Source organism: Alligator mississippiensis, chromosome 4 (assembly GCF_030867095.1).
Source record: "Alligator mississippiensis isolate rAllMis1 chromosome 4, rAllMis1, whole genome shotgun sequence".
In the NCBI taxonomy this organism is placed as follows: Eukaryota; Metazoa; Chordata; order Crocodylia; family Alligatoridae; genus Alligator; species Alligator mississippiensis.
Window position 1 is genome coordinate 166,558,870 of NC_081827.1, and position 574,214 is coordinate 167,133,083.

General features: G+C 50.5%; 5 protein-coding genes across 11 annotated transcripts; 2 read left to right on the forward strand and 3 right to left on the reverse strand.

Annotated features, from left to right (window-relative positions):
* Positions 1-74,156: 74,156 nt before the first annotated feature.
* SRCIN1 (SRC kinase signaling inhibitor 1) lies at positions 74,157-279,993 on the forward strand. Its single transcript, XM_059727015.1, has 19 exons — positions 74,157-74,436; positions 173,499-173,782; positions 206,571-206,594; positions 239,999-240,191; positions 241,652-241,850; positions 242,603-242,696; positions 245,345-246,174; positions 247,576-247,668; positions 248,855-248,898; positions 249,719-249,897; positions 251,783-251,958; positions 252,620-252,750; positions 255,397-255,544; positions 257,666-257,975; positions 259,153-259,399; positions 260,963-261,117; positions 261,223-261,375; positions 272,088-272,225; positions 277,793-279,993. The coding sequence occupies exons 2-19, from the start codon at positions 173,522-173,524 to the stop codon at positions 277,925-277,927; spliced, it is 3,510 nt and encodes a 1,169-aa protein (XP_059582998.1). The 5' UTR covers positions 74,157-74,436; positions 173,499-173,521; the 3' UTR covers positions 277,928-279,993.
* A 7,588-nt stretch (positions 279,994-287,581) lies between these two features.
* Positions 287,582-431,956, reverse strand: ARHGAP23 (Rho GTPase activating protein 23). 5 transcript variants are annotated; one of them, XM_019482572.2, is made up of 24 exons: positions 431,872-431,956; positions 356,845-357,024; positions 345,360-345,384; positions 341,960-342,052; positions 339,181-339,259; positions 335,049-335,103; positions 326,092-327,745; positions 321,154-321,309; positions 319,006-319,117; positions 318,052-318,109; positions 316,885-317,022; positions 314,577-314,876; positions 304,616-304,677; positions 303,239-303,366; positions 302,627-302,745; positions 301,416-301,571; positions 300,577-300,655; positions 299,573-299,646; positions 299,024-299,113; positions 297,831-297,956; positions 297,433-297,474; positions 297,012-297,105; positions 293,916-293,947; positions 287,582-292,961 (listed from the first exon to the last, which is right to left on the reverse strand). In XM_019482572.2, exons 1-24 carry the CDS (start codon positions 431,878-431,880, stop codon positions 291,636-291,638), a joined length of 5,187 nt encoding a protein of 1,728 aa, XP_019338117.1. In that variant the 5' UTR covers positions 431,881-431,956; the 3' UTR covers positions 287,582-291,635. The 5 variants fall into 5 exon arrangements, with proteins under 5 accessions (XP_019338117.1, XP_014459132.1, XP_019338114.1 ...); XM_014603646.3 differs by lacking the exon at positions 431,872-431,956 and adding an exon at positions 407,629-407,740; XM_019482569.2 differs by lacking the exon at positions 431,872-431,956 and adding an exon at positions 370,866-371,700 and having other exon boundaries at positions 287,582-292,958.
* A 17,549-nt stretch (positions 431,957-449,505) lies between these two features.
* On the reverse strand, positions 449,506-484,267 carry SOCS7 (suppressor of cytokine signaling 7). Of its 3 annotated transcripts, XM_019482497.2 has the most exons (10): positions 483,465-484,267; positions 474,924-474,988; positions 470,547-470,651; positions 469,665-469,766; positions 468,559-468,689; positions 467,653-467,821; positions 463,957-464,085; positions 460,897-461,032; positions 460,273-460,431; positions 449,506-455,577 (listed from the first exon to the last, which is right to left on the reverse strand). In XM_019482497.2, the coding sequence occupies exons 1-9, from the start codon at positions 484,265-484,267 to the stop codon at positions 460,311-460,313; spliced, it is 1,761 nt and encodes a 586-aa protein (XP_019338042.2). In that variant the 3' UTR covers positions 449,506-455,577; positions 460,273-460,310. The 3 variants fall into 3 exon arrangements, with proteins under 3 accessions (XP_019338042.2, XP_059582999.1, XP_059583000.1); XM_059727016.1 differs by lacking the exon at positions 469,665-469,766; XM_059727017.1 differs by lacking the exons at positions 469,665-469,766; positions 470,547-470,651.
* A 10,221-nt stretch (positions 484,268-494,488) lies between these two features.
* GPR179 (G protein-coupled receptor 179) lies at positions 494,489-548,946 on the forward strand. The gene is made up of 11 exons (XM_019482574.2): positions 494,489-495,686; positions 504,235-504,343; positions 521,726-521,828; positions 522,873-523,090; positions 524,412-524,480; positions 526,924-527,033; positions 527,623-527,861; positions 528,855-528,993; positions 534,189-534,294; positions 538,197-538,343; positions 540,166-548,946. Exons 1-11 carry the CDS (start codon positions 494,830-494,832, stop codon positions 545,821-545,823), a joined length of 7,755 nt encoding a protein of 2,584 aa, XP_019338119.1. The 5' UTR covers positions 494,489-494,829; the 3' UTR covers positions 545,824-548,946.
* Positions 548,947-552,849: 3,903 nt separating this feature from the next.
* MRPL45 (mitochondrial ribosomal protein L45) lies at positions 552,850-561,119 on the reverse strand. The gene is made up of 8 exons (XM_006277116.3): positions 561,012-561,119; positions 559,249-559,450; positions 558,121-558,238; positions 556,593-556,691; positions 555,910-555,958; positions 554,630-554,779; positions 554,375-554,548; positions 552,850-553,594 (listed from the first exon to the last, which is right to left on the reverse strand). Exons 1-8 carry the CDS (start codon positions 561,066-561,068, stop codon positions 553,505-553,507), a joined length of 939 nt encoding a protein of 312 aa, XP_006277178.1. The 5' UTR covers positions 561,069-561,119; the 3' UTR covers positions 552,850-553,504.
* Between the last annotated feature and the right edge of the window lie 13,095 nt (positions 561,120-574,214).

Here is a 574,214-nt window from a genome sequence, read left to right on the forward strand (position 1 = left end):
CCCACTAGCCTTGATTGTCGCGATCCTTCCCGGCGCTTCAAGTGGGACAATGTGCTTTGTGCGTCTGGAAGATCTCGGGATAAAATGCGTTGTCCCGGACTAAACCGGGTGTGTGGGATTTGGGGTTTTTTAAACCATAGAGAGGGCATTCCGGGAGGGAAGGAGTTAAATCGGCTGTGGGGGAGGACCCTAATAGTTCCCCCCATCTCAGTTTTGAGGAGATGAGAGATCCCCCCACAGGGCTTCCCTCCCGGGCTGGGGACAGCGGCGGCGGGATCCGGGTACCGCGGGTGGTTGGGAGCAGACGGGGGAAGGAGTGAAAGGAGCTTCCCAGCCACGGGCCCCGCGCAGGGGACAAAGGGCGGAGGGGAGGGGGGACACCTGGCAGCCGAGGGGCTAGCCCCTGTGCAGGATCGGGCCCAGCCTGCCCAGCTGCCTGGGGGGACACTGAGTCTTGGCCGGGGGCAGCGGGCAGCTGAGGCCGGAGGGTCACTGGTTGCAACAGATACAACTCCGCAGCCCTGGCTGGTCACACTGGGGGATGGAGGGGGCGATCCTGAAGGTCTCCCCCCCCTGCAGCTCTTCCCCTGCTCCGGTGTGTGTGTGTGGGGCGGGGGGGGGGGGCTGTGCCCGAATGATCGGGGAGCAGGCGGACCCCCCGGGGGTCGATGCGCTGTATAACGAGGTGACAGGCTGGGGGGGGGTTTATTCTCGCACCAGGGCTCCCCCCGGGGTGCCGATGGGGTGTCAGCTTTCTCTCTATCTGCCCCGGCAATCTCTGCAGCTTGAACTCTGTGAACCCTGTGCCTGAGAACAGCTGTGCAGGGGGAGAGCCCCCTCCCCCTCCGAAACCTTTAACGATCCAGCTGTGCTGGGGGGGGCGATACTAAGGGAGGGGAAAGGGAGGAGGGGAGATTAGGGTAGGGGAGGAGGGTGGCCCTTTTTCATTTGGTAATAGGCCGATTAACAATGCTCTCTGGGGGCTTCCCATCAGATTTATCACCCTGGGATCGCAGCGGCCAAATCTGCCACCGGCCCAGGCGCCCGGGACCCGGGCACAGGCAGGGCATTTAGCTCCGGACCCGGCTCCGGCGTTGTGTGAAAGCGGAGCAGGGCGGGGAGGGAAGGACTAACCCCCTCCCCCCCCCCGCCCCCAAACCCTTGACCTGGATCGGGTTAGCAGAGTGGGAAGGGGCTGCTTGGCTTTGGATGTGTTTCAGGATAGACGTGTGCGTGCGTGTGTTATGGGTGGAAACGTGTCTGTGCAAACACGATTCCTTGGGTAGATGTGTCTTTTATTGGACCAGTTGAGTAGCTAGGAAAAAAAAGTTCTTTGCAAACTTTTGGGTGCAGCCATCCTTTTTCAGGCATTGGGAGTCTCTGATGTTTTGAGACTCCAAAGAATGAAAGAAGCTAGAAGTGTGATAGGGGGATTGCTTCCAGCTTGCGAAGAACTTTTCCTCAACTACTCAGCTGGATCTAATAAAAGATATCACATCTGTGCCAATAGCCTTGCCCGCCTATGTCCTTAGACCAACACGGCTACAACCAAAACCTGTGGGAACCCCCCCCCCCCAAAATCACACCCCCACATACACAAACACCACCACACATACACACACACACCACAGACTCAGGCTGCACACACACTTTACACGCACCATAGTCATATTACAAACAGCACACATTACACACATACTTTACACACAAACTGTACACACACTGCACAGATGCATTACACACACACCACACATCACACACACCTCACACATACACACCGCATGTATTATACATACACACCACACAAACATTTTACATACACACACTTTACACATACCACAAACACACATTGTATTACATATATTCTCCAAACCTATAGGAACACAGCATGAATAATACCTGCTACCTTCCTCTCCCCAAGTATTTTCTTCTCCTATATCAGTAATTCCCAGCCAGGGTGCCATGGCATCCTGGGGTATCTTGAGATCCTTTGCAGGGTGCTGTGGGGTGCCAGTGTTAGCACTGTGAGGTGTACAAACACCATTCACAAGATCAACCCAGAGGTTTTGTGGAGAAATCCACAGTTCTTTTTTAGTTCTTAGCAATAGAAAAGCTGCTCTATTGTTTTTTTTTTCTGTAGGTATAACAAAAAAAGACTACAAACTAAGAGCTGGCATTTTTCCAAGGGCTGCTTCCAGTCTATCCAGAGGTGCTAGGAGTCCAAGAAGGCTGAGAACAACTGCTCTACATCTACATCCCGGTTCCTTAAACTCCATTTACAAGCTCACCCCGGTTGCCTACTTTATACACTTAGCTAATCTGTGGGCTTTTCTCCAATTCTGGGAAAGAGCATACATTTTATGTCTTACTACTGGAAGATGAAATATGTTCACATTGAATTGTTCAGACCACAAGAGCTCTGCTCACTCACACTAGAGGGGCTTTTGGGAAATGCTTAGAGTTTTTCTCCCCTTAGAAATGATTTTCAAACACTCCCACAAGCACACCCCATACTAGGGCTATCCTGATGAGGAGATGGAGTCTTAGTTTCCAAAATAAATTTAGCGGTAATTGGGTTGATGTAAATGATCAAAGCTCCATAGATATCCAAGTTGTCTGTGTCACAGGATATCTAGAGGTGAGGGGAGGGAAGGGGGTGTGTGTGGAGAAATGCTGAACAGAGAACCATAGGATAAGGGATATTCTTGATATTTCCCCCACTTAATATTTTATTTTTAAAATTTACTTTTTAATGAAACACCATTTATAGTAGAGATGTGTGGCTATGTGCTATTATTGTTATTATTACTGTTATTCATTGTTTTCCCACATTTATTCTTTCAAGAAAAGTCCTGGTAGGGGTGTGTGTAACCACTTTTGTGGGTAGAAGAATCAGGACAGCTAACAGCATGTTGTGACAGAACTCACTGTTAGAGCATCATCTGGTCTAAATTGCCATAGCTCCTGGATTCTTTGTGGTCTGAAAAATTCAGTTGCAATATGTATTTTTTTCTGATCAAATATTTAAATATTAAAATTCTTTATTATGCCTACATGATGATAATGCCCATAAATTATCTAAGATCATCTACATGAGAGATACATAGAGTTTTATGGTGTGTGTGCTGCATATATTTTATATACATTTAATTTACATATTTTACGTATACAGGAGCAAGATGTATAGAGGTTTGTGGTGTGCATATGTTGCATATATTTATGTACAACTAGTATATAGAAACAAACATTTATGGCCATATTTTACAAAAATACATCTTTCCTATATATATGAGAGAGATGTATAGAGGTTTGTGTTGTGTATGTATTGCATCTATTTTATATACAATTAATATATAGACATACACACTTATTTATGGCCCTATTTTGCATGCACGCATGCATACACGGTGAGATAGATACAGGATAAGAAATAGCACACACACATATACACAGAGTGAGGGGGAGGCATGGATCATCTACCTTTTTTAAGAACAAGTGAAGTTTCCTATGTCTCAAGTAACTCCACTATTGTGTTGTCAGCACAGTCTTGAGTAGAGGGCTGAAGAGACTCAGGGCGCTTCTTGCTCTCCGTGTTTGCATCTGCAGAGTTTATGCAGTTAAACAGGTCCATGGAAACTCAAAGGTTGGGCTGAGGGGGAGGAAGGGGGAGAAGAGCAGCACTTGTGCTGGCTTCTAGAAGGACACAAGTCTCCGATTTGGGTGTTGTTCTGAAGTAAAATGCAAGCTTCCCAGGGAAACAATGGTTCTAGATGCTGACCCTGCCTTTTAGTATCCTGCCTTGTCCCACTGGTGCTTTGCATCTTTTAAAAGCCTTTTCTCTAATATTTGAACACAAACTCTCAAAGAAACTGGAAGGGGTTGGGGAGGAGGAATACTTTTAAAGGAAACCCATTTGTGTTAAATGCAACCTAAAGTTTGTGCCCAGGAGAGAGAAACACGTGGCAATGGAAAAAATCCAGTTGCCATACAGGAAAATCTAATGTCCCCCAGCCCCACCCCCAAATTAACTATCCCAGGGGGGTAGATCTGTCTCTCTGAGCTTAAAACAAAACCAGACAGAGTCTTGTGGGTCAAAAGGGAGGTGGGGGAGGGCTCTTCTGTACCTACCCCCAGACAAAGATCCCTTTGAATCTAATCAAGCTGAGAAAGAAACCCCCTTCCTGTGTGTTTTTGTACAAGGGAAGAGGGGTTAGCGGTGCCCTGGAAGGTAAAAGGAAAAGAGATCCCATTTTTTTCTCCCAACAATGAGATCTTTATAAATGCCTACAAAAATGCCAAATGGGAAGGGAAGGATGTTGCTGTTTCTAAGTTCACAATACAAAAGGGAGGGCACAGAAGTACCTTAGAGACTAATCCAGAGAGCACCCGTTGATCTAGGATTTTGAAAAGGGGACTGCAGGTGGTGTAGCGCATTGTCACATATAACACAACACACATTTTTCTCCGGTTAAAGAAAAAACAGAAGGTTTACTAATATGGTAGGGACCCAGTGCTACATTATTCAGTTTAAGAACAAAGCAAAAGCAAATATAACTTTATTGGAAAGTGTACTAATTTTCAAGCTTATATATTAAGCTTAAAAGGTACAACAAGCTAGGCAAAAATAACCCAAAATATTGATTTATTAGTTCTGTAGTCATTATAGTTAAATGTACATCTTTTACTCTGATTCACAAAACAAAATCTAGCCCTGAGCATTTTGACAGTGGCAGGGCATAGCAGAAGCGGTCATGGTGCAGCCTGTTGGATTCCAAAGAATCTGCAAATTCTGTTAAATACCTTATCACAAGGACACAAAAAAGGAAAGGAAAGTCTTCACTAGCACTAGCTATAAGTCCTTTCCACACCTGAGTTAATGTTCACTTGAGTTAATGATACCACACCTGAGTTAAAGTTTTTAGCTAGAACTAAGGACAGTCTGCAGGGCTGTGAAATAGAAAAGAGACATTACCAGGAATAACAGACAGCAAGGCTGCGTTCAGATAAGCACAGCGGTGTGGTATGTAGTGCTGCAGACACTTCTGTGGCACCACATACTGCATGTTCAAAAAAACCTGTGGGGAAAAAAGGTGGAGTGGTGTATGCGGGGGCAGCATGTACTACCGTGGTGTGGTGTTGGCCAGGCTCCACATGGCAGAATCACTGTTTCTGCAGCCCCAGGTAAGGCTGCTGAGGCCAGCCCAGTGCTGGTCCCAGCCTCCCCTACCCCACCCTGGGTAACTTGCTGCACACCAGAGAGCATGTGGCACGGGCATTTCCCAGGGACAACTGGTAGTGGCACAAGGTGAGCCGCTGCTAGTTGTCCCTGGGCAACCAAAGGTCCACAGAAGAAAGGATAACTTGATTAATGGGACTTCAAGACTATTCAAAAAAGGGACAGGGCTGTTAACACCTGTGGACTGAAGAGAGATTAGCAGGAATCAGGTACATTGCAATGAGTCATGATGAAGTCAATTATTCCCTCAGCACTACCACAATAGAAATGCCACAGTCGGCTTTGAGTGGAGCAGAAATCAAAGTGGGGGTACAACTGTACCACTTCACTTCTCTGAATCTACCCTTGTCAGGGAAGCATGAGCTTTATTAACAACAGCTTGCTTCTCCTCAGTTGCTTGTGCGTATTTGAGGGAGAGAAGCAGGGTATATGTGTTTGGGGGGGGGGGGGGGGGGGGGGGGAGCATGCCTTGTGTGTGGTAGTTTGTGGGGAAAAGACTGAGGGAAGTGTGTGCTTTCTTTGCAGCAATATACACCTTTATCACAGGGCAGTCTCATTCTGAATAGGTTCTTACATTACTTTTTCCATTCTGGCCCTCACGTGCAGCCCTCAACTTCCTCAGGGTCCAGCTCAGCCTGTTAGCAAATGGCAGGGAAGTGCAGGGGCTTTGCATACCCAAATCCCCATTTTTACATCTATGCAGAGAGTAGGTGACAGGAGTTCCTCTCCACATGGCAGGGCTCCATCCTAGTCATGCTGAGATCTAGGAAGGAGTTTACTATTGGCTCCAGAACATCTCATCCTGCCAAGGCCCGAGTGAGCAATGCAAAAAGCATTGTTCATGCTGGAAGCTGAAACACTGTAGAGATTTTTTTTCTTGGTGCCAGTGACTCTCAAGGGGAAGGGTGGTCCATTGGTTAGGGTACAAGCCAGGAAATCAAGAAGCCAGGAGCTATAGCCAGAAGGCAATCTAGGCACCTCATTCTTCTTTAGCAGTTCAGCAGGAGTTCAGACAGTTAAAAGAGATGTTTGTGCCTGAGCTTTTTTAGGATCTCACCCCAAGTATCAAGGCCTTGCTCTGCGACAAATATTCTGTTTGACCTTGGACAAGTCATGTAGGGCCAGATCCATAGAAAGGACTGAGGTAACTTCGAGTTCAGTGTGATTACACTGGCATTACAGGCACTGGGCTCTGAAACCCAGAGTTAAGCGCTATGTGACTTATACTGTGTCTGGGGACAGGTAGGTGCCTCAGAGAGACAATCAGAAAAAACCTGTCCCTAGCTTGGGGACCTGCCTAGGTGTAGCTAATAGGAAACGTGAAATACAGGGTGTCTTTGAATTCCTGCCTCTCCCCAGAGCAAAAATGCCCAAGTGAGGGCTATAAAGGAGATGCCTACACACACTTGGGTTCAGAGTCTTGACCTGCTCTGAAAGAGAAGCACCTGTAACTGTTCTTTGAAAGAGCCAAGCAGGATGCACTCTTTTAGCAATGGAGCTGGAAGAGGAGCCCACCTTTTATGCTGGTGGTGAGTATACTCATTTATGAAGAGGAAAATGGGCTACAGATCCCCCTCAGACCAAATGGATTCAAATCCACATCTCTCACCTTCCAGGAGAGTGCCTCAAACCAGAGCCAGGATTGTGAGAGCACATCTTCCACCCTCTGCTGAAGCTGGGCCATTGTGCAGCACAAGATTCATGGGGTCAGAAGGACAGCAAGCAAGAAGTGTGATTCTGTTGCATAGTGGCTAGGGCTTTCCCCGGAAAGACAGGAGGGGAGTCCTAGGTTCTGCAGAGTTCCTGCCAGCAGGGTTATTTCGAGGGTTTTTTGTTTTTTTTTTTACCTAATGTCTGTTTAACACAAAATTTATAAATGATCCAGAGATGAGGCTTTACTGGTAAACCTGCCCTGGTGCCGCTGCAGTAAATTTATCTTCCCATGTCCTCAGGGTACTCAATACAGGCTTTTTGGTATGGCTGCATCTCTCTGCTTCTCCACACACACCCCTGCCTGACACAGCTTGGCCAACTGAAGGCTGTAGTGTAGACAAGTCTCTATGCAGTTTTTGCATCGGTTTAGGAAAATATGTGTAAAAACAATTTTAGTAAATTAGTACAGCTCTGTAGCCTGGAGGCAAGTATGTCAGGATAAAAGTGTTTATGGTGAACATAAGTAAATGCATCTATTTAAACTTATGTTTATATATTTATTGCTTAAAAAGGTTATGTTTCAGTTTGCAGCATTGATATAAGCACTTTCATATTGGTAGAACTGCATCCACATTTATTGGCCACATCAATTTAAATCAATTAGTCTTTATACCCGTTTAATCAAACTAGTAGAAGAACTGGGTAAATCAGCCCCTGGACATGCTTAGAACATGGTTTTAAGAGGAAGCTGCCCTCTGTATTTAATGCAAAATGATAGCCTAAGGCAGTGGCTTTCAACCTTTCCAGACTCAAGGTCTCCCTCGTTAGATTCAAGGCACACTCAGAAAATGCCAGCTCTTAATTTTCATTAATTTTTTGACTACGGAAAAATAATAGAGTAATTCTTCTGTTGCAATTAACTCAGAAAAAGCACAACAGATCAGTATGTTTTCAACACAATTGATTCCTATTTCAAATCTCTGGGTTTATCTTGTGAATCATGTTTGTACACCTACCACTGTTAACTTTGTGTGGTACCCTGGAAAGGATCTCAAGGCACCAGCCTTGTTGAGAATCATTGGCCGAAGGGCTGTCTACAAAGGGGTGGTCGCACCCCTTTACTTTTCCTTACTCCTGCAAAAGTTGCTTTGTGTTTACATATGCTTTTTTGAACTGCACACCGAGGCTCCAGTGACTCTGATGAACTACTGTAAGATGCAGGAGGTGGTAAGGGCAAGAGATATTGTGTTGCCTGTGGACCTACTACCTGATGACAGCTGCCAGGCGATGTGGGAGTGAATCTTCCACAAGGACCTGCAGAAGGAGCACAAAGACTTGAATTGGCAGGTAACCCACCAGGCAGTCCTTGTGCGGGCATGGAAAAACAATAAGGGGCAGAGAGGCCCATCAAACTGCCCCAGGCAAACCTGCTGGTAGAAGGCAGAAACAATCATCCAACTCCTCTGGTACTGCCAATACACCAGGGAAGTGTGGAGGAGAGTATGCATACTCCTGCTGATGATGACAGAGTTCACAGCCCTGACCAGAGAGGTGATTCTGTATGGGCACTTTGACCAAGCAGCAAGGGACCCCGACAGCCCGCTTCAACTAGTTCATCTCCTGTTTCAGGAATGCCCTGTGGAAGACCAGGAACCTGCTCATGAACAGATACACAAACCTCTCAGTTGAGGTCTACATCAAAATGGGACTGAGTGAGATGTACTGGTACTACAGGAAGATGGTAGAAGACAATGGGGAAGAGATGGCAGACACCATATGGAAGAGAGGGCACTGGAATAGACTGTTCAGAGTTGGGTCCCCTGAAGACAGCAACAATGATGATGACAATGATAATGAAGATGGCCACAGAGGCATTGAAAAATACAATGATGAGTGAAAAGACTTGGGGAACAGGTGGGGGAGTTGGGAGGGGGGGGTGAAGGAAGGTGGAGGGTGGAGGGGGGAGGGCACTGAGGTGGTCCTTTGCGTAATTGTGACTGTTAAAGGTGACGGGGACAGGAATAGGTGCCAACTTTGGTTTTGCCGGTGGGTACTTGCAGAAGTAAAAAAAATAAAATAATAGTAGCTCTTTACTTTAAACTTGGCACATGCCAGCGCTGAGCCCTGCACATGCCCAGAAAAGGCAGCGCGCTACTTCAACCCAGCTCTGCAGCATCTGTAAAGATTGGGCACTTTAGTGGGGCTTTTTTGGCACTTTTATCTAATAGCTGATTGAATCAGCTTTAGCTAAAAGCACCAAAACACCCTGCTGAAGCACCCAATCTTTACAGATGCTGCAGAACCAGGTTGAAGCAATGCACTACTTCTTCCGGTAAAGCTTGTTTTTTTGTGGGGGTTTTTTTTTAACATCTGCAAGCAAAATGGCCATGACTTGAGGGTGCTGAGCACCTGCTAATTTTTTTTGGTGGGTGCCTGAGCCCCGGAGCACCCACAGAGTTGGTGTCAATGGTGACAGGCACTCAGGGACACAGGTGCATGGTGCAATTTTTTAACGGGAATGAGAACGGTATAACTGTAAAGGTGTATTTTGGATTGTCAAGTGAATCATACTGGTCACAAGACAGGTTGATAGAGATATAGGTAGGTGTGTGTGTGTGTGTGTGTGTGTGTGTATTCCAAAAACAAGTGTATGGATATTTCTTTGTGCTTAAATCAAAACAGTTAAACAGCTTCATGATCACATACCTCCTAAGCGTGCTCTACCAGGACAGAAGTACCAGGACACTGTGATAACAAAGCACTCCTAGTATGTACTCTGCTTATACCTATAAACCTGGGCTCTGTATCACCATGGGCAAGCTAGCCCCCAATGAACAAAACAAGCACAGATTTGCTTGTTTAAAAGTGTCTATGCATAGGGCTTTGGCAGGAATCAAGCTTCTTCACACCCCTGCCTGACACCAGTATGGGCACAGGTCTATAGTGCAGCCACAGCCTAGATCTAGTTAAAGTAGTATAGCCTTCTCTAGGTCAGTCAGCTCTGTCAATTTAAAGAGGCTTACACCAGCACAGACATTCCCACAGGGAAGGGGAATAAATTATAGCTCCTTATTCCCATATAACTGTGTCCAGTGGTTGTACTGATTTAACTGTTTCAGTAGAAAGAGAAGTCCTTTGTCAAGATACAAGTGAAACCAATATAAAAATATAGAAAATACATAAACAACATATATTTGTAATACAAATATTTATAATGTATGTATAGAACTCTAAAAATATAACACTCAAAATACTAGTTAGACTAATGTAAAAACTGTGTGTAAACCAGGCCTAAAAAGCGTCTCTTCATGTACATATGCACACACGCTCATGTACACACACACAACTAAACTGATTTAAATTTAGCCAGTGTGTAACTGAGACAATGAAGCTGGGGAGTCTCTAACATCAGTTTTAAACTTTGAGTGTAGCCTGGATTAAAAATACTGTATAAAGTATTTACAAATATTGATATATTTATAATTCATTTTGTGTACAAATCCTGCTGTCTGTTAAAACAGTCCAACTTTGCTTATGAACCAGCCCTGTGCTGCTTTGTCCACACTAGTAACGCTTGCTAACTTTACACTTTTGGAATCAAGCTGGTTTCACAGCCTGGCTTCTTTGCTCTTCAGGCCTACCATCACCAGCTCAATTTAGCTACATCTGCTATAGGGTGGGCTGGCCTCTAGTTTTTAATGTCAATTTATCTGTGCTGATTGGGAGTGTGGTTTTGTACTGAAATCACCAAAGCCTAAGGATTCCCAATCGGACTGCATAAGCAGTCATACTAGTTTGCAAGTCACCTTGTACAGGGTTAGGTTCTTCTCTTTTAGGAGTGAACCCCACTGCTTCCAGAGCCCCAAAGCTGCCTTCAGCCCTTCCCCAGAGGGGCAATTGGGCATCAGTGCTGAAGGGAAATCTGGATCAAAAGCCTTGCATGTGGTGCCTCTGGTGTCCAGACAGGAGCTGAAGTCTCTTGGGAGGGATTTGCCTGCTGATCCCAAGGGAATCCTTGATGTGTGGATCTCAGATCCCCACTTACATTGCAGGGGTATCTCAAAGCAGATCAAGTCCCAAGGAGATCCCCCCACAAGCTATGCCACTGCTGGGAAACAGTGCCTACACTTTAGCTTTCATTTGGGTGGGGCAAGAACAAAAATAAAGGCTGCAGAGCAGTAAGGACAGAGCTGCCCCTCGCTTACCTCCCTCCCACCACTTCCTCCAGCAGAGATGCTTGCAGCTGCCCTGGCGAATGGCATCTCCCTTGCCCTGCATGCTGTGCCTTTTAGATCCAGGGGTGCAGCACAGAGCACAGCACCCCGTTCCAGCAGACAGTCACCATTTTTCCCCTCCCGCTTCTATTGTTCCCCTGTGAGCCACCCCCCCACATCCACTGCTAAGTCCCCTCTTCAGGGAGAGGTGGTGGCGGGCGCAGGGCCCCTCTGGAGTCCACAGCACAAAGGTTTCTATTGAAGCCTGTGGACCTCTGTGGGCTCCACCGCCGCTCCGAGCCCGCACGAGTTAACAAGACGCAGATGGTGTCAGGGAATGTCTTAAATCCCCTTTTACAAGGCTCCCAAACACCTGAATTTATGAAGCATTTAATCATCCAGCCCCTATCCATTTTTTATACACCCCCCCCCCCCTTCCTCTGCAGATATTTAGCTGGGCTGGGCTGGGCTGGGCAGCAGGAAGGGCCTCGGGAGGATGGGGAGAGATCCAGGGGGTATCCCTGCTATCTGGTGGGCACATCACACATAGAGCCACAGTGAGCAAAGAGAGGTATTAGCCAGGTTAGTCCGAAGTACAGAAGAACATAAGAATTGCCATTTGCTAGGTCAGACCACAGGTCCATCTTGCCTTGTCTTCTGTGCCTCATAGTGGCAGAGATGCTGAAAGAGAGAGTGAACTGGGTATGACCAAGCTTCCCCCCCCCCCCCTCCCCAACCAACTGTTCCTCTCTCACTTGTAGCGTCCAGCATTTAGGGTCTAGGAAGTTCTAATTCAGAGGCTGTATCCCTAACTCCCACGCTCAATAGCTACTGATGCTCCTTTCCTCCAAGAATTTGTCCAATCCCCTCTGAATCTAGCAGAAGTCAGGCAGTAGGTGCATCTCTATCTTGCCTTCTGTGTAGAGTCATGTAACAGCCTCAGTCTTTCCTGAAGGGGAACCAGCCAGGAAGAGGACGAAGGGGCCTGGGTGCCCTTCTCAATCCAGATCACTTAGGTCTCCAGGGTGGTTGCACTGGGGATGATCTTCTGAGCAACCTGTGATGGGTGATTTTCAAAGCTGAGTCCCTTCTGCAGTTGCTTCTTAATGAGCCTGCCAGGCCAAAGGGCTGAGCAGAGCAGGTGGCCACAGCACACTGCACAGGAATGGGGGTGGCCTGCAGCTTGGTCCCCAGAATGGAAGAGTTTGTCAGAATGGTCCGGGGGTGGCTGGACATGTTATTGACACGTTGCCTTTGGTCAAGGCAAAGTCAGGTCTAGTGGGTGTGGGCTTGCAAGTCCTGGCTCAGGACAGCTTGTAGCAGTACACATAGAAGTAGGCGGAGGGAGGACTCCACTTCCCCCTTGCTGCCTGCCCTGTCTTTTCCCACTCTCAGCGGAGATAGGGACTGATAGAAAGGAGGGCCTTCAAACCAAGCAAGCAAATACAAAAGCCATTATGGTGAAGCACTTCCCAATCCCCCAAATCTTTAAAACACTGCTTTGAGTGTACATAAACTGCCCACTGCCAAGTCTGGTATCACACACAGAAGGAAAGGGGGGGGGGGCATGCTCTGGGCATCTGGGTATTGGCAATTGATGTGGAGAGGTATGATTTATTCCCAACCCACTCCATAGTGTTTCAGGAGGAAGAAGTCCTCTTTCCTCCATGCTCAGGGACACTGACCAGGCCAGGAGTCCTCAGTCTGTGGCTTAGGATGTGCCAGCCACTCATTCCCCACAGGCACTGCTTGACCTCTACTGCATACTCTGCTCCCAGGCCCCCCAGCATGACCCCTTCCCTGCCTGGGGCAGCTCTGAGGGGAATGGGATTTTGATCTGGATTCCTTCCTTCCACATCTCAGCTCTCAGCCTAGCCAGTCTGATTCACATGGCTGTTTCCAGGCAATTTCTGATCTGGATCAGGATCCCAGGTTCGACCCAGAGGTGGCTGAGAATACTGAAAGGGGTGCTCCCAACCAGCACTCTGAGAAGTTTGTGCTGACCCTGGATGTGGTTTATTCTGAGCTAAGGGTCTACTTTACTTCAACTGAATACTTCTTTCAGGTCTAATTGTCCTGGGTTAGTTGCAGAGAGACTAAGGGCTGCCCTCAGGTCCCAGTTTTTAGGTCAGTGGTTCTAATCTTGCTAGACTCAAGGCACCCCTTGTTAAATGCAGAAAATGCCAGCTCTTAGCTTTCTGAAAACAGACTGGTACAAACAGCAGCTGCACTCTTGTCACTATGTGTGTGTGTGTACATACACACAGATATATGCAGATACACACACACACATATATGCATCTGTCTTATCTCACGAGACAACAGATTTGTGCTGTGAGAGGCACCAGCTCATTGAACATCTGTGAGTATGGCTATAGGGCCCAATTCTTGAATGACAGTCTGTTCAGCACTTATCACACATGAAGTTGAAAGCTAACAGTCCTGAATGCAGTGTAGGGTTCTTCCAGAGGTTTCTTCTTTCCTCTGCATGTTGGACTCTTCTTTCCTCAAATGCTGTCATTCCATGCCTAATAGATTGTTTCAAAGCGCTGAGTGGCCACATGGTAGAGTGAGTATCCTGAGTCGGGACCAAGGCTCCATTGAGGCCTGTGGCTTTGGGTTGGAGCCATGTCAAGATAAAAACTGACAAATGATTTCTCCCAGGATAAAGCCTTTTATTTTGGGATCCTACAGAGGTCGCCAGTGTCCCACACTAAGCATCTCTGAAGTATCCAAATTTGGTCCTGTACAGTCAGGGCTAATTCAAGGGAATCATGCGTGTACATGATCCTGTTTGATTGTGAGTCAAATCCCAGGACAATCAGCCCCAGGATAAACCCTATGTCTGTTCTAGCTTCAGGATTTTGTGCTTTGGGAATGCACTGCTGGAGCCAGGAAGGGAAGTAGTGTTTCAGCCCTGCAAAAAGCCTTTCCTCCCTGAAGCAGGAGGAAGGGAGGAAATCAAGGCTGGGAATTCACCTTGCAAGTTGGATCTCCAGCTGGTCCCCATGAGCCCTGCAGGTGACTTCCTCCCCCCCACCCCCTGCAGCCTCCTGATATTAAATCCACCCATCCTGATAATGGCTTTGACAGATTCTTCCCTGCAGCCAGGGGAGGTGTGAGGGGACCAGGTGCCTTCAACTCTGCTGTGCAGCCCCACACATGTGTTTTCATGTGTGCTTTACCGACATCTAGTGGCTGTGGCGTCCTGCCGCAGGCTGGTGTTCTCCAGGGAGAGGGGTGTTTTGGATGCCCCTTTGATCCGGGTACTGTGAGGTTCTTGTTTTGTGCAGCCTATCTGGACCCCATAGCGGAGCAAAGCATGTCTCTTGCAAGCTCATAAGGACATAACAATTACCCTTTACTGGCTCAGGCCATAGATCCATCTTTCCCAGTCTCCTGTGTCACACAATGGCAGAGTGATTGCTGAAAGGGAGAGGGAAGGGGGATGACCAAGGTTTTCTCCATTGTTCCTCTCTCACTTGCAGCCTCCAGCATTTAAGGTCTGGGAAGTTGTGATTCAGAGGCTGTTGTTACACCCAGGACATCTCTAGTGGCTTTTATTTTATCCAGAGAAGTACAAGAGAAGCCAAAGCAAATTCCTCCAAACTATACACTGGTTTATTGGGATGTTATCAATCAGGCAATATCAAGAACAGCTGCATACAGCAGAGAATACACAAACATACTCACTAGCAAGTGGTGAGGTCTCAGGGTCCTCCAAATTGCTCCTCAGGGTTAGAGGCAAGTTCCAGACTCCCACACCTGTGTTTTTGTGTGGGGGAGTTTTATACAGTTCAGGTTCAGATTTCTGTATTCCCACCCATTCCTCTAAGATAAGGATCTCTTGGCCAATTCAGTAAGGAGCAGGGAAACGGAGTTATGGCCCGTTGTCCTGTCACCTATGATCTGATCACTGGCCTATTCAACTCAACTCCCTTGAAAATGTCCCTTACAGTCCACTTTTCTCACGTGCTAATCATTGTGATTCAGCCTGAACTGCTTCTGGGATCGACTATCTGGGAGGAGGAATGAAGTGACACACTCAGCACAGCAAAAAGGAGTGAGTGACATATCCTTAACTACTATGCTCAATACCTACAGATGCCCCTTTCTTCTAAGAATTTGTTCAATCCCTTTTTTAGATCTTGCTAAACTGTCAGCTTCCACAGCATCTGGTGGCAAGTTTCCCACCTGAATTACATGTTGTGTGAAAAAAACCCAACAACTTCTTTTTGGTAGTTGTAAACTTCCTACCTACTAGTTTCGTTTTGTGACCCCTAGTTCTAGTTCCATAAGACCTGAGTGATTGCTGAGCAGTACAGATCCCAGCAGGGCCAACAAGCTCCTCAGCAGGATAGGGACTCCTCAGATTAGAGAGGAACATGGGGAGGACTCTCCAGCACAGGGCATGGTGGGAACGCAGAACCAAGCCCTGTTGGAGATGCCCTATGTAGAAAGGAGGAGGGACATGGAGTTGGGAAAGTCTCAGAGTGGAAGGACCATATGTTTTTACATCACAGGGTCCTAGTCTGGGCATAAGGGTCCATGGTGCAACCACAGTCCAGAAGATGAAGAAACAGTGAATGTGGAGAGTAATGGCAACCAGGGCAAAGTGAGGCAGGGGGTATAGAAAAGTGAGGAAAAGATCGGCTAGAAAGGAGAAGGTGCTACAGGATGAGGGGAGGAGGAGACTGTAGGGTGTCTGTGTGGAGAGGGATGGTAAAGGAGAGAGCTGGAGGAATCCCTTCTCTTCTAAATGGTAATGGGCAGCGGATACTTATCTGAGAGCCCTCACCTGGTCTTGGAGAGCACCCCTTCCCTCCCCACCCAAACTCTGGGCCTGCTCCTGGTCTTGCTCCTATCAAGGTCCCCAGGAAGGCTTCTTTCAGTCATCCTCTGTGTAAAAATGCAGACTCAAGAAGCAGCAGGGGGAACATTTGTGGTTCTCAGAGTACAGGTTGCACTGTACCTCAAAGCCCAGGTAGTCCATGGCAGGCCCATCTCACTGCCATCTAGGACTCTGAACTCCTGGGTAGATTTAGGCAGGGAAGAAGCCCCAGGGCTATGGAGCCCAGCTCTGTCCTTGTGCAGGCACCGTGCCACACACTCACACTAATGAATTTATCAAGCTCTTACAACTATTTTGTTTTGTAGCTGCTCTGCCAGTGCTACAGAGAGTCTGTTCCAAAGACTCACTCCTCTGATGGTTGGAACCCTTTTAATTTCCAGTTTAAATTTATTCCTGGCCAGCTTATACCCATTTGTTTCTGTGCCAACATTATCCTTTGGCTCCAATATCTCTTTGCCCTCCCCAGTGCTTACCTCCTTGACATATTTATTGACAGCAATCATGTCTCTCCTCAGCCTTTGTGCTTCTGCTGGGTTAAACAAGCCAAGGTCTTCTCCATTCCCTGATCATCTTAATCACCCTTCTTTGCAGCTGTTCCACTCTGAACTCATTTTTCTTAAAGGAGAGCTGCCAGAATTGTCCAGGTAAGGTCATGGTTTCTTTTTGTCTTTTCCTCCTTCAACCCTCACAGTGCCTCAAACTGGACCAGGTGTTAGAAAAGACAGATTCATTTTGTGCATATCTCTATCTTTTTGGGTAAAAACAGACCTTGGATTTCTCTCAGGGCAAAGCCTTTTATCCTGGGATCCTACAGTCCATTGTCCCACTTTGTAATTACCCTCTGTGTATAGCTACATGAATTAAATGGGGACAGGGACTTGCCATGCATGAGCAGCTCCACACCAGCTGTCCATGTGCTTGCTCTTACCCCATGAAAAGTGAAAGCTAAACCATGGTAGTTTACTCCCTAGTACTGTGATTCTCAGCCATCAATTGCAGAACAGGTACAAAAGCCTGGGACAGAACACTTCAGCCTCCCTGGACACTCCATTGCTGGCCTCACAGTTGCTGTTCTCAGGCCAAAACACTTAAAAACAGTTTGAAAGGGAAATTGCAGAACAAGAAATCATCCACAAACTGGACTGTGTTAAGTATAGTTTAAACAGGGAGTATGGATTCTTATCTAATTTCCTGGATTAGCTTTAGTGACCCCTTTTGTTCCCATGGGTTTGATGCTCATTTGCTTTTCTATCCTAGCACTCCCTGCTCCTCTTCCGCCCCCTCCCTGCTTTCATCTTTCATTTTATAATTTTTCTCTGCTTATACTCTGCTTCCTGCATGTCCTTTCACAACATTTGATGAAGTGAATTTGGGCTCATCATAACTTGTGTTTTTTCTATATATCTTTAATTATTCTATAAAGATACATATTACCCTGCCTTCTTAACTATAGTACTGTGATGCCCTGCAATGCCTTGAGATCCTTTCAAGGGTGCCACAGGGTGCCACTCAATGCTAGCACTGTTAGGTGTGTAAACATGATTCACAAGATAAACCCAGAGATTTTAAATAGAAATACACAGTTGTGTTTTTTCTGAGTTTTTGCAACAGAAAGTCTGCTCTATTGTTTTTTAGGGCTGTGCAAACAGTGAAACTAAGAGCTGGTATTTTCCCAGGGGGGCCTTGAGTCTATCCAGGGCTGTCTTGAGTTTAAAAAGGTTGAGAAGAGGGATGCTCTTCGATAGGTCATCTTGCAATTACCATGGGGTAAAGAGAAAAGCGACATATATGATGGAGTTGCTGAGCCGCAGTAAAGTTATCCTGTTTTAACTCACTGTAATTAGTTCATCTGTCCATATCCCTGGGAGGCCTGTCTGCCTGCAGGGGCAGCACCTGTGGTGTGCTGCTGGCATGATGCAGCTTGTTAGGGAAGAGGCAGGTATACCCTATGGTCTCTCTCTTTCTGTCACAAGGAGATTTCACCTTTGTTCCTATTGCTTCTCTTCATCGAGAAAGAAGTTAGTTACACTGAAAATATGTGGCTGCTTTGTAAGGGGGAAAAATGTTACTAGTATGTCTGACTTACATGTGGCTGGTCCTAAGGCAGCAAACCTACAGTGTGTTGAATAACTTGACTCATGTGATAGTGGTCCTGAGCTGAGGGGAAGAAGGGTGCTCACTTGGGTAAGCAGACACAGGTTCAGGGCCCAGGATGCAGAAACCATCCAACTTCTGTCCATGTAGAGTGGAGACACTGAGAGACCCTATACTGACTTGGGTGTCGGGAGGCTGGAAATGACATTTTCTGGATCCTCCAGTCTGATTTCCATGGCTGGGACTCTCATGCCCAAGCTCTGTCTTGGTTTCTGCATCCTTCTTGGTTCTAAGCTGCTTGGCTATGTCCAGGGCAACTGGCAGATGAGCACAGTGGGTGGAAAGGATTGGCTCCTCCATGATGAGGCCCTGCCATTTCCAAACACACTTTCTGAAGGTCATCAAGGCCAAGGGCCAGGTCATTTTTTTAAATATAGAAGAAATTACCTTGTTATTTATAAAACCTGAAGTCAAAGGGACTCTATCCAAGCAGAAGGTCACCCCCCTTTTCACTTAGATGTCATTGTAAATGGTGGGGGGGCTTTAATGAGAACTATCATATTTTCTCACATACAACACTCCCTGGAATATAATCCACACCTTGGTTTTGAAAGGCAGAATTAAGAAAAAAAGATTTTTCCTTGTAGTAAGTTACTGGGTAGCAGCAGCTACATAACAGAGCCTGCTTATTAGACCTGTGCGAAGCGGCAAGTATTCAATTTGGATTTGGCCAATTCAAAGGGACAGTGATTCGATTTGGTGATTCAAGTCACTGTCCTGATTTGATTTGGCCGAATCAGATTAAAAAATTCAGCGCTGGTAGGAAATTTGGCTATAGACTTAACAGGCAGCCAGAGGTGACCCGAGCAGGGGACCAGGGTTAAATCAGCTCATGCGGCGCCCCACCCCTGCTCCAATCCCACAGGACCTGGACCCGAAGAAGCTGCTGCCACCATTGGTGGTGTCAGTGGCCAGGGGGTGGGGGGAGCGAGCAGCTGGACGCAGAGCCGCCACTGCGCCTAGCTCTGCGACACCACTGCTCCTCCTGGCTCCGCGGGGCCCCCCAAAATGCAGGGCCCGGGGCGGTCGCCCTGATTTGCCCCCTCCAGGGATGGCCCTGGAGGCAGCAGTCCTTGAGGACGGTGGACACAGCTGCCTCCAGCTGGTAAGTCTGTTGTAGTGGGCAGAGTGAGGAGGGAAGGGGGGGGGGGACATCAAATCAATGCCCCCACAGCGAGGGAGGGGTCAGGGCTGGGACAAGCTGCCGAGCCGGGGTGGAGGGGTGCACAGGGGCTCCCACCACTGTGTGCCGCTGTGCACCACTGGTCCAAGAGGGCTGTGCTCTGCCCTGCCACCGCTTGTCCAGCTGGGGCAGGGGAACGCCGAATTTTTTCTGAATTAATTCAGAGGCTTCTGATTCAATTCAGACCTTTTAATAGGTCTCCCGATTCAATTCAGATTTGGAGATTCGGCCTCCGAATTGGGCTGAATCTCCTCCGAATCGAATCGGCTATTGAAGCTTTGCACAGCCCTCCTGCTTATTGTTCTGCTCCCTGCAAGTTGTGTGCAGAATTTACTTTCACTTTTGCCCCTAACTGGCAGAAACTATTCTTACCACATTTTTCACTTCTAATGTGCACCACAATTTCCAGCAGTTGCTTTTTGGGGAAAAATTGTATATTGTATATTGTATATAAGAAGATATAGTATATGCCTTTTAGCTGGCAGCATCATCCATCTGTCCAGGTATCAGTTTCCAATTCAATTATTATTTATTGCTTCCCATGGGCGTTAAGGCCAGAAGATACAACTTCAATCATTTATCCATGAAGAGCATACTCTTATTATAGGGGTAATTACTCACTATATTTTACCATATAGTTTTTTTCAGAGCATTCCTCTGAAATAGGCAGGTGCTATTGTCTCTACTGTATAGATGCGTACAGCAGATATAAAGATATTGGTGAAAAGGGAATCAAATCCAGGACTCCTATAACCCAGGACATCACTCTAACCATTGAACCTTCCTTCATCCTCCTCAGCTAGGGTGATCCCAGCATAACAGAGGCCATGGAGATTCACCCAATGATCCCTGCATTGAATCCAGCACCTGTAGTATGCTTTCTAGAAAGAACCCCAGTCCTTTTTTTTTCTTTATTGGAGTGCCACATGCTTGTCTCCCCTTTTGAGCTATGCTCTTTGCAACAAAATGTAAGGCAGCTTTTAGGGGCAGAGACTGTCTGTCCAGGAGATGCTTATATATACAGCATCAAGCCAACGGGCCTTTAAGGTGCTAGGTCTGTGCAAATATTCAACAGTAAATTTAGCAGTGACAATATCTGTACCTGACAGCAGAGCTCCTGAGGTGGTAGTTTGGTCTCCTTGGTGACTGTGCTGGCCTGGAACATAGGTGATATGGATTTTCATCCCAGCTCTCCTGTTTGACCTTGAGTGCACATTTCTATCCCTCCATTTCTGTCTCTGCCCTTTATTCATCTTTCCTGCTTAGACTGTAAGTTCCTTGGGGCAGGAACTGTCTCTTACTACATGTAGGTACAATGTCTAGCACAATAGAGCCCCAATTCTGTTGTGCTCTAGACCAGAGCCTCATTGATGACTGGGTGCCATGGTACAGTAATCTAAACGAAGCCTTTTTAAACTAAATGAAGCTGGTGGTGGTACCAGCATTACCCACAAGGTGGCAATCTCTGCATGGCTCATGGAGAGACAAGGTGGGAAAGGATGGGCAGGGTGGTCAGCAAAGCCCTGTGGCTCCCCAAAGGGTAGGATCTCCTAGGCTTTAAATTTAATTTGCTTAGAAGTGGAAATCTCTCTGCATCTTTCATTTTAGTTAGGGCAGCAGAGCAGGAACATTACAGCATTCATGGCAGAGTGGAGCCCAAGCACCCGTGGGCGTTTCACCTGACAGTAGCTGTGCACCTCCCCAGCTGGTGTCAGCAGACGACTCCAAATTCCAGCCCCCTCCTACTATACCAGGAGGGCAGCATTGGCCAGGCATGGGGTGGGTTGGGGGGGGGAAGTTCAGGCCACTTCTGGACACATGAGTCCACTCAATCTGCACCTCTGGTATCTCTTCTGAGAGCACCTGTTACTTCACTCCTGGCTGGGAGGCCTAATGGACAGAGGGGCTGTGAGCTCCCCTCTAGCACCTACTGCTGTGCCAGCTCTTCCACAACCAGTAGCAGATCTAGGAATGGGGCAGGGGAGGGGTGCCCCCCCACCCTGCTTTGGCTGTGCCATGGAAGCACAGTGAGCTCTGAGCTCTCTGCCTGTTCAGTGCGGGCTCCTGCCACAGCTCTGCATGAGCAGTGAGCTCCGAGCTTGCCAGCTGATCAGTGCAGGGTATGTCCAGAGCTCCTGCTTTTGTGTAGCTCCGGAACTCATGGGAGTGAATGCTGCCTCCCTCCTATCCCTGCTGAATTCAGCAGCAGGGAAAAGCATGGAGGGGAGGAGAAGTGAGGCAGTGGTAGTGCTCACCCCTTGGGTTGCAGAGCCACACAAAAGTATGGGCTCCCAGTAGCCCCTGCATTGAGAACTTTTGTGCAACACAGCCAAGGAGGGGTTGTGACCCTACTGCTGCACCCCTCTGGATCCACCCGGTCCATGATTAGTGGATTTCTGTCCAATTCCCTACAGCACCTCCTGCTGGAGAGGTTGGGCATGACACAGCTGGGAGAGTCCTTCAGCACTAACACTCCTCCAGGTTCCCTATACCTATAGCAGCTACTGGTGGGAGATTCCCCACCCTAACTCCTGCTAGGACAGCTGTAGCTGCTGGGTTCCCATAGCCAGGCTCCCCACAATGCCTCCTGCTGGGAGATGCTGAGGCAAGAACAGCTAGGAGCTACCCCCTTTCATAATATATAATTGAAATGGGTTCTTGCAGCAATGGATGGGAGAACTGGAGTTGAGGGATGGAGGCAGCCTATTGCTCACATCTTCTCCCCATCTCTTCCCCCCTTCTCTTTCTTCTAAGTTGCATAGCACAGCCAACTACAAAAGAGCCACTGCCACTTAGAGAGTGTTTCATGCTCCATGGGGCAGTGAGGAGGGGGGGCAGCATGAAAGGGGACTGGAGAGAAGAGCCAAAGCAGGTTCAGCGTCTCAACTCAACACTGCAAGCAGAACGAGGAAAAACATCTTAATTGGCTTCCTCTTCCATCTCCCAGCTAGAGCCAGGAGATCAGAGCAGCCCAGGCCTTTCTTTCTCAGCTTCCCTTTGGCAGGGGCAAGACTTTGCTGCTGCTGGAGGGAACAGTTATAGCACAAGGATGGCAAAGTCCTTTTTTGGTAATGAGCAACAATGAAGGAGCTGCTGAAGAGAGCAGGATAGTTTTTTCTGTGTCCGGCCCTCTTCCCGCCCCCCCTCCTGGTTCATTCTGCTTCATGAGCAGAGGCTGGCCTGGCCTGTGTTTTGTCAGTACATCTGAGTCGAGTGACAAGGCAGAGGCACCTCCACTTCTTCCCCCTGTTGTCTATGACACCAGGGCAAGCCTGACCCCCACAAAAAGCTCCACAGACCCCATCATCAGTGACTTCAAGATAGAAAGTTGACATCAGCCATACAACCTTTTCTGGGACCAATCAGAGGCCAGGTTACACACGCCCTCTCTGGGCTTGCCATCCTAGGTGGTCCCATTTCTTGTCCTTTATATGCATCTCTTTGACTCTTTCCCCTCTCCTCTCCCCATTCCCACTTGCTAGCACTGATGTCTTGGTGCAGTAATTCTCCACTAGGGTGCCATGGTACCCCAGGGTGCCTTGAGACACTTTCAAGGGTGTTGCTGTGTGCCATGCAACATTACAAGGGTGTAGGTTGTAGCCTATCTTGCATTGTATACCAGCCCAGCCTCTGGCTTCTTTACTATTCATTTCATCCAGGAAGAGCACACACCAACTGCAGAGACTTCCTCAGCCTGATGAAGGGTTTTTAAACTTGAAAGCTTGCTAAATTTTTCCCCCCACCTATTTAAGTTCCAAAGTTTTATCCATTTCTTGGAAACGGCTGCATTGCCTGAATACTGTTTCATCCAAGACTGATTCCACGTTTCATCCAAGACTGTTATCTTTATCTCAAACTCATAGTGCTCATCCTTTCCCTGCCCACAAAGGACATAGCATGGAATACTAATTTTAATTGGGTCCTTCAGGTCCTCTTAAGTTGGTCTAATAAAAGATATCAGATTCACCCAAAGAACCTTGTCTGCCCATGCAATGTTAGCACTGTCAGGTGTGCAAACATGATAACAAGATAAACCCACAGATTTCTAATAGGAATCCATACCGTTGAAGCCACCCTGCCTTGATGTGGGCTACCCGAGGTCCTTGCAACAGAAGAATTGCTCTATTATTTTCCCAGGTTCAAAAAAGAGTGAAAGCTAAGAGCTGGAATTTTCCAAGGGGGGCCTTGAGTCTAACAAGGGGTGCCTTGAGACTAAAAAGGTTGAGAATCACTATGCCAGGGAAGTCAGCATCTCAAGCTTCTTCCACGGTCGCAATGCCAGCCATCACTGTTTATCTGCGGATAGAGCTACAGCAGTGACAAGAGTGGAGCTACTTGCTGTATCAATTTGTTTTCACGCTGAATCAGCGCAAACACTGTCTTTCCTCTTCTACAGTTGGGATTTGTGTTGGAGCTGCTGTACTAGTGACCAGGCACCAATGATTGTAACCGGGTAAATTTCAGAGCCACAGACATTTCATAGGACACCAGTCACCACATCACCAGACGATGACGTACTAGTGTCTGCTCACTGTTCTGAATACAGCCTCTAGGCTTGGATGAAACAAGAGTTCTCCCTCACTGCCAGGCGTCTGAGATTTGCCCAAAGCAAAATCCTTAGAAATCTAATGGTGCAAATTAAGCCACTCAAATACTGAATTTGGGCTTAATATGCCAGTTATTGTAACATTTAGGAAAGATGAATTATTTAGGACTGCCTAGTCAGGTTGGGAAACTCCCCAGTAGACTGGTATCACTGAACCTGTTCTATAAAGCTGGTGGCTGGAGCTTGGGATAAAAGTTTTCTTGTCCTGTAGGATTTCAAAATTTCCTCCCCTTTGACCAGGACAAAAGTTGCCTTTTTGTATATTTTCATAAACTGAAAATTCAGCTCCTCTTTCTCCCTACCAACCCCCCAATATAGAAAGAAAGAAAGCCCTCACCAAAAATATGGATCAGGTCTACTTGGAATATTTTGTTTCAATAATTTCCAAATGTTTCTTTTAGATTCTGACTTTTAAAAACATTCTCTGCTATAATTTATAAGGCAACCGGCCTCCAATTATTTCAAACAGAAGAAGAAGCAAATTTTCTGTTTTAAAAAAAGTGTTGAAACAAGATGGTTTTGACAATTCTGAACATTTTTCAACATTTTTTTTGAATCAGGAAATTCATCAAAGCTGAAGTCCTGTGGAAAAGAAGTTTTAGCCTGGAGCAATCTGTATTTTCCTATGAAAATGTTTAATAAAAAAATGCCCAACCAGCTCTGCCATTAACCTTGGAGAAGTGTATTTTACAATGAGTTCAGGTTTAACAGATGTAGAGCTCAAGATGGGTGGTATTGTGCCCACATTGGAACATACATTGCATTATCCTAATTTGGTCAGAGCTTGTTTCAGTTCATTCCCAAATAAGCAAAGCATGGGTCTTTATAATGTTCCCTGTCATGTGTGGGCTTCAGGGAAAGGATGGACCAGTGAGGGAAAGGAAGGACCAGTCAGGGATCTCTGGCACGTATGACTCAACAGGGAGGAAAGCACTGTACTATTATCTAGAGTCACCAGATGGCACTACACAGCTAGTACTGCTTACCTGAATGTACAGGCCAGGGGTAGGCAACCTTTTCTGGCTATGGGCCTAAATGACCCATAGGCAAGTAGGCAGGTGCTAGGACCTGGCCATCACAGCTGCTTGTTTCCTCAGCAGCGTGGGGACAGCGCCTGCAGCTGGCACTTGTCCCTGTGGCAGCATGGGGAGACTGTCCACAGCTGAAGCCCCACATTAATGGGCTGGATCCAGCAGTTGTGCGGGCCAGGTCCAGCCTGCGAGCTGTAGGTTGCCAGCCCCTGGTATAAACAATGAGATCTTTGACCACAGGCCTACAGGAGTGGAAGATGCAGCTTTAGCCATTACATCCAGTTCTGCACATTTGCAGGCCACAGTTTGTCCAAAACAGTCTGGTGGAGTGTCTACTCTGGCCTCTCTTACACATCACAGCCACCAAGTCCCTGATAAAAAGAAATCAACAGTCAGCCACAGGTCAAAGGGTAGGAGAGACCAGGGCATCACTAAGGCCTAGCAAGAGAGATTTGATTTCTGTGCGCAGCAATTCTTTTCAGCAGCTCAGTATGTTGCCACTAAGGTCTGTTTCCTGCTTAAATCTCGGTAGGAAACTTTTCTGCAGGTGGTACCCACCTTACCAAGCCTGGCACCCGCTGCCTCTGTAAACACAGCAGGAATCTCTAGAGTCGAAAACATGAGCTGCTCCAGCTTCAGCTCTAGTGGAGAGCAGTAACAGAGCCCCATCACCTGTGGAGCAGGCACGGAGGGGGTGTGCTGCACACACTGGGTGGCAGGTTACACAGCAAACAGACAAAAGATGCATATGGTACCAAATCATTACAGCTACTGGTTTTCTAACACCTGAGATGGGGGGGAGAGAGAAAGAAGCCTTCCCACCAATGGAAAAGGAGATGAGGGAGGAGAATAACGTGTGGAAAGGCTTCCCAGAGCCCCAAGGCAATGCTCTGACCTTACGTAATGCTAGATTGCTCTGTGGCACCAAGGCAGTGCCAAGCAGGACCATAAGTATCTCAGCATGAGGCTACTAGATGGTGATGGGACTGGGACCCCCTGAGATGCCATTCAAAGGCTGAGTTTGCTTTCTGAGGTCAAGTGCTGTAATGAGTTGTGGCAGGCTTGAACCCCTGGGCCAGTCCATTGGGGTGGGAGGAGATGGCAGTGGGGTCCAGTCTTGAAGTTTGAAGCTAGCAGAAAGTGAACATCCATGAGTAACTTACCCTTGTCCAGTGCCCTGTGTCTTTGTGTATTAGGCAGGTAACTCTCTTTGGGTAGTGATGGACACCTTTCCTTTCCAGACACTAGAAGCACAGGATGCTGGTACATAAGTTGCCATACCAGCTTGAATTCTGGTCCCTGATTTCCTGCTTAGAGCCTGGACACCCTGTTATTCTGCTCACTGTGTCTGAAACTACACCTAATTTTCTTTGCTTGCATTCTGCATTTGATCCCCTATCTATAACACAACAGCTTTGTGTGCATTGATGCTTTCTGGTGGCAGCTCCTTTAGCCCCTCTGGTCTTGGCTACAGCCCTCAGCTAAGATGTTCTCCCACAGAATGGTGGGCTGATGTTTCTGGACCAGGCCCAGTCGAATGCAGGCCCTAATCTTTCGTGTCCAGGCGATATTGTTGGTGCAGTGTCATTTGCTCCTTACTCACAGCATTTTGCCCTCTTCAGGAAGAGCAGATGCCTACTCATTTGCAAGTCAACAGGCCAAATTCTTAAGGCTTTATTATTTGTACTACAGTATCACGTAGCAAACTCAGCTGAAAGATGGGCTTGTGGCACTGGGAGGGTACATGTTTACAGACAGAGAGGCTGGTCTTAGCCCATAGAGTTAGACCATGCAGGCCAAGGAAGGTCGATTTCTCCATTTTCAAAGCAGGGGCACTCAGGCATGGGGAGGTTTGCCCAAGGTCATGCTGGAAGTCAGTGGTAGGGCTGGCATTGAGAGCTCATTTTCCTCATCCCAGTCTTAGCTAGCAAGACAACTCTGCTGCCCCTTAGTCTTCATGGGGCTGCTGTTAGTTCAGTGTGTCCTAATCAAGTGACTGTCTGAAGCCTGGAAAATGCCACTTGTTTCAGGGTCACTGACTTGAGGGGGAGAAAGGGGAGAATTTTTCCAGCTCATCTTCTCCTACCCTTGGATCACTACACAGTTTCGGCACCCCTCCCCTTCTCCGCCCACCACCACACTGAAGATCCCGAAACAAACGCCATGTCAAACACTTTTATTTCAAAACTCAAAATCAAATTAACCAGGGAAAGGGGGGGAAACAAGCTTTGTAAAGAGCACCAAATTGTGTTGCTATGGAAACGGGAGGAGAAGCCCTGTAGTTGAAGCTCTCCTGGGGCCCGGAGGCCAGCCGTACCGGGCGAGACGCTTTCTCATCTCTCTTTCTTTCTTCTTTTCCCTTTTTTCCTGTTTATTTTTTCTCTTCTTTTGAAATGTTGTTCAGTGACTTAATACTGGCCAAGAGTGCCAGACTGACAGCTCCAGGGACTGTGGCCTGCCTCTATTCATCTGCAAAGCAGTTCTGCAGCCAGGGATACTTCCCACGCACACAGAGATGCTATCCTGTGCCAGCCCATCTCAACTCTGCCTAGGAGGGCAAGAGGGCTGTTTAGATTCCAGGAAGGAAGTAAAGGCATCTGGGGCCTTTGGCATGGCCCACTGGCCCTGTTCCACACTGCAGCACCACCCCTTCTTGGACTGGCATCAAGTATCAGAGTTAAGATGCAGAAGGAAGTTCATCCTTCTTGGAGTGACTGGTTCAGGCTCTCTTCAGACTCAGGCAGGCACTGGTTACCTTTGGCTAAGGTTTCCAAAGGTTTTCTATCCATCCACAAGGCCTAGGGACAAACAACAATTTTCTTTTGAATCAAATCAAAGCTGATATTCTTTTGCAATGACTAGAGGATCTGGGACCAGGACCTTGGGCCTCTTGTTCCTAATATGATCACATGGCTTTTTCCTTGGCCTCCTTACCCCTCAGTAACCTTGCTGAGACAAACTGCTTGGATGACAATGGTGATAGCCTTTTCTTTGTGATATGGATGCTTATCCATTGGGAAACAAGCAGAGACCCACCAGAAGTTTATGGAGACCCAGTAACAGAGCCATCCTTTGTGGGGGTGAATCAGAGCAACCGCCCTGGGCCCCGTGCTTTGAGGGGGCCCCGCGGAGCTGGGTGGAGCAGCCACGGCCCCTCCCGCAGGGCCCACCTGGAGCTGGCAGCTTAGCCTAGCGCCCCAGAAGAAGTATCTGTGCCAAGATGTTACAGCGAGCCTGGGGACAGAGCCCAGGCATTCCGATCCCCAAGCCAACACATTTCCTTCTCTAGCTCCATGGCCCCATGTTTTTAGGTGCTGACAGCACTACAGTGACATGCGCAGGGAAAAGCTGGTGGGGGATCACGATAGAAAGCTATTCATGCCATTGCTACCCATTGCTTCTCTCCAACTTGCCAAGCCTCATGCTCACTGGCAGGTGGCTGGTATGGAAGAACTGCTAATATGGCATATGGCACAGGTGTTGTGGGGTGATTCCTCCAAGGCCCCTTTGCATCACTGTGCTGTGTGTGCATGGCCTCTACCTTCCAGGGAGGCTGCAGCTAGCTCAGCAGAGTGAGGTTCTGGGGGAAGGACAGGCAGACTGCTGAAGAAACTTAGCTTCAGGGCAGGGGGTAGGAGGCATGGCATCAGCATGAATCCTCCCATCCATCCCACCATGTGCTAGCATGAGGACCGAAGCCATTTTGCCTCTCAACCTGTGTGGTGAGGAACCTGTTGTCCCCCAGCCCTTTGAGTCTCCACATCCCAACCAGGCCAGCCCTTTCTGTGCTAGCATTAGTTGCACCTTCAAAGCTCACCATGCTTGCGCATAGAGGAGATGGCTTGGTGATTTCAGTTTTGCATTTAAAATTCTTGACTTTTGGGAATCGCAAATTCAAAGCTCTCCCCAGGATCCATTTGGCCCTTAGTCCTTCCAAGAACAAATCTAGTTCAGCCTGTGTAGTGAAAACAAATGCCTTACACCCCTCTATATGGGCATGCAGGGTCACAAGAGCTAGAGTTTGTCCTGTATTCTTGGTCACAATTTCTCTTCCTCATACTGTTGGCTGCTACCCTGCACCCCAAAGATGTTTGCACTGACTTGGACCTATATAGGACTTTGTGGGAGGGACACAGCGCTCAGAAAAGTAATACCTTATTACCCCCAAGAAGAATGTTAATTGGCAGCCCTAATTTGAAGTGGTGGCAGAGCCTGTAGCATTCCTACAACATTTAGCAAGCAATGGGGCTAGAAGTTAGTTTTGAGGTCACACGTGGCAATTTTATTGCCTACACAGGGATTGGATGGTATCTACAAGCCGTGATCTGGCAGTCTGGGCCCAGGAGGGCTAGGATCCCTTTCCTCATCCAGTGCTCCATTTCCTTTGTGTATAACATGGCAACAACTAGACTGATCTAATGCTGGTGTGGCTAATGAATGTTGGCAAAACAAACTGAGATCCTCAGGTGAAGGGGGCTGCATTCATTGTGTCCCCTATAACTGCTTGAGATCCTAACCCAAACTACATAGTTCAGAGGGCTCAGTTCTGGCTTGCACCCCTACAAAATCAGAGACGAGGCAAATGCTGGTGTACTGGGCACTTTGAGACAGGTGTTGTGTGGCCTCCACAGTGTAACTCTAAGCAGCTGTCTGTTTCCATTACAGCATGTTCTAGCACCTCCTGAACACAGCATTTCTATTCCCAACCCTCCTGCAAGTCAGGACCCAGCTCTTGAACAGATGATGCAGATAGAGAATTGAGGTGAAGGGACTTGCCAGAGGTCTTGCAGGGCACAAATAGCAGTGCACAGAATTGAATGCGGATCCTCCCCAGGCATAGACAAGCACTTTAACCATCAGTCCAAATGGACAGATGATTACAGATGCTCTTTGCTCTCACTCGTGTGTTCTCAGGTGACCCTCCCTTCTGCTGGTGCTGTAGTGTGGTTTCCTTTCCTCCAAGGGACAAGCGCTTTTGGGCTTGGCATGGGTCCCCTGGATTTCAAATTAATGAGGTTTTCCTGTACACGTGTTTTGGGATCCACAACCCACTGTTGGGGCTCTCTGGCTAGGCCATCATGGACCTGCACATCAGTGCCAACTGCACTATAACATATCCTCCCCATACCATGTCACATGCCCCTGCCAGGTATTCAGTTCACTCAGAGAACTGATAGTGCCTGCTGTGCTACCCCTTCTGGCACCATAGACACTGGATGCCACGATGACCTGTCCAGCCAGTATCTGTAGCCAGGTGAGCACATATGCACATCCAGAAAGCCATAGGAATCCACAACACACCTGCAGGAATGTACAGCTGGTGCACGCCATCTGCTCTGGTTTCACCAGCCAAAGACAGCTGGGCCCCTTTGCTACCACTTTGCACCCCTTCCCCCAGTAGCAGGCAAGCAGTTCATCATGTGGTGCAGATGGGGAGGGGGCAGGCATCCCCCTCCCATCTCATCTCCATTTTCCTACAGCTGGTTTCTATAGCAACCAGATACCTGCCTTTCCCCATGGCCCTGCCTTGCACCTGATTCTAATTCACCACATTGTTCTCCAGAGGCTGAGGGGATAAAAATAGCTTCCCCACACACTAGAGCACATAGGCTGGAAGAGTGTGGTGGAAGGATCAGGGTGCATACAGAGGTAAGAGAAGAAGGGATTGCACATTTGGCTGTGGAAATGCTCACCCACATATGCACAACAGGCATGGCTGTCTTGCAGGCTGAGTCACATGTGCCCAGCCTACCCTCATGGGAAATGCTTGTGTGCAAACTAGGGTATATGCAAAAGCTAGCTGGTCTTTTGCATACACGTCCACACTGCTGGCTTGCTCACCTGCTCCATCAGTGATTCCCAACCTTTTTTAGACTCAAGGCACCCCCCCCCTCCCCAAAATGCCAGCTCTTAGTTTTCACTCTTTTTTGATTATGGAAAAATAACAGAGAGATTCTTCTGTTGCAAAGAACTCAAAGCCCACAGCAGGGCAGAATGGTTTTGATACTATAGATTCCAATTTGAAATCTCTTCTGGGGTTATCTTGTGAACCCTGTTTGCACACTTAACAGTGCTAACATTACATGGCAACCCATGACACCTTTTTGAAAGGATCTCAAGGCACCCCAGGGTGCCACAGCACCCTGGTTGAGAATTGCTGTGCTAGATGATCATCTCCCCTGCTTGGTCCCTCCAAATCCTTTCATGGTGGGCTAGAACCTGGCTAGCTTCGTGGTTGCTTCCCTCTTTTGTCCATGAGCTTGGTGGGCCTCTGTCTAAAGCAGTCCTAGGCAAAGCACAGGGGAACGTAGGAGAATGGCTTCTGCAACCAAGACAGACTTTGTCTGCAGATGTTTCCTCCCAAGTAGACTTCCTGCCCCTTTAGAGGCAAGGGGTTAACTGGTCCTTTGAGAGAATGGACTTAGCCCCAGTCGGGGGGTGGAGGCGGTCTTTCATCAGGCTATTTGACCCACAGGTAGAAGGCCAACAGACAGGCCACCTCAAAGCAAAATCTACAGGAAGGCTTCTGTAGGAGAGTTCATCTGTCTGAGATAGGTGGATCTGTTTTGTTTTGAAGGAAGAGGACCAAATTCTGTTGCAATTAGAAGTATGCTGTGATGCATTCGCTGCTAAGATAGCCCCAGTCACTTTACAGGCAACTTTACCCTACACAGGCATGCACAACTCTTAACGCTATAAGACACTAGACCTGCTTATGGTCTCTTGGTGCTGTTGCAACAGTTTGGGTAAGGGCAGCAGTAAATCCACCTAGATTAATCAGCAACATGCAGTTTGGGAGCTTCAAAAATTAAAGCAGGAAAAAAATATTTTCTATAATGTCAGTCTTCATTCCCATCAAAAACACCTCCCACTACTTTCCTTCAACTAAACCTTCCTACACAAGCCTTGCAAGTCTAGATAGGGTGGAGTCAGTGGATTTTATAGAGGCCTTCCCTACCTACCAGCCTTAGCTGCAAAGTGAAACCCTGCCCCTGTCTCTATGTGATTTGATGTTTTGTCTAGTCAATCAACTCTCAGTCTCTCACTCCTGGTTCTATAAAAGTGTCCCATCACAATGGTAATAGTTTTAGTACTGGTGGGCAGTATTTTTTTGCTGACGGATGTGCCCCACTTCTTTTACTAAGGGGTTATTTGCCTGTTAAAGGTGGTTGACACTTAAGAAGCTAATGGCAGTTACAGAAAGCTTGATTTGACTGGTTCTGCTTGTTTGCAGAGTAATAGTGCTTCTTTTTAGCCCTGGTGGGATATACTTACATGCTTATGCAGTCTTGTAGCTGTGGCTGCTCGATGTGTTTTGTGATGGCTAGAGCCTCTCTTTCACAGTATTCTGTAGCCTTTTTAGGCAAAAAGAGCTTCTAGGAAATCCCTAAATGTAGGGGATAGAATAATTTAATCTAGGGTTGCCCAATTCATGAGCTAGGGGCAGCATGCTGTGGGGGTGCTGTGCCCCCTCACCTTCCCAGCTACAAGTGGACCCAGCATTATGTGGGTTCGTAGCTTCACCCTGCAATACTGCATCTCTGGTGTGGGGGCAGGAAGGGCAAGCCAGAGAAGGGAGGGTGACGCTGGCTGCAGTAGCAGCAGAGTAATGAAGGGAGTGGTGGCCACAGGGAGTTCGGGGGGGGGGCTCAGATTAATGCTCTGGGAGCCGCATGCAGCCCATAGGCCACCAGTTGAATAGCCCGGACCTAATATGGGGTGCAGAAGTGTAACTGGTAGCATTGTATGCCTCAGTTGCCCAAGGCACTCTGATAGGGTTTACACTAGGACTTTGACTTGGACTGTCTGGTTCTGACAGTGTTTTGCAGCTTCAGCCCCTCATCTGGATCTTCCTCTGGCTCAGGTACTTGCCTACCCCTGTCCTCCTCCAGACTGCCTATGACCCATTCCTTCTACTAGTCATGGCAGAGACTTGACCAAACCTTAGCTAAAGCCTGTGCTCGGATTCTGCAAGCAATGCTTGTGTGCTGCTTGGGTCTCCTGGTGAGGAGTGGAAAGTGCTGCTGTCTCTAGGTGAATTGATATCCTCTTGTCCTTTTACTGGGCTGTGGGGCTTGTTCATGACGGTCTTTTCAATGGCTTTGGGTGGTGTAAGGATGTAGGTATGTTATTCACCACAGAAGTGAGACTGGGGCTCTAGGGTCTCTGCCTTTCATGGTGCGGATCTGAAGGTGCCTGACTTTTCCATGTAGTTTGCCAGTTCTTTTTTCTCCTCATCCTTCCTGGTCTTACACCTCAGTAGCTCTAATGCCTTTCCTCCCTGCCAGGATTGGAGCCCTGCCAGTGTCTACAGGGCAGCTTGCAGATAGTCAGGAAGAGGAACCTATTGCTAACGGGAACATTTAAGAGATGTCCTGGCTTTCCCACCCTGCCTCCTGCAAAATGGCCCCCTCTCTGAATTCTGCTGAGGATCCTAGCATCTTTGACTGCCTCCAAACTTTTCAATCGTGAGAGGGCTGTAGCCAGAAGTCTTTCACCTCCTCTAAAAGAACAGCCACTCAAAGCTGCACGGTCCCAGATAAAAGGTCACCCCTGAGTGAGGCATGCATTTGAACTGACATCTCTGCTTAGCACTTGAGTTGGGCTGAGTTGATGTCTGCATAGAAATATGGAGAGAAAAGGCTGCCCTTGTTCTCTGTCTGCTTTCTCCATCCTTTCCTATTAACCTCTCCGCTCCACATCTCTCTTTAGCCTCCTGTTTCCCCTTCTTACCCTCTGTCTGTCAAGCTCCTCTTCTCTGTTTTCCCTCTATTGTCCATCAGATCATCTTGGGTCAGGAGGGCCCTTCACTCCAGGATGCTGTACATACAACTCCATGTGCCTGCCTCATCCATCCTGGGCTGCACTGGTTGAGCAGGTGCACAAGTTTTTTTTAGTAGCTGTCTGTTTTTTGCCTGCTTTCGGTCCCAGGCTCTGATCACTCAGCCTGTTGTTCGTTAGGCTACGGCTCTGATTTGCATGTTTAATATTTAATCACGAATCAGCCTGACAGATCTCTCGTTCTCTTCAGCAGTTTGTAAGGTAATGGTTGTTTTTTGTTTCTGAATGTCAGCTTCACGGGAAGCTGTTTGCTGATGACTTGAGGGAAGGCATTCGGAGCTTTCTGCATTTCTGCTATTTTGGGAGGTCTCTCAAAAAAAGAGATGGCAAATTATGGCTGGGCAGGGGACTGTTCTCTCCCTGACCCACATGTAACTGGTCTGGTTTATGGACCTTTATAGTGTATACCCCATACTTTAGGCACTGTAGCATAGCAGTTAAAGCAGTGGGATGAACGCTGGGAGCTCTTGGTTCTCTTCCCATCTCAGCCAGAGATGAATAAAGTCATCTAGTGAAATATTCTAGCTTAGTGCATGTTATACCTTCTTCCAAAGTTGGCACCAGTAAGTATAAAGCCTGCTACTTCCTGATAGGTCATTCCTCCAGGTCAAGGTCATTCCTTCAGTCCAAGTGGTAAGAGCTCTTCATGTTGAAAAGTCTTAGTCCAGGGGCAGGCAAAGTACAGCTTCCCAGGTGGTTTCATCCAGCCTGTGGGCACCAAACAATTAATTAATTGTTCCCTTTCCAGCCTGCATGCTTTGCTCCCACTCTCCTGCACAGAAGAGCCCCAGCCCTAGCCAGCACGCACAGCTTCTGGGCAGGGGCCACTGCTGCAGCCACCAGGGGATTTGCTCATCTACCCTGGCCTCCTGTGGCTCCTGTGTTCTTGCTGCAGTGCTCGCTCCAGGCACCAGGGAGGGAATCTGCAGCTGCATGGGAAAGTGGAGTGCAGGGCTGGTGGGAGCACAGAGCCCATGCCCAGTATGGCCGCAGGAGTGTGGAGCTCGGGTGGGCAGGATGTGGGTGTATGAAGCTCATGGGTTGGGGACCACCCATAGGCCCCCTCATGGTATACAGTCCTTGCTGGCAACAGCAGCAGTAGATGTCAGGACCTCGGGGTGCTTGTGGCCCGTGCGGGCGCAGCCACCTGGGAGCACATGGCTCCAGCCAGTTCCATGTGGCAGGAAGGGGTGGAGTCAGGCTGTCCCACCTCTATCACACAGGGCTCACGTGCAACTCCCGGGACTTGCGTGCCACCGGGGAGAAGCCCCATGCAATGGAGCTGGATGCCTTCCCCTCTCCCTGCCGCCACATGCAGCTTATGGGACTCGGCTGCAAGTGGTGCTGCTTCCTGGTAGAGTCCTAGCAGCTGCACATGGTGGCAGGGACTGGGGAGGGCAGCCAGCTCCATTGTGTGCCAGGAGATGCACGAGTCGTAGGGAGCTATGCATGCAATAGAAATGGGTTAGCCTGGCTCTGCTCTTTGTCGCCATGTGTAGTTCCCGGAACTGGCTGGAGCCATGCATCTCTGGGTGGCTGCACCTGTGGAGACCATGAGCACCCTGAGGGCCCATTGCCTGCTGCTACCACCAACAGTGGGGGCTGTGTGCCATGGGGGGGCATTCCCATATCCCCCTACAACCTTCCCACAATACATGCACCCACACCCCACAACATACCCTACACCCCTCACCCACAGCTGCCCCCCCTCAAGTCCCACCAATGCACCCACCCAAATGCTCCCCCATGCCCCCCTCCCCTGCACACAATATACAAGAGTAAGACTATTTTTGACCTATTATTCAATCACTTCTGTATAGACTATGCAAACGCACACAAATCAGGACAAATTTTTATCTTTTGAAATAAAATGCATTATAGTAGATGTTTGACTTTTACCATATGATTTGTTGGGTTTTTTTCTGGTTCCAAGATGGCAACCCCCCCCCCCCCCCTTCCAAAAAGGAGTACTTCCAGGGGCAAAAGGAAGGGCTTCCCCTAGCAAAGGTTAGGGCATGGGATTTCTGGTTACAAGGTGGCAACCAGGGGGTGGGGCACCTTTCAAGGAGTGGGCCTACTTTTGCTGCCCTCGACAGCTCACCAAAACTCAAGCCAAAATAATTGTTCACCCCTGCATGATGACGCATGCCCCCCCGGTGGCTGGGGGGCACGGTGGCACTGTTGGTGGCGGGAGTGTGGTGACAGTAAGCAGGGAGCTCTCGCAGACGCTGTTGGCGGTGGGAGGTGAGTGGCAAGCGCTGACCAGGGGTTGGTGACCACCCACAGACGCTGCCAGCAGCATCGGGGGCGGGGAGGGGAATGGTGACTGCTCGCAAGTGCCACCGACAGTGTCAGTGTCGCCTTTTCGTAGGGAGTGCACTGCCACGCTCGGGGTGCACGTGCACCCCCTACACATTGCCAATGCACCCCTGTCTTAGTCTCGGGTACCACGCATATCTGTGATCTCTGTTCACATTGTCCTGTTTCATGTAAGCAGGTGGCCAGTATCAGGGGTCTTGCTGATATGCCTCCATTCAGAGAAATTGAGTCAGGTAAATTCTTGGTGCCACTTTACCATATTATAAAAAAAAATAAATCTTTATATATGTTTTTGTTTTTCCCAACACAGAGCCAAATAACAGAGAGCTTTCTTGCTCAGAAATCCAAGTACTGTCACTCCAGGGAGCCCTGCACCCAAGAAGGTCAGATTTGCTGCTGCCCTTAAAGGTCACATTTGTGCCTTCCTTCTTTGGCTCCACACAGAGAGAATGCTCTTACTAATTTGCCTGGGTTACCTCTTCTCAGACCTAGATGGTTTTGTACCTTGGCTGGTAATTTCTATTGCTTGCAGTAGCTTTTGCTAAGTAAAGGGACTTAAGTCTTTCATGCTGAACAGGAGAAGATCCTTGGTATGCCCACTGGCTTGAATCAGGCCTGCAACTAGGGTTGGATTCAGTGGCCACCACTTAAATATTTCATTGTAACATTATGCAGTTGGTTTCACTAAACAGTCACGTGCCTCAGTTTCCCTTGCTGTACAGTGGCAGGTGGAAACCTTGCAGGGTGTGTTGATGCTTTTGCCAAGGGCATTGACATCTCAAATGATGCGTAAGTGTGAAGTTCTGTGTTTGTGTCAGTCCGCCGGGCCTTCAGTTCTAATTTGATGTCCTTCCATCTGGGTGGGTGCTGCCAGCTGGTCCAGTCTATATATACGTGATGCACAAAGCTGCGTGCATTTGTTTTTCTTCCACCACCGCCCCCCTCCATTTCCCCTCCTCTGCCTTGTTCCACCTGCACTGAGACACTTTTCCAGAGCTTCACAAATTGGATTTCTTTTGTTGTTGTTTCAAAATTGCCAGCAATTCTTCCCAGCATGAGCTTTGTAGTATGGCATCTTGGGATGTGTTCCCCACTCCTCCCCCTCGCACACCTTCCCCAGCTGCCCATTCTCCCTCTGGAGGCGTCTTTATTACTCCTTGTCCTCCAATTGGTGAGGCTTGCAAAAGAGAAGCACCTATGCATGAGGATGAGAGAAAGCGTGACTCCATCTCCCCCTGCCCCCCCAAAGCTAATGACAGCCTTCTGCCCAGCAGGATAATGGAAGAGGGAGAAGCAATTGGCCAGCTAGATTGCCAGCAGTAATCACAGAAAACATGCAGAATAAAAATAGTTTCATTCTTTTTCCCAGACCCCTTTGAGTTTGGAGTATGGCTGGGAAAACTTAAGCATGTATCCAGCAGCACAGAGGTAAGACTTTTTTTAAAAATGTGGCTTCAGGGTCCCCCATCTCACCCCATGCCTCCTTCTCCCCCCACTTTTTCCTCCCAGCCTTGGACTACATAGTTTTGGAATAAATAATCTCAACATCTGGAACAGGATTTAAGACAGAATGATGGCATGGGTTTGATTTGAGAGCTGGTCTGCAGCAAGAGAACCCTGAATACAGCTCTCCGTTCTCTCCCTAGCTTGAAGGAGCAATGTTCCCCTGTCTTGCTGTTCTTACCTGTGTGAGCTCTCCACTGTTCATGTGCTGAGTCTTTTATGATCAAAGACAACATGCTAGACGAAGCCAGGCAGGACATGGATATTCTTCTCCCAGCCCCCCTAACTTAGTTCTGCTGAAGTTGATTGATTCTAGTCTGAAAAATTTTTCTGGGCCCCAAATAACTCTTCCCAATGTATCCAAGTCCTCATTCCTAGCAATCTGTCATATAAAAGCATGGTTCTGCCATTAACTGCATCAGGTTTCGTGTTGATGCCATCAAGTGGACAAGTTCTGGGACTTACAATGTGGTCCTTTAATGTGGGCACCGAACCTTTCATATGTACAGCATAAATGCAGTGCAGCTGCCTCACTACAGTCCTGTTCTAGGTGAATTAGAACCAAATGTGGGCAAGTGGCAATGCTTCATAAAGTCTCCAGCTACCTCCATGCCTGAGGAGCTAGATAAGCCTGTATAAGTCATGCTAGTTTTGCACAGTGCTCTGTTCCTCTCTAGTGGTGACTAGGCTGTACAGAAATTGAGCTGGTGGTAACCTTGGGTTTTCTAGGTCAAGCAGTTGACTTATGTGCTACATGCTGGAGACCAAAGCTGAACCCTCTGCTGTGGATCTGTTGTGAGCTGTGGCAATTTGTTCTCTTTATAGTATAGTCCTTTCTTTATCAATTTTCCTACTCTTTCCACCTTTCCATGTTAGAGGCTCTGCATTAATAGCTGTGGGCCCAGGATGCAGAGCTAGAAGGGAAGGACAGATTACAGCGGGACCTGGACAGGTTACAGTGGTGGGCAAATGAAAATAGGATGGGATTCAATACTGACAAGTGCGGAGTGCTGCACTTAGGCAGAAGGAACCAGCAGCATACCTACAGGCTGGGGAACTCCCTTCTCGAAAGCACAGTGGCAGAAAAAGATCTTGGAGTCATTTTTGACTCTAAGATGAACATGGGCCGACAATGCGAGGACACAGTCAGTAGGACTAACTGTACCTTGTCGTGTATCCACAGATGCATCACAAGCAGGGCCAAGGAGGTGATCTTCCCCCTCTATCAACTGCGGCCTGACCAGTGTCACAAGTACTGCATCCAGTTCTGGGCGCCGCACTTCAGGAGGGATGTGGACAGCATGGAGAAGGTCCAGAGGAGGGCCGCTCGCATGATCCGGGGACAGCAGGTCAGACCCTATGAGGAGAGGCTATGGGACCTTAGCCTGTTCAGCTTTTGCAAGAGAAGGCTGAGGGGGGACCTGGTGGCCATCTATAAACTTACTAGGGGGGGACCAGCTGGGTTTGGGAGAGACCTTGTTCCCCCGAGCGCCTCCCGGAGTAACAAGGAATAATGGCCATAAGTTGTTAGAGTAGGTTTAGACTGGACATCTGAAGGCACTACACAGTCAGGGCGGCTAGGATCTGGAGCCAACATCCAAGGGAAGTGGTGCTGGCTTCTACCCTGGGGGTCTTTAAGAGGAGGCTTGACGTTTACCTAGCTGGGGTCAGTTGAGCCCAGTTTTGTCTCCTGCCCGGGGTAGGGCGTCGGACTAGAAGATCTACAAAGTCCCTTCCGACCCTACATCTATGAATCTTTGATGGTACTCTAAGCTAAAGTTATGCTGCTCCTGCAGAAGGCACCTGTGTCCTGCTGCATCCAGTTTCTTAGTACTGAGAGCATAAGGCCATAAAAAACACAATTGCCTGTATTGCTATAATTTCCCTGTGGAGATAAGCTATTTAAAAGGAGAAGAGGCAGAGTACAGGGAAGTGTAGGGAAGGTGTGGAAAGGGCAGGCTGGAGGGGAAGTATGCAGAGAACAGCTGAGGAAATTCAGTGAGTGGAATGCAAAGGCCAGAATCTTATGTAATTCTATGTATCTAAATTGGAGTTATCAGCTGTGAGGATCCTGGCACAGGCTCCAGAAGAGCCTCCTGTGTCTGTCTTATGTTCAGGCTTGCTGCCCTTGCAGGGCAGCATTAGATGGGTCTGTCCTCCATCAGTAGAGTTCAGTCTGGGCTTGGTGGTCAGGCTGGGACCATGTAAGGGTAGTGCAGCTGTAACATTAACTGGGTCAATTACTGCATCGCCCTCTTTACTTGCATGTAGTGATCCTATTGATTGGAATTACTCAATCCAGAGTGGTAGTGCATGGCTGACTGGGTTGACTTGAAATTTCATCCCATAGAGTTCCTAAACCTTTTCAGACCACATTAGTACAAGGAACTTTAATTGATGAACAGGATATGGTACTCTGGAATCTGATACATTTTTATTGGCAAAGGGTCTGGGTCTTGGCTTTTTTGAATGCTCCCAGCAAAGAATGGTTCCCAGCCTATCACGACTGGCAGGTGCATGAAGGACGTAAGGCTCCATGCTATTGTTATTTGCTAGCACTGAAGCATGAGTCATTCAGTGGATGAAGGCTTGTCCAGTAGGCACCAAAGTGTATCAGACCTCATAGCATGCTATGCCCCAGGGGTCTTCCTGATATAGGCTGTTTTTTCCCCCTTGGAGTGGGTGGATAATCCTGCACTAGACAACTAAACGGCTTTGGCAATGGAGTAGGTCTTCACACACATCTCTTAGGAATAGCTGCAAAGACTTCAAGGTCTTTGGCTTAGGCCACTTAGTACAGGCTGCTCCTTGTAATGCCATGCCTTGCCCAGCTCATCAGCAGTGAGGATTGAATTTGGGACTTACAATGTTTAATGCATGAACTTCAACTGCTTCAGTTGCTTCTTCCTTCACTTGTCCCATCTAAGCAGGATTGTTGATGCAGATCCTGGCTCATATATGTCTTCTTTCAACTTCTTCTCTCTCATGTCCCTCTCCAATATATCTCTCCACCTCATCTTCAGTCTTCCTCTTCCCCTTCTCCCTGATAGTGCCATTCTGGTAACTTCTTTTCCCACATATTCTTCTGGACTCCTTTGGAACATGCTCGTACCATGTCAGTCTTTTCTCTTGTACACGCCTCTACTACCTTCACCGATCCTCTGATTTTAAGTATTCTTTACTCTGTCCATCTTTGTCACTCCACACATCTGTCGGAGCATTCTCATCTCTGTCATATTCAGTCTCCTTTCTTGAGTTTTCTTCAGAGGCAGCATCTCCACTCCATACAATAGTGCTCGATGCACACATGTCTTGTAGACTTTTCTCTTCCGCTTCACTGATACTCTTCTGCTGCATAACATTCCTGTTGCCAATTTCCAGTTCATTCACCCTGCTGTTGTTCAGTGTTTCAGCTCTTTGTCTAACTCTGCATTCTGCTGAATGGTTGACCCTGAATACCTGAATCAACTTTTCGAACATGGTTCTTATCGATTTATCACGTTTCCAACATCAGGTATCTTAGAGAAATCACACTGCATATATTCTGTTTTGGAATGACTAATCTTCATTCGTCTTCCCTCTAGCACTTCTCTCCATTGGTTCAATCCAGATTGCACTTCCTCTAGACTCTCAGTGCAAATAACCACATTGTCTGCAAACATCATATCCCAGGGTGGTCTCCTTACTTTGTCCAGTAAACACACCCATCATGACTGCAAATAGGTATGAACTCAAAACTGACCCTTGATGTAGGCCCACTTTCACCTCAAAACTGTCTCTCCTGAACTGCTCCTTACTTCTGTTTCCAATACATGTCCTTGGTGGTTTTGATACATCTCTCATGCTGTGGAATCTCAACTGTTTCAGTTGCAAGCCCTAAATCTTTTAGCTTTCTCCTCAGCCTCAGTGTGGCTAAGCCACCTCCATAAAAGGCAGCACCACACCAAACTAGAACAGGTTATGTGTTTTTGGTTTGTTTTTTTTTTTTACAGCTGAGAGGGAAAAAAGAGCAAGTGAATTGGCCCAAGGTCACATCAGAGGTGTAAGAGCTGAGACCAGAACTTGGGTTTCTTGCCTTCCAATCTAGCATATTAATCACAAGACCATTCTCTCCCCTTTCCTTTTAAACCTTGTGCTATTCTCAATAGCACAGGGATAGCCTGACTTCTGTGTTAATACCTAATGGGACTGCTTGGGGACCTGAGGACTTAGCACTAGGGCAGGTAGCTCACGGAAAATTTCCCCACCATTTTAAAGCCATCATCCCTTTTGAAGTCTCCTTAAACTAGTGGTGCCACATCGGAGCAGCTGAGATTAGCTGGAAAAACCCAAAGAAGGGAAATCTTAATGCTGCATGGATGCCTCTGTGGATTTAACGTAGCGAGTGGTGCTTTATTAAATTCCTATCCTGCGGTAAAAATCTCCTAATAAAACACTCATTACAGCAGTCCAGATGATTTCATCAGATTGCTTGCAGGTTGTGGAAACTGGGCCAGCCAGCCGCCTGGAGCCTGGGGAGCAAGGTTATTGTCTATCTTCCCCCATCCCTTGTGCAGAGCAAGCCAGCAAGGGTGAGCTGGGAGAACCACGTGCCAGCAAGGAATGGAACAGATTTATCGTGCATGCCAAGTATGTTTGTAGACTTCACTAGGCTTTCCCCCATCCCCCACTTTGTTCTGTTTCCCTTTTTTCTTTTTTCTGTTTCATTCCTCCCAGAACAGGTTCCCACACAGATGTGGTACAGTCATCCACCCTAGCAATCTTCAAAAAGTATCTCAATGCCCATCTTGCTGTGGTTATCTGATCCCAGCAGTCTTTCCTGCCCAAGTGCAGGGGGGGCTGGAACCAATGATCTGTAAGGTCCCTTCCAGCCCCTAACAACTATGAAACTACAGGCAGTCCTCGCACTCTCAGCAGGTTATGTTCCTGGAAAAGGCGCTGTAAGTCGAAACGATGCAAGTCAAATCTGATTTTCCCATAGAAACAATGTTATAATAGGGGGTTATGTTCCTGACCAAGGGCCTGATGCCCAACTTTTTATAGAAATGACCATAAACATATTTAAATCAAGTATTTAATCAACTATAAATGATTTAATCAGAAGGCCATGGGCTGAACACAGTCGATTGATAGAACTGGAAGGGAGGCACCAGGGCCGGCGTGGGACACTTACCGCAGGTAAGCTCCTCAGTCCTCATGCAGGGCAGGCAGCAGCTCCTCCCTGAGGCGAGGCGAGGCAAGGCAAGGGCAGGGACAGGGGCTGGGGCTGGGGGCTGGCGTGGGCTCTGCCGGCTCTGGGGAACTGCTCTGCTTCCCAGCCCTGACGCCATGTGCCTTCTCGCTCCATGAGGTGATGTGGGGGTGCGGAGCAATTCCCCGGAGCCAGCGGAGCCCGCGCCAGCCCCCATCCCTGCCTTGCCATGCCTCTGGGAGTGAGGAGGCACATAGCATTGGGTCTGGGAAGTGGAGCAGTCACCCCAGCCCCCATCTCGCCTCTGGGAGCACATGGCTTCAGGGAGGAACCGCTGCCTGAGCTTACCTCTAGTAAGTGTCCTGTGCCGGCTGTGGTGCCTCCGCCGTTGAATGCCGTAAGTGCAAGGACCAGCGCCATAAGTAATAATAGGGGTGTAAAATGCAAAGCACCACAAGTGTGGATCACCGCCGTAAGTTGAGGACTGCCTGTATTCCCCTACCCCCCAGCACCCCCACCCCCCAGTCTCTTGTTGCTGAAAGGTGGCACGTAATTGGCTTTGGAGACTGAGTCACTCTTCTATCCTGAAAACTGGCAACAGCAATAGGAAGGTACCCTGAAGGGAACTGGAGTTTGGTCTTCTTGGCACACTTGCCTGTTGGCCTCTAAGCCAGCAACTAGCAACCTTTTCAAAACCCAACTCTAGTCTGACATGAGCTGGGTGGCTTCTGTGGCAAGGGGCCTCTCCCTGTACCTGTGCCACAGCTGCCACTTCTCTCAGCTTCCCACTCCCACATCCCAGATAGGGTTTAGCTTCTAGCTGGTGGGGAGCTGCATCTGTGCTGGAAGCTGTGTCTGTGCTGCTGCTGCGGCTGGGAAGTGGGGTCAGGTGGGGAAGTGGGGTGGGGGAGGAGAAGCGGCAGAAGCATGAATGTAGTTTTTTGGCTGCCTGACCCTGACACAGCTTCCCACTGGCTGGAAGGTGTGCCTGTGCTGCAGGTGGTGGGGTAGGATGGGGAAGGCTTGGGAGTGGGGAGGAAGAAGCAGCAGAGGGAAGGGTGAAGCTGGATTGCTTAGCCCTGATGTGGGCATAGGCCACATGGGACCTCATTGCTTAGCCCTGATGTGGGCAAAGGGAAAACTGCCTCTGGCACTGAGACAGACCAAGTGGCTCTGCAGGCTGTATGTTGCCAACCCCTGCTCTAACCTGATTGGTGCCAATTCCAGGGATGGTTTTGTTGTGCACATTTGTCCTGCCAGGACCGAGATGCATGAAACACCTTTCACACAGGTTGCCCGATGATCACTGGATGGTACTGCCTGTCAGGCTGGGCTGGGCTGCATGTGTACTTTTAGCTTGCACATGAAAGGTTCAGTATCTCATTCCTAACCCCATGAAGTCTTCCAGTCTGCATTCCCCTTCAACTGGACTGTCACTCTTTAGAAACGGCAGTGAAAGTTTTCTTTGCTGGGTCTGGGAACTGTCTCTGCAATAGACATGGAAATTTTAAATCCTCCTCTGTGTCAGAACCCAGTAATTTGATGACTATGGCACAGTGGAAAATTCCATTGATTTGATGCCTATATCACAGTGGGAAATTCCTCCATTACATCATAGTGGAAATTTCCAGTGCAGGGGAAAATCCCGCCTAGTCCAACAGCTGCATGGTTTGAACGTGCACCACCCATTGGCTAATTCCAAATTATTCTACCTGGCGACTAGTAATTGGCTTACTGACCATATAAAAGTTAAAGCAATTTCCGCCCAAGTTGGAGAACTCCGCATACACCTCGAAGTAGACTTGGTGGACTGATCACCCACCAACAACTCCCTGTCACCGACTTACCTGACGTACCCTGTCCCTGCATGCTCGATAAGCCGTTCACTGATGTCTCGTTTCATTCGTGTCAAAGAGCTCTCGTTGCATTTGTACCGTAACCTAAACCAGTTTCTCTACCTGCACTGTGTTCATCGACGGTGTAAGTAAACAATCTCGTTTCAACCAATACGCGCCGGTGCCTAATTTCCACTCCATCAGTCAAAAGTACCCACCTGCCGTTTCGGGCTACTGGCCATAGCTCCGCAAGCCACTCGACCGCCACACTCTGTTCTCAGTGTAGCCTTGAACTGTGGGCTGATTCCAAACCAGTAGTCCTCAACTGTTTTAGACTCCATAATTTTTTCTGAATTTCATGGGACCCCAGTTGAGAAACTTTTGTTCTCATGTCTCGGCTTCCCTACTTCCCAGTTCAGCTCTCCAGGCACCTCCTAAAACTGAGGCATGCAGGGCAAGTTCACTTGGTTATAGCAGCAGCAGTGGCAGTGCTAGACCATAGCACCTCTGAAAAGGTCTTGCAGCACCTGATGTAAGAACCACTATTTTAAACGCATGTCTAGACTGTAAGCCCTTGGTCAGGGGCTGTGTTTATTCTGACTGAGCATGGTATCTGGCACTGTAGGCCTGGCCCTTGACTGAGGCTCCTTGAGTACTACTCAGTAGGACTAATGCAACCTTATCAGAGGCGTTCAAACAATGGAAGCTTGGGACAGGCCCCAAGGAGAGCTATACAACAATGGCCCACACTTGTAAGGAATAAATTAGAAGGGCTGAGGCAGCAACTGAACTTAAATTAGTCACAGGAATAAAGGACAACAAGAAGTCCTTCTTTAGGCATGTAGGGAACATGAGGAAAACAAATGGAAGTTGTAGGGCCACTGCTCAACAACTCGGGACAGCTGGTTTACTGGCACTTGGGAGAAAACTGAACTCCTGAATGACTACTTTGCTTTGGTATTTCACTGGGCCAAGAGGAAAACCATGCCATTTAGGGTACAGAATGAGCTGGGCAGGAATGACTGCCTTCCTACTATTGCCATAGAACTGGTGTGTGACCAGTTAAAAAAATTTAGACATGTATAAGTCAGCAGAAGGAGCTGGCCAAAGTAATTGCAAAAACCCTAGTGAAACTCTTCAAACTTGCGGTGCTCCATGGAGGTCCCTGAGGACTGGAAGAGGGCCAATGTTGTGGCCATCTTCAAGAAGGGGAAGAGGGAGGACCAGGGTAACTATGAGCCAATTAGTCTAACTTCTACCCCAGGGAAAATCTTGGAGAAATTCATTATGGAGTCTGTGTGATTAGGCTTGCAGAAGGTAGGATTCTGAATGACAGCCAGCATGGCTTTGTCATGGGCAGGTCTTGTCTTACCAACCTCATCTCCTTTTTATGATCAGGTAACTCGCCACCTGAATAAGAGAGAGGAGGTTGACATTGTGGGATACCAAATCAAAGGCTTTTTGGAAGTCAAGTTATACAATGTTCTTGTGAGAAAATAGGAGGATTGTGGGCTTAACTGAAACTTCAGGGTAGGACCCAGAGAGTTCTAACGAATGGATCTGTCATCCTGGCAAAGTGGCCAGCGGTGTCCCACAGGGGTCAGTGCTTGGTCTAGTACTTTTCAACATCTTCATCAATGATTTGGATGTGAGAGTGAAGAGTTCGCTGGTCAAGTTTGTGGACGACACCAAGTTTATGGGGAAGTGTGGTCACGTTTGAAGATGGGCTACATATACAGGCTGGCAAGTTGGGCAGATCAGAATCTGAAGTTCAATATCAAGGAAATATAAAGTGCTCTACCTGGGGACAAACAACCCTCTACACACCTACAGGGTTGGCAGCACCAAACTTACCAGCACCATGAATGAAAGGGACCTAGGGGTAATAATAGACCACAGTATAAATATGAGTTGGCAGTGTGATGCTGTAGCCAGCAGGGCTAATAACACTCTGGCATGCATCAATCCATCTCCAGCAAAACCAAGGAAGTGATTCTTCGGCTCTGCTCGGCATTGGGGCGACTGCAGGTGGAGTACTGTGTCCAGTTCTGGGCACTGCACTTTAACAAGGACATGGTAAAGCTTGAGGGAGTCCAGAGAAGGGCCACCCGTATGATCAGAGACTTGCATGGCAAGTCATATGAGGAAAGGCTGAGGGACCTGGGACTCTTCAGCTTGGAAAAGAAAGCTGAGAAGGGACTTGGTAGCAGCTTACTGCTACCTCAGGGGAGAACATCAAGGGCTTGGTGAACAACTGTTCACCAGGGCACCCTTGGGGAAAACCAGGAGTAATGGGCGCAAACTCTTAGAAGACTTATTTCAGGCCAGCATCAGGAAAACTTCTTCACAGTTAGGGTGTCCAGACTGTGGAATAAGCTCCCTCGGAGGTGGTGCAATCGCCTACCCTGGAAATCTTCAAGAGACTGGATGGTCACCTTGCTGGGCTCACTTGACCCCAGTTGTTTGTCTTGCCTGGGGCAGGGAGCTGGACACAATGATCTTCCAAGGTCCCTTCCAGCCTTACAATCTATGAATCTTGGTGCAAAGTAGAGCTCTTGTTAGCATTGGGGATGGTGCTTCCTTTGCTGTGGTAGAGCCTGAGACCCACCCCTCAGTAGTGGACCATGATGTTCAGTACTGCACAGGCAAAGACAAAAGACCGTTCACTTGCAATCTGAGAAATAAAGACGGCTTCAGTAAACACTACTGGAATTATTTTGGCATAAATGGGGCTTCAATCTGGCTCTGCATGTGATTCATGGAGCAGGTAGGGACTAACAAGCTGACAATGGCAGATGTTCTTGCTAGATATAAGGAAGCTCGGGCCCCCTTTCCCTGGCTCTGTTGTTAGAGGAAACAAACTTTCATTTAAGCAGCAACTGCTTCCAGGATTTAATTAGCTGTGGCTGGCAAGCCAGATCCCGATAAGATCGCATTAAAGAGGAATGTGATTGGCATTCCTATCCTAAATGGCATCTTATCAGGAAGCCCTTTGTGGCTGTGAGAGATGCAGGGAGCATCGTTCAGGGTCAGCAGCATCCGTACTCCAGTGCAGAGCCCTCACTGCAGGGCTGTCATGCTTCCCTCTTGTTTTTTGGGTGGCTGGGGTTTTTTTTCTTGGGGGTTTTTTTTCCCCCTTCCCCTTATTTGCTATGTTTGTATGCAACTACTCCTGGAAGTGACAAGGTGAAAGCTGGCTGGAGGCACATAATGTGCCACTTCCCCCATACAGCCAACAGACTACCTGTCTTGATCCATGGCAACCTCTGTTGTGCCAATTTTTTAGCTGTGTCCATATAATTTGCCCCTGCTTTGCATCTCTGAGGCTTCTGTTGTTGCTAAGGGCAGGGACTGAACCTGGTATCTCTGGACGCTTGTCTCATGGGCAGGCACATGACGGGGGCACCAAAAGCAAAGGTCTCTCCCACTTGTGGAGAAAGGAACCCTCTCCCCTGCCTTAGCTGGCAATGACCATAGACTTTTGGGCTGTTCCCACCATGCAGAGCAGCCAGGAGAGGGGAATCTGACCTGGTTCACCTCAGTCCTGATATGACCACCTCCTGCTAGTCCATTCTTGGCTCAGTCTTGTGCAGTCTGTGAATGCATTGTAGCTACAGTAACTGCTAGGGAGTCTTTGCCCTAGACTGGGCACTAGTGAAATCTGAACTTGCCTTAGTTTCTCTCTCTCCGTGCTTTGACCTTCTGCCTTGAGTGCACACAGCTGCTGCTGTTGGTGCTGCCAGCAGAGGAAATGCTGTGAAGCAAAGGCTTGCGAGATCTGAGTAGTTCTTACAGAAGGACTGTAAGATTCAAATGGTCCTACTTGCTCACCTAAAATCCAAAAGTTTCTCCTTCCCATCCCAGGCGAATGAGGTCAAAGAACCAGGAAACCTTGTTTTTTCTGTGGTCTTACACAGGGATGAAAAACTCATCCAGCCTTGGGGGCCTGGATTGAACCTAAAGATCAGCCCTGCATTCTGACTCTAGTGCATGCCCTGGAGTGGCTACGGTGGGTGCTGTGTGCAGCCCAGTCTTGCTTTGGCCACTCCAGGGCTATGCTACACTGCATGACCCTGGTGCTTCCACTGCTGAAGGGCTACACTACACAGAGTGGCATGCAGTTGCTCCAGGGCTGTGGCTGCTTTGTCACTGAGATGCAAGTGGGAGTGGGCACTGCATGGGACCATACAGTGCACCCTATGTGCTGTCTGTGGGTCACTGAGACCCACGGGCAGCATCTGGGGCCAGATGATGCAGCTCCAGGTGCTCGATGATATGGCTCTGCAGGACACATCTGGCCTGCCAAGTGTGTCTTTAACACCTCTGATCTAGCAATAAGCAACAGGCAGAGCATACTATGAGCAGAGTAAAGAGGAGAAGGGGTGAGACACTGTCATTTAACTGGAGTTGTGGGGGAAATGATCTTCCCAGGCAGTGGTCTGTTGTAAATTCAAATGTTTCCCGATCCCCACTTTGAATCCAAGAATGTTTGTTTCTTTCATCAATTTTTTTTTTCCTTTTTTTTTTTTTTTAATGGTAAGGGAGGCTGCAATGATCATGTCCAGATCAATTAGTCTGGTGGGGGGCAGGGTGACACCACTTTGTATGGTGCCCAGGTTACTGACCGAAACAATGAATGAGCAATCAATGCCAGAGAACAATCTCCTGCTATGACTGGCAATCTGAAATTGTGGAGGGAGGGGGTGGTCAGGGCAATGAAACCCCCCTGTTCCCTACTGTAGAAGAACCATTTGCCTATGTAAGGAACTGTGGTAGGTGGGATATGAGATCCTCTGATCTGAATCGAGAAGAGCAGGGAATTGAATCCGAGTCCCCTGAAGCCCTGCTGAGTGCCTCAAGTACTCTGCAGCTTTTCTTAGGCAAGAAATTAGATCCTGAATCTAAGAAAACTTTTCTTGATGAAAGTCTTTATTAAACAGACTTCTAGTTTTTTATTACTGGTTGCCCTGGGACATTGGGCATTATTCACTTTTGCTTATGGGAAAACTTAGACATCATATCATGACTTTGTCCATCTCCTAGGGGACATGAAGCCTTTAATTCTTTAACTGCTTTGAGATTGTGATGTGTGCATTAGAAGTGGAGCCTAAAACCAGAATTTGGGTTCCAAACCCCCTGGAACCTGGCAGTTGCTGAAAGTCTGAGTTCTTCAGTGAGCCCACCCAAACACTGCAGAACTGGGAACAGTTCCTAGCCTCATGTCCGCTTGGAGTGCTGTGCCCTGGTGATATAACATGTTTGAGAAGATGGCACTTCTTGCATCCTCTCTGACCCAGTTTCCCAATACCTCCTGCTACAGAAATAGCCTAGCGTGTTCTCTCTTTTTAGACATTTCCAACTCAAAATGTTTTCCAGCTCAGCTGCTACTTGGTGTGTGACTCACAACCCCTCCCCTGCCCCCAGCCTGCCTGTCTTCCTATGAGGGTAAGCTTCCCCATAGAAACCAACTGGTATGTTGGATGTCATGAGCAGCTGTGCAGACAACAGCCGAAGGCAGAGACATGTGCATTAGGGTCTGAAACTTACTTCTGGTCCTGATGAGATGCCTGTTGTCTCCTAAACCCATACTCTTATTTCAAACCTTTGGGATAAGACAGTGAGGACTTTAAGATCCCTCCATTGTACCTGGGAACCCCAGTCATGGATGAGTTTCCCATGGTGCTAGGTATTACAAACCTAGAACAAACAGATGGTCCCAGAGAGCTTCCAAATTGAGTAACGGGTAGCACCAAGAAGCCCTGTTATGCTGGATACTATGCAGACACCTGCTGAGAGCTGGTCCTTGCCTCCAGAAGTCTATAGTCTGGGTGAAGCAGACAGAGGATATAAGGAAGAAGTGGTATCCCCATTTTACAGATTGGGACGGGGGGGGGGGGGAGGCGGAAACCAAGGCACCATGGGATTGAGGAATTTGCCCAAGCAGCATCTGGTAGGACTAGAAAACTAACTTTGCTCTCCGAAGTCCCAGCACACAAGATGAAGTCACTGCCACAAACCAGTCCATAGGCTGGAAATAGGCATGCCAATCATAGTATGTGTGTCAGGGGGTGGGGATGAGGGACAGGATGCAGGAAACCATGTCCTGGGGCTAATGTCCCATCTGGCTGGGGTAGGAGCTGAATGTGCTGCATTGCCAATGATTGCTGTTAGGAGTCTCTTGCTCTCCTTTTTATTTCCATCCAGTCCAGCCCCTGATCCTTGCCCTCCTTCACCAACCTCGCTGTCATCAAAGTCACTATTGACCTCTTTCTAGTGCCTCTGGCCTGTGCTGTTTTTGGTGCTGCCCATGTTCTTCTTGAGATTTGTCCTCTCTCTTTGTTGTCCTGCTACTTCTCTTATCTGTTCTTCCTTTAGAGCAGTGGTTTTCAAACTTCCTAAAGTCACAGCAACCTTTCATATAACTTCTGCTGCAGATCCCCTACTCTTATCCTAAAGACGGATGCGGAGCACGGCAACCCAGCCTGGCAACGGCGGTGCACCACCTCCTGGCCCACTCCCCCAGTCTCTTTGCAGAAACCCTGATGACTCGTTGTGGAACAAGCACTGATCTAGAGCAGTGGGGGCCAGGCTCTTTAGCAGGTGTGCCACATATTAGCCCTGCATGCCCCTCAGATCCCCTTCCCCTATCCAATCTGCTGCACTGCTTTCTGCCCTATCTACTGCTGTGCTGCTTGTCCCTTCTCTGATCTAGTGTGTGCTGCACAGTTTGCCTGTGCCATTTGTGGCTGACATGCTGTAGATCAGCCGCTGCAGATCATCAACCCACATGCTGCAGGTCAGTGGTTCTCAACCTTTTTTGTACCAGGAACCATTTGTAAATAATCAGGGGCCAGTCCTGACCCAGTGCCCCTCACTCCTGACCTGCTGCCCCCCAAGGTCCCAGCCCCCTCGTGTGGGGTATGGGGGTGGGGGGGGTCCCAAGCAGCTCCTCGCAGGCTGGAACTCTGCCAGCTTGCAAGGGAAAAGCCATGGTTTCCCATTTTCTCTAATTAAAGGAGAATCCAGTTTTAAAGTTTATTTGCCACCCTTTTGATCTACTCTTGCACCCCACTTTGGGTTGTGACCCAAAGGTTGAGAAATGCTGTTCTAGAGGATCCTCTTCAAAATCCCCTCTAACTTGCTGTGGGGGTCCCAGAGGGCTTTGTCTTTGTCCCCTTCCTCCACCTTCTGGCTACACACACCCCTTCACCCTAGGTGACCTCATCTTCAAACACTAGCTCGGCTACCATCTCTGAGGATGATTCAAGATATGTCTCCTCTTGTCCAAATCAAAATCTCAGGCTGTCTCTGTTTCCACATAGCTTTCGATGTTAGTTCAAAATGACCATGCTTAAACAGAGCTTTTCATCTATCCTCTCACCAGCCCTTTGTGCTGCCTCTGTTCTGCATCTTGCACTCACCTTTTAATCAAGAGGTCATCTTGGACTTTTCCTAGTGGTGAGGAGCCACAGAGAGGTCTGTGTCTAAATCTTGCAGGTTTTCTGCATAGTATCTCAAAGATGCAGCCTGTCCTCTGTATCCATTTTGGTTCATACTCTAAGCTATACTTTCTTCATCTTGTTTCTTGATTGTAAAATCCTCTGCTCTGTCTCTGAGACATGCAGTGTTGCTCTAGCTAAACGGTGCTGCAAAGATTATCTTCCTAGCCAGTCATTGTGATGCCCTCCCGTTCACTTTTTGTTTTAATGGCTTCCCCATCCCTGCTCCATCAAATGGCAGCTGCTTAGAGCTTCACTTTCATAATATCTCCCTACCCTGTAGCTGTTGACTCCTATGTCAGATTGGCTTATGATGATACTAGGCTCTATTGTTCATTCATTAAAGTTTTCATCTTTCTGCTTTTTTCCCCCCAGATTGTCTCATGCTGGGGGGAGCTCCCTGCAAACATTGCCAAAGCTATTTCCTCCTAATCCTTCCTTCATGCACTCTTGTCCTATGATGCCTGGGTATGTAGGGCTAGTAGGCACCTTCTTGGCTGTCAAGTCAGTGCCTGGCCTTGGCAGATGACCATTTCTCCAAAAAGGTCTACAGGGACTTAAACTCTGGCTCCTCTTTCACATCACAGTCACAAAGCACCCATGAAAAAAACTTCAGTGTGCTAAGAGCAGGAGGAATAAGAGAGCCTGGTGCAATGTCAGGGAGTCTGGGTATTTTTTTTGCTTGGACAAGCCTGGAGAAGAAAGAAGCACAGCCTAGGTTAGACTAGGTTAGAAAGGAAGGACCCCCTCCCCCCACAATAAGCCTTACCAATTTTATCTGAGAGAGAATGTCTTGATTTCCAACTCGGGTCATTAGTTTGACCATAAGCAATATTCCTCCGGTGTGTGACTGAATGTCAGGAGCACAAGTGCCCTCCAGCCAAATCCTTGTTTAGCTGCAGCCAAACTACAGTGCTTCATAGGTGGGCAAGAAAAATCCCCACCTTTAACTCGGGTATGGTAACATTAGCTTGGGTGTAGATATGACTGACAGTGAAATATTGGATATTACTGTCAAGATGCTCAAAAAGGCAAGATTTTGTTTTCTGAATAAGAGATGTACATCCAAAGCTAGCATTCAAGTGAGAGCAGTGGGAGAGGCAGGAATCTTATTAGCTCCTACATCTGTCCAGCAGAAGTCCTGAAGCTTGAGATCACAACAACACCTCTTGTGTACAAGCTACCTACATGAATATAATGTCTTGTCTTGTAAACTGGCTTATGGGGATACAAAAAGCTCAAGGCCATATTGCATATTCTCATTGCTACTTCCAAATCAGCCCTATTCTATCATGCTATCCCTTCCACAAACTTTTAAAGATTTCTTTTTGTATTATCATAGGGCTGAAAGAACCCTCTGGAAGTCTTCAAGTCTAACCCTCCTGCCCAGAGCGGGTCTAGGATTTTGAAATGGGGTGGGGGAGGGGGCAGGGGGGGATGAAGATGGTGTGGCACATCAGCACATATAACAGCACTTTTTTTTTCTCCAGTTAAAGAGAAATTAGAAGCTTTACCAATATAGCAAGGGGCTTGCACTATATTAATCCATTTAAGATGAAAGCAAAACCAAATATAACTACTAGAATATGCACTAATTTGCTATAGCATAATAAAGTTTAACCCCCCCCCACAAACCAGTCAAAAGATATTGTATCATTAGTCCTGTAGTCATTATAGTTAAATGTACATCTCTTATTTAGATTCAGAAAACAAAATCTAGCCTTCTTTAGCATCTTGAGTGCCTCCAAGATTTCATTGTCAGTCATGTCTTCATCTGAGCTTAATATTACCATACTTGAGCTAAGGTTTTTAGCTAGAGCTAAATACAGTCTGTAGGGCTGTGAAAAAGAAGAGACATTATCAGGAATAGCTAACAGACAGCCAAATGCAGAAGAAGGGATAGTTTGAATAGTGAAACATCAAGAGCATTAAAAGAGAGAGAGTTGTTGACACCTGTGGAGTAGAGAGATTAATAGGAATCAGAGAGATGATAATGAGCCGTGAAGTCAATTGATTCTCTCAGCACTAGCTGAATAGAAATGCTGCAGTCCCTCCCAGGCAGTTAGTTTTCAAGTTTGGGTGGAGGAAGTATCAAAGGGAGATGCAATTGGACCACTGCAACCCCCCTGCCCCAGGCCCTGAGAGTAGTAGCCCTGACTAAACCACCCCAGTCAAGTTCATGTTCTTCTCCTGTTTGCATCTCTCTACTGGCTTCCCCATCCCCATGGCATCAAACACAAACTGCTTGTCCTTGCCTTCAGGGCCTATCCTCACCCTGTGCATTGCTGCATTTGCTTTCAAGTTGTCAACTCCTCCATCAGGTTGCCACAATCCCAGCCTCCACTGTCCCATTTGCTCACTGAAGCAGGTGGGAGGACTCTTCCAGAACATTTTGCCTTCTAATGATGTAGAAGCTTTTACTTCTTTCAGTCTGAATGTGTTCCTGACCAGTTTGTATCCATTTGATCTTGCACCAATAATGAATGTCCTTTTCACTTAAGCATCTTTTTCCTTCCCAGATACTCACCCTGCCCCCAGTGTATTTATAACTCGTAATCCTATCCCCTCACAACATTCATTTTCTAAGCTCAATAAGCCAAGCTCTTTTAATCTCTTCTCATAAGATTTGGGCAATGGAAAATCTCTCTTACAGCGGAACTTGACTACACTTAAGCTGCTGGTGCAATGATACTGCTGCCTGGGAGGCTAACCAGGATTGTCTTGCTGTTTGCTTGTACTTGCCCATCTATTTGTATCCACATGCTGTTCCCCTGCCTTATACTTAGATGCTGTTCCAGGGACCTTATGGTCTCTCCATTCTAGGCTTGTATGAAGCCTGGCACAACACAGTTTTATTGGGGAGGGTGGGAAGGAGGAAGGGTTTCTACTGGCTGTGGTGACACAAGTGATTAATAATCAAGGAAGATGTGCGACAAGGCCTAGCCACCCAGGTTGGCTTGGGACTGGATGTGACAGCCAGGCAGGTGCCTTTTGTTTGCGACTTCCATTTTGGGTAGTGGAAGGACCCAGAGCAACCAATGAAAGCACACTGGAGGGATCCCGGGCATTACCCACCTGACCATGCCCCTGGGTGAGTTCTTACTAATCTTCTCTTCCTCCTGTCCCACTCCGGGCATGTCTGCACTGCAATGACCTCATTTTGTGGAGACTTGCCTAAATGTGCTTTAAGCTACCTAGCTCAAATACTAGGAGCAGGTTAGCCTCTGCGTGTGCTGAGCACCATGTTGCTAACTGCCTGAGGTTTTTACCCAACTCTTTGGGTAGGCTTTGCAGCACACACTAAGCTCCACACCGCCTCAGTTTATGCTACTAGCAGTGCCCCTGCCTGTTAGTTTAAAGCTATTTTACATACGCCCATGCAAGCCACAACAGCTGTGCTATAGATATGCTTACTCTCATACAAGCTCCTTTTTGCTGTACTGGGCTGCCCTGTAACTGCATAGCTGGCTCTTAGTCCCCACATGTTCCCAGGGGTGCCCACATATGTGTATTTGAGCGATGGCCCTCTTTCTAACCGATATACAGAGCCTGAGGAAAAAGGAACGTGCAAGCAACCTCTGGAAACTTGGGTGTCCTCTTCAGTTATCTGACTACCCTGGTATTGGAGGCCATGAAACATCTTGGCTTGGTGAAGGGCTGCGTGTTCCTGTATCTCTATTTCTAGTGCTAACCTTTGTGGGGAGGGGGGTGTGGGGTGAATGTGCAGCTGAGGCCATGTTAGGAGATAAAGAGCATGACAGCTGTGTTCTGTGAATCCCCAACAAGTCCCCCTTCCCACTGACCAGCCCTGCCTGTGAAGGTTTTACTTCCTGGCTAAAGGAGTTCTTGCCATCCCTGCAATCAGCAAAGCCCTTTGTTTTAATAAGAAAATCCTCTTAAAACTGCAGGAAGAATCAGCCCCTTGTTAAACAGCTGGCTTTTCTTGCTGTGTATAGGATGGTGGCTGGAGCTCCATGGGAAAGGAGAAGGATGGGAACGTCTCTCTAGCAAACAAGGTGGATACAGAACTGCAGTGCCCTAATTTTGCTAATAGCATGTAGAGAACGGGAGCCCTCCAGAGAGGGAGGAATGCATGCACCAGTCAGGGGTGATGCCAGGCAAGGGGGGGGGTGCGCATGTGGAGGGGGTGGGTGGCGGGAAGCTCAGAAGGGCCAGTGGGGAAGAAAAGGGCCGGAAATAGGAGAAGTGATCAAGGGCTTAAGGAACCGTGCTTGGACTTTCAATGCCTTGACAGCGACTGGCAGTGCTGGCCCAGTCTCAAGGAGGGAAGCATGCATCAGCAGGCAGAGAACGTCTTGAGCGGAGGGAGCTCAGCCCTTTGGGAACATCCCTTATGCTAGTCTGCCTTAGCAGGAAGGGAGCTTCATCTCAGAGCAGGGAAGGATGGGGGTGGGGGGTGCTGCTTCAGTTTGTATGGAGGGAGAGAGAATCGCTAGGCAGGTTGGTCTTCAGCTGGGCAGCTTCTATCTGCTGCCTCTTCATGCCAGGGAAGCAGGAAGTGGGGTTGGAAATGGGCTCCCTTTGTAGCTGTTGGGCATCACTTATGCCTGTTGGACTTGAGGGCTAGGATACCTGATCTTGCCATATTGGAGTCAGTAGGAGTTTTGTTATTGCTTTAGCTGGGAAAAGATCAAGCCCAGGGACTTGGCTTTCAAGAGGGAGGGATGCAGGTCTAGTGTGTGGGCAGTGGAGGGGACTGGGTACTGATGGCTGGAAAACATGGGTTATGACATTTTTGCACCTCCTGCTTCTGCAGTACTCTTCTGTCTACAGAACCAGGGGCTTTACTGAGGTCAAATCTCGCTGCATCTCCTAGGCAGTAGGTAACCTAGCCTCACCTCAGAAATGAGGAAATGGCAGCAGTGCAAGGCTAGATGGCCTGTTCAAGGTAATGCAAGGAGCCAGTGGGGAGGAGGGTAGGGGGGAAGGAAAGAGGGGAATGGGTAGAACCCAGGAGTTGGGCTTATGGTCCCTTGCTCGAACTACTGCTCCATGATGCTTTGTGTATGAGGGTGCCTCTGCCTTATGAGCAATTCTAGCTGTGCCAAAGGGTCCTGTGGTAGCAACCATAAGAGTCCTGGTTTCTGAAGAGGAGGTGAGGGCTTAGAGCCACCTACATGAGGAAGGATTTATGAAGACTGGTGAGACCTCAGCACCTGTAGTGTCAGGATTAACCACTTCCTGTAGGCTGTGAAGGAGCTGTGCTGCATGGATTGCCTATGAGCTGGAAGCAATGGCATGAATAGCAAATCGAGGTGGTGACTGGAGGCGTGGCGGCTGGGACCCCTCTGTAAGACTGCTTCTCACCTGATTCTGAGCCAGGGCAAGGAGGGGTCCTGGAGTGAACCCCTGAGCTCTGCCCAGTCTTTGCTTTATCATGGTGCTGCTCTAGAAAGGGGATGCAGGACAATAGTAGGAGCAGAGCTTTGTTCTCCAGCACATTGCTCCTGTTTTCTGCCCTGTATACATAGCTAGGTCCTCACGTAGCTAGGTCCTCACTCTCGGCAAATTGGGTAGCTGTCCCTGGACTGTGTGGTTATCTCCTGTCTTTCACTTCTGGGTGAATGTAGATTGGTGGAAGATGAGGCTGCATGAGGCCAGGCTTAGGCAAAAGGCAAATACCCACCCCCTGTTTCTTATGCCCCTGAATCCCAACCTGCAGGTCCCTGTTGCAGGATCCTTAAACACGTAGGACTGACAGCGCTCCAGTCTTGACTAGCAACCTAGGCTGGGTTTCTCTACTCTGCCAATACATTCAAATCATGAAATTCAACTCCTCCCACCCCCCATTATCCTGGGATCCGAATGGACAACTGTACTGATGCTATTTGGCCCTGACCCCCTGCTCTTCCAGTCCTGAGTTCTCCACACATGCAGCTCTGCCAAAGTGCCTGAGTGCACTAGGGAGTGGGAGCTGCAGTGACTTGTAAGGTAGTCTTACAGCATTGATGAGCATCCACCAGGGCTGAAGCTGGTGAAAGGCACTTAATGCCTTCTTTTGCAGCTGGATTTGTACCCAGTCATGACCATCAAGTGCCCCTCCCCTCATTGCCTGATCTGTGATCTGCTGGAGAATGGCTGGTGCTGCTTACAGTCTGCTCCAGGGCACAGACAGGGGATTCTCCTGTCACCAAGGCTTTGCTGATGATGACTGAGGTGTTTTTAAAAGGGTTTTTCACTCCTTTTTTTGTTGCAGCTGAAACTTGTGCCTGAAGCAGCCTGGGCTCAGCTACTCTTCGAACTCTTCCCTGTCCCCACCTCCCCACCCTGCCCATCCTTCCTGGGTGAACAGCGCTGGGGCAACTAGCAACTTAGCAGAGGCACAAGTAGATGCACGTGTGTGCCTTAGCCTGTGGAAAGGGAGCACAGCACAGGACCATCTGAGGCCAGGGCCCTCCAAGCTGCTGATGCTCCTGGCCAGAGATCCTAACTGCCCCCTGCCTCTGCCCCTGGGCTTCCTCATATAGGGTTTCTGTTGGCCCATCCTTTCCTTGAAAGACTTTGAAAGTGATGGGAGGGGAGATGATTAAGAGTCAGAACTTTTGGATCTTCTTCCTGTCTCTGCCACTGACTTGTTGTGTGACCTCAGGGAAGTTACTTCAACCCTGGACCAGTATCCTCATGTGTAAAAATAGGATTCTGGCCTTCATCTGCTCCACAGGAGTGTTATGGAACTTGAGGATCCTCTGGGGAGAGGAACGGCCAAGCTTCTGCTATTCTTCCTTCTCACTGAAATCTCCATGGCACATCAAAGGGGACTCAAGAAGAAATTATGCTGTTCTGCAAATGGCTTTGTTAGTTCCTTCCTGACCCTCCCCCACCTCTTGCCTCTCCCTGTCATGGCACTATTTGTGTTGCATAGGCATGAATCTGGGCTCATTCATAAATCTTGCATTACAGCTCTTGTCCTCGCATCTTCTACTCAAAAGCCATCCCGAATACCCTGCCTTCCTGCAGAACGGCCTTGCTTCTGATTATGCAGAGCATCTTGCCAAACCTCACAGCTCCTGTCCAAGCTGGCTTGTTGCCTCTACCTGTAAAATAGGCACAATGGTGGTAGAGACAAGTGAAGACTTGAACATTGGCAAGGCCACAAAAAGGAACCCAAGCATCCTGAATCCCAGTCCCCTCCTCTAACCAGTAGATGTGGGGGATCTTCCAAAACCATTGTTACTCAATGGGATTTGTGCTCTTAAATCACTTGGATCACAGTGTATCTAGGGTACGATTTTTGAAAATCGTACCCTAGATACACTGCTCAGCTGAGTCCTGACACCTTCTGCTTGCTAGAATCCTGCATAGCTCTCCAAGCATCCAACAAAGTGGAAAATGTATCATTATCTGTGTTTTACTGATGGGGAAACTGAGGCCCAGGGTGGGTCAGTGACTCCCATGCAGCTACCAAGATGGTCAGTGGCAGAACCAGGATCAGAGTTAAGGGCACAGAGTCCTACTACAGGGCCTTGTTCCTGGAACCGACTCCTTAAAGTCATTATCTTGCCCCCATCAGCATAGTATCTGTGCATCCTGCAACCCCTGTGAGGCAGGGCAGTGCTATGACTACAGACTGAGAGTTGCCCAAGGTGTCAAGAGGGTACATCTATATGTTTATTAATGCACCGTAGTTACTGCACATGAAGTTTAGTACTTGCATAACCAAGTACTAAATTGACGCGCAGTAACTGGCACTACTGCACAGTAGCGCCAGTGTATGAACTTTTACAGGCACTAACTGTGCAGCAGCCTAATGCTACTACACAGTAGCATATTAAGTGTTAGCCAGTGTTATTAGGCTACCGTGCAGTTAGTGTCTTGTGTAGATGCACTCAGAGTCTGTGATGAAGCAGATATTGGAACACCGATTTAGGCTTGTGCTGTAACCACTGGACCGACCACCTCCATCCTATTCCCAAAGGCTCCACTCCTAGTGCACAGGAACTGTTCTTCTGCCTTGGTAGCAGGGACTCCCAGGGCCTATTTTCTGTGCAGCTCCTGGGTGCTTTGAGCCCCCAGAGGTCCCAATATTCAGACCCACAATACAATTTCCACCAGCCTGCTGGGTTTTGTTGCACTCCCCTGTAATGGTTAGCAATAGTATCGACAAGCATGAAACTCTTTCAGCCCCAGTAATGGGGAGAAGGCAATTGCATGGATCATACATGTGATATAGCAGACTCCCTGGTACTGCTGGTTCAAATCTTGACCTTCCCAAGATAAGGACCACTCCACGCAGCTGATTGTATTATAGTATTTTGCAGGAAACCTTTAGAAATGAAGTCCTTTCTGCTCTCCTCTTTCTGTCACAAAGGCTATGAGTTTGTATTCTGGACTTTTCCTGCAGCCTTCTATATGCCTGTCTTCCAACACTGCCCCAGAGGTGGCTGTGTTTAGGTGGTGCTGTAGAGTGTCTAGACAGAAAGGGTGCTGCCTGAATATGCTCCCTGAAAGTGTCTTCATAATATTTCTGCTAGGAATGGGAGGGGAAAATGCAGGTCTTTTTATTATATAACTGCTTCTCTGACCCTGCATGTACATTCCTATGGTCTCTTGAAAGTAGCAGCCCCTCTTTTTTTTTTTTCCTCTGAAAAACCCACAACGATGCCCTGGAGCCTAGAATGCTCCTCTTCCACTCTCTCTCCTTTCTTTTCTCTCTGCTTCTGTACCTCTCTCTTTCCCTTTATTCTTCCTTCGCTCCTTCCCCCTTCTGCTCCAATGTCCATACATTATGCATTAACAATTATTTGCCCACGCAGCACTCATAGAGGGAACCTGGCTACTGGGTGATGAAAGATACATAGCGCTGCCTCTTTAATGATAGCACATCAGACTGGCTGTGGCCCATGTGAAGCCAATGTATTCACGGCACATCCCACTCTCCTCCTCTGAGCCGGCCTGTGAAAACCTGCCACAGCTATGGAAGGTAGTGAATAGATATCAGAGGAGCAGAATAGGGCTGCCGGTCAGCTTTGTAGGGGACAGTGCAGTAGTGGTCCAAGTCCAGAGAGTGAGGAGGATAGGAGGTCCAGGGGTCCGAGCACTTGGCTGGGACTTTGAAAATGCTGGTACAAATTCCAGGTGTCCTGTGCCTATGTCCAGTCATTTCACCTCCCCACACTCCCAGTGATAAGACTTGGGTGATAATACATCACCCTGGCTCTGTCTTGTCTATTTGGATGATAACAGACAGTCCCTGCCCCAAGGAGCTTACCTTGTGTTTCATACAAGGTGGCCTGATCTCCACTGGGAAAGTGCAGCTATATTGAAAGAGAAATGTAAGTCATGGGCACATCTCTCAGTTGCTATGGAAACTTTGTTTTTTCTCCTCTGGATGCCCAGAGGCCAGAGGTTTGTAAGGGTGGCAAGAGGCAATAGCGCACATTTACGGGCAAAAAAGCATGTTCCCTGCAGTGTCTGAAAGGAGCTGATGGAAACACCTTGCCTTCAGATTGGGGCTCTCACAGTACTATCTTGCATTGTCAGCCAGAGCTGAGCAAGTTGGCCTTTGTCCATCACTGAAATTATTCCTGGTCTACAGAAGGGAAACTGAGGCACTCTGATTCATCCAAGGTCCTAAAGTGATTTATCAACAGAGCTGGAAAGAGAACCCAGAAGGCCTACCTCCCAATTTCTTTGCTGTATTCAACCACGCTGTATATTTTAAGATCTACTTGGGCAAATGAACCACCATCATAAGATTGGTATAATTATGCCATTTGTCTTATACCAGTATAAATCCCTGTGTGGACAAGCTCGTTTCAGAATAAGTGTGTATAAATGGGAAGTGATACTGTTTATAAGTACAGCAATATGGTTACACCTGTAGGGTAATTATGCCAGTTCACTTCTCTGAGCAGTTAAGTGTGACTGGTATTATCAGGAGAACCGGGTATAAGCCCTGGCTCTGAACACCCAGAACGCTGGGGGACAGGTTAGGAATTTTCTACTCCTTGGTGAGATGTGCTGGAGATCCAAACCCTCCCTGGTATGGGGTCTTCCATGTTGGGAGCTGATGGTTTGCAGCTTTAAATCCCTGTTCTAGATGCCAGATAGAGACAGCAAATTTAGTCTCTTTGAGGAAAAAACAGTGCTGTAAGCTGTAAATCCCAGTTCTCAGAGCCCCATGTCCTACCCATTTCCACACTGAGCTCTTCAGCCTCCTCTCTTCTGTGTCCTGCCATGACCTTGCTGGGCTCCTACTTGTTCCATCCAACCTCAGCAGGGCTGGAAGTTTGCATGCTAATCTAGACTTTTGTGCACAGCACAGGTCAATGATTCCTTGAAAAGGACAGAGCCATATAAAGGCCATGATTGTACAGCTCCTGTGTCAGCTTCTCCTTCCACTGCCTCCCTCCCCTCCCCACAGTAAGGATCTGGGCTAGTAGCTCTTTCACTAGCTCTGATTGTTGAATTGAAGTGCGCTCTCTCTCTCTCATTCTCTCTCATCTCAGTACAGTTCAATTCATTTTGCCCACAGGCCTAACAGAGAGCCAGGGTAGAGGATAAGGGACGTTCTTTCAGAGGTTGCTGTGTACACGTGAGCTTTCCAGCTCAGCTGCCCCCAGTGGAAATCAGACATGGACAGGCTCGGAGATGGACTGTCGGTTTCCTTGAGCATTGCAGATGGGAAGGGACAATGAGAAAACAGTAGGTCCCTTTGTGCGGCAGTATAGCATAGCCTGTATGTGATAGCTTTGCTTATCAACATCTGCCAATACATGTATTATTTAACTGGTATTAAGCTTTCACCACCTCCTGTGAAAATACCCTGCCATCTTCTCCCATGGATGGAGCTGGTTGGATAATTTATTTAGAGTTTGCAATAATTTCTGTTTTATGGTGTTGAATGACTTGCACAGCTCAGTATCTGTAGCAGTAATGGCCCTTTTACTGCTCCATCTCCCATGTACATAGTTCAGGGGGGAAGACGGGATTTTCTTCAGGCTAGAGTAGATGGGCAAGAGTCGGGACTCCTGAGTTTTATTCCTGGCTTTGACGCTAGCTCCCCACGTGACCTTGAACAAATCACTTCCGCTTCTCTGTACCTCAATTTCCCCATCTTTAGCATGGGGATGAATACTGTATGGAGCCCAATGTGACTAAATTCAGTGAAACCTGTGTATGTGTCCTGACTGATAGGCAGTGCTATAGAAATACAAAGCATTGGAGGCTGGATGGGACCACTCCTAGTCCATGGAGCTGCTTGTACAGAAGGGTGTACTGAATGCAAATGGAAAAATCTGCCTGTGTGCAAATCCAGTAGGTGTTGGCAATGCAAGTATGTGTATTAGGTCTTGGAGGCCCAGAATCAGCACTGTGAGGATGGGGGAAGAGAACATGAAGGCTTTCCTGGGCTGAAGAACCAGATGAATTTCAGGAGGCGATGCGAATAGGTGTGTCTACCTGCATCTGTGCGGACAAGGAGATGGACAAACGGCCTCATCTCTGTGAGGTGAGGATATGTCCATACGTGGCTGGGCACACGTAGGACTGCTTTTCCGTGACTGGGTGCACTTATAAATGGAAACTTATGCGGATACGTGGACATGGTGGGCGATGGGGCTGAGCGCCCGGGTGAGCGCGTGTGTGCTTGGGGGGACAGATGTGTGTGGGATGTTGCTGTGTGAAGCTATATAAAAATATAAGCAAGACGCACTCTGGTGCTTCACATGCTCAAGCCTTCTTGCTTCAAAGTCTCTGAGCAGAGAGGACTCTGATGCCAAATTGTGTGTGGCGTGTTTTGTGGGCCAAGGCTATTCACTTGAGAGAGGCTGCCAAACTTACTTTGTCTTGTGACGTACTCCAGTCTCTAGTGGGGAAAGGCCATAATCACCTGCATAATAGGTGTATTGCAATAGCATCTAGAGAGACAGGCTGAAGGTCGGGCACCCATTAGTCCAAGCACCATACCCATAGCAAAAAGAGTATCCTGACCTCACAAAGAACGTCTGAGAAAGGCAGGGTCCAGTCAGAAGGGGACTAGGGTGGGACTTCATACTCCTAACTCGGCCACTGCCCTGCTGGGTGACCTGAGGCAAATCTGGTCCCCTTCTCTGTACCCTTGTTTCCCCTCCTATCCTTGGCCTGTTTTAATTAGGTTGTGAGGTGGTGATTAGGTGGTTTAATTAGGTGGTACAGGCACCTACCCAGGAGGCCTTCAAAAGGAGACTGGACACGCACCTTGCTGGGGTTATTTGACCCCAGTAGTCTTTCCTGCCCAGACCAGGGGACTGGACCCAATGATATCACAAGGTCCCTTCCAGCCTTAAACTTCAGTGAATCTGTGAGATCTTTGGGGCGTTATATGGGTGTACAGGGCCTGGCATAACTGAGCCCCAGTTGTAGTTGTGGCTTCTGACAGAGATGGCACTAGCCACATTTAGACCTTATAACATGCTTTTATTTCCTTGCTTTGCTGAGTGGGTGGTAGCATTTCAGGAGGGGCCACGAGCCAGCTGGAGCTCACCACCATTAACCCCAAGAGGGAATATCAAAGTTAGGGAGGGGCATGTGCATCAACCCTTGCACAGTTTTTTTTTGAGCACCAAGGGAAAGGGAATGCACCAGTTCTACAGCAGTGAGAACAAGGGACAAGTTCAAAACCAGTGGGAGGAAAGCACCTTTCCACACAGGTCTCATTGTCAACTTGTTGCCATAGGCAGACACAGAGGACAATTAAAAAAAAGGCTAGACTGATGTACATAGAACAAGAATATCAGGGGTAATAATAGTGTGGGCTGACAAATTTTGGAAGGGATATCATATTAGACCTCCTCTTTCAAGGGATATGTTGATCTGTGACAGAGTCTGGGATCATCCCCATCTGCTATTGCATGCTGTTCCACCTTCCTCTAAACACCTGGTGCAGGTCACTGTTGAAAATGGCCCTGACCTAGCTGGAGCTTGGAGCTGGCAATTTCTAGGTTTCTGTTGGAGAGGGGGAGCTGGATGGCTCCAGGGATGAGTGTTTGTGCCTGGGACCTGTTGCCTCTAGGCCTCAGGTGTGACTATGGCTGAGGTTTAGCAGTCTGTCAGCGATCAGTGGGTGGGTCTCTATAGGCATCCAGATTGCAGGGATACTTTGCAGTTGGTGCACACCAGGCCCCATGGTTAAGCAACCTGAGGTCCTGGAGAGATGGCACAAAGCTGAGCTTGCATTTTGCCCAGCAAGTCCCTCTGGGGTAGGGATGAAGTACAGGTGGAGGAGAGCATGGGAGAAGTTTGCACTGGTTGCTCTGGGTATAACTGAAGCAGTCTGGTCTTTCAGGTTCTTGGTCCACCGTCTTTTTCCATCAGGGCCTGTACAAACACCAGCAGGTGTCAGGCAGCAGCTAAGAGCTGCTTGGTGTCCTGCATCCCACCTGTTACTAAATACGTGGCATCCTTTGCCTGCAGCATAGCTGTGATGACTTGTAACTGCTGCTCATGGCTGCCAGGGGTATGAGGCTTGGATGTCTGCCCCTTGTTGGACTAGTGGGGAAGGGGAAACCTAGGATGGCGATAGCTGGGCCAGAAGACAAACTTGGTTTTCAGGCTTCTTTTGTCCTGCTACCCAAATACACCTGACTGGTGATAGCCCCCCAGACATACCCCACCTCCCCAAGCTTTGTTCCCTGGTATTGCAACACACTTGGCAGTCCCTGCTTCCTCCTTCCTCAGCCCTAATCCTCTTCTATCCACTCTCTGTACCATTTTCCCAAGGTAATTACCTGATCCATGCAGCAACTCCAACCTGTACAAAATAGCGAGTGCTGTCCACGCCCTGCTTAACCCTGCTCTTAAAATGACAGGTGCTAATTGCCGAAGCCACCATGGCTCCCCTGGCCCTGCTGCCTGTCATGGGTCTCAGGAACAGCTCAGCACTGGTTCTCAGCTAGCTCCTCTCCTCAAGCCTAAGGTTGGTAAGTAAATTGCTTGCTTATTTGGGCTTGGTTCTACATAATAGGCAGTATGCATGGGGAGGGGTGGTGGCAGGAATGGAGGACAGGGGGAGTAAGGGGGCAGCTGTGTTGTGGTTATGAAGCTGGGAGGGAGTAGGGGGGTCTCTGGTTTGGCCAGAGGGAGGGAATGGTCAGTTTGGTGGGTACCTGTATTGGCAGTGGGTTGGGAGAATGAAAGGCCATAAAACAGAGGGCTGCCTGAATCAGGGGTAAGTATGATGTGTCAGTGGCAGACCCTTTGTAGATAACGGAGAAAGTTTTGAGGAACTGTATTTCTTCTTTTTTCCTCTGTTCAAAAGAAGCAAAAGCCTGGCTTCTTTTGAACAAGGAAGGCACTTTCCGGCATTTTGGTGCAACAGTTTGATTAAAGTGGAAAAGCTGAATAGGAGCTGAAGAATAGGAAAATCCAGTTAGTTCCCTGTCTGTAGAAAGAGCTGTAGGCAAGGGAAGCCTTTGGGAGCTGCTTTCCTGGCCAGAGTGCTCTCTGTACATCTTTCTGTCCTCCCTTTTGGGTCTCTATCCTTCCAAAGATGCTCTTGAGATATAGTTCCAACCTGTCTAGGATAGTGCAAACCCAATGTGATCCTCCTTTTGAGGAATGTCCTTTTCTGCTGCTAGAAGGGGCAGCTCTGTCCCTATAATACCCCTTATCATTCTGTCACAGATCACCCAATATTTGCCATTTTACCTTAAAAGCCCCAGCTCCAGGAATCTCAGATTCATGTGCAAATTTCAGCTTTCAGGGTCTTTGTTTTTGAAGTAACATTTTGATCTATCATAGTTGCAGGAAAAGGCCTGTCCATATGACCTCTTACTGGCTGAGAACCCAGAAGGCAAACAAAAGAAGAATTCAGCTCTTTTTAAACTTCCTTTAAACCTCATAATTCTGGGGAGTGGACTCGTGACTGAGGAATATTTGAGGCTGACAGCACTGCATCCCAGACATCACAGTTAGCCTGGCCATCTTTGCACAGAGGCCAAAGACTGGATTGTAGAGAACAGGAGCTCTTTTCTTAATTCCAGTATAGGGCACACACTAGGAAGGGCCTGGTGTCATGCTGTTATGGACTGTCACTGGCCCATGCTGTGTAGCCTCAGGGCACAGGCTCAGCGACTGGGTCATTCCAGCCCTTTTAATAGCACTCGCTTCACTCCAGACATGTGTTTAATGGGTTTTTGAAAACAGAAGCTTGCCTGACAGTCCCCTGCATACAAGGTTATTGGAAGGAGACGAGCAAAGGTTCATAACCTCTCAGTTGATGAGGATGAAGTGCTTGTGGAATACCTTTTAGCTTTCAAATATTTCTCCTTAATGTGTTTCTGAAATGACTTGAGCTCAGAAGGGAATATGTAACTTGTTATAAAAGAGATGTGCAGATTAGCCCACATTTCAGTTCATTTAGATGCATTTCACTGCCTTTCTCTGCTTTGCTATGATCAAGACTCCTTCATCTTCTTAGATGGCTGCAAAGTCTTGGACCTTTCAGTTGGCTTTACCTGGTTTGTGGTCCAATGGGGTCTTTAAGGGCTCAGTGCTGGGTTTTCTTTGTTACAAGCCATCCTTAGATATGCAGGTTTCTTTCACCCACTCAGACTTGAAAGGAAACTAGCTTCACTGCTGAGAACTGTGGGGGTGGAGACTGTCAGGACATGTTGGTATTGCATAAAGTTCACTGGATGACATGCTTGGGTCCTTGGTGCAGATGGGCTGACTGCAGTGGTTCAGAAAGTTACCCTACCCATGGGCCTTTTTTCTGTAAAGACTTTATATGTAAAAAAAAGCTTACCCTGATTAAAGTCACTGATGAAATGAACTGGACTGGAGACAGTTTATTCAGCAGTAGAGGTTTTTCTGGGACCTGGTCCTGACTAGCAGTGTTAGCATGGTGGGAAATCTTTATTCAGGAGTGGCCTGAGGGGTGTCCTGGAGTTGGAACTGAGTAAGGAGCACAAGGAGAGCTCTGTGTATGGGTAGCCAAGGCCTGGGATAGCAGGAAGAGCTACAAGTTGGAACTGAGGGGCAACATATCTCAGCTGGGGGAGCAAGTTATCACAATGCATGTAACTTGATGTCTGACTCTTCTCAGTATTTCCAGCCTTTCAATTTTATATGTATCCCAGCTGTCCCAAAATTGGCTCTAAACTGCTCCTTGGTGGCCCAGCTTTCAAAGTACTTGTTGAGGACTGCTGCTCATGGCTGAGGAGGGAGCAGTTTTTAGCTGTATTTGTGAATTTCTCCCTGATGAGAAATTCACTTCCTAGGTGAGTCTCACTGTTAGCTAGTGCCCTGGGGTAGGGAGTGTGCTACAGATTTTGCAGGTCAGGATTGGATATGGAGAGAGAGATCCTTGTTATGTCATTAGAGAAATACTACTGGGAACTGTGTCATTAAGGGAGACTTTCATGTCTTACCTACAGATTGGGGAATAAATACTGTGAATAAAGGTAAGGGACAGATGCTGCTGGATGTGATCACTGACGTAATATAGTTACTGAACCAACAGGAGGTAGTGCTGTTTTAGACTGGGGTTTGGCAAGTAATATAAAAATAACATAGATGGAGTGGTCACCAAGTTGATTCAATTTAAATTTAAATGGAAGAATAAAACCAAATCTTTCACTAAGCGGTTCTCTGCTTCAAAAGGGCAAACTTCGATAAACAAAGAGAACTAGTTAGCTCAGGAATTTGAATGAGGAAGGAGAATTTTTTAAAGTTAAAGGTTCTAAAATTGTCAGGATTTTGTTTTCTGAGCAAGGAGGAGAAAATACAGGGGGAGAAACCCCAGACCTAAGTGGAGGAATAACTGTTTCAAGAAGGATATAAGGAATAAGCAAAGAGAAAACAAGGGATGAAAATAAAAAGTACTGCTGGGCAAAGAAAACTGTGTCCTAGAAGTCTGGGACTGTAGGGATAATGTACGAATTGCCAAAAGTCATCATGAGTTGGACCTTGCAAAGGATATTAAAACAAAGAACCAAAGGCTCTTCCGAAAAGAGCAAGGAAAGAAGAAGTGGAGCTGCTGTGCAGTGAAGATGGGTTAGGTAGAGGACACTCTCACTATGGCTCAAAACAAAATGAATGCTTTGTGTCAGTTCTCAGTACAGATGATAATCTTGACCAGGAGGGCAAAGGCAGGCTGGGTAATGGGAATGTGGGTATGAAAACAAAAATTGCCTAGCAGCCAAGATGTAAGCAGAACTCATGGAACTTAATGCACTCAATTCATGGGCACTGGATAATCTCTGTCCCAGCATCCTAAAAGCATTGGCACATGAAATTGCAAGAGCAAATATATTTTTGTCTATCAAGTTAGGTGTGATACCATATGATTGGACAGTAGCAAATCTGGTGCCTGTATTTTAGAAAGGGAAAAAGATGATCCAGGTAACAACAGGTCATAGGTCTGACCTTAATAGTCTGCAGAAATTTAGAACAAGCATAATTAAAGGCACGGGCAGAGGAAGGGATAAAGAGAAGGTTAGATACAGTGCAACATGGGTTTGCCAAAGGGAGATTATGCCAGACTAACTTGATAGCTGCCTTTGCAACTGATTTTCTAGACACAGCAAATGCAATAGATCCTATGTATTTAGATTTCAGAAACCATCTGATATGATGCCATCTGGGAAACTCTTATTTAAGCTGGTATAGATGGGGGTTAGTTAAGGAATTGTAAGATGGATAGGGATAATGGGGAAGTAGCAGGTTGGAGGGAGGGTGCTAGTGGAATTCTTCAAGGATCAGCCCTGTGACTGATTTTTGTCTAATATTTTCATTCATGACCTTGGCATAAATTTGCTGATGACTCAAAATTGAGAGGCATTGTCAATATAGAAGAAGATGTGAATACTGTACAGGGTACTGTATAGGCCATGAGGAATGAAGTAATAGAAATGAGCTGGAATTCACAAATATAAAATGCAGGAGCATGCCCCTGAAAACTAATACAAGTTTGTGCTTTAAGATGAGTAGTTGGAAATGGCTGAAGTGGAGAAGGACTTAAATGTGCTAGTTTAGGGGTGTCAAAGTCACCTTGTTCCCCCAGCCAGATCTGGACTGTGGAGCTCCTTGCAGGCCTGATTCAGCCTGGGGCACTGGGTGATTCTCATCTGGGGCAGTGGTGACAGGCAAAGAGGCTGAAGGGCACCCAGGACTGTATCAGCTCTTGCTTGCCCTCCTGCTGCCAATCACCCAAAGGCCTTGGATTCTGTGACAGGCAACTCCCCCTGGCCATGGTCCCAACTTCTGGTGACTTGCCAGTAGCCCAGCAGGCCTTTATAAAGCAGCTGGTAAAGCATCGGAACAGGCTACCCCGAGAAGTTGTGGACACTACATCCTTGGAGGTTTTCAAGACCTGGGCAGGCAAAGCCTTGGCTGGGATTATCTAGTTGAGGATGGTCCTGCTTTGAGCAGGGGTTTGGACTAGATGCCTCTTGAGGTCCCATCCAGCCCTCATTTTCTACAATTCTGTGTACACGACCCACAGGCCATACACTTGGCAACCTGGTGCTAGTTGATTACAGAATGTCTATGAGCCACCAGTGTGAGGTAGTGAAGTAAATGCAATCTTGGGGAAGTGTTGGTGCTGTTGTACAAAGCCCCAGCAAGCCCTCATTGAGAACACTGTGTGCAGTTCTGGTGGCCAATGCCTAGGAGAGATGAACTGAAGCTGGAGCAGAGGCAGAAAAGGACCCATCTCATGAAAGGAGACCAGGGGACCTTGGCTCATTTAGCCCAGCAAACTATGGGTTGAGGGGGGAGATATGAATGCTTTGTATATTACCAGGGAGGGTAAACCAGCAGCCAGCAATGTTTTCTAGTGGTGGGCTGGAATGAACCAGCTCAGGGCTAAGGCTGGCTGGTGCTTAGACCTGGTCATTGGCACTGCCACTACTTCACCCTGTGGCCTGGCTGAAGCTCCCCTGCTCTGTGGGCCAGATCTGACTGCTCTGCAGGCTGGATCTAGGCCATGGTCCATAGAATGCCAACCTCTGAAGTGTAAGCTAAGGGGTAATAGCAGCACAAGAGCATGAAGGGATATACTGGCCAAGAAGAAATTTGAGCTGCAAACAAGGTGCCGAACTTATTGATCAGGCTCTGGAGCAGCCTTCCAATGGGAGCAAGAAACCCAGATGCTTTTAAGGTGGATAAGTTCACGGAGGGGATTGTATGATGTGGGTGCCTGTGATAGGGGACTGCACCCACTGACCAGGAGGTCCCTTCTAATCATGTGTTCTACCACACTCCTCATGAGAGCCTCTCTGTTATTGTACCAGTTTTCATGGGACTACAGGCATCATCTTGTACTCGAAACAGTCAGGAGTCCCCTTTGAATCATTTGCACTTAGTCCCTGGCACAATGTACAGCTCAATGTGTAACTTGGGTACCACTGCCCCCTGTCTGCTGCCTCCTCTGTCCTGGACACTTGGACAGGGCTTCATGGGCAGGATTAAGTGTTGTCAGCAAGAGGCATCAGCTCTTAGCAGCTTTGCTCTGGGCTCAGTATAAGGACACCCTAAATGTGTCCCACTCTCCCCTCAGGCAGCATCTCAGGTTGGGGAGTTCAGACCTTTCTGCATTGTATTTTGGTTAGAGGTGGGGTCAGGGGCTTGTTTGGACTATTAAATGATACATATTAAGGACAGAAGGGACAATTAGATCAACCAGTGTGTCCTCCTGTATAACATAGGCCCGGGAACATCGCCCAATATTATTAAATATCACCTATAATAAACTGGAGAGCAGCCTACAGATTTGACAGTTATTTGGGTCTTTTTCTACCCCATTCTCTCTCTCCTTCCCATTCTTTCCTCTTCCGTTTGATCATTTCCCTTTCTCATTCCTCCAGTCCCCCACCACAGAGCTGTGGCTCTGCTCCTCTTGCTTCCTTGTAGAGCCTGTAACCTGGGCACCTGGAGTAATTGAATATTCAAGAGACTGAGGGGGGAGGGAGAGGGGCAGCCTGTTCATTTATGTGCCGGAGTAGGAAAAGAGCATATGAAGCAATAAAGCCTGTCACCCCATTAAGATAAGGGATGCTAATGCCCACATTTTCTATGCCCCTTCTGGGGCTGACCCCCATCACTGTTACTACCAGCAGCAAAGACCAAGAACACTGTGCAAGGGGGCATTCCACTGTTAGTAGTCATACATCTGCTCAATCAAAATGCACTTCACTGGAGCTGGAAAAGGCTTTTGCCCCACGGATGTGCTCCTAATGGAGCCAGAGATTTCACTCTCTGCTCCTGCCCTCTGGGCACCTGCTTTCCTGAGTGAACTGCTAATACATCACTGTTGTGGGAGGGATACTGTAACCAGGGAGTACGGGGGCTGCTCTTGGGCAGGAACACGAGGTGGTACAGAGCCAGGGCACAGGCTGGCATGGAAGAAGGTGGCTTCTTTTTAGCAGGTAAGGATGTGGGTGTCTCTTGTCAAACCTCTCCTCCTCCCCCGCATCCCTTGCTGTCCCTCGTGGCAAGTGCTGGCTGCAGCAAATCTCCTAGCTCCTAGTCTCCCAGCCCCATCCAGTGGGAGCAGGGGCTGGAGGGGAGCTCCTAGCCCCCCTGGAATGGCTCAGGGAATGATGTGGGACCAGAAACTAGAGGCAGAGGAGAGAAGCTTGGCTTCTCCAGCCCCTCATAAGCCAAGAGGACTTTCTACCCAGTTCAGAGGGATAAAACATGAAGTGGCTGATTATTTTCCCCTGTTCCTGTTTAGAAGCCTCACTCTGAGTAGCCTTTCATCTGTTTCCTCTCGGAGAGACAGTGAGGTGCCCTGGGAAAGGTACTGAACAGAGACTCAGGAGACCAGAATTTGATTCCCAGTTCTGCGGTACGACCAGGGACCAGTCCCTCCACTACATCCCCTCCTACACTGTAGCCTCTCATCTCTTTAGACCATAAGATTTTGGGGGTTGGAGCTGCATCTCACTGAGCTCCTGCATGGTGCCTAGCATAAGGTGGTCTGAACCTTGGTTGAAGCTTCCAGGGCTGGTGTCATTTTTGGAACGAGTCCCATCAAAGTCATTGCCCATCTCCCACCAAGAGGTTATTTGCCAATGCTCACACAAGGAGTTTGCAGTTGTCAAATGACAAGCAAGCCATCTCGGAGACCTAAAGGAGGGGTTCTTAACCTTTCTTTTTTATACCAGGACCCACTTGTAAACATCGATGGCCAGTCCCAACCCAGTGCCTCTCACTCCTGACCCACTGCCTCCTGCTCCCAGGACCCAGCCCCTTGCAAGATGGGACTTGTTGGGCAGGGAGTGGGTGTATGGGGCAGGGGGGCCCCAAGCAGCTCCTTGCAAGCTGGGACCTTGCCAGCCTGCATGGGAAAAGCCGCGGTTTCCCACGGTTTTCTCCTTTAAAGGAAAATCCATTTTTTAAGTTTGTTGATCTATTTTTAAAGTTTGTTCACAACCCTTTCATATATTCTTGCAACCTGGTTTTGGGTTGTAAACAATGAGAAACAATGACCCAAAGGATTGCTTCCCCACCCTCCCCCAGCAACAAAAGGAATTCTGCTGCCTGTGGCCTCTGCCCCCATCCCCCCCCCCCCCCTTGTGCTGGTACCATCCCTGACCTCCCTTTACAGTGAAATCAATACCTATTTCTATGCTGGTTGGTGGGGGGAGGAGGGCTGTGTGCTGCCCATTCCCCTCCCCCAGCCATGTGCTGCACCCGACATGTATGTGAATCCTACACAAGTAACACATGCATGTCAGTGAGACTTTATACTGCCTTATATGTGGACCGATCTGAAGGTGGCTCCTCATTAACGGAGAACAGCGGTGGTCCATGAGGGTAGACAGGCAGCTGGATCTTTACCGATAGATACGAGACATGTTGCTGCCACCTGGGTCCTACTGCCTCCACCAGAGCCAGTGGTTCATGGCAGTAATTACACACTGCCCTTATTATCATAATATCCTCCTGGCATTTAGACTAGACACCTATCACCGAATAAAATGTAGGGGCCTTTAAGAGCGAGTGAGTGAGGGAGAGATCTCCCAGCACATTAATCTATCATGAGCTAATGTGTTTTTCCCATTTGTTCCTTTGTACATCACCAAGTCGCGCGCGCACACAGACACACACAGACACAGACACACACAGACACACACACACAAGCTCACCAGCGCGCTCTCACACTCAGACACGCTTGCTCTCTCGCACTCCTGCCTCCGATCTCCGATGGTTGGCTGGGCCTGAGCCACTCGGAGAGAGAAAGGAAAGAAAGAAAAAGAAAGAAAGAAAGAAAGGAGAAAGAGAGAGAGAGAGAGAAAGCCAGGGCAATAATGGGAAATACACCCTCTCAAGGCATGTCACTCTCACTATGTGCATCCATTCTTAAGTAGCAGGTATTTTTTTTATTTGTGTGTTTTTTTTTCTCCTCCCTCCAACTGCTGGTACAGTATGATGATGCTAAGGAATTGGTGCTGCCGTGAGATGCTGATGCCGGAGTTGCTTGCTTTTAATCTGAATGGGGGCTGGGGGGATTTTGTTCGACAGGGGATGTGTTTGGGCAGGTGAAGAGGGAACAAACCCCCTCCCCCTCCCAAGCAGCTACAAAGCAGGAATCTTTCCTTTCCCCTCTCTACCCTACCTGGTGGGAATGGTCCCAGACAGGAGGGCTGGTTGCGGGGGGATGCTGGCTGTCAGATGTAGGCAGCAGGGGATGTTAATCTGGAGCTTGTGGCCACTGCTGGTTGCCAGTATTGTTTTGTTGTCAGGGCTGCCTAGCTCCAAGGGGATAAAGTATCTATAGAGCTGGCTGTCCTAGAAACGCTGCTGAAACAAGGTGTGGGGAGTGGGATCGGGAGGCAGGTGGGGGGGAAGACTATGGGGTTGTTGGTGGTGGGGGGACAACGTTCTCTTTTTTTATAGCAACGTGGTTTTATGCGCTGTGTTGTTTGCCGGTTCGGTGGCTGCTGGCTTCTGACTGATCCTTTCTCTTTCTTTTACGGGGCTGGTGCTGATGCCAGCTGCTTTGGTGAATAATGGAGACAGATGGGTGCGGGAGAGAGAGGGAGGGAGATGGGCTGAATGGCTAATACCTGCTCCCTTGTCTTTTTCCAAGGTGGGGGGTGGTCAGGCACAATGTGCAGAGCAAGTGTTGGGGTTGCAGGTTGCCTGGGCGAGTTATTTTAAGCCTCATTGAAGGAGGAGGGAAAATCTGGCACATCACCAGTTGGGGCTGGGCAGCAGGAGGGAGGTGGGGAATAGAAACTTAAAATAACTCTGGTCTCTTGCCCCTTTCTTTGATGCACCTTGCATCAGCTTTGTTCCTCATGTGTGTGCAGGGTAGGAAGCAGCATACTCTTCCTGGAGTTCAGCTGGGTGTGTGAGGCAGGGCTGTGGCAAGGCAGGTGTGTTCTCCATCAGTGTGTGTGTGTCCACTTAAGGTGTGCGTATGTGTGTGCATTTCTGCATGTGCAGATGTTACCAGCAGGTTGCCCTTGTGTCACTGTACTAGCACCATCCAAGAGTCAGACTCCAGCAGGCTGGTCAGGTGTGAGATAGGACCAGGCTGTTGTCTTTGGCTGTTGATGGGGGAGGGGGGATGAAGGATTTTAAGGGGGTGGGGGTGAGGTTCAAGGACCCCTTTCTCTGTTCCCTGCTGGGTTTCACTCTCTGTCGCATCTCTTTGGCCAGTGTCCTAACTCAGCAGTGCTTTCAGTCTTTTGTTCCCTGTACTTTTGCTCCTTGCTGTGATGAGACAGAAGTGGGGGCTGCAGGGCTGTTTCTCTCTGCCCTGCCCTCACCAGGGCTCTTCCTGGGGCCGAGGGTTGTGCTCCAACTAGGGTGGAAGTTTCTTTAAGGGGTACTTCACCCTTGGCATGCACATGGCTTGCTTTGCCTGCAAGTGGTCCTCAGGAGGGAGTGTGGGAAGGAGCTGCTCCCCTCCCCCAGCAAAACAGGCTGCTATAGGCTGAAGCAGAGCAAGGTGCAGGGCAGGAATGAGGTTCACTGGGAGCTGTGACTGCCTGAGTTCAGGTGGTGAAGGGGGAGGTTATATTGCTGCTGGCACCACAGCTTCTGGGCCCCCCTGCGAAGGGAGACCACTCTCCAGGGCATGAGAAAACGCAGCAATGCCTGTGAACATGAGCCAGTCCCTGGCACCTCATTGCCCCAGCTCTTCCCTGCCCCTGAGGTTGCTGTGTGCTGTTCAAGACTTTTGACATCAGTCACTTCTGCCTCATCTGGTGCTGCTCTTTCCTGCCAGCCTCATTCTGACAGGTGCATTGCCCAGGCAGAGAGATGGGAGATGCTCTCTTGTCACCCTAGTGTGCCTCTACTTTCCTGACCCAGCTCTGTCAAGGCCCTGTGTTCTCTAGAAAGAAGGGCTCTGGAGTTCCCGCTCCCAAAGTAGCCACAGATGTGATGATCCCCTCACTGAGGCCACCCAGCCCCACATTATTGTTCCAGCCCCAGGGCTCAACACCCTTAGTGATGAATATGTTGCCCCTATGCTGCTGCCTGGGCTCCTGGCATCCCTGCTTCTTTGGAAATGGTTCCCTGCTTGCTTTGTGAGAGCCCTTTGATTTCCTGAGGAAGAGCATGATGACTGCAGGCCTCCTCGGGGCACGAGAGAGGACCTGGTGTCTCTAGGCCCAGGCAGAGTGACCAAATGGGTAGTGGCAATGGGCAAAGGGGATTTTATTCATGGTCCAGCTAGGAGTGAGGGATGCTTCCCCTCTTCCAGGGAGCTCAAGTCTGAGTCAGTCCCAGGTGCTCCCTTACACTGCTTCACCCTAGTGTTTTTCAGAATCACTTTTCAGTAAATGATGCACCACCACCCATGCCCTCTGAACTGGTGCTGAGCTCAGCTGGGGTGGGACATAATGGTCTTTGGCAGATGGTTACTAAGGCCAAGCAGCTCAGCATTGGTGCTGTGACTCTTGGGCCTACATAATATAGTTCTCCTAACAAAGGCCCAGCCCTGGCAGGACACCCCTTTTCCTGGCTTGCCCTTCTCCCAGTTGCTTCTTGACAGCAAGGCTATCCCATCTCAAGGAGCCAGAGTTCGAGGGATTCTGCGCAGTGCACAGTGACTACTCAAGGTACCTTGTTAGGATTGGATGTCAGATGAATTCAGCCTCAGCTCTCTGGAGCTAGCCATGGTACCAGGGGTTGGCAGGGATCCACTCTAGCAAAGGCCCATTGTAAACCAGCAAGCATGGGAATGGAAACAGCTCCTTTGGCTGCTTCTGGGACAGGGGGAGGTGACAAAAACCCCAGCAACCCAGGATTAATTATAGAAATTGATTCTTCTCTTTGCCACACATTGATCTGTTCTGTGCAGTCATTGTCAGAGACAGCACAGATGCTTGCCCCACCTTCCCCCCCAAGTGAAACATCCTCCTTGCGCACGCGTGCCACCCCCCTTCCTCACACACACACACTACCCTCTGTGCTGTTGATTGCAGCCAGGGATGGAGTGGGGAGAGGCATAGAGACATCCTTCTCTAAACATCATTTGCTCTGTTCCTGAGCCAGCTGTGCATCTTGGAGGAGGTGGCAGGCTGGATGGCCAGGGAGGAGGGCTCCTTCTCAGGGTTGAGGAGAGGAGGGCGTGGAGGAGAAGGCAGATGGGAGATGGAAACAGGAGTCCCCAGAGTGCAGTGTGCATTGACGAGCTTCATTGAGTTTCCTGTTGTTAATATTTTATTTCCTAGTGTGTATGTGTGTTGGAGAGAAAATGAAAGGAGGCTGCATGCCAGGGAGCTTGTGTTGGGTAGGATGGAGTATGTGCGGGCTGTGTCCAGGAGGTCATGGGAGTGGGAACTGGAGGTTACAGGGGTGGATCTGGGATGCTGGGGCAGGGACAAGTATGAAGGCAGGGCCAGGACTGGGAGGGAAGATAGTGGCAGGAGATTGGAGTTGGGGCTGAAGCAAGGCAGTGATGTGGGGTGGGTCGGGAGGCCGGGGCTGTCTGGTGAGGTGCAGGGAAGAGGTTGGGAGAAAGGGATGGTGTGAGAAGGTGGCTAGCAAGCAGTGGGCGTGTCTGGGATGTGGTGGTGGGTGCATGCGAGTGTTGTGTTGGAGGCAGGGCTGGGGTCTGGAGGCAGTGAGGGTGCATCTGGGAGGAATGGCCAGAGGTTGGGTGGCATGGCTGACAAGCAGGAGGTGGTGGCCATGGTGGGAGGATGGCGGATTAGTATGATGACAGTTGCCACGTGGCAGTGCTGGGCACTCTGAGGTGTGTGGACATGCACATGGGGGAGACTTGTATAAACCTCCTTTGGCCCATGGACTTTCAATGTTGTGCTGACATGCCTGTTCACAGCCCCTGGCACTGCTGCACAGTGCAGATCCCTGTTAGCTTGGCTGTCCTGACCTGTGTGGCTCTGCTTCCTGATGTCCTCTTGTCTCTTCAGCTCCCATTTGCCAGTCCCCTTGGCTGGCCCTGGTGCTGTTTGGTAACCACGAGTCCCATTGTAAGCCAGAGTGTGTGAGGATGGGAATAGCTCCCTTGACTTCTTCTGGGACAGGGAGGAGGGGACTGAAACCCTGTGATTTCATTGTCATCTCTTGGTGACAGGTAGGTGGCCTTTGCAGCAGCCTCATGTTGTCTGGTGACAGGTGTCACTGGTTTGGCCCATGCCCTCTGATGGTACTGGTTGTCTAAGAAGGCTGATCTCTTCCTTGGTTTTTAAGACCTCTTCCTCTGCTGGACCCTGTAGGAGGAGGCCTTGAAACAGATGCCACTGAGATGTTGGACCTTTGTCAAAGCAGTATGAGAAGGACTTGGAGCCCATATGCTGGGGGCTAGGCCTATACAAAGATCTAAGAGCCCCCAGGGCTCTGGCTGGCATTGAACTGGCAGCCAGGCAGGGTACATTTTTCTGTTCTCATTATAGGCTGAGAAGCTCCTTTTTTTTTCCTTGGTGTTTCTTCATAATTTGGGGTAGGCTGGGAAGAGGGAAAGCACAGTGTGGGGAGCAGAAACTGGGCAGGATTGGTTCCATAGACATGTGGAGGACTCTCAAGTCAGCCAGCTGAGCTGACCTGCAGCCCATAGCTTGCTCTATTTGCATGTCAGCCAGAAATCTGTGCTGGCTGCCATAATAAATACTACTGTTTAAATTCATTGTTATTAAACCTGCCTTGGGTGAGGGGGACTGCAGTTTCAAATCTCTTGGTTGGGGGGTGAAGCTGAGGTTAGATTGGCCTTGCAAGCCTACTGGACAGCCTCATGGCTCCTGATCTCTCTAAGGTCCATCTGTCCCTACAGATGGATGGGGCTGGGACCACCCATTCTGTTAGGTTCACGTTCTTCCATGATGCCTGTCATGGCCTGGCAGAGCTGGCTTTAGGGAAAACGGCACCCTGGGTGAACTTGTATTTTGTCCTCTCTCCTTTCCCCCCTCAGTCAGCAGTTCTTCTTCAGGCAAAGGCAGGTGGGCAGGGGCGTGGGACAAATTCTGGCGGGGAGGCAGTGGCATGGTGCACTAGGTAGGCACTGCTGCTGTGTGGGAGCAAGGTGGGTGGACTGGAGCAGGTGCCACCCCCACCTGCATGTGCCCATCCCAGCTCTTCCTGAACAGCAGCTGGAGGCAGGGAGTGGGCTGGGCTGGGTTGCGCACCTCTTCTTCTGCCTAGATTGGGGAATCGGCCAGGGTGGGACAGGGCAGGGGGAGAGCACTGCTGTGAGTGTGGACTGCTCACACATGTTTGTGCATTTGTTTGTGTGTTTGGTGCCCCCCTGACACAATGCCCTGGGTGGCTGCCCACCCCTAAGTCCTGCTCTGTGGCTTGGTGTGCGAGCACATTAAATTGACATAGTTAGTGCCTGTCACATGCGGCTCTTTCTTTCTCCTTTCCTCTTGCTGCGTTGTACCTGGTTACAAACTACTATTGCTGTGCCCAGAAGCTAGGCCCTGGGCTCCTGCCCCTGGAGCTGTAATGAGGATGAGGAATCTTTAACCTCAGCAAAAGACCAGGTGGAGGCAGCAGCTGTTGTGTGGGTCCTGCTAGAGCCCTTCAGAGGGCTCTGGGCCATAATGTGTTTGAGGCCCAAGAATCAAGGTGGACCACAGTCCCTGAACAGGGCTTGGATCCAGCTATGCTAGGAAGATGTGCATGTGCACATGTGTGTGTGCATGCACACCTACCCAAATGCACATTCATTTGCATATGACATGGTGACTTGTTGCCAGATCGCAGGTTTGCTGAGCTGCATGGTTGAAAAGCTTTCTTAGGGCTGGGTACCTTGCCTGGGAAATGGAGGACATGGTACAGTCTCTTTTTTCTTCTCCAAGTCACTGGCCTATGGGAGAGTGGTGTGGAGCATCAGTGTTAGCCTCTTTTAGGGCTGACTCCTTTGGGTCTGGAGAGGGGATGGGGCCTTAAGCCTGTCTCTGAGGCTGCAGACAACTATAGCATGTGCTCCTCTGTGGGTAGGGTGAGGTTGGTTCATTCCATCCTTTTACAGCAGGGATATCAAACTCATGCAGTCCCGTGGGCCAAATCTGGACCATGGGGCTTCCTACAGACGAGATAACCTGCAAGTGGTGGAGATGGCATTAATCCTTGGGGCTGCCAGAACCACTGTTTCAGCACAGCTCCTTAACCCAGGGAGTTAATGCTACTCCTCCCCCTTTTCCCCTGCTTTCCAGTTTTTAATCACTAAGAACCCCAGTTTTGGGAGTGGTTAAGAGGAGAGGCAAGCGGTGTTAACTCCCTGGGTTCCAGAGCTGCGCGGAAACAGCAGGTCTGGCAGCTGCATGGATTAATGCCATTGTCGCCTTTGGAGCTCCACAGCCATGGAGGTGGGATGTTTGGCACCCCTGCCTTACAGCATTGGCAGCTCCCCCCAGTGCTACAGGAGCATATGGACATTCTCAACACCTCCAACCCATCAGCCAACCTGGTATCTCCTCCTGCACTAGGGCAGTTGGCTAGAGCCAGGAGTCCACCCCCACCCCACACCTCCCCTTCCCATGATTTTAAGTGGGAAGAGTTCTCAGTAAGGGAAAGACTGAGGCTTAAACATCGCCAGCCTGTGAGGGCACATGCTTGCATTCATTGCTTGACTTGTTCTGCCTGGCTGAGTTTGGGGAGCTCGTCTACATAGTTCAGAGCCACCCAAATCCAGTGTGGCAAGGTGCCCTGTTGTATTGCGTGGCAACTCATCCTGGCCTGGAGGCCATGACAACCCTGCTATGGGACAGTCTCAGCTGATCCACAGGCAGTTCCTTCATTTGGGAGGTGGGGATAGGGTGAAGTAGGGTGCTTGCTTTGCTCATGCATGGGGCTTGCTCCTCAACCAGAGTCCTTTATTCCAGTCACCCATCTCCTCCTCTTTGCCTCTGGGCTCGGCCTGGGCTGCAGGTGCAGCGGGGCTCTGTGAGGCACTCGGCAGAGGCACTTAAATGCTTGTTAAAAAATTACTAATTTGCTTCTCTGCCACCGCACAGGGATAATAAAATTTTGCTGTCAGCTGTTTTTATTTTATTTTTTTCCCTTCCTTTTTTTAACCCCCACTGCTGCACAAATTTTGCTTTCAAAACACATGCAAATGAAGGAGAGGTTTTTTGGTTTTTTTTTTTATTCCATTTCAAACAGAAGGCCTGGTGGAGATGATCGGTGGAGGTGGGGAGGAAGGGGAAGGAAGAAGAAAAACACTTGTTTCTTTTTTTCCCCTATGCAGAAATGTTCTGATTACATAGGGAGGGCAGCAAAGGGAGAGGCTGCTAATGAGCTTCCCGTACAGCTAACCCAGCACCTGCACCCTGTCCCCAAATTGCAGGGACATGTTGCAGCAAAGTGAGGACAGGATGCTTCAGTAGCCTCTTCTCCCCACTTCTCCCTCCAGGCATACCCCTCTGCCTCTGCACTTATGCTGCCACAAGACATCTTGGGAGAGAGTCTCACTTCCTGGGAAGACTTATGACTTTGGTGGCATTCAGTGTGGAAAGGACTTACCACTGCCCCAGTGGACGAGCCCCTCAGTTGTCCATGTAGTTATTCTTAGAGTAGCTGTGTGAGGCAGAGAGCACAAATGGGTAACTGAAGTCCAGAAAGATTGAGGGACTCATCCAAGGTCATGCAGGGGTGATGCAATCTTCTTGGCCTTGAATAGATTTGAGTATAATTGGAGGGTGAAGGCCTGTCCCTTGCACTGCAGACAGGTTGACCCCTTTGAGTCTGCGAGTGCCTCCAAATGCAAGGACCTTGGCTACACAATTTATGGTGATGGGGGATTGCTTTCAGGCTTTCCCTCTAGCTCTCCTTTGGCTTTTTGGCCAAAGACTAGGGGGATTCTGAACTCCAAGGCCTTTGGGCTTGGAGGTTACACACTGGATGCCTGCCATGGATTTGGGAGTATCTGAAGCCCCAGGCTGAAGAGGTGCTGGTGGTAGTGCCACACAGACTTGAACTATTGAGGTCTGCTCAGCTGAAATTTGGAACTGAATTCAGAACTGATTTGGCCCTTGAAACAAATTGTTATTAAAAAAAACCAAAACAAAATACAGGTCATGTAGGAAGTATGTGGCAGAGCATGGAATTGGCTAGCCCCCTAACCATTCAAATGTGCTTCCACTCTTGAGTCAGCTCTGGACCTAATGCCACCCAGGGCACTGACTTGTAAAGAAGATATAGACCAGAAGTCCTGACCACTGGGTTGCTCGGATCTCCTCTGGCACTTTTGTGCAAGAGCAGGTCTGTTAATACTGTCTAATGCAGGAGTATCAAACCCATCCAGCCCCACAAGCTGGATGTGGGGCACAGGGCTGTTCTGTGGTCTGGGTTACACCCACAGACTGGCCCCACACACTGGATCCAGCATGCAGGGCCGGTCTGGAGTTGGGGCTGCCTGCAGCATGCATCCTGGACTGGCTCTGTGTGCAGCATGCACCCTGGATCAAACCCATGTGCTATGTGCAGTGCAGGCCCTGGACTGGCCCCATGCACTACATGCAGTGTGCATCAGATTGATTCTGCATGCCATGTGCTGCATGTGGGGCTGGTCTGAGATCTACAGGCAGCACCATGGATCAGAGGATAGGGCTGTCTGGGTTGGATCCGGCCCATGGGCCATATCTTTGACAGCTCTGGTCTAAAGGAGCTCGATTTTCTGCAGTATTCACAATAACACTGCACTGTCCTTTCCCGTGCTCAGCCCCTGCTATTGCAAAGCTGGTAAAATTGTACCATGGAAGCTAGTGGGATGGAGGAGCTGGGACGAGTTCCTTTCACCCAGGTTCCTCCTTACAGGTTTATTCCTGAGGTCATTGGAGGAGCCTGGTGACAGCCATAAGAATGAATTCCAAGCATCAGGAAATCCCCAAATCCAGGGGGTCCTAAAATTTAATCACTGAAAGGTCATTTCGAAGTGAAAGTCCTGGGTGGTAGGTGCATTAGACCACACTTTGGGAAGCCCTGTTTTGTTCTGTCTGCCATGGGTACTTATATCTCTCTTACTGGCCTGGGATCCAAACATCTCGCCATCTGGAAAGTGTCTATCCAGGGAGCTAGGAGGGTGTCCCCATTTCTCAGATGGGAACTGAGGCACAGGGAGAGATGAAGTGACATGCCCAGAGTCACACAAGGGGTTTGTGGCAGACAGGTTACTGGACCTGTGGCTTCCAGATTAGTGCCCCAATCACTGGAGTGCCTTTGTTAGCCTGTTATTCAGTTTATAATCCAGATTTAGGAGCATCTGGGCATGGAGTCCTGCCTCCTTGAGAAGGGTGTGTGTGGAATTTACCCTTGTGTTGCAGATGCAAAGTGGCTAGGAGATCCCGTAGGGAATGTTTGCTATGACATGTGCAGAGCTGGCTTTGTTCATCCCAGCAGGAGCCAGATCTGGGGTAAAAAGGATCACAGCAAGGGTATTCCTACATCCTCGCTGTCCTCAGAGGTCATAAGAGGCTGAGGATGGCTACAGCAGCTAGGACTCAAATGACGACACTTGTCCTGTGCCCTGTTGCTGTACTCTATGCCAGGGGCCGATCCCTTGGCAGATCCAGGTCGACAGGGGCACCCTGCATTCCCTCACAGCAGCTGTGTTGGGATGAGTTCTTCCCCGAGGGGACTTTTTACATAGCCTCCTCTATTGCTTTTTGCCAGGCTTTGGTCCTTTGGGAGAGGACAAACAGGGAGCAGCAAACCCCTTTTAGGCTTCCAGCAAGAAGGCCCTGTGCCCTCTCCCTGGCCTCTCTAGGCTGCATATCAGGCAGCTGTAAGGCCCCTGGCTCTCTGGGTTTTCTGTAATTCTCAGGGTACATTTGTGCTGTAATCCTGGCCATGTTGTGTAGAGATGGCCCAACTGCTTTAAAACTAGCTTGTGCGGGGACTGAAACAATGTAGCCTCTGCAAGAAGATGCTCAACATGGGCTGAAAAACCTGATGAGCTGGGGAGGTATCTGGGCAGTCAGCTCACATTGAGCTGCATGCTACTGCAGCCAGTGATGCAATTGCAGGGTAGATGTGCCCTAAGCCAGTTGAACAGGACCCACAGTTAGACCATGGCATATAACCCTTCCCACTGCTTTCCTCTGGAGCTGAGGTTGACAGGGATTGATTCTGGTTTGACAGGGAGCCCTGGGCAGGGAGGAGAGGTCACTGTGAGTGTATTCCAGGTCCTCTTAGCTCAGTTCTTCAGCTCAGAGCTTCAGTGGTTGGTTGGGCACCAGGTTTGATGTGATGTCTCCTATGCTCCATCAAGGCAGCACTGTGGCTACATGCATTGGGGACCTACAGAGTCTGGAGTAGCTAGGGCAGTGGAGGGGAGGACATTCTTATATATAGGAGGGAGGGGAGGATGTTCCTATATATAGGATAGTGGCAGGAGGATTCAGGGAAGGAGGAGGCCCTTGTGGGGGCTAGGACTGCTGGTGTGATGGGAAAGAAGCTGCAGAACTGGCTGGGGGGAGCTGCCAGTAGTGGGAGCCAGTGGTGTAGCTTGTCCCTTGCTATGGATGCCCTCCATACTCTCTTATCTGGCTGAGCTTGCAGACAGTCCCTCAGGCTGGTGCTGCTGGATCCCTGCCACCCCAGAGTTTATATATTTCAATTACGTCCTGTTTAGAGCCTCCACATTTTAGTGGGCTGGCTAGATTTATAGGCTGGTGCCTTGTAGTTACTCTTGTCAGCTCAGGTCCAGAGTCTGTCTGCTTCCCCTTCTGAGTCTTTTCTTCCCTTCTGTGGGCTGAGACATCGGGAGTGGATTTGTCTTGTAGCATCCAGGGTCTCATCTGGCTCCTGGCCCCTTTTGCTCCTCTCTTGCTGAAGTGGTGGAAGCCCCATCACCCAAGTGATTTGCAGCAAGGCTGTATAAGCACTGCAGGAAACAACTCTGTCCTGGCTACTGGCAGGGCACTTGGGATCTATGAAGGATGTTTCCCTTCAGGCCCACCAGGCCAGAGGCATCTTGGGTCCTGTTGGAACTAAGCTTGCCCTGGGGGCTCTCTGTCTGCTGTGGTTCTCTCTACCCATTACATGAAATGCCTAAGCAGGTGGCAGAAATCAGGACAGGCTGTAGGGTGGTCAGCCCCCTGTCACATTAGACTGACCCACAGGCCTATGACCTAACCCACTGTTCAGTTTTGTTGCTTCTTTCCAGCTGAAGCTGCCTGTTTCCCCACCCCGTTGCACCCATGGGAGGAGTATGGGAGTGACAGACCAGCTACGTTTAGTTTCTGACCTTGCATTGCTGCTACCTTCTCCAGAACGTGCACTGTGTTCATAGATTCATAGAAGTAGGGTTGGAAGGGACCTTGTAGATCATCAAGTCCGACCCGCTGCCCTGGGCAGGAGAGAAAACCGGGCTCAAATGACCCCAGCCAAGTAGACGTCAAGCCTTCTCTTAAAGACCCCCAGGGTAGGAGCGAGCACCACTTCCCTTGGAAGTTGGTTCCAGATCCTAGCCACCCTGACTGTGAAGTAGTGCCTTCGGATGTCTAGTCTAAACCTACTTTCTAACAATTTGTGGCTGTTATTCCTTGTTACCCCGGTGGGTGCTAGGGGGAACAGGGTCTCTCCCAAACCCTGCTGGTCCCCCCCTAGTGAGTTTATAGATGGCCACCAAGTCCCCCTTCAGCCTTCTCTTGCGAAGGCTGAACAGGCTAAGGTCCCATAGCCTCTCTTTGTAGGATCTGCCCTGATGTCCCCGGATCATGCAGATGGCCCTCTTCTGGACCCTCTCAATGCTGTCCACATCCCTCCTGAGTATCCCACAGTCATGACTGTTTTCATTGAATGGCCTATTTGTTGAAGGATAGAGGGGGTGGGAAGGGCCTGTATGCCCCCAGCCCACTGGCTTGGCTTCCAACGGGATTCTTTCTGGTGGCAAATGTCAGGTTATGGGATTTTTGTCAATGGCACATTTTGAGCCAACATGGGATCAAATACATAGGGACAAGAATACCAAGGCTTATGTACTACCCTTCCCTCCAGCTGACTGAGCTCAAGTGGGCTGTGCCAGAGGCAGCTATAAATGTCACGCATTGTGGCAGCATCTGGCTGGGAGACTTGGATGGCAGAAAAGTGACAGCATGGGTGGCTTGCAGCCATAAAAGTCTCCAGCGCCGGTTGCAGAGTTTTGGTGTTAATCCTTTCCCCTTCTGTTGCATTTCTGCCCAAGATCACCCTGGCCTTTATGAGCCATGTGTTCCATGCAGCCTCACAAGGCTGGCAGGCAAGTCTGAGTGGCCGGGAGGAGAAGTGGCGTGCCTTGTCGAAGGTGACACAGACAGGCTGAGGCTGGATGTGGAGGACAGTTTTACTGTGGTTAAGACACTGCATTAGGCCATCAGTTGGATTACTAGCTCTGCCAGTGACTTCCAGTGTGACCTTGGGCAACTCACTTGGGAGAATGCAACTCAATTTTTCTAAAGTTGTGGTACTCAACCTATGACCTGCCAGCCAGATCCAGCCCATGACACCGGGGATCAGTGGCAAGCAGCTCAGCCCAGTGTGTTCCCTTCTCTGTCCTGTGTTGTGCTGCTGATCCCCTCTGCAGCCCTCCTTCCTCCATCCCCTGCCTCCCCTATGGCAGGTACTGTTTACCGGAGGTAAGCTCTCTCCCTCTCTTCTCCCTCTTGTCCCTGCCTCCTGGAGGGGAGTGGTGGCCTATGGTACAACCAGGTGGCAAGAATCCAGACTACCACTCTAAAAGGTTGAGCATGGCTGTTCTAAAGCCCCTGTATGATTTGAAGTCCTGACTTTTCAATGCGATTTAAGAGCCTAGATCCTTTAGGCACTTTTGAAGAGGTTCCCTTCAATCTGCCTGTCAAAGGGCAGTGTTGCTATGTCTTCATATCCCTGCTCTATAGTTCTTCAGAGCAGGAACTGTCTCTGGTGTGGCATGTAGAGCTCCCTGCCCAGTGAGGCTGCACTCTTATTCAGCCCCTCACAATGCTACTTCTAGAGATGTAAATCCCAGTCTCCTGCTCTAACCTGGAGAAGGACGGGGCACGGCAGCTGTTTCCTAACCTTGGGAAAGGGCACGAATAGTGCAGCTCTGTACCAGCCCACCCTCACTGCCTGCCGTCTCTGCAGGCTGTAACCAAGGCTAGAAATACTATCCATCTGTCAGCGTGGGGGCGGTGGCTAGGCCTGTGCTGAGTGACACAGTAATAGGGTGTGAAACAACCACCTGTCAGTTGACTTTCTTACTGCGGCTGCCATTATATTTGGCAAGGGCAGAATTGGAGATGAATAAACTCTCCTTTCCCATGTTATTTGGAGTAACGCTGTCACAGCACTTATGGTTTTTTATTTGCCTGGGTGGCTTTATGTTAATGAAGCAGGCTCTCGCTCGCCAAAAAAATGTGTAATTTTGGATCTTCATGCACGGAAAAATACAGAGTCGAATCTCCAGGGAAGTGTGAAGGGAGAGGGTCTGAGGAACCCAGGCTGTGATGAAGAGTCTGACCCCATGTGTTGCAGAAGCAGCCCTGTCCAGGGCCAGTTTGCCTTAGCCCACTGCCCAGTGCTGGGGTCTGTCCTCCCTTGCCATGCCCAGTGAAAAGCCAAGGGTTGGCAATGACAGTTGGTGTGTGGTCCATCCGTGCAGTTGAGAACTGGGGGGAAAGCACCGGAGATGCCTGTAGAAAGATGGTAGGAGGAGAGAGGCTCTTGGAGCCAGCAGTGCCCCCAACTGTGGGACAAGTGGCTTAAACTCACTGTGCCTCATTTTCCCAGCTGGTGAAACAGGGTTGATAATATCAAACTCCCAATGTGAGTCTGAGCACTTCCAGATCCTTTGATAAGTGGTCCCAAAGAAACACAAAACATGGCACAGCCTTGAGTCAAGGAACTGGGTCACAAAGCCAGAGGCCCCAAGCTGGAGGCAAAGGTTGGTGGCGGCGGGGGCCTCTGCTTTCATGGCTTTCCTGTTGGTGTGGGGAAGCTTTGAGTGGTGCAGTTCCCAAAGGAGAGAAACGGGCTGGCTGAGTGGATCGCTGTGCTCCTCCTGTGGTCACTGGTTCTCAACCTCTTTTGACTTGAGGCCTCCCTCGTTAGACTTGAGAGCCCCTCCGAAAATGCCAGCTCAAAGCTTTCCCTCATTGTTTGACTATAGAAAGATAGTAGAGCACCTCCTTTGTTACAAAGAACTCCAAAAGCTCACAACAGGTCAGATTGCTTTTGACACTGCGGATTCCTATTGGAAATCTCTGGGTTTATCTTGTGAATCCAGTGTGGGTGAAGGCATGCCCAACGGTGCTAATATTGTGTGACCCTGCCTGGCACTCTTAAAAGGATCTAGCAGCACCTCATGGTGGGAAACACTGCTGTAGGGCCAGGGCTGCTTCTCCAGAGGCTCGGGAATGCAGACTTCTTTGAGGAAAACTATCTGTGGCAAGCACTCACTGCCTGAGAGACGAGATGGGTGGGCTGGTTTCAGCTCTGTTCCCTGTTTGTGTGCAGAGCTCTTCTCTGGACTCCAAGGAGACTTTTGGCAGAATAAGGCCTGTGGGATGTGTGCACATGACTATGAATGGAGTGGTTTTTCCTTTGTCTCCTGGAGGGCCTGAGTTGGAGCCGTTACCTTCATCCCTGCCTGGAATCTCATTTTTTCCCCTTCCCCTCTGCTTTCACCTTCCTCCCTTCTCAGTCTAAAGCCTCTGTTATTCAGTCAGCAGCCTTCTGGCCCAGGGGAACTGAATGCTTTCTCTCTACCCCAGCTGTTATCCTGCAGCTGTGCCCCCACTGAGAGCATACATCTGGGGCCTGCTGCACCAGAGATGGAGGTACTGGGGTCAGGAGTTTAGTTCAGAGCTCCCACTTGGCTGGGCAGGCTGATGCTGCTAAGTTAGCCCAGCATTGTCGTAGATGCTAAACCTGCTCTTTGCCAGAGCCATGAGGTTCTTTGTTTGATTTCAGAGCTGGCTTTTGCTAGGAAAGAAGGAGTAACCAGGCTGCTTGGTCATAAGGGAACAGGGCAATATTCTAGGAAGGGTGTGTGGCTAGGGAGGACAGCGCTTGACACTACCATGGGCCTGATTGTTTCATACTGAGGTAGAGAGGAAGACCAGCCTCTTGATTGACGTATTCATCTTAGACTAGGAAGGGTGGGAGCCAGATCTTGGCTCTGGTATAGATTTCCTCTCTGACCTGATTTTAAATCAGTCAGTCCCTCTGCCTTTCAATGTCCCTTGTCCCTGTAATGAGGACTGATCCCCTTCCTCTGTCTGTTCAGACTCCATTCTCCTTAGGACGGGGCACTTGCTGCCTCTGTGTATGCACGGGCCCTCACAAACCAGGGCTCTGATCTCAGCTGGTGCTTGTCAAATATAAATAAGTCATAGCTCTGTTTTGGCCTCTCATCTAAAGAACCACAATTCCCCTGCTGTTCTGGTCGGGGTGGAGGGCTAATTTCACCCCTCCTTTCCCTCCAGCATGCAGGCCCAGGGGAGCAGACCCTCTACTCCTTTCTCCCATTCTGGCTTTCCAACCAATGCAACTAGCAGGCAATAATATCCACAGCAAGCACTAGTTGGTGGCTATCCTCCTACCCTGCTCCAGCACCCTTTCCATGGGCTGGTTACCTAAGAGTCTGTAGCAGGGGATGGGGATGAGTGAGGCTGGATGTGAGACCCTTCTCTAGGCACCACAGGGCTGATTTAGGATGGTTTTGCTTTCTGGCACTCTGTCTGTTTTCACAATTTCATTTAATTTAGACATTTCTCCTGCTGAGCATCTCCAGTGCTGACTGACTGCCTATTTATGTCATTGTGATTGGGACTGTGCAAAAGACCATACAATGTGGCTACTGTGTCCACAAAGCAAGTTTGTGTGTTTAGGGGTGGGCAAGGGTAGAAGAGCTGCCCATTGACCAGACCCAGCTTGGAGCAGCCAGTGATTGAGGGGTTGTGTCTATACTGCCTCTGGTGAGCACAGCAGTGCCACTGAGAAGCAGGTCTTATCCTTTCCCTCCTGCTCAGCATGCACCAGACCAGAGCCCAGAAATCAGGCACAGTAGCCCATGGAGTGCAGCTTTGAGAGTGCACCAGGCAATGTACCAGGATGGCCCCTCTGCCTCTGCAGCCATGTGTCTGTTGCTCCCTTGCCCACTGCATCTAGGCCCTGTGTAAGGTCATTGTGTCCTGTTGTAGGTATAAGCCCAACTGGGTGCATGGGGTACCACACCTTGCACTAGGCACTGGTGTATCCCAAGCTGCCACCAGGCCCTGCTCCCATACCTGCAAGTGCACCAGGAAAGAAAAGGGCCAGGGAATGAGTATTAATGGGGCATGTGCCAACAGCCAAGCACCTTGCTACTAGAGCAGTAACAGCATGGAAGCTATGCCTTCCACAGTTGTGACTGCCTTCTGCCAAGCTATGTAATGAGACATCTGTCTTGGAGTCAGGCACCTCTGTTCTTCATGCCTCCATGCAAATGGCTTGGATATCCTGATCTATCAGTTGGGGGAAGGAGCTGCAGGATCCTCCATGCAAAAGGAAGATAGGACTTGGGTCAGATCAGAAACTGCTGCCAAGCTCCTTTCCCTCAGGGAAGGGAAGGGTTAATGTGCAGCCTCTGTGTGTGTGTGTGTAGGCTGTGGGATAGGAGAAGTTGCACCTGTAATTGGAGCTGACCTGCCTTAGACTGCACAGTCCAGATGAGAATCACTGGGGCATGCTGCCCACCAGCTGCGGCTGGAATTGTTTTCTTTCAAACCCGGGGCTGCAAATGCATTAGCCAAGGAGAGGAAGGGAAGGGCTAGAGTTTGCAGGGAATGCTTATTGGATGGGAGATGCACCCCTGACCCTGGCACTGCAGCTTCTGAGAACTGGGGGGGGGGGGGGATCTAACAGAGATGTTAGATCAGCTTGCAGGCACAAACTGCCTTTCCTCAGGTCTTGGAGTGGGTGACATCCTCAGATCCCATGATGAGGAAGTGACGGGCTGAAAGCAAACAGTAGCTGCTTACATGAGGATGGAAACCAACATGTTCTCTTAAGGAAGGGTTGGAATGTGACCATATACCTAATTTTCCTGGTAGACTCTTATCCAGGCGCTTGGACATGAGTGTGAGGATGTAGATATGAGCTTTGTAGTTGCAACATGCACTTCAGAGGTGGCCACACAGCAGGGACTCAGCACCCATGAATGGATTACGGTTCCTGGAAGGAGCTGAAGGAAAATCCCCTGAGCAGGCATGGCAGAGTGCTGTTGTCAGTGATCCTATGTTGCCCTCTCTTTAGAAGCCCCAGCGTATTGTATGAGGCTTACAGAGGGGAGAGGTGTGGGCAGGGGGATGGTGCCATCCATATTTCATGCTGCTAAGGTGACTCTGGGTGTGATGCAGCCCATGGGTAATAATAGACCAGTCACAGCTCTGGTCTGATTTACTCCAGGGGCTATCACAGCCTTCAGAGGCACCCCAGAGCCCTAGATTTAAGGTCACTTTTGCTTCAGCCCTTCTCTGCTGGGCTTTCTGGAGAGATTCCCCAGAGTGCTGTCCCAGCATGTGTGGGTGGGAAAGTATCAGACCTAGGCATGATTCTTTAGTTCATTGGCAGGCAGTTTTCCATAGTCCTGCTGGGAATCTAGGGGGTTCTTTCCCAGGGCATTGTTGGGGGAGGAGAGGGGGTGGTCACAGAGGTGTCGAGGTGGCCCCCAGCTCTGACCACCCAACACTGCATGCAGGTGCCCAGATCTGCAGGTGGAGGGCCATCCTGCTCCCCACTGTGGTGCCATTGTCTTGCTCTCTGGTGTGGGCACAGCAGGCTGTTTACATTCAGCTCCATGCCTCTGCCCGGCACAGCCATTTGAATCCTGTCATCTCTTCTGACCTCTAGCGTTAAGAATACTTTGCTTTGTGGTTCCGGTGCTGCTTCTTGGCTGCCCTTTCCTGTTAAGCCACAGGGACAAGGGTGTGCGGGCATAAGCATGCACTTGTGTGAGGGCTAATCCAAGCACTGAGTCATGTGAAATAGCCCTGACATGATCATTAAAGCGGAGGAGCGCAAAGAGAGGGAGAGAGAGGCTCTGGGAGTGTGCGTGAGTGCAACAGGCGGCCCTGGCATTGCCTGAGGACTGCGGGATCTGTCTCATTTCAAGAGAATTAATGATTCCAACATAATTTGAAAAACATTATATGGCTCATTAAAAACACATTGCCCAGACCAAACAGAGCGTCTGCCTGCTCCTGGGCCTGTCAGCCTGCCCCCCCCAGCCCTGCATCCTATGCCAGGCAGGGATTGGAGAGGGGCAGTGCCTGGTACCTGCTCACAGCAAAGCAGCAGCCAAGGAGTGGGGTCTGGAGGATGGGGTTGGATTCTCTGCCTACCCGCCTGACTGATGGGTGCCTGGTGAGAGATGGGAGAGGGGCAGCTATTAACCCCTTGTTTCCTCTTCCTAGGGAACATGCTGAGGTCTTGGTTTGTTCTCCCTGGCTTGGAAGGTCCCTGGGTTTATGCCCAGATTGTTGCAGGGCATGGGAATAAGGGCAGTGAAACAGAAGGGGTGTTGGGTCCCACTGGCTATGTTGCCCAATGATCTCACAATGATGGGGACCTTGAAGGACAGAGGAGTTGCTCATAATAAAATCAAGGAGCAGTGCCAGCCTTCTTGTAGGGGGTGGTAGGCATCCCTTCCAGCGTGTCACAGTGATGACGATACTTCTGGCTGCAGTCCTCCCCCTCCCCTTGCCTGCTTTGACTCCCTTCCTGTGTGTGAGTGAAGACCCCTCCTGCTTCAGCAGCCTCTCTCTGTAGTGGGAGGGTGATGGCATTGTGCATGGGGTGTGCTGGGTGGGAGGAGGACTGGCTGCATGGCTGACTCTGTCTGCCTGTGACACAGGCAGGAAAAGCACCATGGGGACACACCCAGGTTTTTGATACATGACCTGGGTTGTGGGCCAGAGATGGGGTCCATCCAGGGGTTCCTAACATAAGCCCTTGGGGATGGAGGGCAGCATTGGTGACTGCTGGGCACTGAGAAATTGCTCCTGCTGTCTTGCAGCCACCGAGGCTTCTCCAGGGCAAGCCAAGCTAGTGATTTTTTTTCTCCCTACAGCCCCCAACACACCACCTCCTTCCTCTCTCTTGCTGTTTCCTTTCAACTGTGTCTGTAGGGGGGGAAAATCAAAGAGAAGAGCAGGTTGGGATTTTCAGTCCTGCCTCATCTACTGCACTGCATGCAAAGCAAAGCCTCTAAAGGACACTCAAGGACACTGCGATGGAGGAGCACCTCCACCCTCCAACTCCTTGTGCTTCTTCCTTCCCAGGCTTCTGGCCATGCCCAGTTCCACCCCTGCCCTTTCTGTGTGGCCCTATCCCCTGGCATTGGCATTTGGATGTCCAGCACTTTGGCTCCATTGTTGCAGAGGCTCAGTTGGGTGTTTGATTCTCAGGCAGGCGATAGCTTCTACACTCACATCTATTTTCAGAGGACTGGGAAAATGTGTGTGTTGTGGGGGAGGGTCCATGGTCTTATGGCACCTTGCATAGCTTCCATTTTCATAGATGTTTGGGTCAGAAGGGACCTTAGCAGATCATCAAGTCAGACCCTCTGCCCTGGGCAGGAACCCAGTCAGATGACCCCAGCCAGGTACATGTCCAGCCTTCTCTTAAAAGACCTCCAAGGTAGGGGAGAACACTACCTCCCTTGGAGGCCCATTCCAGATTTTGGCAACCCTTATGTAAAGAAGTTTCCCCTGATGTCTAACTTAAATCTGCTCTCCATCAGTTTATGGCTGTTGTTCCTAGTTACTCCAAGGGATGCCATGGTAAACAGAGCATCTCCTACTTCTTGCTGTGTGTCCCCCCAGCGATGAATATGTAGGCGGCCACAAGATCCCCTCTCAGCCTTCTCTTGTGGAGGCTGAAGAGATCCAAGGCCCTCAATCTCTCCTTGTAGGGTTTTGCCTGCAGGCCCCTAACCATACAAGTGGCCCTCCTCTGAATCCTCTTGCGGTTGTCCACATCCCTCTTAAAGTATGGCACCCAAAACTGGATGCATACTCCAACTGTGGCATGACCAATGCCACATAAAGGGGAAGTATCACCTCCTTGGACCTGTTTGTCATGCACCTGCTAACGTATGATAAAGTACAGTTAGCTTCACTGGTCACACTGTCGACTCATGCTCATCTTGGAGTCAGCAATGACTCCAAGATCCCTTTCCACTGATGTGCTGCTGAGGAGGTCCTCCCCCAGCCTGTAAGCATGCTGATGATTCCTTCTCCCTAGGTGCAGCACCTTGCATTTGTCCTTATTGAACTGCATCCTATTCTGTTCCTCCCATTTTCCCAACCTGTCCAGATCTGCCTGGATTCATTCCCTACCCTCTTATGTGCTAAGTTTACCCCATAATTTGGTATCATCTGCAATTTTGGACAGAGTGCTTTCCATGCCCTCATCCAAGTCACTAATGAAGACATTGAACAGCACCGGTCCAAGGACCGAGCCTTGTGTGACTCTACTGCCTACATCTTTTCAGGTCAATACTGACCCATTCACCACCACTCTCTGGGTGCAACCCCTAAGCCAATTTGCCACCCACCTAACTGTGTATTCATCTACATCACAGTTGCTCAGTTTATCTATGAGGATATAATGAGCTACCGCATCAAAAGCCTTCTTAAAATTCAAGTAGATGACATCCACCTCGATTCCTGCGTCTAAGCATTTTGATCTGTCAGGGGCCAGCTTCCTGGACAAGTTGGCACTAAGTCAGGGTTTCTCAACCTTTTTCTTTGTGAGGCCCCACCTAGCATGCTATAAAAACTCCACGGCCTGCCTGTGCTACTCCCTGCATGGGAGAGGACCGGCCCAGCTCCCCAGCCCAGCCCACAAGACCCCAGGTGCAGCGGGCAGGGCTTGCTAGGGGGAGCCCTGAGGCCCTACTCACCTGAGCAGCAGCAGCATGAAGCCTCACCTGCCCGCCTGCCGTGTTGCCCGCAGGATGGAGGGTGGGTGAGCCCACCCCCGCCCCTTCCTTGGGACTTGCCTCAGCCCTGGGGAGCTGAGGTGGCTCCTCCCTGAACCAGGCTGATCTGGGTGGACCCCCTGAAACTTGCTGAGGGGGCCATGGACCCCTGGTTGAGAATTTCTGCACTAAGTGACATCCCCAGGGTCCATCAGATCTGGGCCCCACTGAGTAGAAAAAGAGTGGATCACTAAGACGCACCTTCATATTGGGAGATGCATATTAATGGGCCCTAACTCCTACAGTTTCTTTTGTGATTGTTCCTGACCAAATTCCCTTTCTCCTGCATCCTTGGGTGGTTATTATGCTACTTGAGTGCACAGCATAGCACAACTGCTTGTGTCTGGTGTGGTGGCATATTGACCGCTTGGTTTGTGATAGATTGGATGGGAGATCTGAAGCAATGCAGTGCAGCAGGTGGCATAGTGGATGGGACCTCGGACCAGCAAAGTACATCAATGGAGCTGCACGCATGTTCCAAGTTAGGCATGTGCTTAGGTTCTTTACTGTTTCAAGGCTTAGACCTGGAGAACTGGGAGCCAGGTTGCCTGGGTTCTGCTCATACCTCTGCCACTTTGTGGCTCTATGATCTTGAGTGAGTCATCAAGCCTTTTTTTTGCTTCTGTTTCTCAAGCAAGATAACTCCAGGAGGGTTTAATGTTTAACTGCTAATAATTAGCACTCTGTTTTTATTAAGCTGAGCCCTTCAGGAAAGGGAGTCTGTATTACTTCCCTTCTGCAAGTGAAGAAACCAACACACCGGGATGGAAAATGATTCCATGCAGTAGCAGAACAGAGGAGAGAACCCTAGAGTCCTGACCCCCCTCTCCACCAGGTGGTTTTCTTTTGACAGGGCTGAGGGATGCTGTAGCAGGGCTCCCCTCTTCCCAATCAAGTGAGTCCCAAAGAATGGGTTGGAGAACCAACACCACAGGTTTGTGTCTCTCTAACGTTCTTCATTCGTTTCCCATCGTAGATTTTGCACCAGAGGGATCTTGTTTGGGTCTTACATGCACACACTGGTGTTTCCCCACCTCAGCACACTTCATTCTGTCAAGAATGAATAGCTGAACCAGGGCAGTTCACTAAGATTCATTAAAGCTGCAACCACGGGTGGATCCAGGGGAGTGCAGTGGTGTGGCTGCACCCCACTTCAGACTGGATTACATCCCAGGAGCCTCTGGGGGCTTTTTGTCCCCAAACATGTAAGAACCTCCCTCCTTCCCAGAAGTACATTCCCTCCCTCCCCACTGCCCTGGGTGCAGGGGATCCCTCTGAGCTGCTCAGGGGTAGGTTCAGCTGAGAGCAGTGACAGCAGCACAGGTCATGGGAAGGGGAGGTTCCCCCTTCCTGTGCCTGCTTTCTGGGGGACTGGGCAGGGTAGGGGAACCCACCCCCGATCCATCTCCAGTGTTACCACTGTCACTGTTCCCAGCTGAGCCCAGCCCCTGAGCCCAGCTGGAGCCCAGGAGGCACTCTGAAGCTTCTCTCACCCTGGGAGAGTGGGGAAAACAGTAGCAGCAGGCAGGGGAGAGGGGAAGGGGATGTGCCTCTGAGCATGAGGAAGGAAGGATTCTTACCTGCTTTGGAGACTTTAAAAAAGTCCCCAGGGGCTCCCACAGTGCAATCTGAGCAAACCATTAGGTTGTGGGGGAGGAGGCTGGGAGCTGGGGTGCAGCCACACCTACAGCAGGGGTAGCTGTTCTTGCACACCCTTTTGCCAAATCCTGGATCCGCACCTGGCTGCACCCCAGGGGACAGGTCCACAGTGAAGGCACTGGAGTAGGACTCCAGGGCATTGTGTTCAGTTTTGTATTCAGTTCTCTGGGACATTGTGTTCAGTTCTTTACTACCTGTATGACCTTGGGCACATCATTTCATCTCAGCTGGCCCCAGTCTCCCATCTCTAAACTGGAGAGAGCAACTGTGCCTTTCACCCATTCTTAGTTACGTTCATGTATTTGGCTTGTCAGCCCTCTGGGCCAGGATCTGCCTAGCCATATGTGCTCAGGCTATGTCCCATCCAATAGAGCCCTGATCATGGCTGGGTCCTTGACATGCTACCGTAACATGACGGTTCCATGTTTTATTCCACAACATCCCTAGTACATCATGCAGCATGGTGATAAATAATTAAACCTGAACTACAGGTGTCAAAAGAAATGAACAAAGCACATTTAGGGAGATGTTCCCATTGAAGGGTTTTATCTGATTGTGTTATTGTTTTTTGGTTTACTCGCTTCTTTGCAGAATCCATTCATGAGTCAGAACTTTCTAAATTCCTAGTGATACCACAATTGGAGCCTCAGCAGGGCAGGACCGCTTTACAAACACCACGAGAAGATGTAGTGCAGTGGGAGCCAACATTTTTGGCAGGTGTGCCACAATTTAGCGCTGCACACTCCCTGAGTGTCATTCCAGTCCCCTTCCCCTATCAAATCTGCTACTCTGCATTCTGCTTTCTGCCCAATCTGCTGCTGTTTTCTGCTTTCTGCCCTGTTTGCTACTGTGCTGCCTGTCCCTTCCCTGGTCTGCCACGTGCCACACACAGAGGCTGCCTCTGACACTTACGGTATGTGTGCTGCAGGTTGGTATCCCTGCTGTAGTGCATTCGTAATAATATGAGGTGCATCCATCCTCATTTATCCCACTGCTTTTTCTCCTATGATAGGGGTCACACGTGTTCTTACCTTGCATCAGTTAACCTGTAGCAACAGCAATAAGGTTACAGCTTAATAAATGCTAGGTGGTTTATGGGGTACCCATGTGGTAACAGGCTGAGATAAGGACTTTGTGGCTTCTGGGAGGATACCTCAACCTCCTAATTCTTGTTCAAACCACAAGCTGCCTTCTCCTTGTTGGGATTTTGTGCTCAGCTGATGGCCACATTTTAGCTGACAAGTAGTGCGAACACACCCTTAGTCCTAAGGCAGACACAAACAATCCTTAGGATTTAAGCACGTGTCTAAGCACTTTGTTGAATCAGGACGGACTTAAACAGATGTTTTATGTGATGATTTGGAGCCAGAATCACACAGCTTCTCCTTCCCATCACACAGCTCCGGGCGAGGGCAGCAGAACAGACTGACAACTACTCTGTAGCTTACTGAACTCAGGCTGTCAGCTGAGCCAGCTTGAATTTTCTTTTTCAGCAGCGATGAGTGCCTATAATTTCTGCTGAGACCAAAGGGAGCTGCAGGTTCTCAGGAAAAATCAGGATGCTTTTATTTAGGTGCCTGGCTGCAGGGACCCATGTTGCAACATTGATCCTGATCTCGTGCTGGGAGCAGGGTCAAAATCCTGTGCTATCCAGGGTTGTAGCCCTATCACCAGGCCACTGTCTCAGCTCTGTGCAGTGATCAGTAATAAACTCAGAACTCTTAGTGAATGTATACATTACAGAAATGCCTCCAGGGTCCAACTTCAGCGAGAGCATTTTGCTAGGTGTTGTATGAATACAGTCCCTTCCAGTCATGTAACTAGAATGGGGCAACTGGGGCAGCCCAAGGCATGGACTTGGAGGGGGTAGGCAGAAAAAAAACAGCTGCCACTGAAGCTGTGCTCGTAGGGGTGGTGGCAACTAAATGTTGCTACTGCACATGTGTGTGGCAGCTGCCTGTGGTGCCTGGCCACATCATTATGCCTCTGGTCCCTGCCCCAAATAGACAAGATAGTGTGGGAGTAGAAACAGAGGTTCAGAGCAGGGAAGTGACTTGCGCAAGGTTGCTCTACAGGTCAGTGGCAGAGGGGGATTAGACTGCAGCTCTCTGCAGACTTAGTGCTGAGCTATGCTCTCTGGGCCTTGCTGCTTCTGTGCCTTTTACTGTGGAGGGCACCGATTTGGCAGTGGCTCCTCCAGGTTGTCCCTGTGCAGGGGGTCAAACTTAGCACTCTCCCCCTATACATTGCCCAAGTACCTTTCCCTTCCTCCAGCAGCAGCTGGTGGGAGGGACAGGACTCCTTGGAAAAGGATTTCCACTTGTCTGAACCCGTAGGGCCGTGACCCAGAAAGGCAGTGATGGAAAGATTGATGCCCAAGCATGGATACCAGGGATCAAAGCGGGGGTGATGCAGCTGGGGCAGGGGGTGTCAGGGGTGGGGGGGGAGGAAAATGTCAAGTTGTAATGATGGCAGTGATGGATGATGAGAGCAGAGCTGCTGCTTGGAACCAGGCGCAGCTCCCCCTGCTGCTGCCAGCCTGGAAAGAATGAGGCCCTTGTGAGAGCAGAGGCCTCCTCCCTTCTCCACTGCCCCCCCCCAACCACATGGACTTGAAACGAGATGCACAGAGGGTGAAGAAGAAAACAACCCCGGTCCCTAAAAACAAAGGATCAAAGGCAGGGCTAGGGCTGTGTTTTCTACATGCCTGGCACTGCTTGCCTTCATCAGCTACAAGTCAAAAGGCTTTTCAGTCTTCAGGCCTATTGGGGGGTATAGGATGGCTGGGGTCCCTTAAACCTCACACACTATCTTTCCATTCTTTGAGGGAGGAGAGTAACCCTCTGGAGGGATAAATACCCTTCCCAAAGGATTTAAATGCTGGTGCTGTTGGCATTGGGGTTTTAGTGATGACAGCAGAGCAAGCCGGCTTTTGCAATGCCCTTTGCTGCCTTTGAGCTGTGTAGTTAAGAGGGATGACTCCCAGTGCTATGATGCCAGTTAGGATGGGGGGTGGGCGGCAGCCTCACTGAGAGGAGCTGTGCAACAGGCAGAGTGCCACCATGGGCTCCAGCGTGGCACTAGCAGAGCCAAATTCCCCATGTGGCAGGATGGCTGAGTCCATGTGTCTGTGCATGGGTGAGGGGAGAGGGAACCTGTTGGTTATGTTTCCTCTGCTCAGATAGGCTCTTTGCACCCATTCCCAATGTGCGTCCCACACAGATGCATCCTGTCAGGAGGTTAAATCCCATCTGGGGAGAGGAGGTGCAGCTGTCCAGGGTGAGTAATTGCCAGCAATGAGTTCAGGCTTAGCCCCATCCCAGCTCCCCTCAGGCCTTAAGTGTCTCTGGGCTATGGACTTTGCTGGGCAGAGCGATGGGCTTTCCCAGAGCCACAGCATCCTTCCTGCGCTGCGAGACCTTTGGTGAGTACAGGACTCTCTAAGCAGACTTGTGCAGCCTTAGGCCAACAGGGAAGCCATCAGAGAGCACAAGCAGGAGGATTTATTGCAGAGGAGTCGCAAAGAGCTTGTCCGGGCCCCAGGGGAGTGAGTGGGAGTTGGGTGTTTGCTTCATTTTGTGACAGTGGCTCATCTGTCTTTCAGCGCTGTTCTCTTTCCTCCCATTCCAGTTGAACGTGGCAGTCGGGATCGTGCCGGGACTGGCATGTGGTTTTCTCAGCTAGTGCTCTTCTCCCTGGCCTCCTCCTGCCCCTGCGCTCTGATCTGAGCAGCCTGTCTTCATCCCCTGAGTCTCTTGTGTCTCTGACATGCAGGCTGGTTGGCTGTTTCATTAGCATTGTGCATGGTATGTGCCATGGCTGCCACAGGCAAGAGTTGGGAGTGTGCGAAGGGTTAAGTGATTCCTCTGTCTGTGCTGCTGAACAAGCCCAGGGCCAGATCTGCACCTGTTGTAAATCAGTATAGCCCCATTCATTTTGCTGGAGCGATGCATATTTACACCAGCTGGGAATCTGGAGCCTTGTTCTATGAGGTGCCTTTGCCTTTCACTTATGGAGAGTTGTGTGTTCTCCTAGCCCAGCTCTGCCCAGAGGCACATGTGCACATGTACACAGAAGTGTACTCCCATGCACACACTGGACACACCAACTGTGGGGTTGGGCCATCTGGTCCACCAGCAAATTTTCAACAGGGCACTTTTTATTATTATCATCATTATTATCAATAATAATAATATTGTATTGTGAATCTTATTTGTGTAACAGCAGGAGGAACCAGGGGGTAGTCTGCAGAGCTGTGCTGATTGTTAATTTGGACTGCAACTCCCCAAAACGCCCTGGGGCTGGGGAGAAAGGGAAAAAAGAAGAGGAAGTTTGAGACTGGGGTAAAGGGAAGAGAGAACAGCGTGCATATATAACCTGGTCGGCCCTACACAGAGGAGCGCATAATGGAGCTGGCTCGGTCAGCCAGGACTGCTGACTGAAGGAGCCAGACTCAGACTTGGGGGCAGCTGCAGGCTGTTCTTTGATCCTTTGGCTTGTGACCCTAACCCCTTTGATTTCCTATATGAAAGTGGGAACTCCTCCTTGCTTCTTGTGCCAATATCTGGGGCTGCAGGGTCAGCACATTATTATTATTGCTACTTTTTGAATCTTGCCAACATAGAGCATGAGGCACTGAGCTGCTGGGGCTGAAGGAAAGCAGGAATCCTGATGGCAGAAGGCCAGCTCCATCCCTCTGGACAGTTTATGGGGAGCACTGTTTCCTTGGAGGCACTTCTCCATTCTCACCACCAGGGACCTGCTGTCGTCCAGGTGTTTGGTTGGGTTTTCATTCCTGCTTGGTGAGTTGTGGTTGGGACTGTGTGATGAAACCAAAGCACAGACCTGACTCCCTGGCTGTTGAGGCATAGGTAGAGCTTCAGAACTGTCTTTGTATTCACAGTCTATCTATATTTTGTGCATGTGTGTATGTATGTGTAGGAAACAGCTGGCTGTGGATTATGTGTGTATATGATAAGTAAATGGATCCACCCACATGTGCTTTGGTGTGTATACACTTCCATATGTGCCCTGGGAGTGGGAACAAGTAGTGTGCAGATATGTGCCATTGTCAGTGCACACTTATGAGTCAACTGCAATGGGGCTGCTGAGCTCTCCAGAGGGCAGCTAAGACCATCCAAGGTGCTGGTGCAAAGCTACGGCCACACTCTCTCCTTTTCATCATTCATTGCTGTTTATTTAATTCTTGGATGTTTCCCCCTGCTGCTTTTTGGCTCTTTTGTTTCTTCTCAGTTTGATCTGATTTATGTGTTTTGTTCTTCCTACCCCTCCATCCCTGGCAAACTTTTCCTTCTGGATTGCGTTCATTCATGAATTTCCTCCTTTCCTGTCCTTAACCAGGGCTCGATCGCATTGCAGGAGGGAAGAAGCCAGGACTCTGTTCCCTTTGTTTAAAGTCACCAGGTTAGTAAATGTGCAGGGGAGGGGACTAGCAGTGTTTCTCCCTCACCCTTGTTCAATGTTGAATGTTCCACCTCCCCTCCTCACCTCTCCTAGACTCACAGCTGATTGCTGCAAGCTCACTCAGCACTAAACCCTTTCCTGCTGTTCATGGCTGTGCTCCACAGGAAGCCTTCAGGCAGGTGTCTGGTAACGATATTGTCAGACATTAAGGATATGTGAAGGCAGCACCTGTTGCTTATTGTGGTTTGGGGGCTGGGGTGGAGAGCTGGGAACATGGGTGTTCATGGGAAAGCACCATGATTTCTGTTCTCCATGGATAATGAAGTCATCAAAGTCATGCTTACATCCCCTCTCCTGGGCAGAGGGTTGAAGCTGGGGAAGTTTTTCTCCTTGGAATATACTCTTGCCTTCTCTCGGCGGCAATCGGAAACAGCTCTGCACACCCCGGGCACTGGCTTCGGGTTCTGTCCTTCTCTCCCTGACCCCCTCTCGCTGCAAATGTTGCTGCTGAGGAGGAGGTGGGAGCATGGGGGTGATGCAAAGACAGAGGGGATGCGGTGGAAGGAGAGGCCTCTCAACCTCATTGGCTTTGGAACCGTTACCTGCACTGTTGTGGAAGTCTGAACAGCAAGGGAGGGTTTCAAAAAAGATAATAAGGAAGAGGAATGCATCAGAATCTGTTCAGCAGCAACCCCTGCTGGGTCTGTCATAATAATAGATTTTGTTTCTATGGCATCTGTCGGCCCCTAATGCACTGGGTGGTTCACGGTATGGAAAGAGGGTTGTAGCAAAGGTTTTAAGTGCTTTTTTAAAAATGGGAACTGCCTTAGGATCTTGTCAATCCAGGGTAGTTGCAGGGATTTAAAATAATAATAATAACAACAGCAATAATGATGATAATAATAGTAGTAATATATCCAAATCTGTGGCATCGTGATGCTGTCTGCTGCCAGAAAGTGTGCCTTAATCCCAAATCCATGGACACTTACTTCTACATTCCCTCCAACCTCCTTCCCAATCATGTCCTTTCAAGGGTGGTATGACTTCACTTTAGTGGGTCAGAGGTAGGATCCTGATCCATCATGGCCCCAACACCCAGCTTCTCTCCCTCCATCTCATCTCTCTCAAAGTGTGATTCCAGAACTGGTCCCCCAGCCACTGCCCACCAGTCCTGCTCCTGTGGATGTTGTGGTTTTGCTATATTTATAATTTACTTTAACTGAAAGCCTGAGGCCAGGGGTGTCAAATTCACCCATGTACCAGGCCAGATTAGACCTATGTTTGACACCCCTGCCCTAGGCAAATTCCTGTTCTCAGTGGAGTTAATGGGAGTTTTACTATTGACCTCTAGTGGGGGTTGCCTTTTGCCCCTTATCTATGCTGGGGTTTTGGCAATCCGTGCAGCTGCACTGGGACAAACAGTTTTGTGCTTCAGCTTCTGGTCTGAATACGGGGTGGCCTTCCTGGTGTGCCTTTTTACACTGAGAACTTGCACCAGTCTACCTACACCCATGCCAGCTAGGGTGTATAAGCTAGGGTGGCACCAAATTGTGGACAATGAGGAAGGACTGGAAGTATATGAAACAAATCCAGGAGAACTCTGGAGTGGGCTTGGCCTCCTCATTCAAGGACCAAAGTCTGGGCAGTAGAAAGAGATGAACCTTCTTGATATAAAATCCAAGGCAGTGGGACAGTGCAATAGAATGTAATTGTCTTCTACATATGTGGCTTACTGGCTTTTCATATAACACATCATACTGAAGTGTGAAGAGGATAGCAGACTTGGGCAACAGCAAATTGAGTGGTCCTGGCCTCTGGGGCTGTGAACTCTGCTTTGTCTTGTCTTGTTCCCTACCCCAGATCTATACATAAAATGATATTCCTGACTATACAGGCTTGTGAGTTTGATGCTCAGCTGGAGAGCAGGTTGGTGGCATCTTTCTTTGGAGCCATAGAGAAGGGGAGTCTTAGAATCTAAAGTTACATTTCTGTTGCCCCTTGCAAAAAGCAACAGTGGACTGGTTTTCAAACCTGGAAAGGTCCATTATAGGTCTCCCCCCCCATCTCAATGCTTGGATTGGTCCCATGGATCTTCACAGGTCCCAGAATCACCAAGTGTTATGGAGTTGCTGACATATCCCCAGGTGCCATATAGATGTGGTGGGAATGAGTGAAAATTTTAACATACTGGGGGCATGTAGAAGACAAGTAAGAATAAAAGGGAGGGGGATTTGGTGAGTTAAGGCAGGGGTCTCAGACTGCGTTCAGTTCCTGAGTCTGCCTTGGGCAGGTCACTCCAGGCCAGATTTTCAGCCCTTTCTTGACATTCACAGTTGAGGCTAGATGTTTTGGGGGCTTGGTACCCAGCAGTGCCTCAGTGTGCTAGTCAGGACTAGACTTTCAAATATTTGGACCTGATGGAGGATGCTGAGCTCTTTTGAAAAAAGTCCACATCTTAATGTCTCTGAGCTTCAGGTCACAGCTGTAAAATGGGGATAAAAATCGTACGTTTCTTCTGCCTGCTGTAATAGCAGAAGCCTGGAAAGGGTTAAGAAGAGATCCCTGTCTAGCCCCAGGCTGAGCAGACAATAAAAGGAAGAGGCAGGTTGGGCTGGGCTGGCATATCTTCTTTGCTCCAGGCTGAAGTATGGAGGCTCTTTGGGCTGATAAGCAGCTTTTTCAGTTGAACGTAGTTCCCTTTTGGACAGCAAGCAGTGCCTTGAGGAAGGGGCTTTGGGAGGGCTGGGGGATGGGATTTCCTTTCCCTGACTGATGAAAAAGTCTATGCCACCTTTTTATATCTCCCTCCGCAGCTTGTCCTGTTGAAGATACCAGGCAGGGACTGACTCACTGAGTCTGCCCAGCACAGCAAAGCCCTGATATCAGCAAGATGCTGCCATTGCACAGATTATAAATAATGGCTCAGTGTAAACAAGACAGTCTGTCCTGACCATGCTATTCCAACTATCCCTCCCCCAGCTGGAGACAGCTGGTCCTTGCATCATCCCCAGGACGTCACCAGATCCAAGCCTGATGTTATGTTTCTTGGTAGGCTGGAAGTGTTTGCATAGCAAACAATAGTCATGACACCACAGCACAAAACTCCCCATGCTGTGCCATAGTGGGAGGCAGGAGCATTTTCCACCACCTGAGAAGGCTAGTGGAAAAAACAACCCTAGAAGAAAGTGAGCCTTTTTCCAAGCTAGCCATTTGCTGACCAGCTTGCTCCTCCCCTTTTAAGAAGCCCCCTTGAACTGTAAGTGGGAAGAGACATCCACTTAATTTTTCTGACAGTGCTGGTTTGGGGCATACACCTCTTTCCTCCCAAAGAGGTTTCTCAGTGGCCTTTCTGCAGCCAGCTCACTACTCTGGGCTTCTGGTGGAGCAGGTGTTCACGTCTACCATGCACATCTACCACCCCACATCTACCTCCTGTATGGCATGGCACAAAAGGGACGTGATTGAAAAACACCACTCCTTACCCTCCCTTTGCTTCATCAGGGCCGTTCATTAACAATTTCAGTAATTAAAAGGCAGCTGATTTGTGCAGCTTTGTTCCCTTTAAGGAGGGAGAGCTTCGAGGGAAAATTCTGTTTCATGGCACACCCATTGGGATGCTCTTTTTTGCTAGAAATGACAGAAGACTGACCACACTTGATTACTGGGGCAATAAGATCCTGGCCCGGGGAGTCAGATCAGTGGCTCTTGGGGCTTCACAGCTGTACAGTCAATGCCTCTCCCAGCCTATGGGGTTTGCCAGGAGGGCCTGATCCATCAGTGGGGGCTTAATGTGAGGGATCAGGGGTTCTGGTTGATTGGTTGGGGACATGACTAGTGATAAGACCTGCATGAATCTGTTGCACTGTGGTTAAGGTGCTGACCTATGTCTTGGGAGACTTTGGTTCAGTTTCTAGCCCTGCTAAAATTTCCTTGGATGACCTTGAGCAAATCACTTAATCCTTGCATCCCTTAGCTCTCCAGTGGCAATCCTTCCTTTGCTATTTAGTGTCTTAGTACAGTACCTAGCATGATGAGCCTTCAATTTCCATTTCGGCCTCTGGGTGCTAATGTAACACAAATAATGTCATCAGCAAGAATCCCTTCTTGGCTGTGAGGCTTGCGCAAACTTCACAATGGTTAGGCAGCTGGTGAGCTGAGACTGCTGCCCAATATGCTGACCAGCATTGCCTTATTGTTTCCTTGTGTTCTCTCTCTCTCTCTGCATCCACCTGATGTCTCAAGCTCCTGTACTTCCATTGTCAGCTCTTTGGGTCTAAAGACTAGCTCTTTGTTCTGTGTTTGTACAGTACCTCGCATAAAAGGGCCCTACTCCATGACAGGAGCTTCCAGCTGTGACCGCAGCATAAATAATAATCATTATTATTCATAGATTCATAGACGTTAAGGCCAGAAAGGCCCATTCCAATCATCTAGTCTGACCTCCTGCATAATGCAGGCCATAAAATCTTGCACAGTAATTCCTTCATCCAGGTCATAACTTTTGATGGAGCCAGAGTATATCTCTGAGAAAGACACCCTGCTGTGATTTAAGGACTGGAGGTGATGGCAAATCCACACCTTCCTTGGGCAAGTTGTTTCAGCGGTTGATTTTTCTGGTCATTGACAATGTTTCTCCTCTGAATTTGTCTGGCCTCATTTTCTGGCCCTTGGGTCTCATTCTGCCCTTGTCTGCAAGATTAAAGGGCCTTCTGCTCCCAGAAATTCTGTCCCTGTGTAGGCCTGTGGGCTGTGGTCAGGTCACCTCTTCACTTGCTGGTGGCAGGTATGAGCTTGGCCTGCACAAAGGAACTATGGCGCCTTCCTCAGGGATCCTGGCACCTAGCTAGAATGACACCCCTGTGGTCAGGCACCCGCTTTCCTGTCCTGCTTCAAGAAAGGGGAACAGATAAAATTGGGGGGGAGGGGAATATGTTTCTTTACCCCAACATTGATGCTCTGCTGGGGGCATTACTGCAGGGTTGCTGTCATGTGCAGTCACTAGTGGCCTCAGAAAAAAATTCAAAAGTTTCTTAGTAACACAAAAGCCTGACCCCCACACTCATTAGTGCTATAGGAGCCACATCCCATTGAAGGCTTCTGTTATTTGGGTGTCTTTGAAATGTTCTCCCCTTCATTTGCTTTTCACCAGACCAGGGGCACTGACTAGATTTTAACTCTGGTAATTTCCAAAGTACAAACTTTAACTTTCTGCTGAAGGTTGCATGAGATACAGGGTTGTCATTGTCTGCCCTGAGCTCAGGTGTGGATTTGCTGTGTGCTGTTCACTTGCTGCCATGTGGGGACCTTGGCCTAAGAGATGCAGGCTGATATTTGCCCACCTGGCTGTATACCAGACAGTCAGGTGGGCAGCTCTGCCATTGAGCATCTCATGGAAAAAGCCCTTTAATGGATCAGAGTAGTGTGAAGGATCAAAGGAAAATTATAGGATTGCCCCTAGCAGCCTGCTGAGGCCCTGGGTGGGTTAATGCAGGATGCTGGGTTTTGTTCTCTATTGTACTGTTTGACCCAATATACCCAGCTGTAATATGGGACCGAGAGCTTTTTCAGAGGGTGGATTTCTGCTTGCCACAGTGTAGTGGCCCTGGGGTGGTTGGGAAAGCAGCTATGTGGAGGGCAGTGATGACAGCCAAGGGAAGGGGACTTCTTCTTCTCCCAGGTTCTGTGAGCGTCTGTGGTGCAACACCCATCCTCTGCCCTGTGCTTGCCTCTTTCCCATGCTCACAGAGCTGGGATATTAATGCAGCCGATGCCATTTAATCACCCTCCCCCAGCGGGCGGCACAAGGAGAAATAATTCACAGCATCAACGGCTTTTTAATAATGCCGTGCTTCAAGTCAATTTCCCAAGTGCTCGTTTGCCTTTTAATTAAAATAATCATTTCCCCCCCTAAAAAAAAATCAACAAAGCAACAACAAACTGGCTTCCTCCCTGCACCCGCCCGTCTCCTCCTCCCTCCTCTCTCTGATGCTGTCTGAGCATTGACACTACAGTGGCCCTTGGGATAGATCCTTACCCTCTCTTGCCCCCATCCTCATTGCAGAGAAATTGCAGCTCTGGTACACAGGCAGTGAGGGATGCTTCTACCTCTGGTTTCTCATCTGTGGTATTAAAATACATGTAATGTATGGGGTCAGGACCTGAACTGATTTAAATCAGCACAGAGCCATTGAAATAAGTGGAATGATAGCACTCTACACCAGATGAGGTTCTTGTCCCATGTTATCTGGTAGGGTTTGGACCATGATGGATGGGAATGATTTAGCTCCAGGAAATGCAAGTTTGACCAGTGTTTGGTGCATTAACTAAGGGGTTGGGGGACCTGGGTTTGAGTCCTTGCTCTGTCATGCATACGTAGTGTGATCTGCAAATCACTTAGCCTGTCTTTTGCCTCCAATTCTCTTCTAAATCATGGGGAATAGTGTCAGTATTAGCAGGGAAGGGCTCAGGAATTGTGGGGGCTTTACAGATGGAGGTCTCATTCCACAATTCAGCACAGTTCCCTTAATTAAGCATTTTGGAAGATGGTCCTTGTTTTCAGTGTGATGAAGAGTGCAGCAGCCTGCCTTCTGAGAAGTAATCACGGTACTGTTCTGGCCTGCCATTTGTGTGAGTAGGATGGGCACAGGCATCCATGGGAAATATGCATGTATTTCTTCATTTGGGGACAGTACTGTCCCCTGGCTTGGGGAAAATGGATTGCTGAATCATAACTATAGCAAATTGACCTAGTGAGAGGAGAGGAGGGGAGGCAGCGAATGCTGCAAGCCCAAAGTGCTCTGCAAATCTTCACTCAATCCCACCTGCAGCTCCTCTGCAATGTAGGGGAGCATTACCACTGCATAACAGAATGGGGAGACTTAGCCACAGAGTAGGGATGGGAGTGACCTGCTCAGAACCATGTAGCTTAGGGCAACCTGGGGCATCTCTGCTCTGAGAAGCTGGTAGAACTGCACTTTCACCATGCAAAACAGTCCTTCTTGGCCTGAGTACAGTGCCCTGATGCAGCACCATGATCTAGAGATACTTGCCTCGAGATGGCTGAGAGCAGGATAGGTCTGTGTGTGTGAAGAAGGAAGAAAGTGAGACAGTGATCCCTGGGGTTTCCAGTCCCTCAGCATGGTGTTGGTTCTGTCTCTCTTTGTCTCAGTACATCTCCTATTGGAACTGTGTTTTCCCATATGCTACCATCTCTCAGTCTAGTGTAGGTATCTGAGCCCCATTTTGGTGGTGCTTGAGCACCACAGTCTGTCATGTATTTATCTGCACAACAGTTTGCTGGGAGGAATTACCCCCATTTCATAGGTAGGAATTGGAGCCTAGAGGGACCAAGGCCCAGATCTTCAAAGATCTAGAGGCACCTCAGTCTTATGTAAGGCAATAGAAGTTCAGGACTTAACTAACAATAGTGGGTCAGGCCCTGAATCGCTTACCCTTGAGTGAGACAAAGTAGACAGAATCCTGGTCTTTCCTGGGCTGGAGTAGTGCTGGGTAATCTCGCCTGTCTCCAAAACATATGGCAGTGCATACACAATGAGGGAAAGGGTTAACTTCTCAAACCAGCACTCTTACAGGTTGCTAGGTAAGCAGCCTCAGGATGGCACTCACCTGTGGGAGCTAGCTCTGCTTTGCACTGCTCTCTATCCTGCTGCAGAGTTGCAGAGGGCTCTGGAGCAGCTCAGAGCCAGAATTCTAGCTCTTCTGTTTCAGCGAAGCTCTGCTGAACAAAACCCTGTCGATAAACTTGATTGTTGTTTTTTATTTTGCTACTCTAGACTCCTGACTGCTCTTCTAGACATGGCAGAACTCCCTCTCTTCCTACATCTTTGATTGTCCCTGGGGAGTTCAGGGAGCGTGTTCTTATCTTGGCAGTGCTTTGGCTCAAGAGCAGAGAAGAAGGATGGGGACCCTAGTGAGCGGGGACCCAGCAGGCAGTGATGTGTGAAGCTAGCACTGGGGCAGGCAAGGCAGGAGCCAGCAATTCTGCCACACAAATGAAGTCGTTGAACTGGGGTCAGCAGATATATGGCAGCCTGACTGGGAGCCAGGGGCCTGTGTGCTGAGGCTGTACCACCAGCAGATTTGATGAGCAGTGAGAACACTCTTAGCAGCTTGCAGTGCAGCGACTGTCACCTTTTTGGCAGCCTGTGGAAGGTCTCATTCCTCATTAACTCATCTCCAAAACAAAGGAGGGGAGGAGAGAGAGAGACTTGATTTTCTGCATCATGTCCAAAATCTCGCCGGGAAGAATTCCATATTCATATGGATCAAAAGTTTTGGCCAAAGTGTTTGGCAAAATGAAGGCAGCTGACAACATACCTAGGGGTGACTGGAGCTGTATGGGTGAGGATGACGCGGTGACAGAAACAGTGCAAGGCAGAGACCAGAACTCAGGGGATGAGCTTACAAACAAGTGACCACCGGGTAAACCAAAGCAGGGATTTACAACATTTGACCCCAGCGGACTTCTGCCTACGGCGGGGGGCTGGACTCGATGATCTCATGAGGTCCCTTCCAGCCTCTGATGTCTATGAAATGGTATCAGTTACTCCATGGTATCCATGCCTGTGTGTGTACTCATACCCCATGGTACATGAGAACTTGCTCCTCAATGAAAAAGGGGCAAGATACTTGCAGGTTAGCTTTCATTTATCCTGAGGTAAGATCATGCACCTGGGTGGTTACTGAGTAACAGGTAATACAAGGTAATATCTGTCCTTGTTCATCTCATGGTAACTTGCTTGTGGGCTGTGCCCAGAACTGCAAAGCATGAGGAAACATGCATAAGACAGGCTTGTGTGTAACGACAAGAGCAAAGGAACTGAGCAAGGACCCACTGATTTCTTTTTTCCCTGCCATGTTGAATGACTTCGAGCAGGATTGTCTTTTATCTGTTGTCCATGTAGCCTTGCCCACACACCAGATATCAAAAGCAGAGCTACATTTCCTAAGGAACTTGGCTCCCCTTCTGCTTGGGGGCCGGGACACCCCTAGTTCTCATTAGCAGCTGCCGGGGTCTGAGCCCTGATCAAAATTCTGGCTTTGAGGACTTGATCTTAGGTACTAAGCACATACAGCTTCCACTGAACCCAGTGGGAACTATGGGTACTCAGCAGCTCTGGGAAATGGGTCAGATAATACATCCCTGTTGTGCTCAAAGGCAATGTTTAAGTCCTCAAAGCCCCATGGCTGGAGCACGATATTGGGATTGGCTTTGGCAGCCTGTATGTCACACAGCTATTCACCCCAGAGTTAAGTGCTTCACCCTGGTGTAAATGGTTCCTCAAGGTGTGGGGTGACAGGCTGCTTTTGGCACCCAGTATTCCTGAGTGGTCTCCCATTCAAGTCCTAGGCAGGCACTGGGCTGTTTAGCTTCTGAGATCACATAAGCTGTGAAGGATGAAGGGGAAGCACACCCTCCTCTGAGGCTGTTTCCTGAAGACTGTGTCTTTGCCCATGTCTGCACCTTTGGGTTGCTGCATACCATGGAGACAGACCACTCCTGTAGGGCTGAGGTTAGGCTGGTTTGAATAGCGTCTTCCCCTCTTCCTTGTTAGCAGCTCTGCTTCTACGGATTCTTTATTGTCTTTCTAAGTGACGTGTCTCTCAGCCAGACAGCTCAGCCATTTGCAGGTAACTCCTGGTGAACTGTGCTCTGTGCTCTTTGTCTGCTTCTGGCAAGCCATGGAGTCAGGTTTATTTTGAAATTGAGCTGTTTCCTGAATCTTTTTCCTCTAATGAGAGAGATGCAGGGCACTTGCCATGAAGGTGAAGCAAATCAGCCCAGCAGTGGGGGTTACGTTGCAGAAGGGCTGAGCAGTTCATCAGCTGGGGATGTACACACTGCATTTGCAGGGCCTGGGCAAAGGCCCAAAACACACGGTGCCTTTGCTCTCCCCTCTTCCTGCCCAGGGAAAGAGCACTGGCTAGGAGCTGTGTTCAGGCCCCATGGGTCCTGTCTCCTGAGCGACAGAAAAGCTGAGCGCGCTTTTGACAGAGGAGGGCAAACGTGTCCTGAAGTTCTTGCGGCCACCCCTCCAGGTATTCGTGCTGTCTCAGTTGCTGACCTCATGGAGGAGCTAATCTGGGGGATCTGTCTGGGAGCGTGGTAGTTGCTGACAGGTGATTTAGGGAGGCACAGAGCGGGGGCATGGAGCATGGATGCCAGTTAAAATAGAAGCCAGACTTCCAGGCTAAAAACAGCGCTGTGTTTTGGGGAATGTTATTTTTCATTTGACCTTAGAAAATGATCTCTGTGCATTTGTCTGCATGGTGCAATGCCAAACCAAGGAGATAGTCATGAGATAACTCTAAAAAGTTGTGTCTGTGCTCTGTCCCTGCCATGTCCGATCTGGGACGCCCCGTTCACCTGCTCCCAGCAAATTCAGAAACATGCTGGTGAGGCCACACAGGAGCATCACCCCTCAAGCATGTCAGAGACTGAGGTCTCAAAACTGACTGAGGAGGGACTTCCTAGGTGCCATCACTGCCACATTTCCAGGTGAGTGGGAGCAGGGCATGTTTGGGGACATCCCAGCCAGGACATGCCAAGGACACGGAGTATTTCCTAGCAGCTGAACTGACTCAGGTACCAGAATCAGCACAGCCATGTTAGTCTAGGCAAAGTGCCACACAAACTTACTTATACTGCTTCTGGTATGTCAGCTACTTTCACAGTCTCCCCACAGCCTTGCCCTGTGGATATACGCTGGATGTATGCCCCTTTCCAGCTTTCTTTTTTTCTGCCCAGCAGTTCTAAATTGTGCTAATTTTAGGTATTTGGTGTGTGCAGATGTAACCCTTGATGTGCCAGCACCTGGTTGCCTTACTATGAGTTTCTCTCTGGAGCAATGCACACATTTCCCCCATCACTTGATGAGCTGAGAAGTTCACATGTGTTGTGAGATAGGACAGTACTGGCATCCATGTTTCAAACATGGGGACTGGAGGCACAAAGGCTAAGTACAGACAGTCAAAAAGCCCCAGCCTGAATCGATTCAATCTTTGCAGGTTAGCCTAAAAAAAAAAATTATCAAGGCTCACATTTGTGAGAGCCCGGCAGGGCAAATTATGCTGAGGGGAAACCAGCATGGGTTTGTGGCGGGCAGATCGTGCCTGACCAACCTAGTCTCTTTCTATGACCAGGTTACGAAACGCCTGGACACAGGAGGAGGGGTGGATGTCGTATACCTGGACTTCAGGAAGGCCTTCGATACGGTATCCCACCCCATACTGGTGAACAAATTAAGAGGCTGTGATATGGATGACTGCACAGTCCAGTGGGTGGCGAATTGGCTAGAGGGTTGCACCCAAAGAGTCGTGGTAGATGGGTCAGTCTCGACCTGGAAGGGTGTGGGCAGTGGGGTCCCGCAGGGTTCGGTCCTTGGACCGATACTCTTTAATGTCTTCATCAGCGACTTGGACGTGGGAGTGAAATGTACTCTGTCCAAGTTTGCAGATGACACAAAGCTATGGGGAGAAGTGGACACGCCGGAGGGCAGGGAACAGCTGCAGGCAGACCTGGATAGGCTGGACAAGTGGGCAGAAAACAACAGGATACAGTTCAACAAGGAGAAATGCGAAGTGCTGCACCTAGGGAGGAAAAATGTCCAGCACACCTACAGCCTAGGGAATGACCTGCTGGGTGGCACAGAGGTGGAAAGGGATCTTGGAGTCCTAGTGGACTCCAAGTTGAACATGAGCCGGCAGTGTGACGAAGCCATCAGAAAAGCCAATGGCACTTTATCGTGCATCAGCAGATGCATGACAAATAGGTCCAGGGAGGTGATACTTCCCCTCTATAGGGCATTGGTCAGACCGCAGTTGGAGTACTGCGTGCAATTCTGGGCGCCACACTTCAAGAAGGATGCGGATAACCTGGAGAGGGTACAGCGAAGGGCAGCTCGTATGGTCAAGGGCCTGCAGACCAAGCCCTACGAGGAGAGACTAGAGAAACTGGACCTTTTCAGCCTCCGCAAGAGAAGGTTGAGAGGCGACCTTGTGGCTGCCTATAAGTTCATCACGGGGGCACAGAAGGGAATTGGTGAGGATTTATTCACCAAGGCGCCCCCGGGGGTTACAAGAAACAATGGCCACAAGCTAGCAGAGAGCAGATTTAGACTGGACATTAGGAAGAACTTCTTCACAGTTCGAGTGGCCAAGGTCTGGAACGGGCTCCCAAGGGAGGTGGTGCTCTCCCCTACCCTGGGGGTCTTCAAGAGGAGGTTAGACGAGTATCTAGCTGGGGTCATCTAGACCCAGCACTCTTTCCTGCTTATGCAGGGGGTCGGACTTGATGATCTATTGAGGTCCCTTCCGACCCTAACATCTATGAATCTATGAATAAACTGCATAGATTGAACCGAGAAGCAAGTGAACAGGCATTCAGTTTTGATTCTGGAAATGCAGCCAGATACCTGCAGTGGCCCAAGCCAGAAGCCTGCGGGGCACCAGAGCACACCTCCCTGCTCTGATGGAGCAGACAGGGCAAAGGCTAGCCCACCTACCCAATGTGGTGGGGGGGTGGGATTATGAGGAAGGTGCAAAGCATCCTGGAATGCTGGGAGACTGAGAGTTAACTTGACTCTGAAGGAGATCTGGGACAGAAGTTCAGTAAACTGATTTAACTTAAATCAGTTAAGTTTGATACTATATTCATCCAGGTTTATCTTAAACTAGTTTTGGCCATTTTGAAAGTGGTTTATATGCACTGAATGTCTGTTGTGTTACAGATTTGAACCAGTTTCCAATCATGTATACTGGTTTATGCGTCACTTCTGTCCCTAGCCAAAGAGGGTCATGGGAAGTCAGCAGCTGAGCTGGGAAATGAACCCATTTTCCTGAGCCCCTTTTCCTCCCTTGTTGTCAGTATCACCCTTGGGTACGTTCATTCTTCACCTGCTTATAGCTTAGAGCTGAATGCAGCCTGCCTATGTGGACAGGGTATGTAGTCTGAAAGATGTGTAGGACCAGACTTTCAGCCCCTGTGCCAGGACTTCACGTGCCCGGCTCATGCTTGTGAACCGAGGTAAACACCCCCCATGCACATGAAGGTGTCTGGTTGCCCAGTTCATGGAGCCTCATGTTTCTGGGTGCAGTCAGCCAGGGATGCGTGAGCACTGGGGTGAGAAGGCTAACATCAGCCCCAAGGGCTGAGAAGATGTGTCCCCAGGTGCACACTATGTAAAGTACTGGCTTGGGAGCCATCTCCTTATGTCTAGGGCAGGGAGATGACAGCCAGCATCATGTTTTGCCGATGCCTGTGAACTGAACAGCACTGAGAGAAGTTGCCAAAAAAAAAAAAGAGAGAGAGAAGGGGGAAAGAAAGGAGCCTTTCCCTTCCCCCATTCCATCCTCAGAGGTGTCTGCAGTTCTGCGCTGACAGGTGCAAGGCTGATGAGCTTCAAATCTGTCATCGCTGTTGATATACCTATAATTACTGTCTGATGTGCCAGAATTAGACTGAGAGCTGAGTGGTTTGATGCAGACGCGGGTGTCCTTGGCTGCCAGCAAGAGGTTTAACAGCAGTGAGATTGCGCATGGAATTGACCCCCACATATCAGCCTCTAGGTCTCCCCCTCCCCTCTCAATATTATGGGAATGATGTGTGAGGACTGGCACATGGAGCCACCCATGCGTGATGCCATTGCCTAGAAAGAGGCCCCCAAGAGAAAATCTGGAGGCTTGAGGATGAGGAATGGGATGTTATATTTACTTATCCATCTTGCAAGAGGCAGAGATCCACGACTGCCTCATCTGAGGTGACAGGACAGGTTCTGCACTTCACTTGCTCCTGGGCATCTTGTTGGGTCGTTTCTGGTCTTGGAGCATAGCTGGGGGGTGGGTAGCGGGGGAAGAGGGGATCTTCCAGCTTCTTGATGGACCCACTGGGGTTGTCAGTTCCATCAGACTCCAGATCGTATACCCTGTGCATAGATCCAGGCCAATAATACCACTGCTAGTGAGTCTCAGGCTGCTTTACCTCCAGTAAGCAATCCAGCCTCGTACCTGTCTGCCCATCTCTCCCACCAGTCATTCCTGTTTTGTATGAAGGGAAAAAACCAGGCATGGCAGTTTGGTTTTCAGAGGCACTCAGCACTGGCTGGCTGTTCCCATTGATTTCAGTGGCCAGAGGCTTAGGGGGGTAAGGAATAATATTAGACAAATGAGAAATTAATAGAGCAGGGAATAGAACCCAGGAACACAGAGTCCCAGCAAACCAGCTCTAAGAGTCCCGTCAGGCTCTCAGCAGATGTAAATGGGTGAAACTCCCTTGCATTCCCAATTTACACCCATCCTCAGTCAGACCCCTGGCTTCTGTGCTTCCCTTCCTGTGGAGCCATATTATGCTTTTGCTCCAGCTTCATGTCCATGTGCGTTCAGTTTGTCTCAGATCAGCAGCCAGTCTGTACAGAGGGCATTGGTGAACCCCCCTAGCTCTAACCCAGCTGTCTCGTATCCCAATGCTCCATTCTTAGGTCTGCTGTACTCCACTATGCTCACCAGCCTTCTCTTGCCAGCCATTGTTGGCTTAAGTGAGGGTTACCCCCAACCTGTGATAAGGTATTAAAGCCCTTATCATAGTCCAGGGCCTGTAATTCACATCACAAAAACCAATAAATGGGAGCGATTCAGAATCATTTAGCAGCTTCTGCACGGGAAGAGAGAGACCAGGACCTCAATTAAGCTATTTGTAAATTGTTAATTTAAGCATCTCTCTCAGATGCCTTAAATTGCTCCCTCCCGCAGCTTACAAATGGGTAAAGAGTGCAGAAATATAAATGGAGCAGTGGGGAAATGGCAGTTAGTTACCGTTTTCGGCAGCAGTAATAGTACTGTAGCTAACAGCGCTCTGATTTAAATCAGAGTAAACCATAGCATTCTTTAAAGAAAGATCAGTGCAGGAGTGGAGGCCCACGGGTAAAGTGGATCATGCAGAGACCTGGTGCATGAGGCTTGGGTTGCACGTGGGAAGGTGCAGATATCTCCGTGTCCTTCAGGAGAACCACAGGATGCACCAGCATGGTGGAAGCTGGAGGGTTTTGGAGAGGCAGAGTGCCCCCAGCTCCTACTGGTCTGATGGAGCCGTGAGGGGCTCAGGCCAGGTTTTGTGGTCAGGGATAGCTTCCTGCTTGAGCTTTGTGTATACTGAGGGAACTTCCAGGTTCGGGCTTTCCTTGTCAGGCAGCCTAGGTTAGTAGATTCTCATTAGAGGGAGCACAGTAGATTGTAAAGACCCTAACTAATATTGAGGCCCTGTTGTGCCTGGGCAATGGACAAACACAGCAAGAGAGAGCCCCAAGAGGCTTAGGCCGAGCTCCTTAGAGCTGTGTAAGCACTTAACTCCCATCAATCCCAATCCCAGGGGAGTTAAGCACCCAAAGACCATTGAGGTTCTGAATGTTGTTTAAAGCGTGAGGGGAAGCAGAGACCCAGGGAAATGAAATAAATCCTGCCAGGTCACACAACAAAACCCAGAACAGAACTCAGTGCCCCAGCTATTAGTCTGTGGTCCTGCCTGCAGGTAGGGCACTGGTACTTCTCTAAAGAAGTCAGCATCAGGTTGGTTCTTGCCATATACATAGCTCTGGGCCACTTCTTTTCCAGGAAATGGCGATTTGTGGCTGTTTCTATGATAGAGGCCAAATCACTGATGACTTGCATAGCTACTGGGATGATTTATAACTGAAGAATACCTCTGCAGAGTATGATTTCTTCCCTAAAGGGGTGGGAGGTCACCTTGCATGGTAGTTAAGCATCTCTATTGACTTCATCTCTCTTGCCTGTAGAGCTATTGGGACAGAGTTGTGTTTAAACCAGTGCACCTGGTCCCCTTAGGACCACTCCTTCTTCCCGTCTGTTCTGCAATGGTTTGACTGTTCTGGTTGACTCTTAATGATTGTGAGTCAGATTCTCAGCTGATCCGGAGTGGCTTAGCCTCCATGGTAGCAAAAAAACTGCACTAATTTACGCCATTAGATCTGCCCCTGTGCATCCAAAGCACTGCATGCAGGGTGATTTAGCAGCAGGGCTGCCCATTAAAGCCAAGGAGCTCTTGAATTTAAAAACCCCTCTGTGGCTCTTTGGAAATATACCTCCTACAGAGTCTGTCTGAGGAGGAGGATAAAGCATGTGGGACCTGGTCTGCCTGATTTCACATTTTTAAATGTCTCTGCTGCCTGCATTTGCTGAATTTTTGGATGCAGGAGGAAGATGCTTGCAGCCTCTCAGTCTGGTTGGAATCATTGATGGGTCAATGGGTGGAGAAATGTCCTGTCCTCTATTCCCTGCCCTGTGAAACAGACTCACAAAGGCCACTACTATAATAAGCCTGCCCAGCCCCCAGCCATGGGTCTACAAGTCCTCAACAGTGGAGCAGGCAAAAGATGTTAGCATCTCAACAGCTGCAAAGCAGACAAAGGCTGCAGCGGAACAAGATTTCCAATTGTCTCGGCTTCCTTGCCATTGGATTACGGTCTGGTTCTGTCAAAAACTGTGGAAGCTCATGAGCAGAAGCTTCTCCACAATAAAAGAAATCATGCACCAGCATCTTCCATGAAAACCGCTTTTCCAGCACATTTTTAAAGCCCTTTGGCAACCAGCTAGTGACAATGATAGCAGGATTGTGAAGTCTAGAAGCTCCTAGTCATGAACTGGCATGAAGATGGCAGTTATAAGAAGATTGTCTAGCACTTGGATGAGGCAGAAATGCGATTTGGCAGCTGTAACTGTGACTGAGCTGCCCTCTTCAGGATCCACTCTGCTTACCCAATGTAGGGAGGAGGCTAGAAAAGGGGCCCTAAACGTAGCCTGTCTACCTTCTTTCTGACTGGTTAACCACATCTAGTGGGATCATCTTTACTGAAGTCGAAGACACACAATCAGTTTCAGGACCTGGAACATCAGGACCCTCATGGACAGTGCTAATAATGAATGCCCAGAGCACCACACCACAATCATGGCTTAAGAACTCGGTGACACAACAGCAGTATTGCTGCATTGAGCAAGACCTGGGGAACAGGAGATGGGCAGCTCACAGAATATGTAGTTATACCTTCTTCTGGAAGGGTAAACAGGAAGGAGAATGCTGGCTTCATGGGGTTGATTTTGCCATCCAGAGTGAATTCATAAACCAACTCAACAAGTTCCCTATTGGAATTAATGAGTGCCTCGTGACTCTCCATCCTGAATGGGCAGAGAGCCAATACACCATTGTCATCAGTGTATATGCCCTGACTCTTGACACCAACAAGGAATTCTATGGCAACCTTGACCAAGTCCTTTTTTGATGATCCAGAGGGAGATGGACTTATTCTTGGCAATTTCAGTGCCAAAGTTGGAAGGGACTCGAACCTCTGGAACAGTATCATTGGCAAGGTAGGAAAGGTCAGTTTCAGTGACATCCTCCTCTTGATCAAATATGTGGAACAGCAATTTGCCATCACCAACACCTTGTTCTACCAGAAAAACAGGCACAAGACATGGCAACACCCGCGATCCAAGATTGGCTACATCATTTTTCGTGCCCAGGATTGCAAAGACTTCTGCATCACCTGAGCCATGCTAGGAGCTGGCGATTGCTGGACCTATCACCAACTCCTCTGCTCTGTTGTCACTCAGACTGGCTTCCAAACGACAGCTGCAGCAGATGCAATGCCGATGGAAGATCAATGTTAAAGGACTCAAGGACCCAGTCAAGTGAAACCTTTTCCATTGGTGCCTCAACAAAAAACTGGGGAATTCCAATCAACAACAGTAGGAGCATGTTGGCAGTGCTTGGGGTGCTTTCAAGTCCACTGTCATCAGTGCCTGCAAAGAGACACCTGATTCTCTACCAGAAAATATTGAGACTAGGGTGATGAGAGTGACCGACTGGGAGATCCAAGAGTTGATCAACTGTGAGTGCCAGGCCTTTTGTGTTGATAGAATGACATCAACTCCAAGCAAAAGAAATTGAATCTCCAGCAAGCCAAGGCAGAGGTCCAAAGGAGGACCCGCAATATGAAGAACAGATGGTGGGAAGACCAGGTGAAGGAGATTCAGCATCTCACTGATGCCCACGATATGAATGTTTTTTTCAGTGCCACCAAATCCATCTATGGTCTGTGCATTCAGGGACCCACCCCACTTGTGACCTAAGGATGGAGGAGACTTGATCAAGGAAAGGGGAGCCATCAACCTCCATTGGAAGGAGCATTTTGAAGACCTTCACAATCAAGACTGTTGTTGATGAGAGTATTCTCAGCTCCATCCTGCAACACCCAGTCAGAGATGGTCTCGAACTCTCTCCAGCCTTTGACTAGGTGAGGAAAGCCATCAAGCGGATGAAGAACACCAGGCAACCTGAGCTGATGGAATTCCCAACAAAATGTTCAAGCAGGGGGAGTGGAGGTCACATCACAGCTCATGCCCTTATCTTAAGGATCTGGAATGATGAGGAAATCCCAGGTGGCCTCAGGGATGCCATGATCGTGACAATCTTCAAGGAAGGAGACAAGTCCGACTGTGGAAATTGCAGAGGGATCGCCTTGCTGTCTACCACAGGAAAGATCATTGTGAGAACTCTCCTGACCTGTCTCTATCCACTTGCTGAAGAGCTCCTGCTAGAATCTCAGTGTGGGTTTAAGGCATTAAGAAGTACAACTGACATCATCATCACAGCTCACCAGCTGCAGGAAAAATACTGGGAACAACATAAACCTCTTTACATGGCCTTCTTTGACCTCATGAAAGCCTTTGACTCTGTCAGCTGAGAAGCACTGTGGAGGATCCTGCTTGATGACAACATGCAAGTGGTCATTCTTAGTAATGAATCTATCACAGATCCCTTTGGATGCATCCAGACAAGTGCACATGTGCATTTTCCCAGGGACAAATAGCAGTGGCACATAGTTGTGCCACTTCTTGTCCCTGGGGAACACCTGTGCATGCATGCTCTGGTGTGTGGCAAGTTGCCCTGGGTGAGGTAGGGGAGGCTGGGGCCAGCACCTGGGCTGGCCCCAGCAGCCTTACTTGGGCTCCTGTGGGCATCTTGGGGCTCCAGCAGCTGCAATGCAGTGCGCAGAGCCTGGCCAGCAGCTGGAGTGTGGCTCCAGCTGACCAGGCTCCGGTTTTAGGCAGTGCACACTGCTGCTACGTGCACCACCCTGCTTTTTTCAGGTGCAGGCTTTTTTGACACTAGGATCTCTTGGTGATAAAAGCAAGTTTTATTCTCCCAGCTCAGTCAAGGCATACACTAAGAGGAGGGCAGAGAAAGCACTTCAAGGATGTCCTCAAGGACATCTTGAAAAAAATGCAACATGGACATCAACTCATGGGAGACTGTCACCTCAGTCCACCCCAAATGGAGGAGGAGTCTGCTGCATGGATCTCAGTACTTTGAAACCTTACGACAACAACAGGTGACAGAAAAGTGTGAGTGGCAGAAGCACTGTGTTGTGGACCAAATCAAGAGTCCAGAGCCACCCACCCCGCACAGCAACATGTGCCTGAGTTACAGCAGAATCTGTTGATCCCAGATCAGCCATGTCAGTCACCTTCTGACCCACAGATAAGACCATCATGGAAGGCAATCATCCTCACCTGTGAGAGATGGTGACAAAGAAACAAAACCTGTGAAAAGAATGTATTTTTATGTAAGTTTTAGAGGAACATAATTTGAAGTATGATGGATTTGTCCCTCCCTCAGGCTTCTCGCACCTAGCTCATGGCAGACTGGTGTGCTAGTGCTTCAGTGTTTCAGTCTGCCTGTAAGCGGGTTGGTCAGGCTGTCAGACAACCATCTCTTTTCCGTGGTCCATCCCATCTTGCTGCTTTTCTCTGTTACACACCTCAGTGCTTTTTTCATCTTGAAGACTGACATCCTACTGCACAGATACGGCCTTAAGTTTTGCCCTGCTGTCTCTGCCTGGCAGCATCTGCTCTCCCTTTCGGCAGAGTGGGGAATAATGAAACCAAAAAAAAGACGGGTGGCTCTAGCCCCTTTCCTCTGCTTCAGTAATAACTACTTCAGACATGCACCTGGCATTCCTCTCAAGGGACCAGCTTCCCTAGTTTGATTCTTGAAGATTGAGAAGCCAACTGCTGAACTGCTGCTAAGAAAACAACCTCAATAACCAGTAGACTGGGTTGTATTCCTAGAAGTGTCTTTTGCAAATGAAAGGAAGTGATTCTTCCACTCCATTCAGCACTAGTGAGGTCTCACCTGGAGAACTGTGTCCAGTTTTGAGCCCCACACTTTAAGAAGGATGTGGGCAGTTTGGAAAGAGTCCAGCACCAAATGGACAGAACAACAAAAATGATGGGGGGCTGGCAAGTAAGGCTCATGAGGGAAGGCTGAAAGAGCTATTTAGTCTGGAAGGAGAAGACTGAGGGGGAGTTTGATTAGTCTTCAAATACCTGAATGGTGATTACAGAGAGGATGGAGATGAGCTTTTCTCTGTGGCTGTAAGGGACAGGACTAGGAACAACAGCTTTAAACATGCATTATAAGAAATTGAAGTTGGAGATTAGGAGGAACTTTCTGACTCTGAAGTTGGTCAAACATTGGAACAGGCTTTCTGGAGAAATTGTGAAACCCCCACCTTCGGAAACTTTCAAAAGCAGGTTAGGCAGACACTTGGCTGGGATGGTTTAGTCAGGGGTGATCCTGCCTTGAGCAGGGGGCTTGACCAGATGATTTCATGAGGTGGCTTCCAGCCCTACTTTCCTATGCTTTCCGACAGCCCCTTCCCCACTTTAGAAAGCACTCATTTGTTAAGTATCATGAGGGAGCTTGGTGTTTTGTGAGCACAGAGGAAGGCATGGTCCTTGTCCCTAGGATCATACAGTTGAAATTAGCCAGCTGATCCACTTGGAACAATATTAACATGCCAGATAACCAGTGAAAATCCAGTTAGATTATAAATAGGTGAATTATATCCTTAGTGGAGTAAACATTTAAACCTTACACTGCCCTTAGGAGAGGTTGTGTGGAGTGAATCCTCTTCAGGTATGATGGAGCATAGGTGAGCCATACAGGATAAATGGATGAGGTCATGCACTTTCTTCCAGCATTATCCAGAATGCTTCTGCCACCCAGCTTGTGTGTGCTAGCTTTTGTAGACACTTTCCACAGGACTATAGCTTGGGTGATCATTGTACCTTAGTGGGCATGTCTACACGAGATGCTAAATATGCCGTAGACTCATTCTGCTGAGCCGCATTAGCATAGCTTTTGCCGTGACATGCTGTCACTAAAAAGGCAAGTGCTGGCACTGCTGTGCAGTAGCAATGGTTACTTTGCATTCAGTTACTGCTCAGTAACTAATGCACGTGTATATGTGCCAGCTGATCCTATCCAGAATATCTCTTGGAGCATGTAAGAATTAACAACACTGAACTCCCTCTCATCTGAAGATCTCAATACAGCACATAAGCAGTACACCTCCAAGATTCCCACTAGTCCCGTGTGGTAGGGAAGCATCTCCCTCATTTGGGTGGTAAGGGAGCAAAGGCACTGAGATGTGCGAAGACTTGCTCAGGATCACACTGTGCATCTGTAGCAAAGTGGGAGGCCGGGGGAGGAGGGGGGAAGCCGAGGCCCTCTGGAGTTGTAGGGTTGTATTTCAGCCATAAGGCCTAAATAAAGTGGTCTTGAGGTAGTGCATGATAGCACAACAGGTCATAGCTAGCATTCAGCAATATGATTCTCTGCAGGTCCCTTTTCTCTCTATAGCAGTAACTTCCAATCTGCTGTGGCCTCTCTCCTGTGGCAGAGGAGGGGGGATACTGTTTCTAAAAAGTGTAGAGGGTAGTTAGGTCACTGCATACTCACATTTCAGACTCTGCCTTTCTGGAATATGATCTGTTGGATCAAGCAATGCAACATGCACGCAGTGTCAGTAAATCCAGTTTTAATGCCATATTGCAAAGCCAGGCTGAATCCTGAGATGCACTGAGGACCTGCCTCTCCCATTCACTTCAGCTCCCAAAATTAGTGCTGTAGCATGAGTGTTCTGGATAGCAGAGGCCTAAACTGCAGTAACTGCTGTACCATCTCCCACTTTTTTTTACACATGCATGAAGGTATGTCAGGCTGATGCAGGTGAGGCACCCCTGGGTTCTGATGTACTATCCCTAAGGGCATGGCCTGCAGCCCCTTCATCAGATCCTACTGTGGGTGGCTCTGGTTGCTCACATTCACTCGTACAGATAGTGCTTTTTATCCGTTGAGCTCAAAACTCTTTACAATGGAAGTTCTTTACATTCTTTCCATTTGGCAGATGGGAAAGTAGATGCACAGAGAAGCAAGATGACTTGCCTAAGTTCACACAGCAGGTCAGTGGCAGTGCCAAGATTTGAACCCAGGCTTCCTGGATCCTCATCCATTGGGCTAGTCAGCATTGCCACATGAGGAATCAGAGGGAGTAAAAAGAACCTCCAATTTATTGTGATTTTCTTGTACCCTCATGCTTTTTGAAGCTACTCTCCTGAGTTTTGAATGTATGGGCAGTGTTCCCTCTAATCTCCTGTTTGAGCTTGGGAAGAAGTTTATTTCACTCTCCTTTTCAGAACGAAACCTCTGTACTTCACTTTCCCACCCTACAGTGCTCCACTTTTTCAATCAGAGATTTGGCAGCTCTCTCTCTCTCTCTGTCTCTCATTAATCTCCTCCCCGCATCAAGCCCCCTTATTGTGGACAAGGACATCTAGGCACTTTCTCTCCCTGCTGTTCTGATAAGATTGTACCTTGTGATGTCGGGTGTGTTTGGAACGCAATGTGTCACATTCATTATCATATTCTCCTCATCCTGCTGTCACTACACATGATTGCAGGCTTCAAGCAAGTGAGTTTTCAGGTTATCAGTTTTAGAGTTTAAACAATGTGGTTTGTTATTTATCTAGCAGCTCCTGACATGTAACGGAGCCTGTTTTTCTATGTGGTTAGTCACACAGCCTGTCTTGTGACAAAATAAGCTCCATGCAGGTGTCTTTTGACTCTAGTGTCTGGACAGGAGCAAAGCTGACATCAGAGGAGGGTGGAATGAGTAGCAACTGGAGAGTTTTGCCTTTGTAGGTCTTGAACTGGAATACAGGCATGCTGGCATCCATCTTGGTTCCTCTCCAGGGCTGCCATTTTGGCAGCATGTATACTTGAGAAATGCTAATGGCAGGGAGAAGGAGCTGAGGGGTTCCAGTCTATGCCAGTGCCATTGTGCATGTTTCCAGAGAGGGAGTTGCTCTTTTTTTTCTCCTAAAAGTGAAATGAGCAAGATGATCAAGGGACTGGAGAAGGTGGTTTATTATCCCCCATTTTCCAGATGGGCAGAGAGGAGTTGGACAAGTCTATTCAGGGAATCAGTGGCAGAAGCAGGCAATGCACCTGGCTTTCCTGAGTGCTGGTCCAGTCGGGTAGCAGAAGACCACCCAGGAGAGAATGTTCCTTTGCCAGGACTGCCGTGAGAAAGGGACTTGCTGCTCACTACCCAAGAGACCAGATCCCCCTGGAGAATCCCTGTCTACTAGGGAAGACATTGCAGAGGGAACAAACACAAGAGACCAGATCACCACTCTTCTTTAAGTTTCCTCCCTGACAAGCTCCAGTAGCAGAGTAAGGTAGCTCAGAGGCATGTGAACATATGGGGTGCTTGTACACGTTATGTGGAGTGGCTGGACTCAGAGCTGCAATGAGGCTGGGTCTTGGAGCTCCATCTCTCTCATCTCAAGTAAGAGAGTGCACTGCTTCTTCAGGTGAGCAAAGCACATGGTGGCACCAAAACACACCATGGATAGAATGCATGTCCTCAGGTCAGATCCTACGCCCCTGGAATCATTGTCGGATTGGGGCCACTGGGCTTCCACATCTCGGGGCTGGCATGTTTTTCCATGTGTGGCTTCAGTTAGGTTGCTAGGAAATGCCAGGCTACTTCATAGATTCATAGATGTAGGGTCAGAAGGGACCTTGTAGATCTTTTAGTCCGACCCCCTGCCCTGGGCAGGAGAGAAAACTGGGCTCAAATGACCCCAGCTAGATAAACGTCAAGTCTCCTTTTAAAGACGCCCAAGGTAGGAGCCAGCACCACTTCCCTTGGAAGTTGGTTCCAGATCCCAGCCTCCCTGACTTCTCCAGGCTGGTTTTGGATTCCCTGTCGTCTGAGAAGCAAACTGCAAACCCTGAGACAGCACTATACCCAGACTCCTGGCAGTCTAGGGTGAACTGTTAGTATTCCCCCCCCTTGCCAGAGATGATGATGATAATAATAAAAAAAATACCATTTTCAGGACCCCCTTTCTGTCTGGGCCATGGGTGGCCGCCCAGTTCACCCATACCTGTGTCTAGCCCTCCCTTGAAAGCACATCTGAGGGGTGCTTTGGGAGCTGCCCTGTTGAGTTGGACCATCGCTTCCTGCAGGAGATTCTCAGAGTGGCAGAGATGCTGGGCACCTTCCTTCTCAGTCTGTCTGGGACGGGGATGGGAGCACAGGCTCTAGATGGCTCAGTAAGCAACAAGCGCTCTTCTCTGCCTCCGCCTCCGGCATCCAGCTGGCAGATACCAGCTCCGATTTATGACTGTCAATTCAGATGGTGCGTCAGACCCTGCCAGCGCTCCCTGGCGATGCCAGCCTTGGCAGATGTTGCCTTCATCCTAGTCATTTGGAGTGGCAATTTAGCTTTGATTTCTGTCTTCCATGGATCCCTTTCCTCTGCTCCTCCAAGGAAACTGAGCCATCTTTAGAGCTGGCATTACACCTCTGTACCGTGTTTGGGCTTTAAGGAGTATTTATTATTCAAGAGCACATCAGCCTTCAATCGTCTCACTTTAATATGAAATTACACTCCCCTGCCATTGAAATATGAAGAGCCATTTGGCCATATGATATTGAAGAGGGCTTAATGTATTTGTTTGTCTTAATCTGACTTCCTCCCTGTTTCTAATGGGAGTAGAAAAACTACATTTACTGGTGCCACAGGATCACATGCCTCTGAGATGGAAACAGCCTTGTCCATAAATCAGCCCGTGTGTTCTGAGACGGAAGCAGGGTTGCTGTTGCAGGAGTTCTTAGTCTGCTCTCAGATGTCCAAAGTGGCATGCGTCTTCCATGTATCCCTGGCTGTTCCCTAGTCTGATCCATCTTGCCATAGGTCTTAGGCCCCTTGGATTGAGGTGTCACATCCTGCTGTGCTATGTAAAACTCCTCTCCCTCCTTCATTTCTCCCTTCTCTCTCCCCACCCACCAAGCCTGTTTCTCACCCATTGACTCCTCAATCTACATTTTCACTGACTGCCTGTCTTGTATGCATACCAGCCCAGCCTGGTTTCTTTACTTTTCATTCCATCCAGGAAGAGCACACAGCAACTGCTGAAACTTCCTTAGCCTGATGAAGGGTTTTTGAACCCGAAAGCTTGCTTAATAATTGTTTTCCAACTATTTAAGTTGGTCTAATAAAAGATACCAGATTCACCCAAAGAACCTTGTCTGCCTCTCCCTCCTGGTGTTTCACACTTTTTGCTTTTGGGGGACACCAGGTCACATTTCGTAGTTGTCACTTAAGCAAGCTGTATTGGTAACTAACCGCCAGGTGTGTAAGCTGAGGTTCTTGCCCCACTGGAGTCACTGGGAGTTTTGCCATTAACTTCAGTGCAGGCAGGTGTCACCCTTTGTGGCTTTTCTCCAGAATTTGGCCCTCTTGGTTGCTTGATTTCCCTTGATTCAGAGCTGAACCTCCACCATTTGTAGCCTGGCACAATGTGTTCCCACCACTCCTCCAGGCACATCCCTATGCCACTAGCTGCAAGGGACAGGCTGGGGAGAGAAGGCACAGTCAGCCAAGGACCCGTGTTCAGCGAGGGAATTCCTGGGCAGAGAGCTGCCCTGGGTTCTGGCAGGGACCATCCAGGAGCTGGATCCCAGCCCAGAACAGAGGCTGAATGGTGTATTCTAGGAACACCTGTTCCCTGAGGGAAGAGGTGTCATTTGCCCAGACAGCCCCATTACTGCCCCACGTGCCCCCTTGTCTGGCCAGTCAGATTCTGGGGAAGGCTTTTTCCCAAGCTCGTATTTCTGTTCTCTTTAAAGAGTAGGAGTAATTGCAGCCTGTGGATCAGCAGGGGATGTCCTACCTCTCTGGTTTGAGGAACAACTCACACAAGAATGTGGCCTTTTGTGGCCTGGTAATTGATATTGATGGTTTTTGGAACTTTCCCCATGCCTGAGCGCCAGGAGGGGAATTTAAACCAAGAAAGGAAAGTGCCTTTCCCGATGAGATACTGCCTTCTCATTTCCCAGCTGATTCTCGCTGTCCTAGTTAGCAGCTCTCTCATCTTGTCGCTCCTCAGGGAACAGTGGTAAAGAAAATCCCTTTCTCAGACTCCTTGGTGACTCAGCTAAAAGCATTTGAGAAGCAAAAAGCCACCTGGCAATGTGCTATGGTCATTGGGGTGCTGAGGCTATGCGCTCCTGGGAAATTGATCCCTACATCCCCTCCTTCCTTGCCACCAGTAATGCAAACAGTCATGTTTCAAAGGTGTCCTGAATTAAATCCCACTGCCCAGCACTTGTGCTGGCTTTCAGAGACTTTGTGAAGTGTATGTGCTGGCTTTCAGAGACTTTGTGAAGCCGCCAGCTGGACCACTGAAAACTCCCAAGGCACTTTTCACAGGAGGAGAGGTGCTGACTCCAGCATTCTCTCCAAGCTAATTCTCTTTCACCTCCCTTCATTCCCCAGGTGGTGTCAGTTGGAGGCAGTGCTTTTACTCCACTTCTTAAACTAATAGCCTGCTAGTGTTATGGGCTGCTGAGCAGCTGCTGTGTTCTATCCAAGAAGTGGTTGCATTTCTTTGGTGTTGGAAGGATCCCCTGCATCTAGTTATTTCAGTCCTTCTGTGTATCCATTGCTGTGGTGCATCAAGCACGCAAGCGCTAGGATATGCCACGTGTCCTGAGAAATGATGAGCACTTCCCAGTCCTGTGAGGGTCATGGTACTGGGTGTCAAATGAAGGCAGATGCCCTGCCCCTGAGTGTGCTTCCCTCCAAAGGGAAGTGGCTGCAGAACTGTAAGATGATGGCATTTTATTGCAATAGCACCCAGAACATGGCTGAACTGTGCTGGGTTCTGCGCACCTACACCTTGCAGAACAGTGCCTGTGCTGAGGAGCTTAAAATCTAAATAGACAAAGAGAAAGGAAACGGAGAGGGGAGGTGACTTAGTCCCCCAGCCAGCTGACATCAGACCCAAGTCCTTTCCGTCTCAGTCCAGACACCCCTCCTTGTGGCCACTCAGTTTGGAAAGGTGTATTGCGCTATAATTAAACCTATGTCACCTGAGTCCCAGTTCAGTGCTCTGCCCACTAGATAACACTGCCTTTTACCAGGGAACATAAGGCCTTTGATAACGGGGTCTCCTAATGGGAGGGGGAGCTCATTCCACAGTTTGGACATGGGGCAATGATTTTTTTTTTGCAAGCCCCATCTCTTCTCCCAAAGAATCCCCAGGGCAGACTATTGCCTACCAGCCAGTGCCACGTGTTTAAAGATTATGACTCTCCTTCCGCAACAGCCAAAGAGATGGGTACTATCAATTGTTCTTCGCAACCCAGATGCTCAGGGAATTGAGATTCTGATGCTGTCTGGACTGATGCTGAGAGCAAATTCCTGTTGGGTAACGCAAGTGCAAATACACAAATGTAACCCTGACACATTTGTTGCTTTTACCAGCCTGTCCTGGGGGATTGGTTTGTTTGCACACAGCCTCTCCCAAGCTGACCACGTTTCTAGCTAGGCCAAAATGTCACCATAAAAAACATGCTTGCTACGTGCATGGAAGACAGGCATTTTCTCGCCTGCTTCCCAGCCACTGAGCACTCCATGTCAGGCTTCAGCACCTGCCCCTGTGCTGGCTGCATTGCCGGATGCTTTCAGAATGCTTGGCTTCAGCTTGGTCTCAAGTGTAAGGGATTCACACTAGCACCTTCTCTCCCTCCCTCCTGGGTAGTTTGCACTGTCTTCAAAAACATTGCCACCAGTGATCCCTCTTGCTGGCAGCATCCTCAGAGAGCCATGGGGTTTCCCCTTGGCCCTGAAAGTGACCCTTATGGAAAAGCTTCTTTTACCATTCTCTGTGCTGCATCTGCTCAGCAGATTACTGTAGGCCTTGAGCATTCAGAGCTGCTCATCATACAGAGTAGGCTGGCAGTTACTGCCATCCTGGGACTTGGCACCCACCAGCTGTGCCCGCGGCTCTCCCACAGGTGTTCCACATGGCTGTAGACAAGTCACTGAGCTTTTCTGTTCCTTGGTTTCTCAGCTGTAGAATGTGGGTATTTAGCCCTGTCCTGCTGGGCAGTTATAAGTGGTTAATGGTGCATTAAAGACTGTGAGAGGCTCAAGGGGTATGGTGATGGGGGCCATGGAAAGACATCTTTCAACTGCCTCTGGGTGAAATGATTATTAGTTACTCTTAGTAGGGAGTAAGGGTTAAATTATCCCCCTTCCCTTCCTCCAGCCCTTAGTGGAGTAGCAGCCCAGCTTGCCGAAGAGAACAGGCTTAGTGAGCCCTCCAGTAGCAATGGAGGGGAATCACAGTCAATCATGATAAGAATTTTTACTTTGCAAATGCTGAGGAAGCTGTCAGCCCTGCCCACCAAGCGTGTGCAGTCTGGAAAGGGCCCAGGATGGGGACATACGTGGAAGGGATGGGGCTTGGAGCACAGGTTGCTGGTAAAGTGCCAGCAGCTGCTGAAGTTGTAGATATTGAAGTTCAAGCCAACTGGACAACATGGCCTGGCAGTTTTGTTCTACAAGCTGGGAGCATGATGGGGCTACAGGGCACATGTAAGACCCTCCCACCTTGCCCCAGGGATTACCCCTCACTTCATGAATGGCTGCTGCACCACCTCCTTTAGACAAAGGTGCCTGTGGCAGGCGTGGATGAGGGCAGGATCTGGCTATGTTGAGTTCCTACAGTGGCCACTGCAGCAGGGGCACAGTTAGAGCAGTCCTCAGGATCACACTGGGTTTCTACATCTACTGAACAAGGAGACTGTGCAGGGCAACTGCACAGGACCTTCTCTCTTCCCCTGCATGTCCCTCTCTTCAGCACCCTCATTCCACCACCCACCCCCATCACCTCCAGCTTCAGCTCCAGCCCCCAAGTGCCCTGACTGCCTCCAGCCATAGGCCTCCTTCCCTTTGCAGAGAAGAGCACCCCAACCCCTTGGCAGAGGACTTGGCAGCCTTGGGGCTTGTGGATGCCCTAGAAGAAGCTGGTCCTGGGGAGGCCTAAGGCCCTTCTGGCACCTCCAGAAGGTCATTTGAGGGAGGAGCTGCCAGACTGAATGGGAAGCAATGGAGCCAGAGATGCTTCCTCTGCCAGGGGTAATCCCCATGCCGTCTGGAAGCAGGTGGTGGGAATGATAATGAAGCCAATGAGGCAGAGGAAGCAACAAGATAGAAAGAATTTGACGATCAATCAAAAAGCTATCGGGAGGGGAACCAGCCAAGGCAGAGCAGCTGCACTTGTATGTCCCAGTCCCACTGGCAGCCTTCCTCTGTGTGCAAGCCTCACTCCTTTCCTGGGTGTGCTCGGGTGGGGCTTTGCTCCAGTTTTTTAGCAAGGGTCAGAAGAAGGCACTGGGAGACCAAGTTAGTTGTTTGGTGCCATGTGGTGCCCCTTTCCCCTCCCTTCTCATCACTGTGCTCCAATCACTAGCCCACATAGCAATTTTAGGAGGGAGAAGAGCTGGGGTTTGCACTACCACACTAGGCCCCAGTCCATCAAGCCTGGTAGTGGCTGATGCTGGATGCTGTGGAGGTGGTAGCACAAGGAGAACCAACCAGACTTTGTCTTTTAGGGGCAGTGCCTGAGCTCTGAGGGGGCAATCCTGCTGTGGCTACTTATGCCAGCTCCATGGCCACCTTTTGTTATACTAATGGTTGGGAGGGAGCCAGCCTGAGAGAGAGGAGACTGGAACTGTATTCCCAATTCTGCCACTGAGCTGCAGTGTGCCCTTGGCCAGGGCCCTTCTTTCTTCAGCCTCCCATGCATTGTCTCTCTGCTGAATTACTTCAGGGTAGGTCTTGTCTCTTTGCTCTGGGTTTGTGCCCAGCACAATGGAGCAAGTGCCTCTAAGTAGCAATATAACACAAGTACTTTTAATAATACAGGAACACAGGACCGCAGGGTTTCTCAGGCCCAGGCTGGTGACCAGTGCCCACTATATCTGTCCAACAAAGGACACTGGTATGGGAGGCTCACATTATCCACCTGCATTTAGCTGGAGGCTCTAGGTGTCCTGAAAGCCTCCACTGTTTGGGCCAGCTGCACAACTCACCAGTGATGTTCAAGGCCCTGTCAGCGAATCCCAGACAGAAATTCAAAGACTTGGAGTTTCTCGCTCTGCTGTGCATCATCACCAGAAATGAAGGAGCCCTCCTTGGCACTCTGCTTCACTTTAGGCTCAACATAGGACTGCGCCTGTTCCTCATAGTGTTAATATTGCACTGTCCAGCAGCAAGGCCTAGGAAATTGGGCCTTGGAACAACAGGGTCCAAGCTGTCTCTGAATACATTTAGGCTGGAAATGAGAAGGAGGTTTCCGGCCATCAGAGAAGTAATATGCTGGGACATCTTCACAGTTTGGAGTCACACAGGCAAAGAGTGGTTTTAAGACTGGGTTTGATATGTTTCTGAAGGGCCTGGATGAAGAGGTTGCATGTGCTAGGAGGAGACCAGACTTGATGCTGGACTTGTGGTCCTGAATCTTACGGAAGCGAGAGTCGGAGTGTGAAGCCCTTCCTGGAGCTGTCAAATGGGAGGTACCATGCAGGTGCCGTTTCATTACTTGTGTTTATTACTGTGTGGCCATGGAAACAGGTGAAAACAGGAACCCTGCTGGACACTGGACACCACAGGACAGGAGTGTCCCTGTTCTGAAGTGCTTTCAGTCGAATCAGTTGGGGGAAGGGAGGTCATTCACACCCAGTTACTCTATGATTGTCACTGATTACAGCTGCTGCAGCCCAATATAAGAGTTCAGCCTGTTCCAGTAGGTACTGGGGTCTTGGGAGTCAGAACTCTTGGGGTTTAGCCTGCATGGTATGGGAGGTATATGGTCTGGCTTTTAGAATAGAGGGCTTAGAGTTGGGACATCTGGGGCTTATTTGTACTGGCGCCCTGTGTGTTCTTGGGCAAAGTTGCTTCAACTCTCGCTTCATCTAGTGCATCAATGTCCATGCCTTAGTTTGTCCACCTGTAAAATGGGCGTGCATCGTGCACAACTTCATTAGCCTTTGGTGTTATGAAGCATGAGTTATTAATTATACCAGTGCAAGTTTCTCTAGGTTACAATGTCAAGGTTTGGAGTAGAGTGTGTAAGTAGGATTTATGATCCGGGGGCAGGTCTTAAGGTCTACTAATGTTGTTGTAATTTTCCACTGAGATGAGTGGGCATTACCTGTAAGAAGCAGATTAGGTAAAGTGGCATATACAGCCTAAAGAGGTGGCCACTCAAACGGAGGCTGCTGAGCAGCAGGCACTCTAGTCCTGGGTTACAAAAATTGCTGTGCCCCTCTTGGAAGCCATGGTACCTCTGGCTCTTCCTCTGGGGCTTGGATTTGGTCAGAAACTTCTGGGGTGGTTAGAAGAAAAGGGTTAGCTTACAAAACCTCTTCCCAAAACACACTAGTAACACAGGAATTGATTTCCAACCTTGGCAACCGCATCCTGCCCTTCTGTATTCGCTCTGCTCTGTGTGCAGAGGGAGAGGGAAGAGGGGAAGAGACGGAAAGGGGGAGGTGGAAGTTGCAGGTTAGGAGGGGAAGGTAGGGAAGGCTGAGATAGCAAATTAGAAAGAGGGAGACTGAGGTGGATAACCAGAGAGAGAGACAGGAGGAGACAAGGCAAGCCACTGCATAATCATAAGCCTGTTATCTGTGGATTTCTCTGCCACAGCCATCGGAAGAAATCCCCCTTTCAGATGCACACCACGCAACTGAGTCCACCCAGGGACCGTGCGAAACGTGCTGTGCTCATCGGTGAACTGGCAGGTCCCTCCACCCAACAGGGAGTGTAGGGAAATGCAAGGTGTGCACGGGAGCTGAAAGCCGGAGCCGAACGCTGTCAGGCAGCGGTCCAGCTTGAAAGCAGTCTCCCGAGCAGGTGAGTCTTCTTGAAGCCAGGCTGCTTAATTGGCTTCCATCTAGTTGATCAGCAAAGTGCCCTTTGGTGGGTTTTAAATCTGTGCAAATTGGTGTTTCAGAGAGATGCCGAGACTGGGCTGTTTTCAGTTGGATATTGAATGCTTCCAGCCGGCAGGACTTCAACCCCCGGCTATTTCTGAGATTGTACATGTGAATGCACACAAGCCAGGGGGTTCATGCGAGTGTGTACGTGCAGGCACGTGTTATTTCTAGGCACTGCTGTAGGCGCTGCTGTTACAGGGTCTGGGCAGCCGTGATTAAATCCAGTGATCATTTCTGCGCTGCATTTGGACAGCTTGGCTGAAGGGGCTCTCTCTGCTGCAGCTGGTGTGAGGAGACTCCTAAGGTGCTCTGGGCAGGAGGGGAGGGCAGGGCAGGGTGGGGAGAATGGAGGCTGGGACCTTATGATGTGAAGCCTCAGGCCTACCCTGTCCCTGGGTTGCTGCCAGGTGATGCAGTGGGTGGCACTTCCTGTGCTGCCTACCCACAAGATCAGCACTCAGCTGGTGCCCCCCAATGGGAAGTCTTTGGCTGCTGCTCTGAAGGAGCTGTTTTCTTCTGGGCAAGGGGTAGAAGTGAGCCCAGCAGGTGAAGCAGGGGGAGTCAGCGATTCCCGTCAGAGCCCTGTGAAAAACAGCATTCCCCCAGCATCCTGGGTGAGCTCTGATGTGTCCACTGTGCTCCGCATGCTTGCAATTCACTTGCAGTCTTGCTCTGACACTGCACCATGCATTCTGTGGCCTGGGGCCTTGTCCAGCCTGGCTGCATCTGTTTAAACAGCTGCTTCTGTGGTGGCTGAAGCAATGTCGCAGCATCCAGTTTAGCACCCTTGGTGATGGCAAACCTGATGGCAAAGCAGGGCTTAGTTGACGGAGCCATATTTCACCCCTTCCAAGGGGCTATCCCAGGCTATGGCCAGCCCATGTACCCCAGCTTATCAGCCATCCGAAATCAGTGTTTTTCAACATTTTTTCATTTGTGGGCCCCTAAAAAATTTTGAATGGAGGTGTTGGAAATTTCAAATGGAGGTGCAGAGCCTTTTGAATTGTAAATGTGGGTATTCACATAACTTTGATTGATCATAGTCATCTTTTGCAGACCCCTTAAACATAGTCTGCAGACCCCCAGGGGTCTGCAGACCACAGGTTGAAAGCCACTGTCCTAGATTGCCTTCTATCAAAAGCCCCTCCCCAGCAGGCCCTGCTTCTGGTTTATAAGCAGGCAGGCAAGGGATGAGGTGGGTTTAACTTGCACGAGTTTGCTTGGCTTTGCCCCTGTCGCTAGTTTAGGCAGAGATGGTCCTGGGCAGATAAGTTCTGATCCACTTTGAACACTTCCTCAGCTCATGGTTGTTCAGACCCAAGGCTTTGTTTCACCAACTCCAGCTTGCTCTGTTTTATCCAGGTTGAGTAGGGAGAGACCCTCAGGGGAAGGGTCTGTAAGTGGGGAAGGGACAGGACAGAACAGGATGCCTTTGGTGGGGACAGCTGGAGATTAGATGGGGTTAGGGGAGTGCCCTGTCAGTGGAGAGGCCAGCAGGAGGTCATGCAGGGTGGGGTGTACCCAGGTCTGGGGAGAAAAGTGCCATGGGTAGAAGGGTGGCACCCCCTCTGTTGGGAGCTTGGCAAGGCCAGTGAGACTGAGCCTGGCTTCAGCACAGAGCCTGCCTACCTGCGTCCCACTGGGCTCCATGCCTGTCACTGAGACGGCTCCATGCCAGGGAGCCCACCCTGGCATCCTTCTCTGTTGCTCATACCTCCCCTTGTTCTATCCCAGGTGTGCTGTGGTGACTCAGTTTGCCCAGTCAGATTCATTCTCTGGCCTCGTTGCCTTGCTTTGCAAAGCAGCGCTCCAGGCCTGTGCCTTGGAAGAAGGAGCCTGGGAGGGACGCTGGCTCTGGACAGGGTTGTGCCGTGCCCTGTACTGAGCCAGGACAGTCTGATCCTCAGCCTAGCACCATGTATGCAGTGCACTCTGTTTTGCCTGTTCTGTGGCAAGGAGACATTCACTGGGCAGCAAGACAGAGCAGTCAGCCTAACTAGCCTACTAGTTCCTTGCTGAAGAGCTGACATTTTGCTCTGGCCCCTCTGGGATCTTTGCTGCCCTTTGTCCTCTCCCCTACACTAACCTCAGATGCCCCATGGGAGGCTGACCAGGCCTAGGGAGATCTCAGTGGTTCTCTTGGCCAAAGGGGATTCAGCAGAGAACCAATCCAGCTGCCTCTTCTGGTTCCTAGGATGAGCTGGCCCTGCCTGGGCCAGGGTTCAAGGCCCTTGGACTGGCTCCCAGCCCACAAGTGGCCTCTGGGAGCAAGGCTTTTGCCCAAGACCCTTCTTACCTGGCTGGAAAGAGAGCTCAGCCATGAGACGGACTGGGTGGGGTTAGGATTGCAAGGATGCCTGGGGCATCCAACTTCAGAAGGCTGCAGCATGGGGGTCACCCTGGCTTTGCCCTTCTGCTCCCCATGTCAGACGCATGCAGATTGGCCACATCCTGTGTTAGTGCTGTGGGGGCATGGAGAATGGGCCATTTGCAGATGCATGGCTCAAATAATGACTCTTTTGGGCTGCATGTGGTGGTTTTCCAGGCCTCAGGGCCAGGCACAGCTATTTAGAGCATCCAGGTTGTTGCAGGTAACCTTGGTGGCCTCTTCCCACCATGCCCACCTCCATGGTGCACACTCCATGCCCCCTTGTGAACCAGAGCTTCTCTGGAACAAGACACTGATATCAGGCAGGTCCCTGTGGCCAGTTGGTCCCCTCATAAAATGCTGTCAAAGGCATGAAGTATCAGGCAAAGAGCCCTGGCATCAGCTGAAGGGACAGCAAAGCCAGCAAGCAGGTGGTGTCCCTTCCTGCTCTCTCTTGCTCCCCCCAGGTGCTCAAGATCCCCCAAACCCTTCTGCAGCAGGCCCTGATTGACATGTGGTACTGTACTAGCTCTGCAAAGTGCCCTCCACCCTGAAGTGCTTTGTCAGACAGAGCCCCCAAGGAGAGTGGGCCTAATCTGAGATGTAAGGGCTTAGCTCTCTGATACTGTGAAACTGGTTTCAACCCTGCGAGTTGGGCTATGCATAGGGGAAGGCTGAATTGAATCTATCAGCTAAGGCATGCTTATAAAGATGAATGTGTTGAGCTGCCCAACCTGCTTCAGAGTATCATTAACCCCATATTGCAGACAAGAAAACCCGCCAAGCGGTGTTTAAGTCACTTTCTCCAGAAAGCAAACCAAGCGAGGAGCAGAACTGGGGACCGGAGCATGGATTTCTGAGTCTGCATTCCCCAGTTTTTGCTGGGCATCCCCTTCCCTAATTCATTTGCCACTTGAATGCAACTGCTTCTGGTGTGGAGTGCAGTGCCTGTTTAGCCACCTTGGTGGAACATGATACAACAGACAACACATGAAGGAAGACATGGCTCTGAGTTGAAACAACAGTGTGAAGAGTTGAGTGAGGTGGAATGCAGTCAGCCAAGCTGGGATTCAGCAGGACAGCTGGAGACTTTTGCTCCTACATACCTTTGTGAATGTGCCAGGGTCCCTGAAAAGCAGCAATGGGACATCCACTCCCTGACTTCTGCAAGGAATTGTTTCCTTGGCAGATCTCAGCCAGAGAGGCCTGAGTGTTCAGGCAGCACAGGGTATGTCTATGCTATTTGCTTGGCACCCTTGAAAGTGCCACAGGGAAACCTCTCAATCTCACTTGGCACACATCAGGCCCAGGAATGAGAGGGTGGAGATGCCATGGGGGTATACCCAGCTGCTGCTCACAACACCAGGGTTGTGTGTGGAGCTGAGACTTCTAGCTGGGCCTGCCCCTGTCAGGCTTGCTCAGGTAGCAAGGAAGGGAACTTCATTAATAACTAGCAGCCTTATGTGCAGGGCTCTTCAGGACTGAGCCGAGCAGAAAGATTGGGCCCACTTATCTCCCTGGCATCACAATCATCCTGAGTGTCCTGCTTGCATTTTTGGTGCCTTTCTTCACTCCATCCTGCCTCATTAGCTGAAAGAACAGCTCCTAAGCAGGCTTAAGAGCTGCCCTGCTTCTTCCTCACAGGCACACCAGGTGTTGTTTGCATCCAAGGGGCGGGCATGGAGATCAGTTGGAGGGGAGGGGTTTGTGCGGCTGTGTCTGGGGGAGTGGGAGACTGTGTCTTTAAGAGCAAAAGAGCTTGCTTGGAATGCAATCAGCTATGCCTGGATAACTGCATCCCCAGCCCCTAGCATGCACAGTGGGTAGCGCACAGAGTGGCCTGGCTCTCCGTCAGCAGAGGGGTGGTGAAGCTGCAGGGCCAGGGGGAGACAAGGGCATGTGGGTGCATGTGCGCTGGCTCCTGGCACAAGGCCCACATGATTCATTCGACAGGGCACACTGACATTTCGGGAGGAAAAATATCTCCAGCGAGAGACACAAAGAGCTTTTAAAAGTACTGACAGCAAGAGAGTCTTCCACGCAGAGCAGGGAAATACAATGGGACATTGGGGGAAAAGTTACTTGGGCAGGGAGAGGATGTGAGCAAAAGTGCTGGCTGGGAGCCGGAAGGATGCGATGGGCCCTGGCCGGGAAACTAGGGCAGCAATCGGCCGCCATGGAGACAACCTCGCAAGCACTCATGCCAGCCTGACTGCCCTGCCAGCAGGTCCCCCTCCCCCCCAACTTTAGCTCAGCAGCGGGAATAGCTGACGGGAGCCTGGCACTGGGAGGCTGTTGTGTTCAGGGTTGCCCACATCCGTAGCCCAGGAGCACCGGGAGCACGCTCTGCAACCCACGCCCTCGTCCCGCTACAAAGATCTGGATGTCGCTATCACAGGGCAGCCAGCGGGTGACTTGCCGGCAAGAGATTGGGAAGTACACCTATTCTCGAGGTCAGTGCCCGCATACTCAGGTTGGTAACAATCCCACCTAGCCTCTCGCTTTTGATGAATACATGTTTCCTAATGAACCGAGTTTGTACTTCATTAACATAAGCCGCTAACGCAATGCGATATGTCTCCTTAGATTTAACTTGACAGAGATGGTGTGTTGCTTTAAATGCCAAGTGATTAGTAAAACCATATTTAATTTGGTTTAAACATACGTGAAGCGATGCAGGCGCATGTTGCACTGAGTGTGCCATCTCGCTCTGAACTCCCTCTGGGTGCCTGTTCAGCTGGCCGCATGTGATTGCATTTTGAAGCCAGGCAGAGCCTCCTGAGGGCATGGCCCCTGGGCAGGCAGCAGGCCAGGCCCCCCCACAGGACAACGGGCTGCATGGGGCATCTTGAAGCAATACGGTCCTTTTAGCGGGGTACAGGGGAGAGGGCATCACGGGGAAGTATGTAGTGGGGGGTTGATATTATCTGAATACTGATGCATCAGGGTGTGTTCAGAGGCAGTGGAGAGCAACAGACAAAGAGTGCCCTGTGTGTGAGCCCAAAGCAGGTCAGTTCTCCCCTGGGGACCCTCCCGTGAAAGGCTGGGTTGTTGGCTGGGGGAAGGGGAGGGGCAGGCAGAGGAGAAACCATAGTTGCTACTGCCCTGCTTTTGCTTGAATAAATGTTGCTGGCTGGACAGTGTCTCACTGCAGCTGGTGGAATCTCGATGCCAGGTGGGCTAGGTCTGCCTCTGGTTTCTATAATTATGTCCCTTCCACTTGGCAGCAAGTGTTCGTACAAGCTGGAAGGAGCTTCTCCGGGTTGTCTTCTCTGGGTAGCAGCTGCTGGTTAGGGACACCAGAAGCAAAAGGGACAAGGTCCAATTTTATTAGAAGGGACCTGTTGTTAGATGCCCTTTGGGGCCCCCAGGAACAGCTCTGTGATGGCCAAACTGGGGAGTGGGTTCCTCCCAGGATCAGCTTTTATGTCAGAGAGTTGATCCCAGGGCTGCTCTGCAAAGCACCTGGGCTTACTCATATGTGCAAGATCCTTGTGAATACAAACAATGCCAAGATCAGTAAAGAAATTCCCTCTTATTCCACCATAGATACCCCATGATTCATGTGGATCAAGCTGCGGAGTGGGGGAGCTCGCTGGTTTGCAAGGCTATTATGTTCAGTTGTGACATGGGATAGTGACGTCATCATATCATCCCTTAGTGATGGGTTGTACCATGGGGACACATGGGGAAGCAGACACTTGAAACAGATACATGGAATAGGGTTCCCCAGTGTTTGACTTTCCACCACAGAACTGAGCAGGAGAGGGACTCGGTGCTGATGTAAAACCAACGGGTACCAATTGAGGGTCTGGGCCCTTCCTCTAGACAGTTCTGCATTACAGGATGCCGTGTCCCACAAGGCAGTTTTTAAGGTGAATCTGATCATGTGTTACCTGCTCAACACACCCCTAAAGTATTTAACTAGCCAGAGACAAACTGTGTCAACAAACATAGACCTGAACCTGCAAGCCCCACCAGATAAACCAGAGTCCAATCTCCCTACTCCAGCCTGTAACAAAATACAGGAGTCCTGCGCTCATCCCCATCAGCTCTTTCCTTCGTACCCTCAGGGCAGTAGTATCCCCTCCATTTTACGGATGAAAAAACTGAGTCACACATCAGTAAAGAAATTAGCCAAGGTCACATGGCCAGGCAGTGGCAGAGAAAAGAATTCCCCTAGGGCCTTCTGACTCCACGTTTAGTGTCCAGCCCACAAAAGCAGCAGTATTTGGATTGTACCTATGCTTAGACGATTCCAGTGGAGACCAAGGCCCCATTCTAACTGTTAGAGTTTCTGTCTGTAAGAGCTTACAGTGCCAATAGCTAAGATAAAGGGGGGAGATGGGAAGGCTCATCTTCATTATACCATTGGCAAATAGAATGAAGTGAGGCCAGATTATCAGAACTGGTTGGGTGGGACTTCCAAGTACACCCAATTGCTTGGGGCTGGATCTTCAGATGAGCTCAACTTTCATTTAGGCACCTAAGAAAGAACTGAGTTATCTGAATGGCTCATCACCCATCTATTACCCTTGGTGACACAGACCCAATGGAGCCCAGCTCTGGACTTGCAGAGACCTTGAACATCTTCCTGTTTGCATTGCTGCTTCTGGGGGAGCTGAGGTCTTCTGCTAATCCAACTTCCAATTGCTTGTCAAAGGGAACTTCGGGAAGAGTTACAGACTGTGCTCCACACTCTTCTGTCTTCAAGCTGGGCAGTTCTCATGAGGCTGCACTTCCTGCTGGAGCTGATGTCCTGGTGGGTCTGTGTATTTTTGCTCCCTGTGCCACTTGCTCTCAGATGCATTTAGTTTTGATGAACTGCAGCTGTGCAGTTGCAGCCTGCTGTTGGCCACCTCTCAGCAATGGAGCAGAGAGTGCCACTGCGCTGATGGCTGTGGATTAGGAAGAAGTGATGAGCTGGCCAGAAAAAAATTGTACCAAGTGCCTTTGAAGAAAGCAATTGCTACTAACCTTTGAGTGCAAAACAGCTTCCCCTGCTGAGCTGTGGAGCATGTGATGTGCTAGCAAAGTGCGAGGATGCCCAAGGGGCAACATCTCCAAGCTCCAGGCTCTTTTAAGCACTGGCTTCTTGTTTTGCCTTCTAGCCCCTTCTCCATCTATCTCTCTGACCTACCTTTCAAATCACATTTCTTTCTGTGCCATTGCCCCCTGCCAGTGGCACCAGCCTCTGCTTTCAGCTTGTCTCTTGTACTCACAGCCATCTTCATGTTTCCTTCTAGACCACTTGTTTATACATGGAAGGGTTGTGGTAGCTGGGGTAGGGGATGGGCAGATGGCTATTGGCACTGGACCTGTGACTGAGGAGACTTGGGTTCAACTCCATACGCTCGTTGGGCAAGTTGTTTGGTTTGCCATGTGGTTCCATCTGTGAAACACTGTCGGTACTTGCCAACCATGACGGTGCAGGGTGTGTGCATATCTACCTGGATCAGGCCTCCCTGTGCTGGGAACACCTGCAGAGTGCATGTGGCACTGGTGTGGCTGGTGCCCCTACTAGCGTGGTCAGCATGTGTAATCCTTGTGCCCTGCCTCCCGCCATGTGTTTTCCTGTTGTGTTTTGCTGTATCTTTGGTGGGGGCTTCTCTGGGGCAAGGGGGGTGTTTGCTGATACAAGCTTCACAGCACAGAGTCCAATTTGGATGCGTGCTTGGAAGTTGTAGGTGCTGCTGCTGTACAAATAATAATAGGTAGCTAAGTCCTTACCTCTGGGACCTTCTGGGGCCTGGCACAGGGCGCCAGGGGCTCAGCTGACACAGGGGGGAGGAAGCAGATAGCCCCTGTTTGTTCTCATTTTTCCTGTCACTGGAACAACAGCAGTGGCCTTGCTCTGTTTAGTGACTCCGCTCTGTGTCTCATTAGAGGAAGAAATGACCCTGTCGGGAATTGATTTTTGATCCTGGTTTGTGTCCCCTCCAGTCCTCCCTTCCCACCACTCTCCAGAGCTGTCAGCTCTGCACTTTTTATTCCTCTGTCTCTCTCTCACCCACCTGGATGTCTCCGCTGCCTGCACTAACTAGGTGTTCCCCACTCCGCCTTGCAACTGATGCACAGCAACTTGAGAAAGGAGCCCAGCCCTTGGCCCTGGTGAGGTACCACACATCCTGCCATGGCTCTAAGGGAGAACATTCCTCCTGCCCGGCTAAACTGGTTGAGTTCCTGGCCACTCCGGATGCAAGTGGCTCGGTCCCCACACAGCCATGGCTTGTCTGGGTGTGTTTCACATCCGCAGATCTGGAGTTTAGTTCAGCTTCTCTGGAATCCCCCATCCTCCCTCAGAGAGTTAGACATATGAACAATTTCCTGCGGAGATAAGGTGGGCAGGGATTTACCACTCATCAGCTGCTCCATGTTAACTGCCTGTGTGTGTGCTCATACCCTGCGGTAAGTGAAAGCCTAACTGCAGCAATTTGCACCACTTTTATTGATGCTGCAGTTTCATTTCCACTTGCTGCACACTTGGGCGTGGGCACACATGGGCATACATGGGCACTCACCATGGAGCAGGTGTTGTGAGATAAATACTTACCTCCTTCTTTGCCATGATCAGTTCCCCTCCCCTCATGGTACATTAAAGCTTCATTTGATTCCTGATTTGCCTTGAGAGGCAGAGGTCTGAAAGAGAGGCACTGTGGGATGGTGACCAGAGCATAGTGAAAGCCAGGGAACATATGTTTTATTCCTTCCTTTGCCACTGATTCACTGAACAACTTTGGTCTGGTCACTTAGCTTTGTGCCTCAGTTTCCCCATCATTAACAATGTGATAATGCAGAGCTTCTAGAAACAGCTTGTGAGTGTCCTAGAGATCATTGAATGAAAGGTACTACACAACCCCGAATGATTGTATGACCTGTCTGTGCCCCTGTATCTACCAGCACTACCCCCTGGGCCTTTGAGATTATCTGGTGAGGAATGGATAATATCCAAATGCACCACACATCAGACACTTGGCTGGGGTGTTTTAGTCAGGGCCTGCCTTGATCAGGTGGCTGGACTAGATGACCTTGTGAGGTCCCTTCCAGCTCTGCTTTCCTATGTTCCTATGATCCTTAGGCCAACACTCCCTTCTGTCCCCCATCTTGGGGTTTTAGCTCTGTTCCCAAATCAGGACTCCTTCTTTCCTACATGGAACTAGGGAAACCCTTGCATCCTACAGCTGGCTTCATATTCATAGAACATACTTTGCTTGGGAAAGGGGATCATTATGCACTGGTGGCACACTTGGGCACCCGTGCTGACTCATATCTGGGCACCCTCACTGACTAACACCTGTGCTGACTGTAACACATGCTCATGGGTGTACATGCCTGCTGTTCCCTGACTCCTTGCTCTGGCTTGCACGCCCACATGCAATCTGACAGGCCCTCTCAAGCAGGCGCTGGCTTACTGGCAGTCAGGCCTTCTCTCAGTTTGTGGGGGCAAAGAGATGGCAGCTGTGAAGTAGAGGCTGCTGCTGTAGGGAAGAGGTAAGTTGGAGCCTGAGCTGGCCCTCTCCCTTGGTGCTAAACACTGCCTGCTTCAGTCTGAATGCAGTCCTCTGATGGGTCACAGTCACCTTGCCCTGCCTCCTAGTGTCCACACCACAGGACATGCACAAGACCTCCTCTGAGGGGCATCCACTTCCCTGATGAGGTGGCACATATGCCATTAGATTGTTCATCTGCTATATTCTTACTGGTCTATCGGTCTTTCTATCATTGCCCAGGATTTGGGATCAGAGATGAGGCATAACGGTCCCTGAACCACCCAGCTGGGAGGCCACTGCAGCTCACCCTGGGCCAGAAAGAGCAGCCAGACTCAGGTGGGCTTCCCTTTCAAAGCCACTTCCCTTCTTTCCTAATCCAGGCCAGGCAGGGCCCCCAGTTTGGCACTCTGGAAAATGGCAACTCGGTAGGCAGCCATGCCAGAGTCTAAATTCAGCACTCAAGCATGGGTCCTGCCCTGCTACTGTGCAGGTCCTGAGTACCTGCTCCCTAGGGAGTTGATGGGGTAGAAGCTGGAAGTCTGTGTGTATGCAAGCACACTTGTGATAAAGGGGGCTCTGAGTGACTGAGCACAACAGACAGGGGGTGACAGGAGGGCCTGAGCTCCATGCAGCGGCCACTCCAGCGCTGGCTGTCCTGTGTCTGGCATTACACCACAACCCTGTGTCTGGGCCCAATTTCTCTGCCTCTACATGAAGGCCATGGAGCATGTCATATAGCTTCTGCTCACACCCTACCCGCCCTACCTGGGGCTGGGAGGGACCCAGCAAGAGACCTTATCAGAGCAGTCAGGACTTTTCCTGCATAACTGCTCAGACTGCTGCAGCCCCCTCCCCATCTGGCCTTTGTGGGGCTTATTCTACTCAGCATCCTAATGCCGGGGAGATCGTGCATGGGGGGAGGGAAGGCTGCCACATGAGCAGTGAGGGACTCCTGTGCACCTGCCCTATGCTCATGCTTTCCTGCTTATTCTCCCATCTCCCTCAACTGTCCCTCCCACCCCTCTCCCCTGTGCTAGAAAGGTAACAGGAAGCATTGATGTGGTGCCAGGAGGGGGAGGTTATTACTTTTCTGATGCCTGATAGATTAGAATTGATTTCCAGAGCAATTTACTTTGCAAACACAGCTGGAAGCAGCCAGAGCCCATTTTAACCCTAATTACAGCCCAGTTCCGCAGGAGACAGGGAGCTGCATTTCTAGGGCCACGTGAAACAGCCTCCGCTGCAGTGCCAAGTGATGCTAAAAACCTCTCCAGCTGCTGGAGGGTGGCTCTGGCTGCTCTACTAAGCCAGGTGAGAATGGCCCTGTTGGGAAGTGTTAATACAGGTAGGGTATGGCACTGGGGGGAAGCAGGGTGCACATCCATACCCTGTCCATCCATACAAGCCTGGAACCCCTCACACCCTTGAGCCTGGCTAATGCCCCTGCAGGCTATGATCTCGCCCTAAAGTTTCTGAAAACTCCTTCCCCTCCCAGTCCTAGACTGTTTCTGCAGCCACTCTTCTCATGCCCCTTCTCTCTTGCCTGTGACAGCCTCTACTTTTTCTGCCTCTTTTCCCTGCTCCACCGAACTCTGGCAGGCTTCTCACTATGCACAGTTAGAGAAGCAGCTTTCTCCCACCTTGATCCTGGCAGCCACTGGAGCAAGCATGGCTCTGTGTGTCCAGTAGAGGGCACAGTGAGCAGATGCAAACTGATTCATTTCCAATCCAGGGGGATCTGTGCAAGAAGTGCTTTGCCATCAGGCAAGGAGCTTCTGGGCAGCCATGGACATAGAAGCATGTGCGAAGGCCTTGATGCCACACGCTGGGCAGTTAAGAGCAGGAAATGGAGCCGAGACCAGACTCCTGGTTGTATTCTGTGGGCAGGTCACTGCTTTTCCTTCACCACCTCAGTGCCTCCTCTGCTGGCTAGCCTGGCCTCTCCATCATTATCATCACTAGTCCTACCTGGAGAGGGCACCCACTGGCTGCTCCAGACTCCAAAGCTCCCTGTCATCCAGTGAATGGGAAGGCATCCTCGCTCACTTCCTCCTAGCTGCCAGGGTGCACTGCCAGAACTTACTGCTGCAATGTAGGTGGAAGAGGAGAAGATGATGCAACTCGTATTTATATTATTAAGCATTTCCTCCTTCTATCGGCTTCTCCACTCTGTTTTTTGCACCAGCACCAAGCTACTGGTGCCCCTTATGATAGAACCCAGGGCCCTAGAAGAGAAGAGCACGGCGCTAAAGGGGCAAGGCTCTGAGGTGCCAGCTGTAGTAGACATCCTCTATGGCTCTGGTTTGGAGGAGGACATGAAGCACAAATGGAACAGCAAGTTATAACAGGACCTCACTGGCTGGCCCTAATTTTTGGTGCTTTTCTGGTCCCCATTGTGATTATATGTGAGCACCTCATGATCATCAATGTATTTATCCTCATAACAGCTCCTCCTTTCACAACAGGCCAGTGCTGTTATCCCCGGCAGAGGTATCAGGAGGCTAAGTGACTTCTCCAAGGCCATGCAAGCAGTCAGTGGCACAGCAGGGCTTGACCCTGCCCCTCCCCAGTCCCAGTTGGCAGTTCCCCTTCCTATCTGGTTTCCCTCTCCACTTGCTGCCCTGGAGCTCCCTTTACCCTTCCTCTCTCCATGTCCTTTCCCAGTTTGGCCCCATTCCTGTGCCCCTGGCATGCAAGAGTTTCCCTCTCTTAACCGTGTTGCCCTAATGAGCCAAGGCATCTTCCCTGGCACTCTGGACACCAGGAGTGATGGCAGAAGGCAGGCTGGAGCCCTCAGGCGATGCAGGAATCCATACCCTGCCCTTTTCCCAGAAGGAACAGAGGCTCCCTTCTCTACCCACTTCTCCCAGTGGGTATTTCCATCCACACTGCAAACAGGGCTGTGCTTCCACAGCGGTATTGAGTTTTCTACAGCCTCAGTTGCTGTCTAAGCTAGGGTTGGCTGAGCAGGGAAGGTGGGGAGTTTGGATAGCTTTATGCTAAGCACCCATTTGAGAAGAGCCAGCTACTCCCAACAGGAGCCACTGCAGCCTGTTAAAGGTGAGACCCTTCATTCCTGGCTCTGTGTCTCTAGGAGCACTCCTCCAGAGATATCTAATTCCTCCAGCAAGGCCAGGGGGCAGTGATTAGGCAGAGCAGTTGACTTCTAACTCTGGGGCAGGCATGGTAGAGCCAAAGCCTCTCTGACTTCTTCACTGCATGATGACCTCCCAGAGGAAGAGATGTTGGTGCCAGCCTAATTCTGGTCCCCTTCCCATGGGCAGTTAAAAGACAGCAGGGCCACTGTGCTTCTTGTGTGATCCTCAAGACCACACTGCAGCCAGTCCCTGGCTGAAAGTCCCATGGCTTAAAGGTCCCCTGCTGCCAGTGCCTTCATGCCTTTCCGTCTTGGCTATTTCCCTGAAAATGTCAGACTGCTTTCTCCCAAACAGCCATTGTCCAAAGTGAATGGGCTCTTCTGGGAACCATTGCCTGCCCTCCGCCCCCTCCTGTTCTGCCTCAACCTAGCACCAGACCAGCAACTCCAGGAGCTGTGCAGGCTGCAGCGAAGGACTGTGCTGAGGACAGAAATAGCTCCCATGTGCAGCACATTGTCAGAGGTTTGAGTGGTGATTCTAAGCTGATGAGACAGGGTGAGGTGGGGGAACAAGGCTCAGGGTGGACAGGGCTGGGTGCCAGCTCTTGGCTTCATGAGCCTGAACTGAGACCCCTGACCAGGCACTTGACATTGGATGGGCTGTGAGGACAGGAGCAGGGAAGCCTGCCCTGTGGGAAAGCCTCTGAGGAGGAAGTTGAGCCACCTGAGCTGGGGAGTGAGTAGGGGGATGCCCTCGACTGTCACTTGTTCCAGCAGCTCTGCAGTGTGTTACTAGCAAACTGACTGCCTTAGAGAGCATGGAGCTTGGCAGCAAGGCTCCTGGCTTGTGTCTCCTCTAGGCAGGAGTGTGATGTAGGTACAGACCAGGGAGAGCTGGAAGGCAGGACACCTGGTTCATGTTCCCAGCCTGGGGAGAAGTGTCCTTTGGTATAAGAGCAGGGGAACAGGGAGCTGTGTGCCCCACTTTACCAAATAATGTTTGTGTGAGCTGTTGGGTCCTCTCTCTCCCCCCCCCCCGCCTCAGTTTCCCTAGCTGCATGTGGGCGTAATAGCATTTCAGGAGATGGAAGGATCTGTCAGTAGTTGTGGTGCCGCCTGGGGGGGAGGGTTTGATGAAGGGTCTGGCAGTTGGAGAGGAACGTGTGCCGTGTTCTCTAAGCAAGGGATCTGTTTCATGCTGGAGGGAGGTGTTGGCAGGACAGTCTTGGAGCCTGCAGGCTCAAACCACAGCAGAGCAGCAGGGCAAGCTGTCCCCATGTCATTCATTGGCTTTGCTTCAGTCCTGCCTGGAGATTGAGACATCCTTGGCTTCTTTGCTGATATTGCCCATGAGAAGACCCAACACACTTTAATGTCAATACCCCTGTCCACTCAGGGTGTGTCTGAGACCCATCAATTCATCACACACAGACCACCTAGGTTCAGAGGGGAACCAGGATGGTCACTCTTGGCTCTGAACCAGTGACCTGAAGGAACCGTGGGTACTAGGCGTTGCAATTACCTGAACCACCTACACATGTTTGTGTGCACATATGTGAGCCCAGCCCCTGCTAAGCACAGACTGCACCTGCACCCATTGCACATGCAAAGCTCATTTGCACACATGCTCTGTTGCATACCCCATCTTTGCCCTTCCTTGCCTGCTCAGGGAAACTGCAGTGGGTCTGCAAGTTTAGCCTGTGTCAGCCATCCATGCTGGACCGGGATTGCCCAGGACTGCTTTAACTTGGTCCCGGGGGTTCTCCATGGAATGGCTGGTGGGTGGTATTTTATTTCCTTGGTTCTCTTAAATCTGGGAGTGAAAAGCACTGTGGGGAGCCCTGCATCTGCCTTCTGGTACCAGGCTAAGCTGTAACCACTCGGTGCTGTGCTGGTGGGAGGAGGGCTGCCTTGTTTCTGGGCAGCTGAGAGGCAAGAGTGCTGCAGGAATGACAGACTAGCAGTGAGTGATTCCTCTGCCATCAGTCAGAACCCAGGGGTGTCAGGGCTCAGGTTGTGCATGGAAGCAGTTTGTACCTGGAGACTGTGAGCACCATGGCAAAAGTCCACAGGGAGTGAAACAGAGGACACCCAGTAGGTTGGGTTTTTAAACTGATATTGGAAGCAACAGAGCAGAAGCTGGGAGAGGACATTGTTGAAGCCAGTGTGGGAACCCAGGGACCTCAGAGGGGAGAGGCATATGTCCTCACAGAAGCCTCTGTCATAGAGGGGCTACAGGATGCCTGAGTTGCCATTCCTGGCTAAGCCACCAATTCACTATATACACAGTCCTTTCCCTCCCTGTGCCTCAGTTTCCCCTGAATGCGGTTCACACCCTTCCTTTGCTGTAAGATTTCCAGAAACCATATTAATTCCCTTGTGATTTCCTTGTAGTCTCATTGTATCCTCTGTAGTCCTTCTGGGGAGATGGCACCTGGCATGGCTTGGTATTTGGAGATGAGGGGAAGTGTGGTGTGTGGAGGCAAATGTTACCCCTCTGTGGATAGGGAAGGCTAAAAGGAAGTAATTCTGTGCATGGTGTAGGATTAACTTATAGGATGTGCTGCCACATGCTAGCAAGGCCAAGAGCTCAGTAGGAGTAAAACATGAATGAGGCATTTCTAAGGCTAGTGGGAGCCTGCAAAAGTAGCTGAGGAAAATGGGCCTGAGGGCCAGAATCCTTCCTGCTTCAGGGGCTTACAGAGTGATGGGGCCAGGAACGGACCTTGTTCATTCCTCTGTGGCATGGCACCCAGCCCTGGCTGGTACTAGAGATGTGATGCTGACCCTGGTCTGAGCTAGGCTGGAAATACCTGAGTCCTACTCCTCCCCAAGTTTCCTTCAGTGCCCCAGGAGAAACTGGGCTGTGCAAAAGAAGCTGTCAGCACTGACATCCACAGGCATTCTTCATCTTGTCCTTCCCTTTCTTAATGAGGCAGACATGAGACTAAAGGCTGGGTGTTTTTGAGGACACAGACTCTTGCTCCTTGATGCTCACATACTGGGACAGCTCCACTTGAGCGTGCAGCATATAAGTACACAAGCATCATGTGAGCAGCCTCTGCTTGGGCACATGCGCACATACAAGCATGTACACAGATGTAAACCCCACCACAGTTCAGTATTTGTGTGTGTGAAAATACTGCTACTATTCTCACACTTCCACATACCCCCTTCACATTCCCCTAGATCAGGGGTGGCCAACCAGTGGTCTACATGCCACAAGTGGCACAAGCAGACTCTGTGTGTGGCACACGGCAGACCGGGGAGGGGATAGGCAACACAATGGCAGATAGGGCAGGAGTCAGAAGTCATAGCAGCAGATCAGGCAGGAAGGATAGGGCAGGGAGCAGAAAGCAGAGTAACCAATTGGACAGGGGAGGGGGATCCGAGTGGCAGTTCAGGAGGGTGTGGAGCTAATTTTTGGCAGTCGTATCAAACAGGTGGCCCTGACTGCACTAGATGCATGTACAAACACAGGCACCTATTCATCCCCCATTGGCACACGCAGGCACACGGGCATCTATTAATCCCCCTTGGGTGCACACAGGTGCACACATGTGCATGCGCGCATACACACACACGCAAGCTAACAGTGTTTGTCCCCAGCAGGCCTGATCTTTGACTTACTGCTACCCCGAGTTGCCTTCTACAGTCTCCGAGCAACTCGAGGTGGTTTAGCCAGTTAAAGATAAGCCTGTGAGGCTGCTTGCTTGGCACATATTGCTTTTGGGTGGCTGGGTCTGTGCATTGCTCAGGGTTTCTATTTTTTTCCTCCCAGTGCTTATCTCTTGCAGGCAGGGGGATGCGTTTGCTGACAGCTTGCCTTCATGGCAGACGGAGACTGCTCTCCTGCCTCCAGAGCTTTGGCCTTTGCTGTTGTGTGCAGGCAGCAGATCTGCCTCCGGGACTGGTACATGAGAGATAAATTGCCCTGGCCACACCCCAGTTGTATGGATCCCCCTTTTATGGCACCGGGGCACAGCTCCGGGTGCTCCCCATAGAGATAAGGCATCCACAGAGACCGGTCCTTGGGGACAGGGGTGCTTTTGATCCCAGCTGGATAGTAAATGCCTCTGAAACTCAGCTGCTTTTCTCAGGCTCACTGTGTTCCCACCTCAGCCTGCTCCCTCATTAAGACCTATCAAAGTGCTCTTTATATGCAGTTTGCATGTTGCAATGGTGCTGTGCTAAGGCATGGCTTATACCTAGAGTTCAGGGATTTGTTGGTGCCAAGTGCTGTACAGAGCTATTGTGTTAGTGTGTCATGGTTAGCAGGCACTCCAGGAGCTGGCCCATCAGGAGAGGAGGCCCTGCTCTTTCTGTGGTCAGGTGCTCAGCTCAGCCCAAAGCTGTTCAGGGTTTGGGTTTGGGTATAGGGAACTGGACTAGGGTTCTGTTCCTGCCTCTGCCACAGACTCCCTGTGTGACCTTGGACAAGTCGCTTCATCTCTCAGTTCCTTGGAAATGCTGATATTACCCTTTCCCTTAGTAGTGGATTAGCGGCAAATAAATGAATCCTGGGGGAGTGCCAGGTGCTGAGAGTCTTATCTGCAAATTGCTGGAATCCCACAGGGCAAAGGATCCTGCTTACTAAGACAATCTACATAGACAATAGTTCCACAGGCTAGTATTCAGTTTTGAATGGGCTAATATATTCCAGCCCAGTGCCTCTCCACAGCTCCATTTTCCATACTGGAAACCCTCCCATTTAGCTGGGATCAGGCTGGGACTTAGGATGATGAGTAGGGCAGAGGAGTCAGCACACCTTCCAACTGCCCAGGCTCTCTAGGGGTTACAGTGTCAGGCAGAGATGCCCAGAGAAAGGCTGTTGGACCCCCTGGGTGCTTTGCTTCAGGTTCCCAAAAGAAGAGAAGAGTTCAGCAGCAGCACCCAAGCTGCATGAATGCATGCCTTTTCAGCTTGACTTTAAATAGGCAGAGCAGACTGCGTAACGTGTTGGCAGTAATCAGGTCCATTTGGCATGTGGCAATAAGATGAGATGGCGGCGCTCACGTTCCTTGTCTGTTTTGTTTGCATTCCAAGTTGTTCTTAAATATGTTTTTGATGGATTAAAAAAAAAAGAGAGTTGTGCTGAGACACAGCCGGTTTATAGTGCATAATCATCCAGCAGTGCAGGGGGTGGGGCGTGCACAGCATCCCCTTACATTGGATCCATCCAAAACAGGGGTCGAGTGCTGGCCTGGATGGAGCAGTAGCTGATCAACTGACTGGACAAAACACCAGTTAACCTCCATCCTCCCTCCATGGGGTAGGACTTGTATCTGGTCCTCTTATGAGCCCTGGTACATCTTTAAGCTTCTAAAATCCCTGTGAAGGAAGGCATCATCACCCCCAGTTTACAGACCAGGAGCTGAGTCTGCTGAATTACTTGCTTGAGGGCAGACAGAGAGTTGGTGGCAGAGCCAGGAACTGAGCTCCGGCATCCTCAGTCCCCTGCCAGGATCCTGACCTCCAGCCCACCATTCTTTTCTTGATCTGTTGCATTCATGGCAGTGGTCTGGTCTCAGTTGTGGCTTTTGAAAACTGCTCCACGCTGTTAACCAAGCCTCGCCTGGCAGCAGTTGGGTGGGAGCCATGTTTTACCAAGCCTGGAGTACACTCCCTTCCTAGTGTGGAGAAGGAGCTGAGTGCATCCAGCTGTGAGTGGCTGACTGGGGAAATCCCTGTGGCTGTAGGACAGGGTAGGCTCTGAAAAGCTCTTGCCAGCAAAGTGCTGTGGTTGGGATGCCAGCAGTCTCTGGGTATTGCCAGAAGGGCTGAGGTGGCAGTGGGGTGAGCCAATGCTCATTTAGCTCTTGGGGAGCAGTTTGCTTAGAAAACAGTGGCTGGGGCCCCACTGCTGTCCACTTGAAGGAGCCAGTATCACAGTGGAGGGTAGCAGGGGGAGGGAGCCTCACCCTTGTGACTGAGAGTTTTGCTGTAGCCTTTCTGACCACACAAGGCAAGGCTACAGTGGGCCCATTGATTTCAGCAGGCTGGCTCAGCCCAGGGGCAGGGGGGTGGAGAAGGGTGCTACCTGCCCTTTGGGGGTGTGCTAGCACATGTACCCAGCACAGTCAGAGGAGGATGCTTGCTAATTGGCTCTGGATGCCTCCTGCATGTGAACTGGGGGTTACTATGGATATCTTTCCTGCAACGCCGGCTGCTGTCCCAGAGCGCTTGTTAATGGTGGTAATAAAAATATTCCCTCCTTTCCAGGAATTGTAGGGCAGGTCGGAAAGGGTGGAGAAGCAAACAACTTGCTCTTCTGGGGGGCACCAGGAGGGGCCAGTAGAGGTAGCCAGAAGCTCTGGACCAGTCTGGGCTTGAAAGTAAATGCAGTGAATGATGAGGAGAAGGATGTGTTTGCAGGTAGCCTCCACTCACCTTACACTGTGATGTGGCTCTCTGCTACTGGCCTGGGCTGTGCAAGGCGCAGTGACACGGGGCATTTGGGGCTGTGTTTCAGGAGGAGCAGGGGCAATGGGCAGAGTTTGACAGTTCCGCCTGCCTGAGGAGTCTCAGATCCACCCCTAAAGAGAAGGCTCCAGTGTTAGTTTCCCCAGCACTTGTTATGGCCCCTCCCAAAGCAGGTCACCTGCCAGTTGGGCTATCTCAGTCCTTGCTGCTGATAGCTGCATTTGCTGCTGTTATTTTCACATTTGTGCCTCATTGGCCAGACTGAGTGGGCACCTCCTGGGCAGCAAGGTTTGGATGAGGCTTGGCTGAGGGTCAGGAGCTGGTTTTCCCCAGGGTCCTCGATGCTTTTGCTTGGGGATCCAGCCTGCCACAGTGCCTCTGCTGTACAATGGCCTCCTGCTCCCAGTACTGCAGTACCAGCCATCCTGCTTGGAGTCATCCTCAGCAATGGCTGCAGACCAGAGGAAACCTGTGCTGATTTCCTGGATGGGCCCAGCCCCTACCCTTGTCTTGTCTAGCTTGGCTGGCAGAAGAGGTCTTAAAAACCTCTAAGGATGGAGATTCCACAACCCCTCTGGGTAACCTGTTCCAATGTTTTACTATCCTCCTAGTGAGTTTTTTTCCTAATATCTAACCTAAACTTCCCTTGCTGCAACTTGAAACCATTGCTCTTTGTTCTATCATCTGCCACCACTGAGAATAGTCTAGCTCCATCCTCTTTTGAACCCCACTTCAGGTAGTTGAAGGCTGCTATTAAATCCCCTCTTAGTCTCTTCTCTAAATAAGCCCAGTTCCCTCAGTCTTTCTTTATAAGTCATGTTCCCCAGCCCCCAAACCATTTTTTTTGCCCTCTGCTGGACTCTCTCCAATTTGTCCACATCCTTTCTGTAGTTTTTTTTTTTTTTTGGGGGGGGGGGGGACAGGGACACAACAAAACTGGACACAGTACTTCAGATGTGGCCTCACCAGTGCTAAAAAATGGAGAATAATCATTTCCCTTGACCAGCTGGCAATACACCTACCAACGCAGCCCAGTATGCCATTAGCCTTCTCGGCAACAAGGGCACACTGCTGGCTCGTCCGCTGTAACCCTCAGGTCCTTTTCTGCAGAGCTGTTGCCCAGCCAGTCATCCCCCAGTCTGTACTGGTGCATGGGATTGTTCCATCTTAAGTGCAGGACTTTGCACTTGTACTTGTTGAACCTCATGAGATTTCTTTTGGCCCAGTCCTCCAATTTGTCCAAGTCACTCTGAATCCTAGCCCTACCCTCCAGTGTATCTACTACTCCCCGCAGCTTGATATCATCTGCAAACTTGCTGAGGATGCAGTCTATGCCATCTTCCAGCCACTAGCCCCAGACACCCAGGCTGGGTGCAGGAGAAAGGAGCAGGGCTAGCAGGTGACAATTGCCCGTTGGGTCCCTGTTTCATAGAGTTTTGTCCATTTCCCCAGGGCAGATTGGTGAGTCAGGCCTCCCCAGGAGCTGTGGGGTGTGCCAGTAATGAATATTTCTTCTGTGAGGACTGAGGTATGCACCATTCCAGCCCCCTGTGCTCACATGAAGCAGGGGTAGCAACCGTGCATGAACACTACCAGCAGAGCACACACTCACGCTGAACACCACTTGGATCAGACCTGTTTTCCCTGGGTTCACTGCACGATGTAGATGCACCTGTTTAGTGTGGCATGGGCAGTTTCCTAGCCCAAGTGGTTCTTCTTGCAGGTGGCTGGTGGCCACTAGAAACTTTCCTACACTGAATTGCTTCTAGGAATGGCGGGAGAGGTACCCAGACAGCATTACTTCTGCTCCGGCTTACAACTCTTCCAGTATGGAGTCACGTTGCAGCAGAGGGAGCTCTGGGGCAGCCTGCCCTGAAGGGTGGCCTCCAAACCATGCAGAATCATAGAGAACTAGGGCTAAAAGGGATCTCCAGAGGTCAAGGTCATCTAATCCATACTCATGCCTGAGGTGGGATCATCTCCATCCAAACTATCCCAGACAAGTCCTTGTCTAAGCTGTTCTTAAAACTACACAATCAACTCTGTCAAACAATGACAAAATACATATTTCCCAAAGACACCAAAAGCACCTTAACTCACCCCAGGTAAATCAGGGGGATGATGATGGTCTGTCCTGCTGCTTCAAGGGGTGTTAATATGCACTTGAGAGATTCAAGAAAGATGGCCAACCCCCACTCCCTCCGAGTACAGTGGAAGGCAGAATGCCCTCTTCCCCCAGTCTGTACCAATCTGACCATGGGATAAAATTTCTTCCTGACCCCAAATGTGGTGAGTGGTCTGACCCTGAGCAGAGGGGCAAGACACTTTAGCCAGGAACTTCCAGGTTTTAATCCCAGCAGGAGCATTAGCACACCCTGGTCACAATCCCCAGCCTCAGTTGCAGCCAATGTCCAATGTCTATGAGAAAGGCGAAAACAATCCCTAACACATGCACCTTCCTTGCGCGGGGTGGAGGGGAGGAATGCCACATGGTAACCAGCAGAAAAATGAAGTGAAGGTATCTTACAGCTCCCTAAAACCCAGCTCCAGGCTGTAGCTCTAAAAATGGGTTTTTAGGTGGGAAGGTATTCCCAAGGGTGGGCTCATGTCTAAGCCAGGTGTGTCCACCTGGGGCAGTCAGAAGAAGTCCTGGTCTCTAATTCAGCGCCGGTGCTGTGTACAGGGACCCTGTGACTGGGCAAACTGACCCTCACAGGAGCGGCTGAGCTCACCCCATCAAAATGCTCCGATGCAGAGATGTACACCTCTCCAATTGCTTCTGGGCAGGGATTTGCACCTGTTCTGTCGCTCTTCCCCACTCCATTGCTCCGACCATGTTCCTTCTAGCCACATTCAACGCTATGGGTTGTGACAGCATGAAGGGGCTCAACAGGGTAGAGCCTGTGTGGAGTGAACTTGACCCTGCAGCAGCAGAGGAGAAAGCGCTTACGTAGCTGTGGAGGGATCGGCCATGCAGGTGAAAAGAGAGCGAGAGCATGTGAGGGAGGGAGGTAGCTGTGCTGGGGGGGGAGCCAGCTGCAGATCTGCAGGCAGGCTGGCGTGGAAGGGGTTATCTCCCTAGCAGGGAACTCCAATAAGCCAGCGCGAGTCTGGCAGTGTCTTTGGGTGCTGTGTGTGCGGGGAGGAATGGGCTAGCATCTTGATAGCTGCAGCAGTTCGGAGGAAGGCGAGTGCATCTCCTTCTTCTTCTGCCTTCCCTAATGGCTGGGCGGAGAAGGCTCTCTTAACTCTGAGGGGTTTTTAATCCTCCCCTCTCTCCCAAGGTGCAGTCCCTCCATATATTCCCTTTCCTCTTGTACGGTTGCTTTCCTGGACGATTTTTCATGCTCTGCTAACTGCTGCTGCGTTCCTGGCCCGCGCGAGCCTTGCTGCCTCATGAAGATTTATGAAACTGCAGTAATAAACTGTGTTTGAAAGATCTTTATGATAATTCCCATCGAGCTCCTGGCAAGGGGAATCCATGCAGCCCTTGGTGCCATCCCGCTGGGGGCCCTCGCTTCCCAGCACATCTCTCAGGGCAGTGGTGCATCAGGACGCAGTGGCTTTTTTGGTGTGGTCCTCAACCACATCCTTTCTGGGTGAGGAGGACAGGGAGATTTAAAGGGACTACAAAGCCTGAACAGCTCCCTCACTCACAGTTTCTTTCCCTTGCTTTGGGAGAACGAGGCTGGCTTGCGTGCCTTGCATTTCAGTAGGTCTCGCTGGAGAGGCGGGTACAACTGTGTCCCCAGCCCACGTCCCATAGAACTGTGGGGTGTGGCTCTGTGGAGCAGAGACCCCTTCACCAGCCGATGAGGAAGATGCATGGATGAATCAGCACAGAGCGCCGGAGCTTTCTTGAGCCACCATCTGCCCAGGAAAAGGGCCTCAACTGAGACACTGGGATCTTCTTTGGGATTGCTGCTGTTGTGGGGATTCTGCAGCCTGCCAAGGAACCAGCTTCTGTTTTGCTGGAGGAGTGGGGGGGTGGGACCCCCTGCCCCCTGCACCAGGAAGGTGGGCTTAGACACTCAGAGGCTGTCTGTCCATCCTTGGGAGCAGCAACGTCCCTCTGCAGCGTGTTCGCCAGCGTGGAGGCATCCCGTGCTAACAGAAGGGTAAGCGAGTGACGCTGGGCAGGGCAACAGTCTGCTGACTAATAGGGGTGTCCCAGGAGAGTGAGAGTGAGAGGCTGGAGCTGTCGCCCATGTTTCCGTGCAGGTTAACCCCTTCTATGATGGCGCCCCAATAAACAGGGTGCAGAGAGGGGACTGGTCAGCTTCCTCCTGCAGCACCCACACTGAGTGTCTGCCAGTAGCTGGGGACCCATTCTTAGCAGATAGTGCCCACAAAGCCATCATCCCAGTAGGATAGGAGATGAGGGATTGTGAGTACTGCCCCAGCCTGCTTGCTTGTATGCTGTCTGCCAGCTGAGTTGGGTCAGGGCAGTCACGGGAGACACTCCCAGGACAAAACTCAGTGGTTGTGGGAGACGAGGTGGACAGCGCATCAGGGGCGCCTTTCCTCCTGTGTCAGTGCAGAGGTGGCAGGGCTGCCAAACCAATGGAGCTGGCATCTTTGGGAGAAGGCTTGTGGCCCAAATCCTAGACTGTTTGTGGGCCTTAAGGAGGCTCACAGGCTGGTATGCAAGACCAGGAGTAGGAAGGCAGCCTCTGAATCTGGCATGAATGACTGGTGCCTCCTGAATCTGGGGGGCACCTGCAGAAGCCGCCGACGGCAGAGGCCCTGTCAGGGGAGGGCACCAGCCCTACCGACAGCATCGGTGTCGGCCATCAGGGGGTCACCGGCCCTGTCGGGGGGGCACTTGCGCTCCCATGCACCCCCTACCAGTCGCCTATGGAGTCTGGGATGTAACTTTGGGTAGGCAGCAGTGTCCTGCCACCCAAAGCACCCTGCTATGGGAGGCTCCCTCTATGCCTATGGGCAGGAGCACAGATGAGCTCTCCTGATGCTCTCTGCCTGGCAGATCCTCTGTGGCACCCATCTGAGTGCTTGGAGATCTTCTGCAACCTGGGTGCCTGGCCTCAGGGTCTGTTCCTATCAGTGAGAACCAGAGGCTAGGTTGGTAGGGGGTGTGGGGAAGTTTGTACTGAGGGGGTGAGCAGTGGGAAGGTGGGGGCATGAAGACCCTGAAGCACCAATGTTGGGGAAGCTTGTGTCAGGGCTGGATTAGTCGGGGTGGGGGCGGACAAGGAGCCTGTGTTCGGGAGGAGAGCCATGGTGAGGAGTGGGCATTATAGAAGGAGCACCCACGCCAGGAAGGGATTGGCAGAGTACTGCAGGCCCCTGGGTGTGGGTGAAACTGAGACGGGCTCTTTTTCTCCTCAGGGTCTGTGGGGAGGAGTGGCGGGGGTCTTTCCCTGTGCTGCTAGGAGGTCATGAGCTAGATGTCTGTGCCTGGGGCAGCCAGCATGGTGATTCTCAAGGGTTTCTCATGCTTAAAGCCAGTGTGGAGTGTTTCCCCCACCCCACCCCTCCCTGAGGCTCTGCTCCCAGCTTTGGGGGCTCAGGGCAGCAAGGGGTTAAAGCCAGCCAGGACTCTTTTCACCCAGCTCTGCAAATCTGCAGTGCTGGTGACCTGCAGCTGGGGCCAGGCTCGAAGCAGGGAGAGTTTCTTACGTGCATCTCAGTAGGGCTGTGCCCAGGGAATTGCTTGTGGCCTGGAGGATGCAGGATGCAGGACTCCATACCTGCTGCCCATGACACTGACAGCACAGGGGGCTGAAATGTCAGTGTCTTCTTCCCACCCTGGGGCTCTGCTCTTGTTTGGCAGTCCATTTCCTGTGGAGCAGAGTGAAAATGCATCCCTCCTCTGAGCCCCAGGGTGCCCAGAGTGCCCTACATGCCGGACCCTTGCTCTTTCCTCTGGGTGTTTCCTCCTCCTCTTTGTCAACTTTTGTGCACATCACAGGGGCTCCATTTGGGGGTCCTAGGTCTAGGTGCCACATGGCAACATGGCAGGTAGAAACAGTGGTCCATACACTCTGTGTGATTCTCCTTCTGAGGTTCAGCTCTGCTCAGTCACTGGAATGGTTGCAGCTGCATGGGGCACCTGGGCTCCATGCTCCTCCCAGATGCTGGAGGGGTTAAGTTGTGCTGGGAGCACTCTTGCCTGGAGACCCCCTCTTTGCTTTCTCAGCCAAGGAGAAACATTCCCTATCAAACTTTTTTGGTGTAATTGCTGTTGGGGTGGCATGCTGTGCCCAGCCAACACATTGCCATGGAAACCAGCAGGCCCTCAGCCTGGGCAGGGTGCCATCCCCATGTGGCACGGAGGGCAGTAGAGAGATGTTGGCAGTGGAGCGAGCAGGAGAGGTTCATGGGAAGGCTGCTGTCCTGAGAGTCAGGGGGAGGTGAAGGGATGTATGTGACCCTCCGCCATCCTTCAGCTGTGCCTTGCTCAGCAGCCCACTCCTTGGCTGTAAGACCTCCCCTTGCTGGAGACTCTCCCATCCCCACGACCTACTTGGAACCAGCCCCAGGAAGCACTTAACAAAGGAACGCACTTGAATCTGTTGCTTTCTTCCCCTTGCTGAAATGCGGCCACCTCTAAGGTGGCACATGGCAGAGGTTTGCACTGCCTCATTGCCATGGTGCCTGTCAGCCTGGAGGGAAAGAAAGAGAAATTCTGCAGGGTGGGGAGGATTTAGGTCAGCAGAATGTAATTACCCCAATTGGAATTTGGCCAGGAAATGAGGGTCAACACCCTTACTCTCATTGGCTTGTCCCAGATGGATTAACATCTTCCTCAAAGGCTGGCACCACCAACACTCACGGTGGTCTCCTATCCACACACAGACCCAGCCTGATCTTGCTCAGCTTGGGAGAGGTGAAAGACTCACAGAGAGCAAGACAATACAGCCACAAGCCTCTGTTATTACAGAGATCTTTCTGTTTGGTGTGCACTGATTTTAGTCCATGCAGGCGACCTGTGGCGGGGAAAAGCATGGGGGAGGAGCAGGTGGGCTTGGGGCAGGGGCTTGCTGCCTGTTACCTGCAGCTAAAGCTTGTGCTCAGATACCCAGGGGCGTATTTCCCCTTCCACATACTCTGTCTTTGGGATGAGGGTGGCTGATGGGAGGAGAGGCCCAGCGATTAGAACCAGCAGGCCCATGCCGCCCTGCTGGAAACCCCCACCTTCATGCTTTGCCCGCAGCTGCTCCTCTAATTGCCACGCTGGCGGGGTTCCAGGCCATGGACCAGGAGGTTAATTGCACCGAAGCACCTTCTCTGCACTTAGTCCCTGCTGGAACCCATGTTGGGTTTGCAGGGGGATGGTGTGTATGGTGAGGGCAGGCAGTCGGCACCCCCCTTCCCTCCCAACCACAGGCAGCGTAGCTCTGACCCATGTGTGCACCGTGCTGGGCGCTCTAAATCATTCCCTTTAGTAGTTGGGAGAGAGACAGCGAGCTGGCGCGTTCCACCATCAGAGCATGTAATTAGGGAGCTGGGCTGTGCATGCTGATGGGCTGGTGATGGGAGAGAGGAGGAGGGTTGGAGGGAGCTTGGAACAGGGCCTCTTGTCTCCCCAGAGCAGTCACACGCTAGAGCAGGCAGAGGCGTCCAGCACTGCAGCATGAGCCTGCCCTATCGCCAGCCAAGGAAGGCAGGGGCAAGGGAGGCTGCTGCTCCATTGCAGTGCACCAGCACCCCCACCCCCTCAGCTTTCCCTGCTTGCCCCTGTCCAGTGCCATGCTGCAGACCTCCTCCCTGACTGATGAAAGGGAAAAGGACTGTTTGCAGAAACAGCAGTTGACACCAGTGCAGCTTGGCAGGACTCACCTGGCTGTGGGCTTCTTGCATGCTCATTTGTGGTCTCACATGCTCCCACTCCAGCCAGGTTCTGCTCTCACTCAAGAGGCTCCATGCTGGAAGCGCTGGACAGGCAGGCAGAGACACCTGGGCTCTCCTCCCAGCAGTGCCACTGACTGGCTGTGTGGTCTCAGGACAAGTTGCCTCCCTGTCTCTGAGTCCCTGGTTTCCTATAGGTGAAACTGAGAGACGATCCTTGCCAGCCCAGAGTGCTGGTGAACCAGGGGGTGTTTGTCTGGACACAACGCCTTGAGGTGATTGATAAGTGACTGTCCCAGTGGCTGGCCACCCCAGGTAGTATCACCAGAGGCAGGTATTAGGTACATCTTCTAATGGCTCTTTTGAATCAAATCTACCCTTTCCCCACCCTGTACCCCTTCAGGATCCAGCCCCTGCCAGTCTCTTAAACTGTACTTTGATTGCTTAGTGTAGGGCCTTCGGTGTGGGCCCGTACATTGTTTAAAAGTGCCCCCCCATGCTTTCATGGCTCCATGTAGGCTAAGGCAAAGGAGTCAGGACTCCTGGGTTCTGCTCTGTGACTGAAGGGCCCTCTCCCTGCTTGTCTCTCTGTCTGTCAGAGGGCCCTGGCAATGCCTCCCTGCCTCCTAGGCAGGTCATGATGTTTGAAGGTGTTCATCACCCCCATGTCTAGAGAGAGGCTGGTGTGGAGATCAATAACGGTGTCACAGGCTGGATGCTCCTGCCTGGGGTGTGTTTGTGGTGTCTAATGATGAGGAGGCAGTGGTTAGCTGCAACAGCCAGTGAGCCCCTTTTGTGTCAGGGAAGTACTCCTTCCATACAAGACTTCCAGTGAGGGGCCAGCATTAGGGATTCTCTCAAATTCAGGCCACCACTTTCCTCCCAGCACAACTGGGACTGATGTTCCAGCATAGCAGGTACTAGTGGGCTGGCTCCAGTCCTGCCCAGGTCTCATGGCAACCCCACGTGGGGACACATTTGCTGGAGGAAGTGCAAAGTCAGAGGGATTATGATGGGTATGGGGCCCTTCCTTCTGCCTTGGCACAGTGCTGGTCTCTAAGCATATATCATCATGGAGCACTGGGCAGCCCAATCCATTGGAGGAAGGCAGGAAAGCAAGGCTTTGACTTGGCTACAGAGAGGCACTAAAGCTCCTGGGATTTCTCAGTACAGACCCCACTGTGCTTCTAAATCTGTTAAGCTGGAGAAGCCTGGAAAACTCTGTCACATCTCAGAGCTGTAAGTCAGAGCACTGACCTCCATCTCCTGGCCCAGTTCCAGTGAAGGCAATTCCCCAGCAGTTTGATACCAGAGACTCTAAGGTCAATGTTGATTCTCACAGGAGCCTGTGGGAGATGGAGTCCCCATTGGACTTTCCCACTGGAGTGTATAATAGGCCAAAGCTGCCTCCTGCAGCCCTGGCTTGGAGCTACTGTCACCAGCCTTCAGATCAGGCACCAGCTGACCAGGTGACCCTTGGCTTTCCAAGGCCAGGCTCTCAGGGCAGCTGTGTTGGCATTGCTGAGGTGCTCTCATGAGCAGCTGGGTGGAGAGGCAGTTGCACAGATATCTCCTGACAAAACTACATCCCTGACATTTTCTGTACAGCCTGGGCTGAGGCAGCCACAAGGCAGAAGGCACCCAGAGCGGAGGTAGTCTGTTGTTGGCCCAGACTGGCTGCTTAGACGTTTCCTTCAGGGCTGCTTTCCCACCAATGTGCTCATAACTCTTCAGGGAAAATCCAGGGCACAGACTGTCTGCTTAACTCACACTGGACTGATGCATCCTGAAACAGGCAGGATCAGCTGGGCATGTGGGGCAGGGCATTGGGAGGGAAGCAGGGAGCACTGCACCCTGCAGTGAGCAAATGTCTTGGGCAGAGCAGGGGAAGGTCAGCTGTAATAGAGATGGCAGGACATGGGAGGATAGTGCAAGGTTGCTAGGGAAGCAGGTGGTAGATGTAGTGGGGACAGCAGCATGTGTGGAGGAAAACCAGCCTGAAGTGAGAGGCTGCTGCTCTGGAGGTGGAAGGTGGCTGGCACATGCCAGATCCCACTGGGCTTCTCAGTAACTGTGCTAGTCTGGTAGGTGCTATTTGGTACAAGCCCCCCATGACTACTCAGGGCAGAGGCAGTAGCAGGGTGTTTGGTAGGTATTGGCCATTCTTCTCCCAGTGATTATCCATAGGGTTTGCTTGTGCACATGTGGCCAGATTCTTTTTTGCCACCTGGGTCAAACCCATGTCCATGATATCCTCAAGCCTCCTAGGCTCCCCAGCAAGGGCAGTAAGGAATGGAGTGGGTTCCATGGTCCCAAACTGTCTTCTTACTGTCTGTGGCAACAAAACACCCTCCTTCCCCCCATGGTATCTGCCTAGTGCCTACTCTCCGCAGCGAGCTAGTATCAGGGGCAATTAGTATAGTATGGCTAACTAGTTATCTGGCAACTATTTAGGAACCTAGTTGTCTTTTTCCCTGTCAGCACCAAAACACCCCCTTTATTTTTAAGTTGAGATGTTTAGCATTTAGGTAGGACTTCTCCCCTACCCACCTGCCTCCTCATGGTGCTGCAAGATGGCAGCATTAAAGTTCCCTGTGCTTCCACAGTGGGACAACAGGTCCCTCCCTGCCTGCTTCAGGACATGACTTGAAGCTCATGGCATTCCTGGATCTTAACAATTGCAGAAACCCAGGATATGCCATGAGAAACAGCACAGGAGAAACCATATAAGCTCCTAGATTTCTCAATGACTGGGCCATCTAGGGAAGTTCACAGTACCTCACCAGCATGATTCAAGTAATGTTAGAGCTCTCTGCAATGCTGAATCTCGTCACCAACAGAGATAAATCTACGTGCCTGCAGCCAAAACATGGAGTCCATTGGAGCCACGTTAGATTACAGGTCAGCAAGAGCTTACCTTCCCTAAGAAGGATTCCAGACTTCATTATGCCTCATAAAGTCCAGGCTGACACAAGATGTCATGAAGAACATGTCTCAAGCACCTGGGACATGGCTTCACACCCCTTTGCAACATGTTTTGATGGGCTTCACCTCTGCTTCATGCAAGAGGGGTTGAAATCAATAGATCTGCCAAGCAGTCACCTTATGGATATGTCAGTTCTGGTCCTGCAATGAAGTCCCCTCTTTGTTAAATCCATGGAAAGATCCTCTTTGAGTGTGCAAGGGTTTTACACTTCTCCACCTCGCTACCTACCCAGACTCTGGCCAGGGATATGTCCCCTCAGCACTGAAGACCTCATCAAAAATCACCTGCCAGCTCAGGGCCAATGTGTTCCCCTCAAACAGCTCATCTGCATGTAGCCTGGTATGCAAAGCATTTCTGCTACTGGTTCAGGGATGGACAAGTCAGGTGCTGCTAGATGGCATCATATGTGCATTACATCAGCAGAGAGGCAGAAGCCAGGTTATCTCTGCTGTCAGGAGGCCAGTTGCCTCTGGACTTGGTGTAGTCATCATGGCCTCTCCATGCATCTTAACGCTTCAGCAGAGCCCTGAGAGGACAGTTCTTGGAGGAGATTCCAATCTGGGCTTGCTGTCAAATGCCTTTCTCATCCCCTGCATGCCAGGACTGATGTAGGCCCATCATCCCAAACCCCATAGTCCCAAGAGTCTTGTTAAGTCTGGGACCAGCTACTGAACTGATGATCATGATAGCCCTGGTACAGTCTGGGAGTTCTGATATTTGAATCTGATAACTCTCACAATGCAGCTTCTAGGTCCTTTATCTGTAGCAGCAGCTTTGCTGAGTAATGGACAGAGCCTACACCCAGATCTAGCATTGCAACCTCTGACAGCCTGGACACTCCCCAGAGGGCATCACTTGGCAGAGGCGGTCAGCCGAAGTTCAGAACATTCTGTTCCAGAACTCAGTTGATACATTTACAAGATGCTTCTTTGGTGGAGGCTTCCAGATCAGTGGCTAGTTTTGGCTGGGTGGTTTCAGTCAGCATTTCAGTAGGACTTCTCCTACTCATCTCCTACAAACAGGTAGCAACTTGAGAGTCACCTAGAACAAATCCATGTGGACAGTCAAAGACCCAAAGAGCAGTTACTTATCTAAAGTAAGTACAGTTCTTTGAGACGTGCCATCCACTTGGATTCCCCCAACCCTTCTCCTTTCCCATGAACAATCTTCTGGAATTCTGTGTTCCTGAAGGAACCCTTGGGTTGTGGTGCCTTCTATGCCTTTGCAGGGGAAAGCATGCATATATTTAGGGCATAGGTATGACTCCACCAGATGTCATGGACCAAAAGAACTTAATCTCCCACACATGTGCACGTCTTGGGGGATTCATTTGGATAACATATCTCAGAGAGCCATAGTCACAGAGACCTACTAACCATTCTTTGCCAACATCCCTGTAGTCTGGTGCCTGCTTATCCCAGACCATCTGCAGCCCGCACTAAGCCTGGCAGACTGAGGAAGGTTTGAGGTAGGAGGGGTCCTGTGCTCATCTGGTTGTCCCTATTGTAGGATCAATGGCCTTGGCGGTTCCATCTGCTTCAATAAGGGTGAACCACCCCTACACCCACCTGCACTGTATCCAGCTCAGACGGGATTTGGAACCTGGGAAACCCACTCAGGATGTAGCTGGAACCAGGGACACAGACGGCATGATCCTGGCATCTTAGTTCCCTCCCCCTCCCCCCAGCAGGCTGGGATTGTCCCTCACACAGGCTGAGATGGAGCCAAGGACATGGGTAACAGGAGGGGAAGGAGATGGTTGCAGAGTCCCATCCTGATGGGCAGGGGGCAATGGAGAAAGTTGGGGTAGATGAGATAGGTGATGGGCTTCCCTGCAGAAATACACAGGCACTGCAGCCTGAAGCCAGCCCCTTTCCCAAGGCAGACCCATCACTGGCCTGGCCAGTAAATGGCCTGGCTGGGCCTTGCTAGACCCTCAAGAACACTAGACCTTTCTTCAAACACTGACTGGAGAGGGCAAGCATGGCCTCTCAGGCTGCCACAGTTTCTGCTTCACCATGCGCAAAGCCTGGACCTTTCCTGCCCCCCTGTCCCAGCTTAGTTCCTAGGGACAGCTTTAATGAGGCATCAGAGAACAGGGAGGGGCTGCACTGATGGGGCTGCAGACTTGATGTCATTGAGTGGCTTGGAGTCAGGGCACTGCTGTCCCATGCCACTTGAACAGGGAAGGCTGTGGTGTGGTAATAGAGCGAGTCCTTCAGTAGCCAGCCAGGTGGAAGGAAGAGTTCAAACACTGTGTGACAAATATATTTTATGGGAGAGGTTCCATGGAGGGTGAATTGGGGGAAGCCAGGTCCTGAAAGAAAGCAGTTTACCAGGGTAGTAAAGACAAGGGAAATGGCTCCAACTACATTTCAGGTACCTCCCATGAATGGTGGCATTTAGCAAAGGTTTCTTCAGCAAATTGCTTATAGTGGCTAGTAGCCCTGAGTTCCTCTTCCAGCACCCTGCCTGGTCCATGCCCTGCACTGGCTTCCCTTTAAACCTGGGCTGTCACAAAAGCTAGGAATGAGTTATAAGATGCATTTCTATGGAGTGCGCTTCCTGTAGCACCTTCTCTTGGAGGATCTGAGCTGTTTAGCTGAAATGGACATTATCCCTGTCTTGCAGGTGGGCAAACTTTGGCACGGAGAAGGTGTTGGGTGACTTGCCTGAGATCACAGAGGAGGCTGGTGGAAGAGGGCCCATAAGCCTTATCTTCCATCTTTTTGCTTCAGCCCATTTTGTTAGCAAGAGAATTAGAGTTTCATTGATGTATGACTTAGGCTCAGTTCACTGGAGGACGGAGCTGCTTGTAAGAGAGTTGGGCCTGGTTGTCTCTGAAGGAAAACAGAGCCTTGAGATAGGAAGGGAAGTCCTGTGGTAGAAGCCTCAATGGAGCATTGATCAATTCCTGGCTTGGATGAAGACTTTCTGCATGTCTTTGGGCAGATCACCCTGGCTCTGTTCAGGCCTGTCAGGGACCGAAACTAAGGTTCATACTTGAGTACTACTCTTATTCTCCTTGCATGCTTGTTCCCCATCCATGACATGGGAACAATGCTTCCTTCTCCTCAGCCTGCACCCATCTGGTCCATTTAGACTGGAATCTCTTCGGAATAGTCTCTTACTTGGTTTGTATAGCCTGCACCAAGTGCAGTAGATCCTCATTCTCAACGGGAGCCTTTAGGGTATGTGTACACTGTGGGGGCTGCATCTCTTCACAGGGATGCATCTGGATATGCCTGTCCACCTGCTCCTACCTTGCATGCTCCAAAGTTGGCAAATTAGCAGTGAGGCCATTCCAGAGATGTCCCCACCATGGTCAGTTCTCTAGACCTGTCTCCAGTGCACTTGAGAGCAGTTGTTGGGGATGACCATGGAGCAGCTTGACCAGAATATTTCTGGTCTTGAATGAGTGAGTAGAGCAGCTTGACCAGCATATTTCTGGTTTTGGAGTGAATGGGTGGAGTTAACCTGGGGATATCCCAGCTAGAACCCACTGCCACTAAGATGTAAACATGCTTAAGTTCTTACCACTGTCATACAATGAAGGGTGATGATCGCGTTCCCTCTGCGTTGTCCTACATTAATAACAAAGCAAGTTGTTATAAAGCTAATATGTCAGGCTGGTAAATAATTAAGGAGAGAGGGAAAATCTTCCCTGACTTAGTTAACAGGAAAGGGAAGTGGGGGAAAAAAAAAACAAAGGACGTAGATGAATAATGAATCAAGGTTAAGTAGCTAACAAGAACGCAAAGCCTTAATGGGACAAATTCCTAGGATGTAAATGTTGCAAGTAGCCAGAATAGTCCATGCACTGGGCAAGTAGCAAAGACATCTCATGGCCTGCTTCCATGTACTTGAATGGTGGCAGCTAACACTTGCCCAGGGCTCCTTTGGGTTCAGCTCCTGACACCAAGAGCTTTAAAAAGGCCCTCCAAAGCAGCTTTCTGCAGCCAGGACCTCCTTTCACATCTAGTGACGAAGCCATCAAAAAAGCCAATGGCACTTTATCGTGCATCAGCAGATGCATGATGAATAGGTCCAAGGAGGTGATACTTCCCCTCTATCGGGCGCTGGTCAGACCGCAGTTGGAGTACTGCATGCAATTCTGGGTGCCGCAATTCAAGAGGGATGCGGATAACCTGGAGAGAGTCCAGAGAAGGGCCACTCATATGGTTAAGGGCCTGCAGACCAAGCCCTACGAGGAGAGACTAGAGAAACTGGATCTTTTCAGCCTCCGCAAGAGAAGGATGAGAGGCGACCTTGTGGCTGCCTATAAGTTCATCACGGGGGCACAGAAGGGAATTGGTGAGTATTTATTCACCAAGGCACCCCCGGGGGTTACAAGAAATAATGGCCACAAGCTAGCAGAGAGCAGATTTAGATTGGACATTAGGAGGAACTTCTTCACAGTTCGAGTGGCCAAGGTCTGGAACGGGCTCCCAAGGGAGGTGGTGCTCTCCCCTACCCTGGGGGTCTTCAAGAGGAGGTTAGATGAGCATCTAGCTGGGGTCATCTAGACCCAGCACTCTTTCCTGCTTATGCAGGGGGTTGGACTCGATGATCTATTGAGGTCCCTTCTGACCCTAACATCTATGAATCTATGAATCTATGTTCTTTTCCTGGCCGAGTAGGCCAGAGTTGGGGTGGAGGGAAAGGAAGAAGGTGTCAAAGTCGCCTCAGCACATGGAAAATGTAAAAGGCCATTCTTGAATTGGCCAAGGGGGGACAGAGCCCGAGCTGCCCTCCTCTTTCAAGCACCAGGAAAGCTACGGGCATTCGCAGCATGTGGGGACTTCTAGTCATTAATTACCTCTTGCATTGTGTACTCTCGGCACAACTTCAGTGGAAATTAAAATTGCGACGTGCTGCTAATAAATTATCCATGTCTGCAGACTGGGCAAACCTTTCCCTTTTTCTTTTGCTGCTTTCCATCTGATTGCCTCTTTTTCCGCACATCTTATCATCCTTCCAAGGGCCACAGAGCTGACAGGTGGGCTACAGGTGCCAAGCACTAGCCTAGGAAGTGCTACCTGGTTGTGACCACTCCGCCACGGGGCTCCTTGTGTGATCTTGTGCAAGTCACTTTGCTGTCCCTGAAGCCTCACATTTGTCCCCATTAATAAAAATGAGTTTGTTGATACTTTCCTCCCTTGCTGGGAGTTTGTAAGCTTTATGAGAGTTTGGAAAGGATTTGGGTTTCTGTAGAGCTTTGGAAGGAAATTAATTGAGAGAAGGAAATGTATTATAACAGGCCTAACAAGCACTTTCTGCACCCAGGGCTGCAATGGTGGCTGGGGCAGCAGCTGGGCCAGTGGTAGTGGTGGTGGCTGGGCTGGCAACAGCTGCCATTTTTGCACCCTCTCTTAATTGGCACCTGGGGTTTGTGTCCTGCTCACTCACCCCTAGTTCCATTATTGGTTTATGCTGATTCCTATTCAGGGTGAGGGAGGAAGGCAGAACCCAGGGTGAGAGCACTAGCTTGGAGCTTGAGAGATCTGCATTCAGCTCCACACACTGCCACAGGCTTCTTGTGGAACAGTGGGTAAGTGTCTTAGCTTCTCTCCTGCTCGGGTCTCCACCTGGGGAACACAACACTGCCCTTACCTCACAGGGAAATGGCAGTAAAGATTATGAGTGCTTCAGAGATGAGAGTCACAGGGGCCATGTAAGTACCAGAGAAAGATATTATACTGGTGATCCAATCCCTGACCCTAGTGGATAGAAACCATCCTGACCTATGTGTCATAGGCTGTAGACCAGCGAGTGACAATTAGAGTGCTGAGGCATCCTGAGGTGTCATGAGATCCTTTTCAGGGTCCTAGGCAATATTAGCTCTGTTAGGTCTGCAAACAGGTACACATAATTCACAAGACAAACCCAGAGATTTCCAACAGGAACCCATAGTGTCCAAACCATTCTGACCTGTTGTGGGCTTTCTGAGTTCTTTGCAACAGAAGAATTGCTCTATTTATTATTCTGTAGTCAAAAAATGGGTGAAAGCAAAGACCTGGCATTTTCCCAGGGGTGTTTTGAGTCTAATGAGGGAGGCCTCGAGTCTAAAAAGATTAAGTACCACTGCTCTAGACAGTGGAGATTCTCCTTTAGTGCCAGTTCAGCTGTCTCCACAGAGAAGCTAGAAACTGCATGGCAATAAATAGAACAACCCAGCTCCTCATGCACAAAACCATCCTTTCTCTCTGACAGCAGTTATTTTATCCCAGCTTGAGGTGCCTTGGAGCTGGGGCCTGGCCTATGAGAGAGGGGCTGCCCATTGGAGCTGCAGTTGCAAGTCTGGTATTGGGAGCGAGTAGAGGCTCCTCAGGAAGGGATACCTTCCCAGCTTGGCTGGACAGAGACTGGCCTGAAAGGGGTGAGAGCAGATCTTTCCTGTGCATAGGAAGAGCCCTTCCCCGCAGCAGCAGGGGAGCATCCCACCAGCTCAGTGCCTCTGAGGCAGGGATGTTTTGCTCTAGGGAGAGAGGCAGAAGTTGTTCCTAGTTTGAGATGCCAAGAACCTGCTACTTGTGCATGAAGGGAAAAGTCCCTGGGGTGACTGGTTTTGTGGCTAGTCTGGAGGAGCTGTGTCTGCTTGGGAAGAGCAGAGATTTGGACTACACAAGTGCAGGGAGAGACACACTGGGCCCTACATGGGGAAGAAGACTACTGCAGGGAGCTGGCTGGGCACAGGTCCTGGGCAGGCTTTGTGGGATCTAGGCAGGCTGGTTGGGCTTCTGTGCAGCAAGGACATCCCTACACAGGGTGAGGCAGTGAAGGGATGTAGCACTGCACAAGCCCTATCCTTAGCCTCAGGATGTTGCTGGCGCCGATGGTTGGAAAGGATCCTTCCCACATACTGGCCTGCATTTCATTTTCTTTTTTTGGTTTGTCCGTTTGTCTGTGTCCTTCTGTCTGTCTCTGCTCCAGAGCAGTGTCCAGGCCTCCATCCTTTGTGGGTCTCTGACTGTTTTATTTGGTTATTTTTACCCTTTTTTTCTTTTGAAGCGACCGTTTAGTATTTTGTTTTGAATGTAATGTCTCCGTGGTTCTGCCTGTCCTGTCCCTGTGTCTGCCCCTCTCCTGGGATGGTGGCCCTCCAGATCCAGTCTCGCCTCTTCCTTCCCTTTCGTGGCCCCTGCTGCAATCACCTTCAGGACAGAGCCTTGATTGCAGCCTCAAGCCCCTGCCCTCCGCTCCAGGCCTGTATTTTTACCCCCACCCACCCCTGTACGGCCCCCTTCTCCATGAGCCTGAAATCAACCCATCTCCTTCTCCCACATCCCTGTTCAGACCTGAGGCTCCGTGACCCAGTTCTGGGGCTGAGTGAGTAGGAGAGAGAGAGAGAAAGAGAGAGTAGGTGGGAGAAGTGCCAATTCCCTGGCGAAGCTGTCATCTCATCAGTGAGGACAAACCCAGGGCATGCCAATTTTTCCGGTGGTTTCTATTTGAGGAGCAATTTAAACAGACGCCATCAAACATTTGAGCCCTGGTTTTAAAACTCACTTCCATTGCCGGCTTTAAAAAATCCCCCTCAGAAGTTTAAATGATCCCCTTCTTGATTCACTTGTCCTTGCTGTGTGACAAACAGCGTCTCCCTCCCTCCCAGTGCACGCACCTCTCTGTTTCCCCATCTGCCCTGCTGCATGCTGAGCATTAAATCTTCCTTGATGTATATGCCTTTGGACGTCCTTTGGACGATCTAGTGCCCATGGCGAGGGCTGAGCCCTTAGAAATCTGGCCCTAAGCCCCCAGCCTTAGCAGAGAGCTAGGCAAGGCATTTTATTCCCAGTCAGCTCGGACTCTATATTTTCTTGATGTCATTTGGTGCCTGCTGGCTGGTAGTGAATGTGCCCAATACATCACGAGATACTTACCAACCTGGGGACGCTTCTTCATGAGATGCCATGCTTGGTCTTGAGTGCTTTACAGTGCCCCTTTAAATATTGCCTGGGCCAGCGAGTGGATCCATAAACCACAGTACCCTGCACAGTCAAGAACCATGCCCCCATGCAGATCATTCAGGATCCTCCCCATCTGCCTTCCCCTCCCTAAGGACCCATTATGTCCGTGATAGCAGGGGGCACTGGAAGAACCTATGGGATGGCTTCTGGGATCTGTTGCCTCAGTTGAATGGCTGAAATTCCAGCTCCTGTTAGACCAGGCTCAGACCCTGCCAGCCCCGTCATGAGTTGCTGGCCTCATTGGTGTCCATTTCTTCCGTTGCAGGAGTTCAGCACCTAGCTTAAGGGTGAGGGAAACAAAGCCAGAGAGTGCATTGGGAGGAGCCTAGGCTTTGCCAAGGACAGGGGATTCAGGCAGCAACCAGGTCCCTCCCATCCAATGCAGTCACCCCCTTGCTTCAGCTCATTCATCCCAGCCCCAACCCAACCACTCCACAGTAGACCAGTCATGGCTGGGCTCCCCCTTCAGCCCAGCCTGTCCTCCAAGTCATGGCAAGGAGTGGCCGACAGAGGGCCAGTGGCAAGGTCCCTGACCCCTGCTCTGCTTTCTCTTCCCACCCTGTGTAGATCCCGAGAGGACTAGCACACACATGATCTCAGCGGATGATGCAGAGTACCCGCGGGAGTACAGAACCCTGGGCAACGGGACCCGGCGTTTCTCCAATGTAGGGCTGGTGCACACCTCAGAGCGCCGGCACACGGTGATCGCCGCCCAGAGCCTGGAGGCCCTGACCGGACTCCAGAAGTCGGAGATGGAGCGTAAGCGGGATGCCTTCATGGACCACCTGAAGAGCAAGTACCCACAGCATGCCCTGGCAATCCGTGGGCAGCAGGAGAGAATGCGGGATCAGGTAAGAGGCACTCTTCAGTCAGGGGTATGGCCCTTGCTTCTCCCAACTCATGCAGCTTTTCAAGATGCTCCAGGGGCTCTAGCCCAGGCCTCCAGGGTATACGGGGTGGGGGTGGGGGAGTCACATGGAATATAAATAGGCTGATAGGCTTGGGTTGGCAGCTCCTGCCCTACTTCCCCAGGGGTGTGAGTACACTTGGAGTGTCATGGTGGCACATGTAGGTGGGGATTGGGCCTTAGAGGAAATACATTGGAGACTGATTTTCCCTTCGTGTGGAAAGCCTGGGGGCATACAAGGGGAGATGTGATATCTGGGGTGGCTAGTATGTCCTGGAGTGGGAATGGATGTGGTGGGGGCAAGGGGTATGCATGATTCAACTTTCCTGGGGGGCTAGCAGCTCCAAGAGAAGAGATGGATTTCCCTTCCCCAGAAGTAGGAAGGGCTAGGGGGAAACCGCACCCACTTCCCCCCAACCCTTATTGAATCACAAGCCCAGAGATGGAATTGGGCTTGGCCAAGGTTCAGAGAGAGGCTAAATGGACCTAAAGCAGTCCCTGCCTCTATCCCTCTGCCTCAAGGGGTTAAAATGAAGACTCATGGTATATCTAGGCTCTTCCTGGGGCTAAAACCCCTGCTCTGGGCCTCCCCCAGGTCTGTAAGTGCTACTCTGCTCAACATTTCTCACCTGCCCTGTCTCACTCAATGCAAAGGTTCACAAGGGGACAGAGACCCTCAGTGCATACATCACACCGGCAGATCTTTCCACATTCACAGGCTCACCAGGCCCATCCCTGGCCCCATGACAACCCCCCAAATGCCTCTCTGGACATGCCTCTAACCAAGCAATTTTATTAGCCTTCCCTTCCTGGTTAAGCGCACTTCTCTAGTGCAAGGTCAGAAGTATGAGATAGGCAGTGGAGTTGGTGCTGGCTGTAACTCTGCATCTGCACATATGTTTGTTTATGGCACATTGGTTTCCCAAGGGGTTCAAACCCTGATCCTCAGAAGAGCTCAGTTCCCACTTAGGCACTGAGATAAGAACCAGATTTTTCCCAAGAGCTCAGTATCCAGTATGCATCTGACATGCTGGACTCTTAGCTCTGAGCATAAAGTTATAGCAATTTGGGCCCATGCATTTATGTGATTATACTGTACAGTAGAGACCAATACTTAGCTTTTACCCTTATTTGGATGGGCTTTTACCAGGAACCAGGGCTTAAATCAGAACCTCGCAACTCAGCCCTGGTTCTCTACTGAATACATTGTCAGTTCAGGCATTGTAAAACTGATCATGTTGGTGTCCAACCATCTTGTGCTGGCAGAGGGCTTAGATTCGGGTGGATTGTGTGGAATCTGAGCCTGGAGTGGAGGTTTCCCTTGAGCTAGTGGCGTAGACTTGGAGTCTAGATAAACTGGAAGTCCATGTCCCCAACACTGATATCCTAATGGATGGAGTGGAAGAATGACTGGCTTGCCAGTTCAATCCAGTAACAGAGACAGCAGGGCCACAACAGTCAAAGAAAGGGCAAGCTCCTCTCCCCCAACACATGCACACACAGATGCCACACTGAGCTGTCTAGGTCTTGGCTCTTTGTACATGTGTGTATGGCAGCAGGGTGGTTGGGTAGGGTTGTGAAGTGGATGCCCATTCTCTGGCATGGGCCTGAGACCCTAGATCCACACCCTGTTTGACAGATCACAACACCTGGAGTGGGCATGGAGCCTAGGACCTGGATGGAACTAGTCCTGCATCCTGTTGCAAATTTCTAGTGCCCTCGGGCTCAGCCTTGTGCTGCAGGCTTACGTGCTGACATGAGGTCCCTTCTGTGATTCTCTAGGGCTTGAGGGAGCTTCTGGTCCTTGCTGAAGCTCAGGTCTGCAATGAATGTAAGGGTTCCCCTCTCTACCACAGCCCTACAACAACACCAGGCTGGTGCCCAGGGGCTGGGTGAAAATTCCCCTAGTTTGGGGCCTGTGCATGGAGCTCCCTGGAGGTTTTGCTGAAGTGCTACAGTGTGGAGCTGTCCAGAGGCAGCCCAGGAAGGACAGCCAAAAGTCAGAGCAGCTCCCCAGGTTCTGTGAGCTATAACAGGGCCATTCCAGGCCCTGTCCAGCTTGGAAGCACAAAGCACAAAGGTGCTCTGCTCTTCCTCCCCATCCTGAACTGTGCCTGCATGTGCCACTCTTCCTGGAAACACAAATGAAATTCCTCCCTCAGCCCTGAGGGATGACGCTGCTTGGTGGTGCCAGGTGAGAGGAATGCCTGAATTGTTTCACAGATCCCTGAGCAGCCACCTGTAGGTGGTTCCTGCTCCCCCACAGCCCTATGCTTACTCCTCACCACATGACGGTGCTCTCCAGTGCAGAAGCGAAGCCATTTGAAGGATAACACCTCTGTCTGCAGCAGAGGCAAGGCCACCCCATTGGGATGTCCAGGTACAGGCCCAGAGCTGTCATCATGTCCCTGGTGGTGCTGCTTCATCCCTCTCCACTGGTGCTCACCTGGGGATTGCCACAGCAGTGCCCTCCCTTGACAGCCAAGCAATGAGCTTACTAACAGGAGTCATGATGGGATCTGCTTCTAAAAGGGCCCCAAGGGGCTTTGCAGTCTCACCTCATGACTTCAGGTATGTGACATAACCCTGAGCAAGCGTGTCAGCAGGAGCCTCTGGAATAGCAGCCTGAGGCAGAACCACCTCCCTAGGATCCTTTGTGGGGCATAATTCTGTGGGGAAAAGCTGGGGACTGTAGAATCGTGCTCTGCTTTCTGCTGCTGCTGCTGCTGAGCTGCCACCCTGAGCCAGCAGCAGTGAATGCAGTCTGTGCCCTTAGCCAAAGCAGGCCCCAAGGTGTGAACAGCGCTATGTTGCTTTGCAGGCAAGAGGAAAGGGAAGGGGAGGGCAAGGAGAAGGGGGACCCAGCTGGAGCTCGCAAAGAAAGTGAAGGTATTTCTAGAGTGACTTGTGCTTTCCCACAGAGGCAGCAGGTCTGAGCCCCAGAGCTCCTCCATCCTTAGTAGTCACAATACCTTCAAGTGGAAAGGCCTAAGATAACAGGTCTGACTCACCCTGTTCCCACCACTGCTGCAGCAGTCCCGCTGTCTGGGAATGAGCTGGGAAGGCGGCTCTGGCTGCAGTAGGATTAGAATGCTCTGCTAGAGACCTAGCATCCAACCCCCTCTTTAGGCACCAACAAGCTGAGTTTGCTGGTCTCACTCCCCACCTTGGCAAGTGGATTCCTATGTACAGCAAAATCTTGCTGCCTCTTTGGCAGTCTGCTCAGGAGAGGCAGAGTCGTGGGGCTGCAAGGCAGGAACCAGGAGTGCTAGCAGAGCTGGGTGGGGAGAGGACACAGCGGGGATCAAAGGTGGTGCTGTGGATCAGGGTTCAGGGGCCCTAACAGCAGAAACATCTGGAGGAGCTATGGGTCAAGACTGTAGTGCCCTAGGCCCAGCTGTGTGGGGCCTGGAGCTGGAGATCAGAACTGAAGCACATTGGCAGGGCTGTGTGTGCAGAGCGGTAGGGGTTATAGCACAGTGCCAGGTCACATCAGAGACAGGCACTCAGCGACACCCTTGAGGATGCAAAAAATCATTCAGAAATGCAAAGAACCCCTTCTGCCCATACACATGACTTTTACCTGCCTTCTGGCCCATGAATTGTTCTTCCTGTCCAAGCCTTGTTTCCCAGGACTGTGTCTTGGTTTCCACCTGAAACCCACACACCTCTCTCCATGTATGCGACTGGATAGCCGCAGACCCAGTATCCAGAAATGCCAACACACAGTACCTTGTCTTGTCGTACCTCATCTTGACTGCCCTTATGTGTTGTGGGGCTGGGCATCTGACTTGATGCTGGGTTCGGGACTGGTCCTCCAGGTTCTGTAGGAAACTGAGCTCCCTTTACAAACTGTGCAGGGTACCAGTCACCAGCACATCTCTTCCTTTTAATCAGAGATGAGTTTTTACCTAGTGAGTGGCAAAATAGAGGTGTTGCTCGTAAGTCTTGCACAGCACAACATCTTGGTTAAGGTTTAAACCAGTGACTCTGGACCAGGGTGCCATAGCACCATGGGGTGCCTTGAGATCCTTTCAAGGGTGCCACAGGGTGCCACACAACATTAGCACTGTTAGATGTTCAAACAAGATTTACAAGATAAACCCAGAGGTTTCAAATAGGGATCCATGTGTTAAAACCATTCTGACCTGCTGCAGTCTGTCTGAGTTCTTTGCAACACAAGAATTGCTCTAGTATTTTTCCATAGTTAAAAAAAAGAGTGAAACTAAGAGCTGGCATTTTCCAAGAGGGACCTTAAGTCTAGAAAGGTTGAGAACCACAGGTTTAAGCCGTGAGTATGAAAATGAAGAGGAAAGCAAAAGCCTTTCTATAGCATTGCAATTCCCCAAGCACCCAGAGGCATAACGTTAAGCCCTTGCTGTACCCTGGCGTTCATGGCAGCCCTCTGCATCTCTGTGTAATGCATGCATCAATCTGTGACACGTATCACAGATACTTGACAAATTGAAACCTCTATGCCTTCATTGGGTCCTAAGGGCATCGTTTAAATTCCAGGTACTTTGACATTCTATTTGCTGCTGATGCCTTTATTATTCACTTATTTATATCATGGTGCTGCCCAAAAAATCCCATTGGAAGGAAGAGCCCCCCTGGTGCTAAGTGTAGTACATGTAGATAAGGAGGGTTTGTTCCTGCCCCAGAGAGCTTATGGCCTGATCAACCAAGGATGTGTCATCAACCCTGTTTACAGATAAGCACTTGAGACATGGGGACCAGATCCTCTTCCACCTATAAGATTTAGGCACCATAGCTCAATCCTATTGCACCCAGCACAAGTCCCTGTTAAACAGCTAATATAAGTGATAGGCAAGTCCTCTTCCTGCTTGCTGCTTGCTTTGTGGGACTTAGTTGTCAGGCCGAGATGATGATGTGTCAAAAAGTAAGCATATTAATGATGTTTCAGGGATTTGAGCAGGGTGCAGTAGGATCACTCTGAAGCAACTAGTAGGCAGACTAGGATCTGACCCAGGGAGATTAAGTGGCTTGCCCCAGGTCATACAGGGAGTCTGTGGCAGAGCTGGGATTGCACCCAGTTCTCCTGAGCACCAAACTAATATTGTGCCCACATTATTGTTTATCAAGGTCCTCTGAGTTCCAGTACAGCCTCCCCTTGGCTAATGTTTCACTGTCTTTTCTATTACCAGGCTCCTCACTGCCTTGTTAGAATGGCACCTTGAGCATCAAAGAGCCTATCTGGTGTTTTATATTCTGGCTGCAATGATTCTGGTGGCCTGCACCAGGCTTCTGAAGCAAACACATTGTTCCTTTACACTTGCAGCATCCTTTTAGTCCCTGGACACCTTGTTCCAGTGAGCAATGGCCAGATTTCCAGTGCTCCAGAAGGTGTGGAGTCCCATGCTACAGATGAGCTGGTGGCAGCTTGTGGCTTGGGAACAGGCAGTGTTCTTAGAAAGAGAAGGGTGGCCTGGGAGTACTGTGCAGGAGGCACAAATTTCTGGGTAGCCTCTGGGCTATGAATTTAGTGGCCTCAGCCCAGTCCTCAGAGCACAGGAGTCCCCCTAGTGGGAGCCATAGCCGTGGTGGATGCTAATGGCACCACCTTTTTTGGCAATCTCGGCAGAGAATGCAGGGTGTGAATAGTGGGATAGGGGGTGCTGACCTGGGCTGAGAAGAGTTTGTCTTGCTCCTGTACCTGATCTGGGAGCAAAACTAAAGACTCTAGTCTCCAGGCTTGTCACTCCAGTACTAAATTCACACCTAAAATATAATATTATAAAAAGGCACAGAGGAAGGTGAGCATAGAGCAGCTGGAGGAAATGCCTAGACATGAATTCTATATCATTTCCAACAAGACACCTCCCCAAGGGATGGAAGCGAGCGCTCCCAGATCTATAGCAGTAACCTGGGCAGAAAGAAGTAGAGGAAAGAAATAAAGGAATAGAAATCTTTAGGGCTGCAGCTTGGGCTCCTTTCCATTCATAAGGCAGAGATGGCATTGTCTGCTTCCATCCTCCACACATTGAACAGATCTGTTTGTCTTAAATCTGTCCATATAGCATTGACAGATGCTGGGGGGACTTCAGGAAACAAACTTCCTTTCCTTTGTGAGGGTAGTTACCTTTCTTTTAGGCCTCAGAAGTCAACCAAGATTGGCAAATACAACAGATCCATTTGAACCCTGACTGGGGCATCAGTCTTACTGGAACTTCATTAATACTCAATGCTCTTAAAGGATATTTATTTCTTGTGTGACTGCAGCAGCATATCAATATCTGCTCCTGAGCACAGAATCATTCCCAAGAGCAATGTTTGGGCACTGAGAGTGCTGGGAGTGTTGATCTCATTGGACATTGCAGGAGGTAGGTGAGCTTGATTTCATGTATCCTGAGGCCTTTTGATCTGCTTTCTCTGGTTTCAACCTTCCAGCTCCCAGTGCTCAAGCTTGTCAATGCAAACATGAAGGCAAGAAACAGACTTGGTTAAAAAAAAAAAAAAGACATTGAGGTTCACACACAATCACCTGACTCCAGGAGCTGAGGCTTTATACTCCAACCATCCTGAGGCTTGTGATGAACCTGCAGGATCTGGCAATATCAAGTGCATGAGTGGCAGTATAGTGTCCATCTCTTTCCCTTCCATGCCATGTTGGATGGGTTTAGCTATTCTGCTTATGCTTATGCTGCCTGTGTGGAGTTGGGGCCAGGACAGAGTCTGTGAAGTACCTTTGACAGTAGAATCCGCTTCCTCCCCTTGGCCAGCAGATGCTTGCTTGGACCATCAGTGCTTACCGTGAGTCGCAGCTTCTTTCCAAAGGGGCAGTAGGGAGGTGTGTTTTTGCATTAAAGCTTCTCTTGGAATTTGAAGCTTATCCATTCATTTCTGGTTTTTAAGAGGCAATTTTGGGCAGGTCGAACAGGATTGTGGGGTGCACTTATAAAAAACAAAGGAATAAATGTACAAGTTGGGAAAATTAGATTTAGGCTCTTGTACATGAAGGAAATAACTATTTTAACAGATGCTTTAAAACATAACTTCTGGTCATCTGTGTCATAACACCACTTCTTCCAACCCATGTGGACAGAAATTGCATTCTATGGCCCGATCTGTAGCTTGGATAGATACATGTAACCATACTGATGTCAGTGGAGTGCCACTGATTTATACTAGCTGAGGATCTGACCTCATGTTTCCAGCCAGATTCAAATTTACCTCACAAACAAGAAAATCCAGGTCTACAGTGAGGTTGAAGTTACATGTTACACTTAGACTGCACTAAATCTGTGGGATGTTAAACAGAGGTAAAGTTAGAACGTGCTGTGAGCAGTCGTGCATTAAGAGTTGATACCATTTCTTGCCTGCACAGTTCTGACTTGCCACTAGAGGGCTGTGAGCAGAGACACAGTTTAGGGCAGGGGCGGGCAATTATTTCTGGCTGAGGGCCGCTTACTGAGTTTTGGCAAGCCATCGAGGGCTGCATGGCAGGCAGCCCAGGGCAAATTAATATTAATTTTCTAAATTTTTTAGGGCCCCAGCGGGCCGGATAGAATGACCTGGCAGGCTGCATCTGGCCCCCAGGCTGCATTTTGCCCACCCCTGGCTTAGGACCAAGGACACTTGGGCTCTTTCCCTGCTCGGGGGGGGGGGGGGGGGTGCTGGGAGTGGTGCATCCTGGGGTACTGGGGGGCTGCAAATTACTCATTTTATCTCCATGGAGCAGACTGAAGATACCTTAACACAAACTAGGTAGCATGGCCTGGAGTTAACCCTCACCTGAAGTGGAGTAACTTTGAGATGCTCAGAGGGCACTTAGCATGAGTTAATTTGCTTTAACGAGACCGATGCTCACATTTTGGGTGCCCTTAGTATGGTCTAAATGTGACACGTAACTTTACTTGGAGCAGCGTTTCCCCTATATGTTCTTTGTAGAACGACAGGGGACAAACAGGCATTCTGAAAGGAGGGCATCCATTCCCAGAGATCTAGCGAAGTAAATCCTCTTCTTCATTGTTTTCAGCTTTCTGATGTAGGCCATGTTAATTGTTGATTGCTGCTTTATCATCACCAGTCCATGGTTAAGGCTGTGCTAGGTCATCACTCACAAGGCATTTTTCAGTGAGTCACCCACCATGCCTCCAAGAGGTGCGTAATCCTTAATCTGTTCCTTTCTGTGCTGGAGATAAGGGTCTGATATTTCTTGCCACAGAGAGATATTTCTTAGTAAATAATGGGAACTGTTTCAGTTACTAATACAGTGGTTCTGATTTTTCTTTTAAGCAACACTTACAGGAAAGTCCAACTAGCGTGGACTCCAGATCTGATTAGCTTTTAAGGATTATTATAATGTGGTGAAAAGAGATGCTTGATTGTAAAGGTCTCTTCTTTCAAGAAAAGTTGATAATGCAAACTCATTGTTTCATCTCAGAGGGCAAAATCCACCCTGGTGCAAAAGACCAACTCTAGCCCCTTTGCAGCTATTGACCACAGTTTGAGTGAGATTTAAGTAATGCAAGACCTTCTCCTGGTGCTGTTGACCCCACTGAATTTTAACCAGCGCTATTCCACTGGATCAGGGGTGTCAAGCATACCTGGCTCCCAGTACTGCCCTGTTGACCCACATGCTGTGCTGGACTGGTCCCATGCACAATGCCCCAGACATACAACAACCACAGTTCTTGGTGGGGCCAGGTCCAGGGCTGTGCCACATGCAGTCCTCACTGGGGCTGTTCTGGGCTGTACCATACATTGTGCTCCCTGGGGTCTAGTCCCAAATTGCACCATCTGTGATGCCTACTCAGACCAGTGTCCTGTATTGGCCCACCCAGGCAGGTGCCACTTGTGCTGGTTCGGGCTCCTCACCACTCATTCAGTCCGCAGGGCCAGATGAGTTTGACAGCCCTGCAGTAGATGCAACCCAGTGTTTTGGGGTGGCGTGCTGTAAAGGAGAGTGGGCACTCCCCTACACAGCCAAATGAATGCATGCCAAACTGGAAACATTGTGATTCGCACCATTTGGGGTTGACTCACTCCAAAGAAGAGTGAGAGCTCCTCATCATAGTTGTTGTACTGCCCAGACCTGGACATATTCGTGCTGACCCCAGTCCAAAACAGAAGCTAACACAACTAAAGATGGGCATGTTGATTTTGACTACAATTAAAAAGAAACACAAGACATAACATGCTTGCAAAACAGAAATAGGTGGGGGAAGGGGGAAAAAAATCCAGCATTCCCCTTTTCTAAAGGTGAGAGATAATAATGGAGAGTAAATGAGAATAGGAAGATGGAACCCGTGAGTGACATTTAAATGACATTGGGAGGCAAATGTGCTCCGAGCCCATCTGAAATGTTTGAGGCTTTCTCATGTTTTTAATATTTTGAAGATTGGAGGCGGCCAGGTAATTGAGGTCCTAGACTTGGCTTTTTGTTTAAAATATTATATACGAGAGATTTTTACCCAATTGGATATGAATAGAAACATTTTTGTAAATGTCAACACTGCTTTCAGCCTTGCAAACCCTGCAGCATAACACCATTGTACGCACACATAAGGCCTGGAAAGCGAGTACAGAATTAATTTTAATCACATGTATATATAACAGAGAAGGAAAAGCAAGCACACAATAGTACCAACACCCGCCAGACCACCGGTGAAGCTGCAGAGAAGTCCAAGGCTGCAGCTAGCTAATTTAAAACCCAGATGGGAAAGAGCTTTAAATGGCAGCATTGACAATAAACAGTGGAATGGCAATCAGAAAGTGAAACTGCCTAATAGCTCTGGCTTGTTCTCTCAGGCTTCCTATCTGCCTGAAGTCTGCATTTAGTTCCTGCCCCACAGTGCCCACCTGCTGCCCTCAGCTGGTCAAATGCAGAAAGCAAGAATCACGAGAGGTACATTTGGATTTTTTTTAAAGATTCCCATTTTTAAATGTGTTAATCCAGAGCTACCCAACTAGTGGCCCAGGGGCTGCATCCCGCCGTCCAGGGTTTAACCTGCAGCTCCCAGGCTTCTAGTTCAGGCACAATTTCCCACAGCACTCCAGCTGCTGCTGCCAGTCTCTGGACTCCCACTCCTTCCTCTGGCTGCTTCTTCCTGCTCTTCCCCTGGGGGCAGGGCAATGGGATTGAGGGAGTCCATGGCTGGGAGGTTCTGGAGATACCTAGGGACCCTGTGTGGCACTGTGTGGGGGTACTAGCATGTGTGTTATGGCAGGGAGGAAGCATGTGGTGCAGTGCAGCATTCAGGGTGAGGTGCTGGCGTGGCATGCAGCCCATATGGCATGCAGTCTGGAGAGCAAGCGGCCCACATGGCATGTGGTCTAGGGGCTTGTGGCCCTCACCACTCAGAACTTGGACAGCCCTGCATTATTATAAAATGATAAAAGGTCATGTCAATGTATATTTAGCTTGGTTCCCTTAGTAAGTCCTGAAGGACCATTTAGCACCTGGCAGTTTTCTTTGTTGTTTGTGTTTCAGTAATGCCAAAAGCCCCACCAGAGATCACATCCCTGTTATGCTTAGTGTTGCACACACCGTGGCAGTCCTGCTCTAGAAGTCTTCCTATCCTTTGAGTCAAATGGTAGGAAGAGAAAGAGAGACAAGGAGAAAGAGGGTGTAACTTGACCAAGATCATCCAGCAAGTCAGTGGCAGAGCTTGGAGTAAAACCAAAGTCTCCTGACTCCCAGCTCAGTGCCTAGTCCATTAAATCACACTGACTTCATGGCCAGCCCTGTCCTTTCCCAGATGGCATCAGAAATACACACACACATAATTTGCCTACTTCTCACAGCAGATACAGACTTGGCTCTGGGCGTAGGGGAGGTTCTGGGTCCCGTCTCCACTGCCAGCATGAAATTCCAAGTGGCTGCTGTGCATGCTTTAGGGAACAGCTGTGTGTAGTGAGTAAAATGTGCCGACGCAGTGACTAATACTCTCTGAAATAAGCCACTTACAAAGTGAAGCCGCCGTATTGTGCGTGAACCCTCCACCAAATGTCCTTGGGTTTATCCAGCTTATGTCAGAAAGTTGGAAATGTTTATAAAAATAATCAGAATCATTTCAGCAGGCGACCTTTTCCCCTCTTCCCCCGCTCCTCTCAATTCACCGACATGAGATGCTTTTAGAATGCGCTCTTCAGCCGAGACCTTGCAGGGCCTGTGCCAGTCTGGAACACATTGGGGTTGGTTTATTTTTGCAGACAAATTATAAACCCTTGAAAATAGAGGATTACAAACACTCTCCTGACCGTAACCCTTTAAGTGCAGGCATGCCAGCTGTTTAGCTGCAAAGCCTCTCCTGCTCTGTTGCCCTGTGGGTTGTAAACTGTAGCACGGGGGGGTTTAAGTACAGCCTTGTGGTTAGGGGAGGAATGCTCCTTTTTATGATCTAAATAAAAATCAAGAAAAGCTTGGGCTTTCAGCTCGTCCAGTTTTGCTGCAGGAGAAGAAAAAAAAAAGGCTGAAGCTGAGTGTTAACGTGCTGGTGACTGCCTGACAACAGCAGATTTGCAGTTGCCCAGAATAAATCCGATTTTGGAATAAATAAATAAATAAATAAATAAGTGAGAGTGCCACATCCCTAAAGTATCTATAGAAAGATGTTTAAATAAAGCTCCGAGGCCATATCCTGCCTCCTGATCTCATTGTCTTGCAAAAGGGACCAGATCTCAGCGTGACCTGAGCCGTCGCACCAGCTTAGCTGGGTGGCAGGTGCTGGTTGGAGAAGGGAAGAAGGCAGGAGACTTTCATGCAGACAGGCTGGGTTCCATCGCTAGGCTTGCTGCAGACATGCTCAGAAGGCTGGGACAGGTTGTTGTGCCTCAGTTTTAGCATCTGGGAAATAGGGTTTTATAATCCTCTACAGGGTAGGGGTTGTGCAGCACTCAAAGGGTGTAGTGGATGCAGCTGTCAGTAAAGGATAGGCCTCGAATCCCTGAGAATGAGGGAGCACTGAGGTGGCTGCCTTGGGGAGGTCACCAAATTGGTTTCCTTCCTGCATGTCAAACCCATGTTTGACTTCATGGTCCCGAAGGATCTTTTCACCTGCATTCCCTTCAAGATTGTCTAGTGGCAGGGAAGCTGTTCTCTGCATTGTAGCCCAGTTCAACACAGCATCTGCTTAAGTCCATCTCTGTTCATTGAAACATGTGCTTAAAGTTAAGAACAGGCTGCCCTGAATAGGGCTGGACTGCGGCAAGCACTTAGGCATTTTGCCGAATGTGTTGCCTGGAGGCAGAATGAACCCTCAGAAGCTGGCACGAGACAGTGCTTGGTTGCACTTTTATAGAGAGTATTTTTACACTTGGGGCTAATAAATAATCAAGAGGTGTTTTACTAAGTAGTGAATCAATCATTACACAGTTCATCAGGTCAATCGGATGCTACTAACCATCTCACACCTTCCACTGATGTGCTCCTACACACCTTTGTATACAGCTCATGTCTGCACCACATTCAAAACATGTCAGTCGTTTATTGACTTTTTATGAACTTAGTAGGGAAGGGTCACAAAGATGTGACTATTACGGCATTCGGATTGTTAATTCTTTCTCACCTTTTCATTGGGATTTTTTTTACCCTGCCCAGCACTCAAGTCCTTTCCCTCCTTGAAGTGAGGTGCAGATCACTTAGACCCTAAGCTCTTTTGGGGCAGGAATCCTCTTTTTGTTTTGGGTTTGTACAGCTCCAGGCACTGCAGGGGTCATGGTCCATCATGGGGGCTACTAGGTGCAACTAGGAAATTAATTTTCCCAGCCTGATTGTTGAAATTGAATTGAACTTTCCAGGTTCACATGGGTTTGAAAGTAGCTGACACGTGGTCTCCCACTGCTAGGGGTGCCTGGTTAGAAATGGACCTTTCATTTCTGACAGCAGAAAGATGGAAGTGGAGCAGGCCCTACAGCACAGGCAGCCCATGCTGCACTCCTAATGGTTAGCAATTTTTTGCATCAGTTATTTTTAATAGTACTTTGCCCTTTTATATAGGGCCTGTCATCTGTGAAGTTCCAGGTGCTATACAAGCATTGTTTAAACCTCAGTGTTATTCCTTCCTCTAGCTCAGAGTTTGCTTGAGTGCTTACAACTAAGGACTGGGAGTGTCCAGACTCCTGGGTCCTGCTTCTGGCTCTGCCACTGACTCGCTGGGTGACCTTGGGGATATCCCTCCCTCTCTTTGTCCCTGGCTGTTGAAGGTAGGATTGTCAGCGCCAAACATTCAAACACTACCAGTCAGGCCCCAGCAAATCAAGGGATGATTAAAAAGTAAGTAAAGCCCATTTTATCTGCCTTGTGGTTATGGAGCCTGAAAGGGTTGTGCTTTCAAAATTTCCTCAGCAGCCACTTACCTTAAATAAAAGAGCAAGCTGACCCTTTCTCATGACTTCAGGAGCTAGGACTTTAGGAAGAAAACTTGTGATAAAGTCCTGAGAGTTGGCAGTGCTCTGCCCCTGTGCTGATCTCTTGGGCCAGCTGTGTAGATAAACTTTATTAGCAAACCTGGCACGTTCTCAGGAAGAGCTGGCAGTGGGGGCTGAGCATCATGTTGTTTCTCATCTAGCCTCTAGGAAGCAGCCTTGCTCTGATCACTACAATGGATGGTAATTATTCCTGAACCCCTGGTTTTCCTTGGCCTGAACGACACAAAAACAACCCTACTTTAGGCTTGTTGCCCCAGAGATGAGTTGGTTAAAACACTTCTCTAGTGAACCAGAGATCTTGGCCTTGGCTCCCAGCAGTGCTTTGCTGGGGGACTTTCCCTTGGTAGTTATGCACAGGGATGATTTAGCTCTTTCTTAGGGTACAGACACATAGACCATAAAATAAGCTAGGGTGTAAACATGCAAAGATAACATTCATGTTAACTTGTTAGGATGAGGCCAGCCCATTGAGGAGGGGTGGATAGCAGCAGGCAGATATCTCTTAAGTCATGTTAAGTGCCTGGTAGGAGCCTCTGTGCCCTCCCCTCTGTTTCTTCTCCCTTCCACCACTATAGGTACACCTCTGAGGTCCTGCCCATCTCTTCCTGTCACTCTAGTGCTACAGTATTATCCTATGCCAGCGAGTTGGCATGCCATCTTAAGCTTTTACTGCTGGGAGGGGAGGGGAAGGGGGTGTGTGTGTGTGTGTGTGTGTGTGTGTGTGTGTGTGTGTGTGTGTGTGTGTGTGTGTGTGTGTGTGTGTGTGTGAGAGAGAGAGAGAGAGAGAGAGAGAGAGAGAGAGAGAGAGAGAGAGAGACTTCCTAAGCTGCCATTTCTGGGATGGATGTACCAGCCAGTTACCCAACATGGTGGGGCAGACCGCACAGAGAGGGACATTAATCCTTAAAATGAGGAGCATCATCCCTTCCCCTCTTTGGTCCTTCCATTGCCCATCAACCTTCCTTTCCTCTTCTTCTCACCACTCTCCATGGACCCAGAGTCTGTATCCTGCATTGTTGCATGGACTACTTATAGACTGAGAGAGGTCAGGGCCCTCACATGCCACTCTGTCTTCACATCACTCCTCAATGATGTCTCTGCCAGGGGCTGGCTCAGTCCACTGGCATCCCTCCAGAATGAATACACGTCACAAATCAGTACAAGGGCCCCTGATGCATAATTGCAACAAGCGTGCATGGGTGTCCCTCGGGATGAGACAACAGTGGTGGCAGCGTGTAGAGCACAGCTGTGCAAACAGCCCTATACATCAAGCAGGGCCTGAAAAATGGATGTCTTTGGAGGGCGAGTGGAGAGAGGGATGGGGATGAGCCCTCCTCATTGGTGCTGTCTCCCCATTCAAAACCCCTGGGACCTCACCCTCCCTCGCAGCAGTGATGGTCTGGAAAGGAAGAAAAAGCAGCAGCAAGGTAAAAGGGGCCTTCTTGGAAAAAGTCATACTCTGGGTTTGTGGCCCAAATTAGAAGATACAAGAGACTGGTACTGTTGTGTCATCCCTGGAGCTAGCTCCAGGAAACTTATAAGGCTTGGTCATGTGGCCTGCAGGGGTGGAGATGGGCACTGCTGTACAGGAGTACCACAGAGCAGTGCAAGGACTTTTCCCTCTCGCCTGCCCCCCCAACGAGGTGTGGCCTCAGTAGCATGGACTCTCAGACTCTGAGGATGCACAGGGTCATGCTCCTGTTGAGATATGATGTGGTCATGGGAAGGAAAGACTGGTGCCACGGGGACTCTGGGTTTAGGGCTCTGTTGGTATTGGCAGGCTGCAGTAGTACTCAAAGTTACAGAGAGAAAGAGGGTGAGAGACAGACCCAAGGTAGAGGCTGGCAGGACCCCCAGACAGCCTCACTCCCAGCTGCCTCTGCCCTGGGCTGGGTAGTTCAAACCACCAGCAATGATTTGGGGAGGTACAGAGCCAATTTCTGCCTTCCCCCTGGGTAGGGCTGACCACCCACAACAGAAGACCCAACTGCTAAGCCGCTCCACTTCATTATCGGCGCATTGCTGTGGGCCATGCCAAAGCCTTTAACTCTATTCTCTGTGGGTTATGCTGTGAAGGCTCTTTTAAGACCTCGCAAGAACAGCCTTGGGTTTCTCCTGCATAGAAATCTCTGCCTGTCTCTGCATGGCTACCATGGTGTCTGCGCCCGCGTCTGTCTGCTCCAGAGTCCATGTGTCTGTGCGTGTGCGCGTGTGGCTTTCTGTACGCATGTCTGCATGCCCCGTGGTGGTTCACCGGATTCTGGTGTGGGCCCTGCCCCCTGTGCAGCAGCTGCTAAAACTATCCATGAGAGTGCAGACTAGACAAGGTGAGCACTGGCAGGCGGGGGCTGAAGGCACTGTGATTTCCCCACCCCAGGGCTCTTCCAGCCCTCTCTGCTGCAACACTGCTGGGGAAAGGCGGCCGAGGCTTGGAGAAGGAATGAGCTGCCCAATAGCCTGTGTGCTTAGAAGGGTCCCAGTTTGACTCCTCCGGGGGGAAGCAGGGGCTGGGGTAGCTGGGATGCACAGCCAGTGCTCCTGCCCTGATCCCCGCAGCACCCCTTGCTGGCAGAGTTTGGGACTGACATAGCTGAAAGCTCCTGCCCTGGCTTTGCCTGGCCTGCTCCCCCCAGCACAGGGCAGGGGGCTGCTGCTTGTTGTCCCCAGCAGCCTCCACTCCGGATGCATGTACAGTAGCCTTACAGCACTGCACAGCACGGAAAGACAGGTGGAGTCCTGGTTGCCAAGGCGACCGTGCCCTTATAAGGGAAGCAGCACGCTCACATTGCAAAGGTCAGAGTTGTGAAAGGCGTGTGATGGTGGCATCGGATGGAGCCGGGAGCCACAGCTGCAACGCCACCCCATTCACCCAGCAACTGGGCGGTGGTGGGGACTGACTCCCTGGCCCTCCCCTCTCCATCACCTCTGCAAACCCCCCACCCACCCACTGCCACCGAGCAGAGCAGGAGAGATGATGCTACCAAGAAGCCAGCGGCTGCTGACGATGGATTTATAGACACTGCAGATCCCATTGTGTGGAGCTGTCTGCATGATGGCAGGAGATTTTTAAGGTGGCCCGGCAGAGACTAACCTGTGGCAGGTAAGGAGATTGGGTGGGGAGGCAGGGTGGGGGGCAAGAAAGTCGGTTTTAAGCCTGGTTGGTCCTGGCAGTGCTGCAAAGCAGGTTGATTCCTCCTCTCCCCATGCCCGATGCCGATGCCCGAGTGGGTTGGCTTTGCACCCCAGTCCTTCCCCCCCACCTTCAGCAGGGGCTTTTGGGGTGCGTGCGTGCGTGTCCTCTTGTGGCTATATGATGGTGTGCTCAGGGGCTGGGGTTTCTGCAAACGGTTCAGAAGCTTCCTATCAAGGCCTCAGGGTCACGACCTTCCCCAGCAGCTTGTTAACTCAGGAAGAGCTGGGGGTGGTGGGTTACAGCCCCCTTCTCTCATTCCCATGTCTACCCTTTCTGTTAGTGGGTGCCTTCTTCAGCTGGCCTGTGAGTAAAGGAATTTCCTCCCTCCCCTCTTTCCACTCTAACTCCTTTGGATCACTCTCTCCAGGGCGCGTCTCTCCCCTGTCTGGTCTGTACCATGGGGACAACTTCAGCAGAGCCTTCCCCGGGGTAGGCAGTAAAGCCGAATGTCCCCGTCTGTGTGCTTTGAGGTGTGTGGAGGAAGTGGGCAGAGGCTGATGAATGCTCTAGTATTATGTTGCTCTGTTATTAATTCGTGCTGCAGTTTGGTGGGGTCTGGCGCTGGTTGACAGGTGTCTGTTTTCCCTCCTCCACCCGCTTTATGGAGCTGGCATCTGGCTGGCACGAAAGGAGGAGAACAGGGTGTCAGGAAAGCCCCTGGGTGCTACTGCTCAATGCCCCTCCAGATCGTATCCCCTCTGCACCCCCCAGACCCTGCTCACTGGGTCCTGAGAGGCCACTAGCCTGTTATATTATTGCTTTGCCTTCTCCAGTTCCCTGCCTTGCCCTCCCAGCGGGGACTCTGATCTCTGCTATCACCCTGTTTGGCAGCTGAGGATGAAAGAGTTTATTGGGGTGTTTGGAGGCATAGAGGCTGAAGAAAGGGGGGTGGGTTGTTTTATAGCATAGTACCTACTGGAGGAACAAGGCACACAGTGCCCAGAGTGACATGGGGAATTGGTCTCCCTTGCATTAGCTCAGCCTGTCATCAGATTCGGTAGGGGGCCTGAATGTCATTAGGATGGGAAGGACCTCCCAGAGGGTGAGGGACCTGTGCCCAAGCTCAGTGTGAAATTGGCCATCAGATGGCAAATAGGTTGAGAGCTCTCTTAAGGTACCGGCAGTTTAACAGCACCTGGGGATGCCATCCAATCTCCTCTCCAGCTCTCGCTCTAAATTTGCCGGACTCAGGAAGCTGCCGAGTTAACAGCCAGCAATAACTCCAGCCCTCTGGAACACGGACAGCTCTGTGCGGCTGAACTGGGCACATGGAGAGGCATCTGTAGCCGTGGCATGAGATTGGCATCCATCTTGTCCTTTCGTGGTGCCTTGCAAACACAAGCTGGCAGAGTCCTGGCATGGAAGCCACTCTGTACAAACAAGGAAGGCTTGCTGGGAGTCACAGACTTTGTCCCCAGAGGGTATTACACCCTTGACCCTCTGCTCAGTCTCCATTTGGGGGGAAACAGCACAGCGTTAGATCCTGGGGGAAGTAAGAGCTCACACAGTGCCTGTATTTCTTGCCCTCTGTCCCTTTCTCCCTGGAAATATGTTTCCCTCAGTTGCAAAGTGTCCTGATCTTGCGGGCAAGTTTAGAGGTGATGCTGACATGTTGTAGAAACGGTCTGGAACAGATTGTGCTTTGTGGGACTTAGAGATGCAGTAGAGAGTAGAATGGGGCCCTTTATTTCTCCTCAAAAGACTGGACCTCCTGCTCCTTCGAAGTGGAATATGTTGTGGACCATCATCACAGTGAGCTGTAATGGAGGGAGGGGAGTGTATGTAGTGATAGGAGCAAGAGAGAGAGTGAGCACGCTCGTGTGTTAAGATCCCTAGAACTACAATCAGAGATGGCACTATCAGTTTTTCCCTCTGGTTGCAATTCCAGGCTGATTCAGAGATGCAGCCCAGAGTTTAGATGGGAATTTGATCGTAGGAGGTTTGGAAAGCATATGGAAGTCTGGGGGTTGCTGAATTTCATGTAAGGAGGGGGCTTTGGGAAAAGCAAGACCTTGAAGTGATTTAGAAACGGGTAGTAAATACCGTTCCATTAGTAAAACCCATCACAGCCCAGGGGATGGCATTAATAAGCATGTGGTACTAATCCAGCAGGGAGACACTGAACAAATTCCCATTAGGAATTAGATCAGACTTCATTCCAGTGACAGGCAGGATGCGTCTGGCACTTTCTCATTAGCGACAGCCAGAGCCAACCATTTGCTGGGAACACTTTCGCTTTGTGCTTTTTAAAAATTTGTTAACATATTTAACAGGAGAATTATGGCTCTTCTCCATCAAGGGCTCCAAGTCTGAAGGGTGTGTGTATGTAGGAGCTTGTGTTTAGTGCTGATACTTCCACCCCAAACACGTTCTCACCCTTTCTTTGCCCTATTGCTAACACAGACTCAGCTGCTGCTCTCAGCAATTTGGGGGGCCTTCAGGAGAGGACCTATGGGCTGGTGCTGCAGTCTTTTGCAGTAGGACAGTCCAATCTGCTCTGGACAGAGGGCTGGGACTCGGTGTTAGTGACTTCTGCAACAGGTGGTGCCCCCCTCTCCCATCTCCCACTGTTGAAGCTCTACCAGTGTTAACAGTGCAGGAAACTTCTTTAGGTGGGCCCTAGCATGGACCAGGCCACTGTGGGCATCATGACATCACCTCCAGGCTGTGTCCAGGAGCCCCACCATGAAGCACACCCCACCCACCCTCCATGCACAGCAGATCTTGGAAATGGCAAGAAATGGTGTCTTAGAGTGGCCCTGACTCTAAGGAAATCAGAGGATGGTATATGGGCACGTGTGAGCCTAGCTGGCAGGGCAGCACAGCTCCTTGCTGCTGAGTTTACCTTGTAAATCTCTGCTATGTTGAACCAGCGACATGATGCTGTTGCCACAGTCGCATTGCAATTTGATCTGCCTGACTACTTCCTGGTCTCCTGCCCATTCCTGCTTGAGTTTCCTATAGTGACCTGGCTTCCCTGCTGCAGTGGAAGCCAGGTGGAGAGGTGGAGCCAGATGGCTCTGGTGGAGCCGGATTCACCGGCCCTTATGCAGTCCTTTGCACCCATGCAGAGGGAATGTTAAATGCTGATGGATCACAGAGGGTTGGTAGCAGGTGCCTTGGACTGTCCAAAAGGAGTGTGGGGTAAAGGAAGGATCAGACCCTTAGAAACTGCTTGCTTTTAGAATGAGATAGATCACGAGCTGATGGAGGCTAATTTACCTAAAGCTGAGTGTGGGTGAAAGTCTCATGCCCTTCGTGGGCACTGCTGTCACACGCCACAGGTCCAGTATATGCCATTGGTAGTGGGCATCTGCCAAGACTCCTCTCTAGAATTCCCTGGACAAAGATTCTCTCGACCAGCTCGGATGTTGCCTCCTCCAGGGCAATCCTCCACATACTGTTGTCTGTCACGGAGGCATGATAGGGAGTTAGACCGGAGCTCTGCCCCAGCCAAAAGATTTAGTGGTAACATGAGTGGGAACACCAAAACAGGAAGGAGGAGGTAACAGGGGCAGTTAAGTACGGTGGGAGCCTTAGAGTAATATCATCATGCAGCTAGTCTGCTCATAGTGGTGATTTAGTGGGATGAGGCTGGATATGTGGCTATCTTTGGGCAGCACAGAAGAAGTAGGGCTCAAATAAGGCAAAGGCAAGCTGCTTACGGCTTGGAGGTAGAATTTTTGACACCACCAATGTGATTCAGCAACGCAAACCCTGTTGACTTGCAGGGGCACTTGTGGTCTTGAATAATGTAGGTGCTATTGAAAATCCTTCCCTATTGCGACAGGGTTCTGACAGCTGCTGAGAGGGCAGCTGAGTACTTCTCTAAGGTTTATGGCAGGACCGGGATCAGGGGAGCCCTACACTGCAAAGAGGCAGAGAATTACATGTTTTACAGACCTGTTGATCATTTCCACTGTGGTTTAGTTTAGTCCAGTATCCCAGCTGGAGCCCACGTGGTCCACTGTAAACTGAGCAGGATGACTTATACTGTAATGTTTTTCTGACCACGTCACTCTCTGGTATTGCTCTGAAAGCCATTGTTTAGGTCCTGATTCTCCTGTGGGCCCCTGTGGGACTTGGGCTTAAGTGCTAGGCTTTCAGAGGACATTTCTCCTAGTGAATAGTGTGTAGGGCCAATGGCACACAGCTGAGCAGTCAGCTTGAAGACCATTGTTTATATTACACTAGGAAGTAGAAAACCCAACTGAGACCTGAACCCTTTTGTGGTGGGAGTTGGACAGATGCACCATATGATACAGTCCCTGCCTGTAGTGCAAACAGTCTAAAACTGTGGTGCTCAACCTCCGGCCTGCAAGTCAGATCTGGCCTGTGGAGGAGTGTTTTCCAGCCCACAGCGCTCTTCACACATCCAAAAATTTGTCAGGGGGTGAGTGGTGGCAGTGTTAATTGCTACTCCCCTGCTGCCAAATTTCCAGACCCGTGGGGAGCCTCGCAGGTCAGATGACATGGCCCTGCATGTGTGGCTGGATCGAGTGTGTGGTTAGAACAGGTACACAGGGGTGGACTGGCATGCAGCTGGATCTGTTGTGCCAGCCACATGCTAGATCCGGCCCTGCAGACTACCTCAGCGTGCAGGATCCAGCAGACAGACTCAGAAAATTGAGCGCCACTGAGACAAGAGAGAAATCATCAGTCAGCCCATTCTACAGCTGGGGAATTAAGGCACAAAGATTAAATGACCTGCCCAAGGTCATACAGGGAGCCCATAGCAGAGCCAGGAACAAGCAGTAGTTCCAGTGCAGGTCCTAAGCTCAAGACCAGTCTTCCAATTGCAATCCCGCTCCTGTCTGAAGCTGTTGTACCTCTGATAATTGCAACACCTAAAATGACAGGAACTGAAAGAAGTTAGCACAAACGCATGATTTCTCTCTCTTTCTGTGGGTTTATTTACTTCATGCATTTGATTCTGGCTTTCTCTCTTGTCACTTTTACTGTTTACGCTTGTACTTCAATTTCTCTCTTGCCGAAAAGGCTTTTCTAACTTTAATCAGAGGAGCAGGTAAATCCTTTATATATTTGTTTTTGTAAAGAAATTTGTTTTTGCTCATTTATCAAAGCATCCTGCTTACAGGGGACTCTACTGGATATTGGAATTTTTTAAAAATAGTTATTTAAAAAAAATCAACCTGGTGTTCCTTCTGCCCAGGGAAAAGTGTTGAGGATGCTGTCTTCGTCCATCTTAGACAATCCTGTCCTGTTTATTTATCAGTAACAGATTTACGTTAAAATTGTCAAGCGAGAGGAAGCTGCTTTGGTCAGCCCAATGACTCACTCAGATTTTGTTTATCTCCCATTCTTTTCCTGGGACAGTCTCTAGGAATTAATTTTTGTGCTGCTCCTTTTCTACAAAATGGTCTTAGTTACATCCCCTGCCTCTGGGTATCCTTTCCTCTCTTTTCCAGGGGTGCATGCATGTGTGGTTGGGGAGGGGGTGGAATCTGAGTTCCTAGTTAGTCTGTCATTTCACAGTGTTGTGGACATGACTTTCATTGTAATTATAATCTCAGCCTTTGTAATTTTTCATACCTTCTGCATTGCTCTGTCTGCAGTGAGCTGCCTGTTTTATCAGTTGTAACAGGGCTGTCCTTTCAAATCTTCTCTCAGACCATTGTCTCCCTTTGATGCATTTGAAGAGCCAGAGATATGTTAATTCTACCCTTCCCCTCTCTTCTTCCCTTTGCAAAAAGCCACCATCCTCTTCCTCACTATCTGTGGCATTCTTTACACATATTGCAGGCAATGATGGCAGGGCTGGGTATGGGGATTCAGGCCTACACAGTTCTGCTGGATGCTGTTGAGCTCCCCAGCCAGAGTCACTGAGTCATGGCTCCTTTGGTGTTGGTAGAGCTGGGCGTGGAGAGGTCTCCTATCAGGAACTGGCTACCTTCCTGGACAAAGACGATGGACAACTTCTTTAACTTTCTGCCCTGGTACTGTTTGCCTTCTTTATAAAGACTGTTATTCCTCTCCTCTGTTAGTTAAGGTACATGCACCAAGGAGAGCCTGACTAAATAAATACCTGCCATAGGAATATATGGCCAGTGCTTCAGGAAAGTATAAGGGCATGTGTAGATGAAACGGGAGTTTACTTTACCTTAAATTGAAGCAGTGGGTTTTTAAAAACACTGCTTCAATTTAGGGCAGTAAACCCCCGTGTCGTGTACACCCATGTCTTACCTGCTTCTCTGGCAGTGGGGAGGGGAGGACAAGCTTCCAACGGGCAAAGCAGTCCCTGGGCTGTGGGGGGCTGGTGCTTCCCTCCACGGCAGTGGCAGCCTCCACACCAGGCGGCACCTGCCCGCAGGCACCCAATGCAGGCAGTCCCGGGGGCACTGCAGCCACAGAAGGAAGGACTGGGTCTCCGCACAGCTCAGGCAGGCAGGCAGGCTCCAGGGGAGGAAAAAAATGAAGATCAGGCTCGCTGCTTTTTCTTTTTCTCTTCGGTGGAGCCTGCCTTCCCGGGCTGCTGTCGGGCTGCCTGCATGAACTGCCTGCACAGCCCCTGAGCTGCATGGAGCCTGGTGCTTCACTCCATGGCTATAGGGCAGCAAACTAAAACTCCTCACAGGTGTTTTAGTTTGCTGCACCCCAAAGTCATTTAAGGCGCATTATGCCACCGAATGTGCTACAGCAGCTGGAATTAATACACAATATGCCGCTGACACATGCAAACACCAACACCATTAAAGTGGTGCAAAAGCATGTAACCTGCTTTAAAGTGTTGTGCATACATGCCCCTTGTTTCATCTACACACGTCCCAAGACAATAGAAACAGAGCTGATGGCAGAGTGGGTCAGGCAAATAACACACTTGCCTTGTGTGTTACTCTGAAATATGTTTCACACTCCACAGATGCCTAGAAAGACAGATGGAGCCCTCTGAAATGACTACATCTGAGTGCTCCCCACAAAGCCATTTGGCCCTGGTGGAAGGTGCCAGATTGACAGTCCTGGAGGACTGCTGCTCTTCCCCAGGATCCATGCAGTCTGAGCAACACATACTTCCCTCCCCCATCACTCTGCTTCAGCCTATCCTTAAGAGGGCAAGTGCAGCTTACAAGCCCTGTGCTGCTCTGCTCCTCTGTGCCAAAGTCATCAGCAAGGTGCTGGTTGTAATAAAGGTTCAAGTGAGACCCACCAAACTCATTGCATGAGGGGCAGGGCTTTGGGTGCTGCTGGGCAAAATGTGGCTGGGTAACTGAGAGTCAGAGACCCTTGCTTAGCTGGTTTTGTCTCCCTGGGGGGCAAGGCAGGCCTTCTTTCTTTCTACCCATCCTTATTCTTTCTACTTTTCCCTCCCTCCCTCCCTCCTTATTTTTCATCCAGCACATACTCTTCTTTTTTCCTCTCAGCCTCTGGCTGTCGTTGGCAGAGATGGTGGGGAAAGGGAGGGGAAGGAGGAGGTTCAAACCATCCTTAACAGAGTGCTCTCTGGTTTCAGGTTCTCCATCCCCTCAGTGCCAAAGGCCTCTTGTGGGCTAAGATCTAGTGTAGGGAGTATCTGAGGTCCTGGACTAAAGAGTCTGGGATGGAAGATGCTTGCCTGTAGTATCTGAGGGCACCCAAACCCCAAGACCTCCGGGTTTGGGCCTGCACATAGGATGCCTGCAAATGGATTTGGGAGTATCTGAAGTCCTAGGGCGATAGGTCTGGGATGGAGGATGCTCCCCGGTTTTAGCGCCATACATGGTTTTTGGAACGATTGAGTTTTGCTCAATTGAGATGATTTGGAGCTGATTTGGTTGTTTTGACCTGGAACACAAAATATATTTAAAAAAACCAAAAATGACCCTGCTGTACTGAGGTGCATACCTGGGGTGATTACAAAGAGCTGAGAAAGATCTCAACCAATTCAGGCACCTGACGAGAGAAGGAGAGAGGTGGGGTGGAGGACTACCCATTTGGTCCTGGTGGGCACTCTCACATTTTGTTAACTATAACAGAGGATTTCCAAGGTGTTCTGGACTCAGCCTCTCTCTCTCTCCTGGCATTTGAGCTGCAGAAGGGATTGCAACTGGTCTCATGTGGAGTGGGTATGTATGGCGGGTCTGGAATTTATGGGACCCATGATAAGCTTGTCCAGTCGTCCTAAAATAATAAAATATAGACTCAAGGCTGATGCAAGATAGGATCAGCAATATCAGGGACTGAGGAAAATTACTGATGCTCTTCAGCTGCAAAATAAAGAGCCTGGAGAAGAAAAGTCATCTCATCAGTGCCTCCTCTGTTCTCGTTCCTGCAGAGCTGACCCTTCCTGACAGGGCATTTGCTGTCCCAGGGACTGGATGTTCCAGCTTGCTGGGGAGCATTCCTGCAAGCCATCTTTCTAGTTAGTTTATGCAAGGGCTCTTCATTACCCAGACTTGGGGACCCTTCTTTGGAAGCATATGCATAGGAGTTGGGAAGGACTGACTTATGGGAGAGCAGACGAAGGACCAGCTGAGGGTTTAGGAAGCCTTGATTCTAGTCCTGAATCTGTCACTGAGTGATTCCCCTTTCTGTTCCTCAGTTTCCCCAGCTGCAAAATCAGGGCAAATGACCTGAGAGGAGTGTTAAAATATCAGGATGAAAAGTCATAGGTATTGCTGACCCTCCAAGTTTAAGGGGCTTTTACTGAGGGTCAGTTTTGATGTGACATGCTAATAGTCTTCAAAAAGTAAAGGGCTACTGCAGAGGGGAAGATGAGAAATTGTTCTCTGTCCACTGGGAAAAGGACAAGAAGCGATGGGCTGAAATTGCAGCAAGGGAGATTTAGGTTAGATGTGAGAGGAACTTTCTAACTGGAAAGACTGTTAAGCACTGGACTAGCTTACCTTGGGAGGCTGTGCAGTCTCCAACACTGGTAAGAGCCAGGTAGAAGAATATCTATCAGGAATGGTTTATGTATAGCTGGTCCTGCCCTGGGTCAGGCAGTTGGACTTAGATGACCTCTTGAGCTCCCTTCCAGCTCTACTCTCTATGACTGCAACCTAATTCTCCACAAGTTACTTAAGCCTCTGGAGGGTTCTTATGTGTTGTCCATGGGAGGTCCCAGAAGCACCACATTGCAGAGCTGCACTGCAGCCAGTTGAAGCACAGGTGCACAGGTGCGTTGGAAACAAGAGCAGTGACTGTGTGGTCCATTGGATGGCTAGTCAGCATCAAGCCCTTCCAGGAGCATCCTCAGTCAGCAGACAATGCAGCTCTCTTATCATCTCCTCCTCCCTGTCTTGCTGGTATGAGCTGTTCTGGTCTTCCTCTTGCAGAGGTATAAATGCCTCAGTTAGATGCAGTGTCCCCTGCTCCAAAACCAGATTCGCAGCTGTCCATACCAGGGTAATTCACAGGGGCTTATGCCTTATCTTACCCAGGCACATCACATTTACCCAGCGGGTTTCACCGCACAGCAAAGAACCCCTTACACAAGCAGGGACCTGCAATCTGGAATCTTGAAGGTGATTTCAGGTTAACCATGCTTGGTGGTGTCAGTTTTCTTCCTCCCCTGCTGTCTCAGAGTGTTCCCAGTGAAGATGTTTCTGTGTTAATTACTAAAAGCTGGTTTCTTTCAATGCCAGAAAGAAAAAAAAAAGGTACGTATTTTGTAAGTGCCAAGCTCCTGGTGTTTTGGAAAGCTTTACAAGTCCGGGGAAGGTTTGGCTCCTGCTGCTTGTTATCTAAGATTTCTGATTCTGCCTCTGAGTCACAGCGCGACCTTGGGAAAAAAACTTTGTGCCTTGGGGCCTGTTTGCATGAAAGAGCATCACCCGTTTAACTTCAATCACTTTCAAACCTGAGTTAGTCCGTCCAGTGCAAAGCCTTCCTTTGGTTTAACAGCGGCTTCTGGCTTATTGACTTCAGCTAAATCAATTCAAGTCACTTTTAAACTAAGTGTGTCCACATGGGATTGGTTTGACTAAATTGGTTTACAAACTGATACATGTTCACAGGAGGAGACCAGGCCTTGGTCTGCACATCTGTAAAAGGAAGATAGTGACCCTGGGACTCAACCACCTGGAACTGTTTGTGGGACACTCAAAGATCCTTGGACAAAGGGAATGAGATGGGCACAGCATACTATCTTGACTTTTTATCCTTCCTGTTTCCAGAGGATTGTGTAGGACATATCTATTAACTGTTGACGAGGCATTTCTACCACTTAAGGAAGGGCCTTTGCAAGGGCCATTGCCTGCCTCTTAGGAAGGGAAGTGTCTTACCTTTTAGCTGTATGGGCATCAGACAGCATTGACCAGCTGTGACAAAGCTGGTATAGAAACAAGTGCTTTGAAAAGGACAGGGAGGGGAGTTTTGGGAGAAGAAAGAAAGGACACGGAGCAGGGAAGAGCCAGGGCCACTTGGCCTGGCAGGGCTGTCAAGGCAGGAGCACTGTATACCTTGGCTGCTGTGGGAGCTGCAGTCTGGCAGTGCTCACATGTTCCTGTGAAACAGGTGCTGTCATGCTCAGGTCAAAATCAAGGAGCCTTAACATCCTCCCCCCAGCTCAGGAGAAGAGGTCCTGCAAGACAAATCCCATTGATTGTCACTGAAGCTCTGCAAAGAGGGAGGCACTTCCAGCTCCTGCCAGACACCTGGTTTCCCAGGGCTGCAGGACTGCAAGGCAATTCTTTGTTTTGGAGGGAGTTTGCTTCCCTTGAGTTAGTGTGGTAGTCACCATCAGTCTCACGTTGGTTTATATGGCCCTGATCTGGGCTGTAGTAATATTTATGGCACTAGCCTGTTTTCATACTTGGCGCAGGTCTTGTTGTGGTAGGAAGCCTTTCTTGAGGCTTGTCAGGAGAGCGAAACCCTGCTCTGATAGAGGTGACTTGACTTGTTCAGAGCCAGAGTGCAGGGGTGCGTGTCCATAGATTCATAGATTCATAGATGTTAGGATCGGAAGGGACCTCAATAGATCATCGAGTCCGACCCCCTGCATATGCAGGAAAGAGTGCTGGGTCTAGATGACCCCAGCTAGATGCTCATCTAACCTCCTCTTGAAGACCCCCAGGGTAGGGGAGAGCACCACCTCCCTTGGGAGCCCGTTCCAGACCTTGGCCACTCGAACTGTGAAGAAGTTCTTCCTAATGTCCAATCTAAATCTGCTCTCTGCTAGCTTGTGGCCATTGTTTCTTGTAACCCCCGGGGACGCCTTGGTGAATAAATACTCATCAATTCCCTTCTGTGCCCCCGTGATGAACTTAAAGGCAGCCACAAGGTCGCCTCTCAACCTTCTCTTGCGGAGGCTGAAAAGGTCCAGTTTCTCTAGTCTCTCCTCGTAGAGCTTGGTCTGCAGGCCCTTGACCATACGAGTTGCCCTTCTCTGGACCCTCTCCAGGTTATCCGCATCCTTCTTGAAGTGTGGCGCCCAGAATTGCACACAGTACTCCAACTGCGGTCTGACCAGTGCCCTATAGAGGGGAAGTATCACCTCCCTGGACCTATTCGTCATGCATCTGCTGATGCACGATAAAGTGCCATTGGCTTTTCTGATGGCTTCGTCACACTGCCGGCTCATGTTCATCTTGGAGTCCACTAGGACTCCAAGATCCCTTTCCACCTCTGTGCCACCCAGCAGGTCATTCCCTAGGCTGTAGGTGTGCTGGACATTTTTTCTCCCTAGGTGTAGCACTTTGCATTTCTCCTTGTTGAACTGCATCCTGTTGTTTTCTGCCCACTTGTCCAACCTATCCAGGTCTGCCTGCAGCTGTTCCCTGCCCTCTGGCATGTCCACTTCTCCCCATAGCTTTGTGTCATCTGCAAACTTGGACAGAGTACATTTGACTCCCTCGTCCAAGTCGCTGATGAAGACATTAAAAAGTATCGGTCCAAGGACCGAGCCCTGCGGGACCCCACTGCCCACACCCTTCCAGGTCGAGACCGACCCATCCACCACGACTCTTTGGGTGCGACCCTCTAGCCAATTCGCCACCCACCGGACTGTGCAGTCATCCACATCACAGCCTCTTAGCTTGTTCACCAGCATGGGGTGGGATACCGTATCGAAGGCCTTCCTGAAGTCTAAGTATACGACATCCACCCCTCCTCCTGTGTCCAGGCGTTTCGTAACCTGGTCATAGAAAGAGACTAGATTGGTCAGGCACGATCTGCCCGCCACAAACCCGTGCTGGTTTCCCCTCAGCATAATTTGCCCTGCCGGGCTCTCACAAATGTGAGCCTTGGTAATTTTTTCAAAGACTTTACCAAGGATGGAGGTGAGACTGACTGGCTTATAGTTGCCCGGGTCCTCCTTCCTCCCCTTTTTGAAAATGGGGACCACGTTAGCCCTTTTCCAGTCCTCCGGGACTTGGCCCGTGTGCCACGAGCGTTCGAATATTCCCGCCAGTGGCTCTGCAATGATGTCAGCCAGTGCCTTCAGCACCCTCGGATGGAGCCCATCCGGGCCTGCCGACTTAAAGGCATCCAGTTCTTCCAAATGACTCTGCACCACCTCAGGATCTACGTATGGAAGTCTGGCGCCTTGCTGCAACCCCAGTGAGAGACTTGTCGTGCCCCTCACTTAGGAACACTGAGGCAAAGAACTCGTTGAGGAGTTCAGCCTTGTCCCCCCTGTCTGTCACCAATTGTTTCTGCCCATTTAGCAGGGGTCCTATTCCTCCCTGGGCCTTCCTTTTACTCCCAATATATCTAAAAAACAATTTCTTGTTGTCTTTTACTTGGGTTGCCATCCTCAGCTCCATGGTAGCTTTGGCCCGTCTAACTGCCTCCCTACAAGCACGAGCAGAGGAGGTATATTCATCTTTAGTGATCTCACTCTGTTTCCACTTTTTATGTGCTCCCCTTTTGGCCCTTAGGCTGCCCTGGATTTCTCTGGTCAGCCATGGAAGCCTCCTGGCCCCTTTCCCTTTTTTGCCATGCTCAGGGATCGTTTTGCTTTGTGCCCGAAGGATCGTTTCCTTTAGGCACAGCCACCCTTCTTGGGCTCCCATCCCTTCAAAACTCCTACTCTTCAGTGCTTCCTTGACTAATCGCCTGAGTGCATTGAGATCAGCTTTCCTAAAGTCTAGCACTTTCACCCTACTAGTTACCTTACCCACTCGCCGTCTTATGTTGAATTCTATTATTAGGTGATCACTGTCTCCCAAATGGCTACCGATCTGGAGGTCCCCTATCATGTCATCTCCTGTTGCCAACACCAGATCCAGTATGGCATTCCCCCTAGTGGGACCATGCACCTCCTGTGTCAGGTGGAAGTCCTGTATACAGGTTAGAAACCTGCGTGAGCGATGGGACCTTGCTGTCTGCGTCTCCCAGCAGATGTCCGGGTAGTTTAGGTCCCCCATGACTACCGCCTCTTTAGCTTTTATGGTCTCCGAGAGTTGCCTCAGGAGCCCCGCATCTATTTCTTCCCCTTGGTATGGGGGTCTGTAGCAGACCCCTACCACCAAATCCCTTTCTCCTTGCCCCCCATGTAGCCTAACCCACAATCCTTCTACTTCCTCAACCTTGGATTCTGTCTTGATGAGGGTTGATGTATATTGCTCACTGACATAAAGTGCAACCCCCCTCCCCCCCCCCCTTTCTTCCCCGACCTGTCCTTTCTATACAATCTATAGCCCTCAATATGTACTGCCCAGTCATGGGATGAATCCCACCAGGTCTCTGTTAGCCCCACTAAGTCATAGGTGTTTAGTGCAAGCAGGAGCGCTAGTTCATCCTGCTTGTTCCCCATGCTCCTAGCATTAGTATATAGGCACTTGAGCCCTGCGACTGGTGCCTTTGCTGCCCCCCCGCTCCGAGTCCCAAGGGGCCCATTGTTTCTTACCTTCTTGTTTCTTACCTGTTCTGTAGTGCTGGTCTCCCCATGGCTTTCAGGTTCCCAATGTTCTCCTTCTTCAGGCTGGGCTGTCCTTGTGGGTGCCACCTGGTTTGGTGGTCCACAGCTTCCCCTGCCCTCATACTCCCCTCCCCCCGACGAGCCTAGTTTAAAGCCCGCCGGAGGAGATCCGCCAACCTAGTAGAAAACACACGCTTACCTTTGGGGGACAGGTGAAGCCCATCCCAACTGAGCATGTCCCTCGTCGTGATGTGCGGGTCATGGTCCAGGAAGCCGAAGCCTGCCTCAAGACACCACTGCCGAAGCCGCCAGTTGGTCTCTCTGATGCAGTTCTCCTGCCGTCTTCCTTGTCCGGTCACTGGTAGGATGGAAGAGAAAACCACCTGTGCACCGAACTCCTTCAGCACGCCACCCAGAGCACTATAGTCCGCCATCAGGTGATCGGGGGTTCTCCTGGCCGCATCATTAGTACCCACATGGACTAGGACCATGGGGTAGTAATCAGTGGGCTTGATCCTGGCCTGGATTACCTCCATCACATCCCGAATCTTTGCTCCAGGGAGGCAGCATACCTCTCGTGCCGAGGGGTCCTGGCGACAGATGGGTCCTTCCGTACCTCTCAGGATGGAGTCGCCTATGACGAGCACTCGTCGCCTCCTCCTCTGGGTCCTCGTGGATCTCTTGATCTGTTTGGAGTGTGAAGAACGTGGTGTTTCTTCTTTCCCAAGGGTTTCCTCCTCCCCTTCCATCTCCTGCAGGGTCGCCAGGGCCTCGTACCTGTTCACCAGTCGGACTGGAGAAGCTCCAGGAGCACAGGATCCTCAAGTGATTCAGTATCTGCGATAGACTTTTGTTTACTGTGTATTAGCCTCCCATTTGCCTCATACTGTCTTCTTAGGAGCTCACGGTGACCTCGCTGACCTGGGTTGGCTGTGCCATGCCCTAACCACCTCTGACTCCCAAATCTTCCAGTCCTTCATCCCACCATGGCTTGGGGTAGTGAGCGTGCCAGAGCATGCTAAACCCAAATGGACTGAGCTAATCTGGATTCCACCCTCCGTTCCTCAAACCCCGACTGGTTCTGATAGTGATCTGCTGAGCTGATAGTCTCTGCTTTCTGAGAACAAAGGCTAAGTCATGGGCATCCGTTTGACTCCCATTTTATTACTGGCCTTATCTGGGATGCAAACAGTGGCCACTTGGGGAGCAAGGATCCAGATTTAGAGAACAGAGGAGACAGCCCTTTATGGGCTTAATCTCCTTGGTTAGAGAACAGGAACTCAGTTCCCCCACGGACAATTGTAGTGTGTAAGCCTGAGAGCAATAGAACATGCCCCTGGGAATTGATTCACAGGGTGGGGATCTGGGCATAACCAGCCCTGGTTATGATGCCAACCTTTGTGGTGATGGTGCCACCAGCCCCAGACTGTGAGTGAGCAATTGTCTCACTGTTGGCTTTGTTTTGTCCTAACACAGGGAGAGGAGAGACTTGGCCTCATTCAGAGCCCTGGGCCCTTGACTCAGTTCCTCACCCCTCTCCATTGCCCTTTCTCAGGGGACCTTGGTATGTGCTGCAGGGTGTTTTTAAGCAGTGAGGGGTCATCTCCAGTGAGACAGCCACCCAGAAAATTAGGCTAAGCTATGTGGGCAGTGCTGGAAGCTATAAAGTCCATCTAAACTCCCCTCCTCAGCCAGCAGCTGATGGCTCTGTAAGACAAGGTCCCAGGCTTTCTGGTATACTTGGCTTCCAAGAATATGCCATGATTGATGCCAGCTCCCATCCCTCCCTAGAGCATGCATTTAAGATACCAGGGATGCTCCTTGCCTTGCAATCCCCAAACATCAAAACCTTCAAAGGAGCATTTGCCCTCTGTTCCAGGCTTTTGGCACCAGCCCCATGAGGGCATGTGGGGAGGTGAGGAGGCAGAAGGGAGAAGAGGGGAGATCCCTTAAAAATAAGAGATCTTCCCTGACATCCAGGGCTGAGGAACAGGGAGTAACCCACCTTGAGGGGCACAGTGGCTACCAGTGAGAGCCTGAGCTCACTTTGGCTCCCCTTTATTTCCCTCTGGGTTAGTTTTACTCCTGACCTGCCCTAACCACCTGAGCTGGTATGTCCCTGGTTGCCTGCCTGCATGGTCCCCTTCCTCCCAATGCCCCCCTGCTAACGCCCAGCACCCATCCCAAGATCATAGCAGCATTAGGCAAAAATCACTGGGGAGGGGACTTTAAGTAGAAACTAAGCCAGGCTGTGTGTCAGTTTAAAGTCAACAGTTCTCAAGAAAACAGAATCTTAATGGTATTTTTTTGTTTTGTTCTTTTTGTTTTGTTTTTTGTTTTTTTTGTTAGCAACCCAACTACTGGAGCTTTAAGGTCAGTATTTCTGATTTTTCACGCTTCTGTTTAAGATGCATGCGCTTTTCAACCTTTCTACATCTCTGTGTGCTTGGAGGTGGGTGGGGAGCCTGGGAGCTCAGCTCAGACTTTCCTGTGTTTGGTTAGTTTGGGGTTTGATTACCAGTTTAAGCTCATGAGAAGGCTGCTACTGCTGCTGCTGCTGGTTCTTCATGGTGAGTCTGGTGTGGCAAACCCTCCCTATGGGAGAGATGAATGTAAGTCACATCCTGATCTCAGGTGCACCAGTCTAAGTCCACACTCAACCTGTTGAAATGAAGAGCTGATCTGGACTTATCTCACCTGGCAGAAACCAGAGTCCTGACTCCAGGATTCTGGAAAAAGAGCAAGGGACACTGCAGCCATTCTGGATAGATTCTGAAATCCAGCCCAGTTTGGGCTGTCCTGCCCAGAGGCCAGGTCAGGGCTCCAGGTGATTGAGATCCTCATGCTCTTCTAAGTAAATCCAGGGAGGGAAAGAACAGCAGATGCAGACAGCCCTGCACACCTGTTGCATCTTAGCACGTTCGAAGTGTAGAGAGCTCTGCTAATCCTTGTACCACTCCCCACCGCATACTGCACATCCATCACTTATGTGCACTTAGGCTGGACAGTGACACCACTGCACTAATGAGTTTCACCTTGAACTTCTCATGCATAAGCACTGTGCTGAGAAAGGGGTTCCCCAAACTCCCCTGTCTGTTGATAGACTTTAATTAATAGATGTGAGAGAGAATTTCATGGTTTTCTCCAAAACAAGAGATCAACACACACAAAAAAAGCAAAGTCACTCTGGAAATCAAAGCTGTAGCGCCCCACCCAGCAGTATCACTGACAGAAGCGGCCCCCTGTCATAGCAGTCATACGGACCCCTCTGCACAGAAAGAGCCTGAGTCACTAGTAGCTTCTGTGAATATAGATGTAGTTAAAAAAGTAACTCCCCTTCCCCAGCCACCCATTATTGGACTGATCCTGCCAAATAAACTTTGGTCTGGGATGTTGTGCCCATCTGGAATGGAGCTGAGTCATGCACAAAGCAACAGCTGCTGTGTGTTTGGCTGGCAGAGGCTGAGGTATGGGAGGATGCAAAGCCATCCCCTCACTGTTGGGGAACCGCCCTGCTGCCTGTTATACAACCCTCAGCTTCACAACCTTCCGTAGTGCAGCCCAGTGGACTAGTGAAGCCTAGTGCTAAACCCAGGCAAGGTGTTGAGAGTCTCCTGAAAGCCACTGGGAATGCTGTCAAGCACTCGGGCAGGGGTCAGCAACCTATGGCACACAAGATGATTTTGATTGGCACCATAGGCACCGGGGCCGGGAGGCAGTCAGGGCTGGGGCTGTGCCCGCCAGGGCCAAGGTGGGGAGGCAGCCGTTACCAATGCTGCGCCTACCGGGGCCGGGAGGCAGCTGGGGCCAGGACTGCCAGGGCTGGGAGGTAGCCGGTGTTATGCCTGCCAGGGCCAGGGCTGTGCCTGCTGGGGCCAGGGCCAGCCCGACACTGGGCAAGGCCACTGCCTGCTATGGGCCTTTCCCCTCTCCCTGTCCCTTCCCCCTACAGACTTTCCTGCCTGGGGGGTGCCCCCAGACCCTGCCCCGCATGCCCAGTCCTGGTGCTTGGCATCCTGGTGCTGCCTCTGCCCAGGTGGGGCAGGGCGTCCGTCTGCCCGAGCCCCAGCTAGGTCTTCCCTTTCAGCTCAGGGGCTCGGTTCTCCCTACTCTGGGACCATCTGGGAGGCCTGAGTGACCTGGCCGTGGCGGTTGCTGGGGTGTTGCTGCCTCCCACTGCCGGACACTACCCTGGGCCAGTGGGCTTGAGCCATAGCTGGTAGTGGTGGGAGACATTGGTGGTGAGGGTCACATCCTCTCTTTTTTCTTTCTTTCTCTCTTTTCTTTTTCTTCTCTTCTCTGTTTCTTTTTTCTCTCCCCTCTTTTTTGTCTCCTTTCTCTTCTCTTTCTGTTTCTCGCTCTTCTCTTTCTCTCTTCTTTTCACTGTCATCACAATATGCTTAACAAAACAAATACACAAGAGTAAAGGTAGTATAAGAAGTTTTATTTATTGTCACCAGGTTTGGAATTTTTAGAAAATCTGGTATTTACCATAAAAAAGGCAACATTTATCATTACTAACTTTACTAATATACAGTGCGTCTTGCCATGTACCCCCCGCCATCGTTTTGTTTTTCTGGCATGCCAGCACTCTGGTACCTTCCAAGGTAGATGTGTTTTTTTCGGCGCTCTGGCCAAGAAACTTTGCCTACCCCTGCACTAGGGAATGGGGGCCTGTGATAGGGCAGGTGCACCTGCTTTATAGCAGGCTTGGAAGGAGAATACAGCCAGTCCCGGGGCACACCGCCGTATGCATTCAGGTAGTCAGTGGACACCGTAGTGGTGTGAAGGACTTCTGTAGAGCACAGGGAGAGCACCTGTTCATGAGCTGTCATGCTTCTTTCTTTGAGAGGAAGAAGGCAGCTTTGCCACTGGAGCTGGGCTGGGAATGTGGAGATCAGGGTCCAGTTCCAAACCCAGAGACGTAACTAGCAAGCTTTGCACCCTGGCAGGAGGGGTGGGGAGTGCCATGTGCTGGAGAGCAGGGTTAGTGTATCAGTCTTATCTACTGTGAAGAGTTAAAACCCCTGGCGGGTGCTGCTGCAGTGCAGGCTCCCTCAGGGCTGCCCCGCTCTAAATCTGCGCCTAAGGTTGGTTATGCTCTTCTCTAGGCTTTATGTATAAGCTGGGGACTGTGACTCCAGTTCTCTATCTCAGTTTCTTTTTCTGTAAAAGGGGATAATGACCCTTGCCTGTGTGTCGGGGTTAAGGGGCGTGCATGAATGTCTCCACAGGGCTGGGTGATCATCACTGAGCAGAAGTGCAATAACTTTATTTTTAACCACATTGGGCAGTCACTAGCTAAACATAAAACTAAAGGAAATGCAGACCAGGCATGCCTGTGGACATCTTCTGGCTGTGCCAATGGCTTCAGTCATCCTGGCTTTGATCGGTATTGCCCTTGCAAACAATCACCCCATTGTGCAGTGTAAAATGTGTGTGTCATAGAAAGCTTCCCCTACCTCCCATGAGCACTTCATGGCTGAGGAAGGGAGGTGGCAACATGTCAAGACCCTTTTTTGGTGTTGCGAGGTGAGCCGTCCCACCAGTGTCATAGGGTGGAGACGGTGCAGTTGCGGGGTGCCTTTTCTGGAGAACATGACATGGGTCTTTCCAGCTGGGTGCTGTTTGTGTTGTGCAAGGAAGGGACCCTCTGGCTAAGAGAGGCATTGCCTCCAAGCAGCCTCCACAGCCTGGCTCTCCCAAGGCATGTTGCTGCAGGAAACCAGGAAGGCTTAAGCCTCCCCAAAGCAAAGGAAGGTCCCTTGCTGTCTGCCTCTACTATAGTGCAGGGCATGAGCCTGACAGCAGCTGGAAAGGGCTTGTCAAGGGAGAGCTGCTCTTTCTGCCTGGGAGGTGATTTGGGGGAACAGGTCCTCTTGGAGCATGCTAGAAATGCCTCCATCCTCAGGGGGGTTACTAGCTGCAGGCTTTGCCCTTGGCTGCAAGAGCCCTTTTCACCCCGAGCTTCCATAACCATCAAGGCCTCCTTATCTCTGTCACCCTACATGGGTCACTCCCCACTCTCCCCCATTGCTGGGAGCATTAACCCCCCCAACCCCCACCACCATCTCTGGTTTCTCGGAGTGAGCTCTCTTCCTAGCCACTGTTGGAAGCAAATGGGGCAAGAGAAGCCCTCTTACAAGGACAGGTGGGGTAACAGATAGACAGACCCATCTTTTGAAGGGTCTGTGGGGCATGACCTGCCTTTGTCCCATCCAGCAGTGCTCCTTGCCCTTTCCTCTCAGCACAGCCCCCGCCCCTCCCAGCCCGGGATGGGCAGGAGCCCATGGGGGGGTGTAATTCTCAATTTTTGAGGCATGGGGCTCCATAGGGATGTCCTATTGAAAGAGGCACTGCCTTACCTGCCAGTCCTGGGCTTGGGATGTGCAGTTGGTCTTGTCTATCAGTCATGGTCCTGTGCAAAGGGTATCCTGGGAGTGCTGCTCTGTGGGGAGGGCTGAGGAATAGGGGAGAGTTGCCAGCCTCAGAAATGGTGTAGGAAAATGCAAGCATCGCCAGCCAGTTATCAGGGCTTGCTCCATGCCTTTCTTCCTTTACACCAAGCCTTGTCAGGGGTCTGCACCTGGCAGTCTTCCCCAGCCCTGTCCAGGTATGTGTACCAGGGACACACTCCTTGCCAAGTATCAATGCCCAGAGCTCCACCTCTGCCAGTCATCCATGCCAGGGTCTCTTTTCCTCTGCCCCTGCCCCTGCTTCCATGCCCCTCCATCACCATACCTGGCTTAGCCCACCCCTGCTTGGCACACATGCACCCCTTCCTCGGCGCCAGGACAAGCTCTGCACAGGAGTCTGGCCCATTAATCCTGCCTCTCTGCATGGCTGTTGTCACGGAGCTTCTGGTATCCTTGTCCCATTGCAAATTCCAGAGTTCCTCCACCAACCCAGCCTGGTAACGGCAACCTTTCGGTTCCCTAGCAACGGCAGCCGGGAGACAGGGATGGGCTGAGCGGAGACTTTTGCCAGACCCATCATCTGATAATTTTCAGATTGTTTAGGGATTTTGCTCTCCTTGACACCTTCCCCATCCAGGAGCCTCTCAGCTCAGAGCACTTGTCAGAAGCTGCCTTTCCCCATTGCTGGTCCCCTCTGGGTTGTAGCTGGTAATGAAGAAATCAATGGAAACTGAAGTCTCCCCCAGGAGTCAGATTGTGTCTGACAGGAGTGAGATTGACCTCCCAGGCTGGGAGGGACTTTCACAAGGCGGGGGGGAGGTTGGAGACTGGGGTAGCCCCCCTGGCCTCTGCTACCCCCACCCCAAGCTGCCAGGCCAATGAAAACATCACTCACTTAGGAAGCTAGCAGGCAGGAAGTCAGAGATGGGTAGTGCTAGCTGAGAGACAAGCAGTGGTGGTCCTATTCAGATCTTTTGCTACCCCTCCATCCTGAGGCCTGTCCCTGCTATCTCACTTCAGAGTAACAGCTACTTATGTCTCATTATACTGAACTGGAGGCTGGGGAAGCTTGCAAGTGTGCAGCACTGCCCTCTGCTGAACAAAAGCAGAACTTGTCAGTTGTGTGTCATAAGCTCTGTACTGCTCCCTGCAAGTGGAGATGCTCCTCTAGGTTGATGGGGAAGGACAGGTACTTTTCAGAGCTGGAAAGATCTTACTTGCATTCTGCAAAGTTCCAGATGGCCACAGTGTGCAGGTAACACAGCCACAAATTCCTTCCTGGGCAGAGGTTTGCAGCTGTGTGGCAAAGCCACAGGCTTCTCATTAGCATATTGTCTCTGTCGCAGGAAGCTGCTTCCCTTCCTTTGGCAGGCTGGGGACTTGAGGAGTTTGCCCAGCCAATATTATACACGACAGCGGTTTTTGCTTGAGTGAGACAAGCAAATACCAAGCAGGCTTAGCGCCTGTAATCCTGCCATTCCTGCACCAGAATGCAATAAACATTTGTTCCCATGCCCTCCTGACAGCCTTATGCATCAGCTGTGCTGCAGAGTCTGCTGCTGAAATTGGCTTTTATTGCAGGATATTTTATCATTATTATTATTATTATTTGCAAGTTGAGGACATCTGGGTGCGTCCAAGGAGGAGAGAGGAGTTGACAGGCTAGACCTGGCTCCTTGGGAGCTGATGTTAGCGCAGTCCATGCTAACACTGCTCTAGGGTGTTGTCACAACACTCTGGCAGGCTTCTGTCATGGTCCCCCATTCCTTCCCTTCTCCGGTCTGTCCCTCACAGGTTGTTCTTAGATGCTCAATTCACTGTCAGTCTCAGGGGGTGTATTCTCTGCACTCTGTATTCATCCTTGCAACCCATTTAGGAAAGGGGGTAGGGAAATGGCTCCCCTATTGTGCAGATGTGGAGCTGAGGCACAGAGGACTAAGTGAGGTTCCCAAGGTCACCCGGGAGGTCTGTATCATCCATAAACTGAACCCAGCCCTGGGCTGCCTTTCATCTCCTGCCTTCACTGATGTTCCAGCTGTAAGATCAAGAATCTAAGTACAGCTCAGACCACTTGCTTCCAGCCTCTTCTCTAGCGCCTCCAACCCTCCTTCCCCCCCAGTCCCAGATTACAGGCCTGCCTGCATCTTACTGTCAAAGCAAACCCAGCCCCAGGAATGTTTCTTGACAATTAAGTGGTGTTAAATGCAGCGTTGTGGCCAAATGGTAGTTTTGGTCATTACATTGTTCTGTTTTAAACTACTTAATTTTCCATCTCCTATGACAGTGGTTCTCAGCCTTTTTTGTACCAGGACCCATTTGTAAACATCAATGGCCAGTCCTGACCCAGTGTCCCTCACTTCTGACCCACTGCCCTCACCCCCAGCCCCCCCCAGTGTGCAAGCTGTGGGGTGCAAGCAGCCCCTTGCTAGCTGGAACTCTGCCAGCCTGCAAGGGAGAAGCCACAGTTTCACACATTTTTTCCTTTAAAGGAGAATCCATTTTTACAGTTTGTTTGTGACCTTCCATATATTCTTGTGACTTACTTTGGGATCACGACCCACGGGTTGAGATACACTGTCCTGTGATATCCTCTCTCACTTCCTGGCCGTAGTAAGTTGTTCTGTGCTCTTGTGCACTGTCGAACAGCTGACATGCCCCACCCCAGAGGTGGCTGCATTTCAGTGGCAAGATCCCTGGAAGGTCCTAAAGGTCATAACCCTGGAAGGTCCTGGGCACCTTCACTTTCATTGGCAGCCAGTGGGCATTGAGGGTTCTCAGCTTCCTACAAGGTCTGGGCCATTGTTTCTAAATTGCTTTGGGACCGCTTTGAATTGCAAGATGCTGCGGGAGAGTTTCATACCGTCATTGTGCTGTGGGGTGGCCAGGATGCAGCCTGTAGCCCCTCTGAAGTCCCCAGAGCATCACAACAGGGCTTTCCCTGTCCTGGTTTCCAGGCCTTCCTCTTTACCAGCCAAGTAGCATCTGGGGATGATGGCTGTGCCTAGGACAGCAGGCCTCAGCCCCAGGGTCACAAGGAGCCTGTGTATCTTGGGTTCAGAGGACAGAATGGCAGCAGGACGCACCTGTCCCTACACAGCAGGAGTTTGCAGGGCCCCTGCGCCATGGCCTGTGACAGAGGGAGGGCTTAGCTGTGTGACACACCCAGTCTGCAGGTAGTGGGACTCAGGCCCCCTCCTCTCTATCCCCTGCTAATTGTTTTCCCCACATTTGATGCTTCTGAGATTTGCCTGTGCCCCCCAGAGGCCTCAGTAGTTTGCTGCTTTTGAGAGATACATCATGTGAAGTCACATCTCTGGGAAACAGGGTGTTTAATGTGGCCTCTGCTTAACCCGACAGACGGAAGAACCCACCAGGGTAAATGTCATCAGGCTGGCTGAGGCACAGGCAGGGATGGTGGATGCTGTCCTTGATTAGAGCCTGGGAGCAAGCCACTGGCTCCTCACTCACTCGGCACTGGCTGCAGATGTAACCAGCCCTGGCATGACTGTACCAGCTCACTCTACCCTTTCCCTGTGTTTAGCACCACTTTCCCTCCTGCTAGGTCAGGCTCAGCCTGGGACAGGCGGCTGACTCCTGATGTCCCTCTTTGTGGACCGCAACCACCAGCAGAGAGTATGGGTGACCTCCCCCTTTCTGCTCTTTCAGCTAGGGAATTGAGTACTTGAATGAGACGCTGGACAAGGGTCCTGCCAGGCAGCTTGCCTGGTTGGCTTGTGTTTGAGATTTAGCCTGCTGGGATACAGCCCTTTGTATTCAGAGTGAGGGCTCTCCCCCCACCCCCTCCCTGCTGACTCCATCCTTGCTGGCTTGTCCTAGAGGGACCACCATGGTGTAAACTATTAGAGCAGGCAGCTCCCAGCTGCTATGTGCCCAGTGAGTCATGACCTGTGCTGTAAGAGAAGCGTGGCTGTGATGGCTATGTCCAATGTGTGCCTCCACGTGGGGCTGGGTTGGGGTCACTCCAGAGGAGAAGCTGCTCCAGCTCAGGGGGGACTCAGGCAAGAGTCCATTAGAGTAGTATTGGGGAGTCCCTGATAGGACATTTCAGGCCATCATCCCCAAGGGAGGGCAGAGTCTAAAGCTGGTGTCCTCAGGCCTGGTCACTGGTGTAGAGAGCGTCACAGCAGCGGGACACAGTCATCTTTCCATTCCTCCCCAGTGCACTGTGATACGCTGGGAGGGGGTCTCCTAGCCCCCCCCAACTCCCAGCTCTGATCAGCAGGGGTAGGACTGCTAACACGCTCTGAGCCCATGGGTGTGGAAGAACCGTCACCAGGATGCACTGGGGCAGGCAGCAGGGAAGCAGCTGCTGTCAATATTCATGAGGCTGCAGAGAATCAAGGCTTTTAAATATTTATCAGGCAGGCAGAGGAGTGAGGAACTGCAGGTATCAGCCTGGGAGAAGAGCTAGCAGCCACCTGCGCTCCAAACCACCATGAAGGCAAGGTTGAGGGGAAGCCACTGGACATGGGGAAATGCCACCCTTGGATTTCCGCCTCCCACTGTTTGCCCTTCTCTTTCTCTTTTCTTTCTTTTCTTTGCTCTTTCCCTCTTTGTTTCTCCCTCATGCATTTCCTCTTTCCCTTTTTCCTGGAACGCTGAGCAGCTTGCCTAGGCTTTGAAGGATGATCACAGTGGGCTTCCATTGCCTCAGGGCCCTGGGTTCAAGAGTAACCAGTTTAATCACATTCCTGCCAAAAGGGGCCCCTCAAGGGGATGCAAGGCTCCTGGCTAGCTCCTGCTCACATCTGGCAGGCAGTGGTAGCCCACGCACATCTGTTAGGCAAGGCCCCTTGCTTTAGTCAAGGGGTCTGTTTTAACCACTAATCCGATTTTTACGTTAATCCTGTTAACATTGCGATCAGGATTAATTCCGGGTTAATCGGGATAATCCTGGCAAAATGTTGAGCATTAGATGTTAGATGAATTATTGTTGCCCTGAACAGTACATTTTTAATTCGGCGGTGAGACCCAGCCAGGGGGTATGGGGAGGGATGGGGGTGAGGCGATAATTTGAAGGGCTGTGACAGGGAGGGAGTTTGAAACTGAAATGATGGAGTTTTGGAGTGTACTCAGGTGGGGGGAACTCATAAAAGAGTCATCCCAGCCCCTCAAGTCTGAGGTGAGCTGTGATCAGAAACACCTGTCTGTCCCCTGTGCCGCCGCCCCCCCCCCCAGCTCCACCCCCTCCTGATGCAAAGATGCCCATCAATGCAAAGATGCTATTTGGGCTTTGGCTGGGGCCCATGTACTGTGACACCCAGTGGAAGGGGTCTGATTCCCTCCCGTAGAGAGCAAGAGTATACACGTGCAGTGGCCTGGTCCTGCATGCACGGGGCCCTAAAGAAATGCAGCCACCTGTGGGGTGGAAATAGCTGGCACAGTGAGGCATAAAGATGCAGAGAGATTTGGAGTACCAGCCTTGCTATTCAGTTGCTGGCAACCAAGTAGCCCATCAGGGATGTGCCAGAAGAGGGTGGCACCTCCAGCAAGTGGCGAGAGAGGCTGAATGGCCCCTTTCCAGATGTGCCCTGACATCAGTAGAGCAAGGAGCTGAGTGATGAGATGGCACATCTGGTGCTTAAACCTCTGGACTTTGCCTTGTCTTCTGCAGATGGCGTTTCCAGGGCAATGAGTCTGTGGCAAATCCCAACCCCAGGTGCAGGAATGGGGGACTGTGTCCCCACCTGGGAGACTGGCATGTGCTGCCATGCAGGAGGGCTGTTTCCTTCTGAGGGGACATAAGCAATGTGTTTGCTCCAGAGTAGCACACTCCTCAGAGAGCTGCCACTAAGCCAGAAATCTGCAGTGTGGGCCACAGAGTCAGTGTCTTGAAATCTAGGGTCCTTCTCCACTACCCGCTCCAAGATTGCTCTCAGTGTCCTGGTACTCAGTACACTATGAAAGGAACACTTCACAGATCATGGTCATTTCCTTGTCTCAGTGGACAGCTGCCCTGCAGTCCCATGGCACACTGCATTGTCATGGCATGGTGCTTCTGCTACACTGCTGCAGTGATGCACTGCACAGCGCTACTACTGTGCATTGTCTCCTCAATCTCCCCACTGTCCACTGCTTCCCTGCACGGCGAGACTACAGAACACTGCTGCAGTGTTTAGTTGCATTGCATTGTTGTCACACTGCACTGCCACAGTGCACTGCCCCCTCCTCCCCACTTGGATGGCATTGTCCATGGCATTGCCATGCCACCAGGCTGCACTGTGCTGCCCTGGTGTAGTGCACTGCATTGCTTTATCACCCTATAGCACACAGCTGTAGTACACTGCACTGGCACAATGCACTGCATAGCTGCTCTACAAGATTGCACTGCTGTCCTGTGTGGCTGCACTGCCCTCTGCACTGGCACAAAACAGGCAGTTCCTGAGCTGCAGCCTGTGGACATTGGTTCTGCCCCGCTCTCTGGTGCTGAGATCCCTAGGGTGGATATGTGGCTCAATCTCTGACTTGGTTAGGATGCTGAAGTTGGGAGACCAAAGGGCCTTGTTTCAGTGGGACCCTTACAGAGGCCAGGGACATGTATGGCAAGAGGTGATGAGTGAGGGGACTGCATGCAAAATGCTTTGTGAGTTCCAGCACGCTCCAGAATAGCAGGATCCAGGGGACAGGGCAGCTTTCTAGAGCAGAGAGAGCTGGGGGGAGCCAGGAGTCTCCTCCCCAGCTCAGTGTGCCTTGAATACCCCAGCCAAGAAGGGGCCTGTGGGATGCCATGGCCACTAGGATCATTTCTAGGTCACTGTCCTTTAAAGAGGCAAGTGGGCTTGTGCCTTTCCCCCATAATGCTTGGCAGAATTTGCCTGGTTCTCACTTCCCTCCTCCTTTCCCCACCCCACAGGCACACCTATGGGATTTAGGGGCTCAAGCTCCAGGAAAAGTCCATGAAACTCATGCTTCCAAGCCCCTGTAGACATGTTTGGAAACTTGCCTTCCCTCCCCACAACTGTTCTCAGCAAGGCTCTAGCAGCATCAACAGCCCTGTTGCAAAACTCTGTTAGCCAGGCTCCGATCCTGTGCCATCCCGCCCCAGCAGTGTCGTTAGCCTGTTTACTATCAGAGCTCATCAATAATTAAGAGTGAAGCAGCGTTCATCAGGGCGTGAATCAGAAGAGTGGAGTTTGTGCCATGCCACCTGCATTTGTTTGTTTCTCCTTTCTCCAGTTTACTTGCAGCAGGGTGCTTGGGGCTAGCACCTGGCTGGGAGCTGCTGGTCTCTGCACGGTGCTTGGCATGTGAGTGGGGGTTTGTTAGGACTTCCATGGTAACAGTTGGTGCTTTGCAGCAGCCTTGATAAGCCCAATGCCCAGGGCTCCACTCAAGGTATGGGGGGACCTGGGTTCCACACTCTGTTCTGCTACCAGCTCTCCGTAGGCCCTTGGGCACATCTGATAAGGCCTCACTACTCACAGGTCTCTACGGACCTCATTTTCCCACCTGTAGAATAGGGTTGCTGTTGTTATTTGCATTGTCAAGACCCCTTGAGTGTGCCAGGAGCTATACACACCCAGACCAAAAAGACACTCCTTGCCTCAGTACTAATAGCATTAGAGATGCAGAGGTGCTTGGTGACTCTGGTAATGGGGGGCATAGAAGAGAGACAGATCACTAGGCAGGAGAGAGATGCAAGCTTGCCAAGGAAGGTCAGGGGTTTCCAAAGGAAGCACCCAAGGGCCAGTGGATTTCAGGGGGTGGCTGAGAGCTCTAGGCTCAGAAGTTGAGATCCTATGTTCACTCACTATAGGCAGGGATTGGACATGGTTCCTACCCCCTGCCCATGTGCTCCAGTGTCCAGGAGTGAAGGTGGAGTTCAGTCCCCATGGCTCATTCTTTGGTGCCCCTGCTGCACAGGTCATGGGGTGTGTGTGCATATGTGTGCGCGCGTGTGCACATGCAGATATTCAGCCATTCAGCACTCATCACCAGGGCTGGTTTTTTAGAGGAGCTCAGCATATTAGCCACTGGCTGAGCACAGAGCTGCTTTCCTTTCTTCATTTGATTTATATGAAAAGAATAGAAAGGCGCCTTTGCAAAGGCTGTCGGCTCCATAAATCATAATGGGGATCACAGTCAAACTCCAGAGGCATTTGAGTAATCATACAGACAAGGGCTCTCCAGTCGCCTACAGAGACTCTTGTCCATCTCCTGTCACTTCAGGATGTGCACCTTCCCTCCCTCTCACAGCCCCATCCAGAAGCTGCCTGTTGTAGTGTGTGAGCTCACCAAATGCAACCTGTGTTGGCGCCACAATAGGAGATGCCAAGTACTTCCAAACACCCAACTCTGAATGTCAGTTGCTGGGGTGTAGCTGCCACTTTGCTGAGGTTGGCATCAAGTCATCCCGAGTCTATGACACAGCTCATCCCCAGCAAACAGAAGAGAGCTTCTATGTGAAATTCTTCAGTGCAGTCTCAGCTGAGAAGAGAGGAGGGCAGTGAAACAAGAGAGGAAACATTTTGGGGAAAAAATGTCCTACCCCTTCTTTAAACCAGCTCTAGGGACTGGTGGAAATGGTCATCTTTTGGTTACAGGTTTCATCGAAATCTGGACAAAAGCAGAGGAAAGGACTGATTTCCGTCTGGCCTCCTGCCCCCAGCTCCTTGACTGTCTCCACTAACAACTTTATCCACCACTGACCCTGGCTGCCATCAAACAGCCAGCCTAGAGATGAAAGGCGGGAGATTGTGTTACCAGCTCCCAGGGCAGCCCAGTCCCCTGTGCACAATGGTCTTAATGAACTCTGCAGTAATCAACAGGCCTATTCAGGGCGAGTCCCAGCTGTGCCAAAATATCCAGCCCTGCTATTCCCATCTCCTTGGACTTTCCACATCCTGAATGCGGATGCTTTCATAGTGAAAGCACACCTGACATTCACCACAGAGAGGGGTGCTCTGGAAGTGACTTTCTGTGGCACCGAATATCTCTTTTCAGACAGATGAAACTGAATAGTCCCTAGCCTGATTTTCCTGGGAGAAGGTGATATAAGCAGCATGGGACAGGGGAAAGTGGTGGCGTCTGGGTGAAAGCTTTTCCAGGTGTTGGGAGGCTACCCGTCAGCTGTTTTTTTCCATCCCTTTGTGCTCTGCACTCCTAAGTAAAAGGTTGCTTAACTAGGGAAAAATATGTAGGCTGGGAGGAGCCAAGGACTGAGCCCTGTATGCAGGGATCTGTCCCTTTCACCATCCCAGTAGTTTGTAAATATTGACAGACAGGTGTTCACAGCTCCCCTGGGGCCCAGGAGGAAAATGCCCTGGACTGACGAAGTGTTTTTGAACCCGAAAGCTTGCTTAATAATTATTTTCCAACTATTTGGGTTGGTCTAATAAAAGATATCAGATTCACCCAAGGAACCTTGTCTGCCTATGTCCTTAGACCAACAGGGCTACAACCTACAGGCCTGGACTAGAGTGCAGCCGTGTGCCACGGCTGCCCTCTGCAGGATGGTATCAGAACTGTAGGGCTGTGCCTCACCATCTGCACTGACCCTACAAATAGGGTTGCAGTTCAAGCAGGGCAGGGGGCTGCTCTTCTAAAGCAAAGGGGTGCGAACACTCACCTCGCTGTTCCCATGGTTTTCCCAGAAGTCGTGGACTTTGTACCTCCTGACCAGCTCTGTGGTGCAGATGGGGAAACTCAGGCACTGAGTTGGGATACAACCAATTGCAGAAGTTCATGTTCGAGCCAGGCAGGGTACTGGATTCTGTGCTGAGCCCCCTGGCCCAGGCTTGCAGGCACCCATCAATCAAGGTGGCCTAGTGCCTCTTGCTCTTTAGTGTGCTGATCCCACCCGCCAACACTCCTTTGAGACAGGCAGGGCTATTAACTCAGCATTTGTACATGGGGAGCTGAAGCACAGAGAAGCCAAGTGATTTGCCCAAGGTGGCAGGAGGCATCTACAGCAGAGCAGAGGGACTTGACCCCATGTCTCCCTGGTTGCAGGCTATTGCTCTGACCAATGAGCCACTCTTTCCCCTTGCCTCTGTTTAATTTCTGGTGGTCTCAGGGTAGATTGGGTTGCAGCAGATGAGAAGCTCTGAGCAGGCCAGGTCACTGCCAGAGCAGAACACTGCCCTGTCCGCATCCAGTCTCGCCCCGTCTGCATCCAGTCTCGCAAGGCAGGAACCACCCTCCTACCCGAGCTTCTCCCTAGAAAGCTCAAGGGGAAAGCACAGACATGAAAGGAATGTGGGGACCAGAGGAGGAAGTCATTTCATTACCAGATCTCAGTGGAGTTGGCAGGTTTGAACAGAGCCAAGCTGGACCAGGGCCAGGGCCAGTTCCCTCTTGAGACCTTGGAGGTATGATTGCTGCCCTAGCTTTCACCTTGCTAGCTCAGGAAACCAGAGCAGTGGAGATAAAACAGCCTGGACTTCCAGGCAGGTCAGCCACCCAAGCACGTCCCCACATGCCTCGGCAGACTGGGAGAGCCTGTGCTCAAGCCATTCCTACCCCAGTTTCACTGCTTGTAGTGCCCATGCCATCTGGAACAACGCTGGCATGAATATATGCCTGCCTCTGCGTCAACCACTCCTCCTGCTTCAGTGTGGTCATAGCCTTCATTTTACTTGCTAGGCTTGCCTTGGTGAGAGAAAGGCCCAGGCTCTAATGGGATAATTCTTTGTTTTTCTGGAGCAGGATGCTTGTCCCAAGAGCCTCCACCAAAATTGGGCTCCAGTGCAGAGACCCAGTGTGAGAGATGGCCTCGCTAAACTGAACCAGCTGGCCAGTGATAGAACTCATGACAGGGCCTGCAGTCTCAAGCACCCAGGCCATGCCATTTGGCTATCATGACTCCCACAGAGCTCCTTGCCATGCCACCTGCCTGGATTCCAGGTTCTTGGGAGGTCAGATGCTGGGCGGCTAACCCACTCCTTTGTAATTTACCCATGGATCAAGTTTCCAAACAGTGACAGGTGAGAGAGATCAGCCTCTCCTCTCTTCCCTGCATCATAGCTAGAGGCAAAGATGTTCTTACCATCTCCAGAAGGCCTCAATCCAGCAGGGAGGCTGAGTTTCATGCCCACCTGTTGAGCAGAAGGTGCTCAGTATCTCACCAGTTGGGGGCCATGGTCAGATGCTGGCTTTACTCATGAGAAAGGGATTATGGGGAATTAATCCAGCTCAGCATCTGACTTGGAGCTGGAGCCTTGGTTTTATTTGCTTAGTCAATAACTGGTTTCATCACTGTGCCTGGGCCCTGCCTGGGCTCACCCAGTCTGCACGGGCTGCTTCCAAAGCCAGGACAGATCAGATCTGTTTGGGGTTATGCTGGTCCATGGCCCTGCAGGGGAGACAGAAGTGATCCCAGGCTGAAGTCTGTTGGGTGACAGCTGACGGAGCAGAGCTGTTGGCTGGGATCTTTAAAGGGCCCTGTGCTTCCACATAGGGCCGATTTATTGCTAGCCCGGCTGCCTTGAACGCATTCCAATCCATTATCTCTGCAAAATGTGACAGAATGGAGCGTGAAAAGGGGAGGTTTGGGGCTGCTGGCACACAGGCTGCCAGCTCCAGCCATCATCCACAGCTGCTTTCCCAACTCACGACCGCTCGGCCTTCATGCAGCCGGCAGACCCATCTCGGGGGCCTTGCCTCATGCCAGCGTCACCTTTGGGGAGAGGCTGAGTGACCCTGGAGACAGAGCAGGTTTGTGGCACCAGCATGAAGAGGCCTTATCCTTGCCAGAGTGAGAAGCAGGTCCGTATTATCACTTGCAGCTGTGTTGCTGGTTCTTCATGCAGACAGTAGGGTGGTCTTAGGGTTTGGGATCTATAGGGCTAGGGGCAAACTGGAAATGAGACTGGAAATCAAGGTGGGAATGAGGAGTGCATGTATACATAGTTGCACTTTCGTATTTTTTTGTTTGGTTGCAGATTTCATTCTCAAGCACTGGAATATGCATAGACAGAGCACAAAGGCTGTGTGTGTGTGTGTGTGAGAGAGAGAGAGAGAGAAGAAAACTTGCCCTGGGTCCAGCAAAATCCGATTCCTTAAGTGGGACTGGTCTTCACCTAACAGTTGCATTCCAGATTGCCCTGGGATCCTACCCAGGGGAATTCATGAAATTCAAACCCTGAGAATCCATTGATGTATGTGCTTTCATAGCACACCAGCATCTTATCCTTAAGGGGAAGAGCTGCCCACCTTTTGGGTCAGTTTTTTTTTCAGGGACTCGAATAGGGTGGAATACAGTCTTAGTGCCTATGTCCGCTTACGTGCCTAATAGGTGGAATAGAATCTGGCCTTCTAATCTTCTGTGTGTTTGGCGCTATTTGTGTTTAGCAGTGCTCTGTAACTCATACACCCTGGGGCACTTGGTGAGCAGCACATTTTGTCAAAACTGAGTGACAAGATAGTATCTATCTATAGTGATCTAGCTATCTAGGATCACTGTATATTCTCCAGTATCCCCCTATCTGTCGGTCTCATCTCTGTGCATAAGGATCTGTCTGCGGTGGGTTCCTGTACATCCACCCATCAGTCTACCTCATTTCTTGCATGGTCCAAAACCAAAATACAGAGTACCTAAATGAAGGGACAGCCCCATCAGCCATCCCTCTTCCTACCTACCCCCCAAATTGCATCCCAGCTCACTGACTTCCACCCTCCCCACTCCCCTGCAGGCCCCCTCAGGTGGCTTGGGATGATATCTCTGCTCCTTGAGCACTGAATAGGTTACACCGCCAAGTTGGCCAGTGTAAACAGGCTGACACAGATTAAGGAGCAGGAGGAAATGTAGGAGAAGGTGGGAGGGATAGATAGATAGATAGATAGATAGATAGATAGATAGATAGATAGATAGATAGATAGATGAGGCAGGGAAGGAGGGGCAGTGGGGAGGGCGGAGGCAAGAGAGAGCCTTCCTTATCTAGCAGGGCAGATATAATGAAGCTGTTTCTTTGCTGACAGTAAAGGGATTGTTGGAAGTTTGGGAAGCTAAAAGAATTGCTTAATTGTATCTTTTTTTAGCTTGGAGAAGAGAAAAGACAAAAGTTCATTCCCCGCCCCATTTACATAAGCCTTTCAGCAGTGTTGAATCCAGTGTCGCTGCAGGTGCTGAGCCCAGATCAGAGGGGCTGTGGGAGAGTTCTTCCCCTCCACGGGACAGGTGTGTGTGGGAGTGCCTCCCTGCTCTGCTTCACAGGCCCTTTGTTAGCCAGTGTCCCTGGGCAGAGAGCTGAGGGAGAGCTGGCTTGGGGAAGGGCATGTTTACACTTCATTGCAATTGCTGCTCCAGTTCCCCAATGGCTGTCAAGGAAGTTCCAAGGTTGGCAGGCCTCAACCCTGCTCCCCCAGGTCAGCACCTTTCCTGGGAAAGCAAGCAGAGTTGCAAAGGAAGCTTGGGCTAGTGGTGGGGGCAGGACCCTGATGGGTGTCCATACTAAGCCACAGACTTCCCATATGACATTGGGCATGTCACTTAGGCCCAGAGCTTCAAAGGCATTTGAGTGCCTAATTCCCACTGAAGTTACTGGGTGTCTAAATACCTCTCTGGGTTGGGATCTCAGTCTCTCTCTCTGTCTCCGTTCCCTGCCTGTTGAATGAAGACAGTAACATTTCCCTGCCTCCCAGGGCTGTTGTGAGCACGCTCCAGGAGTCCAGGGCCATATACATGATACAGAGTTTGGGTGTTCTCTGCCAACCCCACACCCTGACAGAGTGACACAGACCACAAGACGAACCAGAGCTATCACTGCTGATGCAGAAGAAAGAGGCTGTCAGAGGCTTATCTTAGTCACTGTTGGAGGATCAGGTGAGCCCCTACCTGATACCGTGAAGGCCTTGCTCCTTCCAAGACACCTGGCACTGACTGCTGTCAGTAACAGCCTACTGGACAAGGATGCATGTCACCGCTGCTCTTCTCCAATCTGGAGCTCCTGTTGGTGTTACAGCAGTGACTACCAGTCCCAACTGAGACCATGGCCATGCTGTGCAAGGCTTACACATGAACAGAGGTAGGCTCTGCTCAGACAACTTCACAATGCAAATCAACAAAGCTGACAGGGAAGCAAAATGACCTGCCCAGGGTCACCTAGTAGATCAGTAGCAGAGCAGGGAATGGCGCTTCTATCTCCTGAATGCCATAACAGTACCACAGCTCTGGGGTCATGCTGCATTTTTCCCATTTTCTGGAGGTGTGAGGAATGGTGCTGGGCTGTGCCAGGGGAAGAACCAGAGGTGTTGTTGCAATGAGGCAGACATAGCTGGAAGGGAACAAACAGCTTCATAGACTTCGTAGACTTCATAGACATTAGGGCTGGAAGGGACCTCGGAAGATCATCAAGTCCAGCCCCCTGCCCAAAGGGCAGGAAGTCAGCTGGGGTCATAGGATCCCAGCAAGATAAGCATCCAGTTTGCTCTTGAAGGTGTTCAATGTAGGCGCTTGAACCACCTCCGGTGGCAGGCTGTTCCAGACCTTGGGGGCTCGGACAGTAAAAAAATTCTTCCTTATGTCCAGCCTGAAACGGTCTTGTAGTAGTTTGTGCCCATTCAACCTAGTTGTCATCCCTTGGGGCGCTCTGGTGAACAAACATTCCCCCAGATACTGGTGGTCACCCCTGATAAACTTGTAGGTGACCATCAGATCACCCCTGAGCCTGCGCTTTTCCAGGCTAAAGAGCCCCAGGGCTCTCAGCCTGTCATCGTAGGGTCTGCTTCCCTGACCTCTGATCATGCGCGTGGCTCTTCTCTGGACTCTCTCAAGCTTCTCCACATCCTTTTTGAATTGTGGAGCCCAAAACTGGACGCAGTACTCCAGCTGCAGCCTCACTAAGGCTGAGTACAAGGGGAGAATGACGTCCCGGGATTTGCTTGAGAAGCATCTATGGATGCAAGCCAGCGTTTTGGTCGCTTTACTAGCTGCAGCATCGCATTGCAGGCTCATGTTCATCTTGTGGTCAATGATGACCCCAAAATCTCTTTCTTGCATAGTGCTAGTCAACATAGCACTGCCGAGCCTATAAGGATGCTGCGGGTTTTTTTTCCCAAGGTGGAGAACCTTGCATTTATCGGCGTTGAACACCATCAGATTCTCATCCGCCCACTTGCTGAGTCTGTCCAAGTCAGCCTGGATCACCTGCCTGTCTTCTGGTGTGGATGCTTTGCCCCAAAGTTTGGTGTCATCGGCGAACTTGGCCAGTCCGCTTCTGACTCCAGTGTCCACATCATTAATGAAGATGTTGAACAGTATGGGTCCAAGGACAGAGCCTTGGGGGACCCCACTGGTCACAGGACACCACGATGAGTGACTTCCATCAATTACTACCCTCTGGGTCCGACCACGGGGCCAATTTTCCAGCCAGTGGATCGTGGAGGACCCAAGGCGACAACTGGCCAGTTTCTCCAAGAGGTGATCATGGGAAACCAGATCAAAGGCTTTTTTGAAGTCAAGATATATGACATCGATCTCTTCTCCCTTGTCCAGGTGATAGGTCACCTGGTCATAGAAGGAAATGAGATTGGTCAAGCAAGACCTACCCGCAACAAACCCGTGCTGGCTATCCCTTAAGATGTTGGTGTCGGCCAGTCCATTAAGGATGGCGTCTTTAATAAACTTTTCTAAGATCTTCCCCGGGATAGAAGTCAGGCTAATGGGCCTATAGTTAGCCGGATCCACTTTCCTCCCTTTCTTGAAGATAAGCACCACATTGGCCTTCCAGACTTCGGGCACTACACCAGAGCGCCAAGCGTTTTCAAAGATCCGTGCTAGAGGCTGGGCTATGATGCTCGCCAGCTCCTTGAGTACCCTGGGGTGAAGATTGTCAGGGCCAGCTGACTTGAAGGTATCCAGCTTCTCAAGATGTTCCTTCACGAAGTCAGCATCAATGGAGGGCAGGGGATCACCCTCACCCGGACTTCCCTGTCCCGTAGCGGGCATGGGCGTCCCATGGGACTGATGAAAGACCGACGCAAAGTACCTATTTAATAGGTTGGCTTTTTCCTGGGCGTCAGTTGTCAGTTGCCCCATCTGGTTCAGCAGGGGTCCAACGTTGCCCCTGCTTTTCCTCCGGCTTCCCACATATCTGAAAAAGGACTTTTTATTGTCCTTGATGCTCAAAGCTAGTTGGAGTTCAGTTGCAGCCTTGGCTTTCCTGGTATGCTCCCTACAGGACCGGACCAGTGCAGAATGACCTTATTGTTTTTTCTTTTTTAGCTGTAAAACAAGCACATACAAAAAAGGGTTGCAGTCTGGAAGAAGGGAGGTGCCCCATACGCTTTCACCTGGGCCACAGCGGGTGTCAGGAGAGAGCAGAAGACGTGCTTTTGGCATCACACACTGGTCCCTCAGTGAGAAAAGCATGTGCAGCACCATGTGCAGAGGGGTGATGCCAGCAGATGGTGGTGACACCAGCTTGTGGGGTGAAGGGAGGGGGCTGGGCACCTTGCAAGCACAGCATTAATCACTCTGATAACACCTGGATCATAGGAAGAGCTCCTTGTCTGCCAGTCTTCAGGCACATTCTGCCATTGCATGATCAGAGATGGAGCACTTGGGGCACGGAAGTGGAGGGGGACTCCTCCCAAGGTCACCTAGCAGGCCAGGAACACCCAGGTGTCCTGGGGGGCCAAGGCAGTGCTCTAGCCAGTAGGTTGGGCTGTCTTCCAGAAGGGAAGCAGCAAGGGCTCCTGCCTTCTTGAGTCCTGCAGCAGGGTAAGAAACAGGAGGCCCAAAGGTGTGGGGATGGCAATTGCTCCTCCTTCCATGGACACTAGGACAAAGCCAGGTGCTTGGTGAGGGGACAGGAGGCTTGGCTCTTCAGTCCCTGTCCATGAAAGTAGCTGTCCCCATGACAGCTTGTGGGAGAGAGGGGCTCCTATATCTCCACCCTGCACCTGGAGGGCCTTTGCACCATGACTATATCCAGTCTCTTCCTGTCAACCCAAGGGAAAAACCCAACATTGGGTACAAGCTGTCCATGACTGGGACCAAAATCACAGGCAGTGCCTGCCTGGTCTGCCTGCCATTTGCCTCTCTGCCTGCCTGCCTGAGGGTTCACCCACCATCCAGCAGTGTAGTCATTTACTTTGCAACCATCTTGGCTGCCAGGGGCGGTGGTAGGAAGCCCGTAAGCTGTACTGGGCACTCAGGGGCCAGGCTACAGGTGGAGCAGTTGGCTTGGCTTCCCAGCACCCTCTCCCAGGGCACGGCCCTGGTGGGCTGCCCTTCCCTCTCCGCTCTCTGATCTGCCTGGGCTGGCTCATGCCCTGCTCAAAGAGTGCATTTGTCTTCTGCTTCTATTACTTGTACCTTCCTGTTTTCACAAATTCTTTTCTCCATGCTCCTCTCCCTTTCTCTCCTGGCCTCCCCCTCACTTCCTTTCTCTTGCTCTCCCTTGCCCCAAACCACCTGCAGGCCATGTGGATTTGCCCCCAGTCCCCAGCAGCTGCCATGCCCCTGGCCCCTTACCAAGGAGGCCATCTGGAGCATTCATTTAGCCCAGCAGCCCCATGCCCAGCCTGCCTTTCCTCCCCTGTCACAGGCTGTAATCTCCCTGACCTTGGTGCCTGTTAGAGAAACCTCCCCCCCCACACACACACACATCAGCCTACTCTCCCAGATATTGCTCACTGCTTGGGTTTCTTTCCAGCTCCGCAGCTGGTGTCAGAGGCTCACGAACAGTAGCTGACTGGTAGCCTTGATCAAACAAGCCGCGCTTTCTGCTTTGTGGTGAATTCCAGGCCCTTGCCATCCTCCTCCAGTCCTTCATTAGAGCCTCAAAGCCAGGCCTTGCCTTTGTTGTGGTGCTGGGGGGCAGGGGGCTGTGGCTCTTCCTGGGAGAAGTGGTGTGCTAGGGGTTAATTAGATGGCTGCTTTCTTTCCCTGGGGGTCATGGTGGAGTGTCAGGCAGCCCTGGATTGTGCTTTCTTTCCTTCCCTGTGAGTCCTTTTGGTATTCACATCGCCACGGCCCCATGGCTCCGTCCCCAGAGCTGCTCACTCACGATATGTCATCGCTGTGGTATAAATGCACCCTCAGCACAACCACCTGCCTGACACAGGCTTGCAGCAGGATGGTGGGAAGGCTGTTAACCCTGCAGTGGCATGCAGTCAGCAAGAGCCGGGGTGGTCCTTGCAGTGGCATGCAGTCAGCAAGAGCAGGGGTGGTCTGCTGCACTTGTCAGTGGGGTACCAGAAGCTGAGGCATCTAACCTTGTGCAGCCACTTAGGGCCAGGTTCTCTGCAAGCTGCAGCACGCACAATTGATCGGGGCCACATCTTCAGATGGGTAGGGCTTATCCCTCTGAAAGGCTTCATGGCAGGCACTGAGAGAAAGGGGGAAACCCTGCTAATGTAGCATCATGCCATCACACTGCAGAACTCATCCTTAACCCTTCATAGTTAGGCAGGAGGTAACCAACATGGTAGACTTGCGCACTGGGATGGACGTCACCCCAACCGCCCTTGCCCTTTTCTTTGGGGTAGACCCAAAGTTTGGTCCTGATTTCCACTGGGGGCTGGAATTGAATTTTCTTGCCCACCATTCCCTCTGTAATTCTCTCCCCTTCCTGCACTGAGAGCCACGCTGTGTGAGTTCCCATGTAAGCGGGGTGATAGAAGTATAAATAGGAGCCGAGTTCCGATAGCACAGACACTGATACCTTCACTGTATGGCTGGTAGGCGGATAAGCCCTTTGGGATGAAAGCAGCTCTCTAGATTCCAGGGTATTATGATCATGGCATGTTCCCATGCATGACAGTCTCAGCCTTTGGGATCCTGGTCTGGGTTAAACAGGAGATCTGACTAGACAATCAGAATGCTCCCTTCTGACCTTGAAACGGACCTCTCAAAGCACAGATGAAGTGATGTGCCCAAGGCCAGCAGCAGGGTCGCTATCTCTGTAGTCCCCAGCCCCATGATCAGGTCATAGTGCCTCTGTGTCTGAATAATGCTCTTTCAGAGAGAAAGCACATGTTCCCAGCCTCTCCCAGCAATACTCAGCCGTGAGGCACCTCAGTTCTGCGGAGTGATGTCTGGAACAGCCCCATTGTAGTAGGCAGCTGACCTGAGTGTGGTAGCAGAGCACTCAGGATGCCTCACAGTGATTCCAGAGCTGTGAATTCAACCTGAGGCCCTAGTCAGTGATGAAAGCCAACCCAAAGCTGACCCAATGGTCACTGTACCCCTGCTCCTTTGGGTTGGGGAGTCAAAGGCAGCTGGACACAATGCTGGTTATCTCCGCCCCTCATCTCTAGGAACCAACATGTGACGCCCACACATGGCCACCAGGCTAGAAGAATCTTCTGGCCTTGCTTTTCTGCATCACCCTCTACCTCTTCCTTGGGCTGCTCTGCTGAGCTGGATGCAGAGCCCTGGAATCACTGTGGTTCTGCCCAGAGGTTATGTGCACAGCTGCCGGCAGAGTTCAGCAAGGGGCCTGAAGGTTTCATGTGCCATGCCAACAGAAGCTCTGAGACCTGTTGTAATCAGCTCACCTCATTCCCCTGGTCACTGGTAAACAGGCTAGAAAACAGCATGGAGTCAGCTGTTCCTAGAGTGAGATGTTCCCCAGTGACAGCTCTGTGCTGCTGTCAGGCGCATGGCTGAGATTTACAAGCTGGCACTGACAGGACCCAGTTACAGAACAGTGAGCACCTCCTCCTGCACCCAGCCATGGAAACAGGCCTTTGACCATTGATTTTAGAGTGGGCCAATCCCCCACTCCCTTTCTCTCCAGCTCTAAGATGGCTGCATCTCTTTCACTGATAGCTTCACTGCATCTCCAAACTGTGGCTTTGAGCAGGAGAGAGTGGCTGACTGCATCCTGAAGAACATACCCAGGCACATAGGCAACTGGTAGGGGTGCACCGGGGTGCACGTGCCCCCTCTGATGGGGCCGGTGCCCCCCCGATGGCCAACACTGATGCTGTCGGTAGGGCTGGTGCCCTCCCTGACAGGGTCGCTGCCACTGGCGGCTTCTGCGGGTGCCCCCCCAGATCCAGGAGGCACCAGTCATTCATGCCCAGGCAAGAAGGTCTCTAACAAACTGGGGAGGTGGACAGGTGTGCAGCAGCAGGCTTTAGTGGCATCTGCTTCAGGCTTTAATGACATGGCAGCTACAGAGACATCAGGGCATCCCACCCCTACAAGTTGTGGGTGCCAGCCTGTGTCCTGCCATATAAATATTTATTGATTTCAGCAAGGTCAGGAAAGGGCTACCAGATACAACACAGTGCTGTGGAAGAGACTGTACTTTAATAATGATTAATTGAATAATGCATATGAAGTCCATTCATAATATTTGACAAAGTAGGCTGCTGCCTATGAAAGCTTATGCATCTGTGAGCAGCTAGGCTATAAGGTGCACCTCTTCCTTGCCTTCTGCCTAGAGCCATGCCAAAGGCTTGGATGGGCCCAAGGCTGTTTGACTGCTTCAGGAATGTGGCTAAGTCCCATCTACTCAAAAACAGGTAGCAGTTGTTGTGAGCAGGGCAGGAAGAGGAGATAATCCAGCCTCTAGCAAGAGTGTTGGCCAACAGGGACAGTGCAGTGTTAGTACCTCAGCTGGGGGGCAGGAGTGGAGCCAGGATGTGTGGGAGGTTGAGTTGTCAGTTAACATATTATCTGAAAGCAGGATAAGTCATTAGCGAGTCAGAGTCATAAAAAACCATTCTCTCTGCGAAAGCTTGTTAATGGTCCATTGGAGGTCAAGGACGGAGCGGCCATTGCCAGCTATAACAGGCAGAACACGCCTTCATTTTTCAATTCAAGTGGTGGCAGCAGCTTGCACAGGGAGACAAGCTGCTGGCTGTCCATTTTGTTAGCTCACACATGGGATCTGATGGGTGGGTGGGAGGCCACACGCTCCCCATGCCACAGCACGCAGCTCTGGCTTTTCCCTGGAAAGGGTCTCAGCTCTTAGCCTTGCTCATAAGGGGAAATGCCAAAGTCAGTTTCTCTATGGATCTGCAGTGGAATACTCATTTCATGCAGAGCTCAGGGAGTACTGATGTTTCCTCTTACCCCAGCCCTGTGTCCTGCTTGGACTAAGTGCAAGGCTAATTGACCACCTTTTGGAGGTGGAACCAGACAGTTCTCTGCTTATTCTCTTGCCGGAGAGAAAGGATGGGTTTATGGTTAGGGCACCGTGATGGGGGTCATGAGATCCAGCTTCAGTTTTGCCTCTACTACAGATTCTGTACAAACCCAGGCAAGTTACTTCATCTTTATGCCTCAGTTTCTCCACCTGTTTGTTCACATTTGCTTCAGTGCTGTGGCACAGAGGGAGAGCAAGGGTGTGTCTACACAGCTGAATGAGGGCATGATAACAGTGCTGTAACAGAGCAATCTGTCCCTTTAAGAGGGAACAGTCAGCCTTGTTGAGAGCTCCCAGCTTCTGGGTATTTGGATAATGAGGGAATGCCCCCCTGGGAGGTTACAACTCCAGGGGAGGGAGCAGAAAGGCAGCAAACAGAAAGGGAAGAGTTTGAAAGCAGGAGGTGAGCTGTGAGCACAAGGAGAGGCCAGGCCAATGTGCTGGGGTCAGAGCCAAAAGACTCTCATCCCCGTGCCTGGAACAGGGCAGAAGGGACTGGTTTTATTTGCTGCTCAGATACTATGCATTATTTGGGAGGACTGGCCACAGAGCTCTTCAGGGAACAAAACCTGCTCATGGAAACCCACTAGGCAGCCTGTTTACAGGTTGTAGAGCCTCTGCCAGCAACTGAAATGGATACTGAAGCCTTGCTGAAATGCCTGGAGGGGGCTAAACCAACAACAGCAGCTTTGACAGCAGCACTTTCAACAGGAGGAGCAGCAGCACTTTATGCTTTGGCTACCAGACCAGGAGAAGCCCAGCTCACAGATGGGTGCTACTTCTGTAGCCCAAACAGAATGGGGTGAAGCCCTTACAAAGACGGGGCGGGATGATGATTGAGGCCTTTCTGGAGCAGGTAGCCAGAATATGCCAGTGGTCCCAGAAGCAGTGGGCTACGGAGCTAACTCCTTAGTGGGGGAAGCATAGGCAGCATACTGGACTAGCTGAAGAGTTATGGGATTATGATATGATGACACATATCAGACCACCTGGAGCACATGAAAGAGGCATCCCAGCACCGGTTCTGTGAAGAGCCATTTAACTCAGGTTCCAGCCCTGAGTGGTTTTTCAGCACTTCAAGGACTGGTATAGGCAGTGCTTGAAACCTGAGTCCTGCTCAGCCACAGAGATAGCAGAGGTGATATCCCTGGAGCACTTTTGCTAGATATTGCTGATGAGACCCTAGGAGTGGTGAGACCCTAGGAGAAAACATAAGAAGGCATACTCACCAGTCTCTTGTCCCATGATTTGTCAGGACAAAGACATTACAGGCACATCATGCCCTGAGTGCCAATTGGTGACCTCATGCCCCAGGCATTGAGTGCCCCTGGTGCCTCTACCACTGGTTGGCATTCTCTTTCAGCGAGTTGGGTAGATATCATAGGACAAGTGAGTTGCATTTTATCGCTGTGCTCCTGGATGATGCTACCCAGTACCTGGAGGCGGTAGCGATCCATAACATCTCGGCGCAGTGTCCACAGAAAATCTTTTCACACGTGGGCCTCCCACAGGAAATATTAGCAGAGCAGGCACAGTCTTTATGTCTCAACTACTACAAGAAGTATGGATTCCTTTAAAAGGGCACCCACTCAAAACCACCTTGATTAATCGTAGGATCATCCTGAAACCAAGATGGCCCATCCAAAAGGGGTTCTTCTGAATGCCCAGGTGACTCCAGGAGATGGCAAAGAAGGAAGTGAAGAGCATGCTAGATATGGTGGTGATTGAGGAGTCATCAAGTTAATGGTGCAGCCTAATTGAGTTAGTTTCTAAACCAAATAAGATGATCTGTTTTTCGCAATGATTTTCGTAATCTGAATGCAGTGTCGAAGTTTGATGCCTACCAGAGACCCTGGGTCAATTAATTGTTACAACAGCTGGGGACAGCCAAATATATATCAACCTTGGATTTAACAAAGGGATACTGGCAATGGTCTCTACCAGGTGAAAACCCTCCCCTTATGTCTCCATGGTGCCCCCACTGTATTCCAGCAGTTAATGAATAATGTATTTCAGCCACAGCAAGAGTATGACGTGTCCTATCTCAATGATGTGGTAGTGTTCACTAGTACCTAGAAGGAACATCTTCAGTGGGTCAGGGCAATGCTATTGTCACTTTAGGCCACAGGCTTAATGGCAAATACAGCAAGATTCCATCTTGGCTGTCAGGAAACTAACTATCTGGAGTATGTACTAGGCAATGGGGAGATCAGACCCCACATTGACAAGGTGAAGGCTTTGGTAGAGTCCCCTGTACCCAAGACAAACAGACAGCTAAAGTCCTTCTTGGGATTGGTGTGTTATTAATTATTGGCACTTTATCCCACAGTTCTCATTAGTTATTGCCACACTAATGTACAAACTGCTCAAAACAGCACCCAGAGCTGTGCAGTGGTTTGCAGCATGTGCCAAGGCCTTTGCAGAGATAAAACAGATACTGCATACTATGCTGGTGCTGCACAGTCTGGACTTTAGCCACAAATTTATTTTACACAGATGCTTTGGAGTGAGGCCTTGGGACTTTGAGGATGGAGAATACCCAGTTCTGTATGAGTCAAACGCTCTTTCCCCTGCAGTAGAAATACTCCATAATTGAGAAGGAGTGTATTGCCATAAAGTAGACAATCAAGGCCCTCTGATAGTACCTCCTTGGAGCCCCCTTTACTCTTGTAACAAATCGTGCTACTTTAATATGGTCGCAAGAAGCCAACCACAGACTGAAGCATTGGTACCTGCCACTGCAACCCTAATCCTTCAATACCCACCATCAGCCAGGGGCTACACATGGCAATGTTGAGTATTTCTCCCAGGAAGGAGGAGGGTTAGATCTGGAAGAGTGGATGGTGGACTCCACTCTTGGGGAGAAGGAGATGTAAGAGGGAACAATCGGCCCTGTTGAGAGAACTCAGCAACAGCAGCTGGGATCTCTCAATAAGGCTGACTGTTCCTTCTTAAAGGGACAGATATCCCTGTTACAAATGCATGTAGCATATCTGTGTTGGGTTTCTCCAGCCAGCTCAGGAAACAGCAGCAGTGAAGATGCAGAAGCACAGGCTTTGTCATGGACTAGCAACCCCAGTTTATACCAGAGTCCTGGAAAATCTGTACGGTGGTCGCTAGCTCATACAGCCTACCATGGTTCATTGTCTTCAGTACTACTGTAGCCTATGGCAGCCAGCAGGGATGGGCTAGCACATGCTACAGTCACCCCTTCATTCCTACCCTGTGTGAAGCAAGGGACAGAAGCCAGGTTACCTGGGGGCCATACCAGCACCTGAACCAACAGACTGGTCCCCCCTGTGCAGGTAGGGAGCTGGCAGCATTTGTCCAGCTGTGCAGTAAAATGCAAGTGGGAAGGATGCTGCTGCAGAGCTCCTCTTCAATGAGAGGAGTTGGGGAATATTGCACTTAGTCTTTTGAATGACTAGTGGTAGTGTGGCTGTCCCATTGCAATGCCATTGGATGAAGGGCAGCTACCTGGCTCACATCAGATCCTCACACTCCCCTCAAGCCCCAAATCTATCCATTCCCATGCTCCTGTTTTTATTTGTTTCAAGCTGGTGCTGCAGTTAGCTTCTTTGGGTGATGAATAAATCCTGGCCCTCCTTGGGAAGCTCCCTTCCCCGCTCCCCACCACATCAAGCGATGCCTTTTCCAGAGGGAAACATCTCGATTCATTTTGGGAGCACATCGAGCTAAACACTTGCACGGCGCACATGCTGAAACCCTTAGCAACCAAGAGGGTAGCATGGCAACCACGATCACTCTGCTAAGGAATCTTATGTGTGCGTGAGGATGCAGATATCGACTGAGATAGGGAGAGATTCTACCCCTTACCCTCAGCTAAAATCATTTTTGGAATTTCGATTTTTTTCACCCTCCACACAAAACAAGCAAATGACTGGGCAGGACATTTAACTCCATCCGTACTGCTGAGCAAATGTGTCTCAAAACCTTCTCCAAGTTTCCACGGCTTGAAAGTGCAGCTCAGAGTTGTGTTTGCTTTGCAGAAGACTGGAGGCAGGAGAAGAGGAAGGGATGGGAAGAAAAAGGAGCAGGATGAGGAATGCCTGCAGGGGAGAATGTGGGGAGAGGGAAGAGGGGACATGTTAATGGGAGGCCTTATGGGCTGTATAGGGCTCCGATGACTCTCAGAGGTTAGGGCTAGTAATTTGAGAAGGTGCCTGTGGACACATGGGCTAGACTCCAAGGCCCAGGAGGCCCCTTCCAGCTTTTGGCTTCAGATACATTACAAACCTGACTGGGTCTAGGCCCAGCTCTGACAGCAGCTCAATGGGTCTTTACCACGGATTGTAGCAGGATGTTTCCCATCACAAGGGAGCAAACGAAGAGTGCAGCTCCCCCCAAGCTGAGAAGGACCTGACTTTAGCTCATGTGCCTCTGTGAGGCGTTTTGAGGTCTGCGGCTGGAAAGCGATCAGCATCCAATGCATTTCTCCAAGCCTTGCTATCTGTATCACACTGCTCAGAGAGCCCAGCTGAGATGGGTGGTGGGGTTTCATTATGCAAAGTGCTATATATGGGCAGAGCCACAGACCAGCCCTGCCCCACAGAAATTGCAGCCTAGGGGAGCTCCAGACAGGTGACAAATTTGAAAAGGGGTGACATCACTCCTGTTCATAGGTTTGAAACTGGGGTGCAGAGTGATTCAGGCTGTGTCCATGGCATGTGCCCAGCATGTCCACGGAGTGTCACAGCTGGGCACATCCATCCACCAGGTCCTGTGTGTACATGCCAGGCCCAGAAATGGGGAATTGATGATGCTCCTCAGTGCCCCCCACCCCCCCCGCCCCCCATAGCCACACTAATGCTGGGGGTCCCATTGTGGCTTCATTGCCAATTTCTGAGCTTAGGGCCTGCAAGCAGGAGCAGGCAGGTAGGGTGTGCATGTGAGAGCAGCATAGATACAGCCTAAGTGATTTAACCAGGGTCATAAAGGAAGTCAGTGGCAGAAGGACAGGAAAATAAAGGAGGGGGCCATCCTCTCAGTCTACTATGCTAACTGCAGGATGAGCATCCCTTTCCCTTTAGCCTTTATTGTTTTCTTACTTTCCTCACCTGGAAACATCACCTTTGTTTGCTTTTCAAATAGAATAGGCTTTGGAATAGAATATGAAGGTCCTGATTCCCCACCGACACGTGCTTGGGTCGTCATGGGCACCAGTGCAGAGCAGGTCTGAAATGCCCCTGAGCGTGGAACTGATTTACTGCCTGCTGCATTCACTGTGGAAAATCGTGCTCATGGCACTTAAAGGGCAGGCGGGAGAAAGGGCTGTGAAGTTAGTGTCTTATGCAAGAAATAAAGAGCTGTACTCGCAAGTCTGCTGCTTCAGTCACGCTTGCCCACCTGTCTCTGAGCAGCCAGGGATTAGGCAGGCCCCAACAGTAGCATGTGCATGTGTGCCTGTGCAGGTGTGCTTGTCTGTGTGCGCATGTGTGCAGAGTTGATTGTATTTACATGCATATGCATGTTTATGTGTCTACCTAAGTGTAGGCGTCTGTGCCCATTTATGTGCATGTGTATGTGTGTGCTTGAGTGAGAGGGTTCTCATCAATTGCTGCCACTGCTTGTGTGTTTGTATGTGTATAGGTATGTGTGCATGTTTGTGTGTGTGCACCTGTTTGTGTGTATATATGCATGTTTGTGCATATGTAGGTGTTTGCACACATGCATGTGAGTATTTGCATGGGTCTGCATGTATTCACATGTGTACATATATGCATTGTGCATATATGTATGAGGACACATGTGTGTGCACACATCTGCATGTTTGTACACACATACACAAGTGTAGGCATATACGTGGGGATGATTGTGTGTGCATGCCTGTGTGTGTGCATTCTGACTGAGGCCAGAGCAGCATTTGTCTTTACGCATGACAAATAGACTAACAAGTCATTCCTGACTTTGTCTCTGGTGAGTTATTAGCCCTCTCACTCACAGAGACAAATGGGCATCTCTGTCTGAAGCCGTCACGCAGTCTGTCCCACCCTGATTACAGATGGTATCTTCCTGTGTGTATATCAGCTCCTGAGCAGCTAATACATGCTACCTCTGATGGTAGTACATCTAACACTCAACTCCATGGGGTGTGGGATGACAGGTCCACAGATGCCCAAAAGCCAACTGAGCCTTGAGACTCTTCCCCAAGACCCCAGTGTTGCACTCAACAACTGGCACACTTACAGTCCCAGTTGGTTCATCTAAATCTCCTTTTACCCAGGGCAAGTGTCTGGGGCTCAGATCCAAAGTCCATAGGGAATGACTCCCATCACTACTGCAGGCTTTGACCATTGCCCTTCAGTTCCAACACTGCTCCTGTAGGGAGGACCAGGCTTTGAGAGGAGAGAAACCTCCTTTCTCTGTGTCTAGAATGGAAAGATCCATGTGCCAAACATGCCTTTAAAAAAGAAAAAGAAGGCAGCCAATTTTCCAGCAATTATTCAGGGAGAGAAGATTTTCACCCCCCAAAAAAAATCCCCCACACCCCACAGGACTAATGAAAGGCTCCAATTAGTGCCTAATTTAAGTGGCGATGATGGCTGTTATTGTACCAGATTGATTTTTCTTTTTGGTCTTAAAATAGAGCTGCTGTCCCCACTCCAGCCCCTCTCCTGCACCCCAGGGGCTGTTTGTTCTCTGCATTTGATTTGTCAGCTTTGAATATGGCTTCCCTTTCAAATCCAGCCCTGCACTCCTGGGGCTGCACAGGCCGCTGTTTCCTCCCAGGTGAAGCAACCTGGGGACTCATCCAGTACTGGATTGGGCACAGGTGGCCGTGGGATGTGGCTCATGGCATGGATGGTTGGAGCAGGACTTCTGAGTTCCAGGCCTCACTTGACCATGTCACATAAGCTTCAGAAGACTGACATGCTTCAGGATGCCCAGCCAGAGACACCTGCTTGTAGGCTGTTCTGGACAGAACCTATATCAGATGCCAGGTCTGCCCAGTGCCTGTCACCAGTAATATAACTAAGGCAGGGCAACCAGGGCAGTAGCCCCAGGTACTGACCTGTGGGGTGGGGGGGGAGGGAGAAAAATAACAGCTGCTGTCCCAGCCATGCATCTGTGCTGGCAGCCCCACCAGCCAGGAGTTGCTGCACTGCCACTGCTCCAGGCACCCAGCTGCCTTGTTATGCCTCTGCCTACTACAAAGGTGCATCATCTCAGGCAGACCCTTTTGGCACTGCCTTGACCCATGTTCACAGAGTGTGAACCAAACAGGGATGGCAGTCCATTCTCAGATCTGGACAGACACTTACAGGCAAGCTTCCTCTGCATTCACCCCAGCCCTGCTTCCAGAGGTGCTGCTGCTCTCAGTGCATTCACATGCAGCCATAGGCAATTAGTGCCTCTGCAAAGCAGGCCCTTGGCTTCCAGACAGACTCTTGTGTGTCTGGGATCAATATATTCCTAGGGTGTGCATATTTCTTTCCATGGGATTAATGTGGGGTATAAAATCCATTGACTCATGCGAAGCATGGACCGTCTTCACTCTTTTCCTATTAAATATGTATATCTCACATACAGGGCTTACAGATGTTTGTGCCGAAAGCCCCCATCTGCCGTCTGAGCCTTTATTTTGTGGATATATGTTTGACCATGTGAAATTGGACTCCTGGCATATTAAATTTTTACTGCTGTAAACCCGAACCCATTACTTTGCTTTACCTCATGCAGCCATAAACCTCAGCGCTGCTTTGCTTCCAGAATAACCTGGGCATTTATGTTTCCCAGGAGCTGGTTCATTGGTGTAATGGATGTCTCTCCTCCTTTAATTGCTAAGGTTACTCCAGAGTGGGTGCTAAAGCCCTGGGTTCTGCTGCCAATCATCTCTTCTCCTCTCTGTCTGAAGCAGGCTCATGGTAGAAGAACTCAAAGGAGCTCAGTGTGGCAAGGGGAGGCTTTGAAATGCAGGGTGCCCACTAGCACAGCAGAGAGGGAGCAGTTATAAGAGGCAAAGGAGCACACAGTACGGTTGTGAATGCTTCATACAGGAGATCAAGGTTTCCTTAGACTGAAATAGTAGCGTGGCACGGAGTTTGAAAGACGGCACATTATGGACTCAGTAGCGGGGAGCTGGAACTAAGCCCCCAAGGTCATTAGACTAGGTCCCAGCCATAGATCTCTATTGTTGCATCGGCACTGATACTTCCTGGTCTCTTCAAGGAGGCCTTTTCCCCTTGGCACATCACTGCTGTGGGTGGCTGAGAGTCCAGAAGTGGTGTACTCCCCACTTTGGCCTCCCTGTAACCTCTTGTCTCTTCCTTTGCAGACAAGAAGCTCCCGGCACTCCCAGGGCTCCCAGCCTGGCCTGGCCGACCAAGCCAAACTCTCCTTTGCTTCAGCTGAGTCCCTGGAAACCATGTCTGAAGCTGAGCTGCCCATAGGATTCAACAGGATGAATCGTTTCCGCCAGAGCTTGCCTTTGTCCCGTTCCACCAGCCAGACTAAGTTGCGGTCACCAGGTACCCATGGCTCTGAAATTGATTTAACCTTTGCAACAGGAGCCCCACTTTGCAGAATTTATTAATTAAGCAGTTAAGCTTGCTTTGTGTGATTATGTCTCCCTCTAATGGTTGGCTCAAGTGAATACAACAGCCTGCTACTTCTAGTGATTAAAGGAGTAACTCCTTTAGGTGCAGTGATCTCCTTCCTGTTCTTGGGAGGCCGATGAGCATCAGTGTGTGTGCATACCTACACATACCTACAGATGTGTATATACATGTATGTGTACACAGTGTGTGTGTGTGTGTCTATATATATATTTATACATATATGTATACACACACACATACTATAAACATATGCATTTATATATACAGGTAGGAATTTGCAGTGAAGCCTAGTCACCATTCCTTACTTGCTGAGTGACATATGCACTTATTGATTTATACACATATACATGATGCATACGTATGTGTATTTATATACATAATTATACATGCTTGCACACATAATAAAAATGTACATATACAAACAGCTCCTCCCACACACACGTATGTGCACACACAAATGTAATGTATCATACACATATATGTGTGAATGCACACACTTACATACATATACTGTATTGTTCTGATTTTAAATCTTTTTCTCTCTAAGGAATTGTAAAAGTCACACTGTGGTCATGACTTTGCTACTCACAGTATTTGTGTGCATGCAGTGAAAATGTCCAGTCAGAAATATTTTCAGTGCAGTTTTCATTTTAGTACTTTTAGTGCCTTTAACCCTTTGGGCCCTGGTTATTAGCCTGGTTATTTTGCCTTGGTTATTTGATTCTCCTATGGGGTTTTGTAAGCGCAATAGCAGTTTGGGGTATTTATATGTAGTTATTGACTAATGCTCAGGGAAAGAGCCAATTTTTCTAAAAACTGAACCTGAAAATATGGGGTTGATGTATATGTGCGCTGTAATTACAGCATGTTGAAACACTTGATTAATCGAGTCTGCTGGAACATGCTAATTAGTGTGCTCCCGCCAGCCTCCGGATCTCGTGTATCAGTGTCCCCTCACTTTAAAATGGCAGCAGGGGCACTGTAACTAAAACTTGTTCAATGAGCCTTAGTTAAAGCGCCCCTGCTGCCATTATGAAGCACAGGGACACTGATATGCGAGATGCTGCAGCACTCTAATTAGAGTGACTCTTGAAGCCACTCTAATTAAAGCACCCCCCCCCCCCCCCGAGCACGTGTAAAAATGCCCTAAGTGACGTAGCTCTTCCCTGGACCCAGCAGTGTTTTTCTGGCATAGGTCTGGACAGGTACCATGAGGCATAGAGCCTCACCCCTAGTCATACAGCACAGCTGGGGCTAGACCCCAGGTCTTCTGACCCCAAGACTGATAGTCTTACCCCTGAGTTAGCAAGTCCATGCCCTCTCTAAGCAGCATTTTCCCTCTTCCCCCTTTCTTCTTGCTCTGTTTCCAGGGGTCCTCTTCCTCCAGTTTGGGGATGAGACGCGGCGTGTGCATATTACCCACGAGATTAGCAGCATGGACACCCTGCATGCTCTCATCGTCCACATGTTTCCCCAGAAGCTCACAATGGGGATGCTGAAGTCACCCAACACAGCCATCCTGATCAAGGATGAGTCACGCAACGTCTTCTACGAGCTGGAGGATGTCAGGTGAGGGCATGGGGAAAGGAACACCTAGGCCCCCTGCTTGTGGGGTGTAGGCAGCGTTTCTATCCCCAGTGTACTTTGAAATCCAGCTCAGGTTTTCCCCTTGCCCCAGTCAAAAGTTGTACCTGGATCCTAGTACAGTTGGGCCCAGAAGTTCCCCAGGCTGCACCAGCTGGCATAAGGAAGTTAGTCTGTAAAGGTTCATATCTACCCTGCTTTCTGACAAGGTGCCCCAGTCAGGGTTTCCAACCAAGCGTATGCCCTGCTAGAACCAGGTGCTGAGTCTTTTTGCCAGCACCCTTCTCCTGTGACAGCTGCCCAGTGAATCCCGGAGCCAGCCTCAATGACATCAGGGAAGCCATGCCAAGGGGAGCTTGGAAAACAGCAGGTGAAGCATATGCAGCAATGCATCCACCCTGCAGGCACCCAGGGGAGTGTGCAGTAGGGGTTAACCCCACTTTATAGACCAGGCTGGATTGGACCTAATGGCCAGCTGGTCTGGCCAGTCCCAGGAGCTTCAGGGGAAGCTGAGCTGTCCTGTCTCTTATGCGCAGGCCCAGCCTGTGTAGTCTGTTCTTTCCTGACCCAGAAGCCCTCAGTGGATGTCCAAACCCAGGGGTTGCATTTGCCCCTTCTTAGCCCATAATTAGAGGTGGGGTTGCTGGGTGCTAATGTGTGGGTTCAGGGCCCAGGACCTGTTGTAGGCACCCATCACTTTTGGGATGCCTGGCTCATGCCTTTGCTTTCTTGTTTAGGGATATCCAGGACAGAAGCATTATCAAAATCTACCGGAAAGAGCCTCTTTATGCCTCATTCCCAGGCTCACACATCACCAATGGGGATCTGCGGGTAAGGAGATGGGGCCTTTGTTAGACCTCAGAGTGAACACCTAGCTGCAGTGGAGGGGACATTGCACGCCATTGTTTCAAGCAACCAGCAGACACAGGCAGGCATTGCCACTTCAGGGAAACTTGGGCTGTGGTTTGAAAGTAGTTTTGCACCCAGAAGGTCTAGATTATTTTATTTGAAATGAAACCTAGATATTTGGAACGTGCCAATACAGTTCCAAAGAAATGAGGTGCCTGTGGAATCCCTTTATGCCCCAGGCTCTGGCTGTCAGCTGTGAATGACACATGTTGGCCAAAGCCATGCCTAGCACAGAAACTGCACTAGTCTTGCTTAGCAGAATGGTTATCTCTCTTCTAGTTACTGGGTGGACTGGGCATAGTTCTCAGCATTTCTTATTAACACTTGGGAACAGGGGAAATTGCTGATGCTAGCAAGCACAGACAGAAGCACACAGACACATGCCTGGAGACACATGCAGGCAGACACACAGCTCAGACGCCACAGACACACACTGCCAGTGCGCACCAAGAAAGGCACATGCATCCAGAAACACCCTCTGCCCAGAAGCATACATCCACAGTGGTACAACAGACATATATTCACATGCATGACAACACCTGCACACAAAAGTGTATGGGGATGCAGAGACCCAGATTCATGTCAGCTGCAGGTAGGGTTGGAAAGTGTGGGGGCTGTGATCACATGACTTTTGCTTGTGCCAGTGTGGGGAGGTTACTGAGAGAGATTAAGTGACAGAGACCAAGGGGCTGGTAATTGGGTGTGTTTGTGAAAGGAGCTACAGGCTCCCATTTGTCTTCCTTGGCTCTGGTTTGGTCTAGTGCTGCTCTAAGAGAATGGATGGCCAGAGCCCTGGCAGTGGAGTAATAAACATGATAATCAGGGCATTCATCAGAATACACTATGCCCCCAAGAGCAGGGGAGCTGCAGTTTATCAGGGTGGGGGAGGGAAAGGGCTTGCAGCTGATCGGGGTCCATGGGGGTGGAACCCAAATGCAAGCAGGGATTCTTTATCCCTCTTTCAGGAGGCTGGGTTTTCATGAGGACCCCATGTTCCCATCTCACTCTGGGACGGGCCTGGGTTTGTATGGCCATCTTACCCACTGGGGTAGGAGCATTGTACTGAGTTTGCACTGGGATCTGCCTCCTGGCTGGCTGCCCCCTCTCTTTGCGTGAGATTCCTCAGACTCAAGTGCTTAGCAAATGGTGCCTGCCTCAGTCTGTGGCTGCATTTCCTGCTTTCACGCTGCATGTGGGGGGTTTATTTGGTTCTGCCTAGACTAGAGCGTGGGTGTGTGAAAGTGCTGGCAAACAAGCCTCTTTCCCCCCCACGGGACTCTCTGCCCTTAACCCACCTCCCCCATCCTAGTTCACCCATAAGAAGAAGCTGTGTGTGGCTCTGTGTGTGTGTGTGTGTGTGTGTGTGTGTGTGTGTGCATGTGCGTTTGTCTGCACATGTGCCTATGTGTGCCTGCATGTGTATGTGCATCTTAATGGATGGAGGGCAGAAGTGCTCAACCTCTGGTCTGTGGGCCAAATCTGGCCCATGGAGCCATGGCATCTGGCTTTTGGGGCTCCCTACAGGTTGAAAAATTTGGCAGCAGGGGAGCAGTGGCACTAAATACCACTAACCTCCCAAGCTGCCAAATTCCCAAGTCCCATGGCTGGATAGGCGGTGGGCCATACCCCTTCCCCCAGTGTGCCCTAATTGAGGCCAGACCAAGGCTCCTTCCTCTCATACAACTAGGCCACATCCCCTCCCTGCATGCAACTGGATTGGAGCCAAGTCGTGCTCCCTTCTCTCTGTGGGGCCTGGTTGCAGTCAAGCTAACTTCCCTCCCTTGCATATGTGGATTGGGGTTGAGCTGCAACCCCTCCCCTGTTCTCCTCTGTGAAGCCAGATGGAGCCCCGCTGCATCCTGCTCCAGACTCCAGATCAGGACCACCAGCTGGATGCAGCTTGCAGATGGACTGGGCACTACCCATCTAGCTTGCCGGGCAAAAAGGTTGAGCACCATTGGATTGAGGGCATTCTCTTTGATCACCCTCAGCATATGGACTCTGACCCCAGTACTCCCCCTTGCACGGCTATTTATACCAGTGCAAAGGGGATATAGGGCAGGACCTTCCAGCTGGGACAGTCCATCACATCCACCTTGAACTGAAGTCCTGGACTGGATCAGGCCTTGCTGGTGCCACTTGGACATGACTCTGGGCAGTGGGTTGCAGCTGAGCCGAAAGAGGGATCGCTCCCAGGAATGCTCCCTTCCTTTGCCTCTAGGGCCCTGCACCCAGTCGGAGGCACCCCTTCTGTCCAACACCTCCTCTGGCTAAGGGTGATAGACAGCTCAGGACAGCCACACCTCGTGGGGGCAGGTCACATGTAAACAGTGGGCACAGAGCTGGGGAAGGGGAGGGTGGCGTTATAGGTTCAGATACAGTATCCACACCCAGCTAGAATCTCTCTGCTACCTTAGAAACAGCCTCAGCCTCCCTGAGTGGGTCTCCAGGCTTGGCTGTAGAAGGCTCCCATCCAACAGTCTCCCAGTGGGTCTCTTGGGCAGTGGAAGTGGGACCTGCCTGCAAGGGGCACTGTGCTCACACTGCTTCTTTCTTTCCCACCCCCGCAGAGAGAGATGGTCTACACCTCCAGGGAGTCGTCCCCCACCCGTCGGCTCAACAACATGTCCCCAGCTTCCCACCTCACCTCTGGCTCCCCTCCGCCTGTGCTCCAGTCTTCCTCCCCCTCCAGGTCCCGCATGTCCTACAGTGGGGGGCGCCCACCCTCCTATGCCGGCAGCCCCGTGCACCATGGGGACCGCCTCTCCAACCTGCCACCTGCCCAGGGCGTCTCACCCAGCCCCAGCGCCATCTTGGAGCGTCGGGACGTCAAGCCAGATGAAGACCTGGCCAGCAAGAACATGGTGCTGGTGAAGAATGAGGGGCTGTATGCTGACCCCTACAGCATGGTACACGAGGGCCGGCTCAGCATCACCTCCACCCAGTCCCTGGCTGGTATGGGTGACCCCTTTGCCTACCCTGGGGGCCTGTACAAGCGGGGTTCAGTCCGCTCCCTCAGCACATATTCAGCCGCAGCCCTGCAGACAGAGTTGGAAGACAGCCTATACAAGCCCAACGCTCCCATCTACAGCGACACTTATGGACCCAGCCTGGGTTTCCGCCTGCCTCCATCCTCCCCACAGAAGATGGCCGATGGCCGGCTAGTGGATGTCCAGCAGGGGCAGAGCCCCCATAGCCCCTACTCAGGGCCCCCCAGCCGATCCTCGCCTGTCCGCCAGTCTTTCCGCAAGGATTCCTGCTCCTCTGTATTCATGGAGAGCCCTGTCAGCAAGCCCCGCAACCCCAGCTCATCAGGACCTCCAGACCTGTTTCCAGGCCCTGGGGACCGTCCCCTGTCAGGATTTAGCTCCCCTGTGCCCACCAAGGATACAGAGACAAGGTAAGAGGGGCTGGGGGGAGTGAGGGAGAGAGAAAGGGCTTGAAGCAGCAGCTTCTCAGCAGGGTGGTGGTGAGGGAGCTGAAATGGGCTTGGCATTAATGGCCAGGATATGTCCCTGTCTCATACAGGAATATGGGGGATGGGGAAACTGAGGCAGGGAACAAGGACAGGGGCTTGCTTCAAGGTCACACAGCAGTCCTGGAGCCCAGGAGTTCTGAGCTATGGGAGGTGGCTCTGACCACTAGACCATCCAGCCCCGTGAGTCTGTGACCATGCTCCAGTGATATGGAGGGAGTAGGGCTCCATGGTTAGTGCAGGAGACCTGGATTCCAGGGCTGCATAGCACTTCCTTGCTTTTTGACTTGGGATGGAGCAGCTGGTAGGTTACAGGCATGGGGTGGAGTTTGCACCTGAGGGCCCTGAAACCTCTTGCTGTCTGCTTTTGGAGGACATCATTGCAATCCGTGCCACGTGCCCTGAGCTCACGACTTCACAGCTGTACAAGACTGCAGGGTGGGAGGCTAGAAAGAGTCTCTCTTCCCCAGTCATTTGACCCAAGAGCCAGTGACCTTGTGCTCCAGTGCTACTGGAAGGGGCATAGTCAGGAGAGAAATGGTTGCTATCTTGCTTTACAGGCCTCTCCCTCTGTGCTTGGTCTCTTTAACTCCTCAACACAGGTATGGCCTTAGTGGCTGTTATCAGGCCAGGAGCTGGGCTGTTGGGGAGGGAGAAGCTCATTAAACTGGTGCGTGCCATGGAGGAGAGAATACGCGCGGAATGACTTGGAACAGCCAGGGACAGCAGGGCAGGGAAAGAGGGAGGGAGGAGAAAAACAAAGGAACTGCCTTGGTGGCATCAGGAACACAAATGTCTGGGATCCCAGCTGTGCCAGGTCCTTCAAATGAGCTCTGTGGCCGCTGCAGCCACCCCCAGTCCTTCCAGAGCCCCCAGGAAGGCCAGGCAAGGCTGGCAGGATGTGGCTTTCAGTAGTGGACCAAGCACGAGTCTCTCACCCAGACAGCACTTAGGAGGGGCAGGTCCATGGCTAGATCCACCTTGGGGGAGTCCTAGTAAAATCTGTGATGTGAGAGGGTAGGGTGGGGAGGGCCCTTGAGGCAGGGAGGGAAAGCAAGGGTCTGCTTCTGAGTGGAAGTCAGTGGACCGAGATTAAATGACATCATGGGAACGCTGGTGATTTACACTGGAGATGGCTGGGGCCTGACCCACAGACCCCTATAGGAATTCAAGAGTCCAGGGATGGATCTGGAGACAGCATCCTCCTCCAGTGTGGTCCAGGACCCCTAGGTCCCTCCCCTCTTAGCCACATGGCAGACATCCAAGGCAGGAAGATCCCCTCTGTTGGCTAACACAACCCCTCCCCCTCCTCTCCCTGCTTTGCAGGGAACGAATGGAGGCCATGGAGAAGCAGATTGCCAGCCTGACGGGGCTGGTGCAGAGTGCGCTGCTCCGGGGCTCCGAGGGCGAGACCCCCAGGTAAGTCACAGCGGAGCAGCAAGATGCTGGGCCCTGCTCTTCTGTGGGGGAGCAGGGGTGACAGGTTCTCATGAAGGCAAGGAGAGCCCCAGTGCCCTGCAGGTGCTTGCCATGAACTCCATCCCAGCCTGCCCTGCCACAGGGATCTGGGGCTATTTGACTCAAGGCTGTTCAGTGGAGATGGGGCAGCAGGGGTTGGCCACACAGAGGAAGCCAGAGGTCTTTGAGCCTCACTCCTGCCCTTGCCCCAAGATGATACCAGAGGAGACCTAACATGTACCATGGATGGGTGGGGCAGCATCCTGAATACAGGGACTGGCAGGGAACAAGGCCTCTGTTCCTGCTGCCTTTGGGACACCCAGTAGCTCCACCCCTGCTGAGCATAGTGGATGGGCTTGACAGCTGACAGCAGATTGGGGGCAGGTGGGATGCTGGCATGCAGGAACTGAGGACTTGCCGTGTGGACCAACCGTGAGGTCTGCAAGGTGTTGTAACCTCAACCCTGCCTGTTACCAACTACATTACAGGAAGGTGCAAAGCTCCTCCCAGAGAATAGCTGTGGAATTGCCCAACAGCTGGGGCATGTCGTTCCTAATGCCTCACGAATTTGTGGCTATTTCAGCCCCAAGGGTGCCGAAGAGCTTGAGGATCTTTCCTTGCACTGTGTATTGCTGCAGCTTGAGTCCTCCTTGTCCTCTGAGGCCTCACTTGGTCCCTGCACAGCTCTGGGCTGCCAGGCTGTCTTGGAGCAGCTCATAGCCCTCAGTAGGCTGGATCCCCAGTGCGCCCAACTCCAGCAGCACAGCAGGGCATTGCTGCAGCTGCAGATAGAATCGACCCCTACTTCATCACCCTGTGTGCTGCCAGCCTGGTATCTCACATCCTCAGTCCCAGCAAAAGCCCCCCAGCCCACAGGTGATATGCCTGTGAAGGGAGAGAGGGAAAGCATCCTCCAGCATCTCCATTGGGTCATGGCTAAGGATGGGGAGGGGATGGCATTGTCAGGGAGGACCCCAGCACGACCCCAGCCCGTCTCCTCCCTCTCCAGGCATCTCCTCTCCTGCTTGGGGTTCAGCCTGGTAGCTCCCGCCCTTTCCCAGCTCTCCTGTCCCCTGTGCTGCGGTGGCTCCGGGGCTGGAGATGCCTGTTCTGCACTCACCGAGTACCCCTCTTCTCCTCGTCACAGTGAGAAGATGGAAGCTGCCAATGGAGGGACACCCCCAGCAGCACGTAAGTGATCGGGTGGGAGCGACAGAGGCAGTCTGAGTTGCTCATGGAGGCACCTTGGGTCCTTGTTGGCTGTGTTGTGCCATGAGCCCCTTCCCTTCTAGGGCTTGCAGAGGGTACTTAGAGCTGTCCTTGGCTTAGCTAGATCCCAGGGTCTTGTGTCAGAGGGATTTCAGGCTCTAGTTCATAGGGCTGAGTGGGAGAGGCCTCCAGGAGGCTCCCATGGTACAACCTTCCCTAATTCTGTGCCAAGGGCATTTCCTGACTATCCCCACCAAGGAGCATGGGCATTTCCAGCCCAGGACCTGCATGCCCCTATCCCCCTTCCTGGAGCCACTGGGGCTCCTTGCCCCTGTGGTGAATCACCTAAGGAGCAGCTGTACTTGGAGGGTCTCCTGGGTATTTGGTTTCTCAGTACTATGGCTGGGTCAGTGCCAGATGCTGTTTGGGAGAGTGAGACCCTGGATACCAGAACCACTCCTTTTTAGACCAAAAACATGCTGATTTTTTAGGGTTGGGAGGCAGAAGCAGGTTCTTTAGAAAGAAGAAGAGCAAGGTTTTCAACAGAGCCACAGATAATTGTCCTTTCTAGGGAGGTGACTGCTGCGAATGGAGCCAGGGCTACAGAGACATTGCAGGCCTAGAAGGCAATAGATACTGGGAAGAATCTGTTACGTGTATATAGGACTTCTCCCCTGTAGGGACCCAATGCACTGTGCATGTATCAGCATGGGTGGCAGTGCTCTGGATGGAGAGTGAGGGGCATGGAGGGGGGCATTGGAGAATCCATCTAATGGAACTTCTTGCTGGCTTTCTCACTCAGCCCCCAGTCGGAGCAACATGGGGACCCCAGTGCCTGCCCCACCACCCCCTTCCGCCACTAGCACACCAGCGGGGCAGCCCACAGCCATCACTCGCCTGCACATGCAGCTGCACCTCCACGACCTGCAGCAGAATGCCAGCGACCTCCGCAACCAGTTGCAGCAGCTGAAGAAATTGCAGGTAGGGGGTGCCTACTGGTACCCCACCCCAGATCAGATCTCCTGGCTCTCCTCTGGGCATATCCAGCTCAGAGATCCCACTCACCCCGGTGTCCTGCTCTGAAAAGGACTTGGTTATCATTGAGCTCTGTGTCCCATGGACCTGGCAGAGGAGCTAAAGTACGTGTGGGCTGGAGGAGAAGGTACCCCATAAGCACCCCTTAGAAATCCCCACCCCCTAGGGCCAGCTTGCTCTCCAGGTATCAGCCTCTTGTCTGAAATTACCAGCACTGCACCCCCTTCAGAGCTGGAACAACCAGCAGTCTATACACAGCTCTCCCATAGCCCCAGCCCCGACCAGGGCTGGATCTGAACAGACACCATGGTAGCAGATATCTCGCTGCTCCACTAAGCATCTCCGTGCAATGAACAATGAAGCCCCTTTCCCTGTCCTTTCTGCCATTGAATGTCTGACTTTGGCCCAGCCCCTGTGTTCAAGGCTTTATTTGTTTGAGGCTGGATTGGCGATGTCTTGGCTGAAATTCGGGATCCGGGCTAACAAATGCCCATTCTCCCATATCCATGGCATGCCCCCAACCCCACTCTTCCTCCCCTGCCAGCATGTATCCCCATCCACAGCTTCCCCTACTGTCCAGCCCTTCCTGGTGATGGTAGCAGGCCTGGCAGCAGTGAGAGACCAGATGGCAGCTCCACCACTAAGCCAAGGAGCTCAGGTCCAGGCCCAGCAAGGTGCTGGGCTTTTCTTGGACTTGCTTAGCTCCAAAGATAATTAGCAGTGACAAGTTGGTGGGGAGCAGTGGAGATGGGGTAAGGGGGAAAGGCTGGCCATGCCTGCAAGGGGCTGCCTCCTTTTGCCTTTTAGGCAAGTTCCCACAGATCCAGAAACCACTTGGGTCACACCCCCTCCTAGAGCTGGACTGAGAACCCAGGTGTTCTGACTCCTGGTACTCTGCTCTGACTGCTGGCTCCTGCTCCTGCAGCATGCAGGATGCCTTGCCCTGCCTCTGTGCTGGTCTGTTTTGACGACATTCCTCTGTTTTGACATTCCCAGCAGGCTGGGTGCTCATGCCCATGGGTGGAGCTAAGATTTTGAAACGGCGGGGGTGCAGATGGTGTGGCCCATCAGCACATGAAACAGCACATTTTTCTCCAGTTAAGGAGAAACTAGAAGCTTTACAAATATTCTAGGGGTCTAGCACTATATTATTATGTTTACAATCAAAGCAAAAGTAGATATAATTATTGGAACGTGCACTAATTTGCTAGATTATATATAAAGTTTAAAAAAACACAACACACCAGGCAAAAAAAGTCCAACGAGTCAAAAGATATTATGTCATTGGGCCTGTAGTCATTCTTATTAAATGCATGTGTCTGTCTTAGATCCATAAAACAAAATTTAGCCTTCCTGAGCATCTTGACAAAGCCTCCACTACTTCAATGTCGATCATTTCTACACCTGAATTTATTTTACCACACCTGAGTTAAGGTTTTTAGCAAGATCTAAAAACAGTCTGCAGGGCTGGGAAATAGAGATATTAGCAGGAATGGCTAACAGACAGCTAAACTGCAGAAGAAAGGAGAGTTTGAATAGTGGAACATCAGGACTATTACAGAGGAGAGAGGGTCATTAACACCTGCAGAGTAAAGAGAGATCAGCGGGAATGGGGTGAGGGGAGGGGGAGGACAATGAGCCATGAAGTCAATTAATCCTCTCAGCACTGCCAGAATAGAAATGCAGCTGCCCTTCCCAGGCAGTGGTTTTAATGTTTAGGCAGAGCAGGAATTAAAGGAGTGTGCAACTGCACCAATGCACCCCCCCTGGATCTGCCTGTGTTCATGCCTCCCTCTCTCCTTCCTTTCCCCTCCCCTCCCCTCACCTGCAGCTGCAGAACCAGGAGACAGTGAAGACAATGCTGCGGAGGACGGAGACGGAGATCAGCGTGCGAGTGACGGACACCATGCGCAAGCACGAGGACCCGCTGCAGCGCCAGCGCACTCTGGTAGAAGAGGAGCGGCTACGCTATCTCAATGAGGAGGAGCTCATCACCCAGCAGCTGAAGTGAGGGGAGCAGGGGTCTGTCTGTCCCAGAGCTGGAAGAGGGCTTCCTGCCTTGTGGAGACACCACTACCCTTATCCCCTTCTAGTTCCTTGCCCCTGCCCCCTGTGACTGAGCAGGGATGGGAGTGAAAGGCTGAGGGCCAAGTCCCTGACTGGAGTAAGTCACTGTTGCTGCATTGAATTAAATGGGCAGTACACTCAGCATGTATACATCAGCCCTGCCCAACTGCACACAGCAGGCCAGGTTCCCAGCTGGTGTAAATTGACACTGCTCAATAGAAGGTGAGACACCAACCAGTAGAAATCCGCCCAACTCTGCTGACTTCAGTGGTGGAGCCCCAGCACCCCTTTCCCCCCCTCCCGCCTGTAGGCATGAACCAGCCAGTTTAGGCCCAATGGGAGGATAGGACATGGGCTCTCATCCTCTGCACTGGTGCATAGTTCTGGAGTGCTGTGTGAGCTGCTACCAGACCTTGCATCCGCAACCCTGAAACCTTCACGCCATCTGTGCAAAGATGCCCTTTTGCACATGCATCAAGACCCAGCCCCAGCTGCTCTGCAGCAAGGCAGATATGCAGTGGTATCCGGGTGCCCCTCACCTGCCCCATGTCCCCAGCTCAGAGAAGAGGGGGCCTGACTTCCCTGCCACCTATGTTTGCAGTGACTTGGAGAAGTCCGTGGAGCGGATCCAGAAAGACCTGGCTCACAACCACCGGCTCATCCCTGTGCAGGAGCTGGAGGAGAAGGCCCTGGTGCTGAAGCAGCTGGGGGAGACACTGACGGAACTGAAGGGTGAGAGGGGCAGTGGGGAGGAGATAGAACCAAGAGGGAGCCTGGGGGTGCCCAGATGTGCCTGGGATTGGTGTGGGGAGGGGAGGGAAACCTTACACACTCTGCAAACACACTCATGTGCACTGCTCCCTAGGACATGTGCAGAGGGAGCAAGATTTGCTCTCAAGTGCAGTGAGGCATTAGTTTGTGTTCTGAGCACTATAGGAGTGTGTGTGCTGTGTGTGGCCTGCGTTTGCAGGTATTCAGATTGTATGTCTCCTTCCTATTTGCATGTGGTCAGGTCATGTGGTGTCTGCATGTTTGAATGTCATGTTGCCTGCATGTTCTCATACGTTTGTATGGATTGTGGTTGCATGCTTGTGTGTGTTTGGGTTGTGCATGTTCTGTGTGTTCCTGTAGTTGGGGTTGCATGGTGCATGTAGGATTGTCTGCATTCAGTTTACATGTTTCAAACATGGCTGTGTGTAGCTGCTCGTACGTGTTGCATGTTCCCAGCATGTTTGCATGGATCTGGTTTGCATGTTGTCTGCATATTTGTGTGTGTTTGCATGTGTTTTGGTATGTTTCCTGTGTGTTTTCATATATTTGAGTTTGATGTCCAGCATGTTTGCATGTGCTTTCATGTCATTTAGGTCACATTTCCAACATGTTTGCACGTATTGGGTTACAGGTTGCATGAACGTTGTGTACATGTCTGGTTGTATATTTCTTGTATGTTTGCCTGTGTTTGCATATATTTGAGTTCCATGTTTCCACCATGTTTGCATGTATTTGTGGTGTGTGTTGCTTGCATGGGTTCTGATTGCAAGTTCCTCATGTGGCTGCATGTATCCACGTTGCACATTGCTCACACACCTTTTTTTTAATTAAAATATATTCCTATATATATAGAGTTATATATATATACATCCTCTATCAGAAGCTTTCCATCACGCATCCTAAAACCACATTAAGAAACCCGTGCTTCCTGTTACAATAAATGCACCCACTCCCCTGCGCCTCTGCGCACCCACCCTCCACCCTCACCTACCCAAATCACAGTCCTTTAGTCCAAACCCCGATTTGGGGTTTACATTCTCAGTTCATTCACTGTCCTTGTCGCTGTTGCTGTTGATGTCTCTTTCACTTCTGCTGCTGATGATCCTGTTGTAGTCCTTCTTGCTGTCTCTAGGTCCAGTTGCATCTCTGTCCTCTTCATTCTCTGCTCATTTTTTCATGTGTCCAGGCTACATGTGGCCTGTGTCCAGGCTACATGTGGCCTGTGTATCTGCCTGCAGTCCAGTTGCATGTGCATGCTGCCAATATGTTTGTGGCTTTCCCACATGATGCTGAGCACGGCTGTGTCCTTGGTTGCTCTGCTTGCTGTCAGATTGAGTTTGAGAGACTCTGCCCAAGTGAATTTGACAGCTCGCAGGTTGCTCGTGGCCTCAGCTTCCCCCTCCCCCATGTGGCTGTGCCTGGAGCCACCTCCTCCCTCACACTGTATATTTTATTTTGCTGTTCCCTGCAATCTCCCATTGCTGAGCTAAACACCTCCCCATCTCCAGCCAGCAGACGCCCTGTGCCTCATTTGAAAGTGGCAGAGGGCCTACTTCCCAGAGCCAGGCCAGATGGGAAGTGATGATGCAGCAAGAGCTGTGGAGATGTGAAGGCAGGACAAGGCAGGCAGAGTGGAAGTGTGGGGACTCCCCCAGGGCATGGGAGCATCTGAGCATCCCTGTAGCCTCTAGAGTCTAGAGCAGCGGTTCTCAACCTTTTTTGTACCAGGACCCATTTGCAAACATCAATGGCCAGACCTGACTCAGTGCCTCTCACTCCTGACCAGCTGCCCCCCACCCCCAGGTCCCAGTGTCCCAGTGTGTAGGGCAGTGGGGGGGCATAGAAGGCATAGAGTCTCTAGCAGGCTGAAATAGGGCTTAGAGCCAGGAGCCCCCAATGACTCACTGCACATCCTTGGTTTAGGGCAGTTTCCCAGGTAACAAGTTTGAACCCCAAATGACGGTATGGTCTTGTGAGGGCCAGGCCAGGGGCCCTCATATGCCAGGCTGTGGGAGGGAAAGGATGAAAGGGGAGGGGCCAGAAGAGAGGTGGGGCGAGACAGGGAGCAGGTTTAGGCAAGGAGGGGTATATGGGAACCTTTTTTCTGCAAAACTGAAGGACCGGCACTAACACCCCTGGAGCCAAAGAGCTCATCCCAGGGGACACTGCTGCTGGGCATGGTAGGGACAGGGTGTGGTGTGTAGGTGAGGTCAAGTCTGAGTGTGTGAGGGGCTGGAGAGGCTGTGGCAGGCTGTGTGCGCCAGTTGAAGGGACAAGGGGAAGACTGTTGTGCCATCATGGGTGGTGGGGCAGTGGGGACACTGGCTGTGTGCACCCATGGACCAGTGATGCAGCAAGCACTGTGCTGTTTGTGAGTTGCTTTGTCTGCAGTCACAAAGGGACCGTCTCTTAGGAAGGACAGGAGAGCTTCCCCTAAGCTCTGCCAGCAGTGCCAGGCAGGACTGGCCCACAAGGCTGGGGAGACAGGAGCGTCTCGTTTTCCCCAGGATCTAGTGGGGGCTCAGTCTGGACACTCCCTTCCTGGCCCTGCTGCTGCCCTGGCCTTGCCTTAACCCTGTTTGTTTCAACCCACACCCCTTCCCACAGCTCAGTTCCCCAGCCTGCAAAGCAAGATGCGTGTGGTGCTGCGAGTGGAGGTGGAAGCTGTGAAATTCCTCAAGGAAGAGCCCAACCGCCTGGATGGACTGCTGAAACGCTGCAAGACCGTGACAGACACCCTGGCCCAGATCCGCAGGTGAGCCTCTCCCAACCCAGGCCTGCAGGGCAATAACCCCACCTTTCCCCATTATCATGCCCTGCCACCTGATCCATCTGCTCTTCCCTCCCAGGGGCAGGTCAGAGACCCTGCTCCTGGCCTCCTCCCCCTGAGAGGCGGGGTCCTGGTCCCAGTCTACCAGCAAGGCTGTTCTTGATCATCTTATGCAGAAAACTACTCTGATGCCTGAAAGGAGACCCTATAGACATCCATAAATCTGTTCTACCTTCCTCCTCCCATGTCCCTCCTTAATACCTTCCTGTGCCACAGTGCCTACCAACCATGAGTCAGCTGGTGGACTGAGACCCCCAGTGTCACCCCAGTCAGAGCCAAACCACCGTTACGTTGTGCTCCCCACCTTTGGCCCCCCCCGGTGCCTGGTGTTATATATAACCTGTTGTTCCTCTGTGTTCTGTCTTGGTCAGTATAATGCTTTGTGTATGAGGGCTGTGTCAGAGGGGCTGTCAATGCTGGTGCTGCTGCAGTCATCGTGTGTTCTTTTGAAGACCTCAGTGTTGTACAAAGAATGACCACAAAGGCTGGTTCAGTGGCAAAGGCTTGGCTAGGTCTGTTACCGGCTCACTAACACACCTGTCTAAAGGGTTACAAGGTGTTAGCCTTGGATGCTTGTGGTAAGACACAAGCACAACTCAGGAATAGTGTCTCCTCGGCCCAGTGAAATTGCTGAAGATTTCCAGTCCTCCATAGATCAAGCAATTCTGTTTACATCAGACATTTACATAACAAATATTAACATCTCTTGCCAAATTTCCCTAATCCCCAGACCTCCTGGTCATTATCAGGTATGTTCTAGACTCTTTGGTATCACTCTTATCAATCAGCCTGAACAATCAACCTGAATGCTCTACTGTCTGGCAAGCCTATTTCCATAGGCTGAAAACAGAAGTCATCTTTGTGTCTCCATAAAAACATTAATGGCAGCACAAAGCAAAAGCCAGCAGAGATCCGTACCCTTTGTCAAGCCACAGATGCCCAAATTTGTGGCCACGACAAAAGATAGTATAAACGTGTTCTGCTTTTTGCAGTGGGCTTCTGCTTGCTTTATGGCAGAAGAGTGCAAGCAGTCTGGAGCTGCCCATGCTCTCCAGCCATCCCAGGCAGGCACTCCCAGGGCTTTAGAGGTCTGATTTTGTCATAGAAATTAATCTGCAGGGGTAGTTTCAGCGCCCCCCCCTTTGCAGAGGCACGATCTGGAAATCCCCCAGCAGAGGATTCTCTAGGCATGTGTGTCATGCTGCCACACCTTGAGTCAGTTCCCCATTTGAAGTTGCCCTGCAGGATTGGGCCCCACAAGCCCCAGGAGCAGCAGGGGCCCAACTCTGTGGGACAACAGGTGACATCTGTGTTGCCCAGTAAGGCAGATCATCTGTGTATTTTTCTTCAGTTAAAAATAAACTAGAAGTTTTACTAATAACACTGGGGCTGTATTATTCAGTTTAAGATTGAAGCAAAAACAACTATAACTTCATTGAAATGAGTTAAAAACAACCTGCGGGGCTGTGAAATAGGAGCTTCATAACCAGGAGCAGCTAAGAGGCAGCAGAATTGCAAAAGAAAGGATAGCTTGGTTGATGGAACATCAAGACCATTAAAAAGAAAAGAGGGTTGTTAACATCTGTGGAATGAAGTGTTTAGAAGGGATTAGGTAGATTACAATGAGCCATGAAGTCAATTCACTCCCTTAGCGCTGCCTGACTAGAAATCCTGATGCTACTGCTAGGTAGCTGGTTTTAACCAACGGGAATCAAAGTGGGGGAGTGCAAATGCACCAGTGCGCCCCCTTCTGTATCTGCCTCTGTATGCAGCACTGGTAGCTTCACTTAATAAGGTTGCCTAGCAGTTCCCATGATAAACCCCTTATTTTTGACTGGGGATGATCAAGAAACTAAGGCAGAGAAAGATACAACCTGCCCCCCCGTCAACCAGGACTGCCAGCATTAGCCCATGTGGAGGGAATATTCAAGCATCATCCTCAGGCTGCTTTCTTTTCTTTTAAAAATGATAAAAACAACAGGTTATATAACCCACCCTGGTGCCAGCCCCCCACAGTGACCTTTGATATCTCTGTTCCTTTGGCAGACAAGTGGATGAGGGACTGTGGACTTCTCCCAACAACCTCAGCCAGTCCCCAAAGAAGATGCCACCAGAGACTGATTTCACCAAGGGCTTGGATCTGGAGATGCCCATCAGTCCCCCAGTGAATTTCCATGACCTGACTGCCTCTGTTGATGGACTGGGCATGCCTGGCTTTGGACAGAGCGCCATGCCACCCCAGCCCCCCTGCAAGAGCAATAACCCCTCCCAAGTTCCAGAGATGGTGCCCGCCAAGACCCAGACAGGCCCTGAGATCCCCAGCAAGAAGAGCGCAGACAAAGCTGTGTCTGTAGAGGTGAGAGCCCGGTGCTCCCACTGCATTGGCTGCTATGCCATACACATGAGTGGGGAGGCTTAACAAAGGGTTCAGCGCTGAGCTGTCCACACCTTGGGGGCCCTGGCTGCTACAGACAGAGAATTATACACCCCTCACTTTGATCACTGCAGTGTTTGAATCAGCCCTATCACTATGGGGATGAGCCCACAGGGGAGACTGCCTCCCTGCTCCCTGTGGAGCCCCAAGAGGAGCAGCTGTCAGCTCTTCAGCTCTCCTGGTAGTTGCCTGCTGTGTTGCAGCAGCAAAGAGGAGAGAACCTGTCTGCTTGATCACCCTCTGCCCTGCTTAGCTGCGGGAACTTCAGGAGCAGCAGGATCAGGGCCCTGCTATCTGTCTGGGCTTAGGAGAACTCCCCCACCAGGTGCCCAAAGCAGCCTGGGGCTGCTTCAGATGTATGCCAGGTGGGTCCAACCACACAGGAATACCAAAGTGGAGAAGACTCGTCCCTGAATACTGCTTGTGGCCCCCAGGCCCTTTCACAATGAAATGTCTGGCCCCAGAACCAGAGAGGTTGGATAGCACTGGACTGAGCTTTAATCACAGAGTCTGTCTGTAGGAGGGGAGTCTGGCTTAGAGGTTCAAGCATTTGCAAACTGGGGAATTAGGACCTCGGGTTCCAAGGCAAGCTCTGGAGAGGGCACACCAGGCTAGTGAGCAGGACTCCTGGCTTCTATGCGCAGCCCTGGGAGGGGAAGGTGATCAGAGCAAAGTGGACAAAGAGGCAAAAGCCTTGGTTTCCATCCTAACCTCCAGTTATGACCCAGTTACACTAGGAAGTCATCATCCTTCCATGCCTTAGTTTCCCCAGAGAAGTTCCCTACCTCTGCACAGAAGGATTTTCCTAGGTCAGGAGGTCTGAGGCACCTGCAGTCCTATTCATTGCAAACTGCTCTGTTAGTCCTTGTAAGTCACACACAGCAGGGCTGTCTCCAGCCTGGCAGAGAGCTCCTTGGGCAGCCCAGACAGTGCCAGTCTACGCTCAAGCCTCACACCCTCAGCCCTTCCCAGACAGTCCCATGGGGCAGGCCTTTGGAGCTGAGGTCAGACCATGGAGGGCTGCAGCAGGGCTGGAGATGGCTCTTGCTGCCAATGGGACCCTGCTCAGGCTGCAGCCAGCTCTGCTCTCTGCCTGCAGGCTGCAGAGCGGGACTGGGAGGAGAAGAGGGCAGCGCTGACCCAGTACAGTGCCAAGGACATTAACCGTCTCCTGGAGGAGACACAGGCTGAGCTCATGAAAGCCATCCCTGACCTGGACTTCGCGGCCAAGCACAAGCAGGGTTCTGGCAGCACCGCCTCTACCCCCGAGCACAAGGCGTCCAAGCCACAGCACGCACAGAAAACCACAGGTGGCAAAGTCGACCCCAATGGCCGCAGAGGCTCAGGTAGGGGGCAGGGAGGGGCGCGGGGAGGGGGTGGGAGGAGGGAGCAGCAAGGAAGTCCAACCAGCAAGGGCATGAGGCAGGGATGTCCTCCATTTCTGCCCCCTGGCCATCCCCACTTAGGTGGAGGCCATGCACTCTTCAGCCTGTTTGCTACCCCACAGCCAGGATGCCTAGCTTGAATTCCTAGGTCTGAGAGGGGACTATGTGGTAGTGGTGGAAGTCAGGCCTTCTGCATTTTCTTTCCAATGGTGGGAGGGAATTACAGTCAAGTTATAGACCGAGATCTGATAAGGGGCTCAGAAGCAGGATTCCTGCCCTAGAAGAGGCATGGAAGTCTGGTGATTCTGCCAGAGGAAGGGTGGGCTGCCAGTCTCTACAGGGCCAATGGCTATGATGAGCGCTGACATTCTGGCATTAGCAGATCTGCAGCCTAGGTCTCCCTCTTACTGTCCTTGCAGGTGAAGCTTACTCTTACCTCTGTACTGCCACCTGGTAGACAAGCTTGCTTCCTGCAGGCAAAATGTGTAAGCCTAGTCACTGCTCACAGCCCCTTACATTGGATGGATTGGCCTGAGGAGACTAGAATGCATCTTAGGGGGGTTTCTTGCTCCATTTGTGAAGGGTCCTGGGAGCAGGGTCTTTGTCCAGGGTAGGAAAACTGCACTTCTTCTCCATACCTTGTCAGGAGGTTCCCTATGCTGCACCTCTTTCCTGTACCATGGGTTGAATTATATTACTCAAGAGGCTGCTAGTGCCCTCAAGAACCTAACCTGCACTTCCAACAAGGTCCTTGGCTCCCTCCATGGCTGTCAGGGGTGCTGAGTATCTCAGGGTTGCATTATCCCTGCCTGACAGAGCTGCCTGCTGTCTCAGCACCAGGTCCCTGCCAAGCAGTATGCTTGTCAGTCAGGCAACACTGATCCACATGTGTGGCCAACCATGCCCTGGGGTGTCACAAGCCAGGGTGTCACCTACATGGGCAGTCAGAGTTGCAAGCAATGGGAGCATGCTCCAGGATGCTGGCCCATTTCATTGCACTTATCCTTTCCCTAATCCAGGGCTATTTAACTGGTGGCCCACATGCTTTATGCAGCCTGTGAAGGGTTAAATTGTGACCCCAGGCTCCTACCAGCTGCCATTCTCCCCATCTTTCCTTCAGCTTTTGCTGCTTACCCCCACCACAGGGGCCAGAGCAGGCCAGTGCAGCCAGGAGAGGGTGGCCCTGCAGGTGGGTGATAGAGTGGGGAAGCATGCAGGTATATATTGCAGTGTATTGGTACCCAAGCAATGCAGTCAGAGGGAAGGGCAACTGCATGGTGTATGGCTCAGGGAGCCTGAGACTTACTCTGGTGCAGCCTGTAACCATGCAGACAGCCATGCCCTAACCCAAGACATGGTGCCCCTGAAAGGCACTGGCTTGTGCCCAGGCTTTCCTTGCATCCAGGGCACTGGTACAATCGTGGTAAATGCCAGTGCTGAGTTTGAGCTGAATTATGAGTCCTAGGAGAGCCTCCGCAGAGAAGGGAAAGGCCTCGTCTCCTGACAGCCCTGTTGTTTCCCTAGATGAGCTGACAGTCCCCAGATACCGGACTGAGAAGCCCTCAAAATCCCCCCCACCTCCCCCACCTCGTCGGAGCTTTCCTTCGTCCCATGGGCTCACCACCACCCGCAGTGGTGAGGTCATCATCACAAGCAAGAAAGAGTCCAGCTTCATGAAGGTATGGAACGGGTACCCTGGGGCGGGGCTGGGTACGGGGCTCAGAGACCCCGGGGGCCCTAGAGCCCTGCCAGACCCATCACATCTCCTGCTGTTGCACTTGCAGAAGGCAGAATCAGAGGAGCTTGAGACCCAGAAGCCCCAGGTGAAGCTGAGGCGGACCGTGTCAGAGGTGGCCAGGCCTGCATCCACCCCGCCCATCATTGCCTCCGCCATCAAAGATGACGACGATGAGGACCGGATCATTGCTGAGCTAGAGGTGGGTGCAGGGGCAAGGGACAGCCAAAGGGGAGGGCCAGGCCAGGGCTCAGCAGGGTACACTAGGACCCTAGTCCAGGACCACTCACATTCCCTGAAGTGCCCAGGGGCTGGTTCTGCTCTGTCTCAGCGAGGGCAGGCTCAGGCCTATTTCCCAGGATGCATGCAAGGAAAGGCTTCCTCTTCCAGGGAGACTCCGGAAGTGCTTTCTCTTCTCTCTATAGCCAAGCTTCTTTAGAGGGGTCTTATGTATCATCTGTGCTCCTCACTCCAGCTCCACTTTGTGGAAGGGGACAATGAACAGAGCTGGCATTGTCTCGTTATGCTCTCCCAGGGACCAGCAGGCTAGATAGTTTGGGCACTTGGCTCTAGCGGTGACCCCAGCCCCATAGCACTTCAGACTAGCCTTGGGAATAATCTTTTAAGCCCCTTCAAGGCCCAGGTTGAGATTTTGGGGTTCCTTCTGTCCCCAGCTAGGATGAGAACCCCGAGCACCAAGGGACACTGAGAAAATCCATTCTGAGGCTGTCATGGTGGGACCCGAAATCTGCCCGGAAGCCTGTTCCTGTCCTGTGTCTAGTGGACAGTGTTGAGGGCTGTGGGGCTTGTGCCCATTCTGCTGGTCACTGCTAGTTGTTTACGATTCTCTTTGAGCTCCTTTGAACTCCTTCATGGCTTATTAACTGAGAGATTATGCCTCTTGGTACATCATGTGAGCCACACAGAGCACTGAGTTTGGGTTATGCCAGTGGCCCCAATCCAGCCCTATCTACAAAAAGCTTGTGAGGCCAACCTGCTGGCGATTTGAGTGTGGTATATTGGCCAGGTCACAACCTTGGTAGCAAAAAAGTGCCACATCTTGCGATTAGAGCTGTGGGGACCCTGTGCCACACTTAGTACTTTGCAAACCCTGCTGGTGTCTAGGGGGCAGATAGCTTCCCTTGTACAATCCCCCATTCCCTGGGGAAGAGCTGTGAGGCTCGGTGTGTGTGTGTGTATGCACATGCAGTGAACGCTTGTGTGTATGTGTGGTGGGGGTGGGTCACAGGGGAGCAGAGAGAGGCGCAGTCCCGCAGCTGGATTCTGAACTGTTCCTTTAACACATGCACCTCACCAGCGCACCACTGAAAACACCCATTGCTCTGCCTGCCGCTGACAGGTCAGCATCAGCACTTCAGCCCCATGCCTCTCTGCTTAGCTGGGCAAGGGCAGGACCAGGGCAGGTGTTTTTCTCCAGAGGCCTCACTGTGTTTTCTCTGTCCCCGTCCCACCGTGTTTGACTCCCCAGGTGTTTCAGAGAAGCTCTGCCTCCCCATTCATTCCCAAGTTCCGCTGCGATCAGCTCGCGGCTGCCGTCTCTACTGGTACCGTGGACATGTGGCCCAATGGGGCCACTGTTGCAGGCGAAGGATGGAAGGTAACAGCTTGTGCCTGATTGCACCTCCCTCCTCCACCTGGCTGACTGGCACTGGCACCTCTAACTGGCCTTCTCTCCTGTCTCCTCCCCCTTTTAACTCTCCCGCGCATCTTCTCTAAATTAACAAACTAATGGCTCCTCACCATGTCCACATCACTCACTGACATGGGTGTGTACAGTACTGACACGGCACACAGCTGAGCACTAACCACCCTCATCTCCAGAGGCTTTTCTAGGGGCCTATCTGTGCAACCAACTGGCTGGGGGAAGTGTGGGCAGGAGGCAGGGGGACACATAGTGGGTGCTGGTGCTGTTGGGAAGCAGCCAGAGCTTGGCAGGGCAGGCTGTAGGGCTGCACTGGTCTTACCACTGAACACAGGATGCCTCACTCACCCATCTCTGCCATGGGGAGGGCTTGGGATTGTGATGCATGCTGCATCCAGGTCATGCACGCTCCTAGTGCATGATTGAGTGGGGATGGGTGGGGGTTTGGGTGGTGGGAGGCACCAAGGGGGTAGGACAGTCTTACGTGTTTGCAAGACCACACTCCCAAGTGGGCAGAAGGATGAGACAGGCCTGGCCTCAGTGCTGCCCCTACCCCTGCCCACCTGCCTTCCAAGGACCTGCAGCTTGGGGAATGAAGATGGCCTGAGTGCATAGCAAGGACTGGGCAGGGTGAAGAGGAAACCAGGAAGTAGGGAGCCAGCTGAGAGCCATGCCAGGGAGGGCATGACACAGCGGGCTCGGGTGGTAAAGAGATGGGCTGGGGAAAGAAACCTGGCTCTGTCAGGGTGGAGGAAGAGACAGGCACCTGGGAGCCTGTGGCAGAGGGAGGGTAAGGGAAAAGCTTGGGTACAGAGACGGAGGAGTGCAAGCAAGACAGGTACCCAGCTGGTGTGGGGGTGAGGCCCCTCCTTGGCTGCTTGTGGCTCAGCTCCCCTTGACCCCATCATTGCTGTTGCCACACAGAGTAGCTTTCCTTGAAATCAAACCAGGCATTGGAGCCATGGAAGAGACAGCCCTAGGTGCCAGCTGAATTCCAATCCAAGGGGGTCAGTCCTGGCACTTACCTACCCCCAGTTGGTGCCCAGACCTCAAGAAGTGACAAGCCAGGTCAGCTGAGCCTGTGGGCTCCCTCCTTCCTTCCCAAAATCAAAGATAGTCCCATCCTTTGCTTCTCCCATCCAGATAAGGGGTAGATCAAAGCAACATGCCTTGCCCCTCTTCCCCTGCCCAGAGGGGCTGGCAAATGGGGTGTTGGCTGTGGAGACATCGCCAAGGCACTTCCTGCATCTACGCACCATTTTGACTGGAGTCGTCAACAAGCAGGGAGCCCGGCGGGTGTGGGGCTCTGCTAGACCAGGCTGAGATGTCACGCTGACTGGCACCATGTCCTCCACTCTGCTTCCACCCCAGCATCTCTGTCTGCGTTGATCTCTTCTTCTCCATTTCAATCCTTCTCCTAGCATCTCCTGCCTCTGCGCTACCTCTCTGGGACGCTCCCCTACCTGCGTGGGACTCGTGGTTGGTGGAGGCTGTACACCATGCCGATCCCCACAACACACAGTGCATCGAGTCTATGTTTGGTGGGGGGGTCCTGAATCTCCACCTGCTGGGTGAACCCACCCTGTCCCACAGGGGAAGCAGAAATGTCCTTCACTCCCTGTGTCAATGGTTGGATCCAGAGGCTTGAGTCAGGCTCAGTGCTAGCCCTGGATGTTAGCGCCCAGTTCTATCATTTTTCTCTTCTTCCCCCATCTGCCTCTGATGGTGCCTGCAATCCCAGGGGGGGAGAGAATGAGACATGCTCTATCGGGACAACTTACCCAGGTGGGGCTGCTCCCTGCAACCCACCCACCCAGGCCCCGAGGCCCAGGAAGCCGGGCAGTCCCAGCTGGGGCTGTCAGGAAGTGCAGGATAACCATCTTGTTGCCCTGTTCTGCCACTAGGCTGCAGGAGCCAGCCGGTGCGGTGCTCGGCTGAACTCCAGCACACTGAATCCCCCAGGATGCTGCGCCCCACCTAGCCAGGTAAGCACTTTGGGCTGTTCTAACTAGGCTTCTTTAACAATCCCCACAATGCAAATGAGGGAAGTCTCGTGTCTAGAGGTCACCCCCACCGTGCCTTCTGCATAATGGCTTCTCTCCTGGGTGCAGCCCAGGTGCACTCCCAGTCCCCCATGCCTCCACTTTGCAGTAGTAATTTCATAGCATCCAGGAGGAGGGAAACAATCATCTTATCAACCCCATCTCTGGAGATTTCCTCCTCATTGGGGCTTTATTGCTACATCCCATGGGTTGCAAGAACTGGTGCCCCACTGCATCTTATTTCAGACCATACAGTGACTGATCTGACTACATAGTACCCCTTCCTGGGCCTCATGCAACCCAAAACAGCCTAATTCTCCTTTCTCTTGCACTTGCATAGTTCTTGTTCCTCCTGACATATGCTATTGAAAGGGGGCTCAGCATCAGGCCCTAAGGGCCAGATTAACAGTGGCATTTAAAAGTGCCTAAAAATGAATGCAGATGGCAAGAGGAATTTACAAAAGCATTCCAGCCAGTTTGGGGTTGAAGTCTTGATGACTTCTCCCACCTGCTTAGGCAAGTTGAAAATTGTACTAGGCTCCTATTTGTGTCTCCAGGCACCCACATACCTGTGAAAATCAGACCACAACACTTCTCTCCTAACTGGTTATTGAGGTATGGATAAGGGAAACAACTGTAACTGAGCTCAAAGTGAGGGGGCTTGCCACGTAGCAACGTGACTGCAGTACCTGTTTCATGCATCTGCTCAATCCTGCAGGAAGTGGAAGCTAAAACATCATAATTTAGCTGTTGTTTCATTCAAGGGTGAACTGACCTGGTTTAAATTCCATTTATCTCAGGCTAGAGCAGACAGACAAAACAATTACTGTGGATCAGGTGACAGGCAGTAAGCCCCTCCCACTTTTAAACTCAGAATAATTGTTTCATTTGACCACACTCAGTTAACCAGGTGGGAATATGAACAGCTCCCTCATAAACTGTTATGAGTCAAACACATTCTTAGGGAAGTCCTTTACTCGCAGGCTATAATAGTAGGATCAACATGCAAGGCTAGTCTGTGATTACAAACCATGTGGGTAGCTAGGGTCGGCAGACCTGGCCATGGCTGGTGGGACAAGAAAGCCCTCTAGAAAGCACACTATTGGCCTAGAAAGCACTTTGCTTATTTACCTGGTTAAGGTCTCCAGTTCTCCACCAGCTGTTAATTTGCCTGTGAATTTTCCACACAGGAGCTGGATTCTCCACAGCCCCCAGCCAGCATGGCTTTCTCCCTCCCCCAGATTATCCTCACCCAGTGGGTGTCTGAGCCACCGTCACCTGAAGGAGAATGTGAGGAGGCCGAAGAGGTAACCAGCCTTCAATGCAATAACCAGTCCAACATTAGAGAGACCAGAATGAGAGGATCTCCATATATTGCATCTGTAGAGACCAGGACAGAAATTAAAAGAAACTCTGAAGGGTTGGAGCTATTGCAAAGCAGTGCTGAGATCTGGACTGAAAAGGAAAATGATACTTGCATGCAGTTGCTCTCTGGCTTCCAGGTTGAGGCTCCACCAACATCTAAACACACTGAAACACTACCCTTCCAGCAGGAAGGAATTTCATCTCAGGGGCACTGCTATATAGCACAAGGAGAGACCACAGGCTTCCTCATAACAAATGCCAGAACCCAGCCTCTGTCCATGGATGAAGTTATTAGCCAATTGGTGAAGGAGAGAGAAGGAGAAGTCTTGGCTTTGAATGCTGGAGTTGGAGAGGAAGACAGCAGAGACACTTCTGCCCACAGGTTGGTTGTCTGCTTGGACAACAAACCTCTCATTCTCAAGGAAGAAGCCACCGATCTTAAAGCTGTAGGCAGAAAGTTCCCTTCTGCTGGTGATGAAAGCAAAGGATCAAACGCAGCTGTGGGATTTTGCAGTGATGTGACAGAACCCAGTGCCAGAGGAGCCAGTTCAAACTCAGGGAGGACACCACCTCCTTCTAAAGACCCTAGCAGGCTCTGCAAGGAGGCACAAAGGGAAGACCTTGTGGGATTTCCGATCCCAAAGTATCCTGTGCCAAAGCCAAGATCTTTCCATGGCAGAGGTCCGACACATCAGGTGACTAAACAGTGCAAGGCACCACTTCTGAAGGATCAACTCACTAATCTCCCAAGAACCACTGAGTATAGAATAACATTGGGACAGAGAATATTAGACGCACCTACTGACGGAGAGGGGGCCAAAGCAGACTCAAATACAGGAGGGGAACCTGCAGAGAGAGAATACACCCTAGCCCTGGAAGACAAGGCCAAGGAGGAAACACCACTGGTCCACTCTATGACCTTACGCAGCAACAAGATTTGTGAAGGCACGTACCAAAGACTAGACAGCCTTGAAGAAACAATTCGTGAACTGGAGATGACCATTAATGAAATCAGTGGCCACTCGTCAGCTGAATTTATATTCTCTAAAGAGCTTCTGGGACAAATGGGCTCTGGGGATTCCAGCAAGGGGACAAGGAAAGACCCCGGGGGTGTCAGTCAAAATTACCAGAGTGACAAGATGGTGGAACCCACCCCCCTGGATTTAGGATGGGACAAGGAGGATGCACCCAAGGCACTGTCTCCAAGCAGGACTAAGCCACCTCTGCTACCCAAGCCGCAGCTCCCACTCCACGGTCCTCAGGTTTATTTTCTGTTATTCCTCTTGCTTTGCTCTGCCTTCAGATTCCATCTGATGCCTTCTCTTCCTCCACCCCCTCTTCTCCTCTTCCTGTGAATTCAGCCTCACCTGGAGGTAGTCTTCTCTTCTCCTTCTCCATCATGTGGACAGACTGGCAGGAGCCACCATTGTAATGGAGCCCATGTATTTTACAGACCAGCTGACTCACGTGGCATTTTTGCCTGCATCTCCCTCATGAGCACCATCCCACCTCTATGATCCGGCCCCCCATGCCTCAGCTTTATTTTAGTGCTGGGTAAGACCACAGTCAGTAATCCAACTCCACTGCAGCCAGTTTCTGGTGCTACCCAAGGGTGACTGGGTAGCATTTCATGAGTGCTTCAGGCACTGACCTAGAGCAGTATTTCCTCCTTGAGGAGTGTGTTCAATAACTTAACCACCTCTGGATCTGACTGTCTCTCTGCTTTGCAAAGGGCTCTCTGGATGCTGGATATATCTTTACATTGTGGGTAGGCAGTTGGATGTCCCACTGGCTGTAGAACCACCCTGAGGCAGGAAGTCAGGTGTGAGGAGGAAGAAGCAGAAGACACCAGAGACATTCACCTCCAGGCCTTAGCAACAGGCTGGGTCACAGCTTTTGTGGAAGAAGACAGGTCCTAACAGATCAAGCTTTCATGTAGCTCAGACTGTAATCTGGGTAAATCACAGGGTGCCCTTGGTGCCCTTGCTACAGAGGCAAAATCGGAGTTTGTTTAAAGGAAACTTCTCTGCATTGTGTGGTTCCACGGTTATTGCATCTCTAGGGGTTCTCGGGGTCCATGTTAGATCTGCTTTATTAATAAGTAAAAAGGCAGAAGGGCTCATGCCTGCCACTCAGCTCTGGAACCAGAGGGTTCAGGTCTTGTCCTTACTGGCTTACATGTCCTCACTTGTAACAAAGAACCAGAAACCCAGACACTGATGTCACATAATGCATGAGGCAGAGAAGAACCTAGCTCTCTCTTCCAAAAATGTACAGGCTGTCATGGTGTTAATTTAGCACAGGAAGCCCATGACAGTTCTCAGCACAGTCAAGGGCTGAATTTGCTGAATGAAGGTGGCTCTTTTTTTTTTTTTTTTTTTTTGCATAAGCACTTTTCTAACTTAACTGCAATTTAAGTGTCAGCGTTAAGCAGCAGATGTTTCTCCTAATTAAATCACAATGCCAGCTCCCTGAAGCTATCCAAATTGGTTTCAGTTGGAATATGCAGCAGCCACTCAACCTTCTGAATAGCTGATAAAAGGTGGGGGGAATGCTCAGCCAGTCAGGAGTCAGCTTTTTCCTTTTTTAACAATCAGCTTTTGTGAATGAATCCTTTTTTCATTTGTACTAATTATGGTGGGACTGCTTCTCATTTACACTCAGACCCCTTTACATTTTTCTGGCTGTATAAAGTGGGTAGATCTGCAATTTACTCCTATTGTGAGCCCCTGCTACTCCACCAGAGCTGCGTAAATGCAAATCAAGTGCATGGGTTTTATGTCTGATATAGCACCAGGGTTTAAATGGGCCTGGGTGCTTCACAAACAGCAACAAAATCAGAGCCTGAAACAGGAGGCCATTTAGCTCAGATGGGATCACTTGATTGCTGATCAGTAGCAAGAATGAAAAAAACTCCCTCATCCAAAGGTCTGTGGTAGTTGAGGGCTGGACTGGGTCAGAACAGCTCACACCTGTCCCTACTCAGGACACCGACCAGAAGGGTCAGCATCCACCGCCAGCACACTGCCGGGGAAGTTGTAGCTCAGTCAGGCAGTTGGATTCCTTTGTTCTGCTGGGTTCTATTTAGTCTTCAGGAAACTAAAAATGGTGCAGCTCCCAGGTTGCCCCTGAATCAGATGCCTATGGAGCAAAGTTAAGCAGGTCAGGAATGGACATGTGGTAAAGCAGAGCTGTATGCTCAGATCTGGTATTCTGTGTGTGTGTCAAGTGTAACCTATCCACCATGGGGATAGGAGCAGGGAAAACAACTCAGACATGGGTATCGATAAGATAGCCTGCCACATATACACATATGCACACTCCTATTCAGTACTTTTTATACTGCCCCCAGCGCATAAACTCCTTTCATCAGAGCCCAGCCCTTTAGACTCATGCCCTCTTTTACCACCTTACTGTCTGTGCTGTTATTTAATAGATGTTGTTTGTCCATAGATTTCTGCCCGAGAGAGATGCTTAACCCTGGCATAAATGTCAGCAGAGTGCTCTGAAAGCCTGAACCAAAAAAAGCTCCATTTATGTTGCTCACTGTAGTTGATCCCACATCTGCTAGTGACTTTCTATAATGATTGTAGCAGTCTGCAAGGAACTTGGAAGGAGGAGTGCAGGTTTCAAGAAGGAAGAACTTGAAGGAGGCACTGAGAAGTCAGTTTGTCTGTGGACAGCAGGAATGCTAGCACACGGCCTGGGAAATAATGAGGGATATACTTTGCTGTTATCAGTTACTTCCCATTGCTTGGTAGCATCCACAATATCCACAAAAGTTAATGGACCTCTGCTTACAGATGGAGCTTCTTTCCCCTCTGTTGTTCTTATCAGCCTTTGTATGTCAACCTGTATATAGCTAATAAAAAATGTCTTTTATTTCCTCCACCACCACCAATTCTTCTCTGAATTCTGCTTCTGTCTGAAATCGTCTGTCTCCCTTTTTCTTCCGTATGCATCCCGTCATCCAGCTGGGATGCATGCCCTCTGCTCTCCTTTTGCTGCTGTTTTCAGTGATTACCCCCAGCCCTTCCTTATGTTTGCATCACACAGTTAGTGGTAAGTTTCACATGACTTTTGCCAGTCCTCAAACCCAGGAGATAGCTAGGGCTCTAGCAGAAAGGGTAGGTATGGCTGATGGTGTTGAATTACCGATCACAGATGGGCTCCTGCCACAACATCTAGATCTCAATTTTGAAAGAGTCCAAAGTTGAAGGACATTTGAACCCTGTGTTTTGCCTTGGACACATAGCATTTGGAGATGTTTGCAAAATGTGGAGGGTTGTGCCATGGCTTACTGGCTTTGAGCCTTCAAAAATCCTGAATATATATATATATATATAATTATTATCATTATATGATTTTGGATTTGGTTTTTTTGTCTCCAGGCTCATGAACACTTGGGCTCCCACAGAGGTTACAGTTTCAAGCCTTTCCTTTCTTCCCCTCTGCCATCCTAAAAGACAAAAGCTTCCCTTTGTTTAAAACCATTTTTTTTTTTAATTAATTTGTGTCCAAGGCCAAATTAGCCTAATGCTGAATCCACGAGTCCAGAACCATAAATGGCCCTACTACTAGCAAACAGCCTTCACCCGCACCTGGGGCTTCAGATGTTTCCAAATCCTTTGGCAGGCATCCTATTTGCAGGCCCAAGCCCAGAAGCTTGGGGTTGGATGCCCCTGAGTTTTGCTTGCCCTCAGCCATAAGGCCCTTGGAGCAAGCAAGGGAGGAGCTGATGTTCTCTTGTGATCTTATGACTCCAGAAGCTGGGATGCTGATCAGAGTATCAAACAGCTAAAGACTCATGCTCACAAGAGCTGGCAACTCTAGCTGGGCTTTCCCCTTGTCTTAGCCCAGGGAACAGTATGTCTGCACAACTGTGCAGTAGGAAAACAAGGCCTGTTACCTCATCTTTATTACCTTTTGTAGCACTGGGAACATTAACAGAGAGGTAACATCAAAGAAAAGCACACGGGCTTGGGGGACACCACAAGTTGGATCAAATGGCAGAAAGACCCAGAGAATCAAACCATAGACAAACAAGATGTTTATACCCCTGCAATTTAAAGTTAACATTAAGATTACACTGGTGTAGAAAGATAGCAGGCAGACATCTTGAGTGGCATGAGTTTGCTCAGTCTGCTGGAGAATGAGCCAAGAGAGAAACAAGGGTAGAATTTTACTAGGTTAAGTTACACTGGTGCAAGGTGCTATCTGTCTAACTCTGGGGGAATAGTCACTCATTTGCTGAAGACATCCAGGTTATTTATCTGCTCTCCAGCCACCTGGTGGCAAGGTACAGTAACAGCTGCCTGTTGCATTCAGCAACCCCCTCCCCCGTACTTGTGAGCCTGGCCCTTCCTGTTCCGAATGTTATTTACATTGCTGTGTAAAACCAATGTAAATGACACCAGGGTATGTGATCACCCATCATCAGTCATGCAATCAAGTCCATTGCGCTGCTGTATTAGGGACTTAAAGGCGAACACAGGGGAACAGCCCCTCTCAATCACCCCACTATATAGCATGTGCAGCACTTAGGTCCGCTATGGGTGGGACTTTCAAATGCACTTAGCATGGGCGTAGCTCTGCTCCCACTGAAAAATATCATGCCGAGCACTTCTGCAGAGCTTACCCTATATGGGCTTCAGTGGCAGGCACCGGCTTCATGCCAGCCCTCTGAATCCCATTGAGACAGACAGCTGAGCCCTTCTCATGAGAAGTGAGCCTAACCAGCTGCCTCCCATGCCTGGGACCTGCAGCATCGACAAAGGTACGGACACATTTGTCTGATTTATTTGCTTGCTGGTTTCCAACCCCAACTCCTCTGTGTCTCAACAGAGTGGCGGCGTTTCCATTCCAGCCATGAAGATGGTGAATCCGGGCTCCAGACTGAAGCAGAGTCAGCAGGGCAGCCCAGACAAAAGCAAACACATAAAGCAGAGAATGGAATACATGAGGATCCAGGGACAACAGCAGGTAGTTTATCTCTAGAGCAGCATCTCTGCTCATCAGGGCAAGCTGAAGACTAGTTAGGATTCCTGCTTTCCTTGGCCAGCTGTTCCAGGGTGGGATGAGGTTGGGAGTGCTGGGGATAATGGTGATCTTGCCCAAGAGTCTGTGATGTGACTGCACAGCTCCACATCAACAGTCAGGTCCCATCCTGTTCAGGGCAGGTTTTGCTTTAAGGCACCTGGAATCTCTGTTATGGCCTTTCACCTTGCTTGAGCCTGGCCCAGGCCTGGGTGGGAGTGTCTGTTTATGTGGGGAGATCTTTGGGGATATGGGGGACATGTGCAATTAGCCCCATCAACTCCTGACATGGTAGCTTGTGCAACCCCCAAAGTGGACGTTGAGCTGAGACCAGCCAAACTCATTTCATGTGTAGTATGAAGTTGGAGTAGGATTTGCATTTTGCCCAAGCCCCCACCCTCCTCCCCACTCTATCCCTGCCCTTCTCCTAGCAATTCAGCAGAGCTGAGTCCATCGGTCACACGTTTTTAGGAAGGAGAGACCTCAAACACCTGACCTCAGGGGGTTCTTAGAGTCTAGAACATGTTTAAAACCTCTTCAGATCCCAGTGTGGTTGCAACAGCAAGAAGATAATTCTGGTGCCATCATGAAATGATCTTGTGGGCTGTTGAATCCAGATCTGCTCTCAGGAACCAAGGAGCCTTGACATACCACAACCCACACCACTTATCCCTAGTAGATCACACGTGGCTATGGCAGGCAGTCTTCTCCAATGGCACCATACCTCCCCACCCACCTCCGCCAACTTCACTCTCTACAAGAGAGACTTCTTGGGGAGAGAAGGCAAGAGAGGTGAATTATGGGAAGTGAGAGGAGAGGTGGAGGATGCATTTTTGCTGGGCACAATCTCCAACAGAGCAGTTACTTGGTGCTTTGCAGAGGCAGAGCTCAGGGTAACTAACTGAGCTCAGGGAATGATCCTAAAATGTTGTAATGGGATCCTTTGGCAGCCAGACTTTACCCAGCAGTGTTAACCAGTCCTAGCACTCTCCACTGGCAAGACCCTGGTGGGAGCCTCACAGGGGCAAGTCTCTCTCTCTCACTTCCTCCCTTTTGCCACCCCATCCCAGATCCTGGTTTCCCTCCCATCTTTGCCCAGTACACCCTGGGCATCCCCAGTGTGGCTATGGTCTGGAGCTGGGCATCTCCATGGCACAACAGTGAGGGACAAGAGGGGCATTGGGTCTTGGGTCTCTGCAGCAGCCAGTCCAAGACCACATGGTCTCTGAGGGCAGCATCCAACATGGGAGTTAAATAGCAGCATGGGGTGTTGGGAGGAGGGCACGGGGAGGCGGGAGAGCCCCAGGGCAGCTGGAAGAGGAAGGTGATGCTTGCTTTGGAACAGAGCCATGTTTCCCACATGGTTTTCCTCCCCTTTCCACTGGGTTTGTCTGCGTTAGCATTGAATGTGCTTCTTGACTATGAGGCCACTGAGTGCAGCTGGGTTCACTTGCTTCTGTATTCTTGCCGACATTAACAGTGCTCACAGTGGCTGTCCAACTTACTCAGGCCACAAGGCAAGGTAACAAAAGCCAGTTTCTAGCCCCTAAACCCACCCTGCCTTCCCCTCCTTCCCTGACTGATGCCTTACCCTCTCCCCTCTCTCTACCCACCCTCCCTTGTTTGCTAGACCCATTTCCAGCACCAGTGGCCCACCCCAGCTTCCTGTTACCAGAACCCCATGGTGAACAGCAGCACCATGGGAAAGCGTGTTTGATGTCCCATACCCCCCAGCCCTAGTCTGTGTTTCAAACCCTTCCCTGATCCTACAAAAACCCCCCCTGATTTTGCTCATTCTCTTGTAACAAGGAACAAATGAATTGGAGGGTGGTAGTTTTTCCCCTCCCGTCACCACCACAACCACAGTGAAGTTCTAATGAATTATGAGCAAGCATCTTATGAGCAAAATGTATGCACAACCCACCCCACCCCAGGGATGGTATGCTCCCTTTCTCCCAGCCCCTTTGCCCCACGTTTTCTCCCATGCTAACCAGTGTCAGAGCTTCTTAGAGCCAAGCACAGGTGCTGTTTGTCGAGACCACAACTAAGGGTGTGTCCAAGCGAGCCCCATCTTGCTTAGCTGGCCACCCAGTTGAGAGCCAACAGCTCCTTCCATGGGTGAGGCAACGTGTATCTCTGCATGTCCTTCCTCCCTGCATTCAGGGCTCTTCCCCATTAAGTCTTGAACTGGCTCGAAGCAGGCACCATGATTCTTCCTTTCCAACAGCATGTGGAGGGAACAACTTTTGTATTTTCCGCTTCTGTGGCTGAGTAAGTTTTGGAGGATGATTTTCAAAGGCACAGATGGGAGTCAGGAACCTCCACTTTCCATGGCCACATGATTATTCCTCATGCCAATCCTCATATATACCTGGCCTGGTAAATTTTGCGAAGGTGGAGGTTGCAGGCTGACAACCCTGAGGCCATGAGTTGGCATTGCAACAAGTGTAGACATTCCTGAGTCAGTTTGTACCTCACTCACCAACTAGTATTAGTAGGTCTGTGCAGGCTTCGGTATAGGTCAGTGTTTCTCAACCTGTGGGTCCAAGAGTATATGAAAGGATCACAAACAAACTTGAAAAATCAATCACAAAAACTTAAAAAATGGATTCACGTTTAAAGGAGAAAAACATGGGAAACTGTAGCTTTTCCCTTGTAGACTGGCAGAGTTCCAGCCTGCATGGGGCTGCTTGGGACCCCCCCACCCCACAAATACCCCCCCTGCCCCTCACACTGGGGCGCTGGGGCCTGGGGGCAGTGGGTCGGGAATAAGGGACACTGGGTCAGGACTGGCCATCGATGTTTACAAATGGGTCCTGGTACAAAAAAGGTTGAGAGCTGCTGGTATAGGCAATACCTGTCCAATTGGAACCCCTACTACATACTCTGCCCTGGTGGTTTCACTGCTAATGGCCCCTGAGTTAGGTAGATTAAATCATACATGGGTACATCAACCTGTGCCTCATCGTTCCTGTCTCTACTACAGTCTAGTTACACCCCATGGGCAATTCACGTTGAACTGTCCCATCATCCAGCCTGAGGCCCCAGCAACTGTCACCTAATATTTTTGGGGGGGTAGATAATTCAAAGAGCCATGGAGGCCTAAGACCTCTTATTTCCTTACAAACCTCCATTTCCTCATGCCTTGCCCAACCTTTACTAGACTTACCCTTAGAAATTCATCCAAGGCTATGCATCTCAGGCAGTACATCATGGCCCTGGGAGGCCAGGGAAGGCAATGTCCACGAGCCGGTCCAAGGAGGTGATCCTCCCCCTCTATGCAACATTGGTCAGGCTGCAGTTGGAGTACTGCATCCAGTTCTGGGTGCTGCACTTCAGCAGGCATGTGGACAGCATTGAGAGGGTCCAGAGGAGGGCCACCCACATGATCAGGGGGCAGCAGGGCAGGCCCTACAAGGAGAGGCTATGAGACCTGAACCTGTTCAGCCTCCACAACAGAAGGCTGAGAGGGGACCTGGTGGCCATCTATAAACTTGCCAGGGGGGACCTGTGGGGAACGGGAGAGTCCCTGTTCCCCTGAGCACTACCAGGAGTAACTAGGAATAATAGCCACAATTTGATTGAGAGTAGGTTCAGGCTAGACAGCAGGAAGCACTAGTTCACAGTCAGGGCGGCTAGGATCTGGAACCAACTTCCAAGGGAAGCGGTGCTCACTCCTACCCTGGGGGTCTTCAAAACGAGGCTAGATAATCACCTAGCCAGGATTGTTTGACCCCAGCATTCTTTCCTGCCCATGGTAGGGGGTCGGACTCGATGATCTTCTCAGGTCCCTTCCGACCCTACCTACTATGAAACTATGAAACTGGGCAAATAGCATGTAACATCCAAAATGTCAGTATATTCCCAAGCAAAGAAAATGTTGCTCTCCCCAATCCCTTCCCCACCAATTGTTCTCTAACAACCTCATGAAATATGTGCACAGATTAATTATATCCATCTAGCACTGTTTTTAAAGAGTCATCTTTTTCACTCTTTTAGAGTAAATGTTACTACAGCTCACAGAAATGTTTAGCTCTGTCTATAGGGGTTTGTCTACCAAGTTGGAAAATGTTGAACTCTAGTCTAAGGGGTTTGGGTCACTAATTCTAGCTTGATTAGTGGCTGAGAAACACAGGTCCCACTGACTCTGAGGGTGCCCAGAATTAATGGGGGACAGGCACCCAGGTCACCTTGATGACTTTGAAAAGCTCAGCTATCAAACCTCAAGCAAGGGGGGTGGAGCTCCTTTCCATAGGAAACACCACACTACACACAACGCATCTTGTAGTCAGAAAGTCTTTTCAGGCTAGTTTTCCTCTTCCAATTTCATGCTAGTCCTTGAATTGATGCCCCCTTGTCCCCAAAAGAAGCCAATGCTTTGTGACTAACACCCCCTCTTGGCTACACCATGCATCTGTTGCTTTTGGGGTCAGACACAAAGCTTGCTGAGGTGGACAGGAAACCTTCCACAGCCTCTAGCAGACTTTGGATCAGACCTTTAATCTTTCCTGGTGCCTTCATTGTAGGTGCTCCTTGCCATATGGAGGGAAGGGAGGGTGGGGGGTCAAATATGCCTGGTTGTTCTAACCAGCTATATAGCAAAATCTGCCAAGTTCCACGTACAAAAGGAGAGAGGAGGGATCTTGTGTAGTAACCCCTTGGGTTTGCCCCTTTCCCGGAGGGTTATACACAGCTGCCGAGGTCCTTCTTGACTCTTCAGACAGTCCCCAAGCTTCACTTGGGCACCATGGACCATATTTGTAATGCCTCACCAGGTTGTGGGGTGATTTTTGTCACACTTCCCCATGCCTAGCACGAACCAGCTTGGTGGGTGGGAGCAAGGGGAGGCAGAGTTGTGTTTTGAAGGACTGACCCCATTCCCCGTGTGCCTTGGCTGTTGCAAATGCTAGATCCCAGCCCCACTCACTCAACATCACTCTTCCTCCCCTAACTCAGGCATGTCCCCCTGCGGTTCATACACAGTGAGGATCACCTGTCCCCCGCGTTCACTACCGTGGGATAGCTCTGATAAACAGCACCTCTGCAGCTATCTCCCTGCTCCCTCCACAGAATCCTGCCCCCCCAAACTCAGCTGTGCCACAACTAACTTGAATATAGTCATTGTTCTAACACAGTGTGCATGCCCAGTCTAACATTTCAATTCTTGTTCCTCCCCTCCCTCCCTTTCTCTCCTGTCTCCCCTTTGCCTGCCTGCCTCTGTGTTGTGTGTGTGTGTGTGTGTGTGTTCGTACACATGTCTGTCTGTCTCTGTGTGTGCGTGTGTCTCTCTCTCTCCTTCTCCTTTTGGTGATGCTCCTTCCCTCATCCAGTAACCCGTGGAACCAGCTCATCTCGTACTCTGTTTGTGGTGTGGACCCTTTTCCAGCTGTTCGACCTCAGGCCTAAATCAATGCTGCTTCTGAACAAATTCCTTTAAAAAAAAAAAAAAAACTGTTTGACTTTCCCCCCTTCTCCTCCTCCTCCTTCTCCTTGAATCTTGCTTTTCTTTCCAGGCCGCTAGATCATCTAAAGAGGCTAGTGGGCTGAATGAGAATTCCAATCCAGTCTCAGAAAAAACTACTTCTGGCAGAACATCCATCCCTGTATTGACTTCCTTTGGGGCAAGGAACTCATCCATTTCATTCTAAACCTCCTTGCCAACTTCCCATACAACTGTTTTCCTGCCTACTGGGGCCTGGCATCTCTCTTCCTTACACTTCTCCCTTGGACTGTCTTCTTGAGGCACCTTGAAAGGTCACCAGGTGTCCCTCTTTCTTTTTATTTTCAATGTCTTGCTCCAATATGGCTGACCTACTGTCTCACATCTGCACCACTATGGCCGAACTTCGGTCTCACATCTGCTCCAGTATGGCCGACCTACTATCTCACATGTACTCCAGTATGGCCGACCTTCTGTTTCTCATCTGCTCCAATATGGCCAACCTGCCACTTTCTGTTTCTTTCTCTCTCTCTCTCTCTTTTTCTCTTTCTCTTTATTGTTGTTGTTGTTTTGTTTCTCTCAACACCTCCCTTTTTCCACCCTGGCGTTTTCTGTTTATTTAAGAGCGCTAAGAACTGCACTCCACCAGTTTCACAAGCTTCAAGCAACAAGGACATTGTGAGGCATCTGAATCTGCCACGTCCTGTTCAAGGGAGAACGGCACAAAAGCAGAAGGAGGTTGTTGGGGGGAGGAAAGGGGGGAAAAAAGCAAGCTTCTGAAGACGCCTGAGAAACCTACAGATCTGACTGTTAATGCTGCTGCTACTCAGTTTTCCTTTCCTTAACTTTTTTAATAGCTGTAACAGTGATTAATCCTGTAGGAAACTCTGCTACAGTCTTCTAGCCAAGTCTTCATGGGTCAGTGGTGTTTTGACTTTGGAGTCTGTGCAAGCAGCTTTTTCATGGGGTGTTGTGGTTTACTTGCCGAAAGGGCAGTGCTGTGTTGAAAGCTGCCATGGCTCGCGCGTGGCCTGCGTTGGCAAGAAGCCAGCGAGTCAACGCTGCATTTGCTTCTCTCTCTCTTTCTTCCAAGGGTTGGGTGCAAAAAAGGCAGAAGAGAAAAGACGTGCAAGCGTTTAGCGTGTGAGATGTTTTTGTACTTCTCAACAAAGCTGGAAAGGCCAAAGGGTGGGCATGTACATTTTGGGGACGCAGAATGTTATTTCAAGAAATATGGCTGAAACGGGTAAAGAAAGTTTGCCTGAATGAGGCAGGAAGAGTTCCTGAGGCAGAAAGTCAGGTTTCCCATCACCTTAGTTTCATAATGTAGCACTTTAAATGTTCATGCAGTTACTTGCTGTAGCGAGAGAGATAGAAACGGACCGGGCAGCCCCCTGTACTGCATGGAGGGGTGATAACTCAGCAGAGATGCAGGGCAGACGGGGACAACCGAAGGTGTTGAGACCACAGGGTACCAATGATGTCAGACTAAGGGAAGTGGGAGGGGAGCTGAATTCACAGAAAGCAACGAGGGAAGGGGAAAGGCGAATGCAGCACAGGGAAGGGTGGGAAAGGGCCAAGGGTGTAAGCCATGGGGTCAAGTTGAGGGGAGTTGGGACCCCCACAGGGATTGAGGGGTTAGGACCACTCCAGCCCATCCACAGATGGGGGGATGGGGTCTGGGGATTGTGGTTCTGGAGAAGGGACCACTCTTCTGAGCAATATTCAGTGTGACCTGAAGGACCTTGAGGGCTACAGTTCCAGCTCTAGCCTAGTATAGTCAGTGCCAGCTCTCACATGACGGAGACACTGGCCCAGAGCAAGGGATGGCAGTAGGGATTGGATGCCAAAGCAAGAGAAAATAGACAAAGAGCCCTTTGCTGGCCATACACTGCTTGGGCTTAATGACTGTTCACTGAGTCCCTGCAGCAAGAGCCTGTTAGGTCTGTATGGGCTTGGTGGGATGTGGTAGGGCTGACACAGAGGAGGCAGGAGGGTGATAGTTTCTTACCCTGCCCTCTGGCAGCTATAATGGTCAGCTCTGGTCACACCTGGTGTAATGGAAAGCACCATAGTTCAATAGCTGTTTTTTACCAAACCTGAGCACCCCTTTGCTGCCAGGGGCTGCCATGCCAAGGAGACCAAGAAGAGTGGAAAGTGAGAGGCCTATTGCTACTCACTTCCAAGGGAAGGTTTGAATGCAGCATACAGTAGGAGAAGGGAATTACCTTGCACTGCCTAGAATGCACTATATAGCACAGTGAGGGGGTGGAATAAGAGGGGGGGGGGGAGGGAGGGAGGGAGGGAGGTGGGGTGACGTGGGGTTTAGCAGACCCACTACCCCAGCTACAATAGGGAGCTCATGGACTCAGAAGATGCTAAGAAGGAAGGAAAGGAGGGCACATGGCATGGAACCAGACAGGTGTGTGGGAGGTTTGTTGGACTAAAGTACAATATACATAGCGTGTGTGTATGTGTTGGGGGGAGCACTCTATCAGTGTAAAAACAAAATGTAAGCACAGGTGATATCTAAGGGAATCTATGCGAGAGGGGTGTGTGTGTGTGTGTGTGTGTGTGTGTCCAAAAATGCTATATTGTAAAGAGCGTGGTCCATACACAATGAGAATATGAGATCTCGTCACTTCTTTTGTTGGCTGGTTCGTTGTTGGTTTTTGTTTGGTTTGGTTTGGGTTTTTTTTTAATTTTTTATTTTCTTCCTTTCTTTCGTTCTTTTTTTGTATATCAATCATTTTTGTATAAAAAGAACGAGCCTTTTTTGAATAACAAAGAGAAAAAAAAATCCAAAAAAAAAAGAACAACAACAAACCATAATGCAATTTCTTTGGATTGCAAAAAGCAACTCTTTACATTTAAGTGAAGTGTCTTAACATTTTATATTGTTTTAAAAATATATTTACATATTATATATATATAATATACGTAATATAAATATATATATATAAATATTTAAAAAAAAATAAAAGAAATCTCTTCACGTCTGGTATATAGAGGGTGGGGGGTAGGGCAGATTTTCTTCCCTGGTTAAATTGTAGCTCCTTGTGATGGAGAGTTGGTCAGGTTCGTAGAAGACCCTTGCCCCTCATGCTAAGCTCACATTGTGTTTCCATTCCTTTCCTTCCCTCTTCCTCCAACCCTCCCTCCCTGTCTCTTTCCCCTTGGTGTGCATGGTGGGAGAGGAGTGTGTGGCCCCAGGCATAGCCACCAGCCTTGCCCTGGCATTCATCTGTGGGTGATGTTGAACATCTGGGTGGGCTTGAATTGGGGAATCTCTGCAGCTTAAGACCTGTAAGTTAAGACCCAGGGAGCACAGCCCAGGCTGTAGGAGCCCTGTCATGTCTGGACAGGGGTTATCCTTGCATTGGCTCTACTAAGAGACAGCGGCTTGTGGAAAGAGGTGGTTTTATGACATGCCAATGAAGAGCAAAGGCCAATGGACAGAAGCTGCTGCAATGAACTCCTTTTAAACGGTGCTGGAGGGATGAGGGTGTCTTGGGATACAGTGTTGTGTCAGTGGAGCTTGGCTCTGCAGTGCAGGGACCTGCCTCTAGCTGCGGGCCATCCTGGCAAGAGCTCCCTCTGCCCCTGCTCTTCATCCACATGCCATGGACTTGGTGGGACTTCTCTGTCCCTCTGCTGTCATGGCAAGGGAGCATGAGAAGCACCAAATCTTCTGGCTTCAGTGCCCAAGAACAGGACCTAACCCTGCCATGTCAAGCTGTCTTTCCCCCTTCTTCTCACTATGTGTGGATAGGTGAGGTCGAGCTGGCGAGTGGGGGAGCCAAGAGACCATAGGTTCCTTCTACACCCTCTTGCTGTCTATTCAGGGCACTGAGTACCACAGGAAAGGGGCAGAAACATCTCTGCCTGGAGCCCCCTGTCATGCTGTAGGACACCGAGCCTGGGTGCTGCTTGGTGTTGGACCCAACCAGTCCCCAGCATGCAATCCCTAAAACCCATTGACCCTTAAGGTGGTGCTTCCTCTGAGGAGCACAAAGGATTTAGGCATTCAAATTCCATTGAGCTGTGGTGGGATCTGAGTGTCTAACACCCTTGGGCTGCTTAGGGCATCTCAGCCTGGAAGTCTGTCTATGCAAGCTTTGTGGGGCAGGAGGTCAATCACAGGCTGGGCTGTGGGGTCTGCGCTTTTCCCTGCTCAGGAGGAGAGGGAAAGGAAAGGAGGTGTGAAAGGGGCATGTCCCATGGAGGGGTCCAGCAGGGCTGTTAGGGAGGGGAAGGAGCTGCCCCTGCCCCTCTTGAGAGGATGTGACTGTTTTAGAGATACTTTACACTCCCGCTGCAGCCCCTCCTTCACCCTAACCTTCACCTCCACCCAAGCTCCAGGGGTCCTAGGTCCTACTTTGAGCCAGCACAGCCTGTCCTGCTCTGGGCATGCCACTGCTGTGCGGCTTGATCAGAGCCACAGACCTCCCTTTTTTTTCAGACTGAAGTGGATAAGCACAGGCTTCAGCCTGGCCTCTAGGGAACAAGAAAGGGCCAGCTCCAGGCTCACTCCTGGCCCCTGCCACCGATAGCCGGCTTTGATAGCAAACACTGCAGGGGCCTCTGGTCACTGAGGGATTCATCCCACTCCTGTGACTATGGAGAGCAGCCCCTCACAGCAGGAAGCAGCATCTCCACACCAGCCTGGCACACCCACCTTGGTGTGGGTGGTAGCAGCCCTGTGGACTGGCATCTAGTGACCATTGGGCACGGGGTCTAGACTTGGTGATCCCTGCCCACCTCCAGCTCCCCGCCTGGTCAGAGTGGGCATCTGCTGAGATGCATGCCAGGTGTCACACCACCCCCGCTCCCCCCCTGTCACCCCATCCTTCCTAGCTAGCCCAACTCCGGGGGCTGCAACGCAGACAGTATTGTATGACACAGGGAAGGGGATGGCTCCTTCCTCTCAGCAATAGAAGTAACTTGAAGCATTAACTTTTTTTTTATTGGTACCAAAGTGAAATATTGTAGCAAAGCCGCAGCTTCTCGGGGAGGTGGTGTCCCCCCTGTCCCGTCCCACCCACTGGCTAACAGCCTTCCTCGCTTGTACCAAAAGAAGTCACCCCACTGGCCACGGGACAAGTGCCTGTGGGAGGGCAGTGCCACATGCTGTGTCATCCACCTGATGACTGTTGCTAGGGATTAGACAGGAACCCTGGACCCTCCCAAGCCTCCCCATGTCAGAATAGGGATGGGTCTTGCTGGTGGGAAGAGCCACAGTGCCAGGAGCCCCAGTGCCTAGGCTGTGTCCTGCCCCCCCTGGGCAGTCACTTGCTTTTTTGCAAATAGATTGTGAAATGCAGCTGGTCCAGGACAGTCATGTTTCACACCCACTTTGTGTGATGGCTCCAGGGAGAAGCAGATCAGGCCTTGTGCTCACCAATTGTAGTTGGCCTGGGTGGGGGAGGACTGTAATATCCATTCCACCATAATATCCCTGGCCTTTGTATTAAGGCCTGGTCTCCAAACACAGCTCTGCTGTCATGAGAGGTGTTTCTGACACCAGTTCAGTTAGGTCAGTGCCGCCCCCACTGCCTGAAGATGGACTCAGCGTGAGGTCTCTTGAGTTGGCTTCCCTCAGGAAGGAAGTAGCCGTGGTCTGATCTGCATGGGGAAGCTGGCATACAGGCAGCTCACATGTGAATTCACAGTAGCTTCCCATGCAGATGCCTTGAGTGTGCACAGAGAGGCGGCACGCTCCCTTCACACTTGGCTTCATGCCCTGATGTCCTACAGCCCAGCATCTCTATGCAGACCAGTCCTGGTACTCAGCAGAGAAGCAACAAGCTGAAAACAGCTTAGGTGTGTCCCCGTGGGACCTGGCATCAGTTGAACCAAACTGAGGTGAGCCACACCAAGGCCATGTTGGGCAGGGCACTGCATTCCTGTTGGGGCCTGTGACCATCTGCCCCAGAGTTGCACTAGTTTCAATCAGTTTAATTTGGATTCATCCAACTGCATTGAACTGATGCTCCCTCTGTGCACTGATATTAGCAGGGCATGTGCCAGAGACACTGGGGCCATTCTTGCCCAGTAGTGCAGTAGTTCTCCATCACGCTGCTGGGAGGTGGTGCTTTGTACAGCTCCGTGGTTGGGGGAGTCAGGGGTGGGTCAGGAGACACGCACTGATTTCTGCAATTCATTTCCGTTGGGTTATTTCCCACCCCTCTTGTTGGCGATCAGACTAGTTTCCTACGTGAGCATGCGTGTGCGTGTGTGCGTGTGTCTGTCATTTTCATGGCATCACTCAACTGTTGTGGGCACAACAATCCTAGGGCGTTTGCTAAGACAAGCAAAAAACAACAACAACAAAACAAAACCCACTTTATGCCGCCTTTTAGAACAAGAAAAACTGTTTAAAAACATTAATAAATGACTTTAAAAAAAAAAAGCACCGCCCGCATTATGCATGTCTCCGCAGAGAAGCTGCCGCCACTGCATGCCGCGCTTTGCTGTACGTGTCTCTATGTTGTTTAAAAAAGGTTAAAAAAATGAAAAGGACAAAAAAAAATTACAAAAAACAAACTCTTTAGCTGCTGTTTTGGGGTTTCTACGAGGTCATGTGTCTCTTTAGCATGAATTTTATTGTGAACTGTTTTAAAAAATAAAATAAATAAATAAAAAAAAAAAGACAAACCCTATATCTATGCCCGAGCGGGCTCTGAAGGCCAGGTCTGGACTCTGTACGTTTTTGTAAATCTCCTCCGGCTTCTGTCTGTAGAGTAGTTCTATGTATAAACTATATGGATGCCATGGATATTTCTGTGAGAAATGTGATCATTGTAATTGAAAATTCCAAATGACAAAGGGTTGCTTTTTTATTTTTCTTTCCCCCTTTCCTTTATTTCCCCCCACTCTCCCAACCCTCTTTCTTTTTTCTATTGGAGTGTCTGGCTTTAATAAAACACTTTTTTTTCCTCTATTATGCCATCGCGTTTCTGGAGGGTTTGGTCTTTTGTTTCCTTGTCAGCAACAACATTTCCATGGAAAGTGGAGGAGGTGGGGGAGTAGATGCCCCATCACGGCATCATGGCAGCCTTGCTGTGGGTTTAGCACCCTGGTGTTGTTACAGGGATGTGGGTATGGCCACAATTCAGTGCACAGTCCTACAGGTCCAGTTGCTCCCCCTGTTCTTTGGCTGAAAGCTGCGTGAGATGTGGGTTGGTTCTGTTGCTATCATTGTACCTAAATGGGCAGGAATTCATTTATGGGTGAGGCTTGGCAGAATGTCCTATGAACCCTCACCCTTTCTCTTAGGTCATATGACTTTTGATACGGTCTCTCACAAGGAAGCTAAAGACATTTGGGTTGGATGAATAGACTGTGAGGTGGGTAAAAAGCTGGGTTTCTATCAGGCTCAAAGGGTATTAATCAATGGCTTGATGTCTAGTTGGCAGCGGGTATCAATTAGAGTGCCCCCAGGGTTGGTCCTGGGGCTGGTTGTGTTCAAGATCTTCATCATTAACCTGGAATATGGCATAGAGTACACCCTCAGCAAGTTTGCAGATGACACCAAGCTTGGGGGGAGTAGTAGATACACTGGTGAGTAGGGCTAGGAGACAGAGAGACTTAGACAAATTGGAGGATTGGGCCAAAAGAAATCTCATGTGGTTCAATAAGAACAAGTGCAAAGTCCTGCACTTAGGATGGAACAATCCCTTGTACCGGTACAGGCTGGGGACTGACTGGCTAAGCAGCAGCTCTGCAGAAAAGGACCTGGGGGTTATGTTGGACAATAAGCTGAATATGAGCCAGCAGTGAGCCCTTGTTCTGAAGAAAGCTAATGGCATACTGGGCGGCACTGGTAAGAGCGTTGCCAGCAGATTAAAGGAAGTGATTATTCCCATTTATTCAGCACTGGTGAGGCCACATCTGGAGTACGGTGTCGTTTTGGGCACCCCATTACAGCTGGGATGTGGACAAATTGAAGAGAGTCCAGTGGAGGGTGACAAAAATGGTGAGAGGGCTGGGGCACATGATTTATGAGGAAAGCCTGAGGGTTTATTTAGTCTAGAGAAGAGGAGATTGAGAGAGGATTGAATAGCATCCTTCAACTACCTGAAGAGGGGCTCAAAAGAGGATGGAGTTGGACTATTCTCAGTGGTGGCAGATGACAAAGCAAGAAGCAATGGTCTCAAGTTGCAGCAAGGGAAGTTTAGGTTAGATATTAGGAAAAATTCTCTCACTGGGAGGGTGGTTAAGCGCTGGAACAGGTTACCCAGAGGGGTTGTGGAATCTCCATCCTTGGAGGTTTTTAAGACCTGGGTAGACAAAGCCTTGGTTAGGATGAGCTAGTTGGGGATGGTTCTACTTTGAGCAGGGGGTTGGACTAGATGACCTGATGAAGTCCCTTCCAACCCTAATTTTCTATGATTTTGACTGTTGTGCCAGCACTTAACATCTCTGGGTCCGTTTGGTCAAGGGGGTGAGGAGCACACGGACCCCTGGATTTTTCTCCCTATAGATAATATCCCAATAGATGGGAAGGGTGATTACATAGGAGATCATCAGGATTGGAAAGTGCTGCTGTCTTTAATGAGCTTGGTGTTGGGCCTTACTGGAAAATTATCATGTTATCACCAATTGCTTTTCATTCCACCCTCCCCCAGTGAGGGGTGGGGGCATGGGGAGAGGCAGCAATGCAATGGGTAGGGTGCAGGGGACCATCCCCCTGCAACACACACACAGGCATTTTTTGCTCCCCCCCAAGCTCCCTTCCCCAAGTCAAGCCCTACTCTCTACCTGCTTCGCTCCCCTACTGCCATCCACACTGCTCCACCAAGCCAGTCCCAGGGTGCCCTCCCTTAGCCACAGCCATCTTTGCTGGGCTTCCTCTCTTGAGGGCTTGGAGGACAACTACCATGCTCACCTCCCCCCCTCCAAAAAAACCCCAAAAAACAAAAAACCCAACGTGCAGCTCCTGCCACAGGGCAATGAAAACAGCTCCCCTGTAGTGGGGAGTGAAGAGCCAGCCCTGTCACTGTGGGAATGTGCAAGGAGCATCAGTGATGATAAGGTGACCAGGCAGCATAAAAGCCTTTCAGGTTTCAGTCATCCAAGGTGGCTCTTAAACACACCTAGAGCCTCCCCTGCAGCCTTTCCTTCTGCAAGGAGTCCTGTGGGTGTCACTGAGACTATACTGAGATGGGGGGACTATGATTTTATCACAGGAGTATCGAGGGGGCTGACACTAATGCTCCAGATTCTGGGCAGCCTAGCCCAGTGGTTCTCAGCTTCTCGAAGGCCAAACACCTCTCCATAACTCTCCTGTATTCAGCTGCCCCCTTTCAAAAACCTAATGTCACTCAGTTTTTTTTCTTTTTAGAAAATGAAAAATACTAGAGCAATTCTTCTGTTGGCAAGCACTGAGCCCGCAGCAGGGCAGAATGTTTTGGACGCTATTTGATAGCCCTGCGTTTAGCTTCTGAAGCACATGTAGGGGTTAGTACACCTAACAGCGCTACTGTGATGCCCCCCAGCCCTGTGGCATCCTTAAAAGGACCGCACAACACCCCAGGGTGCCATGAGACCCCTTCTCCCCCCAGGTTGAGAATTACTGATCTAATTCAAGGCAGTCCCTTCATAGCATCTATTGAAATAAGCTTTTACTTATAGAGCTCTGATTTAGTCAAGTCTATAAGGTGCACATTCACACTGCCTTCTGCCTGAATTCACAGTTAACTACCTCTCCTGGCCCAAGAGCCTGTCTCCAGTGCACATGGCTCACTTGGAGGTGAAGGTAGAAGGCCCCTGCCCCCAAGTGCACAAAAAATAAAAATGCAGCACATGTCAGCAGCCAAGAGCTCTTAACCCAGTTGGCCTTGCCAATAAAAACAGCAAGTCTCTTTGAATAACCAGTTTATTTCCAACATATATATAACTATACGTCTGAGAGGGCGATTTCCAAAGCAAGTTCTTTTTTTGTTTGGTTGTTTGGCGCTTTTTTTTTTCCTTTTTCATTTTGCATATACCGAATATATAGCCAACCTTGGACAACACATCAAGGGCAAAAAATACACATGCAGAGAGGTTGTTTTTTTTTTTTTTAAAAAGTCAACACTGTTACAGCACTTTGTGTCTTTTTTCTTTTAAAATGAGCAAAACTTCTTAAAAAATCCTTATAAATTCTTTGTAATATGTTACACATTTAAAGACAATATTTACAAAAAAAAAAAAAGAGGGGAAAAAAACCTTTACAGCAAATATTTGCATAAAGTATGAGAACAATGCATAACTGGAGTAACATTTCCACCCATTCTTTTTTTTAATCCCCCCCTTCCCTCCCCCCCACACAAGGCCTCATTGGAATGGCTGCAGTTTGTAGTGGAAGTTGTAGCGTGACATTATTTCTATGTACAGGTTTCAGTTGAACTCTGGCCCCATGGAGAGGGGGGCTAGACTTTCACTCCAGAGAGACAGTACCCTAGGTCATTAAGACAATCGCCAGACATTAGGCTATAGTTGGCGCTGCGTGTTTCCTAAACACAGAGGACGTATTGGATTTTGGTTTAATGTCACGCTCAGGGGTGGAAAAACAGAACTCTGTTCTGTGGCTAGGGAGCAGTGAGAGAACGGAGCTTACCATTTTCAAGGAGAGGGAAAATTGCTGACGACTGCATAGCACAATGGGCGAGTCTACGTGCTTGGTCAGAAGTTGGCATGGGGGTGGGGGGGAAAACAATCATCCCCCACCCTACAGATCCAGTTCCCTGGGACAAGTTTGCCAAAGTCCATTTTGGTTCTCCTGACACTGAGACATGAGGCCCTGAACTCTTGGAGTCAGCTCTTCTATGGCACTTTTTTTTCTTTTTTGCATGTGAAAGGCTGCATAATGCTCACCGAATTCCAGTTTACATTAGATCCTTACCTACTGGAAGCCCCCACTGGGCATTTGCCACTGGATACAGTAATAATCCCTTCCTATCCCAAACTGCACAGCTGCTGTGGTCCACCCCAGTGGTAGCTGCATCACACCTTATTTGCCACAGTGCTTTTGAGATGAAAGGAAATGCAGACAAGGGTGTTTCTTGCTGCTGGGTGAGCAGGAGGGGACAGGCAGTTAGAAATGACAGACAGGAGGTGGCAGGGGCACATTTGCTGAGACTACATCAACTTAAAAGGGTTATGGCTAAAAAGCCTGGTGGGAGGAGAGCAGGAGCACCGGCAGAGTGGACATGCCCTTCCTGGCAGGGCTTGAGCATCTGGGAAGATGGGGTGGTCTCTGCAAGGTCTGAGGGCCGAGTGGGGAGCCAGAGAGCCAAGCTGTGGCTATCCATGCTGGGCTCAGAGATCCCTGCTGCAGGCTTTGCTGTCCTACAACCTCCCTGTTCCATGTCTGTTCAGGATGTGCAGCTCTGCACAGAGCAGGGCCTGGCTCCTGGGTCTGCCTTGCTTGCTAAAAGCCCATGCAGTGTTGACCAAGTGCTGCAGATGCAGCAGGGCCGTGGCCCAGCCTTCCCATGTTAACATGACTTTGATTTTGCTAGGCAGCCATGCTAACCACTTCTCCCCATAGCCACGGTGCCAAGTGTGGTACACACACTGAGGGTGACTGGGCTCCCAGCACGAGCACTGGTCCCATGCTGGAAGCTCGGGCCCTTAGGAGACCTGGGGGTGAAACGGGCCATGCTCCACAGATTGAGGAGGGAGGTGAGAGGAATCCCACACCCAGCATACAATGGGGAGGAGGGGGCATAGGGCTGAGCAGAGAGGCCACCTCCTCTTCCCATCCCTTGGATCAAACACCCATGGGGGAAGAGTCTGTTGCTCACCTGACCCGGAGAAGCCAGCACAGGGCAGCCGTTGTGCCTCTGCACTTTGCTGAAGCCGATGCTGCAGCCTGGGCTACCCCAGACAGGATGGTGCCCACCTGCCCTCACCGCCTTTCCCACCTGGTTTGACAAGGGGGCGAGAGGGAATGCGCACGATACTCAGTGGTGAGGGCACAGACCTACCCGTCTCTGGCTGATGAAAGGACTCTGCTAGGTGCTGTCCCCCGGCTTGCTCTGCCTCCATCAGATGGCTGTGCAGAACCCAGCTAGTGCCAAGGCTCTGCACTGACACCCTAGCAAGATACGCCTGACTCCAGGCTGGCTGCTTGCTTCCAGGAGGACCCAGCTCTTGCCCCAATTGTGGGGCAGTTTTCATGACCCCCTCCACCCCCCAGGCCACTGAGCTGCAGCTGTTATGAGTCCGTGTGGGGAAGCTGCCATCCTCTGGCCATGGTACTGCCAGGCTTCAGCCACGGTGGCTGGCAGCAGCTCCTCACACAGCAGGGATCAGTGTGAGAAGGGGAATGAACCCCAGGTCCAATGGTTCAGCACAGGTACCTGACAGGAGTTGGCACCCAAGCAGCCAGGCCTGTCATTCACCTCAGCAGCCACCAGGTGTCACTGTGCCCCTACCCAAATAGTTGTAGCAAGAGCCAGGCTGAGAGAGATCCCTGCAGCCAGGGGTAGGTGTCACCTGGCTAGCAAGGAGTGCACTCACAGCAGAGATGCAGCACCGCAAGTGTCGGCCCAGACCAGCAACCTCAGGTCCGTGGGGCTGGCACACTGGTGGCTGTGATGCCTGCCCAGCTGCAGTGATGCCTTTGGCCTGTAGTGCATGCAAACCCCGAGGAAGGGGGAAGCCTCTGGGGAGCCCCACAAGAGCTCTGAGCTGGACAGACTGCCTGTGATTGGGGAAGACAGAGAGCCAGCCATCAGCTCTGTCTCTGCTCTCCAGTCCCCAGCCTGGCTGCCTGGTTTTGTGCCTATCATCCTGGCACCTGGGCAGTGCAATGCAAATGCTGCCAGTCCCTCCTGACTGCTGGAAGGAGACGGATGCGTGGGGAGGGTCTTTGCTACAGCATCAGAGCTGCATGCCTATGCTCTCCCCTCCTCCACACATCCCCCCCCCCCCCCCCCCGTTTCCCTGCCCAACTAGGGCCAGGGCACTGGCTCTGGAAAGGTGGGGACCCTCTCCGAAGTGGCCATAGGGTGGGCACGGACAAAGGTGCCTGGAGGCCTCTCTAAAGCTGCTCAACATTTCCTTGCTCCTCAGCAGCACTTATGCAGCAAGCATTTTCTGTGACCAGGATTGAGGGGAACCTGCAAGAGCACGATGCCATGGAGCCGTGGCCAGGGCTCCCTGGCACCAGCTCAACCCGGAGGAAGAGCAAAACGGGTTGGCAAGTGGCCACAGGGCACTGGCAACAGCCTCAGGTAAACACACACGTCCTCCCTCCCCCAGTCCCAAAGCAAGTGCTCGCAAGGTGGGGGCTGGCGTCTCACGCCCATGAGGAGCTAGGGACAGGGTTGGGTCTGGAAGCTCAGGACAACCTTCGGTGCCACACAGGGCCTGAAGGGAGCTCAAATGTTTCTGGGGCTGACCGCTCAAGAGTGGGCCAATCCCAGGTCCAAAGGTTGCCATCCATAGCAGGATCGGGACTAGAAAAGGCTGGGCCTGGAAATTTTCCAGGTGGGGAGGTGCAGGTGAAAGGGTGGGGAGGGAAGGGTGGTACAGAAGAGGCTCAAAATCGGGAAACAGATTAAATAGAAGCAGCTCTACATGGAGCACAATTAAATACAAAATGGGAGTGGGGGAAGTCATTAAATTAAACAGTGACCCAAGCACCCAGGATGGGAGGCTAGGAGGATAGGGCTGGAGCGGGGAAATGGGGCATCTCCAGGCCTCTAGGCGCTGAGGGCCAAGCGTGAAGCTCGAAGTACAGGAAACAGGGTAAAACAGAAAAGGGTAAGCTGCCCCTGGCCTCAAGGACCATGACTGTGACCTCCCCACATGATGGGGACCCACGCCCAGGCAAGGCCCAGCTCAGAGGGGTCCTCAGCCACAGGCATCATGGGGGAGGAGGCAAAGGGGCTTAGGGCCCATCAGACCGAGTGCCAGGCCAGTTACAGACACTGGTGGAAGCGCAAGGAAGCTGTGCGCTTGGGAGCCGGGCCCCGGTCACCCGGGTTCCCCTCGGTGCCCTTACTGTGCTGCTGCTCCCCAGCACCGCCCTGGTGGCTCGGCGCCGAGTTCCCCAGCAAGGAGGAGGAGGAGGGCCTAGCCTTTGTTGACTCCAGGCTGCTGAGGCCCGAGTCCTTGTTGTCCCTGTGTAGGTCTTTGCAGGAGGCACTTGCCTCTGGGGGCCGCCCCTCAGCACTGCCCCTGGCCCCTGAGGTGGCACCATCAGCAAGGTCCTGGCCTGGCACCCGCTGCTCCTTCCACTCATTGAAGTTGAGGTCCTTGAGCCCACCGGGCACCACCACCGTGTGCCGCCGCCAGCTGCTCTTCTTGCGCCGTGTCTCAGGGGAATGGGGCTGGCGCATTGGCACGGCCAGCATGTCGTCAGCTGAGCCACGCAGTCGCAGACGGAGCTGCTCTCTCAGTGAGGGCCGGGCTGAGGCCCAGCTTCCCCGCTTCTCTGCTGCAGCTCCCAGGGGCGGCAGGGACTCCTGGCTGCCCCGGGAGCTGGAGCTGGGAGCCTCGGCACTACCCTTGGCTGAGGAGTTGCTGTCCCGCCGAGGCCGCAGGAGCCGCTTGCGAGCCAGCGTGTCACACTGGATGAGGCGGCGGGAGCTGAAGGATGCCCGCCTGTCCTTGTCGCTGCTCACCCCCACCCCTGCCACGTCTCCCTGGCCCTCACGTGGCCCTGCCCGTCCTGGGAAGAAACTGCTTTCTGTGTCCGTCTCCACGTGGCTGAACTCGCTGCGTTCGTCATCTGCCTCCTCGCCACGGCTCTCGGCCACCGACTGCACCTCGGAGCATAGGCTGCGGTCGATGGTGGACAGTGTGGAGTAGCCTGACACGATAGACCTGGCATCCAGTGCTGGCTCGGGACTGCTCCGCAAAGCCACGGCCATCTTCATCCCCTTCAGCCCCTCTGCCTCCGCCAGCCCCACCTCCAAGTGGCCTTCCTGTTGCAGACACACAGCCTCTGGCCCCACTCGGCTCCGAGCGTCAGGCTCCACACCAACCTCTCCAGGGGCATCGTGGTCCCGCAACTCCTCAGCCTCTTCCTCCTCAGCCTCCCCATGCCTCTCTGCTCCCAGAGCCTCTTCACCTCTAGCCTTGCCAGCGCCCTTGGTGGCTTCATGCTCTGAGTCATCATCCGTGCTGCTCCCAAAGCGCTTGGCCTCTCTCCGCTTCTTCCTCTTGCGGTTGACAGCTGAGATGAAGGAGATGGTGAGCATCTCCTTGTGGTACTGATCCTTCCGGGATGCCCACGAGCCCTGCTGGAGGAAGAACCATGGGGCTTAGCACCATGACCACCTACCACAACCACATCCCTACAGACCATGTAAAAATGCCAAAGCAGATCCCACCTGTCCACTGTGCTTCCCCACCCTTCCTTGTACGGGTGCCCCCTGAGATGGACACACAGGCCTTTGGCTCCATCCTTTCACCCACAGCACATAAGTGGCCACAGCCATATGCCTCCTGCTGCAGCACTGCATTCTGGATAAAAACTAGCCCCTACCCATAGTGCCTTGTGACAGGCCTGGGAATGGAGGACTGGGTCAAGTTGCTTTAACTGCACAACAGAACCCCAAGAGAGGGAGCCAGGAAGAGCTTGAGTCTTACCAGCCTGACAGAGGCAAACACGGTATCAGAATTACACATCTCACCGTGGAGCCTTTAGTCCTCACTCAGGACCTGTAGGAGGGGCTGCTTTGTTCAGACGCTGGCCAAGTTGTCCCCCAGCCCAAGGATCTTAGATACCAAATAGACAAGAGGTGGCAGGGAAAACTGAGGTAGAGAGTGGCTGCAACCTGCCCAAAGCTAAGTGACAGCATTAGCTGGTACTAGAATCCAGGCATCCTTATGCCCAGCCCACTGCTCCACCAACTGGACCATGATGCTAGCTGCCCCGTGAATTTCAAGGTGACCATAAAACTACTAAGACCCGACTAAGCACCCCAGGCCCATCTTCTTAATGCATAGTCAGAAACCCTGCAGCCTCTCGTGTCTCACTGCCCCAGGTTGGTGGGGTGGGAGGCAGATCCTGACCCAGGACTGGGAGGCACCAAGCCTTGCGAGACCTTAGCTCCAAAATGGCTCTGTTTTTTAGCAACAATAGGGTTCATTCCCCTGTCCCCAGTTCCCCTCCTCCTCCCATTGCTAGCAGCTGAGAGTCCAGGGATGCTGGAGGTTCCCCAGAGTTTGAGGGTCCCCCTGGGGATTCTTACCTTGGATTTAGTGGAACTACTGTTGGTTGAATCTGTAAGGCACAAGAGACAGGGAGAGCAGGTCAGAGGGCTGAGCTGGGCTCTGTCAGTGTGGTAGGGTGGGGCGAGACACCGTAGAGCAGAGGGACACTTCTCAACAGCCTCATGAAGGCTGGGCCCTGCCCATGGCTCCAGAGGACACCGGCTCCATCAGAAGCATCCCTGTCGATCGCACTGTGGGACCACAATAGCCAGGCCCTTGTGCAGCCATCAAAGAAAACTTCAAACCCCAGGAAGTTCCTGTGCCCAGAGGCAGCAGCTCCCCCAAGATAATGGGGGGTTTAAAGGGCTTGTGGTGGGGTGATCCCACACATGGGAAAGGGGCTCCCAGGGAGTAGCAGGGTGCCCTACCCAGATCTCCAAGTCCCTCTGTCTGCCTACAAGGGGCCCACATACTCCTGCATTACAGAACCACAAAGTTCACTAGACCAACCCAGCCACCACCATGGAAGGAATCAGGAGAAGAAAATATGTGGGAGAGGTAAAGAACACACAGCTTGAAACACCAAAGAGGAACCCCTCTTCCCCCCCACAGAGGCCGGGACAAAGCAGCCAGGTGCGTCCTGCTGGTGGTGAGAATGGTATGGACGTGCAGTGCTGGGACAGATGGGGTGAAGGAGGACAATGGAGCCATGGAAGTGCAGTGACTGCAGGCAGGAATGTGCTGCTGGGCCCAGAGCACGGGGGGCTGGGGAATCTCTTCTGGGCCTCAAGTGCAAGTGCGGGGCTGTGGAGCCTTGCTCTAGGGAGGCCCTGAGCACAGAGTGCCTGAAAGCAAGCTGGGTGGCTTGGAGCAAACAGCCTTTCAAGCGGGAGGGTGAGCACTTTCTCTGACATGAATACATGTTACGCTCTGTGAGTATGGTTTAGACTCATGGGGCCAAATTTTTATGGGTACAGGGCAAGACACAATCCCTGCACTAAGCAGAGGTGACCCTAGGCTTGGGCACTATAAGCAATATCAGGTGGCAGAGAGGATGGGCTGGAAGTCAGTCTGGAGGGGATGCAGTCTCTTATGTTTTCAGGTGCTTGGGGCTAAGGGGTTGGAGCAGTTGTGGGCATCAGAGATCCAAGTCTGAACACAGCTGCCAGGGCCCATGGCAGGCCAAAGTGCAGGCCATTGTCACAAGCAGTGCTACAGGCCAGAGGCAGGACTGGAATGAGACTACTTGGGCCTAGGCTGGGGAGAGACAGATGCTGCAGACTGTGCTGGGAAGACGAGGGCCTGGGGCACAGGTGCACCCAGGAAAGGCAGGCGAGTTAGTCTGCAAAGTCTCACAAACAGGTTAAAGGGCAGAGGGGGCATGGGATGCAGCCAGCACCAACTCCACCATAGTGCAGACCGTGACAGCAATGGTGAGAACCACACGAACACACAACAGATGCTCCCTCCCCAGCACGCTGGCTGAGGGATGGTATTAGCGGCTGGAGGCGATTATGAGAGAGAGGGCAGCTGGGTGGAATACTGACCCCATGGAAGATGTGAGATCCCCTCCCCCTCAGTGCTGGAAGGCACGCACCCTGACCTGTGGGGCCTGGCATTTGATGCTCCAGGTGATGTTGGAGTCATGCAGGGCTGGGGGGCTGAACTGGGACATGGCCAGTGTGAACTGCCAAAGGGGAGGGTCGGACAGAGGAGAGATTAAACATCAAGGAGTCACCTCTGTTCTAGGAGCAGGCAGAGGAAGTGGCATTTCTGCAAAGGCCCACTGCTGCTCACCAATGCTTTTGGGGTGTTTCCAGGGAAGCAGGAACCCCCTGTGGAGCCAGTATGCAGGATCCTCAGCATCCTGTAATTGATGGAGGCTGGTTTCATGCACGGAGTGCAATGGAGTCTGGAGCGGGGGTAACTCACAGCTGGGGCCATCATCTTGTGTGTCAGGACCCCGCTGGAATGGAGGGTCCTGTACCCCCCTAGCCTCCATCACTGCATGGGGACAGGTCACCAGCCACTGCACTGTGCCTGCACGGGTTACCCAGTGAAGTCCAATGGGTCCCATAACCTAGCCTCACAAGTTCCCCATGGGCAGAACCTGCCCCACACCCCCCAAGCTGCACCACACCCCTCCCACCTGCCCCCGCTTATCCCCACTCTCTCATAATCGCTCCGTGGAATTAGTGCATGAGCAGCGCTCCCAGCAACACCACTGTACCCGTTCTAGATCTCCAGGAGGTCCGCTGGAGGAGGAGGAGGAGGAGGAGGAGGAAGAAGACAGCACAGAGAAGTTTAAGGGAAGAGCAAGAAATCCCCATCATTTCCACCCCCTGCCTTTCCAAGTCTGCAGTTTAAGCCAGGGGAGGGGTAAAGGGAAACCCCTGGCATGGGGAAAGGCAGCTGGCGTAGAGAGAACATGGGCATAAAGAGACTCCCAGCCCATCCCTGGCTCTGCTGTGGCTGGCTAGGAACCAGAGAGCAAGGAGACACTGGTAGGGGCCAGCTGTGCTAAGCACTGGACTATTTCTGAGGAAGCCTGGCTGGTGGTGATCAGACCAAGGGGGATAGAGGGCCTGGGGAGGGGAAATGATTCATGGCCACTCTTACCAGCCATTTCCCAGCAGAGATACCAAGGGGTGCCCAAAAGTGGTCAGATCCCAGTCTGCGGCCAGTGATCACCAGCTTCTTGCTGATGATGGATTGCAATAAGCTCAGGACAGGGGAACACCCCCTCCTTCTGCCCTGGTGCAGGCTCTGGACCACATGGCTCTCCTGCAACCCCAGCCCAGGCAGCCCTCAGGGCACCCAGGGGAGGTGGGATCCCAGGGAGAAGCTCCAGTTTCTGTCTCCCCTACAGGATCAGCTTCAGCTGCAAAAGAGAGAGCCCAGGGCTTGCTCTGGGCACAGTAAAGACCATCCCACTGTGGGGTGCTAGGCAGCTGCCCCAGGGAAAAAAGGGGCCCTAAGCTCTCTGCTGAGGCAGTCTGGGGTTGGCTGGGGAGAATGGCACAGTGATTTCAATAGGGGACAGATTGCCTCAGAAGTCCCTCCTCTGGTGGTGCTGGCTGAGCCCCCAGAGCAGAGTCCACCCCCACTGCGGCCCCTGTCTGCCCTCCCCTCACCTGAGGCATCTCCAGGTGCTGCTGTCCTCCCGATGTTGGGGAGCAGGTACTCGATGTTTGGCACCGACTGTGCCTCCTTCTCATCCACAGGGGTCTAGGGGTGCAGGACAAGGAGAAGAGTGAGCGCTGCACCACCCTCCAGGCCCATCCCTGACACAAAGCCCTTCTGCTCTCTGCCAGCAGGGCATCAGTGCGGGGCAGAGATTCCCTGGGGGTGCCACTTGGCCCAGAGCAGGCATGTCCCCCAGACTCATGCTCTGGCATAGGACAGAGGGAACTCTGCTTGCTCCACCCTTCCTTGCACTCTCCCTAGCCAGTCCCCTGTCCCCTCAGGAGAGGTCCCTGCATGAACACAGCAGGTGCCCTCAGCCCGTTGCCTCTTCCCCCTGCCCTGTGAAGCCAGGCTGGCCACATGACTCACCTTCTCTCCCTTGTCCTCCTTGTCGCTGAAGAACCAGTCGGACTGTGGGGGGATGACAGGAGAGGGATCAGAGTGTGGGTGAGGCTGCAGGTCGGGGTCTTTGGGGAACAGTTGCCCTCAGAAGCCCCTCCCAAAGTACCCCTGCCACAGCCCTCACCCACCCGCCTTTGTGCCTCCATATATGTGGCTCAGCCCCCACTAACACCCCACTCACCCACCAGTCAGACCCCCTCTGTGCCCCTACGCATTCCCCACATACCAACACACTCCTGCTTCTGCCCTGCTCCTACCTTTCCCCATCCCTGGTCTAGGCCATGCTATGCTCCCCACCTCCCACCACCCACCCCCGGCTTTGCAAGGTTTGGGGATGGGATGGGGCCTGCCCACAGGTCTCTTACATGCTGGATGAGGGTCTCCACAATTTTGTAGCGGTCCGGCATGTGTGTCACCATGTCTGTCATGTTGTCCTCAGATGTCCGGACTAACGTTGGGCCAAACACCAGGGCCAGGTTCCTGGGCTCCATCTGCAACAGGACATGGGGGTTAGAATGCCCTGGCCAGCCCCACCTTAGTCACCCCTGGCAAGGTAAGTCAAGGGGGAGGACATGAGCAAGAGAATCTAACTTCACAGACAGCTTGGGCTCAGGGCAGGAGGGGATGGCCATGCAAACACCACCCAGTCCTTCCCTCTGCCCTGCCATGGCCCCTTCTCATCCACTTTCATTATCCAACATAGTAATTGCACTAGCAATCACGGCTGCAGCACTGGGCAGCTCATGCCCATGCTGCCTCCCTCTCCAGTGAGCTTTCAGGCCTTTGCATCCCTGTCCAGAAAGGCACGGCAGGGCTGAGGCTCACACCCCTGCTCTCTCACAGACCTCCCATATGATGTTAGGTATGTCCCTCTGTTGCCCCGTGCCCTGCATCCACATGACAAACATGAAAGAAGCATATATGACAGATGTGAAGCCCATGGGCTGCCATGAGCTCAGGTGGCTGCAAAGCACCGAAAGATCTCTTCCACACGATAGCATGTGGTGCTGCTCTAGAAATTCACTTCCAAACCCTCCTGGACACCCTTGCATGGTGCCCTAGCCCTGTTCTCCCCTGCCAGCCCTGCTGGGAGAGGCCCCATGATCCTGAACCCATGGTCTCCAATGCAGGGGACCCGCTTCCTAGAGCAGCTTCTCTCAACCCGTGGGTCTTGACCCAAAAGTGGGTCCCAAGAATATGAAAAGGTCAAACAAACTTTAAAAATGGATTCTCCTTTAAAGGAAAAAAATGTGGGAAACCATGGCTTCTCCCTTGCAGGCTGGCAGAGTTCCAACCTGCAAGGGGCTGCTTGGGGCTCCCCATGCCTCCCCCCTGCTCCACACACCCACCCCCTGCCCCACACACTGGGGGGCTGGGGCCTGGGAGTAGGGAGTAGTGGGTCAGGAGTGAGAGGCACTGGAGGTCAGGGCTGGCCATCAAAATTTACAAACAAGTCCTGGTCCAAAAGAGGTTGAGAACCACTGCCCTAGAGCACTGGACTTGACTGTGGAGGTCCATGGGCTCGCTGCCTCTTGGAGCCAGCTAGTAGCAATGGTACCTTGTTCTTCTCCGAATGATCGGCGATCGTCTTCAAGTGCCCCACAAGAAACTTGAGTGTCTCATAGTAGTGTCCTGGCAGGTCCCGGATCTGCAGGACACAGAGCTGACATGTGAGAGCTCTGCCAGCCTTGAAGAGGCCTGGCACCCCCTGCTGACCACAGCCCCACTCACAGCCCCACTGTTGATCCCAGCCCCATTACTTTCTTGCTGCAAACCCTTCCCATCCTGGTTTGGCTCCCCCTGCACCCCAGCGCTGCATAGAGCATCGCCCCCAATCTCCCCGGATGGGAGATCACAGCCACAGCTCCTCCTAGACCAGCTCAAGCAGCTCTCAGAGAAAACAAGGACTAAGGCGCATATCCTCCATCTCCCAGAAAGGTCTGGGATCCCCCCCGTGGTGATATGGCTGAACCCAGAAAGAGAAGGGGAATTGTTTCTGTATGCAGGTGGCACCTCCTCTCTGCCCAGGGGAGTGGGGGTGGTCCTGGTGCTGGCAGAGGGCTCTCCCCACCCCACAAGGTTCATCCAGGGTCCGGTATTCCCATACCAGTTTCCGCAAGGTCCTCATCCTCTCACTGGCATCTTCTATCCGGTTGGCTTCAATGAAGTCGTTGTACTTATCTGAAAGCCAGATATGCACCCAGCAGGCTCAGCAGTGCTGCTGGGAAAAGTCCCAGTGCTGCCCTCCCACAGCCTCATTATACCTGGAGACAGGGATCAAGGGCCTGGCAGGCAGGCTGTGTGCCTGCATGGGCATACTTATGTGCAGAATACAGGCAAGGACAGAAGGGCTGCAGCACAATGAAGGCGCTGGCTGCAGGGAGCACGGGCAGAGGAGGGAGCAAATGGAGGGGTCTGGGCAATGGATGGACAGAGGGAGGGCTGGGCTACACAGGCTAGTGCAGAAGGACAGCTGGAGAGGAGCAGGTAGAGGGAGGATGGGGGAGAGGCCACCCAGGGGGGTGGTCAGACTGAGGGACAAATAGGGACCTGCCAGTTCAGAGGGGGCAGCTTGGACACTGGGCCTTTACAGAGTAGGGCAGGCAGGTGACACATAAGAACCTAGTGAAAAGGGAAGGACAGGGCATGGACAGGCAGAACTGGCTGCAAAGGACACCCTTCCCCAGGATAGGCCTGGGTCCCAGAGTAGGACCCTGTCCTAGAAGAAAGCACTGAGCTGTACTCCCCTTTTGTAGGCAATGAGATACCCATGGGCTTGGGCTCAGCACAGGGGCAGCAGCAGCAAATGCAGAAAGGCCACAAGGCCCAAGGTTTTTCCAAGAGGAAATGAAGAGAGGGAGGGGGGTCAGCTGGGAGTGTCCAGCAGACAGTGGGGGGTCCTGCTGGGTCTCAGGCCACAGGCAACCACGGTTCCCCAAGGGCCATACAGGAGCCACCCAAGGACCAAGTTCTGGTCTTGCTGGGCTGTGATTCCACAGAGACAAAGAGAGAGGGCTGAATCTGGCAGGGAAAGCAGGATGCCAGCACGCAGCCCTTCAACTGTGAGGGACACGTACCCATGTACATACAGGGGGTGCACACCCAACTCACCATCTGTGAACAGGGGCTCCGGAAGCTTTCGGAAGAAGGATTTCAATAGGCTGCTGATGACATTCAGGTCCTGCCACCTCTGTTGTGGGGAGAGAAGGAGACACTCAGAGCCAGGGGAGGGTGATGCGCCTGGGGTGGGAAGGCCAAAACCAGGCCAAGCTTAGATCGGCTGGGCTGCCCAGCACTGTCAGGGGGAAATCATTGAGCCCAGGGCTTGGGAAAGGCCCCAGGGTCTTGCATTTGGGATCAAGCTAAGTGGAAAATCTCCTACACTCAACAGACAAGACAGCCTGAGCAAGGGCCCTTCTCCCACTCAAGGGCTAGAAGGAATTCCAGCAGAGTTGCAGCTGGGATGGCTGTTTGGGGCCAGAACCTGAGATCCCCATTTCAAATGCAGGCGTGGGAGCCCCCAGCCCAGCTGGAACATCGGGAGTGCGCAGGAAAGGAAGCAGATGTCAGCAGCACAGCAGTGGGGCTGGCACCAACCCACTCGCAGGCACAGCCCACTGGGGAGAGGTCACTAGCCAAAGGCAAGACAAAGTACACCCCTGCCACATGCACACACACACACACAAAACTGCACATGCATGCCATGAGCACTCATATGCAAGCACACACACACACAAGCATGTATGCACATACACATGCACCACTTTCTATTCCTATCACTGCTCCCTCCTTCCTGCCCTCTCAGTGTCTGTGCTTTGCTGGCCTGTGGTTGTTTGCTTGTGAAGGCTCCATTTCTGACCAGCCACGTGCCACAGGACAGGATGCTGCAGCTGGACAAGGAGCATGTTGGGCAGGGGCTGTGCTGGGCCAGGGTCTTGCCAACTCCATACCTCATCCTGCAGGTTGATCTCAGTGGCCCCCTTGTTGAGCTGCTCCTGCAGGCTAGACACCATGGCATTGTTACCGGGCACCCGGTAGATGCCCATGTACTCGAGGCCCTTGTCTTCCACCACTTTGCAGCAGGCCTCCACGATCAAGGGAATGTTCTGCAGGGAACAGAGATGGCCTGAAGGAGGCAACACTATATGGGAGATTGGGAAGGCCTGTGTGGGAGGGGGCTCAGAGGGGGCACACTTGGAATCACAGCTGCTGCATGTTAAAGGAGATGAGTCAGGGAGAGACACAGTTGGAGGCTGTGGCTGCCAGATGTGAAGTGGGCAGGGGGATTCAGACAGACACAGCTGGCACTGGGGCTGACAGATATTAAAAGGCTGGGTCAGACATGGGCACAGCTGGAGGCTGCAGCCGCCAGATGTTAGAAGAGGCATGGAGCAGGGGGGAGGGAGCGAGCAAGCTGCAGCTGCCAGATCTACCCCAGCCAAGAGGTAATGAGGGCAGTCAATTCCACCTTTCCGCACTCATTCCCATCAGAACAATCCCAGAGTGGAGGGGAAGGCAAGGTTGGAGGTAATGCTCAGCCGGACCTTTTGGGAACAGAGGGCAAGGGACAGAGCAAAAGGCCTGTGGCTACTGCTAGCTAATACTGCCCAACTCATCACAGATGGATTCACCAGAAACCATAGCTGTGGCCAGGCCAGAGCCTCCTAAAGTATCCCAGAGAAGCCCTGTTCAAGTCTTCCTCCTCATGACTGTATGGAGCTTCAGCCCACGGGCCTTGGCACAAGAAAGTGGGGAAAAGAGGACTGGAGGGGGTCCCCCAGGTAGGGTCCAACCCCTGACAGTCCCAATGACAGAGGAAGGTACTCGGTGCCACTGAGAATCCGCTGCTGGCAGTGCCCAGCTTGGCTGCGTTACAGCTAGTTTTGGTCTGTCTGCTGGAGCTGTAGTCACTTCCCAAGCATGCCCACTGCCTGCCCGAGTCTGCAAACAGCCTGACTCCAGCACTGGGATGAGCAGCTACCTGCCCTCAGCTTTCCAGAGATCTCAACTGGAGGCCTAATGACGATAGGCACCATTAATTCTTTCATAGTGGACAGACCCCTGCCCTCATCCTGCCTGTGCAGTGGGAAAATAGCAGGCTGTCACAGCAGCACTGGCTCCCTCCTGGTGCCTAGGACAGATGTGGGTCCGAGCTATATACCTTATTGTCTGGGGCAGGCTGGCAGTCCTCGAGCCTCACTCCAAAAGCCCGTGGGGCAGATTTCTTGGTTTTTTTCATGATGTTAATGCCCCACGGGGCTTTCTGGGAGCCACTCTCATCTGGAAACAAAACACAGAGTTGGTCATCAAAGAGCCAGATCCAGGGAAACAGATGCCCATAGTACCACATACCCTGACAAGGGGAGTCACTCAGCCAGGGGCACACATCACCCAGAGCCCACACTAAAGGGTCTGCCCACAACATGCACATCTGTTCTCCCTTCCTTGCCCCCTGCCTCACTCAGACATACCCCACAGACCCTCACACCTATCTCCTCCTGTATGACATGAACTCCTGGCTTTGACCCACCCCCACACATACACATGCATGTACTCTAAGTATATCTAAGCTGGCACAACTTAGCACAGGCTAAAAACCATCTGAGAAGCCAGGCAGGTGAGTCCATACTGAGCTCCATGCTGCTGCATCTAGGTCACTGCCAATGCCTGAGCTGAGCGGGTAGCTGTACACTGAGCTGTAGTCTTCCTCTCAGAGATATACAACCCCTGGCAACCCATGCACACCATTAGAGGTGCCGGTGTGTGGACATACCTTTAGTCACAGCCATGTCTTGCCTTGGAGATCGGGGGGCGCATGTGCCCGTTTGTTTTAGGAACTCCGGTTTGATCCCCAGCCCGCGAGACCCTTTGGGGGATGAGTCTGGCTTTGTCCCTGGAGGGCTGTGGAGAAAGCAGATGGGACTCTTAACCCAGACAGCCCCTGCACTGGACACCCTGCCCCCTGGCCTTTCACCCTCAGCCAAGCAGAGCATGCTGAAGGCAGGCTGGACCATAGCCACCTCTGTGCAGCATGGCCAGGTGCTGAGAGCAAAGCTGCAGCACAATGCATTCTGGGAGCAGCCACAGAAATTAAAAACATTGAGAACCACTCATGGGTCGCTTAGCCATAATGCTCTGCACTGCACTCACCTCCCCCTCTTAATCATGTAGCCAGTGAATGCCAGGTCTGCCACTGTTTCCTGCTGTCCAACCCTCCTTAAGGGGCATCTGTCTACAGGGGATGCAAAGCTGCAATCCCCATGACCTGCCTGCATGGTGCACAAGGTCCCTCTCTGCCTGGGTTAACAACAAGTCAGATTCTACCTCCTTGAGCACAGGCAGGCACAGCTGCCTGCCCAGCCTTCTCCAACCCTCTTACAAAACCTGGGCCCCAATAACCTGTCCCCTGGCCTCACCACTCCCCTGCCTGGTTTAATGAGAATCAAGCTTGCATTGATCCAGCAGACTCAGCACAGGGATGCACTTGACATGACTTAGGCCTTGGCTCACAGTAGTGAGCCCAATCTGGAATGGCCCTGTGGAAGCTGAGTCAAGCTCAGCACTGAGCCGGTAGAAGTGCTGCTCCAGTAGGGAACCGCCCCAGTTCAGACAAGGCCTTACATCAATCCACTTCTCTGGCAGAGACTGGGCTTAAGATGGATTCATAAGACCCAGAGCCTTCCTCATTTCACAGGCAGGGATGCAGTCATGCAGCAGTTAAGTAACCTGTCAAAGGAAACCCTGCCAGAGAGCCCCGGCGACTCTGCTCGGACAGCCCAGCATTCTTCAGTGGTTCTCTACCAGGGAACGCTACGAACACAGCTGCTCCCATCTATGGAAGTCTTTTAACTCAGCTATGTGTTGTTCCTCCATGGCCCCGGGCATCACTGGGAGATGGCCAGAGTCTGTATCTAATCCAAGTTCCCTTGTAGGTCCCTGAGGACCAGGGCTGTGATCTCCCCCCCATCACAGATGGAGAACTGGAGAACAGAGGCCAAGAGAGACTCAAGAATATGCCCAAGGCCACATGAGCAGACGTCTGTGGCAAAGCTAGCCCTTGCACTAAGGCGGCCCTAGTGCCAGCCTCACACTCCACCCACTAGGCCATGGTCTGTCCCGACAGGCCAGGCAGAGGTTCAGGGATCCTTACTTTACTTTCCGGTAGTCGTTCAGCTTCTTGTTGATAAGTGCTTGGCTTGCAAAGCTGGGGTCCTGGAGAGGCACAAAGACAAGAGGGAGGGGAGAGCTTGAGCATCTGATGCATGGTCAGACCCAAAGGAGCGCTCTCTCATCCATGAGCCGAGCCTTACACCAGGCCTCATGCCAGGGCCAGCAGGTCCTCCCCAGACGCAACAGCCATGAGATTCTGACCCCCGATGCTCCTTGTTGATAGGCACCTGTTGTCCATGAGAGGAGAGCGTTGATGGCCTCCCTTGTGCCTCCTGCGACCGGGCAGGACTGAAAGAACGGTACATTTAGGGCACTAGGCCTGCAACGCAGTCCAGCCTGGAAGCACCTGGCCCCTGATGGGGCTCTATCACTCTTGAGTCCATGCCCCATCACAGAGATCCCTGCTGGTATCGAAATCTTAGCCTTGCTTCGCATGGCTGAGCCAGTGCTGATCAGCCACAGGGGTCAGTGGGTGAACACACAAACATCTCACCGGCCTCAGAAAATTCCTGCCACAGGGCACCTCATGCTTTCCCCTGCCTCTGGAGGACATACAGAGTTCCCAGAGATCTGCATCTCCAGGAGGGGAGTGCTGGTAGGCAGAGCCAAAGCTCCACCCCTCATGACTCCAGTATCCCAAGGGCCCAGTCTCTGGGAAATCAGCATCACTCCCTGGGCATGGCCCTCTCTGCCTGGCTTCAACATCCTTTGTGCCCATTCAACTGCCCAGTCCTTAAAAGCAACTTAGCCTGGGACTAGAACCTGGACCCCTGCACTGAGAAACAGGGGAGGCACATCTCATACCACTGGCTTCTGCCCACAAACACCATTATAGCATCATTACAGCAACGATGGGGTGGGGAGCAGGCCTTCAGATGCTGGGATTTCTAGCTCTTCTACTCTTCATCAATGCTGGGGAGACATAGGATGCCTGGAGGATGCACATGGCATGGTGGGAGGACAATTACAGCATGTTCTAAACTGAGATCCTCCAGCGTTCCCACAGAAATTCACCCCTCCTTACAGCACAACCCAAGGTGGGCACAGACCTTCCAGCATCTTCCATCTCTTTAGTGCACACCAATATCACAACCCCAACAAGGTGCCCGAGCTGGTCATAAGCTATAGTGCACATCGCATCGCTATGGCCTGCCCCAAGATGGGCAGACACTGAGAGCACCTTGCACCCCTACAGGGTACCCTGAACTGGAGTCAGAATTGTGGGGGACACTGTAGCCCCACAGCACATCCGATCTGGGCACAGGTTTTACAGCACCTCACACCATCATGGTAACCCCACATTGGGCAGGGATCACCACACAGTTTCTATACTTACAGCATGTCTTAGTTTGCACTCAGACCTAAGGACACCTTGTGGGCCTTAAGGCCAACCCAAACTTAGAGCTGCTCCCACGCCTCCTGTGAGCCTAAAACTGGAAATGGACCTTGGGGCTGCTCTCACACTTACAGTATGCTATAGCCAAGCAAGACATGTCTACAGCTGGGCACAGATCTCAGGGCAATTCCCACAACTACAGGGCACCTACAGTGAAACACAGACCTTATAGCAGCTCCCATGCCTACAGGCGGTCTGCAGCTGGGCATGGACCTCAGAGCACCTCCCACATCTACAGCATGCCTACAAGCAGGCACAGACCTCAGGGTTCCTCCCAAGCATACAGTGTGCCCGTAGCTGGCCATGGACCTCAGGGCAGTTCCCATGCCTACAGCATGTCTGCAGCTGGGCACACACCTGATAGCAATTCTCAGACCTACAGCACGCCAACAGTCAAGCACAGACCCTGAGGCAGCTCCCATGCCTATAGCTGGGGACAGATATCAGGGCAGCACCCACACCTACAGTGTGCCTACAGCTGGGCACAGGCCTGAAAGTAATTCTCAGACCTACAGCACGCCTAGAGCTGAGGACAGACCTCAGGACAGCTCCTACACCCACAGCTTTTCTACAGACAGGCACGGATCTCAGAGCAGCTCCTATGCCTACAACATGCCTACAGTTGGACAAGGACCTCAGGGCAACTCCACCACCTACAGTGTGCATACAGCCAGGAAGAGACCTCAGGGCAGCTCCCACACCTACAGTGTACCTATTGCTGGGCACAAAACTCAGGGAGGCTCCTGGGCTTACAGCATGCCTACAGTTGAATAGGGACATCAGGACAGCTCCCATGCCTATAGCATGTCTACAGCCAGGCATGGATGTGAGAGCAGCTTCCACACTTACAGGACATCTACAGCTAGGCATAGACCATGGGGTAGTTCCCACACTTACAGCCAGCCTAGGGACAGGCTTGCACTTCAGGGCAGGACCCATGCTTACAGGGTTCTTACAGCTGGGCAGAGACTTTGGGGCAGATCCTATAACTATAGCATGCCTAAAGCTGGGCATGGACCTCAGCACAGCTCCCACACCTACAGGGCACGTACAGCTGGGCACAGATCATAAAGCAACTCCCATGCCTACAGCTGGGCACAAACGACGGGACAGTTCCCACATCTCCAGCATGTCTACAACCAGACATGGATCTCAGCAGAACTCCCATGCTTAGAAAGTACCTAAAGTCAGGCATGAACTCAAGGTAGTTCCCCTGCCTACAGCCAGGGATGGGCCTCAGGACACCTCCAAACCTACAACATACCTACAGCCAGGCGTGGACCTCAATGTAGCTCCCATACCTACAGTATGACTACAGCCAGGCATAGACCTTGGGCCAGCTCCCATGCCTATAGCATGCTTGCAGCTGGGCAGACTTCAGGGCAGTTTCCATGCCTGTGACATGCCTACAACATGCCTATAGCGAGGTACAGACCTTGGGACAATTCCCAGGCCTACAGTGCCTACAGCTGAGCATCAATCTCAGGGCAGCTACAATGCCTTCACTGGGCATGGACTACATGGCAGCTCCCAATGCCTACAGGGCAACTACATCTGGACACAGACCTCAAGGCATTTCTCATGCCCCCAGTGTCTACAGTTGGTCATGGACCTCAGTGGAACTCACATGCCTAGAGGATGCCTCTATCTGGGCATGAACAGCTAGGCATGCCCTACAGACCTCAGGCATGCCAAGCACAGACCTCAGTGCAGCTTCCATGCCTACAGTGTGTCAACAGCTGGACACGGTCCTTGGGGAAAACCTCCCCATACCCACAACATGCCTGTAGCCAGGTAAGGACTTCAGAGTAACTCCCAAACCTACATCACGATTAAAGCCAGGAATGGACCCTGGGGCAACTCCCATGCCTACATCATGCCCACAGCTGGGCATGAAACTTAGAGCAGCTTGCATATCTACAGTGTATATACAACCAGGCTTAGACCTCAGGACAGCTCACACCTCCAGCATGCCTGCAGCTGGGAAAGACCTCTAGGCAAACCCCAAGCTTACAGCATGGCTACAGCTGGGCACAGACCTCAGGGCAGTTCTCACGCTTATAGCATTCCTACAGCTAGGCATGTACCTCAGGGCAGCTCCCATGCTTACAGTGTGCCTACTGCCAGATACAGGCCTCAGTGCAGTTCCCATGCCTACAACGTACCTACAGCCAGTCACAGAACTCAGAGCTACCCTCAAACCTACAAGCCACCTACAACTAGGCACAGACCATGGGGCAGCTCCCACATCTGCAGGGCACCTACAGCTAGGCATGGACCATGGGGCTGCTCCCACAACTACAGTGTGAATACAGCTGGGCACAGACCTCAGGGCAGTTCCTGTGCCTACAGCTGGGCACAGACCATAGAGTAATTACCATGCCTACAGCTGGGCACAGGGCTCAGGGCATCTCCTACACTTATAGCATGGGAAAAGCTGCCATTCGTCTCAGGGCAACTCCCATGATTACAACATGCCTACAGCTAGGCATAGATTTCAGCACAGCTCCCACACCTACAGAATACCTACAGCAAGACACAAACCTTGAGGGAAGCTACCATCCCTACAGTGTGCCTACAGCCAGGGACAGATCATAAGATCATAGGAAAGCGGGGCTGGAAGGGACCTCACAATGTCACCTAGTCCAGCCCCATGCTCAAGGCAGGATCATCACTGATTAACCGTTCCCAGCCAAGCTTCTGTCTAACATGCTCTTGAAAACTTCCAAGGATGGAGATTACAGAGTTTCTTGAGGTAGCCTGTTCCGATGCTTGGCCACCCTCATAATATTTTCCCTGCTGCCACTTGGGCCCATTGTTCATAGTCATTTCACCTATAGCCACGGATAAGAGCCCATCTCCATCTTCCCTGTAATTGCCCCTCAGGTATTTGAAGAGTGTTATCAAATCCCCCCTCAGGCTTCTCTTCTCCAGACTAACTAACCCTAGTTTTTTCAGGCTTTCCTCATAATTCTTGCCTCCCAGGCCCCTAATCATTTTTACTGCTCTGCACTAGACTCTTTCCAAACTGTCCACATCCTTCTTCAAGAGTGAGTCCCAAAACTGGACACAACACTTCTGAGGCCTCACCGGTGCTGAATGGTTGGAAGAATCACTTCCCTTGATTTCCAAGTGACACTCCTGCTAATACAACTCAGTACGCTCTTGGCTTTGGTGCATCTCCAGTTCCTACAGCATACCCAGAGCCAGGCATGGAGTTCAAGGCAGCTCTCATGGTTACAGCATGCCTAGAGCTAGTATGCACCTACACACTTCAGAGCAGTTCCCAAGCCTATAGCATGCCTACAATGAGCCACAGACCTTAGGATAACTCCCACATTTTCAGCATGCTTACAGCTGGGCACAGACTTTGAGGAAGCTCCCACACCTATAGCATGCCGATAGCCAGGTACAGATATCAGGGAAGCTCCTATGCCCACAGCTGGCCTACAACTGGGCACAGACCTCAAGACAATCCAGATGTCTTGAGCATGCCTATAGCCAAACACGGACCTCAGAGAAGCTCTTGTGCTTGCAGCATGCCTACAGCTGGGTATGCACCTCAGGGCAGCTCCCATGCTTAGAAGCTACCTACAACTACGTATGGATCATGTGAAAACTCCCATGCTTATAGCATGCCTACAGCCAAGCCCAGATCTCAGGGCAGCTTCTATGCCTACAGAGTACCTACAGCTGAGCACAGATAATAGGGCAGCTACCATGCCTACAGCATGCCTACAACCAGGCATAGACCACAAGGCAGCTTCCATGTTTACAGAGAACCTGCAGCCAGGTATACTCCAATGTCTACAAGGTATCTATAGCCAAGCACAACCACAGAGCAGTTCCCAGACCTACAGCATGTCTACAGCTGGGCATGGATCTCAAAGCAGCTCCCACACCTACAGGGTACCTACAGCTGGACATGGACTTCAGCAGAGCTCCCATGTCCATATGGCACCTACACCTGGACATAGATCATAGGGCAGCTCCCATGCCTACAGTGTGAATATAGCTGGGCACAGACCACAGGGCAGCTCCCACATCTCCAGTATGTCTACAGCTGGGCACAGATGTTAGCAGAACCCCTACATGGAAAGCTGCCTAAAGCCAGGTATGGACTCAGGGTAGCTGTCTGTAAAGTCAATTGCCTAGAGCCAAGGATGGACCACAGGTCATCTCCCAAGCCTACAGGGTGCCTACAGGCTGGCATAGATCCCATGGAAGCTCCCACATCTACAGTGTGCCTACAGCCTGGCACAGGCCTTGGGCCAGCTCCCATGTCTTGGATCAGCCAGGAATGGACCTTAGGTCAGCTTCCATACCTACAGCATGCCTCCAGCTAGACAGGGAACCTGAGGCAACTCTCCATGCCTACAGTATGCTTGCAGCCAGAAACAAATCTCAGGGCAGCTGCTATGTTTCCACCATGCCTATGGCCAGTCATGGACCATGGGACAGCTCCCACACCTAGAGAGCTCCTACAGCCAGGCACAGACCATAGAGCACCTTTCACACCTACAGCATGTCTACAGCTGGGCATGAACCTCAGCAGAACTACGCCTAAAGGGTGCCTAAATCTGGGCATGAACTCAGGGTATTCCCACACCTACAGTTTGCCTAGAGTCAGGGATGGCTTTGAGTCACCTCCCAAGCTGACAGAATGCCTACAGGCAGACCTAGATCTCAGGAAATGTCCTACATCAATTGTGTGCCTACAGCTGGGTACAGACCATAGGACAGCTCTCTCACCTACCCAGCACCTACGCACCTCATACCTATGCACATAGGAACAGATAACGGGGCAGCTCCCAAGCCTACAGTGTGCCTACAGCTGGGAACAAATCTCAGGGCAGCTCCCATGCCTCCACAATGCCTAGAGCTAGACATGGACCCCAGAGTACCTCCTATAACTACCAGGTACCCTCAGCAAGGCACTGATCATGGGGAAGCTCCCATGACTGCAGTGTATCTACAGCTAGTCACAGATCTACAGCTAGTCAGGGCAACTCCCAGACCTACAATGCACCTACAGGGCACCTATAGCTGGGCACAGATCATAGAACAGATCCCATACCTACAGCATGCCTACAGCTCAGCACAAACCACAGGGCAGCTCCCATGCCTCCTATATGCCTACACCTGTGTAAGGACATCAGCAGAACTCCCATGCCTAGATGGCACCTATAACTTGGCACAAACACAGGGCAGCTCCCAAGCCCATAGTTTCCTTAGAGAAAGGAACAGATCTCAGGGCACCTCCCAAGACTACAGCATGCCCAAAGCCAAGCAGACCTCAGCATGGCTCCTACACCTATCGCACACCAGAGACATTATGGTCTCCCCCATGTCTACAGAGCACCTACCATCTGGCTTGGGCTTTGGGGAAATCCTCACACATACAGCATACTGCTGGGCATAGATCTCAGGGCAGCTCCCACATCTACTGCATGCCTACCACCTAGCATGGAACACAGAGTAGTTCCATGCTTATAGCACACCAGCCACTAGGCATGTATCTCAGGCAGCTCCAGTGGCTATAGTTTGCCTACAGCTACACATGGTCCTCAGAGCAGTTCCCACAACTATGGTGCCCCAACAGCCAGGCACACACCTCAGGGCAACTCCCATGTCTACAGTGTGCCTACAGCTAGGCACAGACCTCAGAGTAGCTCCTACACCTATAAGGAACCTCTACAACAGGACATACATCTCAAGGCAGGTTCTGTGCCTACAGCATGCCTACAGTCAGGCACAGGGCTCAGTGGAACTCCCACACCTGAAGGGCATAAGCAAAATTCAAATTCAGGGCAGTTCCCAAGCCTACAGTTTACCTAGAGCAAGGAACCAGTATCAGGACACCTCCCAAACCTACCACATGCCTACAGATAGGCACAAATATAAGGGAATCTCCCACTCCTATAGTATGCCTAGAGCCAAGCCCAGACTCTGAGCCAGCTCCCACACCTACAGCATGTCTACTGCCTGGTACAGACCTCAGTGAAGCTCCCACACCTGTATTGTGCCTGCAGCCAGGCATGGACCTTAGCACAGCTCCCAAACTTACAGAGTGCCTACAGCCAGGGACAGATCTCACACCTCAGGACAGCTCACATACCTACAGCATGTCTACAGCCAGGCAAAGACCCCAGAACAGTTCTCACGCTTACAGGATGGCTACAGCTGGGCATGCACCTCAGGGCTGCTCCCATGCTTAGACTGTGCCTACAGCTGGGCACAGACCTAAAGGAAGCTTTTACACCTAGACCATACTTACAACCAGACACAGATCTCAGGACAGTTCTCATACCCACAGAATGCTTACACTGGGGCATGGACCTCAGCACAGCTCCCTCATGTACAAGGCACTTACATTTGGGCACAGATCATAGGGCAGCTCCCATGCCTACATCTGGGCATAGACCTGGAACAGCTCCTGCACCTATAGCATCCCTAAATGCTTGCACAGACCTTGTAGCAGCTCCTATGCTTGCAGCATGCCTACAGCCAACCATGGACCATGGGGCAGCTCGCACATCTACAGGGCACCTACAGCTGGGCACAGATCGCAGAGTAGTTCCAACATCTAGAGTGTGCCTAGATCTAGGTATGGAATTCAGAGCAGCTCCCACAGTGACAGAGTGTATATAGCACAGCATGGACCTCAGGGGAGCTTCCACACCTACATCATGCCTACAGATGGGCACAGATCTCAGGTAACTCCCAGGCCTACAGCCAGACTCATACTGTGGTGCAGTTTCCATGCCTGCAGCATGCCTTAGCTGAGCATGGATTGTGGGGCAGATCTCATACCTCCACGGCACCTACAGCCAGGCATTGATATTAGGGTAGCTCTCATGGCTACAGTATGCCTACAAAGCAGCTGCCACACAGAAGGCCCTTGCAACCAAGCACCTGCCTCAGAGCAACTCCCACACCTACAGTGTGCCTACAGCCAGGTATGGGCCTCAGCACAGGAGGCACCTACAGCTGGACATAAATCTTAGGCCAGCTCCCACATGTACAACGTGTCTACATCTGGCTATGGACTTCAGACCAACTTTCACACCTACAGGGCATCTTCAGCTGAGCACAGACCTCAACAGAATTCCTATACCTGTAACACGCCTACAGCTGGGTACAGACCTTGGGCCAGCTCCCATGCCTACAGGGTGCTTATAGCCAGGCACTGACCTCAGGGCACTTTCTGTGCCTGCTGCATGCCAACTACTGGGCATGGACCTCAGGGCAGCAATCTTGCCTACAGAGCACCTATGGCTGAGCATGGATCTCAGTGAAGCTCCCAAAACTAACAGGGCACCTACAGCCAGGCAGGACCATACAGCAGCTCCCATGCTTACAGCGAGCCTAGTTAGGCACAGCTAGGTCCAAGGCACAGGCCTACAGTGTAGCTAGAACCAGGCTGAATCTTCTCTATAATTTAAGGGAACTCACAGCCAACTCCTGCTGGGAGAGCAGGCCAAGTGCCTGATTGCATGTGGCTATTCACAGGCCCTGCCGAACCCACTCTGGCATCTCCTGCCCCCCAGGCTATGGCCTGAACCTCCATCCTCTCCAATCACACTGTTGTGCCTAAGGCAAGGGGCAGGGCTGCTCTGGAAATGGGACTGCACAGCGAGCAATCAGATGGGATTCACTATAACAGCCCGGCCTTTATAGAAGGCACCTTGCATGTGGCCTGGAACTGCAAGCTGTTATTCCTCTAACTGGCAGAGGTCACCCTACACTAGTGAAATCACCAGCGTCATGTCCAGATAGAAGCGCAGCTCAGTGCCAAGGAAGCAAGATCTCCAGCATCTGTCTTCCAAGGGACAGAGGTCAGGCCCTCTTGACACCCAGGGACTGAAGCTTAAGGGTGTACAGAGCAGTGCAGGAGGGCACTGGGGGACACAGCAGCTCATCTGACCCCCTGGCCTGCTTAAATCTGTCCCCTGAGTAACATGAGGTAGCAGGAGAGGGGTTCTGAGAAAGCAGCCTGGGATCTATGGCTTCTGCCTCTGCATACTGCTGCCTTCTGCTAACCTCTCCCTCTCCAACACACACACCACCCAGCCCTGCTGTCACTGCCTGCTATGGAGGGAGAAAGAGCCACACGTGGAGCAAGGAGGGGACAAAATGATGGGAATGGAGAGGCCCCCGCCATGAAAAACAGGGTTCCCCAACAGGATTTGTGACAAAGGAGCCTGAGCCTTTCCATTCTTTGATGCAGTTGCGTGGCGCAAGTGTGCTCCTGCTCCCAGCACACAGCAGGGGGCTAGCTGTTTAGGAAGGAGTGGAGCATGGTATCCAGAGTCCCTGCACAACCCTCCAACTCAGGAGCAAAGCAGAGCACAGCACAGGACTTGGGGTCCCTGCAGGCCACTCCTTTTGGCTGGACAACTACAGGCTGCCTTGGCCAGCCCTGTGCTAGGGCGAGCAGTGGAAGGCAAATAGTTGGAGAGACCCAAGGAGGTTAGCGCCAGCAGGGGCATCTATGAGGAGCCAGAGGCCTGGAGACATCCAGGAGCCCCATGCTGGCTCTCACCTCGCCCTCAGCCTTGCTATTCTCCCTGATGACTTTGATCCAGGCCAGCATGTCGTCCCGATCCTCTGCCTGAAAGAGATATTCACAGAAGTCAGCGGTCGTCAGCCGGAAGACGTGCTTCCTCTTGGTCTCGCTGTAGGAAATGTCCACCAGGCACGCTCGGATGCTGATTGGCTGCTCCTCCTCACCTTGGGGCGCGGCGTAGGCCACGGCCTCCCGCCTGTCCTTGCAGAGGTAGAGGGAGTGGGCGCGGAGAACGGCGAAGACGCGCTTCCACTGCCGGATGCCCCCACCAACTTTCTGCAGATAGAAGGGAAAGGCGGTGAGTGCCAGCTCAGAGATAGACTCCTCTTTAGCCAGATTGGGACACAGGACACTGCCACCAGCCTTGGCACAGGCCCTAGCACTGACCCAGGCACCACGCTACTCAGCTTCATGGCAGGGCCAGCCCTAGCTCCCTACTGACTCTCAGGAACTGCCCTGAACCTGGCCTTGCCAACTGCCTACCTTGGCCTAGGGTAGATGCTGGGCAGTGCCTCCTATGCCTGCACTCCCAGGCCCGCAAGGCACTTGGGGCAATGATGCTGAGCCCAGATGTAGGCATGGGCTCAGAGCACTGCCAGCTGTATAACCCCAGAAACTTCACGCAGGTACAAACTGCATCCTCAACCTAGGCCCAGCTGCTATGAATCCCAGCCAAGGCAGGTCGCTTTCCAAGTGTGTATTCAGAGGCAGACAGCAGCAGCACCATGAGCATAACACTCGCAGCACAGAACCCCCTTCTCTAGAAACCAGCCCAGACAACGTGGTCATCACACTGTTCTCTCTCCAGCATCCATCTTGGGGGCTGAGAGTACAAGGGGATCCTGCAGGATTCCACCAGGAACTGCCTAGCCCTTCTCTCAGATTCTTCCCCCACGTCTTTGGTTTTCCATTGATAGGAGGGGAACTATGATCTCTAAGCAGGGGTCCAGCCCTCCCGCCTCCTTGAATCTCTGGCCCTGTGAACGAGAGGCAGGATCTGCTCAGGGGGCTTCCATCTCAATCTAACCCCCAGCACTGCTGCATTCTCACACAAAGTGTGAAAGCCAAAGGCTTCCTGGAAAAAAGCCTACCCCTGCACCACACCCGGCTCTTAAGACAGATGCCAGCCCCTGCCTGGATGCTGCCGTGGTAATCGCCCTATCAATTATTCACAGCCAATTAAAGGCTGCAGGGTTGATCTCCCGGGCTGGGCTCACCGCAGTTTCCAGAAAGGCAAAGTTTTGGGGAGTAGTGGGGGAAGGGCTCTGTTCCCATGCCTTTGTCTCCTGGATAACCCCATTGCACCAGGTCCCAAGACCTATGCTTTATGTTCCTCTGTGCTGTGCATCCAGGGCCCCTGAGGATACTGAGAGACCACAGGAGGTCTCCAGTCTCTGCCCCTGTAAGCCCAGGGATGCTCTGCCATCATGACAGCCATCACTCACTGGGCTGAATCTCCCTGGCTGTTCTACAGCCCCACCCTCCCTATCCCTATAGCTCAGGGTCCAGATTCTTTCAGCTCCCCTCTACAAACCCTTCCTCCTGGTGCTTACCCCCACTTCTAGCCCTGCTTGATTTCACAGCATTGAGACCCTCACCTTTTGGGAAGTATCACAGACCAAGCTTCATGTGATCATAGCACAGCACAGTCTCCTGGGGTTTGCTACCTGTGAGGTGCTGGCACTAGTGAACATGCTGCCATGGGAAACTGCCTTCATCACCACTCATCATTCCTTTCCCCCTGCCCCCTGGCTCCCTTCACCAGGCTAAATTTCACAATGGATGCCCTCCTCTTCTCTCTTTTCACCTGGGCTAACACAAAGGAAGAGTCAGGCAAAAAGGAGATTTTCTTGGGACACTCTGGGAGTCAGGACTCCTGGGTTCTATCCCCAGCTCTGCAATGAGGCTGAGGTCTAGTGGTTAAAGCAGGAATACTAAGGGCACAGGACTCCTGGGTTCTCTTCGGGGATCTGCAAGGGAGGCACAACCTTGTGGTAAGCAGGGCTGCTAGGTTCTAATCCTGTCTCCAGTATTGACCTTGACCTGTGACCTTACCTTGCCACGCCTCGGTTTCCATGACAGCTGCCAGCCTGAACCTGGGTGCTACATGGCTTGGTTCATTTATGTCTACAAAACACTCTGGGAGTCCCAGGTGGGAGGGGATAGAGACTACGGTTTTTTTAAGAAAGCCCATAAATATCTGCACAAAGGGGCTTCCCTCCTCCACTTCACCATGCCCAGCACCCTCCCTGTGGTCTGGGACTGCTGTCCAGCAAGTACACACCTTCCCCTTTTTGGTGAGGATCTGTTTGTAGTGGAGCCAGCCCTCTTTCCTCACATCACTGAAAGTCACGTCCGAGAGGTCAGAGGTTGAATGTCTCTTTGATCTCGTGTCTTCAGACGTGCCAAGGCTGTCCAGAGACTGCAGGGGAGAAGAGAATGCAGAGATGGGTGCTTGGTCATCATGGGTACTATGAAACCAGCCACTACAGTCTAGGTGATGGTAGGGAGGTAACATTTAGCTCTAGGTCCTGATTCTCTCCTCGCTCACCCTGTCAGGCACAGGGGTTTCAGTGGCGAAGAGCTCCGTCTCTCAGGTACACCCTATAATACCTATGCAACACCAGGCAACACTTAGTAGCCTGTCCCACAGCTGTGGCTGCCCCAGTACAACTCCCTCATGTGAGGACCATGATGCAGCACCAGGGCAGGCCATGGACACTCATGCAGCTCAAGCTGTGTGAGGTGAATCTGCACCAGGGTGGGGCACCACTGGGCCCAACCTGGGGGCTCAAAGGGCTTCAGAGACAACTGTGATTCTCCCATTATAGCAGCCAAGAGTCTGTGGGACAGATTCCACACTGACCTGGGCTGGGAGCTGTCACTCACACCTATGCAAAGTAAGCATCAAATGCCACCAAATTAAGACTGCAATGACTTGCACAACTTCACAGAGGGCATAGGCCCAGCAGATCTGCCGGCTCCACCCCTGAGCATGACGCAAGGTGCAGGTTGAAAGGCTTTCATCGGGCCAGATTTTCTGTTGGTGTCAGCATCTATGGCTCCATTGACATCAGTGCCATTTGGCCCTCTCTACTTCCCTGTTGAGCCAGTGCTAGCCTTTGCCCACCTATGGGTACCCAACCCATGCCTTTGCTGACTGGGATAAACAGCTCTCCATGAAACACCTGAGCACCAGGACTGCAATGATGCTGCAGGAGGCATTACAGAGCAGTGTGATAGCCTCAAGAGGCAGCAAGGAGCATAGTACAATGGCCACAGGGAGCAGACAGGCTGCTCACCCAATGACATGGCAGGGTTTCTTCTCCCAATGCCCAGCTGGAGGCTGAGTGAAAGCCCATCCTTGGAAGACTTCATTCTGGCAGCACACACAATGGAAGATCACCCCTCAACTCCCCACCAAACACTGGTCTTCAGAGTTCGCACCTACCCCATCAGTGAAAAAACTCCTCAGCATGCGGAGGCTGGGCACCCGGCTTGGCATCCTCCTGGAAGGAAAGCAGACACCAGTGAGCATGTGGCAGGTGGCACACAGGTGGGAGGGGAGAAAAGTGTTTCCCCAAATGAGGGTCTGTCATCCCCTTGCCCTCAGCCCTGACTCCTCTTGTCTCAGCCCTGACTTCTCTTGGGATTTGGGCAGCTACAGAAGCAAGTCGCTGTGGTTATGACCAGTGTGGGGGACTCAGGACACCTGGCTTCTACCCCAAGTTTTGTGCTGGGACTATCAAAGGCAGACACAGCCAGTATACGGAGCTCTACAGATGCAGCTCTGCCCGATGGCCATGTATCTGTAAGCAGCTCTGCTTTTGCCCCAGAGAGAGGGAATAAAGCATCCCCATAGTTGGCATCACAGCAAGGGGCTGGTTTACATGGTTCTCTTGTAAAGCCCCTTGCATCAGCTTAGATTTAGATGCTCAACATGGCCTGCAGGAAGGATGGCATTTGGGAGGTCCCAGCTCTGCTGCTGGTTCTCTGAGAGGCCTCCAGTGAGTCACTGCAGCCTGATCTTTCCAAAGTGACCTGCCACCTCCATCAAGCCATGAGGGCAAACTCCAGTGTGGGTCACAGCATAAGGGATTCTGGGATATGGAGTGGCAACACATCTATCAAGTACAGTATTTAGCTTCACACCTTGGTAGATTAGCCTGGCTCTCTGTCTCCCTCCTTGCTGTAAGGGATCATGTTACTGACCCATCAAATCAACCACTGGCCAAGAGCCGGGGCTGCAGGAAGAACTAAGCTCTCTTGCTCTCATAATGCAGCTGCTGGACAAGGGTTGACACCCTGATGCTTGCAAAGCACGAGGACAGGGCAGAAATGTCCCTGTGAGGGGTCGGAGCTGTTTGCTTGCTAGCCTCCCCAGCTGGTGAGGGGCAAGCCTTACCTTAGGATCTTCCCTTCATCGCGAAACGTGTTGAGACCATCATCACATGACTTAGAGCGCTCTGTTGTGATGGCCAGGAGGTAGGAGGAGCGGCGGCTGGCTTTGATGCTACCTGGGATGAAACAAAAGAGAAAAGGGCGCTCGTTACAGAGACATGCAGTTCTCTCCCAAGAAGGGGAGAGAGACAGAAAGAGAAACTCTCACTACCTGGTCTGGACTTTACTAGCACCAAAAATGGATTAGCTCAGGAGGTAGTACTGAGGGCTGGGGAACTGGACACCTCAGTTCCTTACCCATCTCTTGGAGAAAAAGTGATCTGAGTGGAAATCAGGGGCCCTACGTTCCTGTTCTGGGCTCTGCTGGTGTTTTGCTACATGACTTTAAGCAAGCTGGAGAGAGCCCAAAGCAGAGCAGCAAGGATGATAAGAGGGTTAGAAAGGAAAGGTTGAAGGATCCGGGTTTGTTTAGTCTGCGCAGAAAAAGAATCAGGAAGGAGGGAATGTGTCGGGGGGGGGGGGGGGGGGGGAGGGAAGCAGGATAACAACAACCTTCCAATATGTAAAAGCTGGTTACACATAGGACAGTGATCAACTGATCCCCAAGTCTATTGGGGGAGGAACAAGAAGAGGTAATATAGGTTACATGTCAAGAGAAGCTTTCTGTTTGGAAGGGCAGGGCAGGGCTACAGCCAGCTCCCAAGAGGCTGTGGAGGTTTCTAGGAGCAGGTTAGATGCAGGTTCCCCAGGGGTGATCCCAGCTCAGGACAGGGGGTTGGACTAAATCTCTGAGATCCCTCCCAGCCTAACATTTCTACAATGCCAGTCACTTCCTCTCTGCACATCAGTTTCCCAGTCTGCAACATGACGAAGCAAGGCTGGAGGAGATATGCATGGAAAGATAATGTAGTCCACATCCCATCCCTCACGCACAGGCCCATACCAGCAGGCCCCAGGAGTGCCTTGAGCTTAGTGGACATTCAGAGCCCTACTTTGCATCCCAAAACTGACCTGAGTTGGGGTGTGCAAGGCAGCCCAGAACTCTCAGCCCTGCGAGTGGGAAAATTTTTGTTCAGAGGGGACATACTCATTACTTCTGCTGGTACTGGGCAGAAAGGAGATGCCTACAGTGTGCTGTACCTGTGCTGCCCTAAGAGCTAGCACAGCCTGGGTGTCTCACAGCTAGATTAGAACAGGGGTAAGCAACCTAGGGTCTGCAAGCCTGATCCAGCCCGCAGAGCCATTTGATGGGGGTGGAAGCAGGGGCTTCCTCAGCATTCCCTGGCGGGGCTTCAGAGACAGCAGAGGCTGGATCCTAGTACCCATTCATCTATCTGCCTCTGACCTGAATGGGGTCGCTTTGGCCCACAGCCTAAAAAGGCCACTAACCACTGATTTACAAATTTTCATGAATATATGTAAGGCCTGATTGTCCTCCCATTGTTATTGGCGTCAATCTGGGGGTGCGGGATAACCTCAGGGAAGTCAATGGAGTAGCGCAGGCTTTACACAGGTATGGAAATAGGTTTGAGCCCTTAAAACTGGATGAAGTTCTTTGTCTCCTGCAGGGAATCCATGCAAACAGGATGCTGATGGGCTCAACTGACAACAACCCAACAATCCTGGCTGCAGGATGCCTTGGGAAGATGGGACACTAAGACACAAAGGAGATGGGCTAGCTCAAGTTCCAAGCAGCGGGGCAGCAGGAAACTAGTGCAAACCAGAGGAGAGTAATTCATAGCAGCCTTGACAATGCCCTCACGGCCCGCACACTCTCCCTCACAGTAGAGTTTTTTTTACAGACCCGGGGAGCCCAGACGTAGCCGAGTGCCCCTCTTCCAGGCAGGGGCCTTTCTAATGGGACCATCCAGGCCAAAACCTGACAAAAAATTTCCAGATGTTTTGCATGGATCTAGCAATGGCACTACCACCCCTCTTAGGTAGGCTGTACTACAGTCTTATGGGTCCTCCCCTGGCAGGGGGCTTCCTTCAAGATACACCTTGCATTCTGCTCCCTTAACACCACCCTGTTGTTGCTGCAGGAGGATTTGGTCAGGCCCCCTTGTGTGAATGCCTGATCACGTCCCCAGGCAAAGATGGGGGAAAGTTGGGAGGGGGTGGGGGGGTGCAGGCAGAGGGAAAGGATACTTACTACAGTCCTGGGAGTAATGCCGGCTGACAGCGAAGGTGAAGGCGGGTGAGGAGGGGCTGGTGGTGTTGGCAGGGGCAGAGTTCATAGCACTGGATACAACAGAGGAGGCAGGGATGTGCTTTGCCTTCAGGTCAATGCTGGGGCTTGTTGGCTCATCTGGAAGAGAGGGGAAAACCATGAAACCATAGAGCTAGAGGCAGTGAAGAGCGCAGCAGAACCATGCAGCAAAGACCCAGGTAGAGAGGGGCAGATGCCTCCCTGCCAATGGTTCCTGTGGGAACTTTGTGCAGCCCTAACATGCTCCAAGGACCCCAAGGCCTCATGTTACAGGATGCTGGGACTGCAGGGCCTGAGATCTAGAGCAGCTGAGGACCCAGTATTTCCAAGACCCCTCCAGCAGCTCCTAATGAATGCAGGCTGTGCCCTTTCCAGCTCCTGCACTCTCCCTAATCCACTCCCTACACAATTCCCTATACAGCTCCTGGGAAGAACCAGTCCATCTGGTCTAGGAACCCCCTGAGCTGATGCTAAGGGGACCCCCAAGACACGGTGCTGCCATGCAGTATAGAACAGATGACATTGCTCTCTGGGGCAGTAGGAACCAGGACTGGACTACTTGTTCTCTGTCTTAGGGCTGCATGACAGGAAGCCAAAGTGACTCCTGTCACTTTAAGTGCAGAGTGTACTGGGCTAAGCTTGCCATGTTGGGCTGCAGAAGAGGGTAGGCTTGCCATTTTGCAAAGGGGAAACCCCTGTAAATGGTTGAGGAGCCACCTGACTGGAAGGGGTGGTGCTTAGAGGTATACAAGACAGATGCCTAAGGCAAAGAAGGCAGTCTGGCCCTTCAGGCTGCAGGGAAGGGAGCTCCTGGGAGAGATGTTCTTCAGGAAACCAGCCCACAGACATTCAAGCTACCCAGAGGAGCTGGATGGAGAGTGCTAAGGGGGAACTATGGCTTGGAATGGAAGCACTGACCCTATAGTTTCATAGTGCTTAGGGCCGGAAGGGACCTAAACAAATCATCAGGTCTGACCCACTGCCCCAGGCAGGAACGACCCTGAGTGGAACTAAATTTTAGTTTGGAAGCAGTTCGCTTATATTTGTGTTACAGTTAAGTTTAACACTGGGGGGGGGGGGGGGGGGCAGATTGTGGCTGTAGGGGAGGATTGGAGACAGTGTAACAGGGTTCTTGGGGCACATGGGGTTTCAAGACCTGCAAAGGGAAGAAGGAGAGTTAGTGAGATGGAGAGGGGGAGTCTAGCGAACTAGAGCCAAGAGGGCCAGAGTCTGTGCCTCAAAAGTGAGAGATATGGGATATGCTTGAGCTGAGAAAGCCAGAGCCTGCACCATGAGAGCAAGAGGCAGGGGGCAGGTGAGAGCTGAGAAGGCCAGAGGATGTGCCCTGAGAGCCAGAGACAGGGACAGGGGGCGGGCAAGAACTGAGAGGGACAGCCTGCGCGTTGAGAACAAGAGACCAGGGTCCAAGGCAGTGGGCCTAGGCTGAGGGGGCACAGCCAGAGAAAAGGGGCCAAAGCCGGGAAGGCTGAAGCCCCCACAAAGGTTTGAGGCCTAAGGGAGCCAGGTGCTGTTGGGGCCAGGCATCCATCCCAAAGTGATACCAGATACCATCTGTGAGGAATGGACATGACCAGAGGGGAGGATGGAGGCCGCAAATATCACCCCTAAAGCAGCTTGTGCCCTAAGGCATGGATAGGGCCAAGAGAGCCATGATTTAGCTCCAGAGGGGTGTGACTGATCCCAGGCTTAATTTGGGATCCTGGGGCAGCCTACCTAACTATTATAAGTTACATCAACGTATGGCATGCAAGGTAGAAAAGGGAGAGTACCCCAAGAAGCCAAGTGGAGCAGGAATGCCTTGGCCTCCAGGGGTTGTAATGGCCACCCCTGGGACCTGGTCTTGCTACAGCTCATATAACTCCCCTGCTCTAACAACTGCGTGCCAACTCACTGGGAAGAGGAAACCCATGGGCACCAAAGTCCATAGAGCTGGTGCTGGGAGCTCGCTGCTAGCCCATCAGGTTTTAGGTATATATAAATGCTGCTTGCTGCAGAGCCGGACAGGGGATGGGATATAAAGAGAGGGTGCTGGCAAAGCCCACACCGCACAGAGAGAGGGTGAGGAGGATGAGGAAAGCCCCTGAGTCACTGCAGCTGTACTGTGGTTAAAAAGGAGGCTTTTGTGTGCCTGGGCAATCTCGTGCCCCCAGCACTCTGATGAGGTGGCCCCCTCCACAGAGAGGGTAAGAACAAAGGAGGTCCAAGTTGGAGGACAAACAATGGTCAGGCTGAAGAGGGATGCAGGGAGAACAAGGGATCCTCGCTGTGCCAGCCCATGTGCATCTCAGGCAGCAGAGTGCCAAAGCTCCCATTGTGCTGTGAGACCCAGGGTCTCCTCTGTGCAGGAGACAGTATGTACCAGGGAGAAAGGCCATGCCATCATCTGAGGACATCATAGGGAAAAACAGCAGAAGGCATGGTACCCGGTGGGCTGAGAGAGCCTGGCACTGAGCAGCCTAATGCCTGCAGGCCCAGGCTACCCCTGGCCACTGGGTACAGGCCTGGCTGAGCTACATGAGGTGGGACATCACAGCACGAAGGTTTCATGAGGGGGGTGAGAGCTGGAAGGCAGGCAGAGGAAGATCAACCTCTTCCCCCAGGACCTTGGTTCTGCACAGCCCAGGTGTTGGGAAAATCATAGAATCACAGAGAAGTAGGGCTGAAAGGGACCTTCATAGGTCATCCAGTTCAACCCCCTGCCTGAGTGAGGCAGGATCATCCCTATCAAAACCATCCTACACAAATCCATAATCTAAGCTCATAGTAGAACTACTATCAATCCTGACATAACACAAGACCTGACACCCTAGCCTGCCACTGGTTAAGCAGGGGGACCACGGCAGCCAGTGTCCTACTGCTGTAAAGTGTTGTTAAAAAATGCTAAAGAGATCCCAAGTAGAGTTATGCCCTGCCTACAGAAGCAGGCAAAAACCTTCAGAGTCTGTATCAATGAGATCATCAGGTACAATTCCTTCCTGATCCCAAATATGGTGATCGATCTGAACCTGAGCAGAGGGGCAAGACCCTCTAACCAGGAACCTCTGGCTTTGAGTCCCAGCAGGACCACTGGTCCATCCCAGAGCTACACACTGCATTCCCCAAAGCAGTGGGGCCTGCCCAGGCCAGGTGATGTCCAAAATGGTGACAGCCCCCAGCCGGAGCTGCCTGTGCCCTGCAGTCTCTTTCTGTCCCATCCTGCTCCCCACTGGAAACACCTCTTTGCTTCAGCCTGCTCAGAGAGCCTCTGTCCTGGTTAGCACAGGATCCCACAGTAGAGGGGAGAGGCACTGGCCTGGTTCCAGTCCCAACGCTGACACTGAAATGACCCTGGTTAAGTAGCTTCCCCTATCTGTGCCTGTTTCCCTTCTCCACTCATGTCTCTCTTGTAAGTTCCTTGGGGCAGGAACCCTTTCACTGTGTCTACACAACACCCAGCAGTACGGACCCCAGACCCGGGTTGCAGCTCCTATGTGCTTCTGCAATACAAGACAAGGGGAAATTCCAGTTCATGAACTCTCCTGCCAGCTATGAGAGTGGTGGTTAAGCATGAAAAAGGAACCATGGAGAGCAGGCATGGGGAGGTTACAGGTAGGTGTGTGCAGGACAGCAGGGACTCTGCAGCAACCAACTCCTCAGCTTTTCCTTTTGAGCCCGGTGCTACCTCTCCTCAGGCTGGGGTGGCTCCACAGTCAGGCCATTGGGCTGCTCTGATCCCCTCCCTTCTCTAGGTCCTGATGGGCAGAGGCCATTGGCTAGAAGATGCTCCCATGCTGTGACTGCATGGAAAGCCAGGCTCTGCTGCTGGCCAGGGAAGACCTTGCCAAGTCTCCTTGTCAAGCTATGGCTGGAAAGAATGACTGCTGGGAAGTGCGGCCTGGGAGGCAACGGCCCTTGCTAACCACATCTCTGCCCTGCCCAGGCGGGTGCCGCACATATTACTCATGCACCTTCGGTTTGAATGGAGCCGTAGCAGGAGAAGTGACACTGGCTCTATCACTGATGCAAAGCGGGGGGGGGAGGGAATGTCTTAGCTCAGGCCCTAGCAGAAATATGCCCACTTCAGCAAAGCCAACAGTGCATGCACGGGTCCTCTGAGTGGCGGCCTCTGCAGAATCTATTCTAGGGACAGGAGATGGCCTGGCCCTGTAGAGGTAGGACTCTCAGGTTCATGGAAGAAGCACAGGTACGGCAGCGAAGGACACACTCTCTGCTTAGCAGCAGCTCAGCAGAGGAAGACAGCCTCTGGACCTTCCAGTAAGGCACTTTTAACAGGCAAGAAAAAAGGCCAGCTTCCACCAATAGCCACACTGCTCTCAAGGATGTAGGTGTGCCACAGCACATAGAACTGGGCAGTACTGGGTAAGAGCTATCAGGAAAAATCAGATGATGCCTGGATGGGAGGCAGAGCATTCCAAGCCTAGTGCCTGCCGCTACCAGGATACACAGATCCACTGGGAAGAGGCCATTTGCATGTCAAAGCCTACAGGAGCCCAGTGGCTTGACCCCTCGACCAAAAGGATGCTTCATAGTGTTTCCTTGGCTTACCCCAGCAGGTGGATGGAAAACCCTTCTCCCCACTCATCTCCTGCACATGCAATGCTCTTGCTGCACACTCCTCTGGGTACGATCCGAACATCTCAGGGGCCATCAGCCCAACACATTGTGGCCTGTATCTTCCTCCTGATCCTGGACTTCCATTACCCTCAATTATTGTGGCTTATCCCCCTACCACCCAAGGTAGCCCCAGGGTTGGGCTTTCAGAGGCACTCTTCCCCCTGGCTCCCTGAGATACAGTGAGTATGCTAGGGGGGACCCCAACTGCATTACCAAAGAGCCAGGTGAGGCACAGCTCCCACTCACCTATAAATGGAATGGATGCCAAAGAGTCTTCTGGTGCTGCCAATGGTGCTACCCGCCGGGCAGGCCGCTCCGCTACCTGCATTTCTCCTTTGCTGCTCACCGGTGGGTCACAAATGTCCGTTTCCTTCATGTCATCAGGAAAGACAAAGTTCATCTGCCTCAAGGGAGGTGGCATCTTGCGTCCAGTGGGTGGCTTTTGCCTGAGGATGACCTCCTCCTTTTTCTCCTCTGCCTCAGGCTGCAGCCGCTCCATCCCCTGAGGTGGGGATGGCTCAAGAGGCCTTGCACTGCTCTCATGGCTGGTCGATCTTTGGTCCTTGGGGATTTCCAGCCCACTGCCAGAGGTGGGGTCTGGGCGAGGGGGGGCAGCAGCTGGCAGTGACATGGACAACCCTGGCGTGGATCTATCTGTATAAGGTGCTGGTTGGTTTCCTTGCCTCTGTGATATACTAAAGGTTGGAAGGCCACCAAAGGTAGGGTCCCTGAAGGAGAGCGCATGGAGCAAGCCAGTCCTGCGCTGGAAGGAAGGACTGTAGCTCCTGTAACCGATGTACCCCGAGTCATCCACGCTCTGGAGGTTGGGCTGGGAGGGATGTTTCTGCACGTGCATGGGAGGAGCTTCTCTTGAGGAGGAGGAAGAAGGGGCATATGAACTCGGCTGGCTAGGCTGAGTTTGGACAACCTGCCCATGGTTGGGCCTGTAAAATTTCTCTGGAGGCCATACGCACTGGTCCAGCCGTGGAGATACCAGTGCACTCTGCTCCAGTGCTTCCATGGAGCGCCCATACCTCACCAGGTAGTTATCAGACCTCGCCCGGCAAGCCCAGCTGTCATGGCTGGGCTGTAGCAGGGTGTCTTGAGAGGCACTGTGAGGCCACCCTCTGGGTGCCGGGGCATCTCCCAGGCGATCTTGCGAGATGCTGCGGTAGCGGGGTGGCATGGCATACCTCCGATCCTCTGAGGCACTCCTGCGTGGCACTTGGTTGGAAATCCAGTTGGAGAGCGCCTGCTGGCACTCCAGCCTGCTGACAGCCTTGGTGCCACCCGAACCCTCCCAGGAGGGTCGGCCCATGCCAGCAGCCACCACACTAGTATCACAGGCATCCTTGAACCCGCAGTGAGTCCGATGCTCCAGGAGGTGCTTGGGGACCCCGTAGCATGTATGATTGGTCATGGAGGAAGCAGGAGGGACACCATACCTCTCTGGCAAAGAGGGGGCTAGGGGACCCTGGCAACTACTGCTGGAGACATGCAAGAAGGTACCAGGAGCTGGGGCAGGCCTCCCCAGTGGCATCCCTGCCCTCTGCTGGGTCATTCCATACTGGATCTCCTCAGTGCGGTGGGCTGGGCTGGAGTGAGTGCTGCCAAACTCACGAGGGGTTTCACTCCTAGCCTCGTTCCACAAGCTGGGGGTGGGGCTCGTGAGTGATGTGCTGTGCAGGGGCGAAGATGGGCCCGAGGATGAGGGGCGGAAGGGCCTGCTGTCTGCTTGCTGCCCCTGCAAGGGCTCTGCTACCATCACCTCCCGGTGTGGTGGCCTGGACTGGAATGGGTAGGTCTTCCGAGGGTAACAGACAGGAGGTGGCTCTGGGATGCTCTGGGCCCCTCCGGCATATGGTTCATTGCCCTTCAAGTAGGCATCTTGCGAGTAGGCCTGGGGAAAAGAAGAGGGAGAGCAGTTAGGGTAGCTAGGATCCAAGCATAAGAGATATTTACCCCCCCCTTACCCCCCCGATGGCATCCCCAAGCCCTGCCCTAACCCAGGGTTGCCTCCCGATCAACAGGGTTAAGGTCATGAGCACTGAACAGCAAGCCATCTAGAGTAGGTCTAGAGCACTTCCACATCACGCCCTGTAGGACCCCACACACTTGCTCTACCTGTGCCAGTCTCAACAACAAGGAAGGGAAGCTGCCCTGCGCTCAAGCCCTCAGTACCCATCACAGCTGAGAAAGGCATGGGAATTGCACACAGAAGCATTGTATAACCAGTACGGGCATACCTGTAGGGGGTCAGGGAGGGTCACATGGGCAACAATGCAACTGGGCTAAGAGGAATAGACAGAATGACGGCATCAGAGTAGGAAGGCCCCAGACCAAGCCCCTGAAGCTGCTCTTTGGAAGGCATGTGACAGACCTGGTGAGTTACATGTGAACTCATGGAAAACTGAATGCTAGCAATTGCTGTGTCCACTGGGCAGCAGTAACCTTCATGCCCCCACACACCCACTGGCTTCCTGATATGCTCCCAGGGTACAAATGACAGAGAACAGACAGGTCCTTCAGCTCAAACATCTGGATCAGTAGGCTTCAGCTGGTAAAACAAACTGTCCAGCTGGACAGGATGCAGCCCAGATGGGGTAAAGCCCCATGCAGACTGATGGGCAAGGCCGCTGATGGTGTTTGTCAGTGACTGAACACCACACTCCCCTATAAACACCAGGCACCACTCACTGTGCATCTCTCTTCCTCCCACAGGACAGACCTGACACCCCTTTTACCATGGGACTGAGCCAGTACAAGGGCAAAAGCCAGACTAAGGACTCTGGCCAGGCAAGTCCTTGGGGCCACTGCAGGGGGAAGCACAGGGACAAGCCCATGGGGCACTGAGGTGGTTTGTGGGGAGAAAGGCCCATAAGGGTTGCTGTGCTGAGTACACCAGGTCCATGCCCCTCCAGCCATGCTGAGCGGGTACCTCAACAGAAAGCTGAGTTTCCCCCTGGTAATTCTGGGGTTCAGGCATTGTGGGCTCCTTCTGTAGCCCCAAAAACTGAGGCACCTAAAACCATCAATGAACATCATGACCTGGCCCCTCACACTGGCTTGGGCAGGGGCTGTCTGAATTCTGCTCCAGTCGCACACCCTTCCTCCAATCCCCCTCCTCAGCTACTGGCTCCAGAGGCAGAAGGTGACTAACACTCCCCAGTCACTGCCAGAAGCCCTGTGCTCCCCTGATTGAACACGACAATGAACACCCACAGCTCCACTGGTTCCCATCACCGCGGCTGCCAGCTCCCTACCCTGCCCTTCCCAAAATACCTCCTGACACACCTCTGCCAGGGTTTTCCTTCTCACCTTTCACAGGCAATTCTGAGTCAACTCATCTGGCTGCAGGCAGAGTGCAAACCCCCAGCTTCCTCAAGACATTTCTGCTTGCCATGTTCCCCTTCGGGGAGGAAGAAAAGCCTGCACATGGTTAAGAAGAAAGCCTGGGAGTCAGGACACCTGGATTTTGTGCCCAGTCATGCAACTGTTATGATGCATAAATTTGGGAAAAGTCACGTCTTTTGTGCCTGAGTTTCCTCACCTGCAAAATGGGGCACCAGGCAACAAGACAACATCTGTCTGTCACCCTCTGCCAGCTGCTGCTTATGAGGATATAGGATGGGAAGGGGCCTCCTAGGCTATTAAATCTAGTCCCCTGCATTGATATGCAATCATTAATCAAAGGAAACCCCAAAATCACCACCGCTACAAACCTCACCCACAACTACAAGGAACACAATCTGCAACACCAAGAACACCCTGTAACACACCCTGGGTAAAAACCAGGGAGAGAAGGGCACTGCCACTGCTCTGACAATGCAACAGCTGAGAAGCAATTAGGCAACATGCTCAGAAGATCCTAGGAAAAGGGGCAAACTTCCCCCAGGAGGGCATTTCCACTGCAGGGAGAGGAAGGACCCATATATAACAATGATGGCCACATTCCTCACTGTGCTCCTGAAGGGTGCCCGGATGTCCCAGTGGTGAGTACAGCATAAAAACTGAGTGGACTTGAACTCAAGCATGGCCAGGCTCATGCCCAGACCACTTTGATGCAGAGATACCAATGCCCTTGCCAGGTGCCTCATGACTTTGCTCATGGATTAAAACAGAGAACAGCCTTTCCCATCTGGGGAGTGAGCAACCTTTTGACCTGCTCTCCAGGAGAGGAAGGACAGCAGGAGCTCTTCAAAGGAAGCTCAAGCTAGGGGCTCTGCAGATGCAGCATATGCAGAGGCCATCCTGGCAGCTGCCATGTTGGGATGTCTTGCAAGCTGCAGGGACTGGAGGAAAACATCCCACCAAAGGCTCCACCAAACCCAGACAACCTGCGTGCCAGTGATAGGGATGGAACCCATGGCCTCTGTCTCTAAACCACCTGAGTCTCTGCAATTGGAGCTGAGAGACCCACACTGGTTAGGTAAAGCTGTCACACACTCACCATCCTCATTGCTGACAGATACTACCGCCCTGGGTGGGCAGGGGTAGGGGCACAGTGCCTCCCTGACTGGGAGGAGGTTACAGGATTAGAATGCCCAGCAGCTGATCCAGGCCAGAGTCATTGAACCATGAGATCTGCCCAGTACCCCAAAAACTTGGAAGCAATGGGCTATGCCAGTTTTGAAGAAGAAACAACCCCCACCATAAGGTAAACAGGGCACAAAAGTGGATCCTAGCTCAACAAGGAATCATAGCCAACTTGTTGACTACAGCCAAACAGGCAGAAAAGTGATGAGTCAGGAGAGAGCGGGTTTCATGGGGAGGAGCTGATTGCCTGGCCTACAGAGCTGGAATGGGTCCCATCCAGGCTTCACCCTGGCAACACAAGGTCAGGAAGGCTGGCCTTTAGCCTTCTGCAGCAGGCGCTGTGTTTCTGTGGCATGGTTTCATATGTGTGTCTGGCAGAGTCAAGCCTGAAGTTTGTTCCCAGAGAGAAAGGGTTAAAGACTAAGCAGTGATAGCAGAGACAGGGCCACATCATCTTTCCTCCTGATGCCCCACAGTGCCTGACACCCAGCCGGATCTGATTAAAAGCAAATCACAGGCAGGGCATTGCTTCATTGCAACTGGAATGCAACCGCCTCTGGGGTGGAATGTGGTGGCTGTTAAACACCACACAGCAACACTCCAACGGTTGTTCCAGAGTAAAAGCAACGCTGCAGCTGTGATCCCACAGCCGACTTAGGGAGGCTGGCATTGGGTCAGAGCTAGAAAACAGCCAGGATGTAAAGGCTTTACACCCTCCACATAGGGGCAAAGTGCCAGAGACCCTGCCCCATGCCTGCAGATGCTCTTGGATGAGCATGCAAGCATTTCCAGTGAAGTATGATGCTGAAAGCTCCCTGCACACACAGTGCTCCCACAGACACTGATGGGAGCTCCAGGCACTCCAGATATGCTGCCACGGCTCCCCAGTTCCTGAAACCATCCAGCAGTTAAAACTACCTTGGTGATATCACCTGGAGGGTCCAACCTCTACGATCCACAGCAACCTGCCTCCCAAAGCTGCCCTGGATAAAGCACTTAGAAGTATTTTCCCTTTCCTTTTCACAAAGCTTCCTCTCTGAGTGCTTCCTCACCCAGACAGGACAACCCCCCTGGCCCCTAAGGCCCTTGCTGACTTGTAAGTCAGCCCTTGGGAGACTGATGGAGGGAGCAGAGCCCCTGGTTGCTCCCAGGTCAGCCCCTCTGCCACACTGGAATCCTGCTACATGTCCAACCAATGAGAAAACAGGCGCCTTCTGATCCAAAAAAGGAGCTGTATGAAGTCGCGACGCACTCACTGAAAAGGCTGAAACTCCAGAGTGCTGTTCCCTGCACTGAAGAATCCCTTAATACACACTCACACACATACACACACACACACCCCTTTTCTTTTTAACCCTCTTAAGCTTCAGCTACAGAGCCAAACTCTCACCTTCAAGGACTAGCTTGGGAGGCTTCATCCGTGCCAGAATTGAGGGAGATATACCTGGCAACTACACATCTCTCTCTCCATCCTCTGCACAGACATCGGATGTCCCTTACACAAAACTTGTCCATACAGTGTCCACCACAACACTGCCTCGGCCCAGCTGGCCCTTTTGCCCTTCCATAATCCGCATGATCATGAATCAACAACATACATGCTGCACGTATACATGCAAGGAATGATCTATATGGACCTGGTGTAACACTGCCCCCCCCCCCGCAGACACTGCAATGGTTACCTCTCACTGTTCAGCAGCCTCCTTCTCCAGCTCCCTGTTCCCGTCCTTCTCTCCACCCCAAGAGCAGGGATGGCCCAGACTAACATTTCCTTTCTTTCTCAGTTTTTCCTTTTAAGCTGTTTGGGTTTTTTTTGGCCTGGGACGTCCCGAGGTGGGAGGGAGAAGGATTCTGACACTGCCGGGACGCAGGGTGCCTGGGGGTGAGGCCTGCCATTGGCTGCCGGGGCCGGCTGCACACCACAGGAATGCCGACACACCCCTCCAAGCAACCCGGCCGGGGGAACCCGCACAAAGGTTTCTTTGGAATCCAAGCAGTGGAAATGAAGCTTTGGCATCCAGCTGCTTACATGTCCCTGGGGCTCCTCTCTCGCTGCCCTCCGCTGCCAGTGGGCTGGATCCCTCCAAAACAGGGAAAATCTCCTTTCCCTCAGTGTTAACAATCCTTCACTATGAACAAACATGCAGGCACCCTGCCCACCCCGCCACATGCTGAGGAGCACTGGGCCAAATCCATCCCTGGGGCAATTCCAGAGAAAGGGCAACACTTGATCACAGCTGGGATCTGTCTCATCTGGTGGGCAGGGGGTTGGCACCACCGGCTTCCCAGGAAGGGGAAAAGGAGCTCTATGCTTGGATCTGCCACTGAGCCACAGTGGGGCCTTGATCAAGTCAATTCCTCTCTCTCTGCCTCAGTTTCCCACTGCACTCTCAATCCCAACTGTAGGAAGCAGGGACTCTGTTTTAGGAGGTGTGGAGAACGAGGCCCCAATACAAGTGCTAGAGGCCTCACTTCCTCTTGAATAAATAACGTTGCTGATAGCAATGCTGAGGGGGTCCAGTTTCTTCCTGACCTCAGGCTGCTAGTGGCTGCTGATGTACTGAAGCAATGGGGTTTGTATCCCAGATACTGCAGAGCGATGTCCTGGGGGTGGACTCTGTCCCAATACACAGCAGAAATATGCAGCCTGGGGCACTGGATCAGCGTGGGACTCTGGGGCCCTGGACATGACTCTCACCCAGCCCCTGGGCCAGTCTGAAGTACTCAGTGCTCTATCTGGGTCCAGGAGGTAGATGTGGATCACAGAAGTTCTCCTCCCACATCCCCTCCCATTCCGTCTGACACACACGAGCTTCCAAGGGGTGGAAATACAGCTGAGAAATGCACCAGGGCAGCCAGGATTTTCTTGCTCAAGGAGACACCCTCCATTCCCCAACACCCAGTGCCCAAGGGGAAGAGTGGGGGGACAAAGGGAGGAAGGGTCCTGTGTTACCACACCCTGGCACTGTTTTGTGGCATCATAACAACAAACCCAACACACCAGGGCTCTGGGCTGGGGTGACTCTGTGCCCTTCTGTGAGACAGCAGCTCCCAGGCTCCCCTGACATGGATCATGCTGACCCCCAGAGATGGGTTTCTCAGGTCAGATGGGACCCTCCTTGTATTCCTGTCACCTGAGATGCTGCCTCACACAAGCCAGGGAATCCTCCAGCCATTCCAACATCGAGCCTAACAAGCTAGCGCAGATCTCAATGGAAAGATCCTGTGTGGAGGAGAAGGCCCCAGGGCCCTTGACAGTGGACCGTTCCTCTCACAGACAAGAATCTGCAAGTATGAACTCAGCTAGTGTCACCTTCATCATTGGCACCATGCCCAGCCCAACACACCCTGCCCTGCCACTGTTACAACCAGGCTTGGCTTGATTCCTTCTCCCTACTCAAACTCTGCCCTCCTCTTCCATCCCACCCAAGTTCCCCTCCCTTCATTGCATTTTGCTCCACTCTCCCAGGGCAGGGGATGTTTGCAGCTGCTGCAAGAGGGGTGGAGGCCAGCACTAGGGGAAAGGGTAAGTCCAAGGCAGAATACAGCTGTGGATTTGAAACAGGAAGAGCTGCTAGGACCCCACACATCCTCTCCAGGGCCAAAGTGAATGTAATAGCAAGCATCCAGCCCTTCCTACCCAGCCCCAGAAGAAGCCTTGAAAAAAGAATACACCACCTTCAAAGGCAGCTCCCAAATGCTGATGCTTGGCATTTGCTAAGCCAGAATGACTCAGATCACAATGGGCTGGTATTACAAATGGCGTCTAAAGACCTGGCCCTCCATCCCCATCTGCCTTACTTCTGATCCAAGGAGGGGTCCAGATTCAGAGGACTTTGCAAACACAGAGTTTTCCCAGGTCTCCATCTTCACCAATAGCTACAGCTAATCTACCCAAATAAACCTTCAGTGCTAGCATTTTCCAGATAACCTTCACACTGCAATCAGCTGCATCCAGAGCAGACTCACTGAAGCCTCAGAAAACATGTTCAGCCCTACTCAGCATCCCATTAGTTTTTTGGAAGCTCTGCCAACCTTCTCAGGTGCAACATCTGACTGGCACTACAGCTACACCGTAAGCACAAAGCAGGAGGGATCAGAGTGCAGCCCAAATAGCTGCCACTGCATGACATGCGTGCCCTTGTCCTTCATGAAGAAGTGCACTCTGTGGAGATTTACCAGTCTCAGCATGCAATAGGGAAGAGGGAGGTACATGGAAGAACACAGCACGGTGGAAGATGTTATCCATCCCTCTGAGTGCTGCACCACTATGATCCAGGGTGAGGGCAACAGCACTCCAGTGACGTGCAGCTTCTCACGTCTCCTCTGGCAAACTCTCCACGCAGCCCACACATCCCTGAGTTAAGCCATGTCCTTGCCAAATTTAAGCGACAACTTCCTTCTAAGAGGCCCAATCCAGCCACTTGTGAAACATTTCCTGGAATCCTGGAGTGCAGCGGAGCTTACAGCCCTTGGAATTTCCCTGCATGTCAGTGCTCTCCACAGGGCTGGGTGCGGAGGCTGGGTGCCAGTACATGGCTTAGACTAGCTCCCACCCCTGCAGAGGGAAAAGGCTCCAGGCACAGAATAACCCCTTCCTGAGAAAGTGGCTGGAAAGCTGCCCCTGGCCTGAGAGAAGGGGGAGTGCTCATTAGCAAAGGACTCACCAGCTGAAGAATGTCTTCATCTTTGGGCATAATAGAGAGCTCCAGCACATCATCACTGCAGAGAAAGGGAAAGGCAGTGTCAGCATATCAGATGCAACAGGCACACCAATGGCCTATCATATACAGGCTCTACATCCCTCTGCAAACAAGGAGTAGTGGCAGCCACTAGGCATTCGGACACCCCTGTCCTATGTTTCAGGGTCCCACCACAAGCATGTCCAATGTGGACCCACACTCTTGGCTGGGAAGCAGGAGGTAGCCTCACTGGCTCCACAAGTAACAGTCTGCAGACATTAAAGAGGTTCCTGGCAAGGACTCCAGGAGTCCTACAAGCTGGGTTTTGCCACCGCTTCCCTTCACTGAGCCTGATGTTTCCCTCAGCTGGTGGCAGGATCTCCTTGAGAACCAGACATGGAGCTAAACCGGTTTTGACAGCAGCGTCAACACAAAGTAACCCAGCTGGGGCCAGCTCAGGATTCCCACTGGTATGAAAGGGATCCAAGCTGCTATCTCTGGAATCCTGAGATTCCCCTTTTCCCCAGCTGCCTCGTCACCATCTGTCATAAGGGACTTCTGGGAGCTGAGCCGCTCTGGGACGGCTGCAAGATGCTACTGCAGTGCCTGTGGCTCAGGATCAAGGCACAGCTTGGGCTCCTGGGACACTTGGAGTGAAATTCAGGCTCAGTTCCCCAGCTAGACACAATGCTCCCCACAACCCCTCAAAAACTAACTACAGTTGATCTTGGGCACTGGGCGGTCAAATCCATTCCAAAGCCCTGACTTTGTGTACAGGACAAAGTTCCCCCATAGTCCCCAGAAACTACAGAAACCTGAAACCTAACATGCAGTCAGGGGAGTCACCCCTTAGCACTAGTGGCTGAGGCTTGCGCTTTTTGGTGCTGGGAGTCCAGCGCACAGCTAGTTAGCCACAGATGGAATGGCAGCTGCCAGGTACCCCAATGGGCCATTTTCCTACCCAGAAAGCATCAGTTCTAGGGAAGCAGAAAGGACTTGGTTTCAATGCCTAGAGGCTGAGGTTTTTGTAGGGAACACTTGGAAGGGGATCAGTGTGAGCACATTTTGATGTAAACAATTGCTGTAAGTAGTTGAATATGCAGGATAACTGCCTGCTCTTTTCACCCCAGGAGAAGAGGGCAGTCTGGGCCTAGCAGCAGGTTGCAGAGACTGCTCTCTAATTAGATCCCTGTGACTGTAGGTTTCATTATATTGGGCAAGTGTCATCCCCAAGTTCATATTATAGCTTTGTAACAATGTTGGGTGTGTGACTGTGTGGGCCAGAAAAAGACCAAGGCTCTGAGAGAGCTGGGGAGTAGAGAAAGGGTGTTTCAGGGATGACCAAGAGAAAGTCCCAGGGAGGACAGAGAGACAAAGGAATAGCACCTGGGAGGAGAGAATAAAGTCCGAGGAAGGACAGAGGGTACTGCAGTGGCAAATATAGACTAGTTGTTTTGAAGCAGTTGGCTGGGGGATGTCAGCACTCTTCATGCCCAACCCAGCCCTTTGAAAAAGAGAACACTGCTTTCTTGGGAGCTAACCAAAAAGGAGTTGTCTGAGGCAAGGGTGCTATGGATCACCAGGGAAGTCAGGGACAAAGATAAGCCAGGATCTTGAGCCACAGGCTTGCCCCTTGAGATACCAAGCCAGGGATGACTTCAGGGGATCTTCTTAATAAAAGGGAGACCAAATAAGACTCTTTCTTGAGGCAAAGCTTCCTCTAAAAGCAGTGCCGATCTGTGACAAAGGAGAGCCCCTGTCACCTGTGTATGCTCCCATTTGCTGCATGGGGCCACATGTCAGTACCAGCCCCAAGCCCAAGGCCCGGTCTGGGGCAGGGATGTGCTGCCTTCTGACTCGGACAGGTGCCTGCTGTGACATGTCTGCTCTAGCCCTGGGACTCGCGTTACCTCTCCCTGACACTCTCTCCACCTATAGCTCCCTCCCTCCCCCAGCACCCGCTACCTCCTCCAAGCTCATTTCTGCAAAAGTCACTATTGCTAACCCTAGGTCAGTAAAAGTGCAGGGAGCTTTGATTCCTAGTTCACCTGCTTCAGACTAACCATCAGACTACCCTCCCTCCCAGAGAGCAGGCTGGGGTCAAGAGTCCCCTCTGCCCCCCTACTCTAACCATTAGATAACATTCTCCCCTAGAAACCAGGATGGAACCTAGGTGTCCTAATTCCCTGTGCCCTTGCTCTAACCATTAAGTCATACTCCACTTGAGACCCAGGACCAGAACTGAGAGTTTGAGTTTCCCATCCCCTGCTCAAGCCACAAGCTCTCTCTCTTACAGGCAGCCCCAGCCACCAAGGTGCCTATTTCCTCCTCAACAAACCACGAGCACAACAGGCACTAAGCACAAGCCACAACAAGAAACTCCACATGAACCCAAGGTGGCTACACTTCAGCTTCAGAGCCCAGTTTGGTACTCACTATTCCCGCCCCTGCCCTCTCACATCTACCCCAGGACATGCCACTTGGCATTTTTCCAAATACATATTAATGCCCAGACCCATGTATTATATTGAGTTCATATTCAGATCACTTTTGCTTGGTTCATTCCCCTGTTGCTATATTTAGGAGCCTTCCAGGTCAGCTTTGTCTCATACGTAATCTAATTAGTAATTAGATGGTGCTATGCACACAAATCCAGGTCATTCATTAAATCACTGCTGTAAAGAGAGAGGCGTGCTGACTTTCCCCCAGCCTTTTTAACAAGCATGCTGGAGACACAAAGGGGCAGTGGATTCTGCCATATAGGCTGGCTCAGCCGTAACCAGACTCTTTTACCCCAACTCCCTTCTACTGCTGCAGCAACAGCAGCAGTGCTACTAATCCCTATGGAAGAAGATACGCAAGGTTTCCTGAAACCTGCTTGCCATGGATCTGTGAACCCAAAGGGTATTTCCAAGGCCATGTGTGGGGTGGTATATCCAAGGGGCTCATATTCATGCTAGATTTCTCTGATCCAGCCACTTAGGTAATACCTCAGGGCAAAGGTCTTGGGGAATGGAGCTGTTTTAATGCCCTTTTGGCTACATGGGAAGCAGCTGCTAGCACCCACCATATTTACCTGGTGCCCACAGCTGCTCTGAAAACCTGAGGCACCCTCCCCAGCCTGTCCTGCCTCAAGCCAAAACCTACATTCTCCCTGCAAGTACATAGTGTGAAAAAAGCCCATCAAATTTCTGGAGAATGCAGTCCAGTCCTGAAGGTGGCAGCACCTGAGCTGCTGAAGCTCACTCCCCTTGAAGGACTGAGGAAGAAGAAATGTGAAGCAAATGGAGGGGCAGTCAAGTATGTTAGGGATAAGATACTCCTTCACAATGCAGCCCTTGGAATGGTAAAGCTGGAGCTACGTAATGCCTATACAAAATAGCGTACACCCAAATCTTATGCCATGTGTGTGGCTCATGAAAACCACCTAGGTGCCAGGGAGATAAATAAAAGAACTATGATCATGACCCTCTCTGAGGTGCCTAGCCCCAGCTGTAATGAGACAGGTCTTCTGACCAGTCCACCCCTACTATCCAATCAAATAAGACAAAAGTTTCTAAACTTGGGTTAAGAATTCAGCACCTGAATCTGTAATGATGGCACCCTTAATAGAACGCCTAGTTTTCAGAGGTGCTCAGAGTCCATAGCTCAGTGCCGGTTGCTAAGCGTTCAGTGCCACTGGAGCAAGACCAATTGAGACTACCTAACTACGGATTCAGGATCAAGACTTTTCAAAAGTGACCAGTGACTTTTGGCAACTGGATAGGCCTTACAGGCTGGATGCGCATCGGTTGGAGATGCTTGAGGATAAGTGCCTGCTGCACCTGTGCCAGGGTTGGACTAGACCCCTGACATCCCTTCCATCCTTGTAATTCTAGGATTATGGACTTGACTTGAGACCTCCTCCAGGAGCAGGTGCTTGGCATGTGATAAAAATCAGGCCAGAGAGGTCTCAAACTGGTTACCCCTAAATCACCAAGCTCTTAGGAAAACTGAAGTCTTAGCAACCTAATGTGAGTGTGAATATTCTGATCTCAGCCCCTCAGGGTCACTGAACTTCAGCCCATGAACACACTGCAGGATATGTATCCTGCTCTGTACCCAGTGGGGAACTCACCTGTTCTGGATCAGTGCTATGACCTGGGAGTAGGTTTTCCCAATGATGCTCTCCCCATTCACCTTGACAAGACGGTCTCCTGCAGAAGAAGGGGAACATCACAGGAGTGAATGGGGGGGGTGGGGAGCAACAACATCTGCAGTAACCATAGCAACACAAGACACCCCTTAAAGACATGCCACTCAATAAAAGGTCCAACCATGCCCCAGGAGTGTTGGTGGGTCTCAGCACACTGAGAGGTCCCATCTGTCCTCACCAATGACCCTAGAGGCCATAAGGCACAGGAACCTGCTCTCCTCTGCATGCACATATGTAGTTTCCTTGTTCCAGTCTGTTGTGCAGACATGTTCCCCTCTGCAGCTGTCACAATGCCTTGACACAGGCAGAGCTAATGAGCGCCTGGTGCAAGGCAGCTGGATACAACTTACAGAGGTGATGGCAGCCTCTCTTGGCACCACTCTAAGCTCCTGGTGGGGCTCTTGATTGGTGTAAGTCAGTGCTGCTCCACTACTGTCAACAGAGCTGTGCTGATCTATGCCAGCTGACATCTGGCCCAGAGGATCTTATGCACTCATTGCCTTCCTTCCGTTTTGCTTCCTGATCATTTTAGCTAGGCAAAAGCCATCCCGCCCTGAGTTCCTGTAAAGCAGTTCCTGCTGGCGCCCCCAACACCTAGGGGACCAAGCTGCCAGGTTCTATGCTCTTGCATTTGACAGTCAATACTGGGTGGTGGCAGCAGCAACATGGTCCTTTACAATCTACATGACCGATTCACACAATGTCATACGAGACACAGGGCCATGTAATAGGGCTAACGAGACTGACCCCTCTCACCCACCCAAAGCCCTGTGCAAGGTCCCCACTCTGAGAAAGGCAAGAAATTTCTAGAACAGATCTGAAAAAGATGCAAGGATGATTTTCTCCCAGACTGGCAGCCCTCTGAGGTAAGGCCTATTTGTACTATTTTGTGGCCAGTGGTGAGAACAGTGGAGCTCTCTTAAAAGTGTCCTAGTGTCAGCTGCAATAGAAATCACAGATAGGAACAATCTCAGGAGGCATCTCTCTCATTTTCTGGTTTAAGCATCCTAGCCCCAAAACATTGCAGTTGTGAGATGGAGAGAGAGATTCTGGCAACTCCTGAGTAACAGGGAACAGGGTGGGCATGAAGAAGAAACAAAAGAGAAAGTGAATGAGAAACGGAGGAAAAAAGGGGGAAACCAGCGCATAAGGAATGTAGGGAATCCAAAGGCATGATCAGAAACTGTTGGCACACTTTTACACGTGCTCCAGGTATGTGAGGGATGACACCTCCATTAGAGCAGCCCCAAGAGCCACTCTAATTAAAGCACTGCCATGTCTCCTGTATCAGCGTCTCCGCACTTCAAAATGGTGGTGGGAGCGCTTGAACTAACGCTCATTCAACGAGCTTTAGTTCAAGTGCCTCCATCGCCATTTTGAAGTGCGGTGATGCTGATACATGAGACACAGGAGGCTGGAATTCCAGTGCATCGGAGCAGCCTCCATGCTTCTGCATAGGCGCCCTTGGTTTCCAAATGCTCTGCAACACTAAAGAGGAAAGGCTGAGGATTCTCTACAGACCCAGACATACAGGCACACCTTGTTTCCACTCCTCACCCTACACTTGCTTCAATTAGCCCCAAAGTTTCTGGAGGGCAAAAAGCACAGCCAGCTCCCAAGCACAGATTCTATGCTGCTTAGGGCCAAAAGGTCCTGGGGGCCTCCAGATGGAAAGGGAGATTCACACCTTGATACAGCACACCCTGGCTTCACTGTTAGCTTTGGGTCCTACCAGCTTTCCCTGCTGATGGGACCGCCATGCTCTGCACCCCAAAGGCAGCTTACAAAGTACTGAAGAGCTGGGACAAGAGCAGTGCAGACAGCCCCAGAGGGATGAGGTTGACAACAAGGTGCCCAAGCCAGGCATGGGTTTATGGAGCTGGCACTAAGGATCCATTACACCTCAGCCATTTCCTGTGCACCCTAGAAGTCCTGTCAGCTCCCTCTCCCCATTAGTTCATTGCCACTTCAGAAACAATTCTGGCTTTGACCCCAACTCCATTACCAGCCCCTGCTCCCCAGCTGAGTGGAGTCAAGACAGAGCGAGGGAACTGGCATGGGCCTGGAAAGAGCTGGCTGGAACTAGGAGGACTAAGTTCCCTTCCCTCCTATCTGTGTGAAATGGCTTTGCAGCCAATACAGGAGAGCACCTGCCTATTCCCCGCTCTGACCCCAACTCTGTTGCAGCCTCTCTCTTGATTCCAATAGGTTTTGGAGCAGGCCCTACATTTTACAGGCTGCCCCACCGGATTTGGACCTTGGGAGGAACAGGCCCTGCAGAAGGCTGGGGAGGATGAATTTGGGCCTCTCCCTAATGCAGTGTTTTTAGTTTCTTTTTCTTGTTTTTAATACCCATAATAAAAGCCTATCTTTCTCCTTGGAGCAGAGAGATCTGCCAGGCTCCAGCTAAGGCTGCAGGGTTTTGAGTGGCCATTGGAGTTTTTAAAACAGACTATTTTTCTCCCATTCACCAAAAGACATGGGATTAAAAGAGACAAAAAACAAACCAAACAAGGGGTTATTTCCCCACACAAGCTCCTTGTTCTCCCACAAGCAGCACTTGGCCACTGGCCTTTTCAGATTCCTCTCAAATTCCCTACGCTCACTAAGGGGCAATCAGTGGTACCCAGTGTGGGGCAGACTGCAGCCAGTCCCTCACACTGCTGAAGAAGCCAAAACAGAGACACACACCCGCACTTACCTGTGCGGAGGCCAGCTTGGTGTGCAGACCCATCTTCCTTCACATTCTTCACAAAGATGGTGTCCATGGGCTCCAGGCGGCTCCGTTGGGGACCTGTTCCCAGAAAGGAAAGGACCATGACAGCCTGGTTGGCAAGGGAAGCAGGAGCATATCACAGGAGTTCCCCTTGCAGCACACCCACGCATGCACACACACACACACACACACACACACACACACACACACACACACACACACACACACACACACACTCCATTTGCACACATCTACCACAGGGTTCACACACACTTCATACAGAACATACCCACACACCAATTAAACAACCCCCAAATCATGCTTACACACTGTAGCTGTACAGGGCTAAACACCTCCTCCTCCCAAAGGACTATACCCTGCCATGGCTGAGGCATACCACCTCTTCCCAGAATGAAAGCCCAGATCATTCATTTTATGCTGGGTCCCCCATTGAACTCCTGGAGGCCCTGTGCCTTCCTAGGAGGAAAAGATGCCGCTAAAGGAGCAAGAACAAAGCCCAGAGTCAGCAGTCCAAAGGGGTAGCAGGGTAGGAGTGCAGAGTTTCACCAGAACTACATGTTCTCTTCCTATCACCCCCTCAGACTCAAAGCCCAGGTGCATTATTTTTGTCCTGACCCATCATCATCCCACAATCCTTTGCAGCTGTCAAGGTCTGGGGTCAGGGCAAGAAGATGCGAGTGGTTTTGGGGCATGGGATGGGAAATGGCAAATGAGTGGGGGACAGCTATGGAAGAAGGAGCTTGGGGGTGGGGGGAGGCAGTATTTACCTAGAGAGACTTCATATCCACCTGCAGAAAGACCTGTGTGAGAGAGAGCCCAAAGGGCACTAGATTCCCATTGCTTGGGGGCCTTTGCAGCCTCTGTCTGTTCTTACTCTGCAGCCTGTCCGCTCCCCACAGGCCTGGCACTGAGTAAAGATCACCAACCTGAAAGCTCCTCATCAAGCAGGGAGCACTGCTATCTGTTCTGACTGCATCAGATCTGTTTAACTCAATGCCTGCCTTGAGGTGGAGTGCCTAAGCACTGTGCCTTAGCCCCATCCTCTGCACAATCCACAGCTCCATTAACCGTAAGCAAGCCATTTCCAAACCTGCCACCTTGGCCCCTGACACCCGACCCTTGGCCTCAGGTCCACAAGATGGATCCCCCTGACCCTGGGCACTCCCATTCCTCAAGCCCTAGTAGACCCAATAATGCACCTGGAAGAAGTTGAGTCCAACTTAAATCTGGTCCCAGGAGCCAAACTACTCCATGACTCTGTCCAGAAGGGTAAAGAGTGAGCAGAAATGCAGAGAAGGCTGTAAGGGCACCAGGTGCAACAGTAGAGCACTGAGTGAGGATGCTCAAGGACTGGACTGAAATACATAGGCAATTCCCCAGGATGGATCCAGCAGAATTTCACAACACAGTGACGCTGACCTCAGATAACACCCTGCAGACATTGGGGGTCCAGCCCCCATTGACCACAGGACTGAAGAGAATTTGGTGTATTGCTGGAGGTGCAATAGGGTCCCTGGAGTAGTACAATACAGCAAGGGAGGTTGATCATCAGTGGCAGGCAGAGCCATGCGTGAGGAACCCAAAACAGGAACAGCAGGGATTTGGATTGGTGGGGTGGCATTTGCAGAGTGGTTGGTGCATATGGAGAGCCCAGGACTGGGATGGCAGGAGTGGGGAGGTTGCAGGCCAGGGTTGAAAGGCACTAATAGAGCTGAGGAGGAGGACTAGAGTAATAAAGGGGCTGAAGGAGAGGACTGGAATACACAGGTCACATTGCAAGGCCCAAGTTATTTTAGTCTTGCTCGATGCCCTCTCCATGCACAGCGCTGCCAATGAGGATGGATGAGCTGCGACAGCACAAAGTGCCCTGCATGCCTCTGACATTAGCCCGCTTCCTGAGTGCTACACTTGCCCACAGACAGACTTGATGGGCACTGGAAGGCAGAGTACCTGTCTGTCACTGTCACGCCAGGGATGCCACTCGGCACTGGCGTGGGGAAGGAAGCAGAAAACTAGTCCAAAAGGCACGCTGCAGGCCAGCTAAAGTCAAGGTGAAGCGGGACAGGAGTTATGTATTGAAGCTCCTGCAGCCTGCCACTGGGTGGGGGGGTCACTTGGCATCCACACATGCCCCCAAACCAAATGCTGCTGCCCCATTTTCCACTAAGTTAAAGCTAAGGCAATAGCCTCCAAGGTATAAACTTCCATCAGGTCACAGATCCCAGCTGAAATCCCAGCATTAGCAGCACCAAAACCTATGAATAAGCAGATTTCCCTCCCCAGGAGCCAGCCAAGAGCCCCCAAAAGCCTGGGGAGAGGCAAGAGTGAGTCAGCTCTAGGGTGTGGATTGGAAGGTCCTTACTTATTTGTGGGGACATGGAGAGATCTGTAAGGACCCCCACATGCAGTATGCTGCCCTGGCCCTAGCCCCTCATGAACTGCACCTTGAAACAGATGTCATGTGCCAGCTCAGCCCAGCAAGCTCCCCAGCAGCGGGCAGGACAGGCTTCACTGAATTCTGCTCTGATGGTGCCATCATGCCCATTGGGAGATCAAGGTAATTACAGTGGGGTGGCCGCCAGGCAACTGGGAAAGAATAATGCCACCTCTGGAAAGAGAGCAAAGGGAGCAGACTTGCATGAATTGGTGTGGGGGCATCCATCCCCTGTAGCCCAAGACATGCCCCCACACCATCACCATTCACTGCAAGCACCCACGTGAATGTCTGCAGCTATGAGGAAGCCAAGATTTCTACCAACTCCTTCCCAGGCCTCCTGAGCTGCAGCTAAATCGCTGATCCAGTTTATTTCGAGCCTATATTTAGGGTGGTGTTATCAGCTCAATGGCCATTAACTCCAAGAGGAGCTGGTGAACAGAGCCCCCATGACAGAAATACAAACACACACATGTCCCACCCCACCTGGCCACACTGTCCTTGGACAGATCCACAGTGCACATTTCTGCTCACTGAGGCCAGCTACACAGTTTTTGACAAGTAAGCAGGTATCTGGGTTTTTTTTCCACTAGTCTCTTTCTCAGTGGACAGACTGGAAGTCTGTGCTGGTCAATCTCACAGCATGACGGGGGAAGCTCCCTTCACCCCCCCCCACCTCTCACCCACACATACTCATTCACCCTCACAGTCACAGTCACATACTTACTCATGCACCCACCAGACACACACACATTCTCACATGGGTTTGCACAAACTCACATGCACACACATGCTCACATAAATTCACACAAACATCACTCCATGCACCCACATGCCACACACACACAAGCACTCTCTCACACTTGCATTCACACAGAGTATAGGCCATGTGAGCTGCAGGGGTGGGGGTGGCTACTGAAGAGCACTTACCTGCCCGGTTTCCATTCTCTTCCTCCTGCAAAGGGAAGACAGAAATACTTGTGTCACAGCTGAGCAAGAGGAGACCCTTGGGAGAGACAGATTCTCCTTAAACTGTATTGTATCCCAGAAGGAGGAGGAGGGAGCAGGGGCTCCAGTGGGTCAGTAGGCAGAACTGGCCTGGAGATCCTGATTTCCAAAAGGGTGGCTGGAGCCTCCTCCCCTCTCCCTGTTGCTGCCTCTTTACTGTAACAGGATATAAAATTAACTTTGGACACAGGATCTCCTTGGGGGCACAGGCACAGCAGCTTGGTGGGAGGGTGGGGAAGAGGGAGGGGTTTTCCTTCATAGTGACCAATCTAATCTGCCATCTGAACTGCCAGCCACAGGGCAGGGAAGGCTAAGCCCAGGGGACAGTGCCAAGGCAGGCATGCCCTTTCGGCCCCCTTTGCTCAGGAAGCCCCAACGTGGTTATGCAGCTGCTGTGGGTGGGGACAAAGCTCAGCTCCTGTTCCTCCAAGCACTCCAGGCAAAAGGGCAGGCTGTTCTGTGGGGTCAGACTCAATGGAGCTGCCAGCTGGGCACCCTGCCTTCTGCACAATGCCAGCTAGGCATTAGCCCTTTGATGGATGCAAGGAGGAGGAAGCCTTCGCTCTCACCTGGATGATTAATGAACCCAATAGGGTGGGACAAACCAACCCAGCATCCTAGGGCAGTGTGCCTCGGGCTATGCTCACTTGGAGCCTTGGAAGTGCTAGCCCTGCCAGCTCCTCTCCCCAGGCTGTAGGGGAGATGAGATGAGGCATCTCAAAATTTGGGGTTTGATGCCTTCAGCAGCCTGTGCCAGCTACCAGGTGGGATATAAAGCTTCTGGCACCACCATCTGCCCTTCCAACTGAGAGTGAAAGTGACCCTCTCGACTCAACAAAGGGACCCCTGCTGAGAGCAACTATGGTCCTGCCACCAGGGTGATTGGCACGGGAGCATGTTGGGCAGCTGGCACTGCTAGAGCAAGACAAACATACCAATTCAAATCCCTCGGGATTCAGCCAGATCTGCAGCAAATGCAGCTACTGCCCCAAAGGTGAGTTGGGAAGGTCAGAAGATTGAGGAAAGAGGCATGCCCCAGGAAAAGCTCCCACCCCCTTCTCCCTGAGCCCTCCCAAGTTACCCCCCTGACTAGTACCCATGCCTGCCATTCCTGAGTCAACCAAGAGGGGACACTGAAGAGCAACAGAAAAACTCAAATTGCTGTTTGCCAGCTAACCTAAAGGCTCAACACACCTGCATCCCAACAGAGACTGAGAATTGGACAGCTAAGCCCTCTTGGCAGCACTGAAAATCTCCCACCCCCTGTTCCCAAGACAAGCTCCCTGCTCCTGCAGGGCCACCAGCTTCTGACAGCCCCAGGATGCAGACTCTGAATGAGTTGCTGGCTGTGGTAGGGTCCAGAGGCCATGGAGTTGAACAGGCTAGAAAGGCACACAAAGATGAGGTACAACTCAAAGACGATGGTCTTTGAGCTAGCATGGTACAGCCTCCTGTCCCATCCAGCACAGGGATTGACTGCTCAGTTGTCAGAGCCAACACCTTTTCACAGGACTCGAACCAAAGCTAATGATGCTACTTTAGTGAACAGGCAGTGGTCCAGCCCATGCCAATGCAAGCAAGTGATTTTGTGAGGCGGGAGAGGAGCATCGCAAAGGTAGTCCCAAGTCAGGAGACTGGCTATATCTAATACTGCATTCATCGTCTCTGGTGAGCTATGTTCACGATGGAAAGCCACGTGCAGGATCTGGCCAGAGGGGCCATCCTTCCCATTCTGTGTTCTGCATGGCGTGATGCAAGCAGACAAGGTCTAGAGCTGGGAGGGGGAGAGGATAAAGGGTCTGGATTTCAGAAGAGTCTCTGTCTCCCTCGGCAATGGTGAAGAGGCCAAGGTGGGAGTGCTCAAGGTAAAGAAACCCTTGTGAATTCAAAGCTAATGTCCTGAGGTGACAGCACATGACCTTGAGGTCCCTCCCCACCCTGTGCTACCATGATCGTAGTTCAATCCCAGGCAGTCTGACACTGGGGGCACATACTAGTCTAAGTTATTCCCTAGTCTTGCCCAAGCTCCCCTGCATTTTGCCTTCTGTTTCTCCCATAGGATCATGTCACACTCTTCCAGGAGTGACAGGGCAGGATCCTCCAGGCTGAGCTTCTCTCCAGCAGGATTCCCAGTTTGGTGGGACCTAGGGGGATATTACAAGTGCAGCCAGTGGCCCAGCTACTTTGCCTGAGCTCACCAGTGGCAGTGGGTGGGTTCCCATCTCTGATGCAGCATAGCCACAGCAGGATGCCAGAGTTCTCAGCCTCTGGGAAGCAGGGAACTAGATGGCACCCCCTGCAGGTTGAATATTGGTGCTAGGAAAGAGACTTCCAATTTTATTATGGTCTTAATGGCCATGCCTCCTCTCTGCTCACTCCAAGAGGGCAAAGCAGTTCCAAGCCCAGCTTACAGCTCCCTCTCCACAGTGCTCAGACAAAAGCAACCAGAGCTGGTGAGCAAGAAAAGATAAAAATACACCAGGAGCTGGGGAGAGTGGCCTTGGGCATTGTGTAACTATTGTTCCCCAAGGAAGACAGCATGAGATTGGGGGAAGGGGAGGGTGGGGTGCACAGAGACAACAGAAAAGAGAGATACCCAAAGAGTAGGTGGTAACACACAGGTAGGAAGGGTGGCTGAGCAGGTAGACCACCACCCTGGGAGATCTCCATACAACTCCCCATTCGACGACTGACTCCTGGCATGCAAGTCCAAGGGATAAAGCAATGATGAGAGAATGTGTAAAGACGTGCCATGGGACTGGGGGAAAGAATGGTGGTGTCCCTCTGGGCAGCAGCTATGAGAGGAAAGCAAGATGCAAAGGAGAGGCAGCCACAGCCTGTCCTCCCATCACACAGGGCCTTGCAATAGCAGTGGAAGGAATGAGCAACTGCAGAGCCAGGGTTACCATCACATGGGGTGGGGAACTCTTCTGCCCCTCAAAGTCAGTAAGAGCCAAAAACCCGAGGCACTGGGGTACCGAGGCCAGAGGGGCCAACAGTAAAGGGCACAGAAACAGACTGCAAGGAGCAAAGTTAAATTCTCTGTGAATCACGGCTAAGCCTGGGACCTCCACTACTGTCTCTCAGACATGCAGGGCTGTTAGGTGGGTAAAACTGCAGGGAGCATTGTGGGGAGGGTGAGTGAGAAAGGAAAGTTTCCTGTGGAGGCCTCCAAGCTCGATGTGGGTGGCAAGGGGTGCCAACACCAAGAGCCTTGTGCCAGCTGTCACTCCCAGCCTCACACTCGCAGGCGTTGCATTCTGGGAGATGTGGTGCCAAGGGTAGGGAGGGTATGTGCAGTGGCAAGGCCCCCTCAGAGGCAAGCTTCCCGTCTTTCCTCTCACCTCTGGCAGCAGACAACCTGCTTGGCTCCCTCTGCACAGGTGAGGCAATGGCCCCTGGGGCCTGTGAGCTCAGCTCACTCAGGGCACCAAGAGGGGGTGACATCACCTGCCAGCGCTGCCAAAAAACTCAGTGAGGAATGCAAAGCTCCTGTCTCCCTCCTGGATGACTCAACTCTATCGAAACTCAGCCCCCAGACCAGGGCCCTGGCTCCTTTGCCCCAGCCTGCCCCAGCTCACACTGCTGTGGAGCCAGGGGGTACCACCCAAGCCATACTTCCGATCCCCATTTCACTGCTGTCTAATCCCAATCCGTTCCTAGGAGTATCTGCCTTTGCTTGCCAAAAGGCTGCAGGGTGGGTGCCAGGCATGTTACATCCCTGACCTGTGCAGGGCAGGATCAAGTGTTCTCACCTGACAGCCTGCAGGGAGCTGCCCGGCTGAGCAAAACAGCCGTAAAACATAAAGCAGATATCGAAGGTTTCGGGATGGAATTTTCCCAATGGTTTGGCATGGTCCAGCCCATCTGCTTTTCAGGGGAGAGTATGAACTTAATTGACATTTACTGGGTCAGACTATAGGTCCATTTTGCCCAGTATCCTGTCTCTCATAGTGGCAGAAAGTAAATGCTGGAAAGGAGAGTGAATTGGATATAACCAGGGGTTTTTCCACTGTTTCTCTCTGTTGCAGCCTCCAGCAAATTTGTTCAATACCCTTTTTGAATCCAGCTAAATTATCATCTTCCACAGCATCTGGTGGCAATGAGCTCCACACCTGAATTACACACTGTGCAAAAAAACTTCCTTTTGTTAGCTTTAAACTCACTATCTGCTAGTTTCATTTTGTGACCCTTAATTCTTGTACTGTGAGAGACAGCAAATCATAGAATCATAGAAAATTAGGGTTGGAATAATAAATCACTATTTATTTTCTCTTCGCCATTTAGTATTTTCTAAGCCCTTATCATGTTCCCCCTCAAGCGAATCTTTTCTAAACTGAATAGGCCTGGCCTCTTTAGTTTCTCCTCATACAGACACTCCTCCATACTACCAATCATCCTTGTTGCCCTACAGGTGCTACAAGTGTATTTCATTTAGTTTATCATCACTTTTTCCCTCACCTCCATGGTAACCCAGGTGAATGGCTGGCAAGGAAACCTAGTGTTTGGGCTGGCGAGCTTTCATGATGGACCTCCACACACAGGAGGAAAAGGAGGAACCCTGTAGGAACCAAGCAAGAACCCTCTGTGTGCCCAAGTGTGGAAGAGGAGACCAAAAAGCTCTCCCTAGGAGAATAACATGAGTTGCAGGAAAGCTGGCCTGACACCCTGAGGTGCTAAGGCCTGGGTTCAATTCTGGCTCTGCCACAGATGCCTTGACTAACCTTGGGCAAGTCACTTTGTCTACTCTATGACTCACTCCCCCATCTGGAAAATGCTGATAGTTCTTCCCCCATGTGGGGGCCTCTAGGATGGCACTGAGGAAGACCCCATAAGGAGCTAGGTAGAGAGGGGAGGCTTCCAGGGAGCAGGATAAAACCCCATCCACAGCTAGACAGTAGAGTTAACCAAAGGGGCTGCAGGGGCCCTATGACTCTCAAACAGTTTCCCCTTTGTCTGGTTCAAGCTGATGCTGCAGGAGAGGAAGAGAGATTTCAAGCCCTACAGAGGCTTTGAACCAGCCTGCCAGGAGAGCCAGTTTTTCCTTTCTGCCATGACAAAGCTGACAGTTTCGCCTGTGAAGCTCAAGAGAACTGGCTCTGGCCACAACGCTCAGTCCTGCACGAACAGCAGTTCCCAACCAGACGCCTAATCTGAATGGACGAGATGTCAGCAAATATTGCTGGGGACTGGGGCCGGCTGGGAGAGGCGCCTCTCTCCCTGGGATGCCGGTGGCATGACGGGACACCACGGCAGTGCTGAGCTGGCTCTGTGACTGAGGAGAGGAGTGGGGATCATGTCCCTGGAGCACTGGAAGTTGGCTGCAATAAAGGCTGGGGCTTTTTTGGCTGGTGCCTTTGCTAGCACGCAGAAAACTCAAATGGTCTTGGTTGCAGCATCTCAGTCATCTGATCAGGGTCAGACCCACCACTGCCCAATGTGGCTCAGGAAAGAATTCTTCCCCTCCATCAAGCTTTTAAAGCCCATGGGTGGGTTATTCTTCCTTTGTGGCATGGGATGGGGCAGGGTCCTCTTCCTTGGATCCCCAGAGCACATGTTAACCAGCACATCCCTGTAACTGCACTAGTAGGGCATTGGCAGCACCCTCATCTCCCCTCCCTTTTACCTAGGGCTTGTTGCTGGCGTCCCCATTTTGTGCATGTGACAGTTTGGAGTGCCTGTTTTTTTTAGGGATTTTTGGGAACATGGCTGCATGTGACCACCAGGGACTGGACTTAATGGCTGAGGAGGTCCCTTCCAGTCCTCCATCCTTATGTCCAAGTTCTGTGCTGCAGAAGGGGAAGTCCTCCCGTCTTCAAATAAGAGACCCTGCCTGCTGGGACACAGCAGAGGTAATTCAATGGCCTGTCAGTGCTAGGGATTTTCAACCATGGAGATCCCTGGGCCCTGTGCTTTGACACACTGTTCCCAGATGCTATAACACAGCAGAGGTTACATAGCCATGTCTCTCTGCTGGAGGCTGCCAGAACCAGTGCTGAGGCCCTGACAAAGCAACCCAGTCACGAGCCACTGCCAGATGTTGCGGCACAACCAAGGTGAGTGTGTCAGTGCCAGATTTCCCATGCTCTGCTTGGATGCAGCAATCACATGGCAGTGCTGGGAGTGCCAAGGCCTCACCCCATCCCCACCCCTCCACTCTGAGGCAGGAATGCTCAGCTGATCTGGAGGAGGGCACTCACAGCACACTGCTACCATGGGGTGTTTAAGAGTCTGCAAATATGAACAGCTAGTACAGAGATCAAAAGGCACCTGGAGGCAAGATGCTGTTCAAGGCCTAAGCCAGGCAGGACAGTTAGGGGGAAGAAATGACTTAGCAGAGGAATTGCTCGGGAGCAGCAGTCACTTAGACCCATGTCCCCCTCCTGTATTTTATCAGGAAATCTCCTGATTGAAGGTCTTAGCACTGAGGAACCACTCTGCTCCACCTCCATTGGACCAGGTAAATCAAGCCACATCCAGATGGTTCTTCCAGCTGATTTCACTGCATATGCCTCTCCTATGGCACCAGTGAAATGCAGCCTCCTCTGGAGTGGAGGGTAGCAGTTAAACAGATAACCCTAAATGAGAAGAGGAGAGATTTGAATGAAGGAGACATGAGGAGGCCCAAGTCCTAGAGAGTGAAACAGGGCGTATAAAAAACAAATGATTAAAAAATATATATTAAAAAAAAAATTGGATTTTTTTATTTGAATCAGATTTTTATTTTTTTGTTAAGGTGCTTTTAAAAAAAACAAACATATATAGTTTTAATTTAAGATATGTTAAAGCTCAAAGATAACATCATGGAATAGGGATTATAAAACTTCTAATTATATATTATTTGAGACAATATATTCATGGAACCTTTTTAGAAGTTTTTTAAATAGGTCACAACAGGCTAGGGGCCCAATCTTATGGGGTTCCCAGAGGCTCCTCTATAGATTAGTAAAGATTAAAGAAAACCACTCTACCCAATGGGACTCTGCTCAGTCCAGAAGATCCCATTAAGCATCTCTGTGATGCTTAGTTTCAGTTCTCAAACTGTGGATTTGTGTGTCCAGAGATCATAGGCAGACAAGGTTCTTTGGGTAGACGCGATATCTTTTATTAGACCAACTAAATGGTTGGGAAAATTGTTCTTTGCAAGCTTTTGGGCCCAAACACCCTTCTTCAAGCATAGTGAGAGCTTGTTGTCTCCAGAGATAACATCCTTGTTAACAGCAGTATATGGAGATGAGAGATAACAGACCTGATTAGTGATTCCATCAGCCCTATTGTCTCTCTGCAAGTTTGTGTATACACAGTCAAGCCCTTACCTTTCTCTAAAAGTACAAAGTTTCAAGAAGTTAAATTAATAAAGGATATGAAACAATAAGAATGCACTTTTTGTAGAAAACAATGATTAAATCGAGGCTTTGTGGCCAGTGGTTTAAATCAAATCCAACCTGGAATGAAGTCCCATGGGAATGGTAGCACCTTGTTTTCTAAAAAGAACTGGGAGTAAGTTAATTGTGTGTGAAAAACCATCATGGTTCCAGCATGCAACCAGGCATGTGTCCATAGGCACACACCCATGCCAAAGCTGCCAACACCTGCACACATATCACACACTATTAAACAGAGCAGCAGCTAGAGATTCCAGCCAAGGCTGACATCTGGCTGAACCAGACACTGTGCACACACAGCGAAGAGTAGCTCCCTTCCCAGGAGGGTCCTACAGTCTACACCAGCAAGACAAAGGGAGGAAGAACATATTTCCTACCTTTATTTTACACAGATCAAATGACTTGACCAAGGTCATGCAGGGAGTAAGTGTCAGAGTTGAAAATGGAACCCAGGTCTCATTAAACTAATGTATTTCAGGGAGCTAGGCAGAGCAGCCTAGACCTCAGGCACTGAGATTTCTGATGTTTAAGAGGTCAAGGCAGGGAGATTAACATTTCTTGGAATATTTGGCTTTGAAAGGTGGCGAGTGGGAGATGATAATATATGTGCAACAGGTTGACTAAGACACCCTCAGCCCTTCCCCTTGATCCAGCAAACCCAAGAGCCCAGAGAGTATCAGGGTGACAGGCAGTAAATTCCAAAAGCTGTAAATTTGCTTCCAGTCAGGCTGCTGGAGGAAGCATGTTGCAAACCTGTGGAATTCACCGCCATGGGCAATCAACAAAGCAAACAGTTTGGCAGGATATGAAAAGGGGGACTGGGATTTACACACACACACACACACACACACACACCAACAAGCAGAGGCAGCTGTACAGAGCTAGGAAGTCAGGTCAAATAATGTTTTAACAAATCCTCCCTGCTTCAGAGGACAGGCCCATGCTTCTCCGGGAAGAGAGGGTTTTGGGGGGAAGAAGGCATGGATGGGGTGATGGGGCCAAAAGTACTAATTTTTCCATGAAAAATTGATGTTGCCTGACTGGACAGATGTGCTGATGTGCAGCCAAGAAAGGGGTGCAACTCCCTCTGGAACCAGATTGCGATACATCCGTCTGCTTTGCTAGCTCCTGTGTTTAAGATATCCTGCCACTCAAACCCTCTTCTTCCTCTGCCATGTCTGCAGTGAGCAGCATCTCCTTCTACACACAGGCAGCAAACAAAAAAATCTAGGGCTCAAACTCTGGATCTCCAGCAAAGCAAGGGGAAGACAAGCTCTGGAGAGACCCCCAAAAGCTATTGTGTCTTTGTATAATAGATCAGCAGCAGGGAACTTGGAGCTACCTACTCCCCTCTACCCTCTGACACACACTGCTGCAGAAGATGCACCCCCATCCCGCAGACATTACTAAAACTGTCCCAAACCCAGCAGTGGTTTAGTTAATATTTGCCCAAAACCCAGGGATTATTTTGCCTAAAATCTCTGTGATTAAATTATGTCCAGACCAGCTGCCCCACCTTGCCACTGTAATTGCTTTCTGTCACTGCTTTTGCACATCTCTGCAGAAAATGACTGTCCCACACCATGTGTGGTACCCAGAGAGCATGTTTGCTGCATGTATCAAGCACTGGTGTTCAGGAGTGAAGAGGTTAACTCCGCTCCACAAGAGTGCACAAAGTTCACCCCTATTGGGAACCATTCTCCACCCAGACATGGGGGTCTCCTGCAGTCAGGCAGTGTTGGGTTGGAGCTCCTCCTAGCCTCCAACCTTTCCCCAAAGGTCAGCTACAAGCAGATCCTAAAAGACTCAAACCACTCTTGCATTCCCCTTTCTACCTGAAGACTGAAAGATGCATCTGTAAGGGAGGGAACTCTAGGTTCACAGCCTGCAGGGGATCCTGAACTCCTGGACAAAGCAGATGACTGGGGGTGCAGTATCTTGAAGGGCTCTGCTTTCCAAATTGTACTCCCTGGCTGAGCTGGCTAACACCCCAATGTTCCCTCCCTAAGACCTGCTTTAGACAGCGGTCTTCCCCATGGCAGTACAGAGACCAAACAGCCCCTCTAGCCATTGCAGTGACAGGTATCACACCGCAAAGCAGTGGCAGTGGAACATCTGGGAAACCAAATAAAAGAAGACATCCACATCTGCATGTTGGGCATGCAGGTGCAGGGCACAGGCACTGCCACAGCAAAGTGTTGCTGGGCCCAGCAAGAGCAAAACACCAAGAATGTGCAGGGCTAGTTGAGCCAGAGTCGCAAAGAGGAGGCTGATCAGGGGAGTGAGGTTATGCATTGACACACTGAGGCTTATGTCATGCATTGGAAAGGTAATTGCTGGACTCACCAGGCAGGGAGGAACCCCCCAACCTGGCATGGCACAACAGGCACCATTCCAAATGCCTTTCACTTCCTCTGTAGCAACACGCATCAACCTCTTCTAGAAGTAAGATTCCAGCCTTGGTAAGACCCTTCCAGCTGTCTGTTCTGGTCTCCTGCCTAGCACAGGGGCAGTCCCACCCAGGGACTGAGTAGTAGGAAAATCTTCTCTCCTCCTTGTCCCTATGCATTTGGCACCACCTCCATCATAGCAAACAAGATGGTGGGAGCACCTAAGGAATTAACTTCATGTTATAATATGCCAAAACCTTAGTGCAACTATGCAAAGTTAATGGGGCTGGGGAGCACTGGCAGGAGCCTGCAGGACTTGCTGACACTCAAAGATCATTTATTCTTAAAACCTGCGTTCAGCAGTGGCAAGCTAGGGGTGGGGGGCCTTCACCAGATAACACCAGTCCATGGTGCTGCACTCCTGATGTTCTCTTTGGCCAGGCACCATGGCGTGGGGCAGCTCCAGGCTATTTGCATCCATTTCCTCTCCATAACCATAAAAGCATAAATCTGGAACAGCCTCTGCCCTGCAGGTTCCTGTAGGTCAACTTGTCTCCCATTTGCTGGGTGTAGCCAGAAGCACATGCAGGAAGCAAGCACCTGGTGACGGTCCCCCTGAGCTGGGAAGGCTATACACACACACCTGGTTCAGTCCCAGCCTATGCCAGGATTCAGAGGGGGTGCTGGCCAGACACATCTTGTCCCTTCCTTGACCTGAGAGAAGTTGCACTGAATGGAGGCCTTTGCAGATAGCAGGAACTATCTAGAGAGATCATGAAGAGCATCTGTGGAGGGCTATGTAGCTGAACTGTGAAAGAGATGTGAAGAGAACCAGCCATTCTGGAGCAATGGGGTCCAAAAAAGGCCACTGAGTTTGCTTTTACAAGGCAGGGAAGAAAACTGGGTGACTGTGAGGCTCCTGCCCTCCAGAGGAATACTCAGAATTGAAAGCAAAGAGCAGAGATATCAGCTGTGACTCAGAAAACCCCAGAAACTCTGACAGGCTGATGCAGAGAGATCAAGGGCAAGAGAACCCCTGTACGGGTGTCATCCATGTGCACAGGCCCACAGACCACTCTTAGCTGATGAGCTGTGGGATCTCCCAGGAGTGAAGACTGAAGGGACCCCTCCAACTCTGATCCTGTCTCCTGCCTATCACGAACCTGAAAATTCCAGCCAGGGACTTCTTAAGTAGAGAGCTTTGAAGGGAAATTGCTATGCGGTAACATCTCTGAAGGTCTAAAGAGGTGGATGGAGGAACTGGCTTCTTCAGGGCAAGTGCCCTTTTATGGCCAACATATGGCCCACGCCCAAGTATTCAAGTGATTCTTAAATAGGGGGCAGCACCCAGGCCTGTTCCCCGATATGAAGGGGACCAAGATAACTGCCACCCCAAGACCCTATCCAGCACCCTCCAGACTAACCCTATTCCTCAATTCCTTCTGAGAAGGGTGCATGGGCTTGGACCCAGGGTCTGCAAGTCTAGTACCTGCTACTGAATAGCAGCTACTTCCTTTATCCTCCTCCTAATGAACAGCTTTTTCTGAAAAGGTACAGATCTGACCAACCTCTGTTCCTTCCCCCACCCCCACAGGGCTGATAGAGCTGGAGAGCATGGAGCAGCAACATTACCTTCACATTGGAGTGGACCGCCGATTCTGGGGGGTAGACGATGAAGTGCCGGAGGGTGAAGCCAAATCCCCCCTGTGGGCTCTTCCGGAGCACCACCGTCTTCGGCCCCACCCAAGGAAAGGACTCCTCCAAGGGGGCATTGGCATTTGGGGAGGCCCCATCTCTTCGGCCTGGTGTCGGCTGTCGGGGACAAAGAAAAAGGGTATTAAGGCAGAGCCCCATACAGATTTCTGCTTTATTCCCACCTCACCCTCCTGGGCTCGAGCAAAAGGAAGAAAAGCACTGGGATTCAGGCACTGTACTGGAATTCACGAGGCTCTTGTTCAAGACCCTGGCTCTGCCACTGACTTGTGGCATGACCATGGGCAAGTCACTTTGGTCTAGATGGGCGGTACCCAACCTTCCAACACCACGGGCCATATAAGTGGAGTACGGTCAACCTGTGGGCCAGATCCCATGCTGAGTCGGCCCACAGGTCTGATCCTATGCACTAGGATCCAGCTACATGCTGGCCCAACCCCATATGCCCAGATCAGGCCACAAAGCAACCCTACATGCTAGGGCAGGCCCACATTATCTGGCCAGTGGGGGGTCCCCATGCATCCAGAAATTTGGCAGGACAGGAGTGACAATTAAAGTAGCCACCAATCCCCCATTGCCAAATTTCTGGACCTGTGGGCTGGATCTGGTCTGCAGGTCAGAGGTTGAGCACCACTGGTCTAGATCCTTAGAGCACTTTGGCCCCGAATTCTCATTGATGTCAACGGAACTTCAGAACTAAATACCTTTAAAGACCTGGGCTTTAGTCTCTCTGTGTTTCAGAGATAATACTACTACTTTTCCGCCCCTTGTTCTCTAATTTCCAATCTGTCAAAACTGTAAGCTCCTTGGGATAGGGACTCTTTCACTATGTTTGCGCAGCCCCTGGCATAGCAGGGCCCCAATCTCAGCCTTTATGGTACCTAAATTGACAGTCAGGATCTCTCTGTGCCAAGCACTGGACACGCATATAATGAAAAGACAGTCCCTGCTCTAGGAATGCCTTTTTCATTTCTTATCCTGAACTATTCCTATGTCCAGTTAAAAGCTTCCACATTCCTTCTCAGAGGTGGCTTCAAAGAGCCCACTGTCAGTAGACTGCTAGGTGCTTTGGGAAAAGGGAAATTACAGAAAGCTATGAGGTGGTGCTGGTAGCAATAATAATGCTGTAGCAAGTTTATAGGTTCTCAGGGCACCTCACAAGCTCCCTGGGAGGAAGCAACTGCCACCCCACTCACAGGTGGGTAAACTGAGGCATGGCACAGCCAAGTTGCCTGCCCAAGGTCACAGCGAGTTAGCAGCCAAACCTTTTCCAGCCTTGGTCTTATGGGCAGGTCACAGGGATGACAGACATCCTTCGTCCTCCACAGCGGCACTCTAGGAATGATTCATGGGACAAGACCTGCAGTGTTTCCTAGGCCAGGAAGCTCACTTCAGACATAGCCAGATCCCCTTTGAGCATCAGAGCAAGAGGTTTCCCCATCCCTTTGGTTATGTGGCTGCCCACAAGTGATACCACCACACTCCCACCTTGCTTAGGAAGAAAAGGGTGTCCTTTGGGATTGAGCGAGATGCTAAACGCGACCATTAACTGTAATTTCTCCTTCAGGTAACTGCCTGCTGAGCAAAGAGCCAAGGGATCCAATTCTGCAATGAACACACTGCTGGGAATCGGACCCCATTTCTCAGAGATGGGGAGGGCTGGCTACAATGCAAAGACTCACTCTCATTCTATTCTTGACAGTATCTAATAACCTCCACATGGATGTTTAGATAGGGTAGCTCTAAGCTGCAAGTTTCAAACCTGGGCAAATTCATTGCTTCATCAGTCCTGTGCCTAGGCCAGTGCTACACTGCCATATGCTCATGGGCAGTAAGACTTGTTTCAACAAGAGGGAAGTGCCCAGATACACTCAAAGATCTGGGCTTAACTGTCTGGCTCAAGATCACCCACAAAAGTCTGTGGCAGACCAAGAAAGTGAACACAAGTTTTCACACCTCCTTGCTCAGTGGCCATTGGACCATCCATGCTCCCTTGCTCCAAGTATTCTGCTGCCCAGTTACAAGTCTGATGGCTCCTAATTGCACTGCATCATTACAAAATACAGCATCCTGCATAAATCCAACCTGTACCCTACCACTCAGAGACCAACCCTGATTCACTTGCATGCTGCTCACAAAACACTTCACACCATTAACAACACGCAACATTCAAGGGGGGATATTAGCAGGTGCTGGCTTGACGGGGAGCCACATTTCTGGTCAGTTTGAAAAGAAACAGCAAGGCAAAGAGGCATAGACCCAGGCCTGATTGTCACACAGTGCTTGTGGCAGCCTAACAGTGTCAGCTAAAGGTTTGATTTTCTAAACCACACCATTAGACCAATGCAAAACCTAGGGAGGCTACCTTCTTATAGGTATAAAGGTGTTTGCACTGGAATGCTTTGTGCCTCTCCACAATTGCAGCTAGCTATAATTGGCAGAAGCACTTTTATACAGCCTCTGTATCACCAGAGGACATACTCTGCCTGGGTTGCTATGGTTAAAGTCAGGGCTGTACAACTGAGGTCCTTGAGGGGCCAACACACAACCTGTGGGCTCCTTCAGCTTTCTCTCCCACAGCAGAGGAGGGCTGGGGAGTGGGTGGAGGCTACATTCCACTGGCACTGTCTGCGGTGTGGGGTAGGGGGCTACATGCTGCCCATACTGCTTGTGGAGAGAGGGGAACAGGGAATCTCAAGGGACCACCTGCTCAGCATATGGCCAGCCTAGTGTACAGCCCAGGCGCTGCAAGCCAGCACCGCACACAGCCCCCAGCCCTAGGGAAGTTGGGCAGCGCTGACCAAAGCGCTACAGATTATGCAGCACCAGATGGCAGAAGCTGCACTGGAGAAGGCTCTCACACACATGCAAGTGAGATTGTGGCAAACTAAAGGGAGGAGAGGCAAGTGGTTGGGGCAGGGAAGGAAGAGCAGCAAGAGAAGGGCTGCAAAGCCAGCTGGGCGCAGCCCCTGGAGGGTCTGAGGGAAAGCAGGAGGTACTAAACAGGATCCAGCAGCCAGGGTGGTGGGGGTTGTGCCTGGGGAGGAATGGGCATAGCTCTGGAAAGCAGGCGGCAATATGCTGGGGAATAAGGGAGGCACAACCTGGAGGTGGGAGGCTGCAAGGAGAGAGGAGCTGGGAGCAGCAAGCAAAACAAAACAAAAAATGCCCTTTTTCTAGCTCTAACCATGGAAACAGCCACCGCTTTGGTCAGTGGAAAGAGGCTTGTGAGGCACCTTTGGCTGGAGGGTATAAAACCCTTTCCACGGAGCGAGGGGGAGTTGGCATCGTTCTGGGCACTGGTAATAAACATTTCCTGGAGCAGATCCCACTTCTCAGGCCCCAGGGAGCAGCAGCCTCCTCTTCCCTTCCCTTCCTGCAGGAAGCTGGACCTCTCCTTTGTTCTCTGCCCCACTGCCCCCTAGCAAAGTCAGCAGCTGCCAGGTCGACTAGACAGTGCCACCTCATTAGGCCCTGCTTGGTGCTGCCGCTTGAGAGCAGCAAACTGATTTTGCCAGGCAATTGAGAGCAATCCCAGGACACTGCAGATGTCCAGTGAAGTCATGGAAGAGCCTAGTGCACCTCGGCTGTGTCTCTAACTGGATCCAAGGCCCAGGGGAAGAGACACGTCTGATCTTTATAACCCAACCCTTCTCATTCCTTGGGGACAGCCTGCTGGGAACATAGCCTCGGCAGAGTATGGGAAGTAGACGTGCTGCGGCCAGGCTGGAGCTGACCTTCTGATCACGTTCAATCAGCCAACCAAAGGAATGAGGGTGCAGGGTGTAATCTGCAGCCTTCTGTCTCCATTCTTCCCCCCTTGCCACCTCACCCTGCTGAGTCTTGCAACGTGACACTATACTTTCCAGACGCTCTGCACCTTCCACCCCCAGCTGGAGACCAATTTTCTTTTGATTCCAGGGTGTCTTTCAATGTATCATATGACCAAAACGGATTACAGGGTGCACAACCCACGGGCCTTTTGTGGCTACTGCCCAACAGATCCCTCCTCTGGGGAAAGCCTGTTCTCCCTACAGACACAGAGCTATGGCAATTCCAGGCTCTTCCCTGAAGCCCTCCCACTGGCCCAGCTCCCATGGTTTTGCTGGGAACTGGGAAGGCTGTTTTCAGTGAAAAGTGCTGCAACAAGCACCACACTGTAATGAGTGGCCCAGGCCCATCAAACAGCCACTTCAGTGCCTTGGAGGAAGCCCACTCGAGCGGGGCTGAGTGTAACTGTGTTGGCTATGGCTGTGATTCTCTATCCACAGAGACAGATCAATGCTAAACTTAAGCAGGCTCCTTTAGATGCGAGAGCCCACTTTTGAGAAGTCAGCCCAGAAATGAGCCCTGGTAGGACTTGCAAGACAAACATGTGGTTATAGGAGGCTTCTGTTCTCTTTGCCTTCACTGTTTGGTTTGTTTTTTTATTGATACCCACTACTCAAAATACCATGCCACAAAAAAGAGATGAGATAAGATGCTGAAGTGCTTTGGAAAATGTTAAGTGAAGTCTCAGTTTCATATATGCAATTTAGGGATTGCAGCATAATAGAGGCAGAGTTAACAAATACGAATTAACTGGCACTGTGAATGCAAAGTGAATTGTTAAACCAGGTTAGCCTTTGTATTTTATTCAGACTCAAACCAAAGAGGTCTTAAGTCAGTTTTGCTTAATTTACCTTGGAGATTAACTCAACTAAACCCAGTTATGACCCCTTTCATTCTGAAGAGGTGTCTCCACACAGAGAGTTGATCAAGTTTAACCAATTCATTTTAAAAGGCAATAATGAGATTAACTATCCCTAGTGTCTCTGTATACATAAATTTTAGGGCACTAAAGACCACAAGTCCCAGAGCCTATCAAGAATGAGATAGGTTCTGAAATCCCTTCCGTTCAACGGGATTTAGTTTCTTTTGAAAATGTCACCCACAGGTCCCAATTCTGTGTTCTCAGCTCCTTGGGCCCAATTCTGTGCTGTGCTGCCTGGCACAGACAGGCAAAGATCCACACAGCTGAGCCCAGCTCCAGGCAGGAGGGAGCTGCCCAGGGGTAAGAAGGGGGCTTGCAGACAGGTTTATTGTGCCCCATCTGAGCTGCACACTGGTGCTGGGAGGCTGGAGTCACCAATTCAGACATCCCCTAAGGCAGTCACTCTAAAACACAGCCAAAAGAGACCCTGATCAGGTGGAGGAGGCAGATTTTAATCAGTGTTGGGCCAGCCGCTGCAGCTCCAGCCCTCGTAGCTTCTTCCCTCACTGCCCATGGGACTGTCAGACATAAGAAAAATCCAAGCAATCTATCAGGGGCAGAGAGGCCTTGCCATGCTCTCCTTTTACAGACAAGGCCTTCACAGTCCACTGCTGCCCAAGCTTTCGTGGCTGCTGGTCCCAGAGCGGCTCCTTTATTCAGCCTGGGGCTGGTAATGAAGCTCCTCATATTCATGAGATGAAGCTCTCCCACCATCTCTCTGGCTACGCTCTGCATGTCATTAGCCCCATACTCACTGAGCACTTGAACGACTGCCTACACAGAGAGCCAAGATGGGCCACGGTGAGCTGAGCCATATGACAGCACCCTGGCTACTAACTGCTTCCTCTGCTTACAGCTCTGGAGGTTTGAGGACTTTGGATCCAGCTGCACAAATAATTGGGATTCCCAAGGAGAATTTGGCAACTCTCTGTGGAATACGAGCTGGGGGGGAGGGCACAGGGTAGGACACGGCAGTAAGGCAGTGGTGTAAGAGGATGGAAACAGCAGCATGCACTATGCAGAGGCCTCGCTCCATCTTGTTCCAGATCTGAGCAGAAGGGTCACTGCTCCAAAGGAAAAAACAGCCCACTGGCAACCCCACACTCCTCCTGGCTCCCTCTTGTCACAACAGCAAGGAAAAAGGCAGGAAGCAGGACAAATGAGGGGTTATCAAAGGTCAGCACCGGTGCAATAAGTGTCTGTGGCAGCCTCCCATTCCACCGAGCGCTGTTTGACTGTGGAGAAAACGTGGGGAGGGGCAGAAAGAAAGCTGGAAATGAAGGAGAAAGAGGGAGGGGAGAAAAGAGAAAGAAGGGGAAAGGAGAAAATAAACTAGGATGTAAAGAGAGGGATGCAGGAGGCAGCAAGAGGTTGCTAAAGTCACCTCACATGCCAGTGTGACTGTGGAGGTGCAGGCCACCTCCAGGGACTCTCCCGCCCAAGATTTCCTCCCAGGCATCTTTCATCACCAATGTGTCCAACCAGCCGGAGAAAGCAGAATAGCTGATCAGGCTGCATCTATTAGATAAACCCCCTCCCCGCACCCTCCCTGCGATATGCCGGCAGACAGAAAAAAGCCCTTGCTGCCAGATAAGACCAAGATAAATCCCCCACATGGTATCCCCCAGACACCCATGAAACAAAACAAATCAGCAGACGGGCACAAAAGGGACCCTCAGCTGCCACCTTCATCCCCCCTGCCCCAGGAGAGCCCAGAACATGCAGCTGCTCTGCCAGAGCAAGCCTGGCTGGAAAGGCATATGTTCCAGTTGGTGAACACAGCTGATGGCCTGGAGAAGGTGGGCACCATACTGCCAAGTGACAGAGGTAAAGGATAGCAGGTACCGGCTTGCTGAATACAGCAACAATACCCAGGTGCCTTGTGCTGCCTCAGGACTTCACCAGACCAGAGAGGGAAAAGGGAGACATTCAGATATACCTGGCTCCCCTCCCCTACTGTCAGTGCTCACATTGCAAGCCATGGAGGCTTCATCCCTGCCATTGAGAAAGCAACACCACAGCCTAAAAGACATTAGCGAAAGGAAGCTCACTCACATATACAGCTCCTCAGAAAAGGGGCTACCCACTAGGTGTATGTACAGTATCATGCACAATGGGGCTGATCTCAATGGGGTCTCTACATGAGACAGTGATGTAGACAACAAGAACAACAATCGGCCTGAACGTGGGGTTTCAGCAGCTGTTGAAACAGCACAGATGATTTTATACATCCAGTTCTGGGTCAGCTGAATGGGAACTCAGCATCTAAACCCTTTAGGCAACTTGGAAAATCTCAGCCTGTGGTTCCATTCCCAGCCCTGTGAATAGGTTTTTGGTCGATCAATGCCTTGCCTGCACCTCAGTTCCCCAGCATGTAAACAAGCCTAGGGTTGATAACACATCAAGGCAGAGGGACAGGCTGTAATATTAGATTCATAAATTGGGGGGGGGGGGGCCTATTTTGATATTCTCAGATGGACTACACTGGAGATGCATCCCAACCCATTGCTCCTACTCCCATATCTTCCACCACTCACCAGATCTTGAATTTTCCCCAGGGGCACACAAGCCCCAGTCAGCAAAGATCTAAGACCATCCCAAGACAAAACCAGAGCCTGCTTCCCTGGGAACAGATCTGGCCTTGGACATCAAAGTGACCAGGATCAGTACCTCAGAGTGGGGCAGGGGGGACAAACAGCACAGAACAATGCCAAGAGCTGGGTCCTTCTCTCCTCCCCTGCCCAACAGCTGTGGATGCCTTTCTACAGTCCTGGTGCTCTGAGGGCATGGACAGCTGGCTGAGCCTTATCAGCTTGAAGAAACAATGCTGCAGAGGCCACTTCCCAGCAACGGAAGGAACCAGCAGGGCCCTGTTTATCATCCCTGTAGAAAAGAGCGCAATTAAACTGGAGAAAATGGTAGAGCAGGGGACCCTGGGTAATTATAGCCAGGACAGAGGCAGGCTATACTTTACTAAAATACACAACTCGGTGAGCAAACAGCCTGAGGCTTGAGTACTTTTTGCTACCCTGTACAAGCTGGCGTGGATCAGCAGATGGAGGGAAAGAAGGCCCAGGCTGGGGTTTCTGTGGGGTCCTTTTCAATCGCCTTTTCCTTCTCAGTCAGGCTCTTGTTAATATTCACAGTGCCATGGTCTGAGTGGCAGCTGAATTAAGTCACCTCTTGAGAAGGGAGGGCATGGGAGAGACAGAACCCACATTGGACGACGAGTGTTGAAATTCAGATACCGTCTTCCCACTGCCCTGTTACTTTGTGTGAGGGAGGGAAAGGAAGGAAGTAAAAAGGTGAAGGGAAGAATGAGCGACAAAGGCCAAAAAGAAAAAAAAGAGAAAGATGCACAGAGAGATTGAGGGGTGCAGGATGAGAGTGAGAGGGCACACAAAGGGAAGGGGCACAAAAAGCCTTTGTCTGTTTTTCTGTGCTGAGTGGGCCTTTTTGCTGGTGCTGGGTAAATACAATCATGCTATAGAAGAGCAGGCCTGTGGGAACATGCCAACCCCAGCCCTCAGGTGCCCAGCCTCCTACACAGGAACAGTTCACCTTCTTCTGGCCAGGTGCCAGTGCTGCCCACTCCAACTCCATGGACTGGACAGAGGAAAGCATAAGCTCTCCTGGTACTACAGCTTACACACTGATGCCATGCTAACGCAGAGTAATAATGCTGGCACGGTTTAGACCCAGCCCCATGATATGTCCTGGATGTGCCTTGAGGTACTCTTGACGTCACCTTCCAGAGATAAGCTGCTCTGACAATCCACCCTCTCTCATACAGAGCCACTCTCAGGAGACACCCAGTCCAGTGCTTAGATCTTCCCAGGCTGGTGCTGATATGAGTAAGAGTCACCTGCGTATCTCCTGCCCACCTGCTACTGACACCTGCACCTAATTCTTCTGTAGCACTTGGCATCAGATCTCAAAACCTTTTACAAAGGAGACCAATGTTGTTAAACGTTGTTAACCCCACTTTAGAAATGGGAAAACAAAGACACGGGAAGAGAAAGGGAGCTGCCCACTGATCTCCCCACCTCTCTCCTCACAAATCAGTGGCAGAGCCAGGGACAGAATCCAGATCTGCCAATTCCAGGTTCCCTATCCATTAGGCAGCACTGCCAAAGATCCTGCAAATAATTTCTCTGGGAGCAAGCATGGGAGATAGTGCTAGGGAATCCCAACTCCAACACTTCATGGCCTTCCCCAACACCCTGCATGGAGCCCTCAAGACCCTGTCCCCAAATACTGCTGGGCAAAAATAAAAGCCCGGGACATTTGCTCACATCTAGAGATTGCTTGTCGGAAGGAAAAAGAAAACTCACAGTGGGTTAGCTCTGCCCTCAGCCTGAGATCACAGACAGAGGAGAAGCCCAAGCCAAGCCCCAGAGTCGCATCCAGCTACACTGTGGGCGGCATGGGGAGAAGCAGGAAATTACTGCTGTTCATGACATATAATGCAGGGAGACAAGGACCCTCAGTCCTGGACCAGGACCCCTTTGTGTTGGGTGCTGGCCAGCGCAGAACAAAGTGCTGGCCCCTACTGCAAAGAACTCACATCTATATTCAGAGCAGGAGGGAAAAGCCCTGCCAACTCCTACAGCAATATCACAGTGGCCTTTGCAGCCACCGCTCCACAATCTCTCTCACTTGCATCAGAACACCCACCAGTACTAAGCACAGAGAAGTCACTGGGAAGCCCTTGTATAGGCACCACTTCACGTTCTCCTTCAAGACAGCCTGCCACTGACTGCAGCAATCTGGGTAGCGTTTTACACTCTCTACGCCAGGGAAGCCATGGGGTGCAAGGCAGAATAATACCAGGCCCAAGGGGCTTCATAGCTACCAGGCCTCTTGGAGGACTGCACTCTGGGCCTATGCAGTTCCAATAACTGCAAGTGTCCACCAGCCAAAGTCTTGAGGCAAGACAAAGTAAGGGAGCCTTCCAGTTCCACCAGGGATCCTAACTTGTCTCTGTGGCTGCCCATGAGTGCCCCAGCCCAGCCCGGCTACTTTCCCCATCTGCGGTCTCCATTGTCTAGGCTGCCTGCTTGCTGGATTATTTTTAAGTTGACAGCTGAATGCGCCCTTGTGATTCTAACTAGTGCGGACAAGCCTCAGAAGGGGAGACAGCAAGAGGAAGCAGCACAGGCACTCCTGAACCCCACAGACACCCGCCCATAGCCAACACCACTGCCTCACCCGCAACATCCACCCCAGACACACTCCAACCTACCCACCTGGCCCTGCCAACCACAGGGACACAGCACGTCTCCAACACAGCTATTAAGTGGCATTTAGTTTAATTACATATGTGACCATTGTAGCAGCTGCCTGCCATTCTGCTGCCCAGCGTTTCTCACCCTCCTGCTACCTCCCCTGCATATTCCCAGGCACTGGCAAGATGTTCCTCTAGGAAAGGAAGGTTACAGACGAGGCAGGATGTCCTCCCCAACTGGAAGGTTGAAGCCCTGGACAAAGCCAGTTCAACAGACTCTCTGGTGGACCAAAGGATAACAGTGTTCCAGCTTGCACCCCAGAGCCTGGCTGATATCCACTCCACACGTTTATCTCCAACTGCACGTACAAGCTGCAATTAAGTAATAGCACAGAGCAGAGGAGCCTTCCTTTTTAGCCTTGCTTTGGTGATGAGAGGAAGCTGGCTTCTAGCATTCCTTGTCCCAATGCCCAAGCTTTGCTTTGCCCCCTGTAGCCATGGCAGTATCCTCACCACAGGCAATTCCTGCCCTTTTCTTCAGGCAAGCTCTTCCCTTGGCCTACTGCTTAGTCAAGAGTAGTCTGGTGCTTCTGGCACTGGGTAAAGCCATCAGAGCAGGGGGCCAAATTAATCCCAACAGAGCTATTCTAGGGATAACTGAGGCTCCAAACAACTAAAACAAGCCAAAGGGCCCATTCTGCAGCCCCTGCTCACTGTAAATGGCACCCACCTAAAAGTGAGTGGCTCTGCTGCCTTCACTCAGACCCACTGACCTGAATGCTGCTACTCGTGTGAGTAAGTATTGTTTATTCATCATAAGGGCTGCACAATCCAGCCATAAGTGTTTAGTAGATTATACTTCTAATAAACTACAGAAAGCTCATCTAAACCAGTGGATCTCAGCATTGTGCCAGAAGGCTGAGCGTTACATTGCTTGGCATGTTTTCTGGTGGCATCAGGATTAGACCAGAGATGGTCGTACAGTCCACCCACAGGATAATATTGTGCTCCAGTAGAAACTTCAGGTACACTGGATCTTGGCAAGTCTAGCCGCATGAACCTGTCTCTTTGGCAGTGACAAGATCATCTTGTGTGTTTGCCTTGCTATTGTGTCCCATCAGTGACACTTCCTCATGCATGCAAACTGAATGCCTCACTTTGCCTGACTTCTTCTTCCAGCCTGTTTAGCTTGTGCCCCAAACCCCAAGGACCTTTAGTCCTCACCATCTCTCTTCTTTTGTCACCATCTGTGAGCTCTCTTCTGCTCTCTTGCATCAGTCTGCATCCTGACTACAAGAGCTACCAAAAGAAAAGACAAGCAGGAGAGCATAGTCCGGTGGGTAGGGCACTGGCCTGAGACCCATAAGGCCTATTTTATTACCTGCTCTGCTGTGTGATGAGAGAAGTCCTTTCTCTTCTCTGTGACACTGCTTCATCCCTGTCTTTTATTATGTGTTCAAACAGTGCCCCAGCACAAGCAGAGCCAACACTGGATGAGACCACTGGGTGCTATTATCATAAAAACAACCACCTCTAGACTAAATGCACATTCTACTCCAACACCTAATTTGCCATCTTTCCCATTTGTTCCTCGCTTTCTTGCCCCCTCTTCCCTGCAGGAAGCCAGAAATTCCCCTTTCTTTTTATTTTAACTAAGGACAGAAGCCTCCTGAAGTGCTCCAACCAGCTGCGTCCCTCTCATTAATGCTGCTCCCCTGAAATTCACAGGCGTTCACAAGCAGCACAGCTAGGATGGTGAGGATGTCACATGGCAGCACAGCTAGGATGATGAGGATGTCACATGGCAGCACCTAGGAAGAGTGATGAAACAAGCCATGCAATAATCAGATGCTCTAATTTTCCAAAATGGGAGGGGAGGGGTCAAGACAAACAGGGGCAGCTCCTTTCTGCTGTCTTGATCCTCAAACCAGGAACTTTCAATGTTTCTCAGAGCTCATTTTTGCTATAGTCTATCCATAAAAGCAGAAGCAGCTTAAACTTCTCAGAGCCCCCTTTATCCAGGGCTTTTTGAGCAATTCATTTACTTATCAGCTTCATCTGAGGTCTGAATATGCTTGCATTTCACAGATGGAGAAACTGAGGCTCAGAAGAGGAAAGCAATTGGCTCATTAAGTCACCCAGTAAGTCAGCAACACAAGCAAGAAAAGAACCCAGGAGTCCTAGCATTCTCAGTCCCCTGCATCACCCCTTGCACTCATCCACAGTCAGCAAAAGAAACCAGGAATCCTGCCACTCACAGATCCCTGCACTAGCCTATGCTGTCACCCAAAGCCAGCAGTAGAACCCAGGAGCCCTGACATTCCCAGTCCCCTGCGCTAATTAACTTAACAATGCCTCCCCAATTTTGTTTTGAAATGACACGCACCAAAACTAATCACCATCATCATTTGTGCAAGCTAGTCGGACATCTCGGCACTGGGCATGACGCCCGCCACTGACTCACTCACCAAAGGGCCAGCAGCTTCCCAATTCAGAAACACAGAGATACCCTAACTCCCTCCCCTTTATGTTGCTGGCCCTGAGGTCACGATCCACTCCTGTTCTGTCTACTTTGCATTTTGTCTCCCTTTGTGAGCCAACTCGACAGCCCTTGGAAGCAACAGCGGGGCACAACCTGAGCACACAGCTAACACGCAAAGCTCCTCCTCACACCTCCGGTCATTCATTCAGACCCAAGCCAGCTGCTCAGGACAGTACAAAACAGGGAGTCAGGGAGAGGCCAGGAGTCAGGGAGAGGATACAGCTGGAATTCAAATTGTGGGGTCTCTTTGTACCTACATTTCCAGCCCCCCAAAGCCCTGTCACACATCACTCACTTTGTACCCTAGCCCCACATATTTTTTGTTGGTTTTCTGTCTCTCCTCAGGCAAAACTCCAACTGAAGCCAACAAACCCAAAGTCTAATTCATTGCCCATCACTAGAGTACCTGGTCACTAGTACCTTCTCAACTCAAATAAGCATGGTAAAGAACTTGGTTTAGAGAAGGGAATAACACTCCACCAGCCTCTGCCCACAGTCACATGTCCCTCCCTCCAAAGAAACCAGAGCAGATACTCCACCCCACAGAGTCCAACACTCAGGAACAAAGGCACATCTTACATCCTACCCTTGACAGTTCCTGAAAAGGAGCCAAGAACAGAGCCAAGAATACCCCTAGTGAAGATGCCCCATCTCCAGCTCCCACAACATTCTTGCCAGCCATAACCACTGGATGACGCAAGGCAATCTCCTAAACAGGCCCTTTATGACACTGACAATCAAGACCTTACCAGAAATGGTCAGAAGTGGCAGGTAACCTGGCAGCTTGTGCAGGTAACCAGAGCATCAGCATAGACAGGACATGGACCTACCCACTGCACTTCTGGAGAACGATCTAAAGAAAGACCCTTCCATTCTCCTCTCCAGAAGATGAATCCAAGCTGCTCACAGCCTCCTCTTCTTTACACAGAGACAGAGATACAAGCCTGCTCACCTGCCCAGTTCCCCAGCCATACTGGAGACATCTCCCCCACACTGGGGGCACACTGCCCTAGGATGGAGATACCCAGATCATCAGTTCTAGGCAGTGGAAGAAAAGCCAGATAGTCCCACAGTCTAATGTCCTAACCCTGAGGGCACGCACAAAGGCATCATCAGGGAGATAGTGCTATAGAAACCTCTTGTTAGCACCAAGCATAATTAGTGGCATGTAGCTGCTGTTCCCCGCCATCACACCAGGCCAATGGTGACTGCACTGATTCTTAACATTGATCCTCTATGAGCTTATGAGGAACCTGGCTCCCAAGCCACTCATTTCCCCCTTTTCCCCAAAAGGTACCGTCTCCCATCGAGCACTGGACAAAGGGTACAGAGCCCGCACACACATATAAGATCAGGGCTTCCCAGGGCTCAGGGGGGATTTGGGTATAGTGATAAGGGCATACAAGTGCATCTCTCACCATGCGGCATTTCTCCACGCAGGGACGTGAGCGGCATTTTTGCCTGGTGACAGCGGCCCCAGCACGGGGCCACCTGCGCTCCAGGTCCACGTTGTCAGTCCGCAGTGTGGTCAGCCAGATGCAGCAGGGCTCAGGTGAGCTGCAGTCCACCCCAATGGCCCTCTCAAAGCACCAGCCCTTCTTTGCTCGCTCCACACTCCACAGGGCCTTGCCCACCATTTTTGGCGCAGCACAGGGACGAGGGGGTCCCCACTGCCTGCCACGGGATGCCCTGTCCCCTCCGCCTGCACCTTCTTCCACCATCAAGCTGGAGGAGAAGGGAGAGATTCTCCCCAGACAATTGCTGACAAAGCAGGGGGCCAAAGGAAGACGGCTGCCACTGGAACCAGCGAAGACTCGTTCAGGAGTGTGCCGGGGAACTGAATGGACTTTCAGCCCCTACAGAAGCTAGCACCCATTCCTTGTAGATCCAACGGTGAGGAGGGAATAGTGAAGCTCTCTCCCTGTGCCCTGCAGTTACACCCAAAACTTCAGCAGAAAGTCTGGTGAGCAGAGCCTGCCGGCAAGGAGAGCTGAACACAAGCAGCTCCGCTGTCTCACTTATCACAGATGAATGCCGATTAGTCCATGCTTGGGCACACAAGATCCACACGTACACATGCACCCTGAGAAAACTGTCCTGCACACATCCCTCTCCAGGCAGAGGGGATGGGATGGGAGAGCCCCGTCACCATGAGAAAAGACTGACACCAGCAGCCTGAAGAGAGGCTCATGGAGGAAGCAGACAGACAGACAGCAGAAAAGAGAATGCACCCGCCACCCTCTCAGCTTGCTCAGCACAGGCTCTGGCTGCAGCTGCTCTGGGCAATCAGTCAGCCCTGCCCATCACCCCACCCACCCGCCCCTCACTGGGCTCTCTGAGCCAACCCCCTCAGCTGCACGGAGGGAGCTAGCACAGCCTGGGGATTGGAAGTTACTCTTTGCTGAGACTTTTCCTTTTTGTCCTAATCCCCCCTCTCTACCCTGATCACCCGGACACCAGCGCCAAACTGCCTGCGGCCTCTTCCTTCCTTCCTAATCTCACTTTCCGGAGCAGCAGCACTTTTGCCTGCTCTCAGAGATGTGGAGAGGGGGAAAGGGAAAGAGAGAGTACTGTCTAGTGAGTAATCTCAGGACGCCTGGGTTTCCTTGCTGGATCTGCCAGGTGACACAGGCCTGAGTCACCTGCTCTAGTTTATGCACGTTTCCCAAGTTGTGAAACAGAGAGTGAACCATCAAAGGAAGGGTGCCGTGATTGGAAAGAAAGCAAGGCAGAGCTGGGGAGCTGGGCTCACCCACAAGGTAGCTGGCAGGGGGGAATGGACAGAGAAGGGGAACTCCCAACCCTGCTCTCTTTCTCTCTCCCCCATCCCACTTTCTGTCTGGTCCATGAGCAGAACAATTACCCCAGTGCCCACAGTGCCAGCATTTGCCCAGACAACTGCATCGCCAGCTCTAGGAAACAGAGCCTGGGGACAAAGCTAGGACAACTCCCCCGCCTCCCTCCCCCCCCAAGCACTCTGCCTTGTCCACCACTGCCTCCCAAATCAGCTCTGTCCCCATCTGACCCACGACTCTTATGAGAGGCTCAGGCTGTTCCTTCCTGATCATCTCCGGTGCCCACTGCCCTGCTAGGGCTTTCTATTATAGAGGCCTGCCCGTTAGGACTGCGGTTGGGAGCCCAGCAAGAACAACTCCCGCCCTCTCTCAAGCAGGGCTGGGCTCAAGGCGGCAACCTCCAAAGACACTGAACATGCTTCAGATTAGATCCCTGCTCTTTGAGCTGCCACTAATCCTCCCCTGAGCTGTGCTGGGCCATCAGCCTTTGCTGTACTGCTCTGCATGCATTTGATTGCTGCTGTTCCTGTCTCAGTAAAGCAGCACAATCATCCCTGTCCATGGCTAGGGGGTTGTCGGGCAGAAGCATCACTACAGCTCACTCAAGTCAAGCTGCCTGCAATAGGAAGGATTTTTCACGAGCTTTGGGCCCACTCCAGCCCCCAGGGGAGATGGGGTCTGATCTAATGCTGTGGGGTGTACCAGGGTGACTGCAGTGGGGTCAAGGAGGAATTTTCTTAGAACCCCATACCTCTTAGATGCACCATATTGCAAATCAGCTGGGTCTGTGAAAGAGAGGCAAGGATGGGGGCAGGGGCTCCCCTTCTGAATCAGACATGAGCCACAGCCAGGGGCAGGTCAGCAGGCTCATCAGATCTACGATCTAATCCTGCATAGCAAATCCTGGCTCCCTTGAGCAGAAGCCGGGTGATGATGGCAAGTAGCACTCCTACTCGAAAGCAGCTAAAGACTCCAACTGCTCCAAGTGAATAAATTACCTTGCCCCGTCCCCCCACCCCCCTTCCCTCCTTGTCATATCACCAGCCCCTGGGGACCAGCTTGCCTTGCATGGATGTTAATGTAAGAGGAACAAAGGAATCACAGTACCCTAGGCAGCTCTCCTCGCCATACTCCAGCTTAATGGGAGTGGATTCATGCTGGCTGTGCTAAGGAGCATCGCACCATAGCCAGGCACAGCATATCTTTCAGCAGAGCAGCAGAAAGGCCAGGAAGTATGGGTGAGGACAGGCTGATAGGTGGAATCAGCGAGGGTGGAACAGAGGAAACTCTTCCCCTTACCACTCGCAGGCCAAATTTGGGGGATTTGGGAGTGACAAATCTCACCTCAAGCCCTAAAACACCTCTCTGCCCAGTTCACTGCTGAGATCTGTTAATCCAAAGGGAGAAAGAAGGGTAGATGGAGGCAGGGGGCACAAAGCCTAGAGACAGGCTCCTGGGTTTTGGCCACCAAACTGTGGTGTGTGGTATAAGCCTGAGCAGAGCCCTTTGCTTCCCTGCACATGGACACTAATGGATCACCCCCATAATTTGGAGGTGTGTGGTAAGCAAGTGCTAATGTAAACTGGTGCCTCCAGGCTGATAAAGCCATGGAAGTTGTCACTGGTGAGAGGCCAGTGTGTGGAGGAGGGAACCCTCAACTAAGCATTTAGTATTTAAGTATTTGTACAGCACCAGATGCACATGCACTGGGAGCAGCATAGACCCAGGCTCTACCCTATGGAGCACAGCAGCAAGACCAGGACAAATGGTGGAACAAAATGTAGCTGGAAAGAGGGGTGAAGAGGGTGTGAGCAGGCAGGGCTGCAGCAGTGGGCATTACTGTGACGCTTGGTAGAAGGTGGAGCAGAGACCAGCAGCAGATGTTTTGTGAGAAGTACGGTGTGCGGCTCAGTGGGTTGATGGTTAAGTGGGGTGGGAGCTCAGTACACACGTGTTCTCTTTTCACCTCTACCACTGACCCTGGGGAAGTCCCTGGCCCGCTCTGTGCCTCTGCTTCCCCTCCCACCCTGCACGTGTCAGGCATGTATGCTCTCAAAGGCAACAACTATCTCCCCTCTGTGCTGGACAGCGATGGTCATTCCTGCTGTAGGCAAGAGGCCAGCCCATAGCCAGGGACAGAGTGGAAACAGGAAAGAGCAGCAGAGAAAGAGGTAAAAGCAGGCCGAGTGCAAGAGGAATGGGACTCAGGACAGGGAGAGGGGCAAGAGAAGAGTGGGCTAAAGGGGCTGATCTTAAGAAACCAGAAGTGAAAAATGGGGGTGTATCATGAGAGTCACAAGGGGACAGGATTGGACAGGATGGGATGCACAGGGACAGACAAATGAAGGGGAACAGCTTTTTGTCTACAACATAGGGAAGAGCACCAGGAACGGAAAGGCTGTAAAGGAGAACAGTAGGGGGACAGCACGGCCTGGTAGAAAGCGTGCTAGCCTGAGACTTGAGAGACTTGGGTACTCCGTCCTCTCCCACCTTTGGGGGACCACAAGGACATCACCTACCCTATGCCTCAGTCCCCACCTTGTATAAAGGAAATAATGCATATGAAGTGATTGCTAGGTGCTCAAAAACTAGGGGAACAAGGCCAGACAGACTTTGACAGACACCATCTATAGTGGTGATCACAAACAGGACTTGAACTCACGGCACAGCCTCTCTGCAACACCAATCCACTTCGGCACGAGGAACACAGTAACTTCCCCTGTGACCTGCCTGGGCTGCCGGCAGGGTAAGCTCCCACCTGTGTGACAAACCAGGTCCTGAGGTCAGCTCTGAGACAGGATGCTCTGCTCAGGGGGTGGCTGCAAATGTTCCCCAGTGGTGGCTTCATGCCTACCGGATGAAAAGAGGCAATGACGCTGTTGACTGCACACAGGGTCAGGGCCTTTGGCACTGTTACCCACCTGGCATGGTATGTCTCTCCCCTGCCCATCCCAGGACTCCAGTGCCCCTTAAAGGTGCTGTACCCCACTGGGATGCACAGCTGGCACTAGCAGACCCATGGGCAAAGGAGGCAGGTAGAGCTCAGGGAAAATTTGCCACTCCACTGGCTCTGGGTCCATCTGCCTGTCACAGGGAGGATGGGCCAGAAACCCAGGAGGTCAGTTTCTGTGGAAACGTTTTGTTCCTCTGGTTTCCTGTTTGCTGGTTTTTCACCAGGATTTGCCTTTGCCGGGCTGTCTGAGGAGAGCCGGGGGGAAGAGGAGGACGACAGTGGGACAGGCGCTTGTTAAGACCTTGGTGGGATGGGTCCTGGCTGAATGAAAAAGATCCTGTGTCCCATCCCATTGCGGGCCAGGGGTCCCAAGCAAGATGAGGCAGCCCCAGTGCCTGGCCTGGCACAAAGGGAGGCATCACTGAGGAGAGGAGAGGAGAGGAGAGGAGAGGAGAGGAGAGGAGAGTTAAGAAAAACCCATGGCCCAGCCAGTCCCCTCCAAGTGTAGGGCAGAGAGGAGCTACAGGTATGAAGAAACAGGGACAGGCCCTCCCAGCATGGGACAGGTTTGGGACTAGGGGAGGTGTGGACAGGAATAGAGCTGAGCTTCAAGCTGTTAAAAGGGGGCAGGAGGACTTGTCAGGAAATGCCTCCCAGCTTACTCGGTAGGGTCAGGGGCAGACAAGGGGATGAAGTGGGGGGGGGGGCATTTGGCAGTGAGCTCCCCATAATGGATATGAACTAGCAGCTAGCTCTTTAGCCCTCTAAACAATCACTACAGGCAATAAGAAGGCCAAGGCAGACTTGCAAAGGGGGGCCTTAGATGGGTACCCAGCTTTGGACCCAAGAGGTACTGAGTGCTCTTCCCCTCCCATCAACCCACTGCACTTTCCAAGCCAGGCGCCCTGGCCTGGGTGAGGCCCCACTCAAGGAGGTCAGGTGGAGCATTCCTGCCATTCTAGAGGCTGAGAATAGGCATGTGCGGCAGCTCTGGGGAAATGCCAGTCATTGCTCACATTGCATCTCGCACACAGGGGCCAGGGGACTCTGCTCCCCGCCTCCCCCTTCACTTTCTGCCCATAATCACAGGGGAAAGCAGAAAAAAACCCTTCCCTGTCCCAGGTTGGGCAATGCTTGGGGGTGAAGAACGCTCTCCCCCTGCCAATGTCAGCCGCACTGTTATGAACAGCTCTGGGAAAATCCATGCAGACAGGATACAGCCAAGACCATCTCACTAAGGGGCAGAGGTGCCTGCTGGAATGAGTCACCACAACAATGCAAGAAGCAGTCTACGTAAAGGACCAGCCCAGGCAGCGGCTAACGGTGCCAGGTTCTGGGCAGAGAGATGACAGCAAGTGAACGGATGTTCCCCTTGAGCTCTCTCTCCGGGTATCTAGCTGGGAGAAAGGATATCTTTCTCTTCCTGCCTGGGTGATGAGTGCGTCAGGGGGGAAATGAAGGTATTTCATGGGTCACAAAGGGTAAGGGGGAGAACATGGCATGGGAGGCAGAGAGAGCAGAAGTATACAAGATCATTCTGGACAGGGGAGTGCCTGGTGGACAGGAGAGAAGAGGATCTGGAACACATATGAGCACACACCAGATGAGAGAGAAAGGGCACCCGTGCATGCCAGGGGGCCAGACACAGACAGACAGAGAGGAGAGCATACCGCAACCACTCTAAGGTAGTACACACTGGGGTTACAGGCCTGGAGCCTTTTAGTTATCCCATCTCCTTGGGCAAGCTTCACCCAGACACTGCACCCTGTTGGTACAATTCAGCCCTACCTTGACATAGACTCCTAAACAGGGGAGAGTAAAGGCTGGCTCCAGGACCCATACAAACCTGGGCTGTTCTGGTGAGCCAGCCAACAAGATCACCCATTAGCATTGCCTTAGTAATTCTGTGGGCCTTGGTCTGGTTGCTAAGTAAAAGATGGGATGCCAGCCTGAGTGTGGCAATGTGCTGCTGGGACAGGCACTGAAGTTCGCGGGTACACAACTCCCTATCTACTCCAGCTTTGGGATGACCCTTCCACGGTGGTGGGCACCAACACTACTGGCTGCAGATCCAGTGGCCCTTCAACCAAATGGAGAAACAGAAAGCACAGGAGAGAATGTCTAACTCCCTTAATGGCTTCAGCCCTTGGTAGGCTGCACCCTCCCCTTTCCTTCCTCCCACTATCTGGTCCCCTCTGCCTCCACCCAGGTCTCTGGCTGCACTGGCAGAGCACAGCTGACAGAGGTGGGGGCTCACAGGACCCTCGGCCTTAGAGAGGTGCTCTGTCTGTTTCAATGCAAACCAAAGGGGCTTCACAGTCATGTTCAAGCTGCCCCATGCCAGGCCCCTCCATGCCCACCTTCCAGGGCCCTTTTGTAGAGAAGGTAGCAGCTCCCAGCCCCCACCACAGCCTGCCCAGCTGCACAAGGTGGGACGCAGCTTACAAAGCTGCCCTGTTTGGAGTCTCCCCAACATGTCCCAACAAGCTGAGCTGCTGAGCCTGAGAAACAAGACAGGCCACCGGGCAGCTGTCAGTGCCAGCCCATAGAGCTGGGAGGGAGGGAGATGAGAGAGGGAAAGGGGTTTTGTTTCCAACTACCCAATAAAACTCTCTAAAAAGTAAACAAAAAGCAACGCCCCTGTGAGCACAGCCAGCTTCTAGCAACCTAGGGAAACTATCAGAGGTGTTTACTAGGATCTGAGCATCTCTAATGAACTTGTCCTCAGAACACCCCCAGGCAGCAGGCCAGAGCTCTTCTTCCCATCATACAGGTGAGGAAGGGAGGCACAAGATGAAGTGACTTAACCAGGGTCATGTGGGGAGTCTGTGGCAGAGCTAGGAATTAACCCCAAATCTCTACAGTCCCAAGCCAGCACCCTACCTGCTGCAATTGCCTTCCTTCAACCCACCACAGAGGCAAGGGACTGCAGGGGCCACCTGGACAGGCCTTGCTTTGATAATCTAGATCTCTGGCAAAGTCAGGACTTAGCAACTGATTCTGACAGTGCTGCGTAGGCAGACTGAGTGGGGTGGGTGATTGTTTAAAGGGCTACAGAGCTACTTGCTGGTTCAAACCCAGCCCTGGGTAGTGCTGACTGGAAGCTCTTAGTTTCCAATAGCTATTTCCTGACATGGCTTTTTTTATACTAGTATACTAGGGAAGCCATGACTACTACTAGTGTACAATTCAATGGCACTGTAACCCCTAGGAACACCTGTAAACAGTAACAACATGCTCCGTGTTGAGCATTCAGGGGATCCCAGAGTCTCTGGATTCCCAAAGGAAGCAGAGTAATTTTAAAAAGAAGAAAAAAAAAACAAACACACTCACAAAGAGGCCCTTCAGTAGAGTCTGAGTGTCACACTTGCTCCTTTCCATCTCACTTCCTTATTAAAAAGACAGTGCCTAAGGCAGAACACCCTTTCTCAGCAATAGCCTGGGGGAGACGGGCAGAAGTCTGACACTGCCGCCCTACTGACAGATATCTGCTTCAACTGGCTTCCCAATGCACTTCCCTGGCGTCTGGGGGAACTAGTGAGGGTTAAGCAAGCAAACAAGAACAGAGGTTCAAAACACAAGAGCTGGGGCTCTTCCAGACCCCGGCACCGCAGGGCTGCATGACTCCTCTGAGCAAAGGCTGTGCTACATGTGGAAAAGCGGCAGGAGAAGGCTGGGGTATTGTTTTTACAGCCCAAAGTGGGAAAGGTCAGGCGGTGTTCATCAGGGCAGATCCACATGCTGGAATGCGAGCGTCGGCCTCCTTCCAAAACACTGCAGTTTCACACAGGAGTGGCCTAAATATACAGCCAAGCAGGAGCAAGGCAACAACCCAGCGAGCTCCCAGAATGCAATGCCACCAATTGTCACACACACACACACACACACACACACACACACCCCCCCCACCACCCTTCCCTGAACAAAGTCCCAGCGGACAGCAGAGCCCTCTGCTGGCCCTGTATGAGCAGAAATTCATTTTCATTCTAAGATGGGAGTGTGGGGAAAGAGGAGAGAAAAGTGACGGAGTACTTCTAACAATCATGACTCATAGCTTGCAACAACCTCTGCCTTTGTCTAGCGGCAGCCAGGCAGGGGTCTCAGACCCCTTGACGGTCTCAGGGGATGCCGTGAGCATTCACATCTTTCTGCTGTACCTCTAGACTGCATGCCAATCATGCAGAGTACCTCCCATTCCTCATGGACCATCTCCCCACAATCCCCCCTTGAGGCACAGCGGTGCTGTTCTCATTTTCCAGCTGGGAACCCAAGGCACAGAGACACCCAGCAATTCAAGCAGATTGGACATAAGGAAAATTTTCTTTACGATTCAAGTGTCCAGTGTCTGGAACAGACTCCCACCAGGGGTGGTACAATCAGCCACCCTGGAGATCTTCAAAAAATGATGGGACGTGCACCTTGCTGAGGTCATCTAACACCAGCAGTCTTTCGTGCCTAGTGCAGGGGGGCTGGACCCGATGATCTCGTGAGGTCCCTTCCAGCCCCTAGCATCTATGAATCTATGAATCCAATCAGATCTTCCAAGCCCTACACTAATTTCCAGTACTGGCCAATCCTTCCTCTCCCTGGAAATGGCTCAACTTCTCTTGTTCCAATTAACAACCTACCAACACGCATGCACACGCACACACGAACATAACAGCTACACCAACAGAAGCCACTGAATTATACACCCAGGACACACTACAAATATGGGGGCCCCCTCCTCCACTACACCATGTGTGCAGGTGCCCCAGCTTTACCTTCCGCTCCCTGGTCCAGCTTCCCCACTTCATCCTGCCCACCTTGGGCAGGGCCAGGAAATAGAAGCCAGGGAAGGGAAGGGGAGCCTGGAGCCTCTGGCTGTTACTGAAGCCAGAGCAATGTGGAGAGCAGTGGCCAGGTCAGGGGGACCACAAATTAACCCCTTGCAGGTTGCAAGGGGCCCATGAGCTGCCAGTTGGACAGCCCTGGCTTAATATTGCAGAGCTGGGCTCTAAGGCACATAGAATTGAGAGCAGTTATGAGAAAAATTATGCTCCAATTTCAGCCTGTTTAACATGGTGTGGGCCAAGTCATTTCATGTCTTGCCAGCATCTTTCAAACAGCTAAAGGAGGAAGAGAGATTTCTTTACAAACAGAAAGCTGTACAGGAATTGGCTGAGGAGTCCAGGGGCAGGTGGACAGCCTGAAAATATTAACACCACATTTCTACAAGATGGCTTCACTTCACATCAAACTAAGCCACTTTACCCACTGTAATAATAGAAGTGTCTCTTGCAAATCAAGGGAAATAATTCTTCTACTCTATTTAGCACTGGAGAGGCCTCACCTGGAGTGCAATGTCCACTTTGGGACACCAGGCTTCAAGAAAGATGTCGATGGATTGAAAAGAGTCCAGTGAACAGTAACAAAAATGACAAGAGACCCGAAAACATGACTTATGAGGAAAGGCTGAAAGAACTGGGACTGTTTAGATTGGAAAAAAGAAGCCTGAAGGACAGGGGGATTTGATAACAGTCTCCAAATATCTGAATAAAGGAGATGGACATAGCCTTTTCTTTGTGGCTGCTGGAGACAGAATTAAAAGTACTTTAAAACTACAGCTGAGGAAATTTAGGATGAAGATGAGAAAAAAAAACTTTCTGACAATGAGGGTGGTAAAGCACTGGAACAGGCTATCAAGAGAGTTGTGGAATCTGTATCTCTGGAAACATTCAAGAATAGTTTAAAGAGGCACTTGGATGGGCTTGTTTAATGAGAGGTGGTAAACCCACCCTGCCTTCTACTTAGCATGATCCTGCCTTGAGTAGGGGGCTGGACTAGATAACTTCTTGAGGTTCCTTTCAGTCCTGCTTTCCTATGATCCGCAGAGCAGGGGCAGGGACAGGCAGCTGTCAAGAGAGTTTCCTCCATATGCACAGCTCTCTTCTGCTAGCTAGCCCAAAAAAGACAGAAACAAAGTGGACTTTTCTCACCTGGCACAGGTGTTAGTGCCCAGATGCCCTGGGCAGACTGAGGATACAACCATAGAATCACAGGGTTAGAAGGGACCTTAGGGGCCATCCAGTCCCACCCCTGCACTGACGCTGGATGCACTGCCCCCAAGCCATCCCTAAGAAATGTCAATCCAGCCTCTTCTTGAAAACCTCCAGTAAAGGAGATGCCACATCTTGCCCAGGTAGTTTGTGCTAATGTCCTGCTGCTCTGTCAGTTAAGGAGTTTTCTTCTGAGATTTAATCCAAGTCTTCTCTCTGCAGTTCCAACCCATTTAGGACACATCAATCTCTCTTTAGCAGACCAGTCTTCAACCTTGACTCTTAAACTTGTGATTCTTCTCCTCAGCCAACCCAGATTCCCCTGCCTTTGTATGATACATGTCAACCTACTCCAATCCTCTTCAGAGGAAACATTAAAGCAGGGATGTCAAACTTATGGTCCATAGGCTGGGATCTAGCCTGTGGAGCCCTATGATGCAGCCCCTGGGTCTTGGAACAGCCCCACATGCAGCGTGTGAAGTGGTCTGTCATGCAGGCTGGACCCAGCACCACAAGCACTGAATGCAGCATATGGAATCAGCCTAGGGCAAGCTCTCCATGTGGTACCCACACCAGACCAGTCCTGCACATTGGCTCCAGGTTGCACAGATGGCTTGGGACCCAATCTGAATTGGCCCTGGAGCCAGTGCACAGGATCAATCCAGTGGGGCACTCCATCCTGTACATGCTCCATGCTGACCCCATGCACCACATGCAGAGCAAGCCCCAGAGGGACATGGGACTGAACTAGCTGTACATATGGCACAGGTAGTCAGCACGGGACAAGCAGCACCCCACTAGACTGGCCCTGCACATTGGCTCTAGAGCAACCCAATCTGGCTCACAGCCCAGCCCAGAGATCCTCATCTGGCCTATAGGGACAGATAATTTGACACCCCTGAGTTAAAGGATTTTCACAGGCCAGAGCTTCAGATCTTATAGTCTTTGTCAGATCAAGGCAAAGGATAACCTAGGAACTAATGCCTTCTACTAGGCTGTCAGCTCACTCTGCCTGCCAGCCCACCAGAGTTGCTGCCTCAATCTACTGGGTAGCAATAAGGACACCTTAATGCTTATTAACCATTACTTCAACTGCAGTACTACCACGGAGTCCCAGCCTTGGGCCAGGCTGCCCTTGTGCTACATGCTGTACAAAGGCTTCTGCAAAACATCTTCAAAATTGTTGCTTCATTTTATAGGGGGCAAACTGAAGCATTGAGAAATAAGGTTGTATGGTTTGGATCATCTCTGATAGTGAGGTCTTCCCAAGAACTCATTTATAGAAGCAACATGAATACTGTGGTGGGTTGGGATGCACTGACACCCAATTCCTGCTCTGAGGATCCAACCCTCACCCCCACCCACAGACTCACCATTGTGCTCCTTTTCCTTCTGCTGCCAAAAGTGATGAAGGTAAGGGCTGGGACTGCTGCTTCTTACATTAAACCAAAGCTATGTCATTGTTCCCTTGTGCACCCCCTGCCCCCCCCCCCCCAACACATCCTCCACCATCTGTATCCTGTATTCAAGTGGGATGTCTAGTGGCTGGTTAGCTCAGTTGGTTACAGTGTGGTGCTAATAATGCCAAGGTCACAGATTTGATCTCTGTACAGGCCACAGGGCTGGGTCCTTTGGTGGTGGATGGGTTGGTGGATGGGTTGGTGTTAACCTGGAAAGATGTGCACAATAGAGTTCCTCAGGGCTCAGTTCTGGGGCCAGTGCTGTTCAATATCTTCATCAGTGATCTGGATTAAGGGGTGCTGTCCAAATTTGCAGATGACACAAAAATATGGGGTGAAGCTAACACCCTGGAGAGGAGGAACCAGATCCAGGCTGGGGAAGTGGGTAGAGAGCAACAGGATGCAATTCAATAAGGACAAGTGCAAGGTGCTGCATCTGGGGGAAAAAGAACTGCCACCATACCTGCAGGGTGGGGGATGACCTTCTCAGCACCACTGAGGCAGAAAGAGATCTTGGAGTCACTGTTGACTCCAGGATGAACATGAGTCATCAATGCGATGAAGCAGTCAGCAGAGCCAATCGCACCTTGTCGTGCATCAGTAGGTGCTTCGCAAACAGGTCCAGGGAGGTGATTCTCCCTCTCTATGCGGCACTGGTCAGTACTCTGCAGCTGGAGTACTGTGTCCAATTCTGGATGCCGCAGCTCAAGCAGGATGCAGACAACTGGGAGAGGGTCCAAACAGCCACTTGTCTGACGTGAGGCCTACAGGAAAGGCTAAGGGACCTTAACCTCTTCAGCCTCTCCAAGAGAAGGCTGAGAGGGGACCTTGTGGTAGCATACAAATTCATAAGGGGGGAGCAACATGAAGTAGGCGACGATCTGTTTACCAGGGCACCCCCTGGAGCAACAAGGAACAATAGCCATAAGCTACTACAGAGTAGGTTTAGACTGGACATTAGAAAAAAGTTTGGGTTGCCAGGATCTGAAATGGGCTTCCAAGGGAGGTGGTACTTGCCCCATCCTTGGGGGTCTTCAAGAGGAGACTGGACAAACACCTGGTTGGGATCATATGATCCCAGGTTTTGTGACCCTTTTCTTGCCTGACATGGGCAGGGGGTCAGACTAGATGGCCCACTGAGGTCCCTTCCAACCCTAGAATCTATGAATCTTGGACACAGTTACATGAGACAGGGGTCTCAAGGTGTGTGCAGCACCTTGCACCCAGGGGCCCCAACCCCAGACTGCCTAAAGTACTTATCACTGTAGGACATGGGCACCTCACAATATTTAGTGTCTTTCTCCCAATATCTCACCAAGGCAGAGTAAGCCTAAGAATCCTGTTTTTACCAGTGGGACACAGAGAGGCCAAGTGACTTGCCCAAAACTGCACAGGAAGCTTGTGCTAGGGAAAAGCACCAAACTCTCATCTATCCTGCCTCAGGGCCTGCAGGCACTGCAAACAATTGCCCAGCTGTGTGGCGGTAGTGAAGCAACTGCAAACAGATGCACAGGGAATCCGTGACAGTCAGGAATTCGTGTCCTGACTCAGCCCGTGTTTTGCATCAGAGGCTTGCCTTGCTTTATAGAGCCAGCAGTCTGGAGCTCAGGTTCAGGATGACTGTTTGTATCAGTCCCATTACACCCCAGCAGCAAGGGCACTCGCCAGTGTCTCCACTCAGCCACCTTTCAGGCCTGTGCTCTTGTCAGCTCCAGCAGGGAAGTGCAACCCTGTGATTTCACATCACTAACAAGCCATAGCTTCACTCCCACAGCAAAGCCCCTTCCCACAACAAACACCAGGCTCTCGTGCAACAGCCTGCACGAGTAAAAGCAAGCCACATCCTGGCACCCTCCAGCACACATCCTGTTCCCCTCATATCTGCAGCTGGCCCAGCCGCTGCCAGCATGACTGTTGCTAACCTTTGGCACAACAGCAAAGAGGGTAACGTCATGCTCTGGGGAAGAAAGGATAAAGGACAAAAAGTGGAAGGGAGAAAGGGGCAGAGGGGGATGAAAACTGCCACATTCAACCCTAGGCCCAGGGAGGAGTGACTGAGTGATCATTATGTCGTCATGTCCCAGGAACCAGCCAGAGTCAACAGAAACCCAAGATTACCTATCGCAAACCACTCCAGTTACCATGTTGCCTTCCCCCTCTCCATCCCTGCCATTTCAACCCCAGAAGGATTTTGACTGTCACTGCCCCTAAATATGCTAGAAAATGAATGATCTTATGAAAGAAACATGGAACCCCAGGTTCCCAAGATGTCTGAAGCTGTCTTCTCTACTCACCAAGAATGCTGAGACTAGGGACAAGGGAGGACGCAGTAGAAAGGCTGCAGAATCATGAGCAGCACAGGGAAGGTAGATCAGATGTTCCTGTTTGTCCTTTCCTATAGCACAGAACTAAGGGAACAGCCAACCAAATAGCTAAAGCAGAGGTGGCCATCCTGAAACATGCATGCCACAGGTGACACAAGCAGCCTGTGTGTGTAGCATGCATAAGATTATCAGGGATCTGGGAACAAAGCAGCAGATAAGACAGGGATCAGCAAAACAGGCAAGGAGCCCAGGCAGCGAATAGGAAGCAAAGCAGTCAAATCAGGCAGGGAGCAAAGAGCAGGGAGCAAAAAAGCAGAGCAGCCAATCAGGCAACAGAAGGGGATCAGTGTGGCACTTTGGGAGGACACAGGACTTAATTTGTGGTACACTTCCTAAAAAGGTTGACCACCACTGGGCTAAAGGGAAATGCTTTCTATTCTAAATGGAAGGCAATTAACCTGTGGAACTCCCTGCCACTGGATATTACTGAGGACAGTTGCTCAGAAGGTGTCAAAAGAACAGGAGGCATTTAATGGCTGATGAGCCCACGTGCATCAGAGAAAATAAAGGAAGCCCTCACACTACCGGGAATGTGCCAGCCAGCCACTGGAAGTTCCCCACAGGCTGGATTATTCTTATTATATGTGGGTCCCAGCTCCTTCCTCTGAATCATTTCTGAGATTCAGGAAAGACAGGATACAAGGCTGGAAGTGGCACAAGTTGGATCAGATGCAGTAACTCCTATACTGCAGCAGCTTGCTAGAAACTAGCTGCTTACCCAAGATCAGAGTCAGAGTGGGAGGAAGGAGAGCCATGGTATCAGACACACAGCCACAGGGATGGGGAAGCCAGGCCACGTGATTTCAGTATTCTTCCAAATTCAGGTCCTAGACCAGAGGGAAGACACAAATTATCAACAACCTGGAAAGACAGGAGGAAAGAGCTGAGGCAGCAAGGGAAGAATCAGGAGGAAAGGAAGACTTTCTGTGATGGGAGAAAGGATTTCTTCAGGTGGAAGAGTCAAGCCAGGGCTGGACAGATTGAGGGAGGCGAGGGATGGGTTAGGGAAAAAAAGAGATTTTCATAGGATGCCCAGGAATGATACAGCTCATGCTGAAACAAGGACTGAATTCCAGAGCCTAGACAGAAGAGTGGGGCCTTCTCCATACTTGCCATGGGGGTCCTGGATGCAGGGCAGCCCAAAAGAGGTGGGAGGGGGAGGAGAAGGTACCCATGTGAGCACTTTCATCCAGTCTCGGTGAAGGGCCAGGATGAGTTGGGATGTTTGAGCAGACCCCTCCACCAGCTCTTGGTCTCCTCCCAGGACCAGACAGAGGCAGAGAAGCTAACAGACCATTCAGAGAGACTTCCATCTGAGATGCCCTAGATCTAGAGAGACTGGGAGCTGAGATCCAGGATGATGGAGGCTGGATCCTGATTCCTGCATGGGCTGTGCCCTGCCAATCCCCGCCCCTTTTCTCGATACCACTGCGTTCTGAAATTCGCCCCTGGGCAGCAGCTCATGAAGCAAAGCTCCAAGAATCCTCCTCCCATGCTAAGGATGGGCAACAGCAACCTGAGCAGGTGCCCAAAACTATCGCACCTCCCCAAGAAGGTCATACCACTGCAGTCAGCTCCAGGGGCAGAGGTCCAGCACAGAGGAATCAGCCTGCTCCTGCATTCAAGGTCAGCAACACAGCTAGGGAGGACCCAAGGACAGAATGCACCCCCACATGCCAAAGACTTTGGCCTTTCTTCCATCGCACCGACAAAGCTCCGTAGGATCAAATCCAGCCAAAGGTGGCTCCTCAGGAATCAACCATTTAAAACCAGCCTCACGCCTGACTCCTCCGATGCACATTCAGGTCTTGACCTTATTGCACTGGGAAATTTTGGGATGATTACACTTATTAGTGCAAGAACCATGCCAGAGAGGTCTCGGAGACTAGGATCAACACAGTCTGGGGGGAACAGGCCAGCTGATGAATTGCAGGGTGGACAATTGCACATTGGGTATGCAAGAGAGGTGTGGAGTGCGTCACCACCCTACACTTCCCACTGCACTTCTGCTCCTCTTCAACTAGCCCTTACAATGCCTGCCTAAGGGTGTGTTAGGGAGCAGTGCAAAAGGAATCAAAGGGTGTCACAGGGTGGGGGAGATCTGGCAGGAACACTGCCCAACTATAATAAGAGGGGAAGGCTGAGGACATAGGACAACCTTATTCAAATCTTTTGACTCTACTGTTCCGACTGCCATATAAGCCCAACTCTAAGCCAAGGAGGAGTGAGACATATCACTTATTGCTGACAAGAATTTTGAGGAAAATCACTGTATTTCCAAAAATGTTTCAACTCTGTTGAAGCAGCATTTTCTTATGGAAAACTGCTCCACGGGGAAATTTTTGACCAGCTCTAGTCCTTACACACACACACACACACACACACACACACACACACACACCCCCCCCTTGTGTTATCTAGACTTGAGTCTCCCATGATGGATGCATAAACATTACTCCCCGGCCAACAGTAGACCCTACAGTGCTGGCAAAGCCATGCCCGCAGACAGCATGTCACCACTCAGCAGGCTGTATCTGTCCCTTGGGAGGTGCTCTGAACTGTCCTTGCCATCTCCTGCAATCTGCCCCCATGTTCCCTTTTCTCCTTTGGGACAAATATGTTGTGAGGTCAAAGCCGTCGGCCACTATAGCAACAGCCTCACCAGAACTAGGGATGTTTTTTATTCATAGATGTTAGGGTCGGAAGGGACCTCAATAGATCATCGAGTCCGACCCCCTGCATAAGCAGGAAAGAGTGCTGGGTCTAGATGACCCCAGCTAGATACTCATCTAACCTCCTCTTGAAGACCCCCAGGGTAGGGGAGAGCACCACCTCCCTTGGGAGCCCGTTCCAGACCTTCGCCACTCGAACTGTGAAGAAGTTCTTCCTAATGTCCAATCTAAATCTGCTCTCTGCTAGCTTGTGGCCATTGTTTCTTGTAACCCCCGGGGACGCCTTGGTGAATAAATACTCACCAATTCCCTTCTGTGCCCCCGTGATGAACTTAAAGACAGCCACGAGGTCGCCTCTCAACCTTCTCGTGCAGAGGCTGAAAAGGTCCAGTTTCTCTAGTCTCTCCTCGTAGGGCTTGGTCTGCAGGCCCTTGACCATGCGAGTTGCCCTTCTCTGGACCCTCTCCAGGTTATCCGCATCCTTCTTGAAGTGCGACGCCCAGAATTGCACGCAGTACTCCAACTGCGGTCTGACCAGCGCCCTATAGAGGGGAAGTATCACCTCCCTGGACCTATTCATCATGCATCTGCTGATGCACAATAAAGTACCATTGGCTTTTCTGATGGCTTCGTCACACTGCCGGCTCATGTTGATCTTGGAGTCCACTAGGACTCCAAGATCTCTTTCCACCTCTGTGCCACCCAGCAGGTCATTCCCTAGGCTGTAGGTGTGCTGGACATTTTTCCTCCCTAGGTGCAGCACTTTGCATTTCTCCTTGTTGAACTGCATCCTGTTGTTTTCTGCCCACTTGTCCAACCTGTCCAGGTCTGCCTGCAGCTGTTCCCTGCCCTCCGGCGTGTCCACTTCTCCCCATAGCTTTGTGTCATCTGCAAACTTGGACAGAGTACATTTGACTCCCTCGTCCAAGTCACTGATGAAGACATTAAAGAGTATCGGTCCCAGGACCGAGCCCTGCGGGACCCCACTGCCCACACCCTTCCAGGTCGAGACCGACCCATCCACCACGACTCTTTGGGTGCGACCCTCTAGCCAATTCGCCACCCACCGGACTGTGTAGTCACCCACATCACAGCCTCTTAACTTGTTCACCAGTATGGGGTGGGATACCGTATCGAAGGCCTTCCTGAAGTCTAAGTATACAACATCCACCCCTCCTCCTGTGTCCAGGCGTTTCGTAACCTGGTCATAGAAAGAGACTAGATTGGTCAGGCATGATCTGCCCGCCACAAACCCGTGCTTGTTTCCCCTCAGCATAATTTGCCCTGCCGGGCTCTCACAAATGTGAGCCTTGATAATTTTTTCAAAGACTTTACCAAGGATGGAGGTGAGACTGACTGGCCTATAGTTGCCCAGGTCCTCCTTCCTCCCCTTTTTGAAAATGGGGACCACGTTAGCCCTTTTCCAGTCCTCCGGGACTTGGCCTGTGCACCACGAGCGTTCGAATATTCCCGCCAGTGGCTGTGCAATGATGTCGGCCAGTGCCTTCAGCACCCTCGGATGGAGCCCATCCGGGCCTGCCGATTTAAAGGCATCCAGTTCTTCCAAGTGACTGCACCACCTCAGGATCTACGTATGGAAGTCTGGTGCCTTGCTGCTGCCTCTCTACAACCCCAGTGAGAGACTTGTCGTGCCCCTCACTTAGGACACTGAGGCAAAGAACTCGTTGAGGAGTTCAGCCTTGTCCCCCCTGTCTGTCACCAATTGTTTCTGCCCATTTAGCAGGGGTCCTATTCCTCCCTGGGCCTTCCTTTTACTCCCAATATATCTAAAGAACAATTTCTTGTTGTCTTTTACTTGGGTTGCCATCCTCAGCTCCATGGTAGCTTTGGCCCGCCTAACTGCCTCCCTACAAGCACGAGCAGAGGAGGTATATTCATCTTTAGTGATCTCACCCTGTTTCCACTTTTTATGTGCTCCCCTTTTGGCCCTCAGGCTGCCCTGGATTTCTCTGGTCAGCCATGGAAACCTCCTGGCCCCTTTCCCTTTTTTGCCTCGCTCAGGGATCGTCTTGCTTTGTGCCCGAAGGATCGTTTCCTTTAGGCACAGCCACCCTTCTTGGGCTCCCATCCCTTCAAAACTCCTACTCTGCAGTGCTTCCTTGACTAATCGCCTGAGTGCATTGAGATCAGCTTTCCTAAAGTCTAGCACTTTCACCCTACTAGTTACCTTTTTATAGTGACAACACACTCCCTAGAGAGTTTTTCCGAGATCAGACATGTGACCTTCCCTGAAGACGAAGGCAGCAACCTGGCTGGCCACCCAGCCAGCCCCCAAAATAAATCCAGCTTCCTAGCATCTACACAGATCTGAGTTAGCAGCTCACCTCCCTCCTGCCCAGTGCTGGGAATGATGCCTACAGCTGTCCAAGATTGAACAGCACCTCCCAGAGCCCTCCCTGTGTGCTCTGTGCAGTCCTTTGCTCCCTGTCATCAACTGTCTTGGGTAATGCCTCAGTCTTTAGACAAGTTATGAAAGGTTCATTGATACAATTTAAGGATTTCAACACAGACAGAGGACAGCTACAGGGCAGGGACACCTGCTCCCAGGACACTGCTCTATCCACTTCACTATACCATATAGTAAAAGCAGGTAGCTTTCCTGTTCCAGTGAGGGGGGCTATAAGCAAAGACCCCAAGGGGTTGGAGTGGAATGACACCCATGTGCATCTAGACCAGAGGTGGGCAATTATTCAGGCTGGAGGGCCACTTAGGGAGTTTTGGTGAGGGACATGCATGGAACGGATCATAGCTCCACCTCAGGCCCTATGCTGTCACCACCCAGTGATCCCAGTCCCTGACCCCGGCCACCAGTCTTACTCTCAAATACTGCTCCCCGCCCACCCATGGCCCCATCCCATCCAAGTGCACTGCACCCTTCCTGTGAGGCTCCCAGACTGCTCTCCATGGAGACCCCACCTGCCTGCCACCCCCATCCAGTGCCCCAGTAATGGGAGAAGGGCAGATGAGCCAAGATGCCCAGGCAGTGGAGCTGGGGCTGGCAGTGGTGGCAACACTGGCAGTGAAAGCTGGAAGGAGCTGCCAGAAAGCTGAGTCCAAATGCCATGCTGCCCCAGCCCTGCTGCACACCTGGGGGCAGTGAGACTAGCCACATGTTCCAGGGCCTGGGCTGCCTCCCACACCTGGGTCAGGTGAGGCTGAGAGACCCATTGTGGGCTAGATAAAATCCCTTGGCAGATGCACATGGGCCATATTTTGCCCATCCCTGATTTAGACCCACAGAGTGGCCCAACAACCATTTTGAGATACGCGAAGGGCAGGACTACAGTCCCCATGCCCTTGCGCTCTCGGGGCAGGGTGAGGTAATGGCCCAAGATGCCTTTCAAGCAGACAGGAGATGCTACCACAATCCCTGCAAGCAAGGTGCGGTGGCTCTAATGGAAGAGAAGGGGGCAGGAACCTGGTTTGAGAAGGCAGATGAGACCTAATGGTCACATGTGAGAGAAAACACCATCACTGTAAGCAAGGAGGTGAGAGCACATGACATGGGTGCCTGGCATGTCACCTCCCTCCCCCCAGTGACCTGCCTGAGTAAAATGAACATGAGGGGCCACAAAACAGAGAAGAAGGCACAAAAGGTGCTTTCTGATAAAATCCAGCATGCCACAAGGAACACAGAAGGCAGGAGTCCTCTGCACAGCAAAGCCAAGAGAAGGCTCTTGCACTGGGACAGACAGGGCATGGGCTGGCAGCCGGGAGACGCACTCACACCGAATGAGGCAAAGCCTTGGCAGCAGCCCGACTGCAAGGATTAACGCCCAAGCATGAGAAAGCATTTTAATTCTCTTTAACCAAAAACACAGTTAAAGAGCTTTGCAGCTTAGCAGGGATTTGGGTGACTGTTTGTTTGTTTGCACATAGCAAGCACACGCCCCCACCCCCCCACTAATTATGCCTCTTCCCATCAAAATATCAATGCCTGGAGCTACCCAACCCCTGCAGCCCAGGCTGAGGCAAAATACAGCTGGTGCACAGCAAGGGTGCTATGCTGAGACGAGCACAGAAAGGGTGGGGGATAAAAAGGGGAAAAAGATGTACAGGTACAGAGAACCAAGATGCTGTGGAGAGGATACAGGGGGCACCACCCTGCTAAACCCCTTAAGATGCATTTAGGAGAATCTGGGGAGCAGGGCAATGCAGGAGAAAGGGGTGGAGGAAATAGATGGAAGAGGTGGGAGAGGGAGGAGTGACAAATGATAGATCTAGTATGGGATCTTTTCTCCTCTGAGACGGAGGACAGACATCCACAGGATGAGGACACCAGCCCTTACTCAGACCCTCCAAGTTAACACTGTGGATCTGGGACTCAATGCACTTTGGTTGATGCGATCCTCTTGGGTAAGCCTAAAGGGCTTACTCAGTCCCACTGGTGACAAAGCCAAAGACAAATAGAATGGGTGGAGGGAGCAGGGACACAAAGAGGGAAGTGCAGCGGGGGGGGCTGCTCTGGGAGGTCTCCCTGGGGACCAGCTGTTTGAAAGACGAGCATAGTGGCAGCAGCCTGGAGGGCTGACAGGGGAGGCATTCCAAGTACGCGGCCCTAGTATGGCAAACACGCTGGAGCTATGTATAGAAGATGCTCTGCTGCGGCCCGGTCAGGGAAGTGCTGTCTGGGTCAAGTGACCCACGTGCCCTGTCCAGCTGCCTCCAGTCTGGAGCAGTATGGTCTGTCAGATCCCACCCCTCCACGCTCCCCACCAGCTGAGGATGCTGTTGCTGTGCCCTCCTCTCCAGTGCTGGCCACAAAGAGGCAGCAGAAGCTCGTGATGCATCAGAGCCACTTCTTCCTTCACGCCCCTGTTAAGTGTGGAGAGAACCAAGAGACCCTGGTCATTATATCAGGGGAGAAGGCACAGTCACCTCCACAATCTGTTTTTCCACTCATGGAGCCAGGCCTCTATTGCTCCCCTTACCTGGAGGGCTCAGAAGCCCAGACAGAAATGGGAGATGGGTACCAGTGTCAGGGAGATCAGAATCAATCCCAAAAATCCCCCGCCCCAACCTTCATAACTCAGGGCTGTCCCAGCTCTCCTTAAGCAGAGACAGATGCCCTTCCCTGAGCTGCTGACTGCATCTCTTCTCTATATCACAGACAGCCACCTTGGCCTAAGCTCCCAGTATATAGCTTCAAGAGCCACACAGAGTCAATACTTGGATGGAAGACCCCTAAGGAAACAGGATGGAATTGGTATTGGCTATTCAATCCATGGGGACAACTGTGGATTTTTACTGTGGTTAATGATCCAGCATTACCAGCAAAGTGGCAGGAGTGGCTATTTATTAGCTCTGAACGCTTCATTAATAAACATGACAGGAATGTAACCTACATCTTGGCTGCTTCACCGGGGAACGGCCTTGTCTCGGCTCGCTGACATAAAGACATGATTAACAACGGCAGGCAAATATTGACTCAATCACTTATAATGTAAACATGCCCACATCCTGATCACCTCTGCCGAGTTATCCGGAGATGCAAGAGAACAGGATGGGGCCTGGGGTGAGAATCAGGAAGCCCCAACTACTAATCCTGGTTCAGAAATGGGGATTAAACAAAGAACATGCAAGTTGGAGGCTGCTGCTGAAAGAGGTTGGGTTGACAGCCCTGAAGACTGAAGGGTTTTTGAGCCCGAAAGCTTGCTTAATAATTGTTTTCCAACTATTTAAGTTGATCTAATAAAAGGTATCAGATTCACCCAAAGAACCTTGTCTGCCTCTTGAAGACTGGAGCCCTTCATCAATAGCTTCCCCAGTGTTGTTACTGGAATTACAGTATTGCTTGGAGGCCACCCGCTGGCTAGCCCCAAGCTCATGCCTCCTCCCAGAGAGGGAGCCACACACAGCAAGAGACAGTCCCTGTCCTGGAAAGCTCACAATCCAAACAGATGAGAGACAGAGGAAAAACTCCCATCCTCCTGTTCCAGAGGGATGAACCAAGGTGCAGTGAGATTAAGGGGTTTACCCAAGGTCACATGGAGAGGCAGTACCAAAACTGGGAAGTGGACATAGGTCTCACTTAACCACAAGGGAGCTGTTGTGCTCAATACCCTGCCAACAGACTTCAGGCCTGGCCTTGGCCACTACACATCAGAGGGCAGAAAGGAATCTCCATGGCCCATTACATTTGAAATGTCTTTATTGAGAGCCCTACAGGCCAGGATCAAGTCGGGGGCATTGATACCTCAACTTGAGCTGTGAGATTTCCTCCAGGGAAGATTTCCCTTGTACTCAGACTGGTTTTCAACCTGTGGTCCATAGTCTACAGACCCCTGGGAGTCCATGTCTAAGAGGTCTGTGAAAGATTACCATGATCAATCAGAAGTATGTGAATACCCACACTTAGAATTCAAAGGAATTTGCACCTCCATTTGAAATTTTCAAAGGGGTCCACACCTCCATTTAAAATTCTTTTAGGGGTCTGCAAATGAAAAAAAAAGGTTGAAAACCCCTGTACTAGGAGAAACCCAATCCCCTACAACGGTGGTTCGCAACATTTTGAGACTCGAGGCACCCCTGGATAGACTCAAGGCACCCCTTGGAATATGCCAGCTCTTAGTTTTCATTCTTTTTTGCCTACAGAAAAATAACAGAGCCGTTTTTCTATTGCAAAGAACACAACTATGGGTTTCTATGTGAAATCTCTGAGTTTATCTTGTGAATGTTCACCAACCTAACAGTGTGTGGTATCCTGAATCCTGTGGTATTGTGTGGTATCCTGAATCACCCTTGAAAGGCTCTTAAGACACCCCAGGCACCCTGGTTGAGAATCACTGCCCTACAGCCAGAAGCTGCAACCGACCAGCCAAGGATCATCCTTTGCACCTAAGAGAACTAGACCCCTAGGTGAAACTGTCCAAGCCCCATCAAATCACATGCAAAAGACAGAGCAGCAAAAAGAGGGAGAAGCTAGCAGGATTTCTGCCATTCTTTTAGCTCCAGTTTGGGTGTTAACACAGGGAAGGAAACCGCTTTGTTTCTTTTAAACAACACCAAACTTTTATCATGACAGCGTCTCATTCGGTGCTCTTTCGTCAGCCGATGCTGGATTCCCACTTGGCCCCAGTCCCTGCTCATTTGCATCATGACCAAACTCATATCTCTCTCCCTCCTGGCAGCCTCCAAGCTCTGAATGTCAACTTCAACTCAGCCGCGCTTTCATTCCTTTCATGTTTAAAAGCAACAGCTTCAGAGAGCGCACAGCTCACCAGCAGCTCAGCCCCGACTGTTTGTCCAGTGTGCTGGGATTACTGGCGGAGCGTCAAGAGAAATTTGGGAACCCAGCCTGACAGTGTCTTCCCATTCCCTGACCTTTCCTGAAACTGCCTCTCCAGCCACACAGAACAGGCCTAGTAACTGTGAGCCTTCTTCGCTCCAGGGAGAAAACAATGCCTCTCCACAACCTCAAGACCCAGGACTGTGATATGAAGAACCACTGCTGCCTCTGCAACATGTGGCATGAATCTGTACTAGGAGAGAGGGTCTGCCTGTGTGTCTGGAGCAGCATAAGAGCCCCATAGAACTGCTCTGGCATGCAAGGTGGTTTCCAATGATAGCATTTTCCTCATCAGCTTCTGGAGTATGTCACATCAGTTTTACCCAGGCATGGTGCACAAGCACTACAGGTTTGCCTGATGTAACCACACTGACAGGACACTGGTGCTAATTTCCCTGCCAACTCACATGGCCTGCCCATGTACAGTCCTTGCTCCCTGCTATTGACCCACAGCAGGACAGGGATCTCAGTGGGGTGCAGAAATGCCCCCAAATTCCCGAAAAAACTATTTGCAAGAAAAAAACCGAACCCCACTTCCCTCAAATAGGTCAGCAATATTCAGTATGAACTACAGGGAAACACATCAACACATGTTAACAATCAAGCCTAGGACACTGAATGTCATACTCTACTGATAAACAGTCCTGCTCCATGCTGCTTAAGCCTCCAACCTCTTCATAGTCCCAGCCCAAAGGAGAAGAGAAAGTAGCTGCACACAGTACCTGCATTTTGGATCCTGCTGCAGTTCTTCCCATGGCCACAGGTGCTGGTAAGTTTCCCCATTGCTCCACGTCTCCCACCCCAGCCACCTTGCCTCTTCCAAATGAAGAGCAAGAAGGCCACGTCCTGTCCCTCCACGCCCCGGGAGCACGGAAAAGCTGCAGCGGAGATGTTAAGCGGCCATCTTCCTGCTAATTAATGAGGCATGGGGTGTACATGGGGCTGCTGGCTCATTGTTTTGTGCTAATAATGGACTTGCACATGTCACTCACGCATTCCTTAGTGCTGAGCTCTCTGACCCGTGAATACAATGTGTTAATTTACAGCGCAGCCTGCCTGCCATTCCCCATCAGGCTCTACACCAAGGGAGGGCGGGGGTGGATCGCCTGTAAGAGCGGGGCCTTGATAAGTGGAAGCTGCAGCTGGCTGGGAGTAGCTTCACCTCGGTGGCAGCTAGCATGTGATCCCGAGATGAGCAGGAACACTGGGGACCACAGATGCTTTGTATTCTATATCCCTGCCCCCAGTCGGAGATGAGAATCATGTGCCAAGCTGTACCTATTCTTTTGATACACGGCAGCCATGTGCCCCTGAGGAAACCAGCCTGTTAAGAAGAGAGAGGTGCAAACAGGAGCATCCCAGTAGCCACTAGATGCCTAATGTGCTAGGCGCTGTACAGAGACAGGTTTCCCTCGCTAACCACTGGGGTTAGGTTCCTGAAAGTTCCCATGGTTGGCAAAACCATGGCTGGCACGACAAAAGGCTTCTGGGGAAAACAGCAGGTGGTAGGCTGATACCTGGCCATGGAAAACTGCGGTTACTCAAAACTGTGTACCGTGGTAGCCAAAATGGCATATAGAATATTAAGCGTGGATACTCAAAACCGTAGTTGGCAAAACCGTGGCTGGCAAGGGAAACCTGTACACCTAGCAACAGAGAGCCCTTTCCAAAAAGAGTTTACCGTCAAAGCAGCCAAGACAAAGGAAGGAGCCAATCTCCATTTACAGATAAGGAAACAGGGACACAGGCAGATTAACAACATACCCAAGATCACACAGGCCCATGTCTCCTGAATCCCAGCACAGCCATCCTGATCCAGCAGGGAAGCAGAGGGGAAGAACTGGTGCATACTCAATCTACATCGGGGGGTGGCATGCAGCAGACTGGACATGGAGCAGAAAGGAGAACAGCAGGCTGGGCAGGAAAAGGGATCAGAGTAGCACTTGAGGTGGGTGCAGGGCTTAAGTTGTGGTACACCCACCAAAAAAGGTTGACACCACTAATCTAGATGCTTTCCCCTCTTCCCCCAATTTCTCTACACAAAACACTATCAGATACAGAGGACAGCAAATGGCCAACAGGAGGAAAGTGGCCCATGCCCTCTGATCTCCCCATGTGGGAACCCTCTTATGCGTGTCTTATACTAAAAGCAGGAGGAGAGGGGTGCAACAGCACCAGGGTGATCTCACTTTAACAAGCAGCTTTCTTTCCCAGGGAAGTGAAAAAGCAACAATCATGATCCAAGGACAACTGGGATCAGTGGGAGTTTTTCCGCTTGTTGGGGCATAGCTCATGGAACAGGGCTATGGGCAGTCAGTGAATTCTGTCCTGAATAAGCATCCACCTCTTGTTCAAGCTACCCTCGATGGTAGGGACTCTCCAGAACGACAAGAAGGCCAGAGAGAAGCAATAACTACTACCCATCTTACGTGTATGGCCCCAACAGAACAAATGCCTACAGAAAAGGACAGAGTCCCCAGCCACACGCACCCTAAGCTGTGCCTTTGTCAGACTTCCCAAGTTAAGCAGAGTCAAGTTGGGCCAGTGCCTGAAGAAGAGACACCAAGGCAATACAGGATGTGATGTTACTGGTGCTTTTCCCTCCAAGGCTGCAGCATAGCATTGGAGGTTGGTAGATGATGCCTGGATGCCACACAAAACTGCCATCCTGACTAGTGCACCTTAGGGTTACAGTTTGATGTTACTGCCTCGAACCAAAGCTCTACATCCCCAGTTTCTGTGCTACCTACAGATCTGCTGCTCCCCTCCCTCCCCATGAGTAGCTTAATTTCAGCAGTGGTGCTCAGAGGCAGTCCGTGAAGTGTGTTGGCATCTGTCACTACAGGCAATGCTGACAAAGCATGCTACAACTTGGAAGAGCCCTGCTCCTCACAAAGCAGTGCTCTGCATCTCTGGAAAGATAAGGATGTTGAGGATCATGGAGTACTTTGAAGTACATAGGCTTGTGTTCCCTGGATGGCTGCGCGGCCTTCTCTCTGCTGTTCAGAAACGGTCCCACCCCCTTTCTCCTGCCTTAATTCAAATATGCAAAAGAAATAGAGCAACCCTGAGCTAAATAAGTCTAGTGGCAGCTTATCTCCCAGCATGAGAGGAAGTGGGAAGAAGCCTTCGAGAAATGGAGGAAGAGCTCCCGCTGGCTAGCCCCACTTCTTCCTCCGACTCCTTCCCCTCCTCCTCTTCAGCCCTGTCCTAAAAACAGCTTTATCGGCAGCAGGCCCCTAGAAAAGTAACAGGATTCCATTTCCTGTTTTTCCCATGGAAACCCTCAAATAGAAGTTGGCCTCATTCTTTTTTTTTTTTTTTTTTGTTAAAGCGGGGCTAACAATGAGCCATTTCCTCTGGTGGCTTGGAAAAGGCACCTTGCGCTCTGCTTCCATTTGTCCATGGCATCGCAGCGGGAAATCCTAACCAGCAAGGTCAGGGGAAGGCTGCTCGCTACTCCCATTCCCTCCCTCTCAAGGATGAAGGGCAGGGCCACAGGGGGGGAAAATCAGTGGAGGATGGGGTGCTGCATTGCCTTGGGGTGGCCCACTGCTGCAGCACTCACTTACAGTCCTTACTCATTCAAGGGGTCCCATTGACCTCACAGAGGCTGCTGAAATGAATAGGGATTGGGCTCCAGGCTTGGCTGGACAGAAAGCAGTGTGTTGGTTAGAGCTAGTGCCTATGATCCTGGGCCAGTATGTGATTAACAGGGTGGCTGTGTTGCAATGGAAGCCCATGTAGCTGTAGGAAGGTTACAGCTGCAGCCTGGCTCCTTAGGCCTCTGCCATTGCTGGGAGATCTCTGCATCTTTTGAACTGCCTTGCTGTTGCTCTCCACTGCTCCAGCTACATTTGGCCTCCAACACAGGTCTCCCAGTAGCTTTCCCAAGCTGAAAGCTGAGAAGAGACTCACACAGAAAGAGGTCCAGTTCCTTCAAGTGTCACCAAGGGGAGCTGCCCTGCACCAGTCTCTGCCACAGCCTGAAGTCTGGGGGTGGGCTGGACTGTCCACTGCCTTACAAGCCCAGATGCTCATGTAGCTCATGCTGATGCCATGGCAAACCATCCCCCAACTTCATCTCTTTCAGAACAGTAGAAAGCTCCTCTCCCCTCAAGGGTAGGGCCCAGAACTGCAGAGGGCTGTGCCTTTAAGCCAGGGCAAGCCAGTGGCACAAGGCAGAGTATCTCCCGTGCAGATGGTGGCCAGCACATGTTTTCCATAGATTACGAGCAGCAAATATTTTTCTTCAGCCCACACACATTTATAATCAAAAACTTGAGGCCATCTCTAAATGCTCACTCACTCTCTCCACTGCCCACCCGCCCCTTCTCTCTGTCTCTTCTTTTGTAGGACTTCAGAGTTTAAAAATAAAAACTTGGCATTCTAAAACAGCAGATCCATGGCTGGCATAATTCAGCATTGCTCCACTGAAGTCCATGTAGCAACACCTCTTACACCAGCTGAGATTCCAGCCTAGCAGCTCAGTGAGTCACTGGGGCTGTGGCGAATCCTTACCACACAGCATGAAAATATATTCAGCAATGGAGTCAATAGGGCTATTGTCACAAGAAGGCTACTGTTCCTTCCCCCACCCCCCAGATCCTGACCCCCCCCCGCAACATACACTCACGCAGTCCTATGAAGAGTACCACTGTTATCCCTCTCCCCCCATCACCACCACCATCAAAATCTGCTTGCAGCACCACGAGTTCCTTTCAACTCTCAGTCCCAAGAAATGCCCCACATTAAAGTAGTACAGATTGGTCAGTAAGGCTGGGTCACATGTATGGTTATACCTGGATAACTCACGCCCTGTCGGATGCATTTCAAGCTGCCAAGCCAGAGGTCACAAGCTACCCAACTGTACAGCTAGGGCAGTATGAACTCATTTAAAGTGTCACATTGATTTTTTTACCATTTAAAAATAATTGTTCTTTTATTAAGATGTTAGGGTGGGGCAGGGCAGGGCTAGCACTACTCTGGGCAATTATATTGCTCGGAAACCTTTAAGCAAATGAGATCCTTCTCAAAAGCAAGGCTGTTTTGTCATTTAATGTGAGCTTGCCACAAGGAAGCCTGACTTAAAGAGTCCCTTAAGTTGTGCCAGATGGCTTCTCTTCTCCAAGGAGTCAGTTCCCAGGATGGATGGGCAGAACAGGTATTAACACCCTAGGAGAAAAGTGAGTCCAGCTGACCAGCTGGATCTCAAAGAACAGTGCTACTAGTAAAAATTAGACCCCAAACCCAAATAGAAGGGACTCCTCCAGGAACCCACTGTGCTTGCAACTGCTCCAACAATAACAAGTCCAACTGCTAATGAGGATCTGACAGGGCGGGGTGCCATTAAAAACTACACATACATTTTTTTACTTGGATTATTGATTGCAGTGTCTGGAAGTCCCAGTCCCAGACCAGAATGCTGCTGTGCTAAGCACCATACAAACCCAGAACGGTAAAACTGTCCCTGCCTCAAGTGAAAAATCTACTATACTCAGCCCATTTTCTAGAGCTAGAGCCTGCACAGAAATGTCCACAATGCAGAAGCAATAGATAGGGAATACCCATGACATCATCAATCCCTTCCTCCCCAACCCTCTCCCCCCGCAATACCACCGAAGCCTGGGAGCAGGATTGTTCCCAACAATACAGTCACTGGAGTTTTGTCATGGCTAGCATTAAATGACTCAAGTCAGGGGTTTCTATCATTTCCCTAAGGAGGCTGTTTTGCAGCATCGTGGTCAGGAAAATCCCCAACTCAGATTTTCCCTTTGTTCAGTCTCAGGCCCTTGCTGTGGGTATGGATCTCACTACAGAATTCCTCTTGTTATGTTATTACAACCCAATTCTGTACAAGAAAGAAGGCTGGGCTCCCCTAGTGAGACCTGCTATGTCAAGGTTGAAATCAAACTGTACACAGAAGCACAGAAAATTAGGGTGGGAAGGGACCTCAAGAGGTCATCATATCCAACCCCTTGCTCAAAGAGGACTACCCCTAACTACATCATCCCAGCCAAGGCTTTGTCTAGCCAGATCTTAAAAACCTCCAAGGATGGAGATTCCACCACCTCTCTGGATAACCTGTTCCAGTGCTTCACTACTCTCCCTGTGATAATTTTTCTCCTAACATCCAACCTAAACTTCCCTTGCTGCAACTTGAGACCATTGCTCCTTGTTTTGTCATCTGCCACCACTGAGAATAGCCCAGCTCCATCCTCTTTGTAACCACTCTTCAGGAAAATGAAGGCTGTTATTAAATCCCCTCTCAGTCTTCTCTTCTCCAGACTCAATAAGCCCAGTTCCCTGAGCCTCTCCTAATAAGTCATGATCTCCAGTACTCTAACCATTTTCCTTGCCCTCCACTTGACTCTCTCCAATTTGTCCACATCCTTTCTGTGGTGGGGTGGGGGCAAAAATGGCACTGTGACAAAAAAGGCTAGGTGGCCAAGAACTGTCTAGCCTGCAGTTTGGGGGGGGGGCACAATTTGGAGGGTACAGCGTGAGCATGTTTTGCTGTAAAGTTTTGTAAGTAGGGTACCTAGATGCCCTTTTCACCCCAGGGGCAGATAGCAGTCCAGGCCTGACAGCAGAGACCACTTTCTGATTGGTTCTCCATGACTTTGTTTCATTGTATTGAGTGAGTGGTGCCCCCAGGTTAAGAGTCTAGTTTTGTAACCACTCTGGTGCTGATGTGGCTGACTGAACATGAAGAGGAAAAAAAGTGAGGCTCCAAGAGAGCTTGGGGGGGGGGGGGGGGGGGGGGGGCGGGGCAGAGTCCTATGAAGGACAGTGTGGAGAGAAAGGATAGTTCCGGGAAAGAGAGAGAGCAAGTCTGAGGAAGGAGAGCGGGAGCTGCAGTGGCACAATAAAGACTTCATGTTTGGAGTGGACCAGTCTGCTGTGCTATTTGGGATGTTGACACTCTGACACTTCAACTCCAGCTCTGAAGAAGAAAACACCCCGCTTCCTAGAAGCTGACCAAAGAAGAAGCTCGTCAAGGTGAGGGTGCTACGGATTGCCAGGGACAGAGAAAAGCCAGGGTCTCAAAGCCAGAGGCTTGCCCCTTGTGAAGCCACGCCAGGGCTGGCATCAGGAGGTCCTCTCACAACAGGGGACCAGACAAGCCCTCTTCCAGGGGAATCCAAAGGCAGAGCTTCCCTCTGAAAGGGTCACTGATTCTGTGACAGGCACCCACTGGCAAGACCCCTCTCTGTGTCCAATGCACAAAGGACGTACCCGCTCCTGTGCCTTTTAGTTTGGGAGGTCACCAGTTCAACCTCTGGTATATCAGCCAAAATGACAGCCATCACACAAACACACCCACACACCAAACCAGACATATGTAACCAAGGTTAGGTGCTGCAGTAGAGCCTCCTTGGCTCCAGGCCCCCTCAAATCAAGTTCCATCCTGGACAAAGAAAGGCAAAATAAAAAAGAAGCACATAGGCAACAGCTGCCATGGCCAAAAACTTAGGCATCATCTTCACCCCCTGTGACCCCCCACCTCAGCAAACAGCAAGTGTAGGCAGGAAAAGCCATGTCAATTTGCACCATCTTTGCTTGTCCACAGTTGGCATTAGTGCAGCTGTAAGGAAGTCCAACCACTGATGGCTGCAACCTGAACAAACCCACACTGCAGACAAAGCCTTAGCAAACTCAGCAGACATAGGTGCCTGAAAAGGCTGTGAACCACAGGAGCAAACCAGGCATCACACAGAAAATCCCCTATCAAGGCCATGTTGTGCAGATGGTGCAAGAGAAATGGAGAGGTCTCATTCCAGTGGCAGCCAAAATCAAAGCCTTAACCCACAGACTCAGCTCAATTATACTGCTCCAGACTTAGGAGGCATCTTCCCCTTCAGATTCCAGATCCTTTGATATTTCCCTTTCTTCCTCCAAACAAGCAATCGGCCTGAAATACCACTAGCCCCTTCACTGCTCCCTCATCAAGTGATGCCCAACACTGCTCTAAATACAGCTACAGGCCACTGCATAAAGACCAATGCTGTCAGGGGTAAAGCTGCTTCTGTGATGCTGAAGAGGGAACCTAGAGACACATTCATAAAGTTGTCCAAGAAACCAGTCCCTAAATACGATCTAATCACTCCTGACACTGGTCACAAAAGGATCAGATCCTGTTAGGAAGTGGTGGAGGTTTTTGAAAAGGTTAAGAAAAAAGATAGTGAAGATTCACAAACTGGTAAGCTTAAAGTACAGCACCTAATATTATTCATTAGAAATCTAAGCAAGCAGGCTTATTTCCAGAATGCGTTCAGCATTCACAGCTCAGGAAAACTTCAGATCCTTATCTACCTGGCCTAAAAGAGCAAGTTAGATGTCTAATTTCTTAGCACTTATGTTGGCCCACTTCACCTTAGCTCCAATTCTTTTTAAATTAAATCAATGCCTATGCTACCAGTAACATCTTCATTTACAAATGGGACAACATGCACCTGTAATCTAACACATTTTTAAAATAAGGAATTTAAGAATAAACTTTGCGGATTACAACTATTCCTCAAGCTCCTTGCTGCCTCCTGAGGTTTTACAATCTGTTTTAAAAAAAAAATCTCTCCTCCCCATCACTGTGCGAATGCTCTGTACACAAATGAGGGTGAATGAACCAGCTGTGGCTGGTGGTGGCAAACCTGTAACACATGTGCCACAAGTGGCATGGGCAGCTTGTGTGTGTGGCATGGCAGGGAAGCAGCAGATCACACCAGGAGTATCAGGCAGGGGGCACAAGGTATGGAGCAGAAAACAGAGCAGTAGATCATCAGGGAAGGGGATCGGAGTGACACTCAGGGAGGGCACAGGGCTTAATTTGTAGCATGCCTGCCAAAAAACTGGTCCCCCCACTGAGCTGAATAATTATAACAGGAAATACAATGACATTAACTCTAAGTGAGGGATAAAAGTAAAAAGATTTACCTCTCCAATCTGTTCCAGGCATAGCCTCAGACTTTCATCCTACAGGCTGTTCTACATGGCTAAGAGTCGAGTCTATACAAAGCCTCACCGCTTGTATCGAGGTTCCATATAGGTGCAGAAGCCCACTGCACAGACCAGCATGCAGGATCCAGTCCCTAGGTAGGACTTGTAGCAAGGCTTGGTATAACATTTCCAGACTGGGTGATAACTGACAGCAAAAAGATGTTCAAAGTACGTTTCTATTCTACCACACATATGCTGCAGTATGTTAACTTGGTTGCAATTCACTCTGAACTTTGGAGAACAGTCTGAGAAGGGCCACTTTCATGGATGTCTCTGGCAAATGTCACTTGCATATTGCAAACCCTAAGCTTTATGCATTCAGCCAGCTGTGTGACATGTGCACACACATACACATGCACATCCTCCAGCACTCACAGCTGCAGACAGCACATGTGCGTGTGCACACATGGGGAAGTGAGGGGGAGGGGGTGGAATTGATGGAAACATGCCCATGCCTTTAAACTGGCATGACCCACCCAAACAGAGTACAATTGAGCCTGTTATCCAGGCTGGGCTACCACCCAAGGTAGAGCCAGCATGGCATCCTATACAGCTGCTATGCAAGCGCACTGGAAACGAAGAGACTCGCTACCCTCACTTCCTCCTTCCATTTCTCCCTTCCTCCCCAATCATACTGCCATCATGCAAGACAAGGTAGGAAGCTACCCTTAGTATAAAAGGATCTTCTGGCACCCATTGGGAAAGGGTAAGCAGAGGTCAGCTGTAGCAGTACTCCTGCATGACTAATTCTTGCTATTTCTTGTTCAAGGCTCATGAAATACAGTAAATATTTGCCCAGAGAAACCTCAATACACACAGGCACATCCACCCATCAAGAGGCACTGCTAGGACACAGTCAAGCTTGAGCATCTACTACAAGCAAAGAAGTTTCACCTGGACCCTCCTACATCATTACATACAAAAAGTTAAGCCAACAGCAAGGCCACACACCTCTCCACATCAGCTAAGTTCTGTTCTTAGTCGCACGGTAAAATAATACCATTTGTTTTTTCACACTTGGACACTGCAGCCTGAATGGCAACATAAACTCCTTATCAGCCAACTCCAGGCCGTGTTACTATTCCCTCATTTTCAGGAGGCTAAAAATCATCCAAAATTGCTTCTGAAAAGGGGGGAGAAAAAGCAAGCATACAGCACACACGTGCAAGGCTGAAGAAGACAGACTGTGTTTCAACTTAACATCAGGGTACAGACAGCAGCCTTCAAACTGCACAAAACACCCAGATTGCTGGTGAACAGCAACCTGTTGCCCTCCAGGTTGCTGGCTTTCCAGCTCACACTAAACAGATGCCAGAGCTCAAACCTGCAACAGGGCCTTGAGAGCCAGCACACCGAGCACAGCAAGCTCCTGAGTTAAACATTAAAATTAATAATGGGTGGGAGTTCCCCAGCCAAGCAGGAGGATCACAGGGCAGCGCAGCATCTGTGATGGGTGCTACTGCTGGGCAATGTATCCTAAGACTCAGCTTTCCAGCCTTCCACTGCCAGGAGAGCTACACAATAAGGACTCTATTGCCAGGTTCAAACTCTCAGTCCCGGACCGCGCAGCAGGCTCCTACACAAGCTTTTCCTGTATTTCAAGTTCATAAGGTTTTGGTTTTTTTAATCTCTCTCCTCGCACTATTAAGAAATTCAAAATTTGCTGAGCAGCTACTGTAAATAGGCAAAAGAGGTGGCAGGTACACAAGAAAAGATGGGCCTCCTCCCACTGCCAGAGTTTTTTCCAGGCATTTCTTGACCACTGCTAAGAATGAATTTGCAACAAGCAGCTGCAGAATATGCAGCTGCACAATAAGCAATACGCCCAGAGGATTGCCATGCACATCAGCTCTCCTTTTTACAGATGGAAAACCTGAGGCAAACAGAAGGTAAAATAACATGCCTAAGGTCCCATAGCAAGTTGGTAGCAGAATCTGAAATATGACAAAGGCCACCTAACTTCTAGTGCCTCACCCCCACTCTTCCCATTAGATCACAATGCCTCCCTTGCTGGAAGGGAGCCCTTTTAAACCACAAATAACTACCTCCAAAACAACAGTAGAACAATTACAATAAAGAGGGATTTCAAAGGAGCCATAGGAGTTGAGAGCCTAACTCCCTCAGGCTGCTTTGTATATTAAGGTGCAAACGGTCACCGATAAGAGGCAAGCTTCAAAGAAATGGAATAGACACAATGAAAATAATCAGTCTTTATACCGAACATCTCCCAAGCATTTTGTACATGTTGACTGATCCTGAGCTGAGAGGCTGGTTATTAGAGCCATCCGGTGGATGGAAGGGCTAAATTTAAATAACTAGCAACAAAGGAATACAGACCAAATTCAGCTCTGAGGTAGGGAAGAGGAAACTTCATAGAAATTAACAGAAGCTGTCCCTCTGGCCTCACCTCAAAGCCAGTCTGGCCTCTAAGCTTCACCCACATACACAACACCCAGAGAAAAGTGGCAAGAGGGACAGAAGCAAAAATCTTCTAAGCCGAGTGCCCCCAAGTCTTTTGGAGTGGCAGCCTCAGCAAGTTCTCGTTCTACCCATACCCCACACATTCCCATCCCCGACAGCCTCCCTACCCACACCCACTCCTTTCGCTTGCTCTAAGGTAATACCCAACATAAACAATTTAAGCTATGCACATTTAAGAGGCAACACCTTTGTGGTGGCATGGCAGGAAAGTTTTATTGGCATGAGCACAGCATGCTGCTCATACAGGGGCTGAACTTCATACTCTCCTCTGCTTCCACCAAATTAAAAGGGGCCTCAAAGACACTCAGCCACTTCCCAGGCCTGGCCTCAACAGGGCAGGTGGCTGGAGAGGCAGTCAAAAGGTGCAAGATAAATATGATTTATCGCATGAACAGCGCTGCCACTTTCTACACCGCATTGCCTCTGCCCTCTGTAGCTGGATTCAGTAGGCCAGATCCTCCGCTGGTTTTACAGCTCCTCTGATGCCCTGTCTGATGCAGAACTGTCATTGCCAAGCTTATCACCATGAGGGGCAGAGGTTTTTCAAGTCTACAGAACTACAAAACTGGTAACTTAAAATGGGGCGGGGAGGGAGGAACTGTTTGAGTGAGCCTGAGTATAAACGCATCCAAACTTAAAGCCAAAATAACGAAAAACCCTCACGGGCTGACCCGGATGGCTTGGGACGGCCGGGAACCTCTCTCCACAGAGAAGTCAGGCTGATACGGAGGATGGAGCAGACGGGAGACAAAGCCCGCTGGAAGTTTCAGAGGAAGCAAGATGTGGAGGAGCTCAGGTTCAGGGGTTGGGGGGCAGGAGGAACATCTGCGAATCAGAAACCATTTGCTGGGCGCCTGACGAGACCAATTCCCCAAAACCACAGCTGCCGGCCAGCTGCTCCCCCTCGCAGGCAACCTCCCCGCGCCCCGCACCTACGCCACACCGCCGACCGGACGCCTGTGTGCCTCCCCCCGCCGCCCCAAAACCGGTGGCACCGTGTCAGCTCCCGGGGCCCTTCGTGATGCGGAGCCAGCACCCCTCCTCAGGCAGCTCCCCCCGGGGGGCGCCCAGCCCCGCCCCCCGCGCCCGCACCTGGGCGCTCCGGGGCGGCGGGATCCCGACCAGGCAGAAGGCGACTCCATTCATCGGGGAGCGGCGGCGCTGGGCGCGGGCAGAGCGGGCAGAACGGGCAGGGGCGGTCGCGGCTCCGCCTCCTCCGGGCGCCGGGCGGGGCGGGGCGGGGCGGGGGCAGCGCCCGCCCTAAGCCGATCAAGGGCGGGAGCAGGGCCGGACACAGGCAAGGACAGGCGGGCACGTGGGGAGACGGCTGCAGCAGGACAGACGGACACCAGGCAGAGCCAGGCGAGGGCAGGGCTGGCACAGACAGACAGGCGGACCCCGCCACCAAGCCAGGGGGCTGCGCCGGGCCAGGCAGAGGGATGGGACACGCCAGGACAGAAGACAAAGAGCGGGACACACCCCGGGAGAGAGAGCAGGACACACGGGGACAAGCCGAGCACAGGCTGGCACTGAGGCGGGGATGGCCGGGGCAGGGACCGGCACAGGCAGGCACCAGCAAGGGCAGCGAGCAGCAGAAACAATGAGCTGGCAGGGAGAGAGGGAGGGGAGCAGAGACTCGCAGGCAGACAGCAAGTGGTAGACACGCAGAGGGACTGGCCTGGGGTGGGAAGGACTGGTGAAACGAGGAGTAGCCAGCATCATTCTCGCAGCAGACACCAAGAGGGGCCAGAGCAACAGAGAGACGGCCCCCCAAAGACAACCTGGCATTGCACAGCACAGGCCAGGGGGCACCGCTCACCTGTTCTGCGCTTTCCTGCCAGGTGCAGCTTTGCCCAACACTGACAGAACAGCTCCCTGGGTGCAGGAATGGCGCCCAGCACCAGAGTACCGGTGAAAAAGTATAGGACAGCTGCCAAATGCTGGGCAGCTTCTGCATTGCACCCTGCCCCGCAAAACGGCTGTTTGCATCTCAGAATCAAAACCATCCTTAATCATTTTGATGTACTTCACTAAAATAAACTAATCCACCCCATGACCCCCAGGGAAGGCAAAAAACATCTCCAAGTGCTCAAGGCTTCGACAAGCAAAAGCCAGGCCAGTGGCTTAGGCACTAGTCTAGGATGTGGGTTCAATTCCCTGCTGCATGACAGGCTCCCTTCATCACTCTGAGCAAGCGAGGCACTTGATCTCTCTACCATGGTTCACCCTCCACAAAAGGAGTATATTGTTTTCACCAATTATTAGGCTCACACTGGACAAAGCAGTTCTGATTTTGGCAACTGGTGATTTCTTAGAAGCAGCAGCAATGCAAAGTGAAAAGCCCATGTGCGGCCCCATCAAGAAGCCCTGTGCAGTTTTGGTATTTCATTGTTTGTTTAACTGTTGAGTCTGATAGCTGGTGGGGAAAAAACATAGAGTATGGTTTAAGATTTTGATTCTAATAAGCAGCTAATGCTTTAAAACAAGATCCTGGTAAGCAGTGTCATAATACAATGCTTTTGGCATTTGGCTGGCAGATTTTGATTTTAATATGTGGCTGACTTAATATCCAGTAGACACTGTGATACCACTGCCCCTCCCTCTGTGGAATATCAGGATGTGCCATGTTTCTGAGGGTTGTATTAAGTACCATAAACAGACAACAGTTAGGGCAGGCTTACTGAGGTGGTCTGAAAAGCTGACCCCCACTGTGTGCACTCAGCATCCACAGACAATTCTGAAGATGATTTGATTTCATTTCGAAAACCTCATCCCTGAAATAAACCGCAACCAGCAACAGAAGTAACCTACTCCTCCATCTCCACACACACACACACACACACACACACACACACACACACACACACACACACACACACACACACACAGAGCAATAAAAATCCCTACTGGAACAAGTGCTGAATGAGCAGTATAAATAAATGTCTGGGTATCTAGCACTTCTCATCGTGGAGACCAGGAGGACTCCCAGTGCCCTAGGGGACCATCTTCTAAGTACACTCTGATTTGAAAGCATTCTCACACCCACTTTGCATAAGTGTAAATGACTGTGCAAATGGAGAGTCAGTCCCCTTGTGTGCTGTACAAGCCAGCATTATCCTCCACCAGAGAGTTCCTGGAATATGTAGTGAACAATGTTTCAATCTCACTATTAATCCCCCTAATTTCTCCTGATGTCAGTTCATAGCAGAATCTCCAGGGCCCAACCCGCTTCCAGGATCATATCTCCAATCACTTTAATGAAGCTATTTCAATTCAGACCAGCATGGGTGAAGAATCAGGGCTTTAGCCCTTATCATGCAGCCCAAACCTGCCAACGTCACCTTCCTTCCTGCCAGAGCCAGCCCTAGCTGAGCTAGTCATCTCCCCTTTTCACAAAGCTTTTCTGCCATCACTCACTCTGGGGAGGTGTGGGTGGGAGGCAGGCAAACTAATCCAGCAGAGAGGAAATGGAAAGGCACGTGACAGGAAAAGCAAAACAAGGCATGGGAAGTAAGGGAGGAATAGTGCCCATGCCTTTCTGGATGGAGAGATCCAGGCCAGGCTGGGGGAGATGGGAAATTAAAAGCTACAAGCATAGAGAATCCTGGAGCTAAAGGTCGACTTTGCCTTGAGATCAGAACAGACCAAGGGCCAGGACACCTGGGGTCCATTCCTAGCTCTCGTGTGGGTCTGATTTGGTGCTAATGGCTGGAAATTGGTAGCCAGGACTCCTGAGTTACCATCCTAGTCCAAGAAGGAATTTGATCTAGTACTGATCACTAGGAGCTATCAGTCAGGACTCCTAGGTTCAATTTCTAGTTTTCAAAGTCTATAGTGCAGTAGACTTCCATCTCTCCTGGCTCTTGTGCAAGCAACGGGCTGCAGGCTACATCATGCTTTGCTTTCACTGCCCAACTGAAAGAACATGGTTCTGTGGCAAGCAATATTTCCTGTGGGTGTGAGCAACATTGAAGGGTCTCACAGGCGACAGACTCATGGATTGAGGACTAGTGCTACAGTGACAGCAATTGGGAACTGGCCACCAGCAAGTCTAGGTACTCACAGCTGAGAACTAAAAGCCGAGACTCCTGGGTTCTCTTCCTGGCTCTGCCACTGACCCATCCTATGACCCATCCTATTTATGGCCTAGCTAACCCCACATGTAATATGGGGATTATAACACTATCCCACCACACAGCTGAAAGAACAAAGCTCACTTAACTCTGGTCACGTCTACATGAAATGCTTACTGCCTGTTGGACTGATTCTGTTGCGCATTAGCACGGCTGGCAAAAAGCATTAATCTGCATGAATACGCAGTCAAATCAGTCCAATGGGCATTAAACGTCACTTTAAAAGCATTCATCTGCACTAATGCACAGTATATTAATCCAATGGGCATTAAGCATCATCTAAAAAGCATTCATCTGCACTAATGCAGATGAACTGATTACAGCGCATTAAATTAGTAACTGTTACTAAACTTAATGCACCACAATTACGACACATTAATGACTGTGTAGACACAGCCTCTGTGTGTTTGAGAGAAGAAAAAAATTCTCAGTATCTTTAGCAAACAGAAAAAAGCAGCCCCAGGGAGAGGCAGTCACTGGGGAGCCAAAGCCTGGCAGAACAACCTCAGGCATGTCAATGAAATGTGACATACCCAGAGCAAGATAAGAGCTTCAGCACAAGCCCCACTGCCAGGAAGCTGGCAGGCCTGAAGCCACCCCTCATGTGACCAGTCTCCATCCACAATTATCCCAAGCTACCATCGCAGCCACACGATTGCACCATCTGCCAGGGCCTACTTCCATTCCACTGCCTGGGTACCATCATCATAACACCCTTCACCCTGCCCGAAAGAGATCATAGCGAGAAAAGAAGAAGAAATGGGGGGGAAGCAGTTGCCATGGAAACTCGTCATTCACACACGTAAATAAGCAAAGCCTCTAAGAGAGGCAGACTGAATGCTGGGAGCTTCGGCTTCCTCTCTCTCCCTTCTTGGTTTTTATGCAGCACAGAATATTCAAAGCCGCCTAGCTCCAAACAGGGAGTATTTTTTTAAAAATAAAGAGCCAATTCTTATTCTAGTGTTCAATGGCATGGCTCAGATTAAGACAACAGAGCAATTTTCATTGATTCCCAGTGGCTACAGGTCTGGCCCCTAATGTTTGGAGACATTTTACATAGCACTCAAAGCACTGGACAGAGTAAGGGCAACGACCTGCCACATGGTGTGAGGGGCTCATCAGCCCTCATCCCTCATTTACAGATAGGGAAACTGAGGCACAGAGCAGAGAAGTGACTTGTTCAGCTCATATGGTGAATCACTGGGAGTTAGTCCTGATCTCCAACCCTAACTAGCAGGCCAAACTTTTCTCCAACAGCCAGACAGGAAGCAAGAAAGCTGAGTTCCAATCCCACCTCTCTGACCAGCTCAGCGTGTGACCTTATACAAGTCCCTTTAACTCTCCAGGCCAGATGCTCCACTGGGCTCAATCCTTATTTCAACAGACTTGCACTGATTTAACCCAGCAGAGCTTGTGGCCTTGGGTCCCGCAGTTTCCCATCTGTAAAACAGAGATCATAACCCTACCTCAGGGGTGAGGTGTGGGGTAATATAGCTTAATTAATTAAGACTTCTAAAGCCCTTAGAGATGAAAATGCACTCCACTCTGGTAGTGAAAGCATTAATCAGGGGTGGGTAAGCAGAGGTGCTCTAGATAGGTCCACAGCTTTTCAGGCTTTAGCCAAGCACTGTGTTTTTCTTCCTTAACTAAACTTTTCCTTGCACAGATTGGTAAATGGTCAAAGATGTTAATCTTTGCCTCACTCTCTCTCACATACACACACACACAGAATAAACACAGACATCTTGTATAAATTTTCCATGAAACAATTAAAAAAGTTTATATCAACAACTATTTCCTTAGGGCATTAAAAAAAAAACAACACACACACAACCACCACCACCGAAAAAGCCTGACTGAAATACAAACTTCAACTGAAAATAAAATAGAACAATGCTAGCTTGGGAGGGCATTCTGCTCTTCTAGCCCCTCACCCCATGAATTAACTCACAAAGATTAGGGAGCAAATGAGGGACCAGAAAAAAAAACCCAGCTTCTACTGGGCAAAGCGCTATTGTCTGACTGGAGAAGCCAAGAGCTAAGCCAAGCACCGAGGGTCAGTGAATCAGGCATTTGGCTAGACTACACTAAACCTAGGCTACAGTCTGCTGACCTGCTGGGTGACCTTGGACAAGCTATTTTCCCCTCTCTGTGCTCCATTTCCCCTTCTGCCCACTGTCTGTTTTGTCTGAAAACACTGAAGATTAAGAACAGTCTCTTACCACGAGTTTGGAGAGCATCTACCTCTATCTGTTCCAGAGCCTGCTGTGTTGCAATTAACAGCAATCTGCAAGTTATCTATTCACAGCACGGCTGAAATGCAGCCACCTCTGGGATGGGGTATGGCAGCTGACAGCATTTCATGGCCTGCTGCAAGAGCAAGACAAAGGGACAGATCAAGGCAAGCCACTGTTCTTAGGAAATGGGCTGTGGGATCCTTAATGTCCATGGGGAACAGAGAGGATGTTGGTTTTCAAGGTCCCGTCTGAAGGATCCCACACGTAGACTGAAGAGCATGAAATCCGATGAGATCTAGCTGACGAGGGCAAAAGGGGTGAGTCAGTCCTGCCAGGATACAGACCTGGGACAACTCCCCCAGGGCTGAAAAAACTTGAGACAGAAACAACCATGAAGAGTTGGGGGAGGAGGGCCTTGTTTCTGCTGACAACTTTTGGAAGCTCTCCCACTGCCATAGCCATGCCATCATTTGCAGTGTGAAAACACAGATGGAGCCCAGGTGCTGGTGTTTTAACTACTGCAGGCCAGATGTTCAAATGCTTGGCATCCACCAGATAGGCCAGACTGTCAAGAAAGATCCCATCTCATGTAGGCACTGAAAGAAGTGGCTGGATTTTTCCTAAGACCTGGGCACAGAGGGTGCTAACAGCTGCTCAGAATCAGGCTGTTGGTGCTACAAAGGGCCATGCTGGGTGCGAAGCACACATGAAAATCAGCTGCTTCTTTAGGGTCGTACATGGAAGCTAAGCTCTTGTGGGGAACCTGGCCCCACAGCAGCTAGACAGGCTGGGTTTGACCAGCCTTGGTGTCCCACCATGGCTCATGGCGCTAAATGAAACACAGCAAAAGTTCTTGGGATTATGGATCAGGGAAAGCCAATGTAACAGCCCCTTCCCCCTGGACAACCTTGGGAGTGACCAGTGACTTTTACTGAACTCAAGCAATGAGCTGAGGCATGAAGAACCTTTCCTCTCCCAGCAGGTATAAGCTGGAGGGAATAAAGTCAGATGTGAGTGATGGCTCACTTTCTTCCCATGGGGGGGGGGGCAGCAAGGCAGAAAGCTCCCCCTCCCCAGGTGCCCATGATTGGAGAGAGTGCAATGGGAAGGTATGCACCTGCCTGCTGGTGCCCCAAAAATGTGGAGAAGCTCTTTGTCCCAGAGCCAAGAGATGTCCCACCATTACTGAGGCACCCAGCAAACCCCTTCCCCCATTTGAGGCCTGCATCTCCACCATCCTCCTTGTATGTCTGTCCTGCTATGATGTCTGCCTCTCTTCAACCTCCTTTTCATCTGTGTCTCTCTCCCTTCTTTCATGTTGCCCATCTCGTCTTTTCTGTTGTCTCAGTTCCTTCCCTTCTTGCCAGCTTCCTCCTTGCAATCCATTTCCACCCAATGTGTTACTTCAGGGCTCAGAAATGGATCCAAAAGAGAAGGGGGACTTAGGCTTTGCTTGTATCAGCTGCTGGAGGAGAAACGGGGTGAAGGGAGAGGGGTGGCATAGGGAAGACAAGGGGACATATAGGCACCGCCCCCACTCAAGCCACCAAAAATGGTCAAAAATGGTCTCACAGTGCAAATCCTGTGGTGACGGACATGAACATGAAAACATAGAAAGACAGACATGGTGTGGGTGGGTAGGAAGGAAGGAAGGAGGTTGGATGGACAGATAGCCAATCACAGACAGAAGTGAATGGGGACTGATAGATGGATATAAATGAAAATAGGCAGACCAACAGACAGATATGAATGGGGCTGGATACAAATGGGAATAGACTGACAGACCCTACCACTTGGCAAGATAAGTCCTGGCCAAACTCCTCCATCCCTAAAGCTTAGCATCCCTCCTAGACCACTGCTTCTTCGTTCCCTTTTACCACTCTCTTCCTTACCTGCCCACCCTGTGCCCTGCAGCTGCCTTTTACACAGCTCAGGGCCAGGTAGGGCAGCTGCATTTCATCTTCAACCTGAAACCCCGACTCTGGGGACAGCAGCGGGAAAAGTTGAGATATGTCAGTGGGCAGCCTAAGCCAATGCTTTCTGGGGCGGGTTTTATTGGCATGAGCGTTACTGGGATGAAGCCTGGTAGAGTTGTAGGGTGCTAGAAGATGCAATTAGTAACGTTCCTAAGAGTCAAAGGCCCAGTGATCAGCTTCATCACTTCCCAGCAAAAATGGCACAGGATTCTCCATCCAGACAACAGGCTGCTACACATACATTCCAGTGACATTAGTATCTAATGTTTCCCTTTCCTATTTCACCCTGAAAGCTCCTCAAAGCTTCTTACTTACATAACATGAACATAAGCAGGACCCCCTGACCCCCACCCACACACACACACTTTGATCACCACCTCTGAAATACAGCCACATCTTGGGTAGGATTTAGCAGTTGTCTAGGAACCTACGCCAGAAAAAAAAAAGCTGCATCCAGGTGAAAGTGGAGGCAGATTGAAGGGAAGCAAGACATAGTGACCCCACTGGGTTACAGCATTCACTGGCCTGCAAGCATCAGGATGCTAGTCCAGGGACTGCGGCTGACCTGCTGGGTGATGCTAGACGAGTCACTTCCCTTTTTCTGCGCCTGCTTGCCTGCCAGCTGCTGTCTATTTCGAGAAGGCTGTCTCATGCTATGGGTACGTACAGCACCTAGCACAACAGGACCTTGATCTCAGGTGGTGCCTCCAGGGCTACAAATAGTAATAAAGCACTGAAGGCACTTCCTACAGCCCCTTACTTTGCCCCAGGCCCTTCTCCCCACAGAGTAACACTGTCTGAGATGAGAATCCAGTGGTGCAGAAGCCTGAGAAGCAACACAGCTAGGGCCTGTCTGACTTCCAAGGCACTGCAATTGAAGGAGACCTTTCCTTTTCCCCCATACAGCAGTTCTGAAGGTTCATTTTCTAGGGTTCCCTATCATGCAAAACCCATTAGCATAGAGGAGAGGAGAGAGAGGCAGCAGCCCTGCTGGCCCAGCTGCAGCCCTCAACGCAGTCTTCCCTGGAAAGACTTTCCAGGAAACCTCTGTACTGCATTTCAGATGCAAGGAACAATCCAATCTAATCTCAAGCCGTTCCCTGAGCCCTTCAGTGGACAGGGCTCCAGACTGCTCCTCCCAGGGGGCACTGGGTGTGTCTGGCTGGGGTGTCTGCCCAGCTGCCACCTGCTCAGATTTTCCATCTGTTCACGCCGGTCCTGGTGCCCCTTCTTCCCATCCTTCTGCAAGAAGGGAAGTAAGATCATATCCTGGATGTAAATTATCAGTCTAAGTCCACAATGGACAAACTCTCCACACCCCTCCAAACACATGCCTGCCTCCTCCCAGCATAGTCTTAGCGATTAACTGTGCCAGCCTGGGGCCTCCCAATACAAATGCATGGTGGGCAGCGTCTTGTCTCTTGGGTGATGCCTTGGCTGCATTGGGCTGATGTCAGGGCCTTGACAAACTGGCGTGCACAGATCTGTGCCACTCCCCTTTGAACCTGAGTGACCACACAAGCTCTTTGGTCATGACTGAAAAGTGGCAATGTTATCAAGTGATTAACAGAGGAGATGGAGCATCAGGACTCTATAGCTGTATTGCTAGATCTGCAAGGCTTGGCCTACTGCTTTGCATATGGGTTCTGGCTGCTAGGACTCCTGAGCTCCTGCCCTGACTGTGAAGGGAAGGTGATCTAGTCCTTAGAGGAGGGGGACAGGGGCAGGGTTCCTGGGTTCTGGTCCAGACTCAGCCATTGTGTGACTTTGGGCTCTCTGTGCCTCACCTTCCCCATCCCTAAAGCAGCACTAATAACCTGGAGCACGTCTATAAAACGCTTTGAAGACTCCAAGCAGGAGGCCACTTTGTTTGCCTGCAGCTATTGCACGACTGCTTTTCAGCCTTGCTCCCAGCCTTCTGACAGGCACCAACTGGGTAGAGCTTATCTTCCGAACTGCTCCAGGCAACCAAACTCCCAGGTCCCATTCTGCAATCAGAGGAAGGTTGAGACTGACAGCCCCTTGCCTGTCTCCCTGCATGCATCTTAGGGCCAGAAATCAGCTCAGCCATGGGTGGGGCAAGCAAGTGGAGTTCCCCAGCTGTGGAGCCCCTGGGTGGGCTTTAGGAAAGAGGTGTAACTAGTACAGAAACCTCTGCATGGAGCTGGGCTGAGGAGGAAAGGGGCTGGGAGGTGCTTGGGGCCCACAACAAGAGACCTCACCTCCCATAAGCCCTTTTGTGACCCAAGGCTCTTGGTCCTCAAACACTCCCTACTACTGCAGCCAGAGCATGAGATATAGGCTGTGCCTTTACCTGGCTAGACCCGGGTCTGGCATGGAGATGGTTAGAGATCCCTGTGTCTGGTCCTGGGAGACAGGAACACCACACCCAATGGGAGCTTTTTTTTTTTTTCTTTTAAAGGAAAAATTTTAACCAGATCAGGTCCAAATCCGCTTGAATAATTCAGGAACCATATGTGGTCCTGCTACCAGCAAGTATCCTCCACCCCAGCCTGGGGCTTCAGATACTTCCAATTCTTTTGGCAGGCATCCTACATGCAAGCCCAAGCCCGAAGGCTTGGGGATCGGATGTCCCTGAGTTTTGCTTGCCTTCAGCTGTATGGCCGCAGGAGCAAACTAGGGAGGAGTCTCCCATTTCCATAAAGTTGGCATGTAGCCGAGATCCTCCCACTGGAAGCTGGCCAGTAGGAAGCTAACTATGAGGCTCTCCTAGGGAGTCCTCTCAACAAGCAGACAACAGTGCACCCTCCACTACACAGTGCCATTTTAATTGCATTGCCTCAGTCAGGATACTTCTCCTCCCACCATCATGGTCATGGTATTTCCCCTGCCAGGTAAGCTTGTGGGAGTTTCTGTTTGTTTGTTTGTTATGGAAAAGTTTTGTGTCCCAAGTCAAATCAGCCAAATCAATTCCAAATCCATGTAAATCATTCAAGAACCATATGTGGCCCTGCTACTGGCAAGCATCCTCCACCCCCACCTGGGACTTCAGAGACTTCCAGATCCTTTGGTAGACACCCTATGGGCAGGCCCAAGCCTGGAGGCTTGGGGTTTGGATGCCCCCAAGTTTTGAATGCTGCTACAGAAGCAAGATAGGGAGGAGTCTCTCATTTCCATAAAGCTGGTGGGGAGCCAAGATCCGCCCACTTGAAGTTGAAGTGGAAAGCTAACTGTGAAGCTAACTGTGAATCCTGACCACAAGCAAACAAGGGTGAAACCCTCCACTACACAGTGCCATTTTAATTGCATTACCTCAGTCAGGGCACTGCCCCCTGTCATGTTCATAGTTTTCCCCCGCCAGGAGGAAAATCACCTTGGTGGTCATGGTATTTCCTGCTTGTGAGAGGCTGTCCACCCCCAGCACTCATCCAGAGAGTTACCTATGCTGCTGTTGCACAGCCCTGAGAAAAGGGGCCGGCAGGGAAGAGCGAGAAGGTCCTGAGAACTGAGCAGCTCAGAGCTAAGTCTCTTCGAATGGGCAGGCACATTCCTTAACCCCGAGCCAGCCTCCCTGCTCCATACCTGCTCTCCTGGGCACTGCAATCTCAGCTGCAGCAGATAATAGTCTCTGCTGCTTCTTCCCCCACCCTTGGCAGCTGAGAACAGGTCCCAAAGCCCCTCTCAACTCTGCAGCACTAAGAGGAACAGGGGCCAACATGGGAACAGCAGAGGCACAGCTCAGATCCAAGCCAAGATACGGAGCCAGGGTTCAGTTCCAGCTCACGATGGAGACTGAGGGGTGCTGGGCACAGAGCTAGGGGCACTGGAAGTGCCTGGCATGGAATCCAGGGAAGTCCCTGCAGATCCCCAACCTGAGTCAGCTTCCTCCGCAGGACGGAAGGGGAGTATGCCTGGCAGGTTCCTCCCTGACGAGGACAATGTGGGCAGGGAGGGAGACAGTCCCTGCTACCAGGTGCTGAGACTGGGCAGCAGAGGGAGGAGGCAGGCTGGGAGCTGCTGAGGGAAAGCTCAGGGAGGTTAGAGGAGAAACTGCCCCCTCTAGTGAGGGCTTGGGCGAAGTGTCTGCTGCTGGGCAGGTGTGAATGGGCAGGGGTCTTGGGAAGTGGAAGAGAACCCATGTCTTTCTACCATTAGGGTCCTGACTGGAGGAAACAAGGGCCACTAACTATGCCCCAGCCCATCCTACAGCTCTCCGGTGCTCTTGCACCAATGCTGCCTTGGCCCTGCCAAGCCCAGGGCTGATGGCTTGTTTACTTCCTCCGGTACCACTGCTATTTCTAATTAATTTTCTCTAAAGGGGGGGAGGAGGGCAGGAGGAGACAGGACCTCACGGGAGCCCTAACCAGCGCAGCGTCACCAGCTCCGCAGGGGCTCCTCAGAGGAAGCGGGGGGGAGGTTGTCTGGCACAACAGCACCTGCCCCTTGCTTGGTGCCATGGAGTGGGGTGGACAGGGAAACTGTATCCAGCCCAGTGCTACACATCAAGGCTTTGGGACCAGTCTTGCCTCTCCTCATGGCTGAGGGACTATTCCATCCCCTTCTTGTCTGCCTACATCACATTCACACCTCTGTTCCCCTCCACACCTAGCCCTCAGCCCCCTCCCCCAAGCCCTCACTACCCCATCTCCCTCTCCCTCCTTCTCCCCTGCAATCTGCATGCTATGTACCAAAGGAGACGCCTTCCGGTTTGTATATTATGTCCCCTTGTCTAAAGTGGCAACCCCTAGTTCTGCCTGGCTCAGGGGCCAAAGGAACAGTCAGCAGTAACGCAAGGGATACCCTGGCATGGATGCCCCATGACAAACTACAGCAAAACACGCCAGTGCAAAAGGAAACTCTTGCACTGGTTACCCTTGAGAGGGAGAGAGCAAGTGCTGCATAGTCCATGACTGCAGGAAAGATCGATCCAATGAGCGCAGTGCAGTTAAGATGGGAAAAACCCAGCTTCGATGCCATTATCTGCTGGGAGCCACAGGTGATGCACTGAAGAGCTGCAGATGGACTGGGGGCCCTCAGCTACGTGTCACTGCCTTAAACTATAGGCTCTGTGGAGCAGCCACTATCTCTTAGGCACCATCCACACCTGGAGGCCCTGCTGCTATAGACTCTCCCAGCAAAGAACTTCTAGAGTAGGTGTAGCTCAAACCTCTGCTGTTGCCAAGAGCCACTATTCCAAGCCCCCATCACCCCAAGGGGGATGAACTCAGCCAGCCAAGGTGCAGTTTTGAGGTTATAACTGTGACTATATTAGAGGCTCCTGCTGGAACAGCTGTGTCGTCCCCCTGAGGGATCGCCCCTCATCACTCCCCTGCCCAAAGAGCTTGGTGTTCTCATTGCCTTGCTCTGTTTGTTGGCCTCCCAGCACATTGGGGCCCTGGGTGTGGTCCGCTATGCACTCCAACAATACAAACCTTACTGCACAGGACAATTAGCATGCGCCTTATTTAAATTGTTAGAATATGTTCTCAGCCATTGTATGGTCAAGTTTATTACAATCTTTAAGTGTAACATGGGACAAGGTGAGCCAGCTTAAGATAACTGTTGGTCCCATACCTGGCACTGCATTGGAACTGACTGTCCATCCCAGCCCTGGGACCACACCAAAGCTGATTCAAGACTCCCATGCAGTGCCAGGGATGAGATCAACAGCCAGCAGGCTATGCTGGTATTACCTTCATGGGGCAGTTGAACAATACCTAAACATGTGTTACTTAACACAATCTGGAGACACTCCTCCCCCAATACGTCCTACTTTGCTATGATATGATCGCACTTAGCATGTGTTTTGCTGCTTATCTCCTGTATAAGCTTTACCTGGTCTAAAATTAGCCTTGTCTAACCACTAAATGTTTTTAAGCAATATTTAGCAAGACCTCTAACCTAGGTTTTTTTCCATTCCCCCTTTCCTGAATTTTCTAAAATGGCTCACACCTCATTATATCCTCTGGCCTGATCACTCCCTTTACTTGTTTTTCTCTTACGCAAACTTTGCGTAAGAGGAAAAAAAAGTAAAAGCAAGAAAGTGGTATACCATATTGCCATTAAGCATAGTCTGCAATGTCCAGATACTGCAATGTCACATTTTAAGTGCAGTTAACACATTCTAAGTGTAATGTGCAACCAGGCCCATAGTTAACAAGAACAGCAGCAGATGCAGCACTGACTCTGAAGTGCCAAGAGGCTGGAGCTCTCTCCTGAGACACTTTCATACAGCACCAAGCACAATGAGGACCAGATTTGGTTTTACCTCCAGTCACTCCCACAAGATACACATGAACTAAGACAACCAGTGGAGCATGTGGGGAAGACTGGCTGGCAGGCTGCACGAGTGTCAGCCATTTTGGGCCGGGCTACTCGATATCAAGGCTCCCTTATGTCAATACCCTCACTGTCACCACCATGCAGGAGCAGAACAACCAGCCGACTGCCTGGGCAAGAGCAAACCCACTGCAGGCCCATGAAGGACTGGGAGGCAAGGGTGCCTAGAGCATCAGAGATGACCAAGATGGAGCAAAGACCCACAAGACTGCACCTCCCCCAGGTCTGTCATCTCCAGTCTCTCTGCACCAGCAGGTCAAGAACATCTGCTAGCAAAGATTATTACTGCTGATCACAAAGGGGAGTATTCAATGCGCTAGGCATAGCACAGAGAGGGAGATGGTGTCTGCTACCCTGAGTTACCATCTGAATCTGAAGAGTTAAGAAGCGGAGAAAGGACTGTAGGTCAGCACTCCACAGCTCTGCTAAGCATGTCAGGTCTATACTCAAAACCCCTCTGCGGAGGGCAGAGTCCTCCTTTCTGCTGGTAGGTACCTCACCTCTGCTAAGCAGGGCAAGGCTTCTGCCACTGTCCAACAGCTGACAGAGGTATATGAGGACACCCCTACATCATGAGCAATCAGCCACAGTCCCCCCCCTGCAGCTGATGCCTTCCCAAGGTGCACTGCACGCCTTGGTGGCCCAGCTGCTGAGTGGAGCTGTACAAATCCCCAGAGGCACATGGATGCATGTGCATTCTGGTGCCTTGGCAGTGGGAGCAGCTGTCTACCACCACAACCACGTCAGTGTCAACCAGACCAGAGGCCTGGGGAAGTGAAAGGCTAGGCACTTAGAAAAGAGGCAGGTTTGCAAAAGCACAGCATGCACCTAGCTCACCTGGAAGGTCTGAGCTGCCTGAATGGGTGCTGAGCATTTCTGAAGACTCTGGCCAAAATAAAACAGAAACAGAGATGCATTTTTAAAAGCTAATCTACATATTTACTCTCTGCACATTGTAACCAGTCAGTTTCAGATTTCTTTCTAGACCATTTGTTTCTCCATCTCCCATATTCTAAGGTTCAAGCCACAAAAGCAAACTGTCTAGAACTGTCTAGTGATTCTCAACTAGGGTGATGCAGCAACCCAAAGTGCCTTGAGATGCTTTCCAGGGTGCCATGGCATGCCATACAACGTTAGCACTGTTAGGTGCGCGAACATTATTCACAAGATAAACCCAGAGATTTCAGCTAGGAACCCATAGTATTAAAAGCATTCTGACCCGTTGTGGGCTTTCTGAGTTCTTTGCAATAAAGGAATTGCTCCATTATTTTTCTGTAGTCAAAAACAGTGAAAACTAAGAGCAGGCATTTTCCAAGAGGTGCCTCAAGCTAACAAGGGGTGCTTTGAGTCTGAAAGGTTGAGAACCCACTGGTCTAAAAGCAGCGGTGGAAGCGATCAGCCTAAGTTAGATGGCACATTCTGCAGAAGACTATTTTCTTGTTCCAAAAGAAAAGAAAAGAAACAGAAAAGCTGTTTACACTGGATTTCCTGAACATCATCATATTGTTTGAAATGAAGAAAAACAAATTACAAAACTCAGCCAAGGATCATTCCATGGGCCTGATTCCCTACAACGCTTAGTTCAAGTTACTGTAGATGATCTTCTCCACTGCCAATAACTTAGCTTCAGTGAAGGCGACCACACTGAGAAACAGCACCACACAGCTATACACAGGGATTTGATTAGCAGCAAAGAATGATTGGATTAGCAGCTGATAAGTTGTTGTAACATATGAACTGCCATGTCCCTGTTGCACTACTACCTCAAGCACCAGCAGCACTTCATCTTCAAAAACCTCCTCTCCTGTGACAGGCCAGCTGGCTCAAAGCAAAAACACCAGCACCATTTAACTCAAGCTAAAGGATTTTGTGTGTGGATGGGAGCTGAATTAGAGGCAAAGCCCGAGTTATATAGCTTGATGTAATGATTCATTGAAGATGAGCACTGTTGTTTTTCTATCAGTCTATTTTGGTCTAAACAAGGGGCTGAAATAATCTGGCTATTTTGGTGGGAAGTCACAGACACAAAATCTGTGTGAATCAGACCTTAAGAGAGAATCAAGCTAATTAAAACAGATGATCCATTGCCCAGCTCTTTGCATAGAAGAGTTTGCAACCAATCTATGGTAATATAAATAGCTCCACAAAGGGAACTAATCAGGGTCAACTCATGGTTGTGGGGGTAAGGAAGTGACATGACCCCAATTAACATCAGCAACCTAGGATGACCTTGGCCTTGTCTCCACTAGGACTGGACCTCAAGAGGGTTCTCTCCATGTAGAAAACACTCTTTTCACACTGAAGTCAAAGCCCTGGAGGAGCTCAGTCTCTATATCAGGTGCAAACTACCAGTGTGCAATGCTACCAGATCAAAATGGTCAGCTTATCCATCTACTTTGAAGTGATGAAAGTACCACTATACAAGGCAATGAAGAATCAGCCTTTAGGGGGAAGATTTCACAATGGTCTAAAGGATTTAGGAGCACAGAGCCCTGTGCAAGATACTGAAATTTAGGAATCTTTGAACAATTATTTCTGGAGGAATATCATGCATCTTCCAGGAATTTGCAGCCTGGGTTTACTATCATTACATCAACCAACAAACTACATTGAATACAACATCATTAAAATGCTGTTCCTGAGTTGAAAACCTTTTTGGGAGGAGCAAAAAGAGCAAATCTTGAAATCTGGTAACCCTACTCCCAGCCTGCTTCTCTTAGGACATCTTGATACCGATTCTGGTCTCACTGATACCATCTTCATGTTGCCATAACTCTAACGGGCCCAATTCCTGGCTAGCATAAATCAGCTTCAGTGAAGCCATGCTGATTAAATACCAGCTGAGAACCTGTCCCATTGACCTGAGCAAAGTTGCTACTGGTTTCGTATCACTTAAGGCCAGATGGGACAATTAGATCATATAGGCTGGCCTCTTGTATAGCACAGACAATTAAGTTTCACCCAGAAACCACTGTATCGAGCCCTAAACCTCTGGTTAGCCTAAAGCATTTCGTTCCTCAGGAGACTGAGCTACGTGCCACAGGCTGAGAACAAGAGAGATGGCAGTGCCCATTTACATTTCTGCTGCTGTGATCCGTATCCGGCCCTTCATTCCTGCTGACTCCTGTGTCAGTGGGTTCAATACTGCAGGGTGCAGAGAGCTCCAGCCCTGCTCATAGCAAGAACTGACATCAAAGAGAAGTCTTGTGTGCTTAAAGTGAAGCGCATGGGTAAGCACATGGCAGGATCAGGCCCAGAGTGAGGAGCCCTTTCTGCATCATTTGATCTAAAAGAAGCAAACCCAGGCGGGGTGTGGCCCCAGAGCCATTTTGAGTCAGGCTGTGCAGCAACAAAAGCGTTACAGCGCCCCTCCCTCCTGTCCCTGTGAGCCCTGCCAAGTCTGCATCGGTGGCTATGGGAAACACAGATAAACAAGAGAAAGCCCTGCGGACAAGCCCAGACCAGGGGACAGTCATAAGCCAGCACAGCAGCCTCTTAAAAGGCACAGAATCAAGGTCCTCCGTATGAAAGATGCATCATAGGTGGCGGGGGGGTCCAAAAGGCAAGAGTATTTCACCCCCTTCCCACCTGACGCCAGGATAGACAGGCTGAGAATGAAAGGCAGAGCCCAGCTGCTTGACCAAAAGCAGGGAGGGGGGAATCACAGTTGAGGGAGAAGATTTCTGAATGAATGCATTTCAGTGCTATAGTAACAGCACATTCCCACATGGATGGGGGGGGGGGGGGGGGGGGGGGGGGGAGATTCTGCAAGGAACCAAGCAGGAAGGAGCCCCTGGAATGCCTTTCCTCTCCCATGCAGCCAACAGCCCCAGAGCTATTCCTGGGCTGCCATCAGCCATTTCAATTATTAGCAAGAGACAACAAGCAGGCATGGCCACTATCCAACACTCACCCCATCCACCACCTTCCCAGGGTTATATTATAGGATAATACACCGCCCTCCCAGCCAATCAAAGCTCTAAACCACATGCCAACCTGTTTTATATCACAGCCTAAAATTAACACAGCCTGTTCCAGAAGAGTTGCAACCAATCAGGACAAAGGGGGAAGGCACCCAGGGCCGCTCAATTGGAAGCAGCTCTGCAATGCAGCTGGGTGACTGAGAGGTATTTTATTTTCCCCACATTGAGACCTGGTCCCTGGGACACTCTCCCACTTGCAGAGGAAGCAGCAGGGGGCTTGGGGAAGCTCTAGTCCTGAAGCAGGAAGAGACTGGAAAGGTTGGGCCAGGAGCAGGGATTTCTATAGAAGCCAGAGCTGCATGGGCAGCACCAGGGGCCTTTGGGTACCGGGGACTCACTAGATGGGGGAGCACTGCTGGAGTCTGGGGGAAGGTTTCAGGGGCTGGGAGATCAGTTCATCTGGATTCTCTCAACTCACGTATTTGCGAACTCATACACAACCCCCTACCTCCACTTGCCCTGCCTGACCCATCCACACACTCACAAATAGTTCCTGTGCCAGAAAATAGACACGTGAAGTACACACACACACACTTCCCCCAGCACATGCATGTGCACACACCTCCTCATTAGTCATGGCCATGTTCTAACTCCGCACTTACAGGCCTTCCAACACACATATCCCCCTGCTTTTACCTTCACCAGGATAAAAAGGGGAGTTTTCCAAAACATATCTAAACTAACAGGCACAGCATCAGAAAGTTGCCCTTTCTAACAACTGTTTAACTGATGAAGGTAAACCTTGGAAGGAATCTAACAGCAGGGCTGGATGAGGGAGACCTGGGTTCACATTCCTGCTCTACCACAGATGCTCTGTATGGCCCTGGGCAAGTCTCTTAGTCTCTCCAGCCTTCATTTCCCCATCTGTAATAATGCTGATGCTATATCCCTGCCTCCCTGGGGGGTTGTCAGGATAAAGACATCAAAGATTAAGAGGTGCTCAGCTACCACAGTAATGGGAGCCAGATAAGTACCTCAGATAGAAAGAGTCCATTTTACGGCCAGGGAGCTGGGGCGCTGCCAGCAGAGCTGGCTGGGTAGAGCCCAGAGCAATCAAAGCCCTGGGAAGTTGGAAGGATGAGCTGCTGAACCAAGACCTCCCCTCTCCAGGGCAAGGGAAGGAGTTGCTAAGCTGGACTGTGCAGACTGGCTTGTGGCCACGGAGGCCCAGGGAAATAGGCAGTGACTAGAAAACCCACTGCCCAAAACAACCCTCAGCAAGCTGCCCACTTGCAGGTTATTTCCACCTTAAGCCACAGCTGGGTGGGTGTGTCAAAAGGGAAGGGAACAAAGATGGTTTCACAAAGATGCCATAAAGAAACCATTACCACAAAATTTGGTCCAGAGATGCCACAGAATACACAGAGCCCAGTGGACCCTAAACCCCAATGCTAAAACTGCTCTTTGATCCATGCTGCTCCTAAATAGGTGCCATGTTACAGCCCAGGGGTGGCTGCATTTCAGTGGTTGGGGAAGTGGTTCTGATAATACACACAGAGCCAGCAGGTAGACCAGGAAGGGGAAGAAATTTGGCTGAAAGGGGAGAGACAGAGAGGATCTGATATATTTGAGACACTTTTGTGCAGCACCAAGCACAATGGGGGCTCAGCCTGTTTCATCTCCAGTCACTATTGCAAGATAAATGTGAACTAAGATGACAGACAGAGCAGATGAGGAAGGCTGGCTGGCAGGCTGCAGACTGGTGTCGGTCATTCGGGGCCGGGCTGCTCAGCACCACAGCTCCATCATGTCAATACTCTCACCATCACCATCACACAGGAGCAGAACAACCAACTGATTGCCTGTGGCAGCAGCAAACTCACAGCTATGACCACGGAGGACTTGGAAGGGCAAGGGCTCCTAACACATCAGAGATGCTAGAGATACAGCAAAGACCCACAAGGCTGCACCTCCCCTGAGGCTGTTACCGCCAGTCTCTCCTTGACAGCAGGCCAGGAACATCTCATGGGATGGTGACTTCCTAGCAGATGGGTCCAGTCTTCCCTTGGGGGCCTTACCTTGCTGCCCCTCACCTCATTGGCAGGCTACTTTACTGCTATCCAGCCAACTCATTATACAATGGACTATGGTAACACCTGAAACTCCTGTTCATGGAGCAGGACCCACAGTGCTGAGTGCTGTACAAACACTGAAGATGGGACAGACCTTGTCCTGAAGAGCTTACCTGTTTCTTAGTGGCCCCGTTTCTCCTCACAAAATGCCCAGAAGTCACAAAGCACTTCCTTTTCCTCTGAAAGAGGTTTGGTGGTTGTAAAACATGATAGGAACACCAGGGTCCTAGGTACCAATCTGACACTACCCTACTTGATGTCCCTGGGCAAGACATTTTCTCTCCTGTGCTTCAGTTTCCCCACCTGTAATAACATGTTGAGCAATCTCACAGCAACGCTGAATGGCATGGAGCTAAGATTTTCTAAGAAGCCTAACCATCAGAATATGCTTTATGTGCGGGGGCTCCCTTAGCCTCTCTCAAAAGCCCAGTTTAAACCAGAAGTGGTTTGAGACTCTCAGGTAGGAGCTCCCAGGACTCCAAGGCAGCATCATTTCCACTGAAGAGGAGCAAGAGTGGGCATCAGACTGAGATCAACAGGTTCTGAGCTGGATTCTGCTCCCAGTTACCCAGAAGCAAATCCAGAGCAGCTCGTCAGTCTCCCAAAGAATCAATCACTGCCTCAGCCCATCTTCAGGCAGGTGCCTGAGGTCTGACTCGGTGATGAGACATGCTCAGCACACACAGCCATAAAGATCGTACTGCTGTCCTTGCCCCAGTCCCGGGGGAACCCCTTGCCTCTCTCCCATAATCTGCAAAGCCTCCAGAGAAGGAAGGCAGCACAAGCTGTTCTGGATGTACATCTCCTGGATCATTCAGGATGTGCTAGGTGGGAGAGGAGTGGTGGAGAAGAGCTGAACTTTGTGGGACAGAATTTGAAGACAGCTGCCTTTGGGTTTGGGGGACTGGGTACAGGGGTGGCAGAGGACTGTGCCTTCTGGATCTGGGGGAGAAGTGCCAGAGAGGCTCTGCCTGTTGGATTCAGGGTGGGAGCTTGCAGGGGGCTCTGCCTTTCATTTCTCTCACTCTCCCATTGCAGCTTATTCTGATGGCATTAAGCATTCCCTGGCCAAAGCAGCACCTCCCAAGCAATGGGAGAGGCTGATAAAAGCTACCTCATCACCCTAGCCACACTCACAGACAAGCGCTGGCACCTTCCTGTCTTGCTAACACCGCCCTCCTTGCCAGACAGGCAACCAGCCAAAGATCCCTCCCCACCCCCAGCCATCCCCAGCACCGAGCCTCGCACTAAGCCTGGCTCCCAAGGGCAGCTGCTTCTCGCCCCACTGGGCTTAATGGTGAGACAGAGACTCCTCAGAGGCCCAGATCCTCTCCCATCCCACCCCACCACCCCACATCATTGCTACCAAATGGTGGCAGCCACTATTCCCCACCAACCCTTGTCTGCAGAAGCCCCACATCCCCAAGCCCCTCTTTCAGACTCCACAGCCAAGTGTTCAGCTTGCAATGGAGAAAGAAGTGTGCTCTCCACCCCAGGCCACCCCAGGGGACAGCACTGCAGTGACTTTGGCCAAGGAGAAGGACTACTTGCCCCACACAGCTGCTTGGAAAAATTCCCCATCTCCTTCCACATCCTGCCTCATCCAGCATAACCAGTAAGAGGCAGACTGAACACCAGCCCAAAACAGGGCACCACCAGGGACAGCGTGTGCCACTTGGTATGGAGAACAGAGAAGGGGTTGGGTGCAGGTGGCCAGGTCTCCATCCAATGGGGGTGCCTACATGGGTGCAATCCTGAAGGTGAGTTCAGCAGGCCAGGAGAACACATGACTGTCCAGAGAGAAGCTGTCCACTGGGGATGGGGACAAAGGGGGAGTGTGTGTTTCTGAGGGTCTCTTTACCAGGGTTGCGGTGGGGGGGCAGTGTGCTTGTGTGTGTGATTTGGTGACTCTTTTTTCAGTGGGAGTGGGGGGTCTGTGCACACAATCTGGAACATGTCTTTCCCATGGGGGGGGTGCATGCACACGCACACAGGCACACATACATGCAAGACATTTAGCAGATCTCTTTCCTCTGCTGGGATTGTGTGTGTACACAAGCAGAAGGGTCAGCTTCTCCCAGGGATGCATGTGTGGCAGCATGTGAGTGCAAATGGATAGGTCCCTTCCTAACAGGGCGAAGATGGCACAGCAGTGCAGAGGGGCACCTTCCAATACAGGTCTGCACACCTGTCGCTTCCCACCCAGCAAAACAAACAAATCCTTGCAAAACAAAGGAGAGCCCCTGGAGACTCCAAACCAACACCTCCCTCACAAACTGCTGGAAACAACCAATTGGCCTCCTCCCCACTCACCCCAGCCCAGGGCCACCATCCCAGCAGGCATTTCACTGTCAGCAAAGGAGGAGCTCAGCTCTTGCTGCATGCAGACTCAGTGGCTGCGAACCAGGGACATAGTCCCAGCCCCACCAAGAAAGACAGTGCCCACAATGGGTCAAAAAGTAAGATAGGACAGAGAGGGACTGTCTTCTGTTGTATCACAGACAAGAAACTTCTTCAAATAACTGGGGAGTTGGAGACTCTGAATCCTTGAAGCAGGCGATGAAAAGCAGCGTCTGACACAGCCAGGAGAAGGGTAGAAGGGCATTAGGCAGGAATGCACCACAGACTAAGATGCAGCCCAGGCCCACAGGGGATCTGAAGACAGAGTAGGAGGGTCCAACCTGCAGGGGACACAGAATCTTGAAGCCTGCATCTTTTAGGCGCTGGCCAGGGTTGTAAAGCTCATGATGTTAATGAAGGACCAGAGAATGGAGCTAACAAGAGCATGTGCGCGGGTGTGGGCAGGCGAGCATATGATTAGTGTCTCTTTCATATACATGTGTCTGTTTGCATTTTGTGCGCCTCCGTGCCAGCAGCCACGAGTGTGTGTATGATGAGTATCACTGTGTAATGGACGTGTGTATGCAGATAACAAGGGCCTCTGTCTAATGGCTGCAGTCAGTATATAGATCACAAGGGTCTCTGCCTAATGGTTATGGGGGAGGGGGTGTTGATTATGAGGGTCTTTAACCGGAGTGAATGTGCCTGTGTGTGAGTGCTACGAGTGTCTCTCAAATGGTAGCGGTGGGTGTACATATGCCAAGGGTCTCTGTCTAATGGCTGTGGGTGGATATAACACAGGGTCTCTGTCGAATCCTAGCAGCAGGTGTGTAGATTGTAAGGGTTAGAGAGAGTCCCTTACACTATGGGTGTATAGATTGTGAGGGTCCCTGTCCAATGGTAGTGCATGCATCTATAGATTACCAGGGTCTCCGTCTGTCGGTACAGGCAGGTATATAGACAGTGGGGGTCTCTGCCTGATCTCATCCCACTGCGTTCCCACAGCAGATGCCTGCAAGTCGTCACTGATGAAACACTCCCCACACTGGAGCACCTTGGCAGGATGCTTTCCTGGGTACTGCACAGACCCTCCAGCCTAAACTCCCAGCTGTGTACCTGGCTTCTGCAGCTCACTGTGAGAGCCTGGGAAGAACAGCTGTGATAAACATGTCAGCTCGCTCCTCCATCCCTTGAGCATCCTGGCCCCTCAGCACTCACAGACCACAAACACCAGCCCGGAGAAGCATCCATTGTGGCTGAGCTGCTCTGTGATGCTGTCCAGCCCTTGTGTGCAACCCAGCGAGGTACCCCTGCCAGAGGCACAGTGACACCTGGACTCAAGGTAGGGGAGGGAGGGGGGAGATGGCCCCAAAGTCAGGACCTGGCTGGGTGAGCAGTGAAGGAAGTGCCCACCGGCGTACATGAGCCAAGCCTGCCTCTGGGTAACCCCATCCCTCCTGCCTCCCTTCCACCCTGCTGCTTCCTCCAAGTCCCCCTGCGCTCTCCAGCCTCCAAAGGAGGGAGCCATGACCCACCTTGTTTTCCCTCCCACCTGCTCATCCTCAGCGCCCCCCCCCAGGACCTCCTCCATCCCCCTCTCCCCATGCAGCCCCTCCACACTCTGCCTCTCCCCATGCCGCCCACCTGGACCCCGACTACCAGCCCCCCACCCCACGCCTCTCCACGCGAGGAGCACCTGTGCTTTGCTCCCAACCCTGTAGCATCAATCTACAGCTCCTGCCCCGCTTCTCCTCCCACAACAGGAGAAGGTACCCAGCAGAGAGGAAGGTCCTTGCCCCCATGGCTCCCCCTTCCAGGTGGCACAGCCAGAAGTCTGTGCCCTCCGCCGCCCCTGCGCTGCAGCCCAGAGCCCCTGGCCCCACCCTGTGCACGCAGCCCCGCGCCACCCTCACCCTGCATCCGCTGGGCAAGGCAGGGATCCCAGCCCTCTCCCCTTTGCACAGAGCCAGGGACCCCACCCCAGGCACAGAGTCCGAATTACACACCGACTCTTGGGGGGGGTCTGCAAAAAAAATTGGGCGGCCCATCATGATACCCTAATAACATTGGAGACCCCCCCAGATTATGATTTTCAAATCTGACAGGGAGGCTCTTGTGTCTTATGAGCCCCCCCGGAACTCACCCCCTGCCTGGACCCCACCCCACCCCAGACAGAGCCCTGGACTTCGCCCCATGCACGGAGCCAGCCGGGCACCCTGCACACAGCGCTGACCCCACCGCAGGCACAGGGCCGGGCACCCCCTGCCCTGAGCATCCCCGCCGCCGCCTCCTACCTGCTCCATGCCGCGCCCTCACTGCGCGCCGGCGGCGGGGAGCCGGGCCCGCCCGGCGCGGTCCATGCCGCTCGCCTCGCCGCGGTGCGCTCCGGCCCGGAGAGCCCCCGCCGCCCCTGCCCCGGCCCCGCCCGGCCTCCGCCGCCAGCGTGCGAGTGTGAGTGTGCACGCGTGTGTGCGCGAGCCTCGCCCCCTCCCAGCCCATCCTCCGCCCCCTCCCTCCGCTCATCCCCGTGCTGACAGCCACAGCGGGCGGGTCATGTGAGCATCTCCTCGCTCAGGCCTGCTCGGGAGGTGCCAGCCCAGCCCAGCCGAGCCGCCCCCCGCCCAGCCCCGAGCTCCCCCAGCCTCCTGGGCCCCACCCCGGGTGGAGAAATGAATCCCCCATCGGCGCCCCCCTGGCCTCATCCTCCCCTTCCTGCTAGGGGAGAGCGGCTCCCGACTGTCCTCATGTGACACTCCCGCAGGCGTTTCCCACCCCCGGCCAAGGACAGGGGCAGAGACCAGGACTTAACCCTCTTGGGGGACAGAAGTCCACATCCCTCCATCCCCACGGCCCTGGGAAGCCAGGAATGGGACCCCGGTGAGAGGTAGGCACACGGGGGTGAGTCCCAGGAGCCAGGGGTGTGGGAGCCAGGAGCCTGCACTGCTCTGGGCCCATTAGAGAGGCCAGGGAAGTTGTGGGGGGAGGAGAGTCCTGCCTGGTTGTCATCAGAGAAGTCCCATGCAGTTAGAAAGGAGGAAAGGGTCTTGCTTTCTTTCACCAGAGGGCCTAACCACCTTTCTCATAGGTTTCATGCCCTTTGCGTAAGCCCCATTTTACAGGTGGAGGAACTGAGGCTGAGATGTGAGACAGGTTTGTCTGTATGTATTTGAATAGAATAAGGAGGGCTGCCACCTCCAAATAGGACACGCTAGGTCTTTGAATGCCAGAAGCTGTCAGGGCAGAGGTAACAGACGGATCAGTCTGAGTAGGCCCTTCATGTATTACCCTCCCCCTTAGTGCACACTCCGTGCCACGGTGAGGCACCAGACACTAGGCAGGATGGACCTGGAGGCTGAGCCAGTAGGGCAACTCTTACCTACTCAGGGTTCAGGCAGGTGCAACGAGTCTACAACAGAGCTGGGAACAGGAGCTGGAGACCTGACTCCCAGTCCTGCCCCACCTAGTCTAGTCATCAGAGCTTGAACCCAGGCCTGGAGCCCTGCTATCTTCCAAACACCTTGCCCCAAATTTATCACTGACTGGCTGGCAGGGAGGAGGCCCATTGAGAACATGAACTTGATTTCAAGCCGGCCGCCTACCACAGCAGCAATTATCCTCCATGAGTAATTTGTCTGCGGCACATGGCGTGTGCCGTGGCATTTCACAGGAAGGCATCAGCTCCCCCAAGCATTGATAAATATTTGCTTGGTAGTGTGCTAGTGCCAGGAACAGTGATGTTAGCTGGAAATTTCTGAAAGCCAGAGAGGCTTCAGCCTCATGGTGGGGTGGGGAGGCTGCTTGCCTGGGACTTGCAGGCCCTGGGCTCTCTGCCCTGCTCTGCTACTGGTTGGTGGTGTGACTGTGCAGTTGCCTGTGCCTCTGTTTTTGCTCCCTCTCTCCATATCTGTGTTTAGACTTGCAACCACGTTGGGGCAGGAACTGTCTCCCACCAGCTAGTGGCAGAACAGTGAAGCAGTGGGCCCTGTCAGTGCTGCCACTTGAGCTCTGGAAGGGAGACCAGAAAATGAACAAAGTCCCCAACCAGCTGAAGCTCCTAACTAGGTTACTAGAATAGGAGTCAGCTGCAGAAAGAACTGATGGAAGCTATTATGCTCAACTTCATGTCTTCCTGCAGTGCCCCTCTTCTTCCACTTCACAGTCAGAGTGGTTAAGCAAGGGGGGTGGAGGACTCAGAGGCAGGATCCCTGGGTTTTATTCCCTTTTTGGGGTCTAGTGATTAGAGCAGGAGGGAATGTGCATCAGGATTTCTGGGGAGTATTCCAGTGTCTTCAAAGTGTAGATCACTGATTAGGGCAGGGGGTGGAAAATAAATTCCTGGATTCCATTCTCAGCTCTAGATTAGTCTGGCCTAGTGGCTAGAGCATAACAAACTGGATCAAGGTCAAGGTTTTTATTCCCTTTCCTCAAAGGGAGTGTAGGCTAGTGGTCAGAGCTCAGGAAGCCTGGGTTCTTATTCCTATCCCTCCTTCAAACACCAAGGGCCCAGGGTTGTGAGGAGTGGAAAGGCAGCTTTGTCAGTGAGCACTTGAGAACTGGGATGGCTTCACGCAGGTCCAGGGCAAGGGGGAAGGGGAGGACTGTTATGATTAGCAGTCAGGCTTCATTCAAAACGATTCATTTGATTTTTTAAAACAATCAATTTATAAAGGGAAAAAAATAAACGTTCACCCATCCAGAAGGGCCAGGGTTGCTAGCTGAAGCCAGGCGTGCCACACCAAGCCAAGCCTGGGAGCTCTCTTCTGGCAGATATAGCCAAGAATTGGTGCCAAGGACACAGAAGACATCCTATCTAGGCCTTAACTCTGGCTGCCCCAGGTGGATCCTGACTACACAACATTCAGGAGCCTGGAAAGTCCCACTGGGCCTGAATGGGACACACAGCAGTTGTGGAGCTGGATTTTTGTGCCAACCTAGAATGGACACTGTCCTTCTGGGCAGCAGGGAAGGACTCAGCTTGCAACCGGTATCATGGGTGCAGCTGCTAAATACATTAGTGCAATTTAGACCCTTAGAGCTGAGCCCCACACTGGCCTCCCCAGAGCTGTGAAGGAGCAGGCACAGAGTGATGGTGACACATAGCAAACAAGCCGGGCCTACTACTCTCCTCAGGACATGCTTGACCATGCAAACAGATGCACTCGTGGGCTATGCCCTTGCAGTCCTGCTGGTAAGCTGCATCAGCTGGCCCCACATGAAGAGCCAGGGGACACCAGCTATCCTCACCCCTGGGAGTGGCTTCCCCACTGACCTTTCCCTGTCCTGGGGCAGGCTCCAGAGGGGATGAGACTCCCTTCTTGAGGCCAGAGTGCGGGCACTGCCCCTTGGCACCACAGGGAAAGAGGCTGACATGCCCTAAACACAATCTCTCTCTCTCTCTCTCACACACACACACACACACACACACACACACACACACACACACATACTCCCTCTCTCACTCTCTCTCCTTGGTCTCTGTCTGAGATACTGGGTGGGTAAGACGCACATAAACACGATTAAATGGCTTTGGTCACACACGCGCACTGCCACACTGTCACACACTCAGAAAAAGCCTCTCTTTCTCACACACTTGCATTCGCACCCCGGCTCTGTCACTCTCTTGCATGCGCATATGTACACTTTCACACTGTCTCATGCACATTCACAAAAGGATTTAAGTACCTTGTTTACCTCCGTTTCAGTGATAAGGCAGACATCTTGGTAGGAGTTAACCTAAATGGATTTGTGAATCTGGGCCAAAGTGTCCCAAACGTACCATCGCCTTTTCTCCTTCACACACACACACACATACACAAAGTGAGTCCACACTGGCACACCACCTCCCACCCCTCAGTGGCATTGGGAAGCAGGTCACTAACTCCTATCTGGGTCCTGCCTTCTGTGCTCCGGTTCTATTTCTAAATACAAACTCCCAAAACACAAGCTCATGGCCAGAAGAAGGCAAGCAACCCTGACTCCCTTAGAAGGGCAGGCCAGCTGCATCAAGGGGACCTGGCCAGGTGGCCGACAGGCAGGCAGGTGGGATTTGCCAGGCTGTTCTCCTTTGTCAATGGCGCTGTCTCCCAGCACCGCTCTAAGTGCTTGCTTGGCAGGACTTGGCTTTTCAATCACAGAGCTGGCACAGGGGAAAATGACCAGGACAACAACAGAGACAGGCAGCAGAATGTAGTCCCCTCCTCCCGGGCAGGGGAGAACGTCACGCAGGACAGAGCAGGGTTTTAGTCCCAACCAGACCAGGAGAGATGCCCACCCACAGAAAGAAGGATCCACTGGTAAAGACCATGAGTGATGTGGTTGTTAACATACAGCTGCAGGAGCCAGGATGCCTGGGTTCTATTCTTGGCTCATCACGTGGCCTTGTGCAAGTCACTAGCATTTTGGAAACCGGCCTGACTTTGGAACGGCCTCAGTGTTGGGGGCAGGCCAGCCTGAGACACCTGAGGCCTGATAGTCAGGGGTGTTCACTCTTGAAGCCCAGACATACCCTTCTTATCCCTGAAAGATCAGGACTGATTGCAGCATCTCAGCATGGGCAGCCAGCATCTGCAACCAGTTCTGAGCTGTTGCAGTGCCCACCATATCCAGTGACAGAGGTGCACGCTGGGGTAACAACAAGGCACCGGTGACTCTACAGCCCAGCACTATCAAAACCTGACGGGTAACCAGGCATGGATCTTCAAGCTGGAGAGGAGGAGTCAGCAAAGGCAGCTCCAGCCAACAAGACAAGCCTTGCGTGTGTACATGCACATTGAGGAAGGCTTGATAGGGTGATCTATGCATTGGTGACCAGGCACTGAAGTGTAACAGGAAGGCTATTATCCAGAATGTGTGCTGGATGGTAAAATACAGCAAGCAGAGCCCTCGCCCATGCCGGCTGGAAGAATGCGGCTTTTGTCTCCAGGCTTATCTGGCTTTGAACCTCTCCAGGAAACAGGAGGAACTTTACTGCTTTTTGATGCTAATGAGAAGTTAAAAATAAGATCTGAGCTGGGCAGCCATATTGGGGCTTCTATACGTTGGGGAGGAGGGAGTGTTTCAGCAGCGCCTCTGACAAAGGAAGCTTTATAGCTGGAGCCTGGTGGAGGGAGAAGGGGGCTAGAACCCAGAGTAAGCCAGGCAGCTGGTATACTGTAGGCAGAAAGGTTTCTTTAGGGCCCTTGGGCTGAGCTAAATTGCCTTCAGTCCTAATCTTAGCACCCTCCTTACCCCCATTCACACTCCAGTTTAGGGTGGGGTGGCTCTGCACTGAACAGCAAGAGGCTCTGTGTTTCCAAGCATCAGAGGGATCCATGCATGGCTGTGAGCATGCATATATGTGAGACTATGCATGTGCATTCATGACGCATGGCTGCCTGTGTACCCATGCACACTTCCGCATGTGTGTGTGGACACTCTTGAGTGTAAATTCCCACTCTACCTACCTGCTGCCAGCATGACATCATGGGACAGTTGCTAGAAGACTCCTAGGGCAACAGAGAGGACAGTTGGTCTTTTCCAGCACAGTCCCAGTCCGTCAGCACCCCAGCAGGCCCAGGCACCAGAAGAAGAGGAACTTGGTCCTTGATCATGAGACTGATCACACAGCAGCCCCCATATTCCCATGCAGAGGACCCCCAAGTGTTTCTCATGCCCTGCATACAGGAGTCACGGGCCCCTTCAAGCCATACTCGGGCATTGATGTAGCTCAGGGTACTGAATTGGCTCCCATCACTGTAGTATGTGATCACCTTCCATGCTGCTGGGCTGAGTGGAGTCTGGCTGGAGGCTGGAGGGGCTAGGGGAAGGAGCACAGCTGGTGATTAAAGTAGCAAGCCTTTCACCAGCAGGAGCATTTTACAGCAGTTTCTAACGTCAGTCTGTCTGGGCATTCACCACATCTCCTCTGGCAGATCCCTCCCCATCCTGTTGAGGGCCTGAGATATCCTTTTTCTACCTCTCCCTGGGGTTTTGTGATGGGTGTCATTCCCAGTTGTCTTGGGAGTGGAGATGTGGTCCCTAATGGTGCTCAGATGCAACTCAGCTTGGTGCTGGAGGACTTGATTAGTGGCTGCTGGGGAAGCAGAGTCTACTCACCATGGGTGACCAATGCAGGAGCCTGCATTGTTGGCTCTTTGAGGAAGAAATCATCTTCTCCTGTGTTTGCACAGCACCCAGCACCAAGGGAGTCTGGTCTATACCTGGGGTTCCTACTCGCCCCTGCAACACAAATAAGAATAACAGGATTACAGGCAAATCCACATAGAACAGGGGCGGGCAATTATTTCAGGCGTAGGACCGCTTACTGAGTTTTGGCAAGCCATCAAAGGCCGTATGACAGGCAGCCAGGGGCAGATAAATATTAATTTGCTAAATTTTTTAGGGGCCCCTCAGGCTGCATTTTGCCCAACCCTGACGTAGAACATAGGCCCCTTGATTGGAGCCACTGGATATCCCTGTTATACTGAAGGTAGCCCAGGATCAGAACAGCTATCAGTTACATCCTATGAGCCATGATTCCCATCCCCTCCCCGGCTCCAAGAGATGACAATTTCTATATTTCAAAGGTGACCTCATTGCCTTCATCAGGGTGAAGGAAAGAGAAGAGTGAAAGTGTTCTTTGTTTCTGCTTCTTTCTTACTAAATACTGGTCATTCTTTGAGGGTCTCAGAAAATGGACAGAGAAAGTGCCCTTGTCTTCATTGACAGGGCCAGTGGTAGGAAATCTTTAGCCATGATACCCTTTCTTTGTGCTGTTCATAGATTCATAGATGTAGGGTCGGAGGGGACCTGAGCAGATCAAGTCCAACCCCCTACCATGGGCAGGAATGAATACTGGGCTCATATAACCCCTAGTAAGTTTAAGCTGATATGACCCCAGCTAGGTAATTATCAAGCCTCCTTTTAAAGACCCCCAAGGTAGGAGCCAGCACCACTTCCCTTGGAAGCTGGTTCCAGATCCTAGCCGCCCTGACTGTGAAGTAGCGCCTCCTGATGTCCAGCCTAAACCTACTCTCAAACAATTTATGGCCGTTATTCCTTGTTACTCTGGGAGGCGCTCAGGGGAACAGGGTCTCTCCCATTCCCCGCTGGTCCCCCCTGGTAAGTTTCTAGACAGCCACCAGATCCCCGCTCAGCCTTCTCTTGTGAAGGCTGAACAGGTTGATTAGTTATTACAGTATTAGACATGAACAGGCATTAGTAACTCCCCACACATATGCACACTTGAAACAGCCTGGCAGAAGATCCTTTCCCTCCCCCTGCCAAGCTTACTTGTCCATCCTTTGCAATGTCCTCACTACACGTTATACAGTTGGCCAGTCTTCTGTGATGAAAGTGCTGTCTCTGTAGAGGCATGCAAAGAGTGTCCAGATGAGCACCATCTACTGGCACCTTACAAGATATGCAGCACTTCAGTGTTATAGGGCCTATTACAAAGGGTTTCTTCTGGCTGTTTGTTGCATCAGTTCTTATCAGCTTTCAAGCTGAACAATCCCTGAATGTCTAGTGTAAAAATTACAGCAGAACAGAAACTTTCCATAGGGACAGCAACCTTCCAGGTGGGATTTCATGTGATCAAGCAGCCTAATAAGGACCCTCCTTAGCTGGTCACTTTTAAAATGCACTTCACTACCCCCACTGCCACCCAGGAAGGTGATTCCAGCCCCTGCAGGAAGCTGCAGGTGTTGAAAGCTCCCTCCCCCTTGCATAGTTTGGTTTAATTAATCTTTGCCTTAAAGGAGCAACAAGCTGAGTATAAGACTCCCCTCCCAGCACTGCTGGTGCAGGGAGCCACCTTAGCAAGCTTGCCAGGGCTGGGCAGAGGTGGGTGTGGGCATATGGGAACACAAACAAGGCACAGCAATACCCAGCAGTATTCCACGGATGCAAGCACCTGGGGTGCTCCTGCCAGGCTCTGCAGCCCCCTGAGCAAGCCTGGCTGAAAGGGAGGCCTGGGTGCCTGCTCATATCAGCATAGAGGCTGCCAGTCAGATTCCTCACCACAACCCATGCACCAGCTGGCAAACCCTCCCCCTCTCTGCCCCCACAACCGTTGTCTGCTCTCCAACACACACACACGCAGGGCCAGGGAGGGGGCAGCCAATGGAGGGGAGGGGTGCAGGGAGCAGGGGACTGCAATCTCAGCTCCAGCCCTGCACCCTGGGCTTGGGCAAGCACGTAGAATCACAAGATGCAAAGTTCACAGCCTGCGAGACGCTGTCTGGCAGCGCTGTCAATGGGGCCCTTTGTTCCCTGCACAATGCCTGGCCAAGAGGGTTCTGGCATGAGAAGCCTCAGAAACCACCATGCAGAGGGAGTTCCGGGCAGCAGCTCCGGCCGGGGAGCAGGGCCAAGAGCCAGACTCCCTTGCAAGGGCTCCCAGTGCATTGTGGGTGGCAACCAGGTTGCCTAATGGTTGCAGCCCACGCCTGGGAGTCAGGAAGGATCCGGGTTCCACCCCGGCTGACCCCAAACCACAGGAGTAGGAAGATCCTGGCAAGCAAGCGCCTCTAGCATCCATCCCCCAATGATATGGAGTTTGTGCCAGGTCAGGATCAGGCCCCACATGCTGCATCAGGACCTAAGCAAGCTGCCTAAACCCAGCGCTGAGGCTGCTGCATGGCCAAATGCATTCATTCCACCAGCCCTGGGCCCTGCCACTCTGGTCCCTAGGCCACACAGCAGGGATTGCAGGGGTCTCTCAAGCCAGGGACACCTCCAGGCCAGTGGTCTCTCAGCCTTCCCTGCCTCAGGACTATACCCCCCAACTTCCCAAGGGCAGGCAGGTCATAATCCTGCAGGAGCCTTTTGGAAACCCTCTGTTTGGACCCCCCCCTCCCCCCCACCTCTACACTGAGCCACAGGTACATTGGATGCTACCAAGGGGCAAGAGCCCAGCCAAGTCCTCCACCAGCTGCAGTTGAACAAGCAAAACATGAGGCTGCAGCAGGCCCGGCCTGCCTTGCAACCAGGACCCAGTCCCCAATGCCCCCCCACCCCATACTGCAGCTGGAGACCAGAGCATCCTTCCAGGCAGGTGCAAACCATTTCCACACCTGGGCCCAGACATCTCCTGACACTAGGCTGCAGCCTGGCCAGGGCTCTGGGCTCCAGGGTTTCCTAGGTGCCCTGCCACCTTCACCATTAAGTGTGAGATAACTAAGGAGGAGGCAGGGGGCCCCAGCCTCAGCCCCACAGCTGTGCTCAGTGACAGCAGTGGGGACTCCAGGCTGACACAAGCCTCATTAGAAGCAGCTCCTGCCAGAGCTGCGGTGTGATCAAAGGAGACAGGAGCGGGCAACCAACCTGCTGTGCACAGGGAGGAGGCACCCCCCTGCTAGGGGGCTTGGACAAAACGCACTTGTAGCTCACCCAGCTGCTTCCAGCCGCAGGGCTGGGCCCAGGGCCCTCTCCATGCAAGAGGTCACCAAATACAGCCTGGGACCTCAGGCAAGCTCCAGCCAAGTGAGCGCTTTGGAGACGGGGCCTGGCTTTGTTCTCTGGACTGATCCAGCACCTAGCACCAGGTGAGAGGGGGGGAATGCACTGGCCCATGGTTGGGCTAGTTCTGACCAGAGACCCCCCTTCACAGCACTGACTCCCACTCCCACCCCTCCAACCACATCTGCTCTATGGAGCAGCAGCATGGCTAGAACAAAGCTGGCCAACTGGTGGCCTGCGAGCCGCATCCCGCCCTTGAGGGGTTATCCTGTGGTCCCCCGGCTTCTGATCGAGAAACTACTCACCCCATTGCCTTCCTGCTGCCCAGGTCTCCAGGCTCCCCTTGCCCCCTCTGCCCCTGCTCCCAGGGGGTGGGTGGCATGACCCACAAAGCTGAGGGAGGGTTCAAGAACTCCAGTATGGTGCAGCACAGCCTGTTTTGCTGCTAAAGAATGTCGGGGCAGCTCCACACACGTGCTGAAGCAGCCACAAGGAAGGGAGCAGGGAGGGTGCTTGGGCTCCAAGCTGACAGCATTTAGCCCCATTCTGTCACCTGTCCTCTTTTGATCTGCCAGCATTGAGGTGTTCAAAGCTGGCGTTGGAGGCTCCCACGCAGGGAAAGAAGGGGTGGGGGACAGCTGGGGGAGCAGCTGGGACTGGGAGCATTGAGGTGGGCCGTGGCACTTGGGGGTTGGGAACAGTTTGCAGACAAAGCTGGAGCAGGGTGCAGCTGCCCTGAGCCAAAAGGGGGATTTGGACAGCTGGAGGGGAAGGGAGGGGAGGGGAACAAGAAAGTATCAAAGAAAGCAAGGTCGAACAGTTATAAACTCCTGCAAGACCATTTCAGGCTGGACATTAGGAAGAATTTCTTCACTGTCCGAGCCCCCAAGGTCTGGAATAGCCTGCCACTGGACGTGGTTCAAGCACCTACATTGAACACCTTCAAGAGAAATTTGGATGCTTATCTTGCTGGGATCCTATGACCCCAGCTGACTTCCTGCCCCTTGGGCAGGGGGCTGAACTCGATGATCTTCCAAGGTCCCTTCCAGCCCTAATGTCTATGTCTATGAAATCCAGCCTCTTAGCATGGAGACAGGCAATGGGTAGGATGCTCATTGAAGGCCCCAAGTCCACTGCATCAGCCAGGGCTGACAGGGTGGGGAGAGAGGTGAAGGGGCTTCCCAACCCAGTGGGAGAACTCAGGTGTCCTGGCCCCTGACAGCTACAGAGTTGTGAGGTAGAACCCAGGCATTCTGGGCCCCAGATTTCTGCTGTAATCTTTTGGCCATCTTTCCAAGGGAACCAGGCTCCTCAGGATGCTCACAGGAGACACACCAAGAAGCCAGCAGCCAACCTGGCTCTGCAACTACTGTATTTTCTTACATAAAACACCCCCCCCCCCCCCAATATAATACACATCTTCCTCTTGAATGGCAGAATGGAGAGAAGTAAAAACAATCCTTTTTGTAACCACTGGTTGCACCTACAGGAAGCATGTACTGCAGTTGCATAATTAGCTCTATTAACTAATAAACTCCACAGCCGGTTAGTATTTGTAAATACTAGCATTATCCTGCTGTGGAGTTTTTTGTGCACAATGCACATGTATACACTGACCCAGCTGGCTGGGGTATGAGGGTGCTTCGGTGTAGAGGCTGCCTGCTGGCTCACCCTACGCTGGGGTACCCTCATGCTGCAGGGGGGCTGGCTGGAGCATGTGGAACTGGATTGGAATAGCCCTGGGCTGGCAGGCTGACCCCTGCCAACCGGGGCTGCTCTGACTTGGCTCAACATGCTGTGCTCCTGGGCAAATACAGCACCTGGGAGCAGTAAATTCCAGCACAATGCACACCAGAGTTTATTGTGTTGCATTAATACAGGGGTAGGCAATGTTTTTTGGCCAGAGTACCGAAAAAACACATCTACCTTGGAAGGTGCAGAGTGCCGACATGCCGGAGCCCAGACCAGCTGTTTGCAGCCTCCCAGCTGCAGCCAGGCCACGGAACCGGGTCTGCTTGCAGCAGGGCTTGCAGCCTCTCAGCTGCCTGCTGGGAGCAGCCTGGGCTCCATGGCTGGCAGCAGCTGCTTAGAGGCCGGGCTAGTGGTAGTGTGCTGAGCAAAATGGCCTTGTGTGCCATGCTCAGCACACATGCCGGGAGTTGCTGACTCCTGCATTAATATGTACATATAGATGTGCCCTCGTTGTAGTAACTGAGTAGCAGCCCCTAGGGAGCCAGGCCTGCTCAGTGTTCTTCTTCCTGTGGGTCACGGGCACCTCTTGCTTTCACTTGTTTGTAACTGGCAGAAACTGCTCTTACTTTATTTCTCCCATATAATGCATATTACAGCTTCCAGCAGCGTTTGTTTTTTGTTTTTTTGAGGGGGAAGTGCATAATATATGTGGAGAAAGTAGGGTACAATGATGGGATAGAATCCCTTCTCAGCACCTCCCCCTCCTCCCCAGTCCATCTGCACAGGTCCTGGCAGCCCCATTCCCAGCAGCTGTCCATCTCAGGTGCAAGGGGCAAGGCTGCTTATGCAATAGCTTTTTCCCCCCTCTCCTCCCCTCCAGTGCCAGCTTTTAGGCAGCACAGCACATCTCCGCTTCCTGGCTGGTGCCTAGCGGATAGATACACTGCTTGCAGTTGCACAGAGAAAACACAGGGTGGCACAAGAAGCCCAGCAGAGAATCTTCCTCTCTTACCATGCTGGGAGCCAGGCTCCAAAGGGGCAGAGAATTTGGCTAGTGACTTTTCCTCAGCAGAGGCCAATCCAGGAAAGAGGAAGCACCTATGCAGATAGCAGGAGGGCCTCCCAGGACACAGACTTTCCCTAGAGCTCAATATTACAGTGCCGGGGACTTGGATTCTTCTCCAGGCCCCAGGGATCACACCCCTGCAGGGCTGGGAAAGGGCTTGGGCCAAGGGATTCAGACAGTGCTGGTAGCAGGGAGCTCAACTGGATGCAGGTCAGCTGTCCAACTGCAAAAAAAGCTTTGCCTGATTACTGAGAGGGAAAGGCATGTGCTCCATCTCCATGGCCTGGCCCAGGGAATCCTGACCTGCGAGGTCTCCATCTCCCAGTTTCAAAGGAGGCAGGAGATCCCACCACAGGGAGGATCACAGAGCACTGTCCCACACTAGCCACTCCCCATTCCAGCTGCTGCTGTCCAACTAGAGGGCATGAAAGCTATTGTCTTCTTGAAAACTAGGGATAGGAAATCTCCCTAAAGCAGGAATCAGGACTCCCACCCTGTTCTAGGACCTCTGACAAGCTGCTGCTGCCTCTTGTCCCCCAGTAAGGGAGAAGACAGATCCCTGCCAAGAGCCATGCTTGCCAGGAGAGGATTTTCACTGATCTCATGCATCAGTCATCCCCTTCCCTAAAGCCTCAGTTTTCATTTCCCCTTGGCACCAGGTCTCCGGTACAGCACGCAAGCAGTCCTGGGCTATCAGTTGATATTTAAGTTCCCAGATCTTCCATGCCATCAGCTGCCCCATTCAGTCCAAGACCTTCATCACTGCCTCCCCAGTCCCAGGAAGGGGCCTGGATTCAAGCAATTCCTTAGCCCAGTTCTAACCAGCTCTCTGCCACTCTATGTTCAACACCTCCTAATCCCCTTCCAGCCCAGTTCAGGCCAGCAGCTCCCAGACTAAACCCTGTCACATACTATCTTACAGCACTGCTTGCAAGGTGCCAGAATAGAAAAGTGGACTGACTTCCCAGGCAGCTGGCTCAGTGCTGCCAGCCACAAACCAGTGCACTCATCCTCCAGCCCAGCTTCGCCCACAGCTCCATGCCCCATCCCCTTACCTGTCTGCATTGCTAAGCACTCATCTCCCTTAGCCTCTGGGCTTCCTCTTCTTCACCTCCAGCCCTTTCCAACAGTTTGCTACATGCACATTCCCACCTCCAGAGTGTGATCATCTTTGATGCCAGGCCGCTAGCATGTGGCAATAAGAGGGTTGGGGTCACTCCAGCGGGACTCCCTGCAGCCTTTTCAGGGAAGTGCACAGCCTTGGGGCTGAGCTCTGGTGGTCTGTGGGGTGAGAGCAGCTGCTGACTAAGAGGCATACAGAAATCCTGACCTGCTGATTGCTTGAGAGCAGGATTCCAGCACTCATCATCTACAACCAAATGCCATCCATGCTGGTCTCCTGCCAGCTGCCCAGTAGTTCTCATCTAGCATGCACTACACCCACATTCATGTGCATGCGCGCACACACACACACACACACACACACACTTCAGCAAAACCAGATGATTCTTCTCTAGGACCCTCAGATCCACACACACATCCCACTCTCTCCCCTGCAGCAGTCACACCTGGTGGTGTAACAGTAAAACAGCCCTGCAGCAAGCAGTTTGACTGCTCAATAAGAGCAGGTGGGGAAAGAACCAGACTTGATTCATTGAGTTCCCGGGCTGCAGTAAGGAGATTAAACTTTGTGCTGTTAGATCCACAAGCAGGTGGAGGATTTACCACATAAGCCCCCACTCCCCTAGCAGAACCAGGTGAAGTTATGGCGGCTTCTCAGAAGAGGAGCCATTTTACAGGCTCAGCTGGTTCTTACACTGCTGCCTGAAGGGGCAAACATCATGCAAAGAAGCAATGCTCAAATACTTGCTTCATGGGCCACCCAACTACAGTCAGACAAGAGGCTGGTCCAGAGGCTCCAGGTAGCTCTCAGCTGCCAGTCCCAAGCCAGCAGGCTCAGGCAAACAGCACAGCTGCAGGTCATGGCTCATGTGAGGAAGGCTCCAGCACCCCATAACCTCAACCATCAGCTGTACCAGTGTCCTGGCTCTGTGGGAAGATGCATTTTCCATAGACCAAGGAAGCTGCTGTGGAGTAGGGACTCAACCACACATTTCCATCTACTACACATATAAGTGCTGAAAGGAGGGAAACACCCCAAGCAACAATCCGGGAGGGTGAAAAGGGCTGATATTCTTCACCTCCCTGGCTGGAAAACTGAAATAAAACCAGAGAAATGCTGCAGCAACAGATTTGATTACTAAAAGCAGCAGGGGGGCTGGCATCTCATAAGCCTGGGGTGGGCAAAATGCAGCCCGCCAAGGCATTCTACCTGGCCCACGGGGCCCCTAAAAAATTTAGAAAATTAACATTTATCTGCCCCAGATGCCTGTCATGCGGCCCTCGATGGCTTGCCAAAATGCAGTAAAGCAGCCCTCAGCCCAAAATAATTGCCTGCCTGTCATAAGCACACTAGATCAGTGATTCTCAACCAGGGAGCCAGGGCTGATGCCATGAGGTGTTAGGAAATAAGTGACTGCATGAGGAAATAAGCTAAGACAGACTCGAGACTTGGCCCTGCCTGGATGATCCCCTGCCACTACTGCCTAGCACCTGCGTAAGGAAGTAAGCAGTGTAATTTGTAAATTATTTTTTGAAATTGGGGGCTATTTAACTCACATAAGCTATGGTGGGGTGCCTTGAGTCCAGAAAAGTTGAGAACCACTGCTGTAGGTTATCATAACAATGCTAACATTATGTGGCACCTGAGAAAGGATCTCACAGGGCACCCCATGGTGCCTGAGCACCTTGTCTGAGAATCAGTGTGCTAGCTAGATCCAATTTGAGACAAGATATAGCTTAAACAGGGAACAAAAGCATATGAATATTAGAGTACAGCCCATTAGAAACATGGTTTAAAATATTTTTAGCCTGATTTAGTAAACTTCTGATTGTTAGTCAGGTAATAAAAGTATAAAAATCCAGGTCTACATTTAAACTTTCACTCTTGTTCTTGCCAGCTTGCCCACCTACAGATGTGCCTGGTTAGTGCTTGTTATAAACTTAGTTTTTGGGACCTATGTAATTCCTTTTTCCCTTAACAGGCTGGACACCTGCTGGGGGCTTTTCTGCAACTTTAGGACTTAGAAAAAGCAGGATCAAATTCTTTTAAATATTAATAAGGTTGATATTTTTTGAATAAATGCACATTTTATAAATTCTAATCATTTGCTTGATATGCCTTACCTGTACTGTTTAAGTCATTTATCTTTTACCCAGAGAGTATTCCCATTTTGGGAAAAGTAACATACATACCAACTTCTAAAACTTGTGAGGACAGGAAGTGAGGCAGGATGCCAGATAAGGCAAACCCCCTCCAAGGGTATAGGTTGTAGCCGTGTTGGTCTAAGGACACAGGCAGACCTGCTCCCTATCTCTAGCAGCTGGAGTACAGACAGCAGTGGAGTGGTTGGGCTGTGCATCATACCACTCCAACGCGAACAGGGACCAGGCCACCGAAAGAGGGCAAAGGGTCTGCTACAGCCTTGGGTAGCAGCTCAGGATCTCTGAACTCAGGGCTGAGAGGCAGAAGCAGTGAATCCAGTAAGCAGGGATCCACAGCCTCAAGGAAGGCTGGGCTGTAGTGGGGACAGTACACGCAGAGAGAACAGAATGAGACGCACGCAGCACATAGAACAATTTCTAAACAGTTTATTTCAAATCCCGTCCCCCCCCCCCCCTCCCCCCCAACCAAAAACTCCATTGGTCCAAACGACAATAAAAAGGAGTTACAAACACAGAAGTCAGAGCTCTCCCTCACTGACAATTTACAAAAAAAGAACTGGGAATTGAATACCGGCTTCCCAGATGGGGCCTGCAGCAGTTACTAATGTCTCCATACAAGAGGCCAAACATGCCTATTAATACAATATATACAGACAAACCCATTCTGGAACTAATTCCACAGGCACAGCCAGCCTCCCCCCCACCCCCCATAACCCAACACACTCCAAGTGCATTGGTCATGTTTATATCAAAACATTTTTTTTTTGTTTTAAAGATTGACCTGCAAGTCTGCTTTTACCATTTAGTAACTTTATATATAGTTTATGAAAATAAATTATACAGCAACTATTTTAATAAATTAAGCACACAAAAAAAAGATAAAACGAGAGAGTAAGCAAAGTTGTATTTCCGCTGGATGGTGGTGGAGGAGTCCTGGGTTTGGACTGGTAAGTGCAGAAGCTTTTATCCAGTTGTTTTACAAAACACATTCCAACATAGGGTATGGACGCATGTACATTTGGAGCTGCTGCAAAAAGAGAGGGGGAAGGGAGGGAAGGAGCATGCAAAATCCTTGCTCCACACCTGGCAGCAACTGCTGGGTTGCAAGTTACATATGGACAAGCCAGAAACCATATCAGAGCAGCAGAACAGCTCCACATTTTAACACTGAACCCTGGATGGAGCAAATTGGAGCCATTCTGCTGTACTTGCCTTTTCCCGGCTTGTCCACAGGTAACTTAGCACAAGGTAATTGCTGCTCAATTCCTGGTCAGCAGCTCCCCTTGCTCCCAATGTATGAGTGTCCATATCCATTCAAGGAAGCCACTGGCCTGGACTGCATGGAAGTCAGAGCCTTTGATCTACGCAAAAGATTTGCATATGGCTTGATTCAAATCCACCAAACTCAAATACAGTAGTTATTATCAGGAGCTCCTACAGGAGCTCCATTTTTTGTTTTAAATGGAGGCTGCAAATCCAGTGTTTTGACCATTTTCCAGTTTTTTAAAATAGCTTGTAAAATAACAGCAATTATCCCCCCCCCACACACTTTTTTTTTTTTTTTTTTTTTTTTTGCTTCTTTGTATAAAGGCATGGAAGTTTGGGGGGTTGAGTTTGTCTGCGTTTCTCTTAGCGCATGGCCTGCTTCTCCTCTCCAATGCTTTAAAAGAAGTGTACAAGTGGGCAAGACAGGCACAGGAGGTTTAAGGGATTTGCTCAAGGTGACACAGCAAGTCAATGGCATGAGGGGTAGACGCATAGTCTGATCACTAGCAGAGTGCGCTGTCCACTCGATCCTGCTCAGGTTTCAGGCTAGAAAGTCAGGTCTCTGTTGTCCCGTTTCCTTGCAGAAGACTGGATTGGGAGACCAGCTCACAAGACAGCACAGCCTGATTGAGACTTCCTCTGAAAAATCCCTTCCCTATGTTTTAGATAACAAGGTGCAGAAAAGGCAGCCTGCTCAGACAGTTGCCCGAGAACTCTGAGGATTCCTCCAGCAAGGGCAGCCAGACCTCTGCTCAAGCTAATCCAGAGTAATGGACAAGCCAAGCCTTATGAACTGCAAAGAATCAAGAAACAGCCCATGTTATTCCTCCCCTACCCATGGACAAGTGCCCTTCACATCCAGCCTGCTTGAAGGGTGGAAGATTGTCCCTTTCAGCAATGTCTGCCATGAGGAACCTTCCCTTGCCAGTGGAGCCCCGTCCTGGGCCAGCCCATGCATGGGAAGGCCTTTGTTCTGCTTAGACAAAAGGTGCAGACTCACAAAGGTGCAGAGTCTTACAAGACACCTGATGATGTCACTGAAAGAGGCCAGCCCATATAGGCAGATAAAGACCACCTGTGGGTCCCTGATCAAGGCTGATGCCTTTTAGGGTCCTAGTATGGGCTGGATCTGTAACTAAAGTGGTCTGCAGGCACAAGGCAGAGCTATGGCAGGACAGAGAAAACAGGGGCTATACAGGCCCTTTTTTTTTTTTCACCCAACTGTGGCTGATTTGATGGGATTCACCAGTCAAGCAAACTGCCTCCTCTGCTCAATTGCTGCCAAGATGATGCATTTTGGAGGCAGACACTAGAAACTTTTAGAGGGAAGAAACTGCCCTAGCATTACTTAAGCCATTAAAAAGATTTAGTGAGACTGGTGTGGGAAGACTGCTCCTGAGGTGCTTATTATTGAGCCCAGAAGAAAGAGGCTGGAATTGCTACGAGCTACTCAGAAAATCAGAGTCCCTACTCTGCTTTCTAACCTGGTTTAAAGTAGCAGTAGAAAAACATGAGTCAAGATGCCCTGGTGCAACCTTCTCAGGCAGCCAAAGCCCTTGCTGTAGGGAGACGCTTATTTCTACCTCACCAGACATCCTGTCACTCTACCCAGTCATTATTGGCCCCCAGGGCTGACTCTAAGGTCCCCCAGCACAGGAAAGCTTGCAATGCTTTGGAGGGAGGGTTACATCATTCTATCCCCACACCCTGCCCTACTGTCCCTGCTTGCTCCTGTCTATGAGTGGTTTTTACAAGTGAAGTCCATTCCCAAGTGACAGAATGAACCAAATCACCCTCTTACAAAGAAGAGCCCACATGGGGGGGTGATACCTACACGGTGTCTCATACTTCATTCTCTTGGCCTCCTTTCAGGACTGAGGTTGCCCAATCCCCCACAGGAGGGAACAGTAGACCCGTGGCATACCCTCAGGACAAGGCCTACTGTCTTTGCAATGGGTAGGAGTTACACTGTAGTAGTGTCCCCTAAAAGCAGCAGTTCTAAGAGTTTACCCACATGTTACCTGATGTTAGGCAAATTATAAAGGAGAAGCTGGGGGCTGGGCTGGGCCTTCAGAAGAACCTGAAACTCAATGCATTGAGCTTTTGAGGTAAGATGGACCAGAAGTGTCATAATGGGGACTGAACACTTGGAAGTTGGATGCTGCACAGATTGGATTCAGTGTCAAAAGGCACAAAATACTTCTCTATTCCCTGCCTGGCTAGAGGCTGGATACAAACAAATACGACTTAGTTTTAAAGTCCACTTTCTTGTAGTGTTTCCTTTCCATAGAAAAGGGTCATCAGCCTCTAGCTCTAGCTTTACACTTGTCATGGGGAAAATCCCAGTGTTGGACTCTGAGCCTGCCTGCTAGCTTCCTTGAACACCTCTCTAACCAGCTTGCAAGATGGTTCCATGTCAAGTGAGGACATCAGCTATTTCCTTTCCTGGCACAGTTCAGAGCCACTTTCCCATCAAGTCATGTTCAGGAGTAACTGGCACCTGATGCTCATAAAACACCTGCCTTCTGTTTATTAAAGGTTTGCTCCCCAGGAGCAAGTCAAAAGCATTTCATTACCAGAAATGTCACTGCAGTGAAAAGAGGGATGGAACACACATGCAACAGCACAAGCTGGTGTTTACATCATGTAAGTTTAAAGGTGCCTCATCAACTTGAAATACAGATACATATGGCTGGATGCTCTGTCCTGACCCCAGTTCCACTATCAAAACTGACAAGGTAGATGGTTTTTTCAAGTTTACTTTGTGCAACTTGTGTATAGTCACTGCCTATTCATGTCCTATATAGTCATATTTCCTCTCATCCCCTTCCCCCCCACCCCAATCCAGTCAATCCCTTCTTTACTGTAAAGGGCTCTGATAAACCAAGGAGAAGAAAAAGCCTCTTAAAAGGAATCAGCTCGGGACAAGAAAGCTGCTTTAAATAACTTTCAGAAGCAAGCTGATAGCATCCCTTTAAATCAAGATAAACTGCTAACCTACAAATAAGAGATTCCCATAGGGACAAAGCATTCAGTGTTCCTCCCTACATTACGATGGAATCACTCACACGACAAAGAGGATATCTGGTCACCTTTCAGATCTCTGTATTAGGCCACCTACACTCATTAAGGGTGGCCATGGCCACTTGTGAAGAAACCTGCTCTATCTATTGACTTGATGATCTATTCAGGTCCCATTCCGACCCTAGAAACTATCAGGCTAGCAGTCTCTGAATTGTAGCAGTATGAGCATTCAGAGGTTCCAAAAGCAGGCAAGGTGGCTGCCCTTCCTGCAGGAAAAGCTATAGCCCAGAAACCTAGCAGGGAGAGGAATGTGCTTTAGAATATGGACAGCAAGCTTGTTTTAGATGTGGGCTTCAAAGGAGCTCCATTTATTCCAGGAGCATAGGGACATTATCCAGATGCAATGTGGACAGCAGACTGTTTACTGGGCAACTTATCCTGCCTCGGCGTCACTACCTATGCCATAGAAAGACAGTGAGGGATGTTTAGAGGGAGAGTACTTTGCACCCTCATAACAGCTGCTGTCACACAGAGGCTGATCCAGGGTGGCCACTACAGTGACCTTGGCTTGATGCTGATCAAAGTGACCTCACAAAACAACCACACAAGAGATTTAGCACCTAGAATCCTGCATGCTCCCAGCTTGAGGAAGTTACCCCTTCCTCTAATCCTTTCTAAAACTAAAAGCTAGCAGAGGCTACTGAAACAGAATCTTGCAGAAAATACTTGGCCAGTTGTTTTTTTTTTAACCAGGTAAAACCTCATTCGCTCCTCCCCAGAAAAATGGCTGAGCGTGTAAGCTTCTATTTTTTTTCTTTTTGGATGGCTTTAGGGAAACCTGCTTTTAAGACTGAAGCTTCCAGAAGTCCAGGAACCTCCTATGCTGACATGCAGACAGTGTTACATTCCATAACCAGGGGACCTTAGCACCAGGGAGAGAAAATAAAGCAACACTTGACCAGCAACTCAAGAGCATGAGCCACAGGCACCCATGGTGTAGCCCTCAAAGCCCTTTTTAGCCACCCACTATCTGGCCAGAACACTTGCCCACTGCAGCATACGTGTTTCAAGTAACAGTGGGAGTTGCCAGACAGGCCGTGGAGAATGTTCTCTTACAGCATGGTCACAGCAGCCCAAATCCAGATGCAACAGTATTATCAGGTTACTTTTCTTCTTGGACAGTTCCTGTTCCAGATACACAACCTGCCCTAGGCTACTCAGCAGGAATGAGACTCAGCTACTCAGCAGGCATGAGACATCAGTAGTTGCATTGAGCTTAAAGGGAAAGGTAGAGTGGGGAATTAAAACCAGTTATGAGAAGAAAAAAAGAAGTCGGAGCAGTAGAGATAAGGATTTCTTTTTGACCCAGCTCCGGCTGGGGTGTAGATTTGTGCGTTTTTACTCTCCCCTGTTCAGGCAATGCTGTTGGGGCCAGCATCTGACTCTCCACCGCTTCTCAGTGTTTGCCGTTTCAAATTCCCTCTTCTCTCTTCCAACCTGGTTATTTCTCTCTCTCTCCCCATGCTTGCTTCCCCAGATCCAGCACCGAGTTGACAGCTTGCATCTTTCCTTGCAGCAGAAAGAACCTGGAGTAGGAGACTTTTGTGGCCATCTCAAGTTAAGGAGATTCTCAAGATCTTCAGGCTCCATGTCGAAGCCAGGCATCCTACAGGGCCAGCAGAAGAGAAGCTGCCAGCCAAGCCCAACAACCATCCCTTTAATCGGCTGCACTGGCCATCACATTGCAGTGCCTTCAGAGATGCCCAGCTGGTTAACTAGAGCCCTTCCGCAGTTGTCCACAGATTTAGACACATTCTGGAGATGTCTTTCTGCTTCCCATAAGGAAATAAATTCTCTTCTTTTCAGCTGAAGGCTGAACTTTTAAATTCTTCATCTATAGTGTGATCAAGGTATCACAAAGGGGTGGGTAGAGAGGTCACAGCCCACCACAGATGGAGATGCACTCATGGGGCTGGGTGTCCAAATAGTGCAGATGGATTTTCAAACTTCAGAGCACTTGCCCAATGCTCTTGTGGGCACCTTTGTGTGGGAGGACCTGCATATTCTACCCTAACTCAGTTGTCAGCTGCAGAGCTCAGCCTGTGAGGGTACACAGAGGCTGCCCACAAGAGGAAAACTCCCCAGAGTCTCATTGATAGGACCCGCTGGGCTGTGCACTACGTTCTACCTCTTGTAGCATCTGAGCCAGGCACCCAGAATGGCAAGACTTAACTGGGGTATCAATCCCCTCCTGACCCCCCCACATCCAAAATACAAATGCACCACTATGATGCAGACTCAGTAGCACTTTCAAACCTGGTGGTTGGGCTCATCTGGAGGTTAATCCTTTAAACTGGTACAATGAACACATTCTTTTTGAGACAAAAAGCCAGGGATATCAGATGAGAAGGGGAGGCCCAGTTCTCCAGCAACCTCTGTTGGAAGGCTTTACCAAGTGAGGCAACCCTGATTTTCAAAGCTACTCTCTCTAAATCTCAGTAAGCATCCTCTAGGGAGGGTTGCAAAGCCTACACATTCCTCATTGGCTACACCAACATGGCAAGACCACCAGAAAGGGCTGTCAGAGGAGCAGACCAAGGCTGCACAATGGCTGACAAGCATCTCAACTTGCGGGCCACGCTGCTGCCAGGAGAAGGTGCTTCTGCCCTACCCCCCAGTGATTTGAAATGGTAGGAACACCATTTTTTTTTTTCTTTCTTTTTTTTTTTTTTAACAGCACATGGAGAGAATTTCACTGCAGGACAGACTACATTTTACCATTAACAACAAATGTCCCTTCTTTGCAGTTAAAGCCTGAGGAAACAAACTGATCAGGTACCTTGAGAAGATGGGAGAATGACCTCTGCCAAGTCCAAGAAGCCATGGAGAACTTAACAAGATTAGGGAAAGAACAACCATGCCTTTCCCCCTGTCCTGCCCCCATTCCTGATCCAATCAGTAGTAGCTGTTCTGTGAATAGGGATCACAGAACATCCTAGTTTAGCCCCAGAAAGGCTATAAATACAGAAGAATCAATCAGGGGGGAAGAGGGGGGAAAATTATATGCTGTCTCCAAGTACTACATTAGGCTTCTCTCCTTAAATCTTCCCATTCAACAAAGAAGGGAGGATCAAAACTGGTCCATCCCTGTTCAGTTCAAAAGCTGTCCCATATGCCTCAGCAATTAGTTATCAGGATTCCACACTGCTCCTTTCATTAAAAAAAACACTTCATTCACAGCTTCTGGGAATAGCTGGCACAAAGGCTGTAACAAAAGGACCCACAGCTCTGGAAGGCAGAGATTGCTTTGGCGAGGCAGGGATGCCCTTGGTTTAGAGATGACTGGAACACAGGCAGTTGTAGTTAGAGCTTTGCTAGATTCCATGTTACTGAAGGAGGAATTGTCAAAGGTTTTTGCTGAAGACTCTTCAGGGAAGTCTGCCAGTGTTTGCCAAGTGGTGGATGGCCTCTTCAGAAGCAGGCTCCTTGCTCCACACTTACATCCATTCTGTTTAGCAGGAGGCTCCAGACTGATCTAAAGGAGCATGCACTGCTCTTTCCCAGGGTATAATAGGAAAGCATGGGACCACCCTGCATTCCAGTAGCAACACAACTGCTCCAGGCTATGCTTGGCTCTCTCCATCCCCTAGAAAGCACAGGATCTATGCAGCTGCACACTGTAGAACTCTACGCCTTCCCTCCCTCCCTCCCCATCCCCCCCCGCCCCATTATTCTACGTAGCTGCACACAAATCTGGCTCAGTCTGCTTCAGAGCAGCTCTTGGGCTGGACCCACATCAGCGGGACCTGAGGGGCAGTTTCTCCAGCATGGCTGGATCAGGTGAGCTTGTTAGACAGCCCCCCTTCTCTTCCCCTGCCTTTTGCTCAAGGTAAGGGACAGAAATCCAGCCACTCTTAAGACAGTATTTCCCATGCTGGAAAAATGAAGACATCAAAAATAAAACTTTCCAAAAAATAACCAGTCAATACTGCCGTGACATTCTTTGTTCTGCGAAGAGGCTGTGTGTGTCTGTGCCCTCCAAGGCTCCTCTGCTGAGCTGGGAGCTGAGGTCCGCACCCCCATGCCACTGTGCTTCTTGGCAAGGTACAAAAGAGCCAGAAGAGCAGAAGTCGGTCTTGCAGAGCCAGGCTCCTCCTTCCTGAGCCTCCTTGTCACTGTAGCCTTGTTGGGGGTCCATGCTACAGGAGGTTGGCAGCCAAATTCCTAACTGGAGAGAGAGCAAAGGGATTAGAGTTGGCCTGCTAGATGCAGTATGTGAGCTGCCCACCTGAAAGCTGTGGTAGCAATGAAGCATCAGTTCCCTGTGGAAGGGCAGCAGCAGCAATAGTAAAGAGGACCCCATGGAACCAGCTCCCTCTGCTCTTGAATCAAAAGAGGTACTATGAGGTCAGACCAATGGTCCACACCCAGCCCTACATCCTGTCTCCAACAATGGCACGAGTGGATGCGTTTGGAAGAGCATATGAACAAGGTACATCTAGAGTGAACTAGCCCTGTCCTACCCTTGCTGGCACCCACCATCATTGGTTTAGAAGTGCCAAAGGATACACCTGACTGTTCTATTTGTAGTTAAATTCATGGAGGATGGGTCCATTAAATGCCCAGTTCCTTTTGAACCTGGCTATATTATCTGCCTCTCTTCTTGGAGCAAGTTAACTATGTGCTGCATAATAAAGTGTTTAAAGCCTATCTCCTGCTGATTTCAGGGGTGCCCCTTTGTTCTAGTATTGTCAGACTTGGTGAATAACAGTTCCCCATTCACTTCGTCTACACCCTTCATGATTTTATAGACTTCATATTCCCCCCAGCCTTCTCCTTTCCAAACTGAAGAATCCCAGTGTCTTGAGTCTCTCCTGGTAAGGCAGGTACTCCATACCTTGATCATCTTGGCTGCCATTCTCTGTCCCTTTCCTAATTCTACTACATCAGGGACGGGCAATTATTTCGGGCAGAGGGCCACTTACTGAGTTTTAGCAAGCCAGAGGGCTGCGTGACAGACAGCCAGGGGAAGATAAAAATTAATTTTCTAAATTTTTTAGGGGCCCCACACGCCGAATAGAATGGCCCATGGGCCGCATCCAGCCCACCCCTGTACTACATCCTTTTTGATATGTGGAAATGAAAGCTACACGCAGTATTCAAAATGTGAGCATGCCATGGATTTGTATAGTAGAATGATAATGTTCTCTGCTTTGTTTTCAGTTCCTTTCTTAATGATACCAACGTTATTTGCTTTTCTGGTCACCACTGCAAATTGAGCTGATGTTTTTAAAATGTTTTTAGAGAACTATCTACAATGACTCCAAGGTCTCTTTTCTGAATCATAACTGCTAGTTCAGAACCCAGCACTGTGTGCATATATAACGGAGGTATTTTCTTCCCCATATGCATGACCTTGCACTTGCCAACACTGAAGTTCATATGCCATTTTTTTTTTTTGCCTACTCAATTAGCTTTGTGTGGTCTTTCTGCAGTCTCTCTCCATCAGCTTGGTATTTGACTTTCCAGGATAATTTAGCACTAGCTGAAAACTTGGAAATTTCACTGTACTCTTTCATTTTCAAGTCAATGATGAAAATGTTAAACAAACCCGGTCCAGCACAGACCCCTGTGGGACTCTACTTCTGACCTCCCTCCATCTTCAATAGTGACCATTTTAGCTCTACCCCTTGCTTCCTCTCTTAACCAGCTCTTAGTCCACAAAAGAACCTTTCCTCCAATCCTTTGGAAACTCAGTTTCTCAAAAGCCTCTGGTGAGGAATCATGTCAAAAAGCTCATGTCAACTGGATCCCTTTTGTCCACATGTTTGTTAGGACAGTCAAAGAACTTAAGCAGACTGGGGAGGCAGGATTTCCACCACAAAAAGCCGTGCTGACTCTTCCCCAGTCATATTTCTGTCATAAGACTGTTGATTTTATTCTTTATCATAGATTCTACCACTTGCTAGGGATGGAAATAACACTCAGTGGTCTGCAGTTCCCAGCATTGCCCCTGGAGCCCTTTCTGAAGATGGGTGTTATGTTGGCAACCTGCCAATCCTCCGTCACTGGGGCCATTTGCAACAATGGGTTATATGTTACTGCCAACAGTCCTGCAATTTCATATTTGAGTTACTTAGAATTAATGGTTATTCTGTAAATACCTTTGAATCTCACTGACAACATCTTCCTCACTAGGAAAGCCCAGCTCTTGGCAGCAAGCACTTAACTCAAAGTAGCTCAGGGACCTGCTCTCCCAGAATTTTGCTCCCAGTGTTAGCACTATATACAGGATGGCTTTTCTGATTGATCTGTCTCCTCTCCAGTCTCCCTAACTTTGAAAAGGATAGAGATGCCAAGCAAGCACTACCCTCTCGTGTGTTTAATGTGTGTGCTCCAAATTTTCCCTGAGGGCCCAGCTACAGAAGCCCTTACCTAGCAGCTTTTGGCTGGGTTATACAGAAGACATATGTATCTGAATTTATGAATGAGTCCTTGCTACTGCATTTCTGTGAATGCCACAAACCCAAAGCTCACTCCATATTGCGTGCAACTTGGGGAGGAGAACCAATCACAGACAAAACCCTCCTCCTTCAAGCAAGTGACAGATATGTGAGTAGGAAGGCATTGCATCCCTTGTCAAGAGCAGTAAGCTTTTGGATGTACACAGGACTGCAGTGTTCATGTTATAAACTATGGAACCTGACATCATAAGCCCATGAGTAACTAACAATAGGTGTGTGACCTACAGGAAGCCAGCTTTAATGCAGACAGGCAGGACCCAAGAGGCAGGGAATCCCTGGATTGGGTACTCCTATAGTGGTAAGAAACACTTAAAAGGGGAAGGATGTCTCCTCTCTCCCTCAGTGACAGAAGCTGGAAAGGCTTTGACAACACCCAGCAGAGAGGTTTGACCTGTTCTGGTTTGGGGCTATAAAGCCAGAGCTGAGGACAGGGATAAGAAGAGACCTGAAGCTGAGATTATTTTGCTATGCCTGTCTCACCCTGTGGTACAAAGACACTGGCTCAAGGCTGAGTAACAAGCTAGAACTGCCTCTTCAGCATGGCTACTGTGGAAATTCTGCAGTACCTTTTTCCCTGCTCAAGACCGAAGGGTGTTTAGTGTGGCAACCAAGGGAGAAGGCCATCTGGGTTTCTAACTGCCTCCAACAAGGGGCTTTGCTCCCTCCAGTGGCTTACTAGCACACACAAACACCGACACTCACCACTGCTTTGGAGAAGTGGGGAGGGGGAGGCTGGTGATTTCAGGATCTTTGCAAACATTGTGCTGGTTACAATTAGCTCAGCTATAGTTTCCTTCACAACCAAAAGGGTTAGAGATTTTTGAAATACAAGCCTCGAGTATGGAAGGAGAACCTGCCCTGAAGGGCAGATTCTATAAGCCATATAACGGTGTAGTACAAGGACCCTGGATATGTATTCAACTCATAGGCAGAAGCTACCATAATACCTCATCAAGCAGGACAGGTCAGAACCTCTACAGAAGAGATAAAGCATCTGTCTCCATTAAGTAAATCTATCCCTTGATAGCAGCAGACTCTATCCAATCAATTTTGTCATTGCTGGAGAGATCATCTGCCCAGCAGGAGGAGTCAGGATTTATCCAGCTGTCAAGTGCTCCAAACAGTCAGGATGCAAAGGGAAGAAAGAAAGTTCGGTTTCTTTCGGTTTGGGCAGGTTGTTTACTAGCTGTTATCAAAGGGAATTCCAGGCTTCCACCCCAAGCAGCCAGTGGTCACCACATCACAGGGATGGGAGGATGACTGAGTGCAAGAAGCAATTTAGAAGGCAGGACAAGGGATCCACTGACAGCAATCCAAACAAAATACTTGGCCTTAGGAGAACTCTGGACCCCAGGCGAGTTGAGCAGCCTTTTCTGATGATCTACCACTCTGAGGGAAACACAGAAAATGCTGGCTTCCAGCTGCAGAAGCTGGCTCTTCATAGACAGGCAACAAACAGTCCCTTGCCCTCAGTGACTGATGTCCACTGGGAGTGAGGCAGGCAGCTGTGTTTCCTACTTGCAATATAGTTCTTCATGATGAACCATACCCCAGGATCTTACCTTAGCTCCCCCAGCAAGTCTGAAACTAAACTTACACAATTAACCAGCACCTAACAAAACTAATCATCATCTCCAGCTTAGATCTCCGGTGATCTCTTCCACCCACCCCAGGACCTTCTATCTGCCTTTATACCATTTAATAACGCATTAGAATTCCTCTGCACACATCTGCATGTTAAGATGCTTCACAGTGAGACTGGAGGCTAGTCTGCCTGGGCACTAAGAGAACTGTTTTTGATTAAAGGAATTGCATTGTTAAGCAATTCCCTTGCAATAGCTCACTTCTGCAGCTGGCTGGAAAGGGAGAATTACCAAGATGGCATCTCCCTCCTCTGGGTTCCAGGATCCCACTTATACTCTGTATATAACTGAACAGGTATCTCCCTCCCACTCTTCATACCAGGAATGCAGTTTCCTGGTGACTGCAAGGGCTGTGCAAGCTCTTTACAGGCACAGTCTCATGCAAGAGAAATGCTCTAATGCCCCAGGAGTTTAGTTTTGGTCCTGCCTCAGTATACCGTACTGACAGCTGAGGTTTCCTACCAAGTCCACACACAAGCTTGTGAGGCATTGAAGAACCCAACACTGTCAAAAGCAGCTGGTATCTTCCCACTACCCCTGCCCAAGAGCATCTCAGAGAAGGAAACCCCACAGAACATGGTTTGGGATGGGGCAGTGACGGAAGATGACAGACGGTGGAACCAACTCTCAGGGGGTTGGTTTAGTGGGATGAGCCTTGCCCTCCTGTTCAGGGCCAAGCACATGCTAGGAGTTAAGTGCAATGCTGGATCTTGGTACCATCCAGGATATGCCTGGGGACAGCAATGGGGAATTTACCATCAGGGACAGCAACAGGACAGGACAAGGCAGCCTCGCTACGTTGAAGATTCGGTCTCCTGCTTCTGTTTTGAGATAAGCTGGGCTTCCTTCAGTGAAAGGTACACCTCTTCCTGTGGGTCGTAGTAATAGAACTTCCGGATGTAGGAGATCAAAGGCCTGTAGAGCACATGGGCAAAGACTTTCATAGCAGGTCACAACAGAGTCCATGTTTAAAAAAAGCTACAGCTATGCCTCCTCCTCCCCCTCCACTATTTCCCAAAAGCCAGCCCTGCCCCTGCTGCCTGGATGAGAAAAGCTGCCCACAACCAGGGACTTGTGTGCTCCTCTGACAGATCTGATGCTTTGCATTTTTGGGCCACCCACCACTCCTGTATGTTCAGCTGTTGCTGACTCCAACCCCAGAGGCCATTTTGCCTACTGTCTCCTCTCTAACAGCATGGTACCTCAACAAGCAGCTAACTGCCCCTCCCCACGGGTCCCTCCCTTCCTGCTCTGATCATGTCTGGCTTTACAGCTTTCACTTATGATACCGACAGAGGATACCAAGAGCACAGGACTTGGCATTAAGATTCTACACTGACAAACAGAGGAGCTCCCCCACCCCTGGCCCCTGAGACGTACTTAGGCAGTGGGAGCTCTGGAATGTGATCTATGCGGACGAGCTGCCGGATGCGGAAGCGGCAAAGGTGCTGAAGGGATTTGACGTTGCTGAACCTGGAAACAGGATACAGAAGCTGGACTGGAGTTGGAGGGAGACCTGATGAGGAACAGGAGATGATGGTAACTTGTTTATCATATGTAGAAATACAATGGCTTCAAAAAACCCAGAAAGGGGTAAACCAGCTGTAGTGAAATGAGAGATCTGGGTAAAGCAACATGTTGCAGGGCAGGCAGCTGCTTCTCTTCCCTGATGCAGGATCTCAAGGCATGCTGTGCAGGAAGGGATGCCTCTTCTCAATCTCTGGGAGCCTCCCCAGATTTACTTGTGAATAATCCCCTCTGACTAATGCCAAACCCATTATGATCATTTTTAGCAGGGAAGCAGATATTGGGATTCAGCAAAGTTCCCAGCAGAGCCCTCTGAGAACAATCAGCAGATAGAGCATCATTTTACAAAAGAGAGAGCAATGGGCCTCTGAAATCCATCAGATTTTAGGCATACTAGAAAACAGTGAGGAAAGGGGAACAGGGAAGCTGACACAGACTTAGCTCTGTATAAAGCTTTTGGTAGCTGGATGGGAACATTAACAGGTCAGACTGGGATGGGAGGCAGATGCTCCCTGAGATTAGATGGCTAGGTGTAAAGAGGGGCAATACTCAACCCCGAAGTGTAGGAAGCATACTACTGCACTTGGCTCCAGTCTGGCCCATGCACAGACATTCGAGCCTGCTCTGGAGATGCAGTTGCCTCCAATTCCCTCCTCCCCACTCCATAAGCCAAGGGCAACAACCAAAGCCTAGAACTGAGGGTAGGGCAACAGCACTTGGGCAGCTCCATGGGAGCCCAATTCATGGTGAGCGCAGTGCCTAGTCTGTTTTTGCAGAAGGATTCAGGGCTAGTTCCACTCTAGCCTCCCTCCTGCTTCCAGGAAGCTTTCTGCCTGCATCCCTCAGAAGCTTCAGAGCCGAGTGAAAGGATTTAAAGAAAGAGCAGGGAAGCTCTTCACATAGAGGCAGACTCCAATCTGCTCCAGGCAGCACAGGGAGCCCAGAGCCAGCTTTTGAGAAAGCAAAGAAAAAAGGAATCAATTGAAGACTAGGACCATCATCCCTCCTCCACCCCAAAGAGGAATAAACCTCTAGGAGCTCGGCCAGGAATGCCAGAGACACAGCAAGAGTTTTGCATGCTGTGCTAGCCATATGTCTCCCTGCCAGCAGCCAGCCACACTGGAAGCCACCCCCATCTCCCCGCCACAACAGGGAGTTAGCAGCATTTTAGCTGCACTACAGCATTAACAAGGGCATGGAGGAGATGTGGATCCAAGATATCTCCCACTGAAAAAGCCCATGCCAGACAGACCACGGTATAAGGGGGCTTTGCATTTCAGGTAACTCCCACCAAGGCATGGTGAGCTTCCAGACCCAGCCGACACTTCATGGCTGGTTTGGCAGTTCTACAGCCAGGCACTGATCCCCATGCAGAGTGAAGTGTTCATTTATTTTCTAGAACCTTTCTTATTAGAAGCAAGTGGATCTGATAAGCTATTCTCCTTGAAAGCTAAGAAACAATAAGGGCACATATTAAAGGTTTTGTGAAATGGCCACTGCCACCACTGCCACCCCAAGCATAATGCGTGCATACACATTTCAAACTAACTCCACCTCCCTCTACCCCCATTTTTGGTCAGCCAAACTCTACACAGCCTTGCGGCATACACCAGGCAAGGACTCTAGTCTGGAGAGAAAAAAATCAAATGCCCTGTCACTGACAGTATGTGCAACCTTGGACAAGTCACTCAATCACACTGTGCCTCGGAGACTCAACTGTAAAATAGGGATATCACAGTCTCTCCCATCCTTTGCCTGTTTACATGGAAGGCTTGTCAGGGTGGGGACCACCTCAGTGTGGCTGAGGCACAACAGGGTCCCAATCTCAGTCAGGTGCTGCTAAGGTACACGTGGTAAATTCTCTCCCCATAACAATGCTACAAAGCTTATCTGATCACCCCTCGCTAGGTACAGCCTGAAGCAGAGGACCGAGCACTTTTGCACCTGCCTATGCCCATGTGCTCAAAAATGACTAGGCAGGATATTCTCCTTTCCTGAAATCTTAGGGTCACTGTGCACCTCCTTCATAAAATTCTATTTTCCACTACTATCCTCCCCCCCACATTTCAAAGCCAGCTGTGCTTTTGTGTGGGGCAAAAGTAATTCCCTCCTATCACCTTGGATTTAGCCCACCAGCTTCTACATATGTCAGAGGAGGAAAGTGCTGGTGAGAGAACACATGCATGCAAGCTCTCTTGTCATGCTGAACTAAGCAGCAAGGAAAAGAGAGCATGCACAAGGAGCTGAGCTTTGACAGGGTGGAATCGTGGAGTGCTCGCATGACAGGGCACCATAAAGCATGCACTGGTAAAACCTCATCAATGCTCCCTTTGTGCTCACAAGCACCTGCCTGTTAACGTGCTCTGGCACTGCTTATCCCCACAAGGTTCAATCTACAGTAGCTAGAGCTTGAGACTCATGTTCATCCTTCTGCCTGGAAGCCTTCTTGTGTATACACACAGCTTAACATCACTCTCTTTCACCCTCCCTTTCAGGAGTCCCAGGTGGGTGGGAGCTACAGGAGAATGGACAAGTGCAGAGTGTGGAGCTGCCTGCGAGTGCAGTGCTGAGACTAGGGGAAGCAACATTTTAATAAGCATTTAACTGAATGCAGAAGAGGCAGATCCCAACACAGTGCATGCAGCCATGTTCACAGTAAGCACAGAGATCTTCCATGCCCATCAGGCTATGTCTCTAAAGAAATGTCTAATGCTATAGAGTTAAGAGTGCATTGGTCTAACAGCTGCAGAGATCTGCTCTGCAGGGGCAGTTAAAAGCCAGAGTGCCAAGAACGCTCATTAGGGTAGAGCAATCAGAGTGCTAGCTAAGAAGTGGGACAAGAGGGCACTGCAGATGAGGCACATGCACACACACACCACATAGGGTTAATAAGGCTTAAAGGGTCAGACTCACCTGGAACCCTGGATCGCAAGAAGTAAAGGAACTTCCCATTTTTTGAGTGCATGATTGCTCTCTTTATGAACTCCACCACAGACTGACAGCGGTCCTCAAACTTGGGGTGACACCACAGGCTGAAGGTTCCTTCCAAGGAGATAGAAAGAAGGTGTTTTGTATTACAAGGCCACAGGAGAAGAAGACGAGATCACTTAGTAAGCAGAGTGGCCAACTCAGGCTCCCAAAAGGGGAGGTCACCAACTTGACCCAAGCATAAGCACTACTATGATGTCTGCCAGCATTTGCAGACAACCAACCCATGCACCTCAGTGGGGTGTTAACTACATCTAGGTCAGACCACAGGTCCATCCAACCCTGTGTCCCATCTCAGTAATGGCAGAGTACAGATGATAAGGGGAAGAGATTTTATGCAACACCTATCCAGACTGATCCTGCCCTGCCCCACTCCTCTTCTCTTTCAGCTTCCAGAGGCCTAGAAGGTCCTAATTTGTAGGCTGTAAGCTTACGGTCATGTTTCTTACCTGGGGTTATCCTGCATGAATGTGTCCAGTTTCACAACATGCTGCACTTAAAAGTTCCCAACAGTGCCAGCCCTGGAGAACAATCCACCCAAACCTATGGCAACAAGCTGGGATACAATCTCTGGAGACCCTTCCTGCCCTCAAGAACCATCACCCTCCATGTGGCCTTGCACACAGTAGGGGGTACTGACAGGACCCTTAACATGGCCCTCCCACAGATACATTAATAGGAGGTCCCATGTTGCCCCACCACTCAATACCTACAAGCAAGCAATGAAACTGAGAAGCAGCAATACATCAAGCATCCTTACCCTCACATGTGACTGCACAGGTTAATTTAAACCCAAGAAACCAGTTTAGGCCTCATGAGCTTTTTTCCTACAACCAGACCAACTCCTCCTCCCCACCGATAAAGCTGACCTATCTGTCTTCTGCTTGTTAGAGCACTGTCTGTACATCCAACACTGGCTGCCTGCCCTGCTCAGCCTATAACCTGAGGCCAGGGCAAAGTGGAAATCTAGTAATTTAAGAGCAACTGTGAGAACTCAGAAATACCCCAGCAGGGAAAACACCCTTGACAGAATATGAAAATGGGTGATGGTTCCCATCTTGCTTTTGATGGCCAAGGTTACACCAGACACTGCGGGGCAAGCATCTGTGAGCAAGAGTCTTACGCTGTAAACCCCAAAGACAGACATATTTCCACCAGCACAGAGCAGGGCCTGCAGTGCTGCAATCTGAACCAGTAAATTACTTGAGTGCAACCTGCTTTACATAGGACAGAGCATTTATACCAAGTGCTGGTATGGGCGCACCTAGATTATCTCAGGACACCTCCCTGGATATGAGAGTTATTGAGGACCACGGAGCTGACAACCCCTAAAAGTACTGCATTAAGACACAGGTCTTGTGACATCACACTGCTATGGAAAATGCACAGGAGAGCTCAGTTATGCTTGCATGTTGCTGAGAACTCCAAGTTCTTGCACAGAATGTAGGCTACAGGCTCCAGAAACACTCAAAGACCTCTGGACTCTGCACATTTTAGAGTGAATTTGCCTATAAATGCATCTGGATTATACCTCGATACAAATCACTGAAATTAGGGACTGACAATGGGAAGCAATGACCAACACCAGGGAGGGAAGACCTACACATTCCCACTCAAAAGCTCTGAAGGGCTTCAAAGCCAGCAGCAATAGATCAGCACAGCACATCTGATAAAAAGCTCAGCTGGTCAGCACCAGAGGGAGGAAAAAAAAAAAAGCAAGCAGAGAAGCTTCCAAGAAGAATTTAGTTCCTGCCTTTTCACCTACCTGAAATCTGAAGGTCAAACATTTATCTATTTACCCTTCTCTCAGCCCAGTCATTTGTCATTTTCATTAGTTTATCAAAGTGCTCAGCTCTGCAATTTTCAAAACAGCTGTAGCACATTCAGCAGGAGACATAAGCAATCCCAACATGAGTGTAAAGATAGCTAACTCAAGCCTTTGCACAGGGGTTTTGGAAGGAAATAATGTCCCCTTGATTGTGCTGGAGAACTGCCTGTTGGGGGAACAAGGCAGCTTTGAGCTCCAATTTATTCTGCCAAAAAGTGCCAGAAAACAGGGCATTCTACTCCAAACACTGACATAAGAAATGCAGTAGCATCTTCAGAGACATTCAAGAGCTCAAGCACCAATTTCCAAAAGCACACACAAACCTAAGTCCTACTGACGTCCAATGAAAGTGGCCCTAATGTCTGGTCAGCTTTGAAAGCAGAACTTGATGCTTCTGAAACTTTCATTTATGACCCTGGAGAGTTTAATCTAAGGCCTCAAAACCTGCAATACTCAATTATAACCAGGAGCAATCCCACTTATATTCCTATTGTTATTTGTGCACTCTGCTGAATCAATGCCTGAAGCTAGTTACTTGCAAAGGATGGGTGAGAGGCAGAGGTAATCCAAAGATGTACATTTACCATTATTAGTAGCTGGGTCGCCAGCTAATGTGCAGTGACACTGCTTTGCGAAAAATAATGGCCCTCTGAGTACAAGGCTCCACAAGGAATTAGAAGATCCCTGACTGCTATGGCATCATACTTTGGTGCTCAAGCATCTACAGTGGACAGCTGCCAGTTTGCTACAGGAAAATCAGACTGTTTCAATGGTGCCATCCCTGAAGAGCAAGAGAGTCAGGCATTTTGCTAACCTCACAATCACACTGTGCAGGCAGGTCATCGATATAAAAATACCATATTTGAAGCTAACTCAGAATATGTGCATGTAAGGACAGAGAAGTACATTCTAGTGCTGAACAAGGCAGGAAGGGCTGATGTGAGATCATGCAAAGCATTCTCAGAATAGAAAAGCCACAATAGCAGAACTAAAACCTCAGCTTGGCAACGGGCAGGCTTGGTACTAGCCAGATGAGGACACTAATCTACCCCAAAAGATAAGCATGAGAAACATCCTCAAAGGCAAAGGAACTCCAAGGCATCACCTTCCTGTTAGCAGGTGAACCAACTGATCTAAATGCTTGACCTCTGGGAATATAAGAGAGGTGCTTCCATAATGAATGTGCCACAATGTAAAGCTGCACCCTGAGCTATGCCTTCTCAGTACAGCTCTGCTCTTCCCATTTTCTAGGTGAAGTTAGTTAGGGCTAGGGAAGTTAGCTCTTTTCACGTACAGCTTCCCAAAGCAAGACACGCAGAGAAGGCATAGAAGGAAGAGAGGCTAAGGGACCATGTTGCATTGCTGGATTTCTCAGTGGAGTTGGTACTGTTCCAGAAAGGGAACAGGAAGACAGTGCATACAGGAGTGAAGACAAGTGGAGGGAAGCATTTACAACATACTGTAGCAATCCAGCATGCATTCAGAGCTGTTAAATTTCTGAACTATCTCTAGCAGTCATTGCACCTAGGCTGGCATGGAGGGCTCCATCACCATATGTAATTCTTCATTTAGGAAAGGTTTCAGGGGGAACATTCTTCTGTAAAGGAGAGGTATCCTAATCACAAAGGAGGACCCAAATATTTCCAGCTGGGGCCCGTGGATTGAGATCAAGCCACAGGAATCTTCTCACTGAGGTCAGCAGGCACAGAAAAAGCAGAAGGCAAAGCATGGCTGCATTTAGTCACCCCTTTGCAGCCACCTCCAGAGACATTCCAAGACCCTCAGTCACATACCTCTGTAGTGCTCCATCCGAGTGTGATGAGTGATACCTTGCGATCGAAAGCTTAGGCTCAAGATGTAACGAGGGTCAGAGCTGTCTCGTACCAGGAAGGACCCATCTGGCTTCCCTTTCAGTTTCATCTCTGCATCTTCCCAGTTCATCGGTCCCCAGTACCATCCACACTGCCAAAAGAGGACCAGAACATCACTGGAATTCTGATAAGATACAAAACACTTGCCTATCATACTGCTTCCCCTTTCATAGCATCAGTGCTCCCAGAAAGAATTAAGAAAGTTCAACACTGCTTTTGCCCACAGTGACAGACAAGGAAGCAACATTTCTTCTGCAGGGTGATTTTTCCATCAAGGTGCAGTCTGTCATGTTTGTTAATCACACTATGAAACCAATCTGAAGCTGACAAGGGTTTCCAGTGACAAGTTCCTTCCCCAACCTGTTACAAAGAAGCCAGCTTAGACAGGACAAACAGTCACAGAAAATAAGATAGCTACATCTCACAACTACAACACTCTCCTCTCTGTTCTGGCAGTTAAACCAGTTTCACCTCCCACCCAGGAAAGACAGAATCACAATAGGTCACCGTCCTCAGTCAGGGATATCACTGCACTACCAGACTAAGTGAGATACCACACCGCTGCATCTAGAGCCCTTCACTGAACCTACAGGGGATTGAGAGTTGGGGTATTTATTGCTGGAAGAAAGAAAGGGTGGAATGAAGTTTGTGTTTCCTACCCCCACTCTCCCCACCTCCAGGTCTGTAAAGGGGGAATTAATGAAGCCCCACTCAAAAAAAGGTGTGTGGGGGTTGGGGGGAGCTTTTCCCAGACTTAACTCACAGCAGGGAGCCTTTGCTCAACAGGGGTTTGTAAGAACCATAGACCTGGCAATGTGAACCTCTTACTTTTTCCAGTTCTCGCAAGCTGGCTGCAAAGCTACTTGAGTCTGGTCGGTAGAGGGGGCACTGAAGATGCTGGGAGGGCTGGCTGGGCACTGCCTCTGTCGGTCGGAGTGGGACAATACGCGGAAACGCATCTGCAGGGGAACAAACAAACAAGTGCCATGCAACGGTTACCAACAGGGGCCATCTCCAAAGAGCAGTGTGCTACCCTTCCCAAGCAGGCCCTCAACTCTCGAGGACAATGCAGGGGTAGCAGAGCTGCAGCGGGGAAGAGAAAGCTGTGCTAAGTGATGGCGTCCTTGAGAAGGACACAGCAAGAGTCACTATCCAGCTTTCCTAAGAAGACTAATTCAGTGTCTACTGGCTATTTCCTTACGTCAGCTGGGAAGAAGTCAATGGAAACACCATATACTTTTCCACCTTTTTTATTTTATTTTTTTTTAAACAAAGCAGCTAGAAAGTGAGGTCAAAGCAGCTGAGGCTCAAGATCTGACAGCTTAAAAAAAATGAAACCCAGAGGACAGGAAACTAAAGATTAAATGTTATTGCCCTGTAAGTGCACAACCCCAGAAGTGACTTATGACTGTGTGTAGAAACAGGCTCCCTAGTCTCAATAGCTCTCCTGCGTTAAGCCCTATTCCCGTAACAGTGCTGAAGTTGCTGACACTAGTCGACAAGACTCTAGTCAACGCACAAGTCAGAGACGGAGGGCACCGCTTAGACCATGTCATCCAACCTTCAGCCACCGCAGGGCAAGGCTACAGTTGATGTATATTCTAGTTCTGCTGAAGCTAAGGGAGGGAGTGGATAAGATCCAATTTCTGTCAAACCTAAATGCTTATTCTGCAAGACTGTTATAAGGAGCAAAGCCTGACTCACAACATGTACAAATAGGTAGTTTAAAAAGGACAAGGAACTCAGCTGTGCCTTTGTGTACAGCACAACAGGTAAAAGACCAGCTTGGTTATGCATAACTTGAACAGGTCAGAGGAAGCAGCACCCAAGACCTGCCATGGGTCTTTGAGACAATCTAACCTTAAGTTTACAATATAAGAAATTAGTCCAGATCTCTGAAAAAAATGGAGCCTTGCTGCTAAAGCTAAGCTGACCTGGGGCATGGGGTGGAGGAGGCGGAGGCAGAGGGAAAGACTGCAGGGAAGACCCCATCGGACCCACTAGGACAGATGTAGGCAGCGTCCCACTGATATCATCTAGAAGAGAACAGAAGCAAGAAAGATTCAGAACACAGGAAAGCAAGCAAGTTGCTACACTGCCAAGTGCCTGCCAGCAAAGCAACAGCATGTCCGGCCTGCAGAAGAATCGCACAGGGGCAGACAGATCACAGTCTTTCACTGGTTGCCCTGAAGAACAGGTATTGGACAAGTGCTCTGCACTTCCAGGTCTCCATTGTACCTGGACTCACACCTCTCACTCACTCACTCACACTTGCATTCTGCTCCTGCAAATGAAGAAGTTAGTCTCTAAACCAAATCATTTCAGAAGATGGTATGCAAGACAAGACAAATATGGACACAGGCTTCCTGAAGCCACGTCGGCCCAGCATGCAGCCTCATGCAGGGTCTACACATTCGAGTTGTGGCCTCTGAAGCCAGCAACAGTAGGGGAATGCTGTTCAGTTAGCACACTACACCTGGGAGAAAGAAACCATCTCACCAACCCTCTGCTCCAGCTGATTTAGAGCAGCACTGGAAACCATTTTCCACTTAGGAAGTTGGGGTCACCCCACTGTAAAGGATGTCAAGGAGCCTGCCTCCTGCCGAGAGAGAAAGAGAGAGAGAGAGAGAGAGAGAGAGAGAGAGAGAGAGAGAGAGAGAGAGAGAGAAAGAAAGAGAGAAAGAGAGAAAGAGAGAAAGAGAGAAAGAGAGAAAGAGAGAAAGAGAGAAAGAGAGAAAGAGAGAAGCCAACCCCTACCACTTGCACTACAGACATGTGACCACAAAGGGTGCTCTTTAGGGAGGCACATGTAGTACCTAGCAGGCTGAGGCTTCTTCGTGGCGGAGGTGGAGGAGTCGGAGGGTGAGGAGAGGTCAGTCCTCGCTGAGAGATGTCCACATCCACTAGTGACACAGTTTCACCTGAGGGATTTGTGGAGCAAGACCGTTAGAGTTCACGCTTTCTCCAGAGCAAGAGAGAGTAAGAAAAAGGTCAGGCAGCAAGAAGCTGAGTTGGTAACCTTCAGAATGGCTTGGAGGCCAACTTCCACGCAGGTCAGAGCCCTCCACTGCAATCTCATTACAGTGCTTGCAAATTGAGTTTCTACCATGCACATTGATCAGCCCTGACATGGCAGCCCAAAGGCCAAGCTCTAAATAACAGTTAAGAGCGAACAAATAGGGAATATTGATGGGCTGCCGAACCCAACTAAGACTCAGCATCAAGAGGATGGTCTAAGGAAAGGGACTGGAGGGGTTTTCAAAATGCTCTTTGCTGCATTATATTGGCACTTACCAAAGCACCATAAGCATGTGCATTTCAGACAGATTCCTGCATGTCCCCTTACAAGGAGAGACTCCAAGAGCTAAAGCCACATCTGACAAAAGTCACATTTGGAATCTAAAACCCAGTAGTGCCTTTTGATATAAAAAATATTCTCCAAATGCTCCTCAAGTGGAGGAAGGTTGGCAGCGTGTTACTGGCAGCTTTGGGACCACTCTCCCCTCTCAGGGTCAGGAGCTATAGTAGGAATCGTTGATGCTGACAATTGTTCAGTTCAGATGCTAATTACAAAAGCCTCCCCTAAAGTTTTGCTTAGCTTTTGTGCTCAGGAAGTGGTTGACCAGACAGATCTGCACATAGGTAGGCAGCACCTGATGCCATAATGCTGAAAAGACTACATTCCCATTAGCTTCAATGCAAACCTGTCTGCCAGCAGCCTGCAGGCTCAACAAAGTTTAGGTTAAATGCTCTGTTACTACAGCAAAGCAACCCTTAAAGTCAGTCTAGTGTGAAAACCAGAGGCTAATTACAGGGAGCTGGGCCAACTTTTTGGTTCACCAGCCTCCACATGCCCAGGTCCCAAAAGGCCTAGACCTACACCGATTACTAGGGAAAAAAAAATTGTGACCCAGTCCCCTTTTACATTTAATGAAACATGTTTCAAAGTCACAAGAACATATCAAAGCTCAGCTACTAAGGACTAAACTGCTAACTGATTACTGAGGCTAGGCTGATAATTTGGTTCTGATTAGATATTTTTCTCCTTTCTAGAGAAAATCTTTAAAAACAAAAGTTTTCATCACTTCTAAAAAGAATTATTGAGTTAAGTTGTTGCCACAATTGAAACATTTTGCCTAAGTCAAACCAACATGCAGCTTGGAGCTGGTAAAATATCAAGACTGAAACTAGAGTTATCTAGTTCTGGACCACAACATCAAAAGACAACTGAAGCTCACTTCCTTAGATTTCAATTCTTGTGGGGCCTATCTGAAAACAATCCTCCTCCAGATACCGCATTACTGACAACCAGAAGTCTGACAGCTTTTGTTTACCAGAAACTATAGACTGTCAATGCAACCCCCTCAGGATTTTTAAAGACAGAACAAGCAGCACCCCACTTACTAAATTTAGGGAAGGTACAGAAGGGGAACCTTTCTCCCCATCTTTGCACACTCCATGCACAAAAACACTTTCACTTCTACACCCTAAATAAAAAAGCTGATTTAGGTTGAGACGTCTCCAAACACCAAACAGAATCAGAAACTCTCTCATTTGCACAGACAAACAAGATGAAACTGCAGTGAAGGGACCAAGCACATTCTGCCGGCTTTGTGCTTCTCGCTGATATACACAAGACTGATCAAAGGCTGGAGCGGCCATGGTCGAACAAACCAGCTTTGGGGAGTGGGGTGTGTCAGTCTTCCCACACATGGCTCGCCAACCTGGCCTACCTCAGCCTTACTGGCCTTCAGGAAAACCAGGTGCGACATCATGCAAGTTGATGCAATCAGCTTTTAATGATGACCTCCAACCATCAAGTTATGGGAAAGTCCCAGTTAAAAAATAGCTTCTGGTTTGCATACTCAATACTGCTATTAGTGACCCACAAAAGCAAATATAAAAATCCAGACATGAGACTACTTTGAAGTGTCATCTCAACACCTTTTTAGTTGGCTGATTTAATTTAGATTTTCTGTGAACTGGTGACAAACCCCTACAAAAATAGCAGGGGGGGGAGGGGGGGAAGGGGAATGGGACAGGATGTACACACCCTTTATAAAACCCACCACTCCAGATTCATTCATCAGCAAAACTGAAGACAAATTTAAATAGTTTCCATTTTCCCAAGAGAAACAAGAGATGAAAGAAGTTACTTGAAACCAATTTAAGAAATAACTTTGGCATTTATGTAAGATCTCTAATCACTCACCCACTCTCACAGCAAATATTCTGATTCTCTAACAACAGCTGAAGAGGGTGACAGAAGTTTTGGATTTGGCCATGCTTGATTTAAAAAAAAAATGAATGCAGACTACACACATCCATGGTAAGCGAGGCAAGGTAAAAAATGCAGCAAGTCTCTACTGTTACCACAGGCTGAAAATGCCTACTCAGGAAAGTCCAAGATCATAAGAGAGCAGAGAATAGCAAGCACTACAGTTTGAGTGCTCCCCCAATCCTTCAGTTTCTGGCAGTAGCTCCTGTGATTCTCACAGAACTAAAGGATAGCTGGGGAGGGAGCAGAATTATTCATTTACAGGTCTCAGGCAAAGTCAAAAGAATGACCTTCAATGCAGACAAGTCTCTGCAAAGTGCCTTCACTGCTCACCACAAAGAGCAGCCTGAACCCCAGTAAGGGGCTAGAAAGTGGAAATGCTCCTCCTCCAAATGTTACTGGGATCTCTCTCCGCTGTCGTATCTGTGCTCCAGACACAAAGCCATACGTACCAGCAAGGGCAGACTTTCAAACCAACCTAGCAGGCATTTCCACCTGTCCATTATGGCATTACTTAAGTCAGGACTGTTCAACTGTGACAGGTGAGTGTGCAGACCCTAGGCTCCCAGCCAGTCACTACTACCTCCAATGCTATGGCCCCCAGGGTCTCTCAGGCAGGGAAGCATAGCTGAAGGCCCAGTGAGCTTGCTGCCCATGCACCAGCAGCATGGTAAGGGTGGGAAATCACCCATGCAGGGTTGGCAGCAGGACGGGGCTTGTATGGCCACAGTGGTAGGTGGGTCCAATCCTGAGGAGCCCATGCAGCCCCCATAGCATCCAGCCCACAGTGTGCAGCACAGGGCCCACAACCTGTACAAGATGCGGTACCAGGTGGCTCTGATGTTGGACAGTCTTGACCCAAGTGTATCCTGATCCCTGTACCAAGAACAGTCAGGACATACAAGAAGCCCTTTGCATTTACGCTGAATCTGATCTCACTACTATACCCCCCGACATACTTCAAGCTGCAATGCCCCAGGTGTAGTCTAAATGGTGCAAACCAGCCGACTTGCTGTATTCCACTAGACAGTGCAACACAGCATCCAGCTGAGAGGATGTCTTTCACACAGGAATCTTACCTTCCCCCTTCTAAAGAGTCGCAGCCTTCAGCACAGAGCAACTCCATGCCCACCCAAGCAATGAGACAGTCAGGTACCACAGCACACCCCTCTCCTGAGAAGCCCTGATGCTGGCGTTAGCTGTGCAGAGCAACCAAGTAGAGCCACTTCCACTGCAAGCTTTTATGGACAGAAACCACTGCAATTACAGTCCCTGGAACAACAGGGTCCCCACTCATGATAGAGGCTCTTTAGTACATCCACTATGTCCCTACTTACTACAAACTAGAGCAGAACACCCCCTCTGCTATTAAACCCACAGCAACCCACAGAGACGAAGAGCAGTAGGTATTTCCTGGGAGGCAGAGAGGAGTTCTGAGAAGAACTGAACATTGGAGTCCAGCTTCATCACACATTTCTACTGATGTACCTACACCATGTAATACCCTGGTGGAAAATGGAGTTAACCCTCATGTGTTTTAAACACCTCCCCATTCCAAACAAGAGAGAACATGACAGTATATGTACAGGGACATTGCATAAAAGTACTGCACTAGTATAAGCATCCCTATAACAGACAGGACATAAGCCTCCAAAAGTACCAACTCCAGTTCCTGTCTCCCTGTCCAATAGGGGAGCTGAGACCCTGAAGCAGGACAAGGAGCTGTTTTCTTAGTTGGGCTCTTATTCTAGGGTTAGAGGTTATTAGACCTGAGGGGGGAGGGGGAAAGAACCCTGCCCATAGTGTTGAAAAGGCAATCAAAATACCCTCCTCCACTTGATCTGTAATTCAGCCTACACAGGCTCTTTGCAATGCTACAAAATGCAGCATTTCCAGCTCATCTTTCAATCCTTACCTGTGAAGAGGGGGCTGAAAGCGGCCGGAGAAAAGGCACTTTGAGTTCTCGTCAATCTGGGTTTCCTATTGAAAAAGAGACAGATTGAATGAAGAGGCAAATGTAGCAGTGAGTTTCCTCCCCCACACTCCCCAAGAGTTTAAAAAAAAAAAAATTGCTCAGTTTGACCTTGTGAGAAGTCGGCAGGTCCCTAGTTACTGCATTTGCAACTGAGTTTAAGACCAAGAGGAAGCACACAAATACTAAACAATTTCTAAAGCAGTATTTTTGCTTCAGTACAGCAACTGACACAGAGGGCAAGGCCCCAGTCTTCAAACCCCATAAGGCTCTAAGCTGATAATTAGCAAGTTCATTTCAGAAAGACAAAAACAAAAAAGAAGGTTGGAGCCCAGACTCCAACTTGAGCCAAGAAACCTGGCTCAGAACTGACAGTACCATAATGTGCTATGTCACTAGGCTGGCCACAACAGCTAAACAAGAAAGCATGGCTTGCAGTCGCACACAGCTCCAGATTACAGGTGTACTGCAGGCAGGTTAATTCTGCACTGACACCCACTTTCTCAAATGCAACCTCTTGAGGAAGGCTGAGAAATTGTGTGCACTGCAGAGGAGCTACCTCTTATCCCATTCAGCTAAAGCTGTGCTTCTCAACCTTTTCAGACTCCAAAAACCTTTCAAAATTCAGAAGCAGCCCATTTACAAAGACTAACATAAATGCATTATGTTATAATATCAACATTACAATTATATTACTAAATAATATGTTATTAATTGATCAGATAATTATATTATATTCACCCCACTGCCACATCCAGGGAGAAGTGCTGTGTGCCTCCCCCAGAGCCAGATAAGGAAGTGGCTGTGGCAGGAGCACATGCATGGTCTTGCTACATACAGCCCTTCCCAGTCCAACTCTGCACAGTGTCTCCCTGAAACAAGGGCAGCAGGGTAGGGGGAACTGTCCCATACATTTCTTTTCAGGAGGCACACTGGAGCCAAACTGAGAAGCAGCTGCAGGAAAAAGCCACACCTGCCCGCATTATATTCTGCAGACAGGCTCATTGCTTCTGCCATAGCTCTTCCTGGCTCAGCTCTGGCGTACCTCCTGGAAACAAAAGCATGCAGGATAGTTTCACCCCACAGCAGGGCCAATATTGCAGCCCCTCCAATTGAGGACTACTGAGCTAAAGCACACCACCAGTAAGGTTGCCCGCATCTGCAGGCCAAGCTCCTAAACACCTGGACATGATCTACTTAGAGATGCTATCTGCAGAGCACCCAGCCACTAATGCATCTCAGCACTGCTAATGCTGACATCAGCATTTCAAGTCCCCAAGCCAGTTGACTGGCCCAAACCTCACAGGAAGGCACTTGTTGTCCCAAGATACCACATGAAGAAACCACTTTGTTTAGGGCTTGGTTTGCAGAAGCTGAGTTTCATGCTAGGAGCCCATTAGGCACAAGCTTCCTGTTTCGGACAAAGCAGCATGTGGCTGCCAGAAGCTCAGCTGAAAGTGTTTCAAGATTGGCCAAGCTTAAATGCAAGACCTGACCCCACATGTTCCACAGGCCTCTTGGCAGGGGTCATTTTACACGGGCAGTTCAGCAGTACATACAGCAAGTCAGCACCACAGCCTTGTCTTCCAACAAGGATCACTCCCACAGCTAACCCTCCCAAGCTCTTTCCCCCCGCCCCCACCACTAAGAGAGAAGTCAAATGTACCACTTTGCCATTCTCCATCCAGGCATGTGAGCAGATTACTTCACGCCAAGTATCACAACCTGATAGTGCTCTCAAAAATGTCACTCTATACAGCCTTGCAACACTGCTGTGAAGATTTACCAGGCCTGACAAACTCTACTCCTGCACCCTTGCCATGAGAAAAAAAAGCCAGATTTTACCTTCCCATCAAAAGACAACCATACAACCTGAGCAAGCACATTTTATAGGGCTGACATGGTTCCCCAGGGGCCTTCTTCTCAGCCTTCCTTCCAGACTTGCAAAGAGCAATTGTTACAGAGCTTAAAGTCCACAGCAGTGTTTGAACTTTAAGCTACCTTACCCCATAACTAGCCTCCCAAAAAGCCAGGCAGCACCTCAGATAAAAGACAGGAGTCCTAGTTCCAAGCCAATTTTGTGAAGGGTTTTGCTGATCATGTGCAACTTGCCCATATTCCTGGAACACAGAAATCTGCATTCCTGTTTCCTACCACCTGGTATTAAAATCCACAGGAGTGCAGAATGTGTTGGTGTACCCTACCTCTTCTATAGGAGAATTCCTATTCTCATTTACACCTGAACAGCCTCATCAATCCTGCTGGCATTACACAGGTGCAAAGGAAGTGGTTAGGGATGTACTTCTGCAAATAAGGACTATATTGAGAAAAACCCTGCCATGTAAATACTGATCATTTTTATCACATCACACAAAACAGGTTGTTCTACTTTGAAACCCGAGATCAAGCCCTTAAGGGGCTTTTTATTTTTATTCCTAAAGGAAGAACATAGCATTATAACCCCCTACCCACACGTTTGTGGCTTGCTAACAACTTTATAGGGTTACCCTGATTTTTTTGCTCCCACACAACTGCAGGGATCAGGCTTTTTTGCACAGCTGGGCCATTATTAAAACAGGTTATATTTTCAGACCTGCAATCTGCAGCAACAGAAAGAAAAAAAAAAAAAATCACACACAACTCATGTATTCTCACTTCTATCAAGTGGGGTCACAGCCAGAAATAATTCACATGGATTAGACTTGCTGTGTTTCAGTTTCAGACCCAAATGGTCTCTTCCAAGAAGTCTTTTAATTCTGGCACAACAAATACTGCTAAATCAGGTTGGGAAGTAGGAATGGTGATGAGGTGCAGATGACACCTTAGCACTGATGCATTCATTTGGCTTAACACTACAGACAATGCCCTAGGGCAGCAGTCAGCAACCATTTAAGGCTGAGCCACTCTGGCCCACAGTTTGGGTCAGCAGGCTGGCAAGTGAGCGCTAGGACACAGCTGCCACTTCTCCCTGATGCCGGCGCATGGAAAGTGTCCACTGCCAGCACTTTTCCCTGCGCCAGCTCAGGGAAGACAACTGCTGCTGGAGCTCCCCACTGCCCAACACCACCAGAGCCCCACATCCACAAGCCAAATCCAGCCTGCAGGCCATAGGTTGCCAACTCCTCTTCAGTATGTGGACACTATGCTGGATGTGTCAGATGCTAAAGGCACACATAGCACAAGCATGTAGCAAAAATAACAACAATCAGCCATATCAAGACAAAGCTAAGGATGCGTTTAAAGTGGTAAAGAACTAAGCAGTTCAACCACAGCTAAGGCACAAGCCCCAAAGAGCCACTCGTCCTGGAGTATGTTACCTGGCTCCACTTCAACGCCTCTTTTCCAGTTGCCATTCCAGCAATTCCTCAAGAGGGGCCAAAACTGCAAGCAGCTCACTGGCTTTGAGAAAAGCCCTGGCCAGGCATCCTAACTGCAGCTACAGGGTACCTTCTGTTTATGATTGCAGCTCGCACACTTTAGGGACTGTCTAAAGAGAAGATCTTCAGCACCAAGTGGCACATATCTGTGGGTGAGCCTTAAGACTTGTCCATGACTCTTCACAGGCTGCCATCTGTTGAAGTGCACAAGCAGTTGCTTGCATAGACCCATGTGCAGAATCATGGGCCTCTACCAGGCCCTCTAACCTGAGAGGCAGAGGGACACAGCTGCTTTGGAAAGTAACTCCCATAATACAGCATTTCAAACCTCAAATGCTGAGGGGCCCAGAGGCGGGAAATGCTGCCATGGGTATATCTCCCTTTAGTCTGCCCCTACACTGGCTCATCAAAACCAGCTATTGACCTTAAAGAATGGGGTCAGCCTCCTTCCTCACTTCTACTGTGCTTGCTAAGCCAAGCTGTGGTGTGCTGCCTCGAGGATCCTCAAATGCTAAGGGAACTCTGCCCGGCAACTTCAAATACAGGAGATTCTGCTTAGCTGTAGTGTTTAAAGCAGAGACTCTGTAATGAGCAAACACCCTCTGCAGCAGGATGATGAAGTATCACTTCATGTCAATCAGAGTAGGAATGATTTAAGAAGGGTGGAGGGAGGAAGGGACTCTGAGTCAGATATACCAACATGAATACGCTCAGCAATAAGCCTGGGAGTAGAAGCCATCGATTAGACCACAAGTCAGCTTTGAGCTCACTGAAGCAACCATCCCCTTTGGCGGCAGCAGCTTCACCCAATCCCAGAGACAGTTTTCTTGAAAGAACTAATTTCCCTCCCTACCAAAGCCGTGAGTAACCGTAGGACTGGTTTGAAGTAACTGTGCCAGTATTATTTTTAACCTGCTTGTCTACCCCCGCATTTTAGCAGCAGTTAGGAAAGCAAGTTGCAGTTTGAGCTTGCATTGGCCAGTTGAGGAAAACTCTCTGGGAATGTATGGTGCATCTAAATCAACTGCATGCATTGGAACCATGACTAAAATCATGACCACCTTTTCTGCAGGGAGGAAGAGCCGAGATCCAGCCAACTGTATAGCCCACCTCTGACCAGGGGGTAACAAAAGAGCTGGGCTTCCTGGGAAGGGTAGCCAAGAACAGCAGTATGAAGGGTGGGGGGGGGGTGAACTGATATTCCAAAAAGTGCCCCACACATTCTACCTCACATTCATCCAGCTTGGGAAGAAAGAGGGAAGACACCAAGGTATCACTGGGAGAGCAGGCAAGAATCACAGAGGAGGAAGGGTTGGCACAGCAAGGGGGTGCCAACAGATAAGACAACTGCTTTCAAGGAGTTATCTTGCTCCTCAAAGCACCAGGACAGATTGCCCAGGCAAAGCTGCAGCCCACCAGTCTCAGATGCCCTTCTTTATTGACTGAACACTAATGCCAAGCTATAGGAGCCAGCAGCAGGTGCTCTACCACCATATTACCTTCTGCATACAGCAAGATACAGATGTCATGCAGCCCCCAACCCCATACATCACAAGGAGAGACCCTTAAAAGTGTCTGTAGAAGCCACAGTTTGAGAAGCCATCTGGACCTTGAAGGAGAGAGGCCCAAGGAAGCCGCAGGCAAGAGATGAGTCCCTAAGCCACAACAGTAGCTACATTCAGTATCTTGAGCCAGCCTTCGTTAAAATGGTGCCTAATTAGTGCAAGAAAACACTGTGTAAAAGCTGGGACTTGCAGGAGCAGTGACCATTAAATTTCCCTACAAAAGGTAAAATCCACATGGCAACATGTTCCTTTCTGCTCTGAATCTGTTAAGACGTAATTGCCAATTTCACGCCACCTTATTTCAGTGCTCTGAAATCCTAGATGCTCTCAGGTCTTGTAAACACCAAGAGTAAGGACCAAGGAAACCAGAAGTACATTAGCAAAATATTATGTCATTACAGGCAACTTGAATCTCTTTGCCATTTGAGGCATGTTTAATCATCTGTGGCAAATGCAGCTCATAACCCACTGTAGAAAGCAGCTTCCATGTACCACATGCACAACCCCCAAGCCTCATCATAGGAGTGCATTAACTGTGCTTATGGCTCAAACACACTGACCTGCATTAAGTGATAACAAGCTGACACTGCGAGTTAGCTCATGAGTTTAGGTAGCTCTATGATCTCTAAGTTAAACTCATACAAACCCTTCTAAAGAAGGGGACGATCATTACAACCTCTTTGCCTACATCAGGCTGAGCTAGAGTTCAGGCCTATTGGCAGCATAGTTACCACAAACTGGGACTTAAAGCTAAGGGTTACTATTTCCAAAGTGACTATCAAGGAACCTTCTTGCTCACTTATTGCAGTCCTTAAACCACACTTAAAGTGACTCCATCTCTCCTCCCTACATTAGGCTAATCAAGCCTGTAGTAGGGCAAGGATCAGACTGCTACTCCCAGAGTCCATTCAATTATTAATGCTGCTTCTAGCCCCACCAGAAACAGTCACTTGAGCCCTCACCAAGATACTCCCTGCCTCCCCCACCAAAGAGGAGCAGTGTCACCACCACAGCTCTCCCAGATTCAGAAACAGTGCCGCAGACCCCCACCTTGGGACCCCAACCTGGTCCTCACAGTATGGGGAGCTAGCCACAGTTCACCATGAGAACCCCTCACACCTCAGCTTTTGCACCAACCTGCCTCACCACAGGGAATGGACCACCTCCTTTTCTCCCTATTAAAGTGTGCCACAAGAGCAGCCAGAGACCTCTAAGATCTACAGCAGTGATTCTCAACCAGGGTGCCAAGGCACCCTGGGATGCCACCAGATTCTTTGAAGTGTGCCACAAGGTGTGAGGATATAAGCCAGGCTTAGGCTCGTCTCTGCCCAAACAATGCACCAACTGCACTGCCCAACCCCTGAGTATGGAAATAGGCACTGTAATGTATAAACTGATTTTTGAAACTGGGTGCCACTCAATTCACAAAGTTACAGAGGGGTGCCTAAAGTCTGATGAGGGCTGCCGAGTCCAAAAAGGTTAAGAATCACTGGTCTACAGAGTCAAAGGGTTAATAAGTAATTAAAGCACAGGAAAAACAGAAGTTCATTGGGTTCACAGGGAATCGCATGGGATTACTTCCCCTGTGGTGTTGAATACTGTGACTTGGTGGAGAATATGTAGCCTGCAGGCTGTCTTATGGGCACAGTCAAGGCTTCACCTGCCTCATCAATGGTGAGACAGAGACAGAGAGGGGGAGGCAGCCACTGAAAACTAGCTGCTGGACAGAGGAAGGTTACTTGCAGCTAGTTGTAGCAGCCATGAAAAGGTAATGTAATTCAGACACTGGTTCAAAGAGTGAGAGGTCAGCTGCTGGCAAAGATGGCAGGGATTGCCAACACCATCACCTAAAAGAGAAATTCAAGGCAGTAGCCTGCATGCCAAACTGTCAGAGGGCAACAGCCATCAACCACAGTTTGGTCAGCACACGATGGGGTTTCTCCATCTTACATGTAGCAAGAAGGTTGCAAGAGCCAAAAAGCATGCCTCAGTTCTGTAACAGAGTTGTAGCTGTTGCTTGGTGAAGATCGACATTCCCCAGGCTTAGAGCTTGGTTTAAAGAAACTATACACAAGATTGGGGCCCATTTCAATGGAACTCAGTTTCCAGATTAAGTTTTGTGCACATCACAGTTAACCATCCATGGGTTCCCAGTACTGATGCTTCAACCTCTTGTAACTGCTACGTGCCTTACCAAGGGACTGTGCTGGGCACTGGCTGGTTATTGATCTGCTATTCAGTATTGCTCAGCTGGCCTGCTTTGAAGCAGGACAAGGACTGGGAGCAGCATAAACTTTATGCAACGCAGAAGACCTACAAATGAAGGGGAAGCAGCAGGTCTTGGCTAATACAGCCAAAGGCTTTGACTTGGTACAGTTACCAAAAGGGCTAGCAACACATTTACAGATGAGTCTGACATGACCCTGCGTGATGAGGTCATTTTACAGCATGCAGAAAGACAAGGGCAAACAAAGCACCTGGAGTTTGCTCTTTGGGCATCACTCTTCGGCTTTATTGCTTCCTTGCAAATCTACTGGCATTTTAAGAGCTTCTACCAGCATGAAAGAGCCAGGATGAATTTGAACCAGGAGTTACTGTGCAAGACTTGGGCCATCAGGAAAGTTACAACCTTCTGTATACAGGTTGTCTAATAACCTCTTGCTCCTGACTCTGGCTGTAGTCATGACAGTGACCACTAAACAGTCAGAAACAGCTAGGAAAAAGTATCAGCAACGAATGGCCCGATGCACCCACACCGCAGCAAACCAAAAGGAAATATGAATGCTCTGGAACACTGCTGTACCCCTACTATTCCACAGATAAGGAACCTACCAGCTCCCTGCTCCTAGATGTGCATCCAGGATTGAGACTTTCCAGGTGCTGCTCCCAAAGCCACATGAAGGGAGCATACCCCTGTTCCCACTATATTTCAGATACCCAAACTGCACTGCTAGAGCGTGGCTTGAATGGTAAGACTCAGCACAGGGACAGAGCCTGTAGTACCTGCTACACTAACCCATGCCCTCTGCGGTGTGGCCAGCACCCCTCAGTGCCAAACCGCCTGCCCAGGAAGTGCTCAGCACCAGCCACCTCCTTCTACCTAGAAACAGAAGTGTATCCTGGCAACCTCCCATCACAAGCCTTCCCTGCAACGCCGTCCCAAGACTTGCCAGACGCACACTTGCCTTGCACCTTGACAGCAGACCAGGCTACGGTACACACCCTCGGTGCCCTCCTCCTGCCTCTGCAATGGGGGAACAACCCCGGGGCGATGCACTTACCCTGTGGCAGGGGGACAAGCCAGCCTCACACCTGGGCACCTGCAGCACCTGACACAAGCATCAGCTTCGTTTGTGCCCGGCCCTCCCAACGCTCTTTGCTCCCAGTGGCTCTGCACCAAGGACTATGAGGCATCCCAGCCCCTTCCAGCCTGCCAAGGGGCTCCCACACTCCATGCCCCCGCACCACCCCAGAGCCTGCCCAGCTCGAACCAGCCCAGGAGCTTCCTGCCCTTTCCCAGGGTCCTGGGGACCGCCAGTTACCTGCCCGCATCCTGCTCCCGGCCCCTGGCGCTGGACACGTCGGTGAGGCTCCCGGCTGAGGCAGGCAGCTCCCCTGAGCACCTCCTGTCGGCAGCAGCAGCCGCAGCTGGGTCGCTGCAACTCTTGGTGCGGAAGAGGCGGCTGAGGCGGATTTTCAGAGACCCCCGGCGGGGCCCAACCCCTGCCCCCATGCCCGGCAGCAGGCGGCTCGCGGGCCTCCCACCTGGGACAGGCGCTGGGGGCTGTGGCTCGGCAGGGGCCCGGGCAGGGCTGGCCGGGTCATCCTCGGAGCAGCTGCCAGCCTCGTCGGGCTCCAGCGCCTCCAGCACCAGCAGCGCGTCGCTGGTCTCCTCGGCCGCGGGGGCGGGCAGCAAGCAGGGGCAGGGGCCGGGGCACGGGCTCTTCTTGCCGCCCGGCTGCAGCTCCAGCGCCGCCAGCTGCAGCTCCAGCCCGGCCCAGCGCGGCGGCGCCTCCCCCGCGCCCGGCCCGTGCCCCGCGCCCGGCTCCAGCGCGCAGCGGTGCCGCGGGCACAGCAGCTCTGCGCCGCCGGGGTCCCCGCGCCCCGCTGCTGCCGCCCCGGCCTCGTCGCTCGGCCGCCCCCCGCCGCGGAACACCAGCAGCTGCGGGCCCCGCAGCGCCCCGCCGGCCCCTGCCGCCGCCGCGCCCTCCTCCGCCGGGCCCTTGGTGCTGCCGCTGCCGCCAGGCTCGGGCCGGGCGCCGTAGCCCAGCAGGCGGCTGAGCACGCGGTAGGAGGCCGCGGCGGCCGCCGCCTCCCCGCCCTCGCGGCGCTCGGCGCGCTGCATCCCCCGCGCCGGCCCCGCCGCCCCGGCCCAGCCCGGCCCGGCCCGCCGCCACTTCCGCCTCTGCGGCCGCGCCCCCCTGCTTCCGCCGCCGCCGCGAAGGCCACGCCCCCACGCACACGCCGGCTCCTCGCGCTGCGCGGCCCCGCCCCCCTACCCGGGCGCACGCGGGGGCTCAGCGGGCTCCGCCCACGCGGCCCCAAGCTCCGCCCCCCGCCGGAGTAGGCCACGCCCCGAGGAGGGGCTCTGAGCTCGCTGTACGGCGTGGCCCAGCGGTCCCGCGCTCCGCCTGGGGCAGGGCTGCGCTGTGCGCCCGGCTCGGCCCAGTCTGCTCCGTGCGTGTGAGCACACGCACTTATTGTATATATCTCTATATAGCTATATCTGCATAGATCTATACCTGTATTTATCTAGATAGATACACACATATAAATATACATATGTATAATGTGTGTATGTGTATATATGTCATATACATTACATATGTAATATCTACATGTTTATACATTAAATAAATATATATGTTTGTGTGCATGTGTGTGTGTGTGTGTGTGTGTATATATATATATATATATATATATATATATATATATATGGTGTGGGGGTGCAGGGGTGTGTATGTGTGTGTATATGCATATATATATATGGGATGTATACCATATACCACACACCCCACATGGAAGCACATATCCAAACTGCAGCAGGGTCTGTCAATCCTGGATAGACCTCATGAGCCATCTTCGGTCACACAAGTAAGACAATCATGCTCAACTGGGAGGGATTGCCAAAAAAGAAGATAATACAGTATGTATGTATACACATATATGCGCACACATTTATTACATATATATGTTACATAGATCTATATCTTTATGTATCATATAAATTACATATCCATAATATATACAGGTGACCCTTGCCATTCGCAGGGGATACGTTCTCATATCCCCTGCGAATGGCGAAATCCGCAAATAAGGCACTGTGTTTATGAATGCCGTCTATGTTCGTGAGTGCAGTGCCCCTGGCGGGGGGCATGGAGGCAGGAGCCTGGCGGCAGCAAGCACATTGCTCCCAAGGAATTCCTGGAAGTGTATAAAGTGTATTTAAAATGCGGGTTTGGTATTTGCAAATATTTGAAACTGCGAATGCCGAACCCGTGAATAACAAGGGTTTCCTGTACCATATATTGTATGTGTGTGTGTGCGCGCGTGCCTGTATACACATACACATATGCACACATAGTATATATAGATAAAGTTGTGGGACCTCATTTTTAGGAGTCTAGTTCAGGCAGACACATCCTCACATAATGCACACATGCATGCATGTTCACATGAGCATGCAGGCACACATTCACACAGTTAAGACATTAAAATATGAGTAGAGATGCTGGACACCATATTTAATCCTGATTTCCAAAGGGCAGCTGCCCAGCACTGTGAGAATCAAACCCCTTGACAGTGTCTCTGATTGGGTACCCAGAGCCCCTAGGTGTTTTTTGAAAGTCTTAGACTTGATATGAGAATCTAGGCCATCGCTAGGGATCCTGTTGTTGCATTTACAGTCTCCCTGCTTTCAACTCAAACAATAACAGCAGATTGTAACCCTGATGTGACCCCTACCAGTCTCTGCTGGTTGATTCTTAACTTTTCTTCCCCACCATGCACCTCTCCTGCCCTTCTATAATCTCAGATCACTGATTTTGCATGCTGTAGGGCACAAGCAATTAGGCATATTCACAAAGGACACCACTAGCTCACAATCATTTTGCAGAATTGAGGTTCAAGCGCCCTCCACTGCTCCCCCTGCTCCCAGCATCCCATCACAGCTTTGTCCTGATTCCCAACTCTCGCAGTAAACCAGCACCCCACAGCACCACATCCAGACCTCACAGCTAGAAATGGACAACTTAAGGGAAAACAATCCCACAACAATCAGTCACATTACAAAGGAACCTGTTGTACATCAGGAAAATGACCTTATGCTCATTCCCAAATATTCCCTGTTTACTTTAAATGGTGACTTTAAGATAAAGGCAGCCTATCCGGGGAGCACTGCAGGGGTGGTTTGGAAGTCCCATTAGTGCCTGTGAGGCATGTGATTGCCTGGAGCCCTTGCCAGGGGGGGCTCAAGGACTGAACTATTATTAAGCCCTGGAAAGGCAGTACAAGGCTACAGACCAGATGGGGGTCAGAGGCCCAGTGCCCAAGAGGGGCCCAGCAAGATAGGGGCCAGGGGCCCGGTGCCAGAAGGGCATAGCCATCATGGACCAGGGGCCTAGCGGACAGAGGCCAGGGACCCTAAGTGAAGGTGATAGATTGAAACTAGTTCCTCAAAGCCAGATCCAGTGTAGTGGACCTAGGCAAACTGACCTAGCGAGATTGAAAGGGGTGAAGGCTAGGGAAGCCAAGGCCCTGACAGAGCGAACATCATTATTGTAACACCTGCAAGGCTTGGGGTGTGGTGTAGGGGAGGAAAGGAGCCATGTAATTTCCCCCTAAGGCTACAGGTACCCTAAGGGTGCCTAGTGAAGCTGGGAGTGATTTATTAAGATGGAGGGCTGGAATGAGACCCTGGGGGTTGGGGGAATTTGTAAGATTGAAGCTTATTCTGAGGCCTGCTGGTAGCCTCCCTTAAACACTTATAATAATAAGATCAAGGCATGGTGAGTGAGTGAACTAGAGGGTGAAGCCATAGAGTTTGAGCCAGAGTTTGAGTCGCAGCTTCATTGAGAGGTGCCATGGCCCCCCCAGTGGTTGCAACCTGTCACAGTCCCCCTGATGTAGGGAGTGGCATAGTTCAGTGGCAGCAGATCAAGCAGTCTCTAGCCTAAATCTGGGTACTGCCTTGATTGGTTTAAGAATGGCATTCAGGCAGGGGGTTAGGCCATGTGGCCCTCAAGGTCCCCACCAGCTCCATGATTCTATGATCTGCCCCTAAACTGAATTAACTGCTGAGCCAAAAACATGTTAATTCCTTTCCTGCAGCAATTCTTCTTTCAAGCATTTACAAATAAAGCAGAAGTTCATACTCTTCGCTCCTTGCTGCAATGAAAGGTAAAGACCACCAGGTGTTGTAGGTGGGCACTGTGCTTTGACTCGAGAGACCTAACCTGTTGGTAACCTGGGTGAACCCCATTTACTTCTCCCTGCCTCTCTTTCCCCCTCCTTCCCTATGTTAAGGGTAAACATTTGGGGGCAAAGACTGTCTTGCACTATCTCTCACAATGTGTTTATATAGCACCTACCACCACAAGGGTTGCATAGACAAGGCCAGAGGTGCTTAACCCCTGCCCAGATTCAGCCCACAGAGCTTTGTCATCTGGGCAATGACAAGACACCAAGAGCCTGCTCTGGAGCTTTCTCAGCTTCTCAGAGAATCTTAGCAATGGGCTGAAAAGGACCTTCAGAGGTCATCTAGTCCAACCCCCTGCCTGAGGCAGGATCATCCCTATCCAAACCATCCTATACAAATCCATAATCTAACCTCTTAGTAAAACTAAAGTCAGCCCTGTCACAACACAAGATATAACACTCTAACCTGCTGCAGGTAAAGCAAGGGGACCACAACAGCCCAATGTCCCTACTTCTGTAAAAGGTTGTTAATATACACTCAAGAGATCCCAGGTAGAGGCCCATGCTTCCCACTACAGAGGAAGGCAAAAGCCCCCACAGTCTGTACCAGTCTGTCCATGGGGTAAAATTCCTTTCTGACTACAAATATGGTGATCAGTCTGACCCTGAGTGGTGGGTAAAGACCTCTAACACAGGCACCAACTCCATGCGTGCTCTGGGGCTCAAGTGCCCACCAAAAAAAATTAGCAGGTGCTCAGCACCCATGGAGCTGCTTGTAGTTGTTGGGAGTTTTTTTAAATCACTTTATTGGAAGAAACAGCACATGACTTCAACCTGGCTCTGCAGCACCTGTAAAGATCAGGTGCTTCAGAGGGGGTTTTTGGCACTTTTAGCTAAACTTGATTCAACCAGCTATTACATAAAAGTGCCAAAAAAGCCCCACTAAAACATCCAATCTTTACAGATGCTGTAGAGCCAGGCAGAAGCAATGTGCTGCCTCTTCTGGACATGTGCGGGGCTTGCACTGAGTTAAAAGTAAAGTGCCGGGTTTTTTGGTGGGGGGAGTGTATTGTTTGATGTTTTTTACACCTGCAAGCACCCATCACCCAAAAAAAAGAAAAAAAAAAGGCAGTGCCTATGCCCACTGACCAGAGACCTTCAGCTTTAAGTCCCAGCAGAAGCACCAGCACACCCCAGTCAAAATCCCCAGACTTGGCTGCAGCTAACATGCAATGCCTCTGCGGAAGGCCTTCCCAAGTTTTCTCAGGGGCATTTCCAAGTTCCCTGCTCTTCTCTTTCATGTCACCTTTCTTCATGTCAAAGAGGGGTTTTTTTTCCATCCCCTTTACTGTCTTCAGCTTTCCCATGTCTCTGACACCTTCACTTATTTCTTCCCTTAACCTCTTATTGTTGTTTGGCCCAAGCCCTGCAGGAGAAGCAACAAGAGAAGACCTCTTTAGTTTCTTGACCCCTGGTGAGGCTCCCCCACAGAGATTAACTGTTTGGAGCAATGTTAAAAAGGGGAATTTCCAATATTTCTCAAGGAAACTCCTGGCACTGTCCACTTCATAGTACCGGTTATCTCCCTCTGAGCATGGCATAGAATCATAAAGAAGTGCTGGAAGGCACCTCCAGACATCATCTAGGCCAGCCCCCTGCCTGGGGCAGGATCATCCCTATCCAAACTCACTGTCTAACCTAGGGGTGCTCAACCACAGCAGCCAGCCCACGGGGCTCCCCACGGGTCTGGAAATTTGGTGGCAGGGGCGCAGTGGCAAATAATACTGCTAAATTCCCAAGCCCTACAAAGTTGGGCCGGGTCACATCCAAGCCACGTTCCCTTCCCTCACAGGACCTGATCAGAGCTGGGCTGCTCCCCAAACCCCTCACGCCCTGCATGCCTGATTGGTCCCACTGGCCAGATTGGGCCCAGAGATGGACTGAATGCTGTCCACCCAGCCCAAGGGGGAAAAAGTTTGAGCACTACTGCTTTAGGTCATTGGTATCAAACTTGCCCTGTGCCCCAAGGTAGATCTGGACCGTGGGGCTCCTCATGGGATGGCTCTGGACTTGACGGCAGTGGGGTAAGCAGCAGAAGTGGCAGGGCCAGCAGCAGTGGAGATAGGGCAAGTGGTAGTGAGCAGCAATGGGGCCAGAGATGAAAGCCACAAATCAAGCAGTCACAGGGCTGCATCAGCTCAGCTTTCACATGCCCCCCTTCTGCCAACGGGCATGCCCAACAGAGTTCTGTAGCCCCAGATTCCACAGCCTTAGCCCCACCCCAAAATTCCCTGGCCTGCCAGGAGCCCAGGGGCTGGAGGGAACAGCCCTGTAGGCCAGATCTGGCCTGCAAGCTATATATTTGATGCCCCTGCTTTAGTTGGGTGAGGCTTGTACTGAAGGTCACAAAGTCAAACCCTGCTCTGAACCCACACAGCACCAGTCATCTCCCCAGCATGCTATGACCTCTGCTGTGGGAGACAGATCACATACGACATTCAATGAGAAGAAAAAGACAGGTCCCAGCAGGGACTGCTCGTGGTGAAAGACGCATCAAGGAGGTTACCACTGCTGGAACACAGGCAGTTAACGCAGCAATATTGAACTTTACATAAAAGGGGCTTAATGGGAAAAAAAAACAGTCCAGCCCAGCCCTGCAAGCAGGGTAATGGAACAGCTAAGGCAATTCAATTTGCCATCATTAAATGTGATTTGAGCTAAGTGAACAGAATGCAAGAGATGCCTTTAGAGAGAGTTAAGCTGGGAGCAGCAGGGCTGGGGGCTGGGCACGTGGCCTCTCACGTTCCTGAACCCTTGGAGCTGGACCCACTAGCTTCAGGGAGCCCTGCTCACTCAGGGTCTGCACTACAGGAGCCACTGGCCCAGCCCATTGTACATCAAAGGAGGATTCTGGATGACACAAGATTACAAGCATAGGGGATAAGAAACAGCAACAGTGAAGGCAAATGGAAATGCTTTCCAAAGTCTCCATAGGACTAGGGGACTCTGGGTTCCCCCTGCCCCAGATTACAAACAAGAATCAGCAGAGACTCCCTGGCCAGGTAAGACAGTTTTTTGACCTCCACTTGACAGAGGAGGATGCTGCAGCACAGAGGCAGAAGGACATGCCCAAGGTCACAGTGGATCAGTGGCAGGCAACCCAGCCTGTTTGACTCACATGCCTACTACTATCCAATAGACCGTGCTCCCAACTCACACCACCTTCCGTCCTCTTAGCATAACGAAGCCATCATGCCATATACACACACATTTGTCCAGCATTGCCAGGCATGTCTGTTGGCCAGCTGGGCCCCTCGCTCCTAGGAAAAGAGCAAGCATCACTGCTGCTTCCACAGCAAGAGAATAGTGCAGCTGTTCTGATTTGCAACTTTGACCTTCGTCCAGCAATTCCTGCCGTGGAGTACAATGCAAATGGGCCTCCCATAAGCAGGCACGTAGTCCAGGGAGATGCAGGGTCCTCCTTATGCTAAGGCAGTACTTAGCCATCCCTCTAGCTGCAGGCTTGTTGGCCACATGGTGTAGCAGCCCCTGCTGCTCAATGAAGGTCACCTGCATTCCCCATCTGCTTGTAATGTGTGCAGATACACACTGGAGATGTGAGCCAGGGTAGGAAACCTCCCATTGCCTCCATGTCCTTCCCTGGAAAGCTGGGATCACCCTACTGCCTCTCTGGGAACCCAAGCAGTTCCACCATAAAAGGCATTGAGAAACCACAATAACAGGGGACTCTCTGCAGCCGGGATGGAGGCAGCAGGACGGACTCATGGTCAAGACACTAAGCCAGGACCGGGGAAGGAGCTGGCTGCAATCCTGGGCTCCAGTGGCTCAGCCTTGCTGTGTGACCTTGAGCAGGCTGGACAGGGCCAAATCACTCAGTAGAGCTCCAGGCATCAAGGCAATGGCTCTTGGCAAACCTGGCCCCAATGGTGCAGAAGGCTTGAAAAATCTGTCCCTTAAGCAGCCTGTGCCTCAGCTTCCCCATTGGGGCAAGGCAGGGAACACTCTGTCCCACCCACGCTCCATGAGCCTGCTCTGTTTAGACGGTGCAACAATCCAGGCAGGTGCTGTCTCTCCCCATGTATCTGTATAACCTTCAGCACAATGGGACCATGACTTCAGCGCTGCAGTAGTGGGAATGCCACCAGCCCCAGGGATGCTGTTGCACTGGGGAGTCGATGGGCTGCCCTTTGGAAGATTTCCAGGACCAAGGTCTCACCCCAGCTCCTCCAGAGCAGACAGATCTCAAGGTGGGACCACATCCTTCCCCAGCCACATGGACACATATGGGAGGATTATGTCCCGCCCTAGCTGCACATGGCTTGGTTTGGAGGCTGTCCATGCTGCTTCTACCCCTGGAAGGTCCCAACTCACCCAGGCTAAGGGAAATGCCAGTAGCCAGGACCTGCTGGCAGCAAGCTTACTGCAAGGGGCAGGGAGATGGGAATGTCTGTAGCACTGCAGTGCCCTCTGGTGACACAAAGTTCCCACAGAGTGGGGGAGCCAGAAGTCACTTGCTAGGGAGGAGCCGGGGGTCGCATGCATCCCCCTATCTATCCCCATCGCTCACAGAAAGGGATAGAACGTGTTGGAGGGGCAGAACCAGAAGCCACTTGGGCAGGGGCAGGGTGGAACCTGCTGCTGGGGGCATCCTGGTGCATTTGCTCTTCAGAAGCGGCTCATAGAGGCCCCAAGTTAGGTAATAAGTCCCCAGAAGCTCCACCTGCCTCCAGCCCAAAGACCCCTTGCCTTCCTACCTGCCCCAGAGCAGGGCCAGCTGGCTGTGTGGGGCACCAGCCACTTGCCTCTCTCAAGGAATCTCTCCAGAGAACATTTCTGCACCCCTAACTCTTTTGACTAAGCCAGACAAGACCTTTGCCCTTCTCCCCCAAAGTCACAGAGAGGGCATGCTGGGCACTGGCCTCCCCGAGCCTCAGCCTGACTCCTTCATGGTGTTGGACACTGTGGGGCTGATGTGATGCAAGAGGGAGAGAGCTCCAGAGCCAGCCTTGGGCCCACGGGCCCTCATGCTCCACTAGGGAAAGGCCTTGCCACTCCCTCAGGCCTCGTGGCAGCTGGGTTGGATGTGGTCCATCCACCCCTCCCGACCCCCCCCAACCTGGTGCCCAGGATGTGCCAAGCCCTTCTCACACCTGTCCCTGAACACAAGAGTAAAGCTTGTTGTCCAGGTAGGGGCCTGTGGGATGCTGGGGGTTCATCAGCACCCCCAGCAGCTCTGAAGGGGCCTGCAGGGTGTAATGCTGCAAGGAAGACTGATGCCAGTTGCTGATAGCCCTGCAAAGTCCTGCTGAACACTCCCCAAGCAGGCTGGGCCACATACCCCTTTGTCCGTGGGATCTAGGAGCCACAGCACAACCACATGCATCCGGGAGCTGGACCATGTTCTTGGCTCTGCCACTGACTTGCTGCAGAGCTCAAGGTAAGTCACTTCTCCGTGCCTCAGTTTCCCCATGGTCCATATGGCAATGGTGCTGCCTGGGCAGTAATGATGATGAAGGGCTGGCTAGAGAGATCCACACTGGAGACCACCAGCCTGGGCACAGCACAATCACCTTGTGAGGAGAAAGCCAGCTTCTGTCTTCACCTGACTCAAAAGGCAGGCCCTGCTTTATCCCTGTCCTCGGCCGCGCAGGCGGACCCAGAACATAACTTGCTCAGAAATGTCAGCGTGGGTGTCCTGGCTGTCTAGCCTATAACTTCATGTCCTTTGAGCCTAGCAGCCCCCTGTAAGGCTCCAGTCCTGCAGATGCTAACCTCCTCTCACCGTGTCCAGCTTATGTCGAGGATCAGTTTGGTGTACTGGGCCCCATATCCCCAAGACAGAAGGGCTGTCCCAACACATCGTAACTGCGTACCTGCCCAAGTCCCTGACCTCAGGCCGTGGGCATAGATGACAACGTGCTGCATCCCTGATTTTAGAGCAACCAGCATGTGGGTGATACCACCTTGGTGTGGTCATGAGCCTTGACCATGTGGGTCCCACCAGATCCCAGGCCCATGGATGAGTGGGTTACACTGTCCTCCCTATTCCTGTCTCCTCTTTCCAGTGTCTTCCCAGTGCTCTGTGAGCCTCCAGCATGGCTCAGCCCTCACGTCTTAGTCATTGGCAGCTGTGACTGTGAACAAGCACTCGCCAGGGGGGCTTGTCTGCCAGCGGGGAGGTGACCTATCTTCATTCTCCCTGATGCACTGCCCCTTTCTACTCACTCCATCTCTCCTTCCCCATTCTCATCGTCTGCCTCTTTCTCCCACTCTCCATTCCACTCCCAGAGAACAAGGCTCCCTTCCATCCCATCCTCCCTCCCTGTCCCTGTTCTCCCAGGTCACCTCCCTCTTCCACTTTCCCTTCTCCTCTTTCATCTCTCTCTTTCTCTCTTAACTTTTCACCATCCCTTCATTGCTCTCTGACTTTCCATCCCTCTCCCTGGGTCCTGATGGCCAGGCACTGCCCCTTGGCCCTGCACTCTCTCCTTTCTCCTTTCTGTCCCCCTACCCATCACTATCACACTCCAGACACACACATAGTGACACTGGAGTCACAGTGGATGCAGCTCAGGAGCGAAGCGGGCAGAATAAACATCCACCCCCCACACACCCCATCCCTGCCGCCCCCATCCCAGCTGGGGCGGGTGGAGCAGAAACAGTTAATTGCATTGAGCAGTGTGATGTGAACAGCAGTAGGTGACCTTCTAAATGCCCATCATGGTCTTCGCCAGGCTGATGAATGGGAAAGCGAAATGAGGGGGGAGTGGAGGGGGAGAAAAATTTCAGCCTCTGTTGCCATGGAGTCCCATCCAGGATTTGCTTGCATCACTGCCAGCCCCGTATCTCCAAATGGAACTAGCGCGCGAGAGACACCCAGAGCCAGACTGAGACCGCGGTCTTCCCTGCCAGCCTCTTCACTCCTTCCATCTCTCTGCTTCCAGCCTGCTGGGGCTCTCTCCATTGGTGCGGCTGTGTGTTTGTGTGTGTAAGGGAGGGAGTGGGGTGAGGGGAGGGGGGGGGGGAAGGTCTGCAGTGACTGAAAAGCCCTGGCATTAGACCCAGGCATGGCAGAGTGATTGGGGAGGGGTGGAGAGAGGGCAGTGCCAGCAGATGGACATATTTTGGAGCTAGTGACGTCTGCTTCGTTCCCAGCCAGGGAGGAAAAAACAGGAGCAAGTGGAAGAGAGAGAGAGAGTGAGAGAGAGAGAGAGAGTCCTGCCCAGTGCAGGAAATGCAAGGGACACTTTCTCAGGCATAGATGTGCTCTGGGGCTGCTTCCTTTCTCAATGGACCAGCGCTCTTCATCTTCTCCTCTACCTCCACTCCCTGAGGATCCCAGGCTTTCCCGATGCACTTGAACTTCTCCTGGGCTCCATCCCCCTGAAGATTCCTGCTGCTGCTGCTGAGATGAACCCTGTTGACTGCAGGGCTTTGGAGCATCAGCTCTCGTGATCCCCTTGTCCAGCCATGGGGTGTTGGATGTGGCCTTTGCTCTGGTATGCCCACATGGTGCTGGCATGGGGTGCAGGGATCTTCCAGCACCAGAAGCTGCCTCCTGTCAAGACCAGGACATCGAAGGCAAAGGAATGGGTTGCTCCATCCTCAGCTTCCACATGGGCGACCAGCCCGGAGTCGGACAAGGTAGACCTCGAGGTCTTTGACGCAGCCCTGGCTTTCTTACACTCTGGGGACACGTTGAGGCTCTCCCATGCTAACTGCAGCCAAAGGTTTGAAGTGTGGGACATGGGCAGAGCCACCAGCCCCCCTGAGGCCCTGCGGGCCTCCCTGCGTGGTGCTACCGATACCTTGGCCCATGCCACCAACTTTCTCAACATGATCTTCCAGACCAATGACATCCGGGAGTCTAGTGTCAAGGAAGATGTGGAGTGGTACCAAGCCCTGGTCCGCAGCCTCATTGAGGGGGATGCTCAAATCCACCGGGCAGTGCTGACTTTCGATGCCCACCCAATGTCCTCCAAGCCCCAACTGATGCTGCAGGCCACCAAGAAGAAGGATGAGATCCTGCTGCAGGACCTGTCAGGCTCCACAGAGGGTCTGAGGAACCTGAGCCGGGAGAACGAGTGGTTCAATGCCCTCAAGTCCCAGCAGGCCCTCTTCCTGCACAAGCGGGTCCTCAACAATGACCTCCAGAGCCTTGACACCCCCAAGTGGAACCGTGGCGACAGCTACATGATGGATACTAACCATGTCAGGTGGTCTCCTCCTTTCTTGGAGTGTGAGGACAGCAAGTTCCTGCCCACCTGGATGGTCACCCTCTCCTCCTCCTTCTATGGGCTGAAGCCGGACCTGAGCCCTGAGTTCAAGTGAGTGGCACCAGAGAGGGGAGGAAGGGGGGAGGGGGCGTGGTGGAGTCTGAGGATGGGGGCAGGGAGTGTTTGGGAAGGGGGAGACACAGAGCTGGGGAGACTCCTCCCCCCACTCACGAATGCACACGTTCCCCCCCCACCAAACGCACACATTCCTTCTTCTACTCCAGTATGCAGGGCTCTCTCCCCATATTTTCTAGACTGCAGGATGAGGAGGATTATCCCCTGTACTGAAGTATAAATTCTGGGGGATCCCTTAGCTGTCATATGCCTGGGGTACAGAGCCGGGTGTTCCCCATGTAACACATCTCTGCAGTGCAGATCCAGGGAGATTCCCTCCCTGCAACACATCCCAAGGGTGCAAAGCTGGGGAAAATCCCCTGGGGGATCCCCCATGTAACCATCCCTCCAGGGCACAGAGGCAGGGGTCCTCCCCACTAACATCCCCCTAGACTGCAGAGCTAGGGGTGTCTGCCCAAGCAGTGGGATGCAGCACTGCAAGGGTATGCTTCTTCCTTGCTACTCTGGGCTGCGGCAGGGCTGGGATCCCCATTGCTCAGCCACAGAACTGCAGGGAATTTCCCCTCCCAGCCCCCACACGGCTGGCACAGGGATGTTCTCCAGCCCACACCTCTCCCCCTGGGATGCCAAGCTCTGAGGATGCCCTGTCCTCCACATTGCAGGACTGTAGGCATACTCTGGGACATACCTCCCTGATAAACCTTCCTAGGGTTCCCCTAGGGTTTTAGTTCCCCTAGGGTTTTACTCCCCCCTGGGTCCTGCAGAGAGAGCTGGACACCTGCTGACACTTGTCACCAGGCCTCCTGGGATGGGTTAACCCCAACTGCTGAATCTTCCCCCTCTGCACACATCCCACCCCCAAATTGGCCACCCTCCTCAAAAGAGCTAGAACTGGGCCACCAGTGAACCTGGCTCTGGGTCTTGAGTGCAGACTGGGGGTGGGAACATGGATCTGGTGTCCTGAGACCTTGATGGTGCCTTCCATGAGGTGAGGTATGAGGTAGGGGGGTCTTGTTTCATTCTAGCACACTTGCAACCCACCAGCACCCTTCTTTCGTGATATGGGAGTTTCTGCTCTCTGGGAAAACCAGTGCCTCTATTAGACTTATGCTCCCCAGCCTTACAGTCTGACCCATTTCTAGGCATGTCCCAGATTCTGCGCTGGCTGCTGCAGGCTTCCAGACAAGAGTTCTGGGACCCCGTGCCAGCCTTGGTGTGGTCACAGGCACTCCTAGCACTCCTATCACTCCCCAGGCTCCTCATGCATTTCCTTTTGCAGAGGATCACGTGTGGCAACAGGAGCTATTTTTAGCCCCAGAGAGGAGTAAAGGACCTATTTAAATGGGATGGGACACCAGACTTTCCTATTTGAGCTCTCATCATTCCAGACTCGTTGGAGACCATGTCAGAGCCAGGAAAGGAGAGAGGGCAATGCCCGGCAGTCAGTGCTTATGCACTGTAAAAGGGTTAATGGAGCCTGACGTGTGTTTTCAGGTCATCATCTTTGTTCTAAGTCCAACCAGCAGATCCAATCCAGAAAAAAAGCCAGATCCACTGGGTTTCCCCAAAGAAACCTCTGTCTTCCCATGCCACAACCCAGAGCAAAGGATTGAGACAGCAAGTAGCCACCTGCAAGGGGCAGGAGGGAGTAAGCTGAGAGGAACATGGCTTTTCCATGGCCATCAGTGTTCCTACATGTGTCCTCTTCCTGCCTGTCCTCCTGCCATTCTTCTTCTTCTGGGAGTACCCAAGGATGGCCCCCACTGTGCTGGGAAGCTGTACCCTCATTTGATAGGAGTCAGACCTTTAGCTAATCTAAGTATATTGGCACCCAAGGATGTATAAGGGGTCAAAGGCAGAAGCAGGAATGGAGCTCAGAGTGATGAACCTCCAGGCCAATGTTTTAGCCACTGGACTGCACGGCATGGGTGGCAGCACTGTTTCCTTTCTAGAAAGGGCAGTCTTTGGGCTGTAAGCCCTCTGAGCTTTATACCGAGGTGTTTTTGCAGGGGCACAATGCAGAGGCAGGGACTTCCTCCGTGAGGGAGAGGTGGAGTTGCAGCTCTCAGCTCATAAGAAACAGTGTAGAAGAATACTTGATGGGAAAATCCATCCCTTCCAGATGCATTGACCTGGACAGGTCTAAATCAAAGCCCATCTCCTAGCATCTTTATCCAGAAATGGGGTGAATGAGCTGCAAACCAAAATGTCCTGACTTGGGCTGGGACCTGAATTCACAGCTTTAAGAGGCCATATCTGTGCATCTCACCAAGCTCTGGGACACTGCAGATTTAGAGCCCAAACCCCTTTGGGTATAACAACTGGATTCTGACCCAGCCCATGATAGAGAGAAAAAGATAAGAGCTGCATCTGGAGCTTGGGTTCATGTTCACCTTTCCTTGGGGTACACTCCAACCAGAGACCTGCCCTGGGGTCCTGTGAAAAGCAATATTAACCTGTACCTGAACAGAACAGCTCATGACATCTCCCTGGGGCTGAGGTAGCCAGTCATGGAGTCATGGACCTCTTCCTTCTCCATCCCTGAAGCCAAACATTCTGCTTTTGTGTGTTTCTAGGCATCAATGTCCTGCCTCCCACTTCTGCTGGCAGCTGCTTTGCGGTTCACATAAAAGAGACAAGCGGTAGTCGTTTACACAGTATCCTCCCTGCACTGATGGCACACCCTGGCTTTGAGTGCATGGAGGTGGCAAAGTCCAATCTGGGTATATGCCCTCCTCGCTTCTGGTGGCCAACCTGTGGCATGAGTGCCACAAGGGACATGGGCAGCCTGTATGTGTGATGCAGCCTAGTGGGGAGAGGGCAGGCAGCACTGTGGCAGATAATGCAAGGGACAGAAGGCAGAGCAGCAGATTGGGTGGAGGAAAGGAATTGGAGTGGCACTCAGGGGGCACGCAGGGCTCAATCTGTGACACATCTGCCAAAACATTTCATTCCCACTGACCTAGGGCATCATGTCAGTTTATGCTTTCTATAAGTAATAACCTGCTATTAAGGTGTTGCTACGCTTGTAGCAATCAGTTGTCCTTTTCTTATAAACGACTGTACACACCCACTTATGTACACCCTCAGAGACACATGCACACACATGCCCACACACACACATTCATATATGCATCAAGAGTCACACATACAATCACACAGAGTTTCATGCACTCATTCTGAGACCCACATAGAATTCCGCAGAGCATCACATATATGTTGGTTCATGCACACAGTCAGGCACATATGGCTTCTCACATTCTCTCTCTCTGCCACGCACACGTGATTGCCCTCCCAAACAAATATTCTCAGTGCTATGAAATAAATCACTCTACGCAGCTGGAAATGCACAACCAGTCATTCTACCAGCAGATGCTTCTCAGTGGGGAAACATGAATTGTTGACGTAAGCTTCATTGAAAAAAGTGAAAGGAAAATGGCTTCCCTATTGGATTTGAATATTTCTCAGAACCCCTAAAACAGCTAAAAAGCTACATAGTCATCCACCTACCAGCATTATCTGTTCCTCTTTTTCTACTTTTGCTGCCATATCTATCCATCTATCTGTCTGTCAGTGATCATGCATGCCTATGTTGCTATATAGATGGCTCCCAGGCTCCATTCAGCACTGAGAGGAGACCTGATGCAGGTCAGGAGGGAGGAGTCAGCAGCAGCTGCAGGTGTTTCAGGGAAATGTGGTTTCACGCTCCAGAACTCCTCCTGCAGGCAGAGGGCTTTCCGAGGCTGCCCTGAGCTGGCAGTGCAACCACCTCCTCAAAACAGTCATCACAAAAAGATCCCCACCTTCACCTGGGACCTCCTTGATTGCTCCACCTGCATTCCAGACTCCTCCTCCTGCAGTGCTGCACTCCAATCTCTTTCCCTTACCTGATCCCCTGCTCAGCTTTCTGTTCCCTGCCCTGTGCCCCCTAACCAACCTGCTGCTCTGCTTTGTGCTCCCTGTCCTTTGCTGGTTGGTTTGGATAGTCTTTCAGGGATGTCAAACTCACTCCACCTCCCCAGGGTGGATCAGGACCACAGGGCTCCTTGCAGGCTGGATTCAGGTGTCCCCATGGCAGAGGGAGTGGTGGTGGTAAGGCAAATGGGGTTGTGTCAGCACGGCTGTTGCCTGCCCCCCTTCCACCAAAGGCTGTCCTCCAATGGAGCCCCATAGCCCCAAATTCTGCAGTAGACCCAACCCCTGCTTACCCCAGCCCCAAATTCTCAGGTCCACCGGGAGCCCCACTGGTGGGGGAAACTGTTTGAGTGTTTGACAGCTGTTACATAAAGATGGTTGCTGTTCTCTTAGGCACCTCAAAGGAAAGATGCAGCGGTTACTTCTGATACCTCTCTTAGATAAATGGGTATTTGCTCATTTGGTTATAATGAATATTGATAACTTTGAGCAGTAGCACAGTAAGGGGTGAGTGAGTGGGGCACAAGCCCCTGATGCCTAAGGGAGTGGAACTGGAATGGAGCCTCTCTCCTGTTGGCCCACCCACACACCCTACACCTTCACTGCAACAGCTCCACATCTGGCAGGAGGGAGGACGAAACAGCAGTGGTGATGTCTGGTACAAGAGCAGCAACTGGAGATTTGCTGCTATGGGGGAAAATGTCAGTTCTTTTTGCTGCTGAAAATTAGTGTTTAAATGATCACTTGACACCTGTGTTGTTGGGGGAAAAAAAGGAAGAGACATCTTCCCCAAAACAGCCCACCTCTAGTTATGCCTCTGACTTTGGTGAGGAGGGAATGAGGGGAGTTAAAGACACCCCTATTTGATGCTCCTGTATCTGGGATCTCACCATACATGATCTTACCTTATTGTTTTGCATATGAAGAAGCCATTTAGCTGATGTGGGAAGACCTGGGATCACCACTGTGGTTAGCTATGCAGAGGTTCCAAGACGCCTTCTTCCCTGGAAATTAAGGAAGCAGTCACTTTTTTCCAGTTTCTTGGCATAGTGGCAGCCCTGAGGGGCTGCCAAAGCAACACCATATCCTGAGAGTTGATTGATTTTAACCTTGGGCAGTAGAGAAGCACTATCTCCACTACTCAGGGGAGGAGCTTGAGACTCGGATGGATTTTGGTTACAGGCCCAGTGACCTGATCAAGATCGCAGAGGGCCTGTGACAGAGCCAGGACTTGAACTCAGGGCTCCTAAATCTTAAGCCAGGGATTACCCTTTAAATCAGGGTCCTCATCCAACTAAGCAACGCTTTCTTTAAACAAATGAGGTACCAGGGGGTCTGCTCCTTGACGGGGCCTGGTCAGCACTAGTGATTCAAAGCATCTAACCCTAAATGCATTACTGAGTCTTTCCACAGCATTTCCATTTACAGTCAGATCAGTAAGAACAACTTGGTACATTTCCCTGCTTAAAGACCTACTGGAGTCCCTCTAAGCAGAGATTTTATACCCCAGAAAGAGATAAGAGTCAGAAACTCCAGAAAGTACACTGGGGACATTACTATTGCCACTATATTTTCTGTGACAGGTCTTCATGACCATGATGATAGGAAGCAACCAAAGCCCTCAGATAGCTAGAAAGCTGTTACTGAGGACTTACCCAGGCAAAAAACTCCTGCTGCATTTCCAACAGTGATTTTTGTCTGAGGAACTAGTTCAGAATTTGTCCCCCAGATAAAAGAAGCGAGCACCTATCTTTTCCTCAAAGTGCAAACACCTAAAGCTAATTAATCTCTTACAACTCCCACTTTCATATAATCATAGAATCATAGCAAATTAGGGTTGGAAGGGACCTACCCCCTGCTCAAAGCAGGATCATCCCCATCTAGATCATCCCAACCAAGACTTTCTCTAGCTGGGTCTAAAACCCTCCAAGGTTTCCATCACTCCTGCCTTTTGTCCACATTTGATACCTGCCTCAGCCCAGATGCTTCAAACACCTCTGTTTCACTTATGGTCTCTAATCAGACTCCCCCTGCTCTATGCAGATCCCCAGATCAGTGGCCATCTCACAAGATTGCAGCATGGAGTTGGCAAATCCTGCAAGGAAGCATTTAATTCCCTCATTCTCCTCCGACATTTCTAAAGAAAATAATAAATCACATAATCGTAGAAAGAAAGGGCTGAAAAGGATCTCTGGAGGTCACCTACTCTTACCCCTTGCTCAAGACAGGAACATTCCTGTATAAACCAAAGGAAGCAGCCAGAGGGCAGGTGGACACCAGTCTTGGGCTTGTGACCTCAGCTACAGCACTCTAAGAGATGGACTACTGCCAAGAGGCTATAAGCTTTGAAAGAGATTTGAGCCCAGATTTGAAACAGGGAACTCCTGATCTCCAGTCAAATGCCCTATCACCAAACTACAGTACACACCCTTTTAATTTCATGTCATTGGACATTAACAACACCATGGAAACTTGCTTTTGTGGCTTTTAGGTTTCTTTAAAAAGGTTGACATTCAGTGGGGGGAGGGATCAACTGATTGATGTTTCTGATATAACCTAAAAGTAGGTAGGACTTGAGGCTCTGATCCTGCAATGGATCCCAGCACACTCAGAGCTCAATGTAGGCTTGGGTTCCTTTAAGACACTGTAGTACCAAGAAATACATTTAAATGATGTTTATAATTAAGAAACTCATCAACCTTCCTGCCTGCAGCAGGAGCTAGTTATGTCTGTCACAGCACTAGAGAGACAGATTGTGGAGCTGATGGGGGATCTGCCTTCATGCTGCCCTTGTTCAGGCTGTTTCTCCCTGCACCTTTTCTCTCTCCCAACACCCACCCCTGCTTCTTGCTGCGGCCCAAGGCAGGTGATATAAATAGAAAGGTAGTTGTTTTTGCCTGCTTCTCTCCACGTCAGGAAGTGCAGTCTCTGGAACAGCTGTGCTGAAGACATCTCCAGGCTAAGCAGTCAGTAGGCACTAAACCTCAGCTGCATTCGCTTCACTAGGAGTGGGCCATGGGAGCCCACCACGCCAGCTGGCCTGAAGCTGGCAGAGGCCTGCTCCATGGCCCACACTACTTGCCCTGCCAGTGGTGTTTGTTTAATAACAAACAGCCCCTTAGCCCAGCTGAGGCTGCATAGGAGGCTCTGGATCCTCCCTTGCCTGTCAGTTTTGGGATCCAGACAGATGAAAGGATGCTGTCTGTCTCAGGCTGGGGGTGACAAGGAAGAGAGACACACAAAAGGGAAAGGAGGCTGCTTTCATCTTCCGCATGAAAAATGGGTCAGCAACCAACACTAAATAATGGATGGCCCCTATCTGAGCAGAAATGCATGGGTACAGACTGGCTGTCTGTCTGCCAATCCTGTATGTTGCTCCATGGATAGGTCTGCCTCTCGGCCTATCATACATGCTGATCCATATCCATCCATCCATCCATCCCCATACACCTCCTGTATCTACCTGCACGTGTTTCTCTCTATCCCCATACACTCCCTCCCTCTCTCTCTAGTAATGGCACAATTACTCTCTGGATATCTTGATCTATCTGTCTGCCTATCATCAACACATGTAATAGAAGATCTGTATGTCTGTCCATCCACACATCCATGCCCTGGCTGCTTCCTTTTCCTTTCTAGCTATTTCATCACTAAATTCACCCTCATTGGACAGCCTCTTGTTAGTTCTGATGCTCGTGGGCCTAGCAATGCCCTCAGTTACAGCGGCACAACTGTACCAAAGTCAGTGAGCTTTCAGAGGCATAACCAAGGGGAATTTGCTCCTCACCCTGAGAAGGGAACTTCATTTCCAGCTGATGTTTGGTTTTTGCAATTGGCATGTGGCAGCAGCCCAAAACATGATGATTATTTACAGTTCGGGAACAGCTGATCCTCCAGCCAAGATCTGGACCCTGCTGCATAGGACACAGCATAGGCACATCAATGGATGGGTGGGAAACTGAGACACACAGAATGAAATGGACTTGCCTTAAATCACACTGCACATCAGTGCCAAAGCCAAGACTAGGACCCAGTACTCACCTGGCCAAGGCCAATACCCTTGCAGCTAGAGCACATCACCTCCCACTGTCCTGGGCACTTGTTCTCAGCCTAGAGCCTGCACTTACAGCTTGAGTCATGGGACATAGGTGAAAGAAATTCTCTATTCCCAACACCAGGCCACAGACCAACTATAAGGACCACTACAGTTCCAAGATGGCAGGAGCTTCTGTGGCTGTGACCCTGCTTCTACCATACATGTGCCTATGGGGGTGGCATGGACAGTAGAACCAGCACAATCAGCCTCTGTCCAACTTTGCCGTGCCCTCCCTGGCTGAGCACTGAGCAGGGATGTATGGGAGCATGGAGCTCCTGGGCCCTACCAACACCAGCTCGGATGCATTCAAAGACTGTTGTAGCTGCAGCCCCTGCCTTGTGCATGTGAATGATTTGAAATCAGTGTGGACAGTGGGTGCAAAACAGAGCCCAGTCTGGACCTCTTTGACCTCAGGCTATGACAGGACCCCGCAGGTGGCAAGAGAGGGTGGAATGAGGCTCAGGTCTCCAGTATTCCTAGGGCCCGTGCCTCACCATTGCACTTTTGTTGCAGGGGAGTGGTGAGAATGGACATCAAGCTTCAAAATGTGGACATCAACCAATGCGCCAGAGGGACAGGCTGGTTCTCGGATACACACCGCTGTGACCTCAACAGCACACAGGTAAAGGGCCCCCTAGTTCCCTGCCCTGCTTTCACAACCACCTCCTAGGTACTCCCAAGCTCATCACAAAGGAACAGGCAGTGTCCCTCCCATCCCCAGCTCAGAACTAGGATCCTAAGAAAATGGGGCTTGAAGGAACCCCATAAGGTTATCTAGTCCAGATTCCTGCTTAAGGCAGGATCATCCCTGACTAAACCATCCCAGGGTGTCCCTAAGCTCTGATTTGGGATTTCAGCTTGGTGGGACTGGGGATGGAAACTACAGTGCAACTGAATTTTCTCCCCTGATGCTGCTAGGCCCTGACCAGAGCTCCCTAGAGGCAACAGAAAGACCTCATCTGACCTCAGCAAGGACTGACCCAGACCCATTTGCTTCTAACCCTTGATGACACAATACCTCCTTACAGATTCACTCCTCTTCCAAGAGTCTTTCTTCTTTCCTGTGTTTCTTCCTCTCCCAGGTTCATATGACAAGGTTCCCTCCTCTGCTGCTGACCCATCTGCTTATTTCAGCTGCTCCCTGCCTCACAGCTGATAAGCTTCATTGTGCAAATCTCCATTTAAGCCTTTTTTTCTCCTTTTGGCCATGAGACTCAGAATATAACATGCCTCCTTAGGAAGCCCCTTCCATTCCCAGACAGCTGCCTCCAGAGACAGCAGTGGCTTATAGCTATCAGACCAGATGCTGCAGCTCAACATTATGTAGCTACTGGCCAAAAATAAGCCCTATGCTAGAAGTTTCCAAGCAAATTAAGTGGGCATTTGAAAAACCACCAGAAACAGAGCCGTCTCCTGCACATAATCCCTCAAATAAGGACCCCACTGAGTAGAATAATCTTTTTGCAACTTTACTGGCCTGTGTGTCCAGGCACCCCAAAGCTTTAACGTATTTTGTTCCCTGAAAGGCAAAAAAGGCAGATGGGGGTTGTGGGCCAGGGCAATGAAAGATACCTTCACTGCAAAAAACACTGCTATCTTAAGTCGAGGGAGCTAACAATCTCCTTGCTTTCCACAAGTTTTACCCCAGGTTACTACATCTTAATTACCATTTAAGGGCCCAACAGCTTTTTGCAGCAGAAAGACACTGTAGCCATTAGCTGAAAGCTAAAAGATTAGCTGTCTGCCCCAGGTGAGCTAATATCTTTTTGCAAAAAACATGCCCTTACAGTGGGTTACCCATAAAGTTTGTAGCAGGGAAGAGAAAGGAATTCAGGCCTCTGGATAAGCAGACTACTGTCCCAACAGCCTGGACTCCTGCCTCCAGCATGGCCTGGAGGAACAAGTATAGTGCTAAGGGTCAAGAGCTCCTGGCGCTCTCACTCCCTCATGGTGCAGCTTTGAAACAATCTCCTCATCTTCCTCGTGGTTTTACCTGTCTCTTGAGGGGGGAAAAATCTTGATTTCCTACCTCTCAGGGACATTGCAAAGATGAATGAGTTAGTATCTGCTCATATAAAATACCAGGTATTATGAACTAGGGACTAGTCAGATCATAGCTGAGTTTGCTTTCTCCATTAGGCTCTCGTGGTGAAAGGCACTGGCTAGACATTCCCAAAGAGCCAATTCCTTTTACCACCCACCCCCTGGGTCCTGACATGACACCTATTTCTATCACCTTGCCTATCAAATGTATGCCCACACTGACTGGGAAGGGAGGTCACTGGGGCAGAGGTGGGGGACTCAGAGTCAAAGGCCTGTTTGATTCTTGGTGCCTCTGCTGAGATCAGTCGGCTGGAGGAGGCTTTTTTGTAATGTCAACTCCTGTTGTGTAGGAAATGAACCTGAGCCTATCAAATCCTCCTGTGCAGGCCTCTGAAACAGACCATGGACTGTCACAGTCTTGAGGTACAACTGGCCTGAACTAAAATTGAACTGGTGGTCTTCAGGCCTTGCCCACACCCCTCACCTGTCCTGAAATCCACCTCAATGCGTTCTTCATTTTTCCCCGCAATTACAACTTCTCTTTCCATTAAGCTCTTCTCCTCCAAACCCTACCCCAGAAAGGAACCATGGACCATTATCACACTGACGGCCCTGCTGGTGGGTCCCTTTCTTCCCCTGACTCTGTGTTTGCCTTGCTTATTTGGACTGTAAGCCCTTCAGATAGGGCTTCACTCACGATCTGGGGGCCCAGTTTCAGTCAGTATCTAGCTACAACTGTGATTAACCTGATTAATAGCAGGAGCAAGGAGTGACCACTCAGCACCCCACTGCTGATGCTCAGAGCCACCTGTCACAGCCAGGCTCCCCCTCCTACTCTCAGAACAGAGCGGTGTGGTGACTTGAGGACCCAAACACTAAATCTCATGTGCTGCCAAGTTCCCCAGGCCCAGCCAGTGACTGCTCACTGCTCCCATCTCTGGCTCTCTCAGCTCCCCCCCACAACCTGAGTCTCTGCCTGCCACCGCTCTAGGACAGTGGGGCCTCACAATTGGCTCCCTTGAAGCTCTTGACCAGTACCACAGGCTTCCAAGCATGCTGCTGCGTAGACGTCTCTGCACTACCCAGAGACCATCTATCTAGTTGTGGGAGCTCTAGTTTCTAGTTCCCCTTCCAGGAGCCACCTGTCAGTAAACCAGAGATGCAGGTTTAGCCAAGAGATTTCCTAATCCATCCACACGTGACTCCTAACACACCAAAGAGTTAAAGACTTGGAGAATACAGACAATCCCTGAATGCTGCCCCCACCTCACTCCAATTTTACCCCCTGTGGTGCAGCCCTGGTTGGGTCCACATCCACTGTGCCTGACTCCACTTCCCCTGATAGGCCTGGAGTTGCTCCTTGGCTTAGGAAAGGCTCTGAAACAGATTCTTCCCTCTTTGGTGAGAAGGAGAAGGGCTCACCCAGCCCTATGCATAGATACTAGCCATCACCCTTCTCTTCAGAGGGGTTTCTGTGAGAAGAGTCCATTCAAAGAAGAGAAGAGCCATGCCATGTTTGTGACCCTTGGCTTGTCAGTCACCACCCTACAGGCCTGGCTTCTCCACCACATGCCAGATGCCTGATGCAAAACAGAGGAGCTAATCCGCACAACGGGTATGGTTATACGTGCATTCACACAGTTAAACAGAACCTAGAGCCAGGCCTGGGCAGACAGTCCCGTGTACTCCCCTTCCCTGGCTTCCACCCTCACATCTCAAAGAGTCATAAAAAAGTGTCACATTTAGCGCATGCACACACACATACATATTTACACTTCATGTAGGTACATCAGCTATGGTTTGAAAATCACCACTGTTTATGTTACAGTACATCTTAAAGGACCCAGTTGAGATTGGGGCTCCACTGTGCAAGGCACTTTAAAACACTTTGCAAAAGATGACCCTACCCTGAGCAGTCTACAGTTTAAATAGGCAGGACAGACAAAGGAAGGACTATTATACCCATTTGATGGATGGGTAAGGCACAGAGACCAGGGGTGTGTCTACAGTGCAATGCAAAGATGTGACTGCAGCTAGTGTAGACCTATCTGAGCTGGCTGTAAACTACTGGTATGGGGTTAGGTATCCAGGCTGTAGCCATATTGATTTAGAGAAAAAGCAATCAGGGCTCATAGTAGAGATGATATCTTTTATTAGACTAACAAGATTTTTGCAAAAAAAAATCTTTACTTGCAAGCACCTCTGACCACCTGAAACCTGAGATACTGCTCCTGCCTTTGTTTCAAGGTAATTTGCATCATCATAGAGCCTTACAAGAGCTGAGAGACTCCTTACCAGCTAAGAACTGCCTGCCCAGAGGAGTTTTCCATCTGTTGACTCCTCTGTGAAATCCTATGAAATATGAACTTTAATTTCTACCTAGGAGAACTTTTACAATCTTTTCCCTGATGCCTGATGAAGGGTGTTTGTGCCCAAAAGCTTGCAATTAAAGATTTTTTTTGCAAAAGTCTTGTTGGTCTAATAAAATATATCACCTCTATTAAAAGCCCTGTTGGTATGTGGTTAGACCATTAAGCTAACTACCATACTGTTCTGATTATAAGCCCACCTTTTTTTTTCTTCGGAATAAACTATAAAGATCTCCCTTGACTTTGTGGACTCAGACTATAATTGGACCCTTGAGAGTCTCAACTTTTGTACTTGCAGTATTTCTGTGCATGCAGTGAAAAAAGCCCAATCAGAAATATTTTCAGTGGTGCTTTTATTTTAGCAACTTTAGTGCATTTAACCCTTTGGGTCTGTTCCTTGGTTATTTGTTTCCCTGTGGGAGCCAGATTTTCTTCTCTCTACCAGCTAAAATGTATGGCAGCTAAAATTCTCCCATGGGAGTTTTGTAAGGACAGCAGCAGTTCAATGTATTGATCTGTGGTTATTGCCTTATGTCGTGGAAACACACACAGAGTACTTTTGGGTCAGGTCAGCAGAAGCTTTTATTTAAAAGAAACTACAGCTGTAGGGGGAGTTCCAAAGTGACATGGATTTCCCAAGCACTTGGAAGGGGTCCCCCCCCAAGAGCAAAATCAGGAGGCTTATATATTTTTTAACAGTTGCTTATAACTCACGTGATCATATAGTGAAATTAGCATGAAAAGCGGCTATAATATTACTTCATTATTTCTTTGCTGTAATCAGGATGGGAATTATGAGGGAGGTGAGGTTAGTTCACAAACCTCCTTCTTGCACCTGGAAATCTACTTTGTACATACTTTTTTTTTTTACCTTTAAGGCCGCGGTGAGCGAAGCATTTGCAGAAGAGTTACAAAGAACAAACACTTGCCCTTATCTGTTCTACTGTACAGAGCCAGCAATTCTACACAAAGCGGTTATGTCATCTTATAACTAAAATAATCAAAGTTTAAGGCATATATATTTTTTTATTCCACAGCCCCCTCCCCCCCTTTGAGACTATTTAGTCTCACTTTAGCCTTAAATTTCCATTCTCATGAGCCCCTCTATTTTATCATGCAGCCTTTCATGTTTTCTTTTAATCTGCTCACACTTTTGTAACACCATTATTCTAGACTCTGCTGTGGGTTTTTTTGTCTTGCTAAAGCTTTCCCTGCTGGCTTTCACGCAGCAGAGGATCAGTTGCATTAAGACATAGAACATTATCAGAACTATCAAGACAACCAATATTTTATACAGGATTTTTTTGCCAAGGGCCCCGAAATCTGGGAGCCAGGAGGTTAGCCAAGACCACATTTCTTCTAGACCCCAGTCAGTATTTTCTGAGGCCACTTGATGTAGGACACTTAACTGATTTTGGATTTTGCGAATGTCAGTTTTGATTCGCATGTCCTGATTGACATAGACACAACAGGTGGAGTTTACTAAGGCACATACTCTTCCCTGGGATATCAATAGGTAATCTAGGGCTATGCGGTGTTGTATAGTTACTTGTGAGATCTGGGAGATCTCTTTTTGTAGAGCCTGAATTGCATTCGCAGTGGCATTTTTTATAGTTTCCATTGTGGCTGAAATGTTAATTATGGCTAGTTCCAATTCTCTTACTCCAAGCCACAGTATGAAGGTTCTCACAAATCAATGGAACCCTGTGTTTCTGGTAGCTAAGGGGTTAACTGCCCTTTTTATGTGATGGTTGTAATTTTGTACTTGTTTCAGATATATTGCACTATGCATTTCGAAACCAGGGATAACACGTCCAAGAGTGCATGCCCCCACCCAATTCCAGGGCAAGATTTTATGAGCCCTGTTTCCGCAGAGCCAGTAAAGGCCTGGGGCAGAAAGGGTACTCAAATCTCAACAGTTGTTGTGCCCTATCCGGCACTTTTGATTGATATGCATCGTATAGGACGGTCCACGTTCAGCTGTTATCCTGCTGGACCGAGATATATTACAAAAAATAAAATTGGAGTGAATGTAAAATTCCGATCTGTTTGCAATGAGAGCAACATGAGGTTCTTTAGAAAAGTTGTAGACCATGAATCCTGTACAATTGAGAGAGGGTACGTTATCCAACAGGATTCCACTGGTGCTACTAGGGCTATAATCTAGAGTAATTAGGCAATGAGGGTAGTGTCCTACAGGTGTGGCTTTATTATAAGCTCCGGTGTTGTTGGATCTGTAACAGAAAGGCGCCTCTACTCTTGGGGAGATTATCCAGTTAGCAGGGGCGGCCCTCCATTTTTTAGGAGCGGACCGATGGGCAGCTAACGAGTAGTGTCTAACGAAGCCGCCGTTTATTGTTTCCCATTGCTGGAGGGATATTGGTACTCCGATCATTGGGATTCCTTGGTGTAGGTGTGCTGGGCTGTGAGAGCATATCCAGCAGTCACTTTTATTTTCAGCTTGAGCCACCGCATGGGAGATCTGCAAATACAAATTTTTTTTCCACCCCCCCTTGGGTGATACTGAGATACCCAAGTGTGATATATAAGGATATCAGTGCCATTTTTAGATACAGGAGGGACAAAGAATCTTAACAACAAACATAACCAGCACCAGTAAGAAAAAGAACACTACCAGCCAAACCCAGGATGGCAGCCAAAGTCTTTCTTCGTCCTCTGGGCTCAAGTTACCTAAAGGACTGATAATGTCGGCTCTTGGTCTTGATCGAGGTGGTGATCTTCCGAATGGGAGCATTCACTTTCTTCGAGGCCAAAGATGATATCTTCGTTCTTTAACTGATGAATCCGGCTGGGCTGAGGTGTTGGGTGCAGGGGAGAGGTTACTAGCACTTGCATCCTGATGTTCCTCACTTGCCTGAGTGAGGTCCTGAGGGTCTTTGTCCTTGGCCTCAGGGAAAGATCCCAACCTTGGTTGGAATACAGCTGCTTCGGGGTCCAATGGAGGTGATACCTTCTTGCAGTGCGAGGCGTGAGTCCACGTTTGGTGACCTTGGCAACGAACAGCAGAATTAGTGGTCAGAAGTACCTGGAAAGGTCCTTTTCATCTGGGTTGAAGTGCGTTTTTCCGTTGATAGACCTTTACGTAGATCCAATCCCCTGGTTCGAGGTTGTGACAGGGAACATCCGGTGGTTGAGGTAAGGCTTTTTGGACCTGTGAATGAACAGACCTGGCATACTTCATTAATGCCTTGCAATAATTTAGTACAGTTTTATCAGTTAATTGTAGGTCTGTTTGGTGAGGGGCAACAGGTGGTGTAGCTGGCATCCTCATGGGTCGTGCCATGAGTATTTCATAAGGGGTTAGGCCATGTTTTCTGTTAACAGTGTTTTTAATGTGCATAAGAGCAATGGGCAGTGCATCAGGCCATTTGAGGCCTGTTTTAGCACAAATCTTCGAAATGCGCGTTTTTAAATCAGAGTTTTTATGTTTTACAGCACCACTTGACTGTGGATGATAACTACAGTGTAGGTGTTGCTGTATGTTGAGTGCTTGGCAGATGTTTTTTATTATCTGTCCTGTGAAATGGGTGCCACAGTCACTATCTATTGTGAGGGGCAATCCAAATCTAGGGATGAATTTTTTGAGCAATTTTTTTGTTACAGTGATGGAATCAGCATGTACGCATGGGTAGGCTTCCACCCATCCAGAGAACACATCAATAATAACAAGAATGTATTCATAAGAACAGCACTTAGGTAGCTGCACAAAATCAATTTGCAGATTTACAAACGGTCCCCATGGAGGGGGATGGGCTGCGGGTGTCGTTTTTACCCATTGCCCAATGTTGTGATCTAAGCAGATGGGACAGGAGCTACAGTATTGTTGTGCCATGGAAGGAAAATTTGGGGCAAACCAATTTCTTTGTACTGTAGCAATCATTCCTCCTTTGCTCGTATGGGCCACAGAGTGGGTTAAACGAGCAAGATGTGGCAAAAGCTCTCTAGGCGCCACCAGGCGGCCGTCCGGGGAGCGCCAGAGAGAGTCAGGGTGCAGTGAACATCCTGTACATAGCCAGTCATTTATTTTCTTTTTTGGGGCCTGATTTTGAAGAAGGGCCAGACTTGAAAGGCTAGCCAAAGGAGACTGGTCTGCTGAAAAACAAACAAAAACAGAGTTAGGAGCCTGTGGGCCAGAAAGGGCCGCATTTCTGGCAGAACGGTCTGCCAGATCATTTCCTCGTGTGACATCATCAAAAGGGTTTCTCATGAGCTTTACATTTAACAATAGCAATAGCAAGAGGCAATTGAACAGCTTCTAAGAGCGCTTTTATATAACAACCATGACTGATTTGGGTCCCTGATGAAATGAGGAACCCTCTTTGTTTCCAGATTTGTCCAAAATCATGAACAACACCAAAAGCATACTTAGAGTCAGTATAAATGGTTGTGGTTTGATTTTTTGCAAGAATGCAAGCACGTGTTAAAGCAACGAGTTCAGCAACTTGAGCAGAACGAGCTTGGTGTAAAGAATAGGCTTCCAAAACAGCATACTGAGTGCATATTGCATATCCCGCAACTAATTTGCCTGCATCATTTCTAAGACAGGAACCATCAACAAACAAAACAAGGTCAGAGTTCGGGATAGGAATGTCCTTGAGGTCAGTTCGAGGGGTTAACAATTGAGTTGTGATAGACAGGCAATCATGAGGCTCACCATCAGAGGCAATAGGCAGAAGTGACACAGGATTCAGAATTGAACAGCGATTTAAGGTTACATTTGCAGCTGACAGTAGAAGTTTCTCATATTTAGTAAGACGGGAATTGGAAATGTGCTGAGTTTTGCCCTTGAGCAGAAGGGCCATCACAGCATGTGGAACTGCAACGGTTAAAGAGTGTCCCAAAACTAGAGAATCTGCCTTTTTAACCAAAAAGGCAGCAGCTGCAACTGAACGGAGGCAAGGAGGAAGTCCCGCAGCTACGGGATCAAGGGCAGAGCTGTAATATGCAATTGGGCGATGCTTTTCACCATGCAGCTGAGTGAGTACTGCTAAAGCGATTCCTTCCCGTTCATGACAAAACAAGGTAAAGGGTTTTTTATAATTAGGAAGTCCAAGAGCAGGAGCAAGAGTGAGGGCTTGTTTAAGGGCCACAAATGCTTGTTCGGCTTCAGGAGTCTAAGGGAGGGGTTCCGGGGTGGTATCGTGAGTGAATGCTTGCAAGGGTTTTGCGAAAGCAGCATAACCCAGGATCCATTGTCTATAATAACCCGTTGTACCTAAGAATCCCCTCATCTGTTTTCTAGTCATAGGTTTGGGAATGTTGAGGATAGCTTCAACTCTACTAGGGGAAAGGTGTCGTTCTCCTGTTGAGATATCATGCCCTAAATAATGTACCTTAGAGTTGCAGAGCTGCAATTTAGATTTTGAGGCCTTGTGGCCTTTCTGAGCTAAAGCTGTGAGGAGTGTCAAAGTATCTTGCTCACAGGCCTCTAAAGTGGGTGAGGCTAACAATAGATCATCAACGTACTGAACAAGGGTGGACCCCCCTTTGAACGTGATAGGATCCAAATCTTTTTTTAGGATCTGGGAAAACAGGGTTGGGGACTCTGTATATCCCTGAGGGAGTCTTGTCCAGGTATATTGAAATCCCTGATAAGTAAATGCAAACAGATACTGGCTATCCTTATGAACGGGGATAGAGAAAAAAGCAGAACAAAGATCCACTACTGTGAAATATGTAGCATCTGAAGGGATACAGGAAAGAATAGTGGCAGGGTTAGGGACCACGGGGAAAGCGAGTAACACAGCGGCATTTACAGCTCGAAGATCTTGCACAAAGCGATACGTATCTTTACCAGGTTTTTTGACAGGTAGGATAGGTGTGTTGCAAGGGGAGCGTATTGGGACAATAATCCCTTGCTCAAGGAGTGAGGAAACGACAGGCTTGATCCCTTCCTCAGCTTCCTTTGAGATGGGGTACTGTGGGACACGAGGAAGTGGCTTGGCAGGGTTCAGGATGATACGCACTGGTTCAGCACTCAGCATGTGCCCCACTTCATTCGCATGGGCGGACCACAGCTGTGGAGGTACTCGTGCCAACAGTTCCTCTTGCAAGAAGGAAGTGTCGGGATCAGAGTACTCCTGGGTTAGCAAAGCCACAAGCTCGGTTTTCCTATGTTCCGGTACCTCAAGGTAAACACCGTCTGGGCTACAATAAATCACGCATCCCAGTTTACACAGCAAATCCTTACTAAGAAGGTTGACAGGTGCACAGGGGCTAAGAAGAAAGGCATGATTTTCAGATAAAGGGCCAATAGAGATGGAGACAGGTTCAGAGACGGGATGTGGGATAGGTTGTCTGCCTATATCGACAGCATTTACAGTTTCAGGAGAATAAGGTAGAAAAGGAAACTCAGCAGCCTTTAGCGTGGAGCGGGACGCTCCGGTGTCGACAAGACAGGAGACAGGTTTACCAGAAATAAGGCATTCAACAAACGGACCAGATTGGTCAGTAGCAAGCAAAGGAGCAATGATGTCACTGTCCTTCAGGCTGTCCTATTCAACACTGGGAAAATTGACAGGAAGTGGAGGTGGGGGCTGGGGTCTGGGTCCTTGGCCGGGGCGGTTGGGGCATTCTGATTTCCAATGTTCTTCTTGCTTGCAATAATGACATTGGTTCCCATAGCCTGGGTTTTGTGGGCTCAAGGATCTATCTCTTCCCCTGAATCTATCCAGGCCTCCCCTTCCCCGTCCTCGTCCCCTTTCTCTACCTGGACCCTGCAACTGAGAAATCTGTAAGGCCATTAACTTAAACTCGGCACTGTCTTTAGACCGTTCCAATTTGTTATGAAAATGGTTAGCCGCAGCAAGGACTTCGGCCAAATCTTTAGTTTCCCAGGCAATAATTACTGTTTGAATTTTCTCAGCAATTTTAGGGTTAAGTCCCTGGACGAATGCTGCCACTATTGCTTGTTTAGCATTTCCAACTGGGTTATCCATTTCTGAGTATCGTTTAAATGCCTGTTTGAGGCGTTCTAAATAGTCACTGGGGTGTTCATTTTTGTTTTGTTTACAGGTATTTATTTTGGTCCAGTCTGCCTTTTTTGGGCAAATTGTGAGAACCGCCTGAACCAAAGCATTTCTCTTGTCAATAAAGTCTTGGCCAATCCCTGGGTTTTGATCTGGCCAAGTACAGGCAGCGTACAGACGTAGCATAGTTTCCTTGGGCAAAATGGATCGCATGAGCTGATTAATGTCAGCCCATGTTGGATTATAACAATTTATAACAGTCCGCAATTCTTCCTGAAATTTTTCTGGGTCTTCCTTGATTTTTGGGAACTTTTGAGTTAAATTGTAGAGATCACCTGGAGTCCAGGCTGCATGCACAGTTATTATATTTTGTCCATCGGTGCCAATGCCTGGCATTTGTCTTAGGGGGTAAACTTGTGCAGTTCGGGATCTCAGATTGATGGGAGATCTTTCCATGCCTATTTCCATTCTTCTAAATACACCTGTGGTGGGTTGTGACCCAGGAGTAAATTGCCACACTGGTGATGATTGAGTGGCAGATATGGTGGATGAGTCCGGACTATTAAGCTCCGTGGATGGATTTACTGAAGGAGCTTCAGCTAATGGGTCACTAGCCTGGGCTGCAGCCTGATGTTGAACCGGTTGTTGTTGATGTGGGAGTCCCAGGAGAGCAGGGTTCGAACAAAGGTCAAGGATATCCTCTGCTGGCTCCGGTGGTGGGGGCGCCCCGGGCAATGCTGGATACATCGGAGTGGTGGCCAGCGTGTAATTTGGGGGAGCAGCCAATTTCTCCCGAACAGCTTTTAACTGCTGTTTTAATTTTTCTTGAGAGTCTTTTAGGCTCCTAGTTTGAGATTCTATCCGCCTTTTGGACATTTCATCATACCAATAAAAGAACGCGTCCCACTGGTTTTGTGGTGTTTTGGATCCACGGGACTGAAATGGGGAGGGAAACACTAGAGGGATCCTTTCACTCCTGCTTTCGGCAGAAGCTACTGGGACAAGGGGTTTGGAAAAGACAAAATCACTCAGACGCCCTGTCCACTGGGTCACGAGGTTCCAGTTGGGTCCCCTTGCTTTCAAAACTGCCCTGTCAGGCAGAATTGGGGCGGCTGAACCCAACCGTAGTCTCAGTCCTGGTCAGTGGCTCATATTTCTAAATACACACACACATTCATTCAATAAGCCCTGTCCACTGGGTCACGAGGTTCCAGTTGGGCCCCCTTGCTTTCAAAACTGCCCTGTCAGGCAGAATTGGGGCGGCTGAGCCCAACCGTAGTCTCAGTCCTGGTCAGTGGCTCATATTTCTAAATACACACACACATGCACATTTATTCAGTCAGCCAGACCTCCTACCCCACACCGCCTTAGTTAATTAACTATAAGCCCGATGTGCTGTTGGATGAAGGTGCCTCAAACAGTTTCTCCCTAAAACGTATGTTACCAGACACAAAATGGGATCCTTTACCAGACAGAAAATTTTAGCCGGCAGTAAGGTTCAGACTGACCTGTTTTAACAAGGTTCAGATCCAGTTACCACGGCCAAGTTGGGAGCCTACAGGCAGTCCTCCTCCGAAACCCCAATAGAGATTTTGAATTAGGTCTCTTACCTCTCAAGTTTGGCGCCTCAGGGTTCGGGGGGGGGGGGGGGTAGCCTGCGGTCTTCCTTCCTCAGCCTGTGTTCTGGATCCGAGTCACGGCACCAGGAATTGTCGTGGAAACACACACAGAGTACTTTTGGGTCAGGTCAGCAGAAGCTTTTATTTAAAAGAAACTACAGCTGTAGGGGGAGTTCCAAAGTGACATGGATTTCCCAAACACTTGGAAGGGGTCCCCCCCCAAGAGCAAAATCAGGAGGCTTATATACTTTTTAACAGTCGCTTATAACTCACGTGATCATATAGTGAAATTAGCATGAAAAGCGGCTATAATATTACTTCATTATTTCTTTGCTGTAATCAGGATGGGAATTATGAGGGAGGTGAGGTTAGTTCACAAACCTCCTTCTTGCACCTGGAAATCTACTTTGTACATACTTTTTTTTTTTACCTTTAAGGCCGCGGTGAGCGAAGCATTTGCAGAAGAGTTACAAAGAACAAACACTTGCCCTTATCTGTTCTACTGTACAGAGCCAGCAATTCTACACAAAGCGGTTATGTCATCTTATAACTAAAATAATCAAAGTTTAAGGCATATATTTTTTTTGATTCCACACTTATATTCAGGGACAACGCTGTTTTTTTCTTAAAAAGGGACCTGGAAATGTGGGTAAACTTATATGCGGGGTCAACTTATAATCAGAACAGAACAACATGGTAAAACAAGGTAGTCCACAGCAAAACAGTGTTCAGCATAACCTCCCAAGACCCTGCATAGATGTTGGGGGTAACTAGCAGAGCTCAGTGCTACCCTGTTCTCAGAACTTAAGATAAGTAGAACTTAAGATGGGAGTGACCAGTGCTACTCCCAGGAACACGCTCAAAAGTGAGATGCTGAAAGTATCCTTGGGCTTCCTCCAAACAGCAACTGCCAAGATGTTTTTTTGAGAACAGACATTTTTTTAGAATGGCTGGAGTGATAAGGCAGACAGCTTGCTTCTCGGTCATGGTCTTGGGAGCAGTAAGGAGATAGTGGAGACCTACCCCCAGTGACTGACCCATGGCAAAGCAAAGATGTCCCCAGGTCTCCTGAATCCCAGCCCCATAGCCCCTAAGGCCTTCCTGCCTTGTCGGTTTTCAGCTAGAAAACTGGAACAAGGTGCAGAGGCACTAGAAATGTTTGTGCCCCAGACAGAAATGCCAGGGAGGGTAGTTGGGCGTACCAGCACTGGAGAACCATACCTGACCCAAGACTCAAAGACAACCCCACATACTGCTGCCATTCTGGTGCCCCCTCTGAAGCAGCACCAGGGGCTGGTGCCCTGCTTGTGTGCTCCTAGTTACACTACTGCCAGGGACAGGTGTAGAACAAAGTGAGGAGACCTCACTCCACGCTCACCTCTGACACAGCAACACAGCTGGAATCCATATGATTAGATGAATAGAGATATCAGATTAGAATGATTTCAAGGTGTAGAGCAGGGAGGGAGGCTTAACATGCTTGGGAGCATCTCTGACACCACACTGAGCATCCACCTCTATCCTGGCCTGCTGCGAACTCTCTCTCAAATCCCTCTGCATAGCAAGAAAGGGCAAAGCCAATACAGAGAACGGGAAGAGGATGGCAGAGATCCACCTGATCATTTTAATTTATCTTAATAATTTGGGGATTAAGCAATTCAGTTCTCAGGATCTAATGTCCAATTTGGTCTCCTGAAGCCTCCAGGGTAACTGATGAGCACAGCTAAGTGCCCCCTCCCCATCCCCTGGCCCTTTTCTTTACATTTAATAATACATTAAGATAAAGAAAGGAAGTGGCCTAGCATTGTTAATTAATGAGTTGCACCTCGCCCTGCTTCTCTTTTCGCCCTCCTTTCTCCCATGCTGGGTAAATACCAGGGACTTGTGGATCCCTGTGTGTGTGTAATTAAAAGACTTCCTTTGAATTACTGCAATGCTATGTAAAGGCTCCTAATAGTGTTTGCGGGGTTAATGCACTCTGGTTAACACCCCCCCACCCCCCAACCAGGGAGTGAGTGAAAGCGCAGAACCTGGATACCAGGGGAGGGGGAGATGGTGGGCACCCAAGAGCAAAGTGAGGGTGTTGGGGTAGGGGTGGAGGTGGCGGGAGGCATGTGGGGCTTTGGAACCCCAGTGCTGCCTCCCTGCCTGTGCCCTCCATCACCACAGCTCAGACATCTCTGTTCATACAACCTGGGAGTATTTCATGAGCTATGGTTGCTCCATTGCCAGCATATCCACTCCCTCCTGTCCATGGCTTCAATCTCTGCCAACTCTTTTTTGTGGTTACTTGGCTCCTCCCACTCATGGCACAGCTCCATCCCAGTTACCTGTGTGGCCATGGTCCTCCATGATCAGTGTGTGAAGCTACAGGACAAAGCTGATAGTCCCCAGCTTGCTATTACCATATGTGGGTGAGTAGCATCCATAGGCCCAAATGAGACCAGGGGTCCAAGTGTACAGAGAGAGTCTCTGCCCTGAATTGCTTCCAGACTGAATAGACTAGTGTGGGGTGTGCAGTACAAAGAGAAAGCAACTCGCCCAAGGTCACATAGCAAAACAGTGACAGATTTGAGGGAAGAGATGATCTCATGGGGTCCTTTCCAGCCTTAAATTTCTGTGAATCTGTGTGAACCCAGGCATCTTGGTTTCCGGTCAAGTGCCTCCATCTGGTCTGTACTTCTCTCACACCCGCTTTTGCATCTCTTCTGGTGGGCTCAGGGGTTTGAGATTGGGACCCAGTTGCCCAGAGGCACTTATAGCTGCTTTCGCATAGAGGGCTTGTTCTAGATTCCCAGTTTCCTGTCTGCTTTTAAAGTAGTTCCACAAGTTAAAATGCTACTTCTATAAACGCAGACCCAGAGAACCAGTCACTCTCCCTGAAGAGAGAGAGACAACACATACTGAGACACTGACCTGAACAGAAGGGGATACACAGACAGGGAGTTAGCCCTGAAGTTAGGCTGAATGCAGGGAAGGGTGGCACCTTATAGACTAACACACTCAGACAGACTTAAGCTTTCATAGCCTACTTTGTCAGATGCTATGACTATGCATCTGACAAAGTAGGGTGTCACCAATGAAAGGTCTTGTTTTTCTGAACTAGTTAGAAGGTGCCACCTTGCCCAAAAGGGTTTACAGGGTAACAAAGACCCTATTGGATATATCTCAAAAGGGAGAAATCACAGATGGGGCCCTTGATATGGCTAGGAAGAGCCCTAGGATGGAAAGCAGAGAATTCCGGGACGTTTGCTTCCAGTTTCCAGACCAGTGATCAAAAGCAACTGCATGATGGCTTTGCACTGGGCTGTTGAACTACTGCTACAGTCTCCTCCTCAAGAGATGTAAGTTTACTGCTTGAGCTAGGGTTGAAACTTGGAATTTCTCGCATAGGAAAGCTTAACATTTCCCAGTTCTAGAGCAGATGCAAATTGGGAAATGTCAAGATTCCCTGAAAGAAAAGACACTGCCAAAATAACTGCAAACATCCTCCTCCCTCCTCTGCCCCCCGCAATGGAAAATTTCACCCAAAGGGACATGATCTGGCAGGGAATTTCAGTTTCAGCAAAATGGTATTTTGATGATGCTTCAATGAACATTTTAATGGCCAGGTCCATTTATAGCACAGGCGACCCTGCCTGGATGGCAAAAGAAACCGGATATTACTAAGCAGACCTAATTCCCTTTCTGCCTCATGCCAGGTCAAGGCACAAGACACATGGCCATCACAGTAGGAAGGCAGATCAACTTCAGCCTTGCAGTGCAGAGTTGCTGTGTGGAAAAAGCAGTATCCGCAGGCTGTCTGAGCCAGCAATGCAACTGATTGCCAAAGTGTGTGGGGACCAGGTGTTTGATCTGCAGGGAAGGAAAGAAGCCAGGAAAGAGAATAGATGAAGGCGGGGTAGCGGGGGAGCCTGTCCACTGCCCCATGCCAGAGCCAACTACACTGGATCAACAGACTACTGCTGAGCAGCAAGGAAGCATGTTAGAGATGAGATTTATACTTGATGTCTAACTCAGGGTCTCTTCCAGTCTCCATTCTCATCACAAACTGCACCCCACTTGTCCCCTGCCAACCTCTGCCTTCACTACCACCTCCCTTCTTCTTTCTTTCTTTCTTTTTTTTTTAATTTGATATCTCGGGCCAAATTAGTTCCAACTTGTGTCGTGTGAGCAGAGCTCAATCATTCATGTCTGTGTGGCACTACCACCAGCAAGCATCTTACCTCCCAGACTCTTCAGCCTGGGGTTTCAGATACTCCCAAATCCATGGCAGGCATCCTACATGCAAACCCCAAGCCTAGAGGCCTTGGAGTTCACATGCCACCTAGTTTCGCTTGCCGCTAGCCAAAAGGTCAATGGAGCTCTGAAGCACAACCCCTGTAAGATGAATTCATAAGGTCAGTTCCTCTTCCTTGTATGAGTGCCCATGACCAGAGAGACCTGCCACCCACAGCTATTCTGCCTGGAGGTTTGTGAGAGCAGCAGTGGGCTATCCACTACCCACCCAGCCCTTTCCTCAGCTCCTGCACCACTCCCTGCTCTCCCCTTGCAGACAGGCTGTCCTACTTCTCCTTTGTTGGCTTGGGTTTAAGGGGTCTCCAACCCCCGGCATTAGCAGGGCAGCTCTCAGCAGGCTGCAGGCACCCTGCATTCGCTGTGATGCTAGCAATCGCTCAGTGGGATTTGCCTCTCGGGGATTAGTGTGCTTTGCAGCATTAGGTGTCCATTTAGGTTTTAGGAGGGGATTTGAGCATCGGGCTTTTGCTTTTAATTCTTAAATGTTTAACCACTGCTTTCCAGTAATAAACTGGCAGGGAAACTGGGGCTGAACTGAGCAGGGTGGGGCAGTACATAAGGGTGCCTAGGAGGTGGGAACACCCAGCAGGTGTTAGAGACGGCCAGAGCTTCAGCCTTTAGGTGCATGGGGCTGTGCAGGGCAGGGGATGCATGAAACTTACATGCTATCATGTGCTCTGTTTAGTGCGTCCCCCAGGAAAGCCGTGGCTTTGTTCTTGGAAGGTACCTCTGCCTGTGCAAGCCAGGGTTCTACGGTGCAAGCAGGTCTCCCATCACTGCCCAGCCTGGTAGGTAGCCCCTCTCCCCAGCCTTCTGCAGGGGCAATGTCTTGTCCTGTCAACTGGGCTTTGGCTGCCTTTCGAGTCACCTACAATTTAGTGGCAAAACTAGATATTCAGCTCTTCCCACTCCACCTTACACCAATATCTGAGCCCTCTCCCAACACACGCATACCTTGGTGAGGCGGGGAAGAAGTGCTGTTATCCCATTTTACTAGTAGGGAGTTGAGGCACAAAGCCGGGGAAGGGCCAGATTTTTTGTCAGGTTACAGAGGTGCCCATTGAAGAGCATGGGAATTAGGCATTTTCATCCCCTAGAGGATTTGCATCAGTATTGCATCAGACTTTGAAACCCGTGCCTCCCAGCACCTGGTTAGTGCCTTATTAGCCATAGTACCAGCCTTCCTTCCCAGCTGCCTTGTGCGGCAAATCCAGAGCATCATACCTAGCAATCACAAGACATTCAAAACACCTGACATGCCCAATGTATTGCCCTCTCACAGCTGCAATTTCACGTGCTGGAATGACATGCAGGGGAAGGAACCAGATATTAGGGTTCTGTCTGATCTACCTCCTCATTTAGCCTTAACCCTGGGTCAATCTTCCATCCAAATGCTATCTGGGGAAACATGCTTCTCAGACCTCCTGCATTAGCCCAGAATCAGAGCCCCTCCCTGCACTCCAGTGAGGGAGGGGGAGCTGCAGGCACACACAGAGGTGGGAATTAGTGGTTCAAGTTAAACCAAACTCATTAAGCCAACTTCACATCACATGTGGAAGGACCCATGCATGCACACTGCATCCTTGAGAGGCCATGGACAGAAGAAAAGCCAAATCACCTTCTTTTACCTTAAACACCATGCACCAGCGCAAAAGGATTGCAAAGGAAGTGGGAAATGCCCCCAGCTCTGACAAGCGGGATTTTACCCCTGTTTGGTCCTGGATGGTGCAAGAACATCATCCTGAGGTCTGTTGTCTGAGTGAAATTGATGGCAAGAGATAAAAGCCATGCAGAGCTATTGTAAGCCTCTCACACATTCCCTTTCTGTCCAGGGATAGAGAAAAGCTCATCTCAATATGGAGAAGTGAGTCCCGGGAACTTGCTGGAGTGCCGCCCCTGCCAGGAGGGATGCGTGACGTGTGTGGACGACACCCCATGTTTGATCCAGGAGGATTGGTCCCTGCGGGCTGCCGTCCTCTCTTGCCAAGCCTTCTGCATGCTGGCTGTCTTTCTCAGTATGCTGATCTCCTACCACTTTAGAAAGAGCAAGGCAAGGCAACAAGCTCTCACTGAGGAACTGGGTTTCACTGTGGTGCCCCTATGCTCTGCTATCAGGGACTCAAACATACCCAGCCTTGGGCACATCACCTCTCTGCGGTGCCTCCTGTGGGACCCACAGGGCATATGGCCTGAGTTTTTCTCAATACCTTACAAGAGAGAAGGCTCATGTAGTGGCCTGAGCTCAGGCATGGGGGCAGGTACAGCCATGTTCTCACCTGTGCTCTGATGCCACGTCACATTGGGTACCTGATGTGAGCCCTCTTGGAAATGATTTTCAGAGCCCTGACTTCAACTTTCAGAGCCCACATTCAACACCCCTTACCAATTCAGACCACAGGTATCTCAGCCTGGGTCCCCAAAACCAAGACAGCCCATGTCAAAGGCTCCTGTTCATCATGTTGCTCCTTATTCTCCATAACATGTCTGTCATAATTCACTCACCAGGCCCAGGGCTGGGGGCATGGAAGCTGACTGTATAGAAAAGGGGGCATTTACCCCTATGCAGGCACAATGACCCCAAACTTTCCCACCCCTCGGGTCCCAAACTAGCTCTGCAGAAGGCATCTTGTTGGCCCCCTGTACAGGGATGCATTTAACCCAAAGTCCCTTTAAGGTGAGGACAGCCAAGCATTGTAGTTAGATGGCTGTTAAAGCACAGGAGGGGAAGTCACATGACCTCAGTTCCATTCCCAGAATTTGGATCAATCACGTCTCCTCCCCAAGGCTCAGTTTTCATATCTCTATAATGGGGCTGATAAAAATATTGACCTACTCCACTCATGGTGGGAGGGGCCTATGGTCAGCTTGTGATTCCTCATGAATGCTTAAGAAGTGCTGTGCGTTCTCATTTGTTATTACTGTTGCCGGTTTGGTCTTCTGACACTTACCTCCATTTTCCTTTAGAGTCGGATCTCCCCTAGAAGAAGAAAGGTTTCCACACACGCCAACTTTTAGCTCCCATAGGAGAGGGTGCCTCCTGCTGGTGGGCTGTCTCACCCATCCCACTAGGCTAATTCCACTCCCACTCCCTTCCAACTCGCTTCATTTTCCCCAGGGATTACTCCAAGAATCTAGCTCTAGCATAGAGATTAGCCTGATTTGTTGAGACATGTTCCTACCACTAGAAGGTAACCTGTGGGGGATGCTGGGAACACCTCGCTCCTCACAGCACAGGCTCATTCAAGAATATATTGTTTGCATTCTGCTCTGTCCTCTGCCTTGGCACAATGCCCTTGAATGATTCATTCCCCCACCACATGGGTCCTCTGCTACGTGAGTGTGTGCGCCTCTCTCTCTCTTTCTCTCCCTAGAGGATCCGTGCATCGGGAGTTATCCTGCTAGAGACTATCCTCTTTGGATCTCTGCTTCTCTACTTCCCTGTGAGTATCTGACTTGTATATGGAGGCCAATGCTCTCTCCCTTTGTTCCCCTAGGTAATCCCAACTCCAAGGAGGAGGCTGGGCTGGATGGGAGTAGGTTCATCTTCTCCCATTTTCAGACCTTCCTGTGCCCTCCCTGTGCCATATTACCCAAGACCCCCAGCAGTTCCATCTGTCACACACACGGGGTCAAATCCATCATGGATAGCTTTTACCCCAGGAGGCAAACCCCTCCTTTACCAAAACAGGTCCCAGGCCATGCTCTAAGTTTGCCTGCTGGTGCCCTGCTGCAGGCTTATCACCAAGCTGTGGCTTCAGAAGCTGCACCAGTGTCCCAATTTCTTGCGCCTTTCTAGCTTCTACAGTCAGTGCCTCTGCTGCCTTGTAAGAGCACTCAGGTAGTACCATGATGAAGACAGTGTGTGCAAACACCTAGACAGGTGGATTTCAACCTTTTTTCATTTGTGGACCCCTCAACAATTCCAAATGGAGGTGCAGACCCCTTTGAATTGTAAGTTTCACATACTTTTGATTGATCAGAAGTTAAAAACCCCTGACCTGGACAGATAAGAGCCCTTTGTTTCACCAGAGGAAGGACAAAGACCTCTATTTTCATCCCCACGGGGGATGAGATCCACTCCTCCTGTCTCATGGGAACCCATTTGTGCAGAGCGGGAAGGTTCAGTCTGTTGTCAGAGGAAACCCCATGTTCCACTCGAAGACTTCTGTAGATGCAGCAGTAGCTAGGAAAGGCCAAGTAAAGATCCAGGTCAACTCCAATTCCACTGGGGCCATTTTGTACATAGACAGCTGACATCAAAGGCTCCTCAGCTCCTGGGATGCATCATGCTGCCATTGCATGAGAAGGCAAGAGGTGCTCCTACAACCCTAGAAAGCCAAGGATTAACTCGCCTAGAATGCAAATCAGGGGCACCTCAGAGAGAAGGCTGTGTGCTGTGCATAACAGGCACTGGAAGCAGTGCTTGCTGGACTGCTTCCTTCACTTTTGCTTCCTAGGTAGGAATATGGATTTCTCCTCTGCACCAAGAGCAGCACAAAATTTGACCTTGCCCTGGGTATCCAACTGCTAATTTCACCAGTCTGGCCTTCATCAGCCACAGCAGAAACCTTCTTGAGGACTGAAAACCCTTTTTTTCCTGATGACCAGTAGAATTAATCCTCCTCTAAATCTTCCCCCTCCTGAAAGATTTGCAGCATCTGCCATAGAGACAGCAGGGAGCAGTGAACAAACCTTTTGAAAAGAAACTGATCCTCAGGCCTCTTAGCTGGTTTCTGATGCAGCCTGCTTCCTGTTCCCAAAAGGGTCAGGGGTGTCAGCAAGGCAGTACAAACTGTACAACTGCATAAAGCCCTGAGCTGGTTAGGGGTCCTCATTGCACATTTTAGCCTGGTTGTCTGGTAGATTACTGTGCAGGGCCAGACCTTTGTGTGAGACCCCCAGAAACATAAATCCAGCCACAGATAAGGGGCTTAGGGGACCTCAACTAGAGCTGGTAAATTTATCACCCAAGCTCCATTATTCTGTTCTCATTTTAGGTGCTTCTAGGCTGCACATCAGTGTGATATCCAGATCTGGTCCCTTCTAGCATATCCTGCTAGCCAGGTCATATTCCATCTGAGGCAGTATTGTCCTAGTTGCTCAGGCAGGGGATCGTGAGTCAGACACTCTGGTACGTCAGTTTGGCTTCCACAGTGAATCATTGTGTGAGGGGAGGCTGTCATCAATCTGTGCCTCAATCTCCCTGTCTGCATGTGCTGGCAGCTACACAGGATACAGCACCAGGAGACACAAAAATGCAGGCCCCTTTCCCTCTTGGTAAAAGTGAGTTGTTTTCCTGTGGGCATCATCTGAGTCTGCCTGAGCAAGACAATGCCAGCGCACAGATACAAGCAGGAGGAGGAGTGGCCAGGTTCTCAGGAATCACCATCTATCTAGTTCCCTACCTCTAACCCTAGCCAGGAGCATCTAACTCAGGGGCAGGTGCAGGAAACCCTGCAGTCAAGGAATAATGGTATTCCCAGAGGAAGCCAGAGCATTTATGATCCTTATCCATTGCCTGCTTTTGCTAGTATATATATATTCTGCTAGGGCTGCAGCTTCATTTTCACTCAAGCTTTATTGACATCAAGAAAAAAGGTGGGGACCTAACAGTGCAATTTTGTGCCAGTGCAGACTAGCCCCATGTTCTTTTTCTATCCAGTTCTGGTGCTCTGGGACTTTATCATGGCCTACAAAGTCATTCATACCCCCTTGAAAGTTCTAGCATCCTGCCCACATGGCCTAGTGGTGGCTTAAGTGTAAACAAGACCCAGGGGCAGGTGTAAAAAGTGGAAACTTCAAGTGACACAGCAGCTTCCCAGGACAGAGATCTGAGCTGTGTGGAGCTACTTCTCTCATTCTCTCTCCCATCTTTATGCTCAGGTGTTTATCCTGTACTTCAAGCCAAGTATTTTTCGCTGCATCGTCCTGCGCTGGGTGCGCATGCTTGGATTTGCAATTGTCTATGGGACCATCACCCTCAAGCTATACAGGTAATGGCATGAGGGGCTCGTCAGCCCCTGCCTCTTTGCCAGTGGAGTTACCCCCAGGATGGATTTTGCCCTGAATGTACAAACACAGGAGGCAAAACCTTCACACTCCTGAGGCAGCAGCTGTCCCACTCTGAGTCAGCCTCATAGTAACTTCCCACAGGATCCAGCTTCCAGCTATGGATGGTACAGTCCTTCTCAATTGATCCCCTCTCAACAGAAGCTCATGAGGCTGCATATTCCTTGTGTTCAAGTCCAAGGGAAACATACTGTGACTGATCTTACTCCAAGCAGTAGAGGGCCTTTTTTTTTTTAGCTACTGAACTCATTGCTGGTAGGGAGTTTGAAGTTAAATTAACAACACCTACATGGCTTTAGTCCTGATGCATTTCATATTCTAATAACCTTTCTTTAGATGGGTTTTTCTTTAGTGGAGTAACTGTACAAGCACAATACAGCAAAGCTCAGGGTGAAATCCACTCCTGTACAAGCACCAGCATAAAGCCTGGGAACCACATTAAGCCTTAGTTAAGTCATCAGCTGGTCATAGAGCCACTGGATGCAAGTGTTGCTTCCTCCCTCTCCTGTGTAGGGTCCTGAAGGTGTTCCTCTCCCGTACGGCCCAGCGAGTCCCCTATATGACCAGCGGGCGGGTAATGAAGATGCTGGGGCTGATCCTGCTCTTGGTGCTCTGGTTCCTGGCAGCCTGGACAGTGGGGATGCTGGAGAACATTGATAAGAACATCCCTCTGGTGATCCGCTCCCAGACTCCCCGGGGCCTTCAGTTCTATATCTGCGACCACGACCGGTGGGACTACATGATGGTTGTGGGTGAGACTCTGCTCTCAGGGCTCCCGATGTCACAGAAAAGGAGGTGTGGGGACATTTTTAGTTTGCCCATGGATGCCTGTCCTGGATCCCACAAGGTCAAAGAGCCCCAAGCACCCGCCAAGCAGGGAGCTTAGGAGGCTCAGTGTGCTCCTTCCTCTCAGCTTTGCTAGAACCAGCTCTGGAGCAGAGGGGTATTCAGCCAGGAGGGGATAGCCACAGCCTAGACCACACAGGGCCAGATTGCCACCCCCTTTCTCACACCAGAGCTGATTATAGTCCCTGAATGGCTCCCACTGATACCAGTGAGACTATTCCAGCTTTGAGGTGCCACATAGTCCTGGTAAGTGTCAGAATCTGTCCTGTGGTGGGGTCAGAGCCACCCTGGAACCACAATGAAGGCTGCACCTTAGCACTAGAATGACCCTCAGATTCCCTTTGTATGCTGGCTGACACCCCTGCTCTAGAGAGATGCAGATGGACAGACAAACAAGCAGAATGGCAGACAGGAGACCCATGTGCAAGCCCTTGGCACTGCCTCTTTTCCACCTTCTTGGCCCTGAATCCACCAACATGGGATGGCTCTGGAGCAGTGCCTGCCTTGTAATGCTGACTCCAGAACAGCGGTAGCCCCCTCTTCCTTGGTCCTAAAAAAGATCTCTTCTAGTTGGCAGCCATCCTGGACTTGCAGCACACAGGCCATTTTGGCTGTAGCCCCAAACACAAGTGTGCATTCCCTCTTGTGTTTTATTCTCCATCCAAAGCTGAGGGAGACCAGTGCTTGGAGGGTGGGCAAGAAAGGAAGCCAACCTGTGAACAGAAGGCTCATGCCACCTTGGTAGCCAAAGAAATGGGATTAGCTAATCTTAATTAAACCATTTCTCATCAACCAGGTGCCACCTGGATTCCGCAGCATCCTGCTATAAAATGTAAACATGCTAGAGAGAAAGGTGCTGCACCTGATATTGCTGATTTTTCTCTCTCTCTTTCTGCCAGCTGAAATGCTCTTCTTACTCTGGGGGAGTTTCCTGTGCTATGCCACCCGGACGGTGCCCTCTGCTTTCCATGAGCCCCGCTACATGGGCATTGCCCTCCACAATGAATTGATCATATCCACTGCCTTCCATGTCATCAGGTGAGGAAAGGGAGGGAGAAAGGGCCCCTTCGCTGTACTGATCCATTGCACTGTCTATCCAGGAACCTCCCCACTGCTCCACTCCCCATCCACACACACACATTTGGTTCAGAGGGAAGGAGTACAACAATTCTAAAGGGCTTTATCATTCTGGTTCCTGGAGATGTGTGATTTACATACTTGTTTCTCCCCACCTTGGGCTGGACCTTGATTTTGCACACCCGCCGCTTGGTTTCACACACCTGCTGTGCCTTGTGTGATAGAAGCCAGTCATGAGGACCCCCTAGTGGTTTCAAAATCTGTACACAGATCAAGAGTGAGGGGCAGCTTGAACACCTTCAAAACTAGGTCACCTCCTCAAGCTGCTCTTTCTTCCTTTTCTTTTGATCTCCCAGTTCACCTTGTAGGACTTTGACCAATTGAGAGGCATAAAAAATAATCCCATCTGCTTTAACTCCAAGTAAAAAAAATCCAGCTCTGAGGAATCATTCCAGCAGCAGTATATAGCAGAATCCATGATCCTTACTCTTCTCGCATACCATGGGTGCTTGGAAGGGAGTCTAGTGGTTACAGCAGAGGGGTCAGAGTCAGAATATAGTTTCATAGTAGGTAGGGTCGGAAGGGACCTGAGCAGATCATCAAGTCTGACCCCCTGCCCTGGGCAGGAAAGAATGCTGGGGTCAAATGACCCCAGCAAGGTGTCTATCTAGCCTCCTTTTAAAGACCCCCAGGGTAGGAGCTAGCACCACTTCCCTTGGAAGTTGGTTCCAGATCCTAGCCTCCCTGACAGTGAAGTAGTGCCTCCTGATATCTAGCCTGAATCTACTTTCCATCAACTTATGGCCATTGTTCCTTGTTACTCCCTGTAGTGCTCAGGGGAACAGGGTCTCTCCCGTTGCCTGCTGGTCTCCCTTGGCCAGCTTGTAGATGGCCACCAGATCCCCTCTCAGCCTTCCCTTGTGGAGGCTGAACAGGTTCAGGTCCCGTAGCCTCCCCTCGTAGGGCCTGCCCTACTGCCCCCTGATCATGCGAGTGGCCATCCTCTGGACCATCTCCATGCTGTCCTCATCCCTCCTGAAGTGCGGTGCCCAGAACTGGACGCAGTACTCCAACTGCGGCTTGACCAGTGTTGCATAGAGGGGGAGGATCACCTCCTTGGACCTGCTCGTGATGCATCTGTGGATGCACGACAAGGTGCGGTTAGCCTTCCTGACTGCATCCCCACGTTGGTAGCCCATGTTCATCTTGGAATCAATAATGACACCAAGATCCTTTTCTGTCTCTGTGCTGACTAGAAGGGAGTTCCCCAGCCTGTAGGTCTGCTGCTGGTTCTTCCTCCCCAGGTGCAGTACCTTGCACTTGTCAGTATTGAATCCCATCTTACTCTCATCCTCCCACCCCTGCAACTTGTCCAGATCCAATTGCAGCCTGTCCCTCCCTTCTAGCATGCCCACTTCTCCCCACATCTTAGTGTCATCCGCGAATTTGAACAAGGTGCTTTTCACCCCCTCGTCCAAGTCGCTGATGAAGATGTTGGACAATGCGGGCCCAAGGACCAAGCCCTGCGGGACCCCACTGCCCACATCCCTCCAGGTCAAAAATGACCCATCCACCACCACTCTCTGGGTGCGGCCCTCCAGCCAATTGGCAACCCATCTGACTGTGTAGGCCTCAACACCACAATCTCTTAATTTTTTAACGAGAATGGGGTGAGAGACAGTGTCAAAGGCCTTCCTAAAGTCCAGAAAGACTATGTCCACTGCGACACCTGCGTCCAAGGATTTTGTGACCTGGTCATAGAAGGTCATCAGGTTGGTCTGACAGGACCTGCCTTGAATGAACCTGTGTTGGTTGCCCCTAAGCATACACTCCACTGCTTGCCCCTCACAGATGTGCACCTGGATAATTTTCTCAAAGAGCTTCCCCAGGACCAAGGTAAGACTAAAAGGCCTATAATTTCCTGGGTCCTCCTTCCTCCCTTTTTTGAAAATGGGGACCACAGTGGCCCTTTTCCAAAGCACCATGAGTGCTCGTAAAGCTGTGCCAGGAGTCCTGCAATGACCTATGCCAGTTCCCTCAGCACTCTGGGGTGGAGATCATCAGGACCTGCTGATTTTAACACATCGAGTTCCATGAAAAGTTCCCTGACTAGGTCCTCACTGACCTTGCACCTGGCAGCGCCTCCCCTGGAACCATTGGGAATCCCAGTGTGGGGGATGACCTGGTCCCTGCTCAGAAAAATGGAGGCAAAAAATTGTTAAATAGGTTAGCTTTGTCATCTGGTGAGACCACCAGATTTCCCAGCGTGTCCTGCAGAGGCCCCACATTACTCGGTACCTTCTTTTTACCCCCTATGTATTTAAAAAAAGGATTTCTTGTTACCCTTGATCTGGGTTGCTAGTCCCAGTTCCATCTCCGCCTTGGCCTTCCTGACCGCCCCCTACAATCCCAAGCAACGGAGGTATAGTCCTTGGTGATGGCCCCTCCCTTCCGCTGGGTGTACACCTCCTTCTTAGCTTTGAGACGTTTCTGGATGCTTTTGGTGAGCCATGGGGGCTTTTGAGCACTCCTGCCCCCTTTGATCTGTGTTGGGATTGCCACCCTTTGGGCTTGGAGGATTGTCTCCTTCAGGAACGACCACTCTTCTTGGACTCCTAACTCCCCACCCCTCCAGGCCCTTAGTGCTTCCCTGACTAGTCTTCTTAGCTCAATGAAATCCGCCCTCCTGAAGTCCAGGGCTGCTGTCTTGCTGCAGGCCTTTGCCACCCTGAGCTGGATGGTGAATTCCAGCAGGCGATGATCGCTATCGCCCAGGTGACCGAGCACCTGCAGTCCACTCACCAGGTTGTTGCCCATGGCCAGGAACAGGTCCAACAAGGCATTACCCCTGGTGGGACTGTGTACCTTCTAGGTTAGATGGAGGTCCTGTAACTCAGCTAAGAACCTATGTGAGCAGTCAGACCTGGCTGACTGCTTTTCCCAGCAGATGTCCGGATAGTTTAGGTCACCCATGATGACCACATCCTTTGACTTAATTGCCTCTGCAAGCTGACCTGAGAATTCCTGGTCCAGCTCTTCCCCCTGGTTGGGTGGCTTGTGGTAGACCCCCACTGTTGAGTCCCTTTCCCCCTGACCCCCTTGTATTCTTATCCAGAGCACCTCAGTCTGCCCCTCCTCTGACCCAGTGCTGCTTGTTGAGGATGTGAATTGTTCTTTGACATAGAGCAGCACACCTCAACCTTTCCTCCCTGTCCTATCCCTCCTGTACAGCCTATCTTGGTTCTATCCTCAGCAAAAAGAGGGAGGGCTCTCCTGTGGGTAGAAAAAGGGAATGGAGGTCCCCAGGCATCACCAACTGATCGTGAGCAAGTCACTTTGCTTCTTTGTGCACTACACGGGGAGAGGTTCTGAGAGGATTCTTATCTACAGAAGACAGGCACTGTGGCTTTCTGGTACAGTACTGGTTGGGGCTCAGGAGGCAGGTTATCTATTTCCAGTTATGCTACTGGCCACGTGAGCAAGTTCAAACACCCACTTCCCACCTCTGTGCTTCAGTTGCCCCATCTGCAAAACAGAGGCAGTGATTCAGTTTCACTTCTAAAGCACTCTGAAACCTACTTATGAAAAGCCCTTGATATTAATCTCTGCTGAGTATACACACATGCAGATCAGCAGGAGAGTAAGCACAGGCTGGGGAGGGGGTTGTCCTCATTTTGGGGGCATTGCCCAGACTGGATTGGCTGTCCCAGCTCTGCCCAGTGAAGGAGCCTGACAATACATTAATTAAACACACCTGATCCTGCTGACTTCACTCATTTTGCTTTTGAATTGGATAGAACTCTGACTGGGATTCATTCTCACCTCAATGTTGCACTTCCTCAGTGTAATACCACTGGTTTACTGGAGTTAGTTCTGATTCACATAAGAAAGAATCAGGCCCACTGAACATAGGAAATCAGGCCAGATCAGAACCTGAGATCCATCTACTCCAGTGTCCTGGAGTAGATGTGCCTGCACCCACCGGCTGCCATTCCAGGGCCAGAGGTCAGAGTTCCACAGGAGCAGATGTGGGACCATTTGCAATGGGAGCTGGGCTGAGTAGCAGTTGATGAGGAGCTTTAGGACTTGTCCCAATATTCATTAATCAGTTTCCAGTTCATGAGACAGAAATACCCATACAGTAAAATCTGGTTAATTCATCACTTTAAAGGGGATTGGAATGGTGACTTATTTTCTATGGGTGATTAATTATCTGTACTCAGTCACTTCCAGCTGTTCATGCAATGTCTTTTGCATGCTGTATCAGGACAGAAAAAAATTACAATAAAGTATTTGTAATAAAGAAAAGAATATATTACAAACATTCCAAATGCAAACTGTACCCATTCTGGCTCCCTATATATAAGAATGGTCTGACTCTGTAGATAATACATAGTGTGCAATTTTTGGGTTAAAAAATGCAAATTGTTCACCATATAAGTATGACATGATTATGAGGGGGAAAAATAATCAAAGACTTCTTTGCACTCTGATCTGCACTTACTGCCAACACAAAATACAATTGTGCAACACTGAACAGTTGATCATCTATGTCTTGTTGAGCCAAGAAGAGCCACAGAGTATCCAGTGCTTTGCAAGCATCAGCTGGTCAGGACCCTTTAAGCCAACTAATTATTAGGCTTAAGTTTTCTTGAGATCTAGTAGGCATACACATTTGGAAATGACTCGTTACACCTTATCAGACAATGAATTTGCCCAAGTGATTTGTATACAAATGTATGGGACTTTGGTGGGGAGTCAGGGTGCCAACTAATACGACCACAGTGACAAGTTACTCCAGGGACTGAATATCCAGATTTCAATGTCTGGGTCCAATTCACCACTGTTGTATAGCTTGCATTTATACACTGGCAAGGGGCATGAGAAACCACTAGCAGATTGGCATCACAATGTCGGGCCCCAGTTTCTATGACTGCATAAGGTGGAGATTGACAAGGAATCAGACCCAAAGCTTTTTTTTTGTGCCTCATTGAAGTCCTGATCAATTAGAAAGAGTCCCAGTCTCTTTCCCTTGACTGCAGCTGGTTTGGGATTTAGGCCTTTTGCTGCATAGCACCTACTGCAGGTAGGAGTCTACTGTCTGAAGCGTTAGGGAGGAAACAGGAAATGATGGCCTCTCCCTGGTCCCTCTCTAGGTTTGTCATGGTCCCTTCCCTGCACCCGGACTGGACACTGCTGCTGTTCTTCATCCACACACATGTCACGATCACCATGACGCTGGCACTGCTCTTCATCCCGAAGGTAACCTCCTGTGTGCTCCCCAGCCCCTATGCTGGCCTCCTTCCTACAGCGTTTCTCCTGTACAGGCTGAAAAAAACAATGCTGCTTTTTCACCTTTCTCCCACTGGGGTGGGTTCCCTCTAATCCTCATCCTTTATAACCTCACCCTTTACAGCTGCCTGCTCCTTGTGAACATACTTTCCTGTAAGGCAGGGTTTCATAGATTCATAGATTGTAGAGTCGGAAGGGACCACAACAGATCATCATGTCCAACCCTCTGCCCCCAGCAGGAAAGAGGACCGAGGTCAGATGACCCCAGCCAGGTGTCAAACTCACCCTGTCCCCTGGGCTGGACCTGGACTGCAGGGTTCCCCATGGGCCAGGTCTGGACCTGATGGTAGTGGTAGAGGAGGCTGTGAGTGTGGCAGCAGGGCAGGCAGCAGCAGAGCAAGTGGGGATGTGCTGGCACAGCCCTCATTTGGCCCCCTGAGGCCAATAGCCATACTCAGTGGGGCCCCGTAGCCCTGGATTCTGGTACAGCCCCCTCACTACCCCACCAACAAGACCTGCTTTAGAAGTCCTGGCCCACCAGGAGCCCTGCAGACTGGGAACAGCCCTGCCATAAGGGGTAAATGCTTTGCAGAAGCTGAAGCTGGAAACAGCAGGGCAGATATATCCTTTTGCTGCCTCCCTAATCTGACAGTGGAGGGAATGAAGCAGGTTACAGCAGCAAAGACCACTCTGCAGTTTCTTAGCATTGCAGGAAGCTGAGCCACTCTAGGAACTCTTCCCTAGTCAACTGTAAGAGAACCTGTCTTTTCTGGGCACACAGGGGAACTGTGGGAAGACCCTGGAGGACTAGCAGCACAGGAGTGGCGCTACTCAGAGGGCAGGGCAGCTGTGTTAAGAGGTAGTTGAGAGTCAGAATTACTGTTACAGAGGAAATTCCAAAGGGGAGAGAAATATGCTGTTTTGGAGCAAAACATCATACATTTTTAAATATCTCACATAAAAGGAAAAGCTGAAGCTATTCCAAATTGAAACATTTTGTGTAGTTCATTTCCCAGTGAGTTGGAGCTTAAGCAGCAGATGCATTATGAGCCTCATAGGGAGGAGGAAGCCCTGAGAACTTCAGAGTATGGAGCTACAGTGCTTGACTCAGAGTTCTCCAGGCTTCCAGTCTGGGAAGCAGGGCTGGTTGGAGCTGGGTCTCCCAGGTACACCCTGTGTGGCAAGCAGTTTGGAAGCCCTACATTTCACAACTCCAAGGCAAACTGAATTGCCTCAGATGCATGAACCTTGAGAGCTCAGGCTATGCAGCTATCTGCTCAGTAAGTGGGTAGGAAATCGGAGCAATCTCCCTGCTTGCATCTCATCAGGAGTTTGCTGAAAGGGACACAGTTCTGTGAAATACTACAGTTTCAACACACCAGCATTGGTCGAGGACACTGTCTTCATCAGAGAATTCCTGAACAGCTGAAATTCATGAACATTTACAAGCTAGGCTTCAAATGAGTACTAGCCCATTACCCAGAGTTTGGCCACACAAACTTGAGTTGCCAGCACTTCTGCACACAAACAAAGTGGTGTGTGGATGGGACTTAAGTGAGGGGGGAAAACGCCAAGGCCAGATCCTACTGCACTTATTAGATGCCAAAGTGGATTTGGCACCTGCATGTGATCCTATTCCACTGTGCTGTAGTCATAGAAATGAGGGTTGGAAGGGACCTCAGGAGGTCATCTAGTCCAACCCCCTGCTCAAAGCAGGGCCATCACCAACTAGATCATCCCAGCCAAGGATGAACCAGGTCTTAAAAACCAGGTCTTAAGAACCTCCAAGGATGGAGAGGTCTAGCCAGGTCTTAAAAACCTCCAAGGATGGAGATTCCACAACCCCTCTGGGTAACCTGTTCCAGTGCTTTACTATCCTCCTAGTGAGAAAGTTTTTTCCTGATATCTAACCCAAACTTCCCTTGCTGCAACTTGAAACCATTGCTCTTTGTTCTGGCATCTGCCACCACTAAAAACAGTCTCGCTACATCCTCTTTGTAACCACCCTTCAGGTAGTTGAAGACTGCTGTTAAATCCCTTCTCAGTCTTCTCTTCTCTAGACTAAATAAGCCCAGTCCCCTCAGCCTCTCCTCAGAAGCCATGTGCCCCAGCCCCCTCACCATTTTTGTTGCCATCCACTGGACTCACTCCAATTTGTCCAAATCCTTTCTGTAGTGTGGGGCCCACAATTGGACACAGTACTCCAGATGTGGCCTCACCAGTGCTGAATAGAGGGAAATTATCACTTCCCTTGATCTGCTGGCAACACTGCTACCAATTCAGTCCAGTATGCCATTAGCCTTCTTGGCAGCAAAGGTGTACTGTTGAATCATATTCAGCTTATTGTCCACTGTAACCCCCAGGTCCTTTTCTGCAGAGCTGCTGTTTAGCCAGTCAGTCCCCAGCTTGTACCAGTGCATGGGATTGTTCCATCCTAAGTGCAGGATTTTGTGCACTTTTCCTTATTGAACCTCATGAGATTTCTTTTGGTCCAATCCTCCAATTTCCCTAAATCTCTCTTAATCCTAGCCCTACCCTCCAGTGTATCTACTACTCCCCCGGGCTTGGTGTAATCTGCAAATTTGCTGAGGATGCACTCTATCCCATCTTCCAGGTCATTGATGAAGATATTGAACAAAACCAGCCCCAGGACCAATCCCTGGGGCACTCCACTTGATACCGGCTGCCAACTAGACATCAAACTATTGACTACTACCCTCTGACTGATGATCCAGCCAGTATTCTATCCACCTTACAATCCATTCATCCAAACTTTACTTCCTTAGATTGCTTGCAAGAACATGTGGGAGACGGTATCAAAAGCCTTACTAAATTCAAGGTATATCACATCCACTGGTCTCTCCACATCCAAAAAGCCAGTCATCTCATCACAGAAGGCAATCAGATTGTTCAGGCATGACTTGGTGAATCCATCCTGACTGTTCCTAATCACCTTCTTCTCCTCCAAGTGCTTAGAAATGGATTCCTTGAGGATCTGCTCCATGATTTTTCCAGGGACTGAGGTGAGGCTGATTGATCTGTAGTTCCCTGGATCCTCCTTCCCTTTCTTAAACATGGGCACGATATTTGCCCATTTCCAATTGTCCAGGACCTCTTCTGATCACCATGAGTTTTAAAAGATGATGGCCAGTGGCTCTGCAATCACCTCAGCCAACTCCCTCAGCAGCCTCAGGTGTATCCCATCTGGCCCCATGGACTTATACATATCCAGCTTTTCTAAATAGTCCCTAACCTGCTCTTTTGCTACTGCTGGCTGCTCACCTCCTCCCCAAACTGTGCTGCCAGGTGCAGTAGTCCCTGAAAAGTTATGGCAAAACATGACTAGGTTCTGAAGACTTATTCTTCAAGCTAAAATGGCAGCATGTTACAAAACTGGTGCATTCATGGTTTTCTGAGAGACTTAAGGAAGGCAGGCTAGGATTAGACTTAAGTACCTCGTAAGTGGAACAGGGTCTGGCCTTTTCAATATCTTTGCAACAAAGGAATCACTGGTTTCCAAAGGGGGGTCGGAAGGGTCGGAAGGGACCAGTGGCCCTGCTAAGCGGTCTGTAGTTCATACTAGCCCTGCACACTCTTAAAGTGTTTTCAATTAAAAGGTTGAGGCTGAGGATGTAAGGAGTAGGAGTCCATGAAAAGTCTTAAGGGTCGTCAGTGGTGGGTTGATTTGTGGACACCTGCTCTGTGCGGTTAAAGAGGCAAGTCTATGAGGTGACATGGGAGCTTCCAAAGGGTGCCAGCCCCCCGCCCCTCATAATGGCATCTGTGTGCCTCCATCCTTCAGACCCCTCTGAAAATACCATCTACCAGCTTACCAAGGGCTCCAAGCTTCCATAACCAACCTCTGCCCTCAGTTCTTGCATGCAGGATCACCCCTGAGGGAGGAGATCGCAGCGGAAGTCTACGAGGACGAGCTGGACATGAGGCGCTCGGGCTCCTACCTGAACAGCAGCATCACATCGGCGTGGAGCGAGCACAGCCTTGACCCCGATGACATTCGGGTGGGTGGCACACTCAGGACCTTCTTTTGACGATAGCTATACAGAACTGTGCAGAGTAAGAGTTGCCTTTTGCAGTCTTTCTCCTGAAGCAAAACCAAAGGGGTGGAGAGGGTTATACAGGCCCTTCGGGTGAGATGGTGGTGGGGTGGAAGAGCAGAAGGGGAGGGGACCCTGCTCAGTCTCTCTCTATCAGCAGTCCCAGAATGGTTGGTCATGAAGCAATTAGTAAGGCTAATTAATCTCCAGAGTTAACAGCCAGGGGCAAGGACCGGGTGAGTTCAAACTTCCCTTGAGGTTTAATCTTGGCATCCCATTGGCCTGTCTCCATGCCTAACAGCTGCAGGGCAGGTCTGGAGACCTCTTGGGAATGTCTGCCTTTGTCTTGTGGACCTCCAGTTGCTCAGGGAGACAACACTGCATCTGTTCAAAAGCAAAAGGTTTTCTCTACAGCTGGTGGGGTGTGTAACAAGGAATCTATTCTCAGACGCAGAAAACATCTACAGGGTCTAAGTCTGGTTGGCTTTATCAGGAGCCATGTGGACCCAGCACCTTTGTTCCTTAATTAGTTGTTTTAACAATAGGTTCATATCCTGGATAAACAGATGGGCCTTTTACAATGGGTAGCCATATTCTACCTCAGCTGAGCTTCTCCTTTCCTGTGGGAAATCCAGAGCTACAGCAGATGCCCTCTATATAAATCCCAATCACAGGGGAAAATAATCTAGAGGCTGACATGCCTTTTGGAGGACAGGGAGATATTCATAGGCACTTCAAATATCCTCTTGAATTCCAATGGGATTTGGGTATCTAATGTGATCACTTGAAGTGATGTTGAGCTCAGCCAAGCAATTGGAAATCAGGGCTTAGGAACGCCTGCTGGAGAGAAGGGAGAAGCAAACATGGCACAGCCCTGAGTTGAATCAAATGTATTATCTCATTTTGGGAAGTTGCATTACTCTCTGGAGTAAGATACCAAGCCCTCCCTTGGGTCAGCCCACCCTGTCAGCAGCTGGACAAGTCATGGGCTGGTAAAGAAGGTTCCAAAAAAGCAATCCCTGCTGTTATAACCACAGACAGTCAGAAGATGAATCAATTATCTGTGGAAAATATTGACATGTTGAAAAACAACATTCTAACGTTCTGGTCAAAAACAGCAGAAGCAAAATTTGTCCCTGACACCACGCTGCTGCAGATTCCCAGTCTCCTCCATAGGCCCAGCTCCCTAGTCAAACCGCATTTCCCAGACCACCTCTTACCATAGTCTTGGTAGGATGAATCCTGGCTGTAGCGTGCCTGCAGGGGATCTTGGGAGAACAGACATGAGGCAACCCAACAACGCCCAAGAGACTCTGTGGCAGCCATCAGACAGACAGCTCCCCATTTTCTGCCCCAAAACTGGAATGGTTTCATTTCCAAGCACTTTTTTTTAAATGAAAACATGCCTTGTTGGCAACAACAGCAACAACATGCAAATCCATCCATTGAAAAATGCAAATTTTCTCTTGATAAAATTTTTGACCAACATTTGATGGAATTTGTGTAAAAGATGTAGCACTTTGTTGCCCTCCCCTGCCCAGATCCCATTTAAAGGGCTGGGTCGTCTACTGCCTTCAGAGGTGGTTCCTCAGCTCAAGACGGTTGAGGCCTACACTTTGGGATGGAGTGCTTGTCCCAGTCTTCACAGACACCCCTACCCCACAGTATTATTACCCTTTGATTGAAGAGGAGCTAAAATATATATATATATATGTGTGTGTGTGTGTGTGTGTTGCCTTTTTTTCTCCTTTCTGCTCTGTCTTCCCTAAATCCACATAACCTGTAGGAGGAACTGAAAAAGCTTTACACGCAACTGGAGGTCCACAAGACGAAGAAGATGACTGCCAACAACCCTCACCTTCAGAAAAAGAGGAGCTCCAAGAAGGGCTTGGGTCGTTCCTTCATGAGGCGTATCACCGAGTTACCCGAATCCATGTCTCGCAAAGAGGAGAAGGACGGGTCCCTCACGGGAGGCAGCAGGAGTCATTCAGGTTCCTACAAAAGGAGACTTCTAGACTCTGGCAGCTCCAGCATGAAGATGAAAGATGATCCCTCAAAGCGCAAACCCTTCTCTCTGAGGAAGTCTCACAGCACTTATGACCATGTGCGGGACCCCAAGGACAGCTCCCCACCCAGAAGAGAGAGCACCTGCAAAGATCCCTCACTGCTGGACTCCTTAATGAGGAAAAATCTAGCCAAGAAAGCCTCAGAGAGATCCAACAGTGACTCCCTTGACTCAGCCCCCCTGGTCTACAAGTCTGCCAGTGCTCACAACCTGTCAGCAGACAAAAGACCCCTTCACCCAAAGCCATCCCCACTGCAGAAATCTCTCAGTGTCATCACTAGTGCAAAAGATAAGGCCCTGCTGCTGCCTAGCCGGGCATATTTGGAAGACAGCTACCAACAAACTAGAGAAGAGAAGAAGATAGAAGAGGGAGCCTCCACTCCTGAAACACAGTGCTTGAGGTATACAGATGGTGGGGAGGCTGCCAGCCAGACCACAAAGCAGCCAGAGTGCAAGAACGTATCAGAAGGGACTCTGAGCACCCTCCTACAAGACAGTTTCGATAAAGCCGAAGTTTGCCCCTGGGAGGTGGAAGAGCCCGTATCAGAGAGCAAGTCACAGAAACATGTCACATACGCTCCAATAAAGAGCATCAGCGTCGACAGCTCTCACTTGTCTGGGAGGATGCACCCTCCCAGCAAGAGGACACCGCCAGAGCCGCCCATCAGGTACCAAAGCTTGTCTCACAACCTTGAGAAGAGCGAGGCGGCTCCCTGGAACGTCCAGGAGCAAAAGCAGTCTCCTGCAGATGCTGTCAGTAAGGATGCAAAAGAGGCCCCGGAGCTCCTCAACACCTGGGAGGTGGAGAAGCTTCCAAGGAAAGCTGAAATAGCAGACAAGGGAAGAAGTGAGCAGAGAGAAGGCCGTGCACAAATGTCATCCACTACAGGGAAGAACAAACTGACAACTCTACCCTCTGTGGCCGCAGAAGTATCTCCCTGGGAAGCAGAGGCTTGCAATCAGGATCAACATGATGAGCCCACTGAACCAGGAGACTCCAAGAAACCAAGTACCTCTTCAGCAGCCCCCCAAAATCTGAAACTTCTGTGCCGGAAAAACTCCTTCAAGAGCTTAGGGCTTGCCATTAAAGCACTTAACCGACCCAAGGCAAAGAGCAGCATTAAGGGAAAGAAGGAGGGAGAGGGGAGCCAGAAAAAGAAAGACAGAGACCGAAGCAGTAGGAGAGATAATTCCAAAGTGGTAGAAACATCAGCAGTAGCTATCAGAGAGACAGCCAAGCAAAATGACAGAGCCAAAGGGCCCGATGAAAGCCAGCAGAAAATGGTCATTAGGCAAGCAACCATCTGCCCCTGGGAAGAACAGGAGACGATCCCAAACCAGCAAAACAATAATTCCAGCAAAGTGTTTGAAACATGCCCATTAGAGGTAAGCAAAGAGAAACCAGAGGGTCCCCAGAATGAATCAGCATCTAGTAAAGGGAGTGCCAGAACAGAAAGGAGGAGTCTGAAAGACACAAGAGATACCACAGACAGCAATCTGGAAAAGATGAGAAGCCAGTGGGAAATCACATGTCCCCAGGAGTCCACAGACTCTTACGGAGTCCCAGAAAAACTAAGCAAGCCCAAGAACAAAATCTCTGATCAGTCCAACATCAATCCAAATGTGGGCAGCAAGAAGGCAGAAGCCCAGCCTCGGGCAGCTGCAGAGGCTAAACCCAGTGTTAAATCAGAAATATGCCCCTGGGAGGGGGCTGGAATACCATCAAAAAAACAACAAGAGCTTTCCAAAGAGGACAGAAGCGTGATGCAAAAAGCAGCAACAGGTCTAGGCAAAACAATGGAGAAGGGGAGCAGCCAAGAATCTGTCTGCCCCCAGGAGAGCCTGGACATGGATAAACCCTCACTAAAACCTGGTACTAGAAGCCAAGATCTATCTGAAGCCTCTTTAAAGAAACCAGATAGGCTGGAGAGCAAGAAGATAGAGGTTAGTCCCTGGGAAACTAAGGAAATTGAAACCAGCATTCAGGCAGAAATAGGCTCCTGGGAAGTGACTGAGGCTCCACCAGATCCAGGGAAGTTAAGACAGAACAAAGGTGAGGTTTCAAAGGAAAGCAAAAGCACCCCACTACCAGCAGGTCCTTCTACAAGACTGGAAAAGGGGAGCAGCCAACAAGAAGTTGTCTGTCCCTGGGAGAGCCTGGACATGGAGGAATTGTGTACAAAACTTAAAGTGCAAAGTCCTGGTCTGAGTAACGCAGCTTCAAAGAAATCGGAGAGTGTTGAGAGCAAAAGAGCAGAGATTTGTCCCTGGGAAATGGAGGAGGATAATATCAGCATTAGAAAAATGAATTGCCCCTGGGAAGAGAGGGAGTCTCCAACAGGTAAGGGAAAACTCGGAAAGAACACAGGTGAGGATACTAAAGGGGACCACAGAGACACACTGAAAAGGCCGAGTCCAAGAGAAAAAAAATTGCAGCTGATGAGCCAGCAAGAAGCTATCTGCCCATGGGAGAGCACAGACATGGAGGCATTGTCTGCAAGCCCCCAGACACAAAGCCCTGCTCTGAGTAAAGTAGGGTCAAGGAAATCAGAGAGTCTTGAGACCAAAAGGGCAGAGGTTTGTCCCTGGGAAGTGGAGGAGGCAGACTCCAAGGCTAGAGCAGAAATATGCCCTTGGGAGGAGAGTGAGACTCCTTCTGAGAAAGGAGTTACAAAACCAGACAAAGAGAGACCTTTCAAAGAGGAGAAGAGCATCACACCAGAGGCAAGAGGTCCCTCTAAAACCATTGAGAAAGGGAGCAGCCAGCGGGAGGTCATCTGCCCTTGGGAGAGCCTGGACATGGAGGCATTGTCTGCAAAGCCTGATGCACAAAGCCCTGGTCTGCATAAGGTGGGGTCAAGGAAATCGGACAGTACTGAGAGCAAAAGGGCAGAGATTTGTCCTTGGGAAATGGAGGAGGTGGACTCCAGGGTTAGATCAGAAATATGCCCCTGGGAGGGGAGTGAGACCCCATCAGATAAAAAAAAGTTAAAACGGCAGATAGGTAGAGCTTCAAAAGGGGAAAAGAAAGGATCTAGGGGAAGTGAAGACATAACTTTGAAAAAGAAGAAAGGGTCCAGCCCTCAAGACTCAACCAGCTCCTGGGGCAGCCTAGACACAGAGGTCTCCACCATCAATCCCAACATAAAAAAAACGCATCAGTTTAAAATCCCTTCAAAGAAGTCGGAGAGTGCTGAGAGCAGGAAGGCAGAAATTTGTCCCTGGGAAATGGAAGGGGTTGACACAAGTATTAGAGCAGAAATATGCCCCTGGGAGATGGTTGAAAGTCCATCAGAGGAAAGAGAGAGAAAGCAGGACACAGGTGGAGCTTTCAAAGAAGACAAGAGCATCACAACACAAGCAGCCTTAGCAAGTTCCTCTACAGCACTGGAGAAGTTAAGCAACCAACGAGAGGCCATCTGTCCCTGGGAGAGCATAGACATGAACGAACTTTCAGTGAAACCAGGGTCCAGAAACTCTATCTTGTCCAAAGATGCCTCCAAAAAATCAGAAAGCCTTGAGAGCAAAAGGGCTGAGGTTTGCCCTTGGGAAAGTGTAGAGCTGGACTCCAGCATTCAAGCAGAAATATGCCCCTGGGAAGCATCTGAAGTTCCATCACATAAAGCAAAATTAAAAAAGGATAAAGATGGAACTTTCAAAACCAGCAAAGACATCTCCCCAAAGACATCCAGGGCAAAGGAGATTGGGGGCAGTACATTGAAAAAGCCAGAGAAGGGGGACAGTGAGCAAGAGGCCATCTGCCCTTGGGAAAGCCTGGACATGGAGAAATTGTCTACAAAACTTAAGGGACAAAGTCCTGGTCTGACTAAAGCAGCTTCAAAGAAATCAGAGAGTGTTGAGAGCAAAAGAGCAGAGATTTGTCCCTGGGAAACAGAAGAGGTTGATACCAGCATTGGAAAAACTAATTGCCCCTGGGAAGGGAGGGAGTCTCTAACAGGTAAGGAGAAACTTGGAAAGAACACAGGTGAGGACACCAAAGAAGACCACAAAGAAGCACTGAAAAAGCCAGATTCAAGGAAAACTGGAGGAACAACATCTAAAAAACTGCAGCTAATGAGTCAGCAAGAGGCCATCTGCCCATGGGAAAGCACAGATATGGAGGCATTGTCTACATACTCCTGGGCACAAAGCCCTGCTCTGAGTAAAGCAGGGTCAAGGAAATCAGAGAGTCTTGAAAGCAAAAGGGCAGAGGTTTGTCCCTGGGAAGTGGAGGAGGCAGACTCCAAGGTTAGAGCAGAAATATGCCCCTGGGAGGAGAGTGAAGTTCCTCCTGAGAAAGGAGTCACAAAACCGGACAAGGAGAGATCTTCCAATGGGGGCAAGAGCATTACAAATGTAACAGGTCCTTCTAAAACCATGGAGAAGGGGAGCAGTCAGCGGGAGGTCATCTGCCCCTGGGAGAGCCTGGACATGGAAGAATCCTTTGTACAACCCTGCCCTAAAAACAGAGACTCAACCAAAGGCTCTACAAAGAAATCAGTTAGTGTGGATAGCAAAAGGGCAGAGGTTTGTCCCTGGGAAACTGAGGAGGCCAAGTCCAGCATTAAAAGCAAAATTTGTCCCCAGGAAGTGACTGGGGCTTCTTCAGATCAAGGAAAATTGAGAGAGGGTATGGGTAGGGTTTCCAAAGAGAACAACTCAACAGGTTCGCAGAGAACTGGAGATATCACATATAAAAGCCTAGAGAAGGAGAAGACTCTGCAGGAGTCCATCTGCCTTTGGGAAAGCCTGGATATGGACAACTCCTCTATAAAAGCTGTGCCTGGGGCAATCATATCGAAGAGATCTGACAGTGCTGAGAGCAAAAGGTCAGATATTTGCCCTTGGGAAGCAGTGGAGCTAGGAGTTGTTGGGAAAAAAAGCATTAAAGAGGAAGTATGCCCATGGGATGTAGCAGGTGCCTCATCAGTTCAGATGGAGAAGCAGGCTGTAGAAGCAGCCAGCGCAACTGGCCCTGAGACATCAACAGTCCAACTATCCAAACCCACAAGCAGACAAGGCCAGGCTGCACATCAGCCACTTCATCGCATCCTGCCCGACTCCCAGCCTCTGAGGGCCCTGAGCAGAGGCAGCAGCACAATGGTGGAGGTGCTCCCTTGGCAAGGGGCTCCAGTCACGGCCAAACATCTCAGCAAAGGCAGCACAGTAGTGGTAGATGTCTGTCCATGGGTACTGGAAGGGGCTCTCACAGATCACACTGAAACCAGCCAAAACTTAAAGGTGTGTCCCTGGGAAGCCAAAGACATTGGTCCCATCCATGCCATGCAGTCTAAGAGCAAATCAGCAGAAAAAATGAGAGAGGAAGCCAAGGGCCTGAGCCAAAGCAAAACAGACATCTGTCCATGGGACTATAAGTAGCCAGCTCCACACAGGGGGAAGCTGACTATGGCTGGTGGTTTTTTATAAAAGACAGCAAGATGCCTTCAGCCAGTGACTACTTCAGTTCTTAAAACAGCCTGCTGCCTGTGCACTAAGTGTGGATTAGGACTGCACCTGAATTCCAAACTACAGGTAGATTGCACGTGTGACAATGTCCCATATGAGGTTACCCTTCGTCAATTCAGTCAGAGAATATGAACCATGCTTGGGACTGAAGTCACACTATGGACCACTTGCTGTCAAGGGACAGTCATGACTTTCTGCCTTCACAGAAAAAATACCAAGCCAGCTGTGATACTCTGCACATTTCATCTTCTGTTTGTCAACATGTAGCAGCAGGGTAGTGTAAAGTTGTCCTTGTCAAACCCATGGTATCTGAAAGTATTGAGACCATCCTCAAAACCAGCCGCACCTGCTTTCACCAACCACACGTGTGATGCAAAATCTGTAATTCACTAAACAAAATGTCTTGACCGCAAGCTGAACAAGAAGTTGAATAGTCTTACATCCAAGAGAGAGATTCAAAGGAAGAGGCTCGTGTCTGCAGTACAACAAAGAGTGACTTGCGTATCCTTATGTGTACAGTTCCAACCGGTTTAACTTTACAGCTACATTGATTGAAGTTATGGTCTGAAATGTGTAGAATGACTTGAAATTCAATGAATGGGTCTAACCAGGAAAGGGAATGAAATGAAACCAGAGATTGAGATACACCTTATACCCAAAATGCCACATCCTCACCTTCTGGGGACCCATAATGATCCCTTGAGCTATTTACATTGATGCTTCTATTGTCTCCTCAGTTCGCTGACTCCCTGTTCCACTCGTAGCTATAAGGCCCATCCTGCAATGCTCATCTCCAGTGAGGTGCTGAGCACCTTTCCATTGACTCTTATTGTTTATGGTTGCTCAGGGGGAGGGGGAGTATGGCACCAATCAAGATCAGTGATCCACAGTGCAAGGTGGTATACAGACCCATGAAAGGAGGCAGTTCTTGCAGTAAAGAACTATCATTAGCAGCTGACTCGAGATGACATGTGAAGAAAATGCACAAGGTGGGAGAGAATGGGGCAATAGGGGAATCATCTACCAAACAGCCACCTCAGCTCTCTGGTAGGGCAATGATTTGAAGCCAATGGAAATAGAGGATCCTGGGTCATCATTGGCAGGATCAGGCTCCAAACATCAAACTCTATATTGTTCTTTGAGCAGAGTCAAGTGAAACAACAGTTCATATGAAATGCAGGGAGAAACTGAATGTAAAGATGGCATTGAGGAGAGGAGGAAAGCTGCTTTACAACATGCCCCACAGCCAGCCTGCCTCTCCTCCAGTGCTGCCACCATCTTAATTTTAATGAAGGGCAATTTCAGGTATCCAGTTTAGTGCAAGTCAGGCTCTAGAGCTTGGGATGAACAGCTGCTGCTTGTGTTCCTACTCCATCCCACCTCAGTTTGTTTCCCTGATTCAAAGGTGGTTATTTTTGAATTGCCCACATGGGACTTCCACAGATCCAAAACAAACCTGCCAGTTTTGTTTTGTTGCGGTCTGATGAAGGTGGCCCCATGCCTGAATGCTGCAATTCAGTGATTCCCAAAGCTGCTTCTCTTTTCTGTTGCCAGAATTCTCTGCCCATCATCCCAGGAAGTAAACTAACCCCTAGGTCATTCCACTGCTTTGCTTTTAGAAATCTCTGTTAAGGACTGTGCGACTAGCTCCGTGACACTGTTGTTACTATCGCAGGAATTTAACCATAAGGGGATCCGTTGTCTTAACTAACAAACCACTAACTTTCCAAAGCACTTTGTCACTACCAGTTTGGGTGTGGGTGTGTGTGTGTGTTAACATGCCTAGGGTTCCAATTCAACTTCCTGTCAGACTATAATCTATCCAGGAAGTGTAATATTTTATAAACAGTGTAATATTTTATCAACAGTATTTTCACTGTCTATAGCAAGCTTTCACTTCTAGCATCCAGATGATATTCTTGTGCTGGATGCCTTGACTGCCCTGTGTTCTACACTTGCATCTACACATTGTCACCAACCCTTGTGGGGAGGAGATGCAAGACCTGCCATTAGGAAGCACAGCCCCAAAAGCACCTCATCCCGCAGCCTGAGGGAGGGCTCTGGGTGGAAGTAGGGGAGGGAAGGAAGAGCAGTATTCTGGGAGCAAGCATGCAAGGAGCAATGAGAGGACTCCTCAAGCTGTGTATGCAATGGGTTCACACAAGTGAATAGGGCAACTGCATTTGCAATATGCAGTCAGAAAAGCTCCAGGGATGGAAGATCACAGATGCTGTTGGGTGGGAACCAAGGTGCCCTGGCAGACATGCATATGGGAAGCCAGCACAGTGCTTATCTGCGCACCCTGTGCCTCTCTCAAGACAGAGCCTCACTTTCACTAGGACCACAGTTTGCTGCCTACCCCCCAAACTACATGGGGAACTACACAGAGGAAGGCAAAGTAATCTTCCTCCCTTCTGGATCTTCCACAGGCAGAGACCCGGTACTTCTCAGCTGTGGTGGCAAATAGAATGTGAGATGATTATGGGCAACAGGGCAGGAAGGGAAATGCAAAGCAAAGCTTTACCCAGCAGGAAACAAATATGGAAGAGCAGGGGCTGGTGTTAGATTTTACAGGTCCCAGTTCAATGATCTGCTCACCAGTGATTCTAGTGGCATTTGCAGGTAGCTCTATATATACATGGGAGCCCGTAGGGGAATGGTTGGGACAGAGATGCAGGCTCTACTGACACAGCTAGCTGCTCCTTTGTCCTTTTCTCCTTCTGAGTTTAAGGGCTGTCCAGGACAGCAGCATCCTGTGTGTGTTATCCCTGCCTCTGGTCCCATTCAGATGGGATCAGCAAAAATCAGAGAAAACAGAAGTGAAGGCCTCAGCCTCATCCCTGATCTGTTGCTGGGCGCTGAGATTTTCTACCACTTCTCTTTGTCAAATTTGTCCTTTACTTCCACTCTGTCCTTAGGAAGCGGCATTGCTGTAGTGTGCAGTCTGTGACTTCTCTCAGCACTGAATGTCAAACAATGAGATTATCCAATTATGTAAGAAAATGTATATACAGAGAATAAAGAATATTATCTATAGACATGGGCAGAGTAACTGACTGTGATTTATGGTAGAGTAGTTAAAGTCATGGTTTGGGATGCCGGAAACAGAGGGAGGATTTATGTGGTTGCTTACTCATTATATATGTCCAAAAAGAGCACCAGTTGGAAAGCTCATCCATCCTAGTTTACTCCCAAGCTGTTCCTACAGCTAGTGGAAGCTTTTCCATGCACAACACTCATTTCAGGCCATTTGTCCCTCCTTCTCCCCCCCTCCCATCCCACAAAGACATTTAATATAGGATCTTAGGAAGGGAAGGGGCCTCCTGGGCCATCAAATCTAGCTCCCAGTGCTCATAGACACTCATTGATTGAAGAAATTCCATGTCAGGTTTTCCTTAAAGGACGCTGAGCTTCTGTATGAACAGCAGTTGGTGCAACTGACAAATGTCCATTACTAGAGAGCGTCGTCTTGCATAGGGGTTGGCGACCCTGCTGCACCCACAAATCCATCCCCAGGAAAGCTCAAGCCCCCTGTGCTTACCCTAGCTACAGATACCCTCACTGCCAAGGGAACCGGGAAGCCCAGGCACAAGAGAGCAACAGGGAGAGCTGCTGAGGATAGTGCTGCAGAAGGGACAGGCAACTTAGCACAGGTCTCTGCCACCCTATCCCCGCTACGCTTCCTCGGGCTGAGCTAGATCTTTGCCAGCTGGAACAAATCTATAGGTTGCTAACTCCTCATCTAGCAAACAGGGCACTGGACAGGGTATCAGGAGACTTCTGCTACTGATCTGCTGTGTCTGACTTAAGGCAGGCCCCTTTCTCTCCATTCTCCACCTTGCCCTCTTGTCTTTCTTGCATAGATTACAAAAGACTCTCCTTTGCCACGTGCTTGTCACAGATTGCAGGTAATGTCTGCAAGATCTGACACTGTTCACCTTTAAAGAGTTAAAACTGAAAGATGGTGTCAGCATCTTTGCTGAAACTGGAAAAGTGCTCAAGTTTCAAACTCTGGCTAAATAATAGGAGGATTCTGAGGGCTAAGAGCCAAAAAAAACCCTAGCAAGTATCACACTTTGTTTCTGTCCACCCCCCTGAAAAAAAAATCACAGAGAAAACAGGGCAAGCAGTTTGCAGGTTAGTTTGCTGCCCCCCACCCCTTGAGGGGAGAGCCTTTCAGTTTGGTATGAGGAAGCAGGAAAATAAGAACTATTTGGGGCCAAGGACCAGTAAGCAAGCCAGCTTCCAGACAAGTTTGCTAGGGAAGGTGTGCTTGGAAGAAGGGCAGTAAGACCAAAGAGGTAGATTAAGAAACCCAGGGAAATGGCTGGAGGATGTTGCAATGCGAGAGCCACTGCTACTGCCTCTGCTTTCACCCATGAGGTTTTTGTCCAGGCAGGACCACTCACCATCGAGGCTTCTACCAAAACCCTGAGTTAAATGGGGAAGTGGATGACCTGGAGGAAAAGCAAGCAAGAGGGAGCAAGAGGGGAGGTGTTCTCATTCTTCCTAAGAAAATGGGGCAATGGACTAGTTACATTAGGTGCCTTTAGTGTACATGAATGCATGGAAACTGGGAAACAAGCAGGAAGAATTGGAAGTCCTTGCACAGTTACAGACCTATAATGTGACTGGAATAAGAAACTTGGTGGGAACTCACATGACTGGAACACTGTCATGGATGGGTACAAACTGTTCAGAAAGGACAGGCAGGGGAGAAGACGAAGAGGAGTTGCACTTTATGTAAAAAAGCCATATGATTGCTCAAAGCTTCAGTGTGAAACTGGAGATAGGCCTGTCAAAAGTCTCTGGGTTAGGGTCAGAGAGAGCAACAAGGGTGACGTTGTAGTGGGGGTCTGCTACAGACCAGCAGACCAGGAAGATGAGGTAGATGAGGCTTTTTTCAAATAGCTAGCAGAAGTTTCCCAATCACAGGCCCTGGTTCTCATGGAAGACTTCAATCACCCTGACATCTGCTGGGAGGGCAATACAGCAGGGTGCAGGCAATCCAAGATGTTTTTGGAGAGTGCTGGGGACAAGTGCTGAAGGTTCTTGATACAGTCTCTCACAACATTCTCACAAGTAAGCCAAAGAGTATGGGCTGGATGAACAGACTGTAAGGTGGATAGAAAACTGGCTGGAGCTTCAGGTGGTAGTCAATGGCTCAATGTCTAGCTGTCAGCCGGTATCAAGTGGAGTGCCCCAGGGGTCAGTCCTGGGGTTGATTTTGTTCAGTAACTTCATCAACGACCTGGAAGATGGCATAGAGTGTACACTCAGCAAGTTTGATGATGACACCAAGCTGCGGGGAGTAGATACACTGGAAGATAGGGCTAGGATTCAGAGTGACCTAGACAAATTGGAGGATTGGGCCAAAAGGAATCTCATGAGGTTCAAGGACAAGTGAAAAGTCCTGCACTTAGGACAGAAGAATCCCATTCACCGCTACAGCCTGGGAGCAAACTGCAGAAAAGAACCTGGGGGTTACAGTGGACAATAATATTAATGTGAGCCAACAGTGTGTCCTTGTTGCCAAGAAGGCTAATGGCATACTGGGCTGCATTGGTAGGTGTGTTGCCAGAAGGTCAAGGGAAGTGATTATTTCCCTCTATTCAGCACTCGTGAGGCCACATTTGGAGTACTGTGTCCAGTTCTGGGCACCCCACTATGAAAAGGATGTGGACCAATTGAAGGTAGTCCAGCAGAGGGCAACAAAAATGGTTAGGGGCCAGGGCATATGACTTTTGAGAGGCTGAAGGAACTGGGCTTATTTAGTTTAGAGAAGATAGAGGGGATTTAATAGCAGCCTTCAACTATTTGAAGGGGGGTTCCAAAGAGGATGGAGCTGGACTGCTCTTAGTGGTGGCAGATGACAGAACTAGGAGCAATAGTCTCAAGTTGCAGCAAGGGAAGTTTAGGTTAGATACTAGGAAGAATTTTCTCACGAGGGAGAATGGTAAAGCACCAGAACAGGTTACTGAGTGAGGTTGTGGAATCTCCATCCTTGGAGGTTTTTAAGACCTGGCTAGACAAAAGCTTTGGCTGGGATGATCTATTTGAAGATGGTCTTGCTTTGGGCAGAGGGTTGGACAAGATGACCTCCTGAGGTTCCTTCTAGCCCTAATGTTCTATGATTCTACTATTTTCACAGCAGGGGGAAACTTATTAATTGGAAGGGTACTTCAGCTGATCCCCTCTAATTAGCTCGTATGTCCACTCCTATCCCACAGTAACTGCAGTTAAACCACAGTAATTTAATCCAGTTTCATTCAGGGTTAAATCTAACCCAGTTTAAACTTCCATTTATTGCAGAAGAGGGAACAGATGAAACAGTTCAAGTAGTTGAAGTCATAATTCTCTTCTCCCATGCCCTGACTCACATGCCCATTTCTTCCTCTGTCTGAAAACCAACTAGAATAGGAGAAATAAGGCTGATTTAAACCATGAAGCTTGCTTTCCTGCTTTGTGTGTGGCTGACAGGGGAATTTTTACCTACAAAAGAGAATGCTGTAGCCTGGCTGTTCTGGTGTGTTCAGTACCTGACAGGCCCATCGTGGGGTTTTACAGCCATAAGATCAGCTTTAACAGAATGCCAATGCATAGTAGGAAGACAGGGAGAAGCTAGGAGAAGAGCAGTCCCAAGAGGAAGGAGCTAAAAGGCCCCTAATACATACACCTGATGGGAGAAAGGGAAGAAAATGTGTTACTTTGCTCAAAGAAGGGCAAGAGTGCAGTCAGGCAGTCTTACAAAGAAATGATGCTGTGATGCTTATATAAGTGAAGATATGGAAATTATATGTGAGGTATATTCTTCCTGCCACAACCACTTTCTGGCAATATCTCATGATCAATTTCAGGTTATCAACCAAATAGATTCCAGAAATAGACACAACAGTAGTTACTTCCTCCTGAGCAACAAGTGGCAACTTACACACCAACAACTTTAGAATCAATTACTCTATTATTTTACAAACAAAATGCTGCAGAGTTCTTGGGGACAATCACCATCAGTGGGGACAGGACAAGCAGATGACAATCTACTGCCCGCTTCCAACATCTGACATAGGAATACATTTGCTGATGTCCCACAGATTTATGAGGATCTGGGGAACAGGAGTGAGAGGACAGGTTAATAAAGGAGAACAGGCATTCAGGGTCAGGGTGTTTGGGGTGATCACGCCCCATCACTACAAGCTTACTATAAAAGCTGCACATAGGATAAGGAGGCAACAAGGGTATAGAGAGAGAGTCTTGCACACCAGCCCATAGGCACTTTTGTTGCCAGTGATGTATGGTCAGCTCCTGCACTGATGGTTGCACAGTGATGAATCCTGAAGTACTGGGTCTCCAAAGCGTAACGAGGTTTGAGTAACATCCCATTGAACTGTGTGTGGTAGGTATGGAGACGACCTCCCCTGAGCAGCATTCTGTTTGCTTCAAGTAGCCCTGCAGGGACTCACCCGATGGCACATGCACATAGGTGGAATCCAAAGCTAAAGACAAGTTACTGGCTGACTGCACAGCTGGGAAGCAGTCCCATCTCCAGCCCACTACGTTCTCACTCTGCCCCCATGCCCTTCATCCATTATTTGTATTATTGCATCTGCTCAGGCTTTGGAATTTCATGCTGGAGCTCATCAAATTCTTGTGAGGGATCCAAGTCTGGGCCAGGGATCATCACCGTCTGAAAGAGCAAGACATAGGATTAGCCTGGCAGTGAACTGACCACAGGGTGGCTCTGCACTCAATAAGCAGAGGGACAGGGACCTCGGTTTCAAGGCAACATGGAAGAGCAAGCAGAGCATTAGGGCAGTGGACAGCCCTCCCACCAGAAGAGGAAACTACTGTAGTAGGGTGCATCCACAGCACTGATATGGCTCCTTCTCTTTCCTGCAGCAATAGGTGAAGGCAAAGCAGCAGCAGCCCTTGCACCAGTCTGCCTGGATGTAAGAGCACACACCAACTGCAAATGCTTGCTTGGCCTGAAGGGTTTTTAAACCTGAAGCTTGCTAAGATTTTTTTTCCAACTATTTAAGTTAGCTTAATAAAAGATATCAGATTCACCCAAAGAACCTTGTCTGCCTCGATCCACGTATTAGCATTTGCCCAACTCTGGAAGCTCCAAAGCCCTGGATCCAAATTCCCAAGCACCTGGGAAAGCAGACTGCCACCAGTCAGAAAAACAGAGCAGAATATCAGACCCATCTACGATGATAGGAGTGACTAGGCTTGGAGGGGATGTCTTGAACCAAGGAGTCCAGTCCCTAGGTAACTATGTCCTCTAATAGCCTCCTGCATGGGTTGTCTCTAGTGCATAAGAGCTGCTGCTTGCAGACAAACCCACCCACACCTCACTGCAGAAAGTTCAGCAAAACCAACATCCCTTGTCAATCATGCACAAAAAACTGCTCTATCACATGGTTCACAGAGCAGAAAACTGCAGGCCTGATCTCAGAGGTATTACCTTAGTAATGGGGTCCTTTGGTGGAGCCCAGGATGGCACTATCTTGCCATGTAGCCGCCAAGAGCTGTAAGGGTTGACGAAGTGCCTCTCAAATACAACATACTCCAGAACATCTTTTGGCACATCCTCTGCACCATACATTAGCCGTCCAAACCGATCATAAATCGCCAAGGTCTGTGGGGAAAACCAAGAAACCCATCATGCAGATATCCATGCACAACTGGCAAGGAGACACCACGCAGACAGAGACTATACCTGTCGGGTGTGCATGCGTACTGTCACCTGCCCATAAAGGTTGTCTTTGTTCACCATAGTGAAATGTCGGATTTGAACTGTCCTCGGAGGCTCCAACGACTCCACAAAGCTCCAACGGATGGTCTTGTATCTGTTCCCACGTACCATTTCCTACCAGAGAGGGAATAAAAAGTCACTGATCAGTGTGAGGATTAGTTGATCAATCATCTCCAGTGATCAAGGGAGAGGTAAGCTCTGCCTCCTTCTATCCTAGGGCTCCTCTTTTGCTCATATGGAGAAAAGGGCAGCAACAGAGAGCACAAGCATAAGATTCCTAGGCCCTTTAGGGGTGGTGTTGAGTGCTGCTGCCAATGCTGCAAAGCAATCTCACCAGGGCTTCCTAAAGGGCTCTTTGCTTCCCAAAATGATACAAAAGGTAATTCTCTTACTGACCAAGTAAAGGCAGAAAGCAAAGAAGTGCACCATACAGACTAAAGTGAATCAGAGATGCATAAAGCTTTTGTGAGTCACATAGTATCTGATGAAGCGAGCTGCTTATGCATCTCCGATTCAGTTGGTCTATAAAGTGCACATCTACCCTGCCATCTGCCTGACTTCAGATTAAAACAGCTAATGACCTCTCTCTGATCAAGTAAAGAGAAACTTTAAAAGAATACAAGGTTTAAGTTATGCTGTCCCCCTACCATTGCTTCAATAGCCTCTCAAGGAAAGGAAAAACTACACCGCTCTCCCAACTGATTTGTTTGCTCTTCTTATTGACCCCTTTGTATCTTTTCATTGGAAAAGAAATTAATGTGGTTTTGTTAGCTTCCTTGACTGACCAAAGAACCCAGTCGTACAGTTACTGTGACAGAGCTGAATGAATGGCTAGGTGTTTTGGAGCCTGCTAAAATCAACAGGGAAGCAAGGAGTCCTCTTCATGGGGAGAAGCAAGCCCTATATGTGGGCCCCACAAAAGAGAGAGTCCACTTGACTACCTTTTTGAGAACAAATTCTGGCCCTATAGCAAAGTAGCAACTCTTTAACTCCAATCAGCTCCCAAACTCATGCATCTACAAAAGACTTTTATTCTTCCCCCTGCAGAAATAAATAAGGAATATATATTGTATGCTGTGAAGTATCTATTCTTTAATCCCCATTTAGAGCTGTGCTTTGTCTCATCTCTCTACCTTTATTAGGGACATTAATAAAAGGAGGCAGCTCACTGTTCAGACATCAAATGGTTTCTAAAGATCCCTTCCCTTTTCAAGGATGTACTAATTTCCAGACAAATTATTTACCGGGTAGCAACGTTCAGTCACCAAAGAATGAAGCTTGTTCTTGTTAAAACTGCAAGTGAAAATACATCAAGTTACCAAAACGTACATACTGAAAAGAGTTCTATTCTGGCAATCTGCCTTTTCCAAAACATCCACCAATAAACGCAAAGGGCTGAGCACTGGACTGTGATTTCAGAGGAAGAAGAAAGGGCAAATGTAAACATGCCTGAGACGCAGCTGTGAAAGACATGTACCACACTCGACTCAATTTGCTTCACTGATGCTTGAAATTCTAACTAAAATGCAGTTCTGAAAGACACTGTGTTGAATCTCTAGAAAGCAGCATATATCAATGTTCCATTGCAATATTTAGGATCAAATCAATTGTAAGCAACCTGATTTCCAGAGGATCCAAGTAGTTCCATTTCAAATATTTCAGTGGGGTATGCAGGTGCTCAGCACCTCTGGAAAGCAGAGGCAACATGTATTGTCAATTTCCTGTTGGCTGGAATTAGAGTATTTGGCCTGCCACTGCCTTAAACCTCATCTTCTTCCTGGAAGTAGCAGCAGGGAAAGACAGAGCTTAAAAGGAAAAAAAAAAAAAAAAAAAAAACAACTCAGGAGACACTAAGAAATATGAGACAAGAATGCAAGGCAAAGGAAAATCCTTCACAGTGACACCACACATTCAAAAGGAATCTTACTTGGTTAGGCAATCATGGGCTTCAATAAATATCTTCTGCGCCATCTCTGGGAAGGTTTTGGAGCTGAAGTTGGGATCATATTGTTTCACCTTCCGTATCCTGCAAAGACAAGGGTAGGTAAAGTTTTGAGGGTGTTGCACTTAAACCCACAGAGAACACGGACCTCAAGCAAATACAGTGCCCCAAGCAAATAATAATGCAGAATCCCTCACACCCCTCAGGTTAGACAGCACCACTCAATTTAACCCCAGCTTCCAAGAGAAGCTATCAGAAACTCCCTGATACTGTAAGGCAGGGGTTGTCAACCAGGGGTACACATACCCCCGGGAGTACTTGGAAAGGGGCTAGGGGGCATGCACGGGCAGGCGAGAATGGAGCACCACCACCCACCGCCCCGTGCCACTGCCTCCCGGGAGCTGCAGTGAGGGCAGCAGGTCCCCTCTGCAGGCCACACATGTACCACCCAGCTGGCCAGATCCGGGGGGGGATGTAAGGTGCCCTTGTGCTCATGAAAAGCTATGACAGCTCTATCCTACGATTTTGAATAACCATTCACCATACGCAACACAACAATACAGCACAGGCTTAGAGGTTTGCCCTACAATTCATGCTCTGAACTCATGTCCATGTCAAGAACATGGACAAATGAACAGCAAGTTAACAGGAGGCAGGGACTTACTGGGCATCCCACCTACTCCATAACTGTGGGCCTGGCCTTACCTGTCAATGACTGAAAATTAAACTGCAGAAGATTGGCCTGACTTCTCTGAGGGATAAAACGCTCCTGTTTAGCTTTCATGTTCTACAGAGCAAGAGCAGGCATATAGATATTTGGCATAGAGCAGCTGACATGCAATAAATCCCCTCCCCAGCACCTTTTAACTCTCTGTAATCTTAGGGTTGTTCCACACCCAAAGACTCATGTTTAAGTTTCCCATCAAAGTATTCTACTTTTAAAAGCAGAGGTCACAGGAACTAAAAGGAAAATGAGAGTAAACCTGGCATTGGGGTGAAGCTCCTAGGATTGAGACTCGGGAGGTTTGTGTTCAAATCACACCTCTGCCTCCAACTCCCTGCCTGACTAAGCAAGTCATTTGCTTTCCTCAAATCTCAGTTCTCCAAAATACGTGCTTGCCTGCCTTGTCTATTTAGACTGTAAATTCTTTGGGAGCAGAAATACCCCTAGAATACCTAAAGAAGTAAGGCATCAATCTTGCCTGGGGCCTGTACACTGTTTTATGACATACAAAAACAGGGAGTCTCATGTGCCTCAATCCTGTCCATCAGGAGACTGAACATCAAAGCAGATGGCAACCTGAGGATAAAATACTTTTCATGAGAAAGCCAATGGCCTCTACACAATTATCTGTTGCCATCACATGACAGCAGTGAACAGTACTGACATGGGACACTTCAAATACTAAAAGAGATAGATGGAAAATAAAATGGCATATCATTGTTGTAAGAAATACTGAATGGAACTGCTGGCACCCAGAAGCCATTTCTGAACAGAGCTGGAGATACGCACGCTAATTGTGAAATGGTACTTTGCTTGAGCTGCACTGCCCTTTGTTTCAGCGTCTCCTTAGACAGGGAAGACAAGCGAGCATCACCTTCAGGAGGGATGTAAGGGTCAAAAATAGAAGCTGTATTGGAAGGAAAGAGATATCAGGAAAAGCACAACACTGCAGCAACAAGTTAAGTTCTTAAAGGAATATTAATTACTGAACAAAACAAATAGATAAAACACTAGACAATTAGGGAGAGATTTATTCCCTCAATATATTTTTATCCCAAATCATAAAGGAAAAGTTAGAAATAAACAGGACTGAGGGTTTGGAGGACTGAGAAGGGTAACTTCATACTGGTGGAGTGCTAATTCAAAGCCAGCTCAGGTTCTGATCTAAGGTATTGCCATCTGACAGCTCTCTGGTGGCCCATGTGAAATGTGTTCAGTGAGTGGGTCTCAATCCAGGTTCCACAACACATGACCTCCTCTCCCCCAACCAATAAACAACTTGTTGATAGATTACAAGTGAATGGGTTAGATCAGCAATTCTTAACCAAGGTGCTGTGAATCAAATATGACTCTAAAGATAAAAGCAGGGATCTCAAATAAGAATCCATAGTGTCAAAACCATTCTGACTTGCAGTCTTCTGAAGTGTTTGCAACAGATTAATTTTTCTATTATTTTTCTGCACTGAAAAAATTAATGAAAACTAAGAGATGGCATTTTCTGAGGGGTGCCTCACACCTATCAAAGGGGCCTCAAGTCTAAAAAGGTTGAGAGCTACTGGGTTAGATATTGGACACTTCGAATCCTGGAAGCCCTAGAAGTCCAAAAAATCAGAGTATGTTATGCTGCTGTAGAGAGAATTTTCTATGCCACCACCCATGTTGTTCCCATTTCTTGGGCACAGGATTTCTGTCACCCAAACTAAAAGTCTGGGACCTTCCCTGAGAACTAACCAGAAGTCAAGCAAAAGGGCTATTCTCCCAAAGGGGGATGTAAAGTGCGCAAACAAGATGAAAAGCCCTTTTTGAACACACGAACTAGATCAATAAAGGTCATATTTCTGAATAAGATCAGTTCTACCCCCCATATCCCTTATCAAACCCTCTAGGAGGAAGACCAGTACATTTTTCTGTTACTACCTGTGCAGGCCAGAGTTATAGAGCGTTCCAGTTTCTCATGAGGGATCACAATCCCTGATGCTCTGATTTTCCCCTTCTGTTCTTCTGGAGTTGTATACTTTGTATTAACACGTGGGGGCAAAAAAGGACGCTTCTTTGTTCTCACTGGGACCACAAGAGAGGACTGAGCCAGCCGAATAGGACTGAGTAAGGATTCTGCACCCTGAGGAGGAGATACAGATAAAGCCAAGCATTCAGGCCTCTCCAAGCAGCAAGACAACAAATCCATCCCATCTCAGCAGACCTATTATGGTAAGCCCTAGAGGCTGCCTGGTAGAATGCATACTTTTCTACACGTTATCACTTTCTGATGGCACACAAAGCAGGGTAGGTTCCCAGTGCCTAGCTGTACTACCCCAGGGGGCCTTGCTATCGATAACCATGCTAACTGGTTCGTGACCTTATGATCATAGGAAAGTAGAGCTGGAAGGGACCTCACAAGGTCATCTAGTCCAGAAGTTCTCAATCTTTTTTGTACCAGGATCAATTTGTAAACATCAATGGCCAGTCAGTCCCAACCCAGTGCCGCCCCTCACGACCCGCTGCCCCCTGCCACAACCCTCCAGTGTGTGGGGCAGGGGTTGATTGTGTGAGGCATGGGGGGGGGCCCAAGCAGCCCCTTGCAGACTGGAACTCTGCCAGCCTGCAAGGAAAAGGCCGCAGTTTCCTGCATTTTTCTCCTTTAAAGGAGAATTGATTTTTAAAGTTTGTTCGCAATCCTTTCATATATTCTTATGACACACTTTTGGGTTGTGACCCACGGGTTGAGACACGCTGATCTAGCCCAGTCCCCTGCTCAAGGGAGGATGGTTCCTGACTAAACCATTCCAGACAGAACCCAGTAAAGTGAACTTGGGTTCATGAAACCTAGTGTGCTCTCCCTCCATCTCTCTATTTATATGCACATCTTATTTAATTAGCCTAAAAAGGTGCCTTCTGACTGACTTCAGACTAAGACAGCTAGCTACCTGTCTAAGCCATCCCAGACAAGTCTGAGTTCATTCTACTTTTGGCAAACAAGGTTCCTTGGGTAAATATGATACCTTGTATTAGACCAACTAAACAATTGTAAAAAATGTTCTTTGCAAACTTCTGGGCACAAACACCCTTCTTCAGGCACAGGGAGAGTCTGCTGTTGGTCTGTGTTCTCCTGGATGGGGTAGAAGCGAGCAGCAGACTCTCCCTATGCCTGAAGAAGAGTGTCTGTGCCCACCAGCTTGCAAAAAACAATTTTCCCAACTATTTAGTTGGTCTAGTAAAAGATATCAACGCAAAGAACCCTGATCGTAGACCAACACGGCTACAACCAACACCTGCTCTTGTGCATTCCAGGAATAGAGAGTCCAAAACTTCTCTAAGTAGCCTGTTCCAATACTGGACCACCCTCCCTCAAACCAGCGATTTTACCCGGCATCCCCAAGATCCTACCGACACTGTTAGGTGGGCAAACACGATTCACAAGCCCAACACCAGGGATTTCACACAGGCCGCCCCAAAACCTCCCCATCTGTTGTGTTCTTCCCAAGGTCTTAGCAGGGGAGGAAACGGCTCTGTTGCCCTTCCGCAGGCAAAAGGCAAATGGAAACCAGGAGGTGGCATGCTCTGAGCCCCTGCCCAGCCCCAGCCAGGGGCAGCATCGAGCAGGAGGAGATGGGGGAGATGCAGGAGGACTGGCTGGGCCAGGCATCCTCTCCCAGCGCAGCTCGACCAGGCCCCGTACCCACCTGCAGGCAAACCCGGAGGGGCAGCCGAACCAACCCGCGCTGCATGGGCGCCGCCATCTTTGCCGCGCGTTGCACTGTGCGATTCAGGCGGAGGCCGTTCGCGGAAGGGGCGGGGCTTGCGCGGTGGAAAATTCCACTGGCTCCTCCCGCTCCCCTCGTGGCGGGGCTGGCAGGGGTCGCGCTTCCGCCTCCACCCCCGCCCCCGCCCCGCCCCGGGTGCTACCAGTTGGTGCGCACTGCTCCTGCCCACTTCAGGGAGCAGGGGCAGAAGAGGCCAGGGCACTGGCACCTCTTTGCCAGCAACACAGGTGCCCACCGGTCAGCTGGGGTGGGGGGAGGTGGCACACAGCAGCTGCCACTGTCACCCACCACCCCATGCTGCCACTGCTGTACATCCATCCAGACAGGGAGGGGGAAACCACCTGCCCCCACTGCTGCTATCTCAGGCTGGGCCTGGCTTCTCAAGCACCACAGATGGAGCAAGGCAGGAGCAGCTCTGAAGCTTCCCTTCTCCCAGGGCAGCCAGGAGTAGTGGCAGCAGTAGGTGGGGGAAGAGGGAATAAGAGGGGAGGGAAAGTACTGCTGAACATGGAGGGGAATGGGGGTGCTAATAGAGGGGGATTCTTACCTGCTACAGACACTTAAGAAGAGTCTCTGCTGCTCTTGCAGTGTGGTCCAAAAAGGGGGATATGGCTGCAGAACCCCACCCTCTCTGGATCCACCCTTCTGACACCATGGGGATGTCACGTTGCCCATCACATCTTCTGGGATGGTTCCAAGAGGCAAGCTCTGGGCAGAGAACCACCCCAGCTACTTTACCATATTCAGCAGTCTACCTGCCTGCCACCCTCTCCAGCTCAAAGTCATAGTTGGCTCTTGGTTTGGTGCTTCATGCCAGGGAGATGTGGACAGAGAGCAGTTACAGCTCCTAACATCACCAACACCATCTTCTGCCTCAGTTCTGGCCTCAGTCTGTGGCTTCACAGCCTCATGCCCAAGCAGTTTTGTGCCACTTGGTAGAGCTGCCAGCTCAGCCCCTTCTCAAGGCAGCTAGGGCCAGTGAGTACCAGGCCAGGAACCAGCTTGCAGCAGCCCAGCCTCCTGGGCTATGGGGAAACTGGCAGAGTCAGTGTCAAGTCAGGGGCTGGGGAGTGCTGGAGAAACAAATGAGCTGCCTGCTGCAGCTGCCTGCTGCATTCTGCAAGGTCCTGCTGTCTCCTTTGCTGTCCATCCAGAGTGCAACCGCTAAGATCACTCCTCTCTCCTCTACTCTACCCTGCAGATTCACCCACCCTCTGCTTGCTCTCTCTCTCTGACTTCCTCTCCCACAGGCCTTCTGCTCCCTGTACTTGCTGGGTCCCTTCTTCCATGCTCTGAACAGCTCCCCCTGTCACATATGTCAAAAACTCTCCTGTGAACTTTGAAGCCTCTTTGCAGACTACTCTGTTAGCATTGTTAAACTTTTATCTACTACCTGTATCAATCACCAGAGACCACCACCACCACCCCCTTTACAGTATGTTCAATCCTGTCCCCTGTTAAGGAAACTTCTGAAGACTGTGACAGCTCTGATTTCTCTTTAAACCATTGGTGTGTAGTGACCTACCATTTGTGGGAATGCAACATGAGGCCTTTGGCAATGTGATTTTTGAGCCGTGTGGAGTAACTCCATTAGGCAGTAGCAAGGGTAGGCTTTTCTTTTCTGCTTGACCCAGCCATTACAGATTAGGATGTACCTAGCCAACGTGTTATGAATTTCCCACAGGCAGGATTTTGCTCTGCATATTGGGACTCTGTAAAGAACACAGTCCAGTAACAGTGCTCCCTCATTAGTACTAACACTGGAGTTCTATTCAGGGCCAGGTAGCACAGCTGGGGTCTAGTGGGCACTATGGTAACTCTGCCCAGTGCCAAGCCCCGGAGTGTTGTATGGAGGCTCATTAGCACTAAGCTATTGACACAACCCTTCCAAACTGCCTCCCAGCTCCCTCTCTGTTTACTTAGCTCCTCTGAGGCTCTTATCACATCAGTACATCCCAGGAATGGGGAAAGGCTGGTGTCCCTTACATCTGCTGCTGATAGAGATGGAATACGGTCCCTTTGTTCCTGGAAGCTGATAACGAAAGGCTGTCCCCTCCTAGGTGCTGGCAAAATTAATTGCATCCAGCAGAAGAAAGCATCCAAAGGGCACTGCTCTGATAGTTACAAACCCTGAGATCTATAAATAGATCACTTCCAGGACCCTTTAAATATATATGCCAAACATATTAATATGATCGGTGGCAAGGCTGAGGTCAAGTCCTGAGGCAGAGTGGCCTCTGAATTTCTCCTTGTTGGAGTATGTCCTCTGCAAACTCATTTCTGAGCTGCCTGTTGGTCTGTTCATCCAGGCTCTGTATTTATTGCTGGAAGGGGATGGAGCAGACTGCAGGGGTGAACAATGCTTGGAGGTTGGTAACAGTAAATTGAGCTGAGTTCAGTAGAAAACCTGGTCACAGCTTACTGCCAAACAGTGGAGGTGGGTGGCCTCACAGGTAAGGTAGACTTGAAGGGGTGATTTGAAAGTAGCTGAGGTGACAGTTCACTGGACTTCTGGCCCTTCTGTGATAATGTGGGTGTGATGGGTCTTCTGCCAGAGACAACTCTTCCCAGGCCTCTTAGTCTGAGGAACAGACACCAGTCAGATGGGGATGCAAGAAACCTGGGTTCAATGCCCTGCCCTGCCACAGATTCCCTATGTGATTTGGAGAAAATCTTAGTTTCTCTGTCTTGCAGCACCTTGTCTATATTAGCCCCTCCCCACCACATGGGGATGCTGGGAGGCCAAATGCTTTAATGTGCTAAAGTGCTCAGATCCTATGGTATCCTATGGCTGCATAAATACACGTTTGCTTTGAGCAGATGCCCAGAGTGGTGTTAGACTGCCCTAAATATAACAAGAGAAATATATTCACTTTGTTCCCTTTTATTTTTTGGTTGTTCTCCACCCTTCCCTCCCCCCAGCTCAAGACTCCAGAGGACAAGATGTTCCAGTGACGGTTCTCTCTGGAAAATAGTCTCAACAGACACCAATTATTCTGTAGTGTAAGAGAAGTCAAGCATAACCACTTCACTCTGTGTGAACAACCTGCCTTACCCCACACACTGTTATGTGCAGCAGGCTTGTACACAGAGGTCTACATGGTCCGCACACCCAGGCACTGCAAATACACCTGCAACGAGATTCCTCTGTTCTGTGTATAATGGCAAATGCAGTGACAGGCACCTCTGTGCTCTGTATGCCCAGACACGCATTAGTCACACAAGCCTGCACACAGACATGAGCATAGGAAGCATAACATGGATCTGTTGACCCAGTGCATGCAAACACCCCGGGAGTCTGCAGAAATGCTCATGCACGTTCACTTGCTCACGTACACAAATGAGCCAACATGCACAGCACTAGCAGCAGCTTCCTCCTATTTGGTGGTTTTGCTGACATTCCCCGGGCTGATGCATCCATTTCACTGCTGACCTCCATTCCGCAGTGCAGAAGTGTCAGTCCCTCACTAGGGGGGGCTGGAACATCATCTCATGGAAGTGCTGGGTGGCTCAAAAATTCTGCTGCCAGATTCTTATCCTTGGGGAGGAGAAATGGAATTCAGCATCCACTTCCTTGTTTCTTCACTGCTTCCTGGTCTGCCCCTTTTGCAAGAGTCATAGAATGATACCAGTTTTAGTTGGGGAATTATTAGTATTACAATAACACCCCAACTTAAATGAGGGGTGTGTGCAAGGTGCTGTACATACTTCTAGTGAGGGACAGTCCCTGTCCAAAGGAGCTTGCAATTCAAAGGAAAAAAGGTGGCTTAGGTTCTATTCTTTGCTCTGTCCCAGCATTACTGTCTGGTCTTGAACAAGCCACTTAGCTTCTTAAGTTTCTATCTGTAAAATGGGGCAATAGCACCCCCATACCTCATAAGGTGCAGGGAGGATAAGTACAGTAGAGCGAAAGATGCTCCTATACTGTACTAATGAGACCAGATAAGTACCTTAAATAAGTAGGGAAAGTGGCTTCTCTCAACTAATAAGAGGTAGGACTAGAACCAAGTCTTTAGGTTCCCAAGCCAGTGTTTTACCCATGCTCAAGGCAGCATGGAGGGTTATAGCCCAGTATAGAACATCCCCTGGATGAACAAAATAGCGGTGGCTCCTCCTTTCCTCATTTCTCGTTCCAGCAAACTCCCTGGGTACTTTTGTCTTCCTTTGTTCTTGTTATGTAGCTTAGCTTTGTTTTCTCCTCAGGGACAACAGTAACATTCAATATAAATTCAACCCTGCCAGGTCTTTGCAAATGGCTGGCAGAAGGAAGCTGTGGGGGGGGGGGGTCCCTCCAACCCTAAATACTTTAATCCATATTTCCTCTTTTCCTGTGCTTGAAAGTCAAGCTATATTAATACCTTCCCAGCTCTGGTTGCCCAATTTCATCCTATACAATGTTAACAAGTGACATCCCATCCTGCCTTTACTCAAGACACTGAAAATAGTTTGATTTCGCCTCCTTCCAAGAGCAGCTGGCTTTCCTGTAAAATGAAATCATCACACACATGAATCTCAGTTACATAGTTCTGGGATTATTCCATGGGGGACACATGCTCCTAGTTCTCTTTTGTTTACAGCAGTGATTTCTACCAGGTGTGATGCAGCACACTAGTGTGCCATGGGAGCAGCAGAAGTGTGCTGTGAAAAATGTGCTGGATGGGACCCTGGCCAGGACAACTCTGTGCAGCTTGATGGGGTCCCCACTGGGCCAGCCCCACACAACTGGATAGGGCCCCAGCTTGACCGGGTCCATATAGCTGGATGGGGCCCTAGCTGGGCCAGCACCACATGCAGGATGCAGCCCATGGCCCGATGAGTGAAGCATGCCACCAATTTTAATCTATGAAAAAAAAAGTGTGCCCAAGTATCAAAAGTTTGGGAAACACTGGTTTATAGAGAATTTCTCTACATGTTTAAGTCCCTAGTAGGACTCAATCTGGCTGCCAGGGTCAGTAGAATAGATTGGTGTCTCTTGTACCTGCCTCTGGTACAGCAATTCTGTGTTTCACAGGATTTTGTGGTCATCAGCTGTGCCCATATATATTAGAGCCAGATGTGGACTTTACAACAGTGAGTGATGCTAGAGCTTGGAGCTTGTTTTAAATGCACATATCTTCACCATTCCAATTAACAGGGAAATCCTTCTTGTTGGACTAGCTTTAGAATTAATAGTCTGTGGGCAGTAGTCACAGGTGAGATGCCATCCAAAAGGGGCAATGGTTACCATCTATTGGTGTGGTACATTAAGCACAGTTTACCTTAGCCAGGCCTAAAGTTATATTCTATATTTAGAGTAGGTGTTCTGGGTGTCTAGAAGGGGCCCAGTATGTTCTTGTTTGTGGGGAAGCTGGAGAGATAAGTTAATATGCTATATGGAGTCCCTGATCATCTGGGTTCAAAGGAAAGTGAAATGTAGCTATCCCTGCTATAGCTACCGGCACCATCACTAGCACAGTCTGTTCCTCTGAGGTTAGGGGTATTCCAGCAGGGGCTGTAACAAATAAACTCCCTGAGGGCAGTTCCTAATGCATATTGCTACAGAGAGGGGTGGGGGGGTGGGATTGTCTCCCTACTGGGAGTGGTGAAGAGAGGGAACTGTTCTAATGTATGATAAGGTGGAGTGTATCAGCTCCTGGAGCAACCCCTGCCAGACCTTCTCTGAAACTATGCCTACCGACAGTGAAATTCTAAGCCCAACTGGACCGTTTACTCACTGCAAGACCTTAAGCCAAACCTACTTACCCTCATTGCTTTTTAGTCCAACTGAGCTAAAAATCTGGGTTCTGTACAAAGCAGGTGAGCCAGATGCAGCCTCCAAATTTTCTTGAAGAAATGTGGTGGTAAAAATACTTTGATTTGGGGTAAGCAGTTATGGGTATAATGTGAGCATCCTGCATGCATGACTTGGGAACCTTGGACTTTTCCTAGTCTAGGAGTGGAAGGTTGGCATGCTGTTGTGTGCCAAGTGCACTGAGGAAAAACATCTCATTCCCCCAGTGTAATGAGTATAGTATGATAGAGAAAAGGACTTTTGAATAAAACCTAGCAACCTTAATGCAAGGATTGCCAAGCTCTTTGCAGGGCAAAGTATCAAGAGTAGGAGAGGGGATGAAGGATGGACTGAGGTTGAAAGGTGCTAGCTTGGAGACTGCAAGACCCAGATTCTATGCTGTGTTCTGCCACTGTTGTCCCAGATGACCCTAAACAATCACTTACTCTCTACCCGATGCCTTGTTCTCTGCAATTACTCCAGCTCCAGCATTATGTTGGCATGATAGACATTAAATTAATAAGTAGGAGGGGTATTACTTTCCCCAGAGGGGGGAACTGCAATGAGGAGGTTATGTGACTTTCTCAAGGGTGTGACTTTTAGCATCATTCCATTGTCATCTGACAAACATTTGGGGGATCTGGGAGTGGCTGCTCTACAGTAACAGTGGTAGAGTTGGATGTAGAACTCAGGACTTGTGGATCCTGGCAACCTCCTGCTTTAACCATTAGACCACATTCCCTAACAAAGCTAGAGTATGCCACTTGATTGCTATAAGAAGTTAGCAAGAAAAGATGGTTATGTCCTTCTGCCTGTCTATTCATAAGACATTCATCTGAGCACCATATGAGGAGCTATCAGGAGCCCTGCATGTGTTTAAGACTCTGGTGACCTGTTTGTGACCTAAAGGGCATAATACTGAGTCGGTTGTCAGGTAACCTAATCTGCTGAGCTTGAGCAAGTCTCTCTTCCCCTTCCTACCCTTTTGTGACACATGGTTGCTTGGGTTGCATTTGCAAAGAGCTTCTACAGGCAATCTATGATTACCCCACTCTACAAGTATGCTTAACTGAGCAATGTGCTAGACAGCTGCAATGATGTGTGACCATCCATGCACACTGGGTTGGATAGCAATAACTGTTCTGTTGAGGAGAGACAAATAGGGCAGAATCCCGTTTCCTTTTATGTGCCTAAATCATACTTACCTAGCTGAGGTACTGCCATTTTTGGCACATACACACAGCTTGCAATCTTATTTCATGTGCACAAGTATCACAGATGCACAACTGTCCACATGGCTACTGAGAATGCACATCAGGCTGCTCTGTAGCTTAGCATATACCCAATTCTGTGCACAGATACCTGATCATGTCATGAAATTGTAGTCTAGCAAAACCCTAAAACTAGCAGATTTTTGAGGCCAGTGGAGGGGAAATAAAGCCCTCCCATTATTTAGTCCAATAGCCTAATGGTTAGGGCACTTACCCAGGGCAATGGAAGACCCAGATTCTAGCCTCTCCTCACCCCAAGGGGGGCTAAGCCTACATTTCTCCTGTTTCCATAGCCTGTAACCACCAGGCCACTGGTTAGGTATCTGGACTGCACTTGATGACCCATTTGCAGACTCTTGGGATAACTCCAAGGCATGATGTTATCTGACATATTTCTAGGACAACCCAAGAGTGAGAGCTTTCCAGACAACTGGCCCAGATGCTCAGTCAATGTCAGTCTCTATATTTATACAACGTGAAAGGGTGCCATGTGGATCTCCATTAACAGAGGTTCTGTCTTTATGTATTTCAAGCCAAACCTCACTGGAGAGGGAAGATTGGTCTCCGAAACACACTAAATAGGAATCTCGTTCTAGTGTGTCTTCAGGACTATTGTGTTCAGGAAAGCTTTTGCTGTAACAGCCCTGGGGACTGAAGCATCTCAGTGCCCTTCCATGATACCCCAACCCAACAGCACTTGTTGGTCTCAAAGGATAGGTTTGTTTCCATGATATGTTCACTCCTTGGCAACCAAAAAAGAAGCCCAGTTATTGCCAACCATGTCTGTGTTATGGATACCCACCCATAATGGGACCATCAGCTTAGGGGTGGTGAAGGGCCACATTTGGTTCACAGTAATCCAGATTTATGTCAATCTAAACAGAAACAAAATCCCAATGGGGCCCATTACCAAGACCAAATCAATCCTGCAACCTCCAGAAGGATCCCAGTGCTCTAGAAACTACAGAATTAGAATTCAGCTCCTAGTACCCTTCACTCATTATATGCCAGCAGTCTATACACCCCTGTTCTCCAAGCGAACATCTTTACAGCTTATATTCCCCACACACAAGGCAGACAAACAACTCTGATGTTCCAGGGACAAGCATGGAGCAATGTGAGCCCTATATGGTCTTATTAGTCACTAGCAACTAATGTGCCTTTCTGTTGGTTTGCAACATGGGATTGGATTAGTTCTGTAGCTTCCCAGAGCCAGAGTGATGTTGTATCTGTTTTGCCAGACAGGATCCTGAAACATGCCAGGAAATGTTAACTACAAGAGTTTTGATTCAGGACATGGGATAGAGCTGTAAACAGCTGTGGCTTTATACAGAGTCAGCAAAGAGTTGTGTAAAACATGACGTGATGCCTGTTTACCAGCCGTGCCATTCATCCCGTGAATGCACTGCTCAGATTTACAAACACAGACTTTGGGTTTGGGGAGAGCTGGGGAGAAGAAAGTTACATCTGGGGTCAACTGAGGATAAACATAGGCTCTGGAGCTCTGCCAGTGAGCATCTCCCTGTGCCCAACCCAACCCATTTACCTAAATCCTCACAAATTATGGGTACATCAGAGAAAATGAGATCTGAATTAAAAGCACCCTGTCTCAGTTTTTGCAGAGGCAAAACCTAGCCTTCTTTTGCCCTGTTCCATTTCCATGCTTATTAAAAAGAGGGAAGCAAAAGCTGCTGTCAATCTAAACAATGTGCTCCTCCAAACAATGGAGGAGCACTTTTGTGCTCCTCCATTGTTTGGAGCTGTGCAGTGTTATTCTCAGGCCCCAGTGTACTCAGAGCAGCCTCAGGGCTGCTCTAATATGCTCAGTATCCCATAAAACCCAATGGTTGCATGACATATTCTCAACGTGTCCTCCAAGTTCCAGAGATGTAACAAGATGGCCAGATGCAGTAGCAGCCTTAGGGGAGGGCAAAGTGGGCGACCGCGCAGGGCCCCATATTTTAGGGGGCCCACATTTGGGGGGGGTGGGGAGGTGAAGTTTTTGCAGGGAAGTGGCTCTATTTGCATTGTAATGCTCAACTATTTATCTAATTCCCCCAAAGGATATTAAAAAGATCCATGAGACAACTGTGGTGGGTTAATATTTATCTGAGTACATACCTCTAAGGGGCCTCAAATTACTCTCTTGCTCAGGGCCCCAACAACCCTAAGACCACCACTACCAGATGCCCAGAGCAGCTGCCACACACAGGGGCAGTAGCTGTTTTTTTCCACCCCTTTCCCCCAAGTCCATTCCTGAAGCAGCTGCCCCAGAGGCCCAGGAGTTACAACACTATCGAGCTGTCCCCTATTCTAGGGTCTGGGAGCAGCTCCCCCCTGTCTGTAGCTCCATCTCCTGGGTGGAGAGGTCGTCTGGGCTGGGTATTCTTTGAGCCCTGTACCACTCCATTTGAGAGGTTTTGAAAATGCCAGGACAGAGTAAATGGATCTTAACAGAAATGAGAATCAGGCCCATTGACTCCCAGTCTGAGTGGAAGAATCTGAACTAGGTTGCCAAGGTTAGTTCTTGCCTAATAACAAATGCCCTAAAAAGGGTTATGGTTCCCATGCCACAACCAGACTAGACTCCACACATTAACCAGCTTGACTAAAGGAGACTGAGCCAAATTCATCCCTGGTGCAACAGCTACAGTGGAGTTGACTTATTAATATTAAAAGTCCCCTGGCATTTTTGCAAGAGGAGGGGTGTGAACTTCTTAATCCTGGCCATTTTCCAGCATGGGTGATAAATACATGGAGACCAACCCATGCTCTCTCCCACCTGCAGATCCAGTTGGAATTGTCTTGGCTTCTTGTCCCAAATGGCTGTGTAGCAAACAGCTGCTGGATTCTTTCACAATTGCTCAGCAAATTGTACTCCCCCCAGTCTCAGGCTCCTTGTCCTTACTTACCTCAGGGTTAGGATTGCACAATTCTGCCACTCTCAGGGCATGAACACACAGTAAAATATAGGGGGACTGCAGCATGTGTTTGCTGACATAGGTTACAGTAGCACTGAAGACATGGGACTATGGGCTTTAGCATGTTCTAGCTACCAGAATGCAAATTCTCCATGATCTCTGGTATGCATGAGGGTGTTTCAGAAATTAATGACAAAATGGCTGCCCTGTGATAAAGTGAGAAACTAAACAGCAGTGGGGGACATTGATGGCAACACTGTGGAACGCACCCCTCGTTTTGCCCTGAAGACATGTGCGATGCTAGTGTGCATAAAAACAACATGGTTTCACAGCTGTCAGTATGCACCAAAGGAGAACAGTGTTCTGTCATTCACTGTCACATTCACTGTCACAGCAACTAAAAAGTTTCTTTGAAAATGGTATCAAGAAACTTGTGAGTCACAGAATGCCTGGGTTACAAAGCAGGGGGACTACGTAGAGAAGTGATGTGGTCCTGTAAATGATCATTGCACTCAAACTGGTTTTATTTTGAAATTGCTGTTAGTTTCTGAAACACCCTCCTATCTGGGTTACTAACACCTGATAAAGCCCATGCTGCTGCATCCTCACTGCTGTTGTTTCCTATGGTGACTGAAGTAAGTCAATATTGATATGCTACAAGTGCTGTAATCACACCTCATTCTGCTGGACAGATGCACCCTCTGAGTGGGCCACTGGTTGCACTATCCTCCTACTTTAACCACAATAGCCCAAGCAGGTCTGACAGGGTCAGATCCTGCTTCCCTCCATGATTGTCAGTGCTACTCACTGACCAAACTGTCTTCATAATAGAACACAAGCAGTTCTGAAAAATTGTTATCTTACAATACAGCAGACTATACATATGCAGGCTGTTTTTTCAGGTGTTCATCCACTTTGCATATAGAGGCCCTGGAAGGACAAACTCTCTTTGGACTCTCCTAAAGAACCTTTCCCCATGGGCTCTTCTACACATGCATTTATGCGTGACTACATTTAATGTTCACATTAAGCAATTTTTGGCAGGTGTCTACACGTGCAGGGACTGGGCATTAAAGTTAGTGTTAAGACCCCGCAGCCCTGCCATGTGCCACTTGTGGCTGGGCAGACCCAGCACTAAAGTTAGTGCTGTGTTGTATTTACACATGTGTTAATCCACTTTAACTAATTGCGCCTAAATTTGATACCTGCATTTACAGGTATCAAATTTAGGCACCCTAATTTCACCATTTTTAATGTGCATTAAGGGCGCACATGTAGACGTGTGCCCATAATGCGCATTCAATTAGGCTAATATGCATTAACACGTCTCGTGTAGATGCGCCCCATGTTAGCTTGTCTCCACCCAACTTTAATGATGGTACTCAGAGAAGATGCTGGCAACTCACCCTCTGTAGGAGAAATTCACTGTTCATAGCTCTCTTGATCTGGTGATATAACCGTGTTACCTTGGCCTAGAACTTTGAAGTATACTATTATTTTTTAATTATGCCTGATGTTTGCTGGGAGGCTGCTTATCTGATCCGGGATCATTTTGCCTTCCTATCTATTCTTCCCGCAGCTGTCAATTAAGCTAGACCAATGCATTAATTCAAGGAAGTCAAATAACTTTGATATACAATAACTTCCACTCATGCACAATATTCGTAAATTACACAGCAGTTTAGAAAAAAATTACATAACACAAGTTCCACCCTAGAAGTGGCTGCATTTCAGAGATGAGTATCCACTGTGTAGCTGTGTGATGCTCTGAAAGCAATTTTCATGCAAGTATTTTTTGGCTTGGGTCCATTTCACCATGGACATTTCTCCAGCAGCATTTTGTCTGGGACACAAGGTAGATCTATTCCACAGTCATAGCTTCAGTGGCTGCACTGTAGTAGAGACATACTCAAGCTAGCCTTAAACTAGTTAGCAGTCCAGTGCAACAGCTCATTTAAGGGAGTATTTACCCAGTTTTGAAGGTGGGACTTGCAACGTGCCTAGGTTGCTGTAGCTACACTGTTAGTGTTCCTGCAACCAGCTAGCTTGAATTTATCTGCATTAAAGTGACAGCAGTGACCACAGTGAGACATACCCACAGCCTGGAGCATGCCATGATCGGCAATGCATGCTCTGCTCTCTTCCCTGGAAGAAAGACACAGCTCAGCCCTGGAATGTACCCTTGTGGCTTAAGCCCTACCAAGCCCTTCATCTTCTGATGAAACTCTGACTCAGCACCAGGTGTGGCAGCTGAGAGAGAAATCCAGTGCTATTACCAGGCAAGGAAAGCCAGCCTGCCTTGGGAAAAATAATTTAAGAAAATAGTCAACCCTCTGAAATCAGCTGGCCTTCTGGAGAGGGACAGACTGTATACAGAAGGCTGAGGGGGGCAGAGGTTCTGCTTTTCTTTCCTGAATGCCATCCCCACCATGCAGCAGAAAGCCTGAAAGGGAAAATGCCTTGAACATCCCATACTACCCTGCATCTGAAAAGCCAGGTCTTCAGCCTTCAAGTCTGCAGGGCATCTGCTCACCCTGCTGAAGCTGAGACCAAAGCTGCATCAGCTACACAGTAAAGTATAAGCCCTGGTGATGCTAGTAGGCTTTTAGGCCTGTTTTCCTTGGCTATGCTATGCAAAGCACAGACTGGCTTGTGTGCATGCCCCACACGCAGCTTCTCACTATCCTGGTCAAGGAGATCTAGCTGGATTATTGCTACAATGTTGAGGGGCAAAGTGGAATGGTTGTTTTCACCCAGGCTGCCTGTTCTCTGGAGGGTTCTGTCTATGCTGCGTTCAGATGTGACCACAGCTAACAGCCAGCCGATAGTATATACCCAAGATAGTTTTGATCTAGTTTGCTGGGGCACCAATGACAATACAGCAATCTGGCTTCAGTGGAGGCTATATAGGCCTGCTGGAAACCTGTCAGGGGTGGATCCAGAGTGGGGTGCACAAATGCGCTTGCACCCGCCTTTGATTCCTGGACCACCCAAAGTTTAAAACCAACTGCTTGGCAGTGGCAGCAGAATTTCAAGTCAGGCAGTGCTGAGGGAGTCAATTGACTTCATGGCTCATTATAATCTGCTTGATACCTTTTAAATTCTTTATTCCACAAGTGTTAACCACCCTCTCTTCTTTTAATGGCCTTGATGTTCCACC

Bases quoted from the DNA above. Each gene is read 5' to 3' on its own strand.
- SOCS7 (XM_019482497.2), bottom strand. From the start codon at position 484,267: ATGCAGCGCGCCGAGCGCCGCGAGGGCGGGGAGGCGGCGGCCGCCGCG. The intron at 470,652-474,923 runs GTAAGGATTGAA...CAAATCCCTCAG, and splicing joins TTTCAGCCCCCTCTTCACAG to GTGAAACTGTGTCACTAGTG. The intron at 467,822-468,558 runs GTAAGAGGTTCA...CTCTTTTGGCAG, and splicing joins GCTTGCGAGAACTGGAAAAA to TGTGGATGGTACTGGGGACC.
- GPR179 (XM_019482574.2), top strand. From the start codon at position 494,830: ATGGGGTGTTGGATGTGGCCTTTGCTCTGGTATGCCCACATGGTGCTG. The intron at 495,687-504,234 runs GTGAGTGGCACC...CTTTTGTTGCAG, and splicing joins GACCTGAGCCCTGAGTTCAA to GGGAGTGGTGAGAATGGACA. The intron at 523,091-524,411 runs GCAAGGCAACAA...TTCTCTCCCTAG, and splicing joins ACCACTTTAGAAAGAGCAAG to AGGATCCGTGCATCGGGAGT.
- SRCIN1 (XM_059727015.1), top strand. From the start codon at position 173,522: ATGATCTCAGCGGATGATGCAGAGTACCCGCGGGAGTACAGAACCCTG. The intron at 251,959-252,619 runs GTGAGGGGAGCA...CTATGTTTGCAG, and splicing joins CTCATCACCCAGCAGCTGAA to TGACTTGGAGAAGTCCGTGG. The intron at 259,400-260,962 runs GTAGGGGGCAGG...TTGTTTCCCTAG, and splicing joins CAATGGCCGCAGAGGCTCAG to ATGAGCTGACAGTCCCCAGA.
- ARHGAP23 (XM_019482568.2), bottom strand. From the start codon at position 371,168: ATGGTGGAAGAAGGTGCAGGCGGAGGGGACAGGGCATCCCGTGGCAGG. The intron at 321,310-326,091 runs GTGAGTGGGAGC...CCTCTCTTCCAG, and splicing joins GGCATCCATTCCATTTATAG to ATGAGCCAACAAGCCCCAGC. The intron at 297,475-297,830 runs GTAAGAGACCTG...ATCCCCCCACAG, and splicing joins TGGAGACCCTCATCCAGCAT to TCCGACTGGTTCTTCAGCGA.
- MRPL45 (XM_006277116.3), bottom strand. From the start codon at position 561,068: ATGGCGGCGCCCATGCAGCGCGGGTTGGTTCGGCTGCCCCTCCGGGTT. The intron at 559,451-561,011 runs GTGGGTACGGGG...TCTCCTCCTCAG, and splicing joins CCCTCCGGGTTTGCCTGCAG to GGTGCAGAATCCTTACTCAG. The intron at 555,959-556,592 runs GTAAGATTCCTT...TTTCACTTGCAG, and splicing joins GCCCATGATTGCCTAACCAA to TTTTAACAAGAACAAGCTTC.